At 34.9% G+C, this 576,716-nt stretch overlaps 9 protein-coding genes and 1 long non-coding RNA gene across 16 annotated transcripts; 4 read left to right on the top strand and 6 right to left on the bottom strand.

Annotated features, from left to right (window-relative positions):
* Positions 1-31,863: 31,863 nt before the first annotated feature.
* On the bottom strand, positions 31,864-35,551 carry LOC149419395 (uncharacterized). The gene is made up of 3 exons (XM_089637587.1): positions 35,529-35,551; positions 32,231-32,417; positions 31,864-32,097 (listed from the first exon to the last, which is right to left on the bottom strand). Exons 1-3 carry the CDS (start codon positions 35,549-35,551, stop codon positions 31,864-31,866), a joined length of 444 nt encoding a protein of 147 aa, XP_089493713.1.
* A 49,900-nt stretch (positions 35,552-85,451) lies between these two features.
* On the top strand, positions 85,452-88,132 carry LOC149419394 (uncharacterized). 2 transcript variants are annotated; one of them, XR_016302879.1, is made up of 4 exons: positions 85,452-85,966; positions 86,466-86,627; positions 87,179-87,274; positions 87,938-88,132. XR_016302879.1 is itself a non-coding variant. In XM_089637810.1 (3 exons), the coding sequence occupies exons 1-3, from the start codon at positions 86,516-86,518 to the stop codon at positions 88,042-88,044; spliced, it is 315 nt and encodes a 104-aa protein (XP_089493936.1). In that variant the 5' UTR covers positions 86,339-86,515; the 3' UTR covers positions 88,045-88,132. The 2 variants fall into 2 exon arrangements, 1 of the variants encoding a protein (XP_089493936.1); XM_089637810.1 differs by lacking the exon at positions 85,452-85,966 and having other exon boundaries at positions 86,339-86,627.
* Positions 88,133-198,402: 110,270 nt separating this feature from the next.
* Positions 198,403-201,947, bottom strand: LOC149419393 (lewis-type alpha-(1,3)-fucosyltransferase-like). The gene has a single exon (XM_089637809.1). It carries the CDS (start codon positions 201,848-201,850, stop codon positions 200,687-200,689), a length of 1,164 nt encoding a protein of 387 aa, XP_089493935.1. The 5' UTR covers positions 201,851-201,947; the 3' UTR covers positions 198,403-200,686.
* A 37,768-nt stretch (positions 201,948-239,715) lies between these two features.
* On the bottom strand, positions 239,716-243,090 carry LOC149419392 (uncharacterized). Its single transcript, XM_089637808.1, has 6 exons — positions 243,041-243,090; positions 242,353-242,469; positions 242,109-242,270; positions 241,622-241,890; positions 240,993-241,061; positions 239,716-240,151 (listed from the first exon to the last, which is right to left on the bottom strand). The coding sequence occupies exons 1-6, from the start codon at positions 243,043-243,045 to the stop codon at positions 240,021-240,023; spliced, it is 753 nt and encodes a 250-aa protein (XP_089493934.1). The 5' UTR covers positions 243,046-243,090; the 3' UTR covers positions 239,716-240,020.
* A 30,601-nt stretch (positions 243,091-273,691) lies between these two features.
* Positions 273,692-315,192, top strand: LOC149419391 (transmembrane channel-like protein 7). 2 transcript variants are annotated; one of them, XM_089638273.1, is made up of 14 exons: positions 273,692-273,747; positions 273,871-274,481; positions 277,926-278,079; positions 287,587-287,734; positions 289,868-290,119; positions 293,562-293,710; positions 295,518-295,668; positions 300,745-301,004; positions 304,396-304,513; positions 304,663-304,772; positions 305,218-305,508; positions 309,239-309,397; positions 311,021-311,154; positions 311,556-315,192. In XM_089638273.1, the coding sequence occupies exons 2-14, from the start codon at positions 274,217-274,219 to the stop codon at positions 312,149-312,151; spliced, it is 2,787 nt and encodes a 928-aa protein (XP_089494399.1). In that variant the 5' UTR covers positions 273,692-273,747; positions 273,871-274,216; the 3' UTR covers positions 312,152-315,192. The 2 variants fall into 2 exon arrangements, with proteins under 2 accessions (XP_089494399.1, XP_089494398.1); XM_089638272.1 differs by having other exon boundaries at positions 273,698-274,481.
* Positions 315,193-317,886: 2,694 nt separating this feature from the next.
* Positions 317,887-406,728, top strand: Dnah3 (dynein heavy chain 3, axonemal). The gene is made up of 64 exons (XM_089637977.1): positions 317,887-318,175; positions 319,264-319,461; positions 320,503-320,863; positions 320,992-321,316; positions 322,488-322,695; positions 323,443-323,657; positions 325,168-325,358; positions 326,131-326,315; positions 326,817-327,079; positions 328,096-328,253; positions 328,952-329,144; positions 330,028-330,254; positions 334,947-335,124; positions 336,029-336,291; positions 337,991-338,192; positions 338,299-338,469; positions 339,925-340,072; positions 347,750-347,948; positions 348,527-348,695; positions 350,255-350,448; positions 350,746-350,874; positions 352,196-352,397; positions 352,542-352,694; positions 355,198-355,275; positions 356,000-356,145; positions 356,389-356,557; positions 358,052-358,157; positions 358,263-358,432; positions 358,990-359,104; positions 359,215-359,429; positions 359,938-360,144; positions 360,797-360,868; positions 361,592-361,735; positions 361,824-362,009; positions 363,914-364,140; positions 364,400-364,574; positions 365,098-365,245; positions 367,357-367,445; positions 370,003-370,242; positions 371,553-371,710; positions 372,088-372,231; positions 372,350-372,469; positions 373,609-373,774; positions 374,644-374,896; positions 375,944-376,070; positions 376,465-376,672; positions 376,978-377,173; positions 378,883-378,987; positions 379,064-379,225; positions 381,271-381,578; positions 382,267-382,434; positions 382,528-382,763; positions 383,322-383,505; positions 384,333-384,469; positions 384,582-384,719; positions 385,921-386,158; positions 387,860-388,067; positions 388,650-388,900; positions 389,547-389,704; positions 389,827-389,986; positions 393,123-393,314; positions 394,737-394,945; positions 403,665-403,875; positions 404,789-406,728. Exons 1-64 carry the CDS (start codon positions 317,887-317,889, stop codon positions 405,083-405,085), a joined length of 12,042 nt encoding a protein of 4,013 aa, XP_089494103.1. The 3' UTR covers positions 405,086-406,728.
* LOC149419389 (GSK3B-interacting protein-like) lies at positions 401,591-409,092 on the bottom strand. Its single transcript, XM_089638271.1, has 2 exons — positions 408,885-409,092; positions 401,591-402,995 (listed from the first exon to the last, which is right to left on the bottom strand). Exon 2 carries the CDS (start codon positions 402,984-402,986, stop codon positions 402,627-402,629), a length of 360 nt encoding a protein of 119 aa, XP_089494397.1. The 5' UTR covers positions 402,987-402,995; positions 408,885-409,092; the 3' UTR covers positions 401,591-402,626.
* A 305-nt stretch (positions 409,093-409,397) lies between these two features.
* FoxK (forkhead box K) lies at positions 409,398-522,529 on the top strand. Its single transcript, XM_089638269.1, has 9 exons — positions 409,398-410,279; positions 504,790-504,956; positions 507,871-508,013; positions 509,140-509,369; positions 510,359-510,517; positions 512,953-513,119; positions 514,136-514,273; positions 518,927-519,041; positions 520,879-522,529. Exons 1-9 carry the CDS (start codon positions 409,921-409,923, stop codon positions 521,054-521,056), a joined length of 1,656 nt encoding a protein of 551 aa, XP_089494395.1. The 5' UTR covers positions 409,398-409,920; the 3' UTR covers positions 521,057-522,529.
* On the bottom strand, positions 498,902-501,397 carry LOC149419388 (uncharacterized). Its single transcript, XR_016302897.1, has 4 exons — positions 500,971-501,397; positions 499,615-499,700; positions 499,195-499,285; positions 498,902-499,090 (listed from the first exon to the last, which is right to left on the bottom strand). It is a non-coding gene; the product is annotated as an uncharacterized LOC149419388 (long non-coding RNA).
* A 10,464-nt stretch (positions 522,530-532,993) lies between the features above and the next one.
* On the bottom strand, positions 532,994-573,791 carry Nep4 (M13 family metallopeptidase neprilysin 4). 5 transcript variants are annotated; one of them, XM_089638264.1, is made up of 15 exons: positions 573,738-573,791; positions 573,041-573,226; positions 558,852-559,541; positions 557,750-557,830; positions 550,548-550,681; positions 546,817-546,982; positions 545,032-545,777; positions 543,893-544,043; positions 543,494-543,680; positions 543,142-543,260; positions 542,223-542,615; positions 541,735-541,974; positions 540,652-540,769; positions 539,267-539,410; positions 532,994-536,937 (listed from the first exon to the last, which is right to left on the bottom strand). In XM_089638264.1, exons 2-15 carry the CDS (start codon positions 573,157-573,159, stop codon positions 536,761-536,763), a joined length of 3,465 nt encoding a protein of 1,154 aa, XP_089494390.1. In that variant the 5' UTR covers positions 573,160-573,226; positions 573,738-573,791; the 3' UTR covers positions 532,994-536,760. The 5 variants fall into 5 exon arrangements, with proteins under 5 accessions (XP_089494390.1, XP_089494391.1, XP_089494394.1 ...); XM_089638265.1 differs by lacking the exon at positions 573,738-573,791 and adding an exon at positions 573,535-573,700; XM_089638268.1 differs by lacking the exons at positions 573,041-573,226; positions 573,738-573,791 and adding an exon at positions 561,127-561,231.
* Between the last annotated feature and the right edge of the window lie 2,925 nt (positions 573,792-576,716).

Below are 576,716 nucleotides of genomic sequence, written 5' to 3'. Positions count from 1 at the left end.
TGAAATATTATATCATCAATAAAAATAAAAATTGCCGTTTTCATGATGTTTCTTCGGTTTAGTGTTTTTAAAAGGCAGAAATTTTTCTAAAATGATGATAACAAGTCTTGATAAAAATGTCGTTTGAACTACCATAAAAAAATCTAAGAAATAAATCAAATATTATACAGGAATAAATTGTTATTTGAAAAACTAGAAAAAATATATTTGTTCACCGGTTTGAACACCAACAGAACTTTAACCCAAACCACTTGTCCCCAAAAAGTCCCCGAGCGACGCCGGGTATAAGTCTAGTTTTGTAAATATTTAGAGGATATGTTTTTACTTTCAATGACCCTGTTGCCTTTGTTAGACTCATTTAATTTCATCCGTTTTTATTAAATGTGTAGTCTGACTCTGTGAGTTATTATTAATGGTTGGCAGATTCTGAGAAACCGTTGTGATTCATGATGAACATTCGGAAGACATTTTAAAAGTTCACAGCAGTCCATGCGGTGGAAGATTCAATCCTAAGTCAACTACAACTTTTAATAAAAATACCCCAAACTACTTATTTACGTCGCAGTTAGGTTTAAAAAGTGTGAATATCGTATGTACTCGTACCTCAATCAAAAACGTTTATTCATAACTTTTTTTCCAGCGGGCGACTTCTCACACATCTGTCGACCAGGTCAACCCTACGAAGGGCTATCTTGTTTCACACTGGAGTATCTGGAAGACGCCACGTCATCTCCAGTGCTGAACACATCCACGAGTCCGGTCTTCACCAACGCGGTGTCGACCCCCTGACTACCGTCTCGACTACTCACCGCTGTCATCGCCGCTTACAACTGCTATCATCTTTATCGGTTCGGAGTCATCTCACATCTGCGCTACTGACTCACCCAAATAAACGCTGTGACACTACAATCACTACCTTTCATTTTTCTCACTACCAAATCCCCAAACATTCCTTCGTATAACATACTGTTTTATTAGCCTAATTTCACTGCACGTTCTTGTGTTATTCATTTGGAAGACGGGTACGGGTACCGCCGCCCCGGAAACCATTTATTGGGTAACAAACACCTCTGCCATAGGTCATCCCAAGCGGTTTGTTACGTTTGGTGACTTAGCACGGGGCCAGGCCTCATTGGGGTGAAGTTTGTGTTTGTGTTCTCCCGATAAAATACAGAATTGGCAGCCTTAATTAGGACTTCAACAATGTCTGTGTATAAATTGTCCATGTTTTGTATGGTGACCGTATAAATCATCAAAATAATAAAAAAATCATCGTTTTTAATGACTTTATATCACTTTTTAAAGGTGTGTTGAATAGTCACTGTGTTGAGTTAGCATGGAACCGTTTTGTATATGGTCTCATTCGTCACGTATAGAGTCCGAATTACAAATGGATTCAGAGTGTCTTTGATAGATTACACTAAGGACGGGTTGTTTCGGAGAATTTGAACAATTCATCAAATTTCAACGTTCATTTCCGGGTTCTGTGAAAGTCCTATTCAAGTTCTGTTATTATATCATTATAGGCTAGTTGCTTGACAAAACTGAAATTAAAACAGAACTTGAAAAAATCTTTCACAGAACTGGAAAATGAACGTTGAAATTTGATGAATTGTTCAAATTCTCCGAAACAACCCGTCCTAAGTAATGCTTCTGCCACAGACGTACATTCACTGATTTTCTTATTGTTATTCCTTCTCCATATTGTGTTATTGGGCTGTTGTGGAGCATTAAAAATAATTGCAGGTAGTTTTTCAGCAACAATTACGCAAGATTTCGGCCGGTGATTGGACCAAATCATGAAAAATCTTGTTGATACATCATATCTTTTAGAGAAGATTGCATTTTGTTGCCCTGAACACAACAAAAGACAAAACGACTTATTTAGAACACCAGACTGTTAATCCAAATATGCGCAAAACTCTTGAATAGGACTCACAATGCCTCTAGGGATGTTCATATTTTCAACTGGAACTTGAAAACATTTATTTTTATTTTTTTTTTATTTCTTTATTGGTTTAAAGATGTACAATAACAATTTATACATATTACATTTTTTTTTAAATATCTGAAACAGTATCGTAAAACTCTTTTTCCTGAGTATTAAAAAAATGGAGAAACGTGATTACTATTTTAACAAATTATTATTTTAAGCAAAGAAAAATAATATAAAATTTACAAAAAATAGTTTTGAAAAATTAATAGAAAAAAGGAGGAGAGAAAAAAAGAAAAAAAGTATATCTTATATTATTTAAGAGAATTATGATATTATTTTAAAAGTGTAATAAATAAAGAAATTCTACTGAATTATTTTTTATTATGTTTTTGAATTTATCGTAATTTTTTGTAATCTTACATCTAAAGGTTTATTTTTAAATTATACAATTCCAGAATAAATGTAGAAGATGAAGGCGAAGCGATGGTAATTTTAAGTAATTAATTAATCAATGAACTCGACTTAACTTCATTGCAGCAAAGAACAAAACTAGAAACTAAGCTCAGCCTTATACATCGGTGAAGTGTTGTCTGCATACAACAAGGACTTGCTATGGAAGATCAAAAAGCGAGCCCAGGAATTAAACCACCAATATACCAGGTTCAAAAATGGGAAAGTTTTCACAAGGAAGACAACCGAATCTAAAATAATAAACATAAAACACGAAAGAGATTTACTAACAATTTAAAACCCAACTTTATCGTTGACATACAAAATTTACTCCAGATGGATACCGATCTGGATGAATTCACAAACCATTTACTTGAAAATGAAACTGTTACTACAAACACAAGACACATAAAACTATGTCTAAAAAATAATTTGAAAATAATAAACCAAAATATAAGAAGCATCAATAAAAACTTAGAAGGATTTCTTATAAACATAAAACAATTAAACCTTGAATTTGATATTATGATCCTAACAGAATTTTGGATTAAAAACTCTTACACGCCAAAAAATATAGAAGGCTACTACTGCATCAATACTATTAAATATTAAACAAAATGATGGAATTGTAGTTTACGCTAAAAACAATCTGAAGACTACTACCAAAGAAATTAAAATCAATGAATCCAACTGTCTACACTTACAAACTACTTCAGGGATTAATATACTATCTATTTATAGATCCCCATTCGCACCCAATATTACAAACTTCCTTACTGCACTTGAAACTTTGTTATTAAAACTTTAACACTGTAGTACGCTGTTTATAATTAGAGACACAAACATAAATATTCTAGAAAATGGTCATCCCCAAAGAGATGATTACCTCAATACAATAAGCTACTACGGTCTTTACAGTTAGTTACATCAACAAACCTACTGGAGTCACTGAAGAAACTCTTTCTTGCATCTACCATATAATAGGTAGAACGAAGCTACCCATAAATACTACATATATTATATGAATCCACAGACCACTACTCTACAATATTGAAAGTTGGAAATGAAAATAAAACAAAAGGTAAAACCGTTAATGTACCTATCATGAAAAATAGAATCGACTGGAATACAATTGTACTCAACATAAAAAACGAACAATGGGAACATCTGTACTCAATTACCGATAGTGATACGGAATGGAATTATTTCACCAATTTTATTCAAAACCAAATAAATCTACACGCCAATTTTATAGAGCTACCGAAGAAAAAAATACAATCACAAAACCATGGATTACACCTGGACTAATGTATTAGGAAAAGAGACAACATACACAAATAAACTAGGAATGATCCAAATAATTACTTACTTACTACATTCTATAAGAAATATAGAAATATATGTACTAAGCTAATTAAACATGCAAAGAATAAATACTACTCAAGAAAAATTATGGAATGTAATAATGACTCCAGAAAGATTTGGCGAATTCTTTAAGAGATAGCTTATGCAAAACAATTTAAAGGTCAAATTAAGGAACTCACAATTGATACTCATAGTGTGACTTTTGACTCGGACCCGAAGACAATTGCCGATCATGCAAATACCTTTTTTACAAACGTTGGATTGAAGCTAGCCGGTAAAATAAAATAAAACATCAACTGCAGCTTTAAAATGCCATCATCAGATGATCTCCCAAAAGAAACTTTACAAAAATTCTCTCTTAAAGAGATATTAATCGAGGATATAATCAAAGAAATAGACTCACTGAAAGAGAGGACACCACCTGGACATGACAAAATTCCAAGCCAACTATTAAAATCGGTGGAATCTCATATAGCCTTTCCTTTTAAATTTCTAATCAATAAGAGTTTCTCTCAAGGTTGTTTCCCTAATGTATTAAAGCAAGGTATTATCACTCCAATTTTTAAAGGTGGAAAAAAACTGAAATTACTAATTATAGACCGATTTGTGTTCTAAATGCACTCTCACAAATTGTTAAAGGACTACTAAGAGATCAACTGACTACTTACCTTGACTCTAGTAAAATATAATCAGCAAACCAGTTTGGTTTTCGCCTGGAGCCATTAGCAAAGATTCAAAAAATAATTCTAATTATTCTAAATTCTTTTATTATTAGGTTATTCTAAAAGTCCCATTAAGAACGAATACTGATTTTATTTTTAAGACACGACGGGTTGTTTCGGAGAATTTGAACAATTCATCAATTTTCAACCTTCATTTCCGGTTACTGTGAAAGTCCTATTCAAGTTCTGTTATTATATCATTATAGGCTAGTTGCTTGACAAAACTGAAATTAAAACAGAACTTGAAAAAATATTTCACAGAACTTGAAAATGAACTTTGAAATTTGATGAATTGTTCAAATTCTCCGAAACAACCCGTCCTTAGGACGGGTACCATATGGTTTTTTGTCTCATTCAAAAAACGGGTAGTAGTAAGGGGTGGTAATAAATTGGTACAGATAATTTTTAAGTTTTAGAAATTAGAAAACATGTCAATATAAAATCAGATATAATTAATAAGCAAAAAAAATATAAATAATAATGAAAAATGCCATTACAAATTGATAAGCTTCCAGAAGTAATCTTCTTATAAACGCTTGTAAATGGTCAAGCAGTCAAGTATTGTGAGCTGCATATTTAAATATTCGCGCCAGTTATTTGGTTCGTTTTTATACCGCCAGAGGTGCGCTCTGTCGGCCATCTATAGCCGCCGTGCGTATCGGCCATATTGAAGGAACGCGTGATTTTTTATAAACGTCAAACAAAATCACGTAACTGTGGATAATTTTCATTGTAATGTAATTAATCCAATGGATTATGAACTTTCTAAAACATATTTTCTTCGATATTATCCAAAAATTATATGAGCAGAAACGATGCTTTTGAAGAAATCTGGTGATTCTATTTCATTATGAAATTGGGTCTTAATTTTCAAGTTAGCGGAATTTACCCGAAACAAATTATTTAAATTCGACCAATCACAGGGACCAGACCGTCCAGACGATCGCATAATAATATTATAGATTATCGTTGAGTGTCTCAGTCCCCAATTTGTAATTATTGTATAATGTCTCATTGGTCAATTCGGTAATATCGCCTTCCATTTGTAACTTTGCCCTCATCGTCATTTTCATTATCGAAGTCTTATGATTTGCAATTATTCCAGGCATTGATTTCCGCGTATTTGCGCTGAGGTCCTGATTATTTACATATCCGATGTTCTGCAAAAAAAAAACGCCAAGATTAAAGAATAAAACAAATTTAATTATTAAACAAGGAAAAATTTTGAAATATTTTAGTTTTACTGGTTTATGTAGAAAATATACGGTATTTCGTATCAAGTAGAACGAAAAAATACAAATGAAATTTTTAGTAATTTCAAAATACAGGTAGGTACATTTAGTTCTATGAACTTAACATATATTATGTAATAGATTCTCACGGCCATGATTCACGGTACTATCGTTAATAATTTAGGGTTTTATGTCGTGCTTTACCTAATCCAAATCTGACATGGAAAACAACACTGCAATGCTTTCTGAAACGTTGAAACTAAATTAATTGGAAGCGCAAACGGCATAATGACCCAAAAACTGGAAAAAATACAGATGCTATGTGGAGAGAGAGGAAGTTCTGCGAATGAAAAATGAAAGAGGGGTGGGTAGGAATCTGGGGTCGATGATATCAATAGTGACAGACGAATGAATCCATCCCTCCCAGTGCAGTGCAAGGCGATGGGTCTAGAGAGACTCACTGGAGAGTGCAAAGATCTCCCTCAACCAGTCTTTCCCGATCCGTTTGATAGATTTCCCTCTTTCAACAAACGGATGGCAATCCTTAGAGCACAGGCGTCAGGTAATTTCTTAGTAAACTATCGTAATTGATATATTCGACACAAGTGCGTAGTCGGGAAACACGCCAACGCGCACCCAACATATGATAATAATTTACTAGATACTGGGAAAATAATTTCTCTTAGGGTCTATGTCATCTTTGGGGATAAAGTGTGATGTTCTGTAAAGGACTGTTTAAGGGCAGAAAGGCCTGAGGGTCTAAGCCATCTTTGGGGATGTTCTGTAAAGGACTGTTTAAAGGCAGAAAGGCCTGAGGGTCTAAGTCAACTTTGGGGATGTTTTGTAAAGGACTGTTTAAGGGCAGAAAGGCCTGAGGGTCTAAGTCATCTTTGGGGATGTTCTGTAAAGGACTGTTTAAGGGCAGAAAGGCCTGAGGGTCTAAGTCATCTTTGGGGATGTTCTGTAAAGGACTGTTTATGGGCAGAAAGGCCTGAGGGTCTAAGTCATCTTTGGGGATGTTCTGTAAAGGACTGTTTAAGGGCAGAAAGGCCTGAGGGTCTAAGTCATCTTTGGGGATGTTCTGTAAAGGACTGTTTAAGGGCAGAAAGGCCTGAGGGTCTAAGTCATCTTTGGGGATGTTCTGTAAAGGACTGTTTAAAGGCAGAAAGGCCTGAGGGTCTAAGTCATCTTTGGGGATGTTCTGTAAAGGACTGTTTAAGGGTAGTAAGGCCTGAGGGTCTAAGTCATCTTTGGGGATGTTCTGTAAAGGACTGTTTAAGGGCAGAAAAGCCTGAGGGTCTAAGTCATCTTTGGGGATGTTCTGTAAAGGACTGTTTAAGGGCAGAAAGGCCTGAGGGTCTAAGTCATCTTTGGGGATGTTCTGTAAAGGACTGTTTAAGGGCAGAAAGGCCTGAGGGTCTAATTCATCTTTGGGGATATTCTGTAAAGGACTGTTTAAGGGCAGAAAGGCCTGAGAGTCTAAGTCATCTTTGGGGATGTTCTGTAAAGGACTGTTTAAGGGTAGAAAGGCCTGAGGGTCTAAGCCATCTTTGGGGATGTTCTATATAGGACTGTTTAAGGGCAGAAAGGCCTGAGGGTCTAAGTCATCTTTGGGGATGTTCTGTAAAGGACTGTTTAAGGGTAGAAAGGCCTGAGGGTCTAAGTCATCTTTGGGGATGTTCTGTAAAGGACTGTTTAAGGGCAGAAAGGCCTGAGGGTCTAAGTCATCTTTGGGGATGTTCTGTAAAGGACTGTTTAAGGGCAGAAAGGCCTGAGGGTCTAAGTCATCTTTGGGAATGTTCTGTAAAAGACTGTTTAAGGGCAGAAAAGCCTGAGAGTCTAAGTCATCTTTGGGGATGTTTTGTAAAGGACTGTTTAAAGGCAGAAAGGCCTGAGGGTCTAAGTCAACTTTGGGGATGTTCTGTAAAGGACTGTTTAAGGGCAGAAAGGCCTGAGGGTCTAAGTCATCTTTGGGGATGTTCTGTAAAGGACTGTTAAAGGGCAGAAAGGCCTGAGGGTCTAAGTCATCTTTGGGGATGTTCTGTAAAGGACTGTTTAAGGGCAGAAAGGCCTGAAGGTCTAAGTCATCTTTGGGGATGTTCTGTAAAGGATTGTTTAAGGGCAGAAAGGCCTGAGGGTCTAAGTCATCTTTGGGGATGTTCTGTAAAGGACTGTTTATGGGCAGAAAAGCCTGAGGGTCTAAGTCATCTTTGGGGATGTTCTGTAAAGGACTGTTTAAGGGCAGAAAGGCCTGAGGGTCTAAGTCATCTTTGGGGATGTTCTGTATATGACTGTTTAAGGGCAGAAAGGCCTGAGGGTCTAAGTCATCTTTGGGGATGTTCTGTAAAGGACTGTTTAAGGGCAGAAAGGCCTGAGGGTCTAAGTCATCTTTGGGGATGTTCTGTAAAGGACTGTTTAAGGGCAGAAAGGCCTGATGGTCTAAGTCATCTTTGGGGATGTTCTGTAAAGGACTGTTTAAGGGCAGAAAAGCCTGAGGGTCTAAGTCAACTTTGGGGATGTTCTGTAAAGGACTGTTTAAGGGCAGAAAGGCCTGAGGGTCTAATTTATCTTTGGGGATGTTCTGTAAAGGACTGTTTAAGGGCAGAAAGGCCTGAGGGTCTAAGTCATCTTTGGGGATGTTCTGTAAAGGACTGTTTAAGGGCAGAAAGGCCTGAAGGTCTAAGTCATCTTTGGGGATGTTCTGTAAAGGACTGTTTAAGGGCAGAAAGGCCTGAGGGTCTAAGTCATCTTTGGGGATGTTCTGTAAAGGACTGTTTAAGGGCAGAAAGGCCTGAGGGTCTAAGTCATCTTTGGGGATGATGTGTGGCGGGTCTTTTTGAGGAGAGGAAGGAGTCTAAATTGGTCTTGAAAAGTCCGATCTTGTAGGAGCGTGGAGTAAAAGTTAAAAAAGTTAATAAAAGAGTATCGACCCGACACACCGGGCATAAGAACCCATATCATTGTCAATGTTCATAAAGAAAGTATCTAGCAAACTCGCCGATTCCTCGCCTACGTAGTTTAGCAAACAAATACACAAATATTATCTCCATTTTTAACATAAAAAATTCGACTTTTAAAAAATATCCGAACAAATATTTCAGGTCAAAATACTTTTTCTAAAATGTTAGATTGTTATATTATATTTATCCAATTGCAAACCTCATGAAAACATGGTTTATTATTTATAACTAATCCTAGCGTAAAATATTGTAACCAAATGTACCCAGTGTAAGAGCTCTATGGGCGTATAAAATAATAATAAATTATTAAACTACCAATTTGTAAGCAAAACTAAATTACGAATAAGAATTTGGGAATAATAATAAAACGTAACCGTATCCGATGGGTGCAACGAACAAGCTTCTTGAGTGTGCATTATACGAGTATGTATGTAATAATAATACTATTTGGATGATTTATGAAAGATCGCCTCAAGGGTGCTGTAATTTTAATCTGTCAAGATTACTTTAGGTAAATAGCTCTATGAAAATAATATGTTATAAAACTTACCAGGCTAGGAATCACAATGATAGGGGTGTCTAGTAACTCTGTAGATTTTGGTATTATCTTCCGGCTGATTTCGTACCACACGCTTCCGTCCTCAAACAAAACTCTCCTGTTGAATTTTATTTCTTCTCTGCAATGAAAAAATGTTATAACGAAAATATTATGTGTTGTGGTTTACTTTCCATGAGATTACAAGTATGGTCTACAAACCTACCTACTGAAATTATGTGTGTTTAAATAAATTAAAGCAAAATAAAATCAGTTCAATCTCCTACTAACACAACACTAAGGGGAAACTGTTGCTTGTGTTGTGATGGAGGACTTAGCCAGACGAGGAATTGAACGCACGACGCCTGGATGGAACCCAAAGGCGATGCCTATTAAGCCTTGGTCCGGTCAGGCTCGGACAAGGTCAAGTTCTTGGGTTCAATTCCTAGATTCAACAGAATTTTTTTTCATTTCACATTTTGATTTTACATTTTCTGTTTTAGATTTATATTATCTTCAATGATTAAAAAATACAATAACTTCTTAATAGTTGAAATGACTTACGTATACCCCACCACGAGTTGTATAGGGACGATTTTGGTTGTGTTGTTGTATTTTTCTTCTACAAAAGCGACCACATAAAGAGATTTCTCTGGCGTTTCCTACAAAAAATAATTTAGCACAGTAACATCTATAAAATATCCAATAAGTTAATTGAAATCAAATAAAACATATTAATGATTTATTTTGTCTAAGCGAAAACAATAAAAAGCAATATTTTTTTAAATAACATTACGTATGAACATTTTTATTTTTCCTTTCCCAGCAATTTTTTTTTTTCGTAAAATTTCATCAAATTTAAGTGAGATGTAATATTGTTCAGTGAACAATATAATTTTTAGTATACAATTTGGTCATATCAACACTATTGGCTAAGATAATATTTAATGTTTTATGCTGGCTGGAAGAATGTTGTAGAGTCTTGTCGCAAAGTATTTAAAGTTTCGTTGACCAAACGTAGTATTTGCTATCGGTATTTGTAGTAAGTTTTTGTTGTTGCTTCGAGTACATCGTGTATTTGAACTTTTTTCGTAGTAATTATGTATATCTGAGTATAGATGAGTTAGGATAGTTTTTGCATATAGCTGCCGAACATCAAACACATTCATAAAATTAAAAATAAGATTCGAGTCTGTAATTATAGGTAGCCTTAGAATTATTTTTAAAAAAAAATTCTGAGCCTTTATGATTGGGTATAGTGTAGATGAAGGGCCGCCTCCCCGTGCTATGATACCATACTCAATAATAGATTGGCAGACAGCAAAATAAATCATTTTCAGGTGTTGAAAGCCAAGAAAGTTTCGTATGATTCTGAAAAAGTGAATGGTTTTTCTTATTTTGTTTGCAATTATTTGAGTATGAAGATTCCATTTGAGATATGGATCAATGGTGAGGCCGAGGTACTTCATCTGAGTAGAGCGCTCAATGTAGGGGCACTGACAACATTAATCGGAATTCAAACACGAGTGGATTTTGATGGAGGCATCATCAGGAGGTTGACCAGTAATATTAATGATTGATGTGACATATTTAGTTTTCTCGGTGTTCAGTGTGAGCGTGTTTATATCCAACCACTTTTTTATCATGCTTATGTCCGTTTCAGCTTTTTTGTAGACAGCTAGCCAAGTGTCAGCTTCAAACAGTTAGACGGTGTCATTGGCAAAACTAACGATTTTCCCCTGAATATTAATGTTGCATAAGTCGTTAACATACAACAGGAACAAAGGCGGACCTAATATGCTGCCTTGTGGTATACCGTAGTTAGATGAACAAGTGTTGCTAAGTATGTTATTTATTTTAACTTGTTGCTTGCGCTCATTTAGGTAACTTTTAAAAAAGTTTAGAGTAAAGTAAAGTTGTTAAAGCTTTTAAGTTCGTTTCCCGTAATACCGATTTGTTCAAGTTTGTTTATTAATTTACTGTGTGATATAAACTTCACTGGTTGACGCAACCAAGTAAACTATGTCAAAATGTGTGTGTGACTGATGTTTTGAAAAAATATAATAAAAATAAATTTAATTTTAAAATTTAAAATATGCTCACCATATCCCGTATTTTACTGTCATCAATCGTTGTCAAAACATCGTCGTTCTTTTCCAGAGATAAGTTTTGGTCCAAAGTCTTGTTTTCTAATAGTCCGTTTGTATTTTGATTTAAACCAATCTGTGGTTGTGGTGGACTGAGAGATTGTTCCTCGTTATATCCGATGTCCTGCAAAGAAGAAAAAATCATAAATATTTAATTTGGTTTTACGCCAAACCGGGCTTTTACATAAGGTATTTAAATCAGGTAAACTTTGTTTAACGTTTAAATGCACTCCAGTTATCCGGAGCTGGAAGAAGGCGGGGGAAGAAAACAAGAATATGAAAATTAAAATTAAATTATTAAAAAGACTAATTTTTTTTTTTTTTTATCAAAATCTGCTGGTTTATACAGCTGTGGATACATGTTCAAGCACTGTACATTGTGGGGCTGACAGATTACGCTATACGCATCTGGCTATGAGGGCTAGTACCAGTCCTCCTGTTGAAGCTGTATTTTTAAATAAATTAGAATATAAGGTTTCGCCTTATTATCAAAATATGTACATCATTGGAAGAGTTATGTGGACGATGTGTTTTAAGACACATGCAGATATTGGGAGTGGAAAACACCAATAGATGCAGGAAATGTGAAGAGTATGAAGAGACTTCAATTCTGAGGAGAGACTGCCAATGTCCTGCCCTGGTGGGAACTAGCTCAGATACGTGGGGAGACATACAGAAGAATCAGAAGAATAGCCAAATACCCAATAACAACCCTGGTGAACTTTATTTAAGGGACTGGGTTGTTAGGATTGAGACTGGTCCGATTGGTCCGATCACCGGCCGACATCTTGCGTAATATCTGCTGAAAATCAAACTGCAACTATTTTTAATGCTACGCAACAGCCTAACATATATATATACATATATATATTTTATATTTTTTTATATTAACTTCACACAGGAGGCCCTGAAGAAAATAATTTCCCTCAGGGCCTATTTCATCTTTGGGGATGCTGTGTGGATTTGGGTATTTTTGTGGAGAGGAAGGAGTGAACATGGGTCTTGACGAGTCCCATGTTGTAGGAGGGAGGAAACACAGAGGCCGGCAGTTCGTTCCACAGCCGAGCTGTTGAACTTAAGAACGAATCGTAGAAGCGACCCGTTCTCATGTGACAAATGTCAACCGTGTACAAATGTTGGGCGCGCGTTTGGCGTGTATCCCAACTATGCACCGGTGCCGAAGGGATCAATGACGCTAGTTCCTCAGAGCATCTTCCATTGTAATACCGATAGAACAAGGACAGCATACCTACCTGACGCCTGTGCTCTAAAGATTGCAGTCCGCTTGTTAAGATTGGGGAATCTATCAAACGGACCGCCCGTTTTTGCACAGAGTCAAGGGTTTTTTTCAGGTATTTAGGGGCTCCGGACCATGGCTACCAAATTCGATAGTAGGGCGCACTTGCAATTTGTACAGGGTCAGCAGTTGTGTACTATTAAAGTATCTGCGGGCCCTGTACAGTAAGCCCAGCTTCTGAGAGGCCAACTTTACTCTGGCTTCAATGGAGCCCCCGTACCTGAGCTGGTCAGTTATAGTTACACCAAGCATATCAATGGAAGGCCTGTTTGGAAGATTGCTTCCGTTGAAGGAGACTAGATTGTCATTTGGATCCCTTTTAGACGTAATCAGACAGGATTGGGTCTTTGAAACATTAAATTCGACGAGATTTTTTTTACCCCAGGAGGAAATACTCTCGAGATAACCGTCCATTCTCTGCTTCAAAGCCCTCCGAGCCGTTGGGGTTTGTGTGTCCTTTGGGGGCTTGTCAAACAAAAAGCTATCATGAACAACTGTACTGTCATCCGCGTAACAATGAATTGGTGCACATGTCAAAAGGTCATTGATGTGCAACAAAAACAAAGCCGGAGACAGAACCGATCCCTGTGGGACGCCAGTATTTATGGAGTGTAAGGAAGAGGTGAAACCGTCAGCAATCGCCTGAATCGACCTATCCCTAAAAAAAAGTCAGCAATCCACGTACACAGGGATGCGGGAAGTCCGTAAGAAGGCAATTTGTTGACAAGTCCTCGGTGCCAGACCCGGTCAAAGGCCTTGGATATGTCTAGTGCGACCGTTTGGGTCTCACCGTGACGTTCCAGGCACCGCCCCCAAACATGCATAAGAATATGGAGAAGGAATAACAATTATTTTTTTAATAATAAACTAATGTTCATACCACAAGGTTTTAATAGGAAGCTACAAGCCAAAAATGTATATATTATTGGTATACCTTATATAGTAGGTAATAGGCATTAAAATCGCTTGACAAACGGAGTCTAGAGACGTTCGGTTTCAAGCATAAAACTAGTTTTTATTTATTTTGGAAAACCTTTAATTTATTTAAAGCATTTTTTTGGTATTCATAATGTACACCAATTCGTTACAAAGATTAATCAAAATGGCGATTTAGCATTAAGCTTCGCCTTAACATAAACTCTCCATGCGTTAAAGGCTAAAGTTTTTCTTTCACTATCATTCCAATCCTGTTATTTTTTTTTTTTTTTTTTTTTTTTTTATTTATTTGGTAAAATCAACAGATTATTTACATATATAAGAATAAACTAAATAATAAAGATAAAATCCAATAACAGATTTTCACTTAAAATTATAATAATAATAAAGAATATTAAAACAAAAAAATAAGGGTTCTGTACCCGTGGCCTGAGAAATTTACAAAAAATACAAAATTGTAAATAATAAATAAAAAATAATAACAAATCTAGGAACACAAATAAATTAAAAATTAAAGTTAACTGATATACTAATAACCAGCTAAAATTCAAAACATAATGTATTGTAAAATTTCAACACAGCAGCAATCAATAAAAGCACTACACAATAGCAATAATAACAATATAATAAATGTTTACCTACAACTTAATTGAACACATGAGTATAAATTGGAAGGTAAGTAACTGGAAAGGATTCAAAGCAATAAGATGATAACTTCCAGTAGAATATTTAAATTTATTTAATGTTAGGGATTACATATCTTTTAAAGGTTCCTAAATTACTTGAGAATATGTACATATCATTAAAATTCTTATTGAATATACTACAGGCTCTGAATATAAACGCATTTTGTCTGATATTAGTAGAACATTTATGGAGATGAAAAAGTGATTTTTCTCTACTTCTAACGCTTGGGACTCTAAAATTAATTTCAGACAGAAGGGGAGAACAATCAATAAAGCCATTGATAATTTTATGGAGATATATTATATCTGCGGAGTCTCTTCTAGTTTTTAATGGCTGAAGTCCATAAAGGTCCATCGAGCTGTTTACGTCAAGGTTTAAATTTAATTTGAAATTTAAATGATGGACAAATTTTCTTTGGATTGCTTCAATGCGATTTATGTAAATATTATATTGAGGATTCCATATGGGAGAAGCGAATTCAAGATGACTGCGAACATAATAAAAATACAATATTTCAAGTGTTATGATATTATTAAATTCTTTTCCAATACGGAATAAGAATCCTAGCATTCTAAGGGCTTTCTTAACAATCATTTCAATATGAGCCTCAAATCTAAGTTTACTGTCAAGTATAACACCTAGATCACGAATTTGTGTTACTTTTTTGAGTAGTTGGCCAGCTATATGATAATTATGGTCAAACTTAATTTTATTTCTAGTGAAGGTAATTACATAACATTTAGAAGTGTTCATGTTGAGACGATTGCGGATACAATAATCATTAAGCCTATACAGATCTTCTTGTAGTTTAAAGCAGCCAATTATAGAATTAATAGGCAGGAATATTTTCATATCATCAGCGAAAAGTAGAACATTTGCATAATTAAAGCATTTTATAATGTCGTTGATGAAAATTGTAAACAGTAACGGTCCCAGGTGAGATCCTTGAGGCACACCTGAAGGTATATTTACAATCTCAGAGATGAAGCCATTTATTGTTACTCCCTGAGTGCGCCCATTAAGATAGGAGACTAACTATCTATATAAATCCCCATGAATTCCCAAAGCTAGTAATTTGGACAAAAGAAGACTGTGGTCAATTTTATCAAACGCTTTTGAGAAGTCTGTATAGATTACGTCAACTTGGATTTGATCATCCATTGATTTATTTATTTATTTATTGACGCCCTTTTGGGCTTTTAAGTACATGAAAATTACAAATTTCATTTTTAAAAACAGTATAAAACAAACTATAAAACATTACAAACAGTAAAAATATAATGATTTTTCATACATTTTTTACATTTAAAAAGTGGTGGACTAATTTGGCCTTAAATGTTTTGAAGTTTAAATTAAATATATCAGCGACATCACTAAGTTCATTGCCCAACCTTTGTATTCTTTCTAACACAGAATTCGTAGCGAAGTTATTGTTGTAGAATAAAATATTCCGTCTAGTATATTTTGGAGGTATATGTAAAGATAGCAAGTTTATAGTGTCAGGGCAGTATAACCTTGAATGAACAATTTTATATAATAAAAGGAGATCAAATGTTTTTCGCTTTTCAGATAATTTCGATAAGTTAAGTTTACTACGTAAATTGACATAATTGATTTCAATAATAGGAATACCAATTTTTAAATTAATAAAACGTTAATATTTATTTTGAATTTTTTCAATTTGTAAACAATGAGAGTTGAAATGAGGACACCAAATGGTTGCATTGTATTCAACCTGACTTCTAACCAGAGACGTGTAAAGTAATTTTATAGTTTTTTTATGTTATTAAAGTCTTTAGCGATTCTGAGAATAAATCCAAGCATTTGTAATCCCTTACTGTTAATGCTATTAATGTGATTCAAGAAGCGTAATTTGGAGTCAAAGATAACTCCAAGGTCATTGAATTCAAAAACTCTTTTTAGATTGGCATTGTTAATTGAGTAGTCGAATAATAAAGGGGTTTTAGATCTATGGAAACTGATCGTTTGGCATTTGTTGATATTAAGATGTAATTTGTTTACGATGCACCATTCATAAAGTTTATTTAAGTTCATTTGTAGAGTTAAACAATCAAAAGAATTACCGATCGATTTAAACATCTTTAGATCATCGGCGAATAGAAGAAAGTGAATATTATCGAAAATTAGTGAAATGTCATTAATAAATAGTAGGAAAAGAATTGGTCCTAGGTGGGAACCTTGGGGGACCCCACTTAAGGCAAAAAAAGAGTAAGAAGTTGTGGAGGTAATTTTTACAGATAATTTTCTGTATGATAAGTAACTTCTAAGCCATTCGAGAAAGTTGCCTCTTATTCCCAAGTGTTCTAATTTTTCCATTAAAATGCGATGAGAAACAGTATCAAAGGCTTTGCTAAAGTCAGTATAAATGGTATCAACTTGAAGATCTTTGGACAAGCAATAAGTTAGATGACGTAGATCTGTCTGGCATAAAACCATGTTGAAATGTTGATATAATTGGTTTAATTTGATGCATGATTTTACTTAATATAATCTTTTCTAAAAGTTTAGGTAGTGAAGACATAATACATATGGGTCTATAATTTTCAATTTGACATTTATCTCCTTTTTTAAAAATATGTGTTATAAAGCTACTTTTCCAAATTTCAGGAAAACAACCTGTAGATAAGGATAAATTGAAAATTATAGTAATAGGAAGAGGTAGAACATGAATACAGTTTTTAAGTAATATTGAGGGAATCATATCTGGCCCTGAATTTGACCTGGTATCCAGCTGTTTGATAAAAGTCACAACATCATTTACTACCACATGGATGTTATGCAAGTTGAGTGAGCTTTCGGTAAATTGGGGTTTATCAGATGTTGATATGTTGTCATTGTCTTCAACATATACACTCTTGAAGAAATCTGCAAATAAATTTACAATATCGTTTTTGTCATGACCCACTTTTTTCCCGTAAAACATTGTACCGGGAAAGTTAGAGTTATTTTTCCGAAAGGAGTTAGCGTAATTCCAAAATTTATTAATATTTGTTAAAATAGAATTTTCAACATTGTTTGTGTATTTCTTGAAACATACTTTCGATTTCCTAGTACAATCTTTACGCAGAATGGAGAATGCGATATAATTATCTAGCGTTCTATTTATTTTATAACGTTTGTGGGCAATTTTTTTATCGTACTTTAGATTAATTAGTTCAGAATCGAACCATTTAGGGAATTTAGAAGTGAATATTTTTGTAGGGGTACAAATCTATCGATTGCTTGATAAATTACAGTGTAAAAGTATTCTAAGGCCTCATTTAAACTTGAGCTTTTACAAGTGAGATCATAAGCCCAATTATAAGTAGATAAAAATTCTATAATCTTTGGGTAATCTGCTTTTTCAAAATTACGCTTGAAAATCGTGGGGTTAATTACCTTAACATAAGTATTGAGGTAATTGATTATTAGAGGGGGGTGGTATTTATCGAATGGAAGAATCATTTCATCAGAGGCATACACATTAACACTAGAAGAATTTGTAAAGACAAGTAATATTTTATTAGATTTAGTAATATTTTCAATGAAAATGGCAAGATTAGGTACAACCGATCGTTTTTTCATAAAGCCATGTTGGTTCACGAGTATTACAGACTGGATGCAGTTATATAGTTGTTCATGAACAATTTTTTCAAAAATTTTACTAAAGATTGGTAATTTAGATATTGGTCGATAGTTCAGGACATCATTTTTAGCCCCAGACTTAAAAACAGGTGTGATGAGAGCACTCTTCCAACGATCAGGAAAGATACCTTCTTTCAATGAGGATTGAAAGAACAATAATAGGGGCTTCGAGATTACCTTGCTACACATTTTGATAAAGAAAGCCGGAATTTTATCACTACCCGCACCCAGTGAGCTAGAAATAGTATCGACTATTTTTTCTATTTTTTGTTTTGAAACTGATACCGAGGAGATATTAACTTGATTGTCAAAATGATGAGTTGGTAGAGTGTACATCGGAAATAGTGTTCTAATTAAAGGTGGAAACGAAATGCTGTGAGAACAGGTTACATATTGCGAAAGAATTTTCAGCAGTCACTTCGCCCAGTTTCATAACATGAAGCAAACCAGAATTATTTCTTTTTCCCTTAACATAAGACCAAAAGTTTTTAGGGTCACGAGATATATTAAGTTCAGCGTTTGTTATAAATTGTTTAAGACATTCTCTAGACAATTTTTTTTGCCTTGATCGAAGGATACAGAATTCATGGTAGTCTAAAGGATTGGACCACCTTTTCCACATTTTAAACACTTTATATTTTTCCTTAGTCAGTTTTATTAGGGCTGGACTAAACCAATAGGGATAAGAATTATTAATATGAACTTCCTTTGACGGGACGTTTAATCGAATGATTTCATATAAAATTGCATAAAAGCGGTCAATAGCAGTATTGGTTGATATGTTTAAAAATTCTGCATCCCAATCAATACTACTAAGGACGTTATTTATTTTTTCATAGTTAGCTTTCCTAAAAAGATTGATTGTTCGTTTGTTGTCCACCATAGGAGTTTCCAGAGATATGTTAATGTCAACAAGAATGTTTTTATGATTTTTTTTTTTACAGTGAATACCTCACAAGAGTCCCAACTGCTCCCGTCTGGAGCCAGTGAGACTATGGCATCCCCAATTGGGGGATGTTGTGAGGCTGAAGGTAAGTGGGGAAGGGAAAGAAGAAGGTGGGGAAGTACCTGGCTATTCAGATCTAGTCACTAAACACGGCTAAAGCCATTTGGAGCAACGTTTCAATTCTGAATGGTGGTCTTACACCAGGGCGATACTGGTAGTATCTTCCACTCTGGAACGTGCCGCAAATACACTATATATTATTTTTAATTAATTAATTGTGAAATAACACAAATTAATCAAATAAAATTTATTTGCGCACGCCGGGTTCGAACCCGCGACCTTTGGAATGGCAGTCCAATGCGTTACCACTGGACTATGCCGGCCGTCATGATGTTTACATTCAGGGATAAGATACTGGTCAGTATTTGATACATTTACAGGGATCGAGCTAAAAACAAGGTCTAGGTATGTATGATTATTATTTGGAAAGGTGCAGTACTGTGATAGATCAGTAAATGAAAGGGTGTCAGATAGTTTGGAAATAATTTCAGATTTAGAGCCATTCGTAATTTGCATACTATTACCATTACTTAAAGACCAGTTAATTTGAGGTAAATTGAAATCACACTATATGACAAAATGATCATCGTGATGTAGTCCTCGAAGTTCACATAATTTATCCATTAATTCATTTATATTTTGTGAGTGATTGACTCCTGGAGGTATGTAAACACAGCATAAATGAATTTTTATGAAATTATTAATCGTAACAGTCACCCAGATGTCCTCAGCATTCGTGTTAAAATCCTTACGTTCATGAGCTATGAGGTGCTTCTTCAACGCAATCATTACACCTCCTCCCCGTTTTTGTTCATTACGGTCACGCCTAAATACCAGGTAACGGTTGTCAAATAGTAGGTTGTCAAGCCTGTCTGCTCATTAGGTACATCACTACTGTAAAGCGTATCACATTTATACGTCGCACACTAACTCTGTGTGAAACTTGGTACCTACTACGGTAATGATTTATAATAAATACATAACACAATATGGCGTACGAAGTAATGCACCAATTTCACCAAAGTAGCACTAAATCAGGTACTATGTATTTATATTCATAGTTTATGCTTCATAGTTTATATTTCTATCTATATATATAGTTATTGTTTTTACATTTTAGCAGTAGTTCAAGAAATAAGCGCGGTATATATTCTTATTGCCGTATAATATAATTTGTTCTGAATTCATGTTTTAATTCAGTGAAATAATTTATTACACATTCTAGTTACAACGCTTACCTCATACTCTGTAAATTTTAATATTTTATGTTACCAGGTTAATTCGGTAAATCCGATTATAATATATTTATTTATTTATTTATTTATTTATTATTTTATTTACGCCCTAATGGGCTTTTACATGAAAATATACATTTACATTGATTACAATAATTGAACATAAGAAGATAAATGGAGTTAATTGTAAGAAAGCAACACATATAATAAAATTTTGTGCAAATTAGCAAAACACTAATAAGATGGATTCAATATAAAATATACCCAAGCATGAAATAGTAAGTAAAAGAAAGTTCAACATAAAAAGTAAGTAAGTGGGTGTGTTTAAACCCAGTATTAATTGTGTGTTTAACAAATCGATAAACCAATATAAATTAGAGTGTAACTTACTCGTGAGGTAAAGAACATTATAACAGAGATTTAAAAAAAAAAAAAAATAACAAAATAAGAGTTGCACCTGTAAAAAGCAAAAACTAATAGAATTTAGCAATATCGACATGAATAAGAAATAATAAGATCTGAGATGGAACATAGTGTTATGTATAAAAAGTAGTTAGTAGGTATATGCATACAATTATAAGTGTATAGTAGAGCAAATAAAAAACAAACAAATATGGATATAATTTACTTGAAAGGTTTCGAATGGGAGAAGATGTAATAAAATTATTAAAGCTATAAAAGTTAATTATTAGCCGATAGAATCGAAATAAGTTGCCTTTTAAAGCTCACAAAATTGTCAAAACCAAATATATCTATAAGTTCACAGTATTTATTCGCAAGGTTGTGAATTCTAGGAATTGGTGAAAAAATAGAATAATTAGTGTTGAGGTTCTTGTTAAATTTAAAAGTATCTTTACTGTGAGTTTGCCTAGCAGGAACATTAATGCAAATAAGTTCCAACAAATTAGGGCTGTCAATTAAAGATTTAATAATTTTGAATAAAAATAGCAAATCAATTAACACTCTTCTATCAGATAATTTAAGAAGTTTAGTTTCAGCAAGCAAGTTATTGTAATTTATAAATTCGATTGGAATTTTCATTTTAAAATTAATGTACCGAAGGAATTTATTTTGTACCTTTTCTAATGATTGAGAATGGACCTTGTAGTACGGTGACCATACGGTGGAATTGTATTCTAATTTGCTTCGTACTAACGAGCAATACAGATGTTTTAATGTTGACATACTTTTAAAATTTGCTCCCATTCTCAAAATAAAACCTAGTATTCTCATCGCATCGCTTGTTATTTCATCGATGTGTTCGTTAAACTGTAGACTCTCGTGGAATATAACACCAAGATCACGAATCTGTGATACACGAAGAAGATTAGCACCATTCATAAAGTAGGAAAAATTAAGTGGATTTTTGCCTTTGTAAAAACTGATAATCTGGCATTTACCTAAATTTAGTTGCAAATCATTGACAGAACACCACGCACATAGTTTATTAAGGTTCAACTGCAAAATTGCGCGATCGTCATCGTCTTTGATTATTCTGTATATCTTCAGATCGTCGGCAAATAACAGGACTTTAACATTAGTAAAAATATTAACAATATCATTGATAAACAAACAAAATAATATTGGGCCCAAGTGAGATCCCTGTGGTACTCCGCTCGAGGCAGCAAATGTATAAGAAGTAAACGAATCTATCTTGACTGCTAAGTACCTTCCTAATAGATAACTCTTAAACCATTCCAACATACTCCCTCTTATTCCCAACAATTTTAGTTTACGTAATAATATTTTGTGGTTTACTTTATCAAATGCCTTACTGAAGTCAGTATATATGGAATCAGTTTGATGTGATGCATTAAGGGCATTAACAATATCATTCGTGTACAATATCAAATTGGTAAGAGTAGATCTACCTTTAATGAATCCATGTTGAAGGGGAGAGATGGTTCGATTGATTCGGGATATCAACTTATCTAGTACTAGGCTTTCAAAAAGTTTGGGTAAAGTAGACATTATACATATTGGCCTATAATTTGTTACTTCGCTCTTATTACCTTTTTTGAAAATGGGCGTTAAAAGACTAAACTTCCAAAGGTCCGGGAATACACCTGATGAGAGTGACTTTGTAAATAACTTATGAATAGGATATGACAATGTATGCATACAATTTACTAAAAACCTGGGCGGAACATTATCAGGTCCTGCGGATTTTCGGGAATCAAGACTCTTCAGCTTAGATATAATATCGTCTATGGTTACATTACAGACAGATATATCAAGAGTTTCAACCAAATCAAAGCACGAAATATTGCTGTCTTCACTTGCATTAATGTAAACGCCGCTAAAAAAATCAGCAAAAAGATTAACAGTTTCCTGAAGATTTTGGGATAATTTAGAATCGAATGACACACTACTAGGTATGTAAGTACCATTTTCTTTTTGGGATTTAACATATTTCCAAAAGAAATTTGAGTCGTCCATGATAGAGCCTTCGACATCACTAATGTAATTTTTGTAACATTTTGCGGAGAGCTTATTGCACTCTGCCCTCAATTTTTGAAACGCAGTATAATCGATGGCCAGGCGACTTTGTTTGAATCTCTTATGAGATAATTTTTTAAGGTAAATTAAGTCTATCAGGTCTTTTGAGAACCATTTTGGGTATAGAGTTTCTCTGTAAGTCGTTAAAGGAACAAATTGTTCAATTGCAGAATTAACGATGAAGTAAAATTTTTTAAGGTGTACATTAATATCATCGTCGCTATCAAAGAATGACCAGTCAGTCTGTTTAAGGAAATTTGAAATTTTAACATAGTCAGCTTTTTTGAAATTTCGAGTTTCTACTACCTTTTTTACGATAGGAATTGGTTTAAGATTAGACATGCATATTTCTAGTGGTGGATGGTAAACATCGACAGGTAATAGAATTTCGGTACTTCTCACAACACAGATGTCAGACACATTTGACAGTGCCAAATCCAACGTACGACCTCCTATATTATGAACATTATTACACTGTGTTAGACCTAAGAACAGTGCCATATCTCTAATAACACGAATATTAACATTAGAACAAGAATTGACAGAATTCATATTACACCAATCATAATGTGGCAGATTGTAATCACCAACTAGAAGTAGTTTAGTATTAGGATATTTAGCACAAATTGATTCAACCTCGTCGCAGTGATTGCTGTAGCTTTGGACATCAGAATTCGGAGGTAAGTATGCACATCCCACTATTATTTTACCTCTAGAAGTGTACACATTGACAAATAGTTGCTCGATGGATGTGTTTTTTGTGGATATTTTTGAAGAACTGAGATTTTTTGAGATAGCAATGGCTACACCACCTCCTCTCGTTTTGGCACTTGTTTTAGAATTCCTATCCATACGGTAGATGTTGAAATTAGGGAAGCCTAATTCGGCAGAATTGATTCCTGAGTCGAGCCATGTTTCGGTTAAAATGAAGATATCACTGCTGATAGTTGCCGCCGAAGTCAGCAACATGGGAAGTTTAGTGCGGATCCCTCTCACATTTTGGTAGTAGCATTTTATTTTTTGTTGTTTCAGTTTTTTGGCGCACATTCAATAATTTTAGGTACAGAGTTCACATATTTGATAGTTATATTGGTTTCACCGTTGTTCTTCCTCGTCTCGAGTTGTTGGCGTAAATCTAGAAGTTGAGTCCTCTGCAATGGTGTTTGGTCGTTACTGGCCTTTATACCGTTTTTCAGTTTTGCGTTCCTGGTCAAAACCTCGCGAGCCGAGACAGAGTCATTGAATTCGACCTTAATCGGTCTAATTTTGTTGGACTTTTTTACACCAAGTCTGTACGACTTAACCACACTCGGTATTAAATCATTATTTATATCACTAATCGCTGAAACTACTTTATCGCTGTCCATTTTAATAATTGTTGTTGTTGATTCTGAAATACTTTCGGGAACATTAAATAAAATAATGTTCTTTGACCGGGTTTTTCTTTCCTCGGCCTCTGCGAGCAAATCATTTATTGAAGATGAAGTATTTGTCGGGTTAGTAACAATAGACTGAGTATCCGTTACACTTTTTAATGTTGACAATTCTCCTTCCAACATTCCCATACGAACAGCCATCAATCCTGTGGTTCCTAACAGATCCGTTGTTATCGGGGTAATTTTACCCATTTGCTCCTTCGTAAATTTGTTGCCGGGGTCATTAATAATTTTTATCAGCGAACAGAGTAGATCCTTGGCCTTGGTCATATAGTTAAGAGAGTTCTCGTTTAAATCCATATTAAAATTTATTTAAAAAGAGTTAAAAATATGTTAACTTTATTCGTAATTAGTTTATACACAAACGCCTGTTTCCCGCAAACTGTTTAGCACTATTCAAAAGTGACGACACTTTCGACCAATGGCGATAGTAATGACGGACTGATAATGCGCCTGCGCGTTTGGTATGTTTACCAGTTGAAAATTGTTATTTTAATGTTTTTAAAACACAGCACTGCACAGCACACACGATAATTTAAAAATCTAACTGATTGAATATTTCGAAGATGAAGTGATTTAACTACTTCGACACTTTATGTTGTGTTTACTTGCAATTTTCTAATGTTTTGGAAGTTTTAATGTGGAGCGTATTCACTATCTGTGTAATCAATGACGGTAGGTTACGGTTGTTTTTGCTATGCTACATATGCTACCAGATTAATTTTTTCTACTTCTCACAAAACAATGTATGTGTACTTATATTTATTATATACATTTTCTTTATTACACAACTTAGTTTCAGAGAAAAATGAAACTTTTTTTTGGTTTTTGTTATGTAATTATGTACATTTCAGTAATAATATGAACTAAACATGTCAATTTGTCTGTCCTAGAACGGGAAACTTTCCTAGTTGGACAGGCAAAGCATCCAATATGTAATATGTACTTTCTTTTGATAAATAAATAAATAAATAAATAAAATAGCTCTTCACTGGCAATGCTGTCGACAAGCCAAGTTTCTGTTATCATAATAATATCATAGTTGCTATTGGTGACATTAAAATGGAAACTATCTGTTTTTGATCGCAGTCCGGTTACATTTTGGTAATAAACATTCAACATTTTAGTTCATTTTGGTAAAATATATAAAATATAAAACTTTTAAAGTTGTAGGTATATTGAAGTAAATTGTGTTGTAGTAAAGCAAGAAAACTTTAAAGAAGATAATATTGATTTACGTTGGTAGTGTTAGAAGAGTTATTTGTTGAGACAATGTACAAAAAGTGAAAGGATTGCATTGGTTGAAATTTTAAATTAGAAGAAAAGACATAGTAAATATGAAAAATAAGTTGTAAGTATGTAGAAACCATACAAGACGGTGCTAAAACTGAGAGAATGATCAGCAAAAAACCTTAATTAAGTCAGATTCAAGTGTCACTTGAATAATTGGACTAGTTTCATTTTTGCGTATGAATATTTTACCATATTTAATCCACCTGAATTTGAAGTTTTTTTATTTGCTTAAATCTCGTACTTTCTTGAAAAGTGCACGGGTTGCAGCCGTCAGATGCTCGTTGACATTTTGTTTTGTTTATTTAGGAAAACCAACAGATTTTTTACATCTTTAAATAATTAACTTATAAAAAATACAAATAATATCTAATGATAGGTTTTCACTTAAAAAAATAATTATAATAACAAACTAAGGGTCCAGTACCCGTGGGCAAAAAATATTTACAGAAAATACAAAATACTAAATAAAGTAAACATAACATCGGATATAAGAACACAAGTTAATTATAATATAACAATTTTATATTCACACAACACCAATAATCACCAATATATGTATATACCTACAACTAAACTGAACAGATGTTTATAAAATGAGTCACTTGTAACTGGACAGGGTTCATATCAACAACATGATAACTTGCAGTATGTTATTAATTATTATTTAATAATAGCTAAGGTATCTTTTTTAAATGTTCCTAAACTACACGAAAATATGTCAATATAATTAAAATTCTTATTGTATAGGGTACAAGCTCTGAAAATAAAAGCGTTTTGTCTGAGATTAGTAGAGCATTTTTGAAGATGAAAAAGTGACTTATCTCTAGTTCTAAAGCTCGGGACTCTTTTGTCTGAGAAAATTAATCTCAGACAAAAGGGGCGAACAATCAATAAAGCCACTGATAATTTTATAGAGAAATATTATATTTGCGGAGTCTCTTCTAGTTTTTAATGGTATTAGTCCATAATATTCCATCGAGCTGTTAATCCCGTGGTTACCAATATTCATCTTAAAATTTAAATGACTGACAAATTTTTATTGGATGGCTTCAATGCGCTTTACATAAATGTTATATTGAGGATTCCATATCTGAGAAGCAAATTCAAGATGACTACGAACATAAGAAAAATACAATATTTTAAGTGTTTGAATATTATTGAATTTTTTTCCTATACGGAATAAGAATCCTAACATTCTAAGGGCTTTCTTCACAATCATATCAACATGCGCCTCGAATGTAAGTTTACTGTCAAGCAGAACACCTAGGTCAAGAATTTGTGTAACCTTTTTAAGTACTTGACTGGCTATGTAGTAGTTATGTTCAAATTTTATTTTGTTTCTAGTGAAGGTAATCACATAACATTTTGAGGTGTTCATGTTGAGATGATTGATAATGCAGTAGTCATCAAGTCTATATAGATCTTCTTGTAATTTTTAACAGTCAATAATAGAATTAATAGGAAAGAATATTTTCATATCGTCAGCGAAGAGTAGAATATTTGTATAATTAAAGCATTTTATAATGTCTTTGATGAAAATTGTGAACAGCAACGGTCCCAGGTGAGATCCTTGGGGCACACCTGAAGGTATATTTACAATCTCAGATATGAAGTCATTAATAGATACTCCTTGAATGCGCCCATTAAGATAGGAGACCAGCCATCGGTAAAAATCCCCGTGAATTCCCAGAGCTAGTAGTTTAGATAAAAGAAGACTGTGATCAATTTTATCAAATGCTTTGGAGAAGTCTGTATAGATTACGTCAACTTGGATTTAATCATCCATATATTTTGAAATATTTTCAGTGAAAATTGCAAGATTAGAGACAACTGATCTTTTTTTCATGAATCCATGTTGGTTAGCAATTATTACAGACTGGACACAGTCATACAGTTGTTCATGAACAATTTTTTCAAATATCTTACTGAATATCGGTAATTTAGATATTGGACGATAGTTACGGACTTCATTTTTCGCCCCAGACTTAAATACTGGTGTAATATGAGCACACTTCCAGCGATCCGGAAAGACACCTTCTTTCAATGAGGATTGAAAGAGCAGTAATAGGGGCTTCGAGATTACCTTGCTACACATTTTGATAAAGAATGCCGGAATTTTATCGCTACCTGCACCCAATGAGCAAGAGATAGTATCAATTATTTTTTCTATTTTTTCTTTGGAAACTGATACCGAAGATATGTTAACTTGATTGTCTACGTGATAATTGGTAGAATGAACATCGGAAACAGTTTTGTGATTAAAAGTTGAGATGAAGTGTTGTGAGAACAGGTTGCATATTGCGAAGGGATTCACGGCAGTTATGTCACCCAGTTTCATAATATGCGGTAAACCAGAGTTATTTCTCTTTCCTTTAATATAGGTCCAGAAATGTTTCGGGTCACGGGATATATTAAGTTCGGCGTTTATTATAAATTGTTTAAGACATTCCCTAGACATTTTCTTTTGCCTTGATCGAAGAACACAAAATTCACGGTAGTCCAAAGGATTTGACCACTTTTTCCACATTTTGAACACTTTATATTTTTCTTTAGTGAGTTTTATCAGGGCTGTATTAAACCAATAAGGATAAGAGTTGTTAATATGAACTTCCTTTGATGGGACGTTCAAACGAATAATTTCATTTAAAATAATATAAAAACGGTCAATGGCATTATTAGTTGATAGGTTTAAAAATTCTGCATCCCAATCAATATTATTGAGGATGTTATTGATCGTTTCAAAATTAGCATTCCTGAAGAGATATATTGTCCTTTTGTTGTCCACCATAGGGGTTTCCAGAGCTATATTGATGTCGAAAATAATGGTTTTATGATGTTTACATTCAGGTATGAGATAATCATCAGTATTAGACACATTAACAGGGAACGAACTAAAGACAAGGTCTAGGAATGTACGATTATTATTCGGGAAGGTGCAGTTTTGCGAGAGATCAGTAAAAGAAAGGGTGTCTGATAGTTTGGAAATAATTTCAGATTGATAACCATTCATAATTTGCATACTGTTACCGTTACCAATAGACCAGTTAATTAGTGGTAAATTGAAATCACCTGATATGACGAAGTGATCGTCGTGGTAAAGTTCTCGAAGTGCACATAATTTATCCATGAATTCATTTATGCTTAGAGAGTGATTGACTCCTGGTTGTATATAAACACAACATAAATGAATATTTTTGAAATTCTCAATCGAAATAGTCACCCAGATGTCTTCAGCACTCGTATACCAGTCATTTTGTTCGTGAGCTTTGAGGTGCTTCTTCAACGCAATTATTACTCCACCTCCTCTTTTTAATCACCCATATATGTTATTATCACTTGAAGCTTCAGGGGCCTTAGCATGAGAAGTCGATATAGCCCTATAGCAATACGATATCGTTAAAATACGTCATCAATGAGCACTTAACGACATATGTTAGCACGATCAAAATATAACAACCGACGATTGTTAAAATTCCTTGTCTATGGTCAAAGTAGCGACGGTATCGTTAAAATTGCGAGCATGAGAATGTATCGATAGGATAACTTCCGACCGACGGTTGCTAAAAGCCCGCCGAATATAACGTGGGGTCTTGAGTGTCAGTTGAAACTTTGGTTGGCTGTCGTTATACGTATTTTTTTAATAATGTCGTTCATTATGCAAAATTTCTGGTTCAATGAAAGGAGGCAGGTTAGGGAAGATCGTAGGATTGAAAGGCGTCGTTTACGCGATCAATTGAATCCGTTCGAACTTGCAGAGACGGAATTCAGACAATTGTTTCGAATATCGCGTATTATGGCTAGAGATCTCATTGATCAATTAACTCCTTTTCTAGTGTCAAAAAATACATTAGGACTTCCAGTATACATTAAAGTGAGAGTATTAAATATTATTAATATCTTAGTAAAACAAAAACACAATATAAATCTATCCACGACTGGAACGACCACGTGAAATAAATAAATTTGCTTCGATTGCTGATGATAATTTTTCACAATAAAGTGATTAAAATGATCAAAAGTGAAGTTTATTAATTAGTTGTATTATTTATGATGTTGACAGGTACTCGCACCCATCAGCTTCTTTGCTACAGGGAGCTACCAACGTGGAGTAGGCCAAGATCACTTCTTGGCGATAGGGCAAACTACCGTTAGCAAGTGCATAAAACTGTTTATGAAAGCAGTTTTAGAACATCTGTACAGCAGATGGATACATTTTTCGGCTACAAATGAAGCCCGCAAGCAAGTAGAGAGTAGTTTTAGGGAAAAATTAAACTTTCCACATGTTCTGGGATGCATCGATTGCACCCACATCGCCATCGTCACCCCTTCCAGACACGAGGAGCAGTACAAAAACCACAAAGGATTTTATCGCTGAATGTTCAAGTGGTAAATATTTTTTCAGAAATAAAACAGCCGGATTGTTGTTTTCAAATTTTATTGAAGGTTTTTTATGTTTGATAAACAGGTCTGCGATGCTACGTTGAAAATATTGAGCATCAACACACGCTTCCCGGGTACTGTCCATGACCAATTCATTTGGAATAATAGTTTAGTCAAAACTGAAATGAACAGACTATACAATCAGAGAATTGGGACATATTTCTTGCTAGGTATGTATTTCAACAACTCATTTAAAAAAAAGGCAAAAAAATCATAATTTAGTAGTTATATGTACCTATTATAATGGGTGTTTTGTTTCAATCACGCGATTCTGGATATACACTCGAGCCTTATCTGATGACACCAATATTGAATGCAGTCGAGGGGAGTGCCCAATACAGATACACAAAGGCGCACTGTGAGGCGAGATGTTCCGTATAACGCCTATTTGGGACATGGAAGGCTATATTCCGTTGCCTCAGGAAAGACAGAGTTCTCCATTATGAGCCCGATGCTGCTGGTCAAATAATTATTACTTGTGCTATACTATACAACATGATGAAGCACTATAAGTCAGTTTCCTTGTTTAATATATTATCATTCGTGGGATACTTGATATGTATATGCAAAGTGCTGCATGCAATATTACACAACAAGTACTTTAAAATATTGTATTGTATGTATCTAAATTGTAAAAAAATGACATTTGTTGTTGAGTTTCACTTTTTCACAAGAAACATAAAAATTATGAAAACGTTAATAAAAATAAAAATTTAAAACACAAAGTATACAAAAAACTTATTATCTTGAAAATTATAAAAAAAACTTAAAAACTAATCGTATTCATCCTCCGACTCCAACTTCAACGTATAGTTGGGCGAGTTAGCAAATGATGTTGACGGTTGTTTCGATGGTTGAGTTTGTCTAGAATTAGAAATGTTTTATTAGAGATCTCATTCATTCTACTTTCATCGTACCTCCTAGCTGGACTGCTTGCCTCTCCAAGGACAATTGTTAATAATCGTGTTCCATCCCTTGTGAACATACTTCGCAATCTCTCAAGTGACATATTAAATAATGCAATATTTAATTTAATTTGTTCAGTTTTGTACATTAAATGTTTTTAAAAGCCTGTATAGATGTATAGCAAATAAATACCTCGCCAACTGTCGTTGGAGTAAACAAACCCTTTCACGTTCCACTGCCGTGTATCTCTGAAACAAGAGATGATAATTCATTAATTTACTAACTTAATTTACCTTCTATAGTAAATTAGTTATTAGTGCCAGTGAGACGAGACCAGAAAAGCACCATGTCTATGTAGACACTGTATCTTGCCCGGTCTCGGGGTGCCCTGACAAAAAATTACAAAAAAGAACAGGAAATACCTCAAAAATGTCAGCAAATCGATCCATTGAACTCTGAAATGATAAATTACAACTCATTAATTTAATTTAAATAACAATAGGTAGTCGACATACTAAAAGGAAGATTATAAATTAATTTATTCATTTTGAATTTCTCGCCAAGCTGGATTTTACATGTTTATTAATTTTTTTAACACAAAGAATATCTAAACAAACAGAACAATAAAAACTCCACCGCGCAAAATGGAAAAATAGTACATTGGGAATAGTACAATAAATAAATGAAATAAGTCAAAGCTGGGCATTTTATTTTGTTCTACTAAGATTTAATTCTAATTTAAAAGTACAGTGCCACACTTATAAGTTGGCGGTGGCCTAAACATGAATTGACGCTATTTCTTTATATTTTAATCTGGCAACTTACACGTGTAGCGCTGTATTTGGGAATGATTCGAAGAGAAATAGGAAATACCTTAAAAATATTGGAGAATTTATTAATAGCTCCCACAAGCTCCTTGGATGATTCGTTATTAGCCTCCTGCGCCATCACCATCCGAACCCCCACATCTGGCTTGTCAGTTAGCTTCCTCTTCTTGCTCGGGCGAGAAGGGGAAGATAACTGCGCCGTCTGTAAATCTGTGGGCCCTTCTCCAAGTTCATCGGAATATTGTAAAACACACAAATAATTTTCATTGATAATGAAAGATCAACTAAATTTTGACAGAATATATTATATTAACATTTTAAGACATTAGTGACCTCAACATCCTGCATTATGAGTTCAGGTCCCTCTCCTATACAGCTTTCTGGAAGTCCGCTGCCCTCAGAACTGGCTCTGCCGATGATGTTGATGACCTTCTGTGTCAGGTCAGTTAACACCGGTATCTCGGCAGTGTTTCCAGTCGTGAGGGCAGCTCGCTTGGCATCGGCGTTTTGGGCGCGCGACTTACATTTTAAGTCACGCCATGTCTGTAAAATGTAAAAATAATGTCAGGTTAAAAGTGATTTACGGTCTTATATCAAGTGTCTCGATGATAGATTATATTAGAAGGTCAGCAAAGTTTGCTGCAACCAGTTTGTATAGGTAGGTACAAATACTCACTGTTTTCCACTGCTCGGCTGACTTAGCAGGACCCAATTTTGCCAGTTGTTCCGCCAAATTCCGCCACATTTCCTTATTTTTTTGGGAACCCTGAGGTCCCACAAACCTTTCAGCGGCGAACTCCGAATGGTCAGCCATATAGCTGGTTAGCAGATCCATTTGACTGGTCGTCGACCTTACTCTCTTCCTGAAATCATAATATCAGCATTTTGAATATCTTAAAATACTGCGTATGATTGAAATATTAGTAAAAATAACTTCAAAATTTTGACACAATAGAATGTAAGTATATCTCTTTGATAATAATGGAAATTCTTTCACATAAAAAGATAAGGTAATTATTCGGAATCGCTGGACAAGGGTTATATGAAATATTTTTATATAAAACCTTCTGATTTATATATAAATACTATAAAAGGAAGCTGACTGCATTTGGGATATTTTTAATTTTAGCATTTTAATTTTTAATTACGTAAATCGAAAATTCACTTTCGTTGTATGGGGTGACAGCTGGAATGATTTCTGTTGATTTTTTAATCAGAATTAATTCAGAACCTTTAATCAGAATTACTTGGAAGTTGCGCTGTTATGATAGATATTAATTAGAATTACAAGAGTTGCTGGTTTTCATCGTCATTATCTTAATTGTAAGGGTTGTATGTCTCGCTTGCCATTTTGAAAAATGAGTGGATTCGATCCTTATTTTTTGGAAGGGATCTTTTCCGAAGGAATTCACATAGGTATCCTTCGTAATGTGCCTCACTCCTTCCAAATCTTGGCACGTTTCCTCTCACATCCCTCCAACAACGCTCAATATTTTGAGTGTGAGCTCCCGTCTCCTGATCTACAAAAGATATGCTGTGATTGACGCTTAAATGAACGTATCCTTCGTTTTCGAGGCAGTTGTAGGCTTTCCAACAGTCCGATATAATTATGGTTCCCGGCAATATATATTCTTTAATTATTTTAAGAAGCGTTTCTTTCGAACGATCTTCCACAGCACAGACAAACATTTTTTTTGATTCTCGTTCGAGACCGCCGAATACCCACTTTCCATCAATTTGTCGTCCTTTATTGTGCTTTCTTTTGCCAATTTTAGCCTCGTCAATCTCCACTGTGATACCGACACCTCCAATTTTTTGTTTCATTTTGTGGCACCAAATTATGCAAACTTCCCTGCAAAACGAAGACCAATTTACGACGGTCTCACTACTCATATCGAGTTCTTCCATGATCAAGGTTGTTCTCGGGGGCCGCAAGATTGCCCAAAGTAGTACAAAAGTGCATATTTTCTCTAAAGAAAGATTTGATTTTGAAAAAAAGTACCCTTTCTAGCCGATACAGAAAAATTACATCTGATTTTACGTTTGTGACCGGCACTCAAAATTTTAGTTTTCCGACATCTATATAATAGGTTGGAAAAACTACAAATATTTCCGCATTTTTCACATTTTTTTTCCCGCCGGATTACATTGTGACTCCTCAACCATTCTTACAAAACCTCCTCCGCTCTAATAACTTCTAAAAAACCCAATATACCAAAAGAACAACAATTACACGACATGATAATATTATTTCGCACGTCCCGCCAGTAAATTAATTACTTTGGACGATTCATTTGTTTAATCAAAAAACACAACGAGCGGCTAGAGACAATTATCAACGTAAATTTAAAAAAATGTTCTACAATATTCTGGCAAAATAGTGCCTACTTAAAAAGCATAAAATATTCATTTAGGCATTAATATTATAATTGTATAATAATATTATTGTATATTATAATATAATATACAATATAATATACAATAATATTATACAATAATAATATTATTATAGTATTTAACCTAACCTAAAATAACCCAACCTAACCTTACCTAACCTGACCTATCCTAACCTATAATAATCCAACCTAACCTAACCTAACATAATCCAACCTAACCTAACCTAACCTATATCCTCATGATAATCCAACCTAACCTATAATAATCCAACCTAACCTAACCTAATCTATATCCTAATAATAATCCAACCTAACCTAACCTATAATAATCCAACCTAACCTAACCTAACCTCTATCCTAATAATAATCCAACCTAACCTAACCTATAATAATCCAACCTTACCTAACCTAACCTATATCCTAATAATAATCCAACCTAACATAACCTATAATAATCCAACCTAACCTAACCTATAATAATCCAACCTAACCTAACCTAACCTCTATCCTAATAATAATCCAACCTAACCTAACCTAACCTATAATAATCCAACCTAACCTAACCTATAATAATCCAACCTAACCTAACCTAACCTATATCCTAATAATCATCCAACCTAACCTAACCTATAATAATCCAACCTAACCTAACCTGTAATTATCCAACCTAACCTAACCTAACCTATATCCTAATAATAATCCAACCTAACCTAACTTAACCTATATCCTAATAATAATCCAACCTAATCTAACCTAACCTATAATAATCCAACCTAACCTAACCTAACCTATATCCTAATAATAATCCAACCTAACCTAACCTTTAATAATCCAACCTAACCTAACCAAACCTATATCCTAATAATAATCCAACCTAACCTAACCTATAATAATCCAACCTAACCTAACCTATAATAATCCAACCTAACCTAACCTAACCTATAATAACCTAACCTAACCTAACCTAACCTATAATAACCTAACCTATAATAACCTAACCTAACCTATAATAATCCAACCTAACCTAACCTATAATAATCCAACCTAACCTAACCTATAATAATCCAACCTAACCTAACCTATAATATCCAATCTAACCTAACCTAACCTAAATCCTAATAATAAACCAACCTAAATCCTAATAATAAACCAACCTAACCTATAATAATCCAACCTAACCAACCTTTATCCTAACCTGACCTATAATAACCTCACATTTTTAAATTTTTCTATTTTATAAAACATACCTAAATATCTTCATTTTATTTTTCGAGTTTGGCTAAAATAGTACCTACCTAGTATTTTCATATGTCAAAAAATCTAGCCACACGTATCAGGAATACCAACAAAAGAAAATGTTATCAACAGAAATCATTCCAGCTGTCACCCCATACAACGAAAGTGAATTTTCGATTTACGTAATTAAAAATTAAAATGCTAAAATTAAAAATATCCCAAATGCAGTCAGCTTCCTTTTATAGTATTTATATATAAATCAGAAGGTTTTATATATAAATATTTCATATAACCCTTGTCCAGCGATTCCGAATAATTACCAAAGATAAATAAATAACTTACCCAGCTACCATTGCTTGCGACATCGTAAAATATTAAAAAAACACGGCGGTTAAAATAGTCACGCTTGAAATCTGACGTTTGACGTCTATTCAATTCATAGACAATTCCGTCCCAGTATTGCCAGCGTATATCGATTTGTATTTATTGCCTTATCGATGTCGTTAGAGATATCAATAGCGTTCTCATGCTAGGGAAGTCGTTATAAAATGGTCGGTAGATACGCTTAGCAATCCGATATCGTTAAGTTCGATCGATTCTCATGCTAAGGCCCCAGGTCACCAGAGTTGAGGCTGCCTTTTTTCCTAATAGCAGCAAGAAAGTTGTCTCTGCAGTGGCTGGTTATGAACCTCACTACGATAGGCCTAGTAAATTTAGGATTTTCTCGGGGTAGTTCCTTTACCCTTGTACGTGAAATACCGTCAATATCCATCGGGAGAATATCAATTTCAGCCTTAGTTCCTATTGTTTTAATTAAATCGAGTAAATTTTCATTTCTTTTTTCTGGAACGCCAATAATTTCAATGTTGTTTTTAGTGATGTTTGCTCCAGGCGGTTTAATTTGGTTAGAACTAGATTGTAATTCGTTTCTAGGTCCTTATTTTTCATTGTAAGAGCATTAATTATATTATGACACTCTCTTAATTGCTCATTCAATGTTTTTAACTCCGTAAAAACTTTGATAATTTCGTGTTTTATTTCATCTTTGAATGAAATTAGTGAGTTACTTAAGTCTGGCTCTGAGCCCGTGACGTCGGACGGGCTATCAAGAGGAGCATTGCGCCGTGATTTGACACCTGATTTAGAAGGTGGGACAGACATTACTAGGCTGATGTTCAGTAATGTCAGTAAATAATAACTTATTTGTTTATATCTATCATTTTTATTTGAAAGGGTAATATAAAATGAGATACATAATAAACTAATGTCTAAAGATAACCAGATGGGATTTAAATGTAGATTATCCACTAATATGGCAATATATACTGCAAAGCAAATTAATAGAATTCTACAAGATACGAAAAATTACCGTATACGGGTGCTTCTTAGACCTAAGTAAAGCCTTCGACAGGGTCTTTCATAAATCATTATGGGATAAATTGAAAGCTAGGAATATACCAACCTTATTTATAAACACACTATCCCGATGGCACTCTCAGCAGGGAAAATGTTGTACGGTGGGCAAGTACATACTTCCAGCCGACATATTTGCGGTCAGGAGTAAGGCAAGGAGGGTATACGTCCCCCATTCTATTTAATGCATACATGGACGAGTTACCAAGTCGCCTGGACATCAGAGCGGGCTGTCGTGTTAACAGTATATGTATAAATCATATAAGCTACGCAGACGACATGATCCTCTTAGCTCCGTCAATCAAGGGATTAAGATTACTCCTAAACACTTGTGAAGAATATGGTAAACAGCATAATATAATGTACAACCCGAAGAAGACGGAATTGATTGGGTTTCACCACGGAAAAAGTCAAGATACAAGTAAGATGCTCTCCGTATACCTTAACGAGGCAAAAATAAATACATGCTCCAACGTGAAATACTTGGGGCACATTATTAATCAAGACCTTTCGGACGATGGCGATATCGAACGACAAACGAGAAGCCTTAGTATAGTGTCTAATATGATTGCCCGCAGATTTTTCAAATGCAGCAATACCGTTAAAAAAATACTGTTCATCGCATTCTGTACTGGCCTGTATACGTGTGAGACATAGTGTCACTACCGAACTTGCTCGATGGAACGACTCCTAATTCAATATAATGACGCCTATAGAATCATATTTTGATACCGAAGATACAGCAGCGCATCGACAATGTTCACGGAACTGGGACTGAATGGATTTGCCGGCCTGATGAGACACCGTGTCACTGGAGCCAGGATGCGGCTAATGGCCTCCGCCAATACGTTGGTGACCGCAGCCTACCAGCACCAAGCGCCACTACTGAGTGAGCGCTGGGCCCACGGTCACTCAAGACCACGCCATGCATAGTTGTTAATTACTTTGTTGTTCATTTATTCTTCGTCATATATTTTTTTCAATTTCACATACCTACTGTACAAAAAATATGTATTTATATATGGGACGTGTGGGATTGCACTAACCCCCCCACATCCTGGAATAACAATTATTATTATTAAATAAGTATAATGTATGATTTTTACATACTTTGGTTTAACGTTATCTATGTACATACACATCTATAATTTCCTTTCATTATAGGTCTGTTTTACCATGAACTCCCTTATGTGTTAAAGGCTTGAGTCTTTTTTCATTTTCATATCCATCTCGTTATTTTTGTCTTTTTTTAAATCTGTTTATGTCCATATTTTTTTAACATGTACCTACGCATCTACTATTTCCTTTACTTAAAAATTAAATTTTATTTTTATAACATGCATAGTTTTACAGTAAACATACAAATAATACACGTTTACATAATTTTATAAAGTACTGTCATAATAGATTTCCTCACCATGAGAAGACAAGGCCCTTGTGTTTGGTGAGGGAATTCAAGCTCAGATTGTAAAATCACATTCAAAAGTTTTACAGTAATGTAAATAATAATGCCAAGAAAATCGCAAGATTGTACATAGATATAAAAAAGAAGGCAGATTAAAAATGTATTTATAACCTCAATGAACCTGATGCTATTTTTAGGTAATAGATAAATGTAAAGAACGTGGATCATTAAATAAAAATAAAATGGAAAAAATTAAAATTAATAGCACAAAATATATTAGTGGAAACTGTAAACTACGTCAAATGTGTGTGTAACTCAAGTTTTGAAAAAATATAATAAAAATAAATTTAGTTCTAAAATTTAAAATATGCTCACTATATCCCATATTTTTTTGTCATCAATCGTTCTCAAAACATCGTCGTTCTTTTCCAGAGATAAGTTTTGGTCCAAAGTCTTGTTTTCTAATAGTCCGTTTGTATTTTGATTTAAACCAATCTGTGGTTGTGGTGGACTGAGAGATTGTTCCTCGTTATATCCGATGTCCTGCAAAGAAGAAAAAATCATAAATATTTAATTTGGTTTTACGCCAAACCGGGCTTTTACATAAGGTATTTAAATCAGGTAAACTTTGTTTAACGTTTAAATGCACTCTAGTTATCCGGAGCTGGAAGATGGCGGGGGAAGAAAACAAGAATATGAAAATTAAAATTAAATTATTAAAAAGAATAATTTTTATTATTTTATTTTTTATCAAAATCTGCTGGTTTATACAGCTGTGGATACATGTTCAAGCACTGTACATTGTGGGGCTGACAGATTACGCTATACGCATCTGGCTATGAGGGCTAGTACCAGTCCTCCTGTTGAAGCTGTATTTTTAAATAACTTAGAATATAAGGTTTCGCCTTATTATCAAAATATGTACATCATTGGAAGAGTTATGTGGACGATGTGTTTTAAGACACATGCAGATATTGGGAGTGGAAAACACCAATAGATGCAGGAAATGTGAAGAGGATGAAGAGACTTCAATTCTGAGGAGAGACTGCCAATGTCCTGCCCTGGTGGGAACTAGCTCAGATACGTGGGGAGACATACAGAAAAATTAGAAGACATAGCCAAATACCCAATAACAACCCTGGTGAACTTTATTTAAGGGACTGGGTTGATGTTAAATGATTGAGGTAAAATGGGAGAGCACAATGGGCCTATGGCCTATGGCCCATTGTGCTATCTCCCATTGCTCAAGGGAACTATGTGTAAACCGTCCCGTATTGTAAAATGAAAATGTCAACCGCATCCTCTTCGAGTTTTATTACCGAGCGTTTATTTTGTGGGCGTTTTTTTAAACTTGTTTTGTAACTGACAATATCATAATGATTAAACAATTCGAATTCGGATGTTAACATTGAAAGGTTAGAAATAAAAACAAAAAGGTTCAACAACAAAAATTTTTCATCATTAGAAGAAATATAGACGACCGAAAATTCCAATTCAAAATCGTTTTGTTAATTATAGGTGTATTTTATGGAGAAGCTACAAGCCAAAAATGTGTATTGTGGGTATGTGTAATGTGGGTTTATTGTAAATAATTTGGTATTTTCGTTGAATGTCTCATACACCAATTTGAAATTATTGTTTAATATCTCACTTACAAATTTTGGTATTATCGTTTAGTGTCTCATTCACCAATTTGAAATTATTTTTTAATGTCTCACTTACAAATTTGGTATCCTCGTTTAGTGTTGCATTCACCAATTTGAAATTATTGTTTGGTGTCTCACTTACAAATTTGGTATTATCGTTTAGTGTCTCATTCACCAATTTGAAATTATTATATAATGTCTCATTGATCAATTCGGTAATATCGCAGTCCATTTGTAACTTTGCCCTGATTGTCGTTTTCATCATCCAATTCTTATTATAATATGCAGTATATGCCATGATATTGGCCATTGATTTCCACATAATTGTGCTGAGGTCCTGTTTATTTTCAAATCCGATCTTCTGCAAAAAAGAAAACGCCAAAATTAAAGATTAAAACAAATTAAATCATTAACAGGGAAAGATTTTGAAATATTTTAGTTTTACTGGTTTATGCAGACAATAAACGGTATTTTGTATAAAGTAGAACGAAAAAATACAAATGAATGTTTTAGTAATTTCAAAATACAGGTACATTTACTTCTATGAACTAAACATATATTATGTAATAGAATCTCACGGCCATTATTCACGGTACTATCGTTAATAATTTAGGGTTTTATGTCGTGCTTTACCTAATCCAAATCTGACTTGAAAAACAACACTGCAATGCTTTCTGAAACGTTGAAACTAAATGAAGTGGAAGCGCAAAACGGCATAATGACCCAAAAACTGGAAAAAATACAGATGCTCTGTGGAGGGAGAGGAAGTTCTGCGAAGGAAAAATGAAAGAGGGGTGGGTAGGAATCTGGGGGTCGATGATATCAATAGTGACAGACGAATGAATCCATCCCTCCCAATGCGGTGCAAGGCGATGGGTCGAGAGAGACTCACTGGAGAGTGCAAAGGTTGTGATGGACCAAGGTCCTTCCCGAGGTAAATCATATAAACCGTCATAGTAGAGCCATCTATCGGAACAGACACATATGAATTACAGGGAACTGCATGCAAAGGTGGGAGGTTGCCCTTAGGGTTGCGACGAAAGGGTTGGATTGCCCAATCATGATGATCAGAGAAAAGAGGGGTGCGACTTTCTGACAGGACAAAGGAAATTACAGTTAGGGGGCGTGTTTAGGCTTTGATTTATATAGCATCGACCTTGGAAATATTCCCACAAAATAAATAGGTGAACGAACGTAGCTAGATTCAAGGTTGAATCACTTGACATTTGAGGGGTTCAAAACCTTTTTTTTGAGGCGTAGCATCACTCGGACGAAGCGAGATTTGGTGGCAACAGGTCTGTTACTCGAGGTTAAAAGAAGTAAAAGGTTGTCGATTTCTGGTACTCGAAAGTGTTGATTTTGGAAAAAAATTCGAACATGGTTTTGCATCATTTAGACAGTAGTAACCGTTATCGAAAGAACTAAATTTTATACGTGGCTTAGGGAAGACGAAAACACATTAAAATTAATAGCTAAACGATTAGCTGAGGAATTATGACCAAGTACATACGGGTTTGTTATGAAGGGAACTTGAAACCTCTGATTAATGTGAGGTGAGAGGAGAGACAAAGACAAAAGATAGGCGTGTGGCAGAATTATTAGGGTCAACACCCATAGTTGCAGAGAGGAATCGTGAAAATCCAGTAATAATTCTTGGGATAAAACTGGCCGAAGAAATAAACAGGTTATCAAACCGATGCGGTCTCGGACGGAAGGCAAAGGGTAAGCGACATTATGTGTACTGGGACATTTCAACAAGAACGAGTACCGAAAAGGCCTTAGGAGGTTGGAATAATCGGTGAAAAGTGTGATAGTTATACTAAACCACGGAAAAGAAAGATGAATAAATGTGCAATGTAAGAGACGACCTTACGCAAGGGATTTATCATACGGAGGAATGGGAATGTTTGTCAGAAGTGATCGATTCGGAAGGTAAAGGGAGGAACGGACGTGTACACCATTTAACTCGACAAAAGGCGAGTTGCGAGTTCTATTTTCACACGGAAGAAAGAAGACTGAAGGTAGGCTGTAGGAAATACCCACGAAAGCGGAAAGTTAAGAGGAAAATTTTGACTAGTTACGCGTAAGAGGATGTCTTAGCGCACTAAAGGAAAGGTCATCAGAACACACATCACGGACCAAATAGGAACGCGAAAAAATTTAAATTAGAAAAACAGGTCAATTCTGACGGATTAGAAGGCACCTACCAGATGAGGCGAACATGAGAATTTCACCAGTACGGGCCTGTGTTGCGAAACAGCAAATGCCCGTTTTTTTCTGAGAAACGCAGAAGTATAGACCTGATAAGTTTTAAGTGACACAGAGGATATTGGGCGAGAAATATAGGGCCGTAGCGCTTCTATAAAGGTGGGATTGCGATGACAAACGTGATTAATTACTGTTATAAAACGGCGTGTACGGGCACAAATCGGGAGTTCGTCACAAGTCGCCGAGGACCTTTAAGGAAGTATACGCGCCGCGCTACGAGGAATTATCACTTTGGTAATTTATTCTGGACTTCTGAAATTTTCTGGTCAAAACATACAGTTCAATTCAGTGTTTGAAGAAATTAGACTCAGTGTCCTAGACGTAATAATAAATTTGGGTTGAAAAGTTTAATTGGTTTAAATTCAGTAATTAAAATTAATAAACGTTAAAAATTCCTTCTAGAATAAAATAGAACGCAAGTGTTAAAATCTCTCGTTGGGGCTTCGATGAGACCTCGGACTAAAGTCAAATTATAACTGAAAATCTATATACCTAAGTATCTTGCTATCGCGTGTTGGGCTCGATCGAAGCCGTGTTACAACGAAAATTTCTCAATAACTACGAGGTTAGGGAGGGAAGGTCGTACATTCCCAAGTACATTCATTACGGCAAATATCGAGGGTAACACAATCAAAATTAGGAAAATAAGATTAAGGATATTGTTTAAAATGTACAAGCTATTAGCTAAGTGCACAAACATTTATTTTACAGGCCACTGCCTAGCACCTAGCGGTCAGTAGTAAAACTAGGGCCTATAGATAAAACAGGTGTTTTAATTACCAATTGGCTTTTCTTTGACAGTGTTTTGTTTTTGATTATTAGCTTGTCAGTGTGTGTTGTTTGATTAGGCTATAAAAAGCCTCGCCGAGTGGATTTTTTCACTTTTTCTCTCCAAAAAATAGTAACAGTCAGGAATTATGGTCAACTGACCACCTGTAAAAGTGTTTTGCCCGGGTCGGGAATAAATTTAAACTCGTAACATTAAATAAAGTACAAATGCAGTTTGTGCAGTAAAAACAAAAACCATGCGTCTGTTATTTTGAAGACTCCATCAAGCCCCAAACTATTCTCAACATGGTCCTAACGAGCGGATGGATATAATCAGAGGATTTACCAGAAAAAATGAACCAGCACCAAACAAAAAACTTTTGATGGAAAAAATTGATGCCAATTCCAGAAGAAATTTCAGATGAGTACCTTTGTGCCTTCCTATCTTTTTAATCATTTCCAAGTTCAAACAAGCTATGTTTTACTGTGTATTTTGCTAATATAATAATTTGAAAAGAAAAAAACGGCTACCTACAGCATAGATGCAAGTCATTGTGTATTATTATTGTTGGTTTTTTAAGGTTAGGTAGCTCAAATATATTATTTGTAAGAATTTGTCAAGGTACGGCTGGATTTGGTTATTTCATTATTTGTGTTTTCAATTATAATACGATTGCGCAGAAAATATTTTTTAGCGAACATCTTTTTTTGGTTTTTACGCAATTAAGATGGATAATATGAAATCGCTAATCGCCAAACGAGGGGTTTTAAAAGGGAAACTCACGAGGTTCGGGGATTCAATAAATAGTTTATCGTTAAATGAGATCCAAATTAGGTACGAAAAAATTGAAAACATATTAAACCAGTTTGAGTTAATTCAAGATCAAATAGAAGCTCTACCAGATTCTGACGACATCGAGAATAATTCCCAAAGGGAAAGTTTTGAGAACCAATATTATTCGATTTTAGCGAAAGCAAAAGAAATGTTACAATCCGTTGAGCAAAACAAGGTAGCAATAAAACTTCCTAACCTCCAATTAAAGGAATTCAATGGTGATCAAAAAACATGGGTAAACTTCTTAGAGACATTCAAAACACTAGTGCACAATAATCAAACGTTAAATAATGTGCAAAAATTCTATTATCTGCAATCCTGCTTAAAGGGGAATGCAGCGAAAGTGATCGCCAATTTCGAAGTATCAGATTTAAATTACGTGTCAGCCTGGGAATTGTTGCAACAAAGATTTGCAAATTTACGAACTACCGTTCATAAGCATATACAAGCTTTGTTTCAACTTAAAGAAATGAAACAAGAGGATCCGGTAGCCATGCGCTATTTAATTGATGAGACTAATGTGAACCTAAAGGCTCTGCAAAATTTAGGATTAAAAATTGATCAATGGGATGCATTAATTATTTATATAGTTTCTAATAAATTAGACGCAATATCGCGAAAGCATTGGGAACAAACAACATTACAGGAAGAATTACCAACGTTAGGAGAATTTCTCAAGTGTCTAACGTCAAGGGCGCAAGTTTTAGAATTAATGTTACGTACAGAATCGAAAAAAAATGTTACCTACCCGAAAACAAATGGCGGCAACAATAACATTCCTAGAAAGGAATCAGTTTTCTTAGCAGCCGCCCACAATAATTGTATATGTTGTCACGATAAAGGACATAAAATTTATTATTGTAAAAAGTTTTTAAAGTTAACTTCAGGAGAGAGAAGCCAAATGATAAAGAGGTGTAGGGCCTGCTTCAAATGTTTGAGGTTAGGGCATACGGCCTCATATTGTAAAATTAATATGCAATGCAAGCTATGTGGTAGCGATAGCCACAACACCTTATTGCATAAGGGGAATCATCCGAGTAATAATTCCGATAAAAATGGTGAAGCCCGCCCTGGAGGCGGCGACCATATGGAAACTGAACGAGTTTCAGTGTCCAACCACTCCGCCTTGGTGAAGGCGGAAAAAACTGTGTTATTGTCGACAGCAATCATAGGAGTGTTGGATCGCAATAATGAAATGCATAAAGCAAGGGTATTAATTGATTCAGGAGCCCAATCAAATTTTATGTGCGAAAAGTTCACAATAAAATTAAATTTGAAGTGTGAAAACATAAACAAACCCGTGTCGGGTATACATATCAACGTGACCTATATAAAGAAACGGGTTGCAATTAAAATGAAATCTTTAAAAACAAATTATAAACAAGATATCACATGTCTAATATTGCAAGAAATAACTACAAATTTACCGCAAGCAACGGTGGCCAGGAAGGATTTCAAGTTTCCGCCGGGATTGGAATTGGCGGATCCAAACTTCAACATAGCAGCACCCATTGATATACTGTTGGGCGCTGAAAGTTTTTGGGAGATCTTGAAGAATGATCGGCTAAGATTGGATACCGGACCTACGCTCCAAAGGACAGAATTAGGATGGATCATCTCGGGCCCGATCAACGCTCACCATAAAAAAAGGCCAGTACCAGAAATCTGTAGTTTATCAATAAATACATGGTCAAATCAAGTTGAAAAATTTTGGAAAATGGAAGAGGTGATGCCTCCAAGTTTTTATAACCACGAGGAGAAGGCTTGTGAAGCCGACTTTGTAGCCACGCACACCCGAGAGAGCGATGGTAGATACGTAGTGAGTTTGCCGCGCCGACCGTGTGTCAACCAACTTGGTGACTCATTAGGCACAGCGGAAAAAAGATTCAAAGGTTTAGAAAGAAAATTTTTAATGAATCCTGAACTGAAATCTCAGTATGCTCAATTTATGAAAGAATATGAGCAATTAAATCACATGGAGCTATGTCAGAAAACAAAGGACCATTCCTATTTTTTGCCGCATCATGCGGTAATAAAGGAAGCGAGCAGCACTACTAAAGTGCGTGTAGTATTTGACGGATCGGCTAAAACGTCGACCGGTATTTCCCTGAATGATGCATTAATGGTAGGAGCTGTTATTCAAAAAGATTTATACACTCATCTTTTACGTTTTAGGAAGCATAGATACGTCATGACGGCTGACATAGAAAAAATGTACCGTCAAATCAACGTACGCCCAGAGGATCGCAGCCTGCAGAAGATTTTATGGCGCGACTCTCCAGAAGAGGAGCTCCTGCATTATAAATTGAAGACAATCACCTACGGTTTGGGACCTTCCTCTTTCCTGGCAACTAGATGTCTACGGCAAATCGGTATGGACAATCGCATTAAATTTCCCGTAGCAAGCCAGGTCATAGAAAACGATTTCTACATGGACGATCTGTTGACCGGAGAGGACGACTTGGACGCATGCGTCAGGTTGAAACAACAGGTACATGATATTTTACTGTCCGCCGGAATGACCCTGCGGAAGTGGAGATCGAATATTTCGGAATTGTCATCTGGGTCGGGCCAGGGTGAAATTGCTGGGAAAAGCAATGGTGAACAAATGATCACTAACAATTCCAAAATTGAAAAGATCTTAGGTTTGATCTGGGATAATGAATCAGATTATTCATCATATGAAATTAAAAGACCGTCAAGTAAGACGGAAAGTAAGCGTCAGATATTGTCGTGCATAGCTTCAACTTTTGACCCATTGGGTCTCCTAGGCCCCATAATAGTGGTGGCCAAATTAATTATGCAGAAATTGTGGCAATCAAAAGCAGCATGGGACGACACACTACCTGATGAAATTTTACTACCCTGGAGGGCCTATCTAGGAGAACTATCACAACTAAATGTATTGAAAATCCCGAGGGGAATTAACCACGGAGCGCCAAGGAATATACAATTACACGGTTTCTGCGACGCTTCGGAAAAAGCATATGGAGCCTGCGCTTACGTCGTCTCAACTGATCAAGAGGGTAAGCGACATGCACATCTACTTACTTCTAAGTCTAGAGTAGCACCACTGAAATGTATTTCACTGCCCAAGTTGGAACTATGCAGTGCTGTGCTACTTGCCAAACTGATTAAGAATATCAGGTTGGAGCTGAGTATAGAGGAATCGGCCACTCATTACTGGTGCGATTCAACTATAGCGTTATGCTAGTTGAAGGGTCAACCAGCTCGGTGGAACACTTTTGTGGCTAACCAGGTAGCGGAAATCCAGGATATCAGCGATCCAAACCAGTGGCGACACGTATCATTGGCCGAAAATGCAGCAGATATACTGTCCAGAGGTACCACAGCTGAAAGGTTAGTCAACGCTTCAATTTGGTGGAAGGGACCAAGCTGGTTGACAGAAGAGATCAGCGCTTGGCCACTATCCAAGGTGTCCTGTTTGAATCCCCCTGAGATTAAGAGCAAAAATATATTACTGGCAGCTAATGTTCAAGAATGGGAGATTTTCGAAAAATTTTCATCGCTAACCAAATTAAAGAGAATTACCGTTTTGGCGTTGAGATTTATAAATAATTGTCGGAATCTTAAAGATAAAATCGGAGGCAATATAACTGTTACCGAACTAGAAGCAGCCTTAAAATGTCTGCTGAAATCATCTCAAAAATAGTAGATTGAAAGCCCTCAATCCTTGTTTATTAGATGGTTTAATTTGTGCAAATGGTAGACTAAAACTAGCTACGTACTTATCACATCAACAAAGGCAACCTGTAATATTATCGCCTAAACATAAATTAACCGAATTAATCATAAGACATTATCATTATGTGCATTAACATGCCGGGCCACAAGCGCTGTTAGCGGAAATACGCTTGAAATACTGGCCCATACTAGGAAAAAATACTGTTAAACGAGTCTTACATAACTGTATTATATGTTTTAGATACCAACCTCGAGTTTGCCAGCAGATTATGGGAAACTTACCTGTTGAAAGAATCACTCCCAGTCGACCATTTGCGGTGACGGGGCTTGATTATGCTGGACCTATTGACATGAAGAGTGGAGCGCTGAGGAAGTCTCCACTTATCAAATCGTATCTTTGCATATTTGTTTGTTTTTCTACTAAAGCTGTTCATTTAGAACTTATAACGGATTTGTCAAGCGATACTTTTTTAAATTGCTTAAAGAGATTTATCGCCCGGCGGGGTCAACCTGAAAAAATATTTTCTGACAATTCAACTAGCTTCAGAGGAGCTTCCAACAAGCTTCAAGATTTGTATGCCAGTCTAAAGCTGAACAATGACAAAATTCATAGGTTTTTAGCAGATAAAGGCATAGTTTGGAATTTCATTCCTCCTAGGGCGCCAAATCACGGCGGGCTGTGGGAAGCTGCAGTTAAATCTACCAAGTTTCATTTATATAGAATTACCAAAAATAATCCATTACAGTTTGAATTATTATATACTTTACTTTGTCAGATAGAGGCTTGTTTGAACTCCCGTCCTTTAACTTCCTTGTCTGATGACGTCAACGACCTACTCCCCCTCACCCCCAACCACTTCCTTATGGGCACTGAGGCTTCTATCATCCCTGAATTAGACGTCCGCGAGCTACCAGAGAACAGACTAAGCCAATATCAAAAATTAAATGCCTTAATTCAAACTTTCTGGTGTAGATGGAAACGAGATTACCTTGCTGAACTACAAAAACGGACCAAATGGCAAGCCAGCAGCCAAGAAGTCATAAAAAAGGACGATCTGGTCATCTTGAAGAAGGACAATCTGCCTCCTGCATTATGGAGGATGGCTCGCATAACAGCAACTCATCCAGGACCTGATGGCGTTGTGAGGGTGGTTACCCTCAAGACGTCCCAAGGCATTTTTGTGCGACCTATCACAAAAATATGTTTGATGCCAATAGAATCAAACCAGGATCTGCATCTCCCGACCAGGCAAACTACAGACCTTCCCAAGGTCACAGCCTAATGTAACCAGGGCTGAACCGATGCGACCACACACGACTATTGACCATAGAGCATCGCTTTGGTTAACCGACCTTATATCCAGAAGCCACTGGGGCTTCCAGTCAACCAGGACCAGGGGTATTCGCTGCCTACCAGGACAGGGCACCCTTAATATGAAACTCAACCCCCTGAGTTAACATGTACCACCCTTGACAGGATGATCACCACTGGACCGAATGCAGAGTGAACGGTCTACACAGTGCAGTGATTACAGTGTTTTGTGTTCTATTAAAAGAAAAGAGTCAAGTATGAACTCATAAAAAAACAGACTTCAGTTTTTGAACTGCTCTATACGGGAGCTAGAATATTAGTTAATTAAGTGATCTACATGTGTAAATGTTATTAATTTTATGAATTTTATCAATTTTATGATTTATCAGGTTATGGGTTTATTAATTTTATGGAATAATGTGATTAATTTTATGGATTATGTATTTGTATGAGGGTTATTATATTTTTGATTGATTTAAATTATATTCCCGATCCCTTAAGGTTTAGGTAGTTTAGTTATAATGAACTATTTTAATATTTGTTGAAAGTTTTTTGTATTGATATAAAAAAAAAACCACCAGTTTTTTTTCTCATCCCGGCGGTGGCAATGTGTTTAAAATGTACAAGCTATTAGCTAAGTGCACAACCATTTATTTTACAGGCCACTGCCTAGCACCTAGCGGTCAGTAGTAAAACTAGGGCCTTTAGATAAAACAGGTGTTTTAATTACCAATTGGCTTTTCTTTGACAGTGTTTTGTTTTTGATTATTAGCTTGTCAGTTTGTGTTGTTTGATTAGGCTATAAAAAGTCTCGCCGAGTGGATTTTTTCACTTTTTCTCTCCAAAAAATAGTAACAGTCAGGATTATGGTCAACTGACCACCTGTAAAAGTGTTTTGCCCGGGTCGGGAATAAATTTAAACTCGTAACATTAAATAAAGTACAAATGCAGTTTGTGCAGTAAAAACAAAAACCATGCGTCTGTTATTTTGAAGACTCCATCAAGCCCCAAACTATTCTCAACAGATATCTCAGGTGAAGGAAAAATATTAGGTATAAACTTAGGGTAAATCTAATGGTATTCGCGAACACCCCGCCAAAATGGCAACGGTTGTGTAAAACTCAACCTGGATGTTGTTATTTAGCGGATAGGGGCTTGGTGAGTGTTTTTTATTTCCAATTCAATACAACTAAATTCCCAGATTAACTTGGAACGCGCTGTGCTGATATCTGCCGACTGAAAGCTACTACTAATCCACTTTAATATGTACATAAAACCAACATGTCAATTTTCAGGATTCCCCGACAAGATCAATATTATTACCCTCAAGCCTTACCCCTTTCCCAAATTTACCCCTCGACTAAACTTCATAGTTGGGTAATGTCTGATAGTGTCGCTGCAAACCCGTATCTCACAAATATGAACTAGACAGAAGGATTTTTTTTCTCACGCTATCACGTGAGAGGGGTTGCCAACGTGGGCGGATCGGACCAACGGAGCCCTGGGGGGGCTACTCCCTCTGACGGGGCCATGTAGAGTTATTGGGCGCGAAAGTGGAATGGAAATAGTGAAGCCAATTGGTAATGAACGGGAACATGGTCAGCAGTTGGGGCGTATAGTCTGAAGGCACTTTGGACGTCTGTGAAAATCCACGTGGGAGGGCGACGGCGTGAGATACGTGGGAATAAGTCCGCAGCGCTATCACATTATCCAATGGTGTCGACCGGGAAGCTGATGTGAGCCAACTGGAACGCTCCCTTGGCGGAATTACAGCAGCTTTTTTGAGGTGAACTGTAGGTCTGACGGCACGTGGGAGATTGAGCTTCATCAGACAAAACCTACACGACACACTTTTCGCGTTAGTATCATGATATGGGATGCAATTACCTTCCCTATCTAGACTCAGTAAAGTAGTTCGTCCGGAGGAAAGGGCGTTGGAGCGATTTCGGAAATGGCGTGATGACTTAATTCGCTTTCTCTTGGACGTGAACGGATCCGATAGGTCAGGGTACCTTTATGAAATGGGTTGCCAGCTATGGGGTATAGTCTAGCCACGTCGGAGTCAGCGTTTGATTTCTGATCACCATCCACCGTTCTCGTATTTGGTCAGTGGAGGAGCCAACGTAATTTGCAAAAAAAAATATTTCGATCATATAGTTTACCCTTCCTCCCCCCCCCCCTCTCGACCCTTCCCTATAAAAGATTGAGTGTCGAGTAGCAAAATTAATATATGTTAAAATAGATGGAGGCGACCCCGGAGCTGAGATACCGAAAGCCGACGCCCTATGCATGTCAATACTGTACTATACTAATTTGTGCAATAACGAAACTATTTCATGTTCTCGGATTTACTTAGGGTCAGGAAGGAAAAGTTGCGAGCGATTACCACTGTATTAGAGTTAGGCGTACTGCAGGGGACCGAAGTAGGCTAAACACGCGGTCTTATAAGAAAGTTTAAAAAAATTTCAATGGTAAGGGGATCATTCACTCTAATTTAAACGAACCAGGATTACCACAAATATATGCATTAATAGCCCGTTCATGTCTCATATGAATTTCAAAACAAAAAAAAACACAACACTGAAAAAGGGGCATTATTGCGAATTAAATCTTAAGATCTTTACCGTATGTTCCATACGGGGGTCGGAAGGCTTAGCTAGGGTTTCCTCTTAAGGTAGTCCTTTTGAAGGGCGCCACCAACAGCTTAGGAAAATCGAAGGACAACGACCAGGATGTTACAACATTTTGCAGATCAGACAGGAGAAATAATCATTATTTTAACGTAGGTATAAATGTAGAAGGATGGAAACATTACATTGGCGCCATGTGACCAGGTGAATTAGAACTACAAGATGAATGATTTATTATCTATTGAAAAAAAAACATTAAGACTCGCGAACATAGTTATTAAAACGGGATAAAATAAACAGATTAGACATTCCAATATTAACGAGTATAATACGACAACGAAACAGAAAAAAAACGAGGTCAATAACCCAAGTTCAAAAAAAAAAGGTAGGCTGAAAGATAAACAAACCATTAGTATCGTGATTTATGACATTGTAGTTCATTGTACCTCATAACTAGGTCATAGCAAGGCCGATGAATAGTTTACACTTGAAAAAAAAGGGACAAAAAAAATCAGGTATAAAAGTTACCCTAGTCCCCGTTAAAAAAAAAATAATAGTAACATTCCATTTGTATTGCACAGTTAAGAGTTGTTCCACTTCAAGTACGCATAACTATTATTATTTTATAAATGCAAAACTGCGAAAAAAAAATAAGTGAGTTAATTAAATAGATAAAAAAGGGAAATTTTATTGTGTTACCTAACCTCCGATAAGACAAAGTGATGAATGTAGTTCGGAACCAACGATCGTGTAAAGAAGTTGTTGTCGAACGCGGGACCGATGGGAGCGTAACCATTTAACCTAGATAAAGACAAATAGCGTGGATCAACCTTATTTCAGAAAAAAAGGGGATACAAATTTATGAAATAATAATAATAATAACATAAATTCAAGGCAGTTCGTTTAGATCATTTCGGTAGATTTCGGAGAAAAGAGAAGAAATGTCGGGAGATAAGCGCCGCACTGGAACGCGACAAAAGAGGGCCGAGGGAGAATTGGAGATGTCAGCTGCCATGGAAAGCACTTTGAGTGGGGCTCCGCAAATGGACATAGGGCAGATAACCCTAATAATTCAACGAGCATTGGGACCATTGGTTAACAGGATTCAGGAAATTGAGAAGCAAAAGGGAGCACCTGTGGCGACGCCCGCCCCAGTGGGAGAGCAAGTCGAGGCGAGGAATATTCTGCAACTCGTGCAGATGTTACCAGCTCAAGAGAAGCCAACGTTTAGTGGAGGTACCCAGAACCCGATTACATTCCTGGAGGACTTGAAGGATTATGCTAGGCGGACGAAGCGGACCAACATCATGATGCAAATAAAAGAGAGTTTCAGAGGAAGTGCACGAAGCTGGATGAAGTTGTATTGGAGTCGATGGGAGACTATCGACGATTTCGCTAGGGACTTTTTTGCGAATTTTTGGGGCGATATTCATCAAAAAAATTTACGCAGAAAACTTTCAGACGATATGTGGGACCCAAAAAGGGGTGCATCTATGTTAGCGCACTTTGCCAAATATTGGGAGCTCGCGAAAGCGTTGAAAATCACGGACACACAATCGGGGGTTGTGAACAAAATTATGCGGCATTTCCCTAGGAAAACACAAGCTTTGTGGTTCTCCCGATCGCCGGGAACCGAATTGGACGCCGCCGAGTTCCTAAGGAAGCTATACAACATGGTTTGCGCACCGCAGGATAGGAATGCTGTTAAGAGAGATAGAGAGGGAAGAGAGGAACACGGGAGGTACAAGGATAATCGACAAGCAGTGCGGCCTAAGGTTTCAGCGATTGAGGGACCGCACACGTCATCGGTCTGCAATATGTGCCGAGGGGCAAGCGCACAGGCTACAAATAGCACGAACACTACTGCGGCTAGCGAGAAGGCGATATGTTTGGCTGAAGACGCGGGAAACGGAAGCGGGTCGGTCCAGTAGCTCTGGTTATTGCGACTCCTGAAGAAACAAGGGCAGTGACACCGAGGTACAACACAGCATTAAAAATAATGTTAAAATATAATTGGGATGCGACAAAGGGATTAGGAAAGAATGAGCAAGGAATAAAAATACCTATTAAGGCAAATAAGGCCGTGCGCAGAGTAGAAAGTGAGGATGTAAAGTGGGAGAGTGAAAGAATAAAAGTTGACGCGTGCGTAAATTCCCTCCAACATTTAAGTGACGTATGGGGTGCCGTAGAGATGGGGGAAAGAGAGAGGGAGAGAACAAACATCGGATTCAATACCATATTTGAGGATGAAGACTACGGTGAGGTGGAGGGGAATAGTGCGTTACCGCAATTACCCGAGGCTAGAGCACACGTAGATGATATAAAAGTGAATTGTTTGATAGATACGGGCAGTCAGATAACATGTGTCGCGCAGGAATTTTGGGAATGCAACCTGCGTGATCAAGCGCGGTATCCGATCATGCCTGTGACCGCAATGCAGATTAAAGGCGCGATGGGACAAAAGAGTATGAGAATATCTCGCTTAGTCCTAATACCACTACGTTTTGGGGAGATTTAAATTAACATGTCATGCTTAATAGTACCAAAATTAATTAGGCCAATTATTCTGGGGACAAATTGGCTAGATAATTATTCAGCTGAGGTGAAATGCGGTAGCAAAAGGGAGCTAGTGATTACGACAGAACGGGGTAAAACGAAAATAGAAGTATTAAATTCCGGGGTCGTAAAAATCGAGCCAAGTAAGCAGTTTTGTGAGGAGGCTGTACATAACACCGCCAATTCCGTCAACGTCATCGAAGGTAGCACAGGTTTAAAAGGTGTGGAAAGTCTCGAACAGAAAATAGAAACCGCCGTGGCCGGTTTATCTATAGATCCGGAAAAGGGGGAGAAGCTGAAAATAGTCTTGAACAAACATCGTAGCGTTTTTAGCGAAAGGCCGGGTTTAACCGATAAATATACACACATTATAAAAATGACTGACGAAACTCCATTTGTGAAGAGATCGTATCCGGTTCCATTCGCTTATAGAGACAAGGTAGACGCGAAAATTAGTGAATTAGAGACCTTAGGCATAATCAGCAGGGAAGCCACCCAGTTTTCGAGTCCGTTGACGTTTACCCTGAAAAAGGACGGTTCAGTTCGGATTTTACTTGACGCGCGGGAACTAAATTCTAGGATGCAAGCCGAAGTGGAGAAACCACCGTTGACATCGGAAATCTTGCAGCGGTTCCACGGTATGAAACATATAACTACTTTAGACATCAACAATGCGTATTTCCAAATACCTATTAGTAAGGAGAGCCGCAAATACACCGGTTTTGTGTACAACGGAAAGTCCTTTGTTTATAGAGTTTTACCGCAAGGCTTAAAGACGTCCGTCCGGTCATTTTCGCGCGCAATGGACAAGATACTAGGCCCAGGGGTAAGAGATTTCTGTGCAAATTATTTAGATGACTTGGTCATATATTCGTGCGGAGATTTCGAAGAACATCTGGAGCACGTTAGTGTAGTTTTAGGGAGGTTGCGTGACGCCAACATGACTTGCAAATTAGAAAAGTGCCAGTTCTTATTCACAGAAGTGCGGATGTTAGGACATATAATAACACCATACGGTATACAGATGGATCCCGAAAAAATTTCTGCGATAAAAAACTTCCCTGCGCCCAAGAGGGTAAAACAAGTGAGAGGATTCCTAGGCTTGGTAAACTATTATCGAAGGTTCGCGAAGAAATACGGCGAGGCCACACGAATATTGTGCGATTTGTTACAGAAAAATAGGCCGTGGAGGTGGACCGATAAAGAACAAGAAGCATTTGACAATGTAAAATCATTATTTATAGAATCTGTAGTATTGCATCACCATGATCCAAACAGCACCTATTATTTGCAGACTGATAGTTCTGGTTTCGCGATAGGGGCGGAATTATACCAACTAGATAGCGATGGTAATCACCACGTCATTGGGTTTGTCAGCAAAGCACTGTCGGGCGCTGAATTAAAGTGGACCGTTTCGGAACAAGAACTATATGCCATAATATATTCATTACATAAATTCGAGACCTATTTGCGCGGCGTCCGTTTGGTGATAAGGACCAACCATCAGGTTTTATCATTTTTAAAGACTTGGAAAATGTATAGCGGGAGAGTAACGCGGTGGATACTTTACCTAAATCAGTTTAATTTTAAAGTGGAATACGTAAAGGGCAAAGAAAACATCGGGCCCGATATTTTATCACGTTATTCAAGCGATGCCGTACAAATACAGGAAGAGAAGGTAGATTGTCCCGAAGTCGCTTCATTCGTGGTTAATGGGAAACGGTTGATAAAATCACACTTAGAAAACCTAGAACTTTTGCAGGGACAAGATGATTTCCTTGGGGAGATAATCAAACACTTAAAAGGGGGTTTCCATAGCCCGCCCATGAAAGGGGTAAATAGGTATCTGAAAAATTACAGATTAGGAGGTAAAACGCTTTACTACAAAACGGGAAATTATGGTACGGTACTGGCAATACCAAACGGTTTAACAAAAGGACTGGTGGAACTAATACATCAGGAAATCGGGCACGCCGGCGGCCTAAAGACGGGACGGGCATTGAAAAGTAGATATTTTTGGCCGGGTATGACTAAGCAAATAAAAACGGTTATTAAGACTTGTCGTCTTTGTCAATTGGCGAAGCGCGAAATTCGGCCAACGGTGGGACCAGGACGTTCGATCATAACTCAGGAGGTAGGTGAGCTCGCAATGGCGGACCTATATGGACCATTACCGAGAAGCATTGGGGGAGTGCGATTTATCTTCATAATACAAGACTCATTCAGTAGGTACATTCAATTATATAAACTTAAAATAGCGAGTACCAGGACGGTATTGAATTGCGTAGAGCGGTTCATAAAGAAATTAAGGGTGGATGCGCTATTAACGGACAATGGGTCTCAATTCACATCTAGAAAATGGGATCAGGGTTTAGAACGGTAAGGTATAAAAGTTATGCATACTTCAGTACGGAGCCCCGGTCCAAATATCACGGAGAGGGTGAATAAGGAGATGGGACGGATTTTCAGAATATATTGTCATGAGAAACATACCATGTGGCCGATGATCCTCAACGACATAGAGAAAACATATAATAACACAGTGCATTGTACGACCGGATTCTCACCGAACGAGGTAGCTTTTGGGAAACCACCGAAGTATAGTTTAGACAAATACTTGCGCGAAAGCGTTATACCAAAATTAACAGCTGAAGAGGTAAGAGGTGCGGTACGAAAAAATATTGTCAATAGCGCCGAGAAGAGGCAACAATTTTATAATATAGGCAAAAGGTTAGTTACATACGAGATAGGCACTTTGGTAAAGCTCAAACGGTGCACGCAGTCGAACTTATTGAGAAAGGAAATAAAGAAGTTCGCGTTAATATATGAAGGACCTTATGTAATTGCTGCCGTGCCCTATAATAACACCTATACGCTGGTCGACCCTAAGACGCGGGAGATAAGGGGGGATTTTAGCGCCATACACCTGGCAAGGTATTACCTTAGCAACGCAGAAAAGCAACCGAAACAAATAGAATTGATTTCGATCGACTGACAGGGAATAGGCATGTTATGTTAGAAAATAGTTCATTTTTACTAATTTAGGTTTCTTGTAATCGCATTATAAGTATGGGGTAATTAATATATCATGTTAGAGAATAGTGCCTTGGTGAGATTTAGTTTTATGGTCGGGCTCTGAGGTTATATTCTTATGATCATGTTTAGAATATTTTACTACATTAACGCTGAGATTTAAGGTACGTATAGGGAAAGGAAAATTTTTTGGGGTTGTCTTTCCTCAACTTTTCTAGGCTGCGTAGGAGTTAGTAAAGGATAAAGGAGCTTTGAGATGATACGTTAGATTTGGGCAATCTTGTTACATTAATTTTCGTTTAAGGGATTTTGCGGAAGAGGGAGGAGAAACACTTCGCGGACAATCTAGCTAAGTGTCACTAGGAGGGGGGAGGTGAAAGAGGAAGAAATGATGAAAGAAATCATGAACAAGGACCACAAAGGGACTGCTGAAAGAAAAGAATGATAGAAATATTTAAGAAAAAAAAATTTTTAAAACATGTTTACCAAATGGAAGACGGACAGGTTGGAAATATATACATAGATATGTATATATAATTTTCTTCTAAATCAATAAATTTATATAAAAGCATTTGTGACACACTCACGTATTCATAAGAAGGTCGCAATAAGTCAGACGACACTCAAATCACATACACCAACCTTCCGTGAGCCATATGGTCAAGTAGGACCGCGAGATTTAAACAATCTTTGATTTGATCATATGTAAAGGAGGTTCTGGTCCAACTAGGTTGAGAACCACTGGGACACGCGAGTCGAGGGGCGTGTCCAATTCAATAAACCAAATTTAATCCAATTCAGGTTTTATTAAGGCTTTATTGATAACCAGCCACACATACGGATTATTATTTATTAAGGAAAATGAAAAAAATTAAAGTCAAGCGAAAATTCAAAAAAAAAAAAATGGAGAACGAATCAAAGATTGCGTACTTTTTGGTAGGAACAATTAACAGGTAAAGGTTTAGGACAGTTGTTTCAGGTTTGAGGGAGGAACGCTTGAGAAAAAAAGGGGGGGGATAATGGGTTACCGTGAACATTCAGTCACCGGGCGGCATTGCAAAGCCACTTGAAGGCAACCAAAATGGAAGCCGACGACCACGGTAGCGGATATTGTATCCGATTGAGGAACTGAACCATAACCGAGGCCAGGGGTGCGCAACAATGGAAAAAAAAACGGAAGAAAAAAAACAGATGAAAAAAATTAATTTTAAGAAAAAATTACCTGTGTTTAGGTCTAATCCCACCGACGAACACCTGTAGTCTTACCCGCTGGATTTAGACCTATAGGGAGGCTGTGATGGACCAAGGTCCTTCCCGAGGAAAATGATATAAACCGTCATAGTAGAGCCATCTATCGGAACAGACACATATGAATTACAGGGAACTGCATGCAAAGGTGGGAGGTTGCCTTTAGGGTTGTGACGAAAGGGAACGAACGTAGCTAGATTCAAGGTTTAATCACTTGACATTTGAGGGGTTCAAAACCTTTTTTTTGAGGCGTAGCATCACTCGGACGAAGCGAGATTTGGTGGCAACAGGTCTGTTACTCGAGGTTAAAAGAAGTAAAAGGTTGTCGATTTCTGGTACTCGAAAGTGTTGATTTTGGAAAAAAATCGAACATGGTTTTGCATCATTTAGACAGTAGTAACCGTTATCGAAAGTACTAAATTTTATACGTGGCTTATGGAAGACGAAAACACATTAAAATTAATAGCTAAACGATTATCTGAGGAATTATGACCAAGTACATACGGGTTTGTTATGAAGGGAACTTTAAACCTCTGATTAATGTGAGGTGAGAGGAGAGACAAAGACAAAAGATAGGCGTGTGGCAGAATTATTAGGGTCAACACCCATAATTGCAGAGAGGAATCGTGAAAATCCAGTAATAATTCTTGGGATAAAACTGGCCGAAGAAATAAACAGGTTATCAAACCGATGCGGTCTCGGACGGAAGGCAAAGGGTAAGCAACATGATGTGTATTGGGACATTTCAACTAGAACGAGTACCGAAAAGGCCTAAGGAGGTTGGAATAATCGGTGAAAAGTGTGATAGTTATACTTAACCACGGAAAAGAAAGATGAATAAATGTGCAATGTAAGAGACGACCTTACGCAAGGGATTTATCATACGGAGGAATGGGAATGTTTGTAAGAAGTGATCGATTCGGATGGTAAAGGGAGGAACGGACGTGTACACCATTTAACTCGACAAAAGGCGAGTTGCGAGTTCTATTTTCACACGGAAGAAAGAAGACTGAAGGTAGGCTGTAGGAAATACTCACGAAAGCGGAAAGTTAAGAGGAAAATTTTGACTTGTTGCGCAAAAGAGGATGTCTTAGCGCACTAAAGGAAAGGTCATCAGAACACACATCACGGACCAAATAGGAACGCGAAAAAATTTAAATTAGAAAAACAGGTCAATTCTAACGGATTAGAAGGCACCTACCAGATGAGGCGAACATGAGAATTTCACCAGTACGGGCCTGTGTTGTGAAACAGCAAATGCCCGTTTTTTCTGAGAAACGCAGAAGTATAGACCTGATAAGTTTTAAGTGACACAGAGGATATTGGGCGAGAAATATAGGGCCGTAGCGCTTCTATAAAGGTGGGATTGCGATGACAAACGTGATTAATTACTGTTATAAAACGGCGTGCACGGGCACAAATTGGGAGTTCGTCACAAGTCGCCGAGGACCTTTAAGGAAGTATACGCGCCGCGCTACGAGGAATTATCACTTTGGTAATTTATTCTGGACTTCTGAAATTTTCTGGTCAAAACATACAGTTCAATTCAGTGTTTGAAGAAATTAGACTCAGTGTCCTAGACGTAATAATAAATTCGGGTTGAAAAGTTTAATTGGTTTAAATTCAGTAATTAAAATTAATAAACGTTAAAAATTCCTTCTAGAATAATATAGAACGCAAGTGTTAAAATCTCTCGTTGGGGCTTCGATGAGACCTCGGACTAAAGTCAAATTATAACTGAAAATCTATATACCTAAGTATCTTGCTATCGCGTGTTGGGCTCGATCGAAGCCGTGTTACAACGAAAATTTCTCAATAACTACGAGGTTAGGGAGGGAAGGTCGTACATTCACAAGTACATTCATTACGGCAAATAACGAGGGTAACACAATCAAAATTAGGAAAATAAGATTAAGGATATCTCAGGTGAAGGAAAAATATTAGGTATAAACTTAGGGTAAATCTAGTGGTATTCGCGAACACCCCGCCAAAATGGCAACGGTTGTGTAAAACCTAACCTAGATGTTGTTATTTAGCGGATAGGGGCTTGGTAAGTGTTTTTTATTTCCAATTCAATACAACCAAATTCCCAGATTAACTTGGAACGCGCGGTGCTGATATCTGCCAACTGAAAGCTACTACTAATCCACTTTAATATGTACATAAAACCAACATGTCAATTTTCAGGATTCCCCGACAAGATCAATATTATTACCCTCAAGCCTAACCCCATTCAAAAATTTACCCCTCGACTAAACTTCATAGTTGGGTAATGTCTGATAGTGTCGCTGCAAACCCGTATCTCACAAATACGGACTAGACAGAAGGATTTTTTTTCTTACGCTATCACGTGAGAGGGGTTGCCAACGTGGGCGGATCGGACCAACGGAGCGCTGGGGGGGCTACTCCCTCTGATGGGGCCGTGTAGAGTTATTGGGCGCAAAAGTGGAATGGAAATAGTGAAGCCAATTGGTAATGAACGGGAACATGGTCAGCAGTTGGGGCGTATAGTCTGAAGGCACTTTGGACGTCTGTGAAAATCCACGTGGGAGGGCGACGGCGTGAGATACGTGGGAATAAGTCCGCAGCGCTATCACATTATCCAATGGTGTCGACCGGGAAGCTGATGTGAGCCAACTGGAACGCTCCCTTGGCGGAATTACAGCAGCTTCTTTGAGGTGAACTGTAGGTCTGACGGCACGTGGGAGATTGAGCTTCATCAGGCAAAACCTACACGACACACTTTTCGCGTTAGTATCATGATATGGGATGCAATTACCTTCCCTATCTAGACTCAGTAAAGTAGTTCGTCCGGAGGAAAGGGCGTTGGAGCGATTTCGGAAATGGCGTGATGACTTAATTCGCTTTCTCTTGGACGTGAACGGATCCGATAGGTCAGGGTACCTTTATGAAATGGGTTGCCAGCTATGGGATATAGTCTAGCCACGTCGGAGTCAGCGTTTGATTTCTGATCACCATCCACCGTTCTCGTATTTGGTCAGTGGAGGAGCCAACGTAATTTGCAAAAAAAAATATTTCGATCATATAGTTTACCCTTCCTCCCCCCCCCCCCCCTCTCGACCCTTCCCTATAAAAGATTGAGTGTCGAGTAGCAAAATTAATATATGTTAAAATAGATGGAGGCGACCCCGGAGCTGAGATACCGAAAGCCGACGCCCTATGCATGTCAATACTGTACTATACTAATTTGTGCAATAACGAAACTATTTCATGTTCTCGGATTTACTTAGGGTCAGGAAGGAAAAGTTGCGAGCGATTACCACTGTATTAGAGTTAGGCGTACTGCAGGGGACAGAAGTAGGCTAAACACGCGGTCTTATAAGAAAGTTTAAAAAAATTTCAATGGTAAGGGGATCATTCACTCTAATTTAAACGAACCAGGATTACCACAAATATATGCATTAATAGCCCGTTCATATCTCATATGAATTTCAAAACCAAAAAAACACAACGCTGAAAAAGGGGCATTATTGCGAATTAAATCTTAAGATCTTTACCGTATGTTCCATACGGGGGTCGAAAGGCTTAGCTAAGGTTTCCTCTTAAGGTAGTCCTTTTGAAGGGCGCCACCAACAGCTTAGGAAAATCGAAGGACAACGACCAGGATGTTACAACATTTTGCAGATCAGACAGGAGAAATAATCATTATTTTAACGTAGGTATAAATGTAGAAGGATGGAAACATTACAAAGTCTCCCTCAACCAGTCTTTCCCGATCCGTTTGATAGATTTCCCTCTTTTAATAAACGGATGGCAATCCTTAGAGCACAGGCGTCTGGTAATTACTTAGTAAACTAGCGTCATTGATATATTCGACAAAAGCTCGTCATCGGGAAACACGCCAACGCGCACCCAACATATAAAACTAGGAAAATAATTTCTCTTAGGGCCTATGTCATCTTTGAGGATACAGTGTGGCGGAAGTTTTTGAAGAGAAAAAGGCCCAGGGTCTTTTTCATCTGTGGGGATGTTGGCTGAAGGGACTTTTTAAGGGCAGAAAGGCCTGAGGATCTAATTGATCTTTGGAGATGATGTGTGGCGGGTCTTTTTGAGGAGAGGAAAGAGTCCAAATTGGTCTTGAAAAGACCGATCTTGTAGGAGCGTGGAGTTAAAGTTAAAAAAGTTATTAAAAGAGTATCGACTCTACACACCGGGCATAAGAACCCATATCATTGTCAATGTTCATAAAGAAAGTACCTAGCAAACTCGCCGATTCCTCGCATACATAGTTTAGCAAAAAAATACACAAATACTATCTTCATTTTTAACAAAAAAAATTCGACTCTTAAAAAATATCCGAACAAATATTTCAGGTCAAAATACTTTTTCTAAAATGTTAGATTGTTATATATTTATCCAATTGCAAACCACAAATGTACCCAGTGTAAGAGCTCCATGGGCGTATAAAATAGTAATAAATTATTAAACTACCAATTTGCTAGCAAAACTAAATTACGAATAAAAATTTGGGAATAATAATAAAACGTAATCGTATCCGATGGGTGCAACGGACAAGCTGCTTGAGTGTGCATTATACGAGTATGTATGTAATAATAATACTATTTGGATGATTTATGGATCGCCTCAAGGGTGCTGTAATTGCAATCTAATTGTTATATGTTATTAAATTTACCACGTCAGGTATCGTAATGATAATGATGTCTAGTGACTCTGTAGATTTTAGTATTATCTTCCGGCTGATGTTGTACCACACGCTTCCGTTCTCAAACTGGACTCTCCTGTTGAGTTTTATTTCTTCTCTGCAATGAAAAAATGTTATAACAAAAATATTATGTCTGGTGGTTTACTTTTCATTAGATTACAAGTATGGTCTACAAACCTACCTACTGAAATTATGTGTGTTTAAATAAATTCAAGCAAGATAAAATCAGTTCAATGTCCTACTACCACAACAGTAAGCGGAAACTGTTGCTTGTGTTGTGATGGAGAACTTAGCCAGACGAGGAATTGAACGCACGACGCCTGGATGGAATCCAAAGGCGATGCCTACTAAGCCACTGTCCGATCAGGCTCGGACAAGGCCAAGGTCCTGGGTTCAATTCCTAGATTCGGCAGAATTTTTTTTTCATTTCTCATTTCGATTTAACATTTTTTGTTTTAGAGTTATATTATCTTCAATTATTAAAAAATAAAATTACTTCTTAATAGTTGAAATGACTTACGTATACCCAACCACGAGTTGTATAGGGACGATGTTGGTTGTGTTGTTGTGTTTTTCTTCTACAAAAGCGGTCACAAAAAGAGATTTCTCTGGCGTTTCCTACAAAAAATAATTTCTTCAATACATTAATCAATAATCATATAATAATCATAACTACACGAGAATATAGCACAGTAACATCTATGAAATATCCAATAAGTTAATTGAAAGCAAATACAACATATTAAAGATTTATTTTGTCGAAGCGAGAACAATAAATACTTTTTTTAATAACATTACGTATCAACATTTTTATTTTTTCTTTAACTAAAACATTGCTACGACAAAAATTTTTTTTTCGTAAAATTTCATCAAATTTAAGGCAGAGGTAATATTGTTCAGTGAAAAATATAATATTTAGTCTAAAATTTGGTCATATCAACACTTTTTACTAAGATATTATTTTCTGCATAGCTGAAAAAGAGAATAACATCATTAATATATCATGCATTTTCCTATGAAATGTTGAATAAATGATTCTTGTGAAATAAGTTAGACTAAATAACTATTTACTTTTTGGAATAACTTTATTGAGTAAAACCTCAAATTGTAATATTTTATTATTGAAGACAATATTAGCGATTTCTGAACAAAAATCTGAAACAGAAAAATCAGAAAAGGATACTTTCATATCTTGGACTCGAACCCAGGACCCTTGCCTTGCCGGGGCACTGCTCTACCACTGAGCTAATGGGACCCTATCCCCTTCGGTCACATTTAACTGTATCATACTTCAAATAAGAATTACCAACATTGTCTTCATTTTTTCACCGCACATTTTTTATTGGACATATCTTTATGTATGATCGCAAGATTCAACCCGAACTAATTGCAATCTAGATAGCGTATTTTAGATATACCTATCTTATTTTTTTATTTGAATGTGCGACATCTATGGACTTTTTTGCAAGTCTAAGATGAATATTTATTTTTTGGAATAACTTTAAGTGTGATAAAATAAAATAAAGAATAATAATAGAAAACATGCTCACAATATCCTCAACGTTCAAAACTGATAATGTTTTGTCCAAAGACGTGACGTGAAAATGGAGGAAATAAAATAAGTACGTGCAAATTAAAATTCGAAAAATTTTCCCTGGAATTAGTTTGGTTTTCTAAAACAGAAGATTTCGTCAATAAATCAAACTTACCAAACCTGGAAACAAAATCTGCCTTTAAATTAATATATTGGTATATTCGCTTAAGAGCAAAATAATATATTATATTTGTGTACATAGTATACATAGTTTACATAATATATTATACATGTACGAGATAATATATTATTTTGCTCTCACATGACCGGTCAGTGTCTGAGTTGGAATCGCGTTACCTCAATTCCTTAGCTGGCTTAGTCCTCCATACGACACAAGCAACATTATCCGCTTACTGTGGAGTTAGTAAGATTTTCAAATATTGTCAGGATATTCGTAACCCGGGAATGTTTTTATGTGTTTAACAAGAAATTTAAAAATTCACTCACCTCCAAAGCATTTGCTGCTAGACTGCATTTCGCTGCAAATATCAGAGACCAAAAGAACATCACTGGAAAAAGGGTTCCCTGGTTAGTTTTTCAAGAATTATTTTTTTTATAATACGCTCGTGGGGAAAGTTTTAACTAAAGAATATTAGATAAATCTTAAGAACTAAACAATTTTATGATTAATGCTGAATTTTGATCGTCATTCAAAATAAGCCCAGGCAATAGGTTAGGTTAGTTAGGAGTGGGGGGGAATTGAAATTAAACCTGGGTAAAATGAGGCATTGGCCAAATTAGACACAGACACAAGGCACAGGCAGGTCGCAAAAAGGCTTAACGTAACATAACGTAGATAAAAAGGAAATGCGTGTTTTGGGCTAACATTCTCATTAAACAAAAGAGTAACACAGATTTCCATATTTTGACATGTCTAAGAATAGGGGAGCGAAATACTTTTCACAAAATCAGCATTCACAAATGTTATATTTCATGAAGGTTGAGAATATTAAGGTTATTTCAAAATGTCGAACTTACCTTTGATTTGTTTATAAGACATCTTCTCAGCTTCTAAAAAGTACAAAAATAATTGAATTATGTACAGAAAATTATGAAATGAAACATGTTTCTTGGACTAATCACGAGAGGAGACTAATGATCCATAGTAATGAAGTTTGCATTCCTATAATTAGCACCTACTGTTTTAGTTACTTTTTTTTCCAACGAAATTAGTTGAATGTCTTCATAGCAAAATACTTTAGTAGCTTGTCATTGAGCTGCAATTGAGATGTTGATTTTGAGTGTTGACATTGTCTGTTTGAGTTTATTATCTTCAAAATTAAACAACAAGGATATCCGAAAAGACTGAAAAGCTAATAAGAATACTTAAGAAGATTTGTGTATAACAAGGATCTTACTAAAAAACGTGGTAAAATTTTATTCGATCGATTAACTTCAATTACAGCAGAATTTAAAGCGTAATTTTGATAATACTTGATAAAATTTTGCCCGCTTGACGTTCAAATTTAAGGGATAATTACGGTTTAAATATGATTTCTTTAAACTTTGCATAAACTCCGGATAACGCTGAGGACTATACATGTAAAGAACAGTGGCCTGGTACGGCTGTGTGGCTTTGTTCTATATGAAAATCTACAGTCTTATGCCGAAATTGATAAAACTTCGCACACTTTACCTTCAAAACTAGAGAAAGATCACTGTTAATGTAATTTAAAAAAACCGTCCATCCCCTTTTCCCACCCCCTAAAGAAGAATTTGCTAATTATTAATTTTTTTTTTAAAATGAATAAATTTTTAATTAGTATGCATATTTATTTAAATACAAACGGCACGACATGTGCCATGTGCCTTCTGAGACAGTTGTTTTGTTCGTCGGTATTGCTCTGTCTGCTTTTAGCTGTCGGGGTTTATACCTGCCGGTAGTAAAACTGTATTTTTTATATATATAAATATTTTCGAAAGGTGAAAAATTATAAATGAATATAGTGAGTTTTTGTTTTAGGACACTATTATTTTCACTAAATTAATAGATTCAAAGTATTACATACCGTATTACCGTCTACTGTATTTTTGTGAGATTGTGTACGTGCAACTTTGGCTGATTCATCCATACCCGGTTGATGTACCCGTGATGTCTGTAGTATGACTTGTTGCTGTGGGTTTTACATTGTCCGTTTGAATAGTACATAATCGAATCGAAAAATCGAATGGCTAGCCAAATTGATGGGTCCACAAACACGGGGAAAATTGCTAATATTTTTAGAAGAACCTTTGCAGATATTTCCGGAAATGAAGTACGGTCTGTCCATGATATTATGGAATATGATGGACAAAACCTTTACCTCTCTCAAAGTACTATAATGAAGGCCATAACAAGCACTAAGGCTGGTAAGTCTCCGCGACATGATAATCTTAGTATTGAACACATAAAATACGGAGGTAGATACATACCCAAACTACTAAACATACTGTTCAACGCAATACTTAAACACAACCATATACCGGGTGCAATGACGAAAACGATTATAACTCCAATCCTGAAATCGGGACAGCCTGACATGACTAACTCCAGCAATTACCGGCCAATATCTTTAGCAACAATAGCTGCAAGATTTTTTGAAAGGATAATATTAAATGAGATACATGATAAAATAATGTCTAAAGATAACCAGATGGGATTAAAATGTAGATTATCCACTAATATGGCAATATATACTACAAAGCAAATAAAAGAATTCTACAAGAAACGAAAAACTACCGTATACGGGTGCTTCTTAGACCTACGGTGGGCAAGTACATACTCCCAGCCGATATATTTGCGGTCAGGAGTAAGGCAAGGAGGGGGTGTATGTCCCCCATTATATTTAGAGTATACATGAACGAGTTGTCAAGTCGCCTGGACATCAGAGCGGGCTGTCGTGTTAACAGTATATGTATGAATCATATAAGCTATGCGGACGACATGATCCTCCTGGGTCCGTCGATCAAGGGATTAAGATTACTGCTAAACACTTGTGAAGAATATGGTAAACAGCATAATATGATGTACAACCCGAAGAAGACGGAATTGATTGCGTTCCACCACGGAAAAAATCAAGATACAAGTAAGATGCTCCCCGTATACCTTAACGAGGCAAAAATAAATACATGTTCGAACGTGAAATACTTGGGGCACATTATTAATCAAGACCTATCGGACGATGGCTATACCAATCGACAAAGGAGAACAAATAATTATAAGCAATAATAATTAGTCATCCGAAATACTTATACATATTGAAAATATCTCCCGAGTAAAAATAAATGCCGCCAACGGGAATTGAACCCGTGCCTTCTGATTCAATTCCCGTTGGCGGCAAAAAAATGACAAAGGAGAAGCCTAAGCATAGTGTCTAATATGAATGCGCGCAGATTTTGCAAATACCGTTAAAAAAATACTGTTCAACGAATTCTGTACTGGCCTGTGACGTATACGTGTGAGACATGGTGTCACTACCGAAATTGCTCGAAGGAACGACTCCGATTTCAATATAATGACGCCTGTAGAAAAATATTTGGATACCGAAGATACAGCAACGCATCGACAATGTTCACGGAACAAGGACTGAATGGATTTGCCGGCCTGATGAGACACCGGTTTTTTTTTTAAAGAAAGACAAACATTCCCGGGTTACGAATAACCTGACAATATTTGAAAATCTCCTACTACACCACAGTAAGCTGAAAATGTTGCTTGTGTTGTGATGGAGGCCACCGACCGGTAATTTATTTTCATTGTTCAAGCTGTGGATCTTCTAATAAACCAATTAATTATTCTATGTTGATATCGTTACTTTGGCAATGAGTTTTATAAGGTAGAAGGTACTTACAGAGGTTGTGGAATATTCACTTGTTGTGATGCTACCTTCACTATGGTTTTGGTTTAGCAAATTTTATTTATTGCGATGCGTTTGTGATGATTTTCCGATTGATTTGCGTCACGTTATGGGTAATATAATGTTCACTTCGCCTCACGGCTATTCGTTTTGGAATGAAGATAATGGAATAAGAAAATTTGGCAACGAGTCAGGAAAAAAATCATTGCCAGTTTACTAATTCTCCCTGTAGTAAACCATAAACAAAAAAGAAGTTGATTTTTGATCAAATATTCTATTGGGCAACACTTGCTTCGTGACATCGAGATAACACACACATGAACACTTACACGTTGCATTTTAGCGAACTTTTTATGGTTGAAAATTTCCAAATAAGGTGAGTTGGTCAATTGAGCAGTTGGATTACTTCTCCTTCATGAGCCTACCGGCGTTCAATCGTCTTGCGTACATAGGTCTTCCTTAAGTTGTGCCGATTTCTGGCCTACCTATCTGAGGTCCGCAGTTATTTTTATAAGTCGTCCAACGTCATTCCAACAGTCGTGCCCTGCATGGTTTCACTTCAGGTTGGACATTGTGATGATGTCGATGGCTACTGAACAGAAATCTTTTGGCTCTTGCCTTTTTTCAGCCGAAGCTATGCCAACAAAGATATTTTATATAACATTTATCCAAATGAAAAATGAACGGCACAATTTTTCTTCCTTTCTTACACTTTACTCGCGAGCTGTACGGTGCAATGAATATTCATGATTTATAAAACATTATGACAAATAATATTAGATATACAGGTTTGCTAAAATTACAATTCAACTGAAAGACTTATTTTATCGTTTTTGGTAACCGATCGTAGATAAGATTCATTAAAAATAAGGTGATAGAGATAAGAGTGATCCAAACGGTTTTGAAACCTTTTCGATACTCAGGGCCGCAATGTTTCCAATTGAGTCTATTTGCTAAATTATTAAGTATGCAAAAAATATTAAAATCTGAGAAATATATGTGAAATATCAAACTATACAGTATAGTACACTATAATGTACAGTAAGGTGCACTAACTTCGGGGGGTTGATTTTTTTCTTCTTTTTAACTTTTTTTTTATGAACGAACAGTTAATACATACCAACAAACAAGTTCTGCAAAGCCAATTGAATTGGCTTGTCAACAGGTGCTCAAAGTTTAGTTACATATACATTTTTAATGAATTATAATTTACATCTTGTATCTACAGAATCAACATTTTTTCAAACAATTTTTGATAAATGTTAAAGTAAATTTTTTTTTAGATTACCAATTTTTCACCATACATTTAACCGTATTCATAGACTTACATTGTTTTATAGTGTCAGGTAATAAATTAAATATCTTTGTTAGATTGTATTCAAACGTTCTCTGTACGTACTTATTATTAAATTTCGGAACTATTAACCCGTCATTGCGCGTGAATATGTATTATGTTCTAATTTATCTTTATGCTGGGGGGTAAATTTATTTATTTTATTTTAATATTACATTTAGTTACAATAGTGAAGTATTGCCCATATCACTAGGTGTGGAACGCCTGTGTTAAGATGGCAATTTACATAGTGGTTGTTAACTAGGTTTTAGCTAATACAATATTGTGAAAATGCCAGATAAAATAAAATAAAATCAGTATTTTTTTTTTTTAATTATACAATTCAAGAATTAATGTAGAAGGAGTATATATATAATAATATATAAATATATGCTGAATTATAATTTTTTGCCATAGTATAGCCTTAACAGGTACAATTTTGGCACTCTGAAACAGCAATGGTGTATTATGTCTCTGTTTGAAAATATTAGGTACGGCTAGTAATTTTACAATTGCGTTTTGTACAACTTGGACTTGTTTCAGATTGGTTATGGTAGTATTTCCCCGTATTGTTAATCCATATCTTATAATAGATTCTGCCATTGATATATAAATTATTTTTAGTGTTTTAATTGATAGGAAAAAATTAAAGTCTTTTACAGGTTTTTTTTTTAATATGTTTGTCCCATTTGAAAAAGCAATCTACTGTAACACCAAGATAGACATATTCCGTAACTAGTTCTAAGCTTTCACATTTACATTAATTGGGATATTTTTATGAATGCAATTAAAATTTTGAGAAAACATTTGAGGATTTTAAATTTTTTTTAATTATTTATACCCGCTAAACTGCCAAAACAGTTTGTCAGCAGGTCAGTTTAACAATATTAATATATTACTAAAGCATACATATAACGAGAAATCACAATATTTAAAATAGATACAGAAGAATAACTTAAATAACTACAAAACAGAGACATCTACAAAAAAGATACAATAGAATAACTTTTAACTTACTAGTATACAAAAGAATAAAATACAAAAAGAGTCAGTTGTAAAACAGGCAAATTAATCTTCTATTATATATATATATATATAAATATATATATATATATATATATATATATATATATATATATATTTATCCCCTCTCGTACTATGTTGATCTCGCGCGACGGTACGCCAGGTATATGTTGATCCGTTTGCATTTGTTGATCCACCCCGGATATGTTGATCCATTACCCAAGCTGGCATACATATGTAAATCCCTACAGATCAACTTGTGTCATCGAGATTTAGCTGTAAGCCACGCCCATTTTTCGGTCGCATATACATTTTACACGATTTATTTTGTTGATCTATATATTTCAGACAAACTTGACCGCTTGTATGTGTTGTAACTTGTAACCGCCAATTTCGCGCGCGTTGTGGTACTTTTTAGATTCCGTTAGAACATCCATATTCTATGAAAATGACTCTGTACTTAAAGAGGATAGACTGCCTCACGCGTATTTATATTGAAATGGAACTTTCGCAAACGTCAAATCCATGCATAAAAAACCTTTTGAACTTGATTAAACAAAAATGTAACTTTAATGCATCATTTACTACGTTTCGTGACTTAGCAGGGGTGCCCGGGTTCATGGGGTGAGATTTGTGTAAGTCATTTTATAAGAGAAGTTTTGAACATTGATTGAATCAAATTTTATTATAATGTATCTTTTACCATCTCTCCCGACGTAAGTTTCTTGTAATGATTAAGTTGAAACAAAGCGTAATATCCATAATATGTGCCTATTAAAATTGCGGCGATTAGATTGGTGAGAATTTAATCTTTCAAATTTTAAATTGAAATTGCTGAAAAATTAATTCCAATTTGTTTTTTACTAAACATGGCTAAAGTCATTTCAAGCACCGATTCCAACCAACGATGTTTTAGTATATGTTCGTCAATCAACAGGAGCCATAATGTCTGTACATCAGAGCCCTCGAGAACTATTACAATTATGTGTACCGCCGCCCCGGGAACCATTTATTAGATAACCAATACCCCTACCATTAGTCACCGCCAACGATTTAGCGAGAAAGTTGTTTATTTTTTGTATTTTTTTACATCGTCTCCACACAGGAGGCCCTAAGGAAAATCGTAACCCTCAAGGCCTATGTCATCTTTGTGAATGCTGTGTTGGGGGTATTTTGAAAGAAAGGAATGAGAGTGAGTTCTGGGAAGGAAATAGGTATGATGGGTGGGTAGTAATCTGGGGGTCAGTGTGTTCGAGTGATAAACATAAGAATCCAAGTCTCCTACTGCGTTGCAAGGCGATGCGTTGAAAGAGGATTAATCGATCCGGCCCACCACGCATTTGGTAGGCAAGCGCATCCGCCGCCAAGAACCGAACAAACCTCACCCCATAAACCCGGGCACTCCTGCTAAGTCACCAAACATATCAAACTACTTGAGGTGGCTCTCGACTAGCAATCCGAAGGTCGCGGGTTCAAATAAATTTTACTAAAATTAATTTGCACTATTTTACAATTAGTGTTTGGTTATATCTGAATAGCTAGGTACTCTCCCACCTTCCTCCTCGTCATCTCCTTTGAGGTCTCCTTTGAGGATGCCATAGTCTCACTGGCTCCAGACGGGAGCGGTTAGGACTGTATGACTCTGGTGCGGTATTCACACAAGTTTTTATTTGTAAAAAATGAAAAAAGAAATATTGACAATATTATAATCAGATATCATATTTCCTACAAAAAGCTACAGCTTGCTTCGAGAAGTTGAATAAAGTATTTTTAGCACAAACATGGCAGAAGATGAACTAACACGTGCAGTTTATAGTAATACCAACTAAAAGCACTTCAATATATTTTATTTAAATTTTGTAATTCCTTCATGCCTCATATTAGTGTTTCATAAAAAAATACAAATCATATCACACCACATCTTAACCAAAAAGCCGATATGTTTTTATACACAAAAAAGGGTTATTTGGATATTCTCTGTATGAAAACTAATTTCATACAGAGAATTTCATATATTTAATTGTTTTGTCTTTGATAATCAACGGCTATGGAATTCTACGTCTTGCCACCGCGTTTCCCGATACTATTGATTACTAAACACGGCGAAATATTTCAAAATGACTTATTAACGATTCCAGAATGTACTTTATTCATAATTGTTTTAAAAATTTATCTGTTTCTTTAGACATTTTTTTTTATAAAGTGCCTATAAACTTCGTTTTATTACTTATCCACTGGAGCGATTTCTGCCATATTTTGCCAATATTGTGCAATATCTTAGTTTTACCTCTAGGTACACAATAGAGTGGGTACTTATGGAATCTAGAAATATGGGATTATTGATTAAATCTAGGTGGATTCGTTAGCTTTAAACCGCATTTAGTAGTTTATATGGTTTCTGTGTTAATGTTTTTGGGGGATGATTATACCGGTACAATTGACCCCGTATTACAACTAAACTCCAGTTTCTGTGAGTACAGCTCCCAAGTTTTATAAACTCAAGTGCATGTCCGTCCGTAACACTTAGTCAATGTACTTATTTGTTCGTTGTCCTCTCTTTTCTAATGTGAAGTTGCTATTTTAATTTAAAGGAATATATATATACACATTGTTTGGGAATTAAATGACAAAATTGATTTAATATAATAGTATTTGTAACCACCTTGTAGCTGTTTTTTTAGTTCAGCTGATTTCCGGTCATATTGTTTTATAATATTAAATATGGGATGATTTTAAAAGAATCATCTTTAGAGCTATTCGAAACATTCGCAAAAATCAAATCCATAAAAAAATCATAACTTAGCAGGGGTACACTGTTGCGTTTGCTCAGCTACTACGTGGCGGGCCGGATCGAAAGAGACTGGTTGAGGGATACCTTTTGGCCATAAAAATCTAAAATGGCGGCAAAAGGAAATTATTCCATATTCAAATTCGGCGGTATGATTTTTTTATGTGACACCTCTCGATAGAGCGCCCCTATCTTTACACGTTAAATACAGAGAAACTATGTCGCCAACCGGTTGGGCAGCGTTATGAGGCGGGTTAAGGTAGGGGCTGTAGGAATGAATTTATTAATGCTGGTCTTAAATAGGCGCGAATTATATGGAGGAGGAAAAACAGATGCTGATAGCTCGTTCCACATGCGAGCCGACTTACGGTAAAACGAGTCGGAGAAACGACCCGTTCATATATGTATAGATAACATCAACTTAACTGTGAACGTGTATTCCGCTCGGACCGTCGAGTATCAAGCACGTGCACAGTGCAACGGGGATCAATGCTGCTAGCTCCTTTTAACAGGCTCTAATAAAATATCTGTAGAATAGACACAGCATACGCACATTTCGTCATACATGATTTTACTGCACATATGCCTCAGGGATTTCATTTCTACAGTATTCTGTCTACTTTCAGCCTTCTTCTGCCAATTCCATGCCTCATTTCCATATATTAGGGTATGTACCAGCACTACATTGTGGACTGCTAGCTTCGCTTCTTTGGACAGTTTTTAGTTAGCTCCATCCGCGTCCAATCATCCATTAATTACCCATTATAATCAAGAACCCGGCCTCCCCTACTAAGTCACGAAGCGTAATCAGGGGAGATGGTAAAAGATACAGGTTCAAAATTTCCTACATAACATTATTCCTTTTGCCGCCATTTCGGATTTTTATGGTCGAAAGGTATCCCTCAAACAGTTTCTTTCGATCCGGCCCGCCACGCAGTAGATGGGCAAACGCATCCGCCGCCAGGACCTAGACAAACCTCACCCTATGAACCCGTGTACCCCTGCTAAGTTATGATTTTTTTATGGATTTTGTTTTTGCGAAATTTTCGTTTCAATCTAAATACGCATACATTTCTTATAAACAATTGATCGAAGTTGACCTAATACGATAGTGTGGGCACGAACTTCGCTTCGCTTCGGGCATCTTCGCTTCGCGTCGCCCGACTTCCGATTGTTGTCGGTAAATGCGCCCGAGTCAAAGGACTCGAAGCGTCCGTCTCTAGCCGCCGGCCGGGATATAACGACACCCTGATTAGAATACATTTAATTGTTTTGTCTTTGATATCATAAATATTTTTAATAAATTAAAAACGGCTATGGAATTCCACGTTTTGCCACCGCGATACTATTGATTACTTAACACGGCTAAATATTTCATAACGACTTATTAACGATTCCAGAATGTATTTTATTTATTACTGTTTTAAAAAATTTTCTGTTTCTTTAGACGATTTTTTTTTATAAAGTGCCTATAAACTACATTTTATTATTTATCCACTGGAGCGATTTCTGCCATATTTTAGACCGGTCGGTGGCCGAGTTGACATCGCGTTTGGGTCCCACCCAGGCATAGTGTGTTCAATTCCTGGGCTGGCTAAGTCCCCCATCACAACACAAGCAACATTTTCAGCTGACTGTGGTGGTAGTAGGAGATTTTCAAATATTGCCAGGTTATTCTTAACCCGGGAATGTTTGTCTTTCTTTTCAAAAATTAGTTTATATTGTTTATGTTTTTATGTTTTCGGGGGATACCAGTACAATTGACCCAGTACTACAACTAAACGTCAGTTATTTTTTTAAAGTTTCTGTGAATACAGCTCCCAAGTCTTGCTCAAGTGCATGTCCGTCCGTAACACTTAGTCAATGTACTTATTTGTTCGTTCCTAATGTGAAGTTGCTATTTTAATTTTAATTCATAAATGAGATCCCTGAGGCGTATGTGTGGTTAAGATTAAGAAAGGGACGCTTAGATGGTTTGGGCATGTAGAGCGAATGAGCGAAGATAGGAGTGTGTAAAGAGGATATATGATGCAAATGTGAATGGTAGCAGAAGTCGGGGAAGCCCGAGGAAGACATGGCACGATCAAGTGAATCAGATACTCGAGTCAGGTCATGTCAAGAGTCAGAATAATAGAAGAGTATTATGAGACGATGTATGAATGTGAATGAGGCAAGAAGTGTGTGCCAAGACCGAGTTGTTTGGCGGTCCGTCCTCTCTGTCTACCCCTGCGGGGAAACGGCGTGATCGTTAATTAGTTAGTTAGTTAAATATACACGTTGTTTGGGGGAAAGTTTTATCTCATTCATAAAAAAAAAACTTTTTTCCTTCTTTTTTATTGAGATTAAAGCAAACTATGATATAAACATAATTTTATTTTTTTATTTTATTACACTAAATAGTTACGGTTCGTGACTAGACTGATTTTCTTGATGCCAGATAGTGTATTACGTTAAACATAATTGAAATTTTGAAAAATTATTATTCAACTAATTAAAAAACTTCTTTTCCTCGTCGAAGTTATTAAAATTGGACAACTTTGGTTGAATTGGTTCAATTGGCCACATATAGAATTCATTTGGCCCACTGTAAAAAAAACTTCATATAAAATATAATCGAACAAATTGATTAAATATAATTGCATTTGTAACCACCTTGTAGCTGTTTTTTAGTTTATGATTTATTTATTTCAAAGAAAGATGCCGACTTCCGGTCATATTGTTGTATAATATTAAATATGAGATGTTTCTTTTAAGAGCATTTCATTTTATTTAGAGAACTTTAAAATATAAACATTTCCGGTAAGGGTTCCATGATAACTCAACACAGTGACAATTCAACACACCTTTAAAAAGTGATGTAAAGTCATTAGAAACGATGAATAAAAAATTTAAACCTAACCGAACCTAACCTACTTAACCCAGTTAATAATGTTTTTGTTTCATCACTTTCCATGACTTTACATAACTTTTTAAAGATGTGATGAATTATCATTTTGATGATTTATCTGGTCATCTCCGGTAAGATGTAACAATCGTTTATACAGAATATTAATTATTGAAGTTGAGTTGAGTTCTGCGATTATTAAGCTTACGAGTTTTTTTAAATTCTAAAATAATGTGATAATCGATAAAAGATGGGTGGATTCATTGCTTATAATATAGATCATTTTGTATGTCTCTATATTCAAATTCGGAGGTATGACTTTTTTATGTGACACCTCTCACAAGAGTGCCCTTGTCTTTATACGTTAAATACATAGAAACTATGTCTCCACCCAGTTGGGCAGCGTTATGGGGCGGATTAAGATAGGGTCTGTAGGAATGAATTTATTAATGCGGGTCTTAAAGAGGCCCGGATTATATTGAGGAAGAAAAACAGATGCCGATAGCTCGTTCCACATACGAGCCGACTTACGATAAAACGAGTCGGAGAAACGACCCGTTCATATATGTATCGATAACATCAATCCGCTCGTGTCCGTCGAGTTGTCGAGTATCAAGCAGTTGTCGAGTATCAAGCACGTGCACGGTGCACTGGGGATCAATGCTGCTAGCTCCTTTTAACAGGCTCTAATAAAATATCTGTAGAATAGACACAGCATACGCACATTTCGTCATACATGATTTTACCGTACATATGCCTCAGGGATCTCATTTCTACAGTATTCAGTCTACTTTCAGCCTTCTTCTGCCAGTTCCATGCCTCACTTCCATATATTAGGGTAGGTACCAGCACTCCATTGTGGACTGCTAGCTTCGCTTCTTTGGACAGTTTTTTCTTAGCTCCAACCTCGTCCAATCATCCATTAATTACCCATTATAACCAAGAACCCGGCCACCCCTACTAAGTCACGAAGCGTAATCAGGAGAGATGGTAATAGATGCAAGTTCAATATTTCCCATATAACATTATGCCTTTTGCCGCCATTTTGGATTTTGATGGTCAAAAGGTATCCCTCAACCAGTCTCTTTCGATCCGGCCCGCCACGCAGTAGGTATTTTTTTAATGGATTTGATTTTTGCGAAAGTTTCGTTTCAATCTAAATACGCATACATTTCTTATAAACAATTCAAGCAACAAACAGTCGAATGAACACGTCATTTTGATTTGAAACGGTACCATCTCACAGTCATTTCATGCGATATTCGACTCTAGAGACTAATACTTTGGGTTCAATATCACAAAAGATTACGGAATCAGATAAAACCTTGTGATGAACAGTCCACCGATTGCTCTTGATTGGTTCATTTAGTAAAACCATATATAGGGACACAGATCAACTTTGTCCAATAACTTCTTACCTGGATCAACATACTACGGGAATAGATCAATATATATGAGATCAACATAAGTATGCCAATTTAGGTAGATCAACATAAATTATGCATCCGATTTCCATACAAATTTAGAAAATTTTATGAACAGTATATCAAATGGTTTTTCTGGCAAACTGGCAACATTGATAATTATTGTACCACTGTTGTCAATTCATTCAGATGTATTCCACAATAGCCAAGTTATATGGTGTTAAAGGTGGATCAACATAGTCTAACAACTTCTTACTGGATCAACATACTACGGGAAGAGGTCAATATATATATATATATATATATATTGACCTCTTCCCGTAGTATGTTGATCCAGTAAGAAGTTGTTAGACTATGTTGATCCACCTTTAACACCATATAACTTGGCTATTGTGGAATACATCTGAATGAATTGACAACAGTGGTACAATAATTATCAATGTTGCCAGTTTGCCAGAAAAACCATTTGATATACTGTTCATAAAATTTTCTAAATTTGTATGGAAATCGGATGCATAATTTATGTTGATCTACCTAAATTGGCATACTTATGTTGATCTCATATATATTGATCTATTCCCGTAGTATGTTGATCCAGGTAAGAAGTTATTGGACAAAGTTGATCTGTGTCCCTATATATGGTTTTACTAAATGAACCAATCAAGAGCAATCGGTGGACTGTTCATCACAAGGTTTTACCTGATTCCGTAATCTTTTGTGATATTGAACCCAAAGTATTAGTCTCTAGAGTCGAATATCGCATGAAATGACTGTGAGATGGTACCGTTTCAAATCAAAATGACGTGTTCATTCGACTGTTTGTTGCTTGAATTGTTTATAAGAAATGTATGCGTATTTAGATTGAAACGAAACTTTCGCAAAAATCAAATCCATTAAAAAAATACCTACTGCGTGGCGGGCCGGATCGAAAGAGACTGGTTGAGGGATACCTTTTGACCATCAAAATCCAAAATGGCGGCAAAAGGCATAATGTTATATGGGAAATATTGAACTTGCATCTATTACCATCTCTCCTGATTACGCTTCGTGACTTAGTAGGGGTGGCCGGGTTCTTGGTTATAATGGGTAATTAATGGATGATTGGACGAGGTTGGAGCTAAGAAAAAACTGTCCAAAGAAGCGAAGCTAGCAGTCCACAATGGAGTGCTGGTACCTACCCTAATATATGGAAGTGAGGCATGGAACTGGCAGAAGAAGGCTGAAAGTAGACTGAATACTGTAGAAATGAGATCCCTGAGGCATATGTACGGTAAAATCATGTATGACGAAATGTGCGTATGCTGTGTCTATTCTACAGATATTTTATTAGAGCCTGTTAAAAGGAGCTAGCAGCATTGATCCCCAGTGCACCGTGCACGTGCTTGATACTCGACAACTGCTTGATACTCGACAACTCGACGGACACGAGCGGATTGATGTTATCGATACATATATGAACGGGTCGTTTCTCCGACTCGTTTTATCGTAAGTCGGCTCGTATGTGGAACGAGCTATCGGCATCTGTTTTTCTTCCTCAATATAATCCGGGCCTCTTTAAGACCCGCATTAATAAATTCATTCCTACAGACCCTATCTTAATCCGCCCCATAACGCTGCCCAACTGGGTGGAGACATAGTTTCTATGTATTTAACGTATAAAGACAAGGGCACTCTTGTGAGAGGTGTCACATAAAAAAGTCATACCTCCGAATTTGAATATAGAGACATACAAAATGATCTATATTATAAGCAATGAATCCACCCATCTTTTATCGATTATCACATTATTTTAGAATTTAAAAAAACTCGTAAGCTTAATAATCGCAGAACTCAACTCAACTTCAATAATTAATATTCTGTATAAACGATTGTTACATCTTACCGGAGATGACCAGATAAATCATCAAAATGATAATTCATCACATCTTTAAAAAGTTATGTAAAGTCATGGAAAGTGATGAAACAAAAACATTATTAACTGGGTTAAGTAGGTTAGGTTCGGTTAGGTTTAAATTTTTTATTCATCGTTTCTAATGACTTTACATCACTTTTTAAAGGTGTGTTGAATTGTCACTGTGTTGAGTTATCATGGAACCCTTACCGGAAATGTTTATATTTTAAAGTTCTCTAAATAAAATGAAATGCTCTTAAAAGAAACATCTCATATTTAATATTATACAACAATATGACCGGAAGTCGGCATCTTTCTTTGAAATAAATAAATCATAAACTAAAAAACAGCTACAAGGTGGTTACAAATGCAATTATATTTAATCAATTTGTTCGATTATATTTTATATGAAGTTTTTTTTACAGTGGGCCAAATGAATTCTATATGTGGCCAATTGAACCAATTCAACCAAAGTTGTCCAATTTTAATAACTTCGACGAGGAAAAGAAGTTTTTTAATTAGTTGAATAATAATTTTTCAAAATTTCAATTATGTTTAACGTAATACACTATCTGGCATCAAGAAAATCAGTCTAGTCACGAACCGTAACTATTTAGTGTAATAAAATAAAAAAATAAAATTATGTTTATATCATAGTTTGCTTTAATCTCAATAAAAAAGAAGGAAAAAAGTTTTTTTTTTATGAATGAGATAAAACTTTCCCCCAAACAACGTGTATATTTAACTAACTAACTAATTAACGATCACGCCGTTTCCCCGCAGGGGTAGACAGAGAGGACGGACCGCCAAACAACTCGGTCTTGGCACACACTTCTTGCCTCATTCACATTCATACATCGTCTCATAATACTCTTCTATTATTCTGACTCTTGACATGACCCGACTCGAGTATCTGATTCACTTGATCGTGCTATGTCTTCCTCGGGCTTCCCCGACTTCTGCTACCATTCACATTTGCATCATATATCCTCTTTACACACTCCTATCTTCGCTCATTCGCTCTACATGCCCAAACCATCTAAGCGTCCCTTTCTTAATCTTAACCACACATACGCCTCAGGGATCTCATTTATGAATTAAAATTAAAATAGCAACTTCACATTAGGAACGAACAAATAAGTACATTGACTAAGTGTTACGGACGGACATGCACTTGAGCAAGACTTGGGAGCTGTATTCACAGAAACTTTAAAAAAATAACTGACGTTTAGTTGTAGTACTGGGTCAATTGTACTGGTATCCCCCGAAAACATAAAAACATAAACAATATAAACTAATTTTTGAAAAGAAAGACAAACATTCCCGGGTTAAGAATAACCTGGCAATATTTGAAAATCTCCTACTACCACCACAGTCAGCTGAAAATGTTGCTTGTGTTGTGATGGGGGACTTAGCCAGCCCAGGAATTGAACACACTATGCCTGGGTGGGACCCAAACGCGATGTCAACTCGGCCACCGACCGGTCTAAAATATGGCAGAAATCGCTCCAGTGGATAAATAATAAAATGTAGTTTATAGGCACTTTATAAAAAAAAATCGTCTAAAGAAACAGAAAATTTTTTAAAACAGTAATAAATAAAATACATTCTGGAATCGTTAATAAGTCGTTATGAAATATTTAGCCGTGTTAAGTAATCAATAGTATCGCGGTGGCAAAACGTGGAATTCCATAGCCGTTTTTAATTTATTAAAAATATTTATGATATCAAAGACAAAACAATTAAATGTATTCTAATCAGGGTGTCGTTATATCCCGGCCGGCGGCTAGAGACGGACGCTTCGAGTCCTTTGACTCGGGCGCATTTACCGACAACAATCGGAAGTCGGGCGACGCGAAGCGAAGATGCCCGAAGCGAAGCGAAGTTCGTGCCCACACTATCGTATTAGGTCAACTTCGATCAATTGTTTATAAGAAATGTATGCGTATTTAGATTGAAACGAAAATTTCGCAAAAACAAAATCCATAAAAAAATCATAACTTAGCAGGGGTACACGGGTTCATAGGGTGAGGTTTGTCTAGGTCCTGGCGGCGGATGCGTTTGCCCATCTACTGCGTGGCGGGCCGGATCGAAAGAAACTGGTTGAGGGATACCTTTCGACCATAAAAATCCGAAATAGCGGCAAAAGGAATAATGTTATGTAGGAAATTTTGAACCTGTATCTTTTACCATCTCCCCTGATTACGCTTCGTGACTTAGTAGGGGAGGCCGGGTTCTTGATTATAATGGGTAATTAATGGATGATTGGACGCGGATGGAGCTAACTAAAAACTGTCCAAAGAAGCGAAGCTAGCAGTCCACAATGTAGTGCTGGTACATACCCTAATATATGGAAATGAGGCATGGAATTGGCAGAAGAAGGCTGAAAGTAGACAGAATACTGTAGAAATGAAATCCCTGAGGCATATGTGCAGTAAAATCATGTATGACGAAATGTGCGTATGCTGTGTCTATTCTACAGATATTTTATTAGAGCCTGTTAAAAGGAGCTAGCAGCATTGATCCCCGTTGCACTGTGCACGTGCTTGATACTCGACGGTCCGAGCGGAATACACGTTCACAGTTAAGTTGATGTTATCTATACATATATGAACGGGTCGTTTCTCCGACTCGTTTTACCGTAAGTCGGCTCGCATGTGGAACGAGCTATCAGCATCTGTTTTTCCTCCTCCATATAATTCGCGCCTATTTAAGACCAGCATTAATAAATTCATTCCTACAGCCCCTACCTTAACCCGCCTCATAACGCTGCCCAACCGGTTGGCGACATAGTTTCTCTGTATTTAACGTGTAAAGATAGGGGCGCTCTATCGAGAGGTGTCACATAAAAAAATCATACCGCCGAATTTGAATATGGAATAATTTCCTTTTGCCGCCATTTTAGATTTTTATGGCCAAAAGGTATCCCTCAACCAGTCTCTTTCGATCCGGCCCGCCACGTAGTAGCTGAGCAAACGCAACAGTGTACCCCTGCTAAGTTATGATTTTTTTATGGATTTGATTTTTGCGAATGTTTCGAATAGCTCTAAAGATGATTCTTTTAAAATCATCCCATATTTAATATTATAAAACAATATGACCGGAAATCAGCTGAACTAAAAAAACAGCTACAAGGTGGTTACAAATACTATTATATTAAATCAATTTTGTCATTTAATTCCCAAACAATGTGTATATATATATTCCTTTAAATTAAAATAGCAACTTCACATTAGAAAAGAGAGGACAACGAACAAATAAGTACATTGACTAAGTGTTACGGACGGACATGCACTTGAGTTTATAAAACTTGGGAGCTGTACTCACAGAAACTGGAGTTTAGTTGTAATACGGGGTCAATTGTACCGGTATAATCATCCCCCAAAAACATTAACACAGAAACCATATAAACTACTAAATGCGGTTTAAAGCTAACGAATCCACCTAGATTTAATCAATAATCCCATATTTCTAGATTCCATAAGTACCCACTCTATTGTGTACCTAGAGGTAAAACTAAGATATTGCACAATATTGGCAAAATATGGCAGAAATCGCTCCAGTGGATAAGTAATAAAACGAAGTTTATAGGCACTTTATAAAAAAAAATGTCTAAAGAAACAGATAAATTTTTAAAACAATTATGAATAAAGTACATTCTGGAATCGTTAATAAGTCATTTTGAAATATTTCGCCGTGTTTAGTAATCAATAGTATCGGGAAACGCGGTGGCAAGACGTAGAATTCCATAGCCGTTGATTATCAAAGACAAAACAATTAAATATATGAAATTCTCTGTATGAAATTAGTTTTCATACAGAGAATATCCAAATAACCCTTTTTTGTGTATAAAAACATATCGGCTTTTTGGTTAAGATGTGGTGTGATATGATTTGTATTTTTTTATGAAACACTAATATGAGGCATGAAGGAATTACAAAATTTAAATAAAATATATTGAAGTGCTTTTAGTTGGTATTACTATAAACTGCACGTGTTAGTTCATCTTCTGCCATGTTTGTGCTAAAAATACTTTATTCAACTTCTCGAAGCAAGCTGTAGCTTTTTGTAGGAAATATGATATCTGATTATAATATTGTCAATATTTCTTTTTTCATTTTTTACAAATAAAAACTTGTGTGAATACCGCACCAGAGTCATACAGTCCTAACCGCTCCCGTCTGGAGCCAGTGAGACTATGGCATCCTCAAAGGAGACCTCAAAGGAGATGACGAGGAGGAAGGTGGGAGAGTACCTAGCTATTCAGATATAACCAAACACTAATTGTAAAATAGTGCAAATTAATTTTAGTAAAATTTATTTGAACCCGCGACCTACGGATTGCTAGTCGAGAGCCACCTCAAGTAGTTTGATATGTTTGGTGACTTAGCAGGAGTGCCCGGGTTTATGGGGTGAGGTTTGTTCGGTTCTTGGCGGCGGATGCGCTTGCCTACCAAATGCGTGGTGGGCCGGATCGATTAATCCTCTTTCAACGCATCGCCTTGCAACGCAGTAGGAGACTTGGATTCTTATGTTTATCACTCGAACACACTGACCCCCAGATTACTACCCACCCATCATACCTATTTCCTTCCCAGAACTCACTCTCATTCCTTTCTTTCAAAATACCCCCAACACAGCATTCACAAAGATGACATAGGCCTTGAGGGTTACGATTTTCCTTAGGGCCTCCTGTGTGGAGACGATGTAAAAAAATACAAAAAATAAACAACTTTCTCGCTAAATCGTTGGCGGTGACTAATGGTAGGGGTATTGGTTATCTAATAAATGGTTCCCGGGGCGGCGGTACACATAATTGTAATAGTTCTCGAGGGCTCTGATGTACAGACATTATGGCTCCTGTTGATTGACGAACATATACTAAAACATCGTTGGTTGGAATCGGTGCTTGAAATGACTTTAGCCATGTTTAGTAAAAAACAAATTGGAATTAATTTTTCAGCAATTTCAATTTAAAATTTGAAAGATTAAATTCTCACCAATCTAATCGCCGCAATTTTAATAGGCACATATTATGGATATTACGCTTTGTTTCAACTTAATCATTACAAGAAACTTACGTCGGGAGAGATGGTAAAAGATACATTATAATAAAATTTGATTCAATCAATGTTCAAAACTTCTCTTATAAAATGACTTACACAAATCTCACCCCATGAACCCGGGCACCCCTGCTAAGTCACGAAACGTAGTAAATGATGCATTAAAGTTACATTTTTGTTTAATCAAGTTCAAAAGGTTTTTTATGCATGGATTTGACGTTTGCGAAAGTTCCATTTCAATATAAATACGCGTGAGGCAGTCTATCCTCTTTAAGTACAGAGTCATTTTCGTAGATGGATGTTCTAACAGAATCTAAAAAGTACCACAACGCGCGCGAAATTGGCGGTTACAAGTTACAACACATACAAGCGGTCAAGTTTGTCTGAAATATATAGATCAACAAAATAAATCGTGTAAAATGTATATGCGACCGAAAAATGGGCGTGGCTTACAGCTAAATCTCGATGACACAAGTTGATCTGTAGGGATTTACATATGTATGCCAGCTTGGGTAATGGATCAACATATCCGGGGTGGATCAACAAATGCAAACGGATCAACATATACCTGGCGTACCGTCGCGCGAGATCAACATAGTACGAGAGGGGATAAATATATATATATATATATATATATATATATATATATATATATATATATATAGGTTTATGATACGGCACTTTGTACATCTTAGCGTCTGCAAATAACCGGAACTATTGGATCATTTCGACTTACTTGATCATTGAGCACTTACTTGATCATCGACAAATTGAGATTTAAATGCCATTTTAATCGTCTCGGCGAGACGAGATCAGTGGCATTTTCAACTCAATTTGATGTGACAAGTGCGATTTTCGTGAGCATTAGATATGCTCCTATATGCGATTTTATCTCAGATATTCAACCTGACTTTGTTAATTATTTCTATCGTATGTTAAACTAACTTCATTGATCTCAAAAAGCGACGTTGCCATCGTTATTTGTGTCAAACGCAGGTGTACAAATAATTTTCTAAAGTAATTAAATGTTTTAACAATTGTATGCAAAAATAGCCTCTAAAGTAATATTATTTAGAGCTTATTATCGTACGACATTGCGTATTGGTCTAAACAATATTCGAAAGGAACTATAAGGCTCAAGAATTGTATGCAAAATTAACCTCTAAAGTTATATTATTTAAAGCCCATTATTGAATGATGTTGTTTGCTAGCACAAGGCTGGTTTGTTTGTATTGGTCCATTTGAAGCTAGCTTCAGGTTAGTTTTCTGAAACACTTAATGACTTGTAACTGGCTAACAGATAATATTAAATATTACCGTTATTCAATGTTCGTATATCACGAATCAGTTGACAGGTTGATTTGTTTTTGCGTTTTATTAGCTTTATTACGAAGGAGATTTAATAAAATCTTTCAGCTTTGCGAAATGGATTTTAAATACGGTAAGCTATTACATATTTCTAAATAGGTAATAACCTTAATTGTAAAATATAGAATTAATATAATAAATATAATATTAACAATTTTAATCTATGCTTATCAAATGAGTACAGAATAATTACCGTATTTTATTATATAGGTCATGATTTTTTTCTTTCTTTTTTGAGAACCCAAGCAGTAAAATTATTTTGAATAATAGATATATATTATGTATTAACAAAATTCAAAAAAGCTAACCTAACAACTTGTGGTAAAAATGTCAAATCAAACTAAAGCCATATTCCTATACTAAAATATGCATTTAAAAGCATGTTTTGTTTTCAAACAGTTGTTTCTTAAAATAATTAAGTTAAAACGAAGTTTTACACGTCGGATAATCACCCATTAATTTGTTCATATTCAAATTAAACAAATTCCTTTGTGGAAATAAAATTTGCAAAAACAGAAAACTGCAGGTACATATATGTATGTTTCAATGTGTTTGTTCTTGATATTTTATAGATGTTCCAAGAACCAGTGATTTACGTACATCAATAAACAGTACTGACGACATGATCTCGTCTTCACCCTTTTCGCTAATTTCCAAAGGACAAAGTTTAATCATCAGCAATATGCAGAGCATACTGGGCGAAGAAATTAACCATGAAACTTCCTCAGATTCAGGTAATATTCACTGATAATAATCTGAAATATTACAGAGCTACCTTAGCTTATAGTAAATTGTTATAGGTAATATCAGAAATGCTGCTAATTAAATATTCCGTTGCAAATGCTTAATTAGTCTGTTGTTTTGTTATTATATTAGGTTAGGTTTCATATTTGTGCACATGACTTACTTACTACATTGAGATATTATTATTGGATAAATATATAATATATTTTTTATTTTTTATATATTCAATAATATTGTTATTGGGTTTATAAAAACAGTTTATTTTTAAACAAGTTCTGCTGTGTAATTATTATTACGCGTGACAGCTGTTTCGCCCTCTGAAGGCATTATCAGTTTGATAATGCCTTCGACAGTTTGATAATGCCTTCAGAGGGCGAAACAGCTGTCACGCGTAATAATAATTACACAGCAGAACTTGTTTAAAAATAAACTGTTTTTATAAACCCAATAACAATATTATTGAATATATAAAAAATAAAATGGAGTTCTACAAATTAAACTTAATAACAATAAATATATAATATATTATGCTTTATTTTAGAAACCAAAACTGAAGTAATGTTAGAAAGGAGTCCGCCGACGTCCGAAGATGATTCACTATACAAACCGAACAACGTTACTTCTTCGATAGAATCAGGTATCTACAGAAAACATGTTTAATACTCTTGAAACAATCAATACGTAACATATAATTTGATTATTATATGGTCAGAGGTGCGGCCCAGAAAGCCGAAGGTCCGGTGCGAGTCCCAGATGTGACCGTATCTTTTCTGTTTCAGATTTTAGATTGAGTGATGCTAATATTGTCTTCATTTAATTAAATAATTTAATTTAATTATAATTATTTTAAAAGCAATAATTATTCGCCTGAAACACTCATCCACATTGAAAAATCTCCTGATAAAAGATACTTTATTTATTTATTTATTTATTTAAACGCCCATAGGGCTTTTACAGATAATAATGTACATCTTTATTTATTTATATATTTTTTTAATTATACAGATCTTATATCTTATATGATAAATATATGTTATACAAAATAATATAAGAAAATATCCGAGTTAACAAAATATAGGTACAAATAATTGAGATTTACATAACGCCAACGGGACTCGAACCCGTGTCCCCTCGATTTCCGGTCGACAGCTCTGACCACTGAGCTATGGCGGCTTATCGCTTATCCGCGAAATAATTCAATATATACTAGTGTTTCATTCAACAATGACTGCTTTCTTATAATTTGAGGTTTTACTAATTAAGTTTAAAGAAAGCTAAATAATGTATTGTTACTTTTTAGATATGAAAATTTCCAACGCCGATGATGAGCAACATCATTTAGAGAAGCAGGAGGCAATCGAAGTGTCATCGACTACAACTCGAAGCACTATTTCTACTAGTAAATGAGCACGAGTGCATGACCGTAAAAACTCATGTCCATATTGTACTAAACTGGTAACGAACATACCTTCAATTTCAACCTTTGATTTAGCGTTTGACCCTGTGCATTTTGATGTTTTTATTAAAGCCGTACAAATAAATAGTGGTTACGATGAAATTACAGGTTCTGTAAAAATTCCTAGCATGCCTCAACGACTTTGTACAATCTTTTATAGCCGTACAAAGTCGTTGAGACATGCTAGGAATTTTTACAGAACCTGTAATTTCATCGTAACCACTATTTATTTGTACGGCTTTAATAAAAACATCAAAATGCACAGGGTCAAACGCTAAATCAAAGGTTGAAATTGAAGGTTTCTGTTCTTTAATAACTATATACACCTTGGCTAAATCCCTCATCTTCGATGTTATATGTGTATTCAAATGGTGTTCCGTGTGATTACTTAATAATAAAGACCCATATGAACATATTAATGGGTCAGACATTGCTATTTTTGCAATATTATCATTTTTAAATACATGAAATATTTGAGTTTCTTAGAGATTCTGAAATTTCAGAATTGTCTGGGCATAATAATATAGAAGATGATTTTAGTACTCTAACACGATTATGTGGATTTTTCTCAGGTAACGTACTTTTTGTACATTTTAAAGATAATTACCTCTGTTTCTAAAGGATGAGTTGAATTTGCATTTTCTGGCTGTTCTGAAGGATGAGTTGAATTTGCATTTATTGTAGTGTCTGTAAAAGTTGGTTTTCTAAATATTTCAAAAGTATGTTTATTATTATTCTTTCCAATTGTTAGATCTAAAAAAAATATTTTAGCTTTGATCTCATGTTCGACTGTGAAGCAGATTTTATTATTAACAGTGTTGGTCCAATTAATAAAGATATCTAATTGACGGTTGGTGCCTTTCCAACATATTCAGATATCGTCTACATATCTGACATAGTATATTATATATTTAGCTAAGGGAGACTTAAGAATAATATTTTCAATATGATCCATAAATATCTCCGCTAGAAGTGGGCTTAAAGGGGATCCCATGGGAAGTCCGTCCAATTGCTCAAAATATGTATCATTAAAAAGAAAATAATTTGTTTGTATGCAAATTTTTATGAGCTGGAATAACTCTTTTCTTATTATTGGGTTGACATTAGATTTTTCTAGGATATTTTCAATTATTTTAAGGCATTCTTTAATGGGGATGTTGTTAAATAAGGATTTTACTAAATAAGGAAAATTAATTAGTTGAAAATGAATGCAATTTTTTTTTTAAGTGTGATTTATTTCTCTATTTTGTTAAACTCTGATAATGTCAGTTTGGTATGACGTTTTCCATATTATTTTAAACTGAAATTATGTAAAAATCATTAATTAATTATTTTTTAAGTATGTTTTATTTCAATCGATTTTGCTATTATATATTTTGTTAATATCTGATAATGTCAGTTTGGTATGACGTTTTCCATATTATTTTAAACTGAAATTATGTAAAAATCATTACTTCATTATTTTTTAAGTATGTTTTGTTTCTCTCGATTTTGCTATTATATATTTTGTTAAACTCTGATAATGGCAGTTTTGTATAACGTATTGTATATTTTTTAAACTGCAATTATGTAAAAATCATTACTTAATTAGTTTTAAAGTTTGTTTTAGTTCTGTTGAATTTCCTAATGAAAGTTTTTAAAAATGTCTGAAAATAAATAAATTAAAATGTGAATTTTTTCAAATTTGTTTTTATTTTACCAAACAATGAATTTGTGCAAAATTTTATTAAAACACAAGACTTGTTCAATATGTGGCTATGGTAGATTATACTACAGCTACTGCCGGGTACATTCCAGAGTGGAAGACGTGACTGGTAACCCCATGGGGAATGGCGACCATTCAGGAAAGTATCTTCTAATCTATTTACAATTTGGTACTGCCACCCCGGGAACCATTTATTGGATAACTACACCTCTGCCATAGGTCACCCCAAGTGGTTTGGTGACTGTGCCCGGGTTCATGGGGTGAGGTTTGCTCGGGTCTTGGCGGTGGATGTGTCCTCCAGCTACGTGGAAGGCCGGAGAGACAGGTTGAGGGAAACCTTTCAGGCAGAACTCTTTGGGAACATCGTCTTGCACCGCAGTGGGAGGGATGGATTCATACGTCCGTCACTCCTGGACCCACAGACCCCACCCACCCACCCCTTATCCTTCCTCTCCTTCCCTTCCTTTAAAATACCCTCCACACAGCATCTTCAAAGATGACATAGGCCTGAGGGAAAATATTTTCCTCAGGGCTTCCTGTGTGGAGCTATTGTTAAACAAACAAAAAAATGGCTCAGTAACATAACTAGTTCGAAGGTCGCGGGTTCGAACCCGGCGTGCGCAAATAAATTTTATTTGATTAATTTGTGTTATTTCACAATTAATTAATTAAAATAATATATAGTATATTTGCGGCACGTTCCAGAGTGGAAGATACTACCAGTATCGCCCTGGTGTAAGACCACCATTCAGAATTGAAACGTTGCTCCAAATGGGTTTAGCCGTGTTTAGTGACTAGATCTGAATAGCCAGGTACTTCCCCACCTTCCTCTTTCCCTTCCCCACTTACCCTCAGCCTCACAACATCCCCCAATTGGGGATGCCATATTCTCACTGGCTCCAGACGGGAGCAGTTGGGACTCTTGTGAGGTATTCACTATAAAACAATTCACTATAAAACAGTTCTGAATATTTCAATTAATTGAGGTTAATGAGGGCGTACTGTACAGGGCCCGCAAATACTTGAATAGTACACAACTGCTAACCCTGTACAAATCACAAGGGCGCCCCACGGTTGGATTTGGCAGCCACCTCTGGTGTGAAGCCCGAAAATACCTGAAAAAACCCTCGACTCTGTGCAGAAACGGGCGGTCTGTTTGATAGATTCTCCCATCTTAACAAACGGATTGCAATTTTTAGAGCATATGCTTGTTCTACCGGTATTTCTATGGAAGATGCTCCGAGGAACTAGCATCATTAATCCCTTCAGCACCGGAGCATAGTCGGGAAACACGCCAAATGCATGCCCAACATATGTACACGGTTAACATTAGTCGCATGAGAACGGGTCGTTTCTACGACTCGTTTCGGTGTTCAACGGCTCGGCTCTGGATCAAATTTCCGGCCTCTGTGTTTCCTCCCTCATATGACATGGGTCTCTTCAAGACACATGTTCACTCCTTCCTCTCCTCAAAAAGACCCTCCACACAGCATCTTCAAAGATGACATAGGCCCTGAGGGAAATTATTATCCTCAGGGCCTCTTGTGTGGAGTAAATGTAAAAAAAAAATCAAAGATTTATTCCACTAAAAAATAATAATAATATCTTTATTTAGGAAAGTTTACACATTACAACTATACATACATATTATGGTGTACATTGATTTGTAACTTTTATATTTAAGGTTATAAAATTAACAAAAATGAAGAACTATTAATACAAAATATGTATTAATAGTTATTATTATACACCAGCACAAATATTGTGTACAAAAATCGTTTTCTGAAAATCATATAATAGGTATTTTATAATAAAAGGAAAGAAAACAACTCAAATAAATCAGATTTTATAAAATATACTTCCAATAATACTGTAAACACAATACTAATATTATTGAACTTTGGTATTTTAATTGTAAATCAATCTACATTTTCAAATAATAAATTAATGCTATTAAAAAGATAGAATATCTTATAAAAGCCTGTCTACAAAACTAATTTTAAAATAATTAATTCAACTGTAAACGTAATATAAATAAGTTTTGATTGTATAACTTTACTTTTAAATAAACCCGCAATTTTAAATATTCGCGCCAAACGTTCCAATGCATTACGTATTTTCGAATATTCAACCAACAAATAAATCTGTTCAAGTCCGTCCAAACAGAAGCTCGACAGAAGGACAAAAGATTTGGCAACATTGCATATCAAGTAAGTGCTTTCATAAAAAAGATCAACATGCGTTCATGATTTAATGATGAAAATTTTGTGAGCATATGCATAAAATAGCTGTATATATAATAGCTGACCACATTTTAAATTTATTTCACAAAAAAACATGTTGCCACGTAATTTACAGCGTTATATATCACATGTGAAAGGATGATCAAGAAAGGTGGTTTACTCAAAGATGTTCCAATAAGTGTTGTCCGATATAAATATATATATATATATATATATATATATATATATATATATATATATAAGTCCGGCAAAAATAGTACTTACCTAGTATTTGCATAGAGTAAATTATAATAATTCTAGCCACTCATATGGTATCAGGAATACCAACATAATAAAATGTCATCAATACATATTATTTTAACTGTCATCCCATACAATAAAAGCTATTTTTTCATTTTATGTAATCAAAAAATACAATGCTAAAATGAAAAAGTTCTCAAATGCAGTCAGTTTCCTTTTATAGCAATTAAGTTAAATCAAAGGGTTTTATTTAAAAATATGTCGTATTAAACATGGTCATAGAACAGTGTACGAATTTAATTAGTATTATTAGTGTCTGACAAGCTTGGTCATAGAACAGTGTACGAATTAAATTAGTATTATTAGTGTCTGATGAGCTCGACATTTTGTTAAAAAATACAATTCATTTATTTAATGTTCAATGGTAAGCACGGTATCTTATTGTGCAAATAACGAGAATTTACGAAAACGTTGAAAATATAATCTATATCGTTTCCCGACGACATAACCTAACCTAAAACGAGATAATCACTGAAATAATGTTTGAAAAGAGATCGCGTTTCAAATGTCTCACAATAGGAAGAAAACATTGTTTCTTTAGACCAGTGTGACATGCTAATACTGAGAACTGAACTAGGGTTAACTTAACAATTTGAGCCTGCTCGTTCCATTTAAATTTAGCACCTGAGCTTCCATTTTGGTCAAATTATGTAAGGGAGCTATTATAGAAAAGTTAAGGAAGAAAAAAATCTTTTATACCGTGAAAGATTTCCCATTCTTTCATGGTATTTAATTCCGTCAGAGAATATTTTGTGTACTAGGAATCGGAAAATCTACAATTGTTTACTTTATCTGGATCATTCCGTGATCCGTTATGTTCAACAAGGTAATTTAAGTATTTAAGGAATTCTCTACAGAAAACAGATTTTTCAATGTCAGACCTGCTTTTTTCAGACTTCCTTTGACTTCTTTAAAAAAATATTTGTTCTTCAAATGAAAATTATGTTATGTAAATAATAAAATACTTTACCATCGAATTCTGGACAAACACCATATCCATATAACAACAAAGTTAAATATTTTCTTTAAATTTCCAAAAAATAAAGGAACTGTGATTTGATACAGTTTTGATAACTTTCAACCCAAATTTAAAAATCTCCCGTGCAAGTTGTTAATATAGAAATATGCGAACCTGAATCCAAAAGACCAGAAAATTCTGATCCTAGGACCTTGAAGGAAATGTATGGTCGGCCATCCATGTTGGCAGCTCATACAGGCAAATTAATCTTATATTATATATATATAAGTCCGGCAAAAATAGTACTTACCTAGTATTTGCATAGAGTAAATTATAATAATTCTAGCCACTCATATGGCTAGAATTATTAATTTATTAATTATTAATTAATTATTAATTAATATTGAAAACAATATTACCATTAAAATCCATTCATCACAATGTGAAAATAAAAAAGAATGCGGTAATGTAAATTGTTTACCAATAACATGCAAAAATAGTATAAAGTATCTGGGTATCATAGTAGATAGACACTTAAAATGGAACGAACAAGTCCAAAATACGGCAACCAGAGTAAGAAAACTTATTTACTTATTCATTAGATTGAGAAACATCCTTTCATATAATATGATTAAAATTATATATTTTTCTCTTGCCCAATCCATATTACAATATGGTATAATCGGCTGGGGAGGGACTTTCAAAACTAACCTTTCACCTGTAGAAAAGGTTCAGAGGTTAATTTTGAAAGTCATCCTAAGAAAACCATCGATATTTCCAACCACGGAGCTGTTTGACTCGTTTAGGGTTCTTAGCTTAAACAAAATTTTTAAAAAGAATGCACTGTTACAAATTCATAAAGACCATTTCAATTCAACAATTTCTACAAAAATAAGTAACCGATCTAGATCACGTGGTAACTTAGAAATTCCTAAATGTAATACTAGTGCTGGTCAACACCATTATAATTATCAAGGTATAAAATTGTTTAATGCCCTTCCGGATAAAATTAAAACTGAAAAAAATTACAAAACTTTCAAATCACAAATCAAACAACTTTTAGATAAACCCAACGGTAATCACAAGTTTTAATTTCATTGGATACATTTTTCAAATAATTGTTTATATGAACTCATTTGTAATTTTTATTAATTAAATTTTCCTAAATTTACGTTATGAATTTAGAAAAATTGATTAATGATTAATAAAAAAAATATATATATATAAACAAAATTTAATATAAAAAAAAACATATCCTCTAAAGTTATATTATCCGCTTCCTAATATGTGCTAATATGCGTTTATTGTTGTTGCATTTTAATAAGTACCCATTTCATACAAGATTGCCAGCTCGGTCTTTGAACAATTTACTACCAGTACTGTACCTACCTACTATTATTTCGTACCTAATAAGTACATTTTTATTTTTATATCTTATTTTTTCTAAGTTTAATAACTATGTATTATATTATTTAAGTTATATTTTTTATTTTTTAGTTTGTAATTAAATTTCTTATTGTCTTAATTTATAGTGTTATCAAATTTATCATCTAGTTTTATAGCTATTTGTTAATTTTTAGCTACATCAACTACTGAAATTTTACAACCTATAAACCATAATGACTCACAACACTCCCCAACTCAAACACGAGAAATAATTTCTCAATTGAGTTGGGCAATTTTTTGTTAAAAATTTCTAATTTTTTCGCAATCAGCCTCGAAATATCTACATTTGTAAATTATTGTAATGTGTTTATATATTCAATAAAAAAAAAAAAAAATACATCCCTTGAAGCTCTTCGGTCGTCGTAAAACTGCCGCAGTGCCATGCCGTCCAATCCTGGTCGGTAGACGCAGCAACCGAAGACGTCTCTCCGTTCACCGCGAATATCACCCGGGCCGCTCGTTTTTTGACCACTTGCAAGTGCAGTTGGGAGCCTTTACCTCTGGTCGTCCCCAACGAAAGCTCCTCACTTGACACCTGGAATTCACATTATAGAAATTTTGATCATTCTTAAAAGATGAGTTTGTATCCCTCCCATTATAGAAGTTCCCTCATTATTTAATCGTAATTTCCCTTATTATTAATTTTACTAATATTGTTACCAGAATTGGAAGTACTCACTTGATTCCTGAATTCTGTTTTACTATCCGCTTATTCAATAAACTTTCCATATTTTTTATTGAATTTATATCAGTGATATTTACTATTTGTAGTTTTTTAATATAACCAGGAGACATGTTACATCGCAATAATTCAAACATTTCCCATCCGGTGGTTTCTTTTTTAATCTGAAATTTAATTGTAATACACGAGTAATAAAAGCACCCGGGGTTTCCTTTAGTTCTTGAAAAGTAGCTCTTATTTGATCTAAAATGCCTCTTGCATAGTCAAGAAGTTCAAACTCCTTTTTGAGGCTTTCAACAATATCAGCCCAAGAATTCAAGCATGATCTGTTAACTCTTAACTAATTCAAAGCGTTTCACGTGAATTCTATTGCACTAGTAAATAAATCAAAAGTACTTACTCCGCGGGCCAGTACTAATTTTTCAATCTGTTCAATAAAGCTTCGCACGCAATTAGTACCGTTAAATAGAATATTCCATTTATATACCGGAATACTTTTGATTTCCGAGCCCTGTGAAACCTTGTCCTCCTTCAGCTCAGGGTCATCCTGCTGCTTAGTAGCCATGGTTGTAATCTCATTAGTTTACAACCGAGACGATGAAGACACGTTATTAAATGTGTATTGAATTGCGAACAGAAGTGAAACAGTTATCAGCACAATGTTTTATTTTCTTTTGTAACACTTAACTCGCAATTAATAGAAAATAATTAAAATGTTTATATTTCCAAATAGTGTACTATCTAAATTGACTATAATAAAACACTGATGACTTTGATTTAAAATGAACACGTTAACTAAAGCCAAACCCAACTGAACCCACGTTTGTAAATATATTTCAGTTAAGATAAACAGTTGGTTAAAAAAAATAAGAAAAGTAAATAGAGGGTGATTAGGTTTAATCTCCTGATAAAGTTAAGTTGAGTATTCAAGTGTAAAGGGGACTTATAAAAATGAAACCTGAATAAAAACCATAATAATATTTTCAGACCTGGCTGCTTGGATGGATTCTCCATTGATGGCAAAATACCATATTTCAATCTTAATATTTTGTGTACTATATAACTGAATAAATTATTGTCTTATTATTATTTTTGAATAACTATCTACTAAGGAGTGTATTGCATATATTTTTATATGCAATTCACTCCTTAGTAGATCCTTTTTTCATTTATTTCCGTGCACATCTTTGTAAAAATTAAAGTAATTTTTGCAATGTCAACAAAAAAAAATATTACGCCTAAAAACGTAATTGAATTACATATAATATATTTAGAGTCATCTACCGACGTGTTAACGCCACTGTATATTTATATCTACGATATTGATATAAGCGATGACGATAAGATATAATTTGAATCAATAACTGATCGATTCGGCCAAGTTTTCACATAATGTGTCAAAAGATGTCGCGCCATATGATATTTTTAAAAGTAATCTTTAAATTGTATATCGTGAATTATTTGTGGGGTGTTATGCCGTGTTGCGCTTCCTCTTATGTCCATATAATGATCGTAAATTTGCTTATTCTCTTCATGGAAAAGCGCGTATCTTCACCTAGATGCAAAACTTTTTGACGATTTTTCGGTTTCTAACTTTTTAATCTATTGTTTCCTATTTTTCGGTCTGAAAAAAAAGATGTTTAAATTAGTTAAAATGTGAATCTCGGTCAAACACCCTTCATTAGAGTCTTGTGTCGCCTTAAATGATTTCTGTTTGTCCTTTTCATTAAATGTGAGACTATTGAGGTGAATTTTCAGAAAGGATGGTAAGGAAAATTTCATGTTGTAAGGGGGTCGAGCTGGTGATAAAATTCAAGCAAGCGTTTCAACAAGCCTTGCCGAGAAGCCTTCAGGAAGTTTAGTAGACCATAAGGCTGCATGGATAATTATCTAGAAATGTTCTATTCAGTTCAATCACCTCATCAATCACCTTTCAAGGAAATATATACGAAAATTATTCTTAACAGAGTAAACGTGTAGACTGGGTTCTTTTATACGTTCACTTTTTAATTCTGATGGTACTCGCATTATACAAAGTGACCCCTTAAGAGTTTCAACTGCTCAAAACCATTGTTAGGTGAGGGTTTGAAGTTATTTGCAAAAGTGCAACTTTCCGCAGACTCACTGCTCATTTGCAGATGACATAAATGACGAATGTTATAACATCTGTATAAATAATGCTAAATGGTGATGTTATGCCCCATGTCTAGGACAAAGCGGACAATGGGCACACTGATGTTGTTGTTTTCTACCAAATTAAATAGTTCGAATTAAGACCTGTTTGAATTGATTCAGAACGGATCGCATGTAACTGGTTGAGGGAGACCTTTTAACCTCTCCAGCCGGATTCTCTCGACACATCACTTTGCACCGCAGTGGGAGGGGATGTATAAATACGTCCGTCACTTCTGGTCTTCACATTGACCCTCAGATTTCTACCCACCCTTCATACCCTTTCTTTCCCAGAACTTCCACTCCTTCATTTCCCTAAAATACCGTCGACACAGCATCTCCAAAGATGACATAAGCTTGAGTGATTTTTTTTCATATGGGCCTCCTGTATGGAACTAATGTAAAAAGAGAAAAAAAGTGTTCGCTAAGAACCTCATAATGAACAAAATTAAATCTCATTTAAATACCATGTAATTTATAAATTTAAAAAAAAAACTAATACAAGTACAAGTAAAATTTTATCTCCTTTAATGTTCCCTGTTATTTCCGTATCATAGACCCATTGAATTAGTACATTTAGGAAAGTAGTCAACTTTGGGAAGAGTTGATCGCGAAGTAGCCGAAAAATTATCAACTTTGTTTCTCGTTAGACTTTTTCCAAGTTACGTACAAGAAAACGAATTAATTAACTGTTTTAATTTGTTTGTGATTACTTTTCTGATAAAACGTTCCAGAATAATTGAGGAAGTCTTCGTGGGGTAAGTCAATAAGAGTCAAGATCTCAAAAATTAACCCCTATTATTTTCACAAAATATTAAGTTTCAACTTTTCAATAAGTAGATGCAGGTAAGGCTCTTGACTAGCAATCTGGAAGTCGCGGGTTTAAATCACAGCATGAGCAAGTCAATGAGGACGGGTTGTTACAGAGAATTTGAACAATTCTTCGAATTTCAAATTTAATTTTCATGTTCTGTGAAAGTTCTTTTCAAATACTGTTATTATTTCAGTTCTGTCAAGTAATTGGTCTACAATGATATAATTACAGAACTTGAATAGGACATTCACAGAACGCGAAAATGGACGGTGAGATTTGATGAATTATTAACATTATATGAAACAACCAATCCTTCGAAGTTTTCAACCCAACATTCTTCAAATTTTGATTTTGATTCACTCTTCCGTAGGACGGGTTTGAACGGGAATTTGAACAATTCATCAAATTTCAATGTTCATTTCGGGTTCTGTGAAAGTTCTGTTATTTTATAATTAAAGGCTAGTCGCTTGACAATAATAACAGAACTAGAAAAATCTTTCACTGAACTTGCTATACTATTAACAGAAGCTTGATAGACTTTTTATTAAAATAATAAGGCTCTTTATATTTTTGAAATTGAGACTAATTTGAACAATTCATCAAATTTCAACTTCATCTTCAAGTTCTGTGAAAGATTTTTTCAAGTTCTGTTTTTTATTTCAGTTCTGTCAAGCGACTAGCCTATAGTTAATTAAATAATAAAATTACAGAACATTCACAGAACCGTGAAATGAACGTTGAAATTTGATGAATTGTTCAAATTGGTCTCCATTCCAAAAATTAAAAGAAACTTACTATTTTTTATAAAAAGTATATCGAGTTTTAACTTCAATTTTTAACCAGCAGATTATAGCTTGCTGGCCTTCGTAGTCGAGGGGAAAGGTTCTCGACTAGCAATCCAGAGGTGGCGGGTTCAAACCCCGGCGTGCGCAAGTAAATTTTATTTATTTTATTACAGTATACAGTATATTTGCGGCTCATTCCAGAGTGGAAGATGCTCTCAGTATCACCCCGGTGTAAAACCACCATTCAGAATAGAAACGTTGCTTGATATGATTTTAGCAGTATTTGGTGACTAGATCCAGATAGGTAAATACCCAGGTACTTCCTCACTTCCCTCTTCCCAAATTGGTAATTCCACAGCACTGGCTCCAGACGGTAGGAAAAATTGGCTCTTGTATAGTTTCATTTACAAATAAAATAAAAAAATGGGTGTTTAATTGAGGTTTCTTCGGTTAGGGAAGAATTCATTTTTTTTATTTAAAAAACTAACTTCATTTAGTGTTTTCGAAAGGCAGCAGTTTTTCGATAATGAGGATAACAAACTTTGATAAAAGTTTCGTTTGAAACTACCATAAAAAAGTCGAAGAAATAAATCAATGATTATTAAACAGGAATAGATTAAAATTAAAAAAAAAAAAAATTTCTACCGGTTTGAACACCAACAAATCTTTACCCCAAACCACTCCCCGAAAAGTCCCCGAGCGACGCCGGGTACAAGACAGCTAGTTTTGTAATAATTTAGAGGATATGTTTTTACTTTCAATAACCGTGTTACCTTTGTTGGACCTTGTTAGAATGAGTCGTTCCCCCTTTTATTTCTTCTAGTTTTCCTAAATGTGTGGTCTAACTCTTATGAGTTATTATTATTGATTGGCAAATTCCGAGAAATCATTATGATTCATGATGAACATTCGGAAGAAATTTCAGAAGTTCACAGCAGTCCATGCAGTAGAAGAATCAATCCTAAGTCAAATACTATTAATAAAAATACCCCGAACTACTTATTTACGTCGCAGGTTAGGTTTAAAAAAATGCGAAAATATCGTTTTTCTCGTACTTCAATCAAGGGTGTTTATTCATAACCTTTTTCCGGCGGGCGACTTTGACTTTATCTAACAAATATCGAAAAATTAGTTTGGTGTTTTAAACTCCATCATATTTTATGGCCAAAAAATCAGCGTAATTTTAATTTTTTTGATATTTATACATTTACGGTCTCGTAACGTCAATTCTCTCCCCGTTTTAGATTTTTTTCTATATTAATTTGTTTTTTAGATATCTGAACATTCAAGTTTATAAATGTCTAATTAATAGTAAATTATTAAATTTATATAATTTATTACATTTTGTTTTCATTAATATGGCTCCTACAAACCAGCTTGAATCTGTCAGTTGGTGTAGACTTTCTAGTTTCTGGCAGGGCATTATAATATTGCTTTCCTTCGTATATCATACTGTTTCATTAGCTTAATTTCACTGCACGTTCTTGTGTTATTCATTTTGAAGACGGGTACGGGTACCGCCGCCTTGAGACCATTTATTAGATATCAAACACCCCTCCATAGGTCACCCCAAGCTGTTTGTTACGTTGGTGACTTAGCACGGGGCCAGGGCTCATTGGGGTGAAGTTTGTGTAAGTCTTGACAGATGCGTCTGACCACCAGCTGCGTGGTGGGCTGGATATGGATATACTGGTTGAAGGAGACCCTTTGAATTCTCCAGACTTTCTTGATCCTCCATCTTTCACCGCAGTAAGAGGGATGAATTAATACGTCTGTCGCTCCTGTCACAATCAATTTCTTACCATAACTTCCTCTTCTCCCTATCCTCTATCCTATCTTACGACAGGTTCCGGCCTAGAAAAGCATGACAGGTATGGTGCTGCTAAATTAATTAATTATCTAGATCTCTTGACATTTTCAGCATTAGACTTTAAGGTTTCAAAAGTCATTCCAGGAAACGAATCAAAAATAATGAATTGTTAAATATTTATAGTTAAGAAAATTGCGTCACGTCGTTGGATAATATAAATCTGTTAACAAATAATAAAAATAAAAATCACTCTGCACAGTATCCCCAAAAATTACAAAAATCATGAGGGAAATCAATTTCCTCATGGCCTGCTTTATGGAGTTAATGTAACAAAAAAAGATTAATGATAATAATTTTGTGATTTGTTCATTTCCGAAAACGAGTTAGTAACTACCAAGTATTCAAATCATTTATTGTGTAGTATTTGAAGTTAAACGAAGCCAGCGTACTTAGCAAGCGCCTTTGAATAACAAAATTTTATGAAGTTTTAATCGACTTTTAAACTTTTGTTTGACTTCGCAAATGGTGCTTAACTTGTTTTAATAAACTTTTTATTCGGTAAACTGAGAACCGTGGTGACTAATCGAATGTTGGCTATATCCTGACAGCCTTTCTGACCTGCATTTTTTATTTTTTGTCGAAATTGTAAAACCATCGTGAGTTCGCGAGTTTGTGGTGGTAAAAAATGCATTGTATTGAACCAGCGCAAGTGAGAAAAGCGGAAGAAGAACAAAAACAGTAAGTCGACATTCCGAAATTCCGTTCCTCTTCTATCCGCAGTGCGACGGTGCCTGGATTCCGTCCCTACTAGTCATTATATCATTATAGGCAAGTTGCAGACAGTTTACAGAACTGAAATGATAACAGAACTTGGAAATTAACGTTGAAATTTGATGAATTGTTCAAATTTCAATTTCTGTGAAATTCCCATTCAAGTTCTATCAGTATTTCAGATATGTAAACCACCTTGTTCCTGTCGTGATTTGACATTATCTCCCTATTTTCGTGGTAGCAGTATTTTTTTATTTATTCTATTTTGTAATATTTCTGCTTATATTAGTCAATAAATAATGATAATAACAGAACTTGAATAGAACTTCAAAATTAACAATGCAATATGTATTGTTCAAATTCAATGAAATAACCCATTCCAAGGCATGGTGAATAATAAAAGAGCTCAATTCATTCATAAGCCATTTTATTTTAAAAGAAGTCGATAATTGCCAATTTTGACAAAAGGAAAATAGCTACAAACATAAAAAATATATATTTTCGTATAGCGATATGTCTCTTACATTTTGGTTTTACAGAAAAATCATTGTAATTAATTTAAAACGGTTACAAGTAGGTTTAAAGTAAATATGAGAAAAGGCAAAAGTTAATATTAGTAAAAGGATTCATTTTGCCGCAATAATTATTTATAATCTAATCTAATTAAATACTTAAAATCAGAAATTAATAAAAACTTTCAGAATTATTTCTCGTAAGATTTTTCAATTTATAGAGGTGTTTCACGGAAATAATTATTGCCTCAGAATATTTTAAATTTTGGTGTGAAATAATACTTTTTATTATTTTTTATTATTTATTAAAAGTATACAATACAGAATATAGTATATTATATAAAGCATTGTACTCCCAGGAGTGAATAAACTCATTGATAATATTATAATATTAATATAATAATAATATAATATTATATTATATCATTATTTTATTTTTAATGGTTATTTAAGATTGTAGGTTTTCAACTAATCCAAGAATTACAAGGTACAACCTTTTTTCGAGAGCGTTTGATACTTTTATGAAAACTTTATCCATCCAACATTAGAACTTAGCACATCTAGTTTTCGTTGTTTGGCGTAGATAATCAGCAATTCAAACCTCTTAGTACTAAGTAAACGTTTAATTAACTCGGAAACTTGTTAGCAAAACTATCCACGTGACCAAATTTATCGACGCTTCTATCAGAACTTGAGCACATAGAAATCATCGCCAATTCAATGATGTATTACTTTATTTGGCCATTGAATTTCAGTTAAGTGAAAAAGTTTTCCTGATCAGAACCCATGGGAAAGATTTTCCCGATAACGATTTATGACATGTGATTCTTTTGTTTTGTATTTCTTGTAATTACGAAGATATCCCGATAACTTTCGCATAAGAAAAATAATTTTTTTTTATTAAAGATAAAATGAAAATCGATAGTTTTTTCTAAGAGGTTCCAGAACATATAATATTCCTACAGAAAACATATTTTGAGTTGGTTGTTAGCAATTTTGAAAATGATGACTTCTGTCTTGTATATGACCTAGTTGATAAGCGCTGTTATAAATTTGAATTCTAAAATGCAATTTTTAGTATGATCAATGATTTATAAGAAAAAAATATCAATAGTTTCGGTTCATTATATGTCTATAACAAATAAGTCGGAAGAGATGCGAGACATATTTTATTAAATTATGAAACTAATTTGTTAGCTTTGAGGTTGATCGAAGATTCCAACGCGCTGCACAGAGTGGGTTAACGCTCAAGGGAGGACGGTTATAGCATGTTGACATTGTGATAAACATTCAAATCATTTGCTATTGTATTTTTAAATGCGTTTTGTTGATAAATACATTATTAAAACTATTAGTTTGTTAACTTTATGTATATATGAGGATTTATTTATTATTTAAAACAAAAAATGTGGGTTAAATTGTTTGTGGTTGATTTTACCAAGACTTTATATATTTTGAATGGTTGGTGAATGCTATTAATATAATTATGTGTATATTTTATGACTTTTTATTTATATGTATTACATAATCACAATAAAGTCCCGTTAACTGCTAGATAGCTGTTTTCCCAAAGGGTTTTTACACCTTAATTGCTCAAGGAATTAAATTTCAAATGGTTTGATACTAACATTATTATCTGTTAAAATTTCGATTCATTTTATTAATTACTATTGGGAATAGCACACATTATTGGTATATTGTGTTTTTCCCTAAATAATTCACATTGTTTCTTAATGTTGTTTTCCAGATATTCATTTATATTAATAATGTGATATTTGCCAATCCAGTGGTTGATACTTATTGTCTCATTTCTCAAGTAATGGGTTATTGATATTTTTGGAATTATTCAGTACGTAAGCTAATAACTTAAACCATTTTCTAAAAACTATGGAGAGTTTATTTCAATTGTGCAGGAATTTATGGTAATAAAGATGTTTAATTTAGTAAAACTAAGAGATTTTGCGTTAATTTCATGCACCACGCGTAAAACGTGGCGAGCTTTTTCTGCATCGCTTCCAGCATTGGTTAACCAAATGTCAAACAAGTGCATCCGCGTAAAGAAGCACTTCTTGTAAAAGGGACCTAAAATAAAATTTAAAAAGTTATTACCAAACTATATGTACATATGATTTTTACGTAGAATGTCGTAAACCGGCGTAGGTTACGCGTACATAAACCGATTACCAACCATACCCATGTTTTTTCGTTGACCGTAACTTCTACGACGGTATACGAACGGCGTAGATGACGCATAATTAAGAAGTTAGCATGTATACGCGGCAAGAAATTATGCCTCATAAACTGCTAATTCTAAGGAACATTTTTCATTGAATAACACATGCGAAATCGTTTAGCAAAGTAGTAAAAAGCTTATGAAAACACAAATACAAATTTAAATTTAACCAAGAAATTTATACGCGCGTAGCAGGCGTACAATTCAAAAGCTTATACATTTATAAATTTCAAAAATAATATAAATTATTTAACATACCTTCAACTTGAAATTTCATTGTAAAATAACACTCACAAATAAAAAATTAAAACAAATTATCAACGGTAAACACGGTGACTAAAATGGCTGTGATAATAGTAATTTAGCACTTCCAGCAATCAGATCACTTTCGAAGCCGAAACACCATTGAAATCTTTGGCAAACCGGGATTGTATTTATACCTGCAGTTAATTTAGTAATTAGGTAAGACTTACGTACAATAAACACCTTATAACGAGGACATCAATATTTTATGGCTATGACCTGCAGAGGGACCACTGTGCTCTGGAGCGTACGAAACGATTACAATAAATGTTTTAAAATATCTCTTCAAATTGCCCACATTTTGGCCAGCATGAGCTAGCGGGTATTTGCAAATTGGCCAAAATATGGCCAAATAAGGTCCAGTGGTTTTAGGCACTCAGTTTTGCCCTGGTGAAAGATCACCAATCAGAATCTAAACTTTGCTTGAAATGGCATTGCCGTGTTGGATGTACAAATATGAATAGCCAAGTACATTCTGAGCTTCTTCTTGCCTTTCTCCTTTGTCTTTCCACTCCTGTAATTAGTTTCATACTTTACCTCAAACATCTTTGCACTCTCCTGTCACTAATGGATTTAGTTATATCCATGTATGTATATTATGTGATGTATCACCTGATTCTTTTCAAATAAAATGTAATGTAAATGTTCTAATTGACTGCATATTAAATAAACAACACGCCGAAAAAGTTAGAATGAAGCTCAAAATACATATTATTAAAGTAAGAATGAAGCTCAAAAATTAAATATGCTAATCCAATAATAATATATATGGTTAATTCAATAGTAACCAGCTGCTAACCCTATACAAATCGCAAGCAACAATTGAGTTTGGGAGCCACCTCTGGGCTGGAACCCCACAATACTTGATAAACCTACTTGATTCTGTGCAAAAGAGGGCAGTCCGTCCGATTGATAATCCATTGTTAACAGAGTGATTTCCATCTCTAATTCACAGCCGCAATGTGGGTATGCTGTGTCTGTTCTACAGGTATTTTAATGGGGCCTGCTCTTAGAAACGAGGAGCAGAACACCCGTTCACAGTCGATGTTGGCTTTATGAGAACGGGCCACTTCTTCTAAGTGTAACAATTTTTTTTTTAATCCACCTCCTTACGATCAAACAACCGATTAAAAATATGTTTTCTGTGGGAATATTCTCAATCAGAAGTTCAGAAGAAATTTGTCAATCAGAACATTTTTTAAAACAGGAGTGATTTTTTTTGTTACGATAGACTCTAAAATTTTGGTATTATGAGATATAATCGATAATGGTCTGTAGTTTACAACGTTTGACTTGATTCCTTATTTGAAAATAGGTCTGATATAAGAAAATTTCCAAGAATCAGGAAATATGCCAGATGAAATAGATTACTTATATAACATACCAATTAGTTTAGATAAAGCATATTTACACTCTTTCAATTAAAATTTCAATACCATCAGGTCCAATACATTTCTTACTAGATAAATTCTTTAAGGATTGGAAACCTCTGTAAGTGAGATTTGGCAATCATTCAAATTAATAGTATCTTAATACCTAGCCCTAGAAGGGACCCAGAACGAAAATGAAAAAATTTTAACTTTTTATTAAGACATAGATAATACGAGATTTACAAAAAACCAAAAAATGTGGTCCTACAAAGCTGCCACGTGGCTACTTGTCTGCTGCTTCTAACTGTCTGAGCATAAAATTATAAGTGGATATGTGTACACTTATTAAAACTTGTAATAATATTGATAACAAAATTTAGGCGTATTAGATCTATCAAAAAATTTATATATAAAGATGCAAAAGTCGGTCATTTTGAATACATGTAGGATAACGAAAGATTTTTTAAATTTTTATGTTGAGAGATCAGTAGGATTTATAGGCCCTATTAGAAGTTCTACTGAGCCAAACCCTCTGATATGAAAATATCGGGAGTCGGTGAATTATTTTCCCATTTGATCTCTGGTGATTTGACGTGTTGTTCTTGTATTGTTTTGTATTTATTTTGCTTATATAATGCACTTGCATAATGTTGATTGACTAGATGATAATTTGTGGAAAAGTGTGTGGAAGGGTTTAGTTTTTCCTATGGGGAAGATTTAACCCGTACATAAAATCGGAAGGTACAATTTATAATAAGAAGCATTATCTTAATATGTAAAAATCACGTGTCACTGTATTCGTACGCGCTAATCTCCGAAACCGACTAACCGATTTCAATGAAATTTTGTGAATGTGTATGGTTGTTTCCAGCTTGAACTAAATGATAGTTTTATAACCAAAAAAAATTTTTTTTCCGATTTCTCAGCCAAAAATACATACAATCACAAATTTTAACTTCGCTTCATAGAAGGCGGTCTGTGGCAGTCTGTGGTTTTATAAAATGCATTCCAAATGGTTGAGTTTAATTCTAACTGGTTTCTAATCTTAATGTATAAAAATTCAGCCTTTTCAAAACTTCAGTTTGTGCTCGCAAACTTCGAAAAGTAGTCGAACGATATCGCAGAAAATTTCAAAGATGGTTGTTTTATTAGTGCCAGAAGTGTTTAGAGATGTTTAAATAGTAGAAGAAGTTGGGGACGCACAAGCAATACTTAAGGCAATATCTCTGCACCGATGTAATGTAGTTTTTTAACAATAATAAAATTAAAATAATAAATTTGAGTTACAATCACTATTATTAATAAATAAAATCAACATGATTCAAAACCAAAAATTTCTTCACGGATACAAAGTATAAAATATTTGGTTTTATTTAATTTTAGGTTTAAACATATTGATATTTTTTACTAAAAATACTATTTTACATAGCTTGTTATACTAATTTAATTTAAAATGATGCCAGAGAGTAAATTTCTAATTATTGAAAAAGTGAACATTATATTCAAATTATCATTTTGCCATTGTTTACAATGATACAAAACATTTTATAGAACACTCGATTATTAAAAACGTAGTTACGCCAAAATGTTGGATGTTGGGCTTAAATATATTTATTAATATCGAATAATTGTTCCTCTAATTTCTATAATCTGAGACTTAAAGATGCGGACTCAAGGGACCCTATTTAAATATTAGTGTTTCGAATTTGGGCATTTATGGGAGACCAGGGTTGGGTCTTCGCTAAGCTGGGACTCGCACCCTGCAGGGAAGAATATTATCGAATTAGGCGTATTTTCAATAGATTTAATGTTGCGGGAAACCATCCCGATTTGAATAAACGGCAAAGATTTAAGATCTATCCGTGCAGAATAAATGTTCAGTATACTGAAATCATGCATGGTCTATATTACTATTGTTTGTTGTTATGAAATAAAAACGAAGTTGAAGGGGGAGCTTGGAAACTACCTGCATTTTAAGAAGATCTTGTTACTAAATATACCTACCTAAAGCTGATTGGCCCTCAGACTAACACACAAACTCATATTTATTGTGCCTATTTATATACACCTGCAAGCAGAAGCGATTGTTGGCCGCTGATTCGCAGGTTGATTGAACTTGACTGCTTGTGATTGAACCAGCGACTAAATTTATTTAGAGCGGAAGCGATGGTACCAGCTCAATATTTTCATACGGTTCAAAGAATCGACTCAATTAAACGGGAGCTGTGAGCAATGTGTAATGAGAATACTGTGCTCGCCCGATACAACTCGCCCGTTACGGCTCCCCCGGTACGGCTCCCCGCTACTGCTCCCCCAATACGGCTCCCGGCTTCCAGCATACCGCTAGGCTCTTGGTACCGGTACGCCGTCTTGTACCACCGCACAGTGGGCTGTAAATCGCCTTTCATAGACATAGAGACTTGAATTTTCAAGGGTATTTTTTTGGCTAGAAATGGATTCTGCTGATCATTACTATGCTATAAAATTTCGTATGAAGCAATTGCGTGTACAAATGAAGGAGTTATCATTTTTTTAAGAAAAAATTGTATGGCACTGACATTAAAAATGAGGTTATCTCTTGAATCATAAGGTTGGCCATTACATCCTTACACACAGGTATACTACTATTTATTTGTATTTTTTTGACATACTTTTCATCAAAGTTAAAAAAAAACTTTAATGTCGATGATTCATTTTAATGCTTAAATGTTTTACATATGAGTATACTTTGTCTAGTTTACAATATTTTATTTACCCAGGGCCGGCTGTGAGCCAAACGGTGCCTGGAACCAGTTAAATTTTAGCGCCCCTTGTCAAAACCAGCAGACGTGATCACTGAAATTAATAGTACCTATGTGGATGATTTTTTTTTATTGTAGCGCCGTTATCATGAAAAATAATCTCAACTTTGATATGTTAGGAGTGATAGGTATACGCATAGGTGCCCGGCCCTGGTTATCTAACTTTATCAAAATATAAGCAGTGTTTTAGAAAAAAAGATTTTCCAGCCCTGTCTTTCCGCACAGTGGTAGTTTTCTCAATTAGCACCAACAATTTTATTTATGGGCCAAAATTAAAGCCAAGCTTTACCTAAATTGACGTCTTATTTCATAAACAATGAGCACTTACAGTTGTTTCAGCGCGCGTTAAATGCGGATAGCTTCTTAATTTAATCTTTTAATGGAACTATGGAGATACCCATTCGGTTAATTTCGTTTTCAAAGTTTAATTATGGAAGACCGTTTGCATACGAATTCTGTCATGATTACGCTAAAAATCCCCCTTAGAGATTGAAAAAATTTAAGGATATTTATCTTTGAGTTTGTCCATTATAAAAAAATCTAGAATTGTTTCTGAAACTTTTTGAAGTCACTCAGAATAATTAGTTCGTTATTAATGAATGCGGGGTTTACCTATCAGTACGCTCCTCAAATGTGAATATTTAACACGAAAATTTGCATGGAGAAATTGGTAAGACTCGTCTCTTAAAATCATTTGTATGTTGGACGTTGAAATACATGGGATAGCTTGGTTGTGTTTGTTATGTAGGGTACTGACAGTATTATGTATACCATGTAGACAATTCACTAAATTCACGTAATCTAACTAACTAACTAACTAACCATCACTCCGTTTCCCCGCAGGGGTAAGCAGAGAGGACGGACCGCCAAACAACTCGGTCTTGGCACACACTCCTTGCCTCATTCACATTCATACATCGTCTCATACATACCCTTCTATTGTTCTGATTCTTGACATGGCCCGACTCAAGTATCTGATTCACTTGGTCGCGCCATGTCTTCCTCGGGCGTCCCCGACTTCTGCTACCATTCACATTTGCATCGTATATTCTCCTTACACTTCTTTCTTCGCTCATTTGCTCTACATGCCCAAACCATCTAAGCGTCCCTTTCTTGATATTAATCATGACGCTTACATCGGCCTTGCACTCTTTGCGGATCTTCACATTCCTCTTTTACTCACATTCCTGTTTTACCACACACACGCCTCGTGGATCTCATTTCAACAGCATTCCATCTACTTTCATCCTTTCTTTGCCAGTTCCATGCCTCACTTCCATACATCTAGGTAGGTACCAGCACTCCATTGTGGACTGCTAACTTACGCAAAACTGCAGCTCACGTAAAAATATTGATAAATCTAAAATGCATTCAAATATTATAGTTACGAATCATGAAGCATTACATTTTACTAGCGTCTTAAATAAGTAGTGAGTTTGGACCACTTATATAATTCCTCCAGTCAGATACAATTCATTTGGACCAAAAAGTTCGTCTTGACACCCTTCTATAAATAATTGTCCAATGCCAACCCTTTCGTGATTTAAGACCGAGCAAACGGTCATAACTCTTTTTTCTGTTGAGAAAACCACCCCTAGTGTGACCTGGATAATAGAGTGTCCTACATTACCAATATACCTACCCATAGGTGGTAACCACAATATTCTCAATTTTTGTGCACAAAATGGACTAGATGTTATGGATTGCCTGAATTAGTTCATAAATTTCAAAAAATTTTCCTCGCAAATTGTGACACTATAATGAAATTGTCGATTACCTCAGATAGTTATTTATTTTGTACTTTATTTGGGAAACAAATTTTATGTAAAAGAATTAAAATTATTGCTGAATGCTTTAGATATTGAACCATTCATTTTTTCAACAGGATTTTAATACATCAGCAATACTCTTTTAGTAGAAAATTGAAAGCTGTTTTCGCACAAAAAAACAACAACTTCGACATTACTTCTTAATTCATAATGTTTTTCATTTTTCTTTTCAATAAAATTTTCGATTTTTTTTTTCATCCTATTCGATGAAAAATATTTATGAACGTTTATTAACAGATACTATGCACTTTCTCCAATTTTTTCATATTAGATAATTTTTTCATATACATATATGTATTTTTTTCTCTTATTACAGTGTTTTTTTATCGGCGTTTATGTTAATCTGTGAGAAAATGTTAGAATGCAACCGAATTCTCAAATTAATTACACATTTTAAGGCCAGTAGTGAAGGCTGGATTTAAAACTACATAATGGTGAATATTTTAAATAGATCTGATGTCGCTCTTTCTTCAAATTGAGCTGAGAGAGGCAAGCGAAATACGCCCACAAACCTTACAACTACTCGTACATCTACATCTCAATTGTTGAAATTGAACTGAACAATGCCCGCGTTGAAATACAAAGTATTATAGAGACCTGTAGGTGCTATAGAGATTTAAATACGGGTACAAAGTTCCCCGTAAGCTTGTCATTTGTATCGTGAACTTGACAAGTAATCAGGAACAGGGCAGAGATTATTTATGTTTCAGTTATTCAACTATATCGTCCCAATTGCGTTTAATTGCTAAAGACAGAATAATGAGAGAAACTGTACAAAGGAGATAACCTCTACAACAAGACTGTTTATTGTTTTTGATAAGTTTAGAGAATCTGTTTACCATAAAATCGTGTCGCAGCGCTAAACAGCGCTGTGCGGTATGTGAGCATTGTTAGCTCAATAATAAACGTGTTTTAAATTTTACACAACTGATAAACCATTCAATGAATTACCAATACCTCTGCCGTCACACGAGTGGTTCATTTGATGACATAGAAGGTCTTTCCGGGTTCACAGAGTGAGGTTTGTTCAGATCTTTTTTGACGACCTCCGTGGTAAAAAAGTAAGGCTCTTAACAAGCAAGCCCAAGGTCGCGGGTTTAAAAATTTTGGCTGTTAGAGGAAATACCCAACAACACATAAATAAGATTTTTATACAATTTAACAGGAAAATATTTTAAAGACAAAATTATAAAAAAACCAAAATTTAAAAAGAACTTAAAAAGTAAAACGTTTACTTCGAGTAAGTAAAATAATTCCTTAATTTCGTATTGACGAATTTTAATTTTAATATATTTTGTAACTTTGTTTCGCGAGCAATTATGTCATTTTTCATAAAATTTATTTGTATTTTTCCATATTTTGCAAAGTTTTTTCTTACAACAATTTTTTTATCTACACATCTACAAGTTTTTGAGGCAGCGCGGTGATGGTTTTATCATTTGCTAAAAAAATGTTTTCATATCTTGATACTGAATATTGATTTCCGTTGTAAAATTATCGGCAATTGTTGAATCAATTACACATAAAACCAAATTATATGTATTAGATCTAACATATATGTGGTCAACACTCAACACAAGATTTGTTTATATGGCCAGCAAGGATTGCTGTTCTTGTAGTATTTAATATATTTTGCTATGTTAATGTTGGTCGGAATGTTTTCAAAAGTTTTACTTTATAAATAATATATCTTGAGGGATTGTCATTTTAATAACAGATCATAAAAAACCTTACTATCTTCAGTCTGCTTTTATGTATACATTACCTCCATTATTTATGGTTATAAGATATCATAAATAATGAGGTATAGTACAATTGCACTAAAGTCGACAGCACCAATTATATATACTGTTGGCTAGTACGTACGAATATATTACAATAAAGACAATTGGAAATACTAATACCTTTCTATATAATTAATCCATGTGATCTATATTCAATATAAATAACACACGTAAACAGATCCGTTATCTCTGAACGAACTGAAGTGTTATTAATTTCCTAATCAGATGAAGAAACTATACCACATGTAGCAATGTAAAATTACGGCATAATTTACTTTTTAAAAAGTTAATTACATATGCCATAAAAAAAATACGGCAATTACGGCATAATTGTTTAAAAAAAAACTAAAAAGCGCATGCTAAAATGTAGCCTGCCCCATTTCAAGAAAAATCACATGCTGAAAGGATAATTAAAGATAAGTCTGTCGTCCTACGAGTCGGTGAGCAATCGACATAAAAACAAATGCTGTAAGACCCTGCGCAGAAAAGTTCTACACTAAACTGCGCTGCAGACCTTAATATTTCGAACTTAATTAAGGTCTTACAGCACTCGATTTATGTCGAATGATTATCGACCCGTGGGACGACGCGCTAAGACAAAATACCGGCTTTAAACACAGTTTCGAACTTTAAATATATTTTATTGCTTCAGCTTCTAGTTCATTAATATTTTTTAACGAAATTTCCAAAGAAACGTTCGTATTAATTTCTTTCTTAGATTTGTTTACTTGAAAGTAATTTTATTAGAAGTTTTAGGATGAAGCTCTAACCAAAACAATTAATTTTTTTCTGTTTCTTTTGTATTGTTATAATTTTATCCATTCGGACCTTAATTCATAACTTTCATTGGGTTATAATGTATAATTATAATTCTGAAAAACTGCTCTCACTCCTCTTGAACGGTGAGTTCCAACGTCACCAATATTTTTACTATCGATAATATTGGAAATAGTTAAGTCTTGTCTTATTTTCTTTATGCCAAGACTGCCTACAAATGCAATCTGACCTGTAATGTTGATGCTGTAGCAGAATGGTCAGAAAACTTCGGATGGGATTAATCTCACAAGACTGCTGACAAATGTAATCAGACATGTAATGTTTATGCTATAGCAAAATGGTCAGAAAACTTCTGATGGGATTAATCTCTTAACAAGACTGCTGACAAATACAAACTGACATGTTATGTTGATGCTGTAGCAGAATGGTCATAAAACTTCTGATGGGATTAATCTCACAAGACTGCTGACAAATGCAATCTGACATGTAATGTTGATGCTATAGCAAAATGGTCAGAAAACTTCTGATGGGATTAATCTCTTAACAAGACTGCTGACAAATGCAATCTGACATGTAATGTTGATGCTGTAACAGAATGGTCAGAAAACTTCTGATGGGATTAATCTCTTAACAAGACTGCTGACAAATGCAATCTGACATGTAATGTTGATGCTGTAACAGAATAGTCAGAAAACTTCTGATGGGATAAATCTCTTAACAAGACTGCTGACAAATGCAATCTGACATGTAATGTTGATGCTGTAGCAGAATGGTCAGAAAACTTCTGATGGGATTAATCTCACAAGACTGCTGACAAATGCAATCTGACATGTAATGTTGATGCTATAGCAAAATGGTCAGAAAACTTCTGATGGGATTAATCTCTTAACAAGACTGCTGACAAATGCAATCTGACATGTAATGTTGATGCTGTAACAGAATGGTCAGAAAACTTCTGATGGGATTAATCTCTTAACAAGACTGCTGACAAATGCAATCTGACATGTAATGTTGATGCTGTAGCAGCAGAATAGTCAGAAAAACTAAGTTATAATTTTACCTTCAGGCTTATTTGTTAGTTTTTGGGAACAACTCACATGGTCTCATAGAAATCGTTGTATCTCTATTACTGTCATGTTTATAAATGTGATCTAAACGGTTTTAGAAAGAAAAAACACCACGCTTTATATTCAAATCTATAATCTCAATAAGTTAAGTACAAAAAAATATTTAATTATACACTACTATGCAATTTGAAAAATAATTGAAACTTCAATTTGATAATTATTTTTTTATGAAACGACAAAAAAGCGACGTTAAAATTACGTTTGTTTTACATTTTTCAAAAATACACTTTTTTATTTATAATAATATAATTTTAAAGCGTATTTTATTACCTTTCAAAAACAGTTATTAGTTTTGGGATATGTTAAGAAATATTCTATTTATTTGGATTTTGTTGCAAAGCGGAAATTCTCCGACATTCTGTCAGAATATTGCCCAGGCTTTAGTAGTTTAATTTTTTTAATGCGTAACAATAACCTTAACCCGCTCCCAGAAGCCCGTAGTTTTTGAGAACGGCATTAAAGACCAAACATTATGCCGAGTCAATAGCGTTAAAGATCTCGGCATTATCTTTTATTCCAAACTGACGTTCTCGGACAACATTTCACGGCTCACTCCAGCAAACCACCATCTCCTAGGGTTTATCATCAGAAAATGCAAACAGTTTAAAGACCCAGATGCAATGATAGCCATGTTCGACGGCGTTATAAGAAGTAACCTGTGGTGTATGGACTCCACACAAAACTAAATATGCTGGAAGAAATCCAGAAAAAAATCCTCAGGTACGTCTCTATGCGGACTCATGGAACTTATCCGATGTTCACTCACCATAAAGACTTCCTTGAGGCAACAAATAGATTTAGCCTAGAACCCGGAGGTTATTCAAATCTTGCTATACTTAGTTTTAATACAATTCATAACTCTATTCATAAACCATTCCTCTAAGAATGCTATTGCTTATACTTGCCACAATATAGCATTACGCGAGAAATAGTGCTGTTGAATGAAATTTCTGAAACAGTGGATGCATTTAATTCCTCTCTAAATAGCCTTAAGACTTATTTACTATAATTATCTTCCCAGATGTTAAGAGTGTCAGAAATAGAATTTTGTAATGTAATTGGAATTCTGTTGACCAATAATAAAATTATCTTCCCAGATGTTATGAGTGTCATAAATAGAAATATGTAATGTAATTGGAATTCTGTCGCGCAATAATAAAATTATCTTCTCAGATGTTAAGAGTGTCAGAAATAGAAGTTTTTAATGTAATTGGAATTATGTCGCGCAATAATAAAATTATGTTCCAAGATGTTAAGAGTGTCAGAAATAGAAGTATGTAATGTAATTGGAATTATGTCGCGCAATAATAAAATTATGCTCCAAGATGTTAAGAGTGTCAGAAATAGAAGTATGTAATGTAATTGGAATTCTGTCGCGCAATAATAAAATTATGTTCCAAGATGTTAAGAGTGTCAGAAATAGAAGTATGTAATGTAATTGGAATTATGTCGCGCAATAATAAAATTATGTTCCAAGATGTTAAGAGTGTCAGAAATAGAAGTATGTAATGTAATTGGAATTATGTCGCGCAATAATAAAATTATGCTCCAAGATGTTAAGAGTGTCAGAATAGAAGTATGTAATGTAATTGGAATTCTGTCGCGCAATAATAAAATTATGTTCCAAGATGTTAAGAGTGTCAGAAATAGAAGTATGTAATGTAATTGGAATTATGTCGCGCAATAATAAAATTATGTTCCAAGATGTTAAGAGTGTCAGAAATAGAAGTATGTAATGTAATTGGAATTATGTCGCGCAATAATAAAATTATGTTCCAAGATGTTAAGAGTGTCAGAAATAGAAGTATGTAATGTAATTGGAATTATGTCGCGCAATAATAAAATTATGCTCCAAGATGTTAAGAGTGTCAGAAATAGAAGTATGTAATGTAATTGTAATTCTGTCGCGCAATAATAAAATTATCTTCCCATATGTTAAGAGTTTCAGAATTAGAACTTTGTAATGTTATTGGAATTCTGTCAAGCAATAATAATAAAAAAATAATTTTAGCCTGATTTTTCTTTCAAATCGGTGTAGATCACACTTCTAGGAGGCCATTTATTTAAAGCCCCGTTAAAAATCTGTTATCAGTTCCTTTCATCCAAAAACGAAATAAACACGTTTTAAAAATTCATCATTGAATATTCATTTTGTTGTAATTTTTATGAGAAATAAAGAATTAAAATGTTCCAGAATAAAAAACATAAAGATGTAGAACCCCTGTCGTAGAGCCGGGTTCATGAATATTAATTTCGCATAATATTTGCATTGTGGCTTCGTTGACGCCACAAACAAACATCGTCCGGGAGTTGTCACCATGAATAGTTCAAAGATTCGCGTCGTTGGTTGGTTCAACATCTTGACTCCTTTGTTGTGAGCTTAAATAATAATTTAGACGATATTTCAGAACATTAAGGACGGGTTGTTTCGGAGAATTTGAACAATTCATCAAATTTCAACGTTCATTTTCGGGTTCTGTGAAAGACTTATTCAAGTTCTGTTTTTATATCATCGTAGGCTAGGTGCTTGACAAAACTGAAATAAAAACAGAACTTGAAAAAATCTTTCACAGAACTTGAAAATGAACGTTGAAATTTGATGAATTGTTCAGATTCTCCGAAACAACCCATCCTTAATCTATTTATTTGAAGTATGATTGTTTTTACGGATCGACACACTCACCTTTGCAGCCAGTGACGTCGCCGTATATTGATCTATATATTGATACCGAGCAAAATAAATCCCTGGACTAAATAACTTACGAGATAACAATGTCGCGTGGTGCGGTAGGTGACGTGGCATCACCCTTTCAATAGCTGTTCAATAAATGAATCCGACAGTTTTCAGACACTTCATCATTATTTAGACTTCTAAAATAAAATATGCTCACGAAATACTAATCCTTTTTATAATAGTGCACAAATTGCTTGGAGCAGTAATACACATAATTGCAAATACCGAATTCCGCTAAAAAGTTCCGCGGATGTCATATTATGTGGTGCCGTTCCTTATCCAGAATATTCATTGTAAGAAATAGCATATCTGTTTATATCCGATTTCGGCTTCTCTTCTACAAACTTTTTTCAGCGTTAAAATTTCGAGCGTTATTTGCTGCGCGATTTCTTATCTCTATGAAATCAACCACTGCCGGCAACAGCTAATACCTGAACACTGAAAAAAGTTAAGAGGAGAAGAGAAGCTGAAATCGGGTAGAAGCAGAGATGCAATCTCTCACCAAAGAATATTCTGGATAAAGAATTCAACATAATACTAATTTTAATGGTAGTTAAAACTCTAATATTTTGTAATGGTTTTTAGTCAGAGACCTTTACAAATGAGTTATAATTTATTAAGTTACAGTAACAAATAATCCCATACAACGAAAGCGAATTTTCATTTTACGTAATAAAAATTAAAATGCTAAAAGTAAAAATTTACCAAATGAGTTTTTCCAGTTTCTTTTTATTATGAATCAAAAGGTTTTATTAAAAAAATATATCGTATTAGCCGTGGCCAGCGATCCCGAATATTAACTGTATTTTTAATACGCTTCTGAAAAAAGTTATGTTTCTTTAACCTGTTGAAGGCCGGAGCATAAAACAGAAAAATATTAGTGGATCCTAAAGTTTTATCAGCCCAAACGATTTTGATTTTAAATAATAAAAAAAATAAAAAAGGAAACACTTTGTTTAAAGTCACTTTATTGATATTTTAAAGTCTACCGGTTTCGGTACCTCCGTACCATCATCAGGACTGTTATAAAAATACTAACAAATACAGAATAATACACATATATATAAACCAATAGTTAAGAGATAAAGAGATAGAAAAACAGAGAGAGACAGTGTCAGTTGCGGGAGTGAAGTGGGGGTGGGGATTTGGGATAACGGGAAACATACTTATTATAGGGCTGAATGTTAAATTTAATTGATTATTGATGATTTCAGCCTTTGAATTAACTGATTTCTTTTATTTCCAACGCTTCCAAATTGTTAAGTCGTAAACCTATCTCATTTTTGTGTAGGACTTTACTACCCGTGTCACGGTTAAAAGTGTGATCTTTATTTTAGATGTTCTGAAAATTCTGAAAATCCCGAACTGGTTAGACATCTTAGGTGTTCTTTTATTCTAGTTTCTACATTGCGTGATGTTTGTCGCACTTCCCTCCCGCAACTGACACTGTCTCTCTCTGTTTTTCTCTTTCTCTCTTAACTATTGGTTTATATATATGTGTATTATTCTGTATTTGTTAGTATTTTTATAACAGTCTGATGATGGCACGGAGGTACCGAAACCGGTAGAAATTAATATATCAATAAAGTGACTTTAAACAAAGTGTTTCCTTTTTTATTATTTAAAATGTCAAGTCACAATGTGTTTGCTTCTTTTGAAAAAAAAAAAAAAAAGATTTTGATTTTGTTTTTGTACCTTTTTAGAAGCATTAAGGTCAAAATCGCATCGCAAATTACTCTCACAAGGATCTTATTAGAATGCTCGCTTGTTCTCCAAAGACCCATCGACGTTCCACTGGTTAAAGGTACAATAATTTTACTGTGAATAAATAAATAAATATTTAAATTAAGCAACATAAAATATCTAAAACCACGGAGGGATCATAAGATTACGAAAGCAACAGAAACAATTAGCTGTGTATTTGATCAACGTGTACGCGGACCTGGATCTTCAGTAATATGAATGTAATTTTATATCGCCATACAAACCGATGTGACAGTATTAGACGGATCAGTTACAAACGCGACTGTTTTCACGTTTGTAATTAATTCTAATTCTGATATCTTAATCACTAATTCTGTCAAATCTCACCTTGCACAGAAAAGTCCCACAACAGGTTGTGCTGTACACCATTACCTTACTTTACTTTTCGCCGGATGGTCTCGTTATGTTGATGTTCACGGTCTATGCACGAATGATGTTTCGAGGTTTTTTAAGTTCCAGATTTTATTGGAGGTCTATCTGTTCTGACGTCAGTGACGCCATCAAAGATTGCCTGGTTCCAGATAGTCACCGCTGTATAGTGCGCAGTTTGTTATCGTACCCGTTTATTTCCATTTCTGTTCCATGGACATGATTGTTCTTCTTTGCGAGAAGTTATTTTCTTTCAACAATTTTGTATTAAATTGCATTTATGAAATCATCGAACGTGCCTTTGATGAGGTTTTCGTAAGGCTCCAGACGTACCCTGAAGCCTGTTTGTTTAATGTACCGTAAACCGCCGTTGCCGAGAGATTAAATAAGATTATAATGACGTTCGACACGATGAATAATTCATTCATGGTGGTAGGTAGGTACTTTGACTGGTGCTAAAAATATCTGAGGTATTTCTACCAAGTGTCGCGAATTCTGCATAAGTTTATTATTTGGTGTTAAGTAAATGGTCAACTTTAACAGAATATAACGCCATTTAGTGTTTAGTGATGCCATCACATCGAGGGAAATTTAATTCGTTATTATAGGTAGCAAGAGCGTATAGTAAGGAGAGGGGTTTAGGAGGTTCCACCCCCCCCCCCCACCCATTGGCCTCAGTATTTTTTAGGTAAAAAAGAGAAAATAATTTTATGAATATTCAAGGATAATTAATAATGTGAATATTTAATCTGAAAATATTTAATCATTGAAGACAGTATTAACAACTCTTAAACGAAAAATGTGAAACAGAATTTGCATTTGGGAATTGAACACAGATCCTCTGCCTTGCCGGGGCAATTTTCTGACCGCTTAGTTAATTCAACCGTATCATCCTTCCACATCTTCAACTGTGTCATACCTTCACTAAGATTTACCAACATTTTAAAGCAAATTTTTGGCAACCGAATTAAATTGCAATCTAGATAGTGCCTTGGATAAACATTTCATTTTTTATTGCACTAAGCGACATCTATTGACTTTTTTACAAATCACCATTGAATTAACAGATTAATTATTGGGTTACTATTCAATTCAAATAATGGAATAATTTATTGAGTAAATCCTACAATTGTAGGTATTAATCATTAATTAATTCCTTTTTAAAAACCGAAAACATGTGTTTAGTTTTTGTAAACATGGATAAAGCTGTTAGTCTTTCACGAGGGTGATATTATCACTCTGATGACCGTTTCTATAATACGTGTTGGAACAATCTAACCCCAGATCATTTGTTGGAATGGGAAGAAGGAAATGTTTTATTTCGAGTCAATCCTTTCTTTGGTCTGCAATTTGTAATAAAACACCTCCCTCATTATTATCTGACTAGTCTGTATATTATTTCACACCAAATCTCTGATTATTTTCACACCTTGATGTAAAGGACTGCCTAGATTCATTACAAAATATCGTACATGGTTCAGATGAAAAGATTTTGCTACAAGTTGCCTGGGAGCTTTTGGGCTAACTTTCTGTGTCAAGATTTGTAGAAATCTGAAAGCATGACTGCTGAAAGTGGAGATTTTTCTAATTGAAGTAGTTTTACACAAAGCCGAAACTCGGCTGTTGAAGATATTATCTCGGCTGCTTTATCGAAAAGGTTTGTTCTTCGAGAGATTCGGAATAAAACACAGAGAAAATAATCATTTCCTTTTCAGCGGGTGCCGCCGGGGTGAAACGTGTACGATTTTAAATTATTCAAGTCACGTTAAAGAGCCCCATTACTTCACTATTACCGAGGTTCGCCAATTTTGAAAATTACCAGGTTTCTTATGCGAAAGTTGAATTATTCCAGCAGTATTTTTTGTTTGGCTATTGTCAACGTGGATTGGGTGTGTGGATATATCACTTTGTATGATTAGTTTATATTTGGTGTCATTGTGAAAGTAACTGAAACTTATTAACGGCCCTCTACACTAGCAAACCTAGCGATTACGAATTTTTCGTATAATGTAAGATGAACTAACCTTTAAATTCGAAAACATGTATGGCCTTTGTTTATCTTAATATATAAATGTCACTGTGTTCGTACACGTTAATCTCCGAAACCGCCCAACCGATTTCAGTGAAATTTTGTGAATGTGTATGGTTGGTTCCAGCTTGTAATATAGGATAGTTTTGAACCCAAAAAAAATATTAACGATTTTTTTTTCATTTAAAAATACATACGACCACAAATTTTAACTTCCCTTCATAGAAGGCGGTCTGTGGCAGGACAACGTCTTATATTAGTTAAATTATAACTGGTTTACTCGGCGTTACTGAGGGTTACCCATAGAGATTTGGAGATAGACAAATACCACTTTTCTATGGGCCTTTTTATCATATACAAATTCGTAGTACATTAATTTGATGTATCTCATAAGGTTTAGCATGCGTTAGCAATGTAAACGCCCGAAAATAATCTTTTCCACTTGATTACAAAACACTTTTTTTAAGAACAACTTTTCTCTACTTTCTATAAATATAATATGCATGTTTTATAAATACAAACCTTACGGAAAAAATTCTTTAAATGATAATGAAAATTTTATCAAAATTATTTGCGTAGTTTAGAAGAACTAAGCGCACAAACAGACAGACGCGGATGGCCACTTTATTTTATACTATTTAAGGATTCAGCAAACGTATGTTTGTGCTTGCAAAACTAGAAAAGTAGCCGACGAATATCGCTGAAAATTCATAAAACAACAAAAATACAAATCATCCGAATATTATTGATTTCAGCGATCTCCTGCATAGGCGTCTACTGGTTTTGACAAGGGGTGCCACCTAGCTAGGGGTCTACTGGTTTTAACGAGAGGTGCCATCTATCTAGGCGTCTACTGGTTTTGACAAGAGGTGTCACCTACCTAGGCGTCTACTGGTTTTGACGAGAGGTGCCATCTACCTAGGCGTCTACTGGTTTTTATAAGGGATGCCAACTACCTAGGCGTCTACTAGTTTTGACAAGGGGTGCCACCTACCTAGGCGTCTACTGGTTTTGACGAGAGGTGCCATCTATCTAGGCGTCTACTGGTTTTGACAAGGAGTGTCACCTACCTAGGCGTCTACTGGTTTTGACGAGAGGTGCCATCTACCTAGGCGTCTACTAGTTTTTATAAGGGATGCCACCTACCTAGGCGCCTACTAGTTTTGACAAGGGGTGCCACCTACCTAGGCGTCTACTGGTTTTGACAAGGGGTGCCACCCACCTAGGCGTATACTGGTTTTGACAAGTGGTGCCACCTACCTGGCGTCTACTGGTTTTGACAAGGGGTGCCACCTACCTAGGCGTCTACTGGTTTTGATAAGGGGTGTCACTTACCTAGGCGTCTACTGGTTTTGACAAGTGGTGTCAAAATTTTATTCGCGCGAGGCTTCGTTTGGCTCACGGCCGGCCCTGCCTGCACAATATGCAAAGAAGATGTTTACTTTTGTACTAAACAAACAAACGTCACTTTAGAATTTTTCGACAAACAAAATGTTGATATACTGTTCCCATGTGGATTATCCCTTCAGATTGTGGAAGTGCGAAGGATGCAGATCTATAATATTTTAGTGTTAGAGGTATTGCAACCAGAGTTGACGTACAGTACGACAGTACGTATTGAAGTGTTACCAAGTCATTTTCTTTAGAACTAGATTTAGCTCTATATTGTGACCGTCAGGTGGCTTAGCACGTTTTTCAGATAATTTAGCTCCTATTTTAATACAAAACTCATCAACAAAGAATGACAATTACAGAGTTATTTCTTTAAGAAACCGGTTATTTCTATTGACATTTTGTTTTTATCAAACAACTGGCTGAAGTCTCCGTAGTTGCCCGAGCTTTAAACAGAGATTTTCGAAATCAGGTATAGACATTACAAGACAGTAATTTTCCACTTATTTTAAATGACACTCACCTTCACCTAGTTTAAAAGATCAAGTATGCAAATTTTCATCAATCAAATTTTGTATAAAACCAAATCCACTGCCACTGACACCGTTATTTATATTAATAGATTTCTCTATCCACCCCCCTCCCCCTGGTGGGGATCCAGGATACGAAAATATTCGAAATAATCCTGTTTCTTTGACAATTCGGCTCTTCGTTTCATTTCCAATTTCAATTAAATAAAATGCAAAAAATTAACTGTGTAATTGGGTTCGTAGCTTTTTGTGTGAGTACTGCATAACAGTCCCAACTGCTCCAAACCGTCTGAAACCAGTGTGACTATGATATCTCTAATAATTGGGGTATATTATGAAGCTGGAGGGAATGGGGAAGGGAAATAAATTGGGGGATAAAGGCGGGGAAGTTTCTTTAAAATTATACTTTTAAGGAAAAGGTTTTATTGTCAAAATCTTCCACAATTCTTTCGTACTCGATCTCTCCCCGTAAAGTAACCAATGCATTGTTTTTTTCCGGAAAGGACATCACGAAAGGCAATCCACAAACGGAAAATATTACATTTATGGCATCCATGAAAATATTTTCTTATCTACTCTCGTATCACCGGTTGCAGAAATGAACGGATTCTTTGTTATGTTCCCCAGGGGTACCCAAGAACTAAATTGAATTTTAAATATCTTCTACTTCAAATGAGGAATTTCAACAAAAAATAAAAATATTTTCTTCCAGGTATAGAACAACAATTGCTGACTTAGAATAAATAAGAATTATTAAATGGACCTTGACCGTCATATTTTCCGCCCGCAGTAACATCGTGGACGAGATTTACATAACACATTAAATACGTGGTGTCATGTCATACTTAAAAATAAAAATAATAAATTTACCTCCATAAAAAAACCTGTGCTGGTAGCGATAAGGTTTAAGTCACAACCAGCAAATCCGCCTGTTCATATTTTTGCAATCCGCCTGTTCATGACAAAAAATTGGGAGCCACCTCTGGGCTGGAGCCCCACAATACATGCTAAGTCTGTTCTACAAGTATTTTAATTGAGCCTATTTAAGGAGCTAGCAGCATTGTTCCCCGGTGCATACATACCGTACGTGCAGAATCAGAGTTGATTTTGGCGTGATGAGAATGTATGTGGAACGAGGTATCTGAATCTGTTTATCCTCCTTCATATTAACAGCCCCCACCTTTACCGACCTCTCAACGCTGCCCAACCGGGTGACGACATAGCTCCCCTACCCTTACAATGCACAGACATGGGCGCTTCTGTGAGGCGTCACATAAAAAGAGAAACGTAAGCAGAAAGAAACATGTTGTATCATTTATTTATCATGTAAAAAAATTCTTATGAAATGTTTTCGCCACATTATACCTAAAATAAAACCCAAACGTGAAAATCAACTTTTTTAAATATCTCTACAGCTTTTACACCTAATACTCGTACTTACTTGAGACTAATATGTGTTTTTTATTTTTTTATTTATTTCTATATAATATTTACAGTGTTCACATAATTATTTATATTTGTACATGATATATTTCAAACTCATAATTATAATATGTTGTGTGTAAGGTAGGTTTGAGAAGGTGAAACTGTAATGTATGTGAGTAATATTGTTTCGTGAACACCTCACTAGGAGAACCTGTGCTGAGGTGTTTACGTGGTTATGTATAGGTGTGACAAGTATTTATGTGTTGTAGAAGAAAGTTTTTATTTTTTATAAGTTTTAATTTTTGTTTTTTTTTTTTGGTTTTTGTTAATTGAATTTTTTTTCTTTTATTTGGTACAATATGTTTTACATTATAAGTTTTCCAGTAATGTATGCCTCACTGGGTGGCTTTATGAATATTCATAAAGTTTTAATACTTGTTATAAATTGAATATTCATAGTAAATATGTTAAAAAAAATATTAACATAAATATATGTAAGTATTGTAAGTGCATATATTTGTATTGTAAGTGTGAGTATAGTTGGTAAAATCTCGAAAAACGTGTTTATTTACTATACACTTTTTATGGTTTAGTTATGTTTGGTTTGGAGTTATTATGTTTTGAAAAAATAAAATATCTTGGTTTTTGATCCAGGCTGTGATATGTTTTTTGTGAATGTTTTCAGATGTATTTGCAGTTAGTAGTTGCTTTAATGGCAGTTTTTTAATTCTAAAATCTAGAATAGTTCCATGCTCCAGGCGGTCATATATCAAACGACGAAAAATGATTTTTTTTATTGCGAACCAAACCACAGCCCTAACCCGCGGCTTATCGTATAGCTGTTTGAGGCTTTTCAGATATTAACTCCATTTTCACCAGCATCCTCCACTCAACTAGCCACCATGAGATGGAACCGCCAAATGCACTTTGACTCAAACAGCATCAGTGTTTCCAACTTTAGAGCTCTAAATCTCAGCTACAAAAATACGGGTTAGCTTAGTATAGTTTTTCAAATATTCTATTTCTTTATTTCATATAGAACTCAAAAGTATATTATTTTCAGAATTTTCAAGGTTGCTTTTTTTAGTTTTTCAAAAAAATTATTTAAAAAACTAAGAATTAAACAACTTCATTCAGATATGATAAACCCAAATCTAGCAAAACCGATTTATCCTACGAAAATAGTGAAATTTTTTTCTTCCATGAAAGAATAATCATATTCAAATTTCAAAACCACGATTATTGGTATCGACTTGCCGAAACTTTAACAGAATCGTTTTCCCTAATCTAAGAATTTCCCTTTTAGCATACGGTCGTGCTTTCAGGAAAACAAATTTAATGCAAATGTTTAACACAGCCCTGGAGGTCACGATCGTTTGATTGTGTTTTCTGAAAGAACGAACAGGGGATAATTTATTTTTACCGATCCAAATTTCAAAGAAAAACATACAGAAACTTGTGGGATAAGTAAGTAGTGTGGTGTGACACGGAGAGGTGACATTTATCAATTCGAACATATTATGCAGATCGTTCTCTTACATCCATCTGCTAGCTAGTATTCGTAATTTTGTACTCGGTTTAATCCTTCAGGTTTTGAAATATTTATACCAACAAGTCCCAACGACATGTTGAATTTTCTTAGAATTTCGGAATGCTCCCGAGGTATCTAAACTGTGATACTCATTAATTATTTTTGATTTGTCGTTAAAAAAAATACTATTTTAGAAACAAGATAAAAGTATCTTTGAAATATTTGCATTTGAAAAAAACATAGATCTTTCTAAAAAATATTTTTTTTATATCAAACATTAAAATGTTAACAAAAATACTTACCAGGACATTTTGACTCGGGACGTCCATAACTTTGAAAGAATTCGATATTACTTTCCTGTAGGTAATAAGTAATAAAACTGTCACAATACTTTTTGTACCGTTTATACCATAAAAAATTATAAATAATAATTATTATTACGTATTATTATTATATATTATGAAAAAATGCCGAAATTCGTAATCATGCACTTCATTAGTATTAATATTATTACTTCATCATTTTTTTACAAAAATTATTCATGTAATAGTGTAAAAATATTTGATATAAACTTTGAAGAATAATTATTTATCTTTAAAATCACGAACATATCACAATATCTACGCATTATAGATAAAAGGATTAAAATACTTTTATAATGTATTAACGCCCCGGTCAGATCTGTCCTTCAGAGGCTATAATGGAATGTGATGTTTGTGGCTAGTAATGTCCTTCCGAGTCCTGAAGGGTTAATAAAGGCTATCATCAAACTCGGAGTATTACTTGAAGACTACCTGATCATACCCCACATAATTTCACAAATATTCACGGTTGAAGTAACTATAAATTATCTAATCACCAAGTTTCCGTAGCCATACATTAATTACAAGAGGTTGCAATATAAGATAATAACTAATAATATTTCATTATTTAACTACACGCCTTCAGTAATATGAAATTAAGACTCTCAGTCCTTGGGTCAATTCACAATCCAAGGCTTCCATTGGACGATTAACGTTAACTCCAAAGTGTCAATAAAATCACTCCCCCGCTAAATTGCCCGAGGATAATCTTATGGGACCTCTGTATCAAGCCGGGGTAAGTGTTTACCATTAGGAACTGGGTTAATAACAATCGACCACGGTGTCACCTTTGATTCGGAATTCTGCTTTAAGGTGGTGCAAATTTGACGATGACGAGGAGTTACGTATATATATATATACACACATGACACGTAAACCCACGATTGAAATTGGCATAATAATATAACGAATTTAATACACACAATGTGTTAGAAACCACGTAATTTGTAGGGCAGGCGTTGTTCACCAAGCCCAGAAACATTTGTAGGTAAGTCCATAATTACCTACAAATGGATTAGCTAGCTACCCTAGGATTTAACCGTTTAAATCCTTGGTAAAGCATTGTAGAGAGACCTTTGTTTGTGTAGTGATTTACTGTATGGATTAATGGTATAAAACATATTGCAAATGGTATAACTTAAAGGTACCTACATCATATTTCTTACATTTTGACCAATAAACAATAAGTAAAAACTACATTTTATTAACACCTCGACTCCGGTGATGGGTCTGATTTGACCCAGTGTTTTTTAAACAAAAGATTTTGCCGCAAATATCTCGTTTAGGCTAATTTCCTTTTGTCTATTCTTTCATCAAATATTTACCCACATTTCGACTCAAAAATGATTAAAATCGAACACGTTTTAAAAAATTTATTAGAATAATTGTGTATAAAAACACGCAAAAATTCCATTTGTTCTCAGTTGAATTCGAGCAGCCGACGAAACAGCATATCTCTTGCTCTGTCCTTCCGTCTTTGTCTCTCACAGTCCCAGATGCAGATGTTGTCAACCATTTGGGCACATTTCTAGTATTGTGATTTTTGTTTGTGACTTTGTTTAAAAAGCCTTTTAATTTCATTATTTCAGCCGGGTCAATCTGGACCCACCATCGCCGCATGTGTTTTATTTTGAACCTCCGGGTATTACGTGTTAACCTGTTAACCGGGGAGTTCAGTTTTGAATAACGCAGCATATAACGGGCGCGAACTCTTTCACTAGGACGTATCAATACGTCACGCCCGGTGGATGTTAATTTTATTTTTTTTATTTTTTTATTTATGCATCAAAAAAAGTGAAAACATCGAATTAAAAAAATAGAATATTTACAAACAATTATAAAGATTACAAAAAAATATAAAAAAAGTTATAATTATAGAACAATAAATAAAAGCACACAGATAAAAGAGAAACATTGACTTTAAAAAATTAAAATATTTAAAAATTAAAAACTCAATTTCCGTGTGATATGTTCGGAAATATACGTCGTGCTCGTTCCAGGGCGCAACATATATTTCAATGACGTATTTATACGTCCTACCCGTACCCGATACTGTTTACATTTGACGTATATATACGTCCCGCCCGGTTAACAGGTTAATGTGGACATTGTGAAGTATAATATTGGCAAAGCTCCAAGCAATGATGTCATATTCCATTATACAGATTGCGCTAGGGCGAGGTAGATATCTTTGGTGTTTTTATTTTTTTCACATATTTCAGTAAATATTTAACATGAGACGTTTTAAGTTTGAACATGAGAAATAAAATTACATTAAATAAAAAATAAAAATAGAAAAAATGATAAATTAAACTTATTTTTTTACAATTTTCAATATAGTAGATCTCAACATTTTATAAAATTTATGACATTTTTAACAATACATATCTTGAAAGAGAATCTGTTACAGAACTTAATAAATTATAATCTCCATGATGTCAGGATAACATTAAAATTCTTAGCATGTTCAACATATCATTAGATATTTCGAAGTTTTCAAAAAGAATATCAAGTTTTTTTATACCAATAATTCAACATGTGTATTCCATTTCATATATTGGTCTGAGAATAGACCAAGATATTTGATGGTATCCGTATGCGTAATAGGGGGAAATTTGCATGGAGAGTGTGCTGGACACGTGATCGACGAAAGTGATCCGTGAATTTAGTTTTAGCAATGTTTAAAGTTAAAAAATTTGTCTCAACCCATTTTTTAGATATATTTATACCAAGTTCTGTTATTTGCTTAGTGTTTTCCAGTCTGTGAACTTGACCCTTAATTTGCCAAGAAATTCACCGTGATTTTTTGTAGTTTGTATTAGTGCTGAATCAATCCATCGTTTTACATGACTCAGGTCGCAAAAACCCGCTATTTAATCGGATTTTGGGTCGTGAATGACCCGAAATCCGATTAAAACCCTTTATAGGTCTTTTTTACCTATTTTACCTTTTTTCAAAACAACTATAAATATCATGTACTAGCCATTTACAGATCCCCATCATTAAATGATTTTTTAAGTGTAAAAGAAAATCTTTTGTTAGAAATCTTGACAGAAACAATTTTACTTTTTCCATTTTGACAGGTGACATTAATATAAATATTAATGATAACAATATAAATGCAAATTGTCAAAATGAGTATCTAAATTGTTTATCAAGCTCTGGATATATGTCATATATTAGCTCACCAACAAGAGTAACCTTAAGTAACTCTGCATGTTTAGACCACATATTTGTCAAGTCGCAAAAGGCGGCCAATATTATCTCTTCAATTCTCGAAACTAATATCACAGATCATTACCCGACCTTTTATGGACACCATTTCAAAAATACACCTTTAAAACGAAATTCCGTAACTCTAGAAAAAGTAGACATTGATTATAAAACTCTAAACTCTTGACTTCAGTCAGAAAACTGGGAAAATGTAATATCAATAGAAAATCCACATTTAGCATTAGAGAATTTCTATAATACTCTTAGAGATTATATTCTAAAAAGTGAAAGTAAAATAGTTGTCATTAACAAAAAATATAAAAAAATTAAACCTTGGATTACAGTTGGATTAATTATATCAATTAAACAAAGGGATAAATTGTATAGAGAAATGTTAAAATATCAAACGAATTGCCAAAATAATAATATCAGAACAATGCCTTATCTGAAAACAAAATATCTAATGTACCGAAACTTACTAAATAGACTGATACGAAACTGCAAAAAGAAATACTATTGTGAACAAATTGAAAATGCTAAAAATAATAGTAAAAAAACTTGGAATATTATAAATGAAATTGCCAACAAAAAAATTATGTCTTCAAATATTGTAAATAAGGTTAAAATAAATAATGAAATAATAACTAACAAATCGACCATTGCAGAATGTTTTAATAACTTCTTTACAAATATAGTAGACGAGGTACTTCAATCTTCCGGCATTAATGTTAATGATGATTATATGGAGTCATCTCCTCAATTAGATTCTAATAACGATTCAATCAACTCTAAAGAATATTTTTCTCCTATTACATTTAATGAAATAAAAATATATATTGATAGCCTAAAGCCATCCAACTCTAAGGGAAATGATGGACTATCATGTGATACATTAAAAAAAATAAAACAACATTTTTTTTTTTTTTTTACAGTAATACCGCACAAGAGTCCCAACTGCTCCCGTCTGGAGCCAGTGAGACTATGGCATCCCCAATTGGGGTATGTTGTGAGGCTGAGGGTATTGGGGAGGGGAGGGAGATGGGGAAGAGGAAGGTGGGGAAGTACCTGGCTATTCAGATCTGGTCACCAAACACGGCTAAAGCCATTTCAAGCAACGTTTCAATTCTGAATGGTGGTCTTACACCAGGGCGATACTGAGAGTATCTTCCACTCTGGAACGTGCCGCAAATATACTATATATTATTTTAAATGAATTAATTGTGAAATAACACAAATTAATCAAATAAAATTTATTTGCGCACGCCGGGTTCGAACCCGCGACCTTCGGATCTGTAGTCAAAAGCGTATACCACTAGACCACGCCGGCCGTCATATATCTTAACTCCATTACAACATATTTTTAATATATGCCTCAAAGATGGTCATTTTCCAGAACAATTTAAAATCTCCACTATAATACCTATTCATAAATCTGGGGATACGCATAAATTAGAAAATTATAGACCAATATCCCTTGTTTCAAACCTATCAAAAATATTCGAAAAATGCATCAAATCTAGAGTCATTGAACACTTAGAAAAATATAAAATTCTATCGAAAAACCAATACGGCTTTCGTAAAGATCTAAGCACTGAGGATGCCATATATGAATTGACAAAAAATATTTACCCATCTATCGATAAAAAAAGAAATGTCTTGCCATATTCCCAGATTTAAGAAAAGCTTTCGACACCGTTAATCATAATTTACTCATTAAAAAAATAACTCGACTGGGCTTCAAAAAAGACACACTAAAACTACTATCAAACTATCTTAAAGACAGAACACAAAAAACAAAAATTGGGAATAATTATAGTTCAGAGACACAGATAAAAAACGGAGTTCCGCAGGGAACTGTGCTTGGCCCGATTTTATTCTTAATTTATATAAATGATTTATGTGATTTTGTCATCCCTGGTAAAATTGTTTCTTACGCCGATGACACGGCAATAATAGTGGATGGTAATAATTGGACAGAAACTTTTTAGAAAGCAACTGAATGTATTTCACTTGATTCAAAATGGTTAAAATACAAAAAACTTGTCTTAAACTACAGCAAAACATTTTACTTACCTTTTTACAAAAACATAAAAAACAAACCAAAGGACAACCTTAAAATTAGAATCCATAATACAACTTGCAATCAAGAAATGTGCTTCCTGTGCAACGAACTCGCTAACGTCAAAAATATAAAATATTTAGGAGTATCAATAGATATTAATCTAAATTGGAAATCACATATTAATCATACCACTTCTAAACTAAGATATCTTACCTACATATTTTATAAACTCAAGGAAATTTTAAACGCTGAAAAATTGAAAATGATCTACTTCTCCCTGGTGCAATCTGCAATCACTTATGGCATAATAGGATGGGGCGGTGCACCTGATACATTTATTAAGCCCCTACAAATAATTCAAAAACACATAATTAAAGTCATATATAACAAAAATAAAACATTCTCGACCGACCTATTATACAAAGAATCTAAATTATTTAGCATTCGTAAATTATTTATATTACAAACAATGAAATATTTATTTAAAAACAAAAATAATTTCAAAATAAATGAAAACAGAATGAGCAAAAGAACAAATAATATATTTTACACCCCCCAAACAAATACTAAATTAATACAGACACAAAGCAGTTTCATTGGTCCTCGTACATACCTTCTACCACTACAAACTCAAATGATAAATAAAACAATAGAATATGTTAAGGAGGTAAAATTATGGCGGAATGACGCAGATATTGAAACGCTTTTTATATAAATTTATTGATCCTTCCTACAACTCACTTGCTGAAACTTTATAAACTATTGTACATAATGTTTTCTCTTTACTTTTATAATAACTATAAACAAAAAAAAACTTTTTCTACTTATATATATTATACTTAGGTACTTGAAATATAGTAATGGTTTTATATTACCCACACTCAGGCAGTGCCTTAGTGGGTTTTCATTTCTTGTGTATACAATTTTGGTAATATATATTATGTTATTATTTACTGTCTATTATTATGTATAATATATGTAATGAAATGAAAATAAATAAAGTAAAAAAAAAAAGGTCATAAGCCAAAAACGAAGAGTTTTGAGACCAGCAACATTAAGGTCTATATTTATTTATGTTTACAAGTTATAATCGTCCTTATGGGTTGTAATCATTCTGCGGTAACGCACAGAGGTTTTGAATCGAACCAACCCCACAAGCCCCGAAGTTCGTACATGTTGAGTAAATTTACGAAAATCGCGTCCTGGTCAGTTTATCTATAAAATTATCAAACCAGTTATTCTCCTGTAAAGCAAATAAATAAAAGTCCTTTTTTCCTTACCAACCTGTCTTTTTGTAATGAAAACAAAAATTTTAAATCAATTTTTTTTACCTAAATGGTCACCGGTCAGAAAAAAATACCGCTGGAAAATTGAAAATTTCAAAAAAAGCAAAAAATAAAATATATGTTTTTTCTGTTCATCAAAATGAATATAGAATACATAAATAAAAAAATTAAGGGCGTATCGTTAGAAAAAAAGTTGTCCTATAAAGGGTTAAATAGTGGGTCCCGGTACCAGTCATCCGGTTAGATTCACCTTCGTTTGATTTAAGTAGGTAGTAGGCACTGTAACTACTATTACTGAAGTTACAAATTTGAAATTGTGTAGACCGGAAGTCTCAAAGTCTCATTTTCGCAACACAAAAATAGAGATGGTTAATCTGAAACTAAAATGATTTGTCACTGCGGTGTCAGTTTTCAGTTGCCGGAGTAACATGCACGTGGATTATTATGGTTCTTTTGGAAACAGTGTTCCCACATTAGTGAGAACATCTTAATCATATTAAGGAAAAACAATGTATATACATAATACAAAAAAGATTTAAAAGAAGTTAATAAATCAAATATTACAAACCAAAGAAAGTAGCAAAGTATAATAAAATCCGGAAGAGAAGTCATGAATATAGACGTTATAAGTATAAAAGAATACAATGGAATAATTAATGGGAAACAACACCATTGCGCCCTTGAGGAGATTTTGTTAAAAAACGGCGCTATAAAAATTATTCAAATTATCCCAAACTAAAAATTATTAGATTATGACCAAATTGATTATGACCCTTAGCAACCTAGCAACTTATAGACTTAGACCCCTAGCAACTTATATTAAATTCCACACAAAAAATAAAAATAAAATCCTTACAGGATACAAACAACAACAAAATACAATAATGACTACAAGAAAATAATGTCAACAACAGAAAGCTGCAAGCATTTCGGCAATTCAAAAATAAAATCTGGAGTAATTAATTATTTCAAATTAGAATAATAATATAAACATTTCTTTATACAAGTAAGTACAAAGATTTTTGTATAATGTTATATTAAAGTAAGAATGATGTTATTTCAATAATATATTTTGATGTGAAAACAATACTTGAGAGGGTCTATTTTTTACGTGTACGCCATTTTCGGCAGCCAGCAACCTGGTCGCGAAAGTGGGTTGCGACAGTCGGGTACTGTCAATCTAAGGGCATTCGCCTCGCTACATCGGCACCAGGCATCCGGGTAGTGTGATTAGATCAAAAGAGTAGGTCTCAAGACCTGGGTGCTGACGATCTTTGTGCGTTCGCCTCGCCACTCCAGCCCCCGGCAACCGGGTCGTGAGAGTAGGTCGTGAGAGTAAATCGTGAGAGTAGCTTGCGAGAATAAGTTGCGAGGAGTGGGTCACAAGACCCGGGAGCTGACGAAAAAAAAACCGCTCGCTTTTTGGAAGGTCGTGAGTGGGTTTCAATGAGCGGGTCATTCACGATCGACCCAGGAATAGTTTTTACGAATAGTGCGCAAACGAATTCACCGTGAATTCGCTAGTAGTTCACCGCACATGCCCAGATTTTATAGTATTTCGTAACATAATGGTAAAAAAAATATTTTTTACGCCTGGCAAGGAAATATAGTAATGCGAAAATATATTTATTTCATTTTTGAATAAATATTTTTGTGGAAGTAAATTTCCGATTTTCAAAGCCATATACTGGTTTATTTATAGAAAAGCCTCATATTATTTATGTTTTCTTGTGAAAATCACTTATTTAGCTCTAGGGAAAATATATATACATTTTTTTTACATAAACACCACACAGGTAGCCATGAGGAAAGTAATTTCCGTCAGGGCCCATGTCATCTTGCAGAAAGCTGTGTGGAGGGTCTTTTTAAGGAGATAAAGAAGAGGAAATTGAGGGAATGAAAAGGGTATGAGGAGTGGGTAGGAATCTAGAGATCGGTGTCTCCAGGAGTGACTGATAAATAAATCCATCCCCTCTGTCAAAGGGTCTCCCCAAACCAGCCTTTAACTATCTCGCACGCACGCAGGGGGTGGGCAGGTGCATTCTGAACACACCTCACCCGATGAACCCGGGAACCCCTGCTAAAGCACCAAACCTAGCGAATCAATTAGGGTGCCCAATGGCAGAGATATTGGTTATCTACTAAATAATTTCCAGGGCAGCGGTACAGAAACCCGCTTCCCAAAGCGGATATAATCAAACAAAAGAATATTTTCGAATTTCTTTGTGATTCATCACTCTGAATATAAGTAGTTATTCTAGGGATAATACGTATCAAATAATTATATATATTTTTTTATAGAATTTTTTTTTTGTAAAGATCTGGTAAGAAGGTAAAAATTACAAAAACCATAATTATTAAGTTATTAAGAAAATAGTGTCAACAGTATTTTGAGTTGACACATATCGTTTATATATTTAAATAAGGAATAGGATTGCCTTGGGGTATTCCGTAAGATATTTGTTCGGTGACTACGGTGACACTACAATAATGATTCCCCATATAGCACAAAATCAATTTAAGATATGTTCCCATTGTTTCAATACGTTTTTGTTTGTTGAATAGTGTCAAGTAAGTTTTTGGAGTTGTATTGTGTCAAAACCTTTTGCCAGATCTAGGAATACACCTACGCAGCCATTTTTCAGCTACGTTTGTTTTTAACATTTATAGTAAAAACTCATATGGAATCACTTATTCATTCCTGGTTATAACACAACCTTATCTCTCTTAATATAGATATAATATATAATATATATTATTATTATTATTATATTATGGTCTAATCACTCATTTAATTATGTTTGTACATATCTTGAGGTCTATCTCACTCTGCCCTGACAAAGCTTATTCGTTATCGCATGCATTTATTCATCATTATTTTAATTAGAGTAAAATTCAAACGCCAGGAAAGACAGACACAATTAAGGCCATGATAATTGCAGAGGAGTTGGGGCTAGTAGAACGCATTTGCAGGACGTGGGAGGGAGCTGCAGTTTACTAATGAAATATGCAGATAAGAGAATCACTGTCGCGGTAATTTAATAGCATAACCACTGAACTTTCCCATAAAAGCAAGTGCACTCGCGTTTACACTCGTAAAATTCACAAGACAGGGATGTGGCTCTAGTACAAATATCATTATGTGAATTTAAAACATCTACGTAAGGTTGGAAATATACGAACATAAGCAGTCGATATTAAAATAAACATGAGCTATCGCGCAGTGTTTTGTAATTCTTTTTCTGTGACAAATTCAGGGTGTATTCCCTGCCTAACAACTCAAAGACAAGATGTTCAGAGTAGAAAGATATTCCTTGAAATCGGTGTTTCGGTCACTGTCTAATTTGATGATTTTTGCAGTAAAAAAAATAACAACCATAAACTTCCCATTCCTGATGTCCAGAGTGGATGTCTATCAATTACCGGTTAGTAGGTAAGCAGAGTGTATCCTTGCATCAGTACTCTGGAGAATGCTCTTAACTTTGTTGAGTCAGCAGTTCGCGAAATGATTTCAATTTCGTTGCATTAACAGTCTGGGAAATGCCTTCAAGTTCGTTGCATTAAGAGACTGGAAAATGCTCTGAAGTTCGTTGCATCAGCAGTTTGGGAAATACTCCTATCATTCTGAGACAACGCCCCTGAATTCAGTGGCATGTGCAGCGGATTGCTTCTCGTGTAGTGTGTGCTGGTTAGCGTGTGTTGCTAGTTGCTATCCAAATGGTTTATGATAGGTTGGAATTCATTACTCCCCATACGATTCGTTCTTAAGTTCAACAGCTCGGCTGTGGAACGAACTGCCGGCCTCTGTGTTTCCTCCCTCCTACAACATGGGACTCTTCAAGACCCATGTTCACTCCTTCCTCTCCACAAAAAGACCCTCCACACACCATCCCCAAAGATGACATAGGCCCTGAGGGAAATTATTTTCTTCAGGGCCTCCTGTGTGGAGTTAATATAAAAAATAAAATAAAATCTAACCATGTAGAAAAGGTTGTAGCTATCGCATAATGTAGTTAGAAAGATACAATTCGCTTTTCTTTTTTTTTTATTCTAGATAAAAGAAAATTACATTTTTCACTTATTTAACTAGAAATAACATATATATTACACATAAATATATTACACACTGATATTATTCACTTTCATTGTTTTGTTGATTGAGCATAAAACTGAACAAATTTTTTTTAAATGTACCTATACTTTTTTCATTTTTAATTTCGTCTGGGAGGCAATTGTATATGTTGCTTCCCTCGTAACCAATGGATTGCTTGCCATAATGAGTATGTATGGTGTTTAAATGTATTTTATCGTATTGCCGTGTAAAGTGTGTGTGTACTTGGGACGTTTTAATGAGTTATGTATTTGTATGTATGAGTTTATTATTTATTTTGTAAATAAGAAGACATGTATTATATTCATATAATTTTCTTAATTTTAATAGTTTTGTTTCCATGTATATTTTTTTTTGTTGATGTTCTAGATTTGAAGTGAAATAGTTTTTTGATTACGTTGTTTTGTGTTACCTGTAGTTCGTTTATATATGTTTCACATGTATTTTCCCAGATTTCAACCAAGTAGTTTAAATGTGAGTGTACGAGGCTATAATATAGACCTTTTTTAATTTTATTTGGTAATAGATATGATATCCGGCTGAATACGCTAATTAAAGGGGTGATTTTATCTTTAATATCTTGAATATGCTGTTTAAAATTTAGGTGTTTATCAATGCACAGTCCAAGATATTTCTCCTGTATCAGGATTTGCAGGTTGTTATTTTTCAATTTTTTTTAGAATACAAAGATGTATCCTTGTCTTACCCTTGTCTTATCCTTGTTTTAGCCCATACTTCCTCCCTCTACGCCTTTTTAAGACCACAGAATACCACTGGCAATAAGAAAATATATATCCTTCTCTTGGCACAGCCCTTACTTCCTCCCTCTACGCCGTTCTGAGACCACAAAATACCACTGGCAATAATAAAAAACACGAAATTTTATCCTGTGAGTGAAGCGAACTGCAAGCTGTTACAGTGGAAATCTCAGGCAACCCACTGAACAAAGAATACCTAGACGATATGAAAGAAAACTTATCGACCTATGTTAAGTAGACAAGTCCTTTCAATAAATTAAGAACTAAATAACAACTAAACTTGAGACAAGATTCTGACATTTATAATCTACAAAAAAAAAATTTTTAAAACTTGATCGATTTCGGCAGAAGTAAGGAAATTCCAACAGTGGTACCTATATATTCTCACTATCGCCCCTCGTCTTGATTTTTTATGTGACACCTCGAGTTCACGTTGAAGTCATTAATCATCGATAATGTTGATGTTCAAAACACATTTGTGCATTTATTTGTATGACACCTCACAAGAGTGCCCTTTTATGTATAATGTAAAGGAAGGGGAGCTATGTTACCACCGATTGGGCAGCGTTGCGAGGCGGCTTAAGATAGGGGCTATAGATAGTGATTTGTTAATGAGGATCTTGAAGAGGACGGATTATATGAAGTACGAAAAAAATGTGTGATGACCAGATCTAAATAGCCAGGTACTTTGCAACATCCTCTTCACAAATATTACCCTCATCAACTTCCTTCAGCTTCACAACATTAGGGATACATATTCCTACTAGATCCGGACATTTGGGAGCAGTGTGGACTTTTGTGCTTGTGCGGTGTTCACCTTTAAAGAAAAATCGGTATTTGAAATTTTTATCAACTTTGGCAGAAGTATAGGGAAAATACTTAATTCGGGCACTCGGATACGCCCACAAAGCACTTCTATATTTATCCCTTCAGTGGAAACTAGATGTAGTAAGGTAGTTATAGCTCTACTCATAATAATTATTCTGAAAGGTTCTGATATTTTAGTTTCGGGAAATAAAAATACCACGACTAATTAACTTTCTTAGCCAGCGTCAGCGTTCTGAAATTTACGAGCTTGAACGTTTTACTGTGGGTTACAAAAGTTTGTTAACATTCACGGATTTTCTCTCTGATCATCATCTAAATGATTCAATATAAATTTCACGGATGTTCTCTCTGATCATCATCTTAGTGATTAAATATGATCGTTAACAATCACGGATGTTCTCTCTGATCATCATCAAAGGACGGGTTGTTTCGGAGAATTTGAACAATTCATCAAATTTCAAAGTTCATTTTCAAGTTCTTTGAAATATATTTTCAAGTTCTGTTTTTATTTCAGTTTTGTCACACAACTAGCCTATATTGATATAATAACAGAACTTGAATAGGACTTTCACAGAATCCGGAAACGAACGTTGAAATTTGATGAATTATTCAAATTCTCCGAAACAACCCGTCCTAAGTGATTAAATATGATCGTTAACATTCACGAGTGTTATCTTTAATTATCAACTAAATTAATATTGATACTTTAACACTCCCGGAAGTTCTCTCTGATCATCAACTAAATACTTAAATATGATCGTTAACATTCACTCATGTTCTCTCTGATCATCTTTTTTTCGGATTTATTTCAGTGCAGAAATTCTGGAACTAACTACCATATGTATTCTTCTTTGCCCAGAATACTAATGGAGGGAAACAATTATACCAAGTCAGTGGACGTCTTCAATTTATCTTTAAACAAATATAAAATGTTGTTAACGAAGCAATTCAGTTATGTACAATAAACAATAAGTAATGTATATTTCTTAATATTCATATGTAAAAACCCCGAAAAAGAGCGTTACTTAATAAATTAATTAACTTGAATGAATGAACTCTAGATCTTTTGCTTTTAATTTAAGAGTCATCAATTTCAATGACTGAAAATAATTTTCACTGCTATTTTCAAAGTTTTAACTGATTTGTCATCAATCAGGTCGTCTCTAATTTGTAACTGTTTTTTGAGTATCAAATGAAAAAAATTGCACTTCAAATGCCCTTTAAATAACTAAACTAAGCATAGAAGAGGCGAAAATAAAATTAAGAAATTGCTTGTGATTACGATAGCTTCAACCATCCCATCAAAGATCATCCCTTATCACAGCATCACCCATTTTTCCATAATGACATCATTATTATATTTTGCAGACCCCAGCTGCGTTAATAATAATAATTATTCCCTGCGCCAAGTTATAAGTACATTTGTAAAAAAGCAAAACGAATAAACTTTCTGTCACAAACACCTCATACATTTCGTTGACACTTTGCCGCAAACGTATGCAGTTACTTTAAAGGAACGCATACTTCGTCCCTTTTCGATGCTCGCTGCGATCTGTGTTCCCAATTACACTACAAACAATTACAATAATTGATTGAAGTCTGCTTAATTATTTATTTGAAAGGTGGGAGTGGATCAAGTACGTTGTACGGCTCGTGTGTAATAATAATAATAACATGTCATTTATATAGTGCAGTTTAGTGTCATTTCACTTCAAGTGCGCTTAACTACTCGTATACATAACAAACTTAAAAAAAATGGTAATTCAGTATTAGTGGTTCATAAAATTATTCATACTGTGTGCCTTACCCATATACAGATCTAATATTATAACATTAAATACACTGTTTATACAAAGTGATGACAAAACTTAGAATAACAATAACAGCAGGATAGGAAAAAACACGAATATTAAAACTAAAACATAATATAAAACAGGAGGCAGTTTATGCTCAGAAATGAGAATTTTCTGAGCAGACACTTTAAAAAGGTACAATGAGGAGACAACAGAAACCAAACAATTACCGGAAGTTTTAGAATATGGCTTATTATAAAATATTGAAAAGAAGTTAAAATTTATGAATGGTAAGATTTTTTAAATAATTTTGTTTTTAAAGCCCGTTTAAATTCAGCCAAATTCTGGAGATTAGTAAGAGCTGAGGGAAGTCTATTCGAAGCATTTGTTCACGCAATATATATGGGATTGGTAGATATGCATTCGCAAAGATCGGAAAACTGAAATCCTGCAATTTTCCTACCTACCCAATGTACCCATCCCAAAAATGTCACCATGAGCGGTTGTTTAAAGCTCCAGGAAGTGGTCTTTACGAGTGCTACGCGAACTACTCCGTCTTTACCTGGGAACACCTCTTCAACAACACCCACCGTCTAATAAAGCGGAGGTGCATCTTCCTGGTGCACCAATACTATATTATTTACTGGAATGTTATTCGAGGGACTATTCCATTTTGGTCTCATTTGCAGAGAGTGAAGATACTGTATAAAGCAGTTCTTCCAATAAGATTTATTTATTAATTTTATTTTAGTAATTTTTACATTTAAGGTTACAAATTACTAATTAATTGTAACATTCGTATATGCTTTACTTTCTCCTGCTTGATGTGGCTCCTAGACAACATCTTGAACCTTCCAATTGGTGCAGACTTAAAGTTTTCCGGCAACACATTAGTTCGTCCCTTTATATAGTATACTATTCTGAAAATTCGCCTTGTCCTTTTTTGGTAGCCTGATTTCATTTCACATCCTTGTTTTATGATCGTGCATGTACTCGTTGCATACAATTTTATTAGAGAAATATTTTGGTAACAGGTTGTTTACTATTTTATGTACAAATATCATCGTGTTCAAGGTCAGAATCTGTTTCACCGTTATCAAATTTAGTTCCTTTAACACTTTATTTACTTTTGAATATTTATTTCGTCGTAAGTTTTGTTCTCATTGCCCTATTTTGGAGTAGATAGTCGGGTATGGTTGGGTTTTGGATAGTTGAGCAGTAGTTAAAATATGGAATAATAATAGAATTATAAATGGTGATTGAACATATCATCGGTAATACCAAAAGCGAGAAAATGCTCTATCGGAGTAGACAACAGAAGATTAGCCAGACTATGTAGGAACATAAGAAAAGCCCAGATTGGATAGTACAGGGTTTTCCAATAAAAGGTGTTATTTTGAATAGCCCGCTATTTCGGTAGATGTTACTTTTGAAGCTGTCATTTTTAGACATTTGACAGGTAGAAACTACGCCATTAATAAAAATGGAACGATACACGCTTCAACAATGCATTGAAATTATTAGAATTCACTTGAGTGAATCAAATGCAAATCATTTTGAGTGATGAGGCCCATTTCCACCTCGGTGGCTTCATCAACTGACTGTTTTGTGCGTTTTATGGTCCAGCGCAGTCATTGGACCTTACTTTTTCGAAAATGAGGCTTGAGCAACAGTTATTGTGAATGAATTGCGCTATTGAGAGATGATTAATGATTTTTTATGGCCGGAATTGGATGGTATTGATCTGGACAACGTTTAATTTTAACAAAACAGCGCTACGTGCCACACAAGCAACGAAACCATTGATCTTTTACGATTGAATATCAAAATAACACCTCTTATTGGAAAACCCTCTAGTATAAAATGGTAACTCAAACAGGGAGGATTGATATATAACATAACCACAATCGTGAAATAAATTATTGTGAATATAACTTCATATTCGTATTTCGAGTGCATCCAGAATCTGACTGGACTGGCCCCATCTCCGACGGGTAAGTTCATTTTTATCCTACAATCCAATCTGGGATGCTCCAAAAACCCAGGTTTAAATATTAACGAATACTGTCTATCAGGCTTAGCGGATGCATTAAAAATAAATTGTCTCATATAACATTGCAATTAGCATAGTTCTGGAACTTGTCCTTCGATGTTGCGTACGACTTATTCCAGCAACACTAACTAATAGATTGGAGCATTCATAACTATCTTTATCTACAGTATTCATATATAAGAACTAAATGAACAGTCTCTAAACGTAAAATATTTTAATTTGACCTGGAAACAAACTGTACTTAAGCTTGAAAATGTAACCTTTTATCTAATAGAATAAATGTTATATGGTCTAATTATGAGTCTTAATTGGTGATTGTGGCTGTGAATCGCCGTGTTCAAAAAAGGTCGAACACAATAGGTACATGATAAAGTTTTGTACCCTGTTTAGCGATCCTTTTGGGACTAATATTAAGTAAAATACATTCTAACATGAAGTAAATACCTTCAGAAGGGTTAGTACGTTTCGTTTAGTACATTTTGCAATCTTTCAGTGAGTCTTACTATCGCAGACCCTTAACATCACGGAATTAAAAATAAAAATTTAATCATAAATACAAATAAAAGTTTAAAAAAAAATAAAGCAATGTTATTATTTAGGTAAATTGCCGTAGCCGAGATTCGAACCCCAATCAACTGCTTGTATGGAGACAATGCCGACTATTACACCCTTAACTATTTTAATAACGGGGGCATAAATTTTCATTTTACTAACGTAATAAAAATATATCAATTATTATATCGCAGACCGGTATAAAAATCACGGGATATTATAATTCTAATTTTAAAAACGCCATATTAAAATAATTTTCTATCAAAATATGTTATTACAGGTATCTACTTTATCGCAGTCTGAAATCTTCAATCAAATGTTTCCAATTTTGATAATGAGGGTTAAATTCAGAAAAAATTTGAGTTCATTGAACATGAACAATTTCACGAAGGAATAATTCACTACACTGACAGATTCATGTATTTGGTCAATGCACAGAAGTAAAAGAAAGAGTCTGGGACGTCACAAGAAGATACCGTAATCTCAAATACTGAAAGATGTGTGCCATTCAATTCTTACCACTTCCTCTAGGAAGATTTTATGTTTTTCGTAAATTATAATTAGGGTTTGCAATCCTGCAATCCCTCATTCCGCAATCTCGCGGAATTTCACCTTTATTTGATGGGGATTTCAGCAACTAAATGTATACCAAAAACATGCTGTTTTAATTTGCACATACTTGCGAGTAGGGAAATGTTCGTTCTCGCATGGGTAACAGGACTCTTCGTAGTCTATGTTTTTTACGAACTTATTTTTTATCAATGTCTTCTTAAAATACTTATCATGTTTCGTTTTCGACGGCTTTTCATAATATTACTGTTACCAAAAATGAATGATCTCAAACGACTGTGAAGAGTTCTGTCAGTGACAGTTATATTTTTGTTAAAATTTTGATTTTGTTGTCAAAGTCTTCTTAAAAATTTTACAGCCTTACTAAAAACGTGATGTAAATATTACCTGCCGCGTAATGTCAGAACAGTGATAAACTTGACTTGTTACATGTCTTTTGTTTGGTTAAAACGGTATTAAACCAGGCTCAAGGCCGGCTTTACCACACCAACGTTGAACGGGCGTGTAAGAATCTAATTGTTAAGACGGTTAGTATGTTACCTTGTCAATATCTTTTTGAAAACATGAAAACACATTTGGTATTTGAAATTAGTTCTTCACATTTGAGATTGACAGTTGGAAAAACCACAAAAAACTCAATTTTTATACCCTTTTCAAAATGTATAACTTTGATCAATGAATTTTTAAACCCTTTTCAAAATTTATAATTTTGATCCTTCAATTTTATTATATTTTGATTAAAAATCTATTAAATTGCTATTTTGAAAAATGCATTTCAGAAATACAAAAAAATTATATTTAAATGTAATAATTATCTTCCTAAGCATTAAATAATATTGACACTAAACATAAAATTGTCTTGGTATATGGGTGGAATTATGTCCTTCCGGAAAGTACTGTTTGAACATTTTCCTACGGGCCATCTTGGTGTTGACATTTATAACCTTTTAAATGTTTGCAGCGCCATCAATTTTTGTCTTACGACAATTCGGTGTATTAAAAAATATATAATAAAAAATATTGAAATAATGAATCTTTTTATGCATATCTAGGAAAGACGAAAAAAGTTATTAATTTTTTTTTTTCCAAAAGCATAAAAATATTTACTGAGTATTATTTAATCGTTTTAGATTTCCGATTTTAGTAAAAACGATCGTTCGTTTTGAAATGGATATATTATCGTGATTACGCACATTAAACATATATGGATTTATTATCGTGATTAAGCATATTTCTTATACAAAATAGAAATTACCTCTGTGAGAGATATAATCGATTTCAACATAATATCTCTTTATTGTTTATCTTAAGCCTATGTAGGTATGTTATTTTTGAAAATGATACATTTATTATGCCGAAACGTTAATTATATGAAATTACCTCGATAGAAAAAAATCGCAAAGATAGCTCCGAAAAGGATTAAAAACACGTTTTGTTCTATTATTTTATATTTTAAAGGCATTTAAAAAATCACCGTGTATCTTTGAATGCTACTAAAGCATTTGTCGAGAGATATTTGCTCCAAAGAATTGTGTTTTATTTAAGTGCTTTCACCATTTTCGCTTTATTATTATCGTTTTTTTTATATTAGCGCCCTCCCTCAATCATTCGTATTCACATACCTCCCTTTCAAACCATCTTCGAACACTTACTACGGGGCCTTAATCAATTTAAATTAAAACAAAACCATTACATGCTTTTATCTTTTTAAATTTCATTTGATTTAATCTACACTGATGCAACAAAGTTATATGTAAAATAAGTATATAAAAATGATCATTCTATTGCATCGGTACGCGTTCCACTAATCGAAACGAACCCGGTAACAAACATTAACAATATTTATTTGTGGTTGTATTGATCAGAAAAAGACTAAATATCTAATTTTAAAAAACTTCTGCTCTTGGCCAACATACATTTAAGCCCAAGGTTCGTAGAAAATTTATTTTACAAGGTTGGCTCATACGGGCATTTTTCGGAGAAAAAAAATCCTTCGGGCCGCTCGAAGACCATTTGGAATTTGAAAGGAACAATCTCTTTGATTTTTCACCTTTGGGTAATTTATTATTTTTTTTAATAATTTATGTACATGCGAGTTGAATTGACGTCACTAAATATTGTTTTTTAACAGTAAAATTAAATAATTGTAGAAAAATTCGAAGAAAACTTAAGGCATTATCTATACCCTGAAATGATATACGCAATCGAATTATAAACGATAATTTTTTTTTTTGAACAGTAGATAACAATGTGGTTCAAATTAGTGAATGGTATGAAAATGGCCGGGGACACTCGAGGAAGGCTTAACGTATTATCTCTAATATTGTCAAATTCAATATAACGTTTTTTTTACGTGAACAATATGGTTAGAGTAGTGAAAGATAGAAAAAGTCGAGGACGCCAGAAAAAAACTTGACACGTGAAACACGATCAAGTGAAACAAATTAAAATAAGGAGTATGGTAATGACCAAAGAAAGTGGTGTGAGGAGAATATAAGACGTGGCAGTGAACACACGTGGCATTCTGAACAATTATAATTATTATGTATTTACATCTTACTGCACCCAGTTTTTAGGTATTTTTGGTATATCTTTTCACGCACTTACATACTTTGAATACATCACCATTCCATACTTTAACCACTGCTGAATTTGGCAGCCACCTCTGGTCTGAAGCCCCAAATTACTTGAAAAAACCCTTGATTTAATTCACATTATTGGTGGACAATATTTATCTCACGAGAACGGGTCGTTTGAACGACTAGTTTATTTTCGTGTTTCCTCCCTCCTACAACATAAGTATCTTCAATACCACAACCTCATTTTCTCATAAAAAACCTTTCGCACACTGTGCGAAGGGGCGAACACAGAAATGGGACGATAATATGCACAATGTCTTTTAATAATAATATTTGTATGATTTTTTACAGCGCCGTTTTTTGTAAAAAAATCACATGAAGGTCGCTGTAGAAATATTTAAATATTTAAATTCCAGTATTGCTATTTACGGCTAGAAGTCCAAATCTTTTTACTCTAAAGGGATGCGGAGTATCCACAGCATGTGTGGACGGACCACTCCTTCCGCACAACATCCCAAAAGATGACATAATAATAATAATTGGATGACTTGTATAGCGCCATTTTTGTGCAAAATCACCTCAAGGGCGCTGTACAAACTTATAATACATTTCTACAGTGATCTATGTTATAACTTAACTATTTATGGAGATAGTATACAGTACTTACATTACTCCTGATGGCGTATAAGCTACTAAACGGTTTAGTATCAATACCAGACATTCTGGCTAAAATAGGATTTTATGTCCCGGATAATTTTGCGCGAGGCCGCCAACACAGGCTTTTGATTCTTCCTAGGTGCAGAACTAACTTACCAATGGTGATGCCCTTGGGAAGAATCACTAGGTTAATTAACTGCCTCGCAGGAAATGTGGATATTTTCCACATGTCCTACAACGTATTTAAACGTGAAATATTATTATTCAATACTTAAAATTGTAAATCTAAATTTGAAACTTTTTTCTTTGTCCCACTTGTAAATGTACCTATTTGTTATTAACTTTTTTGTAAATGTTAATTATCGATATTGCAATGTTCTGGTTCATACTGTTTTTGCAAATAAACAATAAATAAATAAATAAAAATAAATACAATACTTACCTGGTAGGTCACTTGAGATTAACACTTAATTAACATTATCTAATTGTTGATTAGCAAAATTTAGATACAGGATTTAGGACATAATTGGAAAATTGAATATAACTGGACTTCTCTTAGGAATGGGATATTTAATTTAAGGGTGCGACAGCTTAAAAAGGTAAGTTTTTAGTTTAGACCTGAATTCTGTTATGGATCTTAGTTCCGGAGGGAGTTTATTCCAAGCCTTTGGCCCAGATACTCCGAAAGCGCGATCACCAAACTTAGTATTTGGCTTGCGCATAGGTTCTATCAGTCTGCCTACAGCTGATGATGTTGCTGATCTATGAGTTGACTGCCTCAGACCAGTGTTTTCCGGGAAGCATAGTTCAGAGATGTAGGGTGGGGCCATTTCATTGATGGATTTAAACACCATCCAGCACAGTTTGTACTGGATTCTTTCAAGGCACTTGAGCCAGTGAAGGTTACGAAGGTGTTCTGACATAGGCTCTAAGGAATTTGTGTTTATCGTAACCCCCTGTATGGAGTTGATCTAAAAAATGCTTGAAATCCATGAAGAAATTTGGCTTATTTATTATAAATAAATTGTATTGTTACCTGGCTACATTTGGTCACCAAATAAGGCTAAATAAAAAAGGCATTTCAAGGAACGCTTCTACTCTTAAGTGGTCTTTCACGATTTTTTACTATTCTTTGTATAAATAAAATTATTCTGAACACTTTCCAGTCATATTCTCGTCATGATTATTTGCTAAAAGAGAATTTCAAATTGAAAATTTTAATGTCTTGAAAGGCAATTTAAACAAGCTTAACAAATAATTATAAGCAATAATTAGTCGCCTGAAAAAAAATTTATAATAAGCAGTAATTGTTGATTGAGGTACTAGTAAATATTGAATCATTTGGCGGGTTGGAAATAAGCCGACATAGATCAGTGGTTTCAGAGCACCTGACCGGACATCAGAAGGCACGGGTTCAATTCCCGTTGGCGGCATTTTTTTTTAGTGGGGAGATATTTTCAATTTGTATTAATATTTCAGGCGACTAATTATTGCTTACAATTATTTGTTATCCTTTATACTATACACAAAACCTTGTCTTATAAACATTAGTTAAAAAATAAATAAGCTTGATTCTACTTCATCAATACATTAGATTTAATGTTAAAATTAGTATAATATTACCAACGCATACCAATTACGAATAAATCATTGCAAATGCATTCTCAGTCGCTTCAAGCCACTTGTATAGCGGTAAACTCAAATCTCCCAGTGAAAGATTGTATTCTATCTACGTCACGAATGTCCAGCCAATCACCGCTCTACCCCTTCGATGAGCTAAACTTGTTAACCCATTACATCCATGATTTTTTTTTTTTTTTTATAAACTTGAATCATCATTATAACCCGATAGTATAGACTTAAAGGAGAGCCCAAAATCAGTTTTAGAATTTTCCGCCCGCCCACCCTCTCACCGGAGCGTCTAGAAAATTGATGCCTAAACGCAACGCTTGGAGGTAACCCCCTTTAGCAAAATTTACGTCAACTATGGGTAAAATGCAGTTAACTGTATGATTTATATTGATAATTTAAAATAAATAATTGCCATTATTTATAATTCAATGAAAATACAATTTATTAATGGAAAATTAAAAAATAACAAAAAATTCAATATTAGAAAAAACCTTCTAGAATGAGGAAAACTAACCAAATCTAACCAAATTATTCCCTAAGTGATACCGTTCGAAGCAGTCAAAATGAAGGGCGCGGTTGCAGGCCCGGCATCGATAGACTGCTGGAGTTTTTTTACATAGAGCACAACGAATTCGAGATTCGCCACGATATGTCAAATGAAATTCTTGCATTTGACGCACACGATTCCCATCTTCTGCGTCATGGCCTTCTTTCTTCACACGAGAATCTCCGAATTCGGCATTGACCTGATTTGGAAAAGACAATAAAAGAGTACGGGTAACCTCCACACGGAATGCCTTCTGGGAAGGTTTTCTCTGTCGCCTAGTCATCTGGTTTCCCATATCATGCTCGTACTTCCTAAAGAAGCATAGCAACTTCCATAAATTTAAAAGAGTGCTGCTCAGGCAAGATTCAAATAAAGGCCAGTACCACTTCTTTGACCGAATGTTGACCCGATAATTTTGTATACCATTATCATGGAGGTCTACCCCACCCATTCCCAAATTATAATTTCGTGTTGGCACGCTGGGCAACCGATTTTTTTTGCATGCTTCCTTCAAAACTTTGCTTTTTTATATTTCTTCAATTTCTGCCAACTCTGCACTTAACTTACTGGCTCCATTCGATCATAGTTCGTGGCCACTGTTACTTCACGGTTGTCCTAACCAACGGCATACGAGGATTTGGCTTTCTACGTCTACCACCGCATCAAATTCACCTGCTAGGTAAATGTTCGCTATGTGCAAGGGAGATATAGAAGGAAATGTTACTTTTAGGCAATTAATTTCCTGTCTTCAACTTGCCTGAAGCTTCAAGGTTAGGGTAGCGAACTGGCTTACATATGCCAGTAGCGCACATTCTCTTATCCTTCAGGATACACATCAAATGGTGAGATGTGAAGAAATTGTCCATAAATAACTCATGGCGTGCGAGGAAATCTATATATTCCATCATAGACAGTACGAAGGATAATCTCTGACCTAATACGGGGTCATGTGTATCAGATGCTCAGGAATATGGCATTGCTTCGAAACAGGTAGCCTTCGGAGGAAGCAAGACATCAAATCTCGTAGCCAACTTTGATTGGCTTATTCTTAATTTACATCTTGCAATAATGTCGACCGAAATATGGCACCATTTGCTCGTCGATGGAAAGTTTGTGTGCAAAAACATCAAATACAAATAAAGATGGAACGTTAGTTATTATCATACCTTAGCCATTCTGTCGGTTATATCTAGATTGTTGTTATCGCAAAAATGTATATAGCGCTTTATAAGCTCGAAATGTGGACGTTGGTACCTTTTTTGATGACGCTTACACCCAAGGTCGGGTCAGACAAATAATAATCTGTGGTAGATGGCAATGTATTGTAGCCGGTCAACACAGAAACCAAGAAAACGCTTCAATTCGTATATATCTTACTGGAATTCGGTATTGGTTTTAAATCGAGCGTATTTGATCATCCTCTCAAGAATAAACTGAATCACTTCGTCATCAAAGAATAATGAAAACACTTGAAAAGCATTATAAGACTTCAGCTTTTCGTACATATCTTTATGAACCACATTCAGCGGTTCAGGAACGCAACAGTTTACTGTAGTTTTAATTTTTTGGCTGGTGGTGCATTTGAAATAGATATTCGCAAGGTATTACGACTCGCATCAGAGGATGTCGAAGGCTGATTCCAGTCAAGTCGTGATATGCCATCAAATCATCGTCAATCAGCTCTTCGTCCGTCTGTTCATCAACATTCTCTGTTAAAAATATCCGAAAACTGCAGACTAACTATTATTTTTAATAAAAATCACCCATAAAAACACAACAAAACCGTATTATTTGAAGGCAAGCTAACCAAAAACATATGAAAACACTGTCACAGCTAACCTCCAAACGTTCCGCGCAGGCATCACCTGATTTCAGCGACATCCAGCGGTCATCTTATGCATATAGTACTATGTTGAAACAGTGTTTTCGACTATTTCATCTTTTGATAACAATATGTGATTCACACATGTTTTATTTTTTTCCGTTCTAATTTTTTTTTTCAAAATGGGTCTATTTTCAGGGCTTTAGTAAAAAAAATATTAAAAATAGAATAATTAATAAAATTTATTAAATTATGTTAATTATTGAAAGCTAACATACCAATCTGTAAATGCTGCATAACAACTTGGTGGGATTTAGCTTTATTCACAGTGAAAAAAAATCATACTTTTCATCTATTTTTTTGATGCCTATAGACATCGTCATGGAGGTAATGGGTTAAATACGTTTTCTACAAACCTTGACTTTGGAATCTTACTTACTGATATGATATATTGATAATTTATCAAGACGTGGTCAAATAATTCGTTTTCCTGTTAAAAACGGGACTGGAGGCCTATAACGAATGAATTCACATATCATAAATATGTTTTGAGGAAGTAGGAACACGTGTTTTGAAAAATAATAATATTTTCGCAACACGTCTATTTTATTTATTCGGACAAGACCACCTGCGTGAACACGTATTCAGATATATTCTGAATGACTACTAACTGTGTAATTTCCAAGAGTTGCCATGCGATCAACTGTTATTTATGTAGATATCGCATACGTATCTCTCAAACACACACAGGCATGACGTATAATAATTACCGGCACAATACATCGATTTCGTGGCACTAATAAAAAATTGACCTACAATTTATGCTGCCGTAAATTCGTTTCAACAGAGTAATGTACGTGTTTTTTACAACGCTGTTCTGTAAACTATCAGAAACATCTCTAAGAACATAAAACACGTGTAAGCAAGAAAAATTCATTAGAAATACTGTTAAATTGCATGCCTTTTTACATTCCACTAGCTGGGAGTCTTTATTTTATGAAAAACCGTTAGTTATTTACAGTCGCCAGGTAACGTAACGATAGCGTCGAGCCTTCCCGGAAGTGATGGAAGCACTTTACGCCACACGGAAGCGTCGAGGGTGCTAATGTCACCCCCCCCCCCCCCCGATCTGGTAGAACCTCTCTTTCTTAGCCGCCGCGAGAGGTGCCACCGCCGGTGTGCTTTTAGCCACTGAAGGTATTTACCAATGGACTTGTATTGTGTGTGCTGAACATGTAGCCCCGAGAATTTAACCCGTCTGGAGCAAGTGAAACTATGGCATCCCCAATCGGGGTATGTTTTGAGGCTGAAGGTAGTGGGGAGGGAAAGATGATGGGAAGAGTAAGGTGGGAAAAACCTAGAAGGCTATTTAGATGTGGTCATCAACACTGCCCAAGCCATTTCAAGCAACGTTTCAATTCTGAATAGTGGTCTTGTACCAACATGGAACATGCCGCAAATATACTACCTATTTATGAATTTTAAAATGAGTAAACTATGATATAACACAAATGAAATTCAGTGCTGCGCGCTGGCATTTGAACCCGCGATCTCCAGCTTGCTAGTCAAGAGCCTCGGCTACTCCTCGACGAAAATCTGAAACAGAAAAATCAGATAGTTCCCAATAAAAAATGTTCGGTGAAAAAATGAAGACAATGTTGGTAGTTCTTATTCGACGTATGATACAGTTAAATGTGACCGAAGGGGATAGGGTCCCATTAGCTCAGTGGTAGAGCGGTGCCCCGGCAAGGCAAGGGTCCTGGGTTCGAGTCCTAGATGTGACCGTATCCTTTTCTGATTTTTCTGTTTCAGATTTTTGTTTAGAAATCGCTAATATTGTCTTCAATATTAAAATATTTAAATTTGAGGTATTACTCAATAAAGTTATTCCAAAAATTAAATACAATATTAACCAATAATATTCAATAATAACATCCCATACAGCATATACAATGATAATACAATAATAACATCCCATAAAGCATATACGATGATAATACAATAATAACATCTCATAAAGCAATACATACACTTAAAAAGTAAGAACGTAAATGCAAGGAAATAATTTTAATTTTTTTACATAAGCGTAGAACAGAACATTGACTGCGCCAAAAAATTTCTCCAGTGTGCTACGGTGTTTAATTCTGGACTGGCGGGATTCCATGATAAGGACTTTGTGGAGTTGTTTATCTCTCCCTTAAACCTGCCATTCGAGCTCTTATGGAGGCTGCACAACCGAGAGGCAAGTACCACCCCTCCGTAAGCATTTCGGAAGCACTGCAGTATCTGGGAAGGCCAAACATCATACGGTAGACATTTTTATACTACACGCGTAGCCTTTCATGCCGCTCTTCTTGAGGTTGACCCAAACCTCACACTTATAAAATAATGTACAAAACATAAGCAATAGCATTCTGTTTACACGCTAGCTACAATGCCGAAACCCTGTCCGATGTTTTGCAGAAATTCAAATATGACATTGTCATCAAATGGCCACTCAGCGCCATTTTTTTTTTGAAAGGTTCCCGTAAAATGCCAATTCAGGGTGCATTTCAGTTTTTCTGTCATATTATTATAAGCTGTAGTGGCTACGCCACTACTCGAGTCGTACGATGTCCGGTACTACTTAGTACACACTTAGTACACAGTAGTACCCGACATAGTAGGTACCTAGGCCGTGGTATAACCTACTGGACATTTCCGCCGTGACCTAGAGGTCCAGCCGGACGATACCTAAAACATTGGGCATTGGGCGACCGCTAGAATCTTCAGCGTTACGGGCGGAAACATATTGTAGCGATAGCAACAAGAATTTTCGGGAAAGTTCTTAAGTGCAACTTGAATCGCATTGGAACCTATTAGCGAACACCGTAGGTACTGCCCATCTACCTACCCGCTGGATGATTCTCGATGCATTCGCACCTTATATAAGCGACTGCTGGAAAGTACTCAGACAGTCTACTACTTGCATATCTTTAACGCGCTAATCAAACCAACTTAATCCTTTCGCGCCGCGATTACATAAATAATCCTTGCTGTGTCTGTTGTGATTGATTACTTGTGTGATAAAAAAATATTGTTAAATTTATTCACGCCTGTTTTATCCCGGCAATAGAATAAATTTATTATAAAACAGTTTAATTTCAACACCGATTACCAACCTTCGCAACAAAGCTAAAGCTTAATTATATGGAAGTTTTTTTACGTTAACCCCACACAGGAGGCCCTGAGGAAAATAATTTCCCTCGGGGCCTATGTCATCTTTTGTGATGCTGTGTGGAGCGTATTTTTTATACACGTTATTTTTAAGTACATGGAGGTAGTTCTGGGAAGGTAAAAGGTATACAAGTTGGGTTGGAATCTATGGATCAGTGTGTCCAGGAACGACTTTCTACAGCGCAGAGCGATGGATCGAGAGGAGCTGGAGAGGTCAAAGGGTCTCTCCAAACCAGCCTCCTTTAAATGTAAACAATAATTATTTATTTGTTATTTTATTAGAAAATATTACAAGATTACAAATTATAACAAAATAAATATAATTTGGTGAGGTCAAGGAGCTCGTGTTTATGGGAGTAGTAAGTATATACAGAAAGAAAATAATGCTTAAAAGGCGATGTATAGACAATCTTCAAAGTATTTTTTAAATTGTTTTTGTGTTTAATTCGTAGAACTGCATCATTTTTTTTTTTAAATTAATTATTATCAAATTTGATAATATAATTATTAAATTCTGCAAGTATTTTGTTTTTGTTATTTTATTATTGAATGTACAAACACATTACAATAATTTATAAATGTAGATATTTCGAAGCTGATTGCGAAAAAATTAGAAATTTTTAACAAAAAATTGCCCAACTATTTGTTACAGCTGTTTCGGCTTTCATTGCCATTTTCAAACTGTTTTAGCCACGTTTAGACGACAAAATAGATTTATCTATGACAATGAATCGAAATATTTCGATGGTTAAAAAGATCGAGTAAATAGTCGATTGAGCCCATCGCTACTTTCCACATACAAAACTCATAGACAAAGCATGGTACATTGGTATGAACATTTTAGTAGGTAGGTACTACATTTTTTTTTCAAATTTAATTCTATGATTTTATTTTACCCCCTCCCAATTTCAAATGATTTATTACCGGTTAAACCGATTTAATGATAAAATAATTGTGACAATAGATTTCATATTCTGTGGGGGTATTTTGAAGTCTGTTTTCCCCACATTAATGTTATCTTAATTGTTTAATAATGATGTGGGAGCTATTTATTTATTTAAATATTTTATATTGTTTAGGTTTTGTGAACATACTTAGAAGCGAAGAATAAATAATTTTCATTAATTTATTAATTAATGTTATATTAGGGTCATTGGTTATTTTATTGATTTCTATATGAAAGGGTTTAAGTTCATAGTTGTCAAGTGGGACGTGATTATTCACTAAGAGATGTTCTGCAAACTTTTAAAAAGTATCTGATAGTATTAATACTCTTGCGTCTGGACGATGTAGACCCTCTGATTGGTCAAATTTAAATTATCTGTTTCGGTTAAATTCCGCTAACTTGAAAATTAAGACACGATTTCATACTAAAATAGGATCGCCTCATAATAATACGAGATTTCTTCAAAAGCATCGTTTCTGCTCATATAATGTTTGGATAATATCGAAGAAAATATGTTTTAGAAAGTTCATAATCCATTGGATTAATTACATTACAATGAAAATTATCCACAGTTACGTGATTATGTTTGACGTTTATAAAAAAAATCACGCGTTCCTTCAATGGCCGACACGCACGGCTATAGATGGCCGACAGAGCGCACCTCTGGCGGTTTAAAAACGAACCAAATGAATGGCGCGAATATTTAAATATGCAGCTCACAATATTTGACTACTTACGATTAACAAGCGTTTACTAAGAAGATTTCTTCTGGAAGCTTATCACTTTGTGATGGCATTTTTCATTATTATTTATATATTTTTTTGTTTATTAATTATAACTGATTTTATATTGACATGTTTTCTAATTTCTAAAATTTCAAAATTATTTATTTGCGGTGCTTGATATCCTGAGTGAAGTATTTTAAGACCTGAATTTTTTATCGAAAGTGTGATCATTATTCAAAAGATGATTTGCAAACTCAGATTCACTATTTCCATTTAGAGCCCTGCGATATTCTTTAGTTCTGACTTCAAAGTTCCTATTGGTTCTACCTTTGTAAAAGAAATTACATTCATCCCAATTGAGTTTTTTAACTCCTGATTTTTTTTGTTTGAATTTTTATATCTTTATTATTAAGAATATATTTCTTCATTGTTATTAGTGTAAAACGCCAGTTGAATAGTACCAGGATTGTTTTTTATATATAATTTTAGAAGTATCGTTATCGACAAACAGAATTCTACGCCATTGTTTATTTCTATCTTTAGAAAGACCGTTTGAAGAGAATATGTTTATTTTTTTTAATTTAGTATTTCAACAATCAATTTATTAGAATAACCGTTATTAAATGCTATTTGTCTTATGAATATACTGTTTTATGGTTATATGCTATTTGTTTTTTTCAGGTCTTAAAATACTTCACTATAAATAATTTTGAAATTTTAGAAATGAGGAAACATGTTAATATAAAAGCAGATATAATTAACGAGAATTTTTTTATAAACTCTCTTTTAAATATTTTCCCACTCAACTGGTCTTTCCCGTCTAACGATATTGTAATTCCTAATTATTATAAACCCAGCCTACTCTTACCCCTCCCCCCTCCTTCCACTTCTTCTTTCCCAATTGCAATCTATATTTAATTTTTGACTTCGGTGTATACACAATAAAATGTAAACATTATATTTATTCATTTATTGGACAATTTGCAAAGCGCCGCTTTTGTGAGATATCACCTCAGGGGCGCTATATTGTAATAATCTACCTTTATATATAAATTTTTACCCTCCTGATGATGTTGTTTATATAATCTAACTTTAAACTTGATTAGATACAGTAACAGTTGTAGGTAAAGAATTACCACCAGTTGGAGTAAAATTAACACCTTTTAATTAAACCGACTGCTAATCTCATCGCACAATTCCCCTCCTTTTATTCATAAACACGGGTACAATTAATCAATATGTAATATTATTTTAGAAAGCAATCACTTTGTGGTTTGACATATTTAATAAAATAAAATACTTTTTTTGTTTTAAAACCACGATATTTATTAATTTAAGAACCGACCGGTTTCGCTTTACTTAAGCATCATCAGGGTACAAATTAATACTAATAAAATAAATAGTTTTAATTAAATAGTATTAATTTGTACCCTGATGATGCTTAAGTAAAGCGAAACCGGTCGGTTCTTAAATTAATAAATATCGTGGTTTTAAAACAAAAAAAGTATTTTATTTTATTCAATATGTAATAATCTATTATTTAAGTCAACTTTGTTATAACTATCTTTAATTGTGACAAACTAAACGATATTGATTCAACTTATAGACATTGACGGTTGTAACACATATTTAAGCACTGCAAGTCTCCTATGAGCTAATTATATTAGGTACCTAAGATAACAGTTAATATCAGTTGTAGACATGTAGTCAATAATAGTGTTTAATTTGAAATAATCCATCACAAATACGTAAAATTTCATTTATTCAAACAACTGTCATTCTTAGTATGCGTAAATTTAGCATGTTATTATTAATTAACTCCTTCCTGTTCCGTGTTTTAACAATATATATACTCACCCTCTCTCTGTGAATGTCCTAATATCTATCTATTAAATGTAACTGTTGTTAATATCACTTAAAATGGGCGAAGCCCAACCAAGAGCCGCCCATTTTATTATTATGACAACTTATATGTTCTTTGAATCTAGTTGATTTAGCCCTTCCCGTTTGTCCGATGTAAGTAGAGTTGCAGTCGACGTGGTCACATTTTAATTAACATATGCCACCATTATAAAGTTTAGGATTTCTACTTTTAGAGTTTTTAAGGTTTGTTCCTATGTTATTATTAGTTTTGAAAGCTATATTTAGACCGCATTTTGTTATTTCTTTTGGTATTTTATGGATATTGGACCGATGAATTCGAAATAAGCAAATTTTTCTATATTTTTATTATTTGCCGGATGTATTAAATTAATTTTATTTTTATATTCCTTATTTTTTATATATTTTTTAAAATTTTATAATATACGTCATAGCCATTATCAACCGCGGTGGTTTGTATCGTTGCCTTTTCTTTCTCGTACGCTTTACTGTCCAAGAGAATGATAATCAGTCTATGTACCATTGTAAGCTGAAAATTTATGAGACCAAGAATGAGTTGAATTTTCATTTATTGTAGTGTCTGCAAAAGTTGGTTTTCTAAATATTTCAAAAGTAAGTCTATTATTACTCTTTCCAATTGTTAGATCTATCAAAATTACTTTGCATTTGATCTCATGTTCGACTGTGAAGCAGATTTTATTATTGATTTTAATTAAATTAAAATAAAAAATCTTTTAAGTCTTATTTAAAAACTACAAACGTAATTCAACATAAAAATTAACATATTTTTTTCCTGAAATGTGAAATACTTAACTTATATATAACTTCGTGCACTAACTTCGGGGGGTTATTCTAAGTACCTGTTATCTTTTCTTATACTTAAATATATTTTGATAGAATGGCATAATTGTATAATTGTAGCGGTTCTGCTTGATTTGCTACGAGTATTTACAGATATTCTTAATTTTATCTTTGCTATTTTGCGTGCTGACAATTGTTACAATAAAATTTAGTTTTTTTTTCTTGTAATATGCGGACATCTTTTCAACCTGAAATATATTTTACTTAATATTATATGTTTTTAAATATTTTACCCGTAAGCATTTTCTGTGTACCTCATTTTTTTATGTGTACGTATTATTAATGGCATTCCTCTATCGTATTATTTAAACAGGAACTTTTTTGGCTTTATTATTTAGTTACACATGTTTCTGACTTCTATTTACAATTTAAATACATAATTCTAATTTCTCATGTTATGGTTTATGTTTATCTCTCATACATATTATGTAAAAGCCGAGAGGCGCTAATGATACAAATAAATAAATGAATAGTTTGAAATCCAGCGGGCAAATGGAACACCGACTTTCTTGGTGGCAACCATTATATGAAGCTAGTAGAATATAATGCAAAAGTGTATAGTGGCTGGCGCGTTTGTAAGTGCATGTTAAGAGGGACGGCTGCGCGGCCCTTTTCATAAAAAACTTTATTTTGGATTAGAGGCCAAAATGCCCAACAAAACACAAAAATATATTAATATAAATATACAGTTTTAGCAAATATCTAGTATTTGTGTTTTAAATTATAAAATACTAGCCATCAAAGAATTACAATTTTCATATGCAAACTTTGCGAATTATTTGTGAGTTTATTACGATTATTTAAAAAAAATGTTTTTTTACTCGAATAATATGATAAATACAAACTAAAAAATAAAGATGTTTAAAAAAAATTATGGGCGTAAATTTAAATCACAAGCGTTTGACTTACGTTAAAACACAAATATGTTGGATATAAATTATAATTTCTACGCCGTTTTTGCAAAAGTTTTATTTTAATTTAAAAAAATATTAATTAGGTCAAGATTTTTTTTTAATAATTACAATTAACTCGCAAAAATCCAAAGTTGTCTCTAAAATCATCCAAAATTATTTTTAAGCAGTTCATATTTCTGTTAATATTTAAAACACAAATAAATAAAATAGCACATATCCGTAATTAGCTAAATTTGATTAAAAAAATAATTAAGCTTGCTTGGGTATTGTGGCATCAAATCCAAATGATGAAAAAGGCCGCACAGCCATCCCTTACCACATATAATACTAGGTTAGGTTAAAATAAATAATAAAATTAAAAATAAAATTGAAATTAAAATAAAATTAAAATTAAAATAAAATTAAATTGAAATTAAATTAAATTAAAACAAAATTACAATAATTTAATGGAGGAGGAATACCACTTATTTACCGGCATTTCCTACCTTCGACTTTTTCTCCACCTCGACCGTAAATTTTGCTTGCATTTTTGGATATGTTTTGTTAAAGTATCCGTTTTCGTTATCATAATATACTTATTATATTATATAAATTTTCCGTAGTCCGTCATCATTTTCTAAGGTGAATCAAGATAAGCATTTTCAATCGATAACATTGATATCGAGAGATACCTACAGAATAGTCCAGAAATAAATCCAGAGGCGTATTACGAGTTAACTCCTAAATATCTTAGTAGCTCCATGAGGATGTAGTAATTAACTATTTTTTTAATCGATAACATTGATATCGAGAGATACCTACAAAATAATCCCGAAATAAATTCAGAGGCGTATTACGAGTAAACTCTAAAAATATCTTAACACTATATGGTGCATTTTACCGCCAAATTGGGGGCGAACCGCGGGTGTATTTTTTTAAGTTTAGCGCCAAAATTAGACTTTCCGCAAAATATTCATATCTTATGATCTATTTGATATTTTTCGATGAAACTTTCAGTGTTTTACTTTAAAAAGATGTCTCTATTTATTTACTTAGCAATGTATGTGTAATTCCTTTTTTTATGAAGAAAAACTTTCTACTTTCTTGGGAATCATAGAAAAAACATTATTTCACAATCGAAATAACATATCGAAATTTACTCATACAAAATTACAAGATTATTTAGAAATTTTAAATACATATAAAAAAAATATAAGCTAATAGTGCTTCAATGTGAGATAGCGTTCGAAACACTTTCCTTCATGCAGGGGTACATTGCAATACTTGCACATGTACCGCGTTTCACTGCGTAGTTTGTGAGCGGAACATACGCGACAAAGGTTTTATTTTTTTGTTGTGTTTCAAACTCATTGTATTGACAGGTAGATAGATCGGGTACTGCCGACAATAGAAAACACATGATCCCGCACCCATTTAGAACCCCTTGTTTACAAGTTTCCCGCTCCTTACCGCTTTGCGCAACAAAACGAGTAAACTCGTCTCCCGCGTTTTACTGTAAAAAGGCGTATGACGAGTTTTCTCGTTTCCCGCAAAGAATGTGTTAATAGCTCCATAGGGACGTAGTAACTAAATTTTGCCGTACATCCTTATATAAATATGCGATGAAATATATATACAATAAAATATTTAAAAGCATTTTTGGCATAATCGGTAGCGTTATGGCAAAAGTTGGAATGTGGTGGCAAAAGTTGATATGTCCCTAGGAATGTTGTTGCAAAATTTGATATGTCCCTAGGAATGTGTTGCAAAATTTGAAATGGCGGGCAAAGACGCATTCCATAGACAACTTGTAAGTTGTGCGGCCTAAAAATATTACGCAAAACGTACAAAGAAATCTGACAGATGACGGGCGGGCAAAGACGCATTCCATAAACAACTTGTAAGTGTTGCGGCCTTAATTCCTATCGGATTCTTTGGAATAATTGTCCGATTCGGCGGGGAACACTGAAACGGATTATTCAAATAAAATGTAAGCTTTTTTGGAGTTGAAACAACCCAATTTGTATTTGAATAAAATCGACGTGATTTTCTTGCATTCGAATAGAACTTGGGAATCTGAAAAATTGTTCACTTTTTCCAAAACAGCTAGCCCTAAATGTGGAACCTATAATTTGGTTAACGGAGTTTTTAAGGATACAAATTCAAGCAACCTAACCTTGATACTTCTAAAATATAGGATAGAAAGCTATGCGAGTAAACTAGTCAAAAATGCAACAAGTGTCTTCACTCTTAAATCTTTTGATTCTGATTTTTCATCAATATTTAAATGTAATATGTCTGTTCTTTAAAATCGGTAAATCGGACATATCAACTTTTGCAACAGCACCACATATAGTCCGATCCATGTTGGAAGTTGAAGAACAAATTTTGTCGAATTTTAATTAATTTTGATAAAAAAAGACATTTTTTTTATCAAAAAGAATTGAATGCTATTAGAAATATAGGCAAACTCAAACTAAAAGGTATGTAACTTTTTACTATAAAATAAGGTGACAAATTTTGGTTGAATATTTACCCATTTTGGGTTCAAAATGTATATTGTTGGATGTTAATTTTACTCCATTGGATAAGCAAGAACTTCGGAAGAGACCTTTTCACTCCCCAAAAGTGACCACAAAATCACTTTTGGGGAGTCGTCGGCCTCACTCCTTGGAAGAACTCAACCCGTAAAAATCTAAATGTCAAAAACTCCAGAAATCGCCTTCATCAATATATCTCTGTTGGGGGGCATCCTCTCTCTGATGTCATCTTCAGTACTTGATACATACAACGACATGATGTAAAGAATAAAATAAAATACTCCCCATTTTCGTAGTTTGCGCTATTTGAAGATATTCTATGATTTTTTACGACAGGTAACTTTTCACTTCAACAATTAATAAAAATGGAAAAAGCGGTCCTAATCTGCCAATAAGAACCGATTGTAATCTCTAATCATCGATTCAATCAAAGCGGCAGATGATTGATATTTTGATTGGGAATTTTGTAATTATTTTTTAACATTTAATTAAGTGTTTTACTGATATTGGAATTAAGATTGTTGATAAAAGCAGATTGGGAAGTTGAAATACCTGTACATATAGTGCCGGTTTACTAAAAATTGAATTTTCATTTTCAAATCTCAAATTTTATTTACGAACTACGAAATTGAATCTCAAAGTAAAGATGAAGTCATAACGATCTAAACAGATTTTTGTTTTAATAATATTTATTTAAATATTATGTAAAACAAGGGATTTATTCATAATGGACGCAAAATTTCTAGATTTTGTTAATTTCGCAGTAAATACATTATCTTGACGTAATTTTTCTGTCTATGAATGGATTGAAGAGAACGGTGGACGCAGCAATAGGAAAACAATAAATGGAGGCACATAAGTTAATTTAGAACAGGCAGATAAGACGTTGCTCATACTATGCAACTACTAGGGAGCAGTGTCGCCATTTAGGCTACTCAGAACGAGAATCGGCGACGAAAAAATCTAAAAGGTGACTGGTCGCCTATTAGGCCACTTCAGAGACAAGTTATTTAAATCAGCCAAATCACAAATAATAAAAAAATTATATTTCACACGAATGTAAATGTGTGTGTGCATAATGTAGGTAGGTACAATTTGATATTGACATGATTCACCCTATTTGTTTATGATTCGTTCGTTTCGGGGAATACCCTGAGCCCTGAATTCGTCTATTTGTCTTAGCCATTGTCACTTTCGCTTTGCACAACTTCCCCTGCACGATTATTGTGTTTTATAGTACGTATCCGAATTAGCTGGTCCCATATCTCACCTTGTAAATATTAGCTTCGAGAGCGGGATGTTCCCTTCTCATTGTAAGAAAGCTAAAGTAATTCCCCTTTTTAAAGGTGGAGATCGTCTAGATGTCAATAATTACAGACCTTTATCCTTACTCAATACTCTTTCAAAAGTACTAGAGAGATTGGCTAAGTCGAGATTGGTCAAAGTCACTAGTGCGTTAGACTATGGAAAAAAAGCTTTGGCTGTGTTCTTAGATCTATCAAAGGCATTTGATACGGTGTTCCATGGATTACTCCTCAAAAAATTATCTTCCCTTGGCATTCATAGTATAGCAATTGGGTGGTTCACATCATATCTAAGTGATAGAACTCAACAAGTAGAGATAAATAATCATTTAAGCAATAGCAAACCAATCTCTTTTGGGGTTCCGCAAGGTAGTGTGCTTGGACCAATATTGTTTTTAATCTACATTAATGATTTGTGTAATTTAGATATTCCAGGTAAGATTGTTAGTTTCGCAGACGATACTGCTTTAATATTTGAGGGTAAAACCTGGAGCAATGCTTTTAACAAATGTGACTTAGGATTAAGAGCAGTAAAGAGTTGGCTGAATAATAACATCTTAACTTTGAATACAATAAAAACTAAATATATGACATTTAGTATATCATCAAAAAGTCAGCCTTCTGACACTCATAATCTTTTATTTTTTTTTATTGTTTAACTTATAACATTGTTACATTGTACATAAAATTAGGTAATAATAGGTAATAGTGAAAAGCATATGTTATTGAATTTCTACTCCAATAAAGAGTGCTAGCTCTTGAGCTTGGCGTAGGAGTTATTTCACAATTTTTTCATGTTTATATCTGTAATTAACATAAATACAGTACAATTAATATAAACTTAAAAGAGGATGGTGACGTTAATTTTGGTTGTAACATGAAATGAAGTTATAACATTTGAAAGGTGATATTATTTTTTTTAAAGATAAATTTGACCTTTTTTTTAATAAAATAAAATCTGGTATTTTTTTCACTTCTTCGGGAAGACTATTAAAATATTTTATGCCTTTGTAAATGTAATTATTGTGCATTTGTTGAGTTGAAAATAGAGGAATTTGGATGTTAAAATTATGCCTTAAGGATGAGTTAAATTTATGTTTTTTTATTACAGTTTCTTTATATATTTGTAATATTGCATCTTTTTTATAGAGGTCTTCAATTTTTGGTACTTCGAAAATTTTGAACAATGATGCTGAAGAGAATGTTGGTTGTTTTTTCAAAATTACTTTAATTATTAGTTTTTGTACCACTTTTACAGAGCTTAAAATTTTTTCATATGCACCTCCCCACTCAATGATTCCATACTGAAGTAATGATTGGACTAGTGCGTAATAGACTTTTTTCAGGTTGTTTAGCTTGAGAACATTTCTTAATCTAATGAATATATGGATACATTTTCTAATGCGCTTAACAAGTTCACATATATTATGTGTCTGTTCCATTTCATATGTTGGTCTACAATTACACCTAGGTACTTTATTTCAGTTGTTTGGTTTAGTATGGTACAAGATTTATTACAAACATCTTTGTTACATTTTTTGTTGTGTATTATTATATGAATGTTGGGGTAAGTTTTGAATTTATTTATTGTGAATGGTATATAAACTGTTTTTTTTGCGTTAATTGTAAGTAGATTTGTATCGAACCAGTTTTTTAGGATTTGGATGTCATTATTTGCATTTTCATTTTCAATTTTCCAGTCATTACCCTTAATTATGATAATTGTATCATCTGCGTAAGATATAACTGTTCCACTGAGGTTTTGTTTAAAAATATTGTTAACGTACATGATAAAAAGTAATGGACCCAAAACAGTACCTTGTGGTATCCCAAAATCAAAGGTGAGTGGTAGACTAGATGCGTGATTAATTTTTACAACTTGTGTTCTTTGGTGATGATAACTTTTTAGCCAACTTAATGCTGTGTCATTAAAACCCACGATCTTTAATTTGTGTATTAGTTTGACATGAGATATGCTGTCGAAGGCTTTTTGGAGATCAACAAAAATACCAACACATTTTAATGATTTGTCTAAAGCGTCTTGTATGGTACTAGATAATTTAGCAATGGCATCTTTTGTGCTTTTGTTTTCCATGATACCAAACTGGTTTTCGTGAATTATATTAATAATCTTTATGAACTGAGTTATTCTTTTTTTGGCAATTTTTTCAAATATTTTTGCAATGTTTGATAGTAAAGAAATAGGGCGGTAATTGGTTGGTTCTTCCGGATTGCCGGTTTTAAATATTGGTATAATTACAGATTGTTTGTACATGGATGGAAAAAACTCCGCTTTGAAAACTTGTATTGATCATATGAGTTAATGGTTTTGATACTTGTGATTTTATACATTTCAGTGATTGTATGTGACCCCATCAAAACCAGGGGCAGAACCTCCTTTCATACCTGTAATAATTTGTTCAATTTCTTCTGGTGTTGTTGGTTGAAATAATTCAAATTTATGCTCATTATTTACTGTAGTATTTGGGTCATTTGGGGTAAGGCCTTGTTGGATTTTTTTAGCGAGGTTTTTTCCTACATTAGCAAAAAAATTGTTAAATACATTTGCAGCTTCTAGAGGTTTATCTTTACAGCAGATTTTTGTAGTAGTCATCCTTTGTGTTTTTTATTAGATATGTAAGTTTTTTTTTATAAGCTTTGAAATGTTTTTGTAATGTTATATTTTCCGGTTGTTTTGTATATTGTTTGTAGAGTGTTTATTTTTGTCTAATTGAGATGATTAATCCGTGAGTTATCCATGGTTTGATTGGCTTTAGTTTTGAAGAAGTTTTGTTAGATGTAATATTTCTACAAGCATTTATGTGAAAACTCAGTTTTTTATCAAACATTTTGCAGCATTCTTCTACATCGTTACATTGGTATATTTCTTGCCATATTTTTTCGTTACTTAATATTTTAGTGAGAGAATTTATATTAATACTATAGTTGTATTTATCAGTATTATTAACGGCCGTTGTGGTTGGTAATGAGAGGTTTTGATGTTTGTAGTCATATTTAAATATACATGCAAAATGATCCGTTATAGCTGTTTTAATTACCGCAGATGATATATTTTGTATATCTTTGGTGTTTGTGAATATGTGATCGATACAAGATGGTCGTTGTTCGATAATGTTCCAGGTGTATGAATTTATACATGAAATGTAATTTAATTCTGCTAACATATTTAAATAGTTATCTTTATCGTTAGAGGAGTAGTCATTAGCGATATTTACGTTAATATCTCCGATGAGTATTGTTTTTTTGTTTCTATGGTGTTGTAATATTTTTTTAATTCTTCTATGTATGTGGTTATAGCAGAAGAGTGTGTCCGATAAATAGCAATGATATTGAATGAATAATTCATAAAATTTATCTCCAAGTTTAATAAATTGAAATTATTCACCATTATTTCATTTACACTTGTGACAGCGTAAATATTTGATACAAATATGGCGACGCCGCTATTTCTGTTAATTTTATATTTTGTTGCATAGTACGAGTAACCCGGTATATTATAATTAATTTCACTCGATGAATGCGTTTCTGATAATATTATAAGTCCATTTAAATGTTTAATAGTTATTAGAAATTCTTCGAAATTTTTTTCCAAAGATCTAACGTTCATGTGTATTATTATTAGGCTGGCTGTAGGTTTAATATCTATAAAATCGTTTGTACCGTGTCAAAAATCCTTTCGTCAATTTTATATGAATTATCTATTGCGTTTATTATAAAGTCGTTCATTTTGAGGTAGTAATAAAATTAACAATAATGTTGGCGCTGGGAATACACTTCACATTTGCAATTATAATATTATATGTGTTGGCTTGTATATTATCACTGCGTGTTAACACTTTGCGGGCGGGCTTTTCGTATAATTTTTTTTAAATATTGTGCATATTATTTAGGTTTTCGTTAGACTTGTAATTAATAATATGTATCATTAGTCGTAATCGATGCGATCCCTCGCAATTTTCAGCATTCTGTTTCTATAGTTGCACCTAATACTGTTGGCTGCGTGGTCCGTGGTGTTTTTTTCTCCATATTTAGAATTTTTTCTGGTGCAGTTTACACATGCTGGTACTGTTTTTTCTCTTCCCGGACATTTTGAAAGGATGTGATCGCCCATGCAGTGTGGGCAAATTAGAGGGCTGGTTCGGTGTAGGTGTACTACATCTACAGGTGTACCGATACAGTCATTCATAGTACTTCAAACCATCCCATTTCCCATAAACATTCTGCCTTTCATTCTATGGTCTACAGACTTGTCACTATTCCGCTATCTAATGTTAACTTCAATATTGAACTCTCTATAATCAAATCTATCGCCATAAATAACGGATATACCCATACCTTAATTGATAAAATCCTTGCAAAAAAAACAACGACTCATATTTTGTAATAAATTCCTGTACAATAGTATCCCCAACATCGCAGTAAATAAAAACCACGGTTGGCGTAGAATTTTATACATTAATAATTTCTCGTCCTCATGTGTTTTAAAATTTACAACAGAAATTAAAGCCGCTTTTTATACCAATAATAACCTAGGTAAACTTCTAATTTACTCAAAAGATAAAGAAAATAATTTAAGCCATTCTGGCATCTATAAACTTAAATGTAATGACTGCGAAGCATTTTCCATTGGTAAAACTGTAAGAAATGTTCAAACGCGGGTAGTTGAGCACTTGAGATGCTTTAACAACATAGGTTTTTCGGAATTTGCAACACATTTAATAGATAAAGATTACTCATTTGATAAGCCTTCAGGTATAGAAGTATTACATAGAAACGGGATAGGTCTACGCCTCAACAATTTAGAAGCACTCGAGATAAAAAAATCCCTTAAAGTCAATAAAATCAATTTACTAAATAAACAATTAGATTTAACAAACAGCCCCATTTTAAATATATTTCCATTTCCTGCACCTATGTTTACCCCCTCTCTCCTACCTAAGTCTTCCACCCCCACCAAAGTTGATGTTCTCTCTCCCTCTTCCAGCTTAACTATAAGTACCCATACACCTCTGTAATTAATTTAATATGTTTTTATTAACCCTGATGAAGGTTCGGGTTGAACTGAAACCGGTTGGTTATAAATATATACAATAAAGTGGTATTCAAACAAAGTTATTTTATTTTAATTATTAGAATTACTTTATGTTTGTGATACTCTTATGTTTGCTTCACTCAAATGTAAATTGTTAACCTCGATACAGGCTTAGTCCTAGTAAGGTTGATTTTTATGTGAAAAAAAATGTTTTATGTATAGTGAGATCCAATAAATAAATAATAATAAATAGTTTTTCGTTTCTATGGAAAATGGGTAAACAAGGTATAAAAAAATAGATAAAAGGTATAAACCTCTTTACATTGCGCAAAAACTAATAATTAAAATAATATCAAAGAAATCATTTTTATATTCATCTGAACTCATTTTCAAAGAATTTTACAGTCAGAAAATTAAATACTCTTTTCCTTTATCACGCAACCTTACAATTTTACAATGATGATATCCTAAACAAAACCGTACCATTCAAAAACACAGCAAATCTCAGGCAAAAATAGATGTTACCAATTCCGATTTGTAAAAAAACTTTGGGTCAGCAAAACTACAAATACTTAGGAACAAATTTCTTCAATAAATTGCCAGAAAATATAAGATCACTAAATGATAGTTTCAAAGATTTCAAAACACAATTAAAAAAATATACTGAAAACCTAAACTAAATAAAAAACTTAAATAAATAAAAGAAAAACAAACACAAAAATTTTAAAAATAAAATAAAAATCTAAGAAACTAAACAAATAATACCTCATCCCATACACACAAGCAATTGCTTATTATGGGAGAACATTGAAAAATAATAAATATAATCATATCATAATATCTTTTATCTTATTACAAGTGAAATATATATATATATATATATGTATATCACACATTGTAATTTTTTTTACAGAACAAATATAATTTTTAAAAAAAAGGTTAATATGCAAAACATTATCGTAGTGAGTGGGAAAAACTACCAGGATTTAAAATTAAGTAAAGACGAATTTTTTATACTAATGTTTTGTTTTCCAGACTAAAGCAAATCAATAATTTGTAATTATACCTAAGTACTTATAGTCCAATCGTCTTTTCTTAATCCCGGGTTTTAATAATCATGTGTATGATTCCGGGATTTCAGAGGAGGTATTAGTATTAGCCACTTTATGTTACTTCCTTCGTCGAACTTTTACCCTTCAGGCCTCGACAGTATTTTTTCAGAGAGTCGAAATATTTCCGTGTAGCAATAAAATCCAAAAAATTAGAATATTTCTGAATGTATCCGAAAACTAAAAAGCAGAATTATTAACAGAACTTTTCTACCTATAAAGCAGTGGTGTGATATGTATGAAAATTTCGAATTCTAACAATTTTTTTTTAAACAATATTTCTGGTATTGCTAGTTGTTTTTAACACTTCCAACTCAAAATGATATTATGTATCCAAAAAGATAAATGGGGACTTCCTATTGGCGTTTGGGCTACTTTAGGCTACTTCAACTGAAATTCGGCTACATTAGGCTACTTAATGTTTGAAAAACGAAGACATTAGGCCAAGATCCGTTGCTAGGGAGTAGTTGGTAACAACGGCCGCTAGTGTCAGTTACAATTTAATTTTTAAGTCACTATTCACAAGTCTCAGTGATCAATTATAATAAATACAATAGCACACTATATTTGCTCCACATTTCGCTCATCAGTTTGTGTATTGTGATTTAGTCCGGCACTGTTATTCTGCACATTCGGTATGTAGATAAAGCGTGAACGCGACCAAACGTGATATAATGTAATAGTAACAAATATATGAGACAAGTGAGGCCGACAGCTGCCTGTTTAAAGGTAACTGTTTATGTACATTTTATCCTTATGGATACATTATGTATAATTAACGATTAAAGTAAATTGGTGCAAGTATAAACAATGCATTTAACGAGAGTTTTCACATTGCTAATTGTCATTTCTTCCTGCTCGTTATTATGGTACTTGTATTTCGTTCCATCAACTAATCGTGATTCTGTGGTGACTGAGATAGTAGTGAGTGATGGAGCAAAATTAAAAAGAATTTTGCTGTGGAATTCTTTTTTTCGGTGGAAGGACTTTCGTTTCGGTTTCGGGAGAGATCCTTTTTTCTTACACAAGTGCGAATATACTAAGTGTTTCGTAACAAATAACAGAAGTTTGACTTCTTTGGAAGATTTCGACGCTGTCGTTTTCCATGGGGCACAGTTCTATCCGAAGAATGACGGGGATTATCCAGCGGTGCGATCTCCTCATCAGCTCTATGTGTATTACTCACTGGAGAGTCCGCAAATATTCCCTGCTAGTAATAAACACAATGGGAGGTTCAACACCACCATCACCTACCGCTTGGATTCTGACGTGCACTTCCCATACTTCAACATCTTAGATATGGAAGGGAAGGTCATGGCACCAGCTTGGCGACCGCAGTGGAAGAAGCCAACATTCGACCCACTCATTATGACAGAAATGGAAGAAAAATACAAAATCAAGAAAAAACCTGTCGCCTGGTTTGTCTCGAGATGCGTCTCACCAAACAAGAGAAAGGAACTAGTTGATAAAATTAAAGAACACATCAATGTCGACATCTACGGGAAGTGTGGAAACTTTACATGCTCCCGCAATAATGAAACTGAATGTTTCAAAATCTTGAAGAGCGACTATTTCTTTTACATATCCTTTGAGAATTCAAATTGCATCGACTACGTTACTGAAAAGTTCTTCAACGCACTGGAAAACGATGTAATACCCATAGTTTTCAACGGCGCTGACATGAAGACCATTGCTCCACCATATTCATACATAGACGCCTCGAAGATGACCCCTACTGAACTGGCAGAACGAATGAAGTTCTTAATGAGAAATCCAAAAGAGTATGCTAAATACTTCTGGTGGAAAAAGTTCTATCAATTGCAGTTCGGAAGTGCAGTGAATCCATTTTGTAGTCTGTGTAAATTATTGCATGACAAGCAACGAAAGCCAAAGACGTATGATAACTTCCAGAATTGGTTTCGAGGAACGCCGGGATTTCCGATGTGCCGGTCGACTTAATACTATTGAGTATGTAGTATACTAAAATATGTTAAATTTGTTTCGAATTATTTAAAGAGGAAATCTAATGAAGAAACTTCTCCAGAATATTTTAATTATCAACCATTAGCGTTAGCTGACGCCAAAATAAATGCTCACCTGATTAAGGTTTTTTTTATTAAAGCTATTAGGAATTAGGCCAAGCCCAAATATTTTGAGCGTATATCTCTCGTGAGAGATTTTAAATCTCTTCTTGTGTTGGGCATTTTTTAGTTAATAAGTGTGTCAAGAAATCGATGCACGGGAGTGATTATGAGTTGTACGCGCTTCGCGTCTCAGAAAATTTGCGAATTTTTGTTGTAACGAAAGATACTAGAAAGAGTTGCAAGAGCGAGAAAATGTAGCCTGACACGTGCCACTGTAAATAATAATAATAAAAATTACTTGAATAAAAATACTTGAAGTTTGATTTATAGAAACTTTGTAACATTTAAAAAATATATAGTATACTTTATCTTTTGTAATTTTAAGGTTAACCGCGCCACCACATGTCATCTGGTGAACACACACCCGTTTTTGTATCAAACCTGGATACGTGCTCCCTAAAACTAACCACATTGTTCTGGTTCATCACTCCTAAAATATACAATGCGTTGGGCAACGATATAAAGTCAAATAATTCTATATGCATTTTTACTCCCCTTGTACAATATTTGATATTAAAAAAGGCTGGCCTTTTCGAAAGATTACATAGATTCAAAATTAGGCTTCACATATTAAATTACTTATTTTTTTTAATTTTCCTCTTCTTTTATATCGGTTGGTATTTTTTGGTATCTTTTTGTTTTTTTTTTCTGTGCAGTATGTTATGAAATGAACTTTCGTAAAATTAAAACATTCAACCCCGTAATATTTTCTTAAAATCAAGTACTTTGTATTTTTAAATTCTTTCATATGGCCACCCCGTTGTTGCGTTTAAAGTGGGTGTGACTATTATCGAAGGAGGCGGGGCAAAGGGGTCCTCAGCTCTGAACAAAGGGAGACCGGGTCTCTTGGATTTCAGCTCTGGTTGCGAGAGGTTGTTACGTGCTCCGCTTTGAATTCGAGACTTGCTTTGCTAAAACAGTGTTTGTCAATTAATTACTAGTACATTTCGATTCATTCTTTCTACAGTGTTTGTCAATTCATTACTAGTATATTTTGATTCATTTTTTCTACTGCTTGCCCCCTGGACGTCTACAAAACTACAAAAACTGCGGTATAGTTCCCTGCTTTACTTGTTTATTACTTTCTGTCTCTGCTTTCTTCCCACTAATTTAACATCATTCTTTTAACCGTCCACAAAGAGATTTAAGCTTTTCCTACGCGTAGATTCCAGTGCTGTAATATAGGTCTTTTTGAAGGCATTTAAAAGCACCACAATAATAGTGTTTTATTTCCAAGATATCCCTTTGTTCTACCCACTTCTAGAAGGCGTATGTTCTCTCTTAATACCAACGAACTGAAAACACGGTACCTGCTTGAGCTAGCCAGGTATTCTTGAAGGTATAATACATTTCTATACGCGGTTCGATTCCGTAGAAACCCTTTATCTAACACGCGGTTCGATTCCGTGGAAACGCATTATCTAACAAGTATTCTAACTAACTAACCATCACGCCGTTTCTCGCAGATGTAGGCAGAGAGAACGGACCGCCAAACGACTCGGTCTTTCCACCCACTCGTTGCCTCATTCACATTCATACATCGTCTCATAGATACTCTTATATTCTGACTTGGCCGGACTCAAGTATCTGATTCACTTGATGCCATTCTTCCTTGGGCGTCTCCGACTTCTCCTACCATTCACATTTTCGTCACACGTTCTTCTTACAATTCTTTCTTCGTTCATTCGCTCTATATGTCAAACTATCAAAGCGTCCCTTTCTTAATCGTACTGATTACATGGCCGATGTAAGCGTTTTTTTGTATATAGTTGTGCTATTATCCATGTATTATGTTACACTTACATACATAAATTTTCAATAGCATCTGTAAAAGCCCAATAGGGCGTTAATAAATAAAAAATAAATTATTTGCGGCTGTCCACATTTCTCACACGACCACGCATGTTTTTTCCACACATACACCTCAGGAATCTCAATTCTACTGCATTCAGTCTACTTTCATCCTTCCTCTGAGAGATCCATCCTCACTGCCATACATTAGGGTAGGTACCAGCACTCCATTTTAATTTCGACTTCTTTCAAAAGGGAAATCTTATAATTAGTATACTTTTGCGTATATTTTAATCTTGGGTCTTTTAAATATTTTCATTTCTAGTTTCTTTAAGATGTTGTTTATTTTCATTCTGTAAAATTTTTATTTTTTACTATGATTTATACAGGGTGTCCGGAAACTCGCAGTACAAGCGGGAAACTGGTGAATCTACATCACATTTGGAGTCGATTTTGTAGTATATTTTTTTTATTTGAGCTTTCGTTATCGAGTAAATCGTGTTTGAAGTTGATTTTTTTTTTTTTTAATCAAATTCTTATAAATTATTACTGAAGATCAAAGTACCCAACTAATTAAAACTATTTGAAAGTAAAACAAATGAAGAAACTCGGATTCGAAGCATTATTTTGAAATCACCCTTCATTTAACCCGGTGTAATCATAAAATATTTCTGCTCTGCAGGGTTAAAACATCTGTTATTCAACCCTAAACACCAGAAAAAACTTTAACCCTAAAATAGCCAAAAAATATTTTTTTTTGTTTTTTTTTTTTTTGAAAATACTCAAATCAAAAAACTTTATGTTTTTTTGGGTTCCCCATGTGGTGTAGATTCTCCAGTTTCCCGCTTGTACTATGAGTTTCCGGACACCGTGTATAAATCATAGTAACATTATTAAATCATTTATTTTATCTTGTTTTTTAACATAATTTTATTTTTGTTTCTTCATTTATAATTATTGTTAATATATTAATATAACCTATATACAATTACAATTACACGGATATGAGTCCAGTGTTTGGCAGTCGGAAGAATGCAAATAAACTGTAATGAAAAAATTTCGAAAGAAGTCTGAATTTTTTTCTATTCTCAGTAAAATATTTTCCATCAATAAATCTTATAACTAACGGTGTCTCTTCGGCATAAATAAAATGTTATTCATGAGATGAAATCACCTTCAGAGTGTCCCAAAAACTAGCGTCGATTGAATGCATGAATTGCATTATCTGTTGAAGAAAGTCCTGGCCGATTTAGATAAGAAGGAAAGAATGTAGGTAACCCGTCTGGTACTAGGTGCCAGATGGTCCAGATAAAAAAACGAACATTTTTTATCAAAGGGTTCTCTTTGATTTTTTTTTATACATTTTTCGAAAATCAAAGGGTCCTTTGATAATTATAAACCCCTTTAATTTCGGCCAAAACAAACAGAGAAAATTAGCGAAAATTTCGGAGGGTGAACACAATGAAACACTTAGTAAACATTGAAACTTGTATTTATTACTACTATTGTTAAGCAAAAAATCCCTTTTTAACATATTTGGCACTAGATGCTACTGCTTTAAATATATCCTTTTATTGCTTAAAATTGTATCTTTAAATCCAGTGCAACTGACATTTAAATTGAAGACAATATATACTTTGCTTTTTACAGTATTCACACCTAGTCGATTTCTTTGGTCAGTCCATAAATTACCCATTACACTAAAAAGTTTTTATTTTCGAAGGAAGCAAATACTTTGGGGTGTGACATATTGAATGAAAAAAACATACACTTAGTAAGACACCACTTTATTTTTGAATTAATAACAATAGCCAACCGGGTTTCGCTTGTCCCAAGCTTCATCAGGACTAAATATCAACTAAAGCAAATTAGATACAGGCACATATAAATATAGGTAAATGAAAACAATGAGTGAAAGAGATACAAAACAGATAGAAAGAGATGCAAATAGAAAATGTGGAGACAAATTATTAAGGATGATGAGGAGGGTGGGGGGGAAGGAAATAACAGTTTCAGCGGCGGAATAAATTTAATATGGGACTATCAGATAAATTAATTTGGTTATTTATTATATTTAAATTATTATTAACTGCTTTTTTTATTTCAAGGGCTTCTAAGTTGTTTAATCTAATTCCAGATCCATTTTTATGCAATATTTTAGTTCCCGAGATTTTATCGTTATATTATTTTATTCATTCGATAAAATCTCGGGAACTAAAATATTGCATAAAAATGGATCTGGAATTAGATTAAACAACTTAGAAGCCCTTGAAATAAAAAAAGCAGTTAATAATAATTTAAATATAATAAATAACCAAATTAATTTATCTGAGTGTCCCATATTAAATTTTGTGGTGTATGTGTGTAAGGGGGACAGCATGAGAGCGAGACAGCGAGTACGAGACGTATATAAGAGATCGTATGAGCGGGAATGAGTCTCTCAGTCCAGAACCGTGATAGTCTTCTTTCAAATAAATATTATAATACAAGCATTGTTATTATTGAGTATGTAGAGTTAACATACGTTACAGTGGCGCAGCACGGTAGTTCGTAAATTATTAAAAGTTTACGGAGAATCAGATGATTCAAGAATATTATTCGAATTTTTGGTGATCACAGTATAGTCTGGCGCTTTTGGGCGTTGGATCGCTAAATTTTGAAGGAAGAAGAAGAATAATAAAAGGCTATCAAATTGGAGAATTCACACGCAGCCGAGGCGAGCACGCAGATCGGGCCGGGCAAATTGCGCGGTAAAAACGCAATTTTACACGTGTGTGGGAGCCGACATTGCAACATTTTGTCGAGAGTACACCGTTACACGGGGTACGCAGAAGATCCAGGATCAAGATCGGCATCAAGGGTGAATTGGCCGGAATTCGGGACCGGGGTTCTGTCGCTACAGCGGGAAGGAAGACCTTGGAAGGTGATCGTGTCCGCAGCTGAAGGGAGACGGAGCCAGAAAAGGGTGCTGAGACGTTGGTGATTCACAGGCTCAGGGCAGGGGCTCGGAGCATAACCTCTGGAAGGGCTGAGATACGTATATTTTATTCAACTTGTTTCAGTTCTTCTCCCAATGGAGGCGATTTGTAAGAATTTGGGGACGTTCTGTTACAGAACGGGAGACTGGTCATTGTTCAGGGAACGATTGGATCAGGCCCTCATTTTAAATGATGATAAGTTGTTGTCACCAGAACGCAAAAGAGCATTTTTGCTGAGTTGCCTCACGGAAGAAACTTTCTCTCTATTATGTGATTTATGTTTTCCAAAAAAGGTTTCTGTTTGTTCTTTTGAAGATTTATGTAAATTATTCGATTCACATTGCAAACCAGTTAAAAATATTTTTGAGTCTCGTGAATTATTTTATAAATGTAAACAGTTTCCTAGCGAATCCGTTAAAGATTACGCGGCTAGATTGAGAGGGTTAAGTTTATCTTGTAATTTTGAGCTGAGATTGGAACCATGTTTAAAGGACATATTCGTTATTGGGATTTTTAATGAAAAATTGAAACACAAGCTATTCGTAGAGGCAATCAATACTTCTTTTACGGATTGCATTAATCTAGCGGCGACGTGGGAACATGTTGTGGCTTTTAAAAAAGTAAATCCGAATTTAAATGTTGTTCATAAGGACGCTATTCCGCCGCTGAAACTGTTATTTCCTTCCCCCCCACCCTCCTCATCATCCTTAATAATTTGTCTCCACATTTTCTATTTGCATCTCTTTCTATCTGTTTTGTATCTCTTTCACTCATTGTTTTCATTTACCTATATTTATATGTGCCTGTATCTAATTTGCTTTAGTTGATATTTAGTCCTGATGAAGCTTGGGACAAGCGAAACCCGGTTGGCTATTGTTATTAATTCAAAAATAAAGTGGTGTCTTACTAAGTGTATGTTTTTTTCATTTAAAAAGTTTTTCTACGAAGGCATTGGAAACGGGAACACTGCACACATATTGTACCATTTTCAACAGATTTGAGCAAGTCTTTATACCACCCGCCAGAATCGATCACGACTTCTGCTTTGTAAATTATCTCGTGAGTGAGGTATATATGTTGCGTATTTTGAAAAAAACTGGACATTCTATTGTCCGGTTTTCCGAAATTTTCTAGACCGGACAGCCGTTCAAAAAACCGTACTGTCCGGTCCAAACCCGGATATCTGGCAACCCTAACTAGATCCCATATGAATTAATGAAATGGAATCTAGAATGTGAAAATTAACCAAATAGACTCATTGCCGATGACAATGCATTCTATCAAATTTTGGTGGTACTTACGCACACACACGCGCGCACACACACATTTGTCTGAAATATGATGATATTATAAAAAATACAGTAGTTTGCATACGAAATAAATATTGGTATCATCCAATTAGGATTTGACTAAATTTATAGCGGTGTTCACTCATCTGTGTCTCTGTGGAGGAAGGTTCAATCTCCGGTCAAACCTTTAAAATTTATTTTAAGTTTTAAAAGACACATTTTTAAAAAAGAGTCAAGAAGAGCCAAGAAGAGCCAAAAAGTAACAAGAAGATTTAAGAGGAGCCTAGAAAAGGCAAGAAGAAGGAAAACATAGAGAAAGAAAAACAAAGATCATTCATATGGTTTGTTCCTGCCTTAATTACAATACGCTTAATTACAATATTGGCTTATTAGATTGCCATGCCGATTAAACTACAACCATCTTCCAATCATCAGAGCACGTGTTCCAAGTCCTAAAAAATCAGTATTCCCTGTTGCATCAATCTTACCGGGACAGGAGTGTTCCTGACTGGGTTGGTACAATCGTATCGTATTGTTGCGTTTCAGACTTTGACATTAGACTTATTTCAGAGACCACATATAGTAATATATAATCGTAGTTACCTACAGTTAGTAGTGATGTGATATGACACAGTCAAATACATAATTTCGCATCACTTTCAACGAGTTTGTATATTTTATTTAGCTGCAGACTGTAAACATTTCCTTTATGACGGCCCTAAAAGTTCATTAAAATACATTTCAGATTTATTTTTTAATACGTTAAGTGTAAATAATCTCATTCTCTTAGTGACATTGATTTATTTGTTTATCATATGATATTACGCTAGGTTTTATTAAAGCTAGGTTTTACGTATTTTTTGTTTGTTTGTAATCATAACCTAGGTGCATTGAACTATCTTCTACTCAGGGATGGGGTTAATGTCTTGTTTGTTATTATTAGCATTTTTTCATGTCAATTATTTGTTTATATTTGGTTTTAACAGACGATCTCACTTACGTGTGAATAATATAGTTAAAAAACTCAGTTAAAGAGAAATGTCGATGACAGAATGTCTTCTCCCATCGATTCGTTTTTGAACTCGTCAGAATCATCAATTGATACTATTCTGGGAACGTTTTGGGAAGTCGAAAACTTTCCCAATCACCTTTCACCGTTATTTCCTCAAGAGTTAAGAAAAAGATGACCTCTTGTGTGGGGGTTAATGTAAAAAAAGTTGCTTTGTGATAAAATATGTTCCGCTTCCATTCACGGAAGGTTACTTCGGATCTCGGTGATTCATTTCATTTGGTAGTACCTACCTATCTCATCTGCATCACCTTGAACGCCATTTAACTCGGCATTCCAATTGCAATATAGTCTTTTCAACGATGTCTAAAAATATAATGTTTTACTTCTTCTTTTACTCATAAAATAATTTATGAATTCTTCTCTTTCTCATATTTGTCTAAAGTTAACACTTCCAAAACCCGTAAATAAGATTCAAATATAATATTTTTATAGTACACTCCTGTGACCCGCCTTTTTTATAGTACACTCCTGTGAGCCGCCTTTTTTATAGTACACTCTTGTGAGCCGCCTTTTTTATAGTACACTCCTGTGAGCCGCCTTTTTTATAGTACACTCTTGTGAGCCGCCTTTTTTATAGTACACTCCTGTGAGCCGCCGTTTTTATAGTACACTCTTGTGAGCCACTTTTTTTATGTGAATTCCGGAGCCAGTAATGGCAAATGGCATCCCCGATTGGATTAAAGGAGATGGAGAAGAGGAGGTGGGGATTTCATGGCTATTCAAATCTGGACACGAAACACGGCTAGAGCCATTTCTAGCAACGTTTTAATTCTGAAGGGTGGCTTTACACCAGGGTGATACTGAGAGTATCTTCCACTCTGGAACATGTCGCAAGAATACTATATATTATTTCTAATGAATACACTGAGAAAAAACACAAATTACCAAAATAAATTTTACTTGCGCACACCAGGATTTGAACCAGCGACCTTCGGCTTGCTGTTAGAGTCTTTCCCCCCGACCACACGGAGAAAACTGACTGACATGAAATATTGTTAAAAACAGGACTAGAGGCCTATAACGAATTATTTGAAAAGTTTCATAATAAACTATTAAAAAAACAACGAATATGTTATGAGGAAGTCGGAGCACGTGTTCTTTAAAATAATAATATTTTCGGATTTCGTCCATTATATTTATTCGGATAAGGTCACCCTCGTTGAACACGTGTTCAAATATATTCTGAATGACTAATATTGTATTAAGAAGTCGTCATGCAGTCATATTTTTAACAGTATCTTGATACAAAAAAAAATGCCGTACTCATTTTTCTCCGTGCACAAAGGCTATCTCAAACCTCACACAGAATAGGTCACACCTAGTGAAATAAAATAATTATAGTATCTAACTACCTATTGTTGTTGTTTTTGTATGAAAATGTAAAAAATATAATTCAATAAACGTCGTTTTATTAGCATTGAACTGAACTGAAAATGCAAGAGTCTCAATACAGGGGTTTCTAAATATAACAGGTATTTTTCATGGAATAAAAAATATTAAGCAGCGTTCAACAGTAAAGACAGAAGGCCTTCAAGATGAAAGAGACGTAAAACGTCGATAGACGTAGGTTTGAGTACGTGTTGTACCGCGGGGAGTCGGTTTAATAGCTTTCATAAATTTTCTTTTACGTTTAAGAACGCTCAAGGATTCATGTTCTTGCCTGGAATTATTTTGCTCTTGAGTGCACTTGCGGTAAGAAGTGGTATGAGTACAAGCGGTGTAAATATATTAACACTTGTTCAAAATAAGCGACAAAAGATTAATTTATTTATTAAACAATGGATCTTTAAATATTTAAATGTAAGTACATATTATATGTCACGAAAAAAATCAGTATTTGAGGAAAATATATACTCTCAATTCATCTTTAAACTTTACCATCTTCTCAATCTCAGTAACTTCCTTCGGGATTTTGTTATAGAGTTGGACGGCCTGGTACATGAGAGATTTCTGGGTGTTTGATGTTTTTCTTGTTAGCAATCTGATTTCCTTGCATTTCTCGTCCCGTGTCCGTGTATCTCGTGGTTGTAATTTATTTTTCTATTCAGTTCTTTAGACATCATCCCTATTTTAATTTTATTTATAAAAATAAGTGTATTAAAATAAATATAAAGTTTGTTTTACCGTCATAAAATTTAGCTCATTTAATATGTCTCTTATCCGTGTGTATGTGTTGCGCTTGAGTATTATTCATATTGCTTTATTTTGCAGTATTTGCATTTTTTTCATTTTCTCTTCATTGCAGAGAAAAAGAATACTTGAACATTAATTAAAATGTGGTGAAATAATTGTATTATATATTATCTGACATGTTTATTTATTTACTTTGTTTCATATTTTGCAAAGGAATGACATTTTTTAGCAATTTATTTAATTGTTTAGTCCGCATTATTTGAAAAGTTCAGCCTTGAGTCAATAACGCCTAGATATTTAATCTCTTCCACTTTTTTTAATATTTTTTTTCATTAATAGAAAGCTTTAGTTCGTCGTACGTATTATTTCTGCCTATATTTATGTATTTGGTCTTACTAACATTTAATTTTAGTTTATTTAGTTTGAGCCATTTTGACACAGTATCCGAGTCAATATTTATCTTTTTGATTGCTTCCTCATAATTTTCACCTGCAATATAAATCAATGCATCGTCTGCAAACAGTCTTATTTTGCAATGTTTTAGTATTTTTACATTACCATTTATGCAGAGTATAAACAACATCGGGCCTAATACCGATCCTTGCGGTACCCCCAGTGTATTAATGAGTGAAATATTCATATCTTGGAAGCAGACATCCGATTGAGCTGAATCTCAGCAAATAGACTCGTTATCGCTGAAAACGCATTCTATAAACGTATCAATGTGGCAATCACGTACACACACGTGGACATGAACGATACAAATATTTCATTGTAATGACAGATTATTAAATTCAGATAAATATGTGAAGGGGAAAATTATTACATTACGTACGACCGGTCAGTGGTTGAGTTGGCAACTTGTCTATGTATACCGGCAGATCGGTAGAGTTTTGTAGAAAACGGTATATCTATCGAAATTTCGGTAGGTATGGCATCGCTGAATGTGATATCCGCGAGCAACAGTTATCGTATATTTGGGTACCAAATGTGTCTCTTGTGTTTTTGCTTTTGTGTCATTGCTACGGGCAATATCAAAGCCATCTTTATGAATACAGGCCGTGCCGTAGAAAATGAACTGACAGTTAAAGAGACCTGTTATCGACCCTCAAAGAGTGGGGGGTACTTAGAGAGTGGGGGGTGGCCTTGATAAAAATAAAACTCTTCAAAAACAAAACAAAGAAATAGAAAACATGTCTTTTCCTTCAATAGGTAGGTCTTGAAAAAATAGAGTTAACATAACTGGTTCGTTCCTACACAGTAGAAATTGACATTATTATTATGGTTTTTAGATATATTTTTTTGTGTTAGTGACACAAAACGCTCTTCCATATTAATTTATGTAAATATTGGTATATCAAAATTGTACGTTTAAACATCTTAATATTTGAACAGCTTTAAATACATTCGGCGAACACGAGTAAGTATGTCATGAGGCTAAATGTAGCGGGGAGGGGAAGGATATGGGGAAGAGAAAGGTGGGAAAGCACCTGGCTTTTCAGATCTGGTCACCAAATACGGGCAAAGCAATTTCAAGCAACGTTTCAATTCTAAATGGTGGTCCTACTCCAAGGCGATACTGAGAATATCTTTTATTGAGGAACTTACAACAAATATACCATGTATAATTAACTATACTATAATATTTAGTAATTTTCCTTATTTTTATTCTTTCTTTATTATGCTAGGACGGTCAACACAATATTGAGTACCGAATATACTTTATAACACAAACACTATTTCTTTTTGGACATATTCCCCAACACGTCCAAGCCACTTCTGTGCCAGCGACCATTTTACCTTAGCACATCTCGGAGGTTTCGCAACTTAGTCGGGGTCAGTGGCGGACTAAGGTAGGGGCGGAGGGGGCGGCCCCGGGCCCCCTGTCCTGGGGGGAGCCCAAACGCCTCCATGTTCCCTTGATCAAATCCTTAACAAGGCTTTAAGGCACCAGGACACTGTAAATTTTTTAAAAAAAAATTTAATTAGATTTTTTGTAAGATGCACTTGTTAAGAATGCTCTCACGAAATTTTTAAAGAAATTCGAAAAATTGACGGAGATAGATCATTTTATGTGAAACCGTTTGAAACAGTTTGTATGTTGAATTATCCGTCAGCAAAACTTTGAATGCGTTTTTCTCGAAACTTTTTTTCCACGTTTTTCAACCTGGTTGACAACATGTTAAACAAACTATACATCCGATTTGCATGCACCATTTACCTTTAGCTACCTCTATACCCTAGAGGCTCCTAGCCGATGCGTGGCCCCAAGGCAGTGGCTTACACTGCTTAATGGACAATACGGCCCTGCCAGGGTCGGATTAAACATGCTACGGCCCCTACCCCATGGGGGCCCCTAGGCAGTTGCCTACACTGCCTTATGTATAATACGGCCCTGGCCATAGTGACTGAATTTTCAAACCGTTCTTAAACCATTTGAAAATCCAGTGTCTATGACACCATGTAGGCGGAATTTTGATGTCTAAAAAAAAAAGAAAAAATGGCGGACCAGTAAATTTTATTTTTGTTTCTTTATCGAAAATTTTCATCGTTCATAAATATTTTAAAAAGTCGAATGGGGGCTCTTTAAAAAACAATCCTTATGTGGTGTCATAGTCGGGGCCCCTAGGCAATACACGTATCGGGGCTCCTTTACCCTAGGCCCATCATAAACAATGGCTTACACTGCCTAGTCATTGGGCCCTAATGGACAATACGGCCCTGCCAGGGCCGGATTAAACATTTCGGGGCCCCTAGGCAATTGCCTACACTGCCTTACGCATAATACGGCCCTGACCATAGTGACTGGATTTTCAAACAGTTTAAGACTTAGTGCAAATAGGATTTTATTTTTCGCGGATCAATTCGAATTTTGGTTTCCTCGTACATATATTTCATACATACTCGTACATACTCGTCAACATATTTCACATTCCTTGATCTAATAAGTAGTCTATGTTTTTTATGTAATTTCGAAGCCTCATATGCCCTGCATAATGTATCACTCGTGCGATTGTGGAATATGTCAAACGGCACTCCTACTCTGGTAAAATGATCTCATCATCATCTATATCCGTTTATTACCAGAACTGTGGTGGTATTAGGACCAAAACCCAGGAGCTACTAATTAATGTATTATCGAATAACTACGACGTTATAGTTCTAGTTGAAACATGGCTTGTAGCAAGTATAAATACGGCTGAATTCATAGATTCGCGTTACACGGTGTTCCGACGTGATAGGGACCGTACACTCACTGGTAAAATGGACGGAGGCGGTGTGTTGGTAGCAGTGCGCAAGGAGCTTGCATCTTCCCGGCTCGATGACTGGGAAAATGGTCAAATCGAACAAATCTTCATTTCTATTCCGGTAAGGTCTTTCAATCTCATCATATGTGCAGTATACATACCTCCTGCCTCACAACCTACGGTCTATGATACGTTCTCCGAAAACCTGGAATCTGTATATTCATCACAACCAAATAATACTTTTTGTGTACTAGGAGATATGAATCTACCAACTCTGACTTGGTCATTTTCCGAAGACAGCAGTCAAGGTCTCGCCTCCTCAAATACGGCTGCATCGAAAACTTTGCTTCAAGCAATGTCATTGATGGACTTACTCCAATATAACTGTATACCAAACCATAATGAAAAATACTTAGACCTCGTATTCTACAGTCGCGAAACAAATGTTAAACGTAGCAACAACCCTCTCCTCTCAGAGGATAGACACCACCCAGCCCTTGAATTTGATATATCCTTCGTAATTCAACCAAAAATCAAAAACAAAATACAGCGTAGGCGCAATTTCAGGAAAGCTAATTATGCTCAGATTAATGAGGACATTAATTGTATTGATTGGTTATCTGAAATCGCAAATTTACCAGCCGAAAAAGCAGTAGATCGATTCTATTTAAAAATAAACAGTGTAATTGATAAGCTTATTCCAGTATTGGCACGACGAAATGACAAATTCCCCATATGGTTTACTCCAGAACTTATTAGGTTATCAAGGAAAAAAGATAAAGTCTGGCTCAAATGGAAGACATATAAAGGTCTTTCTGACTATCGTGAATTTTCCTTCTTACGTGCTACATACAAAAAATTGACTTATGAAACCCGAAGGTTATTTTTTGACAACATCGAAAGTTCATTCCAAAATAATATCAAAAGCTTTTGGTCATACATATCCTCATTAAAATCGTCTGATGGATACCCTGCTGCAATGTCCTTCGAAGGGCGCAAATCTAACGATGCCCAGGAATTTTGTGATATGTTCTCTGAATTCTTTAAGTCAACATTTGAACCTTCCTCTATCAATGACCCAATTATTAACATTGACCAACTCGAGGAAGTTCAGGACTCTGGACTTGCGCACATTCACACAATTAAACTAACGGAAAAAGAAGTGCAATCGGGTTTAAAATCGATAGACATAAACAAGGGTGCGGGTCACGATGGAATACCGGCGTTTTTCCTTAGATCTGCTGCGTCGTCACTGTGTGTGCCGCTTACCATAATATTTAAGAAATGCCTGAGTGATGGGGTTTTCCCTGATAGGTGGAAGTTGGCCTATATTATACCGGTCCACAAGGGTGACTCGCGTCAAAGAGTGGAAAACTATAGGCCAATATCCATTCTCTCGGCGATCCCTAAACTATTGGAAAGACTTGTCCATGACAATATATATCCCCAGCTTGCTGCCAAAATTACTGAACAACAACACGGGTTTGTAAAAGGCAAATCTACCACGAGTAATCTACTTATTTACTCAAATTTCTTATTTACTAGCATGGATCGAGGCCACCAGGTAGATGCAATATATTGCGATTTCAAAAAAGCTTTCGACAAGGTTGACCACCTTATTCTTATTAAAAAAATTATGTACAACGGAATTAGAGGAAATTTATTACGTTGGTTTATATCATATTTAACAAAAAGACAACAAGCCGTATCATTACGAGGACAGACTTCTACATGGGAACCAGTTACTTCTGGCGTGCCACAGGGGTCAATCCTGGGTCCGCTGTTGTTTATTCTTTTTATTAACACTGTTACTAAATGTTTCATGCATTGTTTATATCTTTTGTACGCTGAAGACATAAAAATATTTGCCATTGTTCGAAATTTAAACGATTGTCTTCTCATACAAAGCGACTTAGTAAGGTTCGAAACGTTTTGCAATGAAAACAAAATTTACCTAAGTTACAATAAATGTAAACAAATAAGTTTTACTAAAAATCACAACGCTATCAAACACAATTATTGTATTGGTAATTATTTACTCGAGCGCGTTTACTGTATAAGAGATCTAGGCGTACTTTTTGATTCCAAACTCCACTTCGATGCGCACATAGATAATATTGTGAATAAAGCTTACAGCATGCTAGGATTTGTCATCAGAAACAGCCGTGAATTTCGAAAACCTGAAACATATCTTCTTCTTTACCACACTCTGGTCCGTTCTCAACTTGAATACTGCACCTCCATATGGAATCCACTTTACGATATCTATAAAGAAAATATTGAAAATATTCAAAAGAAATTTCTGCAATGCCTCAATTACAGAATGAGCGCACCCAAACGTGGGTACATAAATATGCTCTCGAGTTATAACGTCTCCACTCTATCTAACCGGCGAACATACCTTGATCTCATGACTCTGTATAAAATCTGTAACAACGTTATTGACTGTCCCGACTTACTGAAATTGATAAACTTCAAAGTACCACCCAGAGTAACAAGGCTTAACGACTTATTCCACATTAGCAGGACGCGTACAAATGCTGGTGTCAGGGATCCAATCAGAAGAATGTGCGAATCACTTAATCAGAATCAAAACCTCAAGGACTCTGACTTATTTTTTGATACACGCACTACTTTTAGTAGAAAAATGAAGACTGTTTTCCTACAAAGTTCAAAGTAAACAACTTAGATATACTTCGTTTAAATATATTTATATATTTTTTACTTTCTGTTTAACATTGTTTATCTATTTATATACATATATTTTTTGTTTTGTTTTACCCTCTAAATTTTTTCAAAAATAATTTTTAAATTCTTAAAAGGATATTGCGCATTTCTTTCATATCTCTATTTGTAAAATAATATTCTTATGTATATATTTTTCCCCTATTTATAAGTGAAAATATTTGTAAATGTTTTCTGCTGTTTAAGTTAATTCGTGAGAAATAGTTTGGATGCAGGTGAATTCTCTAGTTGATGTTTCGTATATATTTTTGTCAATTGATATCTGTATCTGTTTTTTCTCCATAATAAAAAAAAAATAAAAAATAAAAAAATATCCGTATTTAAATTACGCTTGGAACATTTTAGCTAAACAAAAAAAAACATATACACACAAATTTAAACTGAATAAAAATCTTCTAAAATTACGTCAATTTTTTAAACTAGGGGGGGGGGGCTCATTCATCTTTGCCGCCCCGGCCCTCTGACTGGCTTAGTCCGCCACTGGTGGGGGTAACCAACTGATCGTCTTCCACTGGAATTGCTACCATTATTTATGAGGAAGGCAGTCATCTAGCATCCTGAATATATGTTCAATATTATGAAACACATTCATCCATCCGAAAAGCCAGAGAACAGTAGCAAGAAACACTTCGATTAATCTGTTCAACAAATAATGAAAATGTTATGTAAAATAATGTATAAAGGGCGTTAATAAATAAATGAAGTTGAAAGATTTAGAAAAAATGGTGACAATTGTACAATATGAAAAATGTCAGAATACCCGACTCAAGGCGGTCCGTTTCAGTATTTTAGCAGCAGCAGTAAAAAAGATTTGATCAAATTATTTAAAGTCGTAAATAATGGACAAAACTTAACGAAAGAATCCCAATCTAGCTGACGTTGAATTTATTCCCTAAAAAGTATTTGATTTGGGTAAAGTAAAGTAACATTAACAACTGTTGAAATATTCATGTTATATTTTGTACAAATGAGAAACTTACATACATTTTTTAAATTGAAACATCACGTAAATAATTTTGTTTTTCCTAACGGCTTAAACAAAAATCCGTATTTTTTAGCTCGTAATGTTACCACCAGTAAAAATTTTTTGTTTTTTTGTTAAATCTGAGATGTAATGTATGATGAGAGTTATTCTTCTTCTGGTTCTCTGTCCTAACGTTTGTGGATAGCATCATCACATTACTAGATGTAGTCCGGAACAAATCTACGGAATTGCGCTCGTACCAGTCATGTGCGAAACCATAAAGTGCTGGGTCCTTCTACCAATAAAAACACTGGATCGTATTATAACTTATTTTTATTAACACTTTTTTTTACATATATTTTCTTTTTTAATACATGTTTCAATTTTTTCGACTTGTAATTTGATATTGTGTTCATGCCATTGTTATTTTATGTTATTTTGTCACAAGATGTAAGTTAATAATGGTATAAAATCTACCTTATTTTAATAAAATACTTTAACTTTTATATATATTTATGATTACGTACCCATTGTGACTGTTTTTCGAAATATTAATTTTATTTATTTTCTATAAATTGAATTCCCAGGAACCATTTATAGAACTACCTACACATAAGTTCCTACTCGCTTCTCATACAATTTTTCCCTTCCCAGAATTTACTTTCCTTAAAAGACACAGCCCTAAGATGACATAGGCCCTGACGGAATTTTTCCTCTAGGCCTCCTGTGTGGAACCAAAGTTAAAAATTATATTTTTGTATTATCTCTATATCTTTATATATATAAGTATATTAATTATTACAAATAAAACACATAAAATTTCAACTACCATTATACGGGTATGGTCCAAGTCTAGTACTTGAAAATCAAGTAAAATCTATTGTACAAAAAAAATTGTCACCAATAATATTTTTTAATCTGCGTTTATTTTTTCGATTTTAAACCCTATAATAATAATAACACATGAGATAAAAATCGATTCGGATGATATTTGAGTTTTTTTTTAATAAGTATTGCAGTTTTGAAAAGAAGAGTTCAATATACTATCTAAAAAATACTGAATGCCTTAATTTTTTCTTGACTGAAAACAAATCATCACGTAAGTGGCTCATTGCTCCCCGTTCTATATAACTCTCTATGCAATGAATTAACTTGCGTCGGGAAGAGGTTAAACTTGACACTACGACGAGTTAAACTATTTAGCGGTAATAGCTTCTTCTCCTGTTCAAGTCTAGTAATTAGCATAATTTAACCCTCATAGATTAGTTCTGAACAACACTATAATTACATAACACTATAATATATAGGGTTGTTCAGAACTTTCCCATCATGTTCGTCACTATAATAACAGTTGTTGTTTCTCTTTCAAGAATATTGAACAAGGATAATCGGGTTAAACAAGAAACAAGGTACTGGAGAGTCAATTTAAGGTACCAGGGGCGCCGCATACATAATAATATACGAGAAAATCTATGGGGTGCTCATGGGCGGCAGAACCGAGGGGCGGTCCTGATTTAATTTCATGCTTAGCTATGTCTTCCGTTATCTTTATTATACAGGGGTTTCCAATAAGAGGTGTTATGTTGAACAGCCCGCTTTTTCGGTAGATGTTACTTTTGAAGCTGTCATTTTTTGAAATTTGACAATTAAAAACTACGCCATTAATAAAAATGGAACGATACACGCTTCAACAACGCATTGAAATTATTAAAATTCACCTGAGTGAATCAAATGCAAATCATCTTGAGTGATGAGGCCCATTTCCACCTCGGTGGCTTCGTCAACAAGCAAAATTGTCGCATCTGGGGCTCGGAAAACCCAAGAGTTATTGTTGAAAAGCCTCTCTATTCTCAACGTGTGACTGTTTGGTGCTTTTTATGGTCCGGCGGAGTCATCGGACCTTACTTTTTCGAAAATGAGGCTGTAGCAATAGTTACGGTGAATGGATTGCGCTATCGAGAGATGATTAATGATTTTTTTGGCCGGAATTGGATTGGTATTAATCTGGACAACGTTTACTTTCAACAAAACGGCGCTACGTGCCACACAAGCAACAAAACCATTGATCTTTTACGGGAAAAGTTTCTTTGAATATCAAAATAACACCTCTTATTGGAAAACCCTATAGTTGCATTCTTAATTACAAGTTAGCATTCAAAGATGCAAGCAAAGCCACCAACAATTTTCAATGCCATGAACAACAGAATATCAGAAATAATGAGATCCCTGGTCAACAGAAATGGAATTTAAATGCAAGGCCGATGTAGGCGTAACATTCCAAAATAAGAAAGGTTAAGTAAGATGGTTTGAACATTTATATTTTCACAATGCTGCCCAATCGGATGGCGATATAGTTCCCCTAGCCTTACACTGTACAGGCAGGGGTGCTGTTTTGAGGAACACCTCAAAAGAGCACCCCCAACATTTTTATTTGAAATTTCGTGTAACAACACAAAATTTAAAATAAAAAATGTTTCTACTTCATTCACACAGAGGTATTTCAATGAATGATTTTTGCTAGCTCTTAGGGTTTTTATTTTTAGAAAAACTTCAAATTGTAATATTTTAAAATCAGCGAGCCCCTCAAGGCGGCCCATAGTTTTTCGTTTCATACAAGCTAGACGGAAAAAACTCTTTTATAATTATAAAGTGTTTGGAACCCTCTTGTGGGGAGTATTAATGTGAATGTATTAAAAATTTGGGTTGAAAGTGATTAATTTAATTTTTTTCTTTAAAAAAAAAAAATGAAAAAATATTTTTTTAAATAATTAATACAATATTAATACCGTATTTGATGTTTGTAAAGAAAACAAATTTAAACAGTAAAAATATGTTTATTTTGAGAATAATAAATAGGTAAAAGCACAGTCACAAAATATAATACAAATCACGAAACAATACCGAAAGTATAAATGAATGATAAAAAATAGCTAAAAAAATAATCAAAACAATCATTATTACTAATCTAGGAAAACAATTTTGGTAATATTTAGCAACAGAACTTAATAAAAACAAGCATTAGTTGCAGAAAGTACAGTCAGAAAATAAAATTATAATATCAAAAGTTATACAAGAACAGTGATGAAACAAAAAAAATACAGTGTGTGGCAAGCCTACGCACGACGGAAGTGAAACTTTTAGTATTCTTCTCTCTCTCTTTTTATTTCATTCTCTCTTTTTTTCTGTCTATTGACATATTATGGGATTCAAACCCGGGTCCTTGTGATGAAAGGCTTAAATCACAGTAGAGAACAGACAAACCATAGCTTCCACGTCGCGGTTTGAAAATATACAAATTATTTATGGAAACCGTCATTCTAGCGACATCTGTTGAGTTCAAATTGATCCAGTTTGTTTGCAGTAGGCACCTGTAATAGTTGGAATTATATCGAGGTTCTAGGACGAAAGCAGAGAGGTCGTAAAATCGTCTAGGACGACTAGGATTTCCCTTGTCTAGGCCTAAAAATAAACATTGAATTTTGTCAACCAATAGATCTGAACAAAAAGCTATAAAATTTTGAGTAACCAATCGGTGGACGGAAAAGCGTGTGTCTACGGAAGACAAAGAAATGAACTTTGGACCCGGCGATAAAAAAGATAAGTAATGGCTTCTTCGTTCCCACAAAAATTAGAGGTAAACGCACTATAGAGTAAACATCGACGTTCAAGGGAAAAAATCCTGGGAATGTTTACAATAACTGAGACATATAGATAGATAGATAGCGAACCATTGAAATCGAGGGCTTTGGGACCTTTACATGTTGTAAAGCACACACACCAAAATGCAATGGAAAAAATTATAAAGGTGATAGTATAAGAGAGGGCGGAAAAACGGGAAATTACTGGCAGAATTTTCAACTGTAGTGCAATTATTTATGATAGAAGTAGGGTGTCAAGTTCGATAAAAATCGTACTTAAGAGAGGTGAGAGTGTTGGAAACAATGGAAACTAATCGTTATCAATTTAAGATGAAGCGGACATATTGGTAAATCAATTGACCAATCCATTCTCTCGGAAAAAACAATGATGACAGATATCGAAACATTAAAAAAAACATTAAACGAAAAAAGTATTCTACTAAAGAATCTGGAAATAAGGGCTGCCGAAAGCGACCATAGAATGCTGGCTGACTCGTTAGAAATATCCGGAGTACCTCTTAAAGCGGATGAATCTATATTTGAAATAGTAAGGTCAATAGCCGAAACAGCGGACATTCAGATCCTTCCGGAAGACATTCTACAGGCCGTCAGACTACATCCAACTACTGCCAAGGCTCAACCAGGGGGACTGTCTGCAGCGTCAACGTCAACAAAACAAAGGGACCATCCGAAAATCAAAATTAGATTCAATAATCCTAAATTACGTGAGCTTTTGCTCTCTAAGAAAAGAGAAGTCAAATACAAAACATCCCCAGGACTAAACTCAAAAATCTACATCAGTGAAATCCTGTCACCATATCTAAAGGAACTACTATGGAAAACAAAACAACAAGCCATCACAAAGGGATATGCATTTGTATGGACCAAAGATGGAAAGGTTATGGCGCGGAAAGCCGAAAAAGATAAAATAATTTATATTAAACACTCCGATGATATAATAAAGATGATCTGAATTTACTTTCCCAAAATCGTACACATCCATCCGATAATTTTAATCTTACCATGGCTAAACAATTAAAAATATTACACCAAAACATACGCAGTATCTCAAAAAATTTTGACAATTTCACTGTCGTACTTCAACAATTGGAGACAGAATTTGACGTGATAATTCTCACAGAATGTTGGCTAGATAAAATCTTCACACCAATACAATTACCTAATTATACGGTCACTTACTCCAAAAATATTAAAAATCAAAATGACGGTATTGTAATTTACTGCAAAAAACATCTACATTCAACTTTAACGGAAGTAGATATCACAGACGCAAACGGCTTTGAAATAATCATAAATAATGACATATGTATTTTAGCTATGTATCGATCACCTTCTATAAAAAACATATTTCCCTTTCTGAGGTCCCTAGACAGTCAACTTATCAAAATGAAAAAACAAAAAAATATCTGCTTAATAGGAGATATGAATATAAACATTTTAGAAAATAAAAAACATCCACAAAGTGACGATTACTTAAACCTTTTGTTATTCCATGGACTCTTTAGCACCATAAATGAACCCACAAGAGTCAACTTTAAACAAAATAACCTATTACCCACACAAACTTGTATTGACCACATTATGTTAAAAACAAAAAGATCATACAAATCCTCAATCCATCACTCGACAATTACAGACCACTATACACTTATCCTGAAAATAAACACTACAAACAATTCACAAGAAATACACTCCAAAACCACAAAAACCCACAATACAACTGATATTTTAAAACTAAATGACATACTACTTAATAAAAAATGGGAAGAACTCGTAGAAAATAATAAAATTAATGAAGCATGGTCACTTTTTATAGAATGTATTCAAGACGAATTTAAAAAAAATACCATCACGTCCGAAAAAAGTTCTCCAACTAAACATAAACTTCTAAAACCGTGGATATCAAAAGGACTCATAACAAGTTTCAGTAAAAGAGACAAACTCCACAAACAATGCAAATCTAACCCATATGACATCTATCTCATAAATTTCTATAAACGATATCGAAACTTATGCACACGACTTGCACGTATATCGAAAGAAATATATTATAAAAATAAATTAGATAAATGCAACAAGGACCCCAAAAAATTTGGCAAATCCTAAAAGAAATATCCCACACATCTTCAAAGAAAAGCGATTCCATAACCGAGATTAAAATAGATAACGAGATTATTAAGACATCAGAACAACCACTAAAAGTATGTAATTTTGTGAATAACTATTTCGCTAACGTCGGCAAGGTATTAGCAAACAGAATCACTACAAATGACGATATCCCAGAATTCTCAAACCACTATACACACACTAGTGTTTCTTCCTTTAAAATACCATACATTACCCAAATACAAACACTAAAACTTATAAACGAACTAAAAAACACAAACTCTCAGGGTAGCGACAAAATATCACCGATGACACTAAAAATAATAAAGTCAGCACTTCTTATCCCACTTACTATACTTATAAATCGGTCCATTAAAGAAGGAGTGTTCCCAACTATTTTGAAAACGGGCAAAGTAATTCCAATCCATAAAAAAGGAAACAAGGAAGAAATTAATAATTACAGACCAATCACAATTCTAAACACGCTTTCAAAAATTCTCGAGAAACATATCAAAAACCACCTTTTAATTTTTCTTAACAAAAACAACATACTATCACCAAATCAATTTGGATTCAGGGAAAATATGAGTACCTCACATGCCATAGCCTCAGTAACAGACTTCCTCAAAACAAATATAGATCAGGGTAAAAAATGCCTTGGAATATTCCTAGACCTGGCAAAAGCGTTTGACACAATTCACCACCAAAACCTGCTAAATAAACTTAAATATTTCGGAATCACGGGAACAGAACTCAAATTAATTGAAAGCTACATGGAAAATCGCACCCAATATACTTCAATAGAAAACACATGTAGTGACAAGGAACAAGTATCCTACGGAGTACCACAAGGCAGCATACTTGGCCCAATCCTATTTCTTATTTATATTAACGATCTATGTCACCTCCAAACAGACGGGGAAATTATAAGCTTTGCTGATGACACTGTGTTACTTTTTAAGGCCACTGACTGGAACACACTAATCACAAAAGCTGAAGTTGGCCTAAATATTACAAAAAAATGGCTTGACTCTAACTTATTAACTTTAAATATAGATAAGACTAAATTCATAACCTTTAGCATAAACTCGAGAGGCCAACCCGCCAAAAACATCTACCTTAAAATACATTCCTGTCACTCAGCGAGCACCCCGTGCAATTGTCCTGCAATCACACAAACCGAAAATATCAAATATCTTGGTATATACTTCGACCGATATTTAAAATGGGACAGACATATTGAATCGGTTAAAGGAAAGATAAACAAGTTGATTTACTTTTTCAAAAACGTGAGAAATATACTGAACATATTTGATATTAAGAATATATACCTCGCAATAGCACAATCTATAATGGAATACGGCATTATTGCCTGGGGCTATGCCAGTAAAAAATACATTAACACACTATATAAAGCTCAGAAAACCTTAATAAAAGTAATACTTAAAGTACCAATACTAACACCCACTTCAACCATATTTAAACAATTCCCAGTGTTGAAGATTCAAAAACTATATTCAAAACAAATACTTACTTTCCTTTACAAGAACCTAAACACATTTAAAACTTCACAAACTTCTCGCAATACCAGAACAAGACATGCACACCAACTACTAATACCAAAAACCAACACATCCTTTGGACAAAAACACTACAGATTCCAGGCTATAAAACTATTCAATTCACTTCCAACACAATATAAAACATCTAATCTTACAGAATACAAAAAACACATATGGAACTGGCTACAATCCTGTTAATATTTAATTTTTTATATTTCACTTTTTTGGAATAACTATGGAAAAACTACTGTCATAACTATGGAAAAATCGATTTTATATTTTAATTTTTAATGTTTCTCTGTGTAACCAACTCCACTGTATTATTTTAGAATTATATAACTTTACAATTGAAAAAGTCCTCCACAACACAGGTGAACTCCTAGCGTGGAGGACAATATACTATACCATTGTTTAACAAATATATTAAAGAATAAATAAAAAAATAAAATAAAAAATTTTGAATGAAAATCTCGCGAAAAAATAGACATTTTAGAAAAGTGCAGCGATTGAACGGAGGGAAAATATAGAGATTTTGAGCTGCTACAAAGGTCCTAGGGACATGAAAATAGGATACCATAGGAAGGCAATAAAGCTAAACATATAGCGATAGATTAAATTCAGGAAACGTAGGCATTTTACATGATTATCAGGGTAGATAGATATTAGAGTTACACAAGACTGCAGGAGAAGTGACATGAGATAAAAGGTTGACAGTCTCATGTGTATTTTGGAGGATAAACAATCGAAATTTGAACATGATTTTTGTTTACGTTAAGGTGATAATCCATTAGAAAAGCGATTAAGTTTAACGTAGGGCTTATGATATGTTTATATAAAGCAAAAGATATTAAAATTAATAGGATTGAAATTAAATGAAATTTACGAGTGTAGTACCAAAATTTGAAACGTAAACAGATGTCAATGCGTATGTTTTATGTGATATTTTGTATGACAAAGATAGAGAATGGGGCGGAAAGATCGAAAATATTACATCCTGCATAACGAGTGTCAAACGCTCTGCCTCTAGACCGCGAGGAAAGGTTTCTCGCGCGACGAGAACCGCGTATATAACGTGTACTCCTCAATTGACTTGTCCCAAATGAATAATATCACGTTAATAGCTATCGTTAACGCTTTATATAGGGTCAAATCGAAGATATATCGGCAGTGTGAAGTCATATCTGTCGTTTTTCAAAATATTTCCGTATATTTGTCCGTTTTGGAAAAGATCTATCGTGTCTTAACAGTCTCATACCCGTATGGAGCCTGAATTTGAAAAACATTTCTAAATTTTGAAAAACTCACTTACGGCTGTGTTTTTTACTAAAAAAAAATTGTCACGCACGTCTCCGAGGGTAATTAGTCGCGTTATCGGCCTTGATTAGTAATTTTAATGATTCAAAATAAAAATAATTAATCAAAATACCGAGCGACTCTACCTCGATTTGTAAGCTATATTTCGACCAAAATATCATATAGTCAAAATATCTAAGTCTATTTGTTAAATCTACAAAAAAAATCATGGCACCTTATTGATACTTTATCCGAAATAAATTCTCGAGAAGTTAGAAATTAAATATTTTAAACCACAAAAAAATACACAAGTTAAACATTATTAAAAAATAAAACTATAATGTTTTATGTTAAAATTTTATAATTATAACATACTACATACCTTCCAAAGTAGCCTCCATTTTTTTAAAAACCAAAACAAAATACTTTAAACACACAAACAACCTTACAGCTCGCGCGACAAGGTGCGAATAAAAGCAACTGATAATTCATTAATTCATTTACCTAACTTTGGGGCTCTGGTATGAGTCAACTCATGCATTAATTACCCCAATTACAAAAGCATTTGTCACACTAACTATCTGTTAATACCCCCATGACGTCATTTTTCAAGAATTCCAAAGTGATTTTTTTCCGTCTAGCAGTATGAAACGAAAAACAGTGCGGCCCTGCAAAGTGCTAAGATGCTTAGATACTCATTATCAGCAGGTAAATATATCGGAGTAACGTCAATGGAGTAAAGTTTCTCTGTAAATATTTACGTGATGTAGATAGAAACCAGTAACTTTGCTCTTCGCAACGCGCAGTGAAACATTCCGTTGAAAAGTGAAAATGCACAAATTTCGCAAACATTTATCATATGTAGTTTATAAGTTCAGTATGCGATATGATTACACCAGAGGTTCCTAACCTTACCTGTCTGGCTGCTACGCCTCCCCCCATACACTCCCCTTTCAAATAAAAGAATTATGACAGCACAACTGATTGGAGGCGTGATAGTTTCAGGCGTTGCAGGTTCGATCCTCTACTAGTTTAGTCCTAAATCATTTCACGAGGTACATTTTTCACTTATAAAGATGGAAGTGGGTGGATTTTAAACATTCTATTACGAGCAATGTTACTTTCTAAATTAAAAAGAATTAAAAAAAAAAATTCAAAATTTAAAAAAATATTATTAATCCATCAATAATACCTAATCACTAATTGAACGGTTCAAATACAAAATTCTTGTAATGGCATGCCTACGGGCGTCTTTGAAATCATTAATAAAAGTTTTTTTTTTGCTAATTATCTTTTGGATCCTTCCAACGCCCCCAGGGAGCTGTACCACCCCCGTAGGGAATTACTGGGTTAGATAATAGTGTTTATTAATAATAGTGTTTATGAATAAAATATAGTATATTTGCGGCACGTTCCAGAGTGGAAGATACTACCAGTATCGCCCTGGTGTAAGACCACCATTCAGAATTGAAACGTTGCTCCAAATGGCTTTAGCCGTGTTTAGTGACTAGATCTGAATAGCCAGGTACTTCCCCACCTTCCTCTTTCCCTTCCCTACTTACCTTCAGCCTCACAACATCCCCCAATCGGGGATGCCATAGTCTCACTGGCTCCAGACGGGAGCAGTTGGGACTCTTGTGGGCATTCACTGTAAAAAAAAAAAAATAAAAAAAAAAACACGAATATGTTCTAAGACAAACCAATCAATTATTCTAAATTTTATACGTAAATAAAACGAAAACAAGTTCAGTAGTAAAACATTTTAAAAGCTAATAATTTTATTTTTATTTTATTTTATTTTTATTTTATTTTATTAACGCCTAGAAGGCTTTTACATATACATGTTATGGGTTTTGTTGTTCAGTAGCATTATAAAATATTTTAATTACATAGCATAATAAATTGAGTATGAACTTACATAACAATGTGTAGGGTTATTGTTATGGTGTTATTATTTTATAAACATAAGCAACATAATTTTAAACACTATGAACATTAGGTAGGATTAATTTACAAGCGCAGATCTGTGAAAACCCATAGAGGCGCTATAGCGTATTAATATCTCCTCGAAGCGTGTTCCACTATTATCACACGAGTAGCAGCGCGCGGGGAACGGATTCGGTAGTTTCTGAACATTTGGTGTTAGAGCGTTGAGAGTTTTGGATGTCAAATTTGACTAATTTGAGGAAAAAAGTGGAACCATTTTTTTCGCTTCGTGTCTCATTTAAATATAATGAATATTTTTTTATGAAATTACCAAATAAGTGTCTAAGTCGTTATAATTGTGCCGTTTAAACAATATTTTTTCAATACCACAGGTGAGTTCATGAACAAATTGGTGCGGCTGAATCTACAGTAAATGAGGTTATGGTGACGTTCTGAAGAATGCAAGCAAATTTATTTGAGAACATAAAATATTTAATCAGAGCAATACCAATATGTGTTTCTAATGAACGTAATTGGTCATGCCCAAGATATCAATTTATGGGTATAGCAGATTATCACTTCAGATATATCGACAAAGCTCATGTGCTTATTGTAACTTATAACACAATACGATTTCATAATAGGTTCTTATGTTTAAAAGTAAAAATAAAGTAACTTTTCCCATTGCATGGCGTCATTGTGCACTTTTCAAGATATGCATGACTCTTTTATCTTGCCATTTTATAGCCAATAAACTACCCGATTCCTTTGGCTCGTTCTCACGTTTTTTCAAGTTTCCTAACACCGGAAAGAAAGTTCTTTATACTCTTCTTGAATGTTCATTGTTGCCAATTCAACTCCTTTAGAGCTAGATTTAGCTCTAAATCGAGGTCATCAGCTCCAAAAAGTGGTTTAGCTTCTAAGCTTATTTTTAGGATAATCTAGTTGCTTTTTTATGCAAAACTCATCAAAGAAAAATGACAAATTTATTCGTTAAGTTGTTGTTCATTTAATTTATAAATTTATTCGTTAAGAACCGGTTAAGTTTGTATTGAAATCCTTGTTTTAATTTCAGAATTTTGATTGCTCCTACTCCATCCCCTAAGGCTTAAGGATACACATACTATCTCTATTAGCTGCGTAATGAGTAATGAGCGTATTAAGTTTTTTTAACAGTGTGTTCAATTATAATGTAAATGCAAGTATACATAATATTGAAATTTATGCAAATTATCATTATTGACACGTCTAATGAAACTATATCTACTTTCTACATTGAATAAAAACTACAGACTGATATAATCGCCTAATATAGTGTGTATACTCGTATGTATAGGAGCAATGTTTTCAGTATATATCTGAATCAATGAAATGTTGAATATGTTGTAATATGTTGTAACATATTCCACGTTATACTCCAGGGTTCGATATCTGTATTCAGTATATGTTGGTACAAGCACGCCTTCATTTTTTAACATAGTATTGTGCTCATGTGTAACTTTCCTTTTATACTCAGAGTCAGATGTATGCTGAATCAATAATCTTTATCATAATAAGGCCGACAAGATTATTTAGTGTTTTTAGATATTCTCGGGTCCAAAACTATTCTATCTTTCAAGCTGGAACCAACCATACACATTTACAAACTTTCATTGAAATCGGTTCAGCGGTTTCGGAGATAAGCGTGTACGAACACGGTGACGCGTGATTTTTAAATATTAAGATAATGTCACACCACCAAGATTTTAGTACTTTTAGTGCTATTTGTTACTAATTTCTTATTTCTAACAGACATTATTTTAATATTTCACCAAGTAACCGGCACGTTGCCAATCCAGGCGGCCCTCGTAACCAATCCACGAAGTTATCATACGTCTTTGGCTTTCGTTACTTGTTATGTAATTATTTACACAGACCACAAAATTGATTCACCACAATCTTTCTCGCGGTTATTATATTATGAGCTCTCGCGTGAGACTACATTAATAAAAAAACGCTCATCAAGTTAGCATTTATTTTGCTAACGCTAATGGTTAATAATTACAATCTTCTGGAGAAGTTTCTTCATAAGATTTCCTCTTTAAATAATTCGAAACAAATTTAAAATATTTTAGTATACTGCTAAGCAATAGTATTAAGTCGACCGGCACATCGGATATCCCGGCGTCCCTCGAAACCAATCCTCAAAATTATAATAAGTCTTTGGCTTTCGTTGCTTGTCATGTAATAATTTACACAAACTACAAAATGGATTCACTGCACTTCCGAACTGCAATCGATAGAACTTTTTCCACCAGAAGTATTTAGCATACTCTTTTGGATTGCTCATTAAGAACTTCATTCGCTCTGCCAGTTCAGGAGGGGTCATCTCCGAGGCGTCTATGTACGAATATGGTGGAGCAATGGTCTTCATGTCGGCGCCGTTGAAAACTATGGGTATTACATCGTTTTCTAGTGCGTTGAAGAACTTTTCAGTAACGTAGTCGATGCAATTGGAATTCTCAAAAGATATGTAAAAGAAATAGTCGCTCTTCAAGATTTCGAAACATTCAGTTTCATTATTGCGGGAGCATGTTAAGTTTCCACACTTCCCGTAGATGTCGACATTGATGTGTTCTTTAATTTTATCAACTAGTTCCTTTCTTTTGTTTGGTGAGACGCATCTCGAGACAAACCAGGCGACAGGTTTTTTCTTGATTTTGTATTTTTCTTCCATTTCTGTCATAATGAGTGGGTCGAATGTTGGCTCCTTCCACTGCGGTCGCCAAGCTGGTGCCATGACCTTCCCTTCCATATCTAAGATGTTAAAGTATGGGAAGTGAACGTCAGAATCCAAGCGGTAGGTGATGGTGGTGTTGAACCTCCCATTGTGTTTATTACTAGCAGGGAATATGTGCGGACTCTCCAGTGAGTAATACACATAGAGCTGATGAGGAGATCGCACCGCTGGATAATCCCCGTCTGTATTCGGATAAAACTGTGCCCCATGGAAAACGACAGCGTCGAAATCTTCCAAAGAAGTCAAACTTCTGTTATCTGTCACAAAGCACTCGGTGTATTCGCACTTGTGTAAGAAAAAGGGATCCCTCCCGAAACCGAAACGAAAGTCCTTCCATCGAAAAAAAGAATTCCACAACAAAATTCTTTTCAATTTTTCTCCTTCACCCACTACTGTCTCAGTCAACACCACATCTCGATGAGCCGACCTAGCGGAAGACAAGTACCATAATAACGAGCAGAAAGAAATGAAAAATAGCAATACAAATACTCTCACGAAGCGCATAGTCGATTTATGCATTGAATTATTTTAATAGCTAATTGTAAAACACCCGCACAGATAAAATCTAACGTATACTGGTATTCGCCAAACTAGTCTTACTATTTCTTTTATTATATTGCACTGTGTCACCTTTGGTCGCTTTCGCGCTTTATATAGACCGAATATGGAGAATCTAACAGAGTCGGACCAAGTCACCAGACGCATATCCGCGTACAACTAGTATTGTTGATTTGCTACTCTCAAAATCTATTTTTTTATTTGCATTATGTATTATATAGTGGGATCCGAAATCTTATCAATGCAAGTAATTCTGGAATATTAAATGCATTAAATAGAATTTGATATGGAAATACCAAGTCAGTGAAAATCCTTCCGTTTCACAATTTAATATATACGGGGGGGGGGTGAATTTTAACACCCGAGTGCAGCTGTCTCAAACATACCTACAGCGATTACAGGAACAAAGATAAACAGCCGAATTGCAAAAATTGTTGTTTACTGAAAAATATGAGATTACGTACATTTCTTGATTCACAGAACAAGTAACTGAAACAATTGTAAGCTTTACAAAAATGCTCGCGAATATGGAACATTTACTTTATTGTTTCTGTAATAATATATTATTTTTTAATGCGAATACCATACAAGAGTCCCAACTGCTCCCAACCATCTGGAGCCAGTGAGACTTTGGCATCCCCAATTGGGCTACATTTATGATTCCTTCTAAAAATAAGTTTAAGTAAAGATGAAAAATACAAAAAAAAAATCAATTTTGAATCGCGAAACAAGGTTATATACAAATCTTCCACTCTAGGAATCAACTAAAGAAAACATATTTTTATAGTATTTACTTATTTTTCTCATTATCTTGGTCATTCCTATAGATATTATTATTGGTTAATCATAAAAATATTATTTTAATATATTGGTTTAAAAAACTTTTATTGGCTGCAATCTTTATGTATGATCGCAAGATTCATCTCAAACTAAATGCAATCTATATAGTATCTTGGATAAATATATCCTATTTTATTTTAATGTGCGACATATTTCGACTTTTCTACAGGCGATTCTTAAACGAAAATTAGAAACAGAAAAATCAGAAATAGTTCCTGTTGCATCTAGGATTTATCCCAAGAAAAAAAATGCGTCGTGAGAAAATGAAGATGGTAGTTTTTATTCGAAATATAATAATTTTAACACGAAGGAGATAGGGTCCCATTCGCACAGTTGATAGAGCGGCGCCCTGGCAAGGCAAGGGTCCTGGGTTAAGTCCTAGATGCGACCGCATTTTTTCTGATTTTTCTGTTTCAAAATTTTATTTAAGAATTTCTAACATTTTCTTCAGTAATTAAATATTACAATTTGAGGTTTTACTCAATACGTTATTCCAAAAATAAATGTATTGTTTTTATGTATCCCGCAATACGCAGACACCCCAACCTCAATAAACAACGATTCCTAAATAATATTTTTTATTTTTTATTTCTGATACTGTTTCTAGGCAACATTAATATCAACATATTAAATCAAGGAAATATAAATCAAGGCTTATGAACACATTACAATCAATAATTACATAGCAAAATCATTAAGGCGATGCACTATGTCGTGTAATATTTTGAATCGAGCCGCCATCAATAACACTCCTTACGTAGATGGCGATAATGCTTAAATTCCCGCTTAACACCATCCAGCTGTTTTGATTTAGGCAAGAAGAAAACATGGCCAAAAAGTGCCTTTTATTTTATTTTGTGCATGTTCAGGCATAATTAATATATAATATTTAAATGTAATATATAACCGAAAATGGGTTCGTAAGTAGGAAATTTTGAACTTTAAAGCAGTTTTCATAGGCCTTTTAAATAATTTTTTTCTGGGCTTATAAAAAGACTTATGTAAAAAATACTCGATTATTTGAAAGGCCAAGATGTATTATACTCGCGGTATTTATTTAAAGCATCTGAAACATTTATAGGCGACAAAATTTTCAAACAAAAAACACATAATTTTGCATTACTACATATACTATTATCTGTTCGAGGAATATTATGGTTTAAAATTATATTTTTTTTTTTAAATATTAACTCCACACAGGAGGCCCTGAAGAAAATAATTTCCCTCAAGGCCTATGTCATCTTTGGGGATGCTGTGTGGAGGGTCTTTTTGTGGCGAGGAAGGAGTGAACATGGGTCTTGAAGAGTCCCATGTTGTAGGAGGGAGGAAACACAGTTTCAGGCCGGCAGTTCGTTCCACAGCCGAGCTGTTGAACTTAAGAACGAATCGTAGAAGCGACCCGTTCTCATGTGACAAGTGTCAACCGTGTACAAATGTTGGGCACGCGTTTGGCGTGTATCCCGACTACGCACCGGTGCCGAAGGGATCAATGACGCTAGTTCCTCAGAGCATCTTCCATTGTAATACCGATAGAACAAGGACAGCATACCTACCTGACGCCTGTGCTCTAAAGATTGCAGTCCGTTTGTTAAGATTGGGGAATCTATCAAACGGACCGCCCGTTTTTGCACAGAGTCAAGGGTTTTTTTCAGGTATTTAGGGGCTCCGGACCAGAGATGGCTGCCAAATTCGACAGTAGGGCGCACTTGCGATTTGTACAGGGTCAGCAGTTGTGTACTATTAAAGTATCTGCGGGCCCTGTACAGTACGCCCAGCTTCTGAGAGGCCAGCTTTACTCTGGCTTCGATGGAGCCCCCATACCTGAGCTGGTCACTTATAGTTACACCAAGCATATCAATGGAAGGCCTGTTCGGAAGATTGCTTCCGTTGAAGGAGACTAGATTATCATTTAGATCCCTTTTAGACGTAATCAGACAGGATTGGATCTTTGAAACATTAAATTCGATGAGATTATTCTTACTCCAGGAGGAAATACTCTCGAGATAACCGTCCATTCTCTGCAAACAAAAAGCTATCATGAACTGTACTGTCATCCGCGTAGCAATGAATCGGTGCACATGTCAAAAGGTCATTGATGTGCAACAAAAACAAAGTCGGAGACAGAACCGATCCCTGTGGGACGCCAGCATTTATAGAGTGTGAGGATGAGGTGAAACCGTCAGCAACTGCCTGAATCGACCTATCCCTTAAAAAGTCAGCAATCCACGTACACAGGGATGCGGGAAGTCCGTAAGAAGGCAATTTGTTGACAAGTCCTCGGTGCCAGACCCGGTCAAAGGCCTTGGATATGTCTAGTGCGACCGTTTGGGTCTCACCGTGACGTTCCAGGCACCGCCCCCAAATATGCGACACATACGCGAGAAGATCACCGCACGAGCGGTTCCGCCGGAATCCGTATTGACGGTCGTTGATAATTTTGTTCTTCTCGAGGTATGTGAGCAGTTTGTCGTTGATCACACGTTCCATCACTTTGGACAGAACTGATGTGATCGCTATGGGGCGGTAGTTGGCCGGGTTGGAGCGGTCACCTTTCTTGGGAATAGGGTGAATGACCGCTTTTTTCCAACCAGAGTGCACAGTGCCACACTTCAGGGACATTTTGAAGAGCTTTGTCAAAACTGGAACTATTTCCGCAGCACACCTCTGCAATATCAGGGCAGGTATTCCATCAGGTCCACTAGCTTTGTTAACATCGAGCCCCCGTATAACGTGGAGTACATCCCGATGCCGGATCCTCAGCTTTTTCATATAGAAGCCGCAGTGAGGAACCGACGGCGGAACAGCACCTCCGTCATCAAGGGTCGAGTTTTCCGCAAACATTTTCCCTAATAAGTTAGCCTTTTCGGTGGCGGTGTTTGCTAGTGAGCCGTCAGGTCTGGTAAGAAGTGGCAAACTGGGTTTGCAAAAATTCCGACCTATTGAGCCCGCAAGGGACCAGAATGCTCTGCTGCCATGCGGGCAGGCAGCCAGCTTTTTGCTGATCTGCAGGTCGTGTTCGAATTTTGACCTATTAATGATTCTCTTGCATTCCTCTGCCGATTTGTTGTATGTTGATCTGCTTTCGGGCGTTCGAGATGTATTGTAGGCTCGGTAAGCCGCGTTTTTTCGTCGAACTGCTTCGGAGCATTGTCGACTGAACTACGGCTTTGAGCCCACACCAGTTTCTTTAGTAGTCGATTGTATGAAGCCATCCATCACCGATTTGATGACTTCACCAATCTCCTGGGCACATCTTGAAGGGTCCGAAGTCCGAAAACAAACAGCTGACCACGGAAAAGCATTGAAATGGGCCCGCATACCGAACCAATCTGCTGACCTATAGTGCCACACTTTTCTCCTCAGCCTCTCATTGGTTGGTCTGAGGCTAACGGGGATTGATGTCGTCACTAGGCAGTGGTCAGATGATTCCAGAGGCGCTGTGACGTCAATCTTATAACCGTGTGGCACAGTTGTTAAGAATAGGTCTAACAGATTGGAACGGTGAGTCTGGACATCAGGAACCCTTGTAGGCTCCTGAACCAGTTGCTCTAATCCGTAGCAAATGGCAAAGGATTCCGCCTGTCGGCCAGCCGAGTCCGTTGGGCCAGAGAACTTCAACCATGGTTCGTTATGAACATTGAAGTCCCCCAGAACAATAAACTCGGCCGAAGGGTAGCGGGGCAAGAGATCATCAATAGTATCTCTTAAATGTTTGAAGAGCTCGGAAGTGTCTGATTCGCTATGGTTCGGGGAGCGGTATAGACATGCGTAGAATCTTGCCGTACTGGCAAGATTGACGCGCACCCACATTACGTCGAATCTGGAGTTTTCCAGACTCAATAGTCGTACACAGTTGACGTCAGCTCGACTATAGAGGCAGACTCCTCCTTCGAATCGGAACTTGCTTGCAAGGGTAAAGCCCGGGCAGTCCAGATAGAAGGAGTCTGGCGGCTCGGCTATCTGAGTTTTGGATAGGAAAAGAAGGTTGGGACGTTGGGACAAAAGATGGTGATGAACTGAATTTAAATTAGTGTGCAGACCGCGAATGTTGGCAAAATTTACCAACAGTTTTTGCCCGCACCGGGGACGCCTGCTACTCGCCGCTGTAATGATGTTAAGTTTGTTTTTATGTGTATTCATGATTTTAATTTTGTTTTCTTTTTTTTAAGGGTACGAAGTGAAAGGAAGGTCTGGAATGGAAAGGTATGAGGGGTGGGTAGGAATATGGGATTCAGGCTGTCCAGGAGTGATGAGCGTTTGGTTCCAGCCCACTCACTGCGGTGCTAGGCGATAGGCTGGGAGAGTCCGGCTGGAGAGGGCATCCAATGCGCCCCAAACGCTGCTGCTGGGTCCCCTCCGGTCACGAACCGGCACAACAGCAGTGGCAGGGTTTTTTCACTCGCTGATGGGGCAGCCCACCCTTAGTCGTGAGCCTGAGGGTCGGGCCCCTGTACTATCGAGCGGCCCGGACAGCGGTAACCGGTTGTAAAGGGTCTCCCTCAACCAGCATCTCCCAACCGGCCCGCCACGCAGAAGGTGGGCCGACGCACCCGCCACCAAGACCTGGGCAAACCTTAACCCATGAACCCGGGCACCCCTGCTAAGTCACCAAACGTAGCGAACCACTTGGGGTGACCTGTGGCAGAGGTGTTGGTCATCCAATAAATGGTTCCCAGGGCGGCGGTACCCATTCCCGCCTACCAAATTGATGTCAAAACATAACGTCAGATTCAATATACAAAGAAAAAGTAGATCATGAATATGACACAAGATTCAATAGAAATGAAGGTATGTCCATTCCGAAAATTATAAATAAATACGGACAACGGACTTTCTCTTATCTTGTGCCTACCATATTTAATAAGATTCCAATAGACATAAAAATTCAATCAAATTGCACCCCCGAATTAAAAAATAAAATTAAAAAATGGTTAATAGATCAAGCTTTTTTATACTGATATTGTTTATAATCTTATGCATATATATATATATAATAATATGAGTAATTTGCCTGTGTTACAACTGACTGTCTTTGTATTTTATTATTTTGTATTGTAGTAAGTTAAAAGTGATTCTATTGTTTCTTTTTTATATATGGCTCTGTTTTTGTGATTATTTAAGTTCTTATTTAAATTCTTCTGTATCTATTTTAAATATTGTGATTTCTCGCTTTTTGTATGCTTTGATAATATATTATGTTAAACTGACCCGCTGACAAACTGCTTGAGCAGTTATATTTTAGATCTTATAAATATAATTTGTTTTGTATGTAATTGAATCAACAATTGCCGATCATTTTATAACGGGAATCAATATTCAATAACACGATTGAAAATAAATTTTTAGCAAATGATGAAATCATCACGTTGCTAAAAATCGATAAATGCGATAAAATCATCACCAAGCCTCAAAAAATTGTCGATTTATAGATAAAAACATTATTTTGCAAGAAAAAGATTGTGGTAGTTTGTATATGAAAATTAAAACTAAATTTAATGAAATCTCTGAAAAAATTCTGTAGTAAAATCTTATAAACTAGACATAAATGAATAGATGAAAGATCATTTACTATCAAAAATAAAATTAAAAGACACAATTTGCAAATGATGAAAAATCCATATTTTTTTAAAAGAACATAAATGTTCGCGAAACAAAGTTTCAAAATGAATTACAATTAAAATTCGTCAATACAAAATTAAGGAATCATTTTACTGACTCAAAGTAAACGTTTGATGAAATTAACAGATTGTTAGGAAGAAAGAGTAAGAGTAACTCTGACCAAGTAAACTCAAAATATTTATAGAAAAATTAGTCGGTTGAACAATTAGTATAGTATCTAATAATTTTGCTAACTTCTTCTTTGACGATGTTTGCATGCGCAGGTATCACAAGGGTCGATATTAGGGCTCTGCATTGTAAAACATTATGTTCATGCCGACGACACAGGCGGCGTTAATTATTTCACATGAATATTTTTATTGATTTATTGTGTAATAGTAAAAGTGACCCGTTAAAATTTTTATCGGTGAACAATACAATCCGAAACAGTTGCGAGATTTACCCAAGTATCCACTGCATTAATTGTGAAATGAATTTGAGATTGCTCAAGTGAATTTTAAATAATAACCATCGCGAAATAGTAAGAGTGAAATTTATCTCTATTATCTAAATGAATCTCTTGTTATTTGCCAACTAAATACTTCCAACACGGATCATTCAGCTTGCTTGCTTCGCTGTCTCAGACGGCGCTTACGCATCGGATGTTTTTTGCAAAAGGAACATCTACTGCAAGGTGACCATGTTCGATTTAATCGCAAAAAAATACAAAGCAATCGGGCAACTCGTAGTGCCACAGAATGTGCTCGGCTGTCTGATTAGTGTCACCACATGAACAGTTCGGATGCGGAGACAAGGTAAAACTATATAGCTCTCCATGACCAATTGCGTTATGTATTGATCCAGTTTTATGTGCTCCCCTTTCATTCCGCTTTTCACTGAAGGGAAGAAAGAGAAAGTCAATCTTCCCTTCGTCGACCTATCCCATCGCTCTTGCCATATACTCAGCGTTAAATGTTCGGGCTCCGCCCGGTGTAGTTTGGCTCCCAGGTGGACAGCGCCTCCATCTCTTGTAAATGCCTTTTTTCAAAACTTCCCTAATTTCCAAGTCAATCGGCGGTGTACCGGTCAGAACCGGCAACGCATCATTAGCCACAGTCATATTTGCGCCCGAAAGCGCCAACAGGAGAGTCCGTTGGACCCGCCTGAAGGCCAAGTGGATAAATGCATTATCCAGCCGGTGCTCCCACACAGAGGCGGCACACGAGACATGCGCCACGTACACACCCCTATATAGGAGGCGAAGTGCCGGAGTTCGCAATCCCCACTCAGCCGTTGAAAGCCTTCTCAATTACAAGAATAGGGCCTTGGCCCTGCTTGAAACGCTCTTTATTTATTTATTCTTGGATAATTTATATAGCGCCGCTTTTGTGAGAGATCACCTCGGGGGTGCTTTACAGTTGATGCAGGTATTACAAAAAATTCGGTGGCACAAAGAGGAGGAAGGAACTCGAACAATGTCGAATTGGTACGTGGAATATTAGAGGAGGTATGGAAAGAAAGATGAATGAATTGTGTGACACAATGGTTAGCAAATGTTTGGACATACTTTGTGTAACAGAGAGTATGAAAAAAGGGAGCGGTACAATGCAGCATAATGATAGGCTCGTCATTTGGTCTGCGAGACCAGATACGGAGAGGGCGTGTCAGGGTGTTGCAGCATTACTGTCTCCCAGAATGATTGAATGTATGTTGCAGTATGAATGTGTAAGTCCGAGAATAATGTGGATCAGGTTCAAAATCGGGTTGACAAGGGTGTTTCTTGTTGTTTGTTATGCCCCTGTCAATTCAGAGAGTGACGAAGAGAAAGATGATTTTTGGACTGGTGTGAATGATGTAATGAGACAGAAAAATATTAATGAAAGGATTATAATGGCAGGCGATTTGAATGGGTGGGTAGGAATTAGACGTGACGGATTTGAATCGGCCTTAGGTATGTTTGGGGATAAAAGAACGAATGACAACGGGAACAGAATACTTGAAGTATGTTAAGAGTGGAACCTGTTCATGTCCAATACTTTTTTCGATCATAAAGGTATCCACCAATATACGTGGGAAAGAGGAAATGAGAGGTCAATTATCGATTTTGTAGTAATTGACTCTAGGTTGAGAGCCGTTACCGAGGACACGAGAGTTTTCAGAGGGGCTGAGGTTGAAACTGACCACTTTTTGGTGGTATCGAGAGTAAACCTCTTTCGCGGTTGGCGCTCTAAAGTGAAAACGGTACTAACTTCAACAATAGTCAAAATAGAAAAACTGCAAAACGATAATGTGAGAAGTAAGTATGTGAATTGTGCAGAGATGAGATTGAATGAGAAGAAAATGGACGGCCTAAGCATAGACGAAACATGGAACCACATAAAAGTGAGTCTTTGTGAATCTGCTAGAGAGGTTTGTGGTATAAGTACGCAAGGTAGGAAGAAAGGTGATGCATGGTGGGATGATGAGATTAAAGCACTGGTCTCAGAGAAGAAGAAAGCATGGTTATGTCTGATTGCGGCTGGAAGTGCTTCCAGTGAAGAGAAGGATCGAGCGAAAGAAGTATATAAGGAATGTAAGAAAAAAGTAAGAGTTGGAGTGAAAGAACGAAAGAAACGCCCGGAAGAGGAAGAAGGAATGAAAATGACAAACCATTTCCAAGAAAATATTAAGTTGTTTTGGAAGGAAGTCAAAAGGTCCCGGTGTGGCCCAGAAAACGGAAGCATGAAAGTGATAAAATATAATAGTGATATGTAACACATCCTATCCTACACGAGTAACAGATACCTCTACTTCTCTAATAGACCATATCATCTCAAACAGACAAAATATTTCCTCAACTACTGCAAATATAGATGCCTACCTAAGTGATCATAACATTTTGATATTAGATTACCAAAACAGCTTGAAACATCACACTAATAATAGAATACATTCTTTTTCAAACAACACCAAAACCGATAAAAACATGTTAAAAACATATTTAGAATCCCACAATTTTCCACACGAAACCACCAGTAATGCCAATGAAAACTATAATAATTTTAATGAATACATCAAAACAGCAATAAAATCATCCCAACATAAATCTGAGTTACGCATAGGAGACCAACGAAGGGGTAATACTCCATGGTTTGATGCAAAATTAAATGCACTTATCAAACAGCGCAACAATGCGTTTAAACTCTGGAAAAAAAATCAGCAAAGTGATATATTCACAGCACTGAGAAATAAAACAAGAAATCAAGTTACCAACTATAGAAGATATGCTAAAACCAAATACTATATATTTAAAGAAAACCTGCGTAATCCGCGACAGACATGGAAAATAATAAATGCAATTCTAACAAATAGCTCGACACCCCAGAAAGATGAAATTGAATGTCTTCTCATTAAGAATGAAGAAATAACATGCCTAACACAGATAGCTTCAACTTTTAACAACTTCTTTATATCAGTTGGGGAAAACTTAGCAGCCACAATTGCATCATATCCAGATGATTCTATCACTATAAACACGGATCAAAAAGCAATCCAGTCCTTATACATGGCCAAAACAAATAAAACAGAAGTTCTCAGTATCATCTCTCAACTAAAGTCTAATGCATCTCCAGGTTTAGATGGAATTACACCAGTGTACCTGAACTTTTGCAAAGATATATTAGCTGACCACCTTGTTTTTCTTATTAATCAATCCCTGGATAGTGGAATCTTCCCAGATCAACTAAAGATAGCAAAAATAATTCCGATTTACAAAGATGATTGCAAAAAAAATCCTTCCAATTATCGTCCTATATCCATCCTATCTGTCGTCTCTAAAGTTTTTGAAAAGGTTATTAAGCTTAGGCTCACTAAATATCTCTTATCAAACAATTTACTCGCATCCCAACAGTATGGATTCAGAAACCAATCTAACACAAAATGTGCTGCCTTCGATTTTGTATACGCCCTCCAAAAGCATATAGACCAGGGTAAGCATGCTGCAGGCTTATTTATAGATTTAAAAAAGGCATTCGATACGGTTGACCATGGGATACTACTAAAGAAGCTAGAACACCTAGGCATAGTAGGCACTCCCCTGAAGTTACTGTGTAGCTACCTCTCTAACCGACACTGTCAGACCTTTGTTGGAAAAGGGACAAGCAGCATGGGAACGATAAAATGTGGCGGGCCTCAGGGCTCCGTACTTGGACCATTGCTATTTTTAATATACATAAATGATATTGCTAAATGGGGACTTAAGGGTACAATACAACTCTATGCAGATGACACAGTGATTCTTTATCACAATAATGATTTAAACGAACTTGAAAAGGAAATGGAAAGGGATATAGCTTGCCTGGCAAACTGGCTGCGATTAAACAAACTTAGCCTAAACATAAAAAAAAACACATTACATACTGTTTGCAAATAAAAAAAATGTAAGTCTTAATATAAGTCTTGATAATAACCGCCTTGAAAGGGTTGATGTTACAAAATATCTTGGCCTTTTCATTGATTCACAACTCACATGGAATCACCAATTTAAACATGTTCTATCCAAAATTACTCCTATAACTGGTGTTTTATATAGACTTCGCGGGTTACTTCCTCCCTCTCTATTAAAATCGATTTACCATGCTATGATTCACTCACATCTAATATATCTCGCCGGAATCTGGGGATTTGCTACAAAAAAAATTATTTCAGAAGTCCAAGTCGTCCAAAATAGAGCCCTGCGAAATATTTTCAGTCTACCTCGGGACACACATGTCAAAGACAACTACAGAAACACCCAAATACTTCCTTTTAATACCATTCCCACTTTTGAAATAACGAAAACTATATTACAAGTAATTCAACACTCGGCACATTCCAACACTACACTCTATTACAATTGCGACGTACACCAACACAACACAAGAAATCACAACAAACTTCATATACCAAAAATCAAATCAACAAAATATGGACTAAGATCCCTAGAATACATAGCTCACACAAAATATAATCAACTACCCAACGAGATCAAATGTGCAAGTCAATGTAAAAAGACCCAAACTAACATGCTCAAACTTCAACTTATTAATGACTATCTGAAATAATAATGTTGTGTATGTCCCATCATATGTCCATTTAATACATACAACTATATGTTTCATGTAATGCGTATCATTCCCGCAATGAGTTTATTAACTCCTGGGAGTACAATGCTTTATATAATATACTATATTCTGTATTGTATACTTTTAATAAATAAAAAAAAATAAAAAAAAAATAAAAAAAAATAAAAAATAAAATCGAAAGATGGAAAAATGTTGACGAATGAGGAAAAAATAAAAGAGAGATGGATGAAGTATTTCGAGGAAGTCTTCGAAAGCGAAGTGAGTGACAGGGATTCCAGCGGCGATTCAGATATGAATGATGATGTACTGAATGTTACCGAAATTAGCATGGATGAGATAGAAAGATCAATTAAGTGTATGAAGAATGGTAAGGCTGTCGGTTTCGACAATATTGCTGCTGAATATTTTAAAGGAGGTAGCCGTATAATTCTCACATGGTTGTGCAATCTTTTTAACCAATGTTTAAAGGAGGCTTACACGCCTTTAGATTGGAGAAGGGTAGCGATCATGCCATTATAAAAAGGTAAAGGGTCACGTATGGAATGTGGAAATCATAGGGCTATTAGCCTGCTTAGTTCAGTTGGCAAGCTGTATGGTAGAATTTTAATTGAAAGGGTAAGAAAGGAAACAAAGGATAAAATATGGGATGTGCAAGGTGCTTTTATGAGTGGAAGGGGGTGCATGGACCAGATCTTCTCATTGCGTATGCTCACCGAGAAGTTTCTGGCAAAAAACCAGAAACTTTTCTGTGCCTTTGTAGATCTACAAAAAGCATACGACCGAGTCGACAGGAAAAAGCTATGGAAGGTGTTGTCCAAGTATGGAGTGAATACGAATCTGACTCAGGCAATTGCGTCTCTGTATGAGGGAAGCGTTGCATGTGTTACGGTGAACGGTGATTTTACGGGGTGGTTTGATATCACAAAAGGTGTTAAACAAGGCTGCGTAATGTCACCATGTTTATTCAATCTAAACATGGATAATTGTATGCAAGAATTGAAAGAGGTGGGATTGGGCGCGAATTTGAGTAATTTGAAAGTATGTTGTCTCTTGTATGCTGATGACGCGGTGCTGATTGCTAATAGTATGGATGATCTGCAGTCTCTCGTGTCTAGGATGAACGAAGTATTCATGAAGAATGAGTTAATGATGAATGTAAGTAAGTCTAAAGTAATGGTGTTTGAAAGAGAGAGTACGAAAACAGTGTGGAATATAGCTGTGAATAAGGAATACTTGGAGCAGGTGGATGAGTTTGTCTATTTAGGAAGCATGTTAACGAGAGATGGGAAGGCTGACAGAGATATTGAAAGAAGAGTAAATGCAGGTAACTCCATTAATAGAGGACTGAACGCAGTTGGCGCTAACAAAAAATTGTCCAAAGAAGCGAAGTTAGCAGTCCACAATGGAGTGCTGGTGCCTACCCTGATGCATGGAAGTGAGGCATGGAAATGGCAAAGAAAGGATGAAAGTAGATTGAATGCTGTTGAAATGAGATCTCTGAGGCGTGTGTGTGGTAAAACCATGTATGATCGTGTGAGGAATGTGGAGATCCGCAAAGAGTGCAAGGCTGATGTAAGCGTAATGAGTGAGATCAAGAAAGGGACGCTTAGATGGTTTGGGCATGTAGAGCGAATGAGCGAAGAAAGGAGTGTAAGGAGAATATACGATGCAAATGTGAATGGTAGCAGAAGTCGGGGACGCCCGAGGAAGACATGGCATGACCAAGTGAATCAGATACTTGAGTCGGGCCATGTCAAGAGTCAGAACAATAGAAGAGTATGTATGAGACGATGTATGAATGTGAATGAGGCAAGGAGTGTGTGCCAAGACCGAGTTGTTTGGCGGTCCGTCCTCTCTGCCTACCCCTGCAGGGAAACGGCGTGATGGTTAGTTAGTTAGTTATAAATATTACAAAAAGAAGAAGCTAAGTTAAGTAAAATGAAGTACAGGAACAAGTGGCACAAGATAGAAGATGGAGACTGCAGCAAGAACCCTAGGTGGTGAAGAAACTGGACCAGTTGCTACAGCGAGAGAGTCCACCGCGTCCACCAACAGCGCCAACACGAGGTTCGTCATCCGTTCAGGTATGTGTCTGCTGCTGATAAAGCGCTGACACAATATCCTCACATAGATAACAGACCTTGGCAGCACATAGATTTCATAAATGTCACCGTATTTTATTTTATGTGAGTGTGAAAAGGTACCTCGCGTTAAGATATACGTCATTTCACTGTTGAAAGTATTACTGCATATCGACAGAAGACAAAGGGCGCGGCTTCAGTTGGATTTCGTCCTTCCAAGGGCGTAGGGACGCGGGGGTGCAGGAATCGCCAGATGATTCTCTTGTACATGTCATCTTGTAAAGGCGATGGTCTTGGGCGATTCAGTGATCGAAAAACGGAAAGGCTGTATGGCCCACAGATGTCGTTAACGGCGCCGGCGAAGGCGAGAATGGAGGCGGCTGCGGGGGTTGAAGTTTTGGTGCGGGGTAAGGGGCACGGGAGATTACTGAGACGACCGCTGGGATATCCGGAAACATGCCAGACTTGGACTCACTGACACTGCATTTACACCCTTGGGATAATAATATTATTGATTATTCTTTAAAATCTTTATACTTCCACACCTGTCATGGTAAAATTATTATGAGTGCACACACGCAACTTACACACAATAAGGAACATTTATGTACACTTTTAACGGTGGATAATATTAAATATCCCTATAAATTAGGGAAGGATAGCGAGACCAACAAAAAACACGTCAGGCTGTCCCGAGAGCCTGACCGACCGAAAGGCGCTAAGAAAGAAGAGAATTTATCTTAAGTGACACCTAAACACCTGGTGCTTCCAACGAATCGAATAGTGGAGCCTCCTATTCTGATGGAAGGGTTTCTGGCACGAATTAGCATACCCTTAATCAAGAGTCCCACGGTTTTATTGGGAGCGAAGTTAAGCCTGTTTCTTTTATCCCATTCAAGAATTTCACGCACACCCTCTTCTGTTTTACTCTCCACTTCCTTTCCGCTGTCCCCTGAGACCAAAAAAATGTATCATCTGCGTAGTCAACCGCTATTCATCTTTCAGGCAAGGGTAACCTAGAGGAGTCGTCAAAAAGAATGTTCCACAGGTCAGGTCCGAGGACTTACCCTCGGACCGACAGCCCATGTTAACGTCACATATAATGAAAACATATATCACAATAACCTATCAATAATCACTTACAATTTTGAACAGTAAAGGCGGGCATTTACGACTTTTCCACTTAGTTAAAATCATCGGCCACCACGCATGATCGAAGGCACCCGAGATGTCCAAAAAGATTCCAGTTACATACTTCTTAGTATAAACCCTCACCGATTCAAGCGTATACTTAATGGTGTGGTCAGTGGACTTAGACGAAGCCGAATTGGCGGTCGCAGAGCGGAGACAGGGTGAGGTGGAGCCTCATGTTTGATGATTTTTTCCAGTATTTTACCTAAGATTGGATGTAAAGAGATGGGTCCGTAGGCTCTGATATCTGTTCTCGGCTTGTTGTTCCTCTTTGGTATAATCCGGAGCATGCCTTTCTTCCATTCTGTGAGAAATACCCTTCTACGCAAGCACGTTTCAGCAAAAACTTGATAAAACTCCTCTTTAGTATGGAACCAATCATTCTTCGCTATTATTCCGTTCAATCTGTCAAATCCCGGTGCCTTCTTCAGATCCAAGCCCTTAATTATGATTTCAACCTCTGTTCGACTTAATGGTGGTACGCCGTCCCCCTGGGAGAGGACTTTAGGTGGAAGCCGTGACAGGTTTCTTACCTGTTACCCACTTCATCTACCCAACCATGCCATGCAGTTCGTTTTGCTGAGAGGACTTCCAACGATAAGCGCCACGGGAAGCCGTAAAATGGGCCTGAAGTGCAGCCGCTTCTTCAGGCGAGCATACAATCCGCCTAACCATTACCAGGCCCTCTTGTAGGTCCCCTTCATTGCGCATTGAGTCACCTCCATTGGCGCATTGAGTCACCTCCAATAATGATATTTCGGCCTTTTAATTTATGCAAGGTAAGCGTGAGGCTCAAAATATGCGGTTCAACTAAATTACCATATTTAAAATATACTTATATCACGATGATCTCAGTATCGCCAAATTGAAAAGAAACACAGGCTTGGTATTCATTCGACAGTCCTTCGAGAAGGAGGGGGCTGATCAACGAAGTTTTAACCAGAACACCCGCCCCAAGAGAGCTGCTTACTTCGAATACCGCCCCTGGACTAATGATACCAGGTGTTTTTCCTTGCCAAATGTATTGAACCTGAATAACCATAATTTACAATCTTATGTATTCATCCCTGTGGGTTGAACATGTTTAAGCCTTTAAGGGTTAGTTTCTCCGCCGCTTTAAGAATGTTTTCTTACCCCTCGGGCTGTCATTTTGCAGAAGAAAGCCTCCAACCATGACCTTGTGTGTCCTTACTACTTAAAAACCATTGATTTAGGGATCCAGATTAGATGTGAGCACCTTCCGGATCTCCTCAGACGTTTTACCTTCAGGTTCAATTGGGTAGAATAGAATAGTGGTCCTCAGGGGAGGCAGCTCACGCTCCTGTCTCTCGAATAAGATGGAACCACTGTGAAGCCCTCCGGCAGCTGCACCCGCATATGTTTTTTTACCTAACACTTTTTCAATAACTTGGGCCATAGTGGGAAGTTAAATAATTAAAAGTCTATATTTTCCGATAATCCCTTCAGTGATTTAATAATCTCGGCAAAGGCGCCAGCTCTCGCGTTGGCGGGCACAGGCAATAGCCAGGTTTGCGAGCTCATTACGAATCAGATCTATGCTTATCTCTATAACTGAGCGTTCCTCCTTTCTCATTTTATTTTTCATCTCATTCACCTTTGCACAGATCTTCGAAAGAGGGCTCTAAAATTAACGTGGCCTGTTAACTGTCGGATGTGAACTTTCTGGAGAAGGCACTCTCCGGAATATCTGAAGCTGATGAAGTTAAAACTTGTGTTTCCAAGTGCAAACTGAGTCATATGGCTAGAGCTCAAACCGGACCGTTTTGACCGTCTCGTGCCACTGAATGTACTCAGTGCCCACCAACATTCGTCATGCGCTTGTGCAACAAGGAAAGGTATTTGTGGACTGGACCGTTTGCGGTGTGCGTGGCTTTGTAGGGCTTACCGTGTGTCTAATATGTCGAACAGAAGGAAGTTACATCAAATGTGTCAACTGTTCAACTTGATGAATTCAAAGGTTCCTTCCTATCTGTTTGACAGACTGCAGTGGTCCCGTGACTCACATGCACATAGTACACGCCAAAGAGACCATTTACTTGTTCTCCCCAAACATAAAACTGCTGTTTTTGAGGGTAGTTTTAGCTACTCATCGTCAAAACTTTGGAATAAAATACCACTGCCTATTCGAACAACAACATCGTTGCAGTGCTTTAAGAAGCTCTGCAGCGAATGGTTGCTGACAGCACAGTCAACCGCACAACATCATAATTGATCGAATTTAAAATGAAAGGGACACCTACTTGTGATTATTATTTTTTTTTATTTTTATCTATGTATTTTATGTAAATTTAATCCTGAATTTACATTTTATTTTATTTTAAAGAAATTTGTATTTATCGATTTATAACACATTATATTAAAGGCACTGCTGAAAACCAGCTACATTCCCGGAGAAATCCGGAATGTACAGCTGAGCAGTTGCCCTTTTGACAATATAATCATCTAAATGTATGTGTACAAACTATATGCAAACATGTAAAAAATTATTGTCAAATAAACGTTTTTATTATTATTATTATTATTAAATGGTTGGACATTTCCATAAATTCTGTAAAGAAACAAAGAGATGTTCCCACTGCGGTATCGAAAGATATGCGTGCGAGACCTGCCCCGTTGCTGCCGCATCACCCATTTGTGCCACATGCGCCCGTTTCGAAAAGTCCACAGCTTTCCGTGTCCACCCCACTGGAGACAAGGATTGTTCGGCCTACAAGGCTGCTTTATTAAGGGACCTCTCTCACTATTGATTATGGAGTCTAATCACACTGTAAAAGATGGCGAGTTACTTACTTACTGTCAATTCATTCAAAATGTTTTATCGTTATGTGAGGGGTATTTGCACGAAGACCACAAGTGTACGCAATTAAATTTTAAATGATAATAATGCAATAATTTGTTTTTTTTTTCAAAACAAGATGGAACTCAACACTGTTTAGTGAAGAACTGTTTGATGATAATAATTTTGAAGAGATCGCGAGTCCACCAAATTTGTGTCTAAAGAAGATGGTGGAGTTCTAACCGCCGTTTCTAAAAAACTTTTTGTAAAGAAAAACCTAGTGGGAGATTGACAACGAAGATTTGTGGCTTATGATCAAGTCAAATTCTCATCCCACCTCACTCATTTTTATTTGCGTTTTCTATATTTCTCCTAGTGTAAAACCGTTAAAAATTATTCACATAGATACATAACAGGATCTGTATTTTAATTATTCAAATTGCATTTCACAGTTTATCCAACAATGATAATTGGTGATTTCAATTTGCCCAAAATTAAATGGTTACTTGCTACTTCATTAAAAAATAATCTTATTTCCCCTTCTTATTATAAAAGCCAGAAAGCATACTGTAACGGACGTTGTTGGCCACATTATTTATTCTTATAAAAATTTGTTTACATTTATAAAATGTGCCTACTCCACGCCACTGGCGAAATCCTCACTCCCCGCCACTGTTCATTTTGTCCCCGTTTCGGCCAAAACGGCCTGAAAACTCAGACTCCGAAAAGCATCGGTACCACATCGCGCACCTACCTCTGCCGAGCGGAACGATGTTCAAATTTTCCTATGTACAATTTACTAAGAAATAACAATTTATTAAATGTTGCAAATGCCTATTTTTTACTTGTACATCTCCTCGGCGGTAGTTAAATAAACACTATTTGCTATGTGCTACCACTGAGGAGATATTAAAAATGCTGTTTTTATTATATTTGTAAAACCATTTTTGTACGAATATTTTTACCTTTTTTGCCTCTACAAAAATCCAGGAACCTCGTAGCATAATGAATCTTTTTTTCTTTCTGAGCGCTATGTCACGGGGGACCTGAGAAAAATATTAACTTAACCATTTTTACAAATTTGATCGCTTCAAGATCATTTTTACACTTTTATTTACAAACTTTTCTTATTTTTTGTCGTATCTTGACAAACTAAAAATCTAGTTGTCAAGGTACACATTCTTATAACTGCTATGTAATTAAACTATGTAATTGTTATTCAGGCGAGGTTGCAAAATCTTTGCAAACTCCCAAATTTAAGCGTCTGCCTTCGGCTATACCACCGGCAAAATGAATATGCAACATTTTACGGTGGCATATGTACGCGTTTCTGGCTCGGATAGAATCCTCACCATTTTTTGGCGGACAGCCAAATGTCGGCTGCGAGCTAAGCTTATTGCATACAAGCGGCAACACAAAAAATATTAAATCAGTTCATCTTTACCACCAAAACAAGCGTTTTATTATCAACAAGTGACTCCTGCCCACCAACTGCCTCGCCTAGTCTTCTGCTCCAAACCTTCTGGTGTTACCTCATCAAGACCAGCCGGCCCTGCTCAGGAAAACCGCCAACGCCAGAAGCGAGCAGAGATGACAGCACACCCAGTGCCCAACATTCACCGAGCACTGGGTGCGGGAGGCAGATTGTTCATAAACTTGTACCACTATCATCATCATCGGCCGTAAAGGAGCATTCTCATCGGTTGAAGACACGGTTTGGAACCGGCGCCCAAATCTACAGTCTTGTGCGGACTCCCGTCCACTACACACACAGTCTTGTCAACCTTTCAACAATTTGTTGTTTGTATCAATTAAATTACGTAATGAATAGAAATGGAAAATTATGAGAAAATAATTTAACTGATAAAGTTAAAATAGATATACATATAGCACCAGGCTTAACCAAATTAGATCATTTTCATCCTTCACTTGAAATGAGGATAAAACAAAATGAAAATCAGTTCTTAGAAATTCATAAAAAATTTCCAAAATATATCTTCAGAAAGAGAAACTACGATGAGTGTTAACAGGATCTATTTTCCGTTAAATGGAGAACTCTTTTTAAAAATACAAATGTGAAAAGCATACTTATCTTGTTTTATGAAAAATTGTTTGAAATAATTAATATAAATCAAAAAATCAATACCCTGGCAATTGATTGCTCTTCTTAAGAATAAAAAGTTAGATTTAAGGTTAATTTTTTCTAGTAATTCTGTGGAATTAAAAGGAAATGTCTAATTTAAGGAAAAAAACTATAAAAAATACAAAGTGAGTGTTATAAATCATACATCAACTCTTGTCGAAAGTGGTCTGCAAGATAACATAAAAATGTTCTGGTCATACCTATTCAACATCATTACGAAAATCCAATGTATTCCTAAACTACACATAGCAAACATATTATCTAAATATTTTTCATCTATTTATACCAAATCGGTATCACCTACTGTAACGGACGTTGTTGGCCACATTTTTTCATTTTGTCAAAAATATGTTTACATTCATAAAATGTGCCAACTCCACGCCACTGGCGAATTCCTCACTCCCGCCACTGCTCTTTTGTATCCCGTTTCGGCCAAAATTGCCCAAAAATCCTGACCCCGAAAAGTATCGGTACCGTATCGCGCACGTACCCCGGCCGAGCGGTCCGATGTTCAGATTTTTCTGTATGCAAATTTTACTAACAAATTATAATTTACCAAATGTTACTAATACCTGTTTTAACTTGTACATCTCCTCGGCGGTAGTCAAATTAAAACTATTTGCGATATGCTACCACTGAGGAGATATTTAAAATGCCGTTTTTCAACGATTTAATGTAACCATTTTTGTATAATTATTTTTACATATTTGCCTCTACAAAAATCCAGGAACCTCGTAGCATAGTGAATCTTTCCTCTTTCGGAGCGCTATGTCACGGGGGACCTGCAAAAAATACAGCCATAACCATTTTACAAATTTGATCGCTTCAAGATCATTTTTACAATTTTATTTTACATACATTTCTTATTTTTTGTCGTATCTTGACAAACTAAAAATCTAGTTGTCAAGATACACATTGTTATAGCTACTATGTAATTGTAGTAGGCGAGCTTGCAAAATCTTTGCGAAGTCTCAAATTCAAGTGTTGCCTTCAGCTAATCCACAGGCAAAATGAATATGCAACGTTTTACGGTGGCTTATTTACGCGTATGTGGCGCGGGTAGAATCCCCACCCTTTTTCGGTCGACAGCCAAATGTTGGCTGCGAGTCAACCTTATAGAATATAAGCAGCGACATTAAAATAATTAAATCAGTTCAACTTTACCATCAAAAACATGTGTTTTTTTATTTCTACAAGTGACTCCTGCCTTCCAACTGCCTCACCTCGCCTAGCCTTCTGCTCCAAACCTTCTGGTGTTACCTCTTCAAGACCAGCTGGCCCTGCCTAGGAAAACCGCCAACGCCAGAAGCGAGCAGAGACGACAGCACACCCAGTGCCCAACATTCACCGAGCACCGGGTGCGGGAGGTAGATTGCAATAATTCATACCACTATCATCATCATCGGCCGTAAAGGAGCATTCCCATCGGTTGAGGACATGGTATGGACCCCGCGCCCAAATCTACAGTCTTGTGCGGACTCCCGTCCAGTACACCTACTAATGATTCAATGCCAAACATAACCGAATACAACCAAAGCAGTGTGGGTAAAATAGATTCCAGTAAAGGTCTCGGACCTGATAAAATTCATCGTTTCTTTATCAGTTGCTCTGCAGATTCTTTATGTTTACCGCTTTTGATTATTTTTAATGAATCTTTAACCACGGGAACTTTTACTGACTTGTGGAAATAGGCACATGTGGTACAAGTATTCAAATCAGGTGACAAATCACTTGAAAATTATGGGATTTATTCACAGAATATGTAAACCTTTCAAACATACTCAATCAATTTTAACCCTTTACAGTGCCTTAATTAGAATTAAACTTGAATATGGAAGCACTATTTAAAATTCACATTATTGTAAATATGAAAACATTCTATAATCAGTTAAAACATGATAAGACTGTGGTCTACATCAGTGTTCCGCAAAGTGTGCTCCGCGGCACACTGGTGTGCCGTGGCCATTTGTAAGTGTGCCGCGAGTCCCGCGTCACTTCTCACAAAGTGCTCTGTAAATCGGTCTTTACTTTTCTGTGCGGCGCGGCGGCCGGAGGTGGCGTGGGAGGGATTCGATCGCTGCGAAGTGGCCGTGTGCTACGCCGCTACGCTACATTATCACGTGTGCTACACTACATAACTGGGGTGCTATTGCTACATTATCACGTGATTGCGCACGAGCTATCGGGGTGCATGCGCGTGACAACATAACATTACGAATTACGACGGCGACGTTGCGCCCGCTTGTTTAGTAGTCATTCGTTAATGCTAGTGTTTGGTTGTGTCGTCGCGAACTTAATTGACTTTTTTAATTGCAAAAAAATATTCCATATTACGTGTATATAATGGATAAATTCGTTAAACGTACCGCAAGTTTTTCAAGTGAAACTAATGATTCCCAAGAAGAAGCAGAGTCAACAAAGAAAAAACCTAAGCTTTTTGATCGGAAATACGATGAGAGCTATGTGCGTTATGGCTTTATATATTGCGGTGACGAATCGTGCCAAATCCCAAAATGTCTTGTTTGTGGAGAAACTTTGGCTAATAATTCGATGGTGCCCAGTAAACTTTCACGACATTTAACAACTAAACACCCATCGGTGGCTCACATAGATAAAGCCTTCTTTCAACGTATGAAAGACCAGTCTAAGAAACAGGTAACTCTCATGAGTTCGTCTTTCAATACATCAAGCAAAGCGCAAAAAGCAAGCTACGTGATCGCTAATATGCTGGTTAAATCGAAGAAACCTCACTCTCTCGCTGAAACTTTAATTTTACCTGTCTGCAAAGAAATTGTCAAAATTATGATTAGCCAAGAAGCCGCTAAGGAAATCTTAAAAATACCTGCATCAGCAGATACGATCTCACGTCGCATTAATGAAATATCCACCGAATTTCAATCAACGTTAATTGAAAAATTAAGGCTAAGTGGAGTTTTTGCGCTACAAGTCGACGAGTCTACTGATATCAGTGGTCACGCGCATCTCATCACAAATGTGAGGTACACGGATGGATATGAAATAAAAGAGGAGTTTTTATTTTGTCTGCCACTACCTGGTTATACCACCGGAGAAGAAATATTCAGAGTAACAAACCAGTACTTCAGTGAACATAATTTGGAATGGCGCAACTGCTTAAGCATTTGCACAGACAGAGCAGCAGCTATGACAGGAAAAATTAGGGGATTTATAACCAGGGCTTCTGAAAAAAATCATAATATTAAAAATTTACATTGCTTTTTACACAGAGAGGCACTGATGACGAAGTCTCTGCCTGATGAATTGTTGTCTGTCTTACAAGAAGTCGTCAAAATTGTCAATTACATCAAGTCGCGACCGCTGAACTCTCGTCTGTTGAATGCATTGTGTCAGGAAACGGGAGCAGATCATCAGTCACTTCTGTTTCATAAAGAAGTACGATGGCTTTCTCGCGGAAAAGTTCTTTTCTCGGATTTACGAGCTGAAAAATGAGACCCAGACATTTCTAGAAACCCAGGGTTCAGACTTTGCTTCTCTATTTAAAAAAGAAAAATGGGTAGCAAAACTTGCATAGCTGGCGGACATATTCGCTCAATTAAATGAGCTGAACAAAAAAATGCAAGGAAGAAATTGTAACATTTTAACGTCTTCGGACAAGATTGAAAGCTTTCGCGCTAAGTTGGTGCTATGGATCAGCCACGCTACCAATGGTAGTAACGAAATGTTTCCATATGTCATGGCTGCCGATTCAGAAAAAAAAGTGCAGGCTTTGATAGTGAAACACTTGGAGCTGTTAGCAGAAAAAATGAACTCATATTTTCCTAAGTGTGACCTGCAACCTATGGACTGGGTAAGAAATCCATTTTCGGAAAGCATTTCCCTTGGACATTTACCAATAAACGAGCAGAAAGAATTCATGGAGCTTAAAACTGATCAGACACTAATATAAAAAATTTCTGAAACAGAGTTAGCACATTTTTGGCTCCACGTAAAAAATGAGTATCCACTGATGTCAAAGCGAGCTATTGCAATTCTATTACCATTTGCCACGACCTATTTATGCGAATTGGGGTTTTCAACTCTCACAACGATAAAGTAAAAAAAAGAGAACGCCTGAGGACGATCGACGAAGAGATGCGAGCAGCGTTATCAACGATTGTTCCAAATTTTGATCAGTTAAACAGGCTCACATTTTGCATTAGACATCTTTTCATGTTATATTGATTTTAATAATAAATATTAATAAAATATTGTTTTTGGTAAATTTTGGTTCGGAGTGGCCACGCTTATTACGAATAATTTTAAGAAAAAAACTTTAGATATGCCGTAATTACTATAAAAGGAAATTTTTGGCTTGGTGGCGGCGGAAAAAGGTTCATTTTAATTATCAATTGCGTAAAATTAAAATTCACTTCTCGAACCGATTCGGTGACAGTTCGCGTTCATTCTGTCACTGTTATGTGATAAATATTAATCATAATTACACATACCCGGCTAGACAAACCCTGCTTTGCCAAACAAACCATTCAAAACCTGGGATGTTTTTTTACAATTATGATGACATGCAGCTTTCGTAGTTTAACCTCAAAGTTCGCCGTTATTCGTAATAAGCCTAGCCAATCCTATCCAAAATTTACCTTGTTTTTTTTCTTTGGTGTACCGTTAAAATTTCTTGATTAGTTAGGTGTACCGTGAACATAAAAAGTTTGCGGAACACTGGTCTACATAACCATCATAGATCGTACGACGTACTTCTTGAATACTTCAATATTAATACACTGGCACTGAATGACAGATGTAATATGTTTAATAGATGTTCTCAATTCCCATTGTTCAAGACGCCATAGCATGTTTCACCTGAATACATTACAAAGTAAAATCGCCTATTTTAGCCCTCTGATATCTGAAATATAATAATAATAATAAGTGTTTTACTATATTTTTTTGTAACAAATAGATATAATGATATCCTCACTGGGATCTCCCGTGCCGAGGATTTCATTTACATATTATGGATAATTTAATTATAAGAAAATTAATATTACATCAAAGTTACATATGAATTTAATTATGAACATGCAGTATAATTTTTTTTTTTTTAAATAATTTTAAAATAAGTACGATAGTGTTTTTGGTATAGTTCAGTTGATTCTGTTTTAGTCTGTATTTGATCTCAGTAAATTTTCTATTTCAGATCTCACTATGTTAAGTATCCAGCTTTTTATTTGAGATTTAAAAGTTGAAGTGTTGAGGTTTTTGAGTGAGAGTGGTATTTTATTGTAGAGTTTAATACTATGATATAAGAAGCTTTTTTACATGGTCAACGTTTTCTAATGAGGGACAATTACAATGCTCATTTAGGTGATGCGCGCTATGAATTTTCAAGTTAAGGTTTTCTTCGGAGTTTTTTGTATTTTTTATTTTGAAAGTGATGAATTTGGTTTTATTAGCATTTAGTGTAAGTGAATGGTAATCTAGCCATTTTTTAATCCTGTTTAGTGTGTCTTCTGCTTTCTTAAATGTTTCTGTCCAATTATTCCCATTTATAAGGAGAACAGTATCATCCGCAAAACTGATGATTTCTCCGTCACATTCTATGTGGCATAGATCATTAATGTAAATTAGGAACAGAATCGGACCCAGAATACTTCCTTGAGGCACCCCGAATTTGACATCAATACACTCACTGGTTATTTTGTTAAGTTTCACAGTTTGCTTTCTATTTCTCATGTAGAGATAGAAAGAATATCAGTTCATTATCAGTGATCCCTATGTTCTCTAGTTTTTCAAAAAGATGTGAGTTATTTATTGTGTCGAAGGCTTTAGAAAGGTCGAGAAATACTCCAATGCATTTTTTATGTAAATCTAGAGAATTTTTAAAATATTAAATTACTAAGGCTATGGCGTTGGATGTTCCTAGATTTTTTCTGAAACCAAACTGTTTTAGTTATAATATTTTATTTGATTCTACGTAATCGACGAGTTGAGTTTTAACTGTTATTTCTAAGATTTTAGATAATGTGCTCAGAATTGTGATTGGTCTGTAGTTATTGATATCTGTACGATTTCCTGATTAAAAGATTGGTGTAATAGTCCCTATTTTGAGTTGTGATGGAAATCTGCTTTCCGAAATAGATTTGTTTATTAGAAAGAGTAGCGGTTCGGTAATTTCATCTTGTATAAATTTTAATGTTTTCATTGTGATTTCATCACTACCAGATGAAAATGTTGGTTTGAATTTAGAAAATATTAGTATTAGTTCTTGTTTAGTGATTTGTTTTAGAGCAAATTTAAACCTTTGTGGATTTGGGTGTTTGTTTATTTTCGGGTTATAGTGTTGGGGTTTGGTTATTTTATTCGCTAAGTTCGAGCCTATGTTTGCAAAAAAGTTGTTTGTGTAGTTAATTAGTTTATGTACGTTTTTGTTGAGCGAGAGTGTACCGTTCTCTGTGTTGATTTCTTCCAATGGGTTTGCTTTTTTTTGATTTGTGTAGGTGATTTCTTTAATTATTTGCCAGATAAGTTTTGGATTATTATTGGATTGATGAATTTTAGATCTGTAGTAATTTTGTTTGGCCGATTTAGTAAGATTGGAGCAGATTTTTTCTATAATTTTTGTAAAATAGTTTTAGGGAAAGGTCGTATGGATAGTTTTTGACTTGCTGGTGGATCTGATCTTGTCTCTTTTTCTTATACATTTTAGTAGGCCAAGTGTGATCCATGCTTTTTTGATAATTTTATTGTGTGAATATGTGTAAGTTTTTATTGAGGTGTGGTTATGTATTTTTAATTGCAATAGTTTAATAAATAATTTCCAAGCATCTTCAAGGTCTTCAGCTTTATGTATTAATTCCCAAGTTTCAGTTTGTAATGAATTTTTTAGTTCGTTGTAGTCTATGACATGTCTATTCCCCGTTAAATTTTGAGTCGATGGTCGATTTTCCTTTGCATGGATGTTAAGAATTAAACTGTAGTGATCAGTGATAAGGATTGATGTATGATTGTGGAGTATTTTTTTATTTCTTTTTGTTATTATGTGGTCAATGCAGGTTTGCGAGGGGATTGATTTATTCATTTTGTGATCCACTCTTGTTGGTTCCCTTATAGCGGCAGTCATTCCGTAGGAGAGGAGGACTAATTGGTATTCCTGTGTTTGTGGATGTTGCCTTCCAGTATCCAGTATGTTAATGTTGATGTCCCCTATGATGAACAGGTTCCTGATGTTTCGTTCTTGAAGTAGAATGGAGTCTAGTGATTCAAGAAATGGTGAAAATGTGTAGATGGAGGGGATCTGTAGATAGCGAAGATGAATGTATCTTGATCGAGTTTTACTTTCAAACAGTTTGCATCTTGTAGTTCGATTTCTTCTATTTTGCATTCTATCTTAGTTTTACAATATACAATTACTCCATCGTTTTGATGTTTGTGAAGTTTAGTATTGAAGACTTTGTAGTTGTTGATGTTTTTATGCACATATGTTGAGGAATTTATCCAACATTCTGTAAGGATTAATAAGTCAGGTTCTAAATATAATTCATTTATCAGTACAGTGAATCTTCGAAGTTTTTGTTAATACTTCGAATGTTTTGATGAATTATGTTCAGGATCGGTAACTCGTCCTGGATTATACGGTTTAACATGCAGGTATTTGTGGTGATTATTGGGTTAGGTATCAGTTTTTCAAGTGTTTCCCTTGTGAAAGAGGCCATTATAAAGATATAGAGTAGATGAAGTGTCTATAGGTTTTTTTTTATTTGTTTAAATCATCTTAGTAGGTATATCGTTAAGATGTTTTATTTCGACAACCTTTGAATCTTTAGTTTTTCTTGTAAGTATTTTTCCCTATTATAACGACTATATAATAAGATAGAGTGTGCTGATGTAGACATTTTCGTCGATAGTTTATAAAAATATGTTGCGCTGATTATATTATGTATTACTTGTATCTCTATTTGTGTCTCTTTTGTCTTTGAAATTTTTTGTACTATTTGTCATTTGAGTGATCAGAATTATATGAAAAAAAAATTTTTTTGTATTTTTATTTGTTTTATATTTTATCTTTATTTAGATGTATAAAAATTAATTCATCCTATGTCTGGCTAGATTTTTGTAATTGTTGTACCTATTTATCTATTAAAATCTAACAGAAAGCTGCATTCAAAGCTATCGGTTCGTTAGATTTCCCTACAGCCCGTCCAGAACTAAGTACGGATGAAAACATCCCTGAACACAACAGAATATCTATTGCAGAAGGATTACCGAAATTTGGATCAGCCACATTTAAATTCCTCAGATGACCCCAGCCTCTCAGATGAATGGGAGAACTATGCATGTGTGCGCAAACGCTTGATAACACAATGAAATCCCCATCATAAAGCTAATTCGAACATAGAGGACCGGCAACTGTCCAATTCCTCGAATATAAAAATGTTTATTGGAACATTCCAGGCCCAAACCAAGAGCACAATAATTAGAAATATGGTTTACTTGGCTTGCACAGTCCAATAATATACGAACCTTGTGAAAATGTCCATTCTTACCACAAGCTTCTACGATAGCCGTAGCCAACATACCTGACGATTAGGCAGAACTCACTAAAATATTGGGATTGCTAAGCCTTTCCAGGTGAGGTGTGGTCGCCGTGATGGCCGATACGATTGAGTTTATTGTCTCAGGTGGCGAATCAAGTACCTCTTGACTAGAAGTGCTATCGAAATTGTTGCTTGTACTTGCCTTCTGAAGTCACGAGAAAGAATGCAATAACGAATGATGATTTTTATGACACTGAAAACATTTAAAACGCGACGAGAAGTTTCTTACAAAATGTTGAGTGGTTAAACAATTCTAACACAAACCATATTTTTCACCGTATTGAATCTAGCAGGTGGCTGTAGATTTAAAAATTGGTCACACTTTGAAAAAAAAATGTCCACCTTAGCATAGTTAACATATCGATTAGGTAATTTATTAAAATAAATTATTTAATATGCGATTTGATTTTGCTTTTGGAGCTTTTTCGTGTACTATGGCCTAGCCATGAACTGATTCATAAATTTTAGATTGTGATTCCAAAAAAGACAACAACTCTGACCAATGAAATCGAAGTTCTTAGATCGTCAGGAAATTTATTTACAACTATTTGTTGCAATAAAAATTACCACTGATCAGTTGGAAAATCTAAGTAATCCTGAATATTTTCCTTCAAAACATTAAAGACAGGTCTGAGTGATTTTTTTTATTATAGAACATGAAATAATGTTTTTTCCGTGTCTTTCTGCAATTATCAATTTTGGTATTAAAACGATGGCGGAAACAGGAAGATTTTTAATGCGTCTCCCGGTAACGTAACAAATAATATATGTTACTTTGAGAATCATTTTAGTGAATTATGGCATTACAGATATTTATAAAATTTATCCATTACTTATTCAGAAAAACCGAGATTATTGTTTTGTTATCTTTTCAGAATCTTCCTTCGATGATTTTACTGGATTTCTAAGTACAAATCCATAAAACTGTTGTACCGATTTTAAATATCTGCTAAATTCACCTCTTTGCTTTTCGCCAAAAAATAGGCATGATTCAACAAAATCATTCCTATTCTTTTCAATATCCTTAAACCAGTAAGTATCCTTAAATTAGTTAGCAATTTCTATCTGTTAAATTGTCACAATTAACCGCTTTAAGGCGATGCACTTTGTATTAATGCAAAATCATGTGTTTTTTGTTTGAAAATTTGGTCGCCTAGAAATGTTTCCGATGCTTTAATTAAATACTGCGAGTAGAATACATCTTGGCCTTTAAAATAATCGAGTATTTTTTAAATACGTATCTTTATAAGCCCAGAAAAAATAATGTATAAGGCCTATGAAAACTGTTTTAAAGTTCAAAATCACCTACTTACGAACCCATTTTCGGTTATGATTTTCTTGTATAATGTGGAAAATTAAGTTATTTATAAAATGATCGGAAAAAAATTAAATATTTATTCCTGAAAATCCACAAAATTAAATAAAAGGCACTTTTTGGCAATGTTTTTTTCTTGCATAAATCAAAACAGGCGGATGGTGTTAAGCGGGAATTTCAACCTTATCGCCATCTACGTAAGGGGTGTTATTGATAGCAACTGGTGTGATAGTTCAGAGAGTTAGGCCTCTTTTGCCTGCTTTTTTGGTGGTTTTAAAATCCTTTTGTGTTCTCATTTTCGCCAAATTTGTAGCTTGGCTCTCTTGACATTATTATACATTGCGGGGAATAAATACCATAGTATATGTATGAAATATTTATTATCTGTAAATTGTTTCAGCAATTTAACCAAAGTATTGTTTGTACGTTTGCTATGGAGCCCCAAAATACCTGATTAACCGTATTAATTCTACCGCAAATACGAGAGAGCGGTCCGGCTGATTGACAGTCCGTTATTAACAGATCGATTTTCATTTCTAATGAACACAGCAATATAGGCAATGTAATATAATGCAATGTGGACATGCTGAGTCTACTTTTCAGATATTAAAAAGTATTATAAAAGAAGTAGCTCAAAGTAACCGCATTAATAAATTTCTTCCTTCAGCCCCTAATAAGTTTGATAAGGGTTTAAGACTCACCTCACAACGCTCCCCATGATAATTTCTCCCAATCTTTAAACCGTACAGATAAAGGGTACTCTTGGGAGGTGTAACATAAAAAAAAGGAATATAGACATTATTTCCGCCTAAAAATTAGCTCGCGTATAATAACTGGCCTATCTAGAAATTTGCATGGACAACACGGATTTAATAATGATTTTACCCATTTTTATATCCTGCATAAAGCCGGGTGTTCGCACTTTATTGCGTAATCTGCAGCTTTATACGACGTTCGTGACCATCATAGATAGATTACAGGGCATAAATATTACGTCCATATGGTCAGTGGTCAGTCATGCCGCTGAGAGTTAGTTGACCTCAGACAAATGAATTATTGAGATTCATGCTTGATTATTTTTACTTAGATGAATAGTATGTCTTGCAGATCCCAAAATAAGTTTGGGCAGATCTGATATCATTGCGTCATTGAAAAAATGTTGAATCCCAAGGATAGTTGTAATTCAAAATGTTTTAGGAAAAAATTCCGCCAAAGCTCACCCTTTAAAACAAGTTTTTTGGACTTATTATACTTTCGAAAAAATCGGAGCACATTTGTTTTTGTGTCTATAAGGGATACCATACACCTAATTAGAAAAAAAAATCAAGCATGGATCTCAATAATACCAATAATCTCTTGTAAGTCACGGTTTCACAAAACGGTACGAAAAAAAATCATAATTCGTAAACTACAATAAAAATCATGGAACATACATGGGGCGATTTGGGTACCCCTTGGGGTGCTCTAACTCTAGACTATTTTTGGGGCACTCTGTATATATATTATTTAAATATCCAACGTATCATATTGGATTGGCTCCAGAATTATCCGTTTAAAAATCATTTCTCTGAATGTAACTAGTTATTCTGGGGAAACCACATATTACTATTACTATGCAAATTATCTGGTAAAACGGTAGGTACTATTTACAGAAACATTATTTAGCAAAAAACGAGTAAATAGAATCAGATGGCGCGCAGTGATAATATTGCATCATCACACAAACATTTTACATATTTACCATACATTTTTGACAAAATCTTTTACACAAGAGTTGAAGATACTCTCAGTATCGCTCCGGTGTAAGACCCCCATCAAGAATTGAAACGTCGCTTGAAATGGCTTTAGCCGTATTCGTTGACCAGATCTGAATACCCAGGTACTTCCCCACCTTCCTTGTCCCCATCTCCTTCCCCTCCCAGCTACCTTCAGCCCCACAACATACCCCAATTGGGGATGTCATAGTCTCACTTGCTCCAGACGGTTGGGGGCAGTTGGAACTCTTGTCCGGTTTTCACAAAAAAAAAACAAAAATAGACATGTTTAGACGAAAACTCACCAAAATGTTCAAGGAAAAACTGCGTATGGTTAAATAAATAAGAGTTTTAATTGACTGAGCGAAGTGAAGTAACTGTTTTAACTCGACCGTTTTGCATACTGTCTGTCTGTAATTTTTTTTGTGATTTCCGTTTCAACTTTAATATGGTCGCCATTTTAATGATTCAGTAAGATTATACATTGGACCGGCGGTTATTTTGTCTATTTCGATCGGTGAGTAATCGATTGTTTCTTTGTATGGAAGATTCTCTGGCTCTCTGGAATCTATGCCTATCCCGACCAAGACTGAGGCGAGCCTCACGTTCAACAATCGATTCTCTATCTCTTCGCGAATAAGTATTTTCTCTGCTATTTAACAGCCGGATTTCCCTTTCTTCTTCGTTTTCATCGTTAAGACGTACCAATAGTAGCATTTTTTGTATTTATACTACGAACTAGTACGTCTTCGAGACGTAATTGAAATACAAAACTTTCTGTGCAGAAAAATAAATGACAAATAACAAAATAACCAATACTCGAAATATCTACCGCAATATTGCAAGGTCTAAACTAAAAACTTACCTTTTTAAGCTGTCATACCCTTAAATTAAATATACCATTCCTGAGAGAATGTCCAGTTATATCCAATTTTCCAATTATGTCCTAAATCCTGTATCTAAATTTCACTAATAAACAATTAGTCAATGTTAATCTCAAGTGACCTACCAGGTAAGTATTGTACTGTATATTATCTTAATATATACTCAGTAAAAATAGCACAGAATATCAAGAATTTTACAAACTGATGATAAATGGAAATCAATTTACTACGCCCATCTTTAAAACAACTCAAATGCAAAACCATTATATTTACCAAGCCATAAAAAACTACAATAATCTCCCTTCCGAATTGCGCTGTATTACGAACCAACAAGAATAAATAAATAAAATCAAACTTTTTTTCAAAAAAAACTTATAGTAAAAAAAACATATATACCACCGTTTAACTTCCGATTTTGTTGTCCGGGTTAAATCTTCCCCAAAGGAAAAACTTAACCCTTCCACTCACTTTTCAACAAATGATCATCTAGTCAATCAACATTATGTAAGTGCATTATATAAGCAAAATAAATACAAAACAATACAAGAACAACACGTCAACTCACCAGAGATCAAATGGGAAAATAATTCACCGACTCCAGATATTTTCATATCAGAGGGTTCGGCTCGGTAGAACTTCTAACAGGGCCTATAAATCCTACTATAAATCCTATAGTTTACACATAACATAATATTATAACACAGAATCTAAGTAAGAATCGTGGCTCCCTTATCAGGCACAAGAGCTCCTCTTTTCTGATAAGGTATACATGACCAATTATGAACCTAAATATTATATTTTGCAAAATATGTATGTATTATGTAACCCATATGATCTATGTTAAAATAATAAAAAATACTCGTATCATTGTAGAAATGTATTATAAATTTGTACAGCGCCCTTGAGTTGATTTTGCACAAAAACGGCGCTATCCAAATCATCCAAATACTATTATTATTAATAATATTCACAAAATAACAACGCTAAAATAAGAATAACTTATCGTAAATAATATCATTATAAACTTAAAAATAAACAATCCTGCATTACACCTTACGAATGCGGTTGACCGTTTTGTTGAGAGTGATTTTTAAATTGCGATATCTTTTAAGATATGAAAACAATTTTTATCTATATTTAAAGCAAAATTTAACTAATATGAGTATTTGGATAAGGATTCAAATATATCCGTGAAAGATGCATCGTTATATTTTTTAGTTGCTGCGCGAAATTTTAAATCTAAGATTAGATAATAATTTAAATGACCCGCTGTAAATGGCAATTCTTCTACATTAAATTGGATAAGTATTAATATTATATTGATCAAAGTAGCTTCGCAAATAACCCATTTTATATATATATAAGATAAAATGATTACTGTGGGTTATCCTTAAGAGATTGACATATATCATTTGGAATTTCTGTAGCTATTTTTGAGATATATAATTCAGTAATACATTACTTTGTTGTAACTCATAAGGTTTAGACAGCGTTAGCAATGTAAGCGCCCGAAAATATATTTTACGACTTGATTACAAAACTTCGACTTTTCTCTACTCTATATATATATATATTAGGGTGTCCCAGGACATAAGGAAGAATTTTTTTTTCATGAATTTAAATATGCATACCCTTTTATTTTATTCCATTTGATCCCAATAACTCATATAATAAATATTATTTTGATTAAACACCGGCAACCCGTGCCGACTTGATGCCAAACATATGGTACAAACATTTGTACAGAGTTAATATGGAAGGATTTTCAACTTTCATTTTTGTCGGATAAATAAAATTTAAAAATGCACAAATGTTCAATTATGTAGTATTTTATATTTAAAAATGGTTTATTGATTAAATTTTTTTTTCATAGTTTGTTTTTTTTATAATATAAATCTTATAAATAAATCTTCTTTTGTTCCTGAACGCATCGTAACAAAAATTATTTTTGTTCCTCTTCGACCGTGAGATTAAGCCATGAAAATCTTGCGTTAACTTAACAGTTCTTTCAGCTGTATCATTCACTACCCTCAGCGGCGACACCTTCTTTCTGACTTCTTGATACGAAGCATTATTTGACAACATCGTAGGTAATTCGTTAAGAAAACTGGCATCTGTTTTCAGACGATCAAATAAATACTTGCTTTTGACTGAAATGAAGTTGTAAATATTTTTCTCTGAAACAAAAGTCACTAAATTATGATATGAACAAAAACCTCAATACAAATCATAATTTAAACTACTTAATAAACTTACCATACAATTTACCATCAAGATCTTCCTTCGATGGGATGTAACGTTTGTCATGGGTTGATAATTTTTTTTTTTTTTAAATTTCGAGCATTATTATTTTAGTTGTTTGATCCACAGCGTCGTCAAACAGCAATAAAATAGATCCTTCATCGGTCAAATACCATAACTGCTTACTGAACAGAAATAAAGCTGCCATTGAGATGTTTTCATCAATTTTTTCTTAAGCCTTCATCGATTTCAAAAAGCACAAGTCCTGGTAAGGTGCTTTAACTGCTATAATACATTGTAACCATGGCTTAACATAGGATGTTACTATGAAAAGGCAAACGTCTAAAAGTGCCGGCTTATCCTTACCGGTAATTTTAAATTGCGCACAAATTAGTGATATTTTCAAGGAATAAAGCGCCTTTGCCATCCATCGAGCACCTGGAGGCCGAATCTTAAATTTTCTCGCTGTATCTCCTTCTAAAACTATCTCACAGAGCTCTAAAACTCTCAATAGTCATCTCCAAGTATTTTTATTGTCAGTGCAGTACGGTAAAAGTCAAGCAAATCATCGATTTCGGAAGCGGTTAGGTGCGATGTGAGATTTTCTCTGTAGCACTGAATTTTATCGGGATCAACATTTTTACAGTTATCTCGAAACTTTTTGAAGAGTGGTATGTCAGGGCTTGTAGTCACTTAACTGATTTTTATTTCAAATACAGCTTTTAATACCAACTATGGCCATATTTGGTATATATTGACAGTTAAATTCACTTTCCGGATATTGTAGAACAAAACTTCAAGAACTTGTCCATTAGATAGCAGTTTAGAACCCGATATTTGGTGTTTTACGACTCCTATTAAAAATATACTCTTTTTAGAAGTGCGTAAATCTAACAACATCTTGCCTGAACGAGTGATTTTCGTTTACTAACAAAATAGCAAGTTACTACAAGCTCATCAACACGTTTGCTCGCTGGTGTCTTAATGTACAAGTACTGACATCTTTCGATGCAAGTCGGCACGGGTTGCAGTTGTCCAAAGTAAACGAAATTTCTTTTATGAGTGTTTTGTCATTATTAAAACAAAATTAGAGGGTATGCGTTCAAAAATAACAACTTTAATTTTTTTGGGACACCCTAATATATATAATACATGAATATAATAAATATATGTATAAACCTTCCAGGACAAATTCTCTATATGACAGTGAAAACCTTGTCAAAATCCGTTGCGTAGTTTAGAAGAACTAAGCGCACAAACAGACAGACCCGGATAGCGACTTTATTTTATCTGTATAGAGATGTACTTTTAGAGATGTACTTATAGAGATGTACTTTTTGGAACTATAAACTTTACTGTCAATGTCACAGCGCCAAAAAAGGGATCGAATACTTATAAAGCCACATTAGAGCATTGCACCCTTGCGAAGCCGGGACGGGTCGCTATTAAAATATTACAAAATTGCCTGCGTATGTTTGCGCTCGCAAAACTCGAAAAGTAGTCCACCGATATAGCTGAAAATTTCAAAATTTGTTTATTCATCTTAGAGCATGTAGCAAGAAAATAGAATAATTAGTAGGGTTTAAAAACAAACAATAATTTCTCATTTCCTTAGAATGTTTTGTCATCTCCTTTTATGAATTACCACTGATTTCTGATTTTTGATTCTTCAGTGTTAAAAAATATTGACTTGAACTACTGTTTATTGTTTTTACTTTATTGTATTATTGTTTATTGCTTATTGTTTATTGTTCGTTGTTCGTTGTTCGTTGTTCGTTGTTCGTTGTTCGTTGTTTATTGTTTATTGTTTATTGTTATCGTTTATTATTTATTGTTTATCGTTTATCGTTTTTTATTGTTTATTGCTTATTGTTTATTGCTTATTGTTCATTGTTTATTGTCTAACACAGACCAAATATTCAACATGTGATGTAATAGATTGTTTATTTATTTTTTTATATAAAATAACAAAACACTACCACTCGAACGATCGCGCGTCAAAAAACTTTTTTCTCCGATTGCTCGCGGTTTTTTGGCGACGAATTTGAATATTTTCCGCCAACATTAAAAAAATCAAACCTCCGAATTTTAATACGGAGACATAAAACTGATTGTAGTGCTATACAGCCAATGAATTCACCTATATTTTTATAATTATTCTATATTTTTAGAATTGATAGATAAATTATTAAAAAATCTTAAACTTTATGAATGCGCGAAATTAGCGTTTTTGTGATTTGAAATTGCCGCCAGTGGCAGTTTTAAATATCTTTATAGAATATTTTCTACGTTTTTATGTTCTCTATGGCCTGTTTGATAACCACAGATGCAAGAATATAATGGGAAAATAATTTTTTGTACGTTATGCTCTCTTCAAAAGTTTGGTTAGAAAATAATTTTTTAAAATTTGAGTGCGTGACGTGTCAAAATTGAAATCACTGTATTATACTATATAATAAATTTACCACAAAAACTGGTATTACGTTAGGAAGATACATTAACTGTCTACAATTATTAATAAGCATAGTCGCCGTGTTGGCTTTATTTTATTCATTTGATGAATTATACAGAGAGCCTATTTCACGATGTCAAAATCATGGTGCTACTTTTTAAATAATTGTAAATTAGAACTGGAGATTTGTAACCATGTTTTTATATAACGTGCAAAACGAGGAAATAAGGCTTAAAATGAGATATACATCATAGATATAAACATTGCCAATATTTCAGGGGGATACTTTGAAAGTTGATGAAATTCACCAATATTTGACGAAAAATCACTACTGACAGCTACCTTAAGGTCAATCTACATAGGGTATATCGGAATATGTAAAATGATGATAAATTTGTATATATATATCAAACCTTTGTATGACCGTAGAATGGCAAATAAAATCATAGTGATAATTTTATATCTAAACGCAAAGGTATCGAAAAAAAATGGATGAGGGGAAAATAATTGATGGAACCAATAATTGATTTATTTATTAAGCCCTAATATCCTTTTAAATCAATATTACAGTTGTATGGTTACAATGAAAGAGCAGTATTTTGATTTAAACATTGTTTACACACTTTGTCATAATAAAAATGTATTCAGTTTATTGGTTTATTCATAATTTAAGAAAATCAATACATAATAATATCATTGTGCCTCGCTATAGAGTGAGATTCTGAGTATCGCTCTGGTGAGGGACCACCATTCAGAATTGAACATTGCTTGAATTGGCTTAGTTATGTTTAGTGACTAGATCTGGAAAAGACTAATACCTTGATACATTAAAATTGCCAAGAATACATACATTTCCTCTTTATTCGTGGGAGCCCATTTATTGGTACGCGCATGACGCTTAAATTGTTTTTTCGCAATCCATTGATCTGCATACCTGTTGGTCTCTCTCGCGATCAGTTCAACGAAATCTGCATCAAAGATTTTAAGAAAGGCATCCACAGGTTTGCCCATTTCGTCGGTATTGAAAGTTGGTCCCGGCGTGCCTGTGAAAGTCTCCCTTATCCCAGTAAAACGTAAGATATCATTAGACCAATCGAAAGAGTAACCTTCAGGCGGCAGAATCAAACGCATTGCCTCACTATCTACCTGGTCTTGTCTACTAAAGTCTATGGCCATAGCGGAGTTAGGTGAAACGTTGATAATATTATGATAAGGTATTGGTGGCATGTATCCTCATCGCTCTCTTCGTGGTCGACGTCACTCGCTTCGTCATCCTCGTCGCTCGATCTGTCCATTTCTGAAACAACAGAAAACCCAAATTAATTTAATGTGTCTATATTACGATAACCCACTGCCTCTGGTACGGCTTATGACTCGCAATACGATGGTCGCGGGATCAAATCAAATAAATTATATTTGAATAATTAGTGTTATTTTCACACAAAATTCATTTAAAATAATATATATTATATTTGCGGCACGTTCCAGAGTGGAAGATACCCATAGTATCGCCCTGGTGTAAGACCCCATTCAGAATTGAAACGTTGCTTGAAATGGCTTTTGACGGCCGGCATAGTCCAGTGGTAACGCATTGGACTGCCATTCCGAAGGTCGCCGGTTCGAACCCGGCGTGCGCAAATAAATTTTATTTGATTGATTTGTGTTATTTCACAATTAATTAATTAAAATAATAATTAAAATAATATATAGTATATTTGCGGCACGTTCCAGAGTGGAAGATACTACCAGTATCGCCCTGGTGTAAGACCACCATTCAGAATTGAAACGTTGCTCCAAATGGCTTTAGCCGTGTTTAGTGACTAGATCTGAATAGCCAGGTACTTCCCCATCTTCCTCTTTCCCTTCCCCACTTACCTTCAGCCTCACAACATCCCCCAATTGGGGATGCCATAGTCTCACTGGCTCCAGCGGAGGCTCTTGTGAGGTATTCATATAAAAAAAAATATAAAAAGTTAATCAAATACTTGAGGCGGGCAATGTCAGGAGTCAGAATAGCACAGTCAGGTAGGTATGGAATGAAGAAAAGAGTGTGTGTGCCAAGATCGAGTTGCATGGTGGTTCATCCTCTCTGCCTACCGAAATGGCGTGAAGGTAAGTTAGTTAGTTTTATAACTCACGGTTTCCAAGTACAGACTCTTCTAGTACAGCTGCCTCGTCCACGTTACTTTTTCTGCCCATGTCTGACTCTGAAATAAAAGAAAACACAAATTTACAGTAGAATTTGGATATAATGACTTTGCATTTAACGGTCTACTGTTTTAAGTGACGATAATGTAAACTCTAGTAAGGTTTCATAGCTTTTAGTAGGAAAACGTATCCGTTTAAAGTGACCAACTACGTAAAGCGACCTATTTTAATGATAATTTGTCCGGTTACAAAACCCACCTACCAATACAGCCTCGCAACACAATGAGTCCCGTGAAGCGAAAGTGTTTTTTCAATTTAAGAAAAAAATGCTGTATTACACCGTTTAGAAGCCGGTGAATCAAATGTAATCCTCGCAAAGAAGTTCGGCATGTCTTATTTCTCACTCTGCAATACCCGTTACAGAAAAAAGATGTGTAATGATGCATCCACGACATAACAACAATACATTTTGTATGTTTGTTATGTGGAATTTTTAAGTACTATGCTTATTTCCTGCCAATATACCAACAGTGAAACTGTGCTAGGGATATCAATATAAAATATAGATAATTGATTTTATATTGAGCCCCTGGTATGACATTTCAAAAAATAAACTCACCGTTCCCAAACGCCGACAATTCTTCGTAGAATGGTACGTCCACCCACAGCTCGCTGTGATAGCCGGCTTCCGGAGAGAAGAGTTCCCCACTCCGCGATGTCCCAGGTAACGGCTCGGGAGATGCTGCACGGATAGGCATAATTGGTGCATTGGGAGCCGTTGATTGGGTCTGTGCGGGAGTGGACATCCACGGTGGTGGTACGGGTCGTGGCAACGGTGAAGGCGTCCCTTGTGAAAAGGGACACGTTGTTCTCTCCGGAGATGGAATTCTGAAAACATTTACATAAATCATAGAAAATTGTTCTCATTCACGTGTGAAACAGTAAGTACAGTATGTAAATAAACAATAAAATAAGAACTCTGTAAAATATGCACTGAATGTGCCAAATGCACAGAGCGCTGAACTTACCAACTCTCACTGTAAGAGTGGAACGCTGTCAGGAAAAAACAATAATATTGTACCAAGCATCTAAATACGATTACTTACTTTTGTTTAGTTTTTCTTGGAGGTGCGGTAGGGAGCAAAATGCGCGCCGCCTGCTTCTTGAATTTTCGGCTTTCCAGCTCTAGCCGGATGGAAGCAGGCAGGGCCCTAACAGCCTTTAGGGCCTTGACGCGATCCTCTCGCACCAGTAGCAAAGCAGGGTCGCTGTTTAAATAAATACAAATATATGATGAGTTCAACGGCCACAGCAAAGTACTTTCATAAAAAAACATTAAAAAATACTAACACTCCAGACGAGGCTGCAATTGCAGCTCTGCGTTGACGTCCACGTGCAGGTAGTCCGGCACCAGCTCGTACCCCACGTCTCCCTTTTCCTCTGCCTCCTCTTGCAGTCAGCACCGCTCTATAAATTTTAAATTGAAAACACTTAATGTAAGTACTTAAATGTTTAAATTTTGTTAAATATTGCACTAATATAAAATTTGAAAATAATTATTGGGTTGTGGAGTGATCCCTTTCCCTGGACGACAGCTGTTTCTGCACAAATTTGGTAAAAGTAAACAAATTAATTAATTATACAACTAAATTACTAAATTTTTATTGTGTGACGAAGGCTTTACACCATTTTACATGTGAAAAAGAGTCAACTTTTTGACATATGACTTAAAATAATTGGTTAGCAAATATCTGTATTAATAATGAACCAATTCAAATAAAACTTATATATATCTCTTTGTTTTGAATCACTGTGATGGAATATCTATATTTCAAATGCGCGAGTGCAGTATTTAAGACATTATTGTAAATCAAAAACAGATGACGTCTTCAGTTGACGTAATCTTACACAAAAACTTCAACAAAAACAATATAATACAAACAAACGAATTAAAAACGCATTTCAAAGATAGATAAGTCAATCATGATTACACAGATATATAATTATGCGTTAAAAACCCAATAAATTAATTACTTACGGCATTTTAGGAAGAGTCCAAAATTTCGTGAATGTTGAAAATTTATAATTTTGTTTTTGACAGGACGCCATAAAAAAACCGCGAAAACTCGTTAAATAACACTTCAAAGACAACGGATAAGTTCATAGACAAAGAGAATATATTATCAGCTATTCGATAAAACAAGTAGCTGGCCATGGAAACGTTTTAAATAATTACAATAAATATTTTACGAATGGTAGAAAAATCGGTCCATTTTTGGACCGATATCAATCGCAGAAAAATAAAAGTGGTCGATTTTTCGACCGAAATCGTTCCAGTGGCTAAACTACATTTTTTACAACAACAACAAAAAAATCAACATACACAAACTGTCATTAATAGACCAGTTAGACAAGCATGATATATATTAAGCATGCAAAAAAACATTTAAACGCTTTTGAACAAATGCACCACAAATACCGGGCACTAAAAACATTCAACAATCTTCGGAAAAAAATGTTTAGAAAAACAAAAAAAAAGTAATACTTAATTCTACACCAAATCACTTACAATATCATTTACATTTTTTTTTATTTCAATAATGTCAGGAATGAAGTAAGTAACTTGTTACCGACATAGTCCTTGGTAGGTTCCCATTTACCACTATTAAATTTGTTTCACGAGTATATTTTATACAGTTCTAAATTTTTTATAAGTTATATTGTATTTAAATATTTACACAATAGTACATAAGGTCATGTATACCTTATCAGAAAAGAATATTTTGAGGAATGGTATTAATATATAAGTAATATGGTAAATTTTTGTTGTTTGTTTTTGGGGTGTTATGCCGTGTTGCTCCTTCTTTAGCCGACGTTTCGGACAGCGTTGCAGTGTCCATCATCAGGGCAGATCCGGTAGATCCGAAGCTGTGTAATTCTTGGTTTTTTTTTTGATTTTATGGATTCTTTCGTAATCCTCTAACTAGCTAGGGCTTATAACAATACCCTTCATGTTTCTAACTAACTAGTACTGCGGCTGATTAGCCTTATTACTATCACCATCTGATGGTTGTATTTAATTGACTGAATTTATGTTACATTAATAAGTTTTATGAGGAAAAATTCTTAACTGGATAAAAAACCTCATACAAATGACAAGAAATAAAAACAATAAGTTTTGAACTTTTTACGCTGTTTGACTTTGTGATTTACTGAATTTAAGAATTTCATTTTTTCATGTTTTGGCTGCGTCCTTTTCGCTTCGGTGGTCCTGCAAAAAAGTTTATGAGAATTAGTGTGGGAGAAAAAACACATTTTGTTATATTAAAAAAGGATACTATTTCTTCGTCATCGCTGTTATTTTTCTCATGGAGCTTCACGGTGTGATCTCCTTGAGCAGCTCCATTAGGATAATCAGTTTCTCTGTCTTTGATGAGCAGGAGGCCAGTTTTTCGCGTACCCTGATGAGGCCTCGCAGTAGGATCATTATGTCCTCGTCATCAGAGGATCCGGTGTTTGGCGCTTGGCGTTGTTCCGGTGTGGCTCTTGGTGGTTCCTGTTGTTCAGGAGCCTGTTGCTGGTGGCTGCTTCGGCCCGCTACGTCCGCCCAGGATCGGCCGTCAACTCGGGCCGTGGGTCTCTGTGCCCGGGGCTCTGCCTCTTTGCGCCTCTGGGCGTTGGATTGCTCCTGTCTGCGCTGGAGAGCAGCTACGTATGCCACCCTGTTGGGGCATTTGCCGTAGTTTGCGGGATGGGCTCCGCCGCAATTGCAGCAGACGGCCGGCTCTTCTCGATCGGTTTTGGGGCACTCCGGTGTGGCGTGACTGCCTTCGCATTTGACGCAGCGGGCAACGTGTGCGCAATTTCTGGACCCATGTCCGAAATTTTGGCATCTGTGGCACTGTGTTCCGTGTTGGAGGTGGTTGCTTCTATACTTCCTCAAAGTAATCCTGCAGTGGCACAGGTAGACCACTGCGGCTCTCAGGTGGCCCATGTTTGTTTCCTGGCCAAAGTGTGCCAGATAAAGCGGGTATTCTGTTCCCGGGGTGGTCATCTTGACCACAGTCCTTGCCGGGAAGCCTTGATCCTCAAGGTCTTGCATTATCTCCTCTGGTGACAACTTCGGGAGTCCTCTGATGACGGTTTTCTTCAATTTACCCGCTTCTGTGGTGTAGGTGTGGAACGGCTTCTCCTCTCCACGTAGGGCTGCTGTCAGTTTTTTGTGGGCTTCTACTGAGCTCACCACAACGCTGATTTTGCCTCCTTTGGCATACCTGAAGTTGGCACTTCCAATGTGCCTCTGTACTTCTTTTGTGATGTCGCCGTGCGTCATTGACCCTATGGCCATGATTACGGGCGGGACTCGAGTACTTTTCCCAAGAGTTGCAGTAGTCGTTGATCTTTGTCTGGCGGGCGCCTGGTCTCTGCTGGTGGACGCCACTGGTCCTGGTGGCGTCGGGCGTTTCTTCGTCGGTGGCGACGGGATATCCTGGGCTGGTTCTCTTACTTGATGTAAGGGTTCGTACTTATTCTCGTGAACCACGCGAAAAATGGGCACCCTCCGGGAAATCCATGGGCAGGGGCTTGTTTCGCTTAAATATCGCTGTTCCTCTTGGTGTGCGGTGGTAAGGCATTTTGTGTTGTTTGTTCTGAAACGAGAAAGAATTAATGTTATTTGAGTATTTTGCTGAATACCTTGAAAAAGGCAGTTGGGGCGACGTAAGTGAATTGCGAAGTTTGCCTTGAAAAGGGCAGTTGGGGCGCGTGCGCCTGCTCCAGGCCTGCTGGATATCTCCGGCAGGCTGTGAGGTGTTGGGGCCTGGCTGTGTGAACACAAGCCAGACGGAAGCAGTTTTGTGGCTGTATTACAAACCACGAAAAATCCTCAAACTGCGCAAAATCCACAAACTACGCAATCTCTTCTCCTGTATCTATCTATCTCTCCAATCCTCTCTCCTCCTGAATTTATGTTACATTAATAAGTGCTTATTTACTTGGAAGCGATACCGTGCCGCCAGCTTAAATATGGTAAATGTTTACACATGACACCAATCGCTCTAGTGGAAAAGGGAGCCACGATTCTTACTTTGGTTGTATATTATAACACAAAAATGATATTTTTTAATGAAAGTTTTTTTTTAAATTGCTTAATTTTATGTATTTGTTCTGATTGGTTAATAATATAGCGCAATTAAGAAGGGAGATGATTGTAATGTTTTACAGCTTGGTAAATATAATTGTTTAAATTGTACAAATATGATCATATTTTTCATCGTGTTTTATAATATTAACGTTATCTTTGGATATGTTCTTTAGAGAATAAGATGATAGGATTGAAATTTTAAAAAAATAACGTTTATAAAAAAAAATCGTAGTTAAAACAAAGAAAAAATTGTAATAATATATTTTCTTCAATTTGTTATATCTCATCTGAACTACTGCACAAGTGTAATTTTTAAAATTAAGTTAAAAGAATGGAGCCAATTTAAAACAGAGGTATGAGGTCTATATTGTGCTGTAGCGGATATACTAGGATAAAAATTGCAACGCCAACTCAATATTCTAAGTGTGTGGCAACGTTTGGTCTATAATACCCTAGTATTTATATACAAGTTAAAAAATAAAATGTTACCAGATTATATGTTAAAATGTGCTAGTATTAACAGTATGTACAGTTCATGGCTATCCTTCGAAAATCTGCAACGATTTTAGGATTCTAAGGCAACAGAAAACAATATTTATTATAAAGGTTTCAAAATGTTCAATGAACTCCCTTGTGAAGGAAGTCTTGCAGTTTTTCGAGGGTTGTGTCTCAATGTTGTGAAGTCCAAATATTAGTACTTAGGTTATGGAATATTTTTATAGTAGTTTTAGAACAGATGTACACTAGATATAAAGTGTTAAATTTTATAACTAAATAAAATATACTTGAGAAAAAAACCTTTATCGATACCTTCTTTATTCTTAACCGATCGTTCATTATGACGCTATCCAAATAACTGCTTACAATAAAAAACCTACTTCTCCCGACATTATTTTCCAAATCCGACACATGTCAAAAAAGATCGATGACGCATTTACATCGAGATAGATCCGTTTCTTCCTGATCATTTCTTTTGTCCGGAATCGAACTATTTTTAGGTTAGTTACCTCTAGCCCAGAGCCTCTAGCCCTTATTTCCAGTTTACGATATTTTCCCTCCGGAAGTGGGTGTGCCTTAAGCACCGGAAAAGTAAGTCGGTATTTCCGCCCCATTAGTTAGAATATCCCGGGGGAGCCGGGAATAACGTAGCAATGTTGCAAACAGGAAATTTTCTGTTTAAGTAGGTTCCTAGCATGTTGCTAAGCAATAACAGATAAAGGTGACCATCTTTAGTTTATGGTTGAAAAGATTTTAAGTGTTTTCGCAGTATTTAGGCCTCGAGTGAAACTTTATTGGGGTATGACGATTTAGAGAATACAATCACAGTAGGTATAATCGGATGGCATCGTTGATTGGTAAAGAAAAGTAGAGGTTGCCCTCAGATGAGATGGTCTGACGATTTGAAGAGAAGTGGCAGGGTTCGCATAGGTTAAATCCGCCAATAATCGAAAATCTGTTTACGTATAGGTTCATGTACAAACCTGAACGCCAGAATGCTCACTAAGAAGATGATGAAAAATTTTTAATGAAACTTTGTAATCACTTTTTATTACATATCCACCGGTTTCGACACAACCGTGCAAAAATGATGATTAAATACATATTTCATGAATATTTTATCAAATCTGGTATGCTTGGTCCCTAAAACTAGAACCACATTCCCACAGCGACAATTCTGGTTCATCGCTCCTAAAATATACAATGAATTGATCACCGATATAAAGTCAAATCATTCAACAGGGTCGTTTTAGGGACGTATTTGACTCACTTTAACCAGTGATTCCTGGCATTATTTGGAGCAAAAAATGTTATTGAAATTTTGGTCTTCAAGTAGGTACGTCCTTTAACACCTCTATATCCCTATTTACTATCCGTGTTCAACCAAAACCTCCTAGATCACAACGCCGGGTCACTGAATTAAATCGGCCTCCTAACTTGTATGGGAACCTCAAAAAATGTATTTAAATTTATTTTTCTAAATTAACTAAAACATTTAAAGATGTAATGTTTAATATATAAGAATAAATTGAAAAAAAAATGTAAAAGATTTTTTTTGTAGAATCCCTTTCAAGTTAGGAGGCTGTTTTGAATGAGTGATCTAGGAGTTTTTGGTTCAACACTGAATATTTGAAAGGGGACGCGCCTTTTTAAAGCATACATGAGTTCCTAACACTGTTTATGTGACCATAAACACGTATTCTTCAAGCAAGTACCTACCATGATTAACCTGCGTTAAAAATTTCGATATAAAATAATCAAAATATTGCGTGTATACATTTAAATATTTTATATCTTTTTTCTTTAAAATATCTTTTATCATTCAGTTTAATCTTTATTTTTTTATTTCTATCGTAGTTTATATAGTAATATTATTTTTTTTATAAAATACTCCTTTTCCATTATATTTTCTTGATTGTTTCTACAAAATATTTTTGTCCCAGTAATTGTAATCTAAATCATGTACGACTACCATAATACGGGCATGAGCCTAGTAGGTATGATAGTTGAGAGAATTACATAAAATTGTAATTTGTAAAATTCATAAATAAACTAAAATAATTTATTACGAGCGCTTTACGGAAAATCCAACAAAATTTCTAGTAAGAATCAAGATAGATATGAAATAAATTGGCACCAACGGGGTATTTTAAAAGATCATTTTACATTGTATAAAAAACTTCAAAAAAATAAATAAATTTTCTAAAATGATTTAATTTGTGTGTATTTTAAATTGTCGCCAATACGATTTGTTACTTTACATTTTGTCGGAGTGCGAAATGTGACGGGGTATGCAGACGGGGTCCTAAAAGACAGTAGTTTTAGCAGTAAGTGGCGAAACGACGTCATAACCAAATTCGACAAGGCCGACTAGAATACAGGCCTGGACGAATGGTGGATTTTAAAGTGTCACGTGATCAAGTCAATGCCATCGAGCAACAGTTTGCAAGTGGCGGCGATGGTCATTGTTAATGCAGATCCGTGTTGTTTTACCGCAAGCGTAAAATACAATGGTTAGACTATTTTATACAGTGAACACTTAGTGACCGCACTGACTTCGTAAATTGATAGTTGCGCGCCCAGGCCTGTACTATATTGAGCATTGAATACAACCATTTTCAATAAGCACCCACCTACATTCCACCATTAAACATAGTAATTTCGGTGTTTTGCGCGTGGGAAATGTTCAATATTACACTGTATTTCTGCGTATTACGTAAAATTATTCAAATGCAAATAACTTTTATTTTTAGATATTGAAACTGATAAGTATGAAGTCATACCAGATAAGTGATAAAGTTTATACCTTTCTTTATCGTAACAAATTATAAATAAAAAAACATAAAAATTAAATTATATATAATAAACATATACACAGAAAACGATCTTAAAGATAATACTAAAAAAACATAGACTGACTGATACAGACCAAATATTCAACAGCTGTGACTAGGGAATGCAATCCAGCAAGAAAATGTCAATCCAGGTATTTGCGGGACTGAACAATCTTAGTACCGCTGGATCCAGGTATTTGCGGGATCCAGCAGAGTGGACTTATCTAATCAATCGTATAATGAAGACCTAATACCTCGATCTACCAACCTTGCTTTTAGAGTTTTAAATTTATACCTATAATAAAACAAGTTCTTTGGGACATTTTAAATGATTTATTAATAGGTATACCTTTAGTTAGACATAGGTAAAGTTTAGAAAGAATAAGATAAGACATAAATTTACATAACATACCCGTCTCGGAACAGACTTTGTCTAGTGAGGTAGGTAAAAGATATAGCCGGCACTGAAACTGAAATTGAACTGAAACTTAATTTTAAATAATAACGTTCACACGATAAACAATATTCTTGCACAATGAGCATCATAAGTTTAATTTTTTAATTTTTTTTTATTTATTTATTAAAATTCAAACCTGCTAAACTACTTATGTAGTTTGTCAGCAGGTACATAATGACAACATTTTTGCAATAACATGGTACAATGGTAAAACAGTATGTAGGTATGTAATGTTGATGATAAATTAACAATAAATGACAAGTTGGTTAAATTACAGAATTGTATAAATATAAATATGTAAGAAGCAGTATAAGCCTCGTATAACAAAAACAAGCACAAATGAAATTTATATGAACAAATGAATATATCAAGTGAAATAATCAACAAGTACTTCTATGGTTTTAATATACATAAGGTAATACAAATTTATTCATTTCCCTAGAATGGGAATTCCAATTAGGAAAACAAGGTCTTCAGTAGTGCATCAATATAAATCCTCAGTATCTAATAGCCATTTCCTTAGATTATATTTGACTTTGGCTGTAAAAACGTTTATATTTTTAATTGTCATTGGTAGTTTATTAAATATTCTGGGTACAATAAACTTTAGGGTTCTTTCACCGTATTTATTGGTACATTTCGGGACCACCAATCCTTCATTTTGGGTGAATCTTGTATTATGTTTATGGAAAACTCTTTCCCTATACAAGGAATCAGACAATATAAGATGTTGACTTACAATATTATAAAACAATAATCCTCTGATAGGTAAAACATTCAGAGACTTGTATATTAATTTAGTGTCGTTTCTGTGTGCATTGGTATATTTATGGATTAACAATTTTGTAAGGGAGTTTTGTAATGTTTGGATATAACTTATATTAGTTTTACAAGAATGTCCCCAAGAAGTGATTCCATAACGGATTGTGGATTCAGCCAGAGATAGATAGATTAATTTTAAAGTACTTACAGGCACAACATATTTTATTTTATAAATTCTACTCACAATAGACCGTAGACGTTTACAAACATTAGTAATGTGTACATCCCATTTCATGTGGCAGTCAATAGAAACACCCAAATATACATAATTTTTGACAAAATCGATGGTTTCACATGAACAGGGTTGTGCAACATTTCTGTGTAAGCAGTCAAAAGTATGTGTATATAACGAAGGGATTAAATTGTATCTCGCGTGTGGTGATCTTATGTGCATAATTTTAGTTTTTTTGGCATTTATTATGAGACCCGCGTCATGAGACCATTTTAGGAGAGCAATAAAATCAAGCTGCATAAGGTTCATTGCAGTAATCAAATCCTCGTGTGATATTACGAGTGTCGTATCGTCTGCGTACACAAAATGTTTAACGAAAGAAAATAATTTACTCATAATTGAGACGTATATAATATACAGGGTTGGCCCTTAAATTGACCCTTGTGCAACACCTGTTGAAATATATTTTCTTTTGCTAAATTTTTTTAGAATTTTTACTGTTATTTGTCGATCTGATAATAAATTTTTTAACAAAACTAGTAGCTTTCCTCGTATTTCTATTGCATCCATTGTTTCTAAAAGTTTATTTTTATCAATGGTATCAAACGCCTTCGAGTTATCTATGAATAAAACCAACACATGTTTTTTAAAATTTAATTCATGATTTACGTGATTTGAAAATTCCTGAAGCAACATTTCCGTACTTTTTTTCTTTTGAAAACCATACTGGTTGGGATCTAGCAAGGAGAAGGATTCTAAATATTTGTTAAGTTTTGTAGAAATGTATTTTTCAAGTATTTTTTCTAGGGCTGGCAAAATGCTAATTGGCCTATAATTTTGTACATCTGTATGTTTGCCGCCTTTGTAAATCGGTCTAATGATACTACTTTTAAGTTCATCTGGAATCACTGCTTGTTTTAAAATTATATTGATAAAATGAGTTATGACAGGCCCTAAAATATGAATATATTTCTTAATGTCAAAACATTCGAATGTTGTCAATCCCTGGTGACTTTGAATTGTTTAGTTTGCTAACAATGATATTAATTTCTTCGCAGGTAGCTCTTGGTAGGTACATACTATGTTGAACTTCTGTCGGTCTGACGGTCGAAGCTATATAATCACATTTATGTATCATAGAGCTAACACTGCTCGTAAAATATTCAACAAAATTATTTGCTACGGTTTCTTCATTATGCGTGTTTAACATATATTTTGAGATTATTTCGTCACAACTACTTTTAGACTTGCGTCCTAATATTTTATTTACTTCATCCCAAGTTTTTTTGGTATTTCCGAAATAATTTTTAAATTTATTGTTAAAAAAGATAGACTTACATTTAATGATTTCTTTTGTAACCTTATTTCTGTAAGTTTTATATTCTAATTCAAAGAATTTATTGGTAGGAGTATTTTTCCACCTTCTGTACAGTTAATCTTTTTTTTAATGTTTTCTAAAATATCAGAAGTTATCCAAGATTTTATTGCGAGGGGTCTTTTTTGGGGTTTATAATACATAACGATTTTACTTTGTTCATACAAATCCTGAAAATTATTTTTAATTTTAGTGTATAACATATTGCAATCTTGTTCCTCAAGCAAGGTATGCCACTTAAATTTATAAATATTTTTGTCAATTTTGTTTTGGGATAAGATCGATATTTTTTCCCCGTGTTCTACGACTTTTGGCCTTTCAATATATTTAATATTGACTGCAGTTAAAAAATGATCCGCTATGTTAATATTATTACATACACATGAAGAAAGAGTATTGCTTTGTTTACATCCGCTATTAAAACGTACAAATATGTGGTCTAAACAGGAACGAGTAATTTTTCCTGCTAGAACCGCTTCCCTAGTTACGTTACAAATGCATTTGGTTAAATAATTGTCAGACATTATATTTTCATAGGACATAATAAGTGGGTTTTGATAATTTAAAAGGTCTAGGTTAACATCTCCTATAAGTACAATATTTTCTCTGGGTCTTATATTAGACAGAATGGAAGATATTTCATTGAGAAATTGAACTTTGTTGGAGTTGGGGGGGCGGTATATTGCTATGATGTTTAAAATATTCTTGTTTGGAAGTGTCATAGAGCCAAGCACACATTCAAAATGATTTGTTTCTATTTACTTCTGTTGAAATGTGAGTTCATCTCGAACGTACAACAATATACCTCCACCCGATTTTTTACTTCGGCAATAATTGTAACATTTAAATCCAGGAATATTATACAGACAGACTAGCTCTGATGTTATAGTCGTTTCACATAACATTAACGCATGAATATGTTTCCAACAAGAATTTAAGTAGACATTCAGAGTATTCCAGTATTTATAAATCGATCTAATATTCAACTGAACAATATTAATATTTTCCATACTATAGTTATAGTTATAGTTATATGAACATTTAGCCAATCCTGGAAATCATTATTACTATCGAATTCTACCTCGTCATCTTCTTCAACATAATTATCGGCCATAATCAATAGTGGAAAAGTCCTTGGAAAGGGCAGCTTTGTAGGCCGGGCATGTGTCCTTGTCTCCAGTCGGATGTGCTGCGGGCTTCCCAAACCTGGTACAGGTAGCACAAACTGGCTCGGCGGCAGCTTTTGGGCAGTTTATCCTGGCGTGACCTTCGCCTGCACAGTGTCCACATCTTTGCTTGTCCTTGCAAAACTTGTAAGAATCTCCGATCAATTGGCACTTGGAGCATATTGTAAGGCCAATAAAATCACGGACACGGCACACATTCCAGTCCACAAAAACCTTCTCTTGCTCCACCAACACATGTCGTGTGCGAGCAGGAACCTCGTAGACTCTGTGGCAAGTTGTTCCTGTTCGAGCGCCAGCTAGGTGACTAAGCTTACAATTTTTGATTGTGGACTCTATGTCTGCTTTGTCCTGTACTCCTGCTAAGGCACTTTTCAGGAAGCACTCGTCTGTTAAATCACGAGGAACGTTGAAAAAAATCACTCGTGGATGCCGTTTTGTAGGTAATCTGGCACTCCAAAGTGCCCGAGTTAGTTAGGCAAGGGGTTTTCAAAATTTTTTCTTTTCTTCTTTAGTGGCAATATGGATCACAACTCCTTTGTTTCGGATATTCCTCATACCCGTAACGCGTATCCCAAGATTTGATGGTCGCAACACGTCCTTTAGAAGCTGCTTTGTACTTTCACTGTCTTTTACAGAGTCCAACTTTGGGAAGATGCATACAGCTGGTTTGGGGGTCCCAACTTTAGGTCCTGAGCGGTTGATTGGTGGTGCCGTCTTCTGAGGATCATTTTTGACCATGTCCGCAAATGAAAGGCTTGCCTCCGTGGCATCAGCTACTCTGCGCATCACCGGTCCCAGATCCGACTCCAGCTGCAAGATTTTTTGAAGCCTATGTTGGTTTTCGGATTTTTCAATGGTAGTTTCTCCTTTTGCCACCATTAAGTTGGCATTGGCTGTTGCCAAATCAGCTTTGAAAGCCTCTCTTTCTAACAGCAGCTGTGATACTGATCGGAAAACTTCAGATATGTATCCGCTTATCCGTAGCTGTTGGTCCTTTGACACTCTAGACTGCTTTTCCGCAAGGACATCTTGGAGTGCTCTAAGACTGGCTTGTGTGTCGTTTAGTATCTGCACTGAGGACACTGGGATACTATGGGTCTCCTTTTCAGATACGTCTGAATAATCAGATTCGCCGTCAGATTCCTCGTTTTCAGACACTGGAGAAATCAGTTCCGAGGCTATTTTGTGTGATGAGGACGTTGAGGACATCATGATTCGTTTTTTCCGCCGATGGCTGCACTCATCAGGCAAGGGTTGCACTGGGCTGGACATTCCAAAGAACACAAGAACACGATCCTAGGTTAAGTTGCAAAATGTTGTTAAAAATGTTTAAAATCCAGTGAAACAGATATTTTTTTTCACAAACTCAAAAACGCAAAACCTCTGGCACTTGTATCATCCATACAAACACAACTTTCACACGAATTATTCTGCTTTTTTATGATTTTTTGCGAGAGCAAAGTAAACACGAACAGTTGTCACTGTGATTATTGTTGCATGTGAAAAAAATTTAAAATTATTTTGGAAATAGCTTCGTAAAAAATTTAAAGTATTAATTGTGTCATCTGATAAACGGCTTCTGATATTGGACACAAGGTAGCCAGCGGCTGAAAAAGCTCGTTCAGCTTCCACGCTGGTTGGCACAATAGTCATTAGCGCATTGTAAGTGAATTGAAGGTATGTGCCTTTTAATCCACCGGACTCGAAGTAATTCAGAGTAAGTGAGGGTAAATCTGCTCTCTTTCAGCTTTAAAATATCTTGAATAACCATCATTTTTAGTGTCTTGCCGTAATTCATAACCATTAATTTGATAGAATTAGACGATGTTGGTAAGTTAAAACCCCCGGCTTTAAAAAGATCTCGCAAATCCGACGAGGTACAGAAAACTCGGAATGGTAAAACATCTTTAGACACCATTCGTGATACTTTCTTTTCGACGGTATTGTTTTCGCTTGAAAAATGGTCAGTGATTTTATTTGTTGACGGTTGAGGTTCACAATGAGCCGATGTGGAAGAACTGAACGTCGATGCAGTTGTAGAAGCTTCTCTGTAATCCCGCCAGTCCAGCGGGATCCCGCAAAATTTTCGACCGAGATTAGTCCCGCAAAATGTCTGCGGGATCCCGGTATTTCGGGATCCCGGTATTTCGGGATCCCGGTATACCGGGATTGCATTCCCTAGCTGTGACGTACTAGATATACGCCAATTATACGTTAAAACACTACTAAACTACATTTTTGACAAAAAAATAAATTTCAACATACACAAAATAACACTAACAGACCAGTTAGACTAGCGTACAAAGAAAACATAAAAAACTCCGACAGTAAATTCAAGCTTTGGACAAAGACATTACCAATACCATGCAATAAAAGCTTTCAACAGTGTAAAATTTGAAATTAAAATTGAGGAAAATAAAAATAAATTCACACACAAAATTACAAAATGGATTAAAGAACAAAAAAGACAATATTACCAAAATTTCATAGCATAAAATAAAAACAAAACCTACACGTAACACACAAAACCAATATAAACACTCCAATATATCACTCACAAACACACAAGATTATTTTCAATGTATTATTTCTTAATTTTAAATATATTATTATGTATTATGTGGGTCATTCCGCCGTTTCGTTCAAATTTGCCTGTTTCCGCGGATTTTTTTTTTTTAATCTTTTTACTATATATTTTTATAGAAATGGGTTCCCGTACCTATCAGATGTATAAAAGTGAAAAGGGCACCTTTGTGCGACACTTGGATTCGAAGAAAATTGATGGAAGGTAATGAAGGTGTGGATGGTAATGAAAAACTGTTGGATGGTAATTTAAAAATTTGGATGGTAATGAAGTTTGGTAATGAAATATTAATAGATGGTAGTGAACATGTTTAAGGTTCTTAAAATGTCTGTGAATAATGAAATTTGAATAGAAATTGAATAATAAAATAGATTTCAAATCATGCTAAGTATCATTTGACGTGGTGAGCGGATTAGGAAAAAGAAGAAAAACCTATTATAGTGAAAAACTAAATGCTTTATTCAGACTTTTGAACATTGGAGACAAGAAATACATTTTTTCATACGTAATCAGTTCTGCTTACTTATGCTTTTGCAATATCTGTATGAATTGTTAAAAAATAATGGAAAAAAATATCAAAATACAAATTAAGAAAAGGCAGCTGGAACATCAAACCCAACACAACTAAAATTTTCCTATTATACTACTTACCCAGAAATTATAAGGAATAGTCAAATTCTTTATAATTACGTTTTATAAGTAGGTTTGTACACAAGAAATACAAAATTTTCACACCTAAGCAAACATTGTAATATTTGAAAAATAGAAATAATAAAAATAATAATTAAAAATAAGAAAAAATCAGAAGTCAATTGAAATGCAGTTTAAAATAAAATCAGAGATACTTAAAACAAACACAACATATGTAACTAATAAGTACAAGATAAAGGTCTTACATCTAAATAGGAACATAATATTTAAGGAACTTGAGATCATTCTTGTGAAAGTTTTTGCTGGAAAACTATTTCAAATCAAAGTTCGGCAAATTTTTGAAAGTGAATTGTCCTCTTTCATTCTCATCTGGATCTTGCAAGCGCTGAAGAATTTGTGATTCCAAAATGAAATCGTCGTCACTAATTGTTAGCCAGACAAATTTTTTTGGAATTCCCTTGAGCTTTTTTCAAAAAAATTACTTTGTACTCTAGTGTGTACTCATGTTTTCCAATAATTTTCCCAATGAAATGATGTGTCGTGTTAGTTATTTTATATTGAACCATTATCCAGTCATCTAAGTAGTATTTGAATGGCGCCTCCTTATCCTCTTTGTTGGTTTCCTCGTCAATGTCCATGTGTGGGAGTTCCACAGTTTTGGGGGACTGCTGTTTTGATTCATCGAAATCAGGATATTCTACTCTTAGGGATCGGATGAACTTCTCGAACTCACATTGATCGAAAGGATTGAATTCTTGCGTACTATTTTTATAAAGGGAATAATGCTGATAGTCGAACGGGACGTTTGAGAGTATTTTCACTTTACATTTCTTTTCTATAGTTTTAGCAGGCTCTGGCGTTGAAGCAATAGTATCGTCCAAAAACATGGAGCCGTCGAATTCGCTCAATAGCATATTGTCATCAATATTATTGAAAATAGTAGGCGAGTCAATTTGTAGGCTTAAGTTTTCAATATTCATGTCAACTGTGACATCTATACAGGCTTCGTCATTTTCTACATTCAGTACTCCCAGATGTTTGCTGTGCTTACATAACAGATTGAGGTGATTTTTCACAAAAACGGCGCTCTACAAATTATCCAATTATTATTATTATTATTATTATTATTATTATTGGCAACTGAAACAGCTGAGGCTTCTTAAAACAACACTGTATGGCAACGACGAAGACCAAATCACCTGATGTACTTTGATTGTTCCTTTAAATCCGGGAAGTTTTTCTGGAAATTTATTCCGATATATTTCGTCTTCTGCAATGACAGTCAATTCGACGTTTTGAACATTTTGACGGACAAGAGGACAAGTCGACTGCGAGAGGGTCAGGATCTAGAGTATTTTGCACATTATTGGGTACTTCCTTGACATTTTCATGAATTGGAGGCATATTTTCTACTGTAATCGTTTCTATTTTACGCTGCTCCTCTTTTTTCTTCCAATAATTTACAGAGTTCTTTCGCCATCTTTGTCTTTGCTCTCTCTGGGCTCTTTCACTCATATCTTCAATGCTGCAAATCTTTTTTTGCGCTTTTCGCATTAAGTATCTTTTTTTTTCTTTCGCTTTCTGAAGACTGTACAGTTCCGGATTGTTTTTAATCTCAGCATATTTTTGTTGCTTACGCAGCCTGTCCTTGGATAACTTTTCTTCTTTTTTCAGTTTTTTATTTAACTTTGCCATTGTGGATTATGGTGTTTAGCCTGTAATAAATAATAAAGAAAAATTATCATAAGTATCGGATCAAGTGAGAAGTTGAATAACAAATATGGATAATTTCAATTTCGTTACTTTTACAGGAGAGCCCAAAAATTGTTACACTACTTTTATATCTTTGTTTAATATTTTTTTCCCTAAATGATTTAAAATCTAACAGTAATGATATGGTTTTTTAATCAAGAAATTTGCGTTGGACTCTTAATAATGCCCTTTATATAGATTTTTGTTCAAATCTAGATTTGTTTAGAAACTTGAAATTTTGTAAAAATTCATCTGTTTTAATAGACAACTGAAGTAATGAAGATAAGTAATGAAAATAATTGTGACTGTAGGGGAATAGTTAAACCATTTGTTTAATATATTATTCGTTTACATTTGAATAATTATAATTATATCATTGAATAAAAAAATCGATTTTCAAATAAAAATTCGCAGGGTAAATTTTAACAGATTGTTTTTCCATATCAGTAAATAGATAAAACGAAAATATGTATTTCACCAAAACTGAAATTGTCCGACGCTAGAACGCAAGAAACTGCTTTTATTGATAATATTAACTTTTATGAACCCCCAAACATGGTCCCAGATGCACGTAAAAATAACCCTTACAAATTTATCATTACCCTCCACACCTCTAAATTACCATCCGGCAAAAAATTTTACGATACGGAAGGTAATGAGACGGAGGGTAATGAGGTTTTGACAATCTTTCCTTAATAACTCGCTTAATAATGACATTACAAATCTTTATGATTCAATAAAAAATAGTCCGACTAATTATAGTTTATAGGTTCATGATTCGAATTTTTAAAACATGTACTTACTTTAAAAAATGCTGGAAGGTAATGATGCCTGGTCGGTGACAAAGTCGTTTTCGAGCACGGAGATCGCAGATATTTCTTTATTCAGCGACGCACGTCCTCCCCCGTCCAGATATAGCGGTACACTGATTAGTAACGGAGGCGCGGGGTGGGGTACAGCTGACGAACAGTGACAAACACGGTCACAATTTTAATTACCGCTTTGGCGGAAGACGACAGCGATTTTTTCTGGACAAAAACAAAATCTCAATTCTTTCTATGATACAGTAACTTTAAAAATAAATTAAACACCAATAAATATGCAAAATTAGTTGTACATTCAGGTCGATTAATGAATGTAGTGATTTTACTAGTGTAAAATGTTCTTATTTATTGATCAATTTACCGGTCCCTCATTTACACGGGGAAGGTAATGATATTTTAGCATGTTTTTTGTATACCATAAAGTTATTAAGTAACAAATGCCTAATCCGGTAAATACTACTTTTTCCTTTTTTAAATAACTACATTTTCCAATAAAACTTTCTTGAAAAACATTATTTTTCATATGACTTTTTTGCAAGAACATGCGATTTGAACGAAACGGCGGAATGACCCATGTATTTTTAATTTTAAATGTATTATTTTTCTTTAAATGTATTATGTAGATTATATTTTCATATTATAAAATGAAGGCCTCAGCACGGGCAAGCCACCCAGTGAGGCCTACATTACTGGAAAACTTAAAATGTAAAAAATATTGTACCAAATAAAATAAAATAAATAAATAAATATGAAAAGCGTATTATTTTGTTTACATTTTTGACAGATCTGAATGGTATATTTCTGATGGAATCTAATTATTACAATTTTCAATTTGGTAGGCGGGTTTGGCTACCGCTGCCACGGGAACCATTTATTGAGTATCCAACACCTCTGCCATAGGTCACCACAAGTGGTTCGCTACGTTTTGCTTGTCTCTGCCCACCAAAACTGCGTGGCAATATCGATTCTCCAATCCAGGCCGCTCCCAATCCCCGTCTATAGTACATACATTGCTCGACATTCTTATTCTGGAGTCTCGCCCAAGGTACTTACATTACATACGCCAAACGTCAAGAGTCGTTCCACTTGAACAACGAGTGGGTCGAACCATTCGTTGTTCGATTGGAATGACTTCATCGAGAATCGAGACACAAATCGCGAGATACTGATTGAAGAAGATCGCAGTTTTTTTATAAATACTACATAATGCAATGTATAGTCATGGTAGATAATGCAGTGTTATGCTTTAAAAAAGGTAGCCCAGCAAAGCTGCCACATGGCTGCTTGTCTCCCGGTTTTACGTTAACATTTTGTCTTAATTAATAAGATTGGAGTAAAATACATATTACATTCATAGAAAAGTGGAAAATATTATTTTTAATGTGTCAACACCATAAGAATCAATAGTCTGCGGACAACAAAAAAGTTAACAAAACAGTTAATATTATACCCCTGATGAAGCTTAAGATAAGTGAAAACTGGTTGGCCGTCAGTTATTAATTCAATGAAAAAGTGGCTATTACAAAGTGTGTTTTTTCATCTTCTCCTCCGCCAACACGCTGGTGACCGCAGCCTACCAGCACCAAGCGCCACTCCTGAGTGAGCACTGGGCCCAAGCTCACTCAAGACCACGCCCTGCATAGTTGTCGTTATTTGTTAATTTATTATACAACCAAAAAATATATACATATAAAATAATGTATATCTATATGGGACGCGTGGGATTACACTAACCTCCCCACATTCTGGAATAAAATTAATTATTATTATTATTAAAATATAAAAATCAGGTATCACGGTGTTCGTACGTGCTAATATCCGAAACCGCCCAACCGATTTCAATTAAATTTTGTGAAGTTTATGGTTGGGTTTTGGACACGATGGATGGAGCTGTTGTCGAGGACTAAAAAACAGTTTTTTTGTTTTTAATTCCAGGAGTTTTAGAGATGTTTAAAGTGGTAGAATAAATCGGGGACGCCCGGGGAATGCTTAACACAATATCTCTGCACCGTAATAAGATACTGAGTCGAATCAGACTCAGAACAGAAATCTTCTAGTGAGGCGGGTTACTTACTTGTTTGTATATGATTATTTTATTGCAAAAAACGCCCGGGTTACCGGCAATTAAAAAATATATATATATGTATATACATATTTAAAAAAATTAGAGAGTATGATTGTGGTGTAACCATTAGTTTAATACATAATTTCACACCCCAAAGTATTTGTTTCCTTCAAAAAAACTTTTATTTATTTAATTGACAGTCCATAATATCGTGGTAAATATTTTATAAATGTTACAATTATAATATCCCGTGACTTTTCACTTGTCTGCGCGAGTAATATTTATTTATTTAACGCCCAGGGGGCTTTTACATGTAGGTGGTACAATTTTAACGACAGTTAATAATTAATTTAAAGAAAACCATATATTCGAAAAAAAAAATAATAGCTACTACATTCGAGTGCGTCTACGGAACCTTCTCCGTAAACAAACACAAACGAATACATCTATTTGCATTATATCGACCCCCGAAGACGAACAAAAAAACCTTCCTACAACAGCTCGAAAATATAATACGAAACATTGATATTAAGGAAACCATCTTGATACTTGAAGACATTAACTTGAACCTATTAAATAAACATGACTCAATAATTCTGCAATACGAAAATTTAATAGCTAATTACGGTCTAGTGAAATGTATATATGACATTACGAGAGAAGCGGTGGTAAATACCTACACAACTGCGACGTGTCTGGATCACATATATATTAGAGAAAAAGAAAAGTGTGAAATTAACTCATGCGTATGTGAAACAAGGATAGCAGATCATTATATAACTGCAGTGTCTGTATACCTTTATACTAAGGACAAAAGCAAAATATCGCACCATGAATACAACACTGTACCTACTATCTGAAAAAAAAGTTGGAGAAATGATTACAAAAACTGATTGGAACTCAATTCAAATTCACACTGATCCGGATATCATATATCAAGACATTAAATCACACTTTAAAAAAATCTACGAAAAAAGTAGTATCACAAAATTGGTAAAAAATACGTATTGCCATAATCAAAAAAGTTGGATAAGCGAAATTCTCATAGAAAATATACAAACAAGGAATAAATTATGGAGAAAATGGAAAAACATGCCAACAAACAAGAAATATGAAAAAGACTACAAAAAATACAGAAATAATCTAAATAAGCAAATATTAGATGCAAAAAAAAACATACTTCAATAACAAATTCAATAATTGTTTTAAGGATATAAAAAAACGTGGAACGAAATAAACAAAATATTAGGAAGAAAAAACAAATCCAGTTGTGACGCAGTTATATCTAAATACTTCTTGAAGACCAAACCGACGGATGAAGTTGCAGAAAATTTTGCTAACTTCTTTGATGAGGGAGTAAATGAGTTACTACACAAATGTGATGTCCGTGCGTCTCCATACCAGCTAGACGATTTACCGCATTCTATGTACCTACCCAAAGCTAGCGTAAAACAAATCGAATCTATTATCGGAATATTGAAAAACTCAAAAACATCAGGATTGGACCAAATACGTATGTATGATATAAAAAAACATGTAAAAATACTGAGCCCAGTAATTACTCATTTTATAAACACAATAATTGATACTTGCCAAATACCTGAAGGATTAAAAACTAGTATTGTTAGACCTATTTTTAAAGGCGGTGATCATTCAATTATAAATAATTACAGACCTATTTCCTTATTACCTGCTTTGGAAAAAATTCTCGAAAAATATATAGCAATATACCTAGATGGATATTTAAATAAATTTGATATCATTGACGAATGTCAGTACGGGTTCCAGAAAAAAAAAGCTGTGACACACTACTTAATAATTTTTCTAATTTCATAAACACCCAGCTCAACTCTCAAAAACATGTACTTGTACTCTATATTGATTTCTCTAAAGCTTTTGATACACTATGCCATAAACAAATAATAAAATTTCTACAAATTATTGGAATCCGTGGTAAACTGCTAACTTTTTTTATTAACTACTTATCAAATAGAATAATGAGGGTAAAAATATTGAATGAGATGAGTAAATCTAAATTTGTAAGGTCTGGTGTCCCACAGGGGTCAATTTTGGGTCCAAAATTGTATATTATATATGTCATAGCTATGTCGAAACTATTTAGAAAAGCGCGCAGATTCATTTTCGCAGATGACACCGCACTTGTAGTATCTAATGAAAATCCTCAAATAGCGATTCAAGAATTGCAAACCGACTTCGATGAACTGCTAAAATGGGCACACGATGTAGGATTGGTTATAAATGTAAAGAAAACAAAATGCATGTATATCAGATCACCTAGTTTGAAAATGTGGAATATTCCCAAACTAACAGCACATAACTTTGAATGCATCCATAGAAAAATAATATCTAATTGCCAATGTGAGAAAATTGATTTTGTCAACGAGTATACTTATCTGGGATTAAAAGTAGATAACACATTTAAATGGGATAAGCAAGTTACTAAAATATGTAACCAGCTCAGAGCTCTAGCAAACAGTTTTTATAAATTAAAATTTGTCTTGCCTCATAGCACACTCAAACTTGTATATTTCTCATTAGTAGAATCTATTCTTAGATATGGAATTAGAAGCTGGGGAAATACAAGCATGACATATATTAAGTAGGTACAAAATTTCCAAACCTCTATCATTAAAAAAATTTTATCACCTAATATGTATAGAGTATAGACAAAGACACAATGTGCAACTCTTATATTGTGCTGAGGGCCTGCCAATAAAAGGTATATTTTGGTTCCTTACCATTAAAGATAACTGGGGCGATAGTACTTATAAAAAACCACTGGTACATAGTCATAGCACACGTCTTACAGAAAAAAAGGGCTGAAAATACCCAAAATAACAAATAAGTATGGAAGCCGAACGCTGGAGTACTGTGTACCAGTTATTTTTAATAAGCTCAAAAATAAATTTGTTTTTTCAGAAAATAAGAGTTTAAGCATGAAAACTGTAAAGATGTGGCTTATAAATGAAAAATCTGTATATCTTTCAAAAAATAGAGCAAACAAAGAAGAAAGGGAAAGACATTATTTGAAAGTTTTAATTCTACTATAAATGAATGTATTTATTTTTTTTCCTTTCACTAACAAGCTTTTTATTTCCAGAAAAAAAAATTAAAATAACATTTTTCACTAAGTTAACTAGAATTTTAATTCTATTGCATTGTGCTACAGTAAACGATGTTATTCACTTTCAATGTGTGTTATCGTATATGTATTACTTTTGAATGTGTGTTATTTGTGTGCTATATTGTCTTTTACTTTTGAATGTACGTTATCGTATTGTCATTCAAAGTGTTTGTGTACTTGGGACGCTTTAGTGAGTTCTATGATTGTATGTAAGAGTCTGTTATTTATTTTATATAACGGGAGATATTGAATTTAAGATATAAATATTGTATTATAATTGTATATTGAGATAGAACCTGCAGACAAGCAGCCATGTGGCAGCTTCGTGGGACTATCTACACATTTTCTAAAAAAAAATGTAATAATTTTCAGTCAATAAAGGTCAGCTTTCAAAAAAATAAATAAATAAAAAAAACTATTTTTCTAATTTGTTTACCTGATATATTGTACCCTTAATTTCCTCACGCTTACTTAATCTGTAAGAAGATATATTATTTTAATTATCTTTAAAAACACACTTTTCTAATTTGTGTACCTATGTTAATATTATGTTTGTATTTATATCAAAAGTTTTTGATTATTGTAAAAAAAATCATTAGAACTAAAGGTAAATACTCCTTCCATAAACACGAGCTCCTGGAGCTCAACTTATGGAGTAGTAGAATAAAAAACGAAAAAATTTTATATATAAGTCTGCATATTGTTATTATTTATAATGTTAAATAATTTACAAGTAATAAATAAAAAAAAAATTTAAAAAAATAATATAATAAAATGAAGGTACAAAATATAAAATGTAATAAATAAACACACGAATTTAATACTCTTGGCACACATCCCAACCATTTTTGTGTTCGAATATCCGTGGTAATAACTAAAACGTATAGATAAGCTTATATTTTAATATCAAACCCGCAGAGAATTTATAACAAAAATCGCCTTAGGCTCTTGTAAATGATGGTGCAATGGCCAAATGCCAAAACTCACTTTGCTATTATGGCGTTATCATACATAAAAACCACGTGTCACTGTGTTTGTACACGCTAATCTCCGAAACCGGCCAACCAATTTCAATGAAATTGTGTGAATGTGTATGGTTGGTTCCAGCTTATAATAAAGGATAGTTTTGTACCCAAAAATTCCCTACATGGAAGACGGTCTGTGGCAGAACAACGTCTTATATCATAAAATTAATTCCAAATGCTTGAGTTAAATTCTAACTGGTTTCAAATCTTAATATATAAAAATCAGGCTCGGTATGTTTGTGCTTGCAAAACTCGAAAAGTAGTCGACCGATATCGCTGAAAATTTCAAAGTTTGTTTTTATTAGTGCCAGGAGTGTTTAGAGATGTTTAAATGGTAGAAGAATTCGGGGATGCCCGAGGAATACTTAACGTAATATATCTGCACCGTAATGAGATACGAGGTCGAATTTAAGTCGATGTAATATAGTTTTCTTAACAGTAACATTTTGGTATACAGTAGTGAATGGTGGAAGAAGTTGGAGGTGCTCGAAAAAGACATTAGCAATAGCGAAGCATTGCGAGAGATCCACTAGTATTGTTATAAATCGTACAATTTGAAATTTGATCGTCACTGTGCGCTTATCGCGGTGAGCTATAGTTTCCCTGGGTTTGAACTATCCCGGGAAATTAAAGAGTTTATTTTGGAGTATTAGTATTATTATAAGGCACAGAAAATATAATATTAAAGTGTATGAAAGTGCTTTTTAAAGTATAATTTACGTTTTTTATTGTTAATTAACTGAATATTTCAAAGTTCCACGGTTTCATGCTAAAAACAGTTAAGTTTTCCTATACATTCTAGACAGAAAAGGCTATGCTAATAAATGCAAGAGCTTTCACCTTCGAGTTTTTCTGCTTCAGTGGACAAAGTCTTTGCTGCATATCTGCAGTATGTATCCAATGGTAACCGGATAAATCATCACATCTTTAAAAAGTTATATAAAGTCATGGAAAGTGATGAAACAAAAACTTTATTAACTGGGTTATGTAGGTTAGGTTAAGTTATGTTAAAAAAAAAATTCTTCGTTTCTAATGACTTTATATCACTTTTTAAAAGTGTGTTGAATTGTCACTGTGTTGAGTTATCATGGAACCGTTTCCAATTCGCACTTCATTGAAGCTTTACCTTAGTGATGGATTGGCATAATATGTTGTTGCAAGTTTTTATGTGTATCTAACACCCGCGGTCAAATGAAGATTATGTTTACCCTCTGTCACTCCGCGGTAATGATACTCGTATTTTCCCAACAGAAAATCAAAATCCAGACAAACGTCTTCAGAATACACTCAGGAGGCTACTAATGCGCACAAAAAACAACAATCAAAATGAAAGAAAAAAATTTAAGTATTCGGGATCGCTGGCCATGCTTAATACGATTTATTTTTTTAATAAAACGTTTTAAAAGGGCAAATATCTGCATTAGGAAAATTTAAATTTTAACATTCCAATTTTCCACTCGTAAAATTAAAATTCGCTTTCGTTGTGCGGGATGATAGCCATTTATAATAATTTAATCAAGCTTGGCCAGCGATCCGAAACATTAACCGAAATAATGACCTTTATTCATAGACTAATCAATGCTTTTATGCCAGTTTGAAACTCAAATATTTTAATTTTAGTGCCGCTTTACATAAATGAATTTCGACATTCATATACAAATTATTTCGTAAGATTTCGTAGAGGCTACATTCATAAAATAAAAAGGGGAATTGTTGTTACCTATTCTGATTTTGTCATCTATACAGTTTTCAAGCGTAAAAGTAATCTCGTCACAAAAAATCTAGCAAATTTTGTTTGTAATAAAAAAAATCACATGATCAGCCTGTTTTACCCCTCATGACGATGTAAACAATATCCTCTAATGCAGGGGTTTCCAACTTCTTTCGGGTCGCAACCCCATTTTACAAAAGCCAACTGACCGCTGGGAGGGGTTTCTTCTGGTGCTGGGAATTCCGAAATTAATATAATCTGTCCAAATTAATGATATTTGCAGGTGACAATATTGTGTCAGATTTTTTATTTTTTTATATATTTAGCGTACTATTTTTGATTTAAACATATTTAAAGTGATGCTTGACATTTAACTTTTTTAACGAATTTCTAAAATCGCGCTTGAGTTGTCGCTAATGCCAACCTTATGTCATTCTCGATAGTCAGTGTCATTTACTTTGCACAATATTACTTTTAACAGTTATTAATCCTTTTTGTAGCTTTGCTGATACTTTTTTTTCATCTGCAATTCTTCGTTTCTTGGTTTTTAAATAGTATTGTTTGTCGTCCCGCTGCTCCAATCGATCCAATGCATCTTTTTGATTAGTTTAGCGTCTGGAGAAGGTCCACCACTTCCCCGCCCTGTTTTAGGTACTGATGGTACCCCTTCAGAGCTCTCGCAAGGACGCTATTTTTTTTTTGAAATAACGAGTCTACATTTAAAATTTCAAAACAAGACCTCCAAAATTTCCACGCATACAATGTTATTCGCAGTATGCAAGTGCTGCGTATTAGTAACTTGCAGAGATGTGCAAAATGGGTACCCAAAACCATTTGAAATGCAAAATGGAAATGGGTCAAAACTTTTCCATTTGAAAATGCAAAATCCAAAATGGTTTTTAGAAAAGCATTTCAAGTGCAAAATGCAAAATACCTATTTTCAAAATGCATTGAAAATGCAAAATGGTTTCTCAGGTCAAACAATCAAAATAATTATAGAATTTTTAAACAATTTTGTCATTTAATAATGGACATCAATGTAGAACAAACATATTACATGATGGTAAATCCAAAAACACCACAACTACAGATTATGAAACCACAAAAAATTTGACGGGAATGTTGCCAACTTAAAAACATAGAAACTGCTATCTAACATTTAATATTACAGCGTCATGGCCCCATGTTCAGTATTTGAATCAGTATCACTCAATTGCCAGGGCTCCTACCAGGGAGCAACTTGACAAATGTAAATTATCTCTCATAGCGAGGTTGAGGACCGACTGATATTTGGGGCTTATGAAAAAAAGATGAGTGGAGATAGTAGGAAGAATGTTGCAAAAAAGCATTTAAAATGGAAAATGCATTGAGAAAAGCATTTAAAATGCAAAATGGTTTTTAGAAAAGCATTTAAAATGCAAAATGTAAAATACCCATTTTGCATTTTGCATTTCCATTTGAAATGGATTTATTTGAAATAAAGCACATCTCTGGTAACTTGTTAGTAAAACCTACTCTATTTGGTTAGTTTAACAGGTCATATGTACAAGGTATCAACAATAAAAGGTAAAAATAATAATTTACAGCCACCTGCAAAAATGAAAAATTATGAGACAAAAGAAAATGGTGAAATGTGCACCTCATTTTTTGGTGGTGGGATGTCGTCACCCTCTCCCAGGCAGTCCTAGGGGGAGAAAGCAGGGCATTGGATAGGTTTCACGAGGATTAGTTATTGGATTATTGGATTTTTAGTTTAGCGTCTGTTGTTAATTTAGTTTTTTTAAACTTTTATAGAAATGTTTGAATCTTAAATTGAAACAGTTTATAACTACTGCAAATGGGCACACTTGACCCCCCACGTCTCCTCGACAAAAATCCCGTTGCCCCGCGGATCGGAAATCAATTGGTATAAACCGAATTCTGCACAAAACCATAAATAAACCACCCACCACTGAACTGAGTTAAATACCGTTAGCTAACAAAGATGAAAAATGTATAAATTCCTCTTCTTCTTTCTCAGAATAAAATTGAGCTATCTAGCACTAGTAAACTGCCTGTACAGTGAACTGGTGAACTGGTTAGGTAATTTTTTATAAAATACGCCGCTGTTAGTGCTCACCCCGTTTGAGTCATACCATAAATAAACCACTCACAGTCATGCCAATATTGTGATGCCGTTGATGTAGTCAATCCATTTTCAGTTTTAACCAACAATGATAATGAATTATGAGTACCTATCTAATTACACTAATGGCTGCACTGATGACGCCATTAATATGAACAACGGTGGTAGGTAGGTACCTACCCTCGATTTATCCCAGATGATGGATGAATAGAAAATAACCGAGTCCACGTGTATTATAAATGCGAATTATTAGAGATAATAAAGAATTATTGGAGAAAATGGTAAGTACTAGAATAAATCTATCTTTTCTCAGCTATTCGGTAGATCCATCACCGCAATATTACAAAAATATTTGCTTGGAATATTGAAAACGATGAATCACCATAAAATATGTTTGGTAATATTATGTAGGTAGTAGGTAGGCACCTTCTTTAGATGTCTTTGTAAACATCCCTTTCATCTCCATGATATTTTTATACACAATATTTTTGTCAACACATTTTGCTGATGAGATTTTATACAAAAAATATATTGGGAAGTACCTATCCATTTCTGGGTTCCATGATAAAACAGAATAATGATAAAACAGAACAAGGATAAAACAGAACAGTAAAGAGAAGAACATAGCCTATCCTAATATTATCTATATTACCGGTCGGTGGTCGAGTTGACATCGCGCTTGGGTCCCACTCAGGCGTAGTGTGTTCAATTCCTCAGCTGGCTAAGTCCTCCATCACAACACAAGCAACATTTTCAGCTTACTGTGGTGGTAATAGGAGATTTTCAAATATTTTCAGGTTATTCGTAACCCGGGAATGATTGTCTTTCTTTTAAAAAAAAAAATAATATTATAACATTGTCGATTTCCATAAGTATTTGTTTTATTTTATGTTGAATAGATTTGTAATTATATTATATTAAAATATCGAGTAGTTAGCCGTAATCATTCGTTTTTTACTGTCTCTTATCTGATTTGTTCCAGTTATGATATTGTACATGTCATACTTCTTCTTCGTATGGCGGAGGAGACTTTAGTTTCAGGGCCGGCCCTATTCAGGCGCAATTGGAGGAGTCCGCACCTGGCGCCGAATCGCCTAACCCAGAGGTCGGCAAACTTATTTGCCAAAGAGCCAAATATGTACATTACAACGATTTAAAAAAAAAATAAGAGCCAATTATAAAAGCACTATAATAATCAGTTAAGTGTTTTAATATTAAGTATTACACCATTACGTAATTATGATGTATTACCTATTCAAATATTAAGTTGAGATATAATTATTTTATTTCAAACAAATAAACAGGCAAAATGAGATTAAATGAATGAAATGAATTTCTTACAATCAAACTGATTGATCAGTTTTGTAAGATTTAAGTAACGTAAAATATTGTACAAAGAAAAATTAAAAAAACAGATTAAAAATAATATATATAAAACCATGACAATGACAATCATAATAAGTACTTAATGCGAACCATGCCCTTGCATCTCCTTCGAAAGTTTGAGTAAGTCAGGTTTGTATGTTGTTGTTCTTAATTTTAGGCACGATTCCAGGTTGTCATCAATAAGACGACTTCTCAGTTTACTCTTGATAAAGTTCATGCTTGAAAAGATTGTTCGCATGAATATGTAGAACCGAAAAGGGATAGTACAGAAAAAGCGAGTTTTTTCAGCTGGTCATAAGAGTTGGGAATACTATTCCAAGCGTTGAATATGATCATGTCTTCCTTCTCTAGGTCTTTCAAGGTAGACCACTTGTGTTGTGAACTAAGCTCACATTTTTTCTTCTCCAGTATTTATAAATCAACACAAAGACGTTCAAATTTAGAGCTCCATATTTAGTAGTGCTTGTCAATGAAAGAATTATTTTCTTGGCGATGCTTCAGCAGACTCGGAAAGTGAAACAATGTTTCCCTTGCAAAATCTTCAGCAAAGAGGGATAATTTGTTTTCAAATGAAACGACTTCTTCTAACATCGAAAAAATTGTATTTCCTTTCCCTTGTAGTTTATGATTAAGTTTATTTAGATGAGACGTAACGTCTACCAGGAAATAAAAGTTTTGAATCCACTTATCGTCTGTTAGTTCTGGATAGTCAACACCCTTCTCAAGGAGAAATGCTTTGATTTCTGTAAACAGCAATTCGAAACGCTTTAAAACGTTCCCTCTTGATAACCAACGAACCTTGTTATGAATCAGAAGATCACCGTACTCACTCTCCATTTCAACTAAAAATTCTTTGAATTGGCTATGATTAAGAGCTTTAGCTAAAATGGAGTTAACAATCGTAATCACCAATTCCATAACTTTACAAATTTCTTTTGGAAATGTCTGCACACAAAGCGCTTCTTGGTGAATGATGCAATGGTAAGCAAGTATCTCGTGATTATTTTTTCTTTCAAAAGAGCAACAAACCCCTTTCTGTGTCCGGTCGTACTTTTGGCCCCGTTTGTTGAAATCGACACAATTTTTTCGAGAGAAATTTGATATTTATCCAGACATCCAATTACAGCGTTTGCGATATCCTCTCCACGCGTCTGACCTTTGAGTGGCAATAATCCTAAAAGTTCTTCTTTAGGACCTGTATGAGAAATAAATCTTACAAAAAGCGAAACTTGCGCTGTATCATTTATGTCACAAGACTCGTCAACTACTATTGATAAAGCCTAAACCAATTTTAGATCTTCGATTTGCTGGATGGTTATATTCGAAGACATTTTAAGTGTTCTATCTTTCACTGTTTTGACAGACAACGGAACTCTTTAATTTTTTTTTTTAATTTCTGCCTTGTTCTTAAAATCCAGAAATAGTTCTTCGGATGCCTTTACAAAACAACTTGTAATGTATTCGCCGTCTGTGTACGGTTTCCCTCTCTTAGCAATCTCTCGACTAACAACAAAACTTGCCATATTAACATTACTGAAAGATTGCATCCAGTTGTTGAATACAGAAGTTAATGTCTCTTGAGTCTTCTGGAGTTCCTCAACTGCTTTTTTCCTTGCATTACCGACAGGATATTTATTGCTAAATGAAGTGTATTTATTTTTAAATGTCTCTCCAAATTTCACTTCTTGTTATGCGCCAATTTTTCCTTACAAATAAGACATGTCGGAAGGCCATCTAAATTTTGAATAAACGCAAAAGTCTCGGTCCACTCAACTCTAAATTTACGGTTTTCATCTTCCGTTTTTCTTTGCTTCTTTTTGGTAGCCATGTGAAATAGGGGACCTACAAAAAAATCCCAAAAATATTTTTTTCCGTCACCAATACTAAATAACTATCATATTATAATATAATTTTTTTCCGACACCAACACTAAATAAATAACATTATAATTAAATGATTATCATATACATATATCAAATAAATATTAAATTAATGATGTAAATACCTGTAGAATGTGCAGCTGGATGGAAAAAAAACCCTTGTAATACGTGCGCGACAAACGCGACTGGCGAGGTGACTGCCTGTGACTGCCATGTGACTGCTATCCAACGCCAACCAGACTTATTGAAACGCGAGAAGAGTCTCCCTCGCACCGCGCACCCCACAGGCGTCACCCGCCGATACCATCGGCGCGTCTTGCGCGCCTTTCCGTGAACTTTTGCGCGGGAGCCGCACTTAAGAGGCTAAAGAGCCGCATGCGGCTCCGGAGCCGCACTTTGCCGACCTCTGGCCTAACCTAACAGCTAACAGTCATCTAACACATTTCCCTTGAAATTATTTTTCATATAAACGGCGCTACACGAAAATACCAATCATTCGAATATTTGATTACAGGGATCACCGACAAGAGGCAAGGGGCGTCAAAACTCGCGCCAGGCACCGCTTGGCTCAAGGCCGGCCTTGTGTAGGTTCGCGAGATGCTGAGATTTTATTCAGCCAGTCGGTGACATCGGCAGTCTCTTCATTCAGTACATTATGGTACGTATACATTTGTGAACCGAACGCGAATCGAGCTATGAAATACGGGAAAGGAACGAAACAACTGCAAGCGGTGTTTCGCGCCATTTGCGGTTGCTCCGTTCCTTTTCTATAAGTTTAGGTTCAGATCGGCAATTCTATCATCAATTATATTATATATGTGCCTCCAAGAGACTAGTGAAAGACTCTTCTACGACGTGTTTTTTTTTTTAAATATTTTTGATTCTCAATCAGATGATTGGCAATAATAATTATTGATTTATTATTTCATGTGAGGGCTTTTGCTTCGGATGGGTTCAAAATTGCCCCATAATAAATATAAATAACAAATTATTGAATTGTATCAGCTGCTTAATTTTTATCTATGGCAATGATTTAACTGTCACTTGGGAAAACTTCTGAAAACTTTGATATTATTTATTCGTTTTGGCGTAAATCAAAATAGAAAATGGTGTGATTTGTATTTATTTCATTATCGGGAGGGACGTGAGAATACTAGTTATATGAATATAATATATAAATACGATTAACATCATCTATTAGTGCAAATTCTCGTTTATTTACGTGATTAAAGAATATGTCAACAAATTAAAAGTGAATCATCCATGATAATTACAATTATATTGTTGGGGTTATAAACATGATATAGCCAGATACCTGCCGATAAGATAATACCGCGTATTGAAGTGATCAGTTCCTCAATCTATTAATTTCTGTCACAGGGAAAACCGCAAAAGTTTAGGTGATCAGTGATCAGTTTATATTCTTTCGCGCTCTTGATAGTTTTAACAAAATAGTTAGTAATCAAAATCTTTCTTCTATGCAGTGCTAAAAAGTGCCAAATTAAAAGAGTTCCTTTGTGCGAACCAGTTTCAACATGCCGAGGATTAGTTGAGTGCTGATAAGAATTCATTGATACAATGCGTCGTTTCAACACGAATCGAGTGGAGGCGACTGATGATGGAGTGGAACCTCGCCACTCCTTCGAACTGGGAGATATGGGAAGCAATACGTACGATGTTGGATCCTATGGAAGAAGCCGGAGCATGCATGTGGACAACATGGCGGACGGGGAACAGCAGTGGTCCCACGCGGCCCAAACCGTGAGACGAGCGCGATCGTTGCATAAAAATGCACATCAAAACGCCATCAATTTTCTGCCATCACGACATGTAACAAACGTTGGTAAGTAAACTGTACAATGTTGTAATTCTAACCCAACAATGCCCATTACATGACCAGATTTTGGAAACATTTCCATTCTCTGCTTACTTCTAAATACACCCATATTATTTTATTTTTATTTTTATTTATTTATTTATTTAGTACAGGTGATGATACAATGACACATGTATATATACATAAAAATACTTTGACTGCCCAACTAGGAGGAATTCCCGTTTTAGGACAGTCAAAATTGAGTTAGTATTCATGCACGCATACATATTTTGTAAGAACAAAAACAAAAAAGGAAAGGAAAAAAAAAGAAAAGTAATATAATATATACATAACTAAAAGAAAAAAAAAATTAAATATATATAACTAAAAAATAATGATACATAAAAAAAAATATTATTATAAAAGATTAAAAGCAAAAAGTTATAAAGTTAACTGATTGGTTTTTTTGTTTGGTTTTTTTTTTAGTTTTGTTTATTTTCTTGTTTTCTTAATGTGTTTGATATTTTGTTTGTTTTATTTTTGGAAAAGTGTGAGTTCACACTCTTTTCTCCCTAATTGGTGAAGCCAGACAGTGATCGATTTACGAAGAGCACCTATGCTTTCCTTTTTCCAAGCATCAGGTATAAAGTTGTAAAGTTTTGGGCCTAGGAATGAAAAATGTCTTTGCACGAGTGAAGTTTTGGTTGTGGGTGGTACGATTGGATTCCTCCGTGAGTGTCGGGTGTCGTGAGAGTGGTCTATAGATGGGTAGAGATGACGTTTTTTATGAGTGTTCAAAATTATTTTCCTCATGTATAATTGTCTGACATCTAGAACTCGTAACTCTTCAAATAGTGAATCGCTGTGGTACCTAAAAGGTTTTTTCATGATTACCCTTAGTAAGGATTTTTGGGCCTTTGCTAATTGGTCTAAAACCATTTTTGCGCATTCACCCCAGCCTAATGATGCATAGTCTAATAGTGACTCACACATAGCGTTGTAAATGAGTCTTAAATCTTTTAGACATAGGATATTTCTAATTGGCATAAAGATATGCGTCAGCTTTCTAACCTTAGTAGTCACAAGGTCTATATGTCCGTCCCATCTAAGATGTCTGTCGATAACAATACCGAGATATTTTATACTGTTCACGCATTCTAATTTATAGCAATTACAGATAGTTGATTCGTTGCATTTATGTATGAAAATATTGTATAATTCTTTGGGTTGGCCCGCTTCTGTCGCACTAAATCGTATAAATTTTGTTTTTTCTGAATTGAGAGTCAAAAGATTATAATCTAACCAATATTTTAGCTGGTTAATACCGTCTTCTGCTTTGTTGTGTACAGCATTCCAGTTTCTTCCTTCAAATATTAAGACAGTATCGTCCGCAAATGTTATGATGTGATTGGAGAGATTACTGTTACACAAATCATTTATATAAATACTGAACAGAAGTGGTCCTAGGGTACTCCCTTGCGGTACACCAAATTCTATAAGGGCGGGATCGCTAACAGTATCATTAATTTTTACTTTTTGGTATCTATTCGCTAAGTAACTATCCATCCATTTGAATAGCTGTCCCTGAATCCTGATGGCCTGTAGTTTTTTCAGAAGTATTTTATGGGAGATGGTATCAAAAGCTTTTGCCAGATCAAGTAAGAGAGCGATGGACTTAACTCCCTGGTCAATATTATTGGAAATAATATCAGTCAGCTTAGCAATAGCATCTTCTGTTCCTAAACCGGGTCGAAAGCCGAATTGGTTCTTAGATAGGATCTTGTGATTTTCTAGGTAGAGGGTAAGACGATTTTTGACGATTTTCTCAATAATTTTTGAGATTGAATTTAGTAGAGATATAGGCCGATAATTTTGTATATCCGATTTGTCTCCATTTTTGTGAATCAGTATGACAATTGATTCTTTTAAGTGGTTCGGAAATATGCCTGATTTGAAACTAAGATTACAGATAAATGCAATAGTACTAGCTATAAGTGGTTTCAACACTTTTAACAAATTTGTTGACACTTTATCTGACCCACAAGCATTCGATGCCTTGAGTTCATCTATCATTTTCATTACTTCATTAGTCGTTGTTTGAATCTCATCTGATTTACAATTATAAACAGTTGAAGGTATGTTGGCTAGATCGGATTCAGTTTTCTTACATTTATCGAGTATTTTGTTAGCGAGTGAAGCTCCTACGGAAGTAAAATAATGATTTGCAAAATTAGCCATCCCCTTGGGGTCAGCAGTGTTTGTGTTTTTAGTGTCTAATGAATGTATGAATGACGACTTATTATTTTTTGTTTTGGTGATTTTTCGAAATATATCCCAGAAACGTTTCGGAGTTAATGTTTTTTCGTATATATATTGTTTGTAGAATTTTTCTTTTGTTGTTTTATTATTGGAATTGCATTTTTGTTTTAACTCAATTATGTCAGGGAAAATGGAAAAACATGAACAAACTACATTATAAAATTCTTCGTTTGGGTTATTTAAAGGTAATTATTTCCTTCCGCCGCGCCTTTAGGCACAGGTTATGGAAATTACACTTTTTTCAACAATTACTACAAGAACCAACTATGTACATGCACAAAATTGGTTATTAGGTTCTTGGTTTGGGTTAATTAAGTAATTTATACATATTTATATTCAATCCATACAAAGAAGTTCAAAATGGCGGCAAAGTGATTGTTTTAACAGGTAAATTTTGAACTTTGATTGAATAAAAATGAATAATGCATATTTTACCATCTATCTGTCTATTTCTTGTAGTAATTAAGTAAAAACGATGGATAATTTCCATAATCTGTGCCTATTTGAAGTGCGGCGGTTAGGGAAATATTTACCGATTTAAATATTGTGTGCGTATTTAGATTGAAGAGGCACAAAAAATGGCATCAATACACGGGAAATTTTGAAATTGGAAATTAGAAATTGGATCTTTAAAGCATCTTTTACCATCTCCCCTGACATAAATAGTTGTTTCATTTAGTAAATTAATTAAGAAGTGTTAAAAAATAATTTGTACCAAGATATTTTTTGACCTGAAACAGAAAAACAGAATTACTTTATCCAAAAGTATTACAAGTTTAAAACGACCTTATTAAGTTGAACTGGAAAATTGAATTACATTCTCTCATTCTGCCTCTCGCACAGCTTTTGGGGTTGCTTTTTCCAAGTTTCTCTAGGATGGTTGCATAGACATCTTCCCTCTGAAAGCACAGCCAATATTTTATGCCAAAGTCAGCCTTCCCGAAGTCTGAGTGCTTATCCAAACCATCTCGTCTTCAACTTTTCTACACAGATATGAAGGGGTTCGATCACATCAAAGATCATCAAGCATACTCGAGGGTTTTGTGACTCCTGCCACTCCTTTCACAAAATATTATTTGAGCAGCTTGGATTCTGGAACACACAAGAGTCTGTAATGATTTGTATATTTTATTATTTATGTGTGTGTTTTAGGTGCCGTGGGCACCAAGATCCCGGGCATAGACGTGCCCCTGCTAGCAGATGGGGGCCCAGAAACGCAGGAGCACCAGGTGCAGCAGATCGTGCATCAGATGGAGCTGGTGGACGACCTTATGGAGGACAGTCCTGATGCTGAAGAAATGCGATTGTAATTCTTTATATAACATATCTATCATAATTATTATAGGCTTACCGCTGTTGGGGTCCGTTGTAATCTCTCTTTCTGTTACATGCATCATTTAAGAAATTGAGGAATTGGTAAGGCTATTGCTTCATTGTAACCTCTCCCTCCTTCCCGTGAATTGTAACATAGCTTCTTCTTTTATGTGAATACCTTATAAGAGTCCCAACTGCTCCCAAACGCCTGGAGATAGTGAGCTTATGGCAACCACAATTGGGGTATGTTGTGAGGCTGAAGGTAGTGGAGAGTGGAAGGAGATGGAGAGGAGGAAGGTGGGGAAATACTTGGCTATTCTGATCACCAAAAACTGCTAAATCCATTTCAAGCAACGTTTCAATTCTGAATAGTGGTTTTACACCGGGACGATACTGAGAGTATATTCAACTCTGTAGCGTGCCTTAAATAATTATACCTTATATTATTTTATGATTAAATTGTGAAATTATACAAATCAATCGAATAAAATTTACTTTTGCATGTCTGGATTTGAACCCACAACCTCCGGATTGCTAGTCGAGAGCCTTAGCCCTCAACCGCGAAGGCCGTCAGCCTAACTTATCTCTCAAATTATGCATTTAACAGAAAGAGACATTACCCCTGACAGGACTATAGATCGTTCAAAAAATATATATATACTTGAATACCGCACAAGATTTCTAACTGCTCCCAACCGTCTGGAGCCATTGAGTCTATCAACCCCAATTGGGTTTTGTTGTGAGGCTGAAGGTAATGGAGAGGGGAAGGAGGGGTGAGTACTTGTGAACGACGTGATTAGAACCCGCGACCTTCGGATTGTTAATCGAGAGCCTTACCCCTCGTCCACGAAGGCCGTTGAGGGGTAAGGTTTTCATCGTTCACAACTTCCAATATCTCACATAGTGTGGGCCAACAAATACAAAATTACCGAAATGACGATCCAGTGGATGATTGTGATACAAATTTCCATGAGAGGTAACTCTTTTGTCATCCAAATCAATCTAATTGTTAGATATTACTCATAAACATCTATTTTTTTAATTTTCTAAAACCTATTTGAGGCCAAAAGCATTTAACCCTTTTCCTGCCCGAAAGTAAAGACAAGGTAGATACTCCCACGCCAAGGATTTTTAGAATATTTTACATTGCCTTATTATTTATTATCCTCAGCACTTAGAGATTGTAAATTATTACCAAAACAAAAAAAAACTTGTTTACGTTACACTTTTGAAAAGTCTAAACAAGATATCTTTATGAATTGATGCATTATTTGACGAATAAAAACTATCTATGAAACATCAACAAACTTCGACCCGCCGCCATTATCAAATCAGTAATCTCACCAACACATACAGACATACTATAGTAATATCAGTATTCACGTCTCCGAAGTGGGACCTCTGCAACGGCTCACTATTAAATTTCTCACGATACAATTGTGATAATATTATTGTTTTAAACTTCATTATTTATTAAACTTTTATTTACAGTTTCTTATCGTATTATTTATGTTAATAGTTTTTATTCGAATGGTAGACTTTAAAACAAGAATGAATACACAATGCCACATTACACTGGGAACACATATCGAGCCATTTTTCTGCGGCTTTGTTTAAGTTTTGTATTCGCACAAACATGGCAGGCTCTGTATGGCTTGGATTGTTTTGATGTTTACAACCTCTTTTGAAAGCAGACGTAATGGTGTGTCATGATGAGACGAATGAGGAGTTGAGTAGAGTTGAGTTTTTTGTGGTCTTTTGCGATTACTTGTCTTATCACACATAAATGATAATCGGGGAAGCTCATACCTGAATTTTTTATGGTGTTGTGTACAGTAAAAGAATTTAACAGATATAAAATCGAGACAATATTCTCTTATTTGGTCATCAGACAAGTCGCGTCGAGCCATGATGGAGGGTTACAAAAAAAAATATTAGGAAAAACGACAAATTAACACAATAATTAGTTTCTAAACACAGATAATTAAAATAAAATGTATATTATTACTTTTTCACTCGAAAGGCGGATATAACAACTTATTTCATTTAAAAAACAAAACATGTTGATTACCACAAAACTTATTTGCACTAAAAATATGACCACTTAATAAAAACAATTTGTTGAAATAATAACGTTAGAACCACGATTAGTTGCAGATTCTAAGTATTCGCGAACCGTCGCGTCGAGATAAGAAGGAACCACGTGATACACTAACACAACTACGCGCGCGCGGGGAATTCAAACACTGAGAGGGGAAATATTGTAGTCTCCAGTTTGACGAGGTCTTTCATAATATAAACAAAATCATTTGTCACATCTGTGTAGAGATGTCGCTAGATAAAGGTTCAAATTATTTTTTAAGCCTGAGTTTTGCGCCATCTATACAGAAAGTTCCGAGATATCGCAAGATGAAATTAAAATCACGTATGATTGCGCGCGGCAGCGAGGGCCCGGAATCTTGAATCAAACATAGATGCGCACGGCAGCCTCCGGGTTAAGATGGTAATAGTCAACACTGTCAAGTCTAGTATTGACGTTTTTCTGTATCTCCTTCAAATTATCAAAAAATTAACAAAATCAACAATAGAAAATAGCTAAAAAGTGGTCAATTCATCTAAATCGAAGATTGCGCACTGTCCAAGTGTATTTCTTTTCACAAAAAGTGTGTTTTTTGCACCAAAAAGAGTTTTTTGTTTTTCCTCGAGAGCTTGTGTCATAAACTCAAAAATCGGTGCCATAGTTCTTGAATATTAAAGAGTGAAGATCTCAAGTGTAGCAAAGTTATCCATCCTTAAAGGAAACAATTATTCAATAGTGCTCTTTTAGTGTGAAATTCACGCTCAGCGAATTTAGAATGAATACTCAATGTACTGCATGCGAAAAAAACATTGAAGTTCCGGCCGACTTTATAGCATGTTCTGTATGTGAAGATGGATATCACATTTTGTGTGCGGATATAGTGGAAACTTCTCGCCGAGGTGCAAAAAATCAATCTCAATCGCAACAATGGAAATGTAAGAAGTGCATTAAAATTCCAAAATCAACTAAACAGAAACTTATCGATAATAACATGAATGAACTCAATCAAGACCTGACACCTGTTGCCAAAAATCAAAAACGAATTGCACAAACAGCGAAGCTTACAACCACACCTACAATAACCAGTGAAAATCTAGCTTCATCATTCACAGATGGCTCTAATCAGCCGTTAACATTGGAAATATTCTTGAAGGAACTTGAAAAATTTAAAACAACAATGATTTCTTTTGTAGACAATAAACTAAGCATCTATGATCAAAAATATGAAGAAATATTAAAACAAAACAATGATCTATTAAAGTCATTCCAATTCATGGCGGATCAACAGGAAGATCTAAAAAAGCGTGTGACTTCTATGGAAAAATTACAGGTTAAAGATAATGCTGATCTAATCGAATTAAAAAACCAAAACAACATTTTAATTAATACAATCTCACAACAAGACGTCAAAATCGACAGACTAGAATATATGTCTCAAATATGTAATATTGAAATAAGAGGCATTCCAGAATCCATCTCTAATAACTATTTAGAAATTCTCAATAAAATAACAAAAATTATCAACTTTGAGGACTCTTCAGGAAATGTGAACTCGGTAATAAAAAAAATCTATAGAATGGGGCCTAAAATTGCTGAAAAAAATCCCAGATCAATCATTGCGACCTTTAATAACACACTAGATCGAGATAATTTCTCATGCAAAATAAAAACATACACAAAGGCCACAACTCCCAGCACAAATAAATTAAATACATACGATCTAGGAGTATCGCAAGATGCCCAACGAATATATATATCGGATCACTTAACACAAAAAGCAAAATTCCTCCTAGGACAAACTAAACGATTCGCCAGAGAAAACAATTTTAAATATGCATGGACATCTTCAGGACGTATCTTACTGAAGAAAATTGACAGCTCAAAAATCATAACAATAAATAATGCCAATGACCTGCAACGTTTAAAAAGTCAATCTATCTGACTTCTATTTCACTCTGTCATTATGGCTGTTAATGAAGATATCATTTCATGTTCTCATATTGTAATATATTGTTATAGAATATTTATATACTCATTTATTTTTATCACAATCAGTAAGATCTCATGCAACCTCATACTTCTAGTAAATCTATATAAATCTGGGAAAAAAATAAATGAATATATCTATATTCCTTTTATGGTCAGATTCTGGAATAGTTCGCAGGTAATTGTAACTTCTTTTTCTATTGCAACACACCCGTCGCACCTACATATTTACAGATTGAGTACTCACCGTGCTCTGATTAAGAATAATAAGTCGGTAATTATGAAATTCATTACTTGTTCATTTAAGACTCATTTCATAATTTTCAATAGGATAATGAATAAGCAATGTGATGTATTCTATATTTACCTACTACCCTTAGCTGTTGTTATCACATATAATTTGTCATTAGGTAATAACATACAAATAACAACTGTGCATATACCTGAAAAAAAAAATTTTCATTGCAAATACCTATGCACTATTTTGGCCACATCGCTGTGTATTTCAAATGTTTTTGTATGTATTTACTTAATGTCAACATATTCTTTGCAACATCTTTACAATTTAAATACGCTCCATGCTCTGAGCTATATTTTTTTGTTAATATCATTTAATAATTGTTGTTTTGTTAATATCATAAAATCATTGCAAATACCTGCGCACTATTTTAGTCACATTTTGTGTATTTCTAATGTTATTGAATGTATTTGTCATTTTAGTTGCGTTCTTGATGCTAACTTATTTATCTTACCAATCTATTACAACCAAAAGATCTACTACCACTCTATAACCACTTTTATTGCTATTATTCACTTTATTATAAATATTTACTTTAAGATTGATAATTATGTAAACATAATTTCCTTCGTTTGTACCTTCACGGGATATACCTACATTTTCGACAAGTTTTCACGGGCTCAAATTAATATACACCCATTATTATTCTTATTATTATTATTAATTACATCGCATATTATTTGCTTTTGTTTTATGAGTCACACCACCAACAGCAACATGTATAAAAAAGTATTAATATGGATTCTATATTCGATGAAGAACTAAATGACGACAAGGAAATCAATATCAACATAGATGACCCATCAGTATGTAATGAATTTCTTAACCATTCTGCTCTCTCTATATATTGTATGAATATAAGATGCATAAAAAAAAATTTCGATGATACTATAGCTGTTCTCGACGCAATACAACATAGATTTGGCATTATCGTTTTTAGTGAGGCTTGGTTGAAAGATTCAATCTATATCCCAAGTATTACTGGATATTCATCACATAGCACCAAAATAAATTATTTACAAAATGATGGAGTTGTCGTTTACACTCGGAATGATGTCATAGTTTCTGTTGAAGAAATAACTATTCCACATGCCAACTGTCTTAAATTACAACTACCTTATAATGTATGTGTTTTAGCAGTTTATAGATCTCCTTCTCAAGCACACATTGATACCTTTCTTGACCACCTAAATGACTTACTACGTTCTGTATCAACACATAACCATGAAGTGATTTTATGTGGTGATATAAATATAAATATTCTGGATATGAACAGCATAAAAAGTGAACAATATCTTTCACTTTTGATTTACCACGGTCTAAAACCATTAATTATTTCACCGACTAGAGTAACATCAAGTACTGAGAGTTGTATTGATCACATTATGGTTAAGTCAAAAGACGATCCTCAGAGTGCTGTATTCAGGACCAGTATTACAGACCATTTTGCTACATTATTGAAATATCCTAAATCCAGAGTAACAAAATCAAAAAAAATAGACGTAAAGCTTAGACTAACTGTGGATAATGACCTACTAAATTTGACACTGAAAGAGGAAACATGGGATACAGTCTTATCCACCAGTGATGTCAATACTGCAGCTGATAATTTCATAAGACGTCTAAAATTACATATTGGAAATTGCTCATATACTAAGAGAATCCATTGTAATAAAAAGCACTTGAAACCATGGATAACTTCTGGAATTGTTAACTGCCTCATTAAACGTGACAAATTACACAAGAGTTGTCGTAAAGAACCAAATAATATCGAACTGTTTGCACATTATAAAAGATACAGAAATTTGTGTTCTAAAATTATAAAAACGACCAAACAGACATATTATAAAGGGAAGCTTCACGAGGTAAAAGGAAACATTAAGCAAGAATGGAAAATAATAAAACAAGCATTAGATTTGCAAAAGGAATCAGTGCACATAAATAAACTAAAAGTAAATAATAACATTGTATCCATAAATGATAATCCAACAGTCATTACTAACCATGTGAATAATTTTTTTAGTGATATAGGTCAAAATTTTGCTAATCTTTTGTGTAGTGCAAATAACACCAGTGAAGAATCTTTAGTAAAAAATTATAATCCAACACAATCTATGCAAAATGCCTGCTTTGAATTCAAACCAACGAATTGTAATGAAGTTTTAAATGTGATTAATGAGCTAAAATCAGGTTTTTCGAGTGGAAATGACAATATAAGTGCAATGGTCTACAAACAAAATGCTTCTGAACTAGTAATACCTATTACACACATTGTAAATGTTAGTTTTGAGAATGGCTTGTTCCCTAATCATTGCAAAAATTCCAAAGTTATTCCTTTATTTAAAGAAGGAGATAACAAAGATGTAAATAACTATCGACCTATCTCCTTGCTAAATACGTTATCAAAAATAATAGAGAAATTAGCTAAAATTAGGTTGATGTCTTATGTAAAAAGATATGAAATTCTCTCAGATAATCAATTTGGCTTCCGAGAGAACATGGGAACAAGTGATGCTGCATTAAAAATGATCACCACAGTCGTAGAAGCTCTTGATACTGGCAATAAAGCAATGGCCGTCTTTTTAGACTTGTCTAAGGCATTTGATACCGTATCCCACGGTTTACTCTTAAAAAAACTCAGTTCAATGGGTATTGTTAATAAATCTTTAGATTGGTTCAGATCATATCTTGAAAATAAAACACAGAGAGTAATAATTAATGATCACATTAGCTCAAATAAATCAATTGTATATGGTGTTCCTCAAGGTAGTGTTCTGGGTCCAATTCTATTTTTGTTATATATTAACGACCTCTGTAAACTGAAATTTTCTGGATCTTCAATTGTATTTGCAGATGACACTGTCTTGGTGTTTGCTGCTGACACGTGGAACGAAACGTATGCTAAGTGCGAGGCAGGATTAAGGGCAATCAAAAATTGGCTTGATCAAAACTTGTTAACCTTAAACATGAACAAAACTAAATATATTACTTTTAGCATTTCCTCTATAAATCAACCATCTTTGGAACGTTCATTAAAAATACATTGTTGTGTGCAGGAGTGTAACTGTCAATCTTTGGAAAGAGTAGACAACATCAAATACCTGGGTTTAATTATTGATAAAAATTTAAAATGGAACAATCACATTACTACATTAAGAAACAAAATAAGAAGGCAAGCCTACATTTTCAAAAATCTAAGAAACATATTGGACAAAGTTACATTAAAAACTGTATATTATGCTCTAGTTCAATCAATGCTTTCATATAATGTTGTCTGTTGGGGTTCTTGTAACAAGACTACCTTAGAGCCTTTGAATGTTGCGCAAAAATTAATTTTAAAAATAATGTATAAGAGAAATTTTATGTATCCATCAAAGTTATTATATAGTGAAAGCAAAATTATGACAATAAGACAGTTGTACATAATACAGGCTCTCTGTAAATATTTCAACAACACTATTACTGCTAAAAGATCTCAACAAGTGCGCAGCACTAGAATGGGTTCTTCTTTAATGTATCAGCCGGTGTATACCAGAACATCCTTCGGACAAAGGAGTTTTTCATATAAAGCTCCGTTGCTATATAATATGCTTGGAGAAAATATAAAAACTATAGGTACGTTAAATTCATTCAAGAAAATGGTCAAAATCTCCGTACTAGCTGAGAATGATGATTTTGGATCACCCATGTTGTCGCTTATATCATAATTCCTTGTGGAAGCTCTGTTCGATACAATCCTTATTTACTTACTGCGCATGCACTTATTGACTTCTAAAATAACTTTTGGTTATTTATTATTATGTTACTTATTATTATTATTATCTACTTAATTATCGTATTAATATTTACTTTAGTTATTGTCTAGCTAAAATATTTACTTACTTACTTTTTATTATAATATTATATACTTACCTATCGGTTATTATTTACCTTTTTTTATTTAGTTATTTTTATTTTTTCTTTTAATCTATTATTCATATTATCCATGTTGTAATTGATAGTATGGTTACCCTATGCTTGTGTCTGATAAGCCAGCACAGGTACCTTGTACTTTAGTTAACAGAAGAATATTATTGTTGCCAACTTACTTAACTCTTTGCACGCGGCCGTATCAACTGTTGTTACGGCAAAAAGTCTATACTCACACGCGGCTGTATCAACAGTTGATACGGCAACTTTGACGGCCGATATTTCCGCTCTCTTTCGTCATAAATGTATTTCTTGCTCACTTGAACATTCGTAGAACTATCACGATGCTGACATCTACAAGAATTTCTCAAAAATAAAATTTTATTTCATAAAAAAAGATCGATAACCAAGTGCGCCTCTTCGCGCCTTTTAGTCCTTTAGTTTACATTTTTGTCAACGGATGGCGTTAGTACTAGTTTGTCATTCACAACTTTTCATAACTAAGAATGATAAGTGATCATGGTGTCCCACTTGTGTCTATAAACACAGTGGCCTAAGTACACACACACCGAGAGTGGTTTATTTATGACGCCGAGTGAATGGCGGGACCACATTCAAAAGATACGGTACGTCTTTGTATGAAATTTTATGTTTTTGTTTTTATAAACATCTAAGAGTGTTGACACACGAGAATTTGTTTTCATATTGTGGAGAATAATCTGTTCTGTCTATATAGTCCAATAAATCATGCCAGAATGCTATAATTTGACATTTAATTGCATGCATAGGTATTTGAAAATATGTACCGCGTACGGGTATAGATAAAACGGAGCATATTAACGCGTTCAAAAGGTTAATAATGCTTCTTTTGTTGACTTTTTTGTTTTTTGTTTTTTGTTTTTATTTTTTTCATACATTTGTTACTAAAATTTTGTTTATTTTTGTCTACCGGTCTCGAAACGTCCGTGTCATAAACTTTTCTTTTTTTGTTTAAATTTAATTTAATGTTGTTATTATTTTAAATTTACATATATGTATTTTTTTAAATGATATTATTGTAAAGCTGCACATCTTAATACAGGAATGCCCTAGTGAGATGTGCAGAGTATGCTTTTTATGTAAAAACTTTTTTTTGAATTAAATAAATAAATAAATAAATAAATGGTCCCAATAATTATCACACCGTTTATTCACCTTCCTTTAATGTTTGATCTTATTTTCTATAGGGAAACACTCCGTGATTTGCCACAGTGCCTCACGGTGAAGAGAAACATCCGGGCAAAGATCACCGCCTCCGTCAGCCGCAAGTCCAAACACAGAGCAATCGGCTTCTTCCGCAGGACCAAATACAGGCTCATTTTCTGGAGGAAGAAGGTAAATTTAGTGATGAAACTTTATCTGAAAATTTCTTTATGACAGTCAAATTAAATCTTGTTCATTATACATAGTTTAAAATTCCCTGTATGTATAATATAAGACGTCCGAGTTATTCATTGTGGTTTTTAAATAAAAACGAACTCATTCATATACCCCTTAATATAACTAGATGGAAAGAAAATGGATGTTGGTCCTAGCGTAAAATAATGGTGGGAAATTTTTATTTTTCTGAAATAAATTCCTCCAGGAAAATCGAAGAATGTTTGCTCGGAAAATGGCTCGGGAAAATTTTTTGTATGAGCATTTATCTTTAGTTTGGAAAACATCATTTTTATTCTTCCAGGGATGTTGGAAAATATTTGCTCAGAAAATTGATCGGAAAATGGGTCAGCAAATTTTTATAAAAACATTATCTGATATTGTTATGTAAAGTTTAAAAAAAATTTTAATGTGAGAAAATTTTTAATTGTGGAAATTTTTTTTCAGAAAAGTTTCTTCTGAGAAAATTGGAATAAAATTCGTCATGAAATTGTGTAAAAGTTTTTGAAACTGAGAATTTCTATGTTTTCTATATTTTGTTTTTATGCTATTTGTAAAGTTCAATGGTTATTTTTGAAAATATTTGAGGGTGCCACTTCTGTTTACAACAATTCTGAACTGTACAGTCAAACCCCTCTAGCGTTTTGGGTCATAAATGACCGGGCGTCCATATTTTATAATGCAATATATATGTAATTTTTTTGATGTTAGAAAGAGAAATAATAATTTTTTCCAGTTTGCCTTAAATCTTTATACTGATATCCATTAATAAAATACTAAAAATAGCCAAAATGATTAATTCATATTTCGCGCCGCTATCGTAACAATTGGGTTGAACGAGATAAAAGTTAAACAGTTTTCTTACAAATTCCCCAAATAAATAAAAAACAAAGGAATGTGTTTTAGAAATATCGCTTTCTCTCAATTTTTCTATGATTGAAAAAATAAGGTTAGCATTTGTAACAACATTTTTCACGTTTTATATTAAAATATTATTATTTAGAAATGTAATGTTTATTTTAAATGCATACACCGGAAAGATAATTTTATCCAGTTTCTTAAACAATATTTGTTTATACGGAATATTAAAAAATTAGATGTATATGCCGCATTTAAAAATACACAGAAAACTGAACAAAAGTGTTAAAATTACTGAAGGATTAAGATAATAATACTATAAAGCAATGCACACTATTCAGATGTCATGGTTGACTAATTGCTATGGTGTAAATGTAGTGGCCGACCACAAACTATTGTGCAACTGTCCTGTTAGACCGTAAACAATAGTGTAAATGTCCTTGTAGACCACACTCTACAGTGTAATTGTTGCGGTAGTCCGCACATAATATCCTGATTGACCACATGCTTAAGTGTAAATGTCACGGTAGACCACAAACAATTTATGTAAGTGTTGCACTTGACCATACGCTACAGTGTTATTGTCCTGGCAAACTGCCCATTATTGTGCAATTGTCCTGGTAGACCATAAACTATAATGTAAATCACACATAATAGTGTAAATGTGCTAGTTGACCACACACTATTGTGTAATTGTCCTGATATACCATAAACCATAATGTAAATGTTCTGGTAGATCACACACAATAGTGTAAATGTCCTGGTTGACCACATACTATTGTGCAAAAAATATCCTGGCAAACCATAAACAATAATGTAAATGTTCTTGTAGACCACACGCAATAGTGTGAATGTCCCAGTTGACCATGTACTGAGTAAATATCGCAGTAGACCACAAACAATTATGTAATTGTTGCGCTCTACCATACGCTACAGTGTTATGGGGCTAACACACTTGCGCCATACTCTTATGGCTTGGCCTATTTCATCATATCACTCGCCATACATGGCTAGTGGCGACGTGAATATAGCGCGCTTACAGCGAGGTCTGTCACAGGTTTCTATGTCCTGACAAACTGCACACTATTGTTCAAATTTCCTGGTTAACAGTCATGTAAATGTTCTTGTAGACCGCACACGATAGTGTATATGTTTTGTTGGATTGCACATTTCATTTTCGATGACTTAGATTACCACCAATTCAGGTTACTCACGATTATGCATTATTTCCAGGTCAAGCAAAACTTCCGCAATCTAATCTTCTCCTTTGAGTTGTGGTATGGAATCATCAAGTCCATCGAGGGTCTCTATGGCTCCGGTGTGGCCACTTACTTCAGGTTTCTCCGCTGGCTCTTCATCATGAACAGCTGTGTCAGCCTGATGCTTGTCTCATTCGTTGTGATACCGCAAGCCTTGTACACCGCCAACGGGAATAAAACAATGCAGACAACTTCTTTCAGCTTCTCGGATATCTTCACCGGACAGGTAATTTTTTTATTCATTGTGTCCCAAACATTATTTCATTCATTAACCAGTGAACTGTTTTTCATGGTATATTTCATGCATGTAGCCTCTACGAAAGCTTACAAATTATTTTGTCAATGTCAAAATTCATTTATTTATGAAAAACGGCGTCACTAAAATGAAAACATTTGAGTTTTCAAAGTAGTATGTAGGTCATTATTTCTTTGAAAACAAGGTTTATGAAGAAATAATAAAACCAGTTCATAAATACATTTGATAATATATAATATATTTTTTTAGATAATTTTAGCTATTCTGGCGAAATATCTTACGAGATAAACATAAAATATATGAATAATAAGACATGTAACTTGGTAAACAGAAAAAAATTGCAAAAAAACATAAATCATACTTTTACTCCGACTTTTGATTAAAACTCATCAATGTAATTTTTGCACAGTTCTGCAAATTCTCATCCGACAGTTTGGTGAATTTTGTCTTTTTTCTACTCCGACGTTCAACATTAAGTATTTTATATATATTTTTTCCCATTCTTTCATATTACATTATTATTATTACTCTTCTATTATTCTGACTCTTGACATGGCCCGACTCGAGTATCTGATTCACTCGATCGTGCCATGTCTTCTCGGGCGTCCATCCTTACACTCCTTTCTTTGCTCATTCGCTCTACATGCCCAAACCATCTAAGCGTCCCTTTCTTAATCTTACTTATTACGCTTACATCAGCCTTAAATCTGATATATTCCAATCACACTAATTATCGCATCTTGTTTAAGTATTGTTTTATTATTATTCATATTAAATGGATTGTTTTATAGCAATTAAACTTAAATTGTTTACAATTCAGATATTTATCAGTTCTTGATAAATTTTTTAAGAATCATAAACATGCTTTCTATGATAATCAGAATCATGTTTGAATAGATAGGAGATATTATCAAACATAATGTTTGTGCAAAAATAAAGAGTACCTGTAATCCCCTCTATTGGTAGTTTAATGAAACTTTAGGCTTGGGTTCTGATCTGAGCTAAAGTATTGAGAAGATTTGGATAGATCAATAGTCATTTTAAAATAAAATCATATTTTTACCGCAAGAAAAATTAACAATTATTTAGTTTTTTGTGCACATTCGTAATAATTATTGATTTGGCACATTCTTCCCGCTGATATGATAAAATAATGTGTATTAACACACTTCAGGCGGGTATCTTTTGCGCCGGCGGACCGTTAGTGACGGGCGAAAATAAAGGTCCCGCGCAAATTATTTTAATTTGTTTTAAATCGCTATATCTTCGAAAATAATTAAATATTTTAATAAAAATTTCTACATACTAACTCAGCATACCCAAGGTATAAAATGACTAACCGAAAATTAACTTATTTCGTTAATCTTCAAACGCATTGCTTATCAAGTGTCAGGTATTCAATAATAAAAGGGCCCTTTTTGAAATACCGATGTAGACAAAAGACTCGAATATAAATATAAAAGGAAGAATTTTATTGCTATTTGATAATTATGTACATATAGTTGGGACCTTTAGAAAGAGATTGGCATATAATATTTATACAAAAACAGTGGATAATTTATTCTTTTCTGCCATTGAAATGAAGAAAAAAGTACCCTTCCCGTCCGAAGTGTGTTAATATCCCCAGAAAGTGAAAACTCGGATTATATTCCGTGTTTCGGAACGGTGCTGCGAAACTTTAGCAGGTGATAGGATAAATGTTTTGTTTATTTGGATTTCAGTGAAAAAAACTTCCACATTAGCACATTTTCCTTAGATTTTCATGAATAATTTTGATTTTCACTGTTGAAACTTACAAAAATGTCTCGTCTCACATTGTCGTAAGGAACATAGATGAGAAAGTGTCTCGTCTCACATTGTCGAACGGAACATAGATGAGTAAATGTCTCGTCTCACATTGTCGTAAGGAACATAGATGAGTAAATGTCTCGTCTCACATTGTCGTAAAGAACATAGATGCGTAAATGTCTCGTCTCACATTGTCGTAAGAAACATAGATGAGTAAATGAGGTAAGTTTTTAGATTCTCACGGCCCAAAGCATTTTTGTTGTTTGTTTTTGAAGAAGGAGTTAGCGCAACACGGCATAACACCCCAAAAACAAACAACAAAAATGAGTAAATGAATTTATTTATTACATGTCTTTCAATAACTGGAAACAAAAGGGTAAGTTCTACTGTATTGAAGTGTGGTTTCCAGCTTTAATTTATTGTGAAGAATATGTAATAGACAAAATGATTTATTTATATCAAGAATCATGAAACAATATTGCATGTGTCAGAATGTACAAGATAGTGTACAATTTAGCTAGCCTATTTGGACTTAAGCACTGGCACTCTGACACAAGCACATCAGTTTAGCTTATATCGACAGTGTCTGTAATTTGTCGTCTTTCCCAAGCCCAACTGACAAGAGTTCACTTCTACTAAATATGCTTTTATACAACGTGAAGGATGTGCTTCTGCTAGGGGACCTGCAGAGTATAAAGAGAACAAAAACAGCATATCTAAAGCGCCCCGGAGACGATCACTATCAATTGTCAATCTACGCCATTGATAATAGCTAATTGATCTTTGTTCCAGCAATTGAAGAGATTTACAATAAATTGAGACTTCTCATTGGTGTGTATTTTGATTGAGTGTATAAACCATTGACACAGCGGAATGATTGTTTCACTGTGCGATGGACAATCGTCCATTCCGTTTCATCGCAGAGCATTATGCATTATACCGTGACTGTCTAGAAGTATGGAAAGTAAAATCAAAACATTATCACTGCATTCGCATTTTTTAGGTTATGTTTTGTTATTAATATTTGGGTATGGCTGCCGCCACCCCCGAACCATTTATTGGATAACCAACACCTCTGGCTTAGGTCACCCCAAGTGGTTCGCTACGTTTGGCGACTTAGCAGGGATACCCGGTTTATCTAGGTCTTGGCGGCAGATGCGTCTGCACACTTACTGCCTGGCGGACCGGATCGGGAGTTACTGGTTGAGGGAGACCATTTGACCCCTCCAGTAGGACTCCCTCGACACATCACCTTGCACCGCAGTGAGTCACTCCTGGACCCAGTGACCCCTACATTCCTACCCACCCCTTATGCCTTTTTCCTTCCCTTAACTTCTTTTTCCTTTTCTTGAAACGACCCTCCACACAGCATCCCCAAAAGATTGCAGCCTCTGAGAGAAATTATTTTCCTCAGGGCCTCCTGTCTGTACTGTAAAAAAAATGTATGTACATGTATTTATATTTCGTAGTATTGATGTACAATTGAAGTTCCGTCAATCGCACTTCAATGCACATTGTCATTGAAATAAGCCCATTGACAATAAATTGACATTGATCGTCTCCGGACCCTTCGCACTTGATGTTTATGCATATTAAGAATAATGTAATTTTAATCTACTTCCAGGGTTCTTTCACGAATACGACCTTGTACTATGGATTCTATTCACCAGTTGAGTTCAGCAGTTCAGCAAATTACTACTACAATATTCCATATGCCTACTTCTTCACAATGCTGATCATGTACTTTACCATGTTCATTGTACTGTCCATAAGGTACGTATGTAATAAGGAATTCCAGTCAATTTATTTATTTTTACAAATCGTCAACTCATTTGGACAAGTTTCTAACCAGTGGCGGCTCTTGACTTTTGGGTGTACTTATGTACTAGAGTGCTAATATTACAAAAAAATGGCCTTTATTGATGTTGTTGTAGCCGTCTTCTTTTTTACAGCCTAACTTAAAATTCCTGAAAATCTTCACACAAAATAATTAATAATGACTAAACAACATCAATAATGTTGAATATTTAAACTTGGCACTCTATCACACTCAAAAGTCACTCACAAAAATGAGTGGTGCGCCAAAAATATTGCCAGTCTATTCCTACGTCAGGTCAGGTAAACTTTCAGCGGTGAAGGGCGCTAGGAAATAGCAAATTTGAAGCTTATACCGACCTGCTGGAGTGATCGGTATGCGAGCTGGAAACTAAAGTGGCGCCATCTCACCGTAGAGTTCAAGAGGCATCGGCGAGCGCCGTTCACGTTTTGGAGAAATTTCAATATTATGGTTAATAACCGGGTGAAGTTTCTCGATGAGTGATATGGAATTCACTCCCACCACATGACTTATACTCGAGCCGGTTGTATTTAAGTTAATTCTAATAGTATTCTTAGAGTAACAATATAGTACCTATTACCCCTATTATTGTTATTTGTTTTGATTTTTATCTGTTAGTTTTGTTATTTGCGGTGATATTTTTTTTTTTTTTTTAAAAAGAAAGACAAACATTCCCGGGTTACGAATAACCTGACAATATTTTAAAATCTCCTACTACCACCACAGTAAGCTGAAAATGTTGCTTGTGTTGTGATGGAGGACTTAGCCGGCCGAGGAATTGAACACACTACGCCCGAGTGGGACCCAAGCGCGATGTCAACTCGGCCACCGACCGGTCTTTACCGGTGTTTATCTATGATGGTTGATAATTATTATTTTTAGGCATCTCATTAAAATAATTTGTTTACCACAGTGGTAACCCATGTGCCAATCTACACACTTGTTTTTGATAGCAAAATTGTCTGCATTCTAATGCATGCGGTCGACTGACTCGCGAGGTAGCGGTGTAAGTTCTGCCAGAACCCGCCGACCAATCACAGAGCTTTTGGGTGTCTTACGGTTTAATTATTGTAAAATGACGATGTATTAATTCTACGTAATATAAATTATATATTGCGCACTGTGATATGGTTCAAAACCGTGCATGTACCAAGTTTATTTGACAATGTGATATGGTTCGAAACCGTGCGTGTACCAAGTTTATTTGACACTGTGATATGGTTCAAAACCGTGCATGTACCAAGTTTATTTGACACTGTGATATGGTTCAAAACCGTGCATGTACCAAGTTTATTTGACACTGTGATATGGTTCAAAACCGTGCGTGTACCAAGTTTATTTGACACTGTGATGTGGTTCAAAACCGTGCATGTACCAAGTTTATTTGACACTGTTATATGGTTCAAAACCGTGCATGTACCAAGTTTATTTGACACTGTGATATGGTTCAAAACCGTGCGTGTACCAAGTTTATTTGACACTGTTATATGGTTCAAAACCGTGCATGTACCAAGTTTATTTAACACTGTGATATGGTTCGAAACCGTGCGTGTACCAAGTTTATTTGGCACTGTGATATGGTTCAAAACCGTGCATGTACCAAGTTTATTTGACACTGTGATATGGTTCGAAACCGTGCGTGTACCAAGTTTATTTGGCACTGTGATATGGTTCAAAACCGTGCATGTACCAAGTTTATTATATATTACCAAATTTTGTGATTTGTTTTTTTTCTTCTTTCAGAATGGCCCGATCTTACAGAGTTAGTTTTATAGAGACAGCTGGAGGATTCAAAAACGTCTACGCAAACAAAATATTCTGTGGATGGGATTTTGGTATTTCATCACCGCAAGCTGCCACTCTTAAATCTAGTAGTCTCTTCAACGAACTTAAGGTATTTTTCAATTAAAAATCATGTTTTTAAAGCTTAACACTTCATATATTAAGGAGATATTATTCTTCGAGATATTAATGTACGTTTGAATACATTTCTTGTGTATATTTGTATATGTCTTGACATCGTTAATATTGTTTCATTTTTTTTGTGAGTAAAATCCGATCTGAAACTAAATCCGAAATTAATGCCAAAATTCGTTTACTCAGACACGTTTTGGGTCAACTTCAGATTGGAATTTGTCGAAATCAAATAGAATGGTGACCTAGATAATCGAAGTAAATAATATAATTTTTTTAATTGCAAATTCGCTTTGTGGCATCATTTTAACATAAATAACTTTGTTTTATAAAACTATTTATTCAAAATAATCAGCGCTTTGAAACCAATGGTTTCTTCGTCATATAAGAAACCAACTATTTTGATTAAATACCGGTGTAAACAAAGTTATTTATTTTCTTTAAAGTATTAGTTTCTGTTCCTTGAGTTTTGGTCCAAAGAACCGGCTGTCCTGATAAATCGGTGTACCAACTAATCAGAAACAAAATAAATAAAAGTAACTAAAATTTTAAAGGACTTAAATTATCTCACAGTGAGTCAAGGACATTCACAAACATAGTACAAAAACATGCAATAAAATTGGGCTACCAAAAAAGGACAAAGCCAATACACAAAATAGTTAACTGTACAAAAGGTATACAATATTATAATGCGCTGCCGGAAACCATAAAGTCTGCACCAATTGAGAGATTCAAGCTGAAGTGTAGCATTGTAGTAAATGCAATCCTATCATATAAAAATAAAAATTTAAATCTCCGAAAGTTCTTCACCATTTGATTTGAAATTTTTGCACAATGTTACATTCGAAAACGCGTCTGTTTTTATATACCTATTTTATATAGATGTCACCTGTGACAGGTAAAAACAAGCTTTTTTTTAAATCAGCGGCATCTGTTGGATGTAAAAGCAACGTGCACTATTGTTTATCTATCTCCACAGATAGACTGAGCCACAGCAACACATGGCGTTTTACAGCTAGTAAATAATAATAATGTTATAAAGTATGTAATTATCTATAAATTATATATAAAGATGCAAAAGTCGTCCATTTTGAATACATGTTTATATATAAAGATGCAAAAGTCGGTCATTTTGAATACATGTAGGATAACAAAAGATTTTTAAAATATTTATGTTGAGGGATCAGTAGGATTTATAGGCCCTGTTAGAAGTTCTACTGAGCCGAACCCTCTGATATGAAAATATCTGGAGTCGGTGAATTATTTTCCCATTTGATCTCTGGTGAGTTGACGTGTTGTTCTTGTATTGTTTTGTATTTATTTTGCTTATATAATGCACTTACATAATGTTGATTGACTAGATGATCATTTGTGGAAAAGTGAGTGGAAGGGTTAAGTTTTTCCTTTGGGGAAGATTTAACCCGGACAACTAAATCGGAAGTTAAAAAAAAAATTAGACATTTGTAAACTTCGATATACTAATATACTTCGTACTGTGTTATACGCAATCTATGCAACAATATTTACATAATAAACAAAATCAATACATATTTATGTATACATCACCTATCATTACAATAATAATAATACATAATCATTTCTTTAATAATATTACATCGTCAATAATTACCTAATGACATAATTTCAATAAATTACAAAGATTTGTCATTTGGTAATATTACATCATCAATAATTACCTAATGACATAATATCGATAAATTACAAAGATATAAATACTCTAAAAAACTGGTTTCATAAATAATCTTCTTTCATTAAGAATTTGAAAAAGATTGTCATCCAGTTTAAAATAAATGCGAACGTCATCCCTCAAATCTTTGAACATTATCTCACTAATACACAATGAAGCTTATCGCTATAGATCAAAATGTTAAATGCTGAAATCAGCTGTTAAAATGAAGCGAATAATTTTTAGCCCATAGATATCATTGATTTATTATACTTTAGTTCAGTCTATCCTATATACTTTAATTAGTTGGGGAGTAACTTTTTTATTTTTTTTTTATTTAGGAGAAAAAACAGATACAGATATCAATTGAAAAGAATATACACAACATCAACTAGAGAATTCACCTGCATCCAAACTATTTCTCACGAATTAACTTAAACAGCAGTTAAAAACATTTACAAATATTTTGACTTATAAATAGGGGAAAAATATATACATAAGAATATTATTTTACAAACAGAGATATGAAAGAAATGCGCAATATCCTTATAAGAATTTACAAATTATTTTTGAAAAAATTTAGAGGGTAAAACAGAAAAAATATATACATATTAATAGATAAACAATGTTAACCCTTAAATGCATGATTTATTAAATTTTCTGGAAAAAAATATATTTTGTAGATATTTACATGCATATGCAAGGAAATATAAAGAATTTATTTTATTTGTAATTTTTTAATGATATTTGATTAAAAAAAAATTGTTGTATTTAATAAAAAATAATATGAACAATTTACGTATGACAAAAAAAATAAAAAACCAATAAAATAAAGTGTACCGGAAAAATACGAGTTATTACATATAAGTATTGTATTATTGTATCTACTTACCTAAGAAAATCAAAATAATAACAGCAAAACCAAACTGTAATTCTAACCTCCAACCAATTTTCGAGAATCTTCACTTTGTTGAAGAAAAAGTGACATTTGACATTCACGAAAGAAAAAAAAGGTGATGCCACTCGATACTATATATTACCGTGAACTTGATAATTCTAAAACGGCATGCATTAAGTATACACCAAAGAGTTAAAGGTGGTTTGAACGGTATGTTGCAGTTTTACAACAGTATGCATTTAAGGGTTAAACAGAAATTTACACTAAATTTACTTACAAAACTATCCTGTAGAAATTGTTCAAAAACTGATTGTGTTAAAATCCAGATTGTACGATCGCGGTTTCAAATCCTGCAAATAAATTTTATTTGAATCAATTTGTGTTATTTCACAATTTATAATGATATAACATGTGCATATAGTATACCATCGCTCTGGAGAAAAATACCATCATTCCAAATCGAAACTTTGCTTGAAATGGCTTTAGTGATGATTGATGATTATATCTGATTAGCCAGGTACTTCCCCACCTTCCTCTTCCCATCTCCTTCCCCTCCCCATTACCTCACAACGTTCTCTAATTTGGGGTGCCATGGTACTACTTGCTCCATGCGGTTAGGAGCAATTGGGACTCTTTTACAATTTCAAAACATAATTTTATTTTTTTTTCTTCATATGAAGCGGTTACTTTGTGATGTGACATTATAATTTAAAATTAAACAGTAACTTTGTAAACATCACTTATGGGTAAATACTTAATGCCGACCGGGTTTCTTTACAACCGTAGCCTCATCAGGGCAGTATAATACTAAAAATCTAAAAATTAAATTAACATGTGTAGATATCACGGTAGGTGGACAGTCTGAGCTACAGTGGAAGAGGTAGGGATAGGTGGGAGATTGAGAGGCGAGTGTTCTTTGTCAATAGGGAACAATCTGAGTATAGGGCTTTTATTTAGGTTTATTTGGTTGTTGATGACTTTGCTATTGACGTTTATGGCTTTCCTTAACTCTAACGCTTCTAAGTTATCCAACCTAAGACCTATTCCGTTTTTATGTAATAGGCTGACGCCAGTATTTTTGTCGAACGTATGGTTGGTTGCTATGAGGTGATTTGCAAATTCGGAGAATCCATTACTGTTTACGCATCTTAGGTGTTCTTTGACTCGCGTTTTGATATTACGCGCTGTTTTGCCTATGTAAAACGCGGGACAGTCACTACATTGCAGTGAGTAAATACCTGAGTGATTTAACCGATGTTCTTTGTCTTTAACGTTCATCAAAAATTTACCTATACTATTGTTAGTGTAAAAAGCTGGTTTGATATCTGGTGGGAGGTTTTTTATGCTTTTTTGAGGGAAATTATCGATGTACAAAATTCTACGCCATTGTTGAGGTTGATTATTATTAGTTGATATATTATTATTATGAGGGGAGCTGTTAAATAGAAATTTACTTGTCGATAACCTTTTTAATTTCTTGTTTAGGATGTTATTGACCATATTTGCATTATAGCCATTATTAATCGCGATTTTTTTAATCGTCGCTAATTCTAATAAGAAGTTGGAATTTGATAACGGGACGGTAACTAATCTATGGATCATGGAATGGAAAGCAGAATGTTTGTGGGAGATGGGATGGTTAGATGAATTATTAATAGTTGTATCAGTGTAAGTGGGTTTACGATAGATTTTAAATTCTATTTTATTGTTAATGATTGATAGGGTGAGATCTAAAAAGTTTAAGCTAGAATTAGTTCCTATTTCTATTGTGAATTTAATTTTTGTATGAAAAGAGTTTATTAGTTTTAGGAAGGAATCAAGTTGGCGCTCAGTACCTGTCCAGATACAGAAAACATCATCGACATATCTCTTCCACAATAACACATTCTTCAATAATGGCGATTTACAGTTAAAAATGTTATTCTCTAGACTGTCCATAAATATGTCGGCGATGAGGGGAGAAGTCGGAGCTCCCATTGCCAGGCCATCTGTTTGTTGATAAAAAAGTTCATTGTATTGGAAATAATTTTGACTTAGACAAACATTAAATAGGTGAGAAAGTTCCTTAGAGAAATTATTTGGTAGTTTTGAATTTTGTAATAATTTGAACAATATGCTTTTACTTTCATCTACGGGAATATTTGGAAATAAGTTAACAACATCAAATGAGACTAATTTTGAATTATTCGGAATATGTAGATTTTTCAGTTCATCAATCAAAGCGAACGTCGCCACCGATCACATATTATCTTTCATACTATCACACATCGCAACGGACCACGTGTTAGGTACGCGCTTTTTTTTAAATGCTCCAAGGTCAAAAATTAAGATCTTGCGTCAATTCACCCTTCTGTACTGGTATCAAGAAACATGCCTAACGCGCGCCCACCATTTATTGGAGAGGGTTGACATTTGTTAAAAGAGTGGAGTTATTAGTGCATTCTTAATTAATTCAAAATAACTTCTCTCAGGAGCTGCTGAGTGACAGTTACAAAGTGAAATACGAGCAGACCCCGTCCATGCGTATGCGTCGGCTGTTTATCAAGATGTTGGTGCACGGTTTCGCCGTGGCCCTGCTCTGCCTGACCGGGGTGCTCATGGTCACCCTGCTCGATGACACCATCCTCGACGAACCAGACGTTCTCGCCTCCATCCGATCCTCAAGCCTCCTGGCGGTCATCGTTACTCTGATCATGGTTGTCGTGCCGATCATCTTCAGCTTTATTGCCAGGTATTATTTATTTTTTTAACTAACCATCACGCATCCGGAAGGGATGGCACACAGTCTATGCTTCATTCACAGTTATACATCGTCTCATATTCTTCCCTTCTGTTATTTTGACTTTTGACATGACCTGACTCAAGTATTTTATTATTTAATGATCAGGCATCTTTCTGCTGATGCGCTTATGTCTAATTTTGTAACAAGGTTACATTAATTTAATTGTTTTCTTCTCGCCAAATATGAATCTAATCGAGCTTTAAATTGATTTACATTAGTAGCATCCATAGACATATGAATATTAGTAGACCTGCCCTAAGTGATTAAAAGCGTATTATTCCCCACTCCTCATACCGGTTCCATTGGAGCCGGCTGGGCTCGCGTATGGCCTCCCTTGAATCTTGAGAATGTGACGTCATCATTCTTGTGCGAACTAGCGTCAAGCTATGGTCGAGTTCATTTTACGAAATAACACGGCAAAATGGTGGCTTGCGCTATGAAAACTTGTAAAAATAGAAGTGAAAAAGAGAATAAACCCAATTGTCGTATTACATTCCATATATAAGCATTATTTTACTTTGTTTTAACCTTATTCACATCGTATAATATGGATCAGTTTTAGAAACAAATACTATCACGCGATGGACGCGAAACACAAAGCCGTGCACAAGAATCAGGGATGTGCCTTCGCCTCTGGCGCTTTGATAAAATACATACAGTATCATTTGGAACTCCGTCGTATTAATAAAGGATAATAAACCAATCATTTTTAAATTTATTCCACTTTAATGGCGTTATTTCTAAACGAGTTTTGAACTTTACACAACTCATAAACAACACTTAATATAGGATAAATGGTTGGTTATCAATTGTGAAAAATTGGTATGTTTGGAAGTAAAATGTAGATACAGTGAGCATGTTTGGAATGAAAAATGTATGTGTCATTTTGCTGTCCGATGACATTTTTTTATCTATTAAAATTAAAAATATTATATTTTTCTATCGCACGTCGCCACCGATCACATATTATCTTTCATACTATCACACATCGCAACGGACCACGTGTTAGGTACGCGCTTGTTTCGTATGTACGGTACTGCTGGAACGAGAAGGAGTGCATATCACGTAATGTGCTAGGTTATACCGAGTGGCGATGTGTGATCATCATCGTAAATCATGTTTTTTGTTTTTAATTGAAAAAGTGTCATCGGAAGGCAAGAGTGAAGGCAATACTCTTAGGAATCGCTGGTAAAAGCTGTGTGTATATAATTTCATTTGTTTTTTTAGTTGTTTTACTTTTCTATTATCTTCTTAAAAGTGAAATGTTATATATTTTCTTAAAGATTTCAATATTTTATTATTAATAGGTACAGAGCGGTTGTGACAACCCTCCAACATTGGTCGAATGTAGCGATTCTCAAGTGTGCGCATCGTTGTTACTCGGAAGTAAATTATGAACATTTATAAAAGTGTCTTAACTAAATACGTAAACTAAATATTCGACTCTGAAAATAGAAGAAATTTTTTTTGCCGAATTTAGACTTCGCAAATTTGTTCATAACGTGGCGAGTAATTTGCGCTCCCATATAAAAATGTCTATTCATTCAAAAGCAGATTTTACTTTTAAGAACTAAATGGTGATATTATAAGGCGAGATGCCTATATACTATCAGATTGATTTATTGACGAATCACAGTCAGCTTTACCCTCTTCATTCTTCAACAGTTGATTTTACCCCTCACCCTTAATTTCTAGTCTATTAATATTCATATGTCTGTGGTAGCATCGATGTCTTGTTGTGAATGTTTGTTCCAAGCATCACTACTCATTTGCAAGGAAATATTTCCCAGGTTTGGTAGCAAAAGGTGTTGTATACATTTTTTTATATTTTTGTTGGTGATGAAGATTTCTTGGATGTCAGGGCAACTATAGTGTCCAGATAAAATTTTGAAAGTCTCAATCAAGTCACCTCTTTCTCTTCTTTCTTTTAACGTTGGTTATCTTAGTTCCTTGAGTCTATCTTCATATTGCCTTCTTGATTCTATCTCTATTGGATCCATATCCTTGGATAAATTTGATCCACTTGATGATGCCATGTCTTCCTCGGGTGTGTAATTAGTAATAACGTAAACAATGTTTATTATTGAAACACTGATCCTCCCTGGGTTTTTACTGCCTTATAAATTCTGGTCCTCCATCAATAAGATAAGATAAAACATTGACACATTACGAAAAACCTGACTGTATTTGAATTCCTCCTACTTCCACTATTATAAGTGCAAAAAGTTGCTTGTCTACTTAGTTACTTGTCTTCGTAGGTAGTAGAGGATTGAGTTTGCGATGCCTGGGTAGTAACCCAATGCATTTGTCCACTCGGCTACTAACTGTTTAATAAACTATGACTGAATATTACGCTTAGGTCTTAGACCTTAAAGAGTCTGCAATGTTTGAATGCAGTGTGGTAAATTTTTCTTTCTGGCGAAATCAGTATGGCCTGTGGACAATCAAATTGAAACAATATTAATTACATTCAAATAATGAAATTAAACAACACACAGAGAAGAAAAAAAGATTTTAGGTGCCACCTGGTCATGAGCATGTATCTATTGCTTACCAGGTGGTCATCCTCTCTATTATACCACGTTATAATCAAATCAACCCTTGCTGTACATATATATTTACTTTAACGTGATCTAGGCGGCTGTGGCATTTGTGATCCATGAAGTTTCACAAAAACATAAACATTTTGGCAAACAGTAGCGCCAGCAGAAAAGGCCAGCATTGTAAATGTTTACATTCTTACAGTTGATCTTAATAAATTAAACAAAAAATTTCCAATGGACCTGAAAGATATTTCTTATTTATTTTAAACTTTGTAGGCTAAATAGAGCCATTTCAAATTTCTGTCATGTAAGTGGGTTATTTCTGTAGGTACATTAAAATGGTTATATGATTGATGACTGGAAACTGAAAGGCTGTCTGAAACAGGAGAAAGCGCAAAATGGCTTATCACCCTTGTATATATTTTATTTCATCTTTTTTTTCTACATTTGTAATATTATTGTCATTTAAAGCATTAACTTCATTTACTATTTTGTCTTTGTTTTATTATTCTCTCAACCAAAATGAATGATGTAAAAATGTACTTAACCTTATTATTTATGTACTCATTCATGAACCTCCTACTTCTCGATACAGGTAAATTTATAAATTTCCTAGTGAGACAGCCATCGAAAAAAAAAAACATTTATAGTCATACTTTAAATAGATAAACAAAAAGTATAATAAAAATAAAACCCAAAAAATCATCTTAATTTGTTGTATATATCTGTCACGTTACATAAAATAATTGAAATACCTAATATTTAACCTTTACCTGAATGCATACTGTTTATTTCAGATTTGAACAGTACAGCGATCCTCGTACAGCAATATTCATAACTCTTCTACGAACATTTGCTTTGGAAGTCGTTGTTGTGGCTATTCTTGTCATATTTTGGCTGAGATCTAACGATAAAGTAAGTTGACTTATAAACACATTATCAAGTCCATGTTCAAAAGACGTGGTTTTTTTGATAAAAATAATGTTTTCTCTTTCTGCCGAATTGTTTTTAATATTGTCGCAAAGAATTTCAATTTGTTTATATATAATTATTCTTTCTTTTAGTGTTGGGAAACTTCTCTAGGACAAGAAGTGTACCGGCTCATCATTTTTGATTTTCTTTTTTCAATAATTGGACTTCCCATTATCGAGTTACTACGATCGTTGATATCTAAGTAAGTAAATAATAAATATTTTGATAGAAAGCAATAACTTTGTGGTTTGACTTATTAATTAAATAAAACAATAACTTCCATAGAAAGCAGTCACTTTGTGATTCGACATATTGATGAAATATATAATATCTTTTCGTTATGCAACTCCTACTAGATGTTTTTTTGGATTTTGCCATCCGAAACGGCCGATGACTAGCGCCAACGGACAATCTAATCTATCAATGGCAAGCAAATTTCCAATGCCGGCCGTTGGTTATTATTTGTGTTATAATGTACCTAATATTTCAACAGTATTGGCAGTTGACGCCCGATATTTAAAAAAGATCAAGAGATTACACTTCGTGAACGATATTATGCCTAATTTGAAATGATCTTTCGGTTATGTACCTACTACTGAACGTCTTTTGAATGTTCCCATTTTTAACAATAAGTTTCACGGTTGCAGATTTGTATGGAGGAAACTAGGCATACCTGAATTCGACATAGCCCGCAACACACTGGGCCTTATCTACAACCAAACCCTGCTGTGGATGGGTCTCTTCTACTCCCCACTGCTGTGCCCGATGGTAGCCTTAAAGCTGTTCATCACGTTCTACGTAAAGCGCATGTGCGTGCAGTACACTTGCCAGCCGTCCACCAAGTCGTGGCGGGCGGCGCAGATGCAGACTTTCTTCTTGGTGCTCATTTTCATGTCGCTTCTCGGCGTGCTGCTTACTATGGGGTACACATTTACAGGGTGAGTTTTTTTAACCTGATTCACGTAGCTGTCTCATTTGTGATACCCATACACGAATATCATCCCATGAAATTTTACTAAAAAACATACAAAAAGTCAAGTCAAAACATTCCGCTTGGTGGGATGGATAGGCCAGCATTAAAAAGGTTAATTATGTTTTTTTGTTTGCTGTGCATACTGTGCTAATTTTATTTTATTTTACTTATTTATATAAACCGAATATTTTGTAAGAGTAAATAGTTTGCCCTTCAGCAGTTGTTGCCTAATTAATTTTTCAATTATAATTTAATTATTGTGGCATCACCATTTTGGGTATTTTCTGAGACTGTAAGAAGTGAGAATGGGATAAATAAGGGGAGAGAATGGTTGGGAAGTATATATTTTTAACTTTTTTCCGACTTTATGTCCGGGTTAAATCTTGCCCACAGGAAAAACTAAACCCTTCCACACACTTTTCCACAAATGATCATCTAGTAAATTCACATTTCGCAAGTGCATTATATAAGCAAAATAAATACAAAACAATACAAGAACAACATGTCAACTCACCAGAGATCAAATGGAAAAATAATTCACCGACTCCAGATATTTTCATATCAGAGGGTTCGGCTCGGTAGAACTTCTAACTGGACCTGTAAATCGTACTGATCCCTCGATATAAATATTTAAAAAATCTTTCGTAATCCTACATGTATCTAAAATGACTGATTTTTGCATTTTTATATATAAATTCTTTGACAGATCTAATACGCCTAAATTTTGAATGAGAGAGCTAGGTATAATGCCAGTAGCCGAAATAACAAATGGTAATATTTTTATAGTCTAAGAATGCCAAATTCTTTTAATCTCATTTCCTAAATCTGTGTATTTTCTTATTTTTTCAGAAACAGATTTTTTAATATTACAGGAATTTGGAATAGCGACATCAATGATATAAGTTATTTTTTAAATTTTGTCATGTAAAACTATATCGGGTCTATTATGACTAATCATTTGGTCTGTTAGTATAGTTTTATCATAATATATTTTATAAAATTCATTTTCTGAAAATGAATTTGGTTCGTATTCATAATATGGTACTATATTACGGCAGTCAATCAAGTTATATTTAACTACCAAACTTTGGTGAATTATTTTTAAAACTTGAGTATGCCAAAATGTATACTCGGATGGCGCTAATATAGAACATCCGGATATAATATGTTCTATAGTTTCCGGAAAAGCCAAACATTTTCTACATAAATCATCAATTTGATTTGTATCTTTGATTATATGCTTAATGCAATTATTTGATTATATGCTTAATAATTTTGCTTCCTATAATTTTTAGTATTAATGACTCTATCCTGAATAGCAAGCATAAATCCTTCTATTTCTGCGCTCAACTCTCCAATACTCAACCATTTGTTTGATGAAAATTTGTCAACATATGTTTGGTTGAGACAATTGAAGTGTTTCGCGTGAATAATTTTATTTGACCAGGAATCTAATAATTCCTGGTTGGGATTTATAAAAATGTTGGCATTCTCGTCGTATAAATTTAAAGGTGTAATTTTTCTATCTGCCTTGCAAATTATTTGGTGCATTTCTGAACTACATACATAGCTTTCCTATGGAAAAAAGTTCTTAGCATTTCTACCATTTATATATTTTTATTGTTAATACTCAAACTAGGCAAATGCCCGTATTGTGGTGGTAACATAAATAAGAAAATATAAAAATTATAATACAATATTGTGCATATATAGCAATAAAAAAACAAAAATAATAAATATATATACGATAATAGGGATAAAGTCAGAATGATTTCACTTAACCACTCGGAACATTAGAACGTCAAAAGACGTAAATATGATAATAGCGGTCAAGACATTAGTACGTCTTTTCACGTAAACGCGCGAGATTTTACAAAAATCGATTTATTTCCATCACTAGTATACGGATTGCCATGATTTAAAAAACAGAGTATCGATAATGAATAACGCTACGCGTCTGCATTCAAGAATATCTATGGAATCTAGAGGTGCATTATCTGAGTCGATTGAATCTGTCATCTTGTTCGTTCATAATTTATTGCGTTTTTAAATAATTTATTAAAAATATTTTAGTTTGGACGGTTAATATTTTGAGGTGACTAATAGTTTTTAATTATATTTCTTCAATATATAAAGTGTTATTTCTTTATGATACTCAGAAAAAAGTACATTTTTCACAGCTTTGAAATAATGGTCAGCGATTTTTACATATTTTTGACGTTTTCAGAAAATGTATATTTAGACACGCAAATATTTACGTATAACAAAACAATACGATAGTGAATTTCATAATCTTTCCAAAACATTTTTTAGAATGAGGCTACGTTTCCCAAAACGTGAGTTATGAAGCTTTTAACAAAACTCGTGAATAACACAAAAATTTTCGCGTTTTGACAGTTCGCAAAGGAACACAAAGTAAATAAAAGTCCTTTTCTGAGAGGTTAAGGGTCTTTCTTCAGTCAGACAATAATTTCATTCAGGAAGCTTTCCGATTTCGTTCTGCCACTTTCTATCAGCCATACGGTAATTTGCTTTTGAAGAGGGTCTGTTTTAACCTTACTGCATTGCTGTTTGAACCTACTATGTATACACCTTAGGAGCCAGGAAAACATGGAAACGTTGTCCAAACGATATGTTCATTTTTGGTACTATCATCCTTTGTTCTGATCTTAGTCTTGTTATGTAACTGTGATCTACAAGACTATGAAGCTTGGGATTATTCGTATAGTACATTATGAGTGCATGTATATATGTACATCTGTCTTACATCTAATAATTTTGTTTCCCTAAATAAGGGTGTCGATGGATACATGTAAGGTTTTTTATCCATCACTCTTATTAAAGCTTTTTGTGTCTGTTTAGATCTTGTCACTAAATACGGTTAAAGCCATTTCAAGCAATCTTTCGATTCTGATTGGTGGACTTCCACAAGGGCGAAAATAGAGTATCTACCGCTCTGGGTTAGTCATATTATATTCTCAAAAAATTTTTGGTTGGATTATTCTCTAATATTATTAACATTCTGTGTATTTTTAATTTTTTTATTATACAACATAAAATCTATCTCTACTGTGTACAACCACAACAGACTGGGAACTGTAGCAAAATATAGGACTATATTTGTTATATTATATTTAAAACTATTCTCTTTACATATCGGTATCGTATCAATCATATCAATAACTAAAATGAATCAGTGATTTTATTTATTTTTCATTAACTCCACACATGCCTGTCATCTTTGGGGAATCTGTGTTGAGGGTTTTTTCAAGGAAAGGAAGGAGAGGAAGTTCAGGGAAGGAAAAAGGAATGAGAGGTGAGTAGGAATCTGGAGGTCGAGTGCGTCCAGAAGTGACTTGATGTATGAATCCATACCCCCCGCTGCGGTGCAAGGCGATGAATCGAGAGAGTCGGGCTGGTTTAAATCACATAGCCGTTCTCGCAAGCGCAACTGTTTCGTGTGATCTTTGGGTCTTTATATTGAACACTTATTACTGTTTAATTACTTTATTTAGACTTGATATACAGGAGACATTTTAGAGATGCGAGCTTACTGGCTGACAATACATGCACTGTTTTTCAATAGACGACAATAATAATAATGATGGCATTAACATAGTGATGTGACATATGTGACGATATGTTTATAATTTAAAGCTGTAAAAATACAAAATTGCAATTTATTTTTCTTTTAGGGTCCTCACTGGAGGCTGTGGGCCATTCGTCAACTTTGACTATGTGTACATGATGTTTGTGGAAGGAATTCTCAACTTGAAGCAAGGAAATACTTTCTTTTCAATCATTATGTACATCTCCAAACCAGGAGTTGTCGCATTTATCTTGATCGCCATGTGGTAATTATATTTTAATTTTTATGATTACCACATAAAACTAGACATTTTATGAATTATTTAAAACTAACGAGAAGAAAATACACTGAATGCAGTAGAAAAGAGCTAGAAGAGAATATGTTTGTATTTGTATGGTACCAACTACAACCTATTTTAAAACCATATACAGGTTACAAACATATTTACACTTTATAATGTCCAAATAAATACTTATACATATGTATTTTTTATAAACTTGCTGTTTATTGGATTAGTGATAATCATTTAAAAGAGACGCTTGTTTGTGAAAAAATAACAATTATTTACCTTTTTATCGCTTAAGAGGAAGCTACAAGCCAAAAATGTGTATATTCTTGGTATACCTTATATTGTAAGTAATAGGCATTAAAATCGCTTGACAAACGGAGTCTCGAAACATTTGATTTCAAGCACAAAACTGGTTTTTATTTATTTTGTAAATATTTTCTTAAGACGGCATAAAAGTTAATCAAGTGAAACTGTCTCAGATAATCTTAGCTATAATACTGTATTTTTAAAAAGTTGTTTCCTTTATGCGTTCATACATTTCTATTGAAAAAATATTTTTTTTAGTAGCTTACATTTTTTTTTTATTGAGTAATTTATTTTTTTATTTGTATTCTACTCAAGCGAAACGATAGGAAAACCTTCAATTTATCAAAGCATATTTTTTGGTATTCATAATGTACACCAATTCGTTATAAATATTAATGAAAATAGTGATTTGGCATTAAGCTTCGCCTTAACATTTGGACACAGATTCAAATTTCAAAAATCTTTTTTGTACAAATAAAATATAAAGTACATACATCCTATGTCCTGCAGTTAACTCAATAAACGGTAAGTTTATAAAAAAAATACATAATAGTGTGGATTATGTGGACATTATAAAGTGTAAATATGTTTGTACCTAAATTGCAAGTCTAAATTTAAAAGTATTTGAGTACTAAAAAATAAATAAGTAAAACAAAATAATTTTCAATTATTTTATTTTTTATTCAGTCATTGTCATTAAGGACAAGTTGTTTCGGAGAATTTGAACAATTCATCAAATTTCAACGTTCATTTCCGGGTTCTGTGAAAGACTTATTCAAGTTCTGTTTTTATATTATTGTAGGTTAGTTGCTGGACAAAACTGAAATAAAAACAGAACTTTAAAAAATCTTTCACAGAACTTGAAAATGAACGTTGAAATTTGATGAATTGTTCAGATTCTCCGAAACAACCCGTCCTAAGTGTCATTAAGTCCAGTGTCTTTGAGCATTTCGTGGTAAGAGGGGACGTGTTGCGAGCGGGTGTTCCAAAATATTTTAAAAATATTTTGGAACTTTCGATACTCCCAGTGTGCACAAATGCATTCAAACGTGTCCTCTTTAATCAACCTTAACACAAATCAAGCGATTTCAAAAATACATGGCCAGTGTAAATGCAACCAATATGTTGAGACAAAGACAATCGGAAGATTTGGACTAAGAAGAAGTCGAGGACGCCCTAGGAAGTTATGGCACAATCCACAGTTTAAATAAATTAGAGAATTGTGTCTAGACAGTGTTTTTTTGAAGAAAAATTACATGATGGTTACTTTATTATTGTTTCTCTTCTTTTTAGTGTTGCCGCTTATTATCTCCGCGCCAAATCGCTAGCCCAAAAAAGCATGGTGGACATTCTCCGAGACATGCTTGTGTTGGAGTCAAAGGATAAAGAATTCCTTTTGGATGCTATTGCCAAAGTTACCAAGGGGCGTAAGTACATTTGCATAATGCACCTTAAAATAAAATAAATATTATGTAATAGAGACTTGATTTAGATATTGCTTAGTGTAATTATGTTTTCCAGCCAGTAAAATAATTATTCATTCTGATGCCATGTTCACATTGGGATTCTTTTGGTTTGATAAGTCAGGCGCTAACTTCCAGTTCCCCGCAGCAGTCAGAAATTTTTATTGTCAGTGCTTTACTATTTCTGACAATTTCCCAGACATGATAATTTGCAGCAAATGATATTTATCATAATGTCATTAAATATTCTATTTTCAGTAATTTAAATTACACGTCTTAGCTTCATAATTTCGGCCATTTTATGGTTCCACAATACAATTTATGTTATGATAAATTTTACTAACCTACAATATTATGTTTTTCAGAGTGGATCTACAGTCAAAAAGAGGGTGAAAACGCACTGGTCGAGATGAGTAGCACTTGGAAGTATCTGAGAGATGCTGACAAAATACGGAAACCGTCCAATGCTGGTTTCCAGTTCGAAGTTGCTGGCAGCGCCAAGAAAAACCCATTTGACTCGCCCCAAGCTTCTGTCGGGCCAAACTCTCCCTCCGAACGTCCCACCTCTTCCGGCCTACAAAGAAACAATAGCAGAAGGTTCCAAGTTGATTCTCCTAGATCTAATGGTCCCTCGAATTCTCCTGCAAATCTGTCAGGACTTAGACAAAATTTTGAGAATAGGTCTTTCGGTCCCCAAACATCTGCAGATTCTTCCGCAAATCCGTATCTGCCTAGACAAAACTTTGAGAATAGGTCTGCCGATCCTGCGACATTTACAGATTCTCCTGTAAGTACGTCGGGACTTAGACAAAACTTTGAGAATAGATCGAGAAAGAATCTATTTGATAATTCGCAAGCTCCTCCTTCTGAAGCTCAGTCACCACTGAGGCCACAGGGCCTCAGAAGAGATTACGAAAATATCAGTATTATTGGGAAGCATAATCCGCCGCGTCAGTATTGAGTACGTATTTATTGAAGCAACCTTCTGATTACGTATAACCCTTTACAACCAGCTTCTATCTGACAGAAAATGAATGTGTTTTTGGGAACGGAACCGGTGTCGATCGAACAAGCGAGAACTGCTTATGTAGGGTACCTTTACGCGCACATGTTTCAATCAGTAAGTCGCCCAGCCCTACGGGATGATATCTAAGAGCTTTACTTGTGTGGCCCATTACAATTCGGAATTTTTTTGCCATTTGCAAAGGGTAAAATACATATAGTATTATTCATTATAAAACTTTACTCTGTCGTCCTTAGCAATATTAATGTAATTTATTATATTTCCCAATTTCACATTATCTTAGGGGTTTTAGCGGGTACATATTTGAACACCTCTTATAAAATTTTACGTGTTTGCGCTTAAATTTAACACTTAAAAGTTTAACTCATTTGGGATTAAAATTCATCAAATTTAATCCATTTGCAGTCTTACACGTGGTGAAATTTGGTCATATTTGTAATTCAGTTATCAATGGATCATAATAGCCCGATTTTATTGTATAAAAAAATGTTGATTATTATTTTTATTTGTGAAGTTATTTTAATGTTTGTGTACAGATTCTGTCACTATTTAATCAGAAGGTGCAATTTTTTAATGTTCTGCAATAATTATTATCTTTTTTAGATCTCTTTCTTGCAATATTTTATACAAGCAATGAAATCATATTTATCTTTATTTATGTTATTTGGAAAATGGTGCAATAATTTTTATTTATGTAATAGGCAATTTTTTTAAATAAATACATGTTTGCCGACATTTCAAAATGTACAAAGAAATGTTTTTAGTAACATCCCTGGCATATTGACTGCATAAATACAAAATGGAGGCAAATTTTGCCCCTGAACTGAATTCCAATAAGACTATTGATAAATCTACATATTTATTTATTCTAATGATAAACGCTCAACTGTATATTTTAACTATATTTTAATAGTTCAATTTCACAAAATAATAGTTATAAAATTTATTTCTTTAAAAGTATGTTTGCCAAAGAACTATAACATTTCTTCAATAGTTGTAAAAGTGGTGAAAACAAAGATTTCATTTATATACAACTATAACAGTGTTATTGGTTTTTAATAGTTAGGTTTTTAACTTGCATAAACAGTTAGCTTGATTTGTAGTAGAGTATGTATATTTTTTACCCAAAATCTATATCCATATCCCGACGAAATTGTCCCAAATTACATCATTTAATTCAATTAACTAAAAAATTCAATTGTAAATCCACTGAAATTGTCAAATATTAAATATTATGTATGCTTACAAAAAAAAGTTATGTAAAACCGCACAAGAGTCCCAACTGCTCCGAACCGTCTGAAGCCAGTGAGACTATGGCGTCCTTATTTGGGGTATGTTGTGAAGTAGTGAGGAGGGGAAAGAGATGGGAAGATGCAGGTGGGGAAGTACCTGGCTATTCAGATCTGGTCACCAAACATGACCAAAGCCATTTCAAGCAATGTTCCAATTCTGATTGGTGGTCTTACACCAGGACGATATTGAGTGTATCTTCCACTGTGGAACGTGCCGTAAATATAGTATGTATTATTTTAAATGACTAAATTGTGAAATAACACAAATCAGGAAAATAAAATGTACTTGCGCACGCCGGGATTTGAACCCGCGACCTCTGACTTGTTAGTCGAATCTTATCCCTCGACCACAGAGGATTTGTATTATTTTAATTCTGCCAATCTTCTGTGATTTCATGTAGGTGTTTATTAATTTTAATATTTTGAACTAATAAATGAAATAATCATTTTGTTCTCCTCGGCTTGCCCAATAAAAGCTTTAGTTTTTTTTTAATATGTCTATTTATTATAATGGTGCTGCCACACGCAAAGCTCACATCAACAGATAATATAAAGCACAATAGCGCTCGCCATACAATCCCATACAGACCCGACACACGTAAAAAGATAACGCGCTATAAGTGTGGTTCCGAACTTCGCTAACTGAATTTATTTTACGTAACCGCTCCCGACGCGATATTTGAAAAGTTATGCGTCCCCCTCTCCGCCGTAAAAAGGAGAGGGGGTCATTTTAATTACGGAGCTACCAACTAAGTTCCGTGTTCCCTTTGACAGCCATGACATAAGCAGCCTAATAATGCATTTCTTATTTATTATGTTAGCTCATATCGTCATGTGTGCTAGTAAATTTAGAAACATTAAAAAAAAACTTTATTTGGCAAACATACTTAACATATATTTAAAATATAAATATAATCAATATTTGAATTTGAAGTAAACAAATTTTCACCCTTTCAAAATTAATCATATTTTTAATCTCAGTATGTTTATATGTATAATATCATTCGGTTTTTTGATAAAGTTGGACGGCCTGATACCTACATAGAGAAGCTTCTAGTTTGTTCGTTTGTTGATTGTTTTCATGGGTAATCTGGTTGGCTCTCGTCAGCTCTCGTGCTCTCTTCTCGTTCCCTGCCCTGGTGTTAGTCCTTGCCGCCTTTGCCTTCGACATTTTTAGAAATCGACGTGAGCTTATTTTACAATAATTTATTATATGTCGCTTTCGTCGATCGGCGTGCGAACTGCGAATTTCCTGATTCGACGGAGAGGTTATGTCAGGTTATGTGAAAATGCGCTATTTACGCGCAGATTGTTTAAAATCTAAAAAGTTTATAAATAGCATTTATAATTATATAGTTGACGGCATCATCATCTGAGGATGAGCTGTCCAACAGATCCAGCAATAGGCGACAAGTATCATCCATTTCGAAAACGTGCTCAAGCTGTCAGTAAGTAAAGTTGTCACTTTGACAGATGAAATTATGTTCCTCGGCCGCTCTCGAATTCAACTGACCCCCTCTCCTACCATAGGAAGAAATATTTGATAGCGTCGTGTGTCGGTAGAAAAGATAATGCGCTGTACATTAACTTTTGATGTGAGCTTTGCGTCTGGCAGCAGCTTAAATAATATTCATGTAAAATTATCAAATAAATATTATTTACAATATACTTTGTCCATTAAAATAGCATAATAATCTTTGTAGTACTTTCAGACCTTGACCCTTCCCTTCCTATCTCTTCCATTTTCACTAAGGATAATGCAAACAAAAAACTGTACTTCAAAATTAATAGAAGAATTCATTCAATAAATATAAACCCACTGAAGAATTGATATTCCTTCTCAGTATCAACACACTATGAGGAAATCACCACCCAGTTACAGGCAATCATTTTAACCCATTGGCCTCCAACCCTGCCGGCCCGGCAGGAGTGTATCGTTATGTCTTAAATTCCAAACATGCCAGCATGGCGGACCTGAAGAATGTCAGCTTAAAAATGAAAAACAGACGTGCGAGTGACGTATGTATTTCATTTTTTTAAATGCCAATTGTTGACAATAATACGTTGGTAAAATTTTCCCTTGTAATTTCGAATGAAGTTTTGTTTGTGATCTTCGTCATAATGATTGGTTCTTGACTCCATAAGCTCGCTCGAAAAAAGCTTGGTGGATTTAAATAAATATAAAAATAAAATATTATATTCACATTTACTCATTTTATTATTATTTTTTTTAAACTCAAAATATATTTTTTACATAACTTGATGTAAAAATAATAGAATGTAAAACATAAGTACCAATACACAAGTAGATTTACAAAAAATATTTCATTTAAACATATATTTTAAAAGTTATAGTAGATTTAGTACACCACTGCAGATTTAAAACATTTGCTACAAAATTAATTAAGAGGTGAGAGACATTTTTTTATTTAACAATTCGGAGGTCAATGGGTTAAAGGAGACATATTTGAAGGTATTTATTCACACTGAAATTTTTCAAACTAGTTTGGAAAACTCACCCGTAGTCTGCTTTTACTCCGCAAATGCCCAAAGATACTGGGTGCGTAGCGTCTTCTATCAATTCAGTTTAAATTTAGACTGGCGATTCAATCCGACAATTTTGTTTTTATGTTTTTTTTTTCATTATTCAGCTTAGTTATAAAATTAAATTACCTTTTGATCCACCACTGCACAAATAAGGTCTATGTACCTTTGTAGATTGTGAGCCTCATGGCATAAAAGAGATTTTGCCAACATTTAGAACACATTCATTAGTTATAAACAACACCCACGTAGAAAAGCAATAATTTTTATAAAAGTATTCAGGGTTCACTTATTAAAAACATTATTGCAAAGGTATGCAGAGTATTATTATCACACAATCCATTTGCAAGAAGCCAACCAAAGTGTGTATAAAGCAAGGCCAAAAGAGTAATAAAAACACGCTGACACGAATACTGCATGGTAAAATCTGCAATGTATTATTTGATAATATGTACTTCAATTATCGAAAACAATATTAGCGATAACGAAAATTTGAAACGGAAAAATAAGAAAAAATTATGGGCTCATCTGGGACTTGAACCCAGCATCTTCGCCTTGCCGGGGCGCTGCTCTAACCACTGCGCTAATCTGTCCCTCTTCCTTCCGTCATATTTAACTGTATCCTTCGGATAAGAACTACCGACATTATCTTCATTTTCTTAATGCATATTTTTATTGGCTGCTACCTTTATGTATGATCGCAAAATTCAACATGAAATGCAATCTAGATAGTGTCTTCGATAAATGTATCCTTTTTTATTTTAATATGCGACATCTATATATTGTCTTCAATAATTTAAAATGTTACAAATTGAGGTTTTACTCATTAAGTTATTCCAAAAATAAAAAAAAAATACGTACTTTACTTCAGTACCACGTCAGTGTCACTATTAAAATTTTATTTACACTATTCTCAGTTTTAACTTAATATGTACTGTTTATTGGCTAAAAAATGGTATTGTTCATGTCAGAAAAAATATTTCAGTTCTGTATATATTTTCTCTGGCCATAATTCTATACGTATTCGAAACTTGATGAATCCAGTGACACAAACATATTGGACAACTCATAATATGAATAAGTACGGGGATACACAAGCAACTTTAGTCATAGGCAACTGTTGCGTTATATAAGGAGGTGTGCAAACGAGATGACGCGACACTAGGGAGACTTTTTTGAATTTTTATAGATTTTTAAATAATTGCCAACAGTCACCGCAACTAAAGTTGCTCCTATCTAGAGATCCTAAGTGTCAATATTTTTTTTATGTTTCTCTCAATAACTTGCTCTATTTTTAACATAAACTAGTGCAGATCCGTGAAAAATCACATAATAGTCTGTCAGTTCCAATACTGAAAATTACAATAAAATGATTTTCTGTTCAAAATATTATATCATAGGTACTTTATCATTTGTCTGAATTCTTCGCACAATTTTTTCTAATTTTGAAAATGACACTTAGTTCAAAGCAAATTTGAGTTCATCGAACCAGATTTCGCACAGGACTAACCGATCAAAGCCCAGACAATTGAAATGAGCATTTTTGATAATAATAATAATAGAAAATTATCTTCACTACCTGTCAACTTTAATCTACGCTTGTCAGCTTAAAAGTAACCATGTCAACATCTAAAACAATCATTATTCTGTCGCCAACAACAACCGATTATGTTTTTCGGTCACTAGGGAGTTTGTTTACTTTTATCAGTTGTCAGATGGTGAATGGTTTATTTATGGATGGTTGTCAGTAATATACACTTTCGAAATCTCTACAACTTTTATAGTAAACTTACATTATATTTGATGCTTTAACCGTGTACAAAGTTTAATTAGAAAATGGCTCATTACGACCATATCATGAGGCAGATGAAGAGCACCCAAATAAAGGCTCGGCAGGCCAACAAGAAAGGGATAGATCTGCCTTGGATCCCGGGAAAGGGTTATTCTGTTGGTAAGGATGGTAGAGAAGCTACCTCGGCTACTACGAAAGCAACCAAAAGGCAACATTCAGTCGATAGCGAAGCAGAAAGCTCTTATGAACTTCCTCCATTGATGCCAGAGAAACACACTGTTAAGAGTGTACCGTTTGGTGATACTCTGGAGCTGAAGTGTCTGGATGGCCAAGGTAAAGCATAACTGATTAGAATCTTAAACTGGTAAACTTGTCGAATTCCGCTGCACGCTTAATATGCAATAAAAATTTTAAATAGCACTTGGTTGAAAATAATTATTTATTTCATGGGAGATGGTAAAAGGTGCATTAAAGTTCTATTTTTCCTGAATCAAATTTAAGTTTGAAGGTTATGAAATACGCATTATAAATTATGTTTACTTAAACTCCCGACTTAAATAGTTGTCTCCATTAGATATTTAAGTTGCAATCAGTGTTGTTTATTTAAAGAGCCTTCAGCATGCAGTGGAATTGGACAAGTTTACCGTAATTACATAACAAATTTCAATATGCCACTATAAACTTGATTTTAATATAAATGAGGTTTTGTCCGGGCGGACGCCAGTGGCCTCGAATCTCCAAGGAGCCTTGAGCTTGAATGATTCTTATTTAAAAACAGCAAAAAAATAAAATACATTTTTCTTACCTTGGGCTTGAAAATTTTCACCTGCGGCGCTTTCTTCCGTGCTTTTCTGAATGTTGTTACTCACATCCCACGCCCTTCAGCCTCGTAACATAACCCAATTGGATATCCCATAGTCAAGTTGGCTTCAGGAAATGGGGGTTAATATGCGATATTCATTTTCGAAAATAATAATTTCAAAAAGTCTAGTTTTGAAATTTGCCGCCAGGGGCTTCCAATTGACTTAATCCGCCTCTGCTAAACCCATCTCAAAATGTCACCCAACCTGGCGTTGATAAATTTACCCTTGTTCTGTAAAAAAAAACGCATTCTATAAATTTAATGTTAATTACTAAATAACTAAACCAACCAAACTTTTATCCCTTCTGAAAGAAAGTAGTCCTAATAAATAATATTTATGTTTTTTGCTTGTTTGGACTCATTACCTGAACATTTGGACTCATTACCTAAACATTTGGACTGATTACCCGAACATTTGGATTCATTACCTAAACATTTGGAATGATTACCCGAACATTTGGACTGATTACCCGAACATTTGGATTCATTACCTGAACATTTTGATCAGTTTTGAATCTGAGTACATTTTCAACTTTACAAATATTTTTGTTCCAAACAGGTATCCTAAAACCTGAATCAAGAATGTTGCGGCTAGCCTATCTGCCTCCAAAGAAGAAAGCGAAGGAGAAACCATACGGCCCAATAGGAAAGGACGGTGAACTCCAAATGCCATTAAAAAGGACTCAAGAAGAAGAAGACAGAGATAGATACCTAGCGGAAAAGAAATTCAGAGATAAAGAAAAGAAAATGAATGAAGGTTAGAATTTTCTATCTTGATTTACAAATTTATTTACTTATCGTAAATTTTACAATTTTTTGACAGTGGTTTTAACTCTTTTTAAAGGATTTGTGCCGCTGATTGATTTGCTTAATGGAAGTTATTTCAAACGGAAGAATGATGCTAAAATTGTGAAATTAAAAAAGTTAGAAGATTTAAAGAACAAAAAGAAACTAAACAAATTGAAGGAATTAGAAGAAGAGCAGAGGTGAGAATTCTTCAATTCGTCCAAAATTTGCAAATTTTATTTTAAATGTTTTAATGATATAATTTTAACCTTGTTTGTTGCAAAAGACATTTGGAAAGCCTTCAAGCCGGTCTTCCTAACTCTCCTGATGATCAATTAGAAGAGCTGTTGAGAGGCGCAAACCGAGACTGCTTGGCAGCAATGGATGTTGAGGACATTGAAAGGATTCAATTCTATATTAAAACTGTGAGATATTGCTTATTTTGATATTCTGTTACTTATTGTTTGAATTAGATAAAAAATTATGGAAACGACAAATACATTTTATATTCTTCTGTTACCTTGGCATTATCAAAATATAATTATAGTAAAAAAAAATGTCACCCTGAAAAGACCATCTTTCACAATTGAAACTTCGGTTGAAATGACTTTAGCTAAATCGTTACGCCATTTACATAATACACCTCTTTCATTTACACATACAAATTGCTGTACTTGGGAGGATAATTGTTGCATTCCCGTAATCTTAAAAAACCTATCTTGTTCCCATACTCCGCTTGCCGCCTGCGCGTGCCGCTAATATATATTTTCTTCTTGATGTGTTGTTTTTGTTTATACACTAATTTCATCACCAAATGGTCCGTCGATACATAATTATCACACAAATTACATACCACTAAAGTAAGTACTACATCTGAAAAGCCAGGTAGTTCCCAACTTTTCTCTTTCCAGTTAGCCTTCCCTTCTGTCTCTTAAATTTTCCCAATTAGAGGCGCCATAGTGTCCCATGTATTTTTAAATATCTTTATTTATATTTTTACAGAATCTAACAGACAAGTTTGTTATACCATTTCCATTAAAATACCTCGCAAAAGCAAAGCAGCGCCTTCAACACGTTTATAGAGAACTCCTCAGAAGTTACAAGCTCACCAAGATGAGAAAGCAGATAGAGGCTGAGATATTCCAGAGTTACACGGAAGCCATGAAAGAAGCCATTCTCCGTTATATCCTCAAGGATCCTTGTGAACGGGAGAGGCTTAAGATATCTCAATATCCTCCACAATGGCCGCCTTTGATAGTCAGAGCTCCAGTTCCTTGGAGAAACTCGGTGATCATATCCAAGGAAAAGATATTTTACAACTATTTTCAAGGGAATAGTGTTGTATTAGAACTTCGTCGTATTTGGCTTGAAAAGTAAGAATTAAAAAAAATTATCACCTTAATGTGTATTTTTACTGTACTTATGTGACTGATACAATAAATGAAGAAGAAGAAGAAGTAACAAAGGATAAATTGAAGTCTTTTTTTTTTCCTTCTTTCAGATATGACAACATGCTCATTTGCGATATGCAAAAGATACGGAACCAGACTTCTGGTGCTTTGAATTGCTCAGAGTTTGAGGAGCAAGTGACCAAGATGTGCCAACATGTCCATTCTATCCTTATCAGCGACTGGCTCTGCGAAGTGGCCGACACGATGGTGAGGATGCGAGACAACTGGGGCTGCTACGCCCCCAGGATCAGAAGCGATTCCACATTCAGGGTCGAGAAATTTTTCAAGGCCATCTGCAGCCAGATGTCCAAGCAACTTAGGAGCATGGTCGTAAGAAGTTTGGACCATTTTAAGGAACAATTTTTGGTTTATGAGGTAATCATAATCTTGTCTTATTTTTAAACAGTAATATCATGTATTTTAATACTTCATACATAGTACTGTAAATGTCTTTCCGAGATGAAAGTAGTTAGGAGTTCAACAGAGTGATTTCGCCTGAGCAGAACCAGACACGGCCAGCACACTTTCTCTTTCTTTCTTCTATTTACTTTACAAATAACATAATACAATTAGGTACATCATTTATAAACTTATAATACATTTTTGAATTGGGAAACCAGTCCGGAAAGGTGGTTCCCGCTAAGCCGCCTGAGTAGCTGGCCCGTGGTCACGCCGAGTCTCACCTTGGGCTCGAGTTACAAGTATGGTCTCAGAGTCAGCACATTTAATATTGCAATTTATGTCATGTTTAGGTTTTATTTAAAGCTGAAATACAATTCTACAATTTAGTAATAAGAATAGTAATGGAAGAAATATATAATAGCAGAGTGATAAAGAGAGAATAATATAGTACATTTAAGTTGATCATAAATTACCTGCCTCCCTAGGCGAATCTGTATTGAGGCAATTTTTTTAGCAAAATTAATGAATACACTATTTATGGTTTACCAATACATACATTTAACATATAAATTCCTATAAAACCTTTTATTTATTAGTACAATTTTACTTTTCGACCAATGTACAATAATTTTATGCAAAATTCGCTAGACTTGGGTAAGTTCACTGGTTATTGCACTTTATCTGCTGATGGCATGATCACTTGTTTTTTTTTAAATATTGTTATTTTTATTGGTTTTGTGATATCCTGCTTTATCAGATAACTGACTAAAGCCGCCTCTGACATCCGACTTGCACACCATTTTTAAAATGTGTGGAAAGGGATCAAGAAACGGGCTTGACGCAAACTTGGAAAGGATGGTAAAACTGCCGAGCCTTTCGATGCGGTGACTTCAGTTATTACGGGTGAAATCGGTTGTCTGAAGGCACTATAACAACAATATAATCATTTTTCAAAAGAAACAAACACATTGTGACTTGACATTTTAAATAAATTAAATGAAAATACTTTGTTTTAGGTCACTTTATTGATAATTAAAAAAATATATATTTTTTATTTATCAATAAAGTGACCTAAAACCAAGTATTTTCATTTTATTTATTTATTTAACAATATAATAACTATTGTTTTACCTTTTATTTTCAGGGTGGCAATGATTTCGGTGAGGAGTACCAGGATTTCTGTTTGATCAAGCATCCTCTGCTGTTATTGGTGGTAGAGCCGGTGCCCGACAGTGAGGACCTTCTATTTTCTCCATCGTTTGAGTGCATCAGAGAATACATCACCAACTGGTTTATGCTAATCATCAACGTTAACAAGGAAGTACCAAGAGTGGAGAACTTCCTATTTCCAGGTGTTTTTACTAAATAAATAAACTGTTTAAATTGCACTGCAACCTGATCTGCGCAGTTGTCGCATGTTATCCTTCGGCACATGTGAGATACATTTTCACCAAAATAAATACATTATGTTAAAAGATGTTGTGCGATAGGATAATTGCGTTGAAAAGACACAAACATTTGATATAAACTTTTACAAAGAAGGTTGTAAAAGTTTATATCAAACACTTTGTTTGTTATGATGTTATTCATGGAAGGTGCTCTGAATAACTTTCATTATTGATCCCTTTGGCACCAGGACCCATTGGAGGATACGCCAAAAGCATGCCAAATATGTATATATTTAGGTCCTGAGGTAATTCTCAGTTGATATTAACAGCATAGAACACTTCGTTTTTACGAGTTCTTATGCATAACAATTTGACTTTCCCGTTTTCGTGTCTGCTCTTTTCTACAACAAATTTCACTTTAAGACCCAAGTTTACACCTTGCTTTCCTTAAAAATACTCTCTATGCAGCATCCGAAAAGATGGTATAGGTTCTGAGGTACACCTATCAGATTTTGTTATATTATGAAATGCTCTTAAAAAATACAAAGAATCGTTTTTTTTAAACACTCATTAAATATTATTTTAGCCCTATATGTCCTTTAGTATATCTAACTTATTTAAATCTCTTGCTGGAAATGTTTCAATTATTCACCCCATTAACAACGTACTTCAAAAATAATTACTGTTATCTATTTTCATCCTTACTTTCAGAATTTGCCAAAAAGAAACTTTACCTAATGCCCGTGGATGAGAATGAAGCCTACATTCAAGACTATATCAACATAATATTGAGACCTTTTGAATCAAATACTGTTGGCCCAACAACATTTTTAAGTTCATACTTACCGTACAACTACATCCTCAACGGATCTGCACGACAAGAATTGATGGAATTCTTTGCCATCGAACCATTTCCTTACCTTAAGGTGAATGCTTTCTTTTATAATTTTTGTATTGATTTTCTAAGGCCTAGTTGTTTGAAACCCCGTCACCACATTGTCATGATATTGACCAACACCACTTATAATTTTTGGACAGAATATTTAAACAAACCTTTAAAGGTTGATTCTTCGCCCATAAGCTTTTGGTCAAATTTTAATGACCGTTGTTCTTGACGGTCGATCGAACAACCTGACCACCGTGGTTATCGGTGCAATTGGTAATTGTTTTTTAATTTGCCACTTCAAATAACGGCCTCCGTTGAAAACTGATTCTCAGCCAGCAAATTTGGTCAGAAGCATATTGCTATTATGTATTATTTTTCACTAATATGTGGTATTGCCGAAAATGGTACCAGATTGTTTATTTATTTATTTATTTATTTATTGATACATTACTCTACAGTACTTCACATTTCAATTCAGCAACGTTGGCCTCACTGGGTTGTTCACTCGTGCTGAGGCCCCCATTTTAAAATATACGAATTTATACATTTAAACAAAAACAAAAAACAACATTAAAATAAAGATAAATTTACACCAAAAATAAAGATTAGAAATTAAAATCCAATTCTCACACCAAAATAAAAACATTAGAAGGGAATGGAAATCGGCACTTACAATGATCTATGTGCTTGTGCGTGCCGCTTGCCTTATACATTTTTTTGTGTTGCGTGTATATGTTTTATTCTCTTATGTTATAGAATTTTGGAAATATTGTCTTTTTTGTTCTTTAATCCATTTTTTTATTTTGTGTTTGAATTTATTTTTATTTTCCTCAATTTTTGTTTCAAGTGGAAGACTGTTGAATGCTTTAATAGCGTGGTATTTATGGTGTCTTTGTCCAAAGGTAGTGTTTACCGTCGGAGTTTTTATGTTTTTTTTATACGCTTTTCTGACCGGTCTATTAGTGAAATTTTGTGTTTGTTGGGGATTGTTTTTTTGGTCGAAAATGTAGTTTAGTAGAGTTTTAACATATAATTGGCGTATATCAAGTATGTCACAGCTTTTAAATATTCCGCAACAATATATTCAGTTCTTGTTTTATTTAAATTATCTTCAAGTTCTACCCTGCAAATTGGATGTTACATATGTAGTTATGTTCAGTATTCTTTTTATTAAAATAAATAACTACGAAATTTGGTTGAAGCGGTTTTTAATAATACATCCGAAAACAATAAATAAACGTAGAAAATACAACAAAATGATTTACGAAAGGAAGGTTCGAGAATGTTCCGAAGGCAAAATAATTTGATCTCGATGTCGCGGTTGCTGGTACTGTACTGACCATTTCGTTCACGTTGTCGCTTATCTAGGTGGAAAATAAAACATTCTCGAACATTCCAGTTGCTACAGAAACAATTATTAAAAAAATAAAAGAAAATCCAAGAAGCTTGTTTGGAAACTTCTATAATAACGTTCGAGTCAAGTAGTGGCGTACCACTACACATACATAACAGACCCCAAAAAGTAAAACTAAATAAAATTTTCTTTACAGGAATTTGCTCTAAAAATTTACGACTATGAAGCGTTATGCGATGAAATAACGAACATAAGGAACTCTATACCGCTGAACATGTTCTTGTTGGACTGCAGTGTACTGAATGACTACCTTTGGGACGCCGTAAGAGGACTGCGACAGTATATTGTTGACTATTTCACTAACGTTAATAGGAAGCATAACAGAGCGTAAGTATTAAATAGTACACATATTTTGCATAATCATAGGTTCAAAGCTTCGTAGCTCATCATGGAAATGGGGTTGCAAACTGAAAATAGTTGGGTTGACCTATATATATTCCAGACTAAAAATACTGGAAATTTGTGAAAGACTATCATCCAGAAATGAAACATTTTTAATCTTACAATAGATGTTAAGACATTTTGAAAAAACTGAGATAAATAAATAATTCTTAAAAAGCAAAAGAATGGGAGAGGGCACCTGGAATGAGACAATCCAAATTACTCATAAAAGGACCAGACCCTAGACGAACCAAGAAACTACTCAATATGGACAGAAACTCCCTGAGGGAACTGGTAGGACTACTAACAGGACACTGCCATCTCACGAGACACATGCAGATATTGTAGGTGGAAAACACCAATAGATTTCCGGAAATGTGAAGAGGATGAAGAGACTCCAATTCACCTATGGTGCCAATGTCCTGTCCTGGTGGGAACTAGGCTCAGATACCTGGGGAGATATACAGTAGAAGCAGAAGACATAGCCACATACCCAAAACAACCCTGGTGAACTTTATTAAAGAGACTGGGTTGTTGTTAAAGGATTGAGGTGAAATGGGAGATAGCACAATAGGCCTATGGCCTAAGTGCTCACGGGAACTATGTGTAAACTGTCTCCGCCTTTAATAAAAAACGAAATGATTGCACAGTTGCTCCCGTCTTAAAATTTCTCTCTGATATTCAATTTGAATTATTTTTAAATTTCCTGTGATTTTAGGATCTGTGATGCGTACCAGATAATGGCCCAAAGAGCTTCAGAGATGCCTGAAACCACCGCCCAGCTGGTAGAACTGATAAATTACATTGTGGACTGTCGAGATGTGGCCATGTTTGATTTGAGAGAGAAGTCTAGAACTACTGCGGAATATGTACTGTTCTTAATGGAGCATGCTGACCTTCCACGTAAGTAATTTCCAAATAACTTTCAACCCGATTGGAATTGCAAGGCTTTCTCTTCACTTTATTTTCTGGTTTATAATTTATTTCCACTTAGTTAGTTGGATATGACATTACATACTCATGAAGAGATGATCTGCACACGTCTTATTATAATTCAGGCCCACACAAACCCATTGTGCTATCTCCCATATACCTTCTTCCCTTGACAGTAGCCCAGTGCCTTTAACGGATGGGGGTAATAAACATCCCAAGAGTGTTGTACGGTATCTAACTTGTTTTTTATATCACACACTCTTTAATTTGGGTAATCCTGGAAGAACTAATCGGTAACTTGCTTTCATTTCTGATATTGAGGTTTTCTGCAATAAACGCTAGATATTCACATATTAAATGTTGGAGAGGAGAAAAAGCACTGCTAAAAGATTCACAATGGAAAGTGGTTATCGTCAACAATAGAAAAAGCTTAAAAACTAAAAAACCACATTAACAGATTTGTTTTTCTAGCTGACGACATTATATTAAACAGTCGTGTGTTTGTCTGGCCGTCCGATTTGGAAACTGTTATCGAGTTGGCACTGAAAACCCTCCAAATCAAGAGAAATATGGCCGAGGAGTCCCTCAGAAACAAGAAGATTGTGTTTGAAGACAAACTGAAGAGACATGAGAAGTTGCTGGAAGCGTTTAAGAAGCTGGACCCGCCACTTGTGAACATTGACCTCATGAAGGAGTTTGTCGTCAAAATAGACGAAATCTACAACAAAATTATGGTAAGGTTTATTTATTGAATATATTACTCTCTCAGGCATTGCCGCAACCCTAAAAACCGGACAAGTGTCTAATTGGTGAAAGCGGCGGATTATAGTGCATCCATACAAAATATTCTTAAAATTAAAATTGGTATTTATACATACACTGTATCATATGTATCCAGAATATCCAGCATTTTTCAATGGAATTCATATTTACGTAAAAACTGCACAAACACTCAAACCACGAAACCGCTTGATACCGTGTTGCCGACACAATTAAAAATCTTTACATCACAATTACTCTATCAAATGATATGCTATATGTGATTAATCAAGAGAATTACATAGTAATATAGCAGCAGAACCTGAAACACATCTGAAAATAACCATCCACCACCTCACTCGGAGCCACCGGTCAACGAAATGACCACCACTAAGGAACCGACTCAGTATTTACGTTGATCCCCCTCCACTATTCACCAGAAGGAATTCCATGATGGCCGCCGCTTCCAACCAATCACAGCACAGCATATTCCATTGAGATTTTAATCAAACAATGATTACAAATTCAAAAGTGACTATTTGTGATAACATCAGACTTAATTTACGGGAAAATGACCGAAAATATAACCACGGAATAAATATCAACATCAAGAAATGATTATATGCTAATTAATTAATTAATAATCCTAATTCTTTTTTTTAAATATTTCTACGATTTTAACTGTGACATGTTATCATTGTTTATGGTATATTTATGATATTAAATAAATTAAATTAAATTAAACATAATAACATGAAAAATCACACCTAAATTTATTTGTTACTCTTTGGGAAATGTTCAAACCAAAGATATCTAACTTCAAACCCAATATGAAAATTAGTATATTTTATTATAAAATAAATAAACGAGACTTGGGGTAGTGGTTTTGGTAAATTGAACTGACTTGGTTAAAGGTATCACATCAAAATATTTCTTTCATTTATTTTGTTTGGCTTTATTATACGTATACATATATTGTTTCAACTTGTAGGAAGACAAAGCAGAGGCGCAGGAAATAAACGTAGAGGAGGTCTTATTGGACCAAGAAGTTTCCATTTTCTTTAGTCTTTCCACTATGATCACATCCGTTGAGCCTTTCCACAAGTTGTGGCATACTTCACTTGACTTCACTGAAGGATTCGAAATATGGTAATATATTAATACATTTTTCTTGCATTTTCTAGCTGCGTAATATGATCGTTGGCTTCAGGAAGAGTTACTCATATTATTATTAACATTTTTTTCTTATATGAAGTCTTAACACTGTTGTTGCAACAAAAGACAGGCCGTGATTGAGGTTTACAAACCAGGCTCCAATCTCCTTTGGCAAAGTGACTTATTTCGCTTGCCCTGCAGTGTAGTGTGGTTGTCGGATAATTGAGCGTCGTATTCATAATAATTAAAAAACATTAATACGTCTTATTTTCTTATTTCATACATTTTACTTTCTTTGATTCTTCTTCTCTTATCTCGTATCTCGTATGGTGGGGGATGTCAGTCGGGGATATATGAGGCTGTGAGCCAGTCTAGGACCTCAGGCGTCGCCCTGAGGCTCTGAGGAACAGCGCCTGTGTGAGGACCTTATCCTATTGATGGCTGACCAGATTTTACGTGGCTTTGAGATTCCAGTCTGTCTTTCAGGGGGGTTGTGTATGAGATGTTTTTCGACCATGTTGATTCTATTGACAAGAGATTCTATTGATTACTGAGAGATGTATCTAGAACTTAAATAAAATCAAACATCTTTGGTATGGTGGGATACTGAGGTTTTTCATCCAGTCAATGAATGATGAAATATAATGATGATATGTATTACATATGTAATACATAACATGTTGTTTGTATAGGAACTATGGACCATTCAGAGGATTGGAGGCTGACGAGATTAAAGAAGCAGTAGACGGTATGTTCCGTATGCTCTACAAAGTCTCCAAACAATTGTACGAGTTCCCCGGAGCCAAGAGGGTGGCTGACATGGTCCGGGCCAGAGTTGATAAATTCAAAGTTTTGGTGCCGGTGTTGCAAGCTATTTGCAATAAAGTAAGTTTTTTGTTAAAATGAAATATAGGTACATATTTTAACTATATATTTATTTTTTTTTAACACTTATAAGATATAATCCAAAGTCTTAATTGAGTGGCCACATTTAAACTTTACTGGCGGCCAATCCCGTACACCGACAATTATCATAATATCTACATATAATAAGATAGTTTTACCTACCAATAAAACTTATACATATTATTTTTTATTTATTTATGTGCATGTACGTAACCTATGTATGTACCTAACCTCATTGAAAACCTTTATTGGAGAGAAAAATTCTCAAATACCATTTCGCGTTGGCCTTTCCCGCACTATTTTAATACCTCGTGTCTGACAAGTGGTCACCAGATGCCATTCAAAAGCACACCACCACCCACATAGCTTTGTAATATTTATATATAATGTCACATAGCATTTCAGGATGTCTTATGATCGTTTTATTTTTATTTTCACCAGTATAAGACTTCAAAACATAATAATAAAAACAGGTTCATGAGCCATTTGCCATCATGAGCTATTGTTATCATGAGCTATTGGTACATTGAGCTATTGCTACCGTGAGCTATTACTACCATAAGCCATTGCTAACATGAGCCATTGCTGCAACGAGCTTTAGCTACCATTAGTTATTGATACAATGAGATATTACTACCATGAGTTATTCACACATTGAGCTATTGCTTTCATGGGCTATTTATATCATTATCTATCGCTATCGTGAGCTATTTCTGTCATGAGCTTAGTTCAATAACAATCTGTTAATTAGGGAGGCAATCATAACCTTACATTTTAATCTAGCATAATTTTTGTTCTAAAATCGGTGTTGCCATTGTAATGTAAAATGGACTGTACATATAATTACATTATTTGTGAGTAGGGCCTGGAGCAGCGCCACTGGGACAAGATATCAGAGCTGATCGGGGTGCCCATCATCCTGACACCTGAGTCCAGCCTGGCAGACATGGTGGAATTGGGCCTGCACCTGCACATCGAGAAGTTGGAGGAGATCAGCGCCGCAGCCTCCAAGGAGTACTCCTTGGAGCGGGCGCTCGCCAAGATGAAGGAGGAGTGGGGCGGGATGAAGTTTGAGGTGGTTTTGTACAGGTCAGTTATAATTCAAAACTTTGTGCTTTGTTTTTATTCGAGGTTATCCCAGTTTGAAAAAAAAATTGACAAGAAAAATTGAATAACTCAATTTTTTGTGTATTTAAAAAAAATACTTGCTTTACATTTTAAAAAGAGTGCACTTTTCTTCCACATACATAGTTTTTAATTATTATTTAACATCCAGTATCCAGCTTCTTTGATATTATGTACATTTAAAAAATACTTTTTTAATAAACACTTAACTCACTTACAAAGTTTATATTTGATTTTTCGTACTAAATTAAAATTTGTATTTGAGGACAAAATACCCAACCAAACTGAATAATTATTTTTTATTCAAAAGACGTAGCAAATATCTAGTACGGATATGTGCTATTTTTGATAAATTATGATATTTTAGCTTTTACTCGTGGCTTCACGGCATTGGGAAGAAATTAATTTTCCACAGAAATTAAAAGTTTTTCAGGGATGAAAAGTAGCGTTTGTCACTTCCTAGTCCTCCAACTTCTTCTTCTTCTTCGATGGCGCTACAGCCCATATCGAGCTTTGGCCTCCTGCAACAGTCGCCTCCAACTCCTCCTGTCCTCAGCGGCTGACTTCCAGTTTGTCACCTGGAGAAGCTGTGCTGCATCCCCTCTTACCTCATCTTCCCACCTCAGTCTGGGTCTTCCCACTTTTCTCTTTCCACCTAGGTGACCAGTCAAAATTCTTTTTGGGACGCGTGTATCCGGCATTCTCTGTACATGCCCAGCCCATCTCAGCCTGAGGAGTCTCATGTGTGCAGAGATGCTAGGGGCCTTATATATATCGTACAATTCTATATTGTGCCGGATACGCCACTGTTCGCCCTCTTTCACGGGTCCACATATTCTTCTCAGCACCTTTCTTTCAAAAGTATCCAGCATTTCAGCCATCTTTACCGTCAGTGTCAGCGCCTCACATCCATATGCCAATACAGTTCTTACAATGGTCTTATATATGGTTATTTTGGTTTTTCTGTGGACACTACGTGACTTAAACACTGGCAGCAAAGAGAAGTATGTTTTGTTGGCTGCTGTGATTCTCCTTCTGATTTCTGCTGGATCCTCATTGTTCTCTGTCAGGCTGGAGCCCAGGTAGGTGAATTGATCGACCACTTCATATGAGTAGTTGTCTTTAAATAGTGCACTACTTCTTCTTCTGTGTGAGGGGTTCCTGCTCTGTACCATCATTTTTGTTTTGTCACCATTAACTCGCAGTCCTACTTCCCGCGCCGCTGTTTCTAAAGGGTCGAAGACCTCCTTAATGGCTGAAATTGATCTTCCGACAATGTTGATGTCATCCGCATATCCGACAACTTGACTGCTCTTGAAACAAATATTGGAGCCAGTGTCTATTAGTGTTTTTCGTATTACATGTTCGAGCACAATGTTGAAGAGAGTGGGAGCCAGACTGTCCCCCTGTTTAAGTCCCTGTGATACTGTAAATTCTTCCGACAATTCTCCGTCTATTTTGACCTGACATCTTGAGTCTGACATTGTGGCTTTTATGAGCCTAACCAATTTAGGTGGAATCTGGAATTGTAGTAGTATGTCATATAGACACTCCCGATCTATGCTATCATATGCTTGCTTGAAATCAATGAATAGTTGGTGTATGTCTATGTCAAATTCCCAACACTTTGCCAAGATCTGTCTGACGGTGAACAGTTGGTCTGTTGTGGATCTACCGGTGCGGAAGCCTGCCTGATACTCTCCCAGTAGGTTTTCTGCATATTTATCAATTCTTTGTTTCAGTATCATGGTGTAGATTTTATATGCTGTGCATAGAAGTGATATTCCTCTATGATTTTCGCATTTTAATTTGTCACCTTTCTTGTGAATTGGGCATATTATGCTTATTTGCCATTCCTCTGGGATTTTTTCCAGTGTCCATATTTTAGTTATTAAATTGAGTAGCAGATTTCTCAGATGCTCATTTCCATATTTGAACAACTCTGCCGGGAGGTTGTCTTTCCCAGGTGATTTGTTGTTTTTAAGTTTCTTTAGTGCAGCATTTATTTCTTGCATTGTTGGTGGATTCGCTGATTCTTCATTACTTGATTCAGTAGGGATGTTGGTAGGGTGACTTCTCAGGTCGCTATTAGGGTTGAGAAGTTTATAGAAGTAGTTTTTCCACACTGTTTTTATTCGTTCCTTATCTGATATAATTGATCCATCAGCGTCTTTGCATAGTGTTGTATTCGGTTTGAAACCCTTCTTGAAGAAGTTTACTCCCCTATATGCTTCTCTAGGATTATTATTGACAAAGTCCTGTTCCATTTTTAGCAGTATATCATTCAAGAATTTTCTTTTCTTTCCCCGTATCAGCTTACTCGTTTCTTTTCTCGCTTGTTCGTACGCCTGTCTTTTGTTTCTTGTTGACGTTTTCAAGTACTTCTTTCTGAGTATATTCTTATCAGCTATCTTTCTTTCACACTCTTCATCAAACCACGGGTTCCTGGGCTGTCTGGGCATGTTTCCGACACTTGATTCCACTGCTCTTACAATTGCTTCTTTTATATCATTCCAATCTTTTTCGAGTGATTCTTGGGAGTTCTGCTCAGTGATCTGATCTGGTAGGCTATTTAAAAGGGCGTTGTGATACTGCTCTTTGCCTTCTGGTGTTTTTAGAGCTTCCGTATTGATTTTTGGAATAGTTGGTGATTTTCGTGTCCTGTTGTTTGCAATTCGGCTCCTATAGGTGGCCACCACCATGTAGTGGTCTGAATCACAGTTGGCACCCCTATACGTCCTTACGTTTGTGATGCTCGTTGCCCCCCTTCTTTCTATCAGGACATGATCAATTTGGTTATGGTGTCTACCATCTGGCGACGTCCAGGTCCGTTTGTGTATGTCTTTTCTTGGGAATTGAGTCGAGGCCACTATTAGGTTTCTTGATTCTGCGAAATCAATCACTCGGGTTCCGTTATTATTAGCGTGCTTGTGTAGACTGTTCATTCCTGTAATGTGTTAGAGCAGAGGATCCTGTCCTATCTTGGCGTTAAAGTCCCCAATTACAATCTTAATGTCGTTCGATGGTAATGTGTCGTAGACCTGTTCGAGTTTCTGATAGTATGTATCTTTCATTATGTCCTCTTTATCTTCCGTTTCAGCATGTACGTTGATCAATGTTACATTGAAAAATTTCGTTTTTATGCGTAAGCTGCACATTCTTTCATTAATGGGTTTAAAGTCTAATATGCATTTTCCCATTTTCCGGTCCACAATGAAGGCCACTCCGAATTTATGATGTCTTTCATTTCCACTATGCAGTATCGTATGCGTTCTTGTCTCAAATGGCTCAGATCCTATCCATCTGGTTTCTTGCACCGCCATTATGTCTATTTTATATTTCGTCATCTCCCTAGTGATCTCTCCTAGGGCTCCACTTCTATACAGCGTCCTTGCGTTCCAGGTAGCTATTTTCAAGTCCTTATTTCGTTTGCCGGGTATTTTCCTAAGTTCAGTTGTTGTCCGAGGCTCTGTGTTAGGATTCGTAATAGCGTTGCTTTTACAGGGAGAGGTTATTAGCCTCTCGCCCAACCCCCTACCAGGAGGGCCAGGGTTTTTCTGTAGGGGTTTCCATCCCTTAGCTGGGGGGTTCCGGTTTTATGGCGCCGGAGATTCGCCATTCATCCTCTCCTATCTGCTATGGCTGATGGTATTGCCGTTGGCCACATTGCCCAGGGCTCGCGGGGCTTAAGAGACCACTCGTGGACGCTAGGAGTAGGACTATTGGTAGTGTTGCTGATGGAATGCAACAGTGGCGTTACACGGTATTTGATGAGTGACACATTTTTCCCAGCAAAAAATGCGTCTCCGTGACCCTACCAAACTTTGAGCCCCAGTCCTCCAACTACCCCTATGCAAAAAATCACTTCTATCAGTCCCTCCATTGCGACATGAAAGTAAGACAAACAAGCAAACACATTCACATTTCTAATATTAGTTAGGATCGGCCATAAAAGAATTCAATTTGCATAATATTAGAGACAATTTAGCATTTATTGGAGTTAATTGTAATTATTTAAAAATAATCGTGGTATAACTACATACTGTGTTAATGTAATGAAAAATAAAATAAAACACTGTACAGATGGTGTTTTTTGGTTAGAAATTTAAATTTATATATACATAACAAAATTATTTTCCAACGTAAATCGATTGTTTTTTTTGTTTTTAATTTATGCCCACAAAAATGCTTTTCTTAATCATTTTTATTTTTTGTTTTATATAACATCATATTCTTATAGTAAATAGAGCATATTTTTTATTTTAATAATAATTATTAACTCCCAAATAATTGCCAAAGTTGGCTCTTACTAAATTCACGAAAAATTGGATTCTTTAATGGCCTATATTTTATAATTTCAAACGCAAATAAATAAAGTAGCATATATCCGTACTACATATTTGCTATACATCTTGATTAAAAAAATTATTTTTCAGTTTGGTTAAGTATTTTGGCCTCAATTCAAGTTTTCTACAAGACCGTGCAGCCGTTCTCCTTAATATTATTAAATTGATTACCCCATTTTTTTTCTGCTATTATTTGTCAGACTGAAACATCTTGTTCCTTGCAACGTTTGCGTTTTATATTATTTGAGCACTTACACAACTAAGTATGTAAAAACTATAAGTGTTACTGATATTTCTTATTATTTCACAGAGACACTGGAACCAGAGTGCTTTCCAGTGTAGACGATGTCCAGCTGATGCTGGATGACCATATACTTAAGTCGCAGACCATGAGAGGGTCTCCTTTCGTGAAGCCTTTTGAGGCAGAGATGCAGGCCTGGGAAGAAAAACTCATTTCCATGCAAGATATATTAGACCAGTGGATTCAGGTACAAGAACATTTTATACTTGTGTGATTCTTTTAACAATGCATAAACATGAAAAAATAGTTTTTTGAAAACCTTTTTTGACGCCATCTTGCTGCCCTCTCCGCCCCCTTACTGGCCTTCACTGTCCCCCAGGACCTCTTCAACGCCCCTAGAAGGGAGATATTCTCCACTTTGGGAATCACTGATATTTTTTATGTGTTGATAATTAATTTCTTCATTGTTGAAAAATATTTATTAACCGGTTGTATGCCTTAAGCGTTTATACGCACTCTAGGTAGCCGTTGACGTTAACGACTGTATAAAAATAGCGCGTTAACACGCTGTTTTATATGACGATTTTAATTCGCAGCCTGCCGGTACATTCACACCAAATACTTTCCTGTAGAGAAAGGGTTAAAGTGAAAAATTTTCAGTATGCTGCGATCTCCATCGTAACCTATCTTTTATCACATTTGACGTTTATGAGAGATAGGGACAATTTTTTTATGTGAATACCAATCAAGAATCCCAACTGCTAACAACCCTTTGGAGCCAGTGACACTATGACATCCTAATTGGGGTATGTTGTAAGGCTAAAGATAATGGGGAGGGGAAGGATATGGGGAAGAGAAAGGTGGGAAAGTACCTTGCTATTCAGATCTGAATCCAGATTGGCTCCAGATTGTTGGGAGAAGTTACAACTCTTGTGCAGTATTCACATTAAAAAAAATATGCACATAAAAATCATTTTGCATGAAACAAATAAGTTATTACTAAAATAGAATCAGCTGGCACTCGACAAAAATGTAGCGTTGGTGATCAAGAAGTTAATTCATATAATATTTGATTTTACTGAATATTGTTTTCATTGAAGTGAATATGTATTATGTTCTGATCAAAAAGAATCACCTGTTTTCTTATTTAGGTCCAAGGAGTATGGATGTACCTAGAGCCCATCTTCTCCTCGGAGGACATCATGCGCCAAATGCCGACTGAGGCCAGGAACTTTAAGGATGTGGACAAGCTGTGGCGAGCCATCATGGCCGCCACCTTCAAGAACCCCGATGTTATTGAGGCCACCAACTACCCCGGTCTGCTTAACATTCTGAGATCTTCCAATGCTTTCCTGTCAGACATCCAGAAAGGATTGAATGACTATTTGGAAAAGAAGAGACTCTTCTTTCCAAGGTAAAATTTCCATATATCCATATATAGTGGGTTCAAATTACAGGAGCCTATCTTGTAATGCAAAATAGGCAGAGATAGGCCCAAAGATATTAGAAGAACGAGATATGCTATGTTGGCTGCCGGACCGTAGCCGGAGTACTACCTAATTAGGGTACTTTGAACGGTATCGGGACGTGTACGCACAGAAATCTGTTCTATGTATTAGTGCGGATACCTTAGCGCAAGCGAAGGTGTGCAGTAGTATTGGTGAACAAAACCGGCGACACTCGGCAAAACAATTCCACTCAGTACGAACTGCGCATAGCACATCTCGTTCTTCTAATATCTTTGGATAGGCCTCTGTGAACCTAAACCTCTTTATAATTTGTCCTTAGACCAGAGAATTACTTTTTTATTGACGACTATTAAAGATGCATAATATAATTTCATATATAAATATTAATAATTTACATAAATTTCATATAAAAGCCCACTACGCCCACACTAATTAAATAAATAAAAGTATATTCACTGTCCTCCTCACTATGGATTCCTCTTCCAAGGCGGACTTTAGGTGGTAGTTTTGGTATTAACCAGTGGCGGCTTGTCTATGGAGTTCTTTTGGTCAATGACCTCCCAAAATATGATGCAATAGTATAAAATAAAGTCGCTATTCGCGTCTGTCTGTTTGGTGCACTTAGTTCTTCAAAACTACTCAACGGATTATGATGGAGTTTTCACTATAATTTAGAGGATTTCTTCCGGAAGGTTCATATATATAATACATCTAAATTATATTTATAGAAACTAGAGAAAAGTCGATGTTTTGTAATAAAGTCGTAAACAAAATATTTTCGGGCGCTTACATTCCTAACACTGGCTAAACCTTACGAGATACATCAATATAATGTACTATGGAATTATATATCATAAAAAGGCCTACAAAAAAGTCCGTGACGGTATATGTCTATCTCGTAAGGATAACCCCCAGCAACGCTGGGTACACGTCAGCTAGTAATATAAGTATTAATAATTAAATAAATAATAGTATATTCACAGTCCTCCTCACAAGGAATTTGTGTTCTGAGGTGGACTGTTTGGTATTAAATCTAGCGGTTGTTTTGGTATCAAATCATAACTTTTTATGATTTCCTCATCTTCATGTTTGTAGACTTCATCAATGTTTGTTGATTTCCTCATCTTCATATTTGTGGATTTCATAAATGTTTATTGATTTCGTGATCTTCATGTTTACTTAGCCATATTTTGATATTATGTTCAATTTTTTTGTTCTGGGTATTATATAATTTTGTGAGAACTTTTATGTAACTTTATGAGATCAGTTATTTCGATGCAGGCAGTAGATCGAATTGTTTGATTTGGGTTTTTGTGCAATTTTTCAAAAGTACTCTTGAAATTGTAGCAGAGTAGCTCGAAGTTTCTGGTTTGCACCGAGGAATTGTGGGTTCAATCCCCTACAAGCTAAGCCCGTTATTATTGCAAAAGCAACAATTTCAGGTTTTAAGATTGTGTAGTGAACTTTCAAATATTGTAAGGCTCGATGATGTTTGTGTTTCTTTAGTTGAATTGGTTGAATAAGTTATTACAAGTTCTTTCTAATCAAGTCAACTGTCCTACCTTTTCTTGGTCTATTTTAAATGTTGTTTTATTTTCTGATGATTATTGGTTCATTAAATCAATCACATTTCCTCGTTTCCAGGTTCTTTTTCCTGTCCAACGATGAGCTTCTTGAGATTCTCTCCGAGACAAAGGATCCCATGCGAGTCCAGCCCCATCTCAAAAAGTGCTTTGAGGGAATATACTCACTGGTATTTGATGAAAATGAAGATATAACTGGCGTAATTTCGTGCGATAATGAAATCGTTCCTCTCGACGATAAAATCAACCCTGCCGAAGCCAAGGTAAACAATATGACAGAGGTTGAAATCCCTGCCTAAGTATTTAAATGTAATATCATGATATATGGTGATGTATTCTGTTATTTATGGTGATGTATGACACATGCAGGGTATGGTGGAGCGCTGGCTGCTGCAGCTCGAGGAGTTGATGATCCAGAGTCTGAAGAGCATCACCCTGATGTGCATTAACGCCTACTTCTCCGCCAAGAGGCGGGACTGGGTCATCTCGTGGGTGGGCCAAGTTGTCCAGGCTGCAAACTGCATACATTTTACTACAGAGGTCATTATTCATTAGTATTATTATGTCTTACCCACCTAACAATCATAAATGTATCGTAATTTTTTGATTTTATAGTATTAACCATAAGTTTATTGTGCACACTATTTTCTATCTTTAATCGAGTTTCGTCTATCTGAGAAAGGTGGATGATAGATGTGCCTGAACCCAAGTCTTAAATTTAAGCCCGTAATAATGATGATATTTCCACAAAATGCTATTTCTGCATATTTTGTCATTGATTCAACTTCAGACCATAATTCTGAGTACACATCCAAAATTTCAGTCCATTCGGCTATGTAGTTCTTGAGGAAACGGCTATAAAAGTTCAAACCCAATTCTAACATTAGGCCCGTAAGAATGATAAGACTTTCAAAATGCTATTTTCTGCAGATTTTGTCATTGATTCAACTTCAGACCATAATTTATTTATTTATTTCTATACATACATTACAGTGTCTACCAAATATTTACATTTGTATATAATACATAAATTGAACTGTTGTAAATATGGTGTTTTTTTTTTTTTTTTTATGCTGGGTGTGAGGTAGGTTTGAGTAGGTGACACTGTGGTGGGTAATGTTATATGTTTCGTGAACACCTCACTGGGAGAACCTGTGCTGAGGTGTTTACGTGGTTATGATTAAATGGTACATATATTTATGTGTATTGGTTAAATTTTCTTATATAAGTGTAAGTTGGGATTTTAAATTTATTTTTTTTAATGGTTATTTTACATTGTTATAAGAAAAAGGAAAAAAACATTTATTTATATGCACATATATACATACACCCATGTATACACATACATAGATAAATACACATATATGCATGCATACACACATATAAGTAAACACATGTATACATACATACATACACATTCATCCATGATTATGTTTGGTTTGGTGTTATAATGTTTTGTATAAAATGGATATCTTGTTTTTTGATCCAGGCTGTGATCAGTTTTTTGTGAATGTTTGTGTATGTATTTCCCATTAGTAGTAGTTTCTGAGTATGTATCCAAAATTTCAGTTAAGAATTTGATGTCATCTTTGGGGTGCTGTGTGGATGGTCTTTTTAAAGATATATTATATCTTGAAGATGCCCATGATGTAACTCAGAGAAAAAAATTGGCGGCAATTCTCAACCATCCACCAGTGCCAAATGGACCAATGATACTAGTTCTTTGCAACACATTGTTCTGTTTTTACTGCTATCATTTGGCTAGTTGCAGTTTTCTAATTTATTTTGTAAATTATTTTTTTTTAAATATATGATTAAAATTGTTTAAAGTTTATTTAATTCAATTTAAATTTTTTTAAATAAATTTACTAACTTAATAATTTTTTTAAAAATTTAATTACCTTTTTTAATTTCTATTCACCCTGTAATTTAAGGAAACAATATATAATAGATATGTAGTGTAAATTTTATTGTTGCTACATGATTTTTGAGTAGGTCACCGAGGCTATAGAGAACAAGAAGGTGGACAAGTATCTGGCCAAGTGCACGGAGCAGATCAACGATATTGTGTACCTCGTGCAGGGAGACCTGGACCCGGGCAACAGGTGCACTGTGGAGGCACTCATCGTCATTGATGTCCACGGTAATACTGCAACATGTTTACTGTTAATGTAACCTGACCTATCAAACCTCACAACCTAACCTAACTTGACGATATTTGTAAGTTTCCATCTATCTGTATCTGGCCAAGTGCACGGAGCAGATCAACGATATTGTGTACCTCGTGCAGGGACACCTGGACCCGGGCAACAGGTGCACTGTGGAGGCACTCATCGTCATTGATGTCCACGGTAATACTGCAACATGTTTACTGTTAATGTAACCTGACCTATCAAACCTCACAACCTAACCTAACTTGACGATATTTGTAAGTTTCCATCTATCTGTATCTGGCCAAGTGCACGGAGCAGATCAACGATATTGTGTACCTCGTGCAGGGAGACCTGGACCCGGGCAACAGGTGCACTGTGGAGGCACTCATCGTCATTGATGTCCACGGTAATACTGCAACATGTTTACTGTTAATGTAACCTGACCTATCAAACCTCACAACCTAACCTAACTTGACGATATTTGTAAGTTTCCATCTATCTGTATCTGGCCAAGTGCACGGAGCAGATCAACGATATTGTGTACCTCGTGCAGGGACACCTGGACCCGGGCAACAGGTGCACTGTGGAGGCACTCATCGTCATTGATGTCCACGGTAATACTGCAACATGTTTACTGTTAATGTAACCTGACCTATCAAACCTCACAACCTAACCTAACTTGACGATATTTGTAAGTTTCCATCTATCTGTATCTGGCCAAGTGCACGGAGCAGATCAACGATATTGTGTACCTCGTGCAGGGAGACCTGGACCCGGGCAACAGGTGCACTGTGGAGGCACTCATCGTCATTGATGTCCACGGTAATACTGCAACATGCTTACTGTTAATGTAACCTGACCTATCAAACCTCACAACCTAACCTAACTTGACGATATTTGTAAGTTTCCATCTATCTGTATCTGGCCAAGTGCACGGAGCAGATCAACGATATTGTGTACCTCGTGCAGGGACACCTGGACCCGGGCAACAGGTGCACTGTGGAGGCACTCATCGTCATTGATGTCCACGGTAATACTGCAACATGTTTACTGTTAATGTAACCTGACCTATCAAACCTCACAACCTAACCTAACTTGACGATATTTGTAAGTTTCCATCTATCTGTATCTGGCCAAGTGCACGGAGCAGATCAACGATATTGTGTACCTCGTGCAGGGAGACCTGGACCCGGGCAACAGGTGCACTGTGGAGGCACTCATCGTCATTGATGTCCACGGTAATACTGCAACATGCTTACTGTTAATGTAACCTGACCTATCAAACCTCACAACCTAACCTAACTTGACGATATTTGTAAGTTTCCATCTATCTGTATCTGGCCAAGTGCACGGAGCAGATCAACGATATTGTGTACCTCGTGCAGGGACACCTGGACCCGGGCAACAGGTGCACTGTGGAGGCACTCATCGTCATTGATGTCCACGGTAATACTGCAACATGCTTACTGTTAATGTAACCTGACCTATCAAACCTCACAACCTAACCTAACTTGACGATATTTGTAAGTTTCCATCTATCTGTATCTGGCCAAGTGCACGGAGCAGATCAACGATATTGTGTACCTCGTGCAGGGACACCTGGACCCGGGCAACAGGTGCACTGTGGAGGCACTCATCGTCATTGATGTCCACGGTAATACTGCAACATGTTTACTGTTAATGTAACCTGACCTATCAAACCTCACAACCTAACCTAACTTGACGATATTTGTAAGTTTCCATCTATCTGTATCTGGCCAAGTGCACGGAGCAGATCAACGATATTGTGTACCTCGTGCAGGGAGACCTGGACCCGGGCAACAGGTGCACTGTGGAGGCACTCATCGTCATTGATGTCCACGGTAATACTGCAACATGTTTACTGTTAATGTAACCTGACCTATCAAACCTCACAACCTAACCTAACTTGACGATATTTGTAAGTTTCCATCTATCTGTATCTGGCCAAGTGCACGGAGCAGATCAACGATATTGTGTACCTCGTGCAGGGACACCTGGACCCGGGCAACAGGTGCACTGTGGAGGCACTCATCGTCATTGATGTCCACGGTAATACTGCAACATGTTTACTGTTAATGTAACCTGACCTATCAAACCTCACAACCTAACCTAACTTGACGATATTTGTAAGTTTCCATCTATCTGTATCTGGCCAAGTGCACGGAGCAGATCAACGATATTGTGTACCTCGTGCAGGGAGACCTGGACCCGGGCAACAGGTGCACTGTGGAGGCACTCATCGTCATTGATGTCCACGGTAATACTGCAACATGTTTACTGTTAATGTAACCTGACCTATCAAACCTCACAACCTAACCTAACTTGACGATATTTGTAAGTTTCCATCTATCTGTATCTGGCCAAGTGCACGGAGCAGATCAACGATATTGTGTACCTCGTGCAGGGAGACCTGGACCCGGGCAACAGGTGCACTGTGGAGGCACTCATCGTCATTGATGTCCACGGTAATACTGCAACATGTTTACTGTTAATGTAACCTGACCTATCAAACCTCACAACCTAACCTAACTTGACGATATTTGTAAGTTTCCATCTATCTGTATCTGGCCAAGTGCACGGAGCAGATCAACGATATTGTGTACCTCGTGCAGGGACACCTGGACCCGGGCAACAGGTGCACTGTGGAGGCACTCATCGTCATTGATGTCCACGGTAATACTGCAACATGTTTACTGTTAATGTAACCTGACCTATCAAACCTCACAACCTAACCTAACTTGACGATATTTGTAAGTTTCCATCTATCTGTATCTGGCCAAGTGCACGGAGCAGATCAACGATATTGTGTACCTCGTGCAGGGACACCTGGACCCGGGCAACAGGTGCACTGTGGAGGCACTCATCGTCATTGATGTCCACGGTAATACTGCAACATGTTTACTGTTAATGTAACCTGACCTATCAAACCTCACAACCTAACCTAACTTGACGATATTTGTAAGTTTCCATCTATCTGTATCTGGCCAAGTGCACGGAGCAGATCAACGATATTGTGTACCTCGTGCAGGGAGACCTGGACCCGGGCAACAGGTGCACTGTGGAGGCACTCATCGTCATTGATGTCCACGGTAATACTGCAACATGTTTACTGTTAATGTAACCTGACCTATCAAACCTCACAACCTAACCTAACTTGACGATATTTGTAAGTTTCCATCTATCTGTATCTGGCCAAGTGCACGGAGCAGATCAACGATATTGTGTACCTCGTGCAGGGACACCTGGACCCGGGCAACAGGTGCACTGTGGAGGCACTCATCGTCATTGATGTCCACGGTAATACTGCAACATGTTTACTGTTAATGTAACCTGACCTATCAAACCTCACAACCTAACCTAACTTGACGATATTTGTAAGTTTCCATCTATCTGTATCTGGCCAAGTGCACGGAGCAGATCAACGATATTGTGTACCTCGTGCAGGGACACCTGGACCCGGGCAACAGGTGCACTGTGGAGGCACTCATCGTCATTGATGTCCACGGTAATACTGCAACATGTTTACTGTTAATGTAACCTGACCTATCAAACCTCACAACCTAACCTAACTTGACGATATTTGTAAGTTTCCATCTATCTGTATCTGGCCAAGTGCACGGAGCAGATCAACGATATTGTGTACCTCGTGCAGGGAGACCTGGACCCGGGCAACAGGTGCACTGTGGAGGCACTCATCGTCATTGATGTCCACGGTAATACTGCAACATGTTTACTGTTAATGTAACCTGACCTATCAAACCTCACAACCTAACCTAACTTGACGATATTTGTAAGTTTCCATCTATCTGTATCTGGCCAAGTGCACGGAGCAGATCAACGATATTGTGTACCTCGTGCAGGGACACCTGGACCCGGGCAACAGGTGCACTGTGGAGGCACTCATCGTCATTGATGTCCACGGTAATACTGCAACATGTTTACTGTTAATGTAACCTGACCTATCAAACCTCACAACCTAACCTAACTTGACGATATTTGTAAGTTTCCATCTATCTGTATCTGGCCAAGTGCACGGAGCAGATCAACGATATTGTGTACCTCGTGCAGGGAGACCTGGACCCGGGCAACAGGTGCACTGTGGAGGCACTCATCGTCATTGATGTCCACGGTAATACTGCAACATGTTTACTGTTAATGTAACCTGACCTATCAAACCTCACAACCTAACCTAACTTGACGATATTTGTAAGTTTCCATCTATCTGTATCTGGCCAAGTGCACGGAGCAGATCAACGATATTGTGTACCTCGTGCAGGGACACCTGGACCCGGGCAACAGGTGCACTGTGGAGGCACTCATCGTCATTGATGTTCACGGTAATACTGCAACATGTTTACTGTTAATGTAACCTGACCTATCAAACCTCACAACCTAACCTAACTTGACGATATTTGTAAGTTTCCATCTATCTGTATCTGGCCAAGTGCACGGAGCAGATCAACGATATTGTGTACCTCGTGCAGGGACACCTGGACCCGGGCAACAGGTGCACTGTGGAGGCACTCATCGTCATTGATGTCCACGGTAATACTGCAACATGTTTACTGTTAATGTAACCTGACCTATCAAACCTCACAACCTAACCTAACTTGACGATATTTGTAAGTTTCCATCTATCTGTATCTGGCCAAGTGCACGGAGCAGATCAACGATATTGTGTACCTCGTGCAGGGACACCTGGACCCGGGCAACAGGTGCACTGTGGAGGCACTCATCGTCATTGATGTCCACGGTAATACTGCAACATGTTTACTGTTAATGTAACCTGACCTATCAAACCTCACAACCTAACCTAACTTGACGATATTTGTAAGTTTCCATCTATCTGTATCTGGCCAAGTGCACGGAGCAGATCAACGATATTGTGTACCTCGTGCAGGGACACCTGGACCCGGGCAACAGGTGCACTGTGGAGGCACTCATCGTCATTGATGTCCACGGTAATACTGCAACATGTTTACTGTTAATGTAACCTGACCTATCAAACCTCACAACCTAACCTAACTTGACGATATTTGTAAGTTTCCATCTATCTGTATCTGGCCAAGTGCACGGAGCAGATCAACGATATTGTGTACCTCGTGCAGGGACACCTGGACCCGGGCAACAGGTGCACTGTGGAGGCACTCATCGTCATTGATGTCCACGGTAATACTGCAACATGTTTACTGTTAATGTAACCTGACCTATCAAACCTCACAACCTAACCTAACTTGACGATATTTGTAAGTTTCCATCTATCTGTATCTGGCCAAGTGCACGGAGCAGATCAACGATATTGTGTACCTCGTGCAGGGAGACCTGGACCCGGGCAACAGGTGCACTGTGGAGGCACTCATCGTCATTGATGTCCACGGTAATACTGCAACATGTTTACTGTTAATGTAACCTGACCTATCAAACCTCACAACCTAACCTAACTTGACGATATTTGTAAGTTTCCATCTATCTGTATCTGGCCAAGTGCACGGAGCAGATCAACGATATTGTGTACCTCGTGCAGGGACACCTGGACCCGGGCAACAGGTGCACTGTGGAGGCACTCATCGTCATTGATGTCCACGGTAATACTGCAACATGTTTACTGTTAATGTAACCTGACCTATCAAACCTCACAACCTAACCTAACTTGACGATATTTGTAAGTTTCCATCTATCTGTATCTGGCCAAGTGCACGGAGCAGATCAACGATATTGTGTACCTCGTGCAGGGACACCTGGACCCGGGCAACAGGTGCACTGTGGAGGCACTCATCGTCATTGATGTCCACGGTAATACTGCAACATGTTTACTGTTAATGTAACCTGACCTATCAAACCTCACAACCTAACCTAACTTGACGATATTTGTAAGTTTCCATCTATCTGTATCTGGCCAAGTGCACGGAGCAGATCAACGATATTGTGTACCTCGTGCAGGGACACCTGGACCCGGGCAACAGGTGCACTGTGGAGGCACTCATCGTCATTGATGTCCACGGTAATACTGCAACATGTTTACTGTTAATGTAACCTGACCTATCAAACCTCACAACCTAACCTAACTTGACGATATTTGTAAGTTTCCATCTATCTGTATCTGGCCAAGTGCACGGAGCAGATCAACGATATTGTGTACCTCGTGCAGGGACACCTGGACCCGGGCAACAGGTGCACTGTGGAGGCACTCATCGTCATTGATGTCCACGGTAATACTGCAACATGTTTACTGTTAATGTAACCTGACCTATCAAACCTCACAACCTAATCTAAATTAACAATATTTGTAAGTTTTTATGATGAAATGTTTTGATATGTAGGTGCCATATAATTCAAGCTTTACAAATCATCCGAATCTAAAAAAATTTAAAACCCTCAATTTGAAGCAATGTTTAATGTTCAAATTTTCTAGGTCTTCGCAATTATTTTTAGCTTGCATTGTCATTTATATGATAAACTAAAATGTTTTGAAATATCCATATTATTTGTTGCATATTTTTAAATCGTTTTGACACAAGAGTGTTAAAATCTACTTATATCAAAATCTAAAAGAATCTGAACAGCAATTAACGATGAAAAGGTGTTGGCTCAGGAATTACCCAGTCTTTGCGAAAATGATGATTACGCCATAGATATTTCTTTGAAGCTAATTTCCTTTAGTCTCATCATTTATCAAATGTTTAACTACAATTTGACGTAAAAATGAATATAATCGTACAAGGTTCAAGTTAGTTATTAGTATAATTGTGTATGAAAACGAACTAAGACGCTCACAATCACCAATTAAATTTGTGCAGTCGTCGAAACTGTGTCTCGCTTGCTCTAATGCAATTAATTAATTAATTTCTATTATTATTGTTGGAATATTATGTTATTTTTTAAAACTTTGCTATTCCGTACAGGAAACGTAAAACATATAGGATATGTTAGGAAATGCACAAGATCATATTTAAAATTTAAAATATGTATAAAAATTACATGAATAGCACTTTTGTTTTTTAGCTGGGTCTATCTGTACCCATCACCCCTGCTTATGTTTTATTTTAACCCACTGAATTTAACACCCTCAGTCCTCGGGCATATTCTGTCAGAAGGTCAAAATATTTCCGCTTTAAATTTCCGAAATAAATATATAATTTTTTCGTTTTTTGAATGCTAACATAAAAATGTTTTAAAAATGGCTCACCTTACGTGTTTTTTAACTAAAATTAGTGGTAAAAAAGAAGAGCACACATCTATTTTAATAGACAAATGTATTATAAACATTATTGTCACCTCACTCTTTTATTGTTTCGTAAAAAAAGTTTCATAAATTTTTCTCAAATTGTGGTCGGAAACTTTGGTGTCATTGAGGTGCAAATTTATTATTCTATGGTTAACTTCTAGATTTGAATATAAAGCGTTGTGTTTTCTCTTTCTAACACCGTTTAGATCATATTTCTCACCACAACAGTAAGGGAGATACAACGATTTCTATGAGACCGATGTGAGCTGAAAAAATTAGCCTGATGGGTTAATAAAGTTAATAAAGTTAATAAAATCTTCCAGTAACTATTTTTAATCTAATATGAAGACTATATAAAAGTATCGAATCACCCAAAAGTGAAATGGTTTTTACAATTGTATTTATTGTTCCGCTTTTTCAGGTCGTGACATTGTACGAATAATAGAAGAGCGTAAAATCTCGAGTGTCCTGGACTTCACATGGATATCCCAGCTGCGGTATTACTGGCGAGACAACGCCATCGCATGCTCCATGATCACCACAGAGGTGGCGTACGGATTTGAATACTTGGGAAGCATCGGAAGACTGGTCGCCACCCCACTAACAGACAGATGCTTCCGGTAAAGAATTATGTATCTTATGTTACTCGGGTATGATGCCATGTTGAATAGAGGCATGCGACACGTGGGCTCGACAAGTGCGAACAAGTTACAAGGATTTTACAAAAAAATTGTGCGAGAAGCAACTACATTAAATGGAGCGTGGAGTCTGAATCTGAAGATGTACATTTTACTTTTAGCAAGTACTCTGTGGTTTAAAGTGCATGTTTTGGTGCTGTTCGATTCGTAATCATTTTCTCCAGCTTCATAGAATGCCAAAAAAATAATTTATCAATATTGTGTTTTTTCTCTCTTTCGTTCTATTGTGTCACTTACATGGTATTGCCGAAAAATGATATAAATATTAAACATCTTTTTACTTATCTTACATATTATTTTGTATTCTCCATACAGTAAATATCGTTATCTATGTAAACATAATACAAAAATACTTTCATTTGGCACCATTCCATATGATTTTGTTTCTGAATCGATCTATCTAAATCTCTCGACTCAGACCATTTTCTGTTTTCGGTTATAAGTTAACATGTTACGACTTTACATGTTTTTCCTTTGTCTGAATAAGTACTATCTTCCAGAACTCTGATGGGGGCCTTTAAACTGAACCTTGGAGGAGCCCCCGAGGGCCCCGCTGGGACCGGTAAGACCGAGACCTGCAAGGACCTCGCCAAGGCTGTGGCCAAGAAGTGTGTGGTGTTCAACTGCTCCGACGGACTTGATTACAAGGCACTCGGAAAATTCTTCAAGGTTTGTTTATTATAGCAAACTATAATAGTTACAGCATGAACAACTCAGTAAACTGGGACTGATGACCGTTACGTTGACGGTCAGCACCTTTTTGTATTTTTGGCGTATAAATGATCAGTATGACGTTTAAATATCAAAAAACCTAAATGAAGCTGATCATCGATGTGATGATGCCAACAAATGTGATGATATTTAAATGTGACGATCATCAAATGTAATGGACATCAAATGTAATGGACATCAAATGTAATGGACATCAAATGTAATGGACATCAAATGTAATGGACATCAAATGTAATGGACATCAAATATAATGGACATCAAATGTAATGGACATCAAATGTAATGGACATCAAATGTAATGGACATCAAATGTAATGGACATCAAATGTTATGGACATCAAATGTAATGGACATCAAATGTAATGGACATCAAATGTAATGGACATCAAATGTTATGGACATCAAATGTTATGGACATCAAATGTAATGGACATCAAATGTAATGGACATCAAATGTTATGGACATCAAATGTAATGGACATCAAATGTAATGGACATCAAATATAATGGACATCAAATGTGACGGACGTCAATTTAAAAAAAAAAAGAGTCCCAACTGCTCCCAACCGTCTGGAGCCAGTGAGACTATGGCATCCCCAATTGGGATATGTAGTGGGGCTGAAGATAATGGGGAAGGGAAGGAGATGGGGAAGAGGAAGATGGGGAAGAGGAAGATGGGTAAATACCTGGCTATTCAGATCTGGTCACCAAAAGCCATTTTAAGCAAGTTTCGATTCTTAATTATGTTCTTACTTCAGGGCGATACTGAGGGTATCTTCCACTCTGGAACGTGCCGCAAATATGCCATATATTATTTTAAATGAGTAATTTGTGAAATAACGCAATTTAAATTTACTTGCGCACGCCGGGATTTGAACCCGCGTCTTCTAGCTTGCTAATCGAAAGCCTTACCCCTCGGAGCCACGGAAGCCATCAAATGTGATTGCCATCAAATATGATTGCCATCAAATATGATTGCCATCAAATGTGATTGCCATCAAATTTAATGGTCATCAAATGTGATGGTCATCAAATGTTGTTGTCATCAAATGTGGCAGTCTTCAAATATGACAGTCGTCAAATGTGATGTTCATCAAATGTGATGGTCATGAAATATAATGGTCATTGAATGTGGCAGTCTTCAAATGTGATGGTCATGAAATATAATGGTCATTGAATGTGGCAGTCTTCAAATGTGACGGTCATCAAATGTTATGGTCATTAAATGTGGCAGTCTTCAAATGTGACGGTCATCAAATGTTATGGTCATTAAATGTGGCAGTCTTCAAATGTGACGGTCATCAAATGTTATGGTCATTAAATGTGGCAGTCTTCAAATGTGACGGTCATCAAATGTGATGCGTCATCAGGTGTGATGGAGCTTAAAACACGCAAACCTAAACTTTCTTCACTTATTTACATACTTATTGATATTACAATTCGACATTATTTTAATGCGATCAATATCAAGATAGTTATAAATAATGTTTTTCCAGGGGCTGGCACAGTCGGGCGCGTGGGCTTGCTTCGACGAGTTCAACCGAATCGAACTGGAGGTGCTATCCGTGGTGGCGCAGCAGATCCTCAGCATCCAGCTGGCCGTCATGCGCAAGGTCAAGCGCTTTGTATTTGAGGGCACCGAGATCTCACTCAACCCCACCTGTACTTGCTTCATCACCATGAATCCTGGGTATTTATGTTCTCCTGGTATTAATATGTATTCGGAACTCATTCAGGAAACAACCTCACAGATAACTCTACTTTATTGTAGTTCATGAGAACCACATCTTCACTGATCTTAGTCATTCGGTAAAGTTCGTGGCAGGTTTGATAAAAATCCATATTGTGTCTGGAAATTAAATTCTTAAAATATTTATTGTTCGTCTATAAAAGGCTTGCGTTTTGCCTTGGGAAGGCAAAACGCCTGTAAAACGTTACAATAAATATATGCCTTAGTTATTTATTAAACTTTATTCCTACGTTTCAGATATGCTGGCCGACAAGAGTTGCCAGATAACCTGAAAGTGTTGTTCAGAACTGTGGCCATGATGGTTCCAGATTACGCCATGATTGGAGAAATCACCCTCTATTCAAACGGATTTGTGAATGCCGGACCGTAAGATTGTCTATTTATCGATGTTATTCACCTTTTACATTAGTTAATTATTTTTTTCACAATGAGCATAAGTATACAATCTCTATGTATCATAATAATTGATCATAGTTTTTTTAAATACTAATTTCGGTTGTGTGTCTGTACCCCCAGTTCAATGAACTCTAGAACTCGCATCTGCTTTGAATAAGTGTAATTTTCAAAATTGTGTGAAAAATTCAGAAAAGCGATAAAGTAGGTACTTACCTATACATAATAATATTGGTGACCGATGACAGTCTACAAAAAGTGATATAAAGTCATGAAAAGTGATGAAACAAAAACTAGGTTAAATAGGTTACATAGATAACTATTTAACCTAGTTTTTATTTCATCACTTTTAATGACTCTATACCACTTTTTAAAGATGTGTTTTATTGTCATTTTGATGAAATATCATGGAACCAATAATATTATTTTTTAATAGAAAATTATTTTATTTGCCATATCAAAATTGATTTTCACGGGTCTCCACTCGGAATTTAATAAAATAAATTAAACATCAAAACATGAATCTGTCACTAGGAACAAAATATAAGGAGTACAGAAATGTGATTAGGTTTTTCCATTTGGTTATTATCATAAAACATTTATTGCTCAGTAACGGTAGATGTTAAAAGTCACATGACAGGGAAACAATTTATATTTAAAAAATACACTTATTTATTTTTCCTATGATTTTCATGGGTTTCATAATAAATTCATAATAATAAAATAGATTCCTAATAAATTGTGAAAATGCAAATGGTAGGCAGGGCGTATTGTACAGGACATACTGTGCTCCAACGAACTAGCGTCATTGATCCCTTCGGCAACGGTGCATAGTTGGGAAACACGCCAAACGTGCGCCCAATATGCATACATGGTTGACATTTGTCACATGAGAATGGGTCGCTTCTGCGACTCGTTTTTGAGTTCAACAGCTCGGCTGTTGAATGATTTGCCGGCCTCTGGTTCCCTGATATTTCATCAAAATGAAAATTCAACACACCTTTAAAAAGTGATAGTCAGTAAAAGTGATGAAACAAAAACTAGGTTTAGTAGTTACTTATGTAACCTATTTAACCTAATTTTTGTTTCATCACTTTTTATGACTTTATATCACTTTTTGGAGGTGTGTTGAATTGTCATTTTGATGACATACCCAGTCACCAAATTTTATTTATGAATAATCGCACCTGTGAATTGTTTTGTCGTAAAGTGTTTGTAACCCAGGTTACGCCTGTATATATTTTAAAGTTTCCTGCTGAATTCTACTGTCAAGGTGTTCTTTTAATTTGTTCAGATTGGCAGAGAAGATAGTACAAACCTACAAGCTGTGTTCCGAGCAACTTTCTTCCCAGAACCACTATGACTACGGAATGAGAGCCGTAAAGTCTGTGCTGGTGGCAGCGGGAACTCTGAAGAAGAACTATCCAAATAGAAACGAGTCTCAATTAGTACTGAGAGCCATCATAGATGTGAATCTACCAAAGTTCTTGATGCAGGTGAGAGGAAAAACAAAGAATTCGTTTTTTCTTTGACCTTCGATTTTTATTTTGTTTGTAATTTGTTAACTTACTTATCATAAATATATCTCATTGTTTCAATATTGGAATGTTTTAACATTGGAACATTTTCAATGTTTCCAGGATGTGTCTCTATTTGTTGGCATTTACAAGGACTTATTCCCCGGCATAGATCTTCCTCAGCCTGACAGAGATGAACTCACCAGGCACATTACTGAAGAACTGGGCAGAAGAAATCTGCAGGGTACTGACTGGTACATGGAGAAGATTATTCAGGTTATTTGTTTTAGTATTATGTACTACTCTTACAATAATCAAAACTCACCAAGCTCTCATTCCAACAAAATATTGTCGATAATTATATATTTTTCTTCTCTAATTTTGATCCTCATTTCTGGATATAGGCCTTCTTAGGGTAAGGAAACCTGGTGTTCAGAGGGGTGGATTTCAAATTAACACACCCATTCATCACGGTGCACTTACCAAGTGTTGGTCAAATTAGCAATAGATGGCGCTAATTAAAATTAAAAATAATTTTAACTTTGAACACAATTGGTTGTGAAGTGTAATAAAGGAAATAAACAAATGTCTTATTGACACACTTCGGCCGGGAAAGGTAGTTCTGTGGTTATCTTGGTGTACTAAAATAAAAGTCTCGATTTACTCAGATGAAGTGTTTATTTAAGAATGCAAAGATAGCAATTACTTCACAATAATAACGCATTTATTTTACGGGATAAATACGAGTAGGCACTATATTATTTAGCGTGGAATGCAGGCGATATCTAGGTCAAGGTTACGAGCGCACGAGCTGGTTGACTGAAGACTGAATACTCGCTGCGTCGGGCCTATTTATATATCCCAGCCAGTGGCGGTAGTAAGCACGCGAGACCGCTGGTAAACTGGAGACAACTCGCTCAGTCTGGGTACTTCTGGTATTTTCGTTGGCGCTGAAATTATGCCTAGGCAACAGGCTAGAGCCTTCTAGCGAATGCGCATAATGTGCTAGTCCATCTCGCGACGTATTGTCGCAGGTAGTTCTAGACGTCGGTAGCCCGTAGACAGGTAGGTACGTAGGAACGCTTCGCATTGTTTGGAGTATTCCTGTTACGATGCTTTTTGTATAGGCGAAACGTTCTAGATGAATTTCGTCGATCGCCACACTTCTAACCATTCGGTCGATTGATGCTTAAGGCTGGGAAGGGTAGTTCTACCTTTTGCGCCGGCCTCATTTCAATTGCAGAAAAGACGGAATTATTCAATCTACCTTTTGCGCCGGCCTCATTTCAATTGCAGAAAAGACGGAATTATTCAATCTACCTTTTGCGCCGGCCTCATTTCAATTGCAGAAAAGACGGAATTATTCAATCTTCCTTTTTCGCCGGCCTCATTTCAATTGCAGAAAAGACGGAATTATTCAATATTTTTGTATTAATACCAATCTCTTTGTAAAAGTCCCAACTATATGTACATAATTATCGAATTGTAATGCAAGTCTTCTTTTTATATTTATCCTCATGCCTTTCGTTTACATCGGTATTTCAACAAAAGGATAGTATATTATTTACATAACGTATTTTGTAATTTAATTAGAGTTTTTATGACCGTGAAACTCGATTCGAATCTCTATCTCTGTTCCGCCCCTCTCAACTTCTATGTGCAAGCGAGTGAGAGATGTGGGGCGTTTTTTTAAGAAAGCAGGTATGAACAAATACCGAAAGGCGGGCCGTAATAAACATATTTCAAGGTTAATTGAGTTGCATTTCAAATAATATTCGATTTTTGTTTAGTACTTTTATAGCTTGGGTATACTGAATTACTATGTAGAATTTTTTATTAAAATATTTTAATTATTTTTTAAGATATAGCTACCTATTTAAAACAAATTTAGAAAATTCGCGCTGGATCTTTTTTTCGCCCGAAGACAGCGTAGCGCCAGCGCAAAAAATATGTGCCAGAAATGTGTTAATATAATAATATTTAACAAGTCAGGCGATATACACTAGATAAAAAAATAAAAATTTACTGTTTGTTTTATTTATTTATGTAATTATTATGACAAGCCAATACTAGGCAACTATGAGCTCTAAAGTAACTTTCTTCAAAGCCCATCATCGCATAACATTGCTGTATCATTTTCTCTAAAGGAGTCTGCTACGAAAAAAAGGCGTTGTAAACACAGACGATTTATTATTTAAAAAAATATCTATAAAAATACTTTTGCGTGAAAAGTAATACTATCCCTAGTTTTTAGCTTTCTTCCTGTATGGTTTTTACAAAATTTACACTGCATTTCATTGTTTAAAGGTAATAAACTCATTACCGAACAGTCTGCTCACACCAAGCGGTTAAATCATATTCGTGTAGTAAGCCATGCCCAATTGTGCCTTGTTGAGTTTTTTTTTATGTTTTGCCCAGTTGTCCTAGTGCTCTCTCTTCTCTCCTATTTCTTCCTGTATGGTTTTTACAAAATTTACACTGCATTTCATTGTTTAAAGGTAATAAACTTATTACCGAACAGTCTACTCACACCAAGCGGTTAAATCATATTGGTGTGGTAAGCCACCCCCAATTGCGCCTAGTTCAGTTTTTTTGATGTGTTGTGCCCAGTTGCTCTATTGTCCTCTATTCTCCCTTCATTCCTTCATGGTCAGGACTGTCCACTTTAGCCTTCTGCATCTTTTGATTTATCACTCTATTATCTCTGCTTCTTCAGTTATTATAGTTTGTATATTATTATGTTGAATGTATAATAAATTATGACCATTGTATTTTCTAGGTGTTCGAAATGATTTTGGTTCGCCACGGATTAATGATTGTCGGAGACCCGATGGCTGGAAAGACCTGTGCATACCAGGTAAGGTATTCATTATGTGACTCAAAATTTTATCACAATAAAATATATTCATCACTTACTAAATACTTTTCTGCTCTTCTTTTTTTGAGTATATTTAGGAAACATACACTTACACATTTGAATTAATTTTGCATTTAAGAAGTTGAGTATAAAATAAACCAGTTAAGTTCTATTTATAGTCTTTTCTAACAATGCTTCTTACAAGAATATTACAATTGTTTATTGTTTATGCTTTCTCAACATTCTATTTTTTTTACATTAGGTTAACAATTTTACAAAATAATACAAAGATTTTATATTGAGAGAACAATATTGTTACATTAATGTTTCTACAAATTGGGTACCTATTAAGCTAATTCCAGCCAATTCATTACAGTATAATGTAGTAAACATGTAGGGTGACCATATGTTGATATTTGATTGAAAAAAACATAATAAACTATTAACAAAACATTATTGTGTACTTTGTAAAATTTACTATTTCTTAATGAAATATTCTGCAACTTTGTGTACATAACTTATAAGTACATATATGCCAAATGGTTTCGACACAGCCATACTTTTTACAAATTAAAGTACTGTACACAAAGTTAGCGTTTCTTTGCACAATTACTATTTTCCTAAATGTTATCTTCATCATTTGCTTGAAGGTATATTTGTTTTACTGTAACTTACCATACAAATGCATAATATGAGTAAGACCATAAAATTGTTGTAATTCCAGACGCTAGCTGAAGCCTTGCGATGTCTTCAGCTGCAGAAGCCCCCGGCACGCCACAAGGAACATGCGGCCATTTACAAAATCCTCAACCCCAAAGCCATCACCATGGGGCAGCTGTATGGATGCTTCGATCCTGCATCCCACGAATGGTGAATCTTTATTTTTGATACACATTCTCTGCCTCTATATACAAAACATCCAGTGTGTACAGTCAAAACAGTTGCATTTTATATCTTACAATCACAAATTGCATAAACGTACTCTGTCGTTTTCGACAGTGACAATGATAGTGACGGTGTCTTTGAGGATAACGATGATGACAAACATTAATTTCGTTGAAGTGAAGCTTGAATGGTTTCTCAGCATTTTAATCCCTGCTTTCTCAATTCTAGGACGGATGGAGTATTAGCCATAACTTTCCGAGATTACGCTTCGTCTATCACAAAGGAGCGCAAGTGGATAATGTTCGACGGCCCAGTGGATGCAGTTTGGATCGAAAACATGAACACGGTGCTGGATGACAACAAGAAGCTATGTCTCATGTCAGGAGAAATCATTCAGGTAAATACTGTCAATGAAAAGAAATTGCTGTTTTAGCCACTACCTTTAACTCTTTGCACGCGGCCGTATCAACTGTTGTTACGGCAAAAAGTCCATACTCACACGCGGCCGTATCAACAGTTGATACGGAAACTTTGAATGCCGATATTCCAGCGGTCTTTTGACATAAATTTATTTCCCGCTCGCTTGAACATTTGTAGAACTATCACTATGCTGACATCTACAAGAATTTCTCGAAAATAAAATTGTGTTTCATTTAAAAACATCGATAATCAAGTGAGCCTCTTTGCGCCTTCGAGTGCCATAGTTTACAATTTTGTCAACGGATGGCGTTAGTTCAATTTTGTTATTATTTTGTGACATAAAATTTACGTGTCCAGTTTTAGAAAAAGTTTTCATAACAAAAAATGATAAGTGCTCATGGTGTTCCACTTGTGTCTATCAACGCAGTGGCCTAATTACACACACGCCGAGCGAATGGCGGGACCACATTCAAAAGATACGGTACGTCTTTGTATGAAATTTTATGATTTTGTTTTTATAAACATCCAAGAGTGTTGACACACGAGGATTTGTTATCATATTGTGGAGAATAATCTGTTCTGTCTATATAGTCCAATAAATCATGCCAGAATGCTATAATTTGACATATAATTGCGTGCATAGGTATTTGAAAATATGTACCGCGTACGGGTATAGATAAAACGGAGCAAATTAACGCGTTCAAAAGGTTAAGTATTCTATACATATTTGCCTTTCTGTTTGACTTTCCTATGCTCTATGAACCATATTCACCCTCTAATAATGTTGTTGTTTTTTTTTTTTTAATATAGTATACATAGCACATGGAACAATCATGTTTGATTGTTTCAACATAGTATGGTTCACCTGATTACATTTAAAAATAATAATGTCTATTTTAGCCCTGTGACCCGAACGTGTCGACTATATATGTAATAAGATAGAGTGTGCTGAAGTAGACATGTTGGTCGATAATTTATAAAGATTCAGAAAAAATGTTCTGCTATTGCTCAAAAGTATGTAACAATAATTGTTGCGCTAATTATATTATGTACTTATCACTTGTGTGTCTCTTGTGCATGTTGCCTCTCTTTATACAGGGTGTCGGGGGGTAAAGTGCGCTTTTTAAACTAAAAACTGCCTTAAAACATTTGAATTTTGAAAAAAGTTTACCAATATTTTTTACTTGTACTATCATGTAGGATCAACTCCCGAAGTTAGCGCACTTTACCCTCGGGCAACCTGTATTATTCGTCATTTGAATGAGTTTTTTTTGTATAATTTTGCGATGTTCCTTTGACCGAGAAGGTTTTTGTAATTTTATGTACTTATTTACAAAATAACTATGTTTTCATAACTGGTTTATACCAATATACAGAAAAATGCACACAGCTAAGATGTAATATTCAAAATTATTATCGATTTATCTAAAAAAAATGTAATATTTCTATTCTGTGATATTGTTGTTTGTAGATGTCAAACAGAATGAATTTGATATTCGAACCTGCAGACTTAGATCAAGCTTCTCCTGCAACTGTGTCGAGATGCGGAATGATTTACTTGGAATCCAAACAACTCGGTACTAATATTTTCTCTATTAATAACTAATTAGTCATACTTCAATAACCAAAGAAAGACACCGAATACAAGTATGTTAAATATTTTTAATAATCTTTGTTTTTAGGTTGGGAGCCATTGTTTGAATCCTACAAGAATATAATTTCTTTGAAGATCATCCCGGAACAGATGGAGCTTCTAGTTGAATTGATCGAGTGGCTTTTCCCCGCCGTGTTAAACTTTTTGAATCTAAAGTGCAAATTCTTTGTGGAGACCAGCGATTTGCACCTATTTTACGTAAATAATTTACTATCTATTTTCTTAAACCATATCAATAACAATCAAATCAAATATATATATACAAGAAGAATGTTAGTAAATTTATTAAGGTGACACGTAGGATACTGTTGTGTTCGTACAAACAGGTCTCCAACTCGTCTTGGAAGGAGTTGATAAATAATTGGTTCTTTGAGATTAATCAGGGATTTATTATTACTCCGCGTAATATAATGGTGACTCAATAGTCGACCTAACTAGAAGCTGGCCCATTGGAATCTGAAACAATAAGTTTCTCTGAGAGCCTTACCACTGGCCCTGGCGACTACAGGCCACTGGCTCCATCTATCGGACTTTCACGCAAGCTCTATGCACTGCCATCTGTGCGTACATTTATGAAGCTCTTACTTCCCAACAGATACCAATGAAAGTCTTGTTGGGAAGATTATTTTTGTTGAAGGAGACTGAATTATTGTGTGGATTGCTTCTATTGAAGGACACTAGGTTATTACATATATCCAATTTGGTTATAATCAGGCATTATTGAATCTTTGAGTCTTCTACGTGTTTAATTCCAGTCCTTCTCTCGGCTGTTTTCAACAATGCTGGAAGGAGAGAATCAAGTGAGCACCATTTGGCTTCAGTGCATCATGCTGTTCTGTATCGTATGGGGAATGTGCGCTTCAATAACAGGTATTTAAATCATTTTATTTGTCTCATTGACTCAGTGTTTATGTGACAACTATGAACAGGTGACAGTCACAATAAGTTTGATGTAATATTTCTGTATCATCAATGAACAGGTGACAGCCGCAAGAAGTTTGACGTGTTCTTCGGTAAACTGGTGGACGGGGGCGATGATAAATATCCCCGGCCAAAGTCCTTCAAGCTGGCCAAGAACCAGGTATTCCCGGAGAAGGGGTCCTGTTACGACTATGTGTATGACAAGAAGAATGGAGGAACTTGGATTGGCTGGGTGGAGCTTGAGAAAGATCCCCCAGTACCTGCAAATGCTAAGGTAATTAAAAAAATTGTACCTTTATCATTAACATTGGGAAGTCTCAGCACTTAGATAATCTTTAGAAATGCTTTGCGAAGATTCTTAGTAGACAAAGTAGTAAGCTTGTCTCTTGAAGAAACTCACATTGCAGAAGAATTATATCCTGTGTTCTTGTGGCAAATGTCGACCGTGTACAAATGTTGGGCACATGTTAGGCGCTTCACCTGACTGTCTACTGGTATATTGTGATCAATGATGCTTCTTTGCAGCACCTTCTATTGAAATACTGGTAGAATAAGAATATTATTGGATTAAATAAAATAGAGTAGCATTCTCACCTGACTTTTATGTTTCATAGATTGCGATCCATTTGTTGAGATAGGGAAATCTACATAATAAGAAGCTGTTACTGACTATTTCAGTTATTGATTAAAGTTTTTCTTCCATTTTCATTCTCAAAACAATGCATTTTTCAATTATTCCGTATGTTATTTATTGTTTAATTTGATTTTTTTTTAATATTCAGATCAATGAGATCATCATTCAGACTAACGAAAACGCATGCCTGAGATTCTTCCTTCAGCGTTTGATTGCCAAGCGGATCCCCCTGCTGATTGTGGGACCGACCGGCACGGGGAAGTCTTGTGTCATTCTCGGGCACTTCTTATCACTGCCAAGGAACAAATACATCACCAATACAATCAATTTTTCCGCCAGAACTACCGCTAACCAGGTATTTGAAAATAACTTTTTTTGAATTCTAGATGTTTTAAAATAAAAAATATTTCCATTGACTCTTTGAGTGTCGAAAGGGTTATTTTCCCCGAAAAATTAGGCCGTGGCCGATTTTGTATCTATTATAGGTCTTGTATCTATATTTGTATCTATTATTGTAAAATATTATAAGTTTTCAATCTGGTAAAATCTCTTCATAAACTTTGAACAGCTCTGCTGCAAAACTACAAATTTGCACATAGGTACATTGTTATTCGAGACCGTCGAAATAATAACAATGTTACAATTGTGTCATTCTTCAACGTGCCTTCCTAATGTGCAGTTCATGTTTTCTTTATTTTTTATTGTGAAAAACTTTATGTGGCTACATGGAAAATATAATAAAACTTTGGAAAAAACGTATCTCTGAATATGAGTAGCTATTCTGAGGAAACTACTTAAGGTAGATTATATATTATTTTTATAAATGTATAAACGCATTATCTAGTAATACGGTAAAATTTACAAAAACATAATATTGCGAAAAACTAGTTATTACGAAGACAGCACACAACACAGGTATCGTGGGAGCTCGGTATTGCAAAAGTTAATTTGAATATTTTAAAATGATCTGTTTTAATAATTAAGATTATATTATTTAATCTTTTCAGACTCAAGATATCATAATGTCAAAACTGGACAGGAGAAGGAAGGGTATTTTTGGTCCATCAATGGGGAAACAGGTATGCATACACATATTTAAAACCGGTTCCAAAAATAATGGGTTCATCAAAGAAATTAAAAGGTTCCATTGACAGCAGAGTCACTGTGGCCGGAATATTGGCCATTTCTACCAATAGGATTACGACTGCCACCACTAATAAATTTTACATAACTTTTTTTTTTTATAGTGAATACCTCACAAGAGTCCCAACTGCTCCCGTCTGGAGCCAGTGAGACTATGGCATCCCCAATTGGGGGATGTTGTGAGGCTGAAGGTAAGTGGGGAAGGGAAAGAGGAAGGTGGGGAAGTACCTGGCTATTCAGATCTAGTCACTAAACACGGCTAAAGCCATTTGGAGCAACGTTTCAATTCTGAATGGTGGTCTTACACCAGGGCGATACTGGTAGTATCTTCCACTCTGGAACGTGCCGCAAATATACTTTATATTATTTTAATTAATTAATTGTGAAATAACACAAATTAATCAAATAAAATTTATTTGCGCACGCCGGGTTCGAACCCGCGACCTTCGGAATGGCAGTCCAATGCGTTACCACTGGACTATGCCGGCCGTCAAATGGCCGGCATAGAATATAGCCGGCATAAAACTAAGCAATAATTCAGTTTTGATTAGTGAAAATAGCCATAAATATTTGATTTGTGTGTAATTAAAATTTTCAGTTCAGCAAATCAGACAACTTCATGTTCAACATTTCGGTGTTTTAATTGTGTTTCTTTCCAGTGCATTCTCTTTGTGGATGACCTAAGCATGCCACAGAAGGAGACTTATGGGGCGCAGCCCCCCTTGGAGCTAATCCGCCAGTGGATAGACCATGGACATTGGTACGATCTAAAAGACTCCACCAAACAGGAACTTGTCGATGTTGTAAGTAGAATCTTTGTTATTCACCCTTCAGAGGACAAAGAAGGGACCAAAAATTCACTTAACTTTATGCTTGTTTTAACTGTTTCAGCTATTTGTGTCAGCCATGCTGCCGCCCGGCGGTGGCTCCAATGTAATCACCAGCCGTCTGACGCGCCACACGCACATCATCACAGTGGACTCCTTCGAGGACGCCACGCTCACCAAGATCTTCACCTCTATCATGGACTGGCACTTCAACAAGGGCTTCACTGAGAACATCTACAGAATGAGCAAGGTTTGGTTTTGTCAATACTATTTGATTGCAGGCAATGGTGAGTGCAATATGGAGGTGTTTAAGACCAGTTGCAGTTCGTGGGAGTTCAATCAAAGATTAAAAAGTGAGAAAAAAATTCCCTCAAATATATGAAAAAATCCTGTTGGTGTTTTCTATATTATTCATATATATTTTTTTGTACAGATATAGACTAAAATTTCATTACATCGCTGCACAAGAGATTAGCAATCTAGCAACGATTTACAATTTGGCGATTCATTAAAAATCTGTAATCAAAACATAATTTATGCAATAAACTGTTCATTTCCAATATTAAAAAGTAATGTCTTCAATAATTAAGTTATTTTAATAACACTAATCACAGAAAATAATTTGTTCCACTGAAGACGCCTACAGATATAAGTATATCGGTTTTTATTATACCCACGGCAGTATATCCTCTCTGCATACCCTTTCGAGGACACCTACTTACATTACACACAAGTAGACATAGTTTATTTTCCTAAACCGACTGCATATATAAGTATGTTGTATTTTGTTATTCTCACTGAATACTCCTTCAGAGACAGGGCATCATTGTTTGTAAAAATATTTGTATTGTGGATTTCCAATCAAGACCAGTGGCGGCTCGTAACTTTTGGGTGTGTTTTAAGTTTTAATATTTAAAAAATGGCATTATTGATGTCGCTCTAGCCGAAAACTTTTTTCAAAAACTGAAATTTTGATAAAAAATAAAAAATCTTTCTGTATTAAATATCATCAATAATGTCGAATTTTTCGAACTTAGCACTCTATCACACTCAAAATTCATAAGCTGCCACTGCTCAAGACGCCTGCAGATATAAGTATATGGCAGTATGTCCTCTCTGCATACCGCTTTGGGGGAACACTTAGTTGTATAATAGCGTATTTCTCTAATCAGACTGCACATGTAAGTATGTTGTATTTTTTTATTTTTTTATTACAGCGATAGTGAATATATGTATAGTAAATTGTATTTCTTCGTCTTCCTCACTAGGGTGACCTGTGCTAAGGCGAAATAAAGTTATTCATTTCTGTTATATTAGTTTTGTATGTCGTTTTTAATGTTTTTTTTCAGAGTTTTTTCATTAATCTCTTTCAGTCAGATTTTTATTCTTGATTTGTAATCATTCAAATTTTCTATTCGCTTTATATTAGGGGAAAGGATGTTGTGGAGTTATGTCGAAAAATAAATATAATTTCTTTATCCGAATGTGGTTTTGTGACCTGGAATATTTTTTCTGTGATTGTGATTTGACCTAGTGTGATTAATATGCGATATTGTAGAGGATTCAGTATTTTGGAATAGTTTCAATAATATATTTTTAGCATAATATATATTTGTCGTACATTTGGTACATCAAAACTATTGAAAATTTCAATCAAAGGCATTCAGTATTGTCTTTACGAATTGTGTTCAGGTTGTGTATATACTTAGATACAGCAGATCCCCATCCTATAATTCCAAATTCAATATGAGAATGACATAAAGCGAAATAGATTTTTTTCATATCTTTTACTGCATACTCATTTGGAAACACGGAACACTGCTTTATTGTTTCTAAAAATATATTTATATAAACTCGCTCAAGAAGTTCCCACTTAAGAAGATTTCATGCTTAAGAAACTGAGAATATCAAAGACTGACTTTGAAAAATGGCCCAATTTATCCCACATAATTTGGTGTTCAAAAATCTCATAGGTACTGTGCACTCAGGCAACTAGTAGATTCCCAAGGCTTGCAGGTCTACCGCACTGGCATCACTAGCATGTTATATAAACTTAAGAAATATGATGGAAGGTCCTGTGCTGATCTTCATAATGCACCTATGGGATTTGAGCATGCTATAATGCTGCTCACCTTGAACAATATCTGATTGCAGGCGGTGGTTAGTTCGACGATGGAAGTGTACAAGGCCACGGTGTCGAGCTTCCTGCCCACGCCGACCAAGTCGCACTACCTGTTCAACCTGCGCGACTTTGCGCGAGTCATCCGCGGCATTCTGCTGGTGCCCGCCACACACCTCAAGGAGCCTGAGAAGCTCATTCTGCTTTGGGTGCACGAGACCTACAGGGTCTTTTATGATAGACTCATCGATGATGATGACAGGTAATTTAATCATAAATTATTTTTTGCCACAAACAGACTCTCAAACAAATTATCCTGTGGTTTGCGCGAGCAGTCTGGATAAAAATAAGATTTATAAATATTTTTATACCAAACATAAGTACATAAAAATACGATACTTATAAATAAACAAATATAATAGCTTATTGACTGTGTAAGTTAAGTACAGAAAATAAATTTTGTATATTAAGTTTAGTTTATTGATTTTCTTATTTAATCGTCATTTTGTTTTTTCTTTTAGACAGAAGCTGTTTAAGATAGTTAACGAGTGTGTGTATTCCCACTACCGCATCGGGCTGGACAAGGTGGCCGCCTCCTACATACCCGAGGATGAAAAACTGTCCAATGAACATATCAAAAATATCTTCTTTGGGAATTACATGGAGCCAGATGCTGATCCTAAAATATATGACCAGGTATTTTTTATAATATTTACTTCTGGCATTTTAATTCAAATTTTATGCATTATTTGTGCCTCTTTGAGAAATCGGCGATTCTTCAGCCTTCACGTACTGCAAATGTGTCTACAACAGATGTAGTTTAATATTATCTGCACTTTCCGAAAGAGGGAGAGAACCCTGTCACCTCCCTCATCCACTCGAGCGATAGCGTATTTACTAAAAAATTTGTTGATCTTGCCGTGCCTTCGATTTTGGATTTGCTCACGCTCATTCAAATATTCGAATATTAATAGGGAAACGTATAAACTGCTTACTGTGATTTAAAGTCAATTAATCCACCTATATTTCATCGTGTATTCCATACTTGTGGGTTATTAAAATAAATATTACGAATCATAAATAAATTAGCGACAACCGTCTATGAAACTAAATTTAGGCAGCCATGCCTCCAAAGTCTAGAGCAATGAGACATAAATATAGGTTGACATTGTTTACTGGTTATTACAGTATTTCTATGATGACATTTAACTTTTTTTAGGTAATGGATTTGGATATCATGGCGGAGAAGATGGAATATTATTTGGAAGAATATAACCTTCTCTCTACCACCTCCATGCAGATGGTCATGTTCAAATACGCACTAGATCACATCTCCAGGGCGTGCCGTGTGCTGCTACAAGCAAATGGTTTGTAAAACTGAATAATCAATCTGTTTGTATAACCAAGTAATCCACTTTCTGCGATTTTCTGACTGTACAGATTCATTTTAGCTACCCAGATGGCATGCTTGACTGGCCAAAAGATAGCCATGTGCAAAAACGAATGGTTCCTTTGATAGATTCCCCTAAGTTAAAAAACAGATTGCAATCTTTTATTTATTTTTATTGTAACAATTAATAATTTTTCACATAAAACTTAACCTCACTAGGACTAAGCCTGTATCGAGGTTAATAATTTGCCCATTTGATTGAAACAAACATAAAGTAATCACTACAATACATAAACACAAATTATTACAAAAAGAAAGAAAGCAATTTTTTAACCATAAATAATTATTTATTCCCAAGAAGAAACAAAGTAAATACATAGACAACTAGGGTGACACTGCTTTAAGCAAATGGACCATATATAAAATCTTAGTATTTGAGGAAGGACAAGGATAAAAAATATGGCAATCCTCTGTCAACATAAACATCTTAACAATCGTTCTAAATTTAACCAAGGAATTGGAGACTTTGGACAGGTTGTTTCGGAGAATTTGAACAATTCTTCAAATTTCAAAGTTAATTTTCAAGTTCTGTGAAAAAAATTTTCAAGTTCTGTAATTATTTCAGTTCTGTCAAGCAACTAGCCTATAATGATATAATAACAAAACTTGAATAGGACTTTCACAGAACCTGAAATGAACGTTGAAAATATATGAATTCTCCGAAACAACCCGTCCTTAGATTTAGACTTAATATAATCTGAAAGAATATTAAATATAACTGGAGCCTGATATAAATAGTTTCTTGACCGAATGATATTTTAGTATGTACCGCCATAAAGTTGAATGTAGAGCCAATTCTAGTGGCACGGATTTGTCGTGTACTTGCAAATTTGATGTTGATAAAAAATCTACAAAGTATTTGATTGATATGCAGCTGCTTTATACACATAACATTACATTCCTTATGTTTAGAGCACAGGCATCAATAGGAAATGCTGTCCTTGTTCTATCGGTATTTTAATGGAAGATGCTCTGAGGAACTAGCGTCATTGATCCCTACCGGTGCATAGTCCGAAAACATTTGTACAGAATTGACATTCGTCACATGAGAATGAGTCGTTTTTACGACTCTTTCTTGAGTTCAACAGCTCGGCTGTCAACAATCTGCCAGCCTTTGTCTCTCTTCAAGATCCATGTTAACTCCTTTCTCTCATCAAGAAGACCATCCACACAGCATCCTTAAAGATGGCATAAGGAAATTATTTTCCTTAGGGCCTCCTCTGAGGAGTCTTATGTATAAACTGCTCATTCATTAATGGTGCAAAATTTTATACTCAAAAAAATATATGTTTTTGCGTGTAATGCTTTACGGTATTAAGTTGAATTTATTATTTGTTGGTGGTCGTACATAGGGAACATGAATATACATTTAGTTTATTTTTTTTTATTTATTTAATATTTGTATGTTGTTTACAATAAATATACAATTTATACATATTATACAGTGTTATAAAGGTAAATAATAATAGCTTTTCCTCACCATAAAGAGACGAGGCTCTTGGTATAAATATTTTTGTCTGTATACCAAACTCGAGTGCTCGCATCAATAACTGGAATATGAGTTGAGTGATTGGGGTTCGATTTGGAAATTTCTCGCCCTCATTTAAAAAAAATCATACCTCTGAATTTTAATACGGAGACATATAAACTGATTATATTGCTGTATATCCAATGAATTCACCTATATTTTACCGTTTATCCTATATTTTTTCGATTTATAAAAAATTATTAAAATATCGTAAATGCTCGAATTCTGCGAGTTAAAAATGCACATAATGGCGTGCGATCACTCAAGACGTTTTGCAAACTCTGCATAATATGCCGAAAATCACTCGAGTGGTTACAAAACTCAATTCTTTCAAGAAACATATAAAAATACATTATTTTATTTTATCAACACAAAAAAATTAAAAACGGTATTGGTAACTAAAAATAAATTTATAGTTTGAACTTTTTTCCCTTGCGTTTGTCAAATGATATCTCAGGTTCTTTTAGTGAACTGTATCTACATCTGTTGTATATTTATAGGACACCTTTTGATGGTGGGAGTGGGAGGCAGTGGGCGAGGGAGCGCAGTCAAGTTGGCGGGCAGCATATTAGAAATGAGTTGCTTCCAGGTACATTGTAAATAAATAATACATTATTGCCTAATCCCTTTTAGGTTTGACGATATCTAACCGACCACCTCATTATTTTATGTTTAGTTTACTAGAACATTCTTCTTATATATAGCAACTGTAAATTTCATTCACGCTTCATCGAGCGCTTCTCCGCCATCACATGGGAAGCTTATGGCGCAGACTACGCCAATCAAGTAACAAAATCATCACTACCATGGTTGCCTGGATGGAGTCCCCTCTGATGGCCCTCTGGAGACGGGAGATGTGCAAATATCCTCCATAAATGGCAGCTTACACTCATTTTTATGTTTATATTTTATCTTTTTTCACATAAATTCCGCTGTTTGTGCCTATCGGAATCACCCATGTATTATTATTATTTTTCTTAAGCTAATTATGTATATTATTTCAAATATGGAATGTATTGCATTGCACTACCCCTGCATACATTCTGGAATATGTTTCCGATTTTATGTCCGGGTTAAATCTTCCCCATAGAAAAAACTAAACCCTTCCACACACTTTTCTACAAATGATCATCTAGTCAATCAACATTATGCAAGTGCATTATATAAGCAAAATAAATACAAAACAATACAAGAACAACACGTCAACTCACCAGAGATCAAATGGGAAAATAATTCACCGACTCCAGATATTTTCATATCAGAGGGTTCGGCTCGGTAGAACTCCTAACAGGGCCTATAAATCCTACTGATCCCTCAACATAAATATTTAAAAAATCTTTTGTCATTATTATTATTGCAAACAAAGTTTCAATCAAAATTTTTTAGAGCACAATATTTTTGAATCTCAGCTTCATCGCACTGATATCATATCCTAAATTAACTCACAATCTAATAAGCTAGGCATTCATACGAAAATCTTTCTGATAAAGACACAGAACTTACGCCACTGAGGCGCTAGTGTAACATACTGCCATCAGAATGTATGGGAAATGTCAGAAGTTGGAGGTATTGTCTCTATTCTGGGTACTTGATAATATCGATATAAATACAGTGGTGCCTCACACAACGAACGCCTCGCACAGCGAATGCTGCACACAACGAACTTCCTTTTTGTTCATTTCACGATTCACACAACGAAGTCGCCCGATCTTCTGACCCTCATTTCTGCTTGGAAGATGCTTGTGCCTTCGTGGATTCAGGAAGAAGCAGTAGTTGATGACACAGAAGTGGTGAAGGACATCATCACAGTGGCCCAAAGGTTGGAATTAGAGGTAGAGGAAGAGGATGTAGAGGAGCTTATTGAGGAACACAAAGAAGAGCTGACAACTGAAGAGCTCCAAACACTTCTGGCCCAACAACAGGACAATGCTCAAAGGGAAGCGTCATCTGATAACGAGGAGCAACAATCAAACAATCAACCAATTCCAACTGCTGACATCAAGAACATCCTGGTCAAATGGAAAGCAGTTCAGGAGTTTACCAATGCCCACTATCCGGATTCCGCTGAAGCAAACAGGATCAACGACCTGTACTCCGATACTCTTGTCCGTTATTTCCGGCAGATGTTGAAGAAAAGAGAGAAACAAACGACTTTGGACAGGTTTTTCACTGCACATTCGGCGGAAAATGGATGAAGATGTGCAAGATTCGATTATTTCTTAAAATTAAAAAATGTGTGTTTTTTTCATTATGTTTTTAGATGTATCTAAATAAAAATAATAACAAAAAATTTATCTTTTTTTATGTCATCTTACCATATTTTATGCTACAGAACGAATTATTTTTTTTAACATGTATTGTTATGGGAAAACGCGTTTCACATAACGAACTTTTCGCATAACGAACTTGCTCCTGGAACGAATTAAGTTCGTTGTGTGAGGCACCACTGTATACCGATTAGTAGCCGAGTCGACAAAGCTTCGTGGGTTCAGTTCCTTTGCTACCTAAATCCTCCATCATTGCAAATACCATATGTCGACAAAGCTTCGTGGGTTCAGTTCCTTTGCTACCTAAATCCTCCATCATTGCAAATGCCATATGTCGACAAAGCTTCGTGGGTTCAGTTCCTTTGCTACCTAAATCCTCCATCATTGCAAATGCCATATGTCGACAAAGCTTCGTGGGTTCAGTTCCTTTGCTACCTAAATCCTCCATCATTGCAAATGCCATATGTCGACAAAGCTTCGTGGGTTCAGTTCCTTTGCTACCTAAATCCTCCATCATTGCAAATGCCATATGTTGACAAAGCTTCGTGGGTTCAGTTCCTTTGCTACCTAAATCCTCCATCATTGCAAATGCCATATGTCGACAAAGCTTCGTGGGTTCAGTTCCTTTGCTACCTAAATCCTCCATCATTAAAAATGCCATATTTTTGCTTATAATAATGGTTATAGATGTTTTTTTTATTATTGTCAGGTTATTCATAACCGTGTTGAAGTATTTGTCTTTCTTTTTTAAAATAAATGAACTCATCTTTTCAACAAAGCGATGCCAACACCGGTTAATGTGTTGTTTTAATGATTATACTAAAGTAATTTTTACAAAGCTACAGCACTCCATTAGATTAATAATTAAATTGATTAAAGATAACAATATCCCGCACATACAACCAACCGGAATGGCGTGATGACATCAAGCGCCTGCTGATGAAAGCGGGCACCACAGGCAAGCCGCTAGTGTTCCTGTTTGCCGACAACCAGATCCAGTACGAGGGCATGGTGGAGGACATTAATATGATCCTCAACACGGGGGACATCCCCAACCTCTACGGAGGGGATGACAAAGTGGAGATATTGGATAAGATGCTCGGTGCGGCAAGAGAAGGGGTAATTATGATATACCTACCTACCATCAACCAAGTATTATCTAGACAGGGCATGAGAACCCTCAAATTAACATTGAATCAAAACATATTGTTTTAAGAAAATCTCGCAATGGAAAGATCGGAAGAAGCATTGCTTTTTAACTTTTGTTGGTCTGCATGGAGCAAATTTGTTTTCCAGCAATTTCGTCCCAACGCCCAATAGATAAGCTTTGTCATAATTTTTCAAAAAAGAATTTAAGATAGTTAAAAATATTTTAGTTAGGGGCTCTCAAGGATTTTATCATTAACAATTTAATTAGCTATATGATTATTTAAAAAATATGTATACCTTATAGATTGCTTCGAAGTGGCGTATTGATAAAAGCAATGATTGATAACAATCTTAAATTTCTTTGCAAAACAACTATGTCACGCAATAATTATAGATGCCATAGATATACCACCAAGACGCTCAGTCAAATCGTAAATTTCTGTTGAACATTGAGCAAGATTTACAGTCTTTGAATCATTTGCGCATTATGCGAAATGGTATCATAATTTTTCTTGTAAATTAGTATAGTTCACATCTCTAGAAATATCTGTTCAGTGATAGAGGCACCAGGACATAAAGGTATTGACTCAGGCAATGAGCGGGCTGAAGAACTAACAAGGGAAGGGACGAAAGCACCACTTTTAGGATCCGAGCCGGCCGTAGGAGTAGCAGCTTGCCACACAAAATTACATATTGATAGGTGGGTCAAATCCCAGCACTACAAAGAATGGGAGAGGAATGAGATAATCCACCTGGAATGAGACAATCCAAAGTACTCATAAAAGGACCAGACCCTAGACGAACCAAGAAACTACTCGATATGGACAGAAACTCGTTGAGGGAACTGGTAGGACTACTAACAGGACACTGCCATCTCAGGAGACACATGCAGATATTGGGAGTGGAAAACACCAATAGATGCACGAAATGTGAAGAGGATGAAGAGACTCCAATTCACCTATGGTGCCAATGTCCTGCCCTGGTGGGAACTAGGCTCAGATACCTGGGGAAACATACAGTAGAACCAGAAGACATAGCCACATACCCAATAACAACCCTGGTGAACTTTATTAAAGGGACTGAGTTGTTGTTAAAGGATTGAGGTAAAATGAGAGATAGCACAATGGGCTTATGGTCTAAGTGCTCACGGGAACTATATAGAAACCGTCTCCACTAAAAAAAAAAAAAAAAAGATAGAATCAGCTTCAGGTACTGGATGGTGTGGACTTAAAATCCACCACGTCGTTAATAAGTAATTAATGTAACTGTCATTCTTTCAGGGTCTAACTGAGACAACTCCATTTGCACTATTTGGTTTCTTCGTTGAGAGAATTAAGGCCAACCTCCACATTGCATTTGCTATGTCACCCATTGGAGACTCTTTCCGCAACAGATTGAGAATGTTCCCATCTCTTATTAATTGCTGTACTATTGACTGGTAAGAAATTTTTACAAATTGTAGCAGTATTACATGCAATATTGAAAATATATAAAAGGGAGAACTTGATTTTGCCGTCCTGCGCTTCCTCCTTCTTTGGACAACGTTTCGGACAGCTTTGCAGTGTCCATCGTCAGGGCAGTGTGTTCATGTATTTATAAGTGATACCGAGTTGTGCACTTACTGTTAATCCTCTTACCGATCTTAAGCTCAACAAGCTATCATTTATACGTACATTAACACACTTCACCACAATCAACACATCTGCCCTGATGATGAACACTGCAACGTTGTCCGAAACATTGTTCAAAGAAGGAGGAAGCGCAACACAGCATAATAAACCAATTATTAATCACAATAACATTTGAACTACTCAGGTACACATCATGGCCAGAGGAGGCATTGGAAAAGGTTGCAAATGTGTTTTTAAAGACGATGGAAAGTGTAGACGAAACAACGAGAGAAGCCTGTGTCCAAATGTGCAAATTATTCCATACAAGTGTCACACAATCTGGACTAAGGTAATTGATTAATATAGCTAATTTTATTATCGTTTTTATTTCATGTTAGATTGTTTTGTTCTTGTCCAAATTAATCATTGTGCATAAACCTTTCATTCATTTCATTTACACTTTTCAGGTTTTATGCTGAACAGAAGCGTAAAATATATGTTACACCCACCTCATACTTGGAGCTCATCAAAGCTTTTCAAGGACTCTACAATATGAAAGTCAATCAAATTACGAATGCGAAATACAGGTAAAAATGTTTTTTAAAAACCTAAAGTCATAGATATATCCTACTCGATTAAGAACGATCAAAATGTTTAAATTAACCTCTTAATGCTAGAGTTTTTTAATAAAAAGTTTTTTTTTTCAAATCAGGTTTTAAATGTTTTATTCAAAGTTTATTCATTTTTCAATTAAAATATAAATAAGAACAAAATAAGCAGTTCAAAAACAAGACCGATCTCAATTGCAGGCAAATTCAAACTGAGTAAAATACATAGCTAACGAGCGTTACTCGTATTAGCTAAAAATAGAATGCTGCAAGTCGAAACCAGCGAGTGTCACTCGGGCTAGCAGAAATTGGAACGCATTTAGCCCGCGAGCGTGACTCGTAAGCATGAAGCGGTTAATAAATAAATATTAGATGCCCAAAGTGGCTTCATTTTATTGGAGCTACTTTAAACCTCGAGCTCGACCGGGCCAAACAGTCGCTTACAAGCGGCTGTCGATGCAAAGCCAATGAAAAAGCTGACGAAGTAACTTTCCCTGGGAAAGTATGTTTTTTATTTAATTTCAAAATAACTGCTAATTACAAAACAAGTTTTACTAGCTAACAAAAATAAGTTTTATTTGCCTGTTGCATTTGGGCAAGGTTCGGCATGATTATTCGGCATTATTCGACTGTCGAACACTTGAGTCCCCTCTCTGCACCACATACCTCCCCAAAACCAAATAGAACCGTTTTCAAGTCTCTATGGGCTGTCTTATCTATTTTATATAACTTTATGGCATTCTATTGGTTTCTGGATTTATTTGTCTATGACATTTGATTTCATCTTTCAGACGTACAATGTCATCTCCGATCTTAAGAATGCTATCTCCAGGGGGGGTATAATTCCAATCGAAAATTGGAACCGAAATCTTGTGACGTCATTTGATTGCCTGATGAATGAATGAAAAACTCTGAAAGTCTATGGAATAAACTTTCAGAGTTTTTCATTGGTGTGTAGTATAATAAGTAGGCACCGAATGAGAATTATACTGTCTATATATTGGCATATCTATGGTTTTTAGGACCAATTTGTTTCATACAAAAAGCCCGAAGGTGTCGATCTAGTGAGTGGTTAATTTATGGCTGTCTCCAACTTGAACAATGAATATTGCTTCCAGGTATATCAACGGCTTGGACCAGTTACAGTTTGCAGCAGGTCAAGTGGCCATCATGCAGGGACAGCTGATAGCCTTGCAACCGCAGCTGGTGGAAACTTCGGACTTTGTGGAAAAACTGATGATCAAAATTGAGCAGGACACCGTGCTTGTGGAAGCTCAGAAAGAAGTAAATCTAGCTCACAAATTATTAGGATATTTATTGTAAGCCTTGTAAACAAATGTGCCAATTTCAAAACTATGGCATCTATTTCCCGATGAGATAAAGTCATCCTATAATTCTAAAGAGCATTGTTCATTGCTGTAATTTAAAAACCATTTATTGTATTAAATAAGTAAACAACTACCATCTTTGCTGCTTTCTAACAGGCGAGCATTTCACTGTGATTCACATAATTAAGTACAGAAAAAGTTAGTTAAATTTGACACCATGTAATTTAAGAGAAAAAGCATGATGAATTAATAATGTATTGTAATATTGTATTAAGTTACATTTTGAAATTTTGGCAAGTAATTTACAATTTTAATTTTAATATTTTATTTATATTAGACCTCACAAGAGCGCCCTTTCCTGAACAGTGTAAAGACAGGGGAACTATATCACCACCCGGTTGGGCAGTGATGTGAGGCGGGTTAGGGTAGGTTCCATGATATTTCATCAAAATTACAATTAAACACACCTTTAAAAAGTGATTAAACAAAAACTAGGTTAAATAGTTAGCTATGTAACCTATTTAACCTAGTTTTTGTTTCATCACTTTTCATGACTTTATATCACTTTTTATAGTTGTGTTGAACTGTCATTTTGAATTAACATAATTACCTATCTGCAAAGTTTCAAACTTATTGCAGATATTTCTAACTAAGGATGCATTTTGCTCTAGAAATACTCAACTACGAGAAAATATACTGAAATTAGAAATGTGAAAACGAATGTAACAATTTATTGCTGCCTGTCTCAGAACAGAGTGGTAAACGCCCGGGTCAAATTACAGGTGATGAAATCTCTCTCAATCTATTGAATATATGTATGTTTAGATAGTGGGTGCAGACGAAGCCCTGGCCAATGAGGCGGCAGCCGCTGCGCAGGCCATCAAGGACGATTGCGAGAGCGACCTGGCCGAGGCGGTACCGGCGCTGGAGGCCGCCGTGGGCGCGCTCAACACGCTGAAGCCCGCCGACATCACGCTAGTCAAGTCCATGAAGAACCCACCCGCCGGCGTCAAACTCGTAATGGAGGCGGTCTGCGTCATGAAAGGAGTCAAGAGTGAGCGCAAGCCCAACGCACAAGGTACTTGCTAACATCTAGTTTTTACTGAATCAAAAAAATTTTAGACAATTGGTATAAGTTACATGAGCACTATTATTTATTTTTTATGGAATACAGCACAAGAATAAGCTAACTGCTTCCAACCCTCTGGAGCCACTTGGACTACGGCATCCCCAATCGAGGACCTATAAATTCCCCTCGGGGCCTTTGTCATCTTTGGGGATGATGTGTAGACGGTCTTTTTAGGAAACGAAGGAGAGAAAGTTCTCTTTCTAAGAGGAAAAAAGGTACGAGGAGTGGGTAGGAATTATGGGTCGGAACATCCAGGAGTGACGGACGGATGAATCCATCCTTCTCACCGCAGTGCAGGTCAATGTTCCGAGAGAGTCCTGCTGTAGAGGTGAACAGGTCTTCCTCGACCAGTCTCAGACCCGCCACGCAGTTGGTGGGCAGACACAACCGACGTCAAGTCCCGGACAAACCTCACCCTATGAACCCAGGCACTCCTGCTAAGTCACCAAACGTAGCAAACCCTTGGGGTAATCTATGGCAGAGGTGTTGGTAATCCAATAAAATGGTTCCTGGGGCGGCGGTATGCAAACTCATCTCCCAAATTGAAATTGATTAGGGAAGAGAAAGGTTGAGAAGTACCTGGCTATTCAGATCTGGTAACAAATTATAGATAAAATCAATTCAAGTAGAGTCAATTCTTAATGGTGGTCATTCACCAGAGCAACACTGAGGATGGATTGTTTCACAGAATTCGAACAATTCATCAAATTTCAACATTCATTTTCGGGTTCTGTGAAAGTCCTATTCAAGTTCTCTTATTATAGCATTATAAGCCAGTTGCTTGAAAGAACTGAAATATTAACAGATCTCGAAAAGATCTTTCACAGAACTTGAAAAATAGCTTTGATATTTGAAAATTTTTTCAATCTATCACTTGGGTGATCACCTTCAATGTAAGTTTTTTTAAATGCAAGGGAATCGTAGTTTCCCAGCTCACAGTGGTAACTGCTTAGATATCGGCAATATTACTAACTATTGTAATGATGTTCTCTACAGGTCAGATGGTAGAAGACTTTTGGGGCCCTTCCTTGAAGCTTTTGGGTGATCTGAAGTTTCTGGAAACCTTGAAAGCCTACGACAAGGACAACATCAATCCGGTCATTATGAAAAGAATAAGAGAAAGGTTAATAAACACTATTTGCAATAATATAAACCTACTACCTCTGGGCTATCGCCACTGATTAGAAAATACACGCTAGAAATGCCTTCCATGTAGATTTGGATGGAAACGAACGTCGCCACTGACTCAATACCTTTTGGTTCCAGCCCATTTAGTATGCGCTTTGACTTTACACTGCCTGACATTGTATATCACCATTCCATTTGAATTTCATAATGATGATAAAACACAGTTTTGAATTAGTAATTTAACGCCTGTATGACCGGACTTTTGGATCACAAAAAATGTCCACATCGCATTTCTTGTATTCTTCGTTATTCCATGGTTATCAACTATATGCAATCAATTTTTGCTTTCTATATGATTTAGTTATTAATGTTCGCCATTGGATTTCCAGATATATTCCGGATCGTGAGTTTGACCCGGCCGTGATCACGAAGATATCGGCGGCGTGCGAGGGCCTGTGCAAGTGGGTACGCGCCATGGAGGTGTACGACCGCGTCATCAAGGTGGTGGCGCCCAAGAAGGCGGCCCTGCTCGAGGCCGAGGAAGAACTGCAGGCACAGATGTACACGCTCAACCTTAAGAGGTCCCAGCTGCAAGGGGTTAGTGTTGCTTATATACTGACCATGATTTTGACCCGACTTAACCTTTCAGGCTTTCCAGTATTTTTGCCCAGTTTACAATTTTTTTGATGTATTTAAAATGTGCCAAACGTATATTATATATATTTTTTTAATTTTTCCTGAAAACAAATACCGTTTTTGTATATAAACTAGATGAAATTATCTTTCTGGTATATTTAAAAATAATATTGTTATTTCTAAATAATAAAATTTTAATACTGAACATGAAAATGCTGTCAAACAGTAATATTAAACACAATGCTAAAGATAATTTAATTTCTCAGGTGTTGGATAAGCTCCAGGCTTTGAATGATGAGTTTGCAGAGTACACTAGGAAGAAGAAGGGTTTAGAAGATGAAATTGTTCTCTGCACCCAGAAGCTAGAAAGGGCAGAGAAGCTGATTGGAGGTCTGGGAGGAGAGAAAAGCAGATGGTCTGAATTGGCGCAATTGTTGCACGAGTCTCTTTCAAATGTCATTGGTTACTACATTTCTTTATCATTGTCTTTAGTTTAAACCAGTGACGTAACAATATATATAGACGGGCTATAGAAATCTCAAAGTGGCAAGCAAAAAGTATGTCAATTGTAGTGCTTTCGATTTCGTAGTTTTAGTACTAAACTGTCACACGTTGCTACCTCTAAGTAAATTACCGTAAAATAGTGCCAAAATGGCCTTGTAAACAATATTAGTAGTTCCTAAATGAAAATTTGAAACAGAAAAAGATACGGTCACATCTAGGACTTGAACCCAAGACCCTTTCCTTGCCGGGGCACCGCTGTACTAACTGAGCCAATGGGACCCGATCTCCTTCGATCATATTTAACTGAATCATACTTCGAATAAGAACTACCAACATTTTCTTTCATTTTCGTTTCATAATTGCTAATATTGTCTTCAATAATTAAATATTACAATTTGAGGTTTTACATATTAAGTTATTCCAAAAAATAAAATATTAATAGAAAATGCAAGGCCGACTAGAGTACAGGTATTTGGCGGCCTCCGTTGTCGAGGGGTTGACTAGCAATCTGGAGGTTGCAGATTCAAATGCCGGCGTTCGCAAGTAAACTTTATTTGAATAATTTGTGTTATTTCCCAATTTACTTATTCAAAATAATATATAGTATATTTGCTGCACGTTCCAGAGTGGAAGATACTCTCAATATAATCCTGGTGTGAGACCATCATTCATAATTGAAAAGGCTTTGGCCGTATTTGGTGACCAGATCTGAATAGCCAGGCACTTCCCCACCCTCCTCTTCCCCGTCTCCTTCCCCTCCCTTCACTAAATTCAGCATCACTTCATACCCCAATTGGGGATGCCGTAGTCTCACTGGCTGTAGACGGTTGGGACTCTTGTGCATTTTCACATTAAAAAAAAAAAATTTAAAAAAAGGTCCAAAATAAAAATTGCCAGTTTAGGAAGTCATTGCTTTGTAAACTTTACTGTTTAAAATGGTCTAATCACTCTTTTTATTTATATGCTTGCGGTAAAACAACATACACATCAGCAGTAACAATGAGTATCAACAATTGCTGCCATTTGCAAATATTGTTATTGCTCCATTATGGCACGGTAATGACTTGATCACTTTTCGCCTAAAAACTTTGATGCAACTTTTTAATTCGAAAACGCCATCTGGTCCTGTCATTTATTTCGTTCACATACTTATATTCTTTAATGTCTATCTTTATCATACATGAACAAGGTTTGAATTGAGAATTTACTGGAAACATTAGTGTTTCTTACTTGCCACAAATTATCTTAATTTTGTGAGAAAATAACAAGTCTAGATGTATTTTAACATTAGAGTGTTTCTTACTTGCCACGAATTATCTTATTTTGTGAGAAAATAACAATTCTAGATGTATTTTAACGTCATTGGTTTAAACCAATTAAATTGATACCATCAAGTTTAACTGGAATACATTGCACTTTTAACATTTTTAGGTTAGGTTGGGTTAATTTTTGAAGAGAGTTTATGGACGCAAGTGTATTCTAATGTCATTGTTTACCAATGAAATGTTGCCAGTTGCAAAAACTCTGAGATTTCATTATTTAAAGACTATACATTTAAGTGTAAATAATTTAATCAAAGTAACAATATTTTTTATAATGCGAATGTGATCCAAGCATATGTGCAAATATTTATTTAGCACCCTTTTTATATTGTTTATTTATTTCAGGTGATGTTCTACTCTCTTCTGCCTTTATTGCATATCTAGGAGCTTTCACAGTTAACTATCGAAATGAACTCATATTCGATTGGAACCAGAAATGCATTTCTTTTGGTAAAACAATATTCATTTCTTTAAAAACCTGCTGTAAATAAAGTGAATCAAATCTAACTGATTATTCCGTTATTAGGGCTACCAACTTCCAAAGTTTTTTCGCTGATCACAACTCTTGGCGAGCCCGTGGTGATAAGAGATTGGAACATAGCCGGATTACCAGTTGACAACTTCTCCATTGAGAATGGCATCATTGTCAACAAGGCAAGGCGCTGGGCTCTGATGATAGATCCACAAGGTAAATATCCTAATTATTAACCCATTGTACGCAGACGTCACTGCAATTGGGTTTCGAGTGGCCGTGCCTCAACGTTAAAATAATATACTCTTTTATTCAGACTCCTGACAGGGCCCACTTTAAGGACGGGTTGTTTTGGAGAATTTGAACAATTCTTCAAATTTCAAAGTTAATTTTCAAGTGCTGTGAAAGATATTTTCAAGTTCTGTTATTATTTCAGTTTTGTCAAGCAACTAGCCTATAATGATATAATCAGAGATGTGCTTTATTTCAAATAAATCCATTTCAAATGGAAATGCAAAATGGGTATTTTCCATTTTGCATTTTAAATGCTTTTCTAAAAACCATTTTGTATTTTGCATTTTAAATGCTTTTCTCAATGCATTTTCATTTTAAATGCTTTTTGAAACATTCTTCCTACTTTCTCCACTCATCTTTTTTTCATAAGCCCCAAATATCAGTCGGTCCTCAACCTCGCTATGAGAGATAATTTACATTTGTCAAGTTGCTCCCGGTAGGAGCCCTGGCAATTGAGTGATACCATTACAAAAAATACTGATTCAAATACTGAACATGGCCATGACGCTGTAATATTAAATGTTAGATAGCAGTTTCTATGTTTTTACGTTGGCAACATTAGTCCCGCGCAAATTTTTTGTGGTTTCATAATCTGTAGTTGTGGTGTTTTTGGATTTACCATCATGTAATATGTTCTACATTGATGTCCATTGTTAAATGACAAAATTGTTTAAAAATTCTATAATTATTTTAATTGTTTGACCTGAGAAACCATTTTGCATTTTCAATGCATTTTGAAAATGGGTATTTTGCATTTTGCATTTGAAATGCTTTTCTAAAAACCATTTTGTATTTTGCATTTTCAAATGGAAAAGTTTTGACCCATTTCCATTTTGCATTTCAAATGGTTTTGGGTACCCATTTTGCACATCTCTGGATATAATAACAGAACTTGAATAGTACTTTCACAGAATCCGAAAATGAACGTTGAAATTTGATGAATGTATCAAATTCTTCCTAAGAAACAACCCTTCCTAAGTATTTGATTTACTTTTGTGCCATGTCTCTCTCAGGCATCCCTGACTTTTGTTCTTGAAAAATTCATCTTAATGCAGCTACATCTAATAAAATTTAATGGCAATGATAAGCATTCAGTTTGTTACATCAATATCAAAAATGGACCTGTTTTTGTAAACCTTAGCTATCTTGAATTAGCAATTTTTATTTGGATCAACAAAATTATTATTTTTTATTAGAGTACGTTTAAAATTTTTTGTGATAACTTTCAAGAGTGTGTAAATGCAGGGGAACTATATTGCCACCCGGTTGGGCAGTGTTGTAAGGTGCGTTAAGGTAGGGGCTGTAGGAAGGGATTTATGCGGGTCGTGAAGAGGCTCAGAATATGTGAAGGAGGAAAAACAGACGTCGGTAACTCATTCCATGTTCGAGCCGACTTACACAAAAACTAATTGAAGAAACGACGCGTTCTCATTAAGCCTACATCAACTGTGAACGGGTGTTCCACTCGTGCCTGTTGAGTTTTGTTTACGTGCACCGGTGCACAGGGGATCAATGCTGCTATCTTCTTTGAGCAGGCTCCATTGAAATATATTATAACGAGACTCAGCAAGCCTACATTGCGTCTCTGCAATAGAAATGGCAATCTGCTTTTTTAAAACTGAAACAGCTTTACTGGGTTGGTGCTCTATAACACATTGTAACAACACCATGTACAATGTAACCTTAGAACTAGGTTCCCCTAGTGAAGCCATCTTTTTATTTTCTTTCTTTTGAATCTCCAACTAAACTAATAAATTAACCTTCAGGACTACTCAGAGTATTAGGAGGCCTAATTTCAGGTAGCTAATGGTAGGTATGGAGGTAAACACTGCAGCCTTGGCTATAGGGAACTAGAAAACCAAACTACAATTGTTCCCTAGGGGCGATCAACACTCTCAACGGGTGGTAGTGCTGATGATGTAATATTATCTAATCAATTAAAATGTAATTTATTTAATTATTTTCAGAACAAGCAAATAAATGGGTAAAAAACATGGAGCGACAAAATAACCTCAAAGTAATCAAGCTCTCTGATCCAAACTACCTCCGTACCCTCGAAGCCGCTATCAGGTTTGGCTGCCCGGTCATGCTGGAGAACATCATGGAGACGTTGGATGCCATCCTGGAGCCAGTTCTGGTGCTGAACATCTTCAAGAGTGCGGGGATGGACTGCATCCGGCTGGCCGATAACATCATAGAATACTCCAGAGATTTCAGATTCTATATCACTACCCGATTGAGGAATCCGCACTATTTGCCAGAAGTCGCTGTGAAGGTGGAATTCTCTATTCATATTTTTACTAATTATTGTCTAATGTATCAGTGAGGAAGAAATTAGTTTACGCTATATTAAGTTCTGTTATATTTCAACTGCCTCAATGAACTATGTCACTGGGGCATTTTCGCCAATGTTTGTACATATTTTTATCCTTTTTTGCGCTTTCCGTTACGTTACTTTTACATTTCATGTTTAAGTTTCCACCAATACCAGATAACCAGAAGTCGGAATTTTTTTTCAGTGCAAACATTCTGGGATTAACTACCATAATATGTACTTTTCGTGAAAACGAGATATTTTAAAGTTGATCGAAATTATTTTTAGTTTAATTTATTTTTTGGTGTCAAAAATTTTACTTTTTTTGTGATCAAGAAACATAGCGTTATGATATCAAAACCCGCACTAGAATTTTTGGCTTGTTAGGATATACTTCTGAAAAGGTGTTAATATGTACATTGGAAGTACATGCCTAAATATAATATTTTTCACAAATGTTAAAAGAAAATATGTATAATCATTTAGATGTTTATTTATTGTTATGTTTACAATCAAAACTTTTCCAAACACTTTTTCGCTCTCCAGATATTCAAATTTCCAGAGCGTGTTTGCAACTCCACGACTTTATTGAAAAAATGATGGCAACTTTATTACAAATAACATCTGTATTAATTTATAATCATCACAGGTTACCCTGATCAACTTCATGATCACACCGCAAGGTTTGCAAGATCAATTGCTAGGAATAGTGGTAGCGAGAGACAGGCCAGAGTTGGAAGAGAAGAAGAATCAACTGATCGTCGAAGGAGCCAACAATAAGAAGACGTTAAAGATGATTGAAGACCAAATTCTGGAGGTAAACAGAGACGTATATATAGAGGTATTAGAAATTAGTGCACTAAACATGACAGTTTATTTTATTTTAATATTGTTGTCTATCTGTGCATAGGTTCTTTCGGGGGAAGGAAATATCCTTGAGGACGAATCTGCCAACAGGATTCTGTCTTCCAGTAAAGTTTTATCGGAAGATATCCAGGAGAAGCAGAAAGTGGCGGCCGTCACAGAAGTAGAGATTGACCAAGCTCGCTCCCAGTACATCCCCGTCTCGAAGCACAGCTCTGTCTTGTTCTTCTGTATTTCAGAATTGGCCTCAATTGATCCTATGTATCAATATTCACTTGCATGGTAGGTTAAATAGTATATGCCATCCGTTATTATTTATTTATTAAATCTTGAAAAATCTTAAAATACCTACCTGTTGATCTATTTGCCCATTTAGTACATAACTTGTTCAATAAATACATACATTAGGCCTTACTAATACACATGTTTTAAATTTTACACAACTGATAAATAACCAAATGTACGGTAAATGATTGTTTATCAGTTGTGTAAAATTTATAGCACATTTATTAGTGCCCCCACATCGGCAAATTGATGAAGAGTTTTGTTACACAAGCTTGGCTCAAAGAGAGTGATGTTTTAAAAGCAATCTTCCAAAACCCCCGGCTAGACAGTCTTGTAAAAATTTGTAAAATATTTTCTTGCATGTCAAACTTTTCCGGGTAACAAATAACCTCACAGTATTTGAATGCCCATAATAAAAATAAACCTTTAAATTATTGCTTGAGCAATGATGAAGGACTTAGCTGTAGAGGGTTCAGCCCGCTACGCCTGAGTGTGAACCTGATGCTTTGGACAAAAGTTACATAACATTTTTTTAATTTATCTGATTTATTCCAGGTTTATCAATCTATATAACCAATCAATCACAAACGCTCCTAAAACAAGCACCCTGGATGCAAGATTGGATTGTTTGAACAATTACTTTACCAAAAGCATTTACAACAATGTCTGTCGCAGCTTGTTTGAAAAGGATAAGTTGATTTTTTCCTTTGTACTTGTGTTGGGAATCTCTAGAGCAAAAGTGAGTAAAACAAAACAGATTTTCTATGCTTCTAAGCTTCTCCATACGGATCACCTCTTAGCTTCCTCTGGAACTTAATTGCACTTACACCATTATTCGTTTTGCATCTTTGCTGAAAACTTTTAATATCTGTGTGATCCCACTCCTGATGTTTATTATCTTTGAACATCTTCTCATTTATGTAATACATATTACTATGTTTACCCCCTGGGCAATTTTCGGAAATATTCTTTGCAGACAAGAAACAGTCTTTTTGGGAGATATGTCTCCCTGCCTGACAATCTCATAAAATTGTCGCTTTAAGTTTGCATTAAAAAATTTACTATAAGCGCAGCTAAAAAGTTTGAAATAACATTTAGCATTTGAAAAACATTTTTCAAGTTTTGCAAATCTAAAAATAAATATTGAATTCTGTGACTATTACTTGTATAATACTCTGTTTATTTAAATATGGTTTTTTTTGTTTCGTGTAAAGTGGTAATTACAATTTACAAAATAGAAACTAACGGTAAACGGCTTTGAAAACTTTGTCTCTGTTTGCATTCAAAATTTTGAAATTCCTTTGCATATTTCAATTTATAATACTAAGATTTGAAATAGTCTATCATCTGCTTTCAAGATAGTATTTTAAGCATTTTATTTTGAAATAAATTCAGAAACAGTGAATTTATCTGGAATCAAATGTAACGTGAAAATATTTTCTGCATAACCTGTTTTCTGACGGTTCTCCTAAGAGCAGTACATTACATTGCAAAATTTCAGAGACTTAGCTGACTTACATAGCTGTTGTTCTACAAATAAATAAATAACATGTTTGCTTCTTTCAGGGAAAAGTGAATGAAGATGTGCTGGCATTCTTGCTAACAGGAGGAGTTGCCCTAGAAAATCCTTTCCCTAACCCCGGGCCAGAATGGCTGTCGGAGAAATCTTGGTCAGAAGTAGTCAGAGCTTCAGCTTTACATGGGTAATTTTTATTACCTTTGACATTTTGAAATTCGTGATTTTTTGTTAGTCTTTGAAATTTTTCGAATTATGTGTTAGGTACCCAATCTAATTATTGATTTTTTATCTTGCAGCCTGGAGAACTTTAAACCTACTTTTGTAAAGAATATCGCGCAGTGGAAGGCTTTCTATGACAACACAAATCCCCATACAATACCCTTGCCCGATCCATTCCAGAAGACAAAAGGACTGCTTAAATTAGTTCTACTAAGGTTTGCATGAATATTAAAATTATTTGATCGTGTGATGCAATATAAATGTACCACCCCAGCCAGGAACACTCCTGTCCCAGTGCGACTCATACACCAGGGAGCACTGATTCGTTAGAATGCGGAATACAAGCTCTATGAAAGGGAAGGAGGTTGGAGTTTAATCAGATGAAATACAAAATAACTTTATATTTAAAAATACAATCATTGTTACCACTAAAAGTATGATACATAATATATAAAAAAAAAAATTTAAAGAATTGCAAATATTCCCGATTAACAAATTACCTGACAATAATTTTAAAAACTCATACTACCGTTATTACAAACGGAAAATGTTGCTTGTGCAATGATGGAGAGCTTGGCCAGCAGAGGAATTGAACCCACTATGTCTGAGTGATAACCCGTCACAATTTATCAACTCAGCCACTGACTGACCAGTCATGTATACCGATTTGAAAGAAAACTGATATCGGTAATTTGCATAAGACCTTTCGACTCTTAGGCCCCAAACAGTGTGATAAAATTGATTATCTGCTCAAGAAAGAATTTCAATATGTAAAAATGTTTGATCCATTTCAACTGAAGTAAGATGAAATTAACCCTAAGGCGAAGCTTAATGCCAAATCACTATTTTGATTAATCTTTATGACGAATTGGTGTACATTATGAATACCAAAAAATGTGCTTTCGATAAATTGAAGGTTTTCCTCTCGTTTCGCTTGAGTAGAATACAAATAAAAAAATAAATTACTCAGTAAAAAATATAAATCTAAACTACTAAAAAAAATATTTTTCAATAGAAATGTATGAACGCATAAAAGAAACAACTTTAAAAAAATACTGTTTTATAGCTAAGATTATCTGTGACAGTTTCACTTGATTCACTTTTTTGCTTTCTGATAAAATTATTTACAAAATAAATAAAAACTAGTTTTGTGCTTGAAATCGAACATTTTTAGACTCCGTTTGTCAAGCGATTTTAATGCCTATTACCTACAATATAAGGTATACCAAGAATATACACATTTTTGGCTTGTAGCTTCCTCTCAAGAAATTTAAAGTTTTTACTCTTCACCATCAGGCATCCAGTGTGATTGAATTATGACTGTTAATTAATTACTGGTTTCACAAAAACAACGCTATATAACAGAATAATTAGTTGTAGTTCAACTTTTATAATTTTTTAAATTTTTCTAACTAGGTGTATTCGTCCTGACAAGATGACCCCTATGGTCCAGCAGTTTGTAGTGATGGAGCTGGACCAGTCCTACATAGAGCCGCCGCCCTTCAACCTGGAGGAGTCCTACAACGACAGCAACTGTTGCTCACCCCTAGTGTTCATACTGTCCGCCGGCTCCGATCCCATGGCAGGGCTGGTCAAGTTCGCCGCGGAGAAGGAGGTCGTCAGCATGGAGACCATTTCTTTGGGACAGGGGCAGGTAAATTCATTTTATATATTATTCATATATTATCCCAGCAGTCCCTCACCATTGGCTTCAAACCTCCGTCCTTTCCCATTGTGCTCTCATCCTATTCCATACATTATGGTTAATATTGCGCTTCTTTACCTACTGTGTTGTACTTGCTGACTTATTTATTAACCCTATCCCTGCGGGAGACGCAGAATAACACAAGAGCTTATTGTGTGACATTTGTCAATTATTATTATGCTAGAAAAACCATTTTACATCATCATAACCGTAAGGAACTTGTGTATGAAGTAGTGGATTCCTACCTTTTTTTGACCAAGGACCATTATGTTATTTATTTGTTCTTACAGGGACCACTATGTACAAGTATAGTATACTGTGTTAATTTTAAAATAAACTTTCAACATTTTCGTTTATTAACCCTTTCCCTGCGGGAGACGCACGCCTGCGACGCACTGTACATGCCCTGTACGCGGGTGGCACATCTGTGCGACGCAAAGTTTCTTCGGCGTTATGGGTATGAAACATGCTTGAGCACGGTAAAACTTATACTCCTAAAAAATCTCACATCTTTACACTACTGACATCTTACGATATTTATCCATAATACGTATCCTAATCATTGATACAAAGATTTGAAGGGATCTTCCAACTCAGAGCGAAAAATGAATCAGTTTGAATTCTTCCCGCGTCTTTACACACGTTATTGCGCAGGCGCATTTTATAAGATTCTCAAACAGAGACGCTCGCCGTGTAGATTACATTGTCTTATCGAATTATTGTTTGCTTTTTCGTGGATATGAACTATTTTAATTACAGTGTACATTCATCTGATTTATCATATTTTAAAATAAGTTCAGTTACATACATTCATTCAAACTATTGAAGAAATATAAAATTTCGTCAGTGTTAGATTATTTTCAAATAAAGATACGTGGTTAAAACTTTTTTATAGTGAAAAATCAAGTGTAAAGTTGTACAAGTTTGACTTTTTATCAATTTTTGAAAGTATTTTTATTGCCAAAATACAAAATGTCGGGTCGTGGTCTTAATGACGAAGAAATATTTGGTGCTACTTTAGAAATAGATTCAGATTTTGAAATTAGTGACAGTGACGTCGATAATAATTGCGAAGCTGCTGAAATACATGAAAGCCATGATTCTGCCGTTATGCGTTGAGAACTGTTTCAAAATCACGATAAAAAAATATATTAAGTGATACATATTTACGGTGACATAATAACAGAAAAATTATTTCATTATTTTTGTAAATTTAAGTGTAGTTATTTTTTATTATATGAACCTTTTTAAGTGTGTCAATATTTCATGTATCCAGTCAAACGCGACATCGCACCCATAAATCAACCACTTACATCGCACCACAGTTGAAGAGCTCTACTCCGGCATGTTTATAATCATGTGTATCGTTATCCTTGAAATAAACATGGCCGCCCGGGCATACCATATCAGTTACATTATGAATATATACTTCGAATTTTTATCAAGCCCCATTGATGTTCGGATTGTTTATTTATACTTGAAAAGATAATTCAAGACATAAGCGACGTATTTTTTAAAACAAATTTTAAAATCCATGCGTGATTATTGTTTAAAGTCATAAATTAGATTGATGATAAATAGCCCCGCGTGTGAACGAAGTGATACAAATTAATGACGCATAGAAAAGGTTAACTTTCAATAAAATTTTAGGGACCCATAGCATCGGCCATGATCCACCGTGCGATCATATCCGGGGGCTGGGTGGTGCTGCAGAACTGCCACCTAGTGGACAGCTGGATGGGTGAACTGGACCGCCTCTGCTCCGAGGTCATCATTCCCATGAACACGCACGTAAACTTCAGGTGCTGGCTGACCAGCTATCCGTCCACTACGTTTCCTGTCTCCATATTGCAGAATGGTAAAATTTTAATTCATTTTAGCATTATTTTATAATTCGCATAACATTTTACTACCCAGAACATAACATTAATAACAAAATAACTGCGCCTCTACTGTTTTCTATGAGAAATTTATTATTTTATTTGAAATTTAGAACACTATTTGCAAATCTGAATATAATAATATTTTTGACAGTGTATATTCGTAAACTTTTATACTGATCAAAACAACATCAAACAAAACAAAAGAAATAAGAACGCTTTTGGGTAGGTACTAGCATTATTTTTTCAGGATTCCTACCCAGAATGTTTTTATGTTGTTAGAGGCACGGATTATATGAAGGAGGAAAAGCAAATTCCGGTAGCTCGTTCCACATATAAGCCGTATTACAAAAAACCAAGTCTAAGAAGCAACCCGTTCTAATGCAGCCAACATCAACTGTTCCTTCAACCCTTCAATTTATCATTTACTTATGTTTTTTGTGCATTGTATCATTTATTTTGTGTTATAATAAAACATAAGTTTACTGCAGGTAGATGGAAATTGTTCTTTTTTTGTAAAATACAAATGGATTCATGATGATTAAAAATATTCATTCCAGGTGTAAAAATGACAAACGAGGCCCCCAAGGGTTTAAAAAACAATCTGTACCGCTCCTACACATCAGACCCCATCTCCGACCCGGAGTTCTATGGAAAATGCCCCCGAATGGACACCTGGCAACGCCTGCTCTATTCACTATGTTTCTTTCATGCCTTGATACAGGAGAGGAAGAAATTTGGCCCCCTGGGCTGGAATATCCCTTACGAGTTCAACGAGTCAGACTTGAAGATATGCGTGATGCAGCTGCAGGTATTGTTGCCGTCAATAATGATATTTTCGTACAGAGAAATACAAACATTCCCATGTTACCATGTATCAAACAACCTAGCAATATTTAAATTTTCATAGAAAGCTGAAATGTAACATTAATTATTTTTTGTGAATACCAAACAAGAGTCCCAACTGCTCCTAAATGTCCAGAGCTAGTGGGATTGTGGCATCCCCCAAATGGGGTGAGTTGTGAGGCTGAAGGAAGTAGGGAAAGAAAGGTGATGTGAAAGAGCAAGATTGGGAAGTAACTGGCTAATCAGATCTGGTCACTAAACACTGCTAAAGTCATTTCAAGCGTTTAGAATCGTTTCGATTCTGAATGGTGATTAATTACGAGGACAATACTGAGAGAATCTGCCGCTCTGGAGTATCTATGAAGGCCACTTTTTTTGTGGAATCTCCTTTACATTTGGTATTGTCATCAAATTGGATATCAGGGCCATTTTGAATTTTTTTGGTCATTTTAAAAGCGGTCTCTGTTTGTCTAACAGGCCGAAAATCGTCTGTTGCATAAAACACATATATATGTTGTTATTTTTATATCCACAGTATTATGGTGAAATTAAGTTAGAAAAAGAAATGAAGGTTACATAAGTTTAATAAAACTTTTTTCTTTCGTTGGCAGATGTTCCTGACAGATTACGAGGAAACCCCTTTTGAGGCTTTGTCATATTTAACCGGTGAATGTAACTATGGAGGAAGGGTAACAGACGACAAGGACAGGCGACTGTTGCTGTCTCTACTTTCAATTTTCTATACCGATGAAGTACTACAAGATCCAAAGTAATAAACAAAACTATTTAGGAGAATAACATTAGCGGGTTACTGACAAAATGGATGTCACATGATTTTATTATAAAATCGTTTCACTTTATTATGAATCATTAATGTATTTTGTGTTTTAGTTATTCATTCTCTCCAAGTGGCACTTATGTGATGCCTCCACAGCTTGACCAGCCGTCCATTCTGGAGCACATCAAAGCTCTTCCGTTGATACAAATGCCAGAAGTTTTTGGACTCCACGACAATGCCGATATCACAAAAGACAACCAGGAAACTGGTGCTGTGAGTACCTAACTATTGTGTTGTAAAAAACCTTATAAGTATAAGTATATTTAAGATAAGTACCTACTTGAGATGTAGCTGAATGAAAATATATGTGAGAAAGTCTATGTGGTCCAATCATCGACCAACATCTAGATATGGCTATTAATTGATGAAATAAGAGACCTTGGTATAACCTTTGACACTAAATTAACATTCATTAAACATTGAATTCCGTAAGTCTAAACTTAAACTTTAAGGTGCACAGTTTACACCCGCGCTGTGCAAGCGAGTTTCCTACAGAGCATCGGACCATCCCATATTAATAATAACATATTAATAATATAACCAGTAAAGCAATGCAAATGTTAGGATTTGTCTTACGGATTTCAAAGGATTTTAAAAATTTAAAAACTGTCAAATTACTTTACACTACACTTGTTAGAAACCAACTAGAATTTAACACCACCATTTGGAGTCCTTACTACAGTGTACATGAGAATTCCCTTGAGCGAGTCCAACATAAATATTTACGTTATATTAATTTTAAATTGGGAATATTCATCGAAAACATTAATTACCCCTCTCTGTTACGATTATTGGGACTCGATACATTAAAAGAAAGAAGAATTTGTTCAGACTTATTTTATTTATTTTAAATCGTTACCAACCTGTTGAACTCCCCTGAACTTCTTTCGTTAATATGTTTCCATGTACCTAGTCGATCAGTTCGTTTCAAATTACCGTATCATTACAACAATACAGGATCTAACGCTGAACTCAATTCCATAATGAATCGCCTGCATGTACTTAGAAATAAATATGTTTTGGATGAACCTATAAACATTGCTAGTTTATCCTCATACAAACACTACTTAATTAAAACTGTCTGTCAGCGCTTCTCAGACTGACTTTAATCAAATACAGTTTTAAAGTATTAATTTCTTAACACTCATTACATAATATCCGGGATTGATAATATGTTGTATTGTATTTATAATAACCTACTCATTGTACTTTTTATTTTGATACTATTATTCCTATTGTTCTCTTTTATGTATTTTATATTTATATATTTTTTATCTATGTATATTCTGTATTCATATGTAAAACAATTGTTATTCTTTTGTAAAAGCCGCTATAATCGGCGTTAATAAATAAATAAATAATCTGAAAATTGACCCCAAAACCAAAGAATTCAGGTTTTCGAAAAATGTATCAAAAAGGAAGCATATTTTATTGCAGTAAAAGGATTGCACGAAGCATTGATTTTAACCTTTTATTTTGCAAATTTGCTTCCAGCCAATTAAGTTCCGCCAACAGTGAGATTCTTTTACTGAGGTCATTTATAAATCACAAATTTTAAGCATTTACATCATAGACATATGAATATTAGTAGACCTGCCCTAAGTGATTAAAAGCGTATTATCCCCACTCCCCATACCGGTTCCATTGGAACCGGCTGTGCTCGGGTATGGCCTCAAGTGAAATTTGAAAACGTGACGTCATCATTCTTGTGCGAACTATAGTCGAGGCATCATCGGTTCATTTTACGAAATAACACGGCAAAATGTTGACTTGTACTATGAAAACTTGTAAAAATAGATGTGAAAAAGAGAATTAACCCAATTGTCGTATTACATTCCATATATAAGCATTATTTTACTTTATTTTAAGCATATTCACATCGTATAATATAGATCAGTTTTAGAAACATATACTATCACATCGAGAAACGTCTGGACGCGAAACACAAAGCTGGTTGGTTGCTGGGAAGTAAATTATGAACATTTATAAAAGTGTCTTACCTAAATACTTAAACGAAATATTCGACTCTGAAAATATAACCGAATTTTTTTGCCGAATTTGGACTTTGCAAATTTGTTCATAACGTGGCGAGTAATTTGCGCTCCCATGTAAAAATGTCTATTCATTCAAAAGCAGATTTTACTTTTAAGAAGTAAATGGTGATATTATAATGCGAGATGCCTATTTACTGTCAGATTGATTTATTGACGAATCACAGTCAGTCTTACGCCCTTCGTTCTTCAACAGTTGATTTTACCCCTCGCCATTATCTTCTCGTCTATTAATTCCTATGTCTGTGATTTACATATATTTTAAAGAGGGACTACCACTGGCTCATTCATAGACAATTCAATAAGCTATTTGAATACTTAAAAAATATGTCACAGAGCGATTTGAGCCAGCTTTTTTGAAGTGTGTTAAATGTTAAATGTCTTTCAAGCAAACAGAAGTCGTGACTGCATGCGGATGTATGGGTTTGTGACGTATGAATGCATTCAAGTTACAACAGTAGTTTTGTCACAAACTTCACACTCAACAATGGCTTTGCGTATTGCACGCAACAGAGTTGTACATGAAGTTGGGTTCTTAAATTTCAAGTTCAAATTTTGTATCATCTGCCTTTCTGGCTTCCTATTGGCGGACCAAATGAACATCAACAAGAACAAATTACATCATGCGATTTGTAGTTAACTTTGTACTCGGTGTTGTTTTATGAAATTTACATTAAAAGAACTACTTAGGACGGGTTGTTTCGTAGAATTTTAACAATTCATCAAATTTCAACGTTCATTTTCAAGTTCTGTGAAAGATTTTTTAAAGTTCTGTTTTAATTTCAGTTTTGTCAAGCAACTAGCCTATAATGAAATAATAACATAACTTGAATAGGACTTTCACAGAACCCGGAAATGAACGTTGAAATTTGATGAATTGTTCAAATCCGTGTTGTTGTTCCGTCCTAAGGACGGGTTGTTTCGGAGAATTTGAACAATTCTTCAAATTTCAACGTTAATTTGCGAGTTCTGTGAAAGATATTTTCTAGTTCTGTTATTATTTCAGTTCTGTCAAGCAACTAGCCTATAATGATATAATATCAGAACTTGAATAGGACTTTCACAGAACTCACAAATTAACGTTGAAATTTGATGAATTGTTCAAATTCTCCGAAACAACCGGTCCTTAGTCTTTCAAAGTGTTCGAAATTCGATAGGGAGTTGTGTTATGAAATTACTCGAAGGTGGGCCGCATTCATCTTTCAAATTTGTACGATACGCCGTATCTAGTAATTCATAGTACATATATAACGATGGTTGCAATTAATTTCCTTAAGAATATTTTCCCTTGTTTTTAGTTGCTATTTGGAACCCTCTTAACCCAAACGACCGTGACAGGCGGTGGGGGCGGTGGGGAGGGGGAGGGTGGTGGCATAGTGGAACTGGTAAAGGACATCATGGGCCGCATGCCGCCCCTTTACAACATTGAAGAGGTGTCGGCCAAGTACCCCGTCATGTACATGAACAGCATGAACACGGTGCTCAGGCAGGTTGGTGCACACATATGTTTAAAGTTTCCTAATCGTAGGAGCTACTTCAATGCTGGTATTTTTTGGTAAAATTGAGGATCCAAAGCTGTTAAAGTTTGTCATTATGTAGACAAAACATTTTACAAGAGGGTACCCAAAAGAAACCAAACTGATGTTTCAGTGGGCTTAGTTTTTAGTAGTACCGGGTTCTGCCGGTAGATCTGTGTACAGCTGGCTTTCCCCAGTCAGTCTGCCAAGCACTGTGCTGGAGAAGGCATCCTTTCGCTGGTGTGAATTTTTTGGTGACTGTTGTTTTGTGTGCTCGTCGTTTTTGAGATGGATGATTTTCGTGAACAGAATTCTAAATGGCCCAAACTTTTTATCCAAAGCCGTCACAGGTGACGAATTATGTTGCTATGGATAAGACCCCGAAACATAGCGACAATCCAATGGAAGGCTCCAAATCATTCATTCCAATCGAAGACTCCAAATTCACCTCGCCCCAAAAAAGCTCGTCAAGTGAGATCAAGACAACGCTGATTTGTATTATCGATGTGACGGGAGTCATCCATTCAGAGTTTTTTCTTCATTTGAGAACCACAATCATTTGAGAACCACAAACATTTGTGGTTCTCAAATTTGAGTTTTCCCCATAGTATCATCCTTGTATGTCCTTTTTAAACATTTCAAGAGTTTCCGTGCCAGTTTTCAAAACTTCAAAGCCACGCGCTATTCCCGAAAATCAGCCATGACAAAAATTACAGCACACAAAACAACCATCACTAAAAAATTCACACCAGCCGAAAGGTATTTTTGTCTGTGGTGGATTTATAGAGTTGTGAATGTCCCTTAAATTGAGGGAGATAGAAAATGTCCAGCTTCGATTGATAATATATTAAATTTATAAATGAAAATGTTTCTGACTAATAAAAACCCACCCAAACTCTCACTAGTACCCCAGAATTGCAATGATGATGATTACACATATTCACACACTCAATCTTGGGTCCTCTATATCACTCTTTCAGGCCCACATACACTACATAAACAGAAACAAAATGTAAAACTCCCTATCTCAAAATGGTAACAGGGCAACTCAGAACAGTGGCAATTCAACACACTCTTGAAAAGAGGCATAAACTCAAGAAAAGTGATGAAAAAAAACTAGGTTTAATAAGTTAGGTTTAATGACTTTTGCTTTCACTTTTAATGACTTTATATTACTTTTCAAAAGTGTGTTGAATTGCCACTGTTCTGAGCTGCCATGGAACCCTGAAGATAGGAAGACCCAAAAAAGTCAAGTGGGACAGGCACCGTACTTATGTCACTGCATTTTATTAATCAATTGTTTCAAAAGCATTCCAAATTATGTATGATTAATAATAGTTTATTGTGCCTATTGTCATCTTCGTCCTTCATTATTATTTCTCCTCATAACTCCAGGAGCTGATCCGCTACAACAAGCTACTGGCCATCGTGAAGCGCACTCTGCACGGGGTCCACCTAGCGGCCCAGGGCCTGGCCATCATGAGCCCCGAGCTGGAAAGCTGTTTCGATGCTATGGTCAAGGGAGTCGTCCCCGTGGTCTGGTCCTCCAAATCTTATCCTTCGCTGAAGCCTCTCGGGTCCTATGTGACAGACTTTCTACTCCGGTATGGATTTTGACTCTTATTGTTCTTAGCACTATTTTATTGTTTCACTTCAACTTGTCAAAGCAATACTATAAATTAAGACAAGGAGTTATTTTAGAAAATAGTTTGTCTGAAGTATTATATTATATTTCCACCTAAAACATAATAACGTAAACCTTTATAATTTATAAAATAGATAGGCATTTTTCATAGATATTGGTGATAAAACACGGAGCATATACTATCGCTTCGAACGCCGAGGGCTCTACTCTCAGAATGATACTGATACACTCCATCGGTCCTGACAATATGTATTCCAACATTTATACTAAAGGGTTGTTCCGACCTTTTAATACCACCATTATGTCATCTCTTCAATGTATGCCTAAAAAACGGGATTCTCCCAGACATCTGGAGATTAACTAAAATAAGCCCTATCTACAAGAAGGGAGACAAACGCGATATCCGGAATTATCGACCAGTTGCCGTTCTATGTTCCATCATGAAAATATTCGAAAAAATTCTACATAAATATATACTTAACCCTTTCAGTACTGAATTTCAGGCACAAGTCATAAAAAATTGAAAATTGGTGTCTAGACTAATGAAATAATTTCAAAAATATTTTGTTTGAAAACTTTTTTGATAATTGTTATGTTTATTGTTGTACAGAGTGTCCATGTTCATGGACAAATGGTTACAAAGGTATAAAATTTTATTATGGTACTTTTGTATATTGAACCTTGTAAGTCATAAAAAATTGAAAATTGGTGTCTAGACTAATGAAATAATTTCAAAAATATTTTGTTTGAAAACTTTTTTGATAATTGTTATGTTTATTGTTGTACAGAGTGTCCATGTTCATGGACAAATGGTTACAATGGTCCCCTGACCATATTTCTTCGCAACCGTCAAATGCATTTGTCCATGAATATGGACATCGCTTTTCAAACGTAACTTGTAATCATATAACTCAACAGAACTTCGTAACTAAACATTTAAGAACCATCGTAAACATTTAATTTCCATGAAAAAAAATGCTCGGATAAATTAGTTGCTACAAATAATAAAGAAAACTAATTATATTGTAGTGTGTCTTACCAGGCAAGGGATGGTCTGTTTTCTCCATGGCTTGTTTATCATTTTAGTTCTTGAAACTCCGTATGATGGCAGCACCACACTGCTCTACTAATGTCCATGATCATGGACAAGTTGTTGTAATGATCAAAACCTAGCAAATAGCGTAATAACTAAAGATGAAAGTCGATGTCCACGATCATGGACATGGGTACTGAAAGGGTTAATCACGTTAATCCAATTCTTCATGACCGTCAATATGGTTTTAGACCCCAGATGTCAGTAACATCAAACCTCTTATGCATCTCAGATTTCTTATCACAAACTCTCGACAATCGGGGACAGGTGGATGTTGCTTATTTCGACCTGGAAAAAGCATTCGACAAGGTTGACATCGACTTTCTTCTAAATAAGCTAGCTTCATTTGGTTTTTCCAAAAGACTACTGTTTTTTTGCTTCATATTTTCGAAATCGTAGACAGTTTGTTTATTATAAGGGTTCCAGTTCTTTTGAATTCATAGTTTTTTCTGGAGTTCCTCAGGGGTCTATCCTTGGACCACTTCTGTTTCTGATTTTTATTAACGATATTGGTTCAGTCATCACACATTCGCTGTATTTACTATTTGCAGATGACTTGAAATTATATCGCTCAATAAAAAACCATTTTGACTGTATTCTCCTTCAATGTGACATTGACTGCGTCTCAAACTGGGCCAAAATAAATGGCTTGAACTTCAGTACACCAAAGTGCAATATCGTCTCGTATAAAAGATCAAAGAAACCGCATGTATTTGAATATACAATCAATTAAATTATTCTCTAACACCTAAACCAAATCAAAGATCTAGGAGTTATTCAGGACAGCAAACTAACTTTTCACCAACACATCGATGATTTAATAAGCAGAGCATACAGGCTTCTCGGCTTCGTAATTAGGAACTCATATCCGTTTCGTAACACAAAAACACTGACGTTATTATATAACACACTAGTCCTAAGTGTACTTGATTCAAACTCGATCATCTGGGCTCCACATGAATTAACATACACTTTACGCATTGAAAGAGTCCATAAAATTTTTTTAAGGTTTTTATTCTCGCTGCTCTATGGACGTTACCCTTGGCTTTACCCATCGATTTATATATTAGGCATGACCAATTACCACTCCCTAGAGACACGTAAAGGTATTGCTTTGCTTAAATATTTTTTTCAACTAATAAACGTTCACTTATCTTATAATGATATATTGGCCCAATTAAATTTTTTTGTACCAGAGTCTCACTCTCAAGGACGTCATCACAATCTTCTATATAGTAGAGCAAGCAGCACTAATTTATTTATGAACTCACCTGTGGGGAGAGCTACGTGCTTTTTGAATGCGGTAGATAAAAAAATAGATTTATTTTTTGTGTCCTATAGCGCATTTGCGAGATTTTTGGCATTGCATATACACTGCATAAATGGTACAATTATAACGTCTTAGGCTATATTACCTGTAATTGTTATAAATAAATGTACAAATTATATATAAATAAATAAAAATCCATGAAATGTGTTGAAATTGGTTACAAATAAACTAATTAATTTTTTATAACAACATATCATAACGATAAAAAAACAGGTTGTAATTCCACAGATATGTGTATTATGTACATATTTTAAATGAAAAATATTGTCTAAAATCATTATTAATGCGGTAAACTATAGATTGGAGTTCTAATAATAATAATAATAATTGGATAATTTGTAGAGCGCCGTTTTTGTGAAAAATCACCTCAAGGGCGCTGTACAATTTATTTCCTAGGATCTACATTTATTATTTAGAAAAGATACCAAAACATACTTACCTGACAAGTCACTTCCGACAAACACACTTATATTAAAAAGTTTATGCTTATACAAGATAAAACTGCACGCAGAGGACACTTTATCAAAAAACACTGGTCACCGCATGACCTTAAGTCTGCTATAGTTATCATTTTTATTTATTTATCTGATAGTATTATTGTCCCAGCGTCTGGACGGTGTAGGCCCTCTGATTGGTCAAATTTAAATTGTCTGTTTCGGGTAACTTGAATATTAAGACACAATTCCATACTAAAATAGGATCGCCTCATAATAATACGAGATTTCTTCATAAGCATCGTTTCTGCTCATATAATTTTTGGATAATATCGAAGAAAATATGTTTTAGAAAGTTCATAATCCATTGGATTAATTACATTACAATGAAAATTCTCCACAGTTACGTGATTATGTTTGACGTTTATAAAAATTCACGCGTTTCTTCAAGATGGCCGACAGAGCGCACCTCTGGCGGTTTAAAAACGAACCAAATGCCTGGCGCGAATATTTAAATATGCAGCTAACAATACTTGACTACTTACCATTAACAAGCGTTTTATAAGAAGATTTCTTCTGGAAGCTTATCACTTTGTAATGGCATTTATCATTATTTTTTCTTATTAATTATATCTGATTTTATATTGGCATGTTTTCTAATTTCTAAAATTGCAAAATTATTTATTTGCGATGCTTTATATCCTGAGTGAAGTATTTTAAGACCTGAATTTTTATCGAAAGTGTGATCATTATTTAAAAGATTATTTGCAAACTCAGATTCACTATTTCCATTTATAGCCCTGCGATATTCTTTAGTTCTGACTTCAAAGTTTCTATTGGTTCTACCTTTGTAAAAGAAATTACAATCATCTCAATTGAGTTTTTAAACTCCTGTTTTTTTTGTTTGAATTTTGCTATCATTATTATTAAGAATATATTTCTTCATTGTTATTAGTGTAAAACGCCAGTTGAATGGTACCAGGATTGTTTATATATATATAATTTTAGAAGTATCGTTATCCACAAACAGAATTCTACGCCATTGTTTATTTCTATCTTTAGAAAGACCGTTTGAAGAGAATGTGTTTAATTTTTTTATTTAGTATTTCAACTATCAATTTATTAGAATAACCGTTATTAAATGCTATTTGTCTTATGAATATATTGTTTTATGGTTATATGCTATTTGTTTTTTTCAGGTCTTAAAATACTTCACTATAAATAATTTTGAAATTTTAGAAATGAGGAAACATATTAATATAAAAGCAGATATAATTAACAAGAATTTTTTTATAAACTCTCTTTTAAATATTTTCCCACTCAACTGGTCTTTCCCGTCTAACGATATTGTAATTCCTAATTATTATAAACCCAGCCTACTCTTACTCCTCCCCCCTCCTTCCACTTCTTCTTTCCCAATTGCAATCTATATTTAATTTTTGACTTCGGTGTATACACAATAAAATGTAAACATTATATTTATTTATTTATTGGACAATTTGCATAGCGCCGCTTTTGTGAGATATCACCTCAGGGGCGCTATATTGTAATAATCTACCTTTATATATAGATTTTTACTCTCCTGATGAAGGTGTATATATAATCTAGCTTTAAACTTTATTAGATACAGTAACAGTTGTAGGTAAAGAATTACCACCAGTTGGAGTAAAATTAACACCTTTTAATTAAACCGACTGCTAATGTCATCGCACAATTACCCTCTTTTTATTCATAAACACGGGTACAATTAATCAATATGTAATAATCTATTATTTAAGTCAACTTTGTTAAAACTATCTTTAATTGTGACAAACTAAACGATATTGATTCAACTTATAGACATTGACGGTTGTAACACATATTTAAGCACTGCAAGTCTCCTATGAGCTAATTATATTAGGTACCTAAGATAACAGTTAATATCAGTTGTAGACATGTAGTCAATAATAGTGTTTCATTTGAAATAATCCATCACAAATACGTAAAATTTCATTTATTCAAACAACTGTCATTCTTATTATGCGTAAATTTAGAATGTTATTATTAATTAACTCCTTCCTGTTCCGTGTTTTAACAATATATATACTCACCCTCTCTCTGTGAATGTTCTAATATCTATCTATTAAATGTAACTGTTGTTAATATCACTTAAAATGGGCGAAGCCCAAGCAAGAGCCGCCCGCAGGGCCTAGCAGAAAAAAACCCGCGGAGCGGGTTTTTAACTGCTAGTTTTTAATTATTATTTCTATTTGTTTTTTTTTTATTTTTAGTATTTTTTACATTTTGTTTATTTAAATTGCCGTCGACTGTGAAAGTGGAGGTTTCTGAAATTATGGATACGACTGTCTGAAAAGGTGCGTTTTAAGTTTAGACCTAAATTCTGTCGAGTCTGCGATCATTCTCAAATCATGTGGCAGTCCATTCCAGGCTTTAGGTCCTGACACGGCAAAAGCACGCTCACCGAACTTAGTATCTGGTCTGCGCTTTGGTTCCTTCAACCTTCCGATAGCTGATGACGTTGCTGACCTAAGGGTTGACTGTCGGGAATTGGAATCTTCTGGAATACACAATTCTGATAAGTAAGCCGGAGCCATTCCGTTAAGTGACTTAAATACCATCCAGCATACCTTGAACTGGATTCTTTCAGGACATTTGAGCCAGTGCAGATTTTTGAGATGCTCTGAAATGTGGGAGTATTTAGATACTCCGGTGATAAGCCTTGCCGCGGCGTTGAAAACGGATTGTAATTTGTTGATTTGACATTTGGGGAGACTTGCATATATTCCGTTGCAATAATCTAGACGTGAAACAACATAGGAATTGACTAGCAATTTAGTCGCCTCTGTTGACAGGTTTCTCCGCACTGCTTTAATTTGCCTCAATTGAAAGAAACCCGTGCTTACAGTTCTGTTCACCTGAGTTTTAAGGGAAAAATTAGCATCCAGATTGACACCCAGTAATTTGATGCTGGTTTTTGGAGTGATGTCACTTCCTGAAATGGTTATTGGTAAATGTGAGTTTTATTGTATATCAATGTATTATTTATTATGGTTGAATGCCTACATTAATTAGAATTGTAAAAATTGGAAAAAAAGTCAGGATAGTGAAAAACAATAGTCCATTATTTGGTAATAAAAAAATATCAACAAATAATTATAAGCAATAATTAGTCGCCTGAAAAATCAATACAAATTGAAAATATCTCCCGAGTAAAAATAAATGCCGCCAACGGGAATTGAACCCGTGCCTTCTGATGTCCGGTCAGGTGCTCTGAAACCACTGAGCTATGTCGGCTTATTTCCAACCCGCCAAATGATTCAATATGTACTAGTACCTCAATCAACAATTACTGCTTATTATATTTTTTCCACCTGTAAACAACCAACTTTATTTTTGTAGGAAAGGCTTTGTTAGTTCTAAATTTCTCACTAGATGGCGTCGAGATATATTATAATCTTCATTTGTTGGTGAAATATTTTTGACTTGTCAAATATTATTATTTTTTAATGATAAACATTAGTTTATCATTACAAAAAAAAAATAATAATTCCCCTGGGAATGGCATATGAAAGGTAGTTTTAGATAGCTGTTTCCATCAAATCACACCAGTTTATCTTATCATATTCTTGAGGACCCTTACTTCCTTCAGTTTAAGAAGTTGATTATTCTTGATGAAATCTAAGACATGAAAAATATTTTCATAAGAAAGGGAATAAGGAAACAACATTGAGTAAAATGAATATAAAATTATTTATTTTATAATGGAAGTATCTTTTACATTTTTGTACCAATTAAATAACAATTCATTTTGTAATCAGAAACACAATTCTTTCAACTGCAATCAGTATAGGTACATATTATTATTACTATTATTATCTGAATCGTTAAAAAACAAAATTTCAGGATCAATCAATTTATTGTCATAGATATAGAAAATGTAGATTGGACCTCACGGCACCAAAAACGACTTTACACTCACTGACTTACCTTTATTTTATTAAAACTATAACCACAACCCAACACACAATGAACCTTACTTTTCAGTGAGCCCATTTCCTGATTCTATATCAATGGTTAGTATTTTTAATTTGAAAATTACGACAAAAAATTGCACATCAATTTCTAGCGTTCTAGAATCATCGTAATATTACGAACCTACATTAGTGTAACAAAACTAAAAATATTAAGTGATACATTTTAATGATAAATAAAGCTGAACTTTTGTTATTAAAGCTTTCAACAGAGAGCACATAAAGGCAGGATTCTTGCTTTGGAAATCCATGTAAATGCAGTAGTGCAAACTCTGATATGGTACGGTCAATATTGGTGTTTTGAAGTGCTTAGCCATGTTACACATTCTCCTCCTTTTGGTCTGATGATGGACATTAAAAAACTGTTGGATCAACACGACCCGGCACCCTACAAAACTAATTTCAGTATGTTGTGAATTTTCGATAATATGTACATAATATTATGTATCTCCAATGAGTTCCAGATGTGTAAAGTCACGGCGATTTTACGCTTCTCCTGGAAAGTGGCCAAATATTACCTACGAAGCGATTGATTTCGACCAACGATAACTTGTTAACAAACAGCATTTAGAATTTCTTATTATAATGGTCGTTTAATAATTTTACATGATCAGATGGAACAGCAATTACTTTTAGGTTGAATTCACACGTGACACTAATGGCATGCTACTGATAACACGCGTGAATACAACCTTACAACGTTTTCTAAATGAACACAAGCCTTTAATTTAATACAAGTCTCTTTTATGTAATTATTTGTTAGCATTATTAAGCTTATTCAGTTTTTCCATCAGTTCGCCTGCAAAAGACTTGTCATAGTTGACGCTAAGGCTGCTCAATAAGCTGTAGGGAGTTTCGCAGTATTCGTCGGGAGACAGGCTTCGATCGTCGAACTTTTCCCCGACTACTTGAAAGCCGGAGTAGGACATCTCAATGCAATATTCCTTTTTCTCCAGCGTCTTGAGATTGAGATAAATGGTTCGGTTAGTGTTAGGCAGCTCGGTGGATATCTCTACGCTGTGGACGTGGTGAATTATGTCTGCGATCACTGCCTCTGCTTCGCGAACCCAACGCTCTTTGTCAGAGACTTCTTTTTCCACTGGTTCATCCATCTCAAAGAACTGCAATGAGACAGTAAAAGGTATTTAAACCACAAAGTTTCGCATAAAGAGGTACAAAATTGTTTTTGTACAAAACCATTCGAATTTTGTTTAGATCTGGGAGTGATTAATGTTTTATTTTATTTTTTTATATTTTTGGGGATGTGGTAAGGAAACAAATGAAAGCGGTTGTGAGGTCCGACATGATTCGAAGACGCAAACTTCTGATTTATCTTGATTAACGCGTTAAAACTGTGTAAGAAGTAGACTGACGGTGAAGCGTGCATCAATTCTTTTTATATGGTCGCCCGTTACCCCGAAGTTTCTAGCGGTAGCCCAGGTACCTTCAGGAACAGCGTGGTATTTTCTATTACCGTCCGACTTGACCAGTGAGTTCCCAAATCCGGCCGAGGTTGTAAAGTACCTTAACGCTTGGTACCTCTAGGCAACGGCCGAAGTGTCCAGTAGGTTCTAGGACGGCTAAGTACTGTAGCACCATAGCGCATGGTACTATGTACTACAGTAGTAACTGGCACCGTCCGACTCGAGTAGTGGCGTGCCACTACACATTGGTAACCTGGCTTTGTAAATTTCGATTTGAACCTTACCCATCAGCCGTGGTAAAAAATGGGGTAAAAATTGGAAAATGTTGAATTATTGATATTTTGAGAATGTTTTCTTTTTGCCTAGGTTAAAATTCCTTCAAGATTGGATTGAAAACGGGCCACCGGTTGTGTACTGGCTGTCGGGATTCTACTTCACCCAATCCTTTCTCACGGGGGTTTTGCAGAACTTCTCCAGGAAGTACAAAATACCCATTGACCAGCTGCACTATGAATTTGAGATTTCCAAATATGAAACTGAAGCTCCCGATGACCTAACTTTCGGAGTTTACACAAAGGTTTAGAAATATGTATTTTATTAAAATTCATATTATTAATTTGTCATTCATAAAATCATTCATTCATTTACATCTCATAAAATAGATAAACTCTTGCCGGAAGAAAAGAATTGTCAGAATTCATATTTGTAATGTAGAAACAATTAAATCAAATTTGTTACTTTTGTTAAATAAAGGTTATTTCCTTCTTCTTTTGACGATTGATGGTAGAAGAAGTTGGAGGCGGAGAAGAGGAAGAGGAAGACACGGCACAATCAAGTGAACCAGATACTTGAATCAGCCCGTGTCAATAGTCAGAATAAGAGAAGGGTATGCATGAGACGATGTATGAATGTGAATGAAGAAAGGAGTGTGTCAAGACTGAGTTGTTCATCCTCTCTGCCTACCCGTGAGTGGTGAAACAGCGTGATGGTTAGTTAGTCTTTTTGTTTTGTTTTGGGGTCCATTGTTGATGTGATTTTATGTGTTTACATTTCTCACATTTCTATAATTCAATTATATGAGTATACACGCTTAATAATTTTTCATGCAGCACATTCAGGAAGAGTTTGACGAGAGTGTATTCGGCGAAGTAAGTATCAGTTAAAAATAAGCACCTAATCTTCGATCTACGGCATGCTTACATTTTATGAAAAACTTCTGAATTTTTTGCATTCTTCTGTCTGATCTTCAGTTTTATGTGCATGTATTTCTAAAACAAATCTAACAGAAGTCGAATGGGAATATTGATGCGCCGCTTGTAAAGTAGCTACAAGTAGCCTAGCTTTGGATCATCATAAAAGAACTTGAAATATTTAAAACAAGTATTGCACAAAGTTGTCTGGCACTAGTTTGAAGCCATCTTTATAAGATTTTTTCCATGTAATCCACATATCACCGGTTATTCATAGCAGCTTGTCATAATAATTTGCAGGGTTTATTCCTGGAAGGCGCCAGGTGGAACCGCCAACTGCACAAGCTGGATGAATCTTTCCCTAAAATCCTGTTCGATACGGTGCCGATAATCTGGCTGAGACCAGCCAAGAAGTCGGACTTCAACCCTCCGCCGTGCTACTTCTGCCCCATCTACAAGACGAGCGCCCGGAGAGGAGTGCTCGCCACCACGGGCCACTCAAGCAACTTCGTGACCATCATCACCTTCAGGAGCGACAAGCCCGAGAGGCACTGGATCAACAGGGGCGTGGCTTGCCTGACACAACTAGACGACTAGATCAATTAGGCGACTAATAGAACAAGATGATGAGAGATAGGTGACTGATAAGACAGATGATTTATAGAAATAGACGAATTAGGGAGAAAAGAGTGTGAACTCACACTTTTCCAAAAATAAAACAAACAAAATATCAAACACATTAAGAAAACAAAAAAAAACAAACAAAACTAAACAAACCAAACAACAAGTTAACATCAGTTAACTTTATAACTTTTTGCTTTTAATCTTTTATAATAATATTTTTCTTTTTAATGTATCATTATTTTTTTAGTTATATATATACATATTTTTTTTAGTTATGTATAAAATTATATTACTTTTCTTTTTTTTCCTTTTTTGTTTCTGTTCTTACAAAATATGTATGCGTGCATGAATACTAACTCAATTTTGACTGTCCTAAAACGGGAATTCCTCCTAGTTGGGCAGTCAAAGTATTTTTTTATCTACATGTGTCATTGTATCATCACCTGTACTAAATAAATAAATAAAATAAAATAAAAAAAAAACAGGGCGACTAATAATAGATGACGACTAATAGAACTAGATGACAAATACCAAAAGATGACTGATAGACGTAGGTGACTGATCAGACGACCGAGAACAAGATTACTGATCGATAGACGACTGATAGACCACAGTATAATTCTGCTAAATGATTGATTCAATTTAACTGGTGATACGAATTATAGCTCAAACTAAATTACTGATACACAGCTAGATCAGAGCAATTTTTCCAAAATTAGAATAAAATTATGTTTTTCGTGTAGCAATTATAAATTGATATATTTATTATAACCGTGGATCTGTCCTCCCAATGTTCTCTGTTTTTACTGAGTTATTCAGCCTGAACTTCTGCTGTGGTCTTCCTGATTACTTTCAACATATAGATGACCCTACTTGACACCAGCCGTGGGAAGAAAATTTTACTTTGGTTCATGTCTATGCTTTCTTTGATCTGTGGTTAAACCTAATTATTTTAGTACACAATTGTAGATTGTTCTGTATCTAGTCAAAAACTTCCAACAGCTTTAACAAAACCGAGCAGCAGATGCACAAGTATCTTTTTATTAGGGATAAGAACTTGAGTAAATATATTATAAACAATATAAACATCCACCAAGTAATAAATTATCATGGTTGGCGGCCATCTTGAATGTAAGTATCTAGACATACAGGAAGGTGTTGATTTAGCAAAAGTATGACAATTTGAATATGGCTTGAAACAAACCTATGACAAGTATTTGGGTAATCACCGTGGGTGAAGCAAAGAGGCACCTAAAGCTATTGAAATTGATCATTTATATTACATAACTGTGCAATCGGGCTTGAACCATTGATAAATGGCTAACAGGTCAAGGACAACCAAAATGTATTGTTTATTGATTGAGCAAAACTATATCTTATAACAAACTTCTTATACACATGTTTATACCAAAGATTATTTCTTTTGTATGTGTCAATTATTAGTGTGCGCTTTGTATTTTTTTATTGAAATGATAATAATATATGACATTTTATAAAAGAGGTGTTTTTATTTGCCGATAAACTATAAGTAATGGATATTTCAAACCTTTGACTGCGGATATCAAGAAGGAAAGTGAATGCGTACCGCCATTGCAGGTCATGAGCATAGTTTGAATATTTTTTCTTTATTCTGTGTTTTATTTTATCGATATTTCAATGTAAGATGTTTCAAAAAACCAGCATCATATTCAAGACACGTCAAACAACATCCGTACTTGGATAACATTTTCCGCTTGAGAGAGGGTTAATTTTACTAATTAATATAATAATACACAAAAGCTTTTGTATTTTATTCCACTATTATATGGGTCTCTTGAAGACCTGGGTTTACTCTTTCCTCTCCTCAAAAATATACTCCACACAGCATTATAGTGGTTAATTTTTATGTTATTTTTCCGTCTACCTCCTTAAGCCAACGTTTTGGACAGCGTTACAGTGTCCATCACCGTCCGAAACGTTGGCTAAAGAAGGAGGAAGCGCCAACATGGCATAATAACCAAAAAATCAATAATGATAATATTTTTGGCTGTGAAAATCTAAAATTATATCTCCCAAAAAAAAATTGAGGAATTGGGACTAATGTGCGATATTTTCAATTTCGAAATTTTTTTAAGAACTTCGGAAAGAAGTGTCTTCAAAGTCTTTAAAAGAAGATCTAGAGGCCTTATATCTATGTAGGTAATCTACATCTTTAAAAAAAATGCATTTAATTTTATTTGAACTTTCCGAATGCAAAAGAATATTTCGGTCCCCTTCACGGCTTAAAATATCCCTGTTCATATCCCAGAGCAATGCCGTGTACACGTCAGTTTGTAAGTAAATATATCTAGTTTATTCTGACTACTCCCTTGTTATTTCCCTGTAATCTCTATAAAAAAAATTAAGCTGCCCCCCCCCATTAAAAAATTACATGTGCTCTCGCGTAAGTGAAGAATGCTTAAATAACTTAACTATTCATAATCTATATTCATAATATAGAGGTCGATTTGACGAAATCATTGAGCTATGATAATGTGATTGATGATGATTACAATAACAGCCAGCAAATTGATACATCACAAATAATTAATGATAATTTCCTAAAAGTTTAAGCCATTTTGGAAAACTAATTTAAAGTAACATTTAATATGAACTCAAAATGACATTTGATATGAGTTTGTCACAGAATTTTTTTTTAATTCATATTCGTAATTGTACATTGTAATATCTAATTCTAAGAGCAAAAAATAACTATGGAAATATGGTACAAGTTTAGTTTGACACAGTATTTTTCACTTTTGGTATCGAGTATTGGACTATTGGGGCGGCCGATCATATTCGCCCAGGGCGCAAAATTTTAAAATACGTCCCTGTGTACATATTTATATGTATAAAATGTTATATGAACTAACTCAATAAACAAAAAAAACATAGCATGATCAAAAATGGCCTCCTGAGTGAAGTTTTTTTTTATTGGTAAATATTTCCTTGACCGCAGCACTTTAAATACAATACAATACAATAAGCACAGATTATGGAAATTACACTTTGTTTCAACTTAATTACTACAAGAAACAACGATTTACATCTAGATAGATGGTAAAAGATGCGTTATGATTCCACTTTGATTGAAATTTCAAAATTTACTTTATAAAATTATCCCTTTGTCGCCATTTTGGACTTTTTGTATGGAGCGAGAATTGCGAAAGTTTTATTTCAATCTAAATATGCATAAATTACTTAATTAACCCTAATTAAGAACCTAATTACTGCGTGTACATTGTTGTTTCTTGTAGTATTTGATCAAACAACGTGTCATATCCATAATCTGTGCCTAAAAGTGCGGCGGTTAGAGAAAAAATTATTTTTTTTTAATTTTTAAACTCATCAGAAAATATTTTTTTTAAGTAGCATTACCAAAATTAGCATACCTCAAATATGACATTAAAAAGTATGTCAGGACAGTAATGTACAGTGCAATAAAGCTCCATATAGTTGAACCATTTTATTAACACAAAAGTTATCATTTAAAAAGAGTAGATTCATGTTATTCTGAATATTTGATTCTCGTAATGAGAAATCTACAATTGAAATAAGGTTCTTAAATAATCATATTGGTTTTCAAATATAATTAATCGAGAATTTATTTTCATTTGCAGATATTATATTCCTAATAATATTATGAGTCACAAATAAGTTGAGAGTAAAATAATATTAAAAATGCAGTGAAAAGATAATTACCAAAAAATAATCAATCAGGTGAAACGAAATAGAACGAAAGTTATTTTCTCACCTGCTTGCTGCGATTTCAAAATCACCAGGAGGAAAAAAAACTTATTTGAAAGCAGGTTATTCTAAACGATAGACGCTTGACGCTCAGAAAATGGAAATTAATTCGAAAATAACCCGAACAGAAATAAGCAAACTACACCAAGGACAATAACGACAATAATAATACAAACAAATGAAACAAAAATATTTGTGACGTTTATCCGTTTATTGACAGCCTAAGCAGTGTTGCCAACTTGAAGGAACATTCGATTTACGGAAATGGAAAAAGTATTTTGTTTTTATTTACCGAGTGAATTTCACGTAGAAATGATATCAAAAAATATTATTAACGGATATTAAAATCAGCAATCTTTCGTAAGATTGATAATATTACTAAGGATTTTAATCGCAGTATGGTTTTACTTTTGGTTATCTCAAATTTCCCGCATTGTTTGCGAGTACCTGTTTAGTGTTCCCCTACTAGATGGCGCCAGCAGCCATGAAATGATGTACACCTCCTTGCTACACTGTTGTACTGCGTGTACCGAATTGTCATTTTTGGTTAAATCCTGTCGCGCCTCATGTTTATTTTAAAAATCTATAAAGTACAGTTGTCCAGTTCAATCGAAAATTCGCTCTGCCAAAGCTGCTATATTGTATCCAAGGCATTTTAATTATATAAATATAGTTTTCCGAGTGATTTTTCTATTTAAAATAACCTAAATCACGTGGTTGTTTATATAATTCTTGTTTACTGGCAGAAAGTAGGAACTGCGCGCATGTGCGTCATGTTAGTAACCTCAACGTTGAAGAAATTCGTGCGGATCAGATGAACTGACTGTTGCTAAATTTATAAAAGAAATATTCAGTAAAGTATGCGCTGTTGGTCTATCGTTCGAGTTTAACCGCATTTATCATCAAGTTTAGTTATAGTGCTCATTTGAAAATGTTATCTTATTCTTGGCGAGGTGTTCATTAATGTTTTGCCACCCACGTTTTCGCTGTGGGTAAACACACACAGTGCGGTGTCGCGAAGTGTGACCCCTGACCTGGAAGTGATGTCCCAATACTCGAGGACCGCCGAGAGCGATGCCTGGGCCCTCCTGGCGCTCAAGTCGGCCCCCGCCAGCCCCTCCAAGGTGCAGTGGGCCCCCGAGGTGACAGGCACTGCCATAGCGCGCCTCGAGGGCCGCGACTTTGAGTACCTGGTGCGTCAGAAGCATATAACTATCGGCCGCAACAGCAGCAGGGGAGATGTGGACGTCAATATGGGCCACTCGAGCTTCATCTCCAGGAAGCACCTGGAGGTGTTCTTCGACCATCCAGCGTTTTTCATGACCTGCAACGGCAAGAATGGAGTGTTTGTAGACGGCGTGTTCCAGAGGAAAGGCGGCCCCTCGCTGCAACTCCCCAGATCGTAAGTGCTATTCATTACATTATCAACGTAAACAACGGAGTGTGCCGACTGCCGCGGTTCCGTCCACGCAGCGGAAGCCCTCCCATACAGACCACATCGAGCGGCGAACGTGTTCACGGCTATCTCCTGCAAGGTGCTCCCCGACATGTTTACATAGTTTCCGTCAGTTCCGCCTGTGTTTATGTCAACCCGTTCCATCGCACCCATATTGTTTATCTCCTTTTAGCATCATATTGTGCAATATTGAAAGTGCACATTACCAGAACTCGTATTGATCTTCTCGACGACGATGTACCACGGGCTAATCACGTGATCTGTGACGCAATTTTAGGTTAAAGTAATCAAAACAGTGGCCGTAAATCATAAACGCACATTCCTTGTGTTGTCAGTAGCCAGAATGGCCACAACCAGGTACTGCGGGTTTATGTGTTTCTGTATTGATTACATCATTCAGTTGTAAACAATATTATGATGTATTGTGGTATTATTATTCTGCCGCCTAGCGCCAGGGTGCTGAATGCTGAACAGCGATAAGCCCTGTCACTTGACTCCTTGATTATAGGCCACCGTTTGCTGTTGGCGGGCGAGGAAAACGACCAATAGAAATCAATAAAATTTCAATATGCATTCATAAACACGCGCTGCGTACAGCGACGATTACGGCTTATTATTATTCTCGTGTTTTTATTTACAAAATCAGCATTGTAAATATTATTTTCTAATTCACCGTTTGTTTACATTGCGCGCTCCACACTCCAGAATAGAATATAGAAAACGCACATTTTAACAATATTGCCTTTTATTTTCCTCAATAAAATCACTGCAACTGCATTTTGTAGCGGTATTTAAGCAATATACTAAGTAATTTTGAAATGAAGCAACCAAAAAATACACGTATGCTTAGTTGATAAATACACTATAATATTATATTTATCAACAAATGAACGTGTCGACCTTTGAACCCTTTCATTCAAAAATAATATATTTTTATTTACCTATAGTAAATGTTGCCACTATGAAAATAACCACTATTCTTATTATAGTCATCGTCATCGATAATAGCGGGAAACGGGTTTATTTATGGAAACGTACACTTTGTTTTTATGTGACTAGTTGACGTGTACCGGCGTTGCTCGGGGTTATGAATGGTTTGGACTACAGTTTTGAGATTGTGAAATCTAGTATACCTGAAAACTGGCTCTATTTTTAAGATGGAAATAATATTATTCTAAAGAATTGAAAAACTTTAATTTCTCACGTTATCGTGCCATGTTTTCCTTGTGCGTCCCCTACTTTCACCATTCTCTACTGTTTTCCACGCTGTTACTGTTAAAAAAAACTACATGATATCGACTTTTATTCGACTTCGTATTTCATTCCAGTGCAGAGATAATGCGTTAAGTCTTCCTCGGGCGTCCCTGAATTCTTATATCATTCAAATCACTCTCTAAACACTTCTGACACTGATAAGAACAATCTGAAATTTTCAACGAAATCGGTCCAGTAGTTTTTGAGTATCGGAAACAAACAAAGAAACATTAATTTTTAAATACGTAGATTAAAATGTTCATATATAATATTTTTTTATTGATTATTTTCATTTTACCCACCTATGGGTATCCATAGAATAAGAAGTTAAAACTACAAAGAACATAATACCTATTTATATTGTTTTTTTAGCTACTGCGTATATTCCAACAGCATTATTACATCATGTTGGTTTGTATTACCGATGGAGAAAATAATTACATAGATATAAACGTTCATGCAAAGCGGTAGAACCCTAGTACCTACCTATCTTTCTATATAATGTGTAGGCAAATACTTTGTTTAATGCAAAAATCTTTTTTTTTCATCTATCCATATGCAACCATTCTATTGTGGAGCGCTTGACTAATATCTTCTACTATTGCATAAATAAATTATATCAGCTTGGCAGAGATGCTTGATTTTCATGTCTATCGCTTTTCTTAACCCTCATTGTGCAATTCTGTCAAGCTTTGTCATACCAAAATGTCCAGTTGTGAATCTCTAAATCTAAACAGTATAAGTCTCTATCCGCGTCTCTCTGTTAGTCCACTTAGTTCTTCTAAACCACGCAACGGATTTTGATATAGTTTTCACTATTATTTAGAGAATATATAATACATGCCTATTATATTTATATAAAGTAGAGAAAAGTCGGTGTTTTGTAATCAATCATAAGTCGTAAAAATATTTACGTGCACTAACGCTGGCTAAACCTTATGAGATTCATCAAAATAATGCACTACACAATTGCATATCTTAAAAAGGCCTGCAGCAAAATCCGTGATGGTATAAGTCTATCTCCTAAGGATAACCCTCAGCGCTATATTATCGTACCATTTTTTTTTAAATTTCCGATTTTATATCCTGGTTAAATCTTCGCCATAGGAAAAACTAAACCCTTCCACACACTTTTCCACAAATGATCACCTAGTCAATCAACATTATGTAAGTGCATTATATAAACAAAATAAATACAAGAACAACACGTCAACTCACCAGAGATCAAATGGGAAAATAATTCATCGACTTCAGATATTTTCATATCAGAGGGTTCGGCTCGGTAGAACTCCTAACAGGGCCTATAAATCCTACTGATCCCTCAACATAAATATTTAAAAAATCTTTCGTTATCTTACATGTATTTAAAATGACTGATTTTTCCATTTTTACATATAAATTTTTTGATAGATCTAACACGCCTAAATTTTTAATGAGAGAGCTAAGTATAATGCCAGTAGCCGAAATAACAAATGGTAATATGTTTATAGTCTGAGAATGCCAAATTCTTTTTATCTCATTTCCTAAATCTGTGTATTTTCTTATTTTTTCATTAACAGATTTTTTTAAATTACAGGAATTTGGAATGGCTGATTTAATTTATTATTATTATTATTGCTGGTAGTTACGGCTTCGTCAGAATTTGGTTTGGAGTTCGATATTGGACCTGTAACTTATTTTTTGGCAGTTAAATTATTATTTCAAAACTCCATAGATCACGATGGAAATGACCTCACGAGCAGCGAATAGTTGCGTTCTATAAAGCGAAAGCTCACCACCTCTTCAAAGTTTTTGCCGTTTAATTCACAATTTTTCTAATTCAAGGTTGAGATTTTTTGATTTTCATCACCTTGTGATGAATCATTTAAATTGTTGGTAACATATTTTCTTTGGCGCCAATTCGCTTAGGTACACTCATACACCGATTTACTTGTTAGGTAGATCTAATAACAGATAATCATCATATCCATACATAACATGGAAAATAATATAATATGTAATAAATAAGAAAATGAGTACTAATTATATGACAGTGCATATTTTTTATCACTGGAAAACATTTCTGGCTTCGCCTAAAAATAATCAAGTTGTTATAAGGTATTATTAGAACCCGGCATTTTGTATTATCCATCTTTGGCACTTTTTAAATATGGCACGTTGTCAACGTTTTATAAACATGTGTAATTTATGTACTTGTACTAAGTATGTCCCAACACCCTATATATGTAGTTGTTTAAATTACATAAATATTATATACATTTTACCTTCCAGATAATAAGCATTCCCTCGGGGGTATCTCAAGGTTCCCATGTTGGGACCCTGCTCTTTACTTTGTACTATGACATCAAACATGTCATCAATTAGCCATTCTAATTTTATTCTTTACCTGACGATATTAAAATATTCAAATGCATAAGTTCAGTAGATGATTATAAAAAAATAGAAGAAGATGTTAATAAAATTAATGAATATTGCATTCAACATCAATTATTTCTAAACATAAATAAATGTAATGCGGTTACATTTTCATCATGAAAATCATCAACGTAACCCTATCACGCTCTTTACAAACAAAGAAAAAAATGTTGACGTACTGTTTCTATATAAGATCGTAAACTACATTATTGACTATATTAGATTGCATTTCGTTGCCCTGAACGCAATACCAGCTCGAATACCTTATCTTGCATAGAACAATTCAAATCAAAATACGCCTATAACTCTTTACTCAGACGTATCTGCAAAACAAATATTTTCCACCATACCATTATTTTTTTAAAACTAAAATTAACCTTACAATGTACTTAAACCAAAACAATTCCTTTTATATTCCGTCTACCCTTTTCATATTTTTTCTTTCAGTTATAACTAAAAATATCTTCTTTCAATATCTTAAATGCAAAATTAATTCACATGTATATTCACATGTTTGCTAAATATAATAATATTAAACAAAAAATCATAAATCACGACCAACTTCTACAATCGAGTTCATACGAACGCTTCCATTATAAAAACGGAACTTTGTTTTGAACGGAAAGTAGTTTTTTTTTCCATTTTTGTGAATGATTTACGACCGTGAGAAAATGTCACCCATATCAAATTAAACATTACGCTAGGATTTATACACGCACCGCAATAAGTGATTTCAAAAGATTGATTAGATCGGTACAGCGGGATTCACTTAATGCTATTGGAATTGATCTTAACAAAAACCTCCTAGATTACAAGGCCGGGACACTGAATCAAATCAGCCTTCTAACTTGTACGGGAAGCTCGAAAAATATATTTTAATTTATTTTTTTGAAATTAAGGCGATGCACTACGTCGTGTAATATTTTAAATTGAGCCACTATCAATAAAAACCCTTACGTAGATGGCGATAAGGTTGAAATTCCCGTGTAACACCATCCGCCTGTATTGATTTATGCAAGAAAAAAACATGGCCAAAAAGTGCCTTTTATTTTATTTTGTGGATGTTCAGGCATAAATATTTTTTTATTCAATCATTTTAAAAAGAATTTAATTTGCCACATTATACAATAAAATCATAACCGAAAATGGGTTCGTAAGTAGGAGATTTTGAACTTTAAAGCAGTTTTCATAGGCCTTTACACTATTTTTTTCTGGGCTTATAAAAAGATTTATCTAAAAAATACTCGATCATTTCAAAGGCCAAGATGTATTCTACTCGCAGGATTTAATTAAAGCATCTGAAACATTTCTAGGGGACCAAATTTTCAAACCTAAAACACATGATTTTGAATTACTACGTATGGCATCGCCTTAACAGAAAAATTTTAAAATGTATTATAAATAAGAATAAATTAAAACGAAAAATTTGTAAAATACCATTCAAGTTAGGATGCTGCTTTGAATGAGTGTCCCGTCCTTGTGATCTAGGAGGTTTTGTCTGAACACAGTTTCAAAGGTAGTATATTACGCGCTGTAACTCGAGGTAGTCAAAATTGGGTCATTTAATTGTTTTTTTTTTATGTTTATATGAATAATAATTAATGCGAATATCATACGTTCGATTTGCCCAAGGCGGATCATTGCTGATGTTAAGATTATTATTTTGTATCTGTGTAAGAGATCCATAATTATATTATAGTCAGTCATTGGTCAATTCATATTTTTAATACGTCTATTTAAATATCACTTTTGTTTTAGTGAATGAATGCAAATCTTCGAATTAGAAATTAACCCACTTCCCCACATACCGATCGAGCTGAATCTCGGCATTGATGGACTCGTTGTCGATGAAAATGCGTTCTATCGAACTTTTGGTGGCAATCACGCACACACTAGAAGACATATACGCATTTATCTTAAATTCGATGACATTACAGCAGTTAATACACGCAATAAATATCTGTCTTGTCAAAAGCATTTGGCTCGTTTGGTAGAGTTGTCGACTCCAGTTCTCCAATCCTCAGTCAAAATAAAATTAAAAATAAAAGGCATTATTTGAAAATAGATGTTTTATTGTAAAAAAAACTTAGTTTGTTACGGGTTGATTTTTATTTATTAAATGATTGGGTCGATTGTTGAAATGTCTTCCGAACACGAAAAGGTTAACTTCGAAACAGCTGGACTGGAGTTCACCTAAACTTGTTGCCCAGTTCATGCATCCTATTGGTTAGTGAGTGTGTCTGATAGTTGGCTGTGTATGTATTGCAGAAGAATGTTACATTTTATCTTGTGTTCCTAGTCGGCACATGGAATTTATTTTCATTGATTGTATAACCTTAAAAAGTTACTCCAATAAATTTAATCATCTGATAGTATTATTATCCCAATGACTGTATGGTTGAGGATTGTTGTAAACGGAAGTGGCTCTCTCTGTTATTTTCAAAATGAACCGTTGAAGTTTTCAAAACGCGGCAACTGTTTTTTATCTGCTTGTTTATAATTAATTATTCAACCAAAGCTGCATATTATGCTAGATATTTTCTTACATCTGCATTGCATTCTTCCTATCTCCTATCGATTCCGTTGATTTGCAAATGTCATTAATTATAATTGAACCTGGTAATACGTGCAGTTTAATTACACCTAGCAGTTATATCACTAATTAACATCTGTCAATCTTGTTTTGTTGTAATAATATTATGTACACGTTAGCTAATACTGAACATGGTTCTGTTATCGCCGTGTTGTTACCGCAAGAAATTTACACCATTGCAAATTGCAATGTGGATCTTTTCCACCGTTTCAGTTCATAACCGGATATAGCCAATTGATAGTGCAAAGGTAACGAACGAGTTCAGCATGTAAAAAGTTGCAAGTCTCGACATAATGTTGTACTAACATTTCTATTAGGTATCAACTTATTCTCTACCTGTTGTTTCTCTAACCAATTTTTGCATATTTTATCGTAAATTCATGATGCATTTAATTTCATTTAAACTTTGTTCGGTTTCACGAACATAATTATTACCCGTAGAGTCAATTTGTTCACATGTGATCTCATATATATATCGTTGTCTCCCTTACTGACATGGTTAAATATATGATCTAAACGGTGTTAGAAAGAGAAAACATCATATTTTATTATAGTGATTTATTTTTGGGGTATTATGCCGTGTTGCTCTACCTCCTTTAGCCAACGTTTCGTACACTGTAATGCTGTCCGAAACGTTGGCTATAGAAGGAGGCGTGAAAATCTCAAATCAAACCACGCTTTATATGCAAATCTAGAAGTTTACCACAGAATAATTAAAATTGAAAAGCCGAAATACACACAAATATTTCGACTTTCTGAGAGCATCTTTAAGAAATCTAACGGTCAATACGCCAGATGCCCGAGGGTAAGTAGGTAGGTACCTACCTTTTTGTTCTCTATATTCCTTATTGTAGGGTACATCTTCACCATGACTGTAACAACACTTACCCGCAAAAAAATTTAATGGTTTCCGCAAGTTAACTTAACTCTGGAACGAATAGCAAATCCCCTAGAATATTATTAAAACTATTCTACGGTATTTGTAAATAGTTCGGTTTACAAAATACGCCTTTATCAATATGATGTAAATTAATAAATTTAGTGCTCGAGCCTTGTCTCTCTAATCGAACTAAGATCGTTGGTAAAACGCTAATTGGACAGATTCATTAATGCAAATCGTAATTCGTGTATCATTTAATCGACATAAATTTAATATATCCAAATATAACAGTGATTAGGTATTTTATTCTTTTTTTCGGGAAACCTTGAACGTTATCTCTATATGTTTTTTTAAACGTTATAATCCAATAACGTTATAATCAATAACGTTAAAGTTGCAAGGAGTCGTTTACCTATACCTACGAGTAATGTAAATGTTATCAGTTGTCAGTATTTTACTTTGGTAAATGACAAAATTGTATTTTTTCGCAATAAAAACGCCATAATCTTGATTACCTTTTTGATTTTGTGAATGTGTTATCAAGTCATTTGTTTACAAAAATATTCAACGTTTTTAAATTAACTATTGGTTTTGGAATGTATACTACTAGTCTTAGCGAGAGATCGTACGTGTCTTCATCGTTCTAGTATATTCTGTCTTTTTCGTTTTCAAACAAGAACGTTGAGAAGAAAGAGGACGAACATCGATAGACGTCTGTACGAGCTCTCGCTGGGACCAGTTTTTAAGCCCGTCGTCCCATTGAGTCGGTAAGGAGACGACATAAGCTAAAGATCCTACGCAGAAAAGTTAAGTTCGATACGGTTTGAAGCACAACTATTGTGGGACTTTTCGCGCAGGGTCTTACCGTATCCTTACCCTTACAGGCCCAGTGGGACGACGGGCTTAGTATTTTATTTTTGTTTGTAACCCACCGAAAAGAAAATGGAATTTTATGTGAATGAAATCAAAAATATTATTTGATAACTTGCTATTATTTTTTATTTTTTTTTAAACTTCGGATTTAGTTGTCCGGGTTAAATCTTCCCCAAAGGAAAAACTTAACCCTTCCACTCACTTTTCCACAAATGATCATCTAGTCAATCAACATTATGTAAGTGCATTATATAAGCAAAACAAATACAAAACAATACAAGAACAACACGTCAACTCACCAGAGATCAAATGGGAAAATAATTCACCGACTCCAGATATTTTCATATCAGAGGGTTCGGCTCGGTAGAACTTCTAACAGGGCCTATAAATCCTACTGATCCCTCAACATAAATATTTAAAAAATCTTTTGTTATCCTACATGTATTCAAAATGACCGACTTTTGCATCTTTATATAATTTTTTTTTGATAGATCTAATACGCCTAAATTTTTAATTAGAGAGCTAGGTATAATGCCAGTAGCCGAAATAACGAATGGTAATATTTTTATAGTCTGAGAATGCCAAATTCTTTTTATTTTATTTCCTAAATCTGTGTATTTTCTTATTTTTTCACTAACAGATTTTTGAATATTACAGGAATTTGGAATAGCGATTATTATTAATATTATTATTACTATTATTACTTGATATTATCTGATATATATTAATACATAAAGGCTCGCAGTGTAAATAAAATATTGTAAATTAGACAAAGCATACTCATATGTAAATCATTTAAGCATTAAAATGAATCATCAACATTAAAAAGTTTTTTTTTCAACTTTGAGGATTTAAAAAAAAATCACAAGTTGCGCCACAATACGAAGTATGTCAAAAAAATACAAATAAATAGTAGTATATCTGTGTGTGAGGATAGAATGTCCAACCTTATGATTCCAGAGATAGCCTCACTTTTAATGTCAGTGCCATACAATTTTTTCTTTAAAAAATGATAACTCCTTCATTTGTACACGCAATTGCTTCGTACGAAATTTTATAGCATAGTAATGATCAGCAAAATCCATTTCTAGCCAAAAAATACCCTTTAAAATTCAAGTCTCTGTCTATGAAAGGCGATTTTCAGCCCACTGTGCGCCGCTTGGTTCGTTTCCTTCCCTTAGAAAATTCGTTGTTCGGTTCGCGCTTCGGCTCGCAAGTGTATACGCAGCATCATGCACGTTTATATACGAATATTATCAGTTGTAAAAATGTTTTTATAAGATCTGATCTCAAAATCACGACAATGTGCTGAATGTTAACTAATTTCGTATTCCTTAATACAATTAATTTCCCTATAAATCTATTTGTGTAAAGAAGAATATCTATAGCGGGCGGGCTACGTTTATTTTATTTTCATTTCAATCTACATCTTTTATTCCGAGAAATATTCCACATCACATTGAAAACAAGGGGAACGTCACTGTCTTCTGTAGTTTTCAAAAAACTCTATATAACGTCCGAGCAACGCCGAAGACTTCAGCTAGTGGATAATAAGTTAGTAAATCAAAATAGTGGATATTTATGAATTTTTAAAATGAGATACTCTTGACCCATATAGGATGCTTTTTGAAAATTATAATATAAAACAGCTTAACACACAGTTGATCTCAGAAAACGCTAAAATCCCCCCTATAGACCACCCAATTTGGTGGGTTCATCTGTTATGTGTCAACCGTTTAGTGTTGCGTACAGACGACGTGATGGTTGCTTCAATTTGTTCAATTACTCCTATGGAGAACACACGCAGCATGATGCCTCCTACAAAATTGCGATCGTTCTAGTAGCATAGTTAACTATTATCATGAAAAAACAAACATAAACGAGGACAAAAAATTGCTCGTGGAACGAAAAAGAAGTCATATCATGCACTAAAAAACTAAAAATGAACCTTTTTATAGTTTCATTATTTGCATCATTTTCAATACATTTGAACTGGTACAAAATCACAAGATCTTCCTTTATGGCATCTCTATCAGAGTACATCTCGCTTGTAGTATCAAACAAGAAAGTTAAATCCTCACATAGTGTTCAAAAATCCGTCAAAACTTAAATACTTAACTTTAACGTATACATCCGCGAGCCGAACTGCCGAACTGAACCTCAACTTATGGGAAAGAAACTAAGAAATCGCAAATCGCCCTTTCATTTCCCGTAATTCGTGGCTCGGTTCGCGTTTCCGTTCGCAAATGTATACGTACCATTACATTTTATTTATTTGTATTAGTTAAATGTACGCTCACAAATAACTACACACGACTGGTCCCTACGCAGACTCAGTAAAGTTGGTTCAACCATTCTATCCAACTTGGTTGGCGCTAATGTTGTTCGGATCGAACTTAGGATGCTATGACTTAGGATAGCCACGCCGCGCCGTATCGCGTACAACCGCTCAACCAAATTGAATGGTCTGTACTCTGTATTACCCATTTGTTTATCCCTTTTTCCCCAGATTTCTTGACAGCGAGTAAAACCAATTTTACAAGGAAATTTCTTATATTTTTCTTCCTGCTGACATCCAGAGTTTTTATTTTTGTTTGTAAATAGATGAAATGTTGTAGTGTCAAAGCGATCACCTTACTACAAATAGTTAAATAGATAATAATTAATTTGTGTTACCTCGATAGTGTCGTCTCTTTTTATCTCCTCAAAATCTGCCGTCGTATGTAATCCGTTAGTGTGATAATATATTGTCGTATTTATGTTTAGTGTGGCATAGAGCGGGGCACACTAACACAAACCAGTTTGTCGCCGAATCCTATTATCGTAATGTATGCTCGTATGACTGCGTAGACGGACATGTAGACTAATCTATGTACACACTGGTGACGAAATAACTATTCGTGGTTGAGATATATTGCAATAATGATTCAAATAACTACTTCGTGATACGAGAGAAGATTTTTCTCTCGATTGGAAAAAGTGTTGGCGATGCCATACGTAGTAATGCAAAATCATGTGTTTTTGGTTTGAAAATTTGGTCGCCTAGAAATGTTTCAGATGCTTTAATTAAATACTGCTATCAGAATACATCTTGGCCTTTGAAATAATCGAGTATTTTTTAGATATATCTTTTTATAAGCCCAGAAAAAAAATTATGTATAAGGCCTATGAAAACTGCTTTAAAGTTCAAAATCTCCTACTTACGATCCCATTTTCGGTTATGATTTTATTGTATAATGTGGCAAATTAAGTTATTTATAAAATGATCGAAAAAATATATATATTTATTCCTGAACATCCATAAAATAAAATAAAAGGCACTTTTTGGCCATGTTTTTTTCTTGTATAAATCAAAACAGGTGGATGGTGTTGAGCGGGAATTTAAACCTTATCGCCATCTACGTAAGGGTTGTTATTGATAGCGACTCAATTTAAAATATCACACGACGTAGTACATCGCCTTAACGAATGCCTCTCGAGAGTTTAGACCAAGTATTACAAGAGATCTCTGTTTTGTCATATTCAACAATAACCGTGTGCAATAACGTTTATTACTGCTGCTAGTAATACGCGCGCGTCTGTAAAAAACTAGGAATTCGTAAGCAGATTTTATTTTCTTAGTCCTAAAGATGATAGTATAATGCGAGTTGCATGTAAACTGTCGGATTCATTTATTGACCAGTCGTTGAAAGGGCAACGCCTCGCCACCTCTCCGCTTCTTGCAACTTTCCCCTCACCATTGTCGGCATGTCTATGGTTCAGGCGCATGTCAGGATAAAAAATAAATCTTGTATTCACAACATATTTTAACGACAGGGTGAAATTTCATGGAATTTCGAAATGCTCCCGAGGTATCTAAAATGTGCTACATATATTTCTTATGTTTGAAGTTGTAGGAAAAATAAATAATATTTTAGATACTAATAAAAATATCTTTGAAATTTTTGTATTTGAAATAAACATCGATATTTCTAAAAAAATATAAATTTAATATCAAACGCGAAAATGTTTACAAAAAACTTACGGAGACAATCCTAATTTTCAAAGAATTCGATTTATAGAAAACACATTCTTGTATCGTAGGGGGGAATTCGTAAGAAAACAGTCACTTCACTTTTAACGCCATTTATGCAATATTAAAAGTATGAATAATGTTAACTTTCATCTGAAAAAAAAATCCCGCCAATTTCTAATCTTTGACTTTTTTTTTGCTTTTTATCCATGTGATCATGTATAAATATTTAAAACAAACTGAGAAGAATAATTATATATCTTTCTAACGACGAACACATCTACGCATTATTGCAAGTGCGTAAAGATGCCCGGTCAAATCTGTCCTTCAGAGCCTCTAATGGAATGTTTAAAACAAAAAAATGATGAATTGTAATTGCAATGTTTGTACATGATCTATGTCTATTGTTTTTGCAACTTCGTGAATATACAGATATTTTTGTGTGATTACCGCACAAAGTCCCAATAAGGAATTCCAGTTTTTTTATGGAATTCACCTTTCATTTCATAGTGAAAATAATTTTCATTTATCTTTTTCAAAGCCCTCCAAAATGTTTGAAATCTGACGTGGTACGCGTGACGTCATACGTACTTCGGTATTGTCGGTTAACGGTAAGGTCAATCCTACTCGGATCGGTATGAAATCAACAAATCCGAATCAATATATATTTTTTAAGCCATAACATTTTTCACTTAATTATTATTGCCCGGAGCCAATGGGACTATGGCACCCCAAATTGGGGTATGTTATTAGGCTGAAGATAACGGGGAGGAGGAGTTGGATGTTGGGAAGTACCTGACTAGTCACTAAACACGGCTTAATCATAATGTATCGTAAATTAATGTTTTCACTTTGGCAAAGAGATTGGTAGCAGTGATTAAACAACATTGAATAGTTTGTTATTTTTCGTAGTCATAAATAGTACCTACATTACTTATCACCCACTTTTTTCGCATATTATAATGTGCATTGAGGAAAAAAGAAAATAATACTTGCACGTGTAAGAATTATGTAGTGATGACAGTTATGCAATACATTTATTATAACGCATAAAATAAACAATGGCATCTGGTCAAAGGAATTGAAATTAAAAAATATCGTCGTTACTGTAATTATAATTATGAACTTACGTAGGTACCAATTAGAAATTAATCAAATTTATCATTTAGTAGACCTATGTAAAAAATTAAGGTTTTTTTAGCAATGAATAATCATTAGATTGATAGATTTCGGGGGTATTTCACCATCCTCTTGATAGCTTATCCACAGGATAACGTGTATTAATAAATAACAAATAAATAATCCCAATAAGTAGAAAACCCGGCTGACTTATCAATTAATACATTATAACCACTGTTAAATTCCATGTGCCGACTAGGAACACGAGACAAAATGTAACATTCTTCTGCAATACATTCCGCGAGCTCCGCGGACCCCCCTTCAAATGCAGGTAGGGATAAGAAATAAACAAGTCGACTTAGGCAAATCGATTTTTGCGGCTGAATAATGTCGCGTAAAAATATGACACATTTCCGTCTAAATCGAAATTTAGGGGCTGATCCCGCCGCGGCCAGGTCGTCAAATTCAGTTTCGTTGTAAATTCATAAAGAATACGATATATTTCCGTGTAAATCAAAATTTCCGGGTCAATTTAATTACCGATGTAAATTATGTACTAGTTAATTATATTTCAATTATTCATAGTAATTTTGTAAAAATTAAGACATTGATTTACTAATCGATCATCATCACCGTCGGCTTTTTATCTTCGAATTCAGATATTCAAATTAAGTTCGTAAACATACGACGTATTTCCGTGTAAATTGAAATTTCCCAGGCGATTACCGTTGCGGCCAGGCCGTCAAATACAGATAATATTTGAAGTAAATTCATAGAAAAAACGTCGCGGCCGGGCCATCGAAAACCGATATTCGTAGCAAATTAAAAAAAACTCGACATATTTTTTCCGTGTAAATCGGAATTTATCGATTGCCGCCGCGGCCGGGTTGTCAGATTTAGATTTAAATAATAATACGATTAAACGTGATTTTTTTTATTTCTTGCTAGAGCAATCACGATGAGTTACAAAACTCATTGTGGGACGGGAGAAACCTACAATACATAGGTGGGAGTTGATAGGTACAATTTTACATTGGTATTTTGATATCAAAATTATAAGTTTCACCTACAAGAGAATACAAAAATAGAAATAATCAAAATTATAAGTTTCGCTTACATAACGTTACAAAAATAGAAAAAGGAAGGTTATGTAGAACAAACAAGAAAAAGAAACAATCAGGCATTTTTTACCTGTCTTGTAAAACACCGAACTGTCAGATTCAGATTTACGAAATAATATGATATATTTTCGCACAAATCGATTTTTTTCGAACACTGACAAAAATAAATATTGAATTACGTTTTTGTTCTATATATTTTTTGCAATAGTTTCATAAAATGTTGTGTTTAAATTTACTGGAAGCTTCTGGTGTGGATGAAACGTACGTAATTTTTTGATTTATTTGAGATTTATCCCTATACTAAATAAAATATATCATGGACAATTTGCTCTGGAAAACCAGGAATTATCAGGGAATTTCGAAATCGATTTTTTGTAGCCATCCTGATTGTCGTAATTGAACGCTTTTCGTCAATACCATATACATATGAATATATGTCTGTGGTCAATACATATTTTATTTTGTCGTTTTTGTAGGTATGTATTCTGTTTTTGACCCACTTTAAGTTGGTTTTTTAATAAAACTGCATCAAATAGTGCGAATATTACAAAAATATGGTTTTACAGCAACACGTTATGTAGATTCTTGTACTCAACATGAAGTGTATCACAGAAAATATGATTTGGCACTTGGATGATTTTTCGTAGCAACATCAGCTGTCAAAACATTTCAACGTAGCGTAGTGATTAACGTAACACTCTTGCAAGATAGGTATCAGATGAGTAATCTGTATCCCTAATTTACATATTAGAATGGTTTATTGGATTATGTTTCATACATCCAAAGTGAGAGAAATCGGTCAGATGCATAGACATATGAATATTAGTAGACCTGCCCTAAGTGATTAAAAGCGTATTATCCCCACTCCCCATACCGGTTCCATTGGAGCCGGCTGGGCTCGCGTATGGCCTCAAGTGAAATTTGAAAACGTGACGTCATCATTCTTGTTCGAACTATGGTCGAGGCATCATCGGTTCATTTTACGAAATAACACGGCAAAATGTTGACTTGTGATATGAAAACTTGTAAAAATAGATGTGAAAAAGAGAATAAACCCAATTGTCGTATTACATTCCATAAGTAAGCATTATTTTACTTTATTTTAAGCTTATTCAAACCGTATTATATGGATCAGTTTTAGAAACATATACTATCACATCACAATGTAGCGATTCTCAAGTGTGCTCATCGTTGTTTACTGGGGTAAGTAAATTATGAAACATTTGTAAAAGTGTCTTAACTAAATATTCTGAAACTAACTACGACTCTGCAAACAGAAGAAATTTACTTTGCCGAATTTGGACTTCGCAAATTAGTTCATAACGTGGCGAGTAATTTGCGCTCCCATGTAAAAATGTCTATTCATTCAAAAGCAGATTTTACTTTTAAGAAGTAAATGGTGATATTATAATGCGAGATGCCTCTTTACTGTCAGATTGATTTATTGACGAATCACAGTCAGATTAACCCCCTTCGTTCTTCAACAGTTGATTTTACCCCTCGCCATTATCTTCTCGTCTATTAATTCCTATGTCTGTGGTCAGATGACATAAGTAGGGTCCTGCTCCGAGACCTTCGCTGTAACATCTCTTTCTGTTACACGCGTAGTTCGTTAGAAAGGGGAAGCGTACTGGGAACTAGCTTACGTGTACCCGGAGTTGCTCGGGGACTTGATTAAGACTAAAGATTTGAGGTTGTGAAGCCTTTTTAAGATGTACAATTCCGCAGCACACTCTTTTGATGCATCTCATAAGGTTTAGCCAGCGTAAGCAATTTAACCGCCCAAAAATATTTTTTTACCACTTTATTACAAAACATCTACTTTTATAAATATAAAATGCCTGCGTTATATGCATAAACCTTCTGGAAGAAATTCTCTAAATGAAAGTAAAAACCCTATCAACCATTGCGTAGTTTTAGAAGAACTAAGCGCACAAACGGACAGACGCGAATGCTGACTTTGTTTTATACAATTTTTAATCATAAGTGTTTTATTATCTTGTTTATAGCAAATGAATATAATGATATCCTCACTGGGATGGATATCCCGTGCTGAGGATTTCATTTACATACGATTAAAATTTAGTAGTGTGGATAAAATAAAGTAATAATAAATATATTGAATAGTAGTTTTTTCCGAAATAATTATAAATATATATATTTAGAGACTAGCTGACATCAACAGCGGCGGCAGTGTCAGGGCTTTATGCAAAGTTTTTCAGTATGATGTATACAGTTATTTTGAACGTCAAATCTGAAAATATAATATCAAAATTAGGAAAAGGGGGTCGGAGTGGATTTTTAAATCCCGTGTAGAGACTTTAGACGGCGACTTGCCTCGTATTTTGAGGGTAAAGTGTGCAATATTTAATCAATCTCGAAATAAAAATGTGCATTGTTATTTTAAAAAAAAAACAAGCCACGCCTCCACAGACACGTACATTTACATATATTCCACCATATGAAAATACGAAAAGGAGTTTCAGAGCTACATAACTTAACTTTTTACTTGTTACCGTTGATTGCTGTGGTTTATCTTTCCATCGCATTTTCTCGTTTATGAAAAAGGATCTTTCGGCAGTTGCCTGTAGAACATGTTGCAACATTGAGCCGAGTTCCTCGGCCCTGGTAAGTAGATGGGTAGAGTCGTGACTAAATTACCGGTGGTTCCTATTGATCACATCTGGGCACAATAACCCGGACTCATCATTATTATTGTCGCTAGGTTTGGCGAATTTTAAATTGCACGATATCTGATTTATAAGCTGGCGCGACAACTTCAATTATTTATTATACACCGTGTTTCACGCTAATTCCCGCTGCTGACGGAGATTGGCTATCATCAGGTTAAACCTGGCAAGGATGCAGACTGAAAAAACTCGGCGGAATTGCACTAGTACCAACAGCGTAGGTTTCAAAGCCACCAGATGCGGCATCTTCCTCCTAAGCCCAGTGTTCGAGGAACGAACAAGGGTTGGAATAGCTGCACTTTAAAGGGCTATTCCACACAGATAAAGTATAAATGAAGTCTATGGCTTGTGACAGGCGAATGCAAAACACAATGCGTAACGTTACTTCACAATCAACTTACCGCGAGGCGATGGTGAAATCTGGATAGTGAGCATCATCTGTCAGCACTGGAACGTTTAGCGTGGTTTGTTAGCACTCGTTATTTAAAATTAACTTGCGATAAAATACGTAAGGTAATTATTTCGATAAAGAACCGGCGATGATGTTTTGACAGGACAAACGGTTTTTGTGCGACTGCTCGGCCCACGGCCTCCGTGGTTCCAGCTGACGTGTGCGAAATTTAAACTATACAGTTTAAATTCTGACGGTACCATTGGTTAGTACACGGCCTGTCAAAAGCAATCGGCGTTACGGAACACCCAGCATTCCCAATTTCTATCGATTTATAATATATTTCTCTTGTATATTGTTTCTGAAGATAATATCAATACATTATTTTTATTTCTATTATCCCTAGCTATTATCTATTATTTTTATTTGTATCCTACCTTATTTTTATTTTTATCTTTATGTTTACAAGATTCACCTACTCCAATTCCTTTCCTGTATGTGATCATGTACATAATATTATATACTCAGTATTGGTATTTTATGAAGGGAAAGAACTATTTTAAAGAATACCTGACATCATTAAATAAGTTCATTTGCTTTCTTATTCTTTTTTTTTCATTTCAATTCTGTATAAAATTTCTTTTTAAAATAATTATTTAATTTATCTTTATTTTCATCGCTTTCTTATTTTCAGTTAAACCTATTTAACCTATACCTATTTTACAACTGAATGAATCATGTATTACATTTATATAATTATAAACAAATTTCGACTACCATAATACGGACATGTGTCTAGTGTGGTAGTCGAAAAGCATGTAAAAAACCTGTATCCAAATATATTTTTATGAATGAAGAAAAAAAATAATAATAATAATAATTTGTAATGCCAATACGGTAAAAACATTTCAAAGTAAACTCCGAAAATTATTAAAAACTCGTTTTGTTCTGTTATTTAAAATGTTATTGGTATGCAATTAAAGCATTTGTCGAGAGATTTTTGCTCTATTTCAAACGAGTCGTGTTCACCATTTTCGCTTAATTATTATCGGTTTTTTAATATTAGCGCTCTCCCTCTAATAATCGTATTTACATATATCCCTTTCAAATCACCTTTGAACGCTCACTACGGGGTCTTAAAGCATCGATGACACGGGGCTAGTTTACGAGCTGCTAGTCGACGAGTCTGTAAGCTAGCGAGTTAGCTAGTGTCGATGACAGACAAAACTTTCCACTCGCTAAAAGCCAAAGGATCTTCGTCCTTGAACTCAATAAACGGCTGGAAGCACCATATTCATCGCGTTTTTCTATCCTTGATCTTGTCCATTTTCTTTTCTGCTTCAAGTTTTTCTTTAGTTTTCGTTGTAAATCCTTCTTGATAGCACAGGCTAAGATAACTACTTCCGCGCGAACTACTTCTATTTTTAACTATTTTTTTATTTTTATTTTACAAGCAATAATTATTCGCCTGAAACACTCATCCACATACTCGCAACTAGTTCCTAGCAGCGATGATGACACACGGCTAGTTAACTAGCTTATAAGCCAACACGCCAGCGAATGGCGAGTAAATTAGCCGGTCTTTTTGATGACACGGGGCCAGTTTACAAGCTGCTAGCGAACTCGCTGGCTTGTAGCTTGTAAACTAGCCCCGTGTCATCGGTGCTTAACGGTCAGCATTTAAAAATACATACTTTGTAGTCTGCTAACGCGACAAATAACATGAATGTAGGTACTCTAGTAGAATTTACAGAAAAAGATATTCGGGATTAAATTTGTAAATTATTTTCCATTTTTTTACCACAACTACCCTTCAAAATGGCAAAACTTGAATAGTGAATTTTAAAATATTTTTAGACATTGTAGTAATTTATTTTTGGGGTATTATGCCGTGTAAGGCTACTTCCTTCTTCAGACATCAGCCCTGTTGATGGACACTGTACTGCGTTCAGAAACGTTGGCTAAAGAAGGAGGTAGCGCAGCACGGCATAATACCTCAAAAATGCATCACTATAATACTTTTGGCCGTAAAAATATCATATATATATATTTATACAGTTTTCTTGCCGTGTAAAATCCTGCTAGACTGGCAGGGTGCAAAGTTATTAAAGATAATTATTCTTAAATAAAAGATTCTACCTTCCAATGAAGAGTAAACCACTTGGCTCATTATTCCAAATTTGTTCTCAAATCTTACACACTTTCCTTAAAAACGTATGATGTTGATACATAAAAAAGTGTTAATTTTTAAATTATATTATTTATTTCAATGTTGATCTGTAATTAAAACAATAAATATATTGACTCTTCTGTATTCAATCACAAAAAGATTGCTGATTGTTTTGTGCATTACTTGTTTAATTTAATACATATTTTAGTAACGGTCGCTTACGAAATTCGTTTTAAGAAGCCCGGTTTGTGGTAGGCGCTTTTGGCCGCGTCGTACTGTGTCGCTCCCACTGTAAAGCGGGCCCTATAACGATACTGAATGTTGAATAGTACATTTTTCCACGTCCATTCAATGGTAAATCTATGACATCATTCTGTCCGGAGTCGCTTCAAAATACATATCAAGTCCGGTCCAAATAAAACCTGGTTTCACGGCCATGGCTGATTTTGAATAATTGCTATTCACGGACCGCTATGTTGTCTGTTTCTGTTGTCTCTCATATCCTCCAAGGTGTTGGCTGTATATATGAATTAATTTGATGTATTTAAAAAAAAAATATTATCTAGGAAATACACGTGTTCCACGCTCATGCCGCGATTCAATTTCATAAAACTTCCAATATATTAAATATGTGATGCGGATTAAGGTTGTCTTTTACTATACGAACACGTCGTGGTAATACGATCGACAGCAGTTATCTTATGCAAAAAGATTTGCTCTCTTTGGTAAACATTGTAAAAGTCAGAATAATGTAAGAGTTTGTATGAGACGAAATGTGAATTAAGCAAAGAGTGTGTGCCTAGACAGACTTGTATCGCAGTCCATCATATCTGCTTACTCCTGCGGAACGGTGTGACAGCTATTTAGTTTTAGGTAAACTTTTTTAAGCATAGTTTTTAAATGTAACAAATATTATATGTATATTTTTAAATATACATTACTTTTCTTGAATAAACCAACACCCTAAACTTTCTCAGTAGGAACGTGAAACGAAATCGAATTCTTTGTGTTTTACATTTTATGTGTGATTAATATTATCTGTATTTGAATATCCCTGACAACTGAAGTATAGCAAAAGCTAAGCAAGCCCAGTCCAGTGTTCAGTTCACCTACTGCGGGCAACCATTGTCTGTGGGACCAAACTAGACGATTCCATTCAGCAGTAGGCTGTGGCTGTGATGAGAGCATCCTAATACATCCCAGTTCCTGCCACAGGAATCTAATCGGAGCAGGCCATCCTAATTGAGTTCAACAATCCAATAAATAACGCGCCGTGAGCGTTACACATTTCACAATGGGACTGTAACTGGCCCTGGGATAAACGTGACGTATTCGGGGTAGGATATCTATGAACACTGTTTTATTATTGATAATAACAGCGTTAATTGAGTTGGATGGGAAATTGAGGTAAGACTACCCGAAAGCAAGGGTAGGAGTTAGTTACGAATTCGATTGGAGCAACGAAATGCTGGAGATTACCGTGGGATACTTGTAAAGGCAGTACAGGAAATACGGGAAGAGTGGTTCCGGACTGCAGCTAACCCCTGTGATAGGGGAGGGCACGAAAATAAGACAGCGCGTGGTATTTTTCGTAACAGTTTCTCTTCACAGGTTTTTATGGAGTTCCGATGTGACATCCTGATCTTGTGTATTAACTTCCTTTGTGATTCAATATCACTTCCGACAATCTCTTTCTTTTAGCTTCCAGCGTGATCGTCTTCGAAAACTGTTTCGATCTGCCTGATACAGAATAGCACCTCTAGTAATTAGAGATTTTATTTGCCAGTTGGAAGAGAGAGAGTAAGTGGGCAGAATAAAGAGGTTGATAATGGGTGGGTCTAGAATCTAGATACTAAACATTGCTTTTGCTCTTGTCTTATTTAGATTATATTTTAGTCTATCTTTTGTTCGCCTTGACAACCACTGACAATCAGCACTGAATAACAAAACAATCCATAATATTATTATAAATATTTTGCAAAGGCATCAATCTGTAATCAGTAATCACATAGTAACACGTGAGGCCTTCTAAGATAAGAAACTTTCGCCGAGCAACAAGATTACTTTGAAATATAATAACAATATTGGCGGTAAAATAATAATATTGATGTATTTATTAAGTAATCGCGTAAAACGTAGATACGCTTGAATTATTATGCCTTTGGAAATATTCAGAGAATTCTAATATTAGGCTGGATTTGGCGCAATCGACCAGTGAGTCAGATTAGTAAAGAACAGCCATGATATCATACCATTTCACCGGTGATTGGGTGTTGACATTTGAGGCTTTTTTCACCAAAAGTTCGGGAGTTGTCATGAAGTCGTTTTATGCAAAATGCTTAATTTAAAAAAACTTCACCGACGACCTGGCAATACCTGAACTTAGGAAACTCCAACCGATCGATGACTGTTGAATTTTTTATGTTGGATTTTGAATCAATGGTACCTGTATAAAAGGCCTAGACACTGGGCCAACATGGCCGCTGTTTTGTTCAAACTCTACAGAATTATTTATTCTCACTTCAATAATTGTAAATTCTCTTTGTGGCGTCATTTTAATTTAAATTAATCACTCTTTTTACACCACTTCAATCAAAACAATCAACATGTTTGGAAAGCAATGGTTTCTTTGTCAGTATAAAGAATAGATTCTATATTGATTAATTTTCATTATATGTTTATTCTGACAAACCATTGGTTTCGAAACATGCCGATTATTTTGAATAAATAATGGTGTATACAAAGTGATTTATTTTATTCTTTTCGCTTGACAGTATTAAAATTGAAAAAAAATTCCACCGTTCATCGCTGGTAATCAAAAACTGTGATTGTGAAAAACACAATTCGACAAACGTATTATGTATTGCATATTAACTATGTAGGTAGTCGATAAACGGTTACAATGATCTGAGAGATGTTAACTGTATTCAAGGTTTTGAATATAAAACAAAGGAATTAAGTGAAACAAGGAGCAAATCTGTCTGTAACTGTATCTAAATTCTGTAAATATACCTGTGCATTCACATATTTATACCGCTGAAGGCGCTGTGCTATTAGGCTGGCCTTTTGTTCAGGTGGCATTGGTTGAATAGACGTTCAGAACGAGTCTTGGTATACGATATGATGCAAGATCGTAAGGAATCTTTTATTTGTGGTATTTTAAATAGGCACATAGTTTTCTATGTCATCCGTGTATTATTAAAAATAAAACGTTTTTTAGAATAAATCAATCAACGAATCTTTGCGTTATTTTTTCAAACTATTCGTAAATTCCAACACTATGATGCGATCGATTTACGAGTTTTTTGAGATCGTTCACATCTTAATTAAAACACCTAACAGAAAAAAACTTTTAGGTACGGATTGACCATTCAACTGGATGGATCACAATTTATCTTACTTAATAATTGGCTGATTTATATAGCGCCATTTTGGTAAAAAAATCACCTCAAGGGCGCAATAATTTGCTGAAGAATAAAATATAGATACCTAAAAAGAAAATTGTCCAATTGTATCGCAAGTCTAAATTTTGACAGAATTGATAAACGTCGCTACCCATCCAGTATCTTTGGGCATTTACAGGGTAAGAGGAGACTGTAGGCGGGTGTTCCAAACTAGTTTGAACGATACTATCGGTGTGCACAAATACATTTAAACGTATTCTCGGTTTAAAAGTGTTACTAGTTGGCTCAATCACCAAGCTTTTTTAATGCTTCACAATAACACGAAGAAACCCAGAGGGTAAAATGCTACGCTAAATATCGCTGGCTCGTCTAGATAAATAGATGCGTAAACAAGGAGTCCTTTTTATTCTTCTAGGAATTGAAATAAAAGGCAGATGGTGATTGTGATTACCTAGTGTTAGGTTTCTGCGACACATTTTCCACTAATGTATGCGAGATAAGAATAGATAAGGAAAAGGATCCACCAGACACCAGACGCTATCTCGCCTTGCCCCTAGCAACGAACTGTTTTTTGCCATCTTGTATATTTAAATATCACGGTATCAATTCAATTCGGAAATCGGCGTTTAGTATGTAAATTGAAACCATCTCAGACAACGCATTACTGGCTATTTGATAAGTTAACTGCAAAGAATGCAGAACAATCGTGCATATATTTATTATCCGAGACTAAACGACAAATCTACAACTGTATTTTTTAAATAATTGTCTCAGCGTAGCGAATCTTGTTTTAACTCGAGCGCTTTGCATTTCATCTGTCTGTAAATTTGTCAAGATGGTAACCATGTTGGACAGTATCTTTTTACTCCGCCAGAGTTCGCATGAGCGTTACTTTCCTGAACCACTTAATTTGATGATAATATCTAATTATCGTTGGTGAATTTGCGCTGTTAATGTGTTATTTATTTTTATGAACAGGGCCCCGTTTCTATCTTACCACATTCCCCGGTATTGGCGATACCATTTTATTGCTTAAGGCGAAGCTTACAGGGCTAAATACAGGGCTTTCCAATAAGAGGTGTTATTTTGATATTCAATCGTAAAAGATCAATGGTTTCGTTGCTTGTGTGGCACGTAGCGCCGTCTTGTTGAAAGTAAACGTTGTCCAGATCAATACCATCCAATTCCGGCCATAAAAAATCATTAATCATCTCTCGATAGCGCAATCCATTCACCGTAACTGTTGCTCAAGCCTCGTTTTCGAAAAAGTAAGGTCCAATGACTCCGCCGGACCATAAACCGCACCAAACAGTCACACGTTGAGGATAGAGAGGCTTTTCAACAATAACTCTTGGGTTTTCCGAGCCCCAGATGCGACAATTTTGCTTGTTGACGAAGCCACCGAGGTGGAAATGGGCCTCATCACTCAAGATGATTTGCATTTGATTCACTCAAGTGAATTTTAATAATTTCAATGCGTTGTTGAAGCGTGTATCGTTCCATTTTTATTAATGGCCTAGTTTCTACTGGTCAAATGTCAAAAAATGACAGCTTCAAAAGTAAAATCTACCGAAATAGCGGGCTATTCAAAATAACACCTCTTATTGGAAAACCGTATATAACCCTGTTTGCTATGTGTTTTTTTTGTAGCTTTTGAAATAATTGTTTCCCTCTTGTCAAAAGTAACATGATATCGTAGTATCTTTTTCCATCATCGTTGGTTTGATATGTTCGCATGTCCGCGTCAGCTAGACAAAAGGAACGTATCGCACGCACCACGCCACGTAGAGATAGATCAAACCTTGTCTTGCGGAAATTATATTTAGAAAACAGATTTACCCGTGGCACGGAGATCGCACGGCGATATGTTGAGACGCTAGATCAACTGAATAATTTTCAGTGCCGTATTTACCTAAGCTACAAGAATGTGGGGCTTTATGATAATATTTTTTAGCGATGCCACACAAAACAGATCTCTGATTAATCATAACAGCAAAAACTCTCCATCGATTGGGTGAAATGTCTACGTCGTGAAATGTGTGCAGCATTTTCCGCGTGGAACTTGTATGTTATCTCAATCTATCTAATAAAATCTATATAATACATGGTGTCCGGGGGTAAAGTGCGTTAACTTCGGGAGGAGATTCTACATGATAGTAGAAGTAAAGAGGATAAATAATTTTTTTGGAAATTCCAATTTTTATTTTCCCATACAAGAATATTTATTTTCCCAAACTAACTAGAATTTCAAAATAAGTTATTCATTTTTTACTTCTAAAATCATGTAGAATCACCCCCGGAGTTAAATGAGGTTTAACTTCAATAATATAATTGAATAATAATGTAATTGTAATTACATTTAAAAAATCTCTAAAAAGTACACAATAAAGTCTGTCTGTTTGTGCTCTTGGTAAGGATTTTCACTATATATATATAGATCATTTATTCCGAAGGGTTTATATATAATACATGCATAATATATTTATAGAAAGTAGTGAGCTAGTTAGATATTATATAGTAAGATTCTTTAGATAAATCCGGCACTGTTTGTATTAAATCTTACAGCCATAAAAAATATTTAATATTGATTGTAACGCTTTTAGAATTAACACCTAATAGTCAATTCCTTGGAATATAATAGTGTGATATTAATAATTCAACGTGATAAGCTTTTGTGGTGGAGATTTTATTGCTGTAATCTCATTACATCTTCCGATGAAATCACGTATCGTTGCAATAGGCGGATACGAAATGAATGAGTGCGAAAGTCACCTGAAATTGAAACTTTACGGTTTTTACACTTGCATTCTCTGACTAATTTTATAAGCCATCCCACCAATCAGTTAGTCACCTAAAACGTATGAATGCAACCAAATGTTGAGTGTGCATAAATCATGATAATGCAATCTGTAGTAAGTAAACTTCCTCAGCTTTTCTGTCTGTTTACTTTATGGTAGTAGCTTCTGTGGTACGAATGTTGGAACATTCGAATGGCGCCCGGAAACTCCCGAATGTTCTAATTTTGGTGTCAAACACGTCCACTAGCAGCTTTTCTCATTGCTTTGATAGGCATGTCCAAGCACCCATAATTTTCTCTACTTCGTTGACTTTAGTTCACTATAGACTCAAGTAATGTATTCACAATGGGGTCGAAAAATTCCCAGCTTCTTTTTCTAACCAATCAAAGCGATTTGTATACAGGATGTAGCAAAACAGTCAAACAAGGTCGTGCTCTTTTCAGTCGTTACCATGGTGTGGTCCGGACAACGCTGGAGCTTTACCGTCCGCACGTTTCTTGAAAATTGACGTACTTTCGTCGCCACCCAGCCGGCCTTCCGGCTGCAATTTGCGACTTCTTCCTGTAGGCCTACCTGAAAAAAAAATGTTTTTAAACATCGGCTTCGCACCTTGAAAGAACTCGAGGATCGAATTAGGAGGGAAATCACCCCTATAACTATCGAGATGTGCCAAAATGCGGCCGAAAACTTCAGAAATCGCCTTGATCTATTTATCGCTGCTGGGGGCCATCATCTTCCTGATGTCGTATTCAGGACTTGATGCGTAAAACGACATGATGTACCGAATAAAATAAACTCCATTTCTATAAGTAGCGGCATTTTTTTAATAGCCCTTCAAAACTGCACTGTCTGTTTTGCCGCACCCTGTAATATAGCGCTCAGTGACGAGACTATTCAGCCCCTGCTTGTCTTACAGACTTACCGCTCTACAACAGAGCTCAAGATTGATTTCTAAATGTTTTCAATCTAATATCCCATGACCACAACATAATAATGCCTTCATAGCTGTAGCAGGCATATATAAACGGCTAAAGCATCACCTGTCGCATTCGTTCGTCAAGCACGGTAACACAGACCTCACCTATAACCAATAGTTTGCTACACAGCATACCGCCGTGTGTACATAATTCCGGACATCCCATTCATGCAGTACCAGCGCGTTTCCGCATTGTTTATGCATAACCGTTAACCGCACTGTTGTTTTATGTTGTGACCGAAGCGCTAATAACATAACGACTGCCAAAATAATTAAATGTACGAGCGGGGCGTTTACTGGTTTACTGTCGGCCACTCGTAAATATGGAGTAAGCACTAAATGCCGTGTATACCCTTTTGTATGAATGTTGTGACACTGCGACATTGTGGGTCGTGGGCTGACAAGTAAACTATACTATTTCGACATATGGTGTATTTCTGCATAGGGCTGCCAATGCATCTCTGAAAATATTCTAAAGCTACTAGTTAATTGTACTTATTACATGTGATACAATAATTGGCAAAGAAAAAGCATTATTCTAACCAGCCCTTTAAAATTTCCCATTGAAAATATCAACAGAGATTCTCGTGAATTTTATCGTCTCCTGTTCCCGAACGTTTTGCACTCGTTTGTCAATTCTCTTGGAGTGTTATGCAATAGATTTTCATATTTTTTCTTTGCTGACAAATCTCACATTTCTTGTCAGTAGAAGAGTGTCTGTGGGTGGGTGGGTTTGTTTTTATACAAATCTACAAGTTTATTCCGAGATTGATGAAATTTAGCACACTAACTTGTCCTTGAAAACAAAAATACGGTTGCTGTCTACGTGCGATTTAAAAAACCACCCCATCTCCTTTCCCCATCCCCTTAAAGCAGATTGAAGCCCGAGCAACGCAGTGCGCTTCAGCTGCTAGAAATGTATACATTCATTTGGAGTTCGGTTGGTAATATAATATGAACTTAATATTTATTGAATTTTATTTAAATTTTATATTCTATCTTTGCGTCCTTTTTTTTGATGAAAATACTGTTATTTTTTTCTGGCAACCCTAATAGCGTTCAGGTACCACTTTGCATCAAAGGTAGGTGCCTACAGGCAATGGGGCTTTCCCTTTCATGGGAAAAACACCTCGATTAGCTGACACGTCAATAATTTCAATAAAAACTACCACTGGTAAAAATCAATAACGTATCACAAATGAAACGACTTTTGTAATCGCTTTTTAACATAATGGTTTGGTCAAAAGGATTATTGTTTTTTGTACTAACTTGCTGAAGTCCCCAACGCTGCCCGGGCTTTACTTAAAGTTTTATCGAAATCAGATATATACAGCAATTATCCGCTTATTTTGTACGACAAGTGTGCAAAATTTCATCAAGACGTATCAACATTCTACTTTAAGGGGTGGGAAAGGTGGGTGAAGGTCGTTTCTTTATGTTTAGAGTTAACTCCTTCCCTCGATAGAAAAATATCGCAAATTTATCTCCTAAAATTATTAAAAACACGTTTTGTTCAGTTATTTAATATGTTATAGGCATGAACATATTCAGTGTATCTTTAATAGCAACTAAAGCATTTTTCGAAAGATTTTTGCTCTATTTCGAATGAGTCGTGTTTTATTAAATATTTCACCATTTTCGCTTAATTATTATCTTTAAGGCGCGCTCCCTCTATCATTCGTAGTTACATATACCCTTTCAAACCATCTTTAAACGCTTACTACGGGGCCTTAATTCCCAAATCTATTTCGCACCTCGACATGTAACATCATATCTGACGAGTGATTCTTACATATTCTTCCTAGATCTCGCATTTCCTACATCCGCGACCATCACACAATCGCTTCTTAAAATCTAGTTACGCCCGTTGGCGTGTTGTGTTTCAGTTTCCGTACCTGAGATCACGCTAGTAGGATGTTTTCACAGCGATGTCGTAATTCGCCCGAATACAGTTTCCCGATGAACTAAACATAGCTCAACCTCAATCTTCTCATTGCGCGGTTTCCTTGTAGCTGTGACGCATGCTTTCAGCGGTCGACAACATTTCGTTTACGAGCACCCAATATGTAAATATATATATTTAAAAAAATACGATAAAACAGTTTAAAACAACGCTTTTTTATAAGTAACCTCTCACCATAACTCTGTCTCGGTACAAACTCCTTGCTTCATTCACAGTCATATGTCATCCCATACACTTATGTTATTCTGAATCGTGATATAACTCTTTATTTCTACCCGGCTTCATATAATCTTATTTTGCTTGTGTGTTTTTTTCTCTTTGTAATCTATTAGGATTTCGTAACAGGGGGCATTAATGAATGTATTTCTATTTTTGATACTGACCCTTCGTGGTGGAATCCATTATGATGATTTATTAAAACAATTAATTTTATGAAAAATTGTACCAGGCCGTGATAGGCTGAAATTGTTACGGTTATAGATAAAAAAGTGAATAGAATGTTTATACATCGATTTCATATTGCAAGCATATTTTGAACAATCTTTAGTCATTTTATTAATATGAATTTGCATTACCTGGAAATATTTCAGTTGATACACTATGCAGCCTTTTCTATTCAAAGTTTTTTTTTGCTTGTTTAAAAATGCTAACGCAAATTCCATGGGAATTAAAAAGGCGTTATACGCATGGCTTTTGTTTGGTTATCTCTCCAAAGACTTTGTCAGTAAATATAAAAGGTAATACGTATAAAGTTCAATTTTATTGGAATATAAGGTTATAGCAATCAATATAAGAATAATCATTGAATAAGGAGATAATACTAATAAATCTAAACAAAAGAAAACAAGACACATAAAATACAAAAGTTAACTTTCGCAACTGGGAATCGAACCCAGGATATCAGTCTTTTCCGGGACAACACCTTAATTAATAAAATATGAGAACGAATAAAAATTACTAAAAAAATTGGTCGCAATGGCCGAGTGGATTGAGCCTCTTCCCGGTAAGATCCGTTACCTTTTTATTTTCTGTGTCTTGTTTTGTTTCATTTTTTGCTTAGATTTATTCATTGGCATTATCTTTTTCAATGATTGATCTCATTATAAAACATTACAAATTTTGGGTGGTACTGATACTACCGATGCAACGAAGCTCCAATACGCTTAAGTGATTCGAAAATAACATAATTCTTTCGAAATCAAAACAAAGGTTGGTGATTTCTGTTGTACATGATGGCGGCTATTTCCGCGCAGACATGCTGATTCCTCGACAAGCTGTGTCTTGGTGATTTGCAGCTCACTCTTGTCACCGGAATTATCGAAGCAATAGAAATATCTATACATTTTATAATAGAGAGCGCTGATTTTAATCACAAATATATAATAATGCACGGAGAAAAATGAGTACTACTGATTTATTAAAATACTGTTATAAACGTTATGTGAGGCCATTTCCTAAATTAAAATTTTGATTTTATACCGACAAAACTATTTATTCATATTGCAAAAGTACGGGCGCAAACAAAAAATTCGTCATAATCTTGTAAAGCGTATTTAAATAAAATAATTAAATTAACGCCGTCTATGAACACGTAGATTATAACGAGCGTCGCGTTTAACCTTTAAAGAAAGCCTATGTGTGTGCACAAAGTGTATTTTCATTAAGTTAAATAAATGATTTGTTAAATGTTATTTCTTAATCATTTTTGAAGCAATCTGTTCTCAAAAACCTTAATTAATCCAATAACCAATAAAGTAGATGTTTCTAATTTCGTTGATGCGAATGGAATTTGTTTTACGTTGTTTGCAGACTATAATATGTATATTTGCTTGTTTCCCAAGGAAAAGTATGCCCTGAGATAAACATTTACCGCTTGAGGTCTGTTAAAGTTTTCATTTGAATCCTCTCGTGATGCTCCTGCTGTGGTTTACGGTGTAATTATGCTTTTATTCAATTTGGTGAATTCTGAACCGAACTTTCTTTCAACGTGTACATAGTTCAGCTCGGAGAAAGAGAGAGAGAGAGAGATGGCGATAGAAGATAGATTTAGGGTTCAGAAAATTTACTTTGTATTTATACAAAGATACCAACACTATAATATGGAACTAATAACTTATTTTTACATTTGCAAACTTTCTATTTAATTTTTTTCTCTAAGTCATCGAATTAATTATAGTGCTTCTTTTGTGTAATAATAGTCCGGACGTAGGTCGCAAACATTATGGAAACCCTGTCATTAGTAAATAATTTTATGTAAGTGTAATTCAATATTCGCAATCAAGACTGTTATAAACACGCAAATATGTAAACACGTTAAATAACTCACGCTTTCTCTCCCCGGCCTTGAATATTTTAATTATTACTCTCCCACGCGCTAAATGTCAACTACAAAAGTGTTTTGAAGTAAAACAACTGACGTAAACAGCTTATCCGTTTTCATCATATTCGTAAAATGATAACTTCCCAGGATCATTTTACCTGTCAAAATATTTCTTGATAAGGGTACTGAAATTACTATGAGAACTATTTTAAGTCCAGTATTCTGGAAGCGTTCGGCGTCGAATCCTCGCTGCTCATAGAAAAAACCCCAAGCGAGGCAAGGTGGCTTGGACATGTTCTCAAGATGCTAGCAGAACGACCACCGCACTAAATTCCATCGGCAATTGGAAGACGTCCCAGATAAAGTTGGAGATAAATAAATACAAAAATTTTGCAAGGCAAGGGCTGGGAAATGAACCCAAGTGGGGCAAGTTTAGGACGCTTGGATCAAAATAAAAGATAGAATCAAAGAATCCCCAATTCGATCGAGGGATACAAATGATTGAAGAATTAATATTGCTCGATACGTAGTCTAGTTCACGCGTTGTGATGATAGTTAAGGCGAAGCTTAATGCTAAATCACTATTTTGATTAATCTTTATAACGAATTGGTGTACATTATGAATGCTAAAAATATGCTTTAGATAAATTGAAGGTTATCCTATCGCTTCGCTTGAGTAGAATACAAATAAAAAAATAAATTACTCAATAAAAAATATAAATGCAAACTACTAAAAAAAATATTTTTTCAATAGAAATGTATGAAGGCATAAAGGAAACAACTTTTACAAAATACTTTATTATAACTGAGATTATCTGTGACAGTTTCAATTGATTAAATTTTTTGCTTTCTTATAAAATTATTTACAAAATAAATAAAAACCAGTTTTGTGCTTGAAATCGAACGTTTTTAGACTCCGTTTGTCAAACGATTTTAATGCCTATTACCTACGATATAAGGTATACCAAGAATATACACATTTTTGGCTTTTAGCTTCCTCTTAATGTTGAATTTCAACATTAAATTTGGTCAATTTGTAGATGAAGTCGAAGGGTATGTAGATATTTAATTTTTTTTCGGAAATCAACCGTTCTTTTATTACAGCGTTATAGAGGAGCTTCAACGAGTAACTTTTTGCAATCGGCGGGAACATTTCATTAAAAATGCTGTAAATATTATTTGTTTAATTTGAATTTTTCAAACAATTTGTCTCAGCATTCTTGTGGATTATTGTTGAATAATATTGAATATTTCCGCGAAAGGTATACGGACTTATGAGCCGTGTTTGCACAATAAGATCATTTGTTTTCTCGGAATATCGCCAATCCAATAACCCAGTCCCTCAGTTCTGAGTTCTGAGCTCGGGTGTGACGCACACCTAATGCTACGTATACATATGCGAGCCGAACTGCCGAGCTGAACCTCAACTTATGGGAAAGGAACCAAGCAACCGCAAACGGCACGAAACCCCTCTTGCAGTTGCTTTTTTCCTTTTCTGTAATCCGTGGCTCGGCTAGCGCTTCGGTTCGCAAATGTATACGTATCATAATAATTCTATATAGAATCGAGGACGGCGATGAAATTTTTAGAAAAGTGGCATAACCCTGTCCCCCCCGTACCGCGATCTTAGCGTTCGAGGCAGTTCCCAACCAACAACAAAAAGTCTTGCAGTCGAATCGAAATCAATTGTATGACTGTAATAATATGTCGGGCTTTTGCATTAATGTTGATTAAATTTTGCCTGATACTTTGCTCGCACGTCTTGGTCATGCATCGCACTTTTCGTGGTGTCATGATGGAGCTATTGAATATTCCTGTGCTTGGTGCAACAAATACAAGCTGTATAAAAGCCTAAGTTTTGACAGCGCCCCAAAGCGATAGTCAAGGCATCTTGTTTGAATTCATAAATTCAGTTTTTTTTTCTACCACGTTAGCGCGTATATTGCGGGATTGGATCATTCCTTTCACATGATTCGTGGTTCTGCTATGTAACTTGTGTTAAATGACATTTTTCGAATAGAATACAAATGAGTTCATTGATGGAAAACTGGAGTGAAAAATATGGAGTCGTGGCGCAATATCCCGAATAGAGAAATTCACCGCACCCAGTAGCGAAAGACAAAAGATCCACTATTAAAAGCGACCATATACAAAATTCGAACTTTGTTCACTTATCACTGTAAAATGTTAGCGTGTCATATATGTATAGGTTCTCTGTTTTGGAACATACTCGTTTTAGAACGTTCTCGTAGAAAAGAAAAGTGGTCAGTGATGATGCGACTACATCCTGCGCGGTCCTACGAGAGAAGTTGGAACATTCTGCACTGAGAATAGAGATTAGTGGATAGGCGGCTAGTCCGGAAAGCCTCTTGTTTATCTCCCAGTGCGGCCAACCTATAATGGTCCAGCAGAGGCGTTTCGCGGGCCCGTTATGGCGGCGGGCCGCACTAAGTGTACGAACACAAAGAACGCGTGTTTCGGCTTTCAGATTAGCCGGCGAGTAAGCGGCCGACTGGCGCAGGCGCGCCGACAAGAACGTTTGTATCTAAACTTGTGAGAACGCACATAGTGAAGGCAGGTTCAGATTTGTGTCCGCGCGCTGGCGCGCCGAGAAGCTTTACCGGAATGAATTCTTAATTCCTACTCGCCGGTGCGGCCGGTTAGTGAAGCTTGTTTTGGAAGCTAGTGTCAAATAAACAAGTCCTGTCAAAATGAGCGACTTACTAATTCCTGCTGTTTTTAACAAATCGCCGATCTGGGATAAAAGAAGTTTACACAGCAACAGAAATGTTGTCGACAAATGCTGGAAAGAAATCAGTAAGGATATGAATGAAAACGGTACGAACTAAGAAAATTTTAAAATAACCTCATATGTCACGAGTGAAATAAGGTATATTTAAAAATCTTTCATTAATAAATAAAATTCATAAATTCACCACGACTTTTTCTACTACTATTAATTGGATGAATACCAATTGTGTTATTTCTTAATTTCAAGAAAGAATTCTACAAAAGTAAAAAATCTTCTTCCGACGAGCTTGACATTTTGTTAAAACTGACAGCTGCTATCAGGCTACCGCGCAAATGGCGCGGATTTAACCGGCGTTCTATGTTTCCACAACTCGGCGCCTATCTTCTCCGGCGGACTCAGGCACTGAGTGCTGGTAATCTGAAAGCCGAAACACGCGTTCTTTGTGTTAGTATATTGACACGCCACTGCCGGCCAATATGAACGCGCTTTGTTTATTTTAAATGGAACATTTACTTCGGTCCATGATAAAAATTATTGCTTTTGGAAGACCCTCCCATATAAAGGCCGTCGATCTGCACTGAGAAAACTTCCTGATAAAAATATTGAAAACTTATAAAAATCTCTTAAAATTATTCGAATTCCTGTTAAAAACGGGATTTTATGCCATTAATAGGTGAATTGATCATCACAGTTGGTATACTAAAAAACTTTAATTAAATTATTATTTTTCTTTTTTTTTGTAGAAAGCAAATACAATGTGGTTTGACCCATTAATTGAAATAAAACACTAACTTTGTTTGTAACCACGATTTATTTATTTTAATTTTTTAATACCGACGGTTTCGCTTAACACAAGCATCTTCAGGGTATAAAATTAAACTTTTTAATTTTATACCCTGAAGATGCTTGAGTTAAGCGGAACCGGTCGGTATTAAAAAATTAAAACCAATAAATCGTGGTTACAAACAAAGTTAGTGTTTTATTTCTTCTTTAATTAAAATACCAATGTTTTGTCTCGATGTCTGAATATATTATTAAGACCAATGTAGGTGGATGAACACGTATTCTTATATTATTACGAAATTACCAACGCTCTCAGGAAGCGGCTTACGTTCTCGTTTTTAACAGGATGACTAATAATTAGAAGAGATTTTCAATAAATAGCAATACTCATTTTTCTCCAAACATAATGTAATGCGTTGTGGATGTTTGTTTATTTATTTGATCCAAGTTGTTATCTAGAAAGAAACATTGCAGTTATGTATGAAAATTCAACAAAATAATTTAATTCCATCAAGAATCGAATTGAAAGAATCCAAGAATCTGTAGGTACAGTTTCAACTAATGGAAGTTTTAATATCACGAATTAGTTGTTACCTGCTTGACTTGTTGATTATACATGAGAAATAGATTATCTGGGAAAACCTAACAAGTCATGTTGATGGGAATATTATTTTTTAAATCACCTTTACTTGGAGCCGCGATGGATTCATCTGACCGTCCCGAGATGCCTTCCACGTAGATACAGCATCTAAAGACGGATAGTTGATTCAACAATAAAATTCTTTTCTGGTACTAAGTCCAATAATTGTCTAATACTGGGTCTGGATAGTTAATCCTTCCTATAAAATCTTCCGTTTTTTTTAATAGGTGCACAGAAACATTTGTATGACTGATTTATTAAAATCGTGTTAAAAACATGATGGCACGCCATTTCCTAACAAATTATCAGTACATTCAGAATATATCCGAACACATGTTCACGCAGCTGCGCTTATCCTAATGGTGCGTATACATTTGCGAAATTAAACGTGAGCCGAGTCACGAATTACGAGAAAGGAACGAACCAACTGCAAGCGGCGCTTCGTGCCATTTGCGATTACATCGTTCCTTACCAATAAGTTAAGGTTCAGCTCGGCAGTTCGGCTCGCGTATGTATACGGAGCATAATAAATATAACGACGATTCCACACATCCCCATAGCATATTCGTGTTTTACCGACATTTTGTTAGGAAACCTATCGATTGTTTCTTTAAAGGCCCGCAGTCCTGCTTTTAACACGAATATGAATAATTTTTAATAAATTAGTAATATTTGAAATTTTCTCCGTGTACCTAATAATCTTTATTAAAAAGTATGATACAAAGTCGATATCAGCGGCTGTCTGTTTGTGCTCTTAGTTCTTCTAAACTACGCAACGGATTTTTATATGGTTTTCACTATCATTTAGAGAATTTCTTCCGAAAAGTCCGATACATAATATGCGTAAGTATTATATTTATGGAAAATAAAGAAAAGTCGATGTTTGCAAATAAAGTCGTAAAAAATATTTTCTGGCGCTTACAATGCGCACACTGGCTTAAGCTTATGAGATACATCAAAATAATTTTCTACTGAATTGTATATCTTAAAAATATAATAAAAAGGTCATATTAGTATGTCTATCTCCTAAGGACAGATCTCAGCAACTCCGGGTACAAGTTAGCTAGCTAGTGTTACTGTATGTTTGTCTTGTCTGTTTTATTCATCTTTCTACCCTCTAGCTATACCACGAATGAAACAACCGTCCCTAAGTAGCACTATCTGTTTAGAAGAATGATAGATAATGCTAGGGATTGGTGCTGTTTGCTAGCGAACTGGCATTCCTGTTGCCGCATATTGCTTTACGCCGAACCCCCACACATTTTTATGTGCGAAAATATTCCGGAAATAGACCGGCAGCGTGACGCATCGCACTATTAGCGGCGGCGACTTAAATGCTGCTAAGAATACAGGGTGATTTTCCATATTTTATCAGAACAGAATAAATTTTCGAAACATTTACTCAAGAAATACAACAAAACTACAAATAATATGTTAACTTTACAAAAAAGACGCACATTGTTAGACCTGTTATTTCTACATAATTTGCTAAATAATAAAATAGATAGTCCCGAATTGCTATCCGTCATTGGTTTAAATCATAGACATATGAATATTAGTAGACCTGCCCTAAGTGATTAAAAGCGTATTATCCCCACTCCCCATACCGGTTCCATTGAGCCGGCTGGGCTCGCGTACGGCCTCAAGTGATATTTGAAAACGTGACGTCATCATTCTTGTGCGAACTATGGTCGAGGCATCATCGGTTCATTTTACGAAATAACTCGGCAAAATGTTTACTTGTACTATGAAAACTGGTAAAAATAGATGCGAAAAAAGAGAATAAACCCAATTGTCGTATTACATTCCATATATAAGCATTATTTTATTTTATTTTAAGCATATTCACATCGTGTAATATGAATCAGTTGTTACTATCACATCGAGAAACGTCTGGACGCGAAACACAAAGCTGGTTGGTTGCTGGGAAGTAAATTATGAACATTTATAAAAGTGTCTTAACTAAATACTCTGAAACTAACTATGACTCTGAATATAGAAGCTGCCTTACTTTGCCGAATTTGGACTTCGCAAATTTGTTCATAACGTGGCGAGTAATTTGCGCTCCCATGTAAAAATGTCTATTCATTCAAAGCAGATTTTACTTTTAAGAAGTAAATGGTGATATTATAATGCGAGATGCCTATTTACTGTCAGATTGATTTATTGACGAATCACAGTCATCTTCACTCCCTTCGTTCTTCAACAGTTGATTTTACCCCTCGCCTTTATCTTCTCGTCTATTAATTCCTATGTCTGTGGTTTAAATGTTCCAACGAGGCGTACCAGGCACACTACACTATTTCATATTGAAGCCAACAATACCAATGCAGCAAACAACTCAGTAATTACTCGCGCAATCACAACATACACCCATTACGAAAAATTACTACATTTAGACATCTTTCATGATTCCTTTCTAACATACAAAACTAACTTATTAAATTTCTTAGCATGACATATTTCAAAAATATTATCACATCATTTTTCAAAACTTCTATGTATTAACAGTCAATTACAATTCGTGAGCTTTTTATAATTCTTGTTTTCAATTCATTTATTATTATCTATCCACACACTTCCTTCCTTTCATAACAATCTCAGGCGAAATTACGTAATGATATTTTATGGAGATACGTAATAGGTACTACAACTATGTAATAACTAAAAATATCTAACTGTATCTTATTGTACTGTGTATGTCTTAACAAATAAATAAATAAAAAATAAATCAATCTAATTATTTTTTGTTTGATGTTATGTATTAACTTTTTTTTTCGCCTACAATTTAGGTTAGCCCTGCCAGACCCAAAATGTATTATTGTTTCCCAATTACATCGATTTGCCGATTCGAGTTCAAAATTAACCTTACATAATTGATAATATTATATACTGCCCAGGTGAAACCTGGGTATAAGTGAAACCACTTTTAATGTTTTAATGTAATAATGTAATAAAACTATGGGAGTTTGAAGTAGGTATACCGATATTAAATAAATTTGATGTCGCCACTCTACATTAGACCATTTGACTCGTACGAGGAGTAAAATTAGTATTGGTGATTTATTAAAATCGTGTTGAAAACAGGATTGCAGGCCGTTTCCCAAGAGTGCGTATAAACAAGAAAAAATTAATGTGAATTATGGAAAAGGAACGAACCATCCGCAAATGGCGCGAAACGCAGCATAATAAACTTTTAGTACATTCATAATAAATTGGAACACATGTTCGTGTATCTGCGTTTGTCCTGATAATATACAATGACGAAAAACAAAAATATTTAAAAAAAATATGAACACGTGTTCTGACGTCACGATATCACATTTCTGTTTTACTGAAAGTTCATTAGGAAACCTGTCAATTTAAAGGACTGAAATACCGTTTTTAATCAGATTACGAATGATTTTAAGAGATTCTATTAATTATTATTAGATATTCATTTTGCTATATTTTGTATCACTTATTTTTCTCCGTGTTTTCACACAGGTCAATGAAATTGACGATCACAAACATCTGTACAAAAAATAATTTGGAAATTAAAATAATTTTAATTTCTCCAAATGTAAGGTAAAGTTTTTTTGTTGTTGTTTGTTTTTGGGGTGTTATGCCGTGTTGCGTTAACTCCTTCTTTAACTTAACTTAACTCCTTCGCAACACGGCATAACACCCCAAAAACAAACAACAAAAATGCTTTTGGCCGTGAGAATCTAAAAACTTATCTAAGGTAAAGTTGACCATACTTCGGCAGAAGGAAACTCCCACAACACACTTCTTCCGGTTTATCTATTCAGTGGTCTATAAAAATATAATATATGTATTTTCCCAAATTGCTACGAACATTTAAGTATACGTCGTGTTATTCCCAAAATAATTCAGCCAAACTTGTAACTTGTTCAACAAATTTTGGTTAGCATTTTTTAAATATATTTTATTTTAAAAATGTAGCGAGATCGTAAGATAAAATAATGGCACCTGTATGTCGCTGTGGGAGTGGACTTAAGATTAGTATGTCAGTTTTTTTTTCTGTTGACCCATTTTTTTCGTAAAAAACCGCTCTGTTTATTACAATTTCTGGGTAACGAACGAGAAGAATAAATTTGCTTAGCCTTGAAAAAAAAGCGCGTGACTTTCTTCATTGGTAAACTTTATTTTGATACAAGAATTATCCTAACTACGTTCAGCATTACGTGACTTGTAACTCCTCTCAATATAAATAAACTAGCTGTGGCTCAGTGTGTCTGCACAGATATAGAAACAATAGCGCGTTTTGCTTTTACCTTAAACAGATGGCGCTGTTTTTAAAAAAACATGTTTTTCCTGTCACAGGTGACATCTATATAATACTAGTGGTTTCCCCACAATGCTTCGCTATTGCGAATCTCATTACGAAGCAGAGATATTGAGAGTATTCCAGATATTGTGATATTGAGAGTCCCGACTTCTTTTAACATTCTAAACATTCCTTGTACGAATAACAACAAACTTTGACATTTTCTGCGATATCGGTCGACTACTTTTTCCTTTTGCGAGTACAAACATACGTTGGATGAATTTTGATATATTAAGATTAGAAACCATTTAGAATTTAACTCATCCATTTGGAATGCATTTTATAATATAAGATGTTGTCCAGCCACAGATCGCATTTTATGTAGGGAAGTGAAAATTTGTGGTTGTATGTATTTTTTGATGAGAAAAAAAATCGTTCTAGATTTTTTTTTAGATCTCGACAACAGCGCTAATTATTGGATCAAAAACTATCACTTATTTCAAGCTGGATAAAACCTAAAGCAGTGGTGACCTATGATTTTTTTATATATAAAGATAGGTATATAAAAACACACGCTTATTCCAATGCAACGTTGTGTTAACATTTCAAAGCAATCGCTGAAAAACTTTCGGAGGTTCAAGATTTTGAACAAACGAATCCATTTTTATTTATGTATAATACAATATAGTTATAGATGCAAAGAAACTATCTGTACCCGAGAAGTACACGGATGCAATTCCTAAACACAAATTATTCAAGAAAGCTGAAAAAATGTTTTTTTAAGCAAATCTCTCGTAACTTACGCAAATATTTAGATAGATAATTGAAAAAAAATAGCTAGGGAATTTCGAGAAGAATAATTAACCACATTATTTTCGTATCCTCTCAAAAAATATCCCTGGCCATCACATCACTGGAATAGTTTTGTCTCTGATATTTATATTTATAAATAAAGAATCAAACAAGTCTGTAAGTTTGATCATATGTTGCTTTTGAGCGTATCGGCGCAACGGGTTGCTAACGCGCGTCGTTTCCCGCAGTGGTAGGCGGAGAGGACGGGCCGCCAAAAAACTCGGTCTTAACACACTCGTTGTCTCATTCACATTCATACATCGTCTCATACATACTCTTCTATTATTCTGACTCTTGACATGGCCCGACTCGAGTATCTGATTCACTTGATCGTGGTATGTCTTCCTCGGGCGTCCGCAGATTCTGCTACCGTTCGCATTAGAGTCATATATTATCCTTACACTTCTATCTTCGCTCATTCGTTCTACATGCTCAAACCATCTAAGCGTCCATTTATTAATCTTACTCATTACTCTTACATCACTTGCTTGCATTATTTGCGGATATCCACATTTCTCACATGATTTTACCACACATTTCTCATTTCTACGGCATTCAGTTGCGTTGCTATTGTTATTAAATGTTCAACTTCCACTCGTGGACCCTCATTTGCATCTCATTCACATCCAATTTTTTTCTCACTGACATAGAAGGACCAGGACGAAACCGACCCCTGGGGATCGATATAGACCACTTTGGGAATGACATTAAAAAACATTACAAGTTATAAAACCATATTCGGACAAAGAAACTTAATTTATTTTGCAACAAAACTTCTCTCCCCAAATATATATCGAATAGAAAAGTTTAATGAGTGCAAATCACGAATAAAAATCTGTCTGCAAGAGGTTAATGAAAAACCTCGTTAAAAAAAACACTAAAAACGACTAAGAAGACAATTAAAATAGAATTAAATAAGCAGAAGGCAAAGCTTAATGCCAAATCACTATTTTGATTAATCTTTATAACGAATTGGTGTACATTATGAATACCACAAAATATGCTTTAGATAAATTGAAGGTTTTCCTATCGCTTCGGTTCAGTAGAATACAAATGTAAAAATAAATTACTCAATAAAAAATATAAATGCAAACTACTAAAAAAAAATTTTTTTCAATAGAAATGTATGAACGCGTAAAGAAAACAACTTTTTTGAATACAGTATTATAGCTAAGATTATCTGTGACAGTTTCATTTGATTAACTTTTTTACTTTCTTATAAAATTATTCACAAAATAAATAAAAACCAGTTTTTTTGCTTGAAATCGAACGTTTCTAAACTCCGTTTGTCAAGCGATTTTAATACCTATTACCTACGATATAAGGTATGCCAAAAAAAAAAACACCAATAAGCTTAAACACCATCACTCTACTCTAATTCTCCATTATATTTTGTATGTAAGTTTATATAGTCGCTAAAATAAAACTTTCAATATCGCCATGATGAAAGACCACCATTGAGAATCAAATCGTTGCTTGAAATGGCTTTAGCTGTGTTTGGTGACCAAATCTGAATAGCTAGGTACTTCCTCGTCTCCTTCCCCTCCCTACAACCTTCAGCCTCACAACGCACCCAAATTGGGGATACCATAGTTTCGCTGGCTTCACTTGGGACTCAAATAAAATTGAGCAAATATATTGATTTTTTTAAAATTGAATTGATTAGATTTCGTTATAAATGCTTGTTAAATGAATGTAAGTCGAATATGGATTTAGTTTGTCAGGTTTATTGATTGTATTTGTTTGATAGGAAACGATTATGACGACATTTGTGTGATTAATCGGGTTGTATTTTTACCGCGTGCTCAGCGCTCAGTACTCAGTGCTCAGTACCGTGTGTGTGCGTGTATTCCATAATATTATTATTTGGCAGCCGCCAATATTATTTAAATCCATGCGCTCTTTATCTTGTATTCGACGATTCATTATTATTTATCATTGTTTACTTTGGGCAAGCGGTTTTACCGGCTACTTCTAGAAAAAATAGTTAATAATATAAATATATATTTTTTAATTATTATTTTCAGGTTTATATTAATGCTTGTAGGTGATAAGTAATTACTACCTGGCTTCACCCCAGTTGATTTCAACATTTTTTTTGTCAATTGAAAAGTTTGGAGCAAACCATATATTTTTTTATTTTTAAAATAATATGTCAACGCTTTATTTCTCTTGATCGAAGTAACACTGCGAGCTTAAGGCGAAGCTTAATGCTAAATTACTATTTTATTAATCTTTATAACGAATTGGTGTACATTATGAATACCAAAAAATATGCTTCAGATAAATTGAAGGTTTTTCTATCGTTTCGCTTGAGTAGAATACAAATAAAAAATAAATTACTCAATAAAAAATAAAATGTAAAATACAAAAAAAAATATTTTTTCAATAGAAATGTATGAACGCGTAAAGGAAACAACTTTAAAAAATACAGTATTATAGCTAAGATTATCTTTGATAGTTTCACTTGATTTACTTTTTTGCTTTCTTATAAAATTATTTACAAAATAAATAAAAACAAGTTTTGTGCTTGAAATCGAACATTTCCAGATTCCGTTTGTCAAGCGATTTTAATGCCTATTACCTACAATATAAGGTATCCCAAGAATATACACATTTTTGGCTTGTAGCTTCCTCTTAAATTCCGGAATTGATAAAAATGCTTTTGTTGAAGTTTGATTTCGTACAATTTCGCAAAACCTCTTCTATCTGGATGTATTTACTCACCGCGTAAATTCCATCACGAGGTATGGAGCTTTTGCCATTATTTAGATGTAATTGGGTTGAAAATAAGACAAAATCACAATACATTTTTCAATTTGTTCAGAAACAAAACGTGTGTCGAAACATGAACGAAACCGGGCAGTAAATACATTTTTAACGTGTTCACTTCGTTTCCATGGCAATCACAATAGTCTCGCAGTGCCAGTTGGTGTTGCCAGAACGGCACACTGTCTGCAATGTTTACGTAATTTATTGCATTCATTTTTACAGACAGTCCTCCATACTAGCGCGCACCGCATCGGACAGTTCGCTCGTGGAGAGGGACGGCCGACCCGCACTCGCATTCTCGTGTTTATTTCTAGCCACATTGTCCGTCGTCTCTCCTTGGCAACAAGCAACCTCAAATAAACAGGTTTATCGACCAAAACGCTGACTCTGAGTACAAAATCAAATCGTTATCACAGGTGTAAAATAAGAAACACGTAGTAATGAAATAACCCTTTTATAAAGTTGTCATACTTGTACTTTATTTTGACTCGGCGCATAATCAGCACGACAGGTAATTTTATTCACTTAAAAAATCGCCCGCTGTAAAAGGGGGTGCACCATTTTCATCGACCTACTTCTAACGAGCAATGCTATTTGTTTGGCTTTTTGGTGAAGTGTCTGGTGTTATGCGGACCACTCATATTATTATGATACATTCAACCTGCATGGCAACAGAGAAAGTAAAGCCAAGTGCCCTAGTATAAATTGACCTAGCATTTACCTCGCGCAAATTGGGAACACGTGGTTTCTGTTGACCTTTCCACCAGGTGCCGCAAATACTTTTTTCGCGAATGTGTTTTTTTTATTCAATTTGTTTTTGTTTGACCTTTGACTGAAATTATTCCGGGGCATACCGCGAATTCAGTTTTTTTTTTTTTTAATTTCTAGTTAAAACTAGTTAGAAACCAAAAAAAACTTGTTTTTTATTCCAATGTTTTTGTTTACACCTCTTTATTTGATTTTGACGACTACATTGTACCAGTTTTGAACATAACATGTCATTTTTCCGAAACGCGCATTACCGTAGCCATTTCGCGCAATTATTGATGATTCTCACATTTTTGCTTTACTGTGAAAAATGCGGTTGTCGTAACGCGCGTTTTAATTTTGAGTCTTCAAACTCAATCAAACATTGTGTTTCAATATTAGCAATTATGACAAGCTGTCGTGTGCCCGGCGCACAGTGGGCTGAAAATCGCCTTTCATAGACATAGAGACTTGAATTTTAAAGGGTATTTTTTTTGGCTAGAAATGGATTCTGCTGATCATTGCTATGCTATAAAATTTCATATGAAGCAATTGTGTGTACAAATGAAGGAGTTATCATTTTTTTAAGAAAAATTTGTATAGCACTGACACTGGTTTATAGGGTCAATAAAATATTGTAAACTAGATAAACCATCTCATATGTAAAGCATTTAAACATTTAAATGAATCATCAACATAAAAAAGTTTTGTTTTTCAACTTTGAGGATTTAAAAAAAAAAGCGCAAGTTGCACCACAATACGAAAATTGTCAAAATAATACAAATAAATAGTAGTATAACTGTGTGTAAGGATATAATGACCAACCTTATGATTCCAGTTATAGCCTCATTTTTAATGTCAGTGCCATACAAATTTTTCTTAAAAAAATGATAACTCCTTCATTTGTACACACAATTGCTTCATATTAAATTTTATAGCATAGTAATGATCAGCAGAATCCATTTCTAGCCAAAAAAATACCCTTTAAAATTCAAGTCTCTATGTCTATGAAAGGAGATTTTCAGCCCACTGTGCGGCGTTGCTCAAGTGCTCGGAAGGCTCGCGGAAATGTTGACCTGTTTGTACGCACCCTAAAGTATGAATAGTATTTGTTTCACATGACCGTCCCATCCCTTCTTCGGGCGTCCCCGACTTTTTCTACCATTCCCTACTGTATACATTGGTACTTTAGAAATATTACATTATATGAAGTTTACTTTGATTCCGTATCTTATTCCCGTGCAGATATAATGCTTAAAGTCTTTCTCTAGCATTCAAACTACTCTCTAAATACTCCTGGTATTAATAAGAACAAACTTTGAAATTTTCTGACAAATCGGTTCAGTAGTTTTAAAGCATAAACAAAGAAACATTCAATTTTTATTGGAACAACTCTTCTTTAACATTGAAGGTTATTCCCATCAATGTAATATATCATTGAAGAAGAAGAAGATAATACTAAGAAATCTAAACATGAAACAGAACAAGACACAGAAAAGATAACGGACACAACTAAAAAGGTATAAAAGAAAACACAAAAAGTTAGCTGCCAAAGAAGTGAAAAATTTTTTTGCAAGGTCCCACAAGTCGATTGGTTAAGACGCTGTCCGGTAAGACAAGAGATCCTGGGTTCGATTCCTATTTGTGTGTTACTTTTTTTTTATTTTCTGTGTTTTGGTCTGTTTCATGTTTCGTTTTGTTCTGTTAGTATTAACTTCGTATTGAATGATAAAGAGAATCATTAATTTATGCATAAATAGTTTTATTTAAATTTGATCGTTTCCATTATATGCATTAAACAATCTATATTAATTATGCTTATATTTTAATCTTAATGTTTAATATTTTTTTTTTTATTTGTATCTTTTTAAATATACATATACTTTTTCTTTATTTTTCAGTTTACTATTAATTGTTTTCATTCAACTTATTTTTAATTTGTATTATTATACTTAACATAAAATTGACCACTACAACACGGGCATGTGCCTAGTGTGGTGGCCAAAAATTTACCCGTTTACTGTAATGTATAAACTTTACTGAATAAAGAACATATAAATTTTTTTTTTAATATATTTGTTTTTGTTTCATTTATCATTAAATTTGTTTTTTTATTCTTTACTTCTTTCTTATGTTTCTATAAAATAGTGTTTTTTTAGTTCTGTTAAGTTATTTTTATTATTATTTCATGTGTGATTCATACTTGCATACTTATGTTTCTTTAAAATAGTATTTTTAGTTCTTTTATGTTATCTTTATTATTATTTCATGTATAACTACCACAACACGGGCATTAGCCTAGTATAGTAGTTTAAAAAATGTCAAAAAATTTAACATGTAAACATTTATTAAATAATAAAATTGCAAAAAAAATGCAACTGCACTTTTATTGGAATAAATATGGAAATTATACCAATGATTATACTTCTTTTCTTATTGTTTTCTCACTAAAATATCCCAACATAATCTTTTGGTGTATAAAAATATCTACCAGTATATTTTTGTTCGACAGAATAAAGAACGCCGTAAAAAAATGGGCAATTCCCTTGCGGAAAGCCGCCTCCACTTCCCTTGTACAAAATAGAACTGTATTGATTCAGCCAATCTGTTGTTGTGATGAAACCTTCAATATAATATGTATTCGCGTGTTCGGTGAAGTCTGCCAAATTGTGTTGCCGGTGTAGATAGAGTGATACATATAGAATGTCTACAAAATATAATGATTCGTGGCTTAATTATATTAAACCAAATGTAAGCAAAAAATAATGGTAGCAATAACAAATTGCACGAAAACATGCATCCGGAAGATATTGTCTGAATGAGGTTTTAAAGCGCCCTTGAGGCGATTTTTCAAGAAAATGGCGCTATTTACCCCGCCACGCCTTGCTGCGGATCAGTCTGTCTATGCAGATAGAGAAACAATAGCGCATGTTGCTTTCACATCCAACAGATGGCGCTGTTTTTAAAGCATATTTTTACCTGTCACAGGTGACATCTATACATATAGTATAGGTATTCAAAAACACCTGCGTATTAGAATGCAAGTTGTGAAAACATTTCAAAGCAATCGGTGAAGAACCCGCGGAGATTCAAGATTTTGAACAAACGAACATTTACATTTGTATTTATATAGATAGATTAATTAATTGTGTACATAATTTAAGCAATATTATACGTTTTTTATTTGCATTGCAGACCTGATGATGGTAAGACATAAAAAAGTAGTTACCTATTTTTATTGATTACTTTATTATCGCCCTTTTTAGGGGCTTTTACATATGACTAGTAAAAATCATAAATTAATACAGTACAAATGTATTATACATAACTAAACTGTCTCAGTGACAATGTTTTAAATTTGTTAAGTGATACATTAAAGATTCCATTGACTCGGTATAATCATTTCCCTCCATTATTCTGGACATTGAGGAATACATATGATAGTTAGTACCAGAATTTCTGCGCTGAACTAAATCCTGACTTCTAGTATTACGTAGTGGAATCCGAAAGCTTATCAATCAATGCAAGCAATTATGGGATATCAATGCATCATTTAGAGTTTTATAAAGAAACACCAAGTCAGTGAAAATTCTTCAGTCAGGCAAATTAAGCATATTCATTGAGAATTGTTTAAATAATGTTTCAATCCGAAGTTACATATTTTCAATATCGTGCACGTTGCGTTTTTTTTTGACCGGACAACAGCTATTATGTCAGGTCGACAGTAGTTCATAGCTAGGCAGATTTCCTGTTCTAAGGAACCAATAATGCTCCTGTTATGAGTTTTTTTTTATAAATTATCCTTTTATTAGGTCTACTAAATGCCTTACATACATACGTGTTTTAAATTTTACAAAACTGATATACAACCATTAATATAAATGGTTATTTATCAGCTGTGTAAAATTTAAAACAAGTTTATTAGTAAGAGGGCAAGCGTGTAATTAATATGACACATTGTGTGTGGTAAGTGAAGTTATTTAAAAAAAATCGGACTTCCTTCTTCCCAGGACCAATTACCATTTGGTTATTTATTATTAATATCATTGGGCATTTAAAAAAAATTTATGTTTATTTCTGGGGGATTTTATTATGTTACCTATAAAACCGATAATAATTCAAATTAACGCATTTCTTTTAGCTTTTCACAAACCAATTTACCGGCCAAAATCATCAAAACGCTAATCCCAGTGGTAAATGCATTCTAATAATTTAGTTTTTACAACTAGTAAAAGTAATGGGAAGTTTCGTTCAAACTTATGAATAATTTTAATTTTTTTTCGCTTTAATTCATTGAATCAGTAATTGACTTTTTTAGTTTCATTGTATTGAATTCATTAATTCGCCTATCTTTTTAAATCCACTGATTTCTTTCTTTCTTATTTTACACCTAGGAATTACTTAATTTCGACTATTTTCCGCGCATTTCCCTACGGTTTTTCCAACTAGATCTTCTGCTTCCCCACCAAATAATCCACCTATCAAAACAACTGCATTATTTGGTTCTGAATACTGAAAGTGTGTTTGTATAGAAAATATTTCTACTAAGTAGATACCTGGTACCTACCCAAACAATGATATCATAATAATATTTACTCACGCGAATCATTTATGAACGAATTTGAATATACACAGTCAATGATTCGAGCAATTTTCCAGCGTTATATTGTTTTGAGGTCGAATCGATCTCACCGTTCCATCGTTTGAAGGTTTGTTTATTGGGGAATTCGAATACCTTTTATCACTGAGGGGAAATAATCTAAGTTAGGGCCGACCTTTAACCTTCAAGCGTGAAATTACCAAATTATTTACGAAACGTGAATATTCTGTAAGGCTACCAAAACCAATAAGAGTAACTTGATAGCACGTCGTTTACTGTAAGGGTAGAGTGTTAGATACTTTTAGTGTCGCCCTGGTGAAAAACCACAATTAAGATAGAAACGTTGCTTCATATGGCTTTGGACATGTTTGGTGACCAGATCTGAATAGCCAGGTTCTTCCTCACTTTCCTCTTCCCCATGTCCTTCCCCTCCCGACTACCTTCTGCCTGACGGATTGGGGATGTAATAGTCTCACTGTCTCCAAAAGTTTTTTTTAGCAGTTTGGGTCTCTTGTGCCTTATTAAGAACATATAGATGTTTCTACAGTATTTCTCAATAAACAAAAGCACTAATAAGTTTATTTAAAGAACAAAGAAATTTCAGAGTTTTCAACAACCAATTACATTACAATAAGATTCCTTTAATAAACTAAGACATTTCAATAAGATTCCTTTATTAAGAAGATATTTCAACAAGATTCCTTTATTATGAAGACATTTCAACAAGATTCCTTTATTAAGAAGACATTTCAACAAGATTATTATTTAACAACCGTAGGAATTTGAATACGATATTTTTAGGACGGGTTGTTTCGGAGAATTTGAATAATTCATCAAATTTCAACGTTCATTTTCGGGTTCTGTGAAAGACTTATTCAAGTTCTGTTATTATATCATTGTAGGTTAGTTGCTTGACAAGACTGAAGAATAAGATTTTTGAATAAACAAAAACATTTCAATAAGATTCTTTAATCAAAGTAATTTCAATACGACTCTTTAATAAACAAAGTTGACACGGCTGTGGCGCCTTTGTTTGCAAAATCTACCCAGTCCAACATCCCCGGGTCCGCGGTGACGTCACGGGAAATTCGGGAAAGCAGTGGGGAAGAGACGGCACATGGGCCCACGAGAGAGACTGACAGGGACGCAGAATCTCAAGGTCGAATCAACGAAACATCTGTGGAGCCTGGCTATGTATTAGTGTCTCGATACGATCGAAGCCTGAAAGTGAAATTAATAACAGATTTTCGAAAGGGATTCGTGTTTTTCAAGTTTTAGAAGAAATTTTGAAAACGGTGGATGGAATAATAATAATATATTATAATTAGACAAAATTTGTGTAGTGTATGTATATTATTTAATAATATGCCAGCGAAACAATAATCCATTTGTTTATCAATTTGTGGCTGTAGAAGGGTAGGAGAAGAAGAAGGTAAGCTATCCATATACAGGGTGTATCGGCACGTACCCGACAAACTTTAACCAGCTATTCCTTAGAGTAAAAAATGTTATGGGCACTTTGCTGTCCGGTAACATTTTTTTTTAATAAAAAATTTAGTAATTTTCACCACATGTCACCAATGTTTTATCCTTTGTCAAAGTTTGAAAACCCATTTGGCAATATTTTGTTCGAGTTTCGTTGAATAATGTACGTACGTTGGCGCGCTTTTACAATCAACGAAGTGGCACGGCACCATTCGTCTCATTTTTAACTATTATTATTTAGTGTGTACGAAAGAGCGAGGACACTTTTTGACACACTTCCTAATAACAGCTCTTGAACACGAGAAACAATGCAAATAACAGTGACGGAGTGTGGATTTTTTTTATTTATTTTTTGTTTTTAATGGAAAAAAATGTTACCGGACAGCGAAGCGCCCATAACATTTTTTACTCCAAATGTGCTGAGGAATAGCTGGTTAAAGTTTGTCGGGTACTTTCCGATACACCCTGTATAGTCACTATACACGTTGCAACAAAACAGACAGTGAAGTTTTGAGGGGCTTTAAAAACACCGCGCCACTTACAGAAATGGGGTTTATTTTATTATATTCAGTATATCATGCCGTTTTATGCCTCAGGTCCTGAAGATGATAGCCCCCAGCAGCGATACGTCGCTATACACGTCTCGACGTGTATAGCGGCGATTTCCTCCCGAATTCGATCCTTGAGTTCTTCCAAGGTGTGAGTCCGATGTTTAAAATCATTTTCCTTAAGGTAGTCTCACAGGAAGACGCCGGTGGCGACGAAAAAACGTCCATTTTCAAGAAACGTGCGGACGGCAAAGCCACGGTGTTGTCAGGACCAAACCATGGTAACGACTGAAAACGGCACGACCCTCCCGACACAACACGTTCTACCCACACCACACGGGATGTACCGGCCCTATAGACAAAAACCTTTTCAAACAATTTTTCTACCCTAACTTGACACATGTTTTCTCCGGATTCCACACACAAAACCGTCTTTGACATAATATTTTCGTATAGAATGCTTTTTTAAATTAAGTCACTATTTCATAACAAAATTCGCTTGTTTTGCTCTGACGTCGTTCTCTAAAAAAGCATGTAGGTACTTAACCTATTTCGATATAATATTAAACGGTGTTGTCAGGTCGCTACACTTTTGTCCTTGAAACTACAAGGTTCCACAGCTCGCGCCCAGTTCCCGCGATCCTGCAACCTGGCAACCTGTTGTGTTTTATTTATCTTCCGTTGTTATTCTTGAACCCTTACCCGAAAACTCCCCCCACCCCCACCCTAACAGGGAGGAAAGAGGACTTGTAAAGTTGTAAATAATAACAAATCTTTCCTTCTAGATTCTCTCGTCTCTGTGATTCCGGCGAGGGTCGAAACACACCACCCCTTCAGGGTGTTTGGTTGGTAATTATTATTCTAGGTGGGTTTTTTTATGATAACATCGAGTTTTACTTTATCAAATTAGTAAAAGCCTGCCATAAAAACAAGGGATGATAAACAAGGTGTCAGCAACGTAAACAAGTTTATATTATTTTTCGTTATTTTCAAGGCGAGGCAATGTACATTGGACAGTGTACATATAATATTTTAGAAGTTTTATTTAGTTTGTCGATTTCTGCAGGGAATTTTTTGCGTACAAAGGATGGTTATGAAATCTTCGTTTGTTTTGTATTCAAATATACCTTTGTTTCTGTCGTTGATGAGAGCTCCATTGTAAAGTTATTTAACTGACAAAAAATGTCAAAGTTAATCGCCTGACAGGATATGAAAAAAATCAATCCTTAAAAAACAATTTATTTAACATAATTTATATTTCTATTTCGTATTTTGTATATTATTATGTCTTTTAAAAATTGGTCTGAATGAGAATTATACCTTCCTTCCCAGCGACTGGAGTCAACCGCGCTAACAACCTCGCCAAATGCCGATCGGGTAGGACCGATATTTATTTCGTATATTAATTAACTGCTGTGATGTCGTGATCGACAATGAGTGCCGAGTTTCAGTTCGATCGGATGTCGAGAAGTGGGTTGATTTCCGCTTCCAAGATTTGCATTTCTCGAAAACAAAGATAAAATTCAAATAGACAATTTTTTTTAGATCTCCTTTTTCAAGATTTGTAAATCGATGCTACAATCTTAAAAGTAACAAAACACGCTTATTAGAAAGTATTTATATTATGAAACCGGTATGTAACGAATTATAAAAATAAGTAACAAGTGCATATTGTAAAATTAAACACAATAAAATTTATATTTTTCCAAACATATTAACATTTTTTTTGGGGTCACTCCCCCGAGCAAGGTCAAAAAGTGTTTGCACCATTTTCATGTTAAATATTTACTAGCATAACTTTATTGTGGTGTGTTTTCATTACCAAATAACTAACTAAGTTTAAAGCTTCATTTAAAAATCTTTAAAACTTTCCGAAATAATCTATATTTTGTGGTCCACATAAGTGATTTTTTTCCCATCGCAATTAATGGTCAGTTTATATATTAACAGAGATGTGCAAAATGGGTACCCAAAACCATTTGAAATGCAAAATGGAAATGGGTCAAAACTTTTCCATTTGAAAATGCAAAATGGTTTTTAGAAATGCATTTCAAATGCAAAATGCAAAATACCTATTTTCAAAATGCATTGAAAATGCAAAATGGTTTCTCAGGTCAAACAATCAAAATGATTAAAGAATTTTTAAACAATTTTGTGATTTAATAATGGACATCAATGTAGAACAAACATATTACATGATGGTAAATCCAAAAACACCACGACTACAGATTATGAAACCACAAAAAATTTGCGCGGGACTAATGTTGCCAACGTAAAAACATAGAAACTGCTATCTAACATTTAATATTACAGCGTCATGGCCCCATGTTCAGTATTAGAATCAGTATGTTTTGTAATGGTATCACTCAATTGCCAGGGCTCCTACCAGGGAGCAACTTGACACATGGAAATTATCTCTCATAGCGAGGTTGAGGACCGACTGATATTTGGGGCTTATGAAAAAAAGATGAGTGGAGATAGTAGGAAGAATGTTGCAAAAAAGCATTTAAAATGGAAAATGCATTGAGAAAAGCATTTAAAATGCAAAATGGTTTTTAGAAAAGCATTTAAAATGCAAAATGGAAAATACCCATTTTGCATTTTGCATTTCCATTTGAAATGGATTTATTTGAAATAAAGCACATCTCTGTATATTAATGACAATGTTTAAATACACTTTTTTTTCATTTTGGTCGTGCATATTTTCATTCTGCTCTAATTGAGTAATTATTACCAAAAATACTTAGTCATTTTGTGGGGATTAAGTCGTAATGACCCGATGCGTATAATTATAACCTCATTACAACTACAAATTACCTACTTATCAAAATAGTAAGGCTCGCCTTGATAGCAGATCTCCCGGTCATTATCTGATTTAATGAAGTCTTTATGTTAATAAGTTTCCATTCATTATAATTATATGTCTCATAGCTGCAAGTTTTCTCACTATAGATTTGGTTGAAGAAAACTCGCTTCATTCGATCTTTCTCATTTCTATGGTTTTTGTTTTAAATATCCTAATATTTTTGTACAATAATTACAATACAAACGCATCCTCAAAATATAGAGTACCAATGAAGATGTTATTCATAGAAAATTGTACTCGCATAATTGTAAACGTTCAGAGTAGTAGATACTCTCAGTATCGTCGTGTTAAAAGACCACAATTAAGAATTATAATGTTTCTTCAAAAGCCTATATCCACCTTTAGTGACCAGATCTGAATGGCCAGGTACTTCCATTCCTTCCTACGTTTCATCTCCTTCAACTCCCCACCACTCATATTTCATATATTAGCACCAAGTGTGGCGATCTGCATTTGACTTTTCCATCTATTAGTAATTTCTCGATTTCAATCCAGTCACGAATCCAGAGCGAAAGACTTTCCTGTTTATCGCGCTGCGTTAATATTATTAATATCTCCCATTCTTCGTCTTCTAATAATTCCTGCGCTTCTCTTCGCCTTTTTACTGCGTCTCAAAGAGCGTAGTCTGGGAATTCTACCTCAATCTGTCCCTAGACCTAATCTCGACCAGTATTACTTGGAACTTTGTATTTTGTACCACGGTAAATTTCCCTAGCCGTATTTACTTAACGACTTTTGAATTGGCACTGACCTGTAAAATTCCATACCTTCGTTTTATTGAAAACCTTTTCTTCGAAAAAAAAAACTTTTCTGTAAAGCTGTAAGAAAATCGCATTATTGTCGAACCATCTTCTCCCGAGTTTCAAACTTTCATATCGAACAGTTGAGACAGATAAAACGTGATATTTTGGGTTGTCTTGCTTTTAAGCCCCCTAGCTCATGTTTGAAGTACATTAGTCCCCGTTAGAATGTGTCGAGTGCCATTAATAGATAATAATACAATTAATTGTATCAGTTTATTATAAGACTCGTCACATGAGGTAAGAAAAACGTTATAAGGGTTCTTGAAAAAACAAACAATTTATTTTTAGGTTTGTTTATTACCAGCAAAAAAACTCATTCAAACACTGTATCAATTCTCTTGAATATCACCATCACCATATGGAAATGGATGGGCCCTGAACCTTGTGGATTACGAAATATTCATTCGTTTTTCGGGGTAGACAAAAAATAAACTCTGGGATGGGTTCCATGATAAATCAACACATCGACAATTCAACACACCTAAAAAGTGATACAAAGTCATTAGAAACGATAAGAAAATAATTTAAACCTAACCTAACATAACCTACTTAACCCAGTTAATAAAGTTTTTGTTTCATCACTTTCCATGACTTTATATAACTTTTTAAAGATGTGATGAATTATCATTTTGATGATTTATTCGGTCACCTCTGGGATGAATATCCGTTATATAGCCTTTCCGGAGTTGAATCCATTCAAGTTTATTTAAATTTCTCGTTGATTCGAAGGCTTTCTACGGGATGTCCGGGGGTAAAGTGCGCTAGCAAAAAGTAAAAAAAGTGCGCCAACTAAAAAAAGTTAAATAACTTTTTCCAAATAAATAATTTCAAATTCACAACTTTCAGTTTCTTTTTTCAAATTTCAGTCATTACCTTTGGTTTCATTAAAGTGGTTAGATTTCGATTAGATTTGAATATAAAGCGTATTGTTTTCTCTTTCTAACGCCGTTTAGATCGTAACCTATACCTATAACCTAACAACGTATTCGTAACCTCAACAGTAAGATACAACGATTTCTGTGAGACCATATGAGCTGTTCCGAAAAGCCAACAGACTCTACGGATAATAACTGTTTGTTAAAAAAAACAACAAATATGCCTGAGGATTAAAAGAATACGATAAATCTTTGCTAATTGCGCAAAAAGTATACGTTGAAATTTTTATCATTAGGGGAAGATACGCAATTTCTATGAGTGTCTGTTGAATCAAATCATTTTCTTCGAATGATTTTTAAACATTCATTGAATGAATCGATTCATATTGGAGTATCCAATTTAATACCACTAGTATTGTAGTTTGCATAATTCCCAATACAAAATACGATGAATCCCTTCCCACCACGTGGGCGCCATTCACGCGCGGGTTGGAATCTCCCACCACCTCCTCACGCCCTGTACGATAATTCTGGAAAGTTACTACCCACGGGAATAGGGCGGGTTGGGGCGGGCGTGGAATCGGAGTATCGATCCTCGGCACATAACCTCCCCTCTCACCGCCCTCCTCGCCGAGGGGGTTCCGAGAACGCCGGCTAGGGGGAGGAGGGAGATGGGGGGACTTGAACTAGATAATATTATGCTATGGAGAGTCAACTGACAAACAACATGTATTATGGATTATGAATGCCAACTCTCTCTCTCTCTCTCTGTCTGTTGTTTGCTTTTTTCCACGCTATCGGCCATCTCTTCCCACTGAATGTTGTTTAGAATGTACCTATTCATTTGACGTTTTATGACGGAATAACTGTTTGCATTTATTATTGTAGTTCTATCAATAATCTTGTCGTTGTAATGTGCAAGAGTTTTAAAAAAGTACAGAAACGCAAAGGCTGATATTGTCCACAGACAAAAAAGGTTTATATTTGAACTAAAGCAAATCCTTCTGCTATCACATGAGCTGGTGTCAGTCATAATTTCAGTTCAATCTTTTTAACGTTTGTATCTTGAATTCGGTAGGCAGTCTTTCAGGGCATTCGATATACAATATTAAGCTTTACGATGAAATTTTAGCTGTTTCAGCCTTCACAATCTAATGGGACTTTCTTTGCGACTAACGCTTTTATTAGGCTTTATGGCCTATCAGTTTTTACGAGCTGAATATGGTATAAGAGTTTCCTTGTGAAATTTTTTTATGTGAAACCGCACAATAGTCACAATTGCTCTAATAAACTACTTACTTTGAAAGGATAAAGTTTTTAAAGAAGTCGTAATTGAAGAAAGTCGAGAATAAAGCAGACCAGCATGCCTACGAATTTATCGAGGATTTTCCGGGCTTTGTAACCCTGTCCAGATAATGCAACCCTATCCAGACTTTACCCCCTGTCTAGATTATGTAACCCTATCCGTACTTTGTAATCCTTTCCAGATTATGCAACCCTATCCGTACTTTGTAATACTGTTCAGATTATGCAAACCTATCCGGAGTTTGCAACCCTGTCCAGATTATGCAACCCTATCCGTACTTTGTAATCCTGTCCCGATTATGCAACCCTATCCGTACTTTGTAATCCTGTCCCGATTATGCAACCCTATCCGTACTTTGTAATCCTGTCCCGATTATACAACCCTATCCGTACTTTGTAATCCTGTCCAGATTATGCAACCCTGTCCGTACTTTGTAATCCTGTCCAGATTATGCAACCCCATCCGTACTTTGTAATCCTGTCCAGATTATACAACCCTATCCGGAGTTTGCAATCCTGTCCAGATTATGCAACCCTATCCGTAGTTTGCAATCCTATCCAGAATATGCAACCCTAACCGTACTTTGTAATTCTGTCCAGATTATGCATCCCTATCCGGAGTATTGCAATCCAAGGCCATTATAGAATTCCATTTTGCACGATTTTAGAGGCAACTTTTAAATTCTTTTCTGGTATTAATGGGAAACCTTTCCCAACCTACTACGTATATAGTAGGAAATATAAATTTTAAAAATAACTTTTATTTAAAAAAAATATATATATTTTAAAAAGGGCGTTTTTTGTGTCTTTTTGACTCAATATAAAATGTAAATGTTAACCACTAAAAAAAATATTTTTCTGTACAAATGTATGAATGCATAAATATAACTATTTAAAAATACCATATTATGGCTAAGATTATCTATGACAGTTTCCCTTAATTAACTTTTTTGCTTTCTTATAAAATTGTTTACAAAATAAATAAAAACCACCTTTGCGCTTGAAATTGAGCGTTTCTAGACTCCGTTTGCCAATCGATTTTGGTGCATTTTAAGGCGATGCCATACGTAGTAATGCAAAATCATTTGTTTTTGGTTTGAAAATTTGGTCGCCTAGAAATATTTCAGATGCTTTAATTAAATACTGCGAGTAGAATACATCTTGGCCTTTGAAATAATCGAGTATTTTTTTAGATAAGTCTTTTTATAAGCCCAGAAAAAACGAATGTAAAGGCCTATGAAAACTGCTTTAAAGTTCAAAATCTCCTACTTACGAACCCATTTTCGATTATGATTTTTTTGTATAATATGGCAAATTAAGTTATTTATAAAGTGATCGAAAAAAAATTAATATTTTGCCTGAACATCCACAAAATAAAATAAAAGGCACTTTTTGGCCATGTTTTTTTCTTGCATAAATCAAAACAGGCGGATGGTGTTAGCGGAAATTTAAACCTTATCGCCATCTACGTAAGGGTTGTTATTGATAGCGGCTCAATTTAAAGTATCACACGACGTAGTGCATCGCCTTAACAGGTTCGCTGCCGGTGACTCCGGTCGGAGCCATTCGGCGTCTGGCACTGGGTGCCGGCGGCTCCGGCCGGAGCCATGAGTAGTATGTCTGCACAAACATCATTTTCCTGCCGGCACTCGCGCCGAATGGTTGTTTCTGTAGCTGGCATTGTTGTTGACAATTGTACCAACATTTTACAGAAATTGGTTTTCAAGAAAAAATTAGGTTATTGTTGTAAAGGGCCATTTAAAAAAGTAAACGATAAGTTTGTGTTTTTTTAATTTTTTTGTGTCAAAATCTTCTTATTGTCATAATGAGTGATGATGCTGGACCATCTCGTCCAAAAAAGTCTCGTCCCTACGTAAATCTCTGCAAGTTGAAGACATTGAGAGGGAGTTAGAAAATGAACTTGAGTGCGTCAATGAGTACCACCAAATTTTTATAAATATTTTTTCTTCATGAGATGTGTATTACTTTCATTATCTTATTTGATTTGCTACTTGTATTTTAGTTATTATTTGTACAAAAGACAAAAAAAAATTGTCTATTTTTGTTTTATCAAAATAATAAGAAGAGAGTAAAAAGAGTGCGACTAAACGGACGAAACCGCCGGCACCTGCTAAGTGATTTTCAACCGTGGCGCCGCTTGGCACCTAGGATGAGTTATATTGTGCATAGGCGGCAGCGAACCTGTTAACTATATTCGTGACGATATAAGGAATACCAAGAATACACACATTTTTGGCTTGTAGCTTCCTCTTAAGGCGACGTAAGACGAGTTTGCTCGACGCTCACATTTTAATTATTTGTGATTGACGCATTACTAAAATCTCAAATTTTTTTAGAGGGATGTAAGATATTTATATTTAAGATTAATAAAAACAGGACCTTACCTTTAAAACATTTTACGTAAAAATGTTTGAAAATTTTATAAAACGTTTTTCAACTACAAAATAAGCTGTAAGCACCAGGTTTTATTTTTCTAGACGATGAATTAGTAACTGCCCGAGGTATCCCTCTAGAAACATTTGAGATTTTAGTAATACGATCATCAGAAATAATTAAAATAAACCCCACGGAAAAATCGAATTTCTAGGCCTGCTAGGGCGGCAAAGTCGACCGTAGGGGCGTTCATTACGCCGAGCGGCGCGCTGAATATTGTTTTACGCCACTTCATTACTTACGTCGTTAAGATTCCCACTTTATTTTATAGATTTGATAGGACAAATTCAACCGCAGGTCTGTCCAATATAATAGGGCCGCGCGTCGCATACTTTTGTGCACGACCTGCTTCACTTACGCCATTAAGATTCTGGTTATATTTTATGGTATTGTCTCGTCTTAAGTTGACGCGTCCGGAAAACATGACTTTATCGCCCGCAATTAGCATCATGTTTTTCCTGATAAAAATCTACGTTCGTAATATTATTTATCTACCTTCATATGCATTTGTACCTGTGTTTTATTTTAGGCGCTGGTTTGTTTACGATCTGATAATAAATATACTCTACCGGCGCCATTATTATTTTTTTATCTTTTTAGAATCTGTAGATTATTTTACAACGTGGCAAAAAGTCCGCATTTCATTTCGTTTGATGATTATAATGAAATCTGTCTATGGCGTCATTGACTGCATGCTGTCAGTATTGACATCATTTTCACGTAACTGAGCAGAAAATCCATCGAGGTATGTTTTATTTATACATATCGTATTATATTTATCGATGTTTGTAACGTTGTGACGATGTATGTAACGATAAAGGTTTGTTTGTTTGTTTCATTACTACGCAATAGCTCGGCATTGGAATACGATACGGAGTTAATTAAAGTCGATAAAATTTATTTTTTTAACAGTAATAATGTGGTGTACAGTGGTGAATGATATAAAAAGTCGGAGACCTCTGGGCAAGTCTTTGCACGCGTTCTCTGCACTGGAATAAAATACCGAGTCGAATTAAAGTCGTAAAATATTTGTTTTTTTTTTACAGTAAAAATGTGGTATACTACATGAAGTGAATGATCGGGAAAAAGTCGTGAAGACATGACATCAAATGATGAAATAAAAAATTAATAACATTCTGTATGTGGTAAAATGTGGCGTATGTGATGAACGAAGAAAGAGGTCTGCTAGTTTATAATACGAGGCATGTAAAAACGTTCGGTCGCTTCTGGGGTTTCTTAGGAAAACTATCTGTGAATGCTAAACACAGGGTTTTCCAATAAGAGGTGTTATTTTGATATTCAATCGTAAAAGATCAATGGTTTCGTTGCTTGTGTGGCACGTAGCGCCGTCTTGTTAAAAGTAAACGTTGTCCAGATCAATACCATCCAATTCCGGCCATAAAAATCATTAATCATCTCTCGATAGCGCAATCCATTCACTGTAACTGTTGCTCCAGCCTCATTTTCGAAAAAGTAAGGTCCAATGACTCCGCCGGACCATAAACCGCACCAAACAGTCACACGATGAGGATAAAAGGCTTATCAACAATAACTCTTGGGTTGTATCGTTCCAGCGTGTATCGTTCCATTTTTATTAATGGCGTAGTTTCTACTTGTCAAAGGTCAAAAAACGACAGCTTCAAAAGTAACATCTACCAAAATAGCGGGCTATTCAAAATGTTAATGTTGTAATATTTCAGTTATCTTTTGAAACGTCTATAAAATGCTACTATAAATATATTATTATTATTTATGTTCTACTAATTTCAGACCAAACGCTTTTATATTTAGAGCGTGTAACTTATATAATAAGAATTTTAATGATATTGACATATTTTCGTGTAGTTTGGGAACATTTAAAAAATATACCTATTATGAAATAATTATTAATAACATGCTGTAAGTTATTATGTTGTTGATATGAACCCTGTCCAGTTGCATGTGATTCATTTTATAAACATTTGTTCAGTTTAGTTGTAGGTATATACATATATTAGTGATTATTGGTGTTGTCACTAAGGATAAAATTGACATATTGTCATTTATTTGTGTTCTTATATCCTATGGTTTTTTTTTTATTTTATTTAATATTTACAATTTTGTATTTTTTGTTAATATTATTAGCCCACGGGACCAGTCCAGTAGGACCCTTAGTTTGTTGTTATAATTTTATGTTTACGTGAAAACCTCTTATTAGATTGTTTATAAGTTTATTATTTAAAGATGTAAAAAATATTGTTGGTCAAAGTACAGCGAATGTTTAGGGTTTAGGTAATCAAACTTAATTATTTAAATTTATCGAATATTATTTATCCGATTAAAAATGGGTGAACTTGCAATGAATTCGTTGACATTTATGAATTATTTTTGTTTATATTTCTAAATATTCTTGGTGTGATTCTTTAAATATATGAAATAATACCAAAGACTCCCTTAAATGGTATTTGATACTAGACTGAACATAAAACGATAAAGTGTTATTATTTTACCGATTTGGAATAAAACTAATGTCACCTGTTTACGTAAAAGACGAGCAAAGGATGATGTTATTTATAATATTTATGAATGTAGTGAATTATAACGAATTAGCTCTGCACTAGGTACTATTTTTTAAAATAAAATTTAAAACCCTACATCAGTCTCTCGTGTTTAGGGTGAACTAAGTAAGTATAAATAATTAGTTAATTAATTTACACAATTCAGCTCTTCCTAAACAAATATTTGCCATATTATATTTTCAACCCTTTTCTTAGGCAACACCGCTAGTGAATGTGCACTACCTAGTTATTATTACGTATCCTCGGGTGATCGAGACAGTGAAAATTGAATTATTAGTAATCTGGCTATCCGAGTCGAGTCAGTAATCGTGTTATGCTTAAGGGGTGCAGGGTGGGTAATCCGAAAGGCTTCAGTCGGCGAAGCTAACTAACAAGTAGCACGTGTTATTGAACACCACGTACGACCATTGATTTGTCATTGGGGTACCTGACTATCAACTTTATCCCTTAGTTCTGGGTATTCTCTGATCAATCGATTTTCAATATCTGAGTTTTATCCTCCAAACCTCCTTGCCTTTGCTTATATTTTCTTATTTGCCAAATTCACCGCCCACACCATGCATTCGACCCACAGACATAGGAATTAATAGACGAGAAGATAATGGCGAGGGGTAAAATCAACTGTTGAAGAACGAAGGGAGTGAAGCTGACTGTGATTCGTCAATAAATCAATCTGACAGTAAATAGGCATCTCGCATTATAATATCACCATTTACTTCTTAAAAGTAAAATCTGCTTTTGAATGAATAGACATTTTTACATGGGAGCGCAAATTACTCGCCACGTTATGAACAAATTTGCGAAGTCCAAATTCGGCAAAAAAATTCGGTTCCATTTTCAGAGTCGAATATTTCGTTTAAGTATTTAGTTAAGACACTTTTATAAATGTTCATAATTTACTTCCCAGCAACCAACCAGCTTTGTGTTTCGCGTCCAGACGTTTCTCGATGTGATAGTAACAACTGATTCATATTAAACGATGTGAATATGCTTAAAATAAAGTAAAATAATGCTTATATATGGAATGTAATACGACAATTGGGTTTATTCTCTTTTTCACATCTATTTTTACAAGTTTTCATAGTACAAGTCAACATTTTGCCGTGTTATTTCGTAAAATGAACCGATGATGCCTCGACCATAGTTCGCACAAGAATGATGACGTCACGTTTTCAAATTTCACTTGAGGCCATACGCGAGCACAGCCGGCTCCAATGGAACCGGTATGGGGAGTGGGGATAATACGCTTTTAATCACTTAGGGCAGGTCTACTAATATTCATATGTCTATGATTCGACCCAAATTAAGCCCAGTAGTAAACGTTGAAAGATGGTTTGAAAGGGAGATATGTATTTATTTATTGGACAATTTGTATAGCGCCGATTCTGTGAGATATCACCTCAGGGGCGCTTTACAGTTGATTCAGGTATTACAATAAAATATAAATATTACAAAAATAAATTGAAATTAAGTTAAATAAAATGAAGTACAGGAACAGGTGACACGAAGATGGAGTAAATACGAATGTTAGAGAGAGCGCGCTAATATTAAAAACGATAATAATTAAGTGAAAATTTGAAAATATTTAATAAAATACGACTCAAATCAAATGCTTTAGTTGCATTTAAAGATACACTGTGAATTTTTTAATTGCCTATGACATATAAAATAACAGAACAAAACGTGTTTTTTTAATAATTTTCGTACCTTACTTTGCGATTTTTTTTCTATCGAGGTAATTTCGTATAATTTCCGTTTTGGCATAACAAATGTATAGATATTATCTTCTAAAATAACTTTTTTTTTGAACTGTAAAACTTAAAAGATAGAAAAACGTGTTTTAAATCGGAGAAACGTGTTATAAATCGGTAGAAATTGGGTAGCAAAGCTCTGTGTGTACTATCAATACCTTAACATCTCGCGAACTGTGAGTTATTTTGTGTCATTTTGATTGTTTCATTATTTTAATTTGATGGCGACTGGCTTCAGATCGTATTGCACGGAGAAGAGTGTTTATTGCTATTAATTAAGAATCTTTTCAGATTATTCGTAATCCGGTTAAAAACGGAATTGCAGGTCCTGAACGAATGAATTGATAGATTTCCTTATAAACTTTTAGTGAAATGCGAATTTGCGTGTTCATTTAAATTCTAATATTTTTACATTTCGTCATTATACGTATATTATCAAGGCAAATACACGTGTTCCGTCATATTAGGAATTTACTTAAAAAATTATCAGGAAACGGCCTAAAATCCAGATTTTAAACGGATTACCAATAATTTGAAGAGATTCTTCATAAATTAGGAATACTTGTCTTTCTCCGTGCGCTTTGTTCTATAAAATGGGAATGACGTAGCAGGTTAAAATAGTAACTTTGATCCAGAAATTCTAGTATCTTACTGTTCGGGAGTTTTTATTGGATAATACACACAGTTTTTCTGCTTTGTGGTTAAAATTCCTTTATACAACGTCGCTATCTTTGTCTATTCAAGTTATAGGTATTTTCTCATAAATTTCTAAGTGTAATATTCAATTTATTATTGATAGAGGTCACATCGCAAATTATACAAGCAAACAGCGTATAATCACTATGCCGCATAGTTTCAAGTCATAACAGTTTATTACTGCGTAGTTATATTATTAATTTAATTTTGCGTAGGTCGGAAAATAAGAGGAAAATATTTCACACTCAGAAGTGCAATACATAATACATATAAAGTGACATTTTTCAAATTGGTATGATTTCCATATCTGGAGATAAGCGAGCCGATTCTCCCTCTGTTCCGTAAGAAAATGTTATAGTATAATTGTTATAGATTCTTTAAAATGAAATACTATTATTCACTTGTTCTTCATTTATTGTAGTTTTACAGGGTAATGTCTACACCAGGAGCGTGACGTTAATTCAACTGATATTAACTGTTACTATCTAATATAATCTGCTCTCGTAGAAGACTTGCTGTGCTTAAATATGTGTTGCAACCATCAATGTCTATAATCTATAAGGTAAATCAATATCAGTTGAGCTAAGGTCAGCCTCCAAATAATTAATCAAATAGTTTGTCACACCAACAATTTAAGATAGTTCTATCAGTTATAACAAAGTTGACTGAAGTAATAGATTATTACAATATAATGTTAACATTGTATTGTGTACGCATTGATATACAACGGAAATAGATAAAATAATGTAATCTTATTTTAGAGTTCAAAATGCTATTAAGGCAAGATGCGTAGGTACATAACATAATCCTTAGTACCTATATCCTAGGAAGTGTATATTCATTAGTACACCCTAGAAATTGTATAGTCGTCAGTACGTTCATACTATTTAGTAAGTTTAGCCCTATTGTTTAGTGCGCCGTATTATTACGATCCATATTTTTGACCTCCCGAGGGTGGCCTTGACCCGTACAACGCTCTGCGGGTCGAATTAGAAACTGCGATCGAGCATCAAATCGTTGTCCCGACATCAAAGTTCTAAACACTTCCTGTGCTCTGTTTATACGAGGGACGTAAAACTTTATATTGTGTCAGGTTTTGAGATTCGATTTCCGGACGATGATCATAGGGCAATTTAGACCGTAAAATTCGTTGTGCTTTTTAAGATGTAAGTTGTGGTTTGTGTTCAAATGAGTAAGGGTTCTTTATTCAATCTTCACGAGTGCTAATCTTTTTCCACTCCACTTAAGGAGCGTTGTATTTGTCAACAATTAATAGGTACCTTTTGTGGTAAATGTGGAAAATTCTAACATTATTTTTTTTCTTGTTGGAAATCAATTAATCTTAAGTTAAAAGTCCCCTTTGAAAAAAACTATCGTTTATAACTCTGACATAGTTTTCTTTAAAAATTACGTTAACACAATATATTTAAACCTTAAGGCGATGCCATACGTCGTGTGACATTTTGAATCAAGCCGATAACAATAACACCCCTTATGTAGATGGCGATAAGGTTTAAATTCCCGTTCAACACCATCCGTCTTTTTTGATAAATACAACTAAAAAACGTGGCCAAAAAGTGGCTTTTATTTTATTTTGCGGACGTTCAGGCACAAATATTTAATTGTTTTGCGATCATTTTATAAAGAACTTAAATTGCCACATTATACAATAAACCGTAACCGAAAATGCGTTCATAAGTAGGAGATTTTGAACATTAAAGCTTTATAGGGTTTTTATAGGCCTGATACATTATTTTTTCTAGGCTTATTAAAAGACTTATCTAAAAAATACTGGATTATCTAGTAGGCCAAGATGTGTTCTACTCGCAGTAATTAATTAAAGCATCTAAAACATTTCTAAGTGATCAAATTTTCAAACCAAAAAAACATGATTTTGCATTACTACGTATGGCATCGCCTTAAAAAAATATATGTTTGTCAGTTTCTGTAAAAATGTGTTGGATCTTTTTCTTATATTTTTTTAAACAGACTTGTTGAATCAGCAATCATAAATTTTAAAATAACTCATTTACCCACTACGTCACTAATTACTCTTCGTTATTTTTAAATAGACTTGTCAGATTTACCATCTTCTCTAGTGTTATATTTGCGTCACTCTTACGGGGTTCTTGCGTCAGCCTGAGCTATCTGCTATCTCTTCAGTAATACTACCGTATCGCCTGGCAACAAAAACGGATACCGTTAGTTCCATCACCCTGTCAGATTGCAGACAATAATCTCTAGTCACTAGACAGACGGACGAAATCAACCATAATGAGTGTGTTGAAATAAGATTTGACCCATTTCTTATTTTGTCTGTTTTTTTGGGAAATGTGTATTTTTGTCTTAGACATTTTTTCGTCGAGAAGAAAAAAATCTTCCTGTTTTGATAGTGTGTTCTTTCCGGCTCGCTTTCTATATGTGTATGTTTTAAATTTTCAGGTACGTCATACGTACTTATCTACCCGTGTTTCACTATTCACTGATCTTTGAAACTACAATACAAGCCAAAAATCTGCATGTCGCTTATGTTCCATTAGATCTCATGAACGGTGAGCTTTGGCGTTATAAAATTTGTCTAACTTTTTCTGTCTTTCTAGGCAACGCTACTGTTGTCAGCTCGCAATGTCATTTATTTATTTATTCAAAAAAACAGTTTTTAACATAAAAAACGTACTCTGCACATCTCACTAGGGCATTCCTGTATGATGTGCAGCTTTACAGATGTGCAGCTTTACAATTATATCATTTAAAACAATACATATATGTAAACTATAATAATAACATTAAATTTAAACCTAAAAATTAAAACCTAACCTAAAGATTTTACAAAAGTGAATTTAACTGTTAAAATGAGACAAACTGCAATGAATTTTTTTTTACGAATTTTTCTTTCTGATTCTGCAAATTTGAAACTTAAAATATTATATCGTAGACACAGACCTCTCCACTGAAAATAATCGCTTATTTTGAAAAGGAAGTAAACACGAACTCGATCCATCTGACCGCCAGTGGAGCGTCCTACGCGCCCCTATAACTACCATCATATGTATTATTTACTATTTATTATTATGGTTATTACATTTTTACGTCATGTCCCCTAGTTACAATAATATTATTCCAAATGATTTACCATCAACAATCTTCTGGTGTTTATTTTTCAATCAACTAACTACTGGTAAATGGTTTATTGACAGATTGTGCCACGTACGTGATTCTGTCATTGGGTTTTCTGACCCAGACGATACGAGATGAGTTGACCCGTTTTATTGGTATACTTTTAGTATGTTGACGTCGTAATTCTTTTTATTGAAATCACTCGAAATAAATCGATTCATTGTGAACGATAAATGAATAAATAAACAGAGTGGGAAGAAGAAATAAGGGGAAAATGTAAAAAGCATAAGAAGATTGAAGGAGGTAGGAAAAGATAAAGAGCATAGATAGAAGAAAGATTGACAGAAAAGAAAAAGTCACTGGGGAGAAGAAAGGGAAAAAGAAGAAAGAGTAGAAAAATAATGGGATAGGAAGATAAAAGGAATGTTCACACAATGTCAAATCCATCCCTAATTAACCTCTTTCAATCCCGCTTTCCTATGTTGCCCTAGGTTACTGTGAATACCGACTGACTAAACTCCATAATTTTCTTCTCATATTCGTAACAATGATTTGTTATTGGTCCTCAAAATATAATGCCTCTTGGTGTACAGTCGCACCGGGACAGGAGTACTTCTGTTTAGGGTGGTATAATCGTTTCATACCGTGTCCATGCAGGCTGCTTTGATTTTGTTATTTCTTTATTCTATAATATAAAATTATGTTACCGTTTAAGCTAGTGTCATATAAGCGCTATACTCTCATAATATACGTGGGCTTGGCCTATTTGACCATATCGATATGCGGGTACGTATTTTGGGTTATTTAGTTCATTAGCGGTGGCACGAACGGAGGCTATCGACTAATTTGTCTACACCCAAGAACACAATAACACCTAAAACAAACTCTAAAAATAGGGAACGCTAAATATCTTGGCAAACTGATTGTTGTGGCTTTAAAATTATTTAACAGTGATGTATTTAGCGTAAGAATGTGAACTCACATTAACTATCCAGTTGGTTAGCATTATAAGTCAAGAAAAATATTAATATTGCTCAAAATTATCACTCAAGAATTCAGAAAGAGTGACATTATTTATATCGAATTTGAAAATTGCGGGTAAACGAACCCACATTAAAAAAATTCTGACATACTTTCGTTTTTTTATCCAACGATGAATAATCACTTTCTTTGCGGTTTCACATAAAAATAAAAAGCAATATGGCGGTTTGTATTTTTCGGTATAATAGATATTTCAAAACTAACGATGTAAATGAAGTTCGAAAATGGTGTTGATCTAAAAATTCTAATCAGTAAACGCTTTGTAAATTCCATGATGCCCATAGTGTAGCGTTATTTCGTTGTACCCTTCACAGTCGACATTAAGGGGGTGACAGACTACGCTATAAGTTAAAAGCGTTTTATATAACTCCATATTGTTCGCCATACAATCCCATGCAGACCTGTCGCACCTTAAAATGTGATGTGTTATAAGCGTAGGCGTCGCGACGCGTCGCGACGATATGTGCTGTTATCTGCCAGTCAGGCTATATTTGAAAATTATGCGACCCCCTCTTCCTACCTACAGCAGGAGAAGGGGTCAGAACAATTTATGGAGCGCCGTAATTACACGGCTGTCATCTGTCAAAGTGACAGATCCCATACAAAAAATGATATTCGACGGCAGTTCCCCAATTAATCTGACCCCCTATCCTGAGTACGATTATAGCCTAGTGTGTCACCCCAACATATAATACGTATATGCCATGCCAAAATTATGGACGTATTATATAGCGTAATGTGTCTAAGGCTTTAATCTGAATAGATAAATAGAAATACTATGCGAAGCTTTTGAGTTTACAAAAACAGCTTATACCGGTATAAGCCCACATGGGGAAATAATCTCCGCTACCCTAAATTTAAAGGTTCAATTTTTAAATTCCAAACATGTAAAATACGTCTATCGTGATACGGGCATGAGGTTAATTTCATAGTCACCATACTTTCATACCACCGCCCTGGGAACCATTTATTGGATAACCAACCATAGGTGTGACCTGTCACCCCCAAGTGACTGGCTTCGTTTGGTGACTTAGCAGGAGTGCCCGTGTTCATTGGGTGAGGTTTGTCTAGGTCTTAGCGGCGGACACGTTTCTCCATCTACTGTGTGACGGTCAGATCGAGATAGACTGGTTGAGGGAGACCTTTTGTCCTCTCCAGCCGGACTCTCTCGGCCCATCACCCGCTGCAGTGGGAGGGATGGATTCATACGTCCGTCGCTCCTGGATACATGGGCCCCAGATTCCTACCCACCCCTCATACCTTTTTCCTTCCCAGAACTTCCTTTCCCTAAAAGACCCTCCTGTGTGGAGATAACGTAAAAAAGAGCCTTAAAAACAATGTATTACAATAATAACATATTCACGCGTATAAACGCGTAATTGTACGAATACATTTGCGAACGAAAAAGCGAACCGAGCCACAAATTACGGGAAAGGAACAAAGCAAATGCAAGCGGCGTTTCGCGCCATTTGCGGTTGCTTTGTTCCTTTCCCATCAGTTGAAGTTCAGTTCGGCATTTCGGCTCGCGTATGTATACGCACATAATATCTACGTCAAAGTTCGGGGCAAAACCGTCCATTATTTTTGTTCTCCGGTGTTTATCAGCACCGGCATACAAACCCGGTGTTTGTTTTTTGTTGTTTGTTTTTTGTTGTTTGTCTGTTTGTTAGTTTGCCGGGCCTATGCAAACGAAAGCACACATCCACTTGTCTCGTTATCATTATTTGAGAACAGGTATTCGGGCATTGTTACGTTATGGAAATCAGGTGCACTGCATATCACCTGATTTCCATAACGCCTCCTATTCACCACGCCTCCTTGTTTGTCTACAGTGCGACACAAATAAGAAATTAATTACATTGAGGTACCATACTTTGACTTATTTTGTCTTCATATTCAATGAACTCTCCTAAAATCATTTCGGTTATTTGTTTTGTTATCGACCGATTATTTTTAATAATTGAATTAATCTTATTGTGGTGCATTCTTTACGACACTTTAATGTATGTTTAAAAGCTCTGAAACTCGTGATGGATATGATTTGCGTTCATAAAATGGTTGTGTTTAACCAAAAACTACACACAGAAAAGCCTGTGCAAATTTTTTACTACAGATCTCACCGTTAGAAACCTCTGGCGTTTTTTTGGATTGGCGTCCATTTTTCAGTTCTAAAGATGTAATATATTCCATTGTTTAGTGCAGGGGTTCCCAACCCCGTGCCCGCGGGTACCATGGCGCCCGGCGAACGATTCGTATGTGCCCGCCACTATTCGAAAGTGAAATAATTTTTTCATGACATTAATTAAAAATGTGAATTATTTTTATTTATTTGTTAGAGTTTTATTTTTTTGTGTGCCTAGGTTTATTAAATACGTTCGTTTGTTTGCGATATTGTATGTATGAGTGGTTCCTTTGCTGACAGTACTTGTCGCAACCTGTCTAGCGGCGAGCCAGACTGAACTCTTCACGCTAGCCTGGAACGTAGAGTTCTATTTGCACATCATTCTTGTACACGCAGAAAACCCAAAGTGAACGAACGCCACAAACTGAGCCAAAACACATGGCATATGACTCTGTCAGCTCTCTCTGTCAGTGAAAGCAATAAGCATGGCCCGACAGCCAAACAGTAGTGCTCCTACCGTTCGGATCAGTTCGGCAATCATCAGCTCACTTCGGGTTTTCGGCGTGTACAAGGAGTGATGTGCAAATATCATTCCCCACCTGGAACCGCGTTGTTGTCATTTTGATCGCGATTGCTGCCCCGCGTTTGTCGATTAAAAATAGGTGTTGCCCGCCACCCTACCGATATTTTAGAATGTGCTCTAGAGTACAAAAAGGTTGGGAACCCCTGGTTTAATGGAATAAAGCTCTATTTTATACAATCGTCTTTTTTTCTTCAAAAATATTTTTGTTTTCTACATAACCAAAAAGTTCACTACAAGCGCAGCTATAATGTGGCACACATATTAATTAAACACCTCCATATGCAAGTCGCGGCATTGTCCCGGTACCACGGACCACAATGGATGTATTGTCCGTTGTGTTGTCTAAAAATTATATTGTTAAATGGCCAGTCATGACGTCACGGCTGTAAACAGACAGCTATAATAATTATACTAATCAGGTCTGGGCAGGTTTTTACACCCATTTTTGTGTGTTTAGTTAAATATATATTAGTTTGTAACAACAACTTTATATTTTTTATTGTTTAATCACTTCTTGGCATTGATCGTGTGTGTATTGATGTTGTGACGATGATTGTAGATTTAATGACTTTACAAACGTCCCAAGATTGCAAAAGTTTTTTTTTCTACCAATACATGACAGTCCCCGTGGTCGAGAGGCAAGTCTCTCGACTATCCCGGCGTGCTCAAGTAAAATTTAATTTGGTTATTTTTGTTCATTTTTGAATTTACTCTTTTAAAATAATATATTCTATTTGCTGCACCATCCGGAGTGTTCTCTCAGTATTGCCCTGGTGTATGACACCATTGAGAATCGAAAAGTTGTTTGATCTGGCTTTAGTCGTGTTTGGTGACCAGATCTGAATAGCCAGGAACTTCCACATTTCGTTTCCTTCCCCACTCGAGCTTAACAAAATACCCCAATTGGGAATGCCATTGTGTCACTGGCTCCAGGCGTTTGGGAGCAGTTGGGACTCTTGTGCGGTATTCACGTAAAATAAGATTGTGAAACATGCCCTTAACATCAATAGAAATAAGTTTAAAAATTGCTACCAACATCAATAGAAATAAGTTTAAAAATATGCCATTAACATCAATAGAAATAAGTTTAAAAATTGCTACCAACATCAATAGAAATAAGTTTAAAAATATGCCATTAACATCAATAGAAATAAGTTTAAAAATTGCCACCAACAACAATAGAAATAAGTTTAAAAAATGCCATAAAAATCAATAGAAATAAGTTTAAAAATATGCCATAAACATCAATAGAAATAAGTTTAAAAATTGCCATTAACATCAATAGAAATAAGTTTAAATCTTGCCACTAACATTAATAGAAATAAGTTTAAAAATATGCCATTAACATCAATAGAAATAAGTTTAAAAGTTGAACGCTGCCAAAGTAAGGAGATCGCGAAATGATAGTTCTTTTCCACTGTCACTTTTGACGTCATCTTTGACACACTATCGTTTATTTTTTATCAACGATGAATAATCTCTTTCTATCCAGGTGTGTAGGTGTGTAGTGTGGCAAATATTAAATCTGAAATTATTATTTATTTTCTTGTAATATACCTACCTATTTAAGTTAACTAGATTTGCCGAGATTTCACCGACTTAATTAATCGTTTTGATGTATACTGGGTGATGGATGAATGATGTTGCATGACATTTCAGATTTTATGTTATAGAAAAATTGTTGCTGTGTGCTGTAATCCAAAGTAACTATACGGTTAAACCATGCCGTAAAAATATTAGATTACATGAGGGCTAATTTAACAGAATTGGAGCAGAAATTACCGGCGAAGCTCTTAGTGGCAAAGGAGCACATCACCGGCTGCGCGGTCTTTTTCATACAAATTAGTTTTGTATTTCCGGCCAAAATACCCAACCGATCGGAAAAAAATATGTTTATTAATAATGTGCAGCAAATAGCTTCTTTTTTATTTGCACAAGAGTCCTAACTGCTCCTAACCGTCAGAAGCCAGTTAGGCTATGGCATCACCAATTTAATTTTTGAAGGATTAATTTTTTTGTGTCATCACTTTTAATAACTCTATATTATCACCCTTTAAAGGTTTGTTGAATTGTCATTTTGAAGAGTTATCATGTAACCATTTTGTTAGTAGAAATAAACATAAATTTTTTTTTATTCATAAAATTTAAAATGCAAACATAAAAATAAATTAAAATGACTTCCAGCTTTCAAAGAGATAAACCGATTCAAGTCCATTGTGGGCGTGTCCGTATGCTCAAAGTAAGCTTATTTTTTCCTTAACTTGTCCGTTAAGGAAAAAAAAACTGGACGATACTAATTTCGGTTGTGGGTCTGTAATAAAATTGGAACAAATTCAGACAAGCGGTAAAGTACGTACCTATAAATTAGCACATTTTCTTGATCATTCTGCAACAATTGTCCTCGCTTCCTTCACACAGACTTTCAGCTTCACATATTCTGTAATTATAATATCCCGTGATTTTTCATGATTTTGCGCTAGTTATTAATATTTACTATTGCATATAGCTTAAAGTCATACCATAAATCATGATAATAATATGATAAGTCAGGTCATGTAGTATGCCTAATATAACCGGAATTAGCCCGTTTCCATCATAGTTTTGACAGCACGCGTCACGGATACGCGCCGTGACGGTAAACTACGTTACGCGCGCGTGACGCGGAACCGCATTGCAATAATGTATCGGCACGTCGGCTGATGGCATAGGACAATGCACCTGCCCAGTGCCCGATGGCCGGTGCCCGACTCGCGGGTGACCTGCCTTTGGGCATTCTCACGTGAGCTTTCATTTATGAATGATCTCTGAACCGCAGTTTTTAGGTTAGCTACAAAATTTCACCAGATTCATAACCCCTTCAGCTGACCTAACCCAATTCTCCATGCAGTTCATGTAAGTAAAACTGATGCTTTGGAAATTAAAGGTTACTTGGATGGAAAATCATCAAATTCTTTGTCTTGAGAAGTTCAGACCATGAGTTTCCCTGTCTGCATTTGGGGCATAATTGGGATAGCTGTGTACCCATTTTGTCGGGTAACTCTAACATAACAAGGAACAGCACTATATATTGAAATCCCCAGCGTTGCCCGGGCTTAACGAGGCCTTTTTTCAAGAAATACGATTTAGGCAGTAATTTTCCACTCATTTTGAACGTCAAGTGTGAAAATTTTCATCAAGAAATCTCTAACTATGCTTTAAGGGGTGGATATTATAGATGTGGTTGTTTTTCAAAATATCTTATCACATCCACGTCGCCCGGAACGCCACGGTAAATATTACGTAATAAATAGCGAAAGGCTGCAATGGGGGGGTTTATTACACAACATTACATTTAAAAATCTCAATATGATGTTATTAATTCGGCATTTCGTGTGTGGCGAGTGGGTCCGCCGCGCCAGTTTGTTCTGCCTGCAGTGCTTTCTTTACCGACCGACTATATAATGACGTAATAATAACACCGCCGATAATAGCCAATAGCTCTGACCTCGCTCTGATTTACCGCTCTTTATACACTGGGTCGTTTTCCCTCATAATGGTACCGGCAGGTCCGCCCGCCACCTGCCGTACTCCCCATACAGCGACACTCACACACACATACAGAAATATAATCACACGTGTTGGTATACGACGAATATCCAAATTAACATTTGAATTTCGAATGCGAATATTCTGATAGATCTACTTTCGGCTTTGGAATAGATTCAACAAGACCTAAGCTTCTCATTTCAAATTTACTTTTTGTCTAACACTGGTTTGCTATCGACACACACAAATAATTCTATGCACAGTGGGATTCAACGAATATTCACATTTCCATGTTCGATTTACGAATGCGAATTGAAATTCGATTGCAAATGAGAATATTCAGGTTGGTCCGGATTGATTAGACAAGATATCAAAGCTTCTCTTTTCAAATAATGTTCATTATTTCCTTGACACTGGGCGAATAGTTACACACATAGGCCTACCAATCATGCTGGGTATTGGGGATATGACGAATATCAAAATTTCCATATTCAAATTTAGAATGCGAATGTGTATATTCAGGTTGATCTAAATCTAGGTACTTTCGGTTTAGGAATAGAATAGACAAGGCTTCTACTTTTAACTTTCCTTACGAACACTGGATCGTTTTCCCTCGTAATTAAACTAACTGTCACACTTCCCCGAATAGCAACACAAGCATGCCACGTTGACGTACGTGATATTATAATTTTATGCATGGAATTCAACGAATCTCCGAATTTCCATATTTGAATTTCGAATGCGTATATTGATTAGACAAGGCTCCTTGGTCCTTCTCTTTTTCAAACGCTTGGTAGTTTTCCCTCAGGTGTCACATCTCCCCGTTTAAAAATACAGGCATACCAACGTTAAATATATAATATTATGCATGTTAAGGATTCACCGAATATCCACATTTCCAAGTATTCGAATTTCGAATGCGAATATTTAGATTGATCTACTTTCCTCACGGGAATAATTTAGAGAAGGCATCTAAGCTTCTCTTTCTAAATTTCCATTTGCCTTCACTAAAGTTGGATTGATTTACGGAGCTTTGTTTGAACGCCTAATTACAATTTGGGAGGCGGGTATGGGTACCGCCGCCCCGGGAAGCATTTATTGGATAATTAACACCTCTGCCAAATGTCACCCCTAGTGGTTTGCTACGTTTGGTGACTTAGCAGGGGTTTCCGGGTTCACGGGGTGAGGTTTGTCTTGGTCTTACCTACTGCGTGGCAGGCCGGATCGGGATAAACTGGTTGAGGGAGACCCTTTGACCTCTCCAACATGACTATGGACCCATCCCCCGCAGTGGGAGAAATTGATTCATACGTCACTCCTGGGCACACTGTCCACCAGATTCCTTACCTCCTGCTTACGTCCCTGAACTTCCTCTCCTTTATTTCCTTAAAAAGACCCTCAACACAGAATCACCTAAGATGGTGACATAGGCCACTAGGGAAATTATTTTCCTCGCGTAAAAAGGGCACTTTATGTAAATTAATGGACATTTTTATATTAAATATTTTATGCAGGGAGGTACTACATAATTTTCTTTATATATTATTTGAGAATTATCCAATGGTTCTTTCGTTACTTTAATAAAAGAAATAGTTTTGAACTATAGTACTTATGTACTAGTTAACCCCCGAGGGCTATTTTATTCGTTTTTGGGAATCTCCCATGGTGATGTAAATGGTGAGACAAAAAACACTAATCTTTTTTTATATTAAAAGTTAACCAATGAAAAAATTAAAAGTACGCCTCAATGAAACCAAAGTTTCCGAAAGAAATTGAAAAAAAAAATGAAACTTGGTGAATTTTGTATTTAACGACAGTAAGTGAGGTGGTGGTAACGAATATTTATTTAATAAAATAGTGGGTTTTTTCGTAATCAGTAATTTTAGTGAGAGAAAAATACAAAGTGGCCTATTTTTAATAACTTTTTTTATGTTTGCATTAAAAAATGTGTATTTAAAAAATTTAAAGTTTTTATTTCTAATGATTAAAAATCAGACCGTCTGACAAAATATGCCAGAGGCCCGAGGGGTTGATTAACTAGTTTTAAACTCCACAAATACATTTTTAATTTGAAAAATGTTTCCTTGTCCAAATAGGAGAAATTCCAGTTTTAGGACAGGCAAAATATAAATAAATTGTAACACATATTTTTTAAAACTAAAGATAAAAAAATTAACACATAATTGATGTTTGATAACCAAATAATAATAAAATAAAACGTACGTGTACTTAATAATAAAGGGATAAAACATGAAGATTATTTTTTCTTTGTTTTTGTTTGGGTTTTTCTTTAGCTTTTGTTTTTTTTGTATTTGATTTCATTTTTTGAAAATTAAGCGATCACTATTCTGTCTTCCTAATTCGTGTAGCCAAGAAGTAGTTAATTTACGAAGAACACTTTTATTTTCCCTTTTTCAAGTATAAGCTATGAAGTTGTATAGTTTTGGCCCTAAGAATGACAAGTGTCTTTGAGTGAGGGATGTTTTGGTTTAGTGATTTCGTCGCGAGTATCGTGACAGTGTGTCAATAGATGGGTAAAAATGACGTTGTTTATGAGTGTTAATTAATTTCTAGTCGTAATTTCTTATAGCGTCGTAAATGAGTTTCAGTTATTTACGCAGGATATTTCTACTTGGCAATCTTAACATAAACATGTGCGTAAGCTTTCTAACCTCTGTAGTGAAATTTGAAGCTTTTTTAAATTTTGAACAGAACTGGAGCAGACAATCTGTTTGAGGGATTTGCTCTTTTGAGACGATGCTCTAGCTTCATGAATTTTATCCAGCGTTTTCTAGGTCAGTGTGACTATTTTCCGCCCAGTTTCTATCGTGAGCTGTGAAGCTATGCAATGTCCATTTACTTTTAAAATATAATAAAACACACCATATTTACCAAAAATTCAAATGACGGGCGAAGACCGGTTGTTCAACTGGTTTCTTAATTGACTCTTACTGGAAATTGTAATATTTATTAAACACGTGTTTTATTATTTAATCGAGTTTATTTTAGGCCTAGCAACTTCGATTGAAATAAAAAGGTCTGATAATATCTTTAGTACCGCAATAATAATTACCAATATGCTTCGTATGTTTTTATCATTGCGACTGCATGTGGATAATATTATTATCGTCATGTCGTCCTGATATTATGATATTTACAAAGGGCTTGAAACAAAAGATCAATATGAAGCATTAAGTTTGTTTATCGCGTAATATGATAAAAAAAACATCGACGGCCGCTTTTACCAATCAACCTGAGCGATCATGAACTTAAAACATACCTCACGCACAATATCGGTGTCGGTTTCACCAAGCAAACTGAGCGTAATGCGCATTCAGACAAAAGTCAAAACACACCCGTCAATTATTTTTCTAGTTGGTAACTACAAAAATTGTTGCCAAGTCAATATTGGCGACTTCTTCACTGCCTATCTGAATGGGGTCTATCTTTGTTAGCCTTGAACTGTCAAATTGACATATGCGTAGTATATTACTGGCCATATTGACAGCTGAATAGTATTCATAAGGTAATATCTTTATAACAAAATATTACGTTGTGTCATGCTAGTCTCACCCGGCGCTATACTAGCAATGCGGTATTTTTGGGCGTGGCCTGTATAGATTATAAATATATTCTAGTCTCACACGGAAGCTAAAATCTCTCCCCCATGCTAGGAGGGGAGAGAGAGCGCGGAATATTTTATTTTATTTTTACGGGATCTGTCACCTCGACAGATGATTGACAGGCGTGACCACGACAGCTCCCCAATTCATCTGACCCCTGAGGGGGGCAGCACAATTTTCAAATATCGCTTGGCTAGCAGATCACGGCATATCATCTAGGTCAAGCCCACACGTATAATATATTATCTGTCTCGCGTGAGACGTTTGTATGGCGAGCGATATGGAGATATAGGCCACGCCCAAATACCGCATTGATAGTATAGGGCCGTGCAAGCCTAGCATAATTTTAAATGCTTCTCATGTAAATTTGTTACCGTAAACCATACTTATTTTTGCTGGTACAGGGCCCAAACAGCAGAAGCATGTTCCAGTTTTAGTCGTGTAATGCAGTTGAACATCGATGACATTGCTTCGGACTTAGCAAATTGTTTACTTGTTTTATTTTATTTGGGATACCAACAGTTCAATCAATAACATCATAGTAATAATTTAGTTACAGTAAATAAACCATTTACAGGTTTCCACATAGGTATTATATACAAGTGAAAATTACATTTCAAGAAAAAAAGTTATTTAGGGGGGAATAGGGAGGGGGTAGGATGAGGAGGGATCGGTCAGGTTGAGGTATGTATAAAGGAAGTTAATAAAGTGGTGGTTATATTAGATGGTATCAAAAATCCAAGAAGTTTGTAACACGATGATGCCAACACAATTTGATCGGTGTTATTATTGGCCCTTTCTATCCATATTACATTGACGCAAGGCATGTTTTGTAATGAAGTATGCAATATTGAATAATGTTGTTAGATCGGGTGAAATATTTCCTGTTGACATTCCCACCGCTTTAGGGTGCGCATAAAAGGGTCATAATTTCCGCTAGCTGATCTACGAATTACGGGAAAGGAACAAAACAACCGCAAGCGGCGTTTCGCGCCGCTTGCGGTTGCTTCGTTCCTTTCTCGTAATTCGCGGCTCTGCTCGCATTATGGGTGGTCAAAGGAACGCAGGAAGCGTTGTGCCACGTTGTGCCCATGTTATAACATACATACATAGATACGTCATTTGGTCTGGGAGACCAGATACGGAGAGGGCTTGTCAAGGTGTTGCAGCGCTACTGTCTCCCAGAATGATTGAATGTATGTTGCAGTATGAATGTGTAAGTCCGAGAATAATGTGGATCAGATTTAAAATCGGTTTGACAAGGGTGTTTCTTGTTATTTGCTACGCCCCTGTTAATTCTGAAAGCGATGAAGTGAAAGATGATTTTTGGACTGGTGTGAATGTTGTAATGAGACTAAAAAATATGAACGAAAGGATTATAATGGCAGGCGATTTGAATGGGTGGGTGGGAATTAGACGTGACGGATTTGATTCGGTCTTAGGTATGTTTGGGGATAAAAGAACGAATGACAACGGGAACAGAATGCTTGAAGTATGTTTAGAGTGGAACCTGTTTGTGTCGAATACTTTCTTCGATCATAAAGGTATCCACCAATATACGTGGGAAAGAGGAAATGAGAGGTCAATTATTGATTTTGTAGTAATTGACTCTAGGTTGAGAGCTGTTACCGAGGACACAAGAGTTTTCAGAGGGGCTGAGGTCGAAACTGACCACTTTCTTGTAGTGTCGAGAGTAAACCTCTTTCGCGGTTGGCGCTCTAAAGTGAAAACGGTACCAGCTCCGACAAGAGTCAAAATAGAAAAACTGCAAAACGATAATGTGAGAAGTAAGTATGTGAATTGTGCAGAGATAAGATTGAATGCGAAGGAAATGGATGGTCTAAGCATAGACGAAACATGGAACCACATAAAAGTGTGTCTTTGTGAATCTGCTAGGGAGGTTTGTGGAATAAGTACGCAAGGTAGGAAGAAAGGTGATGCATGGTGGGATGATGAGATTAAAGCACTGGTCTCAGAAAAGAAGAAAGCATGGTTGTGTCTGATTGCGGCTGGCAGTGCTTCCAGCGAAGAGAAGTATCGAGCGAAAGAAGTATATAAGGAATGTAAGAAAAAAGTAAGAGTTGGAGTGAAAGAACGAAAGAAACGCCTGGAAGAGGAAGAAGGAATGAAAATGACAAACCATTTCCAAGAAAACATTAAGTTGTTTTGGAAAGAAGTCAAAAGGTCCCGGAGTGGCCCAGAAAACGGAAGCATGAAAGTGATAAAATCAAAAGATGGAAAAATGTTGACGAATGAGGAAAAAATAAAAGAGAGATGGATGAATTATTTCGAGGAAGTCTTCGAAAGCGAAGTGAATGACAGTGATTCCAGTGGCGAATCAGATATGAATGACGATGGAGTGAATGTTACCGAAATTAGCATGGATGAGATAGAAAGCTCGATTAAATGTATGAAGAATGGTAAGGCTGTTGGGTTTGACAATATTGCTGCTGAATATTTTAAAGGAGGTAGCCGTGTAATTCTCACATGGTTGTGCAATCTTTTTAACCAATGTTTAAAGGAAGGTTACACGCCTTTAGATTGGAGAAGGGCTGTGATCATGCCATTATACAAAGGTAAAGGGTCACGTATGGAATGTGGGAATCATAGGGCTATTAGCCTGCTTAGTTCAGTTGGCAAGCTGTATGGTAGAATTTTGATTGAAAGAGTAAGAAAGGAAACAAAGGATAAAATATGGGATGTGCAAGGTGCTTTCATGAGTGGAAGGGGGTGCATGGACCAGATATTCTCATTGCGTATGCTCACTGAGAAGTTTCTGGCAAAAAACCAGAAACTTTTCTGTGCCTTTGTAGATTTACAAAAAGCATACGACCGAGTCGACAGGAAAAAGCTATGGAAGGTGTTGTCCAAGTATGGAGTGAATACGAATCTGATTCAGGCAATTGCGTCTCTGTATGAGGGAAGCGTTGCATGTGTTAGGGTAAACGGTGGTTTTACGGGGTGGTTTGATATCACAAAAGGTGTTAAACAAGGCTGCGTAATGTCACCGTGGTTATTCAATCTATACATGGATAATTGTATGCAAGAATTGAAAGAGGTGGGATTGGGCGCGAATTTGAATAATTTGAAAGTATGTTGCCTGTTGTATGCTGATGATGCGGTGCTGATTGCTAATAGTATAGATGATCTACAGTCTCTCGTGTCTAGGATGAACGAAGTATGCATGAAGAATGAGTTAATGATGAATGTAAGTAAGTCTAAAGTAATGGTGTTTGAAAGAGAGAGTACGAAAACAGTGTGCAATATATTTGTGAATGGGGAATACTTGGAGCAGGTGGATGAGTTTGTGTATTTAGGAAGTATGTTTACGAGAGATGGGAAGGCTGACAGAGATATCGAAAGAAGGGTAAATGCAGGTAATTCCGTTAATGGAGGACTAAACGCCGTAGGCGCTAACAAAAAATTGTCCAAAGAAGCGAAGTTAGCAGTCCACAACGGAGTGCTGGTACCTACCTTGATGTATGGAAGTGAGGCATGGAACTGGCAAAGAAAGGATGAAAGTAGATTAAATGCTGTTGAAATGAGATCCCTGAGGCGTATGTGTGGTAAAACCATGTTTGATCGTGTGAGGAATGTGGAGATCCGCAAAGAGTGCAAGGCTGATGTAAGCATAATGAGTAAGATTAAGAAAGGGACGCTTAGATGGTTTGGGCATGTAGAGCGAATGAGCGAAGATAGGAGTGTAAGGAGGATATATGATGCAAATGTGAATGGTAGCAGAAGTCGGGGACGCCCGAGGAAGACATGGCACGATCAAGTGAATCAGATACTCGAGTCGGGCCATGTCAAGAGTCAGAATAATAGAAGAGTATGTATGAGACGATGTATGAATGTGAATGAGGCAAGGAGTGTGTGCCAAGACCGAGTTGTTTGGCGGTCCGTCCTCTCTGCCTACCCCTGCGGGGAAACGGCGTGATGGTTAGTTAGTTAGTTAGTTAGTTACATAGATACATTCATTCTAAGATTCATACCCATATACCTACATACATATCGCGATGAGGGCTACTAGGTACTGCTGAGTATTTTTTGCTTAATCATCCTTCAGGCAAATTTGTCTGCTTTTGGGAACAACTCATGTGGTTTCTTGAAATCGTTGTATCTCCCTTATTTTCATGGTGATAAGTATGATCTAAATGGTATAAGAAAGAGAGTTTATATTTAAATCTATAAGTTAAGGTTCCGAATGCAATTTGAAAAAAAAAATTAAATTACTAATTTTTTTACTGATTATTTTTATATGAAACTACAAAAAAGTGAGGTGGCAATAACGTTGATAACAGATTTGTCAAATAATTGCGGTTGTTTTTCTTCATTTTTTCACTATCAGTAATTTTAGTTACTAAAAACGTAAGGTGAACCTTTTTTTATGTTTGCATTCAAAATTTAAATGTATCAAAAATTATATGTTTATTTATTACAATTAAAGTGTATTTAATCCCCTACGGAAATATTCCATTTATTTGGATATTATTGCAATGCGGAAATACTTGCGACCTTCTATGAAAATTTGGCTGAGGCCTGTGGAGTTAATTACTTTACCAAATAAATGTGCAGGTACTAAGCGATCAAGATTAATAAATTTTCAGATGTCCTAGGGACTGGAAGTTTGGTTTGCGACTGCTCCAACGTTGATGTTTTGCAAATTGATGTTTTCGTATACATAACACATGCATACACATTATGTAAATTGATGATATTATGTTGTTGACGATTGACGTTCTGAGGTTGCCAAGGAAAAGACATTCCACTTTTACTGAAAATGACTGGCTCGAGGAAAATAAGAAATACCGTGCCTATGTTTAACCTCCAAGAGACCGCGTCTTTCCGAATATGGCTGGCGTGGCGCAGCGGTGTTAACACCGCACTTCAACTTGACTTAACTTTTGCCGGAATACTTTAACTTTCATAAATTCTGGGATTTAATAAAAACAACTTCCTAAAAATTGGCGTTTAAACCCATCATTATATTAATAAACCCGTAAAATAACAATAATATACTCTTGAAAAATAAATTTGAGATATAGGAAAAACAATTATCTTTTAAACTTAAAATACGAACTAAAAATACTAAAGTCGATGACGGTAAATTAATTATTATAGGATCTATACGTTTTCGGCTTCTTTTCATTATTTTAGTGATTCTCTTATTACCAAATCATATGACTCATGACTAAACTCATGATTATGTTACATATGTATGTATACAAAAAACTAATAAAAAAATAAAAAAAATATTTTATAAAAAAATATATTCTGATGTAACCCACAAATAATATGTTCCTACAATATAATAGGAAATCTAGCAGTATTCTATGTTAAAATCATTGTTGTATTATATTTAGATGAGACATTAAATGAGAAAAAATTAGTTCCACTTTTGTTTACCTTCAATTGACATCCAACTATATTATTATTAATATATTTTTACGACTTTATTATAAAAAATTGACTTTTATCTGCTTTCTATAAATAGAATATGTAAGTATTATATATATGTAAACCTTCCGGAAGAAATTCTCTAAATGATAGTGAAAACCCTTTCAAATCCGGTGGGTAGTTTAGAAGAACACAAACAGACAGACGTGAATAGCGACTTTACCTTATACTATTTAGAGATTTCTTATTATGTTTTTGATTTTCTGTTTTATTATTTTTATAGTTTTCTTGAAATGTAATTATAATTAAAAAACATTCTGAAACAACTTGTGGTTAGGGATAATTAAAGCAATATTTCCTCATTTGAGTTATTATTACTTAATAATGTGCAATGTTGTTCCGTATATAAATAAACATAATAGTTTTAAATATGTATAAATACCATGCGACATTGTAGCGTCAGTTATTTGCTTTGTTGACTTTTTGCTACTTATTGGATACCTGCATGATGTTGATTTATTATGCATAGTTACTGAAGTATTTAAGACGAAATAAGATCCTAAAAAATATCAGTTATGGGCGTGAACGCGATTTAAGTGGGCGAAGCAAATTAGTTTCACACGCGCTCCGCTCGAATTAAATATTATAATATTTCGGGGTGCAGGGGAATGAAGTACGTTGCAATGGGGAACACCCGACACAACGAACAGTTCGAAGTCAGAGCAGCGATGAAATCCACTAGATGGTACCCATGAGTAAGGTTTGAACATGAAATGCTTAATAATGGGCGTCTTTCAAACTATGTGAATAGTAATATTAAGTTGAATGTGCATGTTTTAGGCAAATTTCGATAGAAACGTTACCTATTGCAGAAGGAGCTCATGATTTTATGATTCTTATCAGATTTCTGTAACCATACTGCTAGACGGTAGGCAGTAACTTATGACTCGTAACCGACGTGTTCTTCATTGACAGATGTCAAAGCAATACGGTATTCAATCACGAATCATTTTCATAATATCTGATCATAATTATATCTGAATATATTGACAAGATAAATAAAATATCAGTCATTTTCAATATTTATTATTATCGTTTACAAAAAGTTACATAAAACAAATAATTATGTAATGTAAAAAGCATAAGATGCAACTTTTTTTTGTATAAAGGCCATCATTTATTATAATATAAGTTAGAAATAGTAAAAATAATTTTATATAAAAAACGAAAATAATTATTCAATAAATAGCATTTCGTCGAAATCTAAACGACGATTTCCAAATTGACGTTCTTTACATACAATATCTAAGATATGTGGAGGATCACGAACATTCATAGACCTTGTGACTCCAGGATCGATAAGCTCGACAAGAATGCAATCCATTTAAAAATTAGTTAATTTAATAAGCATTTTTTCTTCCCAGAACTTGTCATCTCGAAGTATACGCTCAACTATCTCTAAGTTAGATAATTACAATCATAAAAAGAGTCGTGCTGCGAAATTCTATTTAATACAGTTAAAGAAAAAATATGTCTTCTATTCTCCTTCCTTCCAGAATAACGGGTTTCTTCTCGTCCTGTGTAAACAAAACTTTTACTTTATTTACGTCAATTTTTTTTTTTTTTTTAATTTTTTTTATTAAAAGTATACAATACAGAATATAGTATATTACATAAAGCATTGTACTCCCAGGAGTTAATAAACTCATTGCGGGAATGATACGCATTACATGAAACATATAGCTGTATGTATTAAATGGACACATGATGGGACATACACAACATTATTATTTCAGATAGTCATTAATAAGATGAAGTTTGAGCATGTTACTTTGGGTCTTTTTACATTGACTTGCACATTTGATCTCGTTGGGTAGTTGATTATATTTTGTGTGAGCTATGTATTCCAGGGATCTTAGTCCATATTTTGTTGATTTGATTTTTGGTATATGTAGTTTGTTGTGATTTCTTGTGTTGTGTTGGTGTACGTCGTAATTGTAATAGAGTGTAGTGTTGGAATGTGCCGAGTGTTGAATTACTTTTAATATAGTTTTCGTTATTTCAAAAGTGGGAATGGTATTAAAATGAAGTATTTGGGTGTTTCTGTAGATGTCTTTGACATGTGTGTCCCAAGGTAAACTGAAAATATTTCGCAGGGCTCTATTTTGGACGACTTGGACTTCTGAAATCATTTTTTTTGTAGCAAATCCCCAGATTCCGGCGAGATATATTAGATGTGAGTGAATCATAGCATGGTAAATCGATTTTAATAGAGAGGGAGGAAGTAACCCGCGAAGTCTATATAAAACACCAGTTATATGAGTAATTTTGGATAGAACATGTTTAAATTGGTGATTCCATGTGAGTTGTGAATCAATGAAAAGGCCAAGATATTTTGTAACATCAGCCCTTTCAAGGCGGTTATTATCAAGACTTATATTAAGACATACATTTTTTTATTTGCAAACAGTATGTAATGTGTTTTTTTTATGTTTAGGCTAAGTTTGTTTAATCGCAGCCAGTTTGCCAGGCAAGCTACATCACTTTCCATTTCCTTTTCAAGTTCGTTTAAATCATTATTGTGATAAAGAATCACTGTATCATCTGCATAGAGTTGTATTGTACCCTTAAGTCCCCATTTAGCAATATCATTTATATATATTAAAAATAGTAATGGTCCAAGTACGGAGCCCTGAGGCACGCCACATTTCATCGTTCCCATGCTGCTTGTCCCCTTTCCAACAAAGGTCTGACAGTGTCGGTTAGAGAGGTAGCTACACAGTAACTTCAGGGGAGTGCCTACTATGCCTAGGTGTTCTAGCTTCTTTAGTAGTATCCCATGGTCAACCGTATCGAAAGCCTTTTTTAAATCTATAAATAAGCCTGCAGCATGCTTACCCTGGTCTATATGCTTTTGGAGGGCGTATACAAAATCGAAGGCAGCACATTTTGTGTTAGATTGGTTTCTGAATCCATACTGTTGGGATGCGAGTAAATTGTTTGATAGGAGATATTTAGTGAGCCTAAGCTTAATAACCTTTTCAAAAACTTTAGAGACGACAAAGAGGATGGATATAGGACGGTAATTAGAAGGATTTTTTTTGCAATCATCTTTGTAAATCGGAATTATTTTTGCTATCTTTAGTTGATCTGGGAAGATTCCACTATTCAGGGATTGATTAATAAGAAAAACAAGGTGGTCAGCTAATATATCTTTGCAAAAGTTCAGGTACACTGGTGTAATTCCATCTAAACCTGGAGATGCATTAGACTTTAGTTGAGAGATGATACTGAGAACTTCTGTTTTATTTGTTTTGGCCATGTATAAGGACTGGATTGCTTTTTGATCCGTGTTTATAGTGATAGAATCATCTGGATATGATGCAATTGTAGCTGCTAAGTTTTCCCCAACTGATATAAAGAAGTTGTTAAAAGTTGAAGCTATCTGTGTTGGGCATGTTATTTCTTCATTCTTAATGAGAAGACATTCAATTTCATCTTTCTGGGGTGTCGAGCTATTTGTTAGAATTGCATTTATTATTTTCCATGTCTGTCGCGGATAACGCAGGTTTTCTTTAAATATAGTCGTGTAGTATTTAGTTTTAGCATATCTTCTATAGTTGGTAACTTTATTTCTTGTTTTATTTCTCAGTGCTGTGAATATATCACTTTGCTGATTTTTTTTCCAGATTTTAAACGCATTGTTGCGCTGTTTGATAAGTGCATTTAATTTTGCATCAAATCATGGAGTATTACCCCTCCGTTGGTCTCCTATGCGTAACTCAGATTTATGTTGGGATGATTTTATTGCTGTTTTGATGTATTCATTAAAATTATTATAGATTTCATTGGCATTACTGGTGGTTTCGTGTGGAAAGTTGTGGGATTCTACATATGTTTTTAACATGTTTTTATCGGTTTTGGTGTTGTTTGAAGAAGAATGTATTCTATTATTAGTGTGATGTTTCAAGCTGTTTTGGTAATCATATCAAAATGTTATGATCACTTAGGTAGGCATCTATATTTGCAGTAGTTGAGGAAATATTTTGTCTGTTTGAGATGATATGGTCTATTAGAGAAGTAGAGGTATCTGTTACTCGTGTAGGATAGGATGTGTTACATATGAAACAGTTGTATGAGTGTTGATGTATTTAAGAGATGTATTATTTTTTTGAAGAATGTCAATGTTGAAATCACCAAAGATAAGGGTATCATCTATACAGTTATTTAAAATAGATTCATGATACATTAAGAATTCGTTAATGTTTGAGGTAGGCTTTCTGTTTATAACATAAATATTTAACGGTTTAAAATTTCTATTACGGATATATAATTGAAAACAATATGTATGGGAAATATGTATTTGAAAATTTTTTACGACTTCAATACGTTCATAATAAAATTATATGTTTAAATCAGAATTTTTCTCCGGTGAAATCGGTCCTTTCGGCATCGGATTATTGATATATTAAGTATTTTCGTGATTAAATAAAAACAATATTAGAAACATTATGTTAATTCACTTTTCAATCAAATTTTGGAATTATACACACGAGCGTATAAGTACGTATAGACGGGTATATACAAGTGTATAAATTACCTGCTGTAATATAGATAGAGGTGGTATATTGCTGAGTCTAGAAGCAAGCATTAATTGCACATTTTTTCTGTGTTCTTTATTCTGCCTTTGATTTTTTTCACCCTGCTTACTAGCGGATACCTGTTCTTTTTTTCTTTGTTGCCATATGCCTTTGCCTTTGTTGTTATATGATATTGGTCGGTTTTTGTATTGATTTGTTGATTATAAACGTACCTACATGTTATCTGGGTTATAAATGTGAGAATGTTGTCGATATATTTGGGGATTCCGTATTATAGGCCAGTACACATAGCGCCAAAAAGGGGGTTGCGATCGTAATTATTCCGGTAGTCCCAATTTTTTTATATGTTTTATAAACTGATCCCATGATGTATAATCTGAATTTCCGACCATGGCGCACCTGTGCTCGCGCCACCATTTAAAAAAAAACCGGCTGTAATCGCGCCAAAATCTAGTTTTTCCAAAATATCTCATTCTCAATGCAAATTTTGGCTAAATTAGCTAGATAATTAAAGTAAAACATAAAATTACCTACAACTTTTGTGAAAACAATTTTCTTCAATCTCTAATAGGTACCGAGGTAGAAAGTCGTAAAGGTGCGTATATTTTTGAAAAAAACAAGTTTTTTGCGCGACTAGCTTTGATTTTTTGTAAATATCTCGTTTCCAGTACAATTTTGTGTAAAAATTATTGATACTAATTTTGTAGAAAATAAAATTTCATAAAATAAATAGGTATATAATTTATGTGTTTTAATTCTAATACGTATCCAAGCTCTAATCCACCAAAACCAGGCCAAAAATTGAAACAGAGGTAAAGTGTTTTAAATTTCATTCCTTAATTTTATTTTTCTTCAACAATTATTGTTGTGAGAACATATCAGTTGACAACAATCGTCATGCCTGCGTCAGACCTAGCTATAAGGGGCTGGAAACGGCATGCACGTTAGTGTCATAAGAACTAGAGCCAGCAAATAGTGAAAACTTTTCAGGTTCATTCATCTCTGGTCCGTGCTGAAAAATAATGTCAGTTTTTGTTAATTTTTTTAGATCGCTTATTTAATCATATAAAATTAATATTATTTACTTTATATTTACAGAAATTGTGAAAAAATTACCATGTTGAGTGTCGGTATAGTGTTTAACACAATACTCGTATTTTCTTTATTATTTGCAATATTATCTGGATGAAGTTTTGCGGAATTTTTCCTAAAATGAGAAATATTGTTAATTATTTATACTGTCTCTATTCCCTAATTATTTAGAGATGTATTAAGACATGCCCGACAAACTTTCACCAACAATTCCTGAGCTTATTTGGTGTAAAAAATGCATTTCGGTAAAAATAAAAATATGTCACCGGAAATCAAAATTAATTTACTTCTTATATTCCAAATTCAATATGCTCAGAAGTTTATCGACTGCGTATATATGTATATATCTACATATATAAAATTATTTAAGCTGACATTGTACAATTATGTTCTGTAAAAAACGTATCCCAAAGATCTATTTTTATGTGTGTATTTAAGTAGTACCTTCTCCATTCCGTTAAACATTTTCCTTGGTGCCGTAATTTTGTTCGGGATAAAACTCCTTTTGTCTTCTGTTTTCCCATATTTAACTGAAACGTAAGTATATATTAGCCAAGAGATTTATTATAAATTGGTTCAATTTTACCTTAAATTTGAAAATCATTTCAACGTAAGTAAGTGCAGTAACTTGGGGAGATAATTGCACAATTCTATCTACAACAAATGATCTAACAATCTAAACTTAAAATATTAATGACTCTTTTTAATATTCGAATGACTTTAGGTACTTTATAGGTGACATATGTCTAATTGTCTGTATGGAGAAAAACTTTCGATGTAGAGTTTTTGTTTTATGGAAAAAAACTTTCGAATTTCAAAAATTTGTTGTTGGGTAATTTAACTGGTTTTGGTGGATAAGAGCTTGGATACATATTAGAGTTAAAACACATAAATTAAATACCTATTTATTTTATGAAATTTTATTTTCTACAAAATTAGTATCAATAATTTTTTCACAAAATTGTACTGGAAACGAGATATTTACAAAAAACAAAAGCTAGTCGCGCAAAAAACTTGTTTTTTTCAAAAATATACGCACCTTTACGACTTTCTACCTCGGTACCTATTAGAGATTGAAGAAAATTGTTTACACAAAAGTAGTAAGTAATTTTATGTTCTACTTTAATTGTTTAGCTAATTTAGCCGAAATTTGCATTGGGAATGAGATATTTTGGAAAAACTAGATTTTGGAGCGATTTCGGCCGGTTTTTTTCAAAATGGCGGCGCGAGCACAGGTGTGCCAAGGTCGGAAACTCAGATTTTACATCAGGGGACCAGTTTATAAAACATATAAAAAAATTGGGACTACCGGAATAATTACGATCGCGAATCGGTAATTGCCCTGGAGTATTAGTAATGAAACGAACTCTTCACAAACACTTTATTGAAATATAAGAGAATACCACTCCTTAGTAAAAAAACTCCTTTTATTTTACCATAATTTATTAGATATTCCATTGTTACAACTAACATGACTGTATAATTAGAAATTAATGTAAAAGCCCAGTAGGGCGTAAATAAATAAAACTAGGAAAACGATTCTAGTGAAGGGGCACTCTATAACATTCTGTGCCGCTGGTTGTGACAACCGGACAGACAGCCGCGTCGCGTGAAAAAAAAGATTAATAGTAAAAAAGTCTACTTGGGCTAGAAATGATATATAATAACATAACGACAATACTTTAGTGTCACCTTTTTTCTCAAGTGCCTACACATTTACGCATTTAACAATGTATTCTTTTGTATTGGTTATTATTTATATTTATATTTATTATTTATATAAAAAAAACCTTTACTCACTTGAGGAAGAAGTTAAATTATAAAAAACAGAAAATTTCACTAATAGATTTCAAAGTATCGTTTGATTAAATAAAAAAATACGTAAAAGAAATGACCGGAGCGACCGGCCGGGTGACACAACCTTACAGGCCGGAACTTTCGCGGCGTCTGAATCAATACGTAGTAACTCCTTGTCAACCCGCACACAAATATACTACGCACAATAGAGAGTTTTGAAGTACTGGCGGTCGTTTTTCGTGTATCTGGCCAGAAATTGGATTTTCGCGAGTGTTTTTATTTTAATTAATTCTTATGAATACATTAATAAAATCTCTAATCTTTTGTGAGGGAGTCGTCGGGAAGTTACTAATTCATCGTCTAGAAAAATAAAATCTGGTACTTGCCGCTTATCTTACAACATTTTACATTTAATAAAATGTACTTATCGTTTTACATAATATATTTAATTGTAAGGTCCTGTTTTTATTAATCTTAAATATAAATAACTTGCATCCCTTCGAATCCCTCTAGAAACATTTAAGATTTTAGTAATAAGCTCATCAGAAATAATTAAAATGTGAGCGTCGGGGCAAATCCCCGTTATCAGGGTATTGTGTCGCCTTAAGTAGATACTTCGTATCGTAACTAACATTGTTTCCTATTTGAAGTGCCATATTGTATTTTTGTCACCCATATGGCATTGAAAAAGCCATAAATAATAAAGATTTCTGCCTTGAATCATTGGTATAATAAAACCATTGAAATAGATTTATTAGATACCAGTAAAAATAATCTTAACTTATAATATGTGTGATGATGCAGCGAATAATGAACACGCACTTAAACAGGGAACTCGGGCATCATGAAATCTGCACAACTTGGGTGCCTGGATGTTTGAAATTTTGCAAGCATTCTATGAGAACTCACTGTGAATATCGGTTGCTAATGACATGACTTAGTACATAAAAAATAGCGTTTATAAGGGGGGACTTAGGGGGTTCAAACCCCACCCCCCCCTCAATCAACCTCAGCATTGCGTTGAAAAAAAATAATAGTACTTAACACAAAGAAAACTTACTGATAAGAAATATGTATTGTTAATTTATTAAAAATCTGGTCTCAATTATTCGTTTTCCTCATTAAAACGGGACTGAAGTCCTATAACAAATTATTTGATAAATTTCATGACAAACTATCAGTAAATCACGAATATGTTATAAAGGTAAGAGAAAGTCGGAACACATGTTTTTGAAAATAATAATAAGGAGGAAATCCATAATTGCTTTTATTTTGGCTGTATAATACTAATGTACAAACTGATTAAATGTAAATTATCAATTCCTCGAATATTAATAAATAAAGAAAAAATAATATGGTCGCATCGTATCCATCATATTTATTCAGACAAGCCACCTGCGTGAACAGATATATTCTGAATGACTAATATTTTATTTCAACATGGTCATGCAGTCACATTTTTCTCCAAGTAGATTACGGTCGTGGAAATAACAACAATATTATTTGTACCATCTCTTTTATCAATGTGATGTAAATGACGAGTTGTGGAAAATAGAGTTCCCAAAAAGCTTTCAATTCATTTTTCCAATCCCTTTTTCTCCCTGCCCCCCCCCCCATCTTCACCAGAGTTGAACTCCCCTTAAGCCCCCCCCCCCTCCCCCCATGAGAATGCTATAACTGGTCACTGGTACATAGTATTCTTGGGAATAGGAACTAACAAATTAACCACCACTTTTACTAATATTGTTTCATATTCAGTTTATCAGTTGTTCATGCTTTAAAAATTTTGTGTATAATTTTCGATCTTCTTTCTGTTCTTAAAATCCCCGTAAAAACCTGGCTGGGCGTTAAACCAAATAAAATAATATCACGCCACTTCCTGCAAGTGTAGGCAGAGAGGATGAACGGCGAAACAACTGGTCTCGGCACATACTCTTTGCTTCATTCACATTCATACATTGCCCCATAAGTACCCTCCTATTATTCTGATCCTTGACATGGTCCCACTCAAATATTTGGTTCACATCTTACCATATCTTCCTCAGGAGTCCCTGACTTAATAAATAATTTTCCGTAAATAAGCCAATCTAATATATTTCATATCAATGTATGAAACTGGTTTAACATCCGTATCAACTATATGCATCTTTTCATTCAACAAAAATAATCTATTCAAGTGTTTTTTATATTATTTTTTATTTACGTTTGTTCACTTTTTTTGCCAGTTTGTTATCAATAATGCGAACTGAACTTTGTATCGTGATGATCCAAAAATATTTCAATATGATGAGTTAAATATTTACTTTGCTTACCTTATATAAAACGAGTGATAAGCCTTCGTGTTGAATTGTGACCTTACATTTTATCAAAAAAAGTACTATTTTGGCAATAAAGCACACATGGTTGAAGTCAATGTTTTTATTACTTGTTTGATAACAAAATTGATTAGATTTTTTGGGTTGTTCTATCTAGCTTTGAATATTATTTGTAATAATAACAGTAATGGATTAGTATGAAAACAATGCAACTTTAATTTATAAACCCTTAGACTTATGACATTTTCACCAACAATAAGTTATAAAAATGGCTTCAATCTTTTGTGGTGAGTATCAAGCTCTATTCGTCCGTCTGCCAGTCAAAAGTACTACCCACCCACCCAATTGATATTATCGTTAAATTGATCTTATCTTGAATCTGTCCTAAAAACGAACCTGAAAAAATAACAATGATTTTTAAGGGTTAAACATTATTATTAATTTAAATATTTCATCAAAATACACTTTTTTGCAAGTTATGTTTTAAAATATTAAGACATGTTATATATAATATGAATAAATTGATATATATGATATGAATACATGATTATATATAATATGAATAAATGGTTATATATAATATGAATAAATGGTTTTATATAATATGAATAAATGGTTATATATAATATGAATAAATGGTTTTGTCCATTTAAAAACTCAATTCTTTCAAGAAAGGCAAACATATACAATATTAGGTGAGGTGATTTTTCACGAAAACGGCGCTATATAAATTAGCCAAATATTATTATTATTGGATTGAATCACCGTTACAATATTGTATTCTTGAAAGAATTGAGTTTTTATACAGACAACTATATATTCATATTGCGTCTGTACAAATGTATGTGCAAACAAATGATTTGTCTCAATATTATAAAGAAAAGAAAATGTCTCAATATTATAAATGTAGATCCTAGGAAATAAATTGTACAGCGCCCTTGAGGTGATTTTTCACAAAAACGGCGCTCTACAAATTATCCAATTATTATTATTATTATTATTATCATAACTTGCAAAGAGTGTATTTTCAATTAATAATTAAATTAATGTGTAGATTATACATTATGACCCTTAAGCTTGTGACAGACCACGCTATATTCTCGTGGCTCGGCTTATTTCAGCATATCGCTCGCCATACATTCCCATTGGGATTGTATGGCCAAGCCATGGTGCGTATAGAGTAATCTGTCAGCCCCATTAAGGAATAGAGATATTGGAACAGCTGTGACTACAACCGATTTGAATGAAGGTTGTCTCCTACAACAAAATTTCGTATTTAAGCATGCTAAGGACAGAACTTTCTGAATTTTTATTTAATTTTATAGTACTGAAGAGATATATTTATATGGAAAATTTGGAGGTATTTTCTCTATTCTAGAGTATTTGCTCTAAGTAACATCATACATGTAACCTTTACTGTCCAAGTTCAAGGGCCCTATCTCACAGAGTATGCTACAGATAGTGTATTACTACAATCAGATATCCTAACCATTCTGTTTGTTTCCAGATGCACGCTTCGGTTCCCCTCCACCAACATCCGTCTGGTGTTCCTCTCTCTGGTGGACAGTGGGGGAGGCGGGGAGGTGAACGAGCCGCGCGCCTTGCCCCCGCTGCGCATCAATATCCCCCAGGACGAGGCTGACTCCGGACAGAGTCCCTACCCTTCACCCAACGGTAGGTTTACTTCTTCTGTCGCACGCTTAGATTACAGAAACATGGTAGATGGGACATGAACTATATTACTGTGGAACTGCGCACTAAAAAGGGTCGCCAACATCTTCCACCCATAATAATTCAAATCGCATCTACCGCACAATGGCACCCCGTCTTTCTTTCTATCTATGAATCAAACTCATAACTTTCATTGGCTCTGTCATTTTGATAGTCCGTGCAATTTGGTCATAGCTTGGCACGCTTCCAAGCCACATCTCTATTATTTATTTTCTCTAAACGCCAGACTCTGAGGTGTCCGTTAAGGCGTAACTCTGTCATCTTTAGGGATGCTATGTGTATGAAGCAAGCACCTTCTTTTCCGAACTGTCTATATTATAACTTCTTAACCCTTTAATTTAGACGTGTTATACCGATATATCGGTAGGATACTTTATAATAATAATAATAATAAATTCTTTATGGCCTTTGAGATCTGCGTGTCGATATATGAACTGTGTGATGGAAAAAATCTTATGTTCATCTAATGGGAAATATAGTTTTGTATGTGATTTATTTATTTATTTGTTAAGACATACACAGTACAATAAGATACAGTTAGAAATTTTTTAGTTATTACATAGTTGTAGTACCTATTACGTGTGTCCATAAAATGTCATTACGTAATTTCGCCTGAGATTGTTATAAAAGGAAGGAAGTGTGTGGATAGATAAAATAATAAATGAATTGAAAATAAGAATTATAACAAGCTCACGAATTGTAATTGACTGTTAATACATAGGAGTTTTGAAAAATGATGTGAAAATATTTTTGAAATTTGTCATGCTAAGAAATTTAATAAGTTAGTTTTGTATGTTAGAAAGGAATCATGAAAGATGTCTAAATGTAGTAATTTTTCGTAATGGGTGTATGTTGTGATTGCGCGAGTAATTACTGAGTTGTTTGCTGCATTGGTATTGTTGGCTTCAATATGAAATAGTGTAGTGTGCCTGGTACGCCTCGTTGGAACATTTAAACCAATGACGGATAGTAATTCGGGACTATCTATTTTATCATTTAGCAGATTATGTAGAAACAACAGGTCTGACAATGTGCGTCTTTTTTGTAAAGTTAACATATTATTTGTAGTATTGTTGTATTTCTTGAGTAAATGTTTCGAAAATTTATTCTGTATACTTTCTACTAAATCTATGTATACCTTATATTGAGGATTCCATATTGTGGAAGCATACTCCAGTGGACTTCTGACCAATGAACAAAACAAAATTTTCAGAGTCTTAGCACTTTTGAAAACTTTGCATATTCTTAATAAGAAACCTAGCATTCTGTAGGATTTAGAAATAATGTGTTCAATGTGCTTGTCAAAAATTAATTTGCTATCTAAGTAAACACCTAGGTCTTTACACGTAAACATAGGTTGTAAAGGTTTGTTATTCAAGTTGTATGGATAGATGATTTTGTTTTTATTTCTAGTAAATGTAATCGAGTGACACTTAGATATGTTTAAGGACAATAAATTTGATTCACAATATACGCACAAATTATCAAGATCGCTTTGCAATTCCATACAATCGGATAAACACTGTATAGCTTTATAAATTTTCATGTCATCCACGTATAAAACAAAGTAACTATTTTTAAAGCATACGGAAATGTCATTTATATAAATATTAAATAAGAGTGGTCCAAGATGCGATCCCTGGGGCACACCTGAGATGATTTCCGTTAAGCAAGATGCAAAACCATTGACAACCGTGATTTGGTGCCGATTATTGACGTATGATGCGATCCATCTATAGAAGTCACCGTGAATTCCTAGACCTAATAACTTTTGTAAAAGAATATAATGATTAACACGGTCAAATGCTTTAGAATAATCCGTATAAATGGCATCTACCTGGCATCGCATATCCATTTGAGCATGAAGAAAATTTGTAAAAAATGCAAGATTTGAAGTTGTTGAGCGATTTTTCATGAAGCCGTGTTGATTATTTAAGAGTGAGGGTGAGATAGTAGAATATAATTGATCGTAAAGAATTTTTTCCAATACTTTACTTAGTATCGGTAATTTGGATATAGGTCGATAGTTCGAGACATCATTTTTACTGCCATTTTTATATATTGGGGTAATCAGGGTGATATTATATTATTACTTTATTTTTCCGTGGAGTATTGACACTTATTTTACTTCAAAGCCCTACAGTACATTATGTTATTCTATGAGGATTCTTCATTGCATATAATAAATTATTCATTTTTAGTTTTTGTGTCAAGAGCCAGCAGGAGACCATATATACCCTTCTGTCACAAGGAGTGTGTGCTAAATAATAATAATAATATTTATATTTGGATGATTTCTATAGTGCTGTTTTTGTGCAAAATCACCTCAAGGGCTCTATACAAATATATAGTATATGTCTACAATGATCGTTCTTATTACTAACTATAGACAGTCAAATTATAATTAACTTATCTGCTCTTGCAAAGAAACGGCGTAATGGTTAGTTAGTTATTATCTTACTGTACATCTTTGATATGTACACTAATACGCCCATTGTATGTGTTGAGTTAACCGTGTATTCATAAATAATTTCACAGGAGGGGTCGAAGATGTTTACAATCTCCTCTCCCCGTTTTGCAAAATTTCAGAATCAGAATCCTCCCTGTATCCTCCATCTCCCCACCAAATTAATTTTTTTGAAGGTCAAACATTGCCGAATATGAAAATTGAACGATATTTGTAAAACTCCTACTACCATCATTATAAGTTGAAAATGTTGATTGTGCAATGATGGAGGACTTCTGAGGAATTGAACCCACCTGATGCATTTGTGTTGATGCAAATCTGCTGCTAACGGATAAATCTGAGTCAATATGAGAAGTAGACTTACTTATCCGTGTGTATGTATGATTCCAGGCACGATAAGCGCTGCTAACAGTTGCCCCACAAGCCCCCGAGGAGGGAGCCACCGGAGAGGCGGACTGCACGCAGACCTGGGCCTGGCCTCCTACAACCTGTCAAGGGACAAGGACTTAACACGACCTTCCAATGGATCTGCGGTAACATTCATCTACTCTTATCCTTCCAACCAAATTATTTGTTTGAAATTTCAATCAACAATAAACAATTCAATGAGATAGTTTGGTCTGTTGTCTTGATTTGTGGTAAATGCATCACTTAAGGGGAAATGAGAGAGAGGTAACAATGTATCTATCAACAGTATGCCTTTGACATTATCTTGGCAGCCTCCGTGGTCGAGGGGAAAGGTTCTCGACTAGCAATACAAAGGTCGCAGGCTCAAATCCCTGCGTAAGTTTTATTTGATGGATTTAACAATTTATACATTTAAAATAATACATAGTATACTTGCGGAACTTTCCGGAGTAGAAGATTCTCTCAGTGTCGTCCTGGTGTAAGACCACCATTCAGAATTGAAACGTTGCTTGAAATGGCTTTAGCCATGTTTGGTGACCGGATCTGAATAGTGAGGTACTCCCCCACCTACCTCTTCCCACTCTCCTTTCCTCCCCAATACCTTCAGACATACCCCAATTGGGGATACCATAGTCTCACTGACTGTTCTGAGACCTGTTTATCACACTGTTAGAATGTATTAAAATTATAATATATGTTTTAGAAACTAGCTGAAGTCCCCAGTGTTGGCCGTGTTTTACAAAATCTGATGTAGAAAGTGACCTTCCTCGTTTTGAAGGTCAAGTGTGCAAAATTTCATCAATATCGAAATAAAACTGTAGATTTGTATAAACAAATCCACATTGCCTGCACGGTGTCTGCCATGCAGTCGTCCGCACTCCACAGACACTCATGTTTATATAATATATGTACATAAATTGGAATATAAATAGATAAAAATGGATAATATAAATGGATAATCATAAATGGATTCATGATTGTATGGAATAAAGACCTTTGTTATTATTATTTATAAGCATGTAATTGCAATGGGGTTTGTAATAGGCTACTCTAAGTTTTGGCCGATTTGTGTTGTCTGTCGTTCTTGTATATCATATTCTTCTTCTGGAAAATTAATCTTTAATCCTTTACTACCCATCAGTGCTAATGGGGATCGTCTCCAAATTGACACCCCAGCAGAAACAACCTTAAGGCAGATGAAGGAAGAGGTTATCTCTTCTTGTTGCTCATGTTTCTCCATTTTGATTGCAGGCATCTTCAGGTCCAGACTCAGGTGCGGGCAGTGGGGGCAGCGGCGCACGTGACGAAGCCAAGCCGCCCTACAGCTACGCGCAGCTTATCGTGCAGGCCATCGCTTCGGCGCCCGACAAGCAGCTGACGCTTAGTGGCATCTACTCCTACATCACCAAACACTACCCCTATTACCGGACAGCCGACAAGGGCTGGCAGAACTCCATCAGGCACAACCTCAGTCTGAACAGGTACACATACTTCACTTCTATCTTAACCCCTGGAGCAATTTTGGGAGATATTTCTCCCAGACGTCAATTACCCGTGGAGTCTTTTGGGAGATACTTCTCCCAGCCTGACATGGACTCATAAAAGTCAGGCTATCTCATATTGTATTGCGGTGAGATGTATGATTTAAACAGTTTTAGAATGAGAGATCACACCTCTTTGTGCTCTCATTTAAAATTTTACGATAGATGCTCCTGAAAATTTTTAATTAATTCTACAAAACAACATTTAGTATTAGAAAAATATTTCTGGAAGGTTTGCAAAATTTTTAGTAAATATTTTTATAAAAAAATGGAAAAAATGTGACAACAACTTATCTAATTAAATATGTTTTTTAGTTTTGTTTAAAGTGGATATTACAGTTTACATAATAAAAACCATCGGTAAGCGACTTTGAAAACTTCATCTATGTTTGCAAAATTATAATATTTTTAATTGCATATGTCCATTTGTAATGCCAAAATTTTAAAGAGTCTCTTATGTGCTTCATTATTAAATAGTATTTTATTTTGAAATACATTCATCTGGAAACTATGACAATGCGAGAATATTTTTCGTGCAATCTGCATTTTGACTTTCTCACGAGGCTCTAGGGATTAAGGCCAAGTTAAGGTTAACTCTCGAGGGTCCTAACCTTGTTCAGTAATAATTGTAACTACAGTTCTCCGTGCATGACAAACATTGCCTTGTCTTGCTGTACTTTGCTGTTTGATGTTTGATGTTTGTGTGTTGTTTTCATTATTTTTTTGGCTCTTCAGGACCTGTGTCCATTGTGTCCTTGGTGATGAGGTGGGCTGACAACCTGAAAAGAACTGCCAGCTTCGGCGAGAGCTGCTAAGAATTAACAAAACTTTGCAGAGAGCTGTCAAAAATTTATGAAGGAAAAATGTACAATAATGTAGTATGCTGGGGCGTGCCAACTACAATGTGTTCCAATGGTTTCTGATTGCAGGTACTTTATCAAGGTGCCCCGGAGCCAGGAGGAGCCGGGCAAGGGCAGCTTCTGGCGCATCGACCCGCAAAGCGAAGCTAAGCTCATCGAGCAAGCCTTCCGTCGGAGGCGGCAGCGCGGGGTGCCATGCTTCCGGGCGCCCTTTGGGTTGAGCTCACGGTTAGTTCATTTGGATAGTCCCTTCCAACTCAGTCATATGTATTATACTAGCTTTACCTTAAATTTAATTAAACTAACTATCATGTTATTTGTTCTCCGCAAACACATATAATCTGATGTCAAGTCATGTCCCTGGGAGCTCGGTTGAGTCCTAACCAGCTGGAGCCAGTGAGACTGGCATCCCCAATAGGGTATTTTCATTTTTTTTTATTCATAAAAAATTACTATAATGAAGGTATTCTTATGTTGACCGATAAACTTCGTCAAACAATTTAAAATGTGCCATTTTTGATTAGCGGCCAAAATGACATGTTCGTTTTTATTTGTGAATTCGACGTCATTGATGTCCCGATCTGTGAAGTTGGTGTCAGCTGTCTTACAAGACAGTGTAGTTTTCTGTCATTATAGCCAATTGGAACCGTATCCGAATGTGCGGTTTTAGATTGTTTTTAAAATCAATTAATTATTAATGAATATATTAAAGTGATGTTTTTCATGCAAAGAAGAATCTGAAAAGTAAACTTTACGTCTTCCACACATTTTTAATAGTATTCATAGTTTGTAAATAGTAAATATCCAATTGGGTAATGTAGTGAGGCTGAAGAAGCTATTGGGGATGGAAAGGAGATGAGGAAGTGGATGGTGGGGAGTACCTGGCTTTTCAGATTTGGTCACCAAACCCTGCTAAATCCATTTCAAGCAACGTTTCGCTTCTGAATGTGGTCTTTCACCAGGGCCGTACTGAATGTATCAATCATCCAGAGGAACGTGCCGCAAATATACTACATATTATTTTAAATTGATAAATTGGAAATAAAAAAAATTAATCAAATAAAAATGAACTTGCGCATGCCGGGATTTTAATCCATGACCTCCGGATTCGTAGTCAAGGAGCGTAACTCCTTAACCTGTTGGATGTCGGAGTAGGAAAAAGCCAAAATATCCCCAACTGTCTGGTGAGAATTTTCAGAGTTGCGTGCAAATTACCTTGAAGAGTTTATTCAAATATTGATAAAAATTGTGTTTTAATTTTTTTTGCGATATTTCTCTTTTTACCGGATAATTTATCTTTTTATCTGCTATTATTACCCTAATAACTGTACTGTTTAGGATTGTTTTAAACGGGAGTGGCACCCTCTGTTATTTTCCTGAGAAATTTTTTCCAACTTTCCAGGAAGTTAGCTAGAAGGAATTTCAAACTTCAGATAGCAAAATTAAAAAGGTTAGAATAAGAATTTCTGACCCATTTTCTGACTAATTTTCCAAGCAAACTTTTTCCAACTTTCCCGAAAGAATTTTTTCAGAAAAGTAAAAAAATTACAACATTGGAAATTCCCAAACTTCGCACAATTTCAAAAATATTTATTTTTATGTTATGTTTTTTTTTTTAATTTCCCGAACCGACTTTCCGTGCCAAAATTTTCAATTTTCTCTGAAGAATTTTTTTTTGTAAAAATAAAAATTAACCTAAATGAAAATTTCCAAACTTCACATAACATCAAAAAGATAAATGTATTAATGATAAAATAAATTGTAAATCGAATAGAACTGTTATTTTTCTCTCCCGATTTTTTGTCATAATTAATTTAAATAAAATAAAACATTGATGCACAATAAAACCCAAATTTACAACTATGATCAATAGTATATCTCATTAATAATGATTTTAGAAAATATTTTTAATTTTAAATATGTAGATGATACACACATCTTTGGAATTACATTCTCTTTATATCATCATGATATCTGTTATAAATAATTCAATTAATACTTACTTTATTTGGTACCAAATTTCAACACATTTCATTGCTATTTGTCATTCCGGGAGTAAAGTCCTCGGCGTTGGAAGCGATACTATATGCTTGGTGCATGACCATCTAAATCTTTGAAAAATGGCATCAAAATGTCAGAATTGTGTCAAAAAGGACTCACTTTAAGAAATGTGATAATCTAATATAGTTAAAAATGCATTAAGCTTTACAAAAATTCTGTAAATATGAAAATTATGACAGGTTAGTGTACTTCTGACAGCCATATTGTTAAAACACATAAAAGATGATCCTTTAAAGTGCGTAAACCATGTTAGTTCCGGTACATTCTCGGTACGATTGAGTTTTTTGTATGTGTGAGAATTCCTTGTCTTTACCCAGTCACCAATGCTATAAGTGTGTAACCCTTTCAAGTTTAAAATATATTAGGTACCTATTTACTTACAGTAAATATGTGAACATTGTTTATCGATCTATTTTTTTTAATTATGCTTATGAAAATAAAAACTTATGTGGTAGTTTTAAAAATTTATTTATGATTAATATTTTACTAGAGTACCTATAAGTAGGTAGGTAGAAATCAAACTAAAAAATTATTTGTGGAGATGGAGTAAAGAAGCTTATTGCCGTTTTTGATCCTAAAGTGTCTCATCATGCTTATTCCAGAAGTGCTCCCGCTTCACCGTCCCACGTGGGCATGTCGGGCCTGGTGACCCCTGAGGAGTTGTCCCGGGAGCCCTCACCGGAACCCTACCAGCAGGACCATGACGGGGGCTCCTCCAGTGTACATGTGCGCCACGGTGCTCATCCGCAGAGTGCCCCCGGATCACCAGGTCATTATTTCTAAGTTTAAACCTTATGAATAGCTTTGCATCTGATTTAAACGTTACAGTATTTGCTTTGATGTTGTTAGGAAGACTGATTGCAGAAGAAATTATTGACTGAATAAAGCTACTTCTGGGTTATATTTCTGCTATCAAATTCCACTTATTACAGCTCAGTATCTCATCATATGCTTGATGCTTAAATGGAGCCTTAGTCTTATTCATTGTGTGAATGTGGACAAGTTCAAAGACACAAAACATTGGTGATAAATGTCCACTACCAGTTCCTCTTGGGCGCATCGATGCTGTACAATGCCATTTGCTTTACTATTGAATGACTGAAAAATATTAGCATCTCTATATAAACCGACAGGAGAGCGCCGCTGGAACAAGATGATTCAAGGTACTCGTAAACGGATCAGATCCTAGACGTGCCGAGCAACTGAGGGAAATGGTAGGAATACTAATGAGACACTTGCAGCTGTTGGGAGTGGATAACACCAATAGATGCAGGAAATGCAGTGAAGAGGAGGAAGAGACTCCAATTTACCTATGGTGCCAATGATGGGAACAAGGCTCAGATACCTGGGAAGACACATTGTGGAACCAGCAGACAACCAAATATCCAATGAAAACACTGATGAACTTTATTAAAGGGACTGTTAAAGGAATGAGGTGAAATAGAAGGAACTATCCGTAAACTATCTCCGCTTTATTAAAAAAAAAAAGTGTTATCCCAATTAACTCATAATTAGCTTTATTTTGCGATCACATCTAAATAGCCAGCTGTACCCAATCATCCCTTTCCTCTCTCCTTACAGCCTCACGCCATAGGGATCCCATAGTTCTATATTCTGCAATGAAACATACCTTATTAGCTTACTCTGTGATGATGGTCTCTTTTGGGTTGATCAAAATCACTCTTTACGGAATAGTGAATTGTACATGACTAGCTTCCTAGAGCAATTCATACAGATCATCAGTCTTTATACCAATTGGTGAAATGATTGTGTTGTTGTTTCTAGGTCATGGCGGCATGTCCTACATGAGCTCCGGAGGTCTGATGAGCCAGCAGCAGTCTCTGGTGGAGGGACAGCGTCACCTCATGCTGCCTGGTCAACACATCACCGTGGTCACCAATGGGGCTGGTGGCGAGAGAGAAGGTACAATTCGAACTATCATTTTTTTTATTTATTCACATTTAAACCCGCTAAACTACTTATGTAGTTTGTCAGCAGGGACATAGAGACAACATTTATACATTCATAAGATACAATTTGAACGGTACATAATTACATAAATTGGTTACATTGCAGAAAAGTTTAAATAGCAGCATAAAAGCCTTATATAATAAGCAAGTAAAAATAAATGTATGAACAAATTAGTATTATCAACATAAAACATAAAAGCCTTATAAAATAAGCAAGTAAAAATAAATGTATGAACAAATTAGTATTATCAACAAGTACATCAATAGTTTCATAAATAGAGGTAGGTAGTCAGGTATTACAAAATAATTGTTTTTCCATTTTCTAAGAATATGAATTCCATTTCAGGGGCATCAGTATAGATCATTATTATCCAATAACCATTTCCTTAGATTATATTTAACATTAGCAGTATACATGTTATTATTTTTAATTGTCATTGGTAATAAGTTAAACATTTTGGGTACTATATAGTTTAAAGTTCTTTCACCATATTTATTAGTACATTTCGGAACTACCAGTCCTTCATTTTGAGTGAATCTTGTGTTATGTTTATGGCAAACTCTTTCCCTATACAATGAATCAGACAATATAACATGTTGACTTACAATATTATAAAACAATAATCCTCTGACAGGTAAAATATTCAGAGACTTGTATATTAATTTAATGTTACTTCTGTGTTGATTGTCATATTTATGGATTAACAATTTTATAATGGAGTTTTGTAATGTTTGTATATAGCTTATATTAGTTTTACAAGAATGTCCCCAAGAAGTAATTCCATAACGTATAGTGGATTCAGCCAGAGATAAGTAGATTAACTTTAAAGTACTTATAGGCACGAAATATTTTATTTTATAAATCCTACCCACAATAGCTCGTAGACGTTTACAAACATTAGCAATTTGTACATCCCATTTCATGTAGCAGTCAATAGTAACACCCAAATATACATAACTTTTGACAAAATCAATGGTTTCACATGAACAGGGCTGTGCAACATTTTTATGTATGCAGTCAAATGTGTGTGTATATAATGAAGGAATTACATTACATCTGGCGTGTGGAGATCTGATGTGCATAATTTTAGTTTTTTTGGCGTTTATAAAGAGGCCTGCATCATGCGACCATTTCAGTAGGGCAATAAAATCATGTTGCATAAGGTTCATTGCAGTAACCAGATCTTCGTGCGATATTACGAGCGCCGTATCGTCTGCATATACAAAATGTTTAGCAAATGAAAACAATTTTCTCATAATTGAGACATAAATAATATAAAGGGTTGGCCCTAGAATTGACCCCTGTGCAACACCTGTTGAGATATATTTTCTTTTGCTAAATTTTTTAAGAATTTTTACTCTTATTTGTCGATCAGTTAGTAAATTTTTTAATAAAACTAGCAGCTTTCCTCTAATTCCTATTGCCTCCAGTGTTTCTAATAGTTTATTTGTATCAATGGTATCAAATGCCTTAGAGTTATCTATGAATAAAACCAAAACTTGTTTTTTTAGATTTAATTCATAATTTATGTGATTTGAAAATTCCTGAAGCAGCATTTCCGTACTTTTTTTCTTTTGAAATCCATATTGGTTGGGATCCAACAAAGAGAAAGATTCTAGATATTTATTAAGTTTTATGGAAATGTATTTTTCAAGTATTTTTTCTAGGGCTGGCAATATGCTTATTGGCCTATAATTTTGAATATCTGTATGTTTGCCCCCTTTGTAAATTGGCCTAATGATGCTACTTTTTAGTTCATCTGGTATTACTGCTTGCGATAAAATTAAATTGATAAAGTGTGTTATAACAGGCCCTAAAATATTAATATGTGTCTTAATGTCAAACATTCGAATGTTGTCAATCCCCGGTGACTTTGAATTGTTTAATTTGCTAACAATAATATTGATTTCTTGGCAGGTAGCTCTGGGTAGGTACATACTATGTTGCACTTCATTCGGCCTGACGGTCGATGCTAAATAATCACATTTATGTATCATAGAGCTAACACTATTGGTAAAATATTCAACAAACTTATCTGCTACGGTTTCTTCATTATTCGTATTTAACATATATTTCGAGATTATTTCGTCACAACTACTTTTGGACTTGCGTCCTAATAATTTATTTATTTCATCCCAAGTTTTTTTTGTATTTCCAAAATAATTTTTGAATTTATTGTTAAAAAAGGTAGACTTACATTTAATAATTTCTTTTGTAACCTTATTTCTGAAAGTTTTATATTCCAATTCAAAGAATTGATTGCTAGGAAAATTCTTCCACCTTCTGTACAATGAATCTTTTTTTTTTATGTTTTCTAAGATATTAGAAGTTATCCAAGGTTTTATTGACAGAGGTCTTTTTTTGGGTTTATAATTCATAACGATTTTACTCTGTTCATACAAATTCTTAAAGTTGTTTTTAATTTTACTATATAGTATATTGCAATCTTGTTCCTCAAGCAAGGAGTGCCACTTAAAATTATGAATGTTTTTGTCGATTTTGTTTTGCGATAAAAACGAAATTCTTTCCCCGTGTTCTGGGGCTTCTTTCCTTGCACTATATTTAATATTAACTGCAGTTAAAAAGTGATCCGCTATAGTAATATTATTACATACACATGAGGAAAGAGAATCGCTTTGTTTACATCCACTGTTAAATCGGACAAATATGTGGTCTAAACAAGTACGAGTAACTTTTCCTGCTAAAACTGCTTCTCTAGTTACGTCACAAATACATTTGATTAAATAATTATCCGACATTATATTTTCATATGCCATAATAATAGGGTTTTGACAATTTAACAAGTCTAGATTAATATCTCCTATAAGTAAAACATTTTCTTTGGGGCTTATAGTATGCAGAATGGCAGATATTTCATTAAGAAATTGTGGTTGGCTAGAGTTGGGGGGGCGGTATATTGCTATGATGTTTAAAATACTCTTGTTTGGAAGTGTCATAGAGCCAAGCACACATTCAAAATGATTTGTTTCTATTGTTTTCTGTTGAAATGTGAATTCATTTCGAACATATAGCAATATACCTCCTCCAGATTTTTTAGTTCGGCAATAGTTGTAACAATTAAATCCAGGAATAATATACAGACAGACAAGATTCGGTGTTATAGCCGTTTCACATAACATTAACACATGAATATGCTTCCAACAAGTATTTAAGTAGACATTCAAAGTATCCCAGTATTTATAAATCGATCTAACATTCAACTGAAACAGTAGGGATAGTCTGCTACTCCAACTCTTGCCTTAGGACTTAAAGAATTCTATGCTGCAGAAGAAGGAAACATCACCAATTTTTTTAATTCGAAATTCGTTAATTCGTAATTCGAAATTTATTTTTGTCTGCGCACGAAAATTTGTTCATGTAATTCGAAAAAATTTGATTTTTGCCAAAATAAATCATAATATTTCGTAAATCTGAATCTAAAAGTCAGCCGTGGCGGTAAAACGCTGAAAAATTTATTTTTACGTGGTTATACATCGTCCTAATTAGTATTATTATTTTGTAAATCTGAATCGATTTACACTGGAATGTCGTACTTTTTCAAATTAATTTCGAATATCCGAGTTTGAAGGGAAGAGAAAAAACGTTTTACGCGGATATATGTCGTAGTTTTACGAGTTTACACCAAATATCTGAATTTAAAGAGTCGGCCGCGATGAAACTCGGCCGCGAAATTTCGATTTACGCTTAAATGCATTGTATATTTACGAATTTATTTAGAATATTTGAATTTAAATGGCCCGCTGCGACGGAAATCGGCTGCGAAATTTCGATTTACGCGTAAATACATCGTATTTTTACGAATTTATTTCGAATATCTGAATTTTAAAGGGCCCGCCGCGAAAAATTTCGATTCACGCCGTATTTTTACAAATTTACTTCAAATATCTGAACTTAAAAGGCCAGCCGCCACGAAAACTGCCTATTAATTATTAATTAATAAAATTCGATTTACGCGAAAATACATCATAGTTTTACGAATTTACATCAAATATCTGAATTTAAAGGGTCGGGCGCGCATTCTCGATTTACGCCGAAATATATCGTATTTTTTACGAATATCTCAATTTAAAGGGCAGGCCGCGACCGAAATCGGCAGCGAAATCTCGATTTACGCGTAAATATATAGCATTTTTACGAATTTATTGCGAATATATGAATTTAAAAGGGACCGCCGCTACGGTAATCGGCCGCGAAAATAAAGAAATAATTGGTATTAATACGAATTTACAACTAAAATACCACCCGGATTTGTAGAGGCGGCCGAGAAAATCGATTTTCGGTGTATTTTTTTATTTTTATTTTTTCATAAAATTTCGAATTACGCGGGAATTCGTTAATTTGATTTTTGATGTCCCGTGGATTTCGAATTAACTAGGTTCTACTGTATTATTATAGACTACCCAATCTTATGTGGCCAATGTCAAAAGAAGAAAAAAAAACAATGTCGAAGCAAAAAATGTATATTCATCTGATTAGCACATTTTTGTCCAAGATGTGTATTTTGTCAGAATGCTGAAAATATTTGGTTCTCATTGTCTGTCCTGTTGGGAACATGCTTATATGTGTGTTGGCTTTGTTTTTCAGAAAAATATGTGGTGGGGTCAGGAGGCAGCAGCCTGGTGTCCATCAAGGAGGAGCACTCCATGTCTCCGCCCACCAACGTCATCATACAGGCACCACACTCGCCATATGGATACGGGTGAGTCCATATACCTAATGATCACCTATGTAACCACCGGAGTACCAAGACATTAACAAAAAAAAATTAAGGTAGTTTTCAGGTTAAAAAGTTGAAATATTTGTATGGATAAATAAATATTCTTAACCTTTTGAACGCGTTAATTTGCTCCGTTTTATCTATACCCGTACGCGGTACATATTTTCAAATACCTATGCACGCAATTAAATGTCAAATTAAAGCATTTTAGTATGATTTATTGGACTATATAGACAGAACAGATTATTCTCCACAATATGAAAAATAAATCCTCGTGTGTCAACACTCTTAGATGTTTATAAAAATAAAACATAAAATTTCATACAAAGACGTACCGTATCTTTTGGATGTGGTCCCGCCATTTACTCGGCGTGTGTGTACTTAGGCCACTGCGTTGATAGACACAAGTGGGACACCATGATCGCTTATCATTTTTAGTTATGAAAAGTTGTGAATGACATACTAGTACTAACGCCATCCGTTGACAAAAATGTAAACTAAAGGACTAAAAGGTGCGAAGAGGCGCACTTGATTATCGATCTTTTTTTATGAAATACAATTTTATTTTTGAGAAATTCTTGTAGATGTCAGCATCGTGATAGTTCTACGAATGTCCAAGTAAGCAAGAAATACATTTATGACGAAAGAGCGCTGGAATATCGGCCGTCAAAGTTTCCGTATCAACTGTTGATACAGCCGCGTGTGAGTATAGACTTTTTGCCGTAACAACAGTTGATACGGCCGCGTGCAAAGAGTTAAATGGAAAAATATATTTTTATGTGGAAAAAGTGATGGAATTTCGAAAGAAATTATGTTTTTTAAATTTCCTCCCAAAGTTTGTGTACTTCACCACCGGACACCCTGTATATTATAACTCAACACGACAATTTTTGCTTAGAAAATTTTATAATTAATATACTTATTTTATAGTTATTTGTTTTTGGGGTATTATGCCGTGTTGCGCCATCTCCTTCTTTAGCCAACGTTTCAGACAGCATTGCAGTGTCCATCATCAGGGCAGATATGTAATAATAATCTGATGATGGTAACTGCGACCGCCATAAAAAAAACTGATTATTGACATTATGTATAATGTAAAACTTCATTGGAAACAGATTATTGCCATTAAATGAATTAATTAACGGTGAAGGCATTATGTCAGCTTGCAACTGATCAACGTAATGGGCCGCAGGAAGCTTCAAATATATTCTAATTATTTTTGAAATCTTTGTGGGCGCCTAGTGCTTCAGTGGCTATACCAACCTTATTGTGTTGTATTTAATTTAACACAATTGTAAATTGATCACTAATTGTTCCTACAGTTAAAATAGTTGTGCATCAGTGCACTATTGCCGTCATGATATCGAACTATATACAATCATCTTAGATTTACATGTTCCCAAGTTTTTTTCAATAAATTTTAGGACTGTATCGTCAGCGTAATATGAATTAGTAATTTGACCATGTAATGGTTGAAATAAAGTGTTGTTTGCATAATATTTATATGGTAGAGTCTGGGAAAAAGATTGTGTTTGATGGTCACACTCTGAAAAAAATCACCATTCTGGATTTCCGAAACATTCCAAATAACTTTGGCAGAGCTGCACAGTACATTAAGGGCCATGTGCATTCTTTATTTTGCCAAGCTCTAAATAGGACTGGTACAAACACTGTACCTTGAGTGATTTTCTGTAGTCTGATATTTTTTGATCACTATTAACATTATTGATTTTTATGACTTGGGGCAAACTGTTTGATGTATGTGATCATGGGACCATTACACCATTAGTTAATTTGGAATGTTTTTCTTTCTTTTCAGTGGCACGTACGTGACCAGCGATGGCGGCATGAAGCGGCGCTACTCGGGTGAGGACAGCTGCGGCGAGGAGAGCGGCGGGGCACCCGGAGACCTCATCATCGAGGTGCCGCCCTCCTCGCCACCCAGCAGTGGCAACAAGCGCGTCCGCTACCATCGCCACGACAATAACGACTACTGAATTAACCCCCCACACGCAGCAGTCACCTGGCAGTTCCGCACCACTTAATCGTCAGTTTGACCGATAAACTGCCGTTTTGAGCAATAGACTGCCATTTTGATCCATAAACTGACAGTTTGAGAAATAAATTGTCAGTTTGAGCAATACAGTTTGTGGCAAGCTGTCAGTTTGACGATAGTCGATCTTCGGTATATCAGATTGCCAGTTTAAGAATTTTCCACCAGCTTGAAAACCATCGACTGGTAGTTTGAAAACCAAACCAGTTTGATTATCGACTCTGAAATAATAAACAGTTGATTTGACTTTGTTTTGATTTATTTTCTACATATCTTGAACTACTTATTGGGGAAGCAATTTGTGAGGAATCTGGAAATGATTAGCGTGTGACCGTGGCCGAAAGACTGGCCGCCAGCAGTGTAGTGGTTTCTATCCGCCTGTGTATTGTTGTGATATGTTTTTGACAAAAGTGGTTGAAAGACAATGTTGTTTCTTGAATATGACTATGAACATTTCTTTTGGTGATAACATTCTAAGAATGTTTTCCTTCATGATTAATTAACGGCAAGGCAATTCTGGATTTTAATTGAATAGATTAGTTTTATTATAAGTATTCTAAAATAGGACATATTGTGTTGCAAGTACTACATTTCCTCACCATCATATTTGAAATTATCTTTAAATTTGACTAGATATATTTATCTCAATATTTTTTTTCTATATCTTTTTTATGTGCTTTGCAAATGCTTTTTCATTTTATCTTATTTTTCTTTCAACGACAATTATTAATGGTTTCCATTCAACCTGACGAACTGTTATCAATGATTTATTTTGACGCCAGTCATACATAAAAAATATACATTTTTGATAAATTTAAAGTTCTCTTTAAATATTTTATTAGTTTTATTTTAAATTTTCTTTAGTAGATTTCCACAACAACTTGCTTCATTTAATGCTAAAATGTGTCATTCCAAATTACCAATGTTCTGATCTTATTTGTCATAATATATAATATCTTCTGAAACATGTCCTGTCATCATGGGACGCAACATCTTCAAAAGCTTCATTCAGACTTAAATTTTTTTTTAATAAAGAATTAAAATATAATTGCGACTATAAAAAAAAAATTGACCTATTTTTTAAAACTTTTTTTGAATGTGTTAAAATTCATCATTGGTATTCATTTTATTAGCTTTTTTGTCATCTTGAGTAATACAAAAATTACGCATAGTAATTAATATGATTTTCGAAAAAGTGATTGAGGTCAAAACTACTGTGCAATAATGCTCCCATTTTTATCTAGGCTAAAATATTTATTCTTTTAAACTCTAGGATTTTAAATGCGTGCAATCTGCTAAACATATTACTCTAGAATAGAGAGCATTTATTTGTCACATCTGTTCCAAAGGACACTGTACAATATTAGGGTATGATGTACAATTTGTTTAATTTGAAAATAAAATGTATTTTTCTGTACATTATTAATTTTTTTTTCTAATTTTGCTTTCCTGAGTTATACTTATATGTAATGTATTAATTTATTAGTGAAAATTTCAAATCAATATTGAAATTCTCACTTTCAGTTTTCATTTGATTTTTTTGAAATCGTAAAAACAGCTTTTTTTCTATTGAGAATTAAGTATCTGAAATTACAAATTAACCCTCTGTAAATATTTTAGCTCTTTGTCATTGTTGCCAATCTTTAAAAATGGAATTATCAGAATTTCACTCAAATATTTGATTTTTGGGTGATCTTGGGTTATCAACTTTTATGTTAAAAATTTGAACATAACCTAAATTTACAGAATTAATTCACATTTACCACCGCATTAGTTTTCCCAAAACTTTGGCCCCGCTTTGTCTATGAAATTTCTATTTGAGTTGTAAAGTTTTATTAGTTTAAATTGTGCATAATTTATGAATAAACAATGTTAGTCGCTTTATTGTTCTTTTAATATGCCTCCCGTATTGGCTCGCTGCATTCATCAAATGAATGTAATTATGGCATGTCTTAGTTTATTATATAAACAGTTGACCAAGATTTTCACTGATTTGACGAGTTGGGAGCTAGAAGAATATAAGAATGGATTGATTGCAAGATGTGTGTACTACATTATAAGATATCCGTTGTTTACTAAAGTAATAAAAGTGCAAATGACTGAGTTTATTACTGCTAAATTACACACAACATTGTTATACATTTTGTATAGTAATCTATCAAACGCATCTCATTAAATAAAATAATATTGTATAAATGATTTGAAAATTTGAAATATTATTTAAGTTTTGGTTCAATATATGTTTATCCGTATATATTATAAATTGATGATAATTAGCGATCTAAGTTTAAGTTAATAGGCATTAAGGCGTTGTTAACATATAACTGTTGAATATATCCTAACCACTACTTTGTGACCATCAACTTGAGATGTTTAAAAATACTAATTCGAATAGATGACTTTGAGGTTTTATATTATATGTATATTGGAGAAGTTGGGCCAAGTCCTCATTCCCACCCTTCTGACCCCACAGCTCCAGGGCTGCCTGGTGAGAGGCCGTGTGCCATTCATGGCCGTGTACATCCGTGCCTGTGACTCTCGCCGGGTAGAACTTGACTTCTTATATTCATGTACTACAAATATGTCTGTATAATATCCCTTAGGCAAGTGGTTATTATGTTGTAAGTAAATAATAATATTTATAATAAATAAAATATTATGAACAAATAAGTATGTATACCTGTAAAATATTTCCGCGCCGCACACCGCTGCGGTGCCGGGTACGCTCTATCCTTTGTTTCTTTGGTAATTTCATAATAAAATGACTTAGACACAATTTAAGTAGTGTAAACAAATATACAACATTTAGTTAAATCATCAATTCCAGTGATAGAGGAAGATGGTTCAGTCGTTTGGCTGAAGGCAGACCAAGGTGTTCCGCGATAAGTTCCTTTGCCACAAACTAGAAAGGTGATGATTCCTCATTTAGCACTCACAATATTTACAAACAACACAAGCTACACTGCTCCTCCAATTAATTTGCTAATATTACTGTACAGATTCATATGCCAATGTCCTGAACTTCACAGATTTATAGGAAATATCCAAAGCTTTTAAATAGCAATCTATTTGTGAAGGAATTGAATAAAAGGCATTTACACACACTTTGTTTGGGAAAGTATTTCACAAGACAAGAAATCCAAACAAGATGTCTTTATCTTTAGCCCTCCCCGGCCTTTATAGTAGATATAGCTATGACTATAATTATTGACGTTGAATGTGTTGAACCCCCTAGACACGATAAAGTATACAGTCTACAGATATTTTTTTGACATTCAATGACGTTTTTCATATAAATAATATAATGTATGTATATCAGTTTTAAGCGTTAGTCCAAATATACCATTCTGATTTGCCTCCGCGGTGTCGGTTGCGCGACGGAGGTAAGTAAATGTGGTCGATATTGAACCCTCAATTCCTTGAGTTGTAGTTAAACATGCCCCCAACGGGCCCATCGAGTGGTGCTTACAATTAGTTCACGACACTTATTCAAATTCATTTAAAAGCTTATCATAATCTATTGTATTCATATCTTCGCCACATACCTTATTATCAAATCGGTTTTTACTTTTCTCACTTGATGGGCTGTTGGGAAACATGTTTTAAAGTTGTAATTCGTGACATTTTAAGATAGATTCACGTGATATGAAAATGCTAATGGTGAAAGTAACACATATTTTTAGAATATTTTTAAAATAAATAGTCAAATGAATGAATAACAAGAACAGATGTATCCTGGTGATGCTTCCTTCCAGACACTCGACATGTTTTTACAATTGCATCCAAATAACCGCTGCGAGGTTTTTCCATATTACACACAACTAGGATCTGTATTGAATAATACACTAATAGTGAGTTTTTTCATTGTACCAATTAGTAGATAGGGGTTTCTCTTGCCTTTTATAATTATGTTATAATGTACTTATGAAATAATTGGTACAAAACATACAGAGTTGTAATTTGATCTTTTTCTGCATGCTTTTTAATCCCTGTCTGCTTGGAGTGAATACATATTGAATTTAGCATTGGTAAATCCACACTTTTTGGTTTGTACTTTGTCTATATTTTATTATATATTATGTAGTACCTACCCAAATAGTGTTTTTTCCAATAATCGTATCCAGCACAGTTTTAATTCTTTTTTTTAAATTGATTCCGTAGTTCGAAAAAAAGATGTGAAATTTTGATTGTTCGCATTTCATCGCTATAATGCAAATACCAAATGGCAAATTGGGTTTGATGTATAATTGCATTATATTTGACCGCCTGCTTGTCTGCAAAAACCAAATAAGTTTTGAATAACACTTATTTAATTATTGTGTATTTCTGATTAAAATTATTATAATTCTCATGTGCAATGTCTCAAATTAAATAATATGTGTAAATTGTGAGGGGGATCACTAGGGTAATAATTGTTCTTGTAGGGAATGTTCTGGTTTCAATAATTTATGATTTAAGCAGTAATGGAATATTGCGTTGCATTTACTGTGATATAATATTTGGTCAGGATAGCACATGCTTCTATCATGTTTGCTACTTCAACATGTTTTATGTATTAGGGATACCTTTGAAGAAATTAGATTTCTAAATCATGTTAAACATTAGAAAACTGCTTTTGAGAACATTACAGATCATTATATGATTATTAAAATGAAAAATTAAATGTTTCATTTGCCTTTACATTAAAATTTGTTTTATTTCTTCTTTATTTAAGTGTTCTACGTTACACCACCTACATATTTTATTAAAAGTACTTGCTTTTCAAACAAGTAAATTTGTAGCCTAAATAATGAAGTTTGGCCGATGGCAACCCTATACAGAAAAATACTATTCTTATTTCAAACCAGGGAATAAAATGTCATTTGGGTATTTTTATGTGGATTTTAGCAGCAATTTTCTATAATCATGGAAGATTCACCAGTTACCAGCTCGGAAGATTCAAAGTCCAAAAAGTCTTCCCCATTCTTTGGATCTTCCAGTTCTGAAACAGATGTACTGCCAAATTTCTTTTTAAGATTCGATTTCACCGATCGAGGTGCTTTAGACACATCTAATAAAGAAAAAGTTGATTTGTTTTGGAAATACATTGAAACGAAAACCAGTCTTTCATCTCTTATGGTTTTATCGGATGAAGCGGTCAAACAAGGGGAATCCGTTTTCTTAGAAAAACAAAATGAAGAGAAGGTCCCTGAGAAGAAGTTGAAAAATCCCTGGATTGAGGGATTAAAAGAATTTGAAAGATTAGGCAAGTAAATTGGTTTCACTCATTGACAAATACAAACATGTGTTATATTCATACTAATTGCACCAAAAAATATCATTTTCCAGTATCTAGATTCATAGTGAATAACGAAATGCATAAAAAAAGAATAACCAATAACGATGTGTGAATAGATGAAATAGCTACATCGAACAGCCTGCCTAGTATAATAAGGGATAGCCTTTCAAAGTATACAGGGTGTATCGGCACTAACCCGACAAACTTTAACCAGCTATTCCTTAGCACATTTGGAGTAAAAAATATTATGGGCACTTTGCTGTCCGGTAGCATTTTTTTTTCAATTAAAAACAAAAAAAATTAAAATTTCCACACTACATCACTGTCATTGGCATTGCGTTTCGTGTTAAACAGCTGTTATAAGCAAGTATGTCAAAAAGCGTCTTCGCTCTTTCGCACACACTAAATAATAATAGTTAAAAATGAGACGAATGGTGCCGTGCTATTTCGTTGTGATTGTAAACGTGCGCCAATATAGGTACACACGTACATTATTCAACGGAATTCGAATAAAATATTTGCCAGATGGGTTTTCAAACTTTGTCAAAGGATAAAACAGTGGTGACATGTGGTGAAAATATGAATAATAATTTTTTTATTAAAAAAAAACGTTACCGGACAGCAAAGTGCACATAAGATTTTTTACTCCAAATATGCTAAGGAATAGCTGGTTAAAGTTTGTCGGGTACGTGCCGATACACCCTGTATATGTGTACGGGTGAAACAGTTGTATTATTTTGAACACCTGTCATTTCTGTACGCGTATATTTCGATACCAGCCGTGAGCTTAAGCGGCCACTGACAGGCGAGCATGTCCGCGGTGAATGCGAAATTACAGGCGAGCAACAAGCATTTTTGTATTGATGCCAGCCGGATAAATCGCGTAACATCATGCTTGGACTGCTCACCGCAGACATGCTCACCCATCATCAGTGGGCCGCTGCTGAGCGAACAGAGTAGTAGAATACAATATACTGTCACTTGATTGTCCTTCATGCACTTATGTGTTTCTGCGTTTGCTGTCTCACCTTATTTTATTCCATATTACCATTTTCAGGCATCAAAAAGCCTTGTGAATAATTGAATTTATTATAAGTGATTTTTGAGTACATACGAATGGAAAGAAACTCCGTCAGATTTGGTTTTTGCTCGAGAATGATTTGTACACATCTCAAATGCATAGGAAGGTATTTTTTTTGCAAAAAAGAGCCTAGAGCGATGTGTTTGTGGCAGCAGGTGACAGCTTGTCTGACCAATGAACTTATGTGCGATACTAAATGCAGTACATTTCAAGTATGTCCACTGGACCTTTTTCAGTAAAACCACGCACCTTGTCTAAGTTACCTATCTTTTCTTTTAATTTACTTTTCTCATTAGTTTCACTAAATATTATTTGGTAAAGTTGGCAAATTCCACCTTACGGAATTAAAAAGAGTAAAAGTTGTTTCCAGCAGTAATTAATTTGAAATCAAGTGTTATTTTATCAATATAGGCAGAATTCGCCAACTTTAGCTACTTATTATTTTTTATTCCCAGTTTGCATAAAGATGCTTTCTCTATAAGGTGCTTAATTATTTAAGGTTACAAAGACACTGCATCTGCCACGGGGAAAGGGTGTAACAGAAGAAAAAAAGTGCACATGGAATATACACCTAAACGAAGTGATGATGCAGTTTGCTTTTTATCAATATAGGCAGAATTCGCCAACTTTAGCTACTTATTATTTTTTATTCCCAGTTTGCATAAAGATGCTTTCTCTATAAGGTGCTTAATTATTTAAGGTTACAAAGACACTGCATCTGCCACGGGGAAAGGGTGTAACAGAAGAAAAAAAGTGCACATGGAATATACACCTAAACGAAGTGATGATGCAGTTTGCTTAGATCTTTGTAAGTGGGGTAAGGAGTACAGCCAAAAGATATCAAGTGACCCGCCACCTCATTGGATAGCTTATAAAAATCATAGAGATCCATAAATCACTTTGGTAAAAGAGGATCGGATTTAGGCGATATAAAAAAAATTATATCTTCAGGTTTGGATAAAATGGTTCTTGTTCCCAGATTTTTTAAATTTGTTATTTTTCTAATTGGTGTATTAAAGACAATTTTTATTTAAAGGCTGAAAGTAATTATTCCTCATCAAACTACTCTCCTGAAAATTTTTGCTCTACTACAATAGATAGACATGAACGTAGGGTACCTAGTTCAGAAAACTAATTTTTATGATAAAAAATATAATATAGCAATTTTTCCAGTCATTAACCCTTCCCTGCCTGTGCAGTTAACTGATTTTACGTGTCTATAATAAATTATTTCAATGCGCCTGTAAATATACTAAATAATAAAATTATTTAAGTATTTATCGAACGAATAGAAAAATAAAATCAGGAAAAAATGTGTTTATTTATATGAATGTTTGCGTGCGTTGATAACTTGCTGAGTGGTGCGGTAGTGAGCGAGTGTTTCGCTCACTACGCCACGATGCGCGGTAGTTGGTAGTACCCTGTGGTCTGCCAGTTGCAGCCAGTTGTAATGAATGTATCATGGGTTTTATGTGCGGTCAGTTTTTTCCCCCTTTTCAGCACCAATACATAATATTTTACTTATGCTCGTGTGTGTCCATATTACGTACTATTCGCGCTTGGGTCTCACTCGGGCGTAGTGTGTTCAATTCCTCGGCTAGCTAAGTCCTCCATCACAACACAAGCAACATTTTCAGCTTACTGTGGTGGCAGTAGGAGATTTTCAAATATTGTCAGGTTATTCATAACCCGGGAATGTTTGTCATTCTTTTTTAAATTATTAATTATTAATAAAATATTATTAATAATATTTATCTCCAGCCGGTGCACCGAGTACACAGCAGCAGTGCTCGAAGGATTTTCTAGGGAAGGGAAGGGAAGGGTTAAAGTCCACTGGTCGCTAGTAAAGTTTTAGATTCCTCCAAAGGCTGAAAGGATCACAAAATGCAGCTGTCAGGTTACATTACTTATATTATACAGGGTGTTAGGCGTTAAGAGACGTACCTGACTTACTTTAACCAGTGATTCCTAACATTATTTTGAGTAAAAATTTAAAATAAATTTAGTTATTTGGTGACATTTTGGGTTGTTTTTTTTTCAAAACAAAAATATTTTTTTGAACATAAAATAATTAAAAACGAAAGGTGCTCTTATGATCAGAGTTTTGTATTCCATATAGGCACATAAGCACTGCCTTCTTGACTACCTTACCAGTCTTACATGAAAATATAAATAGTATTAATAATTATTAAACTATTGTAAGAAATCACTTCTTTAAGGTGTTAAAGACAGAAACTAATTATGCAAAATGACATACACGTCATATTGAAGTATTCTACATGAAAATTGTACTTGTGTGTGTAAAGCTTATTGGATTACGATTCGTTTGTGTTTATGTGCCGAAAAGGCAATGCCTTTTGGATACAAATAATAATATACCGCCACTGCAAAATGCTGCAATCAGTGCCTCTGCCTCTATTAATTAGTACAGCTAACCAAATAATGATATTGTTTGGTTAGGTTGGCTTTCTTTCATAATATGTATATTGTCTGTGCACATATTTAGGGGGAAAATTTTTATTCTATCCATTATTTATTGGCATATAATATGCATAAATGAAGCAGTTATTTGAACATTTGCGGTGACTTAGGCAATCCAAACCAACAACGGCTACACCAAGCAGCGTAGCGATAACTTGCACAAAGGGAATTTATTTAATATCGACTAATTTGCTGTTTTTCATACTGCGTACGCTGATGAAATACTCCATACCCTTGTGATAATATTATATACCCCACTGCTTGTGATAGTAACCATAGAATAAAGAATTAACTTGTGGGCATGTTTCTTGATTCAAATATTTTCTTAATCGAGGCTCAAATTTTCAATACAAAACTGTGTTGACGAAATTCAAACGGGATGGAGATCTACGGCATAAGTGAGACAGAGCGCTGGGCTATTGAGCTAAATGGAACATTTGTTTCCAATCAAATTTGTATGTGAGGCACTTCTAGTTTTCTCCTTTATTCTATGCCATCGGTCAAATAAAGATTTAAAAAAAAAAAAAATATTAACTCACGCCTCGGCCATATTTTGACAGAAGGTAGGAGTATTTCCGCTTATAATAAAATCCAAATAAATGGAATATTTCTTAATGCATCCAAAAACTAAAAACCGTTTTTGAAAGGTGATGAAATTCACTTTCAAATATTGTTATTAGAAGTAAACATATATTTTTTGAAATATTAAAATATAGAATGCAAAACATAAAAAAATAAATAAAAATAGCACACTTTACGTTTTTTGTAACTAAAATTACTGTTAACAAAAAATATATAAAAACACATGCATTTTACTAAACAAATGTATTTTACAAACGTTTGTCACCTAACTTTTTTATCATTTCATATAAAAAATAATTCATAAAAAATTCATGAAGTTTCATAATTTTTTTTCAAATTGCATTTGAATCTTTGGTTTCACAGAGGTGTACTTTTTAATTCTTCTGTTGTTAACTTCTAGACTTGAATACAGCATGACCTTTTTTCTTTCTAATACCGTTTTGATTATATGTTTCACCATGACAATAAGGGAGGTACACCGATTTCTGTGAGAGGATGCGAGTTGTTCCCAAAAGCAAACAAATTAGCCAGGAAGGTAGTGCAATCCCAGTCTGCCATATTACGTGATATATACATATATTTACAATAGATAAATAAGAACAATGACAAATTTAAATAACATAATAGGTAGGTACCTAATGATAACATAAAAAAGCATTACATGAACAAGATAAATTAAAGTTAAATTAACTTAACTTATAGTCCATCAGGGAGGTCGCCGCATCATCTGTATCCATTGCTTATTAAGTGGAGAGCTGAGCCACTCGTTAGCAGCCACGATGATGATAATTGGTGAGTGTAACATAAAATATGCACAAACGGCCACCTAATAAATGCCATATTTGATATGTGCATTTTAAAAATACAAAAAAACTTTTCCATCCTATCATTATCTTGTGTGTTAAAAAAATAACAAGTTTAAGTATTTAATTTCAGAATATTATGTCACCCCCTTTATAGAATTCCCACTAATTTCTGAATACTGATGTGAAAAATATTACATATTACCCGTATAAAAGAACATTTCGCTAGTTGGGTTAATCAAAAAGGAGATTTATCGAACGTTGCCTTGCATCTACTAGAAAACCAACATACCTTTGACAAAGATAGAGATGTAAAAATCCTTCATGTTTGCAACAAAGGACAAAAATTAGACAGATTAGAGTCACTAGAAATCAATCGCTTAACGAAGAAAATAGATCGTAAATATGTTATGAATAAACAGTTGGAACATAATGCTCAATCACCATTAATTTACCCATTATAATTCACTTAGAATAATTTTACTTCAGAGAGCAGTGGTATAATTTAAGTATGCAATTTAAAGATGTAATAACCCAAATATGTGGGGAACCCTAATAATAATTATTTAAGTGCTATCAATATTTGACAATAAGCCCTAAGCAACAAGGAGGGAATATCCCAACATTACAAAAATAAAATATCAGAAATCACAAACCTTTTTAATTATATAAATTCTTTTATATTCATATGAACTATAAATATCTACTTGCTTTGTAACATCATTCATAATTTGTAAAAATAAACTTTATAATTACCTAATGTACCCTAAATTAACAAAATAACTCATAATACCTACCTCAAATTAACAAAATAGAATCATTCATTATATATAAACAATGTTGTATACCCCTGCCTAAGTTTGTATAAAATCAGTAGCATAAGAGTTTCAACTACCAGTCTGAAAATGTCCGTAGTAGGATGAAACCGGTCCTGGTAATAATAAATAAGTGGAACAAAGTGAAAAAGTTTTTTAATTTTAATTCTATGAAAAATATTCATTTGAACCATTTTTCCTTTCAACCATCTTCATTTTGCCTTTCAAACAATCATAGCACCCTCCAATTTCAACCATCTTCATATTGCCTTTCAAACAATCATAGCACCCTCCAATTTCAACCATCTTCATATTGCTTTTCAAACAATCATAACACCCTCCAATTTCAACCATCTTCATATTGTCTTTCAAACAATCATAGCACCCTCCAATTTCAACCATCTTCATATTGCTTTTCAAACAATCATAGCACCCTCCATTTTTGTCTACTTTACTTTGACAACCTGTAAAGAGTTTAATTTAATTTCATATTGTAGTATCGAGTCGTGGCCAAGGAATTACTCGGATTTTTCTTCGAGATAATAATGACACGTAGGTACTTTATACATTCGTTTATTCTGCAAGGTGTACAATGTAAGGTTATTGTTCCGTTCAAATCTAAGACAAGAAGAGACACAATGGACAACGTACGTCCTATTTATACTGCCATTCATGCTATCTCTCTAAGGCACGCGGTCTCTTCCATATCCGCAAACACACAATCACCAAACATATTTATGTTATAAATTTAACACACTTAACTTTGCAGTTTATTTATTTATTTAATTTGTACAATTTTTAGAACATTTCTGGGCATGTGTTGCACAAAGGAAGAAAACAGTTTAAAAATAATAATACTTGTTTATTTTTTAATTCAATAAAGCACAAAATATATTTATCAAAAGTTTTTTATGTGAGTACCTCAAAAGAGACCCAACTGCTCTCAACCGTCAAAAGCCAGTGAGACTATGAGCTCCTCAATTGTTGTGAGGCTAAAGGTTGTCGGGAGAAGCATACATAGAAGAGGAAGGCGGGGAAGTAGCTGGCTATTCAGATCTGGTCACCAAACACGGTTAAAATCATTTCAAGTAACATCAAAATACTCGCCAGAATTTGAAGTTGCGACCTTGGATTTCTTACATTACTTTTATATAAAAAATATCACAAAACATTTGAAGCAGTATTTTTCTATTATTCCATTCATAACTAAAACCGGAAGAAAGATAACTAAAAAGGATTTATGTAATAATTGATAACGGTAGTCAAATTTCACATTTTGATTTCGTTATTAAAAACCATAGCATCCAAATTAATAGACGAGCCAATCGTGGAAAGGGGAACAAAGCAACTTGCGCAGAGCGCAGGAGGCGACGTGACCATCCCACTTTTGGTGATGTGTCAACTCGCATTGTATGCAATATCACCATTCTACTCGAAAATAAAATCTGCTTATGAATACTAGTCCCTTTTATAATGGCGCACAAATTGCTGGCTGTATAAAAAACTTAACTACTTATCCCAAGTTATGTAAAAAAAAGGCTTGTTTCCAAAATTTTATATTTTGTTACACTATTACAAATGTGCTATAATTTACCCACCTCACTCAATCCTTGCTACGCCAGGCGATTTGTGTGAGAACGAACATTCAGATCCTGCGCAGAAAATCCCTCAAAGCGAAAAGGCCCACAGCGCTGCAAACCTTTGCCTTATTTTAGCAAACTATTTTTCTGCACATGGTCTGGTTATTTCAATGTGTGCTCTTCGGTGGTCAACGTACAACTGATGTCATATTTTAATCAAAGCATTTTCGAACCCTCCTGGTGCAAAAAAAATGGTCACATGGTTTGCCTCCAGCTCGTCGAAATGATACCCAGATTTCATGATTAGGGCAAATCTATGAATTTAAATGTCATGGAAAACACATCTAATTTTTTTTCTCACTATTCGAATTCATACTAAGTGGTTCGGAACATGATAATATTATCATACAGCACACTTGAGATGAATTTTCACCAAAATGACACTAAGGACGGGTTGTTTCGGAGAATTTGAACAATTCATCAAATTTCAACGTTCATTTTCAAGTTCTGTGAAAGATTTTTTCAAGTTCTGTTTTCATTTCAGTTTTGTCAAGCAACTAGCCTACAATGATATAATAACAGAACTTGAATAAGTCTTTCACAGAACCCGAAAATGAACGTTGAAATTTGATGAATTATTCAAATTCCCCGAAACAACCCGTCCTTAGTCATCTAAATATTATTATTGTATTTTATTCTATGAGCTCCGTCCAAAAGCAAATACACAATTTATTTTTTTTAGTACTTGTGAAAAATCACAGGATATTAGGTTTGTGAAACTTATCATTAATAAAAATAATAATTATTATTTACATCAACTCCACACAAGAGGCACTGAAGAAAATTATTTGCTTCAGGGCATAATATTTCATCTTTGTGGATACTGAGTGGAGGGTCTTTGTGAAGAAGGAGGAAGGAGTGAACATGGGTCTTGAAGAGACTTATGTTGTATGTCCTTTGGCGGCTTGTCAAACAAAGAGCTATCATGGACTATACTGTCATCCGCGTAACAATGGTGCACACGACAAGTAGGACGCCAGCATTAATTGAATGTGAGGAAGAGGTGAAACCATCAGCAAGCGTCTGAATTGACCTCTGCCTCAAAACGTTAGCAATGTGCGTACACAAGGAAGGGGGAAGTCCCCGGTGCCAAACCCACTCAAAAACCTTGAAAATGCCAGAATATTATAAACAAATTAAAATTAAAGTTTTTTCTAAGCTGCTTATTAATTTTAATTGTACTGGATTTTGTTTTTTTTATGGTGTTTTTAAGCTACTATTTATAATGTATAATGCTTTTAAGCTGTTAAACTTGATTTTACTTATGGGCCTTACTAAAAAGGGTAGTGTTTTACTAAACTAAAGCTAGAATTAAAAAACAATTTATGGCACATTTATTAAATCTAAATAATTCATAAATCCGAAAAGAACCATTAAAAAAACTACTTGCAGATTATTTTAAATTTTATTAAATTGCGTAAAACATATGTTTGGCCTTTTTAGAGGAGAGACAAAAAAGCATTAAAGATTTTACGCAAAGAGATGGATTAAAGATTGGCAGGTAAACTATTTAAGTAACAGAAACAAAAGAGGTACAGCAAGGAAGAATGTCAATGTCGCCAAATTACGACCAAAGTGGAGGAGCTTATAAAAGTTATGTGTAAAGGTAGAAATAAAGCTGGCCCGCTGCTGTGTAGAAATGCGATTTGTAGTAGTATGGATGAATGATGTTGACGACACTTTTGTGCGATTTGTAGTAGTATGGATGAATGATGTTGACGAAACTTGCTTTTGTGCGATTTGTAGTAGTGTGGATGAATGATGTTGACACTTACTTTTGTGCAATTTGTAGTAGTGTGGATGAATGATGTTGACGAAACTTGCTTTTGTGCGATTTGTAGTAGTGTGGATAAATGATGTTGACGAAACTTGCTTTTGTGCGATTTGTAGTAGTGTGGATGAATGATGTTGACGACACTTTTGTGCGATTTGTAGTAGTATGGATGAATGATGTTGACGACACTTTTGTGCGATTTGTAGTAGTATAGATGAATGATGTTGACGACACTTTTGTGCGATTTGTAGTAGTATGGATGAATGATGTTGACGAAACTTGCTTTTGTGCGATTTGTAGTAGTGTGGATGAATGATGTTGACGACACTTTTGTGCGATTTGTAGTAGTATGGATGAATGATGTTGACGAAACTTGCTTTTGTGCGATTTGTAGTAGTGTGGATGAATGATGTTGACGACACTTTTGTGCGATTTGTAGTAGTATGGATGAATGATGTTGACGACACTTTTGTTCGATTTGTAGTAGTATGGATGAATGATGTTGACGAAACTTGCTTTTGTGCGATTTGTAGTAGTGTGGATGAATGATGTTGTCGACACTTTTGTGCGATTTGTAGTAGTATGGATGAATGATGTTGACGAAACTTGCTTTTGTGCGATTTGTAGTAGTGTGGATGAATGATGTTGACACTTACTTTTGTGCAATTTGTAGTAGTGTGGATGAATGATGTTGACGAAACTTGCTTTTGTGCGATTTGTAGTAGTATGGATGAATGATGTTGACGAAACTTGCTTTTGTGCGATTTGTAGTAGTGTAGATGAATGATGTTGACGACACTTTTGTGCGATTTGTAGTAGTATGGATGAATGATGTTGACGACACTTTTGTGCGATTTGTAGTAGTATGGATGAATGATGTTGACGAAACTTTTGTGCGATTTGTAGTAGTGTGGATGAATGATGTTGACACTTACTTTTGTGCGATTTGTAGTAGTGTGGATGAATGATGTTGACGACACTTTTGTGCGATTTGTAGTAGTATGGATGAATGATGTTGACGAAACATGCTTTTGTGCGATTTGTAGTAGTGTGGATGAATGATGTTGATTTCGTTTGCCCTTTGGATGGCAATTTTTTTGTTGTTGGTTAGGAGTGCTTTGTACGCTAGGATCTAGTTCTGTGGACAGGGCTAATGAACAGTACTTTTCGCCAGATCTGAATGAATCATTTCAATCACCAGACATTACATTTCCTGACAGGATTCATTGGACTTCCAACTGGGCAGTTGAATACTCTTGCAAAATCTTCCGAATTAGAAACAGTCCCGATGACTCTGAATTTTCCTGGACTATGCACGGCTGTTTTTAGTTTGTTCTTCATTGCTTCTGGTCTCATTGCACCGCACCAAACCTGTAATGAGAAAACACAATAAAGGCATACCGCTGATAGCTCCATTGTAACCTCTTCTTTTATCTCATAAACTATAATAATAAATGTTTTATTCTATTTCATAATAAATAGAGATAATGATATCCTCACTGGGATCTCCAGGATCGGAAACATGATCGCAGGAAGCAGCTACAATCAGGAGACCGGTGCATTATGGAGAGACATTGCCGTCACATTAAATTTAACTAAATTTTCCAACAAAATGATTGTATTGTTTATTTCTTTTAATGAATTTATGAAATATTTTCCATTTAACTTTGTCTGTCTAGTCTGTTTTAAAATCCACATACACTGTTCATTGAACTCCCTTTTAAATTCGTTTTCTTAGGTAAAAATAAGTTTGAATGAAAAAACATACACTTAGTAAGACACCACTTTATTTTTGAATTAATAACAATAGCCAACCGGGTTTCGCTTGTCCCAAGCTTCATCAGGACTAAATATCAACTAAAGCAAATTAGATACAGGCACATATAAATATAGGTAAATGAAAACAATGAGTGAAAGAGATACAAAACAGATAGAAAGAGATGCAAATAGAAAATGTGGAGACAAATTATTAAGGATGATGAGGAGGGTGGGGGGGAAGGAAATAACAGTTTCAGCGGCGGAATAAATTTAATATGGGACTATCAGATAAATTAATTTGGTTATTTATTATATTTAAATTATTATTAACTGCTTTTTTTATTTCAAGGGCTTCTAAGTTGTTTAATCTAATTCCAGATCCATTTTTATGCAATATTTTAGCTCCCGAGATTTTATCGAATGAATGATTAGATTCTATTAAATGATTCGCGAATTCTGAAAAGGCATTATTGTTTAAACATCGTAAATGTTCTTTTACTCTTAAGTTGACATTCCGGGCCGTTTTTCCGATATAAAAAGCAGAACAATCATTACAATTAAGTTTATATATGCCCGAGTGGCTTAGTTTGTCGTCTTTATCTTTAGTATTAATTAAGTATTTACTTAAATTATTATTAGTGTAAAAAGCGGGTTTTATTTCAGATGGGAATTTTTTAACGCTTAAAGAAGAAAAGTTATTTGTATACAGAACTCTACGCCATTGGAATGTTTGATTTATATTTATATTATTAGGGTTATAAGATTTGTTAAATAGGAATTTATTTGATGCTATTTGTTTCAATTTTTTATTAAGAATATTGTCTATTAGTTTTGTATCATACCCGTTGTTTAAAGCGATTTGTTTAATGATGGATAATTCGTTGCAAAAATTATTATTATTCAACGGAACGGTAACCAATCTATGAATCATGGAGTGAAATGCTGAATGTTTGTGGGATATAGGATGGTTGGATGAATTGTGAATTGTAATATCAGTATACGTGGGCTTACGATAGATATTAAATTCAAATTTATTGTTAATTATACTTAAAGTTAAGTCTAGAAAATTCAAGGTTAAGTTTGTACCTAATTCTACAGTGAATTGAATTTGTTTGTGAAAGGAGTTTAATATTTTAAGAAAAGAGTTTAATTGTCTTTCAGTGCCTGTCCAAATGCAAAAAACATCGTCAACATATCTTCTCCATAGTAAAATATTCTTTAAGAGAGGTGAATTTGAAGCAAAAATATTGTTTTCTAAGTTATTCATAAAGATGTCAGCGATAAGGGGGCTTGTAGGAGCGCCATTTGCTAGTCCCTCTCTCTGCTGGTAAATAACATTATTGTATTGGAAGTAATTTTGATTCAAACAAATATTAAAAAGACGAGATAAATCATTAGCTAAATCTTTAGACAAGTGAGAATCATTCAGTAAATTAGAAATTAGGGTTTTGCTTTCAGTAACAGGTACATTAGGGAATAAGTTGACTACATCGAAAGATATTAATTTGCAATTACTGGGAAGAACCAGGTCCTTTAGTTCATCGATTAATGCTAATGAGTTTTTGATAGTATATTTTGGGAAAAACACATTGGCATCGTTAAATACTTTTGTTATAAATGAAGATAATTTAAAATTGGGGGAATTACAACAGGACACTACAGGGCGAATGGGGCAATTACTTTTATGGATTTTCAGAAATTCAGAAAAAAAAAAAAAAAAAAAAAAAGTTTCTTTTATTTTATTAATATTAATTAATGTTGTTTTTCCCCAAATGAGTTTTTTTTTCTCACTGGGAATAATATATTATAAGTAGTATTGTTATCATTTTGTAATATATTATCACTAAATAAATAAATAAAATGAAATCCTCGTCATCATTTCGAAAAAAATGTAACAAAAAAAAGAAGCAGTAAAATCAATGAAAAATATTTTTAATATTACCTGGGCAAAATTTAAGAAGAATAGCTGAGTGTTTGTGGCGTTTAGTTCGGGTAATGTTTCATCTTTGTCACTGTTTTGTGTCAGCCAATATTGATAAGCCCTGAACGCTTGTTTTATTCCTCCATTGTCGGCTATGTTTTCCCCCTAAAATAAACATAGTTGTGTAAATATGAGATAATTTATGCATAGTTGGTTTGCTTCAACTATTACAACTTAACATGTTGCGTAATAACCCCCTCCCCTTAAGATGTATGGCAGCGGTCACTAGGTACCAACCCAGACTATCTTTAAATTTTGTATTGTTTATGTGAATACTGAAAGTCACAACTTCTGGCACCAGTGGGACTAAGGAATCTCTAGTCGGGGAACGTTGCAAGGGAAAGGAGACGGGAACAGGAGGATGGAAAAGTACCGGGCTAATCCGATCTGGTCACCAAACACTGCTAAAGCCATTTCAAGCAACATTCGATTCTAAATGGTGGTCTTTCACGTGGGCGATACTGAGAGTATTTGACAGTTCTGTAAAGGTGGGTCTATACACCCACACACACGCGCACACAGCGTCTATAATATTATTTCTTATAAGCAAAATCGCCCAGTATTGGATGTCCGCCGACACAATGCTGTTTACATAGAATATTTAAAAAATATATAAAAATGAAAACAATATCAGTTCTTTACCACTAAATAAAACAAAAAGTTAAAAAAAATATATATATTAAAATAAAATAACAGTGCTCTTAGTAAATTAACATTATAAATGTATCACTGTTGTTTCAGGTACAGAAATTATTATCTGAGATTATCTGAGAAACTATCTATGGTAGTGTACATTTTAGCAATATCGATGTATGACCGAGACATTCTAGACATAGAATTAACCATCCAGTGTTATTGGCAAAAATTTCCATCCAAAATATGTTAAGGTTTCTCGTAAATATGGGTCTGGGGTATAACTTGTTTTGATTGACTAAATTACTATCTACTTGATTATTCCCAATTTTATACAACATTAAAGGGTAATTTATATTTCAACGGTCCTGAAGAACAATGTAGGATGTGCAAATTTGTAGTTTTGCAGTAGAGCTGTTTAAAATTGTGTTTCTGCATTTTTACTGTTATTATAATATTTTTACCCAATTAAATAAAAAAGGATAAATGCAATATATCATACAACACTATATTTCTTGATCTCAAAAATAGTAAAAATGCAGAAATGAAACTTTAAACAGCTCTACTGCAAAATTATTCGGGACCGTCTATTAATTCTTTTAACTAGACTCTCTAATTTGATACTGCAGATACTGATTTTAACAGGTATTGAAGGCATAAATTATTCTTAAACAATTTCTGATACAATAAATGGGTTAAAGAATAATAATTACCTGAGTATTGACACCGTCTAAGGACATGGAAACCTCCGATACTGTATATTCGCTGTATTGATCAATAAGGCACTGAGCCTTTTTGTGAAACAGTTTAATATCCAAATCATGCCACCACCTGAAATACAGACAACAGCTTATTAACCTCTGATGTGCTAAAGTTGCCTATCGGGTATGCAAGACTTGTACCCATCATGTATCAGAGTTGCCAAATAGCTACGGCATTTAGCAATATCTTTATGTTGGTCACCTCAATTCTATTTATCCAACCTATAGACTTACAAATTATTGTAGATTTCAGCAGAGAAGAAAGATGAAAATAATGACATATAAACATTACTTTAACGTTTTGAACGCGTTAATTTACTCCGTTTTATCTATACCCGTGCGCGGTACATATTTTCAAGTACCTATGCACGCAATTAAATGTCAAATTATAGCATTCTGGCATGATTTATTGGCTTATATAGACAGAACAGATTATTCTCCACAATATGAAAACAAATCCTCGTGTTTCAACACTCTTAGATGTTTATATAAACAAAAACATAAAATTTCATACAAAGATGTACCGTATCTTTTGAATGTGGTCCCGCCATTCACTCGGCGTGTGTGTACTTAGGCCACTGCGTTGATAGACACAAGTGGGACACCATGATCACTTATCATTTTTAGTTATGAAAAGTTGTGAATGACGTACTAGTACTAACGCCATCTGTTGACAAAAATGTAAACTAAAGGACTAAAAGGCGCACTTGATTATCGATCTTTTTTTACGAAATACAATTTTATTTTTGAGAAATTCTTGTAGATGTCAGCATTGTGATAGTTCTACGAATGTCCAAGTGAGCAAGAAATACATTTATGACGAAAGAACGCTGGAATATCGGCCGTCAAAGTTTCCGTATTAACTGTTGATACAGCCGCGTGTGAGTATAGATTTTTTTGCCGTAACAACAGTTGATACGGCCGCGTGCAAAGAGTTAAATTGGTGATGCACAATCTTTGGCGGGCCACATGACATGGGTTTGCTTACTTCAAATACTAGTAGTTTAAGAGGTTTTAAATGAGTTTTTGACAAACCTGTGAAGATTTCCATATTTATCAAAAAGCCTTCCTTTATCATCAAAGCCATGGGTAATCTCGTGTCCAATGACCACCCCGATCCCACCAAAGTTCAAGCTCTTTGGAAAGTAGCGGTGATAGAACGGCGGTTGCAGAATGCCAGCGGGGAACATGATTTGGTTTTTATTTCTGCTGTAGTACGCATTCACCACGGCAGGTGCGGTGTTCCACTGGGTTTTATTTACAGGTTGACCGAGCCTACAACATTAAAAATAACCGAAACATTTACTAGAGGTGATGTTGAATTTTTTGGCATTTGACACTTCAAATAATGGCACCCGTCAACTGCCGATGACGACTGTTAAAAACATTCATATTCTTAGTTAGTGCTTAAGCATATTGCATCAATATGTTATCAGGAATTATAAGGAATGATAGCTTATTTTAAAACTATAAACATATGAAAGGTTAAAAGATTTTAACACAAAATATTTAAAGTTTTTTACCTTGCTTGTTCAGTTTTTGTAAGATGCTTCAATATATTCAGAGTATTTTCAAAGTAAGTGCTTGGATGCACAGAAATTTCTTTGTATTTTTCATTCAGTTCATCATGATTCAAAATAAAATCGGGATACCCAATCCTCAGCGTCATGGTATCAACTTTATCCGTGGCCAGGATTTTAGTTTCGCTATCGATCCACGTAGTCATATTGAGAAGTTCCCTGAAAGATTCCTGGATATCTCTGGTCATGATGAGGGTGTCGTTCTTGCTATTTTCATCAAAGTACTTCCTGACGAACATGGCGCCCAGTGCCATTCCCATGTTGGAGTTCACTTGGGCCACGCAATTCTTCCAACGCGGCGGAGCCTGCTCTCGTCCAAACAGAATGTAGTAAAACCTACAAAAATTATTTATTATTGGTTCCTTTATGTCATAGACATCTTAAAATATCGAACGTTGCAAGTCAAAAGGAGCGTGTGACAAATTGTGGAAAAAGTGACAAATCTTAATTTCTCAGGAATTGAATTCTCAACTGTTAAAAAAACTCATTTTCGCTCTCCGGAAAATTTGCGATTTATTACTTCCCTTTTGCCTTGGGAAAGTCAATAATTTTTAAAAGGATCTTATTTTTATATCTAGTACAACTTTGCAAATTTTTGACAGTCAATTGATGAAGTTAAAAAGAATCTCAACATTAGCTAGTAAATCAGCAGCTTGTTGTGTACAAAAAAAAATTGACACATTCAAATGTTTTTCAAATTTTGACTGCATGAATGCGAAAATATGTTTAAAAAATAAAAAAATATAAAATAAACAACCATTAAAACTCTTCAAATGTTACTATCTCCACAAAACAGATTGGTAATAGGCAAAATTATGCGCAAGCCGACGAAATATAATTTTCAACCAAAAAATTCACTGACCTTTGTTTAGCTTCTTGAAATTTGTCATCAAGATTATTTACACGATGCCTGACAAATCTCCAGAGAAGGTAATTGGCAACGATTTTTGGCTCGGTCTGCTCTATTAAAGCCACCAATTCCTGTCAATTACATTAGAAAATCTTTTATTTACTTCATGATGTTACACTAGAAGATCAACTTGATACTGTTTGTTTCAAGTGTAAAAATCCATAAAAAGTCCTGCTGGACACCGTTGTCACATCAATATCCCCAGCATACATACAAATCTAGCGTACCCGATTTGCATCTCCGGGACACAAGAGGTTAAATATTGCATTTACGAATGTTACAATTAAAGAAAAATTAATATTACCTCTGCATATTTCAAAGCAAATATTACAACCGTTTCATCCTCCGATACTGTTCGATTTAAAACCACATTGAGGTAACGATTCCAATTTATTTTGGGAATCATACTGGTCAGTTCTTTGACACTTAACCGTTGATATAGCTCTGAAATATTCCTCCTGTCTTCTGTAGCTGATGTCAATTTTGCCAATCTATGTAAAACAAAAAGTAATTCTTAAAATAAAAGTGATAACGATGTGAGTTTTTTTTCTTCTAAAAACGTAGTGAGTCGATAATAAAAGTAATAAAAGTTAACACTGCTTACTACACTAGTACAAAAAAAGATCTGCATTACTGTGGAGTGTAAGGCAAGCGTGCGGTTGAGTTACTGTAATAAGGAGTTTTATAAAACAAATGATCTTACTTGGTTTCAAACAGAATGATTTCATCAGATCCTTCTAATGCATTTTCATAACTTGACCCCAAAAGAGTTGCTATTTTAATAAGGTAATTTTTGTATGCGTCTAAATATAGTTTATTGGTCGGTTGAAGAAAATAATCACGAGTTGGTAAACCTAAAATAAATAAACACAATATTATTCAAAACACTTATGATTTGCATTAATTATTATTAAATACAGTACTCTCTCAGTAATCTGTCGCTCGATTATTCGACAACTACTATAATCCGATGTTATTTTTACTTGTTGAAAGCACAAACCCAAGCTCTATAATTCACCGGTATTCGTGTGTCAAATTCATTCTAGACTCGAGCTTTGCACACCGACTGGTTGGGTTATCTTACTCTAATACATTTAGTTACTAAACTGCAGTCTATCTTGCTAGAGCTGACGTTCGTTCTGCCACAATATTAATTTGAATAGATTTACAAAATTAAGTCTTCTCGCAAACTTAACCCTCTGCCGCTGACGTTACATCTATCAGATACCTCAAAATCTATGTGCAGTTGCTACGTTGCCATTTGGCAGCGCATCGTTCTGTCTCACTCAGTGCCTTCTTAAGTCAGCTCCAGCCATCACGGCGACGGCAGCGGCGGTGATTGCACCAGAGAAGTTGCAGCCGTTAGTTGACCAAGGGACGTAAGGTAACTAATTTAAAATTACTCTAAACATTTAAAAAAAATATTATTTTAAATCAATGTTAAGTTTTTTATATTGTTGTTAATGACGGTTGTTCCAAAAGTTCCAATATTTCGTAAACATTAAAAAATACTTAATATTTTCTTATAAAATGGGTTTTATTAGACCATTTGCTGCAATAACTAATTTAATACATATTAAATATTTAACAAAAAAACACTATTCAACAACAGAAACTCGTAACTTCTAAAATAATAGTATCTAAAATGCATGTCTGTCAACAAAAAATCCCCCCAGTGGTAGAGGGTTAAACATGACACCTTAAGTTTAAACCAAAAAACGGAAATTTTATGAAAGATCCATAGCAGGTATGTATGCGCTATAATCCGCCGCTTTCACTAATTGCCCGGTTTTCAGGCTGGCGGATTAGTGAGAGATTACTGTACTATTAATTTTTTCATACCTAAACTCGTCTGATCGAATTGAATCACAAATTCATCAGAATTTTTGATGTCTGGCCCCACCCATTCCGAGAGAAGAATATCATTGTTATACAGCCTCAAATGAGCCATTAGTTCCAACCAATCAAACTTGGATGCGTCCCAATCTGGGCTGAGTATGGGCCACCCTCCGAGAGTGTCCAAAAGATCCAGGAGAGGTTGATGTGCCCTCTGCTGCAGAATATCATAATTCATACAAGACTCATACAAATACTTGGCCTTTACCGTGGCTATGTCATCGATGTCTAAATCAACTTTGTATTCGTCATTAACGATTGTATCAAAATCGTAGAATGCTTTTCTTTTGTCGATTCTCTTATCTCTTTTATTTATATCATTGTTTGAGCTTACATCTTCCTTTTCCGACTGAATTTTTGTATCTCGCTTCATTTTTTTACGTAACGTTTTTCTTTTAGTTCTTCGGGTTTTGTCGTAATTCGCCGGGTTTGCGTCCCTATTTAAGATTGGCAGAGTACTTTGCGTAGCTATTATTTGGCTATCTTTTAATTTAGCTATAGAATCAGTTTTCAGGTCTAGATTACTTCCGCCGTTAGATGTTTTCCTCTTGAATTTACTTTTTAGAAAGTTGGTATTTCCATCGAAATTGGTGACTAGTGAGCCTTTATTGGAGTCGTCAACTGCTTCGGAGGAAAGTAAATCTCTTAAAACAATATCCAAGTTTTCTCTCAACATTTCGAACGTGTCGAACCTAGAAGCATTACAAAATACATAATGAGGTGTGTTAAGTAACAGAATTACATGTATAAAGAGGCGTGTATGAAAACATGCGATAAGATGCTAGCTGACCCACTAACAGTGACTGGGGAAAAAATAAGTAAAGTTGGTAAAATTAGCAATAGAAAACGAGTTCTGGTCTCCCAAAAGAATACTGCATTTTCTAAGGAACTTATTGAGTCGGAGCAAATCTTAAATTTACAGCAGAACATCTATTCATTTTAGTCTGAAGCAGTAAGATATCTCAAACAGTGAGCTCTAGAGACACTGAAATTTGAGCAGCTTCTGTTGTCTGCAGTTTCTAGGTCAACGCAACTATCACCAGCTCATAATTTTTATTTCCATCGTGAATCATGAAGCTTTGAAGTACATATATTATTAATTTAACTATCAAACTATAAGACAAGACTTCAATTATTCCATAAACATCTTCAATTATTCAATATATATTTTTTTTAAGTTGAAACTTGTGTGACGCCAGGTAGTAACTACAGATCCACATACTTATCTCTGCAGTCGGTGGTATTGCGAAAACTGTTAAACAAAGTTTCTCGGGTTAGAAATAACCGGACAATATTTGAAAACCTCCTACTACCATCATAGTAAGTGGAAGTGTTGCTTGTGTCTTGATGGAGGACTTAGCCAGCCGATGAATTGAACTCACGACGCCTGGATGCCAGCCAGACGGAATGTCAAATCAGCTACTGTCAGGTCGAACTGTTCCTTTCTAAACCGCCTGCTGATTTAAGTATGTCAATCTGACCTAGTTACATATAACCTATGGTGCCAATGTCCTGCCCTGGTGGGAACTAGGCTCAGATACCTGGGGAGACATACAGTAGAACCAGAAGACATAGCCACATACCCAATGACAACCCTGGTGAACTTTATTAAAGGGACTGGGTTGTTGTTAAAGGATTGAGGTAAAATGGGAGAATGCACAATGGGCTTATGGCCTAAGTGCTCACGGGAACTACGTGTAAACCGTCTCCGCTTTAAAAAAAATTGATTACCCGGCTTTGTCAGCTGGAATGGGGTTAAGCTGGGGCCAGTTGCCGCAGGCGTATTGGTAGAAATCTTCACAAGGATCTGCATCGTGGTCCATGTGGCGTTTCATTATATTTGCTTGAGTCTTCCTTATTGTCTCAGGGTCCCCTCGGCTATTCCAAAATGATGTCTCTGGAACGGTAAACTTAAATATCACTACAATTCGATAGCCTACTTCTGTACAAAAATGACAAAATGCTGTTGTTTCAAACAACTCCAATATTGTCTCGTTTAGTGGAAAAAACATATAACGTACACAAACAAAAAAATCTGAAAATAAGTTAAACCATATAGACATTCAAATTAATAGACTTGTCCTAACATGAAATCTGGGTATCATTTCGAAGAGCTGGAGGCAAACCACCTGACTATATTGTTAGCACCAGGAGGGTTCGAGAATGTTTTTAATAAACTATGACATCAGTCTTACATTGACCACCGAACAGTGCACATTCAAATAAACAGACCATGCGCATAAAAGTAAAGTTCGCTATAGTAAGGCTTTGCAGCACTGTCCATTGTGGGACTTTTCTGCGCAGGATCTGAATTTCGTTCTTAAATGAATCGCCTGGAGTAGCGACACTAAAATAGAATGAGGTGGATAAATTATAACACATTTTTGTTATTTGTTTTTGGGGTGTTATGCCGTGTTGCACTAACTCTTCTCTAGCCAACGTTTCGGACAGCATTGCAGTGTCCATCATCAGGGCAGATATGTTATTTCTTCAAAATTTCTTCAAAATAACACATATGCCCTGATGATGGACACTGCAATGCTGTCCGAAACGTTGGCTAAAGAAGGAGTTAGCGCAACACGGCATAACACCCCAAAATCAAATAACAAAAATACTTTTGGCCGTGAAAATCTTAAATCATATATAACACATTTGTAAAAGTGTGTAACTAAATAGTATAACAAAATATAAAATTTTGGAAACAAGGCCTGTACTTTTGTTTACCTGATTTGGGATATGTAGTTAAGTTTAAATTTGGGCGCCATTGTAAAAAAGACTAGTAATTCGAAGGCAGATGTTATTTGCAAGAACCAAATGGTGATATTACAATGCGAGTTGCCTGTACACTGTCAGATTAATTTATTGACAAATCACCGATAGTGGGCCGGTCTTTTTTAATTACTAGCTTGAGACCATAAAAATAAATAGGATGTATCAGGACGGTAACCGGGAAACTCGGGAGAGTGGCAATTCAACACATTCTTGAAAAGAGATATAAAGTCATGAAAAGTGAAAATAAATAAAAAAGTTAAATAGATTAGTTTTATGGAACAGTTTTTTTTCACTTTTGATTACTTATTTATTTACTTCTGCATATTTAGCTTATTCATTTTGTTACTATTTTTGTTATTATCATTTTGTTATTATTATGTATTTAAACATCCATGTATGTAAATTCTTGGGCACCATGCCTGTTTTATGTACTTAAATAAAAATAAATAAAAACTTATAAATATATATAAATAAATACATCACTTTTCAAAAGTTATTTTGAATTGTCACTGTCCTGACTTTCCATGGAACAATCAGGATGTACCCGATATAATACAATGATTCCTGAGCTTAGATGGAGTAAAATATGTAGATGCATTTGATTCTCTAATGATACATTTTTTCAATTAAAAACAAACAACAAAAATATATATATATTTTTTTTTTGTATTAGGCAATTCACCCTAAAAAGAGTGCTATGTGCCGTTAAAGTTAAGGGAGATGGTTATAATTTTATGGGAAATCTATACGGGAATAGGAAATCTCAAATATTGAAGTCATTCAAGTCTATGAACTTGTATAGAACTGAGAAAATGCGAGAATTGTTGAGAGAAAGTAAATAAGGAATACTAAGGGGAGATTGATGGGTGATTTTTATAAGTAAACGTTAAATGCCTTTGAAAGATGAATGATTTTTACAATTAAAGAAAACATGATCAAGAGTCTCATTTTCCATTTCTTTCACATGTCACTCTAGCACAGTGCTCCGCAACCGGTGTGCCGTGGCACACTGGTGTGCCGTGAGCCGGACACAGGTGTGCCGCGGGCAAATTCAATGTATTTGACATTTTACAATATTTCATTATGTATTTAATACACAATGACAAAATATTTTTCATTATATTGTCTATTTTTCATTGTCTGCAGATACTGTTAAAAGACGTATTCACAATATATTAGGAACACTGATTAGAAAACTGTAATTGGCTGAAAAATTTGCACTTCAGATCAACGAAACAACCGATATTAAAAATAAAGCACAGCTGATAGCTATTGTACTTTTCGTTGACGAGGACTTTATTAAAGAACATTATTTATTTTGTAAGGAGGTTCCAGAGCGAACTACCGGTGAAGATTTTTTCCAAGTAACTGATGATTTCTTCAAAATATATAATATTAAATGGAGCAATTGCATTGCTGTTTGCACGGATGGCGCTGCGGCAACGACGGGTAGTAAAAATGGTTTTGTCTCTTGTGTAAAACAAAAAAATCCAACGTTACAATTTACACACTGCTGCAAACATCGAGAAGCATTGATGGTCAAAAATTTACCGGAGGAACTTTTGAACACGATGAATGAATGCATTAAAATCGTAAACATAATTAAATCAAGAGCCCTAAACTCGCGAATCTTTGGAATACTCTGTGCAGAAATGGGAGCCGAATATGAATCCTTATTGTTTTATACTGAAATTCGTTGGCTATCCCGAGGCAAAGTTTTGGCTAGATTGTTTGAGCTTCGTCACGAGGTGTATGAGTTTCTTTTAAATCAAACTATATCAGCACCTCGATGATAATTACTGGATAGCCAAACTTGTATACATGGCTGATATATTCGAGCATTTGAATGAACTTAATAACGATCTTCGGCAGAAAGAGTTTGTACCAAAGTTAGCCCAAAGGATCAAGGTTAGTACAATTGAAAACAAACAATTAACTGTGGATCTGGCCCAACAACATTTAAGTATGCTTCAGCAGAAATTTGGTCGGTATTTTTATTCCATTAATATGGAACAATACGATTGGATTCGAAATCCTTTTGCAACCAATGCAATAAATTCTACGGAAGCACTGCCTCTGCAAATTCAAGTGGAATTTACAGATTTAAATAATGACATGACATTAAAACTTCACTTCTCCGAAGATCAATTAGATGTTTTCTGGATTTACGTTAAAAAAGAATATCCTCACATTTCCGTCAAAACATTCTTAACACTACTTCCATTTTCAACGACATATTTATGTGAGCAAAGTTTTTCAACGCTTGTATTAATTAAAAATGATAAGCGGTCATGCTTACAAGGTCTTGACCAAGAACTTCGGGTTGCGTTGTCAAAAATCGAGCCGAATATAAAACTTTTGTGTTCATTGAAACAAGCGCAGGTTAATTTAACAATTAATCGTTAATTAATTTATTATTATTTTATAATTATTATTAAGATTGCGTAAAAATAAATATGTTATATTTATATGTATGTATGTATACTTTTCTAATAAAAAACAAGAAATTATTGTTAAATTTGTGTATCAAATTAATATCTATATATTTTAGCTTTTGGTGTGCTGCGGAATTCTAGGAAGAAATTTGGTGTGTCGTAGGTGAGAAAAGGTTGCGGAGCACTGCTCTAGCACACCGAAAAGTCACGAGCCGCCACTGTTTCTCAGTTCTAAAATATAAAGTAATGCCTTACCGATGGTTTCTTCGCTATCCGTAGGCAATTCAGGGTTATTGTTTTCCCCGAGCAATTGTTTTTTATCTGTTTCTACAATTTCTTGCACACCATCATCTCGGGGGGTACAATCCAGCATGTCTCTCAGTTCTTCCCTGAAAAAGACATATAAATATCAAACAAAATATGTAGGTACTGATACCTACGGCTACGGCATGGCGACGGCATGGCGATGGCACAAAAAAACATAAAACGTATGATCTTTACCACAATAATGCTACAGCGCTAACAGTGAGTTAGCAGTAGCAGAAAGAGCTGTTAAAATTGAGAAAAACAATGATGTTATGTCTGTTTCCCCCGAAGGTAAAATTTAATCATTGTCATACATCTCCCTCACACATATTAAAGAAATAAAACACCGTTGCCGGGTTTTAACCTTAGAAATTATAAAACTGCCCATTGTCATCAAATGGTCAACGAGTGCAATTTTTATTTTTTTTTGACGGTTATAAGTTCGCTTCAGCTTTTGAACAAATAATTGTGATCAGCAGAAAAGCACAACTGTCATGTTGACAAGTAGAAGTGGGCCTAGAAATGGCGTTTAACCAAAACCACCTAGACCCCGGAATCGGAAGGTGATGGTTAAACGGGGACCTTTCAAAGGTAAAAATATTAAAATGGTGCTGAATGGCCATTTTTGATGACAATGTTACATTTGAACTTCTGTGAAACCTTCTAACCTTAAGATAGATTGTACCGAGAGAACCATCGTTCATCACTGTATGTTGCAGTTCAATGCAAGCAATCTTCCGAACAGGCCTTCCATTGATATGCTTGGTATAACTATAAGTGACCAGCTCAGGTACGGGGGCTCCATCGAAGCCAGAGTAAAGTTGGCCTCTCAGAAGCTGGGCGTACTGTACAGGGCCCACAGATACTTTAATAATACACAACTGCTGACCCTGTACAAATCGCAAGTGCGCCCTACTGTCGAATTTGGCAGCCATCTCTGGTCCGGAGCCCCTAAATACCTGAAAAAAACCCTTGACTCTGTGCAAAAACGGGCGGTCCGTTTGATAGATTCCCCAATCTTAACAAACGGACTGCAATCTTTAGAGCACAGGCGTCAGGTAGGTATGCTGTCCTTGTTCTATCGGTATTACAATGGAAGATGCTCTGAGGAACTAGCGTCATTGATCCCTTCGGCACCGGTGCGTAGTCGGAATACACGCCAAACGCGCGCCCAACATTTGTACACAGTTGACATTTGTCACATGAGAACGGGTCGCTTCTACGATTCGTTCTTAAGTTCAACAGCTCGGCTATCGAACGAACTGCCGGCCTCTGTGTTTCCTCCCTCCTACAACATGGGACTCTTCAAGACCCATGTTCACTCCTTCCTCTCCACAAAAAGACCCTCCACACAGCATCTCCAAAGATGACATAGGCCCTGAGGGAAATTATTTTCTTCAGGGCCTCCTGTGTGGAGTTAATATAAAAAAAAATAAAAATAAAAATTCCTTTAACAATTTGTTATGCCTGACAGTAACCGTTAATAAATGAAACTCTTTTATTCAAACGTGTGGCGGTTCCTACTCTCAAGTCAAATACAATTATTTCCGAGCAATGACATTGCCTGTTTGCTATTTCCGGAAGCGTTCTCAGGATATTGGTTTCAGCTGTGGCTCAAGCCAACTGCTTCCGTTCAGTGACAGTGCCAGTGATCCTATTATCCTTCTGATAATAGTTTAAATATATAGTTATCTAAATAAATCTCATGTATCTGTTATTACAGATTCCAGTTCTTTTAATTAATAATCATTATACCATACCTCCTTTACATTCCTAAACAATAATCTTTATGTGAATACCGTACAAGAGTCAAAACTTCTCCCATCCGTCCCAGGAGCCAGTGAGATTACGTCATTCCCAATTTAGGGTATGTTGTGAAGCTGGAGGTAGTAGGGAGGGGATGGAGATGCCCAGGCTTTACACAGACTTTCCGAAATAGATATAGACAGTACTTTTCCTCTCATTTTGTACGTCAAGTGTGCAAAATTTCATGAAGAAGTATCAAAATTCTGCTTTAAGAGGTGGAAAAGGGGGTGGGGTGGTTTTTTTGAAATCTCATGTAGACAATGACCTTCCTCTTGTTCTGAAGGTCATGTATCAAAGGTCACGATTTATGAATCTCGGAATAAAACTGTAATAAAAAAGCCACAAACCCATACTCTATACCAGGGATGGCCAACAGGTCGACCGCGGTCTACCGGTCAACGCAATGAGTCAGTCAACTAAATACAGCTCGCCTCGCTCCGCGCGTAGTTAAAGTATATCGCTGTCTCTTTTCTTTTCATTTTGCATTGTTTTCTCGTGGGTTTGTATAAAAACATGGAAGAATAATGTATGCACAATTGAAATCGAGATTGTAAAACTTTCACTGAACAGTTGGAAAATTTGCACCAGGAGTTTGAAAGAAGGTTTGCGGATTTTGCCGCTCTCTAAGAAGTACTGAGTTTCATGGTATTCCAATTAAATGAAAATATTGATATTGACAGCTTAAGCGTTAAAATCGGTAACTTAACCGACACTGAATCTGTTGTGGTCGAAGAAGAAATAATTAAAATGAGAAGCGACATATTTTTGAAAGCTAGGGCATCTGGTAGTAGATTTTTGGAAACTGATTTGCAAAGAAAAGTTTCCATGCCTAAGAAAGGTAGCTTTATATTTAACGTCGTTTTTCGGTTCAACCTATCTTTGCGAATCAGCATTTTCAACGATGAATGCATTAAAAACCAAACATTGTTCCCGCATAACAGATGCCCACTTAACTTCGTGTTTGCGAATCGCAGTTACTTCGTACACTCATCATGTATATATCTATATGATAAGCTTGTGGAGAATATGCAGTGTCAAACATCCACCCTAAAACGTAAAGCTGAATGAAAAAAAATTATATGTTACACTGCATTAATAAATTTTTACAAATTTATCACAAAATAGTTTTATTTTGTCACTTTTAAACTCTACCTTGCAACTAACTTTAAACTGACTGCAAGAAATAATTTTTAACGCAAGTAGACCGAACAGGTCAAAAGTTTGGCCACCCCTGCTCTATACGATATACATACGATACAATTATACACATAAAAAAAATCTGCAGGCACAGGACAGTTCAGTTCGAGATGGGGGATTGGGAGGTTACTCGGCTGAGTAGTCACTAGTCAGTGATAACATGTGAAAGAAATTTGTTTTTGAAGAAAAACAATTGAATAAATAAAAAATGTCACCGGAGAACAAAATTTCGTACAAATTTTTTACTCCAAATAATGTCAGAAATCACTTAAAGTAAGTCGGTTACGTCTCAACACATTGAATATAGATGCATTAGAAACATTATAAAAAATGAATACAGGAAACTTAAAAGGGTATACACGGTGTCCGGAAACTCGTAGTACAAGCGGGAAACTGGAGAATCTACACCACATGGGGAACCCAAAAAAACATAAAGTTTTTTGATTTGAGCATTTTCAAAAAAAAAAAAAAAAACCAAAAAAAAATATTTTTCGGCTATTTTAGGGTTAAAGTTTTTTCTGGTGTTTAGGGTTGAATAACAGATGTTTTAACCCTGCAGAGCAGTAATATTTTATGATTACACCGGGTTAAATGAAGGGTGATTTCAAAATAATGATTCAAATCCGAGTTTCTTCATTTGTTTTACTTTCAAATAGTTTTAATTAGTTGGGTACTTTGATCTTCAGTAATAATTTATAAGAATTTGATTAAAAAAAAAAAAAAAAAAAAATCAACTTCAAACTCGATTTACTCGATAACGAAAGCTCAAATAAATAAAAAAATATACTACAAAATCGACTCCAAATGTGATGTAGATTCACCAGTTTCCCGCTTGTACTACGAGTTTCCGGACAACCTGTATAATTTTTTTCTGGTATTCAAAAAAATTATTTTTCAATGTCATGCATAGTTTCTTAGGACTTCTGGTCTGTAAGCAGCTTTGATGGTTCATCTTGAGAATTTGATGTCTAGTTGGATTTAGATTACCCCTCCGTCAATTGGTTAATGCCATAACAAGTTCAACCTATATTAAAGTCATGAACTAGACCGGGTCAAGAGATAAATGAACTGAAGAGGTGTTTCAGAGCAATGGAAATAAGGTAAATAAAATTTAACTTCGGTTGTGTGTCTGTCCTGTGTAACTCTGGTTCAATGAACCTGGAACTCGAGTTTGCTTAGAAATTAAGTGTCATATTCAAAATTAGAACAAAATTGATTGTGTGAAGAAGCGATAAAGTAACTGTAATATCGTCTATGTAAGTTTAACCGCTTAAGGACTACGCCCGAGTACGCTCAGGCGGCTATTATGTGCGGAAATTCCGACACCCGAGATAAGTCGGGCAAACTTAACCTGCACAAAAGACCACTGTGTATTTGTATTTGAATGTACTTATTTTTATACATAAAATTAACTTAGGGATGATGTCTAAGGAACTGAAAAGAAAAATAAATTACAATAACGAGATACACGGACACGGGACGAGAAATTCTAAGCAAATTAGATTGCCAACAAGAAAAAAAACCAAGCACCCAAAAATCTCTGATGTACCAGGCCGTTCAACTCTATAACAAAATCCCGAAGGAAATTGCTGTGATAGAAAATATTATTAAGTTCAAAAATGAATTAAGAAAATATGTCTATCTCAATTATTAATGTTTCTTTTTTTGTGACTTTAGTGAAATATTTAAAGAAAGATTATGTTTGCCAAACAATGTACATGTTTATATGTTTATAAAACTATTAGCACACACGAAGATGTGAGCTAACTTAAGATTAATAAATAAAATAAACTCCCGAATGTACTAGGATGAAAATAAATACAATTAATTTTATGTGTAAGTGAGACGTGTGGATAACAAAAAAATGGGTTAATAGAGCGTACAAGCCAATAATTTCAAGAACACCATAAGCCATTGATCGGTGCTTTCAAACTTTGAAATTGACCAAAAGTTTTTTTGCTTTAAAGTCAATACTGCAAACGAACCATCCCCAATACATAAGCAAGCAAAAGCGCACATCAATAGATAATTTTGTCCCTCTTGAACATTTTTACAAATGGTTTTTCCCCAGAATTGGACTTACGCTGACGATATAAAATTTTAACAGAAAATTATTTTAATTACATACTGTCATTTTATATGCCAAGAATTCAGACAAGCGATACAGTACCTACCTATAAATTAAAAGATACACAACAGATACATAATACAAAGGAATGAAAAAAGAAAATAGCAGAAGAGTTAATAACAAAAGCTTTAGTCTATGGAAGGTGTGACACACAAAGCTGTACTCTTGATGCGTTTTTTGGGTCGTCGAAGCATGTTGTAGTGCCACACGGAAATCTTCCTCTATCCCATTCCCCCCGAGCACCGAATATCATTCGAGGGAATAGCATCTTTTTATGGGATCTTTCACATTGACAGCAGACAGCCGCATGACTATGGTAGCTCCCTCATTCATCTGACTCAGAGGGAATAGCATCTTTTTATGGGATCTTTCACATTGACAGCTGACAGCCGCATGACCATGGTAGCTCCCTCATTCATCTGACCCAGAGGGAATAGCATCTTTTTATGGGATCTTTCACATTGACAGCCGCATGACCATGGTAGCTCCCTCATTCATCTGACCCAGGGGGAATAGCATCTTTTTATGGGATCTTTCACATTGACAGCTGACAGCCGCATGACCATGGTAACTCCCTCATTCATCTGACCCAGAGGGAATAGCATCTTTTCATGGGATCTTTCACATTGACAGCTGACAGCCGCATGACCATGGTAGCTCCCTCATTCATCTGACCCAGAGGGAATAGCATCTTTTTTAAATATCGATCGGCTGGCAGATTAAGGCACATCATCTAGGCCACGCCCACACATAATATATTTTCTGTCTCATGTGACATATATGCATGAGATTGTATTGCGAGCGATATGGTGATATGCCGTGCCTAAAAACGCTTTGAGAGTATAGTTTCGTACACAACCATTACAGTGCGTTCATCGTACAAAAAAATGTTTTTTTTTCACTGGAATTTTCTTTTCTGAAGTCAATGCATCAGTGTGGGTACAGTGTCTGCACGATTTATTCATCATTGTTTGAGGATGACAAAAAAACAAACCACTCTAGTTGAATGATAGCGATAGATTTATTGATTAGCGTTTTGACCTTGGCGGAATTGATCCATTCCCGCTTTGATTAAGTTCAATTTATCAAGTTCAACTGCTGTTTTACTACAGCAAATAATGCGACAATCATTGCTCTCTGCAAACGGACAACTTGCAGAGCTGTTACACATCTGTACAGTCTGTCAATATAATCAAGAAATTTAAAAAGATGAACTAAAAAAAATTACTACCATTGCAAAACCGATTTCACAACGAAAATTAATTTTTAATTCAAATGTTTGACTTCTGAATTTGACATGCTTTTATTTTATTTTGATTTGACATCTAATAAATGGCTTATTTGGTAAACATACATTTCGAAAACATTTAAAAAAAAACTTTACCGTGCAATTATAGAAATTGTAGAAACAATTACCTACCTCTAATTTCTGAACACAGAATATTGTCAGATATGGATGTAAAAAATATTCACTTGAACCGTAGTACTTTTTTAAAGTTTCATTATTTTTCCTTTCAGGCCTCTTTGGTGTTGCCATTTAAAACCATTTAATCTCTGGAAAACCATTTGTGCACCAATGACAAGAATTTTTTCCCATCGACAAACCGTTGACGCGCTGCTGGCGTTGGAATTTTTTGATATTTGATTTAAACCTGTATGCCATAAAGTAAGTAAGTGTAAGAGCATAAAAAAAATTAACAGAAACGCTATTTACCTATTTAAAAAAAAAAAAAAAAAAAAAAAAAAACTTGAAACACTTCATTTTTGATTTTCATCAAAAAGGGTCTGGTGTTCCAAAGGTTAAATGATAGCAGAACCCTCTATTTTTGTCTACTTTATTTTGAAAAACTGTACACAGGTAGGTAGACAGGCTTTCGTATTGTGCTGACAAGCTTATTGATTTATTAACTGATTGAGAAATGTGTTACTTACAAGGTTTTTAAAAGTAATTTTACCTCCTACCTCTTCCTACCTAAGGCATTGTCTTGTGAATTTATTATGACATGACTTATTGACTTACCTAGCTAATACTTTGAGGTATTCAGTTAAATCTTGGGTGTCATTATGTTGTACTTCAGCAGGCACAGGAAGTGGCATGGCTCTAGAAAAAGATATGTAGTAATCAGAAAACAATATAGATCTGTCAATATAGTTGAGATTTGAGATATTATATAACTAGGCGTTGCTCGGAAACTCTTCTCAACTTTCTATAAATATAATATGCATAGATTATATATATATATATATATAAACCTTTTTGAAGAAATTATCAAAATGATAGTGAAAGTCCTATCCAAATTTGTTAAGTAGTTTAGAAGAACTAAGAGTACAGACGCGGATAGCGACGTTATGTTATACAATTTAGAAATACACGATTCCTTGTCAGAACATAACTGTGCGATTATGCTGTAATTGTGTCACCGTAATTTAGGGCAGAGAACGGCGTTAGATCCTTTCTCTGTTCCAGGAGACTTGTAATTCGACAGGAAATTGCGCTACCACAACCAACACACAAAGTAATCACCAGATTTCTGCACTTACCAGGTTTGGTGATTCTTTTGGTTTGATGTCCAGCAGGACCCGCACTTGGAAAGAACGTTCGATGACCAAAAACAAAACTTCTTAAGCGTGAAAACTTCTTAAGTGGTGACTTCTTAAGCGAGTTTCATTGTATAACCAAAGAAGAGTTACAAGAGGGTTGAATTAGGGAAATTTAATTTCTGGATACATTACTAAATTTAAAGCCTATATTATGCGTGCATAATTTGGTCGTGACATATACGTATTATATGTTAGGGTGATACAATATGCTATTAATCTTCCTCAGGAGAAGGGGTCAGATCAATTGGGGGACTGCCGAGGAATATCATTTCTTTGTATGGGATCTGTCATTTTGACAGTTGACAGCTGCGTAATTATAGCGCTCTGTGAATTGTTTTGATCCCCTCTCCGGCCATAGTCATAGGCAAGAGAGGGGGTCGCATAATTTTCAAATATAGCCTGACCAGTAGATCACATCATCTTTTTAGTGTGACAGGTCTGTATGGGATTGTATAGCAAGCAATATTGTGTTATATAAAACGCTTTGAACTTATAGTGATAACTTGAATTTTTTTACTCACTCTTCAGTTTCAGATGTGTTGTTTCCAATTTCCTGAAGTTCTTGCCAAATGCGCTCACCCAGAGTTAAATTCTCCGGTGGTGAATCTCTTTTTTGTCGAGACATCAGATTGTCAATTACAGCTCCGTGGTCAGACACCTCTACGGATTCTTCATTATCAACATGAGAATCGAATAACATATCAATACTGAAGGGTCCAGTGTTTAACAACGGTTCACGCTTGTTTGGTTTGTTAAACTGTGTTATGAATTCGTCACTTTTAATCTTCAAATTTTGATCAAAGTCTTGGCCGACGAGTCTACCGATGAAATCGTCGGTAGATGGCAAACTGGGCAATTCTTCGGAAGTTATTCTTCTTCTCCAGTGAGGATTTTGGATTGAAGCATCAGTTTTTGTAATTTCTTCTTTCATGTTTTCAAAAGAGTTTGAACTGGCAAAGATGTTTTCAGTTTGCTTGTCAAATATGTCTAGAACTCCTTCTGTGGGTGGGAGAGCTATAGATCCTGTAGGGATGAACGAAGTGCGTATATCGCTGAAGAGCTCCCTGTCTTCTGGAGCCAGGAGTTCAGGGTATGTGTAGCAGTCGGGGATCCGCCGAGGAGGCAGCGGGGGAACTGGCTGGGGTGTGATGAGAAGGGCACATGACAATGCTCCCATTAGTATAACCAGAATAGAGGCCAGTAGTTTTATCCTGTAAAAAAGGTTCACAGAAAATTATTTATTTGTAAAAAGCAGTTACAATATGGTTGATAGGAACTAGGTCCTGAAATATTGTATCGGTCATTAGACCGCTGACCGCTGAGTCAGGGTCGGTGGCCACCTTTATCTGGGGTTCTTTTTATTTCTGATATTTTGGGGGTGCAAACCGATGATATAATGAATACTTGAAACAATCTCTTAAATTTATGTCACAATTGGCCACCTGTTTTTTGAAAACGGAACATTTCTGCATCCCAACACTTTCCTGTGGGATAACGGGACAAAGTCCAGGAAAATGGGATGGTTCCGTTCAAAATGGGACGTATGGTCACATTAAGTATAGACATATAGAAATGTGCAATTGCAATACTATGTTTGTTTGTGTAGCTTCATAGATAAAAAGGATAAAAAAATCTGTTGTGAAGGCGGATCTTTTCTACATTTTTGTAAAATATTTTAGGAAATAATTACTTTCTTTTAAAAATAAAGTAAATATTTTCCTAACCGCCGCATTTTTAATAAACGTAGTTTATTGAAATTACACTTTAGTCCAGTCAGTGGGGAGTTTTACCTTGCAAAAGGTTAGGTAGTAGCGATTTTGATATATGTTGTTAAGATTGGGACTCTAAGGAAAAAAAAAAGTTTTCGACCTTGGGAGGGTCGAGCTCGACCCGCCATCTTGGATTGAAGGTTCCAAAATTTGTTTTTTTCTAAATAATTGTGAAGTGGTCGTTTTTACAACCAAATTGTTGAAAGCAAACTTAAAGACAACTAAATTACCTACATTTTTTGTAGAAAGTTTTTTTTTGTAAGTCTAATAGGTAACGAGTTACAGCGGTTGAAAGAAGAAAATTTTGACAACGGTCAAGTAAAAATTTAAGAAAATAAACAAATTATTACGTTGTTAGCAGTCCACGGGTGCAAAACCATCGCAAACTCAGTCAACCGCGTCATATTTCAGCTTGTCTACATAAATTGGATAATCTCCCAGTAAGCAATTTGAACACTGATTTGCAATCATCGCGCACCGGCACGCGACGATATTTTAAATAAAGACAACAACCAATCAAAATAAATTCACAAGATTCAAAAATCATATTGAAAACGGCTATCAATGTCAAAAACTTTTTTTAATTTACTTCGCTGTCAGAAGTAGCCAGCCGATATCAAAAACATTTGTTTATATTTTGACTTTCTGTCAAAATCCAGATATAAAATCTGTCAGCGTCATTTTCTTTTTGGTAATAAATTGGGAATTCCTCTTCTGCGTATTGTGCAAAATAATATGCATAAATAAACCACTCGTGCAACTAATATTTTCTGGTAGCTACCTAACCCGAATACAAAAAATTTTAATTAGGTACTTTTTCTATAACCCGTGTTTATTTTTTTTAACAATAAAATTAACCTAAAATCAAAACAAACGTAGTAGCCACCTATTTGTAATAATATTGAAATACCCGGCAATTATTATGTTTGAAATATGTATTTTTGTTTTGATTCTGATTTCTAATTTATTTATTTTTAATCTTGGATAGTCGAGTGAGTAGTTTATTAATGATAGTCGAGTAACTTACAACTGGTAATAAATATCCGCGTACGTAATCTGCAATATTCCATTTGCATGATGTTTAAAAACTAATATTGAACTCACCACATCGAAACTTTGTAAGCGACCATTGCCGAACTTTTAAAAAGTCTTACTGAAGTATTTGGCGAACGATGTTTCCTTTTTTTGTTGCCAAAACTCGTTTGAGGCTTTGATACAAAGTAGCTCACCCGAAAATTAAATTTGAACCCACATCACTGTGAACTGTGATCGATGTTTCTCAAAATTTACTATAATAAGTACTTAGATAATAATATTCATAAATAAGAAAAGTTCCTGGCTATTTTTATGTTTTGCTACCAGAGACGGCTAAAGCTATTTCAAACAACGTTTCGATTCATATTTTGTTTTGCTATGTGACACCTCACGAGTTTAGTTGCTTCGTGTTTTTACTAAATTGTTGGTGATTGGCTATCTTTTTCAAACGGAAACAAAAGAATTTGGTGTGCATAATAATACGGGGAAATAACCTGATAACCTCTTCTTCACCCTGATGATCACGATGTAAACCTTATTCGATTGCTAATAGCCCCTATTCAAAGCTCTGGAAAAACCGTAACTTTTTTTTGATTCTTGATATTAATTCCCTGGTAAAACAAGGATCATCCAACCTTATTTTTACCTTCGTAAACCACATCTGACATTTTTTCCATCTTCAAAGATTGATTCCGAAATGTTTGGACAGAGTATTGGCACATTGCTAGTCAATTCAAGGGATGCCTCAATACAAAGGACTATTCCATCAAAACCATGGTCTCAACGGTTCCTCATTTCTTGCAAAACTAATTTTACTCACTTATTCGAATAAGGATTGTTCGTTCCTTCTCGCCTATTTAAAATTAACGTGCTTGACTTCTCATATTGTACATTCTCTCTCTAAAAAAATAGCATCTCATCTATCAAACTTTAATCTTAAATTGCCTGTTAAATGGTCAATGGATGGGTCCATTTAGAATCTCATATTTTCCTTGTCTGAACTCGACTCCAATCTTCCATATAATTTTGAAAGTTGCCAATTTAAACAAACTAAATTTATAAATTCACCTTCCGTCTCTCCATAATTTGAAATGATGGCCTAACACCCTTAAAGGATTAAAGCCAGAATGAAACATTTGAAAAGTAAATATTTTATAATATAAATAATAGATATTTCACAAAAATGATAATATATTATCAAAACTAGTTATATTTCTCATAACATATGGCAGGTTTCTATATATAATATTAAGATAATCGGGATAGGAGGCAATTAAAATATTTTTCATAGCTTAAAAAATAATAATTATAAAACTTAAAAATTTTGAACGAACCTTTTCACTAAACATAGTCCAATTCCTATAATGTTATTCCAGGTATTTAAAAATGTGGATCGTTGTATTGGGGTTTTTTGTATCAATGGCAACTAGTGGAAGGATTATTCCTGAAACGCACTTGGAAGCAATTTATGCTTGGAAGGAACCAACAGAGACAAGACGACAGGTGCCATGAATGCACCTTCTCCACCCACGACCACGATTTAGATATATGTATATACATATTTGTTTTTTAAAGAAATACAAACATTTCGGGTTACGAATAAACTGAAAATATTTGAAAATCTTCTACTACTACCACAGTAAGCGAAAAATGTTGCTTGTGTTGTGATGGAGGACTGAATGTTATTTGAAAATGTTTAATCAATTTCTCCCAGAGTAAGGGAGTAATCTCTTCAATGCGAAGTTTGGACAAGTTCATCTATGTCCTATTGCTAAAAGCAGGACCGACCGACCGACCTTGCGCACGTTCAAATGGAGCAATCCGCTCTGGGCGCTGACTTGCCAAGGCGCCAAGGAGCCAAGGCGCTGATTATACTCAAGGGCGGATCCAGCTTTGGCGCCAGGGGGGGGTCACGTAGTCGTGGTCAAGTTTTTTTTTTTTTTTTTAAAGAAAGACAAACATTCCCGGGTTACGAATAACCCAACAATAACTCCTACCACCACCACAGAAAGCCGAAAATGCTTGCTTGTGTTGTGATGGAGGACTTAGGTCCGGTCAGTTACAGTTACAAGAAGTTATATTTTAATTTTGCATATGTTGTACGAATACAACATATGCCTCCTAATCTACAAAATCCAAAATGGACTTATACACACAAACACAACATTTAAACAAACGTCACAAGTACACGAACATTATACTAGGCAACATAACAAATTGTGCACACATGCTGTAAGGACTGAAAGTGGCAAAAGAGGCATTGGCCACGAGGGTGTACAAATATACAATCTCCTTCCAGATAAAACTAAAATTTTGTTTATTTTTGTCTACCGGTCTCGAAACGTCCGTGTCATAAACTTTTCTTTTTTTGTTTAAATTTAATTTAATGTTGTTATTATTTTAAATTTACATATATGTATTTTTTTTAAATGATATTATTGTAAAGCTGCACATCTTGATACAGGAATGCCCTAGTGAGATGTGCAGAGTATGCTTTTTATGTAAAAACTGTTTTTTGAATTAAATAAAAATAAAATTAAATAAACTTAAAACGGAGAGTATAAATGTATTTAAAAAAAAACTTTTTAATCTTAAGTTATTAGAACAATATTAGAATACTATTTATTTAATGTTATATATTTAAGTTAAGAAAGTGAAATGTAAATTTCTTTTAACTTAATAAATAAATAAAAAATAAAAAAATAAAAAAAATAAAAAATTTTGATAATAATATATACAAGTAAAAAGTAGGTATTGTTGGATATGGTAACACTAGGTATATCATTAAGATTGTCTTTTGCTCCGCAAGCCCGGGCGGCGTAGGCTCGTGTAATGTCAATTGTCAACCAATACAGTACAGATTACAATTATTAATCGTGTTCTTATTTCACCACAATATAACATGGTGTCAGGTGTGTCTTCAACATAGTATTGTGTGTAGGAATCTTGCAACTTTTTGAATTTCCTTTTCCTCATTGTAGTTATTCGCCATCATATATAAAAGAAATGATTGCTTAAAACGTTTCCACTCGCCAACCATATCCGTAGCATTCTGCATTTGCAGAATTTGACTCGACATTATTATTGTAACACTTTGCTTGTCACGACAAAATAGACAAATAATAACAGCTTGTTGACCGTTATTTCTTTGCTTCCTGGTAAAGAATTTGAATCGTTCCACTGTAATATTCACTGTAGGTATGAAGTGTCTATCCAGTCTATCGAAGAGTAGAATAATGCCTTCCAGCGTGCTCTTCTCAATAGTGAGGCCGAATGAATTAAAAATTTGAACTCCTTTAGGACCAATCGTGTGCAGCAAATGTTATTAATAAATGTAAGTACTGTACTTCCATATTTAAGAGGAATATAAACGCTGGAAATATTTCGATTCTTGTGCTTTATAAATTTTAAAACCGAGCGCCTTGCACCGTCATATTTTGGCCTGATTTGCACGAGGCAAGTAATTTGAAATAAATATTGTTGCCATGACGCGGTGCTTGCAATACGTAAGAAGCGCCCAGCGAGATCTCCGTTCGCCGATGCTTCCATACGCTTGTTAATACCTTGTTACCTGGTGGATGAATACCGTCCATTCTATTTTGCCAGCAGCGGCCGAGCCGGCAGCGTAGTCAATATTATCGACAATCCTCAAACTATGGGGAACGCTAATAAAAGTAAATATTTATAAAATTTGAATTGATTTTATTTATTTACAATCCAAACAAAAATATTCTGAAAGTGAATTATTAATAGGTACATATAAATATTAATAAAAAGAAACTTGATTAAGTTGAATATAATATGTATATATATTAACAAAATGTAACTAATACGTTCTTTTACAAAACTAGGTATATGTACTTTTATCAAATTTACATACACTTTATCAAATTTCCACATCTAAAATTTTTGTAAAATTTATTTACAAATAAATTTTTTGGAAACAAATCAACAAACCAATCTCAATATTAGAAATGATGATGGAACAACTCACAGCTAGGTTTAAATATATTCTACAATAGATGCATCAATTTATGGATACATACACTTAAAAAAAAGGTTAAAATAAATAACTTGCATCTAGCTATTCTGAATTTATCCTAAAAGAGCATAATTAAAACAAATACAATAGATATCGCGGGTTCGAACCCCGGCAAACAAATCTCAGTATTAGACATTTTCAAGGAACAGCTCACAGCTACATATATTTAAAAATTATTCTTATAAAATATTAACTCTGATCTACCAATACTGAATTTAAGCATTATATTCGTCAACCTAAAATTTCTCAAATGAAAATATTCTACATTAGATACATCAATTTATGGATACATAGACTTAAAAAAAAACGGTGAAAATAAATAACTTGCATCTACCTATGCTGAATTTATTCCAAAAAGAGCATAATTAAAACGAATACAATATATATTATTTTAAAACAAAAAGTAAAATTTCGACGGCCTCCATGGTAGAGGGGAAAGGCTGCCAGCTAGCGATCCGGAGATCGCGTGTTCAAACCCGGCAAACAAATATCAAATGCAAATATCGCGCAAGCGTCACACGTGGTTACACGAAATGTGTCATAATAATATGAAAGGTGGCGGCCGAAGCGCGCGCCGGTGGCGGTGCGCGGTGACGCGGTAACATTCGAATTTTCGATGCGTTCGTTCCCGAATAATGCGTTTGCCGTCAAACAAAGTATTATATTAAATTAATTAAATATTGAAAGTACTTAAATAAAATTTATATTGTGACAAAAAATATATAAAAACATTATGTTTAACAATTTTAATTAGTGGTCCACCTAGGTCCTGGATGGGCCCAGGACCTAGGTAGTCATGACCCCCCCTGGGCTGGGGCCCAGGGGGGGGGTCATGACCACCGTGACCCCCCCCCTGGATCCGCCACTGATTATACTAACCCACAGCGCCCTTGAGGTTTTTTCTAGCACCAGGCGTCATAAAATTTCACCCAGGGCCGGCCCTGACTAAAAGTACCGAAGACAACGGTTAAGCACATCAACACTGTACAGCGCCATGACTAAATCATTGTCCTGTTATAATATGGATTTTATTTCGACCTCAATGGAAAATAATATTAACGTGTATACTGTGCTACAAACACTTTTGTTATAAGGCAGTGATGCACAACCCCGCTGCCCGCGGGACTGTTTGCTACCTGCAGGGCATTAGTCGCGGCCCACTCTCTTAAATAAAATTCAATTCAATTTCTAAAGAACGGAAGTTTGGAGAAGTTAGAAAGAAACGGGCCGAAATTAAAAATATCCACAGACTCTCCGTTTTGTACATAAGCTGCACCTTATCTTTGCAGCCCGCGAACAATTTGAAAATTGATAATTTTGCCCAATGATTACACTAGACCAGGTGTGGCGAACCTTTTTGGGCCCGCGTGCCAAAAATCCTCAAATATTATTTCTAGATTGTGAGGCGTGCCCAAGCTGTAAAAAAATTAACCAAATAGGTAAAATAAAAAAAGTTTTTTTTTTCAAATTTTTTTTCATAAGCTTAAAAATTACAATAGAGTTTCATAAAAATAAAGTCATAATCAATAAATGTACATATTAGTTATTTATCAATGAGATTTTTGCTGTTGTACATTCGATGACAAATTCTTTATATCTGGATCATATTTCGTCACTTTAAGGACGGGTTGTTTCGGAGAATCTGAACAATTCATCAAATTTCAACGTTCATTTTCGGGTTCTGTGAAAGTCCTATTCAAGTTATGTTTTTATATAATTATAGGCTAGTTTCTTGAAAAAACTGAAATAAAAACAGAACTTGAAAAAATCTTTCACAGAACTTGAAAATGAACGTTGAAATTTGATGAATTGTTCAAATTCTCCGAAACAACCCGTCCTTAGTGACACACACGACCAACTGGATTCTTCAGTCATTCTCGTTCTTGAATCACATTTTATGAAATTCATTTCTGAAAATAATGACTCACAAGCATATTATGTAGAAGAGAAAATTGATAATATTGCTCTCGCTAGTTTTTTAACTCGCTAAAGATTTCTGGAATGGCTTTCCAAGTTCTCATTATTTCTTCTTCTGCATTTTATTATTTATGTTCGTTAATCGATCGCTTTCAACAATTTTTTATTTCCATAGCGAACTCGATTGCATTTCAAAATCTTCTAGATTTAGCCACTCGAAAATCTCCAAATTGAGGTCATCTGAGTGTATCTGGATATAAAATAAATTTTTATATCTTTTCAAATCTCCTGAATTGTTTGAATCTCGAAGAAAACTCGTTGATTATCGATTGAATAACTACAGAAAATTCTTGTGTTAATTTGATTTGATCTGGCTTTTCTTCTGCAAAAAGTTTTTTTGTATTTGGGAAATATTTGAAGGTGTTATATACAACGTCACGATCAAAAATTTGTAATTTAGCTTGAAATGCTTTGATTAAATCAAACATAACAATAATTGTTTTGTTAACGCCTTACAATTTAATATTTAATTCATTTGAATGTAAGCACAAATCAGTAAAAAACATTAATTTTGAAAGCTATTCGAGGTCTAGTAACTCATTATATTTTTCAATTAGTAATGCGTAAAAAAATATTCCTATCGATTTCTCTGGAAAAATTGTCAGTTTCGGCGGGGAACATTGAATGAAATTTTCAAATGCAACGTAAGTTAAATTTGAGTTGAAACAACCCAATTCTGGATTGTTCAGATATTTTTGAAACGACTGGTCAAATCAAAAAAAAAAATTTTTTTTAACTTATAAATTAAAAAAAAAAAAAAATTGAACTTGGAAATCGTTAGTGTGCCATCCAAATGATCAAACGTGCCACCTCGGGCACGCGTGCCCTAGGTTCGCCACACTAGACTACATAATAATGTGTCTGTTCTGAGTTACATAAGGATTTAACGGTCTTTCTTCAAACATTTTAATCAGCCGCTCAAAACAATAAGTTTTTTCTAGATTGTGCAAGATAGGTACTCTTAAAAATACAATAATTTCGTGGTTCGAATTTATTTTACCTATCTAGGAGATCTACGATTAATGCATTTTAATGATTTCCTTTTTATAAAATACTAAAAGTTACCCTGATAAAAATAATCCCCTGAACCATAAAAGTCAACATAATTTATTTTATTTTGACAAAGAATTTTTCGTCGTTCTTTAAAATTTAAGAATGATAAAAAATTGACAGCATTTATTGGTATATCCTTAGACATTTAAAATTATCCCCTTCGGCGCTTTGCTTTTTACTGAGTTATGTACAGAAACCCCTGCGGCCCGTGAACAAATTGAAAATGAATAAATTGGCCCTCCGACCTAAAAGGTTGATCATCACTGGATTAGCCCTTCTACAAAAAGGGTTGTGCATCACTGATGTAGGGGTAAAGCCCTCGACAAAGTTCACCTATCAATAATACGTATTCTTTTAGATTTGACTGCATTTTGACTAAAAATGATAACAATAAACCCAATGACGTTACATTATAAACCTAACAATGAACCCAATGATGTTAAATGATAAACCTAACAATAAACCCAACGACGTTACATGATAAACCTAACAATAAACCCAATGACGTTAAATGATAAACCTAACATTAAACCCAATGACGTTACATGATAAACCTAACAATAAACCCAAAGATGTTACATGATAAACCTTACAATAAACCCAATGACGTTAAATGATAAACCTAAAAATAAACCCAATGACGTTACATGATAAACCTAACAACAAACCCAACGACTTTACATGATAAAACTAACAATAAACCCAATGACGTTAAATGATAAACCTAAAAATAAACCCAATGACGTTACATGATAAACCTAATAACAAACCCAACTACTTTACATGATAAACCTAACAATAAACCCAATGACGTTACATCATAAACCTAACAATAAACCCAATGACGTTACAAGATAAACCTTATCATTAAGATGAACGGCTGGGCTGCCTTTTTCAATTTAGATTTGAGGCCAAAATACCCAACGAAACTGAATAATATATTATTATTGTAGAAAGCAATCACTTTGTGGTTTGACATATTAAAATTAAATAAAATAATTTTTGTTTTAAAACCACGAGTTTTTAATAATTTTTTGAACCGACCGGTTTCGCATAAAACTGCATACAAACAACGTAATAATATAAAACTATTACATACTGAACTAGTGTATGAGTTACACCCTGTCGAGTGGGACCTATTTGACGATAAATTCAGATACCTAGTTTCAGTTAAATCTTTTAATAAACTTAATACAGTGAATAAAAAACTGAAGAACTTGTGCTATGTAAAAAATCTTGATAATAATAATAATAACCTGAACCGGTCCATACATTCTTTGAACGTGTACAGAATCTGTCTCCTGTAAATTTTCTTCCTGAGGAGATGTCCCTATTGGCCAAGGGATTAAAATATAACCTAACATACTCTAATAATAATTTCAGTGCTGCAATAGAAGAGGTCGCAGTGGATATAGATACAGCTCTATGTAATAAACCCAAAAAATTCGGTTTCAAAAGTGCTGAAACTTTACAAAAAATAATACCTAAATTTAAACCTAACCCAAATCCTGAATTGACGGTAATGAAAAATATCCGTGCCAAACTAGCAGATGAAGATTTGGTCCTCACGAAAGCTAACAAGGGGAACACAGTCATCATAATTCCTCGAAATGAATATAATACTAAAGTGGCGGACTTCATTAAGAGTGACAACCTCGTAATACTTGGGAAAGATATAACTACTAAGTTCCAATAAAATGTGAAACAAACACTTCAAACCTGTAAAACTAAAATATTCCAAGATGATTCGTATCACAAAGTTAAATGTTTGACTAAAAATCCCAAAACCCCGAAATTATATGGGTTCCTTAAAATACACAAGGTTAATAGCCCCATCAGACCTGTGGTTTCGTGTTGTAATTCCCCTAATTTTAAAATATCGTCTGCTATTACTAATGTGTTCCAAAATACCAATGTTTTTTCACCTAAGCATACTATTAAAAACTCTTTTTCGTTAGTGGAAGAATTGAAAGACATGATTCTCCCTAGTAATTCTAAACTAATTTCTTTTGACGTGGTTAATTTATTTCCTAACGTTCCCATAGAAGAGAGTAAATATGATTTAAGATTTTCACGGCCAAAAGTATTTTTGCTATTTGTTTTTGGGGTGTTACGCCGTGTTGCGCTAACTCCTTCTTTAGCCAATGTTTCGGACAGCATTGCAGTGTCCATCATCAGGGCAGATGTGTTATTTGAGGTTGTGTTAAAACATAAGCTCACAACCTCATACATAAGCTCACATTTTAACACAACCTCAAATAACACATCTGCCCTGATGATGGACACTGCAATGCTGTCCGAAACGTTGGCTAAAGAAGGAGTTAGCGCAACACGGCGTAACACCCCAAAAACAAATAGCAAAAAAAAAGAGAGTAAATGTTTAATTTCCGATTTGTTAAATAGTGCGGATCTCTCTCAAGACTTCATAAAAGATTTGATTTCCTTATTTAATATATATTATGCTTGAATCAAAATTATTTTTTATTTAAAAACCAAAAGTCCTATTCTTAATAATCAATTAGATATATCAAGTAGTCCAATATTAAGTTTGTTCCCAATAAACCATTAAAAATGTCCAAGTTCTCCTTATCAGTCTTATCACCCAATGTCAGTTGATGCTTTGTTTCTCCATATATATTTATTATAATCCATTAGTCTACATAATTATCGTTCAGTCTTTTGTACTTATGTAAATGTATTGTATGATTTCTCTGTGTTTGTTATATTTATATCATATTGTCTCCCTCAAAATTTTGTTATATATAAGCTCACACTTTGTACTTCTTGTCTAGTAATAATATGTACCCTGAAAATGCTTGAGTAAAGCGAAACCGGTCGGTTCAAAAAATTATTAAAAACTCGTGGTTTTAAAACAAAAATTATTTTATTTCATTTGAATAATATATTATTTAATCCAAAGGTGTAGTAGCAAATATCTAGTACGGATATGTACTACTTTATTTATTTGTCTTTTAAATTATGATTTAGAGGCCATTAAATAATTCAATTTTGCGTGATTTTAGAGGCAAACTTGGCATTTTTTTGTGAATTAATTGTAACTAATATAAAAATAATCTTGGCATATTTAACTGTTTTAATATAATGAAAAATAAAGTAAATAAACAATATACATCGTAAGAAATTTTAATTTACATACGACAAATTTGTGTTTCAATGTAAATCGGTTATTAATATTTTAAAATTAACGCCCATTAATATGATTTTTTTTATATTTCAACATAGTATTATAGTAATATATATTTTTAAATAATTTTCATCAGCTCATAAATGATTGCCAAAGATGGCACTAAAATCATGAAAAATTGAATTATTTAATGGCCTTTATTTTATAATTTAAAGCTATAACAAATATTTAGTACCAAAGATATTAGAAATTCTAATATCTTTGTCTAGTACACAGGTTCCCAAAAAGTTCTATATGGTCCCCCAGGGGTCGATATCGGCTTGCTGGGGGTCCATGTCAGCGAGAAAAAAAATTAGGGGTCCAGAAGATTCAAACGGGGGTACATACGAGCCGACCCCCTTTACCTCAAGTCAACATTTAGGAGTTCCGTAAATGACACAATACACCTAACACAAATAACACAGTTTACGTACCTAATACTATTAATAAACTGAGAAATTACTTATTTGATATTTTTATATTTCGTAAAGTTGTTTATTGAGATATATAAACAGAGATATACGTTCATTTTCTCGTCAGAATTAATTTATTGAAGCAAAACATTGCACATCGGAAGCCGCGAATTTTCCTAGATCCCCAACTTGTTTTTGAAAACGACCAGGGTAACATTTATCAACATTTAAATTTACTTCACACAGACTTAAAAACTAAGTTTGAGGACATTTTGACTATGGAAACGGAACGTCGAAGAATCGGAAATCATGTGACAGGAAGAAATGACGGTAATACTGACAAAGAACTTAAGGGGCAGTTCTGTAGGGCTAGCTACAGAAAGAAATTCCCGTTGCTTATCCAGCTTCATTTTCATTTGGTGTAATGCTTCACAAGGGCGCCCCTGTCTGCACAATGCAAATACAGAGGAACTATACCGCCACCCGGTTGTTGGACAGGCAAGGGAAGGGAATTTTTTTACGGAAAAATAAACGATTATCACATGGGACGTTAATAGTTTTAAGAAAATTCAATATTCAGCAGGCAGGGGGTCTACGGAAAAAATAATTTGGCAAGTGGTCTACGGGGCAAAAAAGTTTGGGAACCTCTGGTCTAGTACATATCCGTACTAGATATTATGATACGAAATGTGTTAAAACTCTTGATTTTTTAATGGTAATTCAACTCAAAGAAGACAGCCGCGTCAGAGGTTGCGGGTTTAAATCCCAGGTAGGCAAATATTCGTTTTTATATTTAAAACATTATTTTTCTCACATATAAAACAAAAATAAAGTAAATACAAGTCCTTCAAAAGCGGAAGATGATTTCAGTTTAGCCTTAAGAGACCACCATCCAGAATCTAGTGTTAATTGAAATGGATTTAGCTATGTTTAGTAACCAAATGGTACTATGGTAGTAACCCAATCTCTTTATCCCAACCAATATTTTTCTCATATCTTTCTCCTCCGTATTTAGTTTGGCAAAAATTCCCGTGAGAAAAGGAGATTGAAAGAGAAAAAATAATTTATTTCAGTTTGCCATGCATCTAGGTAGTTACCTACTAACAAATTGTAGGTATCGCATGATAATATTTAAAAAGTTTGAATTTGGTCGGCAAATAGGTACCTACTGCCAAAACATATGTATGTTTTTCGTTGTCTTTTTCTATGAAAGTCTCGTCAGAATTTGCTTTCTCACCTTTTCTTCGAACAATATTTTTTCTTTCCTTCTTTTTCATGTTGTCGTTCTTCGTCATCCACCAAAATTGGCAGAGAGGTCGTGTTCTTCTGAGATACAACACTTTGTACACTTTCCATTGTAAGTGTCGATTTATTAATTCATCACAACACTGAACTTGTTATATTATATTTATTATTGCCTGCACTAAACAAATAAAATAAAAAAAACAGTTTCTTTTGACACCGAATTCACCAAGGCACAAACTTATAATAACAAACTCAACTTTCTAATGACAAAATGTTCATACATATTATGCCTTTAATAAGGTAGGTACTTATATTACACAGATTTATTTTAAGTTTGCAATTTAATTTAAAAAAAGAGATTCAAATATTCTAAAAACTATATTAAATTAGATATATGGATAATTTGGCGCAATCAGTACATGGGTACGAGAAATAACATGTAAAATCTAAAAATTAAACAAAAAAAAACTGAACATTCTTTTAGACCTAGGACCCCCTACGTCTTCGATTAGAAAAATAACTTTTTATCACGTCATTTAATTAATTATTATTAAACAAGTTAAAAATATAATTGTATAACTTTTACAAAAAATCAGCAATATTGTTATATCATTTTTGACCCAAATTTTCAATATTGTTACTATAAATTTTACACAAATTAAAAATATTGTTCTATAATTTTTACACACGTTAACTATATTGTTATATATTGGTGCGCAATATTGGCAGACGTCTACCTGGTCGGCGAGTAACGCCATTAATGACTTCAACTTAAACTTTGGCGAATGACGATGGCACCGAGGAAGTGTTCTAAACTGACAGCTGAGGCGGGAATAGTCGTTTAGCCAATTTAGATCAATTGGGTATTATGTTAAAAAAAAATCGCTTAGCACCACTTCAAACAACAGCACGTTGTTTGAACTAACCGATCTTCGAGAGTGCTCGTGTGTGAATTATGTACCTATTTGCTAGAAATACTTAGGGGAGTTATAAAAATAAACATTTATCATAATCTGATCGATATTTTAAAATGCAGGTGCGGCACATACTTACGCACAATGTGTATGACGCACACGCGCGGCCAAACCTAGGGTCTCTTGAATTTGCTAATTTTCGTGCCTAAATCATCCGTAATCAATTATTTCAGGTAAATCCAAATATAGGTATATATAATTACACATAAAAGTCTAAAGCAATATGCATTATTTAGGTACCGTAAGTATGTTATTTTTGATTTGTTTATCAACAATAAAAATGAGTTTCCTTAAAAAGAAAGTAAAAAACCCGAGTGCGTCTGTCTGTAGCCGTGACTTCTTGAACCATCAAAGACTGGGAAACCGTGACCGGCCATGCACCGATTTTCCATGAAGAGGGGCGGATTAAGCGGCAAACGGACGAGGGGCCTCGAATCTCGAAGGTGCCTCACTAGATAGATTCCAGGGAAAATTAAAAGATATAATACCGTAGAATGGGTATGGATTGAATCAAGAAAACACAAAATTTGCATACAAATCTCATTATGTTGTTCATTATATTACCTAGGTGTAATATAAGATTTTTCAATTGTTAAGTAAGTAATCGTGAACACATCTTGTCGATGAGAGATTGTAGTTTTTTTTCAAAATTGGTAAACTCAATGTTCGGTACAACTTTGCACCATGATTTTCAAACAATATATTTTGTACTAAAACACAGATGTGGTGCCTTTTTAAGGCTGTATGAGTTTATTGGCGCCAGGTGCAGGGCCGGCCTTGAGCCAAGCGACGCCTGACACGAGTCAAAATTTGACATTATTCGTCAAAACCAATAGACACTTAATTAGGTGATCACTGAATTTTTGTGTAACGCCGTTTTTGTTTAAAATAATCTCTAGGGCGATGTGTTAGGACTATTAGGTTTTAGGTATTATCAGCCCCTTGGCGCCTTCACAATTCGACGCCCGGAGCGGACTGATCAAATTGCGCTTGGCCGACCTTGCCTGGTGAAAGCTTTGAATAGTACATACTTTACTGTATTTTATGGAAAGTATTTATAGAAAAAAGTCGAGTTTAAAAATCAAAACATTACCTTTATTGGACTTATTTCACTTTAAAACATAATTCCAAAATATTAAACCCGCACAAAAGAAACACTGAAAAATAGTTGATATTTTCACCTCTTACGGGATCGCCTATTCTGAGATTGAAAAAAGCCCCTCTGGGGTTCAATTTTCGGTTATCTGATGGCTCCTACGAATTGCTTCCTTTTTATATAGAAGCACGTCCTCCTTCTGTGGCCATTTCCATGATTTAAGACTTATTTTTATGGATTTAACTATAGGTCCTTCTTCGTTAACAGTCACAATCTGTCCAGGAAATGGTTCGCTTTTAAAGGAAAATACAACATATCCCCCAAAATTATTCTGCAGTGGCTTAAAGTCACACCATGATAATTCGTTGATCGGATGTGTTCCGGCAGATGTTGATGATTCCTGGGTGGTTTTTGGAGATGGAGAACGCAACAATACTGGGGCCAATGATTGTCCTGGCTGTTCAGCAATATCAGTAAACCAAAACATCTGGAAGTGGCTATTTCGCACCAGGTGCAATTTAACCCACAAAAATAAACTCGGAAATAAAAAAAAATCTGTTAGGACATAACCAAAAAAATATTTTGTTTCGGATATGATAGGTAAATGTATGTTTATCTAGACACAACTCATCTGCGATACCGTTTTTTAAGGCTGTAATATCAATTGATTTGGTCAGCTTTACTTTTGGTACACAATTTGACGGTCGCGTGTGATTGCCTCAATGAAATACAAAAACTGGTTGTAGCTGATCAGAATGCTTGCAAGTAATACTTTTAAGCGTCATCTATCGACTTGCATATACTTCACAAAAATACAAATCATCTGAATAATATTGATTGCAGTGATCATCTAGGTAGGTAGGCGTCTACTGGTTTTGACAAGGGGCGTCAACATTTTATTTGCGCTAGGCGCGCGCCGTTTAGGTCAGGGCTGGCCCTGCTTTCACGTATTCAATACGTAAACGTAAGTAATACGTAAGCAAAAGACTCAAAACTATTAAAAGTTTCATTATTAAATGCAATTATTTTTTAAGCCAAATTATTAATAAATAATAATAAATCGCCTACATTAATATCTCAGTTTCTCTTTCTCAGTTAATAGCTACAAATTGAAATTCTAATCATTATGATCAAAATATTCAACGATTTTCGTACTGTTAAAATATTACTTATACAGGAGGGTTTTAGCTTGTCTTCAATGTTTTGAAACAGCCGCCCAAATCTAAGATTTTTTTATTATAATATTCGAGAATAAAATATTTCTAGATCTCCATTTTGCTGTTTTGTTTATTAATTTTGATAATTGATAATTTCGTGTTCGATAATTTCAGTTTGATAATGCCCTCAGAAGGCAAAACAGCCGCCACGCGTAATAATAATAACACGCAGAACAGAAGAAATACACAGTAATGTTTTTTTTAAATAAATTGAATTGTAATATTATTGAACATATAAAAGAAATATTTAGAAATATATCTCACATATTTTAAAGGTTACTTATTTTAAATTGTGAATATTATTGATAATATTGATACAATTCCATCTAATTAATTGCTCAATTTTATGTTCACAGCGATTTCATGTTAGAACAAAAGCAA

The sequence above is a fragment of the Hesperophylax consimilis genome, chromosome 12, assembly GCF_061612785.1.
Source record: "Hesperophylax consimilis isolate HC1 chromosome 12, BYU_Hcon_1.0, whole genome shotgun sequence".
Taxonomy (NCBI): domain Eukaryota; kingdom Metazoa; phylum Arthropoda; class Insecta; order Trichoptera; family Limnephilidae; genus Hesperophylax; species Hesperophylax consimilis.
The sequence above is the reverse complement of the archived record's forward strand: the minus strand, read 5'-3'. Positions and strand labels throughout refer to the sequence as shown.

What these genes read in the sequence shown, in the direction of transcription:
- LOC149419395 (XM_089637587.1), bottom strand. Translation starts at nt 35,551, where the DNA reads ATGTCGCAAGCAATGGTAGCTGG. An exon ending in TCGCAAGCAATGGTAGCTGG is followed by an intron (nt 32,418 to 35,528) that starts GTAAGTTATTTA and finishes TTATGATTTCAG; the next exon opens with GAAGAGAGTAAGGTCGACGA. An exon ending in CAGCCGAGCAGTGGAAAACA is followed by an intron (nt 32,098 to 32,230) that starts GTGAGTATTTGT and finishes TACATTTTACAG; the next exon opens with ACATGGCGTGACTTAAAATG.
- LOC149419394 (XM_089637810.1), top strand. Translation starts at nt 86,516, where the DNA reads ATGATCTCGTCTTCACCCTTTTCGCTAATTTCCAAAGGACAAAGTTTA. An exon ending in TGAAACTTCCTCAGATTCAG is followed by an intron (nt 86,628 to 87,178) that starts GTAATATTCACT and finishes GCTTTATTTTAG; the next exon opens with AAACCAAAACTGAAGTAATG. An exon ending in TACTTCTTCGATAGAATCAG is followed by an intron (nt 87,275 to 87,937) that starts GTATCTACAGAA and finishes GTTACTTTTTAG; the next exon opens with ATATGAAAATTTCCAACGCC.
- LOC149419393 (XM_089637809.1), bottom strand. Translation starts at nt 201,850, where the DNA reads ATGCATAAATCGACTATGCGCTTCGTGAGAGTATTTGTATTGCTATTT.
- LOC149419392 (XM_089637808.1), bottom strand. An exon ending in ATTGCAGCCTCGTCTGGAGT is followed by an intron (nt 242,271 to 242,352) that starts GTTAGTATTTTT and finishes TTATTTAAACAG; the next exon opens with CGACCCTGCTTTGCTACTGG. An exon ending in CCAAGAAAAACTAAACAAAA is followed by an intron (nt 241,891 to 242,108) that starts GTAAGTAATCGT and finishes AAATGTTTTCAG; the next exon opens with AATTCCATCTCCGGAGAGAA.
- LOC149419391 (XM_089638273.1), top strand. Translation starts at nt 274,217, where the DNA reads ATGCGTCGTTTCAACACGAATCGAGTGGAGGCGACTGATGATGGAGTG. An exon ending in GATGCTGAAGAAATGCGATT is followed by an intron (nt 278,080 to 287,586) that starts GTAATTCTTTAT and finishes TATTTTCTATAG; the next exon opens with GGAAACACTCCGTGATTTGC. An exon ending in CTACGATCGTTGATATCTAA is followed by an intron (nt 304,773 to 305,217) that starts GTAAGTAAATAA and finishes TCACGGTTGCAG; the next exon opens with ATTTGTATGGAGGAAACTAG.
- Dnah3 (XM_089637977.1), top strand. Translation starts at nt 317,887, where the DNA reads ATGGCTCATTACGACCATATCATGAGGCAGATGAAGAGCACCCAAATA. An exon ending in CAGTACCTGCAAATGCTAAG is followed by an intron (nt 359,430 to 359,937) that starts GTAATTAAAAAA and finishes TTTAATATTCAG; the next exon opens with ATCAATGAGATCATCATTCA. An exon ending in TGTCTCCATATTGCAGAATG is followed by an intron (nt 388,068 to 388,649) that starts GTAAAATTTTAA and finishes TATTCATTCCAG; the next exon opens with GTGTAAAAATGACAAACGAG.
- LOC149419389 (XM_089638271.1), bottom strand. Translation starts at nt 402,986, where the DNA reads ATGGATGAACCAGTGGAAAAAGAAGTCTCTGACAAAGAGCGTTGGGTT.
- FoxK (XM_089638269.1), top strand. Translation starts at nt 409,921, where the DNA reads ATGTCCCAATACTCGAGGACCGCCGAGAGCGATGCCTGGGCCCTCCTG. An exon ending in TCCCTACCCTTCACCCAACG is followed by an intron (nt 504,957 to 507,870) that starts GTAGGTTTACTT and finishes GTATGATTCCAG; the next exon opens with GCACGATAAGCGCTGCTAAC. An exon ending in GACCTTCCAATGGATCTGCG is followed by an intron (nt 508,014 to 509,139) that starts GTAACATTCATC and finishes TTTTGATTGCAG; the next exon opens with GCATCTTCAGGTCCAGACTC.
- Nep4 (XM_089638264.1), bottom strand. Translation starts at nt 573,159, where the DNA reads ATGGAAAGTGTACAAAGTGTTGTATCTCAGAAGAACACGACCTCTCTG. An exon ending in AAATATTGTTCGAAGAAAAG is followed by an intron (nt 559,542 to 573,040) that starts GTGAGAAAGCAA and finishes CCTTTTTTACAG; the next exon opens with GATAAAACTACTGGCCTCTA. An exon ending in TACCTCAAAGTATTAGCTAG is followed by an intron (nt 550,682 to 557,749) that starts GTAAGTCAATAA and finishes TGTCTTTTTCAG; the next exon opens with GGAAGAACTGAGAGACATGC.